The following is a 529,816-nucleotide window of genomic DNA, read 5'->3' as shown; positions in this document are numbered from 1 at the left end:
GAATACTATAATTTTCTACTCAGCTTACCATGAACAGCAATAAAGAAAGAAAACAAAAAAAAAAAAAAAGAGAAACACAGGTGATAATTTGGTTGTCTTCCTTCCGCCAAATTAGTTAAATTGCATAGGTAGTATCATCAGGTTATGATTGTTAAGAATTTTATTTGCAGTGCCTTGAAACTACTTTGCTCGGTCTCGTGCTGATGAAAGTAGAAGGCAATGGGTTACTTGGGGCTTACTCTGCTATTTGCACAAGAGGAGGCTCTTGAATATATTGTGCAGATTTCCAATGTGCCAGGAGAGTACTTCCACAGTGGAAAGTTTTCACAACTATGCGTTTGCTTTGTTAGCCACAATTCGCTTCTTTTACTGTTACTAATAGAGACCTTAGCTGCATTTTGCCACATTCTGGATTTTGCAAATATTAGCACAGTGAATCAACAGGCTTTACAGACAAAAAAAAAATCTGACAAATACATTTGGATTACATTTAAGGGTAATAATTACAGTACCAAACTAAAACTCATGGAAGACAAAGGCAAGGTCTCTACTGTATTCAGAAGGCTGTGGATGAGGCAGATTGCAAAAGCAAGTTGGCAGAAACACAGGAAACTATTACCTATCTTAGTTAAATCCCAGAAAGTAAACTTTTGGTTGTTATTTCTTTTAATGGCTCCCCTGTGTTAAAATAAAGCAATTCAGGTGACAACACCTAATTTTATTTTGCACACGTGGTTTAGGTATTCATGTTCTGTCTTAGCTAAGAGCAGTTCAAGATTAAGCCACGTATCAGAGAAGATTTGGGGTTTGTAACAATTAGGATTTATTTCATCATCTTTCATAACAAAAATTGAAGTTAATTAGCTCATGCAGACCACCAGTTCTTAAATGTTTTGGTCACTGTTTCTCTTGCAAAAAGCAACTTGCTGCTGAAAAAAGGGTCAGGAATTAGAATGACTACATACAGGGATCTTAGCCCATTAGTAACTAAGACAGAGAGGCGCCTAGAAGTGACAGAATGGGTAAAAGGGTACACAAATACAGCACACATGAAACCTAAGCAGGTACAACCATTAGCTTAAGAGTTGGCAACATTATAAAGATGCTTTTCAGATAGGCAGTTTATACCCTGGCAAATCTTACTCTGGCTGACTCTTTGTAATGAACCAGGGTTCTTCATCTCAGTAACAGGAACTTGGCTCATCCAAATCATCTGCAGAACTAGTGCAAAAGCAGGCAGTGAAGATAAATCCCATATTTGTAGTTGCTGCTGACTGATTCTGCTGGAGAATCTGATGCTGGCATCTGCACTCCATAACTCATGGAAAAAGTTACGCTTTTCAGCTCTGCCATCTAATATTAGCCTGTATCTAACTAATGTCTTATTTGTCAGCAATTCTGAAAACTTTGCTGTGGTAGGAGACAGGTACTCCTTCTCCATAAGGGACACTGGATTTTATTGTGAACTCGACTGATTTTCCTACTTTCCCCTGCTGTGACCCATGGCATTGTGTCAACGAGCAGGCATAGGTTAGAACATCCACGTACAGAACTAAGAGGCACCAGGTTCCTGCTGGAGCAGCATAGAAGACTGTTCATCTGCTCAGATCCAACTTGAAGCCAGCTATATGGTTTAAATAGAAATTTAACCATTACCTATTTCAGTCTAAGCTGACACTCATTCCTGTGGACTGTATAAGTTGAAGAACTTGTACATGTCTCCTTCTGTCGTCCTTGATATAGTGCTAGCTAATTGTTGGCAGGTAACTGGGGGCAATAATCTCCTCAAGTGACAGAGCCCATCTGCCAGAGCCCTCCTACACTCTTGGGAATTTGGCCGGTGGTTCACAGGCACTGATAACAGGAGGTTCCTCCCCTCTGCTCTTGCCAGCAGGAAGTGTTTTATTTATGATACCACAAAATATTTGCTCCGCTTCAAGACAAAAGAAGAGGGGTTGTCACTGCTTGCTTTCCAAAAAATAATCTTTTCAATATTATTCCTCTGAAAACAAGTCCTAAAAGGGAGTCATCAGGTTACATTGCTGTGGGTTTTTTTCATCTCTTGCATGAGGTTAATGCTCTACTTACTATTTACTTTAATGGGATCAGGGCCCAACTATCAGCCATTCTTTACAAATCATACTGTATTCAAATAATTGCTAGGAAACATGCTTTTTCTTCTCGCCCCCCTCCTCCCCAGCATCCCCAAGCTGAAAGGTATTTGCGCTAGGGTAAGAGAGAGAGTTCAGTAAGCCACCAATATATTGAGTGGCCTGCCAGCAACTCGGTTACATGAAGCAATTTTAATTTAGCAACTCGGTGATTTTAATGATAAGCATATCCTTTGTAAGTTTCCAGAAAAGGGAAAATACAGTTATTACAGGACATTATGGTTTTCTTCTGACAGATAATTATATCCACTTACAAATGCTAGCACAAGTTTTACTTATCTTTTTGTTTTTCCCTACTGTACAGTTAAAGTGAATTCCCATGCTTCAAATGAGGCTAATCTATTTTCAGCTACAAGTAAGCAAAACTATATTTGGTGTCACATAAACAGCAGATCTCCAATTTAGATTTATAACACCAGTTTAACCTATTTCTATGTTATTTACTCATAATTGAACTATAGTGCAAAATAAGATGTACAGTTAATTATTAAAGAAAAATTGGGCTGTGTTACATTTCCCTTTAAGGAATTAATATAATGGTTTATTTTTTGTTTATTTTCTGACTTTAAAAGAAGTCAAGAAATTAGCCTGCTAGTCCTCCCCTCTTTGGTAAATTCAGTATTCAAAGTAACAAGCACTTGTTACAAATATTTCCTAGGAAAAAAAAAAAGAAAGTAGCTTGTTGGATTTTATGACAGTGCAGTCTTTTACTGTATTTCAAAAGCATCTGTAGCTCTCTAAGAGATATTATGGCTTGCTTCATTTTTAAAAAAGAATACAGAACACTATAATAATATTTTTTTCACATTAGATTGCTCAGAAGCTCATCTTTTCCTTCTGTGGGAAAATTCTACTATTCTACACAGCACTGTGCTGTTACTGGTCTAATTGGAAGAAATGTATTAAACTTGACCAATTTTTAGACAAAGATTTTTCAATGAGCATTGTGCAAACTGTTCCTTTGTAATAACTAATCTGATGCTGAGTAGCAACATCTAACAAAAAGACAAAACTTCAAAGCTGAATCCAAGCAACAAAAGTTGCCTGATTGAGGATTCAAAAAGCAAGGCCAGTAGTCTCTTAGCATAGACTGTTTTTGTGGACTATTTTAACTGTCCATTCCACATTATAACAGCAGCTGTAGGGGTAGTTTCCAGCATCGCTGTTTGGAAACCATTTCAGTGTAAATTTTTCCAGATGTAGGTTTGAGTGTGCCAAATGGTCTGGCTCTTCAGTATAAAAAGCAAATTGGAAGTTGAAACTATGGTGCTCTAGCAGTAAGTAGCTTTAATCAATGCTCAAAGAACCTGCCTGCTCTGAAAAATTGTAATGGTTCCACAGGGCTTAATTTGGAGACTGATACAAAAATGCGTCAAAGTCTTCTTTCTCCCTCCCCCATTTTTCTTTTTGCCCTCCCAGTAATACAAATTGTCTAATAATCTATATAAAGTTAGAAGGATTTCTACTGAAGCTTCAGAAAATGAATTTTATACCCATAATTCATAAAAAATACCCACTAATGATGTACATTATATATAATTACTCTCTCACACAAGAAAAGGATAGATTACCAGCTATCCAACCAATCAAATTATTTACCGTGCAATCAGATGGGATCTTATGAAATAAATTCTGCAAAGGTACAACTTACATATCACAAAAGCATCTGTATAACATTGCTAGTTCTTAGGTTATAGGAATTCTAAACTTTAACTCTTCCCCCCTTCAAAGAAATGCTGATGTTTAGCAAAGACTGATGTCTATGCGTTCCCTTACAATTACCTGAAGTGTTTTGTTGAGTAGTCTGCCATCGTAAATTATTCTATTCTATTACCATATGTCAGCTGTGAAGTACCTGAACTGTGTTTAGTGTACCACTTCCAACTGCTGAATTAGAGGAGTATCTTAAAATACTAAATTAAAAAAGTTAACAGCTTTTCAATTTGCTCACCTAATCTGGGATTCAGACTATTTTATTAGAGGAGGATTCAAATATTAGTGTCCATCTCTCAGTTACTGCCACTCAAAGTTTGTGGAGGTGCTTGCAAATAATTTATTTTAAATATACTGAGTGTTGAAATTAAATCTTGACATTTAGAGCTAGTGGGCTGAAAGCATTCAGGTTTCCTCCCACTACAGGAACAGGATCTACCTTTGTATGAAGTATCACTGGCATTCGAAAGATGGATCTCTGAAAACTTGTAAGTTTGTATTTAACTGATAACAGCAAAATTAAAGGTTAATACTTTACAGTATTGCATTTAAACCAGCCATAAAACTAATTTTTAATAATCTATTTCCTGTACTATCTTTGTCTATGGGTGTAATACCCAGCACATGCTGCATTCAACAGGAAAGCATCAGATAAGTGAGAATAAATAATCTTATCAGTCTCTCAAGAGCAAAGAACCATGTACCTGAAAACATTTTTTTCTTTTCTAACTGCATGAGTTGACCTGGAAAGGTATAATTTTTTTCCTGCAATCTTTACTTTCAGATTTAGTAAATACAGTCTTAAAACATTGAGTCTCAAAACCCCTTCTCACCCCCCCAACTCCCTAAGGACTAATTTTGTGACCCCAGATTATTCATTCCCTCTAAACATTGTTTGGCTTGCATAAAATTGCCATGATAAACAAGGGAAAAGAAAAACATCAGCTTATAGCTTCAAAGGAAAAAATAAAAACACGGTAGTAACTTATTTTCAGTAACTTACTCATTTTCAGGATGTTCTTTCCTGGCTTTGGTTGGTAATCTAAAGATTTTATACTAACTTATTTTAAAATCCTAATGCAAATTTCTAGGGCTCTGCTCTAAGAGCCATTTCCTTTGCCTGGAACAAAACATGTAAGCCTTCGGCCAAGCTCTCACCAAAACCCCATGCTGAACAGAACGTGGTCTGCACTATCAATGATAGCCAAGTAACAACCATATTCACCACTGTATAGTCAAAGCCATCTACAATAAATATACTTTACTTCCCAGTAATGTGATAGCAAATACAAAGTTATGTTAATCACACTCCTGCCTCAATGCACAGCTCCAGAGGCAATGTTTTTATGAAAGCTGACAGGTTTAATGACATTAACTGTATCCTTATTTAGTTTGACTGTCACAGGGCTAACTGTATTACTCAGAGTAACAGTATTTTTCACTACTTCTGTATATACTAGTGGAAAATAGATATATTTGAGTTTTCTCTTTATCAGTTAACTCCAGTGAAAGTCTAAGAAATGTATATCATTGAATTATATGTTGTACTACCTTCACTTACTTACAAATCTCATTTGGCACCCACAATAAAAAAAAAAAGGATTGATAGCAATTCAAGAAACTGCTGACATACTCAGAGCAAGTTTTTAATTAGATGTCTTCTTGGCTGAGCATCTTTTTGCATCTTGTTAGAATCTATGTTCCCTTGCACTTCTCAGAGATATTTAGGCACAAGAGTCACACAAATGCCTGATGGAAAAGACAGATGAGTCAAACTGTTGGAAAGTTCCCAGGGCAGCAGTTCAGATAGCTCACTGTTCAGACTTTTTCCTCCGCTAAATGTCAGATGTGTCACCAATTTAACAGCCATTGCCTGAAGATATTTGATTACGTGCCACTATCACCCCTCTTGATTAATCAAAGCAGCAAGTGAAAAATAAGAAGAGAATATGTTCAGCTTCAATTTTATTCCTAACTTATAGGAAGAAAAATCAGTAATTCTCTTGGTTAACTCCTCTACTTAAGAGATAATAGCAAATAGTGACAGAGGTGGTCAGACAGCATCTCATTGTTTTCACAGGATGATGCGATGACATTGAGTGACAGTAAAGCCAGAGTTATGAGAAAAATCAACCAATCGAAAGCAGCAGTTTTCAATTATGAAAATAATTTATGAATAATAAGTTTTATGAAATAGCCAGGTATCTTACAGGCATATACTCTGTAACACAAAATTAAATTGGCAAACAATGTTGACCTGATAATAAACTATAACCTATATATCCCTGCCTGGTTTTCAGGGCCACAAAAAACCTGTCAAAACAAAGATCAAATAAGATAGAACAACAGACTAAAACATCAACCCACTGTGAGTCTCCTGACTATTCTCCCAAAGCACATTACTATCAGGACACAAAGCCAGTATGACAGGCTTCTCATTCTTAATAAAGATGAATGAATTTGTTCCATTTCTCCTATCCATCATGAAGACCCAATGTTCCTTCTTTGCATGAAATACTGAAAAAAAAAAAAAATTCCTTGAGGATAGATTTGCTACATAGATGAGTAAAGGAATAAAATGAATACAGGTGAGCGTGTTTCTTACACTCTTTGTCTTTTCAGACTATTAGTCACTGTCTTTTTATTTCCTTTAGAAAAAAACCCAAACAACAACCCACTGAAATTCAGTACAAAATAAGTAAAATAAATAAAAATACAATAATTCAGGCAGCCATATCTGCTTGTGGATTACAAATCAACCCATTAACTTCTAGCCTACATCTAGATTTTAGTTTTTCTAGTCTATTCAAGATAGCTTTTACTGCAGAATGAATTGAAAAAGTAAAAAGAAAATAGAAATTTTAACCTGTTAGAGGCATTTTGGTTAAAGTATATTGCTTTCCTTATCAGGTCTATGAAACCTGAAGCAAACTCTACCTAGTGTTACGGTTCAGCATCTCTTTAACTCTTTCTCACCTGAAAAAAGGGTCTGTAGTTGAACAAAGTAGGCTTGATTCCAGCTTCACATTGTGATTTGGAAATGAAAACCAAAACCAATACTAGTGGTTTGTGATAATCCAACAGCTGGAGACAGCATCTTTCAAAATCCAGTTTTTCCTAGCTGAAGAAAAACTTTTTGTTTCCTTGTTTGTTGGACATGTTGCTTGTTATTTTGCTCACATTTGGTTGCAGGGATACATCAGGAAAAAGCAGGTTTACCTTTGAAACTATTTAAATTTGGAGTATGAATAAACACTTTTTTCCCATTTAAGCACTCCTTTCTAGAATTTATTGAGACCCCTACATTTTCATTCCATCTTTAAAATGTTATCACAACTGACAAGTGTGTCAAAACCAGGAAACGGAAAAGAAATCTTAAACAGTGTATTAAACACCAACCCACTGCGCATCCCATTCCTTACTATTCAGAGACACGCTTCAAGTTTCAGAGAAATCAGATCTTCACCATTGACAGTTTAAACAGCAATACTACTTCACTTAGTAGTTGAAGGCTGAAAATATGTTTTTCTGACACAGGCCAGTTTCTGTGAAAACTATTTTGCTGAGCATTTAACCATCTTCAGAATATGCTGTGATTTGTCAGTAGCTTCAGATACTGTTTTTCCCTGTTTTGCAAGAAACAGAGAACTATGTGTTTTTATTCTCAGTGTATTAAAAATGGATGATCTCTTTAGAAAATCTCACTCTTTAAGATAAAAAACCTCATTGTGACCCATTTCTTTAATCAACAGAAAATTGGGTTAAAAGCATGATATTTTCTTCATTACAAATAAAAGTATGTTAAAGAGAAAAATAAACTTCACAGCATAGAAAAGGTACCCTTTAAAAAAAAAATTAATTCCTATTGAAGGTCTAAACACGCATATAAAGATTTTCTTTGATAGAAAAGGGTAAATGTTAAGACTTACCTTGGTCACATCCCAGGATCCAAGGAAGACTATGATGTTGGCAACTCCAGGAGTTCCACCTTCTGCGTTGTTTTATACTCTGCCTCTCCACTACATGCTGTTGAACGCAAGAACCACTGCTTGTCCACCCATGTTGTGTGTGGTTGCAATAAGGAATATGCTATGTTTTGCCATCATTTCCATTATCAATATGTAATAGGTATGCCTTTGCTGGAATGAAAAATTATGTTCATTCTTTGAACCGAAATTATCTCATCAGTCTGAGAGGTCTTAGAGCAAGGTGTTTATAGACATGAAGACCTTTTTCTTTGACAATGCAGCCTTAAAACCATCAGACAGGAAGAAAGAGAAACATCTGCATTGATTTTGATTGTTTAATACTCAAGAGTGAAAAAGTGTAAAATCACAAAGCTTATACCACCACAAAAATGCAGTTTCATTGCAAATGACCAAAACACAAGCTGCCTGCAAAGTTTCACACAGCTGACATCAACAAACCCAGTTTCAACATTCTTACCGTCTTTTTAAACACCTGCTATTCACAAACATCAGTCAGTACAGAGTTCTAGGTGTCTCACACATCTTTCTTTATATTCTATATTATATTTGCTTTCTAGACCAGTGGTTTACACATTTGGAAAACAGTGCCTCACTTCTGATCTATATCAGCATATAAATACATAGTTTTAAGCCCCCAAATTACTAATTATATTTTAAAAGCATTTTGTTTAATCCAAACTCAGCAGTAAAGTTCTTATTTGTATTTAATGAAAAGCATAACTTATATGAGTAAGCTTCAGAAGTGCATGCTGACCGAGGTTATATCACCAATACTTTCAGCCACAGGTTATAATACTTATGCAGAAAGTGATCATACAGGGTGAGTTAGTACATCAGACAGTAGGTTGTATTTGCTTTTACTAGTAATGCATGTACCTATGGCCCCGATTCTGCAAATGCAACCATTAGGCCTGCAGGATGCAACTGTCCACCTAACTACATTTTGTTGCCTGAAGGTAGTATTATTCAAAAGCTATCATTACGTCAAAATGTTTCAGGTTAATGAGAACCAAATGGAAAATGGGCTGCTTATACCAACATTTTTAAAACTTAAACCCTTTTTACATGAGATATCTTTGTTTTCACAGCCTGAAAGTACTCATGCAAAGGAACTGTGCGTATCTTTAAACATTATGCTAATGCACATTTCCAGTTCCCTACAATAAACTAACTTTCCAGCAGTTGACTAAAATCCAGATGTTAAACGTAACTAAAGAAAAGGCACAGAACAAATATTTCCCTCCAGACAATCAAAATAGAAACAGATCTTGGTATAACCTACTACATCTGACAGTGACGTGTAAAGGAATTTTTAAAGAGCTGTTGTTGCCTCAGTGGAAACAATACTGATTTTTATTTTCTTTTTTTCCCCCTCCTTCAATGCTAAGGCCATCTACACTTTATGATTCACTTGTTCTTCACTGGTTTATTCCTTCATCTGACATTATAATCCTCTGAGCAGGTGAAGATAAACATAACAGAGTGTTGATATAGTTGTTCCTAAGGAGCATGTCTGTCAGATTCCACAAGGTATCAATGAATGGGTTTTACCTTGTAAGTAGCTTTTTGTTGGTTACAAAATAAATTTTTCTGCATATATTCTTATATCTGTTTTATAAAGAATGTTTAAGTTTCAGCTTAGAATAAAAATTTGAGAAAACTAACACTGATTCTTTTTTCTTTTCCACTCTGTTGCTTATTACAGGCCTGACTTCTTCCTTTATTCAATTATTAGAATCTGATTGCTTGCAGTTAGGCATCTAGCTGGAAAATTCTGGCTTATACATGAATATTAAAATAAACACAGAGATGTTACAATCTTTAAAATCATAGGGTCAGCAAAAGAAACAAAAGTATAGGACAGTAGAAGTATTACAATCAGTAACACCCTATTTATAAATGGAAGCACAAGATCTTTTTTTGAGCACATATGAATAATTTTGAAAAAATATTATTATCCATTACACAGTGAGTAGTATAAATAAGCTTAGCATATATGCCTTTAGTGCTTCCACACAACTTAGTTTCCTATTCATTTTCCAACTGTTGGTTACACTTCTAATTTCAACAAACGATTTCATAGTACATGATTGAAAAATATCAACTCCTGATCTACACTGGTACTCACACTTACACAAAATGAGGAAAAGGTATAGAAACTTTTGCAGTGCAGATAAACCTCATGAGTTAATATCTGGAACATTAATAGCTTTGTACAGTTTCAAACTTAGTAATTAAGGCACACAACAATTAAACTGTCCCATATCTGAAACAGCATGATAGGTCAGTCAGCATGGAGCTTCTCTTTAGCTTTGCATTTACATTCAGTATTATAAAGTAGCAGTCAGGTTTGAAAAATCTAGCTTCTGTTAATACTAAGGAATCTGAAAAGTGACTAGCCACGCCAGACTAAGATAATTTAACTGGATTCTAATCTGGATTAGCATACACAAAACTATGCTTACATAACCACAGGAAGAAAATTCTTGAGACCATCGGACTGGCACAACATAGCCATCCGGATACAGGTGTGTTTCTACTCTGCAGAGGTGCGAGAGAGCAAGCGAGTGAATGTGCACGCATGTGTGTGCGCATGTAAAAATAGCAGCTTCTCATTTGTGCATCTTATTTCTCATATGTGTCCAGTATGGTATCTTCTTACCCCAGTGACAAAAATACTTTGGCTGCTATTTTTGCTTCTGCTAGCACCGCACACTTTAGTACAGTCTAGTACTAACTAATGGTGCTGGCTTCTGATCTGGACTTTGAAGTCACTGAATTATGACTGTAAAGTTAAATTATGTCCTTCATTTAACCAATGTGCAATCTAAGTGGAATTAGCTTATTTTCAAATGATTTAAGTAGAAATCTACTTTGGCCTGAGGCAAACGTTACAACCAGGGGAAAAAAAAAAAGGAAAATTCCAATCTCAGGTTGGGTTTGCCGGGCTAGTAATTAAAAAGGGCATCTTCTCATTTGTAAACAAAAGAAAGGTTTATCTGGAAATGACTTGGCACACAGTGATCGTGTCATCTATGCCATTTTTACAAGTTTTCTTCAGAATAGAACACATATTAGCTAATTTCACTGTGTTAAGAAATTAGGCATTATGTAATAATGTTTGACACTTCACACTTACCTTCAGCAATACCTAGTATCAAGGTAACCCATATACTTCAAAATAAGTTGATGTTATTAATGCACATAGCCACTGAAGCTGTAAAGAGTTCTTCTTACTTCAGTGGAAATAATATCCAGCCTATTTTTTAAATTTGTTTTCTTTTTAAAGATATTAAATGTACTACTGTCCAACCATAAAAATAATTATTTCTCATTATAAATACTGCAAGAAATTCTTGATTCAGTGTTACTTTTTTTTGCACTGCATTCTAGCTATACAAATAATATAGTTTTTGTCAATTCTTGCTATGCTTGGTTTGATCCTACAAGAATTGTATTTTTTATAGATATAGTAACTGTATCTTAAAATGTTTTCATTAGGTATTGCATATAAGTACATAGAAATGGCACTGAAAATCCGCTACCTACCACTCTCGTTAGTATTATATTCTGATATATTTGTGTTTAGTAGCTTGAGATTTACATAGAGTTGCTGAATATTTTAGTAACCAAGTACAATACAGTATTTAAAAAAAAATAAAATAGTGAAGTCCTATTCAAGCACACACTTATTCATTGACTTGCCATAAAACAAACAAAAAAATACAATCCTTTGAATTCCCCAGTAGCAAATTCCTGTCTCTGTGGGTGGAAAAAGCTGAAATTATTATACATGTCTCTGAGGAAAAACATATTAATAGCATGATTTCTCCCCCCAAAAAAAATTTCCAATAAAGAAGTGTGCTGAATAGGTAGAGGCTTAGATTCAATACTTCTCAGTCCACTGTTAATAATCTAAATAGTGTGTTTTCCCATCCCTTTTTTGTCTTAAAAAAAAAAGGATAATCAAAAATTTGATAAAGAAATTACTAAGTAGACTTCATTAAAGAGTCCTTTCAGAACCACTGTCCATCGTTATCATCATCATCTTCCTCCTCATGGTCCAGATAGAGAAGAGCGACTTTCTTTTCATCAGAAATAACTGACCTTTGGTCTACCATTCTTTGCAACTGTACTGTTTTATCAAAAAATGACTTTTCTACTACCTTTTCACCATGATCTTGAGAAAAACTGGAGAGAACATAGCCTCCTCTTTTATTTTCGTTTTCTACAATCTGGTCACTTTCAACTACAATCTGTGACTGACTAACAGAAGGGTCTTGCTTATTGGATATGAGCATTGTTGCTTGCTGTTCTCCACTTTTTACTGTAGATATTCCACCCATATTTGAAACATCCATTTGAAAAGTAAAAGATGTTTCCTTGGATCCTACTTTAATATGCTTTACAGACCTACTGCTCTCAGCTGACTCTTCTGTTTGTGACAGATCTTCCAGGGTTTCAGAAATAGGTCTTGTAAAGATTATTTGCTCAGCATGAGTTTCTCCAGGACTTATTTTAACATGCCTGAAAGATCTATTGATAGCTGAGCTTCCTTCATTCTCTGAAAGATGTCCTTCTTTGTTAATGAGGTCTGGAGTTTCAGAAAGGGAGCCCTGATATATAATTTGTTCAGTGGTTTTAACTCCCACTTGACCTCGTCTAACATGCTTTATTGAGCCTTCTGAAAGAGTCTGGTCTTCCAGTTCACTGATTTCTGTGTGCTCAGAGACAGGGCCATGATAGATGATTTTTTCAGCTGTCATAAACTCTTGGGGACCTAACTGAATGTGTCTGACTGAACTTTCTGTCTGTGAGAAGTCTTTAGTGTCACTGACCTCCACTTTACCAGAGATTGGTCCTTCGAAGATAACTTGCTCAGTATGAATCTCTTTTGGACCTAATCTAAAGTGCCTTACTGATCTGCTGACATCCACAGACCCTTCTGTCTGAGACAGGTTACCTGAACTATTGAGCTCCAGAGAGTCTGAAACAGGCCCTTCAAAAGAGACTTCTTCAGTTACTTGCCTTGATCCTACTGTGACATGTCTTGTGGACCTGCTGAAGTCTGTTGAAAACTTCTGGGAAAGATTTCCAGAATCAATCTCTTCGACGGTTGTAGTAATAGGGCCTGTATAAATTACTTCTTCTGTCGTTTGGATTTCTTTAGGACCCAGTTTAAAATGCTTCACAGATCGGCTAAACTCTGATGATCCTTCTGTCTGAACAAGATCTTCTGTAGCACTGAGCTCCAGTGGTTCGGAACCAGGCCCTTCATATACGATCTGCTCAAATCTCTGAACTTCTGCTGGACCAACCTTAATATGCCTTACAGATTTTGTCTCATCGGTTGATTGTGGCGAGAGAGAGACTTTTCCAAAATCTGCAGTTTCCAAACCCGAACCGTCATAAATAACTTTTTCAGTGGTATGATACCCTGTGCCACCACTCCTCCTTATTGTGGAGGAGTTATAGATTTCTTGATCAGCCAAAGGTGTGTATTTATCACTGCGGGAAGAAACATCTACTATATTGCTTCTACCATCAACAACTCTCTCCGAGCTCTCTTTTTTCAGGGAGTGCAACATTGCCTTGTCCTTCTCACTTGCAATTACTTCACCAAGCTGAGCCACATCAAATTCATCAGTATTAAGAGTCTGTGACAGATTGACTTCAGCAACAATTGTCACCAAGCCACCCTCCTCCTTTTGATCAACTTTTTTGATATCAAATTCTAAGCTACTAGAGTCAGCTTGATTTTCTTTTGTTAATGCAGACAGCTCTTCTTTAACGCTTTCTGGGAGACTGCCCTCCAACTGCTCCAAAGCTTCCTTCAATTGATGTTTAGGGTCCTTCGTTTCCTTTGATAAAAGCCCTTTTATTGAAGTCTGAAATTCATGGGGAATTTTAATTTCTTTTTCAATAACAACAGATTCAACATGGGATGTTTCAGTTTTAGGATGCTCTTTTAAAATATGGGCACTTGCTTCCTCCCCTACCACTTGGTATGTTTCTTCTGGAGAGCTTACACCTTCATCTCTCTTACTTTGTGTCCCTTGCAAAAATTCATCTTGCCAAGAATATTTAATAGTTGATTCTTCTTCTATATGAATTTGCCCATATACTGAGTCATCGTCTTTTTCATTAATAATAGGATGATCATCTGGAACAGATACAAAATATTTTTGTTCAATAGGTGAGTCATCTTCCTCAGTTACTTCTTCCACATGAGTGAAACTCTCATGGCGTTGTTTCTTCTTTTTAACATCTTCATATGTGAACGTTATGTTTTGTTCCTCCTCATCACCGTAACGCCTCTCTCTCTCAGGGAACGTATCTTCAACTTCCTCTACTTCAAAAGGTGTTGAAAAATCAGTCCTTTCATCAGTGGCATAATCTAGTGGCTCCTCTACAATCTCAACATTAACAGACATGTTCTTTCTGCCCTCGTTTCCTTTCAGGCCATGATGTACTATATCTTCTATCTCCTCTTTGGAAGGAGTTCCCTCAACACTCTCTCGAACCACTTTTTTAACATCCTGGTTTGACAGACCTCCTAGGTCAGCTTCATCAGAAATATCTAATTTTTCTTGAACTTGAGATTGTACTGTGATCTCAGTCTTTATTTTCCCATCATCTGGTTGTTCTTTCTTATTAAAATAGGTCACTTTCGTGTCTGTTGATACTTGTGAACTAGAAGACTGCGTAAAACTTTTAAGAATGTCAGCAACAATATTCTCTGCTATATTTTCAGTTGACAGAGTTCCCATTTTATGGCTTCTATCAGTAGTTCTCTCTTCATCTTTGAGATTGGATTCTACTTCTGAAATATTCACTTTGTGAATTTCAGCAGGCTTAGTCACATGGTCATCTGTTTCTCTTCCTATGGAAGTTTTAAAACCTTGTAACCTTATTTCTTTATTATTCTGAGACTGTTTGTCAGGAGCAGGCATTTCAAGACTGATAGGTATCTCAATGACTTCTTTGCTTCTTGATTCCAAGGTCGCATTTGTATCTTTTTTGGTTGATTCGCTTTTCAAAGTTCTGGCATTAGAAATATCACTCCCTGTTAACTTCTGATTAATGACTTCCTCCCGGATATATTTTTTCTGCTCGGTCTTCCTTCCAAAATCAACACTTCTTTCTTCTATAAAAGGTTTCTCATCTGTTTTCTTTTTTTCCTCCTTTGTTTGTTTCTCTAGCTTATCTTTTTCTTTCAGCAGAGATTTTTTCTCTTCAGTTGGTTTGCTGCCTCCTCTTTTTTCTTTTAGTGTGGTCTGTGTTTCAATTATGGATTCTTCATATTTAGATGGTTTAAAATTGGTATTCAGCTCATAAGCCGGAAATCTAGTGAAGCTTGGTTTTGTTCTTATATTTTCAGAAGGCTTTGTGTCAGCTTTGTGGTCCTTGTCTGAACTTTCAGCATGTGCTGATTCTTTTGAAAAAGATACTGTTGATGAAGTTGTAACTTCTGTTTTCTTTCTTTCTGGGATGGTCTTTTGCTGCATTTTGGTATTTTTCCAGCTACTGTAGGCTGGAGTAAATGTTCTTAATTCTTTGTGGTCTGTTACGATCCTTTCATCCTTTGTAACAGTCGTTGAAGGACGATATATTGAACCAAGTACATCTCTTCCAAAAGCTCCTCCGGTAGCTGTTGTCTGTGATCCAGCCTGTGTTGATTGAGCTGAATAACGTGCAGAACTGCTAGTATTTGTCACCGGCATTCTATGTCTTGTATCAGTGATCCTGCTAGCTGGCGAAGCTTTATTTCTATTTCTTTCTTGATAAGTAGAGTAAATATCAGTGTAGTTATATGAAGTGTTTATAATATCTGCAAAAAGAGCATAGGTGACAAAACATTAAAATAATGGCTTGTATCTAAAATAATACAAAATAGAAGGCATGAACTAAGAAATTTTATACTAAGTTTTTGAAAGAAATAATGGCTTCATTTTCAGTGCAGCTTTGTAAAGGCATTCCTGTAGGTTTTGCATGATAATTAAGTCTATGCAAAAATTATATTAAAACTGAAAGCAAAGCTTTTTACTAAGTTGCAAGATCTTGCTAATTTTTGAGCTGCTGGGTATTATGGCATTTACTTAAGAATTACACCTTTCATATTTATATTAACGTTCATTTACATTTACTATTTCTTGTTAAATAATGTATGCTAATATCCTAGGCTTGGTTTTTTACTTCATTAGTCAAAGTGGCCTGAAGTTTCTCAGTTTCTACTGAGAATTAACGGCATACCTGCCACCACATACTGGAAATTGAAAACACAAAAACAACCCTCCATAGCCATAAGATACAACTAGGGACAAAATAAAGAACCTTTTAGGCTATATCTATACAATTTAATAAAATGGACTAGGAATCATCATCTGGCTCAAAGACCAACCAGCACTGCACAACTCAAATCTCATACTCCTAAAATGTAAGTCACATCTCCTCTGACTTTTGGCAGTGCTTCCTGGACTGTGGTAACCACTGATATTCAATGCCTGAGCATTGTCTGCAAAAGTACTGGCTAGACCAGATCAAAACATGCCAGGGACAGTGCTAACTATTTAACAGCACAGGCAGTTCTGTGAGCGTTTCAGCCTAGGCCCTAGTCTGTTTAAATTACTGCTACAGACACAGCCTTCAATTCTCTTCTAGGATGACTCTCTATGATAGCCTGGTGATTTTAAGACCACACATTGTTAAACTCAGGAGTATTATTGAGACTAATTCTGTTATTAATAACAATGGCCATGGCAGTCAAATCGAAGGTCCATCTTATCTAGTGTCCTGTTTACAGTGACCAACAGTAGATACGTGGGGAAGAGTATAAGAACAGGGCAAGTAAATAGTGATACTTCCCTGGTATACTCTCACAGCCTCCAGAGATTTGCAGCTCCTAAGATAGAAATGGTATCTTTATGTTTAGTAAGTCTTTGATTTTTCTTTCACTACTCTGCTAAAATTTCTCTTTAAACCCACGTAAACTTTTTAACACTAGCAATGCCTCATGATGATGAATTCCATGGTTTTAACTACATGTTTTGTTAAATACCTCTTCCTTTATCCTTCAAAACTCTCTTAAGAGCTATGGGCTTCCAAAAGTTGTTGCACTATTAGAGCTATGAAACATCACTCCCTACTTACTTTCTCCACTTGAGTCATGATTTTATAAATCATCTCATATAAAATAGCACTATATTGATTTAAAATATTAACACTCAAAATCAATTCAATATTCACTTTGCAATACACTGGTAAAAAGTATGCTTCAGGAATACTATAACACAACAGCTTCCAGTTATATTTAATTTCATTCAACATTCATTTTTTAAGATTGAATTGATTGAATCAATTAAGATTATTAATTGATTTTTTACCTTGAGGCAATTTCCCTGTATGCTCATCTCTCCATGTAATAATCCACTGGTTGCTCTCCCCTTCTAACAAAGCTCTGCAAAACACATTAAAAGACACTCCATTAAAATATTGGGAAGAATAATCATAACATTTAACGTTTATACGTCTTGAAAACTGAAATGATCCTACAGTTGGGTCAGATCCTGAGTGTTTTTCACACCACGTATTTTTATTCCTAGGAATGAGAAATCCTTAGCATCTTCCAGACTTTCAATTTGCAGAGTCCAGTTCTTGAGAACAAGGCAATAATCTTACAGTAGGTAACAGCAGCAGACACAGTACAGTTTTAGATCAAATCTTCCATATTAGTCAATATACTGCTTCCTGACATGGACAATATCCACTGATTTCCACTATGGAATCATACAAGCTAGCACGTTTTTCCAGAATGATAATCTTACAAGCTAGGAGAAAACAAAGCCAAACAAAACTTAACAGACATTCAGTAAAGCTTTCTGAGAGAAACGGATGGAGATGTTTTATAAAGAAAAGGCAAAACCAAAAAAAATATTTGCAGCTTTCCTGCTGGTAATACAGTACTAAAGGTGTTGTTGCAGTGTGATATATGAGGGAACTGTTACACCCGGGATTTGTAAGTTCTATCCTTTTCAAATGAAAATTGAAGGAAAGTATTACTTCTACTGTCAAACACTAGCCAGTGCTGGACAAAACAACTTGCAGTATTAAAGTAACTATTTGTAGTTCCTACTCAATCTGAAATCGACACAACATATTTTACAACAAAGAACTAGGAAAATTCTTTGTGACATAAAGTGCTTGGTTTCTTTAAAAGACATGTCTGTCTGTCCCCTCTGTTCCTCTGCCTTCCATTCATTCTTTTTTTGCAGTGACTCTCTAATAGCTTCCATAGTTCCAGGAAACCACCACTTCCACAGGATTATTGTGGTCAAGGCTTCCTCTTGTTGACCAACCAAGACATCACCTCTGCAGCAATTGATCAGAAACAGACAGGACACCAATTTGTTTACTTTATGGAAATTATATTACTACAAGCACATAGCAGAAGCAGACAACAACTGTTGATAATCTGCTTCATAATTTTGTCTGCTACCTATTCTTGGTGTGCTAACGTGCCTTCTACGCTGGTGACATTATACCCAGCTGATTGCTTGAGAACACTGGCTATCCTTCCTTTATGCCAAGCTTTGTTCCCTATACAGCATGCACGTACAAGGACCACACTCCCTCAAGACCCATCTGAGAGCAGCCACAGGCTTGTTCTATTCCTGTATAAGGTTACTAGCATACATTTTCTCCTTTCCACACTGGTGGAAAGTACTCCAGAGGTACATTTCCCACAGAGATTAGCACATCTGAAAGGCAAAACATTTTCAGGAGTAATTGCTCTGCATTAAGAATATTCAAACAGGCACACATCAAACTTCTGTCTTCTCAGAAAAAAAAAAGACTAAGTGCGTTCTCTAGAATTACAAAACTGCTCAAAAAAAAAAAAAAACACCACAAAACAACACCCAAACCCCAACACCAAATCAAAAAAAAAAACAAAACCAACAAAATTGTTGGCTTCTTCCATATACCAAATACAAAAAGTAGGTATCAGGGTGATTTTGTTCAGTCCTAGAAGTTTTAAAGACTGTTATCCAGTAAGACTGGATCTCAGAATTCCTGATAAATTTTCTGGAAATTTTGTGTGCTTTCCTTCTCTCTTGCTGTCTATGTGCTTGTACTGTCAGACATGAAATATGTCCAGCTTTTTTTTTTTTTTTTTTTTTTTAAAAAGGAAGAAGGAAAAAACTCCCTGTTTGTCCCTTTTCCACTTTTGCAGGGCCACAAGCTACGTTAATCCCTCCAAAAAGTGCTCAACTGCAGCATTCTGTTGCAACAGCCTAAAAATTCTATGGCAGGTTCTTTCAATATGCAACGGAATGCTATAATCAGTATGGTAACTTTGGTGTTTTTATATTCACTTCTAGTAGTGAGATAACTGTTTCATCATTTCTGGTTTTGGAAATGCCACATGTTTTGCACTGATAACATACAGCTGCAACATGAAAGTTGTCAAGAGTAAGGCTGGAGGATTGTGATAGCCAAGGCTTCAGACTCCCTAGGGGGTAGTTGAAAGCAATTTAGGATTGTGGTATAAACACATTTGCTGGGCATTTCTGTCAAAATTAACAAAGTAGGCATTTTAAATGTCATCTGTAGATTTCATAATTCACAACTGATGACTTTGGACACTTTATGCTTCTTTTGGTTTCTGACTGCCTCTAGATTCAGTAGGACAATGCTACATCAGCAAAATATTATTAGTAATATTTTCTTTGCAACCATGGATTTGCCTAGATTCAGAAGAAAAGCCAGGTTAGAATTACCTAACACATTTACAGGTCACTGTCCCCCTTAAAACAGGCTCAGATGGACACATTTACTTCTCTTCTGTAGTCAAAATTCAACCCTAGAATAACCTTTATTAGGTAAAACCAAAGTAAAAGCAGTTTATCTTCCTCCATATTGAGAGAGGCTTTATAGAAATTAGATCATTTCAACACATTGAGAATGTTCCTAAGACCAAACATCTGATGTGATGAAGCCAAACAAATTGCTCTGATAGACACACACTAGAGAAGCTGATGGTGATGCTGCAGAAACATATCAAGGTGCTGGCAATGAAAGCGTTAACCATGACGAAGGAAACTAGGAATGTGGGTAGTTTGACTAAGGATTTCTGGCTGCTGTTAAAACAACAGTTGTTCAGTTGCTGCAGCAACGTATGAAGTCACTAAAAATAAGTTCCAAGAGGTAACTGTATATGGCAAAGGGCAACAGCACACAGAAAAGCTGGATCTGAAACATTACTACTGAAAATATGTTTTATTTTAAAATGAAAAGCTTCATGAAACCTCTACAAAACTGGACAGTGAATCAGTGTTTTACTGGACACAGTTTGTAATATGTATTCCCTCAAGCTTATCAGATAAACAGGACAATGTTAAACTGACTTTGGCTTAATAAACTAGCATGAGAAAGTGTAATGTACTGAGCACTGGCTTGGAAGCCAGCAAACTCAGGTTATGTTCCTCAGCTTGACCATAGCTTCAGTTTATGCAAGTCATTTTGCTTCTCAGTTCCTTTGCATCCTTTCCTAATAGTAATCATTTAAACTGTAACCTCTACATGGTGAGGACTGCTTTTAAACTTAAACTGCCTGAAGAACAGGGTGTTAATCTCAACTATATGAACTCTTAAGTAGTCACAGTAATAACAAAACCCATCCCTCCAAGCAGCACTCTTCTAAAAAAAAAAAAAAACCAAACAAATAAACAACCCCCATGTCATCTGCTTCCTGGAAATCAGATCCCAAGTGACATATACACACATTGTGATAATACCTAGTTTAAGTGTTGCCAGAAAATATTCCAACTGCACCTTTAACTCATCTCATTATTAATGTCATTTATCTAAAAGTAGCAGCGACATGTTAAGTCAGCCTGAAGCCCTGCAGAGTGCTGGATGACAACAGAAATAACTACTTCATGAAAGCAGGTGGATGAGAAACTGGTTGGGGTGGGGAGAGAGAAGTTACCAAAACAAGAAGGAGGCAGTGCAAATATTGTCATGGTTATTCACAACAGCAATGACTTTGTTTCAACTACAGAAACCCAAAATCTCAGATGTGGGCAGTTAGCCAGCAGGCTGTAAAAATTCATCCTCTCTATCCTAGGTATTTGGGAAGGAGTTATTAAAAAAAAAAATCTCTCCAGGAAGCGGCACAGAGGAAGCATTTTTAGGGGTAAAGGCCACTCCACATGTTTTTTCCATCACAGGATGGGAGGACAAGGACTGTGTGAAGAACAGCAGGTAACTGACTGCATGTTAAATTCCCTGGGTGTAGAAAACTCAAAGTGTTCTCAAAATAAAACAAATACAGGAATAGGACATATTGGATGGTACAAATCATAAACAGGAAATAATGACACTGATTGGAAAAGCTGTGGTGAGTAGCTGAGGAGGCTTTAATGCTGGCGATGATTTCTTGACCTAGAACAGAACATTTGCATGACACTAGGATTTCAAAGTAAAATATTTTACCCTTCAACAAAAACAACATATTAGAGAGTGGACAGAAAAACTACTTAACCTATGGCAGAGGCTCTGGGTAGCCTCTGCTATTTGAAGAGAAGCAGCTTCTGATAGCTGAGGAGAAAGGCTTGATAGTAATTCTGATCCTAGGCAGATTTTCTATCTCCTTTTAAAGTGTTACACAGTGAATAATTCACCACTTCTCTCTGGAAATAAAACTTAAGCATAGTTTAAGTAGTTGTGGGTTTGCAGGGTCCCAAGAACACAGGACACTTGATAATTTTTACTTCAACACTGGTGAAAAAGGGTTGGGAATGAAGATTCCCCATGAGATGTAACTTCATAAAGGCCACAAGACATTTCATTTCCTGAGTGAGCCTCAGCTCCCAGAGCAGGAAGGCTGAGCAGAATCAGAGAGGAAGTACCCTTGGTCCTTCGGGAAGGGTGTTGCTTGCAACAGTGATCCTTCTTGCCAGTCTAGGAGCAATGTTGACTAACGGAAAGAACTGGCTTTAAAACAGGGCCTGTAGGAGTTGTAAAACAAAGAGAAAATAAAATACAGGGTGGGAGGTACAAAGAAAGCTCCAAGAAGTAGACCAGATACCACACCCTTGACCTATAATGCCAGGAGGAGAGGAGGTGCCAAGGCCCTCCTTGGAAACTTCTCAATGGAAAGTTCAGGATGTAGAACTAAGTGTGAATAGGTGCTTCTTGTTTCCAATATGCATAAGCAAGGGTATATGCCAGCATCCTTCGTGAAAACAAACTGAAGCTGCTTCTCATGCCCTGATTATCACAGATAAAGAGTCCTGGGAGTGGGACAGGATTTGAAAAAGTACATAGATGAGCAGTCCAGAATTCTCTTACTAAACAGCTTACTAACTGGATCCATACTGATTCCCTCCCACAGCAGTGTTGATACAGGCATACAGTAGGGAAGGCATTACTTTCTCAAGTGACGGGAGAATAAGAAGAGATGAATAGGTAAAACTGCATAAATGTAAAAAACCAAATCAATCACTTTTTAGTTTCTGATGCTTTAAAAGAATTTTGTTTTCAGGCATTAGATAGCCCATTTTCTGATCTGCAGCAAGGCCCATTTCTCTGGTTTCATCTGTAGATCTTTTTCAGTAGGTAGATGTTCATTTGTCCACTGAAGTCTGCCTTGCCAAAGGCAATTGGTCATACAAGTTGCATTCACTACTATCAGATGAAAAAACCCTACAGGTTAAGGAGCTTCCTAACTGGACAACAAACACGTGCTGCAGGTGATGCTGAATTGTTTGTTCTCCTTCCATTAAGGAGGGCAGGGAATCCTTAGACAAACCAATAATGTGTAGATAAGCAGTGAGATGACCTCTGGAGGAGTTCCAGAATGTAACGAGCTTACAAGGTTTTACAGAGCAGAAGCACTGATGGTTCACTTATTAACTAAGAGCATGTACAAACAACTAAATATCTGACCATTATCATTCCTACTTCTGGATGAATACTAATTATCGAAGTAATTCTGAAACTTCTGTTATTGTGAAAGTGCTAATCCCATTTTGCAGATGAATAAACCAAGGGAGAAAGTTTAAGTGACAATAGTAAAAGTCAACATCAGAGCTAGGATTTAATTTAGAAGAATCATATGTTTTAACAAAGCTAAAAGAATTAACACACACAGATAAGGATCACAATTGGCTGCTGTTTCCACAGTTTCTCTTCCACTAGTAATGCTCTAGACATTACTGCCTTTCCAAGGATCACAGGGATCCCATTCCACCAACACACATGCAGGTACTGTTGCTCACCAACTGACTGCCAATTACTTGTCCCACATACTCCTTGTGATTTCATTTCATCCAGAAGCCAGCCCTGGTCTCTACTCCATCGCACAAAACACTTGGGGCATCCGGAACAGACCATTTTTGCTCTTTGATGGACTACAGACATCTTTTGCTAAATAGTCTGTTATCTAACTACTCAGAAGTTACTCTTTCAAGCTTCTTGTATTTTTGGTTATGCAACTACAACTAAATTTCATATTTATCAGTGGATTGCTTTAGTCTACACATTTCACCCATAATTCATCTGGTGCCATCTTTATCCAGACTTAGATGGTTATTGGTTCATAACAACGTTACACGCTTAGGACACAGTGTTAACACTTTAGGACACAGAAGCATCTATCATGTATAACTGGTAGTACCACTGTCTGTTTACGCAGGTTGAATATGAATAATGCACACAAAGTAGACAAGCTAACGACTGAGGCATACTCCCTAAAAAGAATACAAGAGTAGGCTGACATTAAATTTTTGCAAATTATTACTTTGCTCAATAAGAAATGCACTCCTCTGTATTTGAAGATCAGTATCTCAATGAAATTTATTGAAAATATTACGCTAGTTGTAGAAAAAAAGTACAATCTTTACAATAAAGTAGTATCTACCTGCAGTTCATAGGTTTGGGGTTTTTTTTCCCCCTTCTGAATCACTTTTATGCCATGTGCCAACTGATACATCACAATTCTCCAGACAAGACAATTACTCTGGCTTTTCAACCTCACAGCTACTAAGTGGTTAGAGAGATACACAGTGTGAAGATTCATTAGCAGAGATGTTGTTTGCTGGTATCTCATACTTAATCCAAACATGTTTCCATAACAAACCAAGGATAGAGAAAGACAGAATTTAATCAGACTTCTCCGTTATCTTCCCACTGTTCTACAACTGAAACAAGAATGGGGAACTCGCTACTTATACTGATGCTGCATGTGGACACTCATCAACATATTTAAATGATGAAATGTGCCATATAAGTTGATCGATGACAACTACACTACCTCATGTTTTACTGATTGCCATATAGGGATACTGGCCCCTCAGCTTGTAATCAAATATTGCGTCAACAATTCACATCAATTTGACAGCAACTTGACCAGGACTAAGAAGGTTTCTTACATATCGCGATATTTGTACAAAGTTAACAGGGTTCCTATGGATTATATTGGCTTCTCTAACATGTTGTTCTGGAGACAGAGGAATAGAATGAATTACTACCAGAGATAGTTTTGCTCGAGTGATCAAATTCCAGTCACCTCTACCTACTGGTAATGCTTATCAGTGTTACTAATGAATAATGGTATTTTACTATTCTTACAGTTTTCCCAGAGATCTCAGACAACTCCCCATATATTAGCAGCCTTCTGAAGGGGTGTTATCTTCCTTTCACAGGCAGCACAGTCAGGCACTGAACGGCATGGTGACCCGTGTCACAGAACAAGCCAACAGCAAGCTCAAAACTGGTATTAGGGGTCCGTTTACTCTATTTAACAAATTGCAGTAAGCACATGTGAGACTCTAAAATTAGCTGTCTGTATTTTAAATGCTGGAAAGAGAATGAATGGGGCTCCCACATCTATAAAAAGGGATTTAAATTATCCTCTGATTAGACAATTGAGTGTGACTGCAGTTCTTACCTGTAGGTTTCAATTTCGAGGATGAGGCCTGCTTTCACCTGCAGTAGTTCTTGATAGTCCTTCAGGTAATCTGTGATTGACATGGTCAGGAACTGCTTTTCTTCTTCTAGGGCGTCAATTATCCTCTAAACAGAAATATTTGATATTTAGTTTTGCACTAAGATAAAAATCTGTACACTTAAATGCCTAATAACTTAAAACTTTTAATTAAAAAAAAAATAAACTGAGAGAACAATAAATGAATATGTTCCATCACTTCAAAAACCAGAACAAATCAGGTCTACAAACTCCCCATATACAATCTGAAATATATTGTTACTGAAGCAGAGTTTTATGCTAAGATTTCATTTTATGCTATACTAAGCTAGTTAAATATTTAAGTAAAACCCATTCAGATGCCCTGTACAAAAGTGATCAAGTATACAGAGCAAGGAAAATACACTCCTTTATAAACATAAATGTGACTCATTTTAAGAGCATAGATGTACATGCTTAAATCATACTTGACATCAGGAATTTTGGCAATTGCCTTGCCATCAGAACCTGGCCTGTTTCTCAGTATTTTCAGTTCCATAGACATGTGGTTCCAAACTAGTTTTTGGATTCTAGCATCTGGAGATACTCATAGTGCCTAGAAGGTGAAGGATGAACCTCCAGCAGTTCCTTCGAGCCAAGTTTTCTACAATATTTGGACACTTGCTTCGTAGTCCACCCAGATTTGTCCTAACTGCTACTCAGAAGATAAACAAGAGATTGCTCATTTTCATCTTGATAACTTTGTACCTTTATAGGTGTGTGTCTGGGAGGGATGCAGTTTATACAACACCTACAAGTGACTTGAGAGCAGCAGCACTGACGAGATAGTAGTAAGGACTGCCCACCTTTCTTTAATAAGTTTTGGAAATGGAGAGAAGAACAGAAAAGAGCAGAAAAATACTGAAGCCCAAAATGATGTAAATTTGAACATATGCTGAAATACTAAATGGAAGATTAAATACTGAATAACTGTACACAACAGAAAAAGCAACACTTATGCAACAGAACATTAAGATTTGATTTAGACCAAGATACTGACTATCCTACTCTTGAAAGAACATTGCAGAAAGAAAGTACTTTAATCACTGCTGTTACCTCTCACATGAAGGGCAAATTGCCATCTTCCAGAAAATAAGCTCTCCCCTGATAATTGAGAGGAGCTTGTTCAGAACATACTCAGAACTGAAAGTATCAGTGTTAGCTGTTCGATGCGGTTCTTAATGGTTTCCTCGCTGTGGATAGAATCTACTAACCCAAAGAAATCCTCCTCAGCCAGCAGATTGATGCTGACTGAAACACTATAGATTACACTTTGTTCTGGGGGCCTGGAAGACAGAAATTAAATTTCAGCAAAGGCCTGATTCTGTTTTGTTCACATCACTCTACACTATGCAAGGACACTGAACTTTATACAGAGCAAGATCTCATACACATGTACAACACTAAACGGGAATGCATATTTTAGATTGTACCCTAACAAGTGTTTTGCAATAAAAACTGGAAAATCAAGACACTGATAGTCTAATTTTAAAAAAAATCAGAATACATCATTTATGTGCAGAAAGTATTCAAATATCCCAGTATGAGCAATAGCATAAAAATGAAGATACAGCAAGGGACTCCACAGATTGGTTAATGCCTGTATGATATGCTAGGCAGAAGTAAGGTTTAAAAACTAAGAGTAAAAAGTGCTGGCATTTCAAACATTAAGAGGTTTTTCAGAGTTTTTTTTAAGTAAAAAGAGCTTTATGAAGGAAGCTGCCTGTATCTTCATATATAGACAGATAGAGATATACCCACAGGTATAACACACATGTTAATCTATTTCTTCATTTACAGCTGTTGTTAAACAATTACACTAATGTTTTCTTTGACATGACAAACCTTGCCTACAGTCTTCAGTGTACCTTAAAACTTCTCTTCATGGCAGAAGACAAACCATATCTGAAAAAGCACTATTGACCATCCAACAGCCTCATCCTGACTGCAGTGGAGGTAACATCCTGTACGGTCACGCACAGCAGCAAGCAGAACTGCTGACCTTTAGCAGCTCTGCGGCAACCATCCTGTTCAAGAACTGACACAATGGAAAATACCAAGATGAGAAGCGAAGAAAAGGGCCAGGCCCTGCTTTTAAAAGGAAAATGCTATCGAGCAGGAATGGACAGGATGTTGCCAGAACCAGAGCAATCAGCGAAAGACAAGACAACTGGATCTCTGTGAGACCAACCCCTAAAGGTGATGAGAGCTCCAATTACAAACCATGAAGTGATTCAGGTGTTTGTTGCCTCCCCAATTAAACACAGAGGCTAACATATACATGTGCATGCATATGTTAAAGAGTGCTTCACAATGCACAGGTCTTGCTCCAGTCTCAGAAGAGTCTATACAGGGAATCTGTACAGTGGACTACAGTGTGGAGCTCTGAAAGACCAGGGATATTCACACCTAACATACTGGAATTTCAGTCCCTCACCCACAAGTTCTGCAGTCTGGGTTTGAAAAGCCACCTAGATTCTACCCACCGGATTTGGAGATCGCTCGGGATCCAAAAGTTTGAGTTAAATACAGTGTCCTAATGATTACCATAAGGGGCTACATAACTCAGCCAGCTGTGTAATAGTTCCAAAGGAATTCATTCCAACAGGAGCAGACACTCTATAGACTGGATGGCAGACAGCCACCTGTCTAGCCCTCCAGTCACTGATGCTTAAACATAACGCAGAGGATAATTGGTCTTAAGTCCTGTTTCCAAGCATGCGAAAAAGTACATAAACCACTTTGGCAAAGTTTGGGAAATTGCAAGCCAACAAACTTCCATTTTGCAGAAGGCAACCTGTATTGTTGCAGCTGTGTTTGCTTCACGCAGGTCATCCTTGGAAAGATTTGTTTCTCAACCACATCAAACCCACGTGCCCCCCAAATCCTGATGAAGTCCTGCTAGAACTGAGTAACTGCATAGAAGTGATTTTCTCACCCTTCAGATGTTCCTTTCCAGGCAGCAGTGGGAAATTTTAGAAGGGCAGTAGGGGGAAAAGCATTTACTTGGGTTGTCTAAGCTGCACCTACTTGGGGAACAAAGAGAGGTTTCCAGGCTCCAGCCTTTTCCATCTGGTACTATTTACCGATCCCACCGCTCATTCAGCGGCTCAGCAGGGAAGAAAATGACAGTCTGCACTTAGCTGGCTAGAAAGTGGTACACAAAAACACGCATGTGACATATTGATATTATATGTTCATTCGACAAGGTGTTTTCTTCTTCTCTGGAGCTCACAACACTGACACAGGAACCGATACTAAACCCACCATTATTAGTGAAAAATTTCTGCCTCCTTTCAAAGCAGCAAGATGAGCCATGGCCCATTTCACATCCAAAAAATACAGGGCTTTCTCAAATCACCGAGAGTTTTTGCGTAAGTCTTGTCACAGCACACAGCTAAAATTATGGAAGTAGGAACCCTACTGAGTTCATCCCTTTAGCAGCCAGGACCAGTGAAAATTTTCCAAACAATGGATGATTTACAGCTTGCCTGGCTCAGCTAAATTATAACTCCAAATACACATTTCTATTTAACATTGCTGAAAGCTTAGTGAGGATAAGGACAGTGCAGGAGGCAAAGATGGACATATAAGGCGACTGCATGATATATGGAAAATATGAATAAATCTAATTGCCATTGCAGCTGCAATGAACAATAATCACTTGACTTAAATCTGCACATACCTATCATTTGTATGTGGCACTTTACAATAAATAAGCATGGAATAGAAGCTCTTTAAAGAGTAGTTTAAAATCCATGCTGAACATACCTTCACCAACAAAAGAAACAACAAGGGAAGAAAAAAAGCTTTGATTACAAGAACAAAACCTGTAACAGTTGCTCCTCTACATTCTGTAATTTTTCTTCCTGGATGTTCACAAAAGTTATTTTCTCTCTCATATACAATACACTGGCCACTGGAAAAGGCCTTTCTCATTAGAAACCAAACATTTTAAACGTGAAGCCATTCAGAAGTTATAAATCTTAAGATACCATTTTCACCAGAATTTAAATATTATCGAGATATATATTCAAAGATAAACCATGTTTTCAGGTTGGCTATCAAAGCATTTTTGTTTTTTCCTTCTTGTATTACTAACATTTGAAGCTATTGTTCCTGTAAAATCCAAATCACGCCAAATGCTTGTGGGAGTAAAACAGAAGTTTGTTATCTTGGTATCAAAATAACAATCCATTGTTGAGTATTGAATCAGGACACTTCAAGGGCATGCACTGATTTTGATTATCTGACTTCTACAATGGGTTTGGCTCCACTTGCTCTTCTGAATAAAATTCTTTAAAATTACAACCAGTTACAGAGACACACTGATATAAAAACACCTTGCTGAGTTGAAAGAAAGAGTTAGGTATCTGAATACACCCATTCTAACTGGCTTTAGAGGAAAAACTTGAGCTATACAAAATGGTCATATTAAAATAATACCATATTTAAAGGTTTTCAATTTGAGCAATGGTGATCAAAGATCAATGAAATTTTCATTATAAATCCCTAATAACAAATGTAGACAGCAAGGAGGACATATTTTGGAAATCAAAGTAACTTTGAATATTAGTAGGCTTATGTACATTTGTATAAACTTATACTCCTTAAAAAATGGAAAAAATGAGGGTTTTTTCCTCCTTACATTTTCACCTGGCTTTGACTGATGGATAGGTTTAATTAATGAAGGATTTATATATAACATCACCTTCTAAAGCTTTGGAAACATTTACATACACGATTGGAAGAATGAAGTGTCCTGTCAAAAATCAAAATAAATTTTATTTAAAAGCCTTTCTGATTACTTCTTACATACCTAATCTGCCTCAGTTCACAGCATCTGCAAACTATGCAACTTGCAAACAATCTAGCAACGTACAAAACCCAGATGCACAGCAACAGGTCCCAGTCCTCTCCCCACTGCCAGCATCTCCATAATCTACCACGGCTGGCGGACACAATGTGATCATCAGCACACGGGGCTCAGACAAACACCCAGCTCCAGCAGGGTGTTATTAAAAGGTCTGTCAATGAACAAAAGAAGTGTTGCCCTCAGGAAATCGATCCGTGGTCTGGATGATCTAATATCTGCTCTCCACTCTAAATTTGATGAACTGATATTTTGCTGTTCCGGCATTTGCTGATCTGTTGACACGCACAGGGTGATTATACGTGGTTATACCAAACGTTATTCTGACAGCAAGCAAATTCTCAGCTACAGATGCTATAACCCTCTGTTTAACACCACCAAACACCCCCCCTCCAAACACATACCAGTCACCTACATCGTTAATTTCAAAAACTTCCCACTCTGCCTACTGCCTGTAGCACAGTAACAAGTCTCCCTGCCTTTAAACAAGTAGAAGTTTTCTTAACTACGCTGGGGCCCACAAACTTTTCTCTAGGCTCAAGGGGTGTACGTAAGGCAGGAAGAAAATTCTGGTCATTTCTCTGATCACAACAGGTCAACCTCAAGTCTCAGGCTGTAAGGGAAGCTTCGTGTCCCACCACACAGGGACTCGGTTTATCTGCTCCCAGGGATTGCTCCATGTCCCACGTGCTCACACCAACCTGAGTAGGAGCCCTGGCAAGCCTGCGTGCCAGCTCCGTGCTCTTGGGTACTTGGCCAGGGCGGGTTGGGAAGGGAGCACCTGCCACCAGGAAGGAGGACAGGAGCACCTGTCCTCAGGGTCACTGTCTCCCTTTCGATCCCCACCCTTTGCACCCAGCCGTCCTCAAACCGAGCAGTGGGTCTCAAAGGGACTCCCTGCTCCACCCAGAGAAGGGCTCACAGCAACAAGCTCTTGCTGGGCCATCTCCTCTTCCAGCCTGGGGAAGTCCTACTGCAGGGAGGCAAAGTGGCCCACGCAGTCAGACGGAGCCTTCAGAGGGGTTTAGACACTTCCCGCAGCAGAGGGAACAGAGGGATGTGAGTTAGTCTGAGGGAGCGGGGTGCCAGGGTCATGGGAAATCCGGCTCATACCGCAACGGGCCAGACCCGAGGAGGAGAGTGAGTGGGAGGGCGGAAGGAGTCTCAGAGGAGCACAACGACAAGCACCGGAGGGCGGGAAGGAAGCGGTACGGCTAGAGTCCCGGCGAAGAAGGCCGGGCGAGGCCCGGGACCGGGGGGACACCGACCGGGGACCGACCCGACGCGGCGGCGGGGCACTGCCACGCACCTGGTACTCTTCCACCTCGGCCCCGTGGCGGTCCTGCAAGGCGAGCAGCTCCTGCTCCAGCCGCTCCCGGAGCCCGCACAGCTCCTGGCCCTGACGGTGGAGGTCCTCCAGGTGCTGGCGGCACTGCCGGCTCTCCTCCCGCAGGAGCTCCAGGCTCTCCCGGCTCCGCTGCGCCTCCTGCTCCTGCAGCACCTGGATCTGCTCCTGGTAGCGCAGCAGGGTCTCCCGGCAGCTCTGGCTGAGCAGCATCTCGTAGGTCTCCTCCAGCTCCTCCAGGCTCAGCCCGGCCAAGGGGGGCGGCAAGGCGGCCAGGTCCATCCGCAACTCCCGCATCTCCACCGCCTCCCGCCGCTGCCGCTCCGCCAGATGCCCGTGCTCGGCCCGCAGCTGCAGCAGCAGCTCCTCCAGGGCGAAGCACTCGCCCCGCAGCCGCTCCAGCAGGTCCCGCTGCCCGGCCAGCTCGGGTTCCAGGCGGCGCCGCATGGCCAGCACCTCGGCGCCCAGCAGCTGCAGCTGCTCCAGCTCCCGCCGCAGCCCGTCCCGCTCCAGCTCCGCTTCCAGCTTCGCCCGACTCAGTTCCTCCAGCTGCATCCGCAGCCAGGCCAGCTCCTGCTCGGGCACCCGGAGCCCGATCAGCTCCTGCTCCCGCAGCTCCGCCAGCTCCCGCGCCAGAAAGCGGTTCTCCTCCTCCAGCTCCCGCACGCGGGACACGAAGACCCGCAGCCGGGAGTTGAGTTCCTGCAGCTCCCTCTTCTCGTCCCATCCCGCTTCCCAGCGCCGCCACATCTTGCCTGGAGTCGGGGCCGCGGTAGCCCCGGGGCTACGGGAGCTGCGCAGGGGCCGCCTCGCCGCGGGGCTCTGCGCGACGCTCCCGCCGCCGGCCCGGCCCAGCCCCGCCAGGCCCCGCCCCGCCCGGCCCGGCCCCGCCCCGGCCCCGCCCCCGGCCCCGCGCCGCTACCCTGCGGCGCCCCCTGCCGGGCTGTTGGCGCCTCCCGCCAAGTTGCTCCCGGGGGGAAGCCAAAGCTCGGCTTAGGGAGCAAAGCTCGGCTTAGGGAGCAAAGCTCCGCTTAGGGAGCGCCCAGCGCCCCCTCCGTGACATCCTTGTCCTCTCCTCCCCCGGTGCGGGGCCGTACAGGCTAAGGCTCAGCCTGCTTTGCCGTCACTGCGCCGTGGGAACTCTGTTCCCGAGGAGGTCTTTATTCGGTTTGTGATCCATCTGCTGCCGTCACTGTGCTGTGGTTGGGGTTAAGTTAATATAAAGTGTCAAACGCAGTTTTAGAACGCCACTTTTAAGTTGAGGAAACCACTGAAATGCCTCCAATTTGGAGCTTGTGTCACAGCTCACAAAATCTTTGTGCAACAGAAAAACATCCCAGCTCCCGGGCTTAACGCAGGGCAGAAGTGCCGGCAGCCAGCGCGTCCGTGCCCGGTTCTCTGCCTTATTTTGCACCATATATGGGCTGGATCCAGAGAAGTCCTTTCACTCACTGCTCTGGAACTGGCATTGCACAAGCTGCTCGGTAAGGAGGCAATGAAGCGTCACACCCTGTATTATCTACCAAATTAGACAAAAAGATGAAGAGTGACTCATTTCAACCTTTTTTCATGTCCCCAGGCATTCTTTCTCTCCCTCTCTCTCTCAGACACACACACGTTGAAATTTCACCCAGTGCTGTAGCATTGGGAGTTTTGCAGAGATTTGCTGCTTCGCGTAAGACAGCCAGCTCTGCATGGCTCCTACCTCTGCATTTACTCCTCAGGACTGCTCCTAACCAAAGCTCACACAAGGAGAGGACTGGAATTTGGCACAAGCCCTGCAAAGCTGGGATCAGGGCACAGATGTATTGCACCAACCTGCTCTGGGCACCCCTTTCTCTGCTCCGCCCCACCGTTCCTGAAGCCTTCCACCTCAGCACCACATCTCCCTGCTGTCAGAAAGGCCAAATTTTGGCTGCTGCTTTGCTCTCTGCTGAGTACATTGCCTTCTAATCTCAATAAAGCCTCCAGGATTTGAGTCCAACCAACACAGATAAATCATTGGCTTTGGCCTAAAAGTCAGCCAATTTAGCCTTGGCAGATTTGCTCTGTCAGAGGTCACTGAGAAGCTGAGATCTACTAAAGACACTTGCTTTTTCTTGTCTTTGTGGTCAAAATCAAGTCCCTTGGTGATACTCTGATACTGCTGTTCTTTTATGAGGGAAACCACTATGCTTCTGGGAAGAGGTAAGTTCCTGTGGTTTACGAGGCTTTTTCTACCTCTGATGTCACTGTTATCCTAAAAACCTCAAGTAAAGGGTGCACTGACAACCAACGTACTGCACAGAGCAACGCTGCTGCGTTGGCAGGAGCAGGGCGGCTGGTTTAAATGGGCTTTCTGGGGTTCTGAACATCCTGCCAGACGTTGAGCTAGCATCTGCTTGTCTTTTCTTACTGACAATTCGACTCTTTTTTTTGCTGCAACTGTATTCATAAATTGTTATTATTTCATTGCTGAAAATACAGTTGATACTGAATCTCTGCTTTTGAAAAAATACCATTTAACTCCTTCTAGATGTTGGACAGCTTTCCAGGTTGGGGGTTCTGCTTCTCCATCAAAGTTGTTGTGTATGTTGATGTCTGCTAAACAGTCTGCAGCTTGTTCCTGGGCCTGGACCTGCAAGACTGTTAGCAATCGGGCAAGGAATTTGTGGTCTAGGATGGGGGAATGCCTGAGATGGGCAAAATTTGGGCAAGCCATTTCTGAAGCAGAACTTGAAGTTCTGTGACCTGGGTTCCAACACTCGGTAGCCCATTGAGAACCCCCCGACCAATGCAGGTTTATGTGGAGACCTGAAATGCAAATATGCCATTGGAATCCTTCTTCCTGAGGACTTTAATGAATTAATTTGCACCTGCAGAAAAAAGGAAAGAAACCTGATGCGCTCTACCAATGACGGGCAAATGAAAACCACCCAGAGGCATTTGCTTCCACGGTTATTTCTCTTTCTTTGTGGGAAGAAGTGTGGTGGAACCACAACTTTGTGCTGTCACTGACATTGAAGATGGCTGCAGGAGAACCTGACAGAAGAGAAAGTGAAGCAGCAGACCTCCAGCACAACCAAGACAAGCAATGGCTTGGAGCATCCCTCTTCCCAAGGCAAATCCCTGGTGCCAGGGGCCACCTCCTGCCCCTAGGAAGTCAGCTGTAATGTACAGGCAATAGTAGCAAAGATGACAGAAAGCAAAGTAGCAGCAAAATAATCCATAGTCTTCATTGTTTCTTCAGTGCTAGCAGAGGCGAATTGGGTCTCTGTGGTCTCTTCAGATCCAGTGAAGGTCTTCTGCTTTTGAGAGGCTCAAAAGCATCCAACAAACTACCATCCTTGTCAGCATCCAACAAACTACGAAGTGTCACCCTGGTAACTCTTAATCCTGCTTCAGCACAGACTGTTTTGCATGCTCTCTCATCTGCGGAGCTTAAAGGATGAAGCTGTCACTGGGGAAATGTTCTGATTCTGCCATTCTTGAGATAGATTGACACAAAGAAAACATAGTTTATTAAAATGGTGCATGATGTTGTGATTCCTATTTATATGGGAGGTTCAAAACACGTTTGTTTACAGACAGTTCCCACAATTAGATCACTGTAGGAATATTCCCCCATGGTGGGTGGGGAAGGAGTATGAGGTGCAGTATTTCCCGTCTTCACCTTTTGGCTTTCATGGCTACCCTGCATAGAGATAGTAAAGATAGAGATAATAAAGCAAACACCAGCCATTCACTATCTTAATGAATATCACATACTTCCCCAGTACCAGGAAAGCCAGACTTCAGCTCTCTGCATCCCCTTTGCTGGGCTCTACAAAGCTTGGAAACCCTCAAAAACTGGCTAAAATGTCACCAGGGGAGGGAATGTTTCTCCACCGGCTGGAACTGAGGATCCTCTCTCTGCTCCCAGACCAGAGGGGATGCTTCGCCGCTCCCACATCCCCGCAGTGTCTCCACTGTCCTCGCTGACTTCAGCAGGACTTTCACAGCTTATGGATTTCCTCTGCAAGAGATAACTAAGAAGATCAATTTCCTATATGCCACCCTGTCATATCATATTTGCACCCCTTTGGATAAATCATTGCAGATAAAAAAGATGTATTTTTTTTTAAATTTTAAAAACTCTTTTTCAGATAAAAACCTGAAAGCAAGAGTCTACCTGCAGAGGCATTTGTGCTGTCCACAGATGCCACAGCGCCCCAGAGTAAGCACCTTCCTTCTGCGACCTTTGGATGCTCGAAGCTTGAGCAGTAACTTGGTTTTCTTTTCAGAAGGCCTTTGGAAACAGCAGCCTGATTTGACTTAGTACAGAAGAGCTTTTTTTAGAAACTCCCTCAGAAATATTTATTTCCAAGAATGCAAAGGTTCTGATTAAGGTATTTTTGTTGCCTCTATGGAGGTGAGTTTTCTTTTGTGTGAGCGGTTTGATCGCTTGTCTGCAGGTATTTTTGGAGAGCACTTGCAGAAGTGGTGTCCGCCTCTAGATGGTGTGTTTTACTCAGAAGAACGTTATGCCTGGGCCTTTTACGTCACTTTTGCTCACTTGTCTGAGGTTGCAAACACTCCCCAACCAAACCACACAGATTTTAGTATTTCCTTGTTTTCTTAACATGAGAATCTGGCTGCAGTGTAATGCAAAAATGATTAAAATATATTACTTAGATGCTTCAAAAAGCTGTATTATATGGCACATTTGGTTGGACACGTGAGGTATCTACTATGTGACTGATAGCATTGCATGTCTTCTGGGTTCATTCCTGTGTTAACTAAATTAAAACAGAGTATATTTTTAATACAATTGTACCTGAATGTAAAGAAAGAGGAAAAGGACAAAGATGGGTAATACCACAAGGCTAAAACGGTGGCGGTGTTGCAATAACTAACTCCATCCACAGTATTTATACTTCTTTTCTCTGGTCAGGATAGGATGGAGCTATGAAGATTCGGATTAAAAAAAAAAAAAAATTTAGCAAGCGTATAACGTTCGCACAAACTTCTGAAGCTCTTGGAGAGCTGTAGGCTGCTTGGGCAGACGATTCCTGTCTGGTTTAAGATGGTTTCTGTGAGGCATGCTGCCCAAAAAGCTAAAGAACTCTTTCCGAATATTAATTAATTGAGATTTAAAACCTTTCTGTGAGGCAGATTAAGTGATCCTGACACGGTCTTCATGTCCCAGGCCCCTTTCATGACATCACAGCTCCTCTAAATATGTAGCACGGCAGTTTAGGACAGACAATAAAGAAGATGGCTATCAGATCCATGTCATAGAGGACAATCACAACTCCCGGCAGTCTGAATTTGTATCTTAGCAGGCGCAGCTCTCACTGTGATGGCAAGAGGATGGCAGGCAGAGGTTTGCTTTGCCACGGGATGGGCGATAACCAGGGGGTCACACATAATGCATGTATGGCTGTGCTATAGACTTTGTAGAATTGCTCTGTGGAAATGTCTTGGAAGAATCAAAATCTGATCTATCATTGGACTTGTGATTTTTTTTTTTTTTTTACCTGTTTTTTGATAGTCTGGAGGAAAAGTTTACAGAAGTATGTCTGAGAAGAACAAGCAGCACAGCTTAAGTTATTCTGGTTTAATTCTCTAATATTTCATTCTGTAATACCCTTCAACACCCAGGAGTGTGAGTGAGTGATATACCCTGGTTAACCAAATAGCCAAGATATAGTTTGTGACTTACTTGAAATAGAGAGTGGTTTCCTTCTGAATGTCAGCATTTCCCTGCTGGAAGGAACAACACGAGATAATTTAACACCCCCCCAGCTTTGGTCACTTTAGAAAAGCAACGAGGAGAACATAGATAATTAATATCACTAGTTTGGGGCTAGGGACAAGGCCATTTGGTTTTGCTGCTTTTTTGGTTTGGGTTTGGTTTTTTTTTGTTGTTTGGATTTTTTTTTTTAAGAAATTGAAGAACATCTAGTGGTTTTCACTGTTCTTGGGCATAGGAGTGGTACGGTTAAATTAACTCGGAGCAGAAAAGACACCAACCTGCTTGCACTGTCCAGCTGAAATGTACAGAAAGTAATCAAATAGAATAAATGATAAAAAAGAAATTGGATCAAAATATCTGCTGGGCTTTCATAAGCTAAAATGTTCTTCATAACACAGGTAAGGAAATTGCTTGTGCCGACTTCAATGGGTCCAAGATTTTCTCCATGATTTCTAACCTGAAATTGCTGCTTTTAGAAGTTTAAAAAAAGCCCTTGTATGGAATCAACTTTTCTAGTGCATTATGAGTAATATCTACCGCTTTTATTTTACATCTCCGCGTAGCGATAGAACTTTCTTGTAAATAAGGGTTATTTCCACTAAAAGGCTATTATGAAGTTATCTTTGATGCTGAGGCTACAGTCTCAGTTCCCATGCGTAAAAGAACACTTTAGGATATAAACAGCTTTGTTACGTCTGCTGAAATACCCTGTTTTCTCCAGGAGCAGCCTCAGGAGGAGTGAGGGCGCAACCTGGGCTGCTTCGCTGCAGCCTGCGACATTTCACGCTCCGCTGGTGGGTCCCTGACAAAAGATGACCGCACGGGAATTAGGCTTTCATGTGGTCATGGCAGGGTGTTGCTAGAGGGTTTCATTTAGCTTTTTACTAGGAGATTTTTTCCTCTCGATTGCTGAGAGGCCCATAAATGCCATCAGAAGTACCTCTCCTGCCCAGCCCCTCTCTGTTTTTGCTTGATGGGACCAGGCCTGAGCAGCCACGTCGTTACTGCTGGGTCCTGATTTAACGCAATGTTCTCCTTCATTGGTTTCAGATGCTGGAGGTGGGTTTTGAGATTTGGTCTTACATCATTTGGGGTTTTTTTCTTTGCTTCCGATTTATATCCCCCAGTTTTAGTGTGGATGACAGACATTCCTTGCTGCGCACAGGAGCTGTTGGGAAAACACAGCGCTCAGAGCCTTCGTGGAGGATGCTCTGTCCCCTTCCTGCTTCTTCTTGGCCTCCTGCTCTTCAACCTCCCACCCACTGCTGGCCTCCCACTCCCTTCCAGCCTCCCCCACTTTTGGGCCTCCCATTCACCCTTTTTGGGACACCAATCCCTCCTGGCCTCCAACTTTTTGCAGCCCCCGCTGCCTCCTGGCCTCCAACTATTTTTTTGCCTCCCACCCCTTTTTGGCATCCCACCCTCCCACCCTCCTTTTCTGGCCTCCCACCCGCCACCAGCCTCCAACCCCTTTTCTGCCTCCCAACCCCTCCTAAACTCTCCCTTTTCCAGCTGGCTACCCCTCTCCCAGCCTCCCACCCCTTTTCAGCCTCCCTCCCTTTTTTGAACCTCCCATCTTTTTTGGCCTCCATCCCTTTCTGGACCTGCAATTCTCTTTTTGGTCTGCCACCCTTTTTTTCTGCCTGCGACCCTGTTTTTGGCCTGGCACCCCTATTTCAGCCCTTTTTTCATCCTCCCACCCCTTTTCAGCCTCTCACACCTTTTTAGCCTTCTACACCTTTTTGGCCTCTAACCTCCTCCTAGCTTCCCACCCATGTTTTGGCTGCCCTGGTTCGGGGTTTCATGAAGGGCAGCACCGTAGCTGCGCTAATTTAGATTCTGGAAAACACACCTGAAAGGCTGTTGATCACATATTTTTTTTTAACAGCAAGTTGTTTGCAAGGAAACTGCTGAGAGCATTTGCACTCGGAATTTAATCAGGCCCGAAATATTCCGAGAAAACCTCAGCAACAGCGTTCCTCTTCTCCTCGTCTGTCAGCCAGGCGTCTGTGCAGGCAAACGTGGGGAGAAGTGGTAGATCTGCTCAACACAGATGCATCGCCTCTGATATTAGCCTTATCATCTTGCTTTCCTGTGTCCTCACAATCTTTTAGCCATGGCTTGGCACCAGCTGTAATTGTTATTTAAGATTAAAAGCCCTCATGCTCTTGGGAGAGGATGGTACCTCCCATGTTGGTGGTCCTACCTCACCTGGAGCAGTGTCACGGGGCAAGGACAGCTGGAAAGGGGCAGCTTGCAGGGGCCAGGCTGGCCTCTCATCTCCTCTTAGCCTTGGTAGCTTGGGTTAAACCGTCAAAATGGATGTTTTCAGCCCACACGTTGATGCAACATCTTCTCCCCCAAGTCCTCCTCACCCCATTCAGCCCTTTGTATTGTCCTGGCTGTTTTCACATGTTTCTTCATGCACAAAGAAATGCATTTTCCAAGGCATGCAGTTATTGTCAGCTTTCTAAAAAGCAGTGGTGGGATGGACCATCTCAGAGTTACCTCAGTTTTATCTCAGACTTGTATAAAGTTCAAGCAATTAGATTTGCAGGACAAATATTTTAACGTTCCTCTTCCCATGCCTTTACCTATTTTGACAGGCAGCTAAGGGGAGCGAGTTTAATTTGTTATTCCAGCAATACTGACCGTTAACCTTGGGTCCAAATTTAGGACAATATTTAATCACAAGCTTAAAAAGCCTTGAAAGGAGTCATTTTTATAGATGATAATCTGAGTCATTTGTCCCGCTCAAGGCCTTGGGAGTTAACAACAGGAACATCTGCAAGACAGTTACTGTGGCAATCAATTGCAAAGTACAAATAACTCAATAATTTATAATAGACCCCCACCATTAAATTGTACTGTGCTATTTTGATTGATCTCAGTGCTTATTATGTGTGTTACACTCATTTATAATAATCTATCTGGCCTTTTCATTTACTCACTGGTGCTCATCAGATTTAGTGCTGGTTTGATACTGGGAAGCCTATGAAGCAGGATGGATCTACCATTTTAATTATTCCAATTCACTGGCTGAAACAAATCTGAATTAGGAACTAACATTTAGCCACATCAGAGTGATGAATTCTTGTCTTTCAGAGGAATTAATGCATGCAATCATTTTGTCCTTGCCGGATTCAGAGTCCCAGTCCAAATTTCAGGTTTTGCTCTGGAACCGTTTTTCTCCCCCGTTAAGTCTGTCACAGAGAGGAAAGTCGCCTGGCCCTTACCTCACCTTTGTCAGCGCAGCACAGTTACATTAAGAACCAAAATTATGACCACGCAGGTTCTGCTCTGGGATCTTTTGTAACCCCAGAGCTCTCAACACGCCTCTTCCCCAGAGACCAGCCTCAGCTTTGCGGGTGAAGGCTGCAGTGTTGCGATCGAAGGGTGCAGAACTGGAAACCCAGAAACTCAGCCCTGCTTGCAGCAGACGTGAGCACAAGCAGAGCACTTGGCTCTGGGCAGATGGCTGGAAAGGGAAGAGGCACGAAGATATTGTGATTTTTGGGTGTAGAAGCAGTTGCTCCTACAGCCTGAGGGCATCTGCATCCTTAGTCATGCAGCAAAGGGGACTTGGGCAGGGAATGTGGTTCCTGTATTTCCCTGTGGTAAGGTTCCTGTCAGGTTTTCCTCGCTAGACAACGTCAAAATGAGACAGGCGTGGGGTGAAAGTCCTCGAAGAAGCGTGTGAGGTGGTGCCAGAGGTTTCGCAGGTGACACTGTTGTTATTTCTGAGCGAGAGCGGAGGTGGCGTGGGGAAGGGCGTCATGTTGTGCTGCCTCGGATGAGCTGAGAAAACAAGGTCATTAGGGATGCCGGGTGGCTCGGTGCTGGAGCAGAGCTGTGTGTTGTGCAGCACAAGGAAGGTTTTAAAGCTAAGCTGCACGCAGAGCTCCTCAGCCTCGCCTGGACTTTCTTTGTACAAATTGAGAAGCTTCATGCAACCCATCATTTCTCAGAGAGTCAGATGAGGTGCTTGCTCAGGAGGATTCAGTGATTTGGTTTTTAGACATCTTTGACCAGAAAGAGAGAGTTATACAAATAACGTCCCTCAGCAGAAAGGTCTTTTCCCAGCCAGACTTCCTCACACCCTCCCTGGTTTCCAGCTCCCACCAGGCAAGTGCTGTGCTCCCGCTCCCTTGGCATTTCGGAGGGGTGGGCTGATCCCAGCTGCTGTTAGCAGAGAGGGCTGTGCTTCAGTCCCCATGGAAACAATTTGGAGAGTTTTTGAGCTTGTGTAGCGTTGCTGTGCTGTGTTTCGTCTTCCTTTTCACTTCCATCAGGAGGGCTGCAAAGCTTTAATGCATTAATGTTTGAAAAGCACTTTGTGGTCCTCGAAGAAGATGCTACAGAGGAGAAAAGTGTTATTACCTCGAATTAACTGTTTCTGGTTTGCCCCGGAGTCACAGCTGTGAGTGTTCGCTGTGCTTGGTGGAAGCCAGAATAAGGGAGTGAGGTCTTCTTGTAAGGATGGCCTCCTGGAGAGCTCTTCTGCCAGCACGTCCATGCTGCAGAAAGTCACCTCGACACCGATGGGAAGCCTGAGCAAAACTTCTGCAGCTGCACTCAGACAGGGAATACATTCTGGAAAGCTCAATAGCCTGATTTACACGGGCAAAATGGAGGGAATTCATAAGAAGAAACGGCACCACACGGCTCGCGTCCTCTGGTGCACATCTAGGCAGCAGGACAGACCGGGTGAGAGCTCACAGCGCTTTGCACAGCAGGGGGAACTGAGGATCCACCGCTGCCTCCAACGTGAGGCTCACCTCTCAAAAGCTCTGTTAGAAGACACTATTTACTGCTATGAAAATATCCAGCCACTTCAGGGGTGTATATCCACTTCAGACAGTTGCAATTAGGAGGCCAGTTTCTGCTCCTGACTTTGGCGGTGTGAATGCAGAGCTCTCTGGTACAGCTCAGAGCAGATTGCACCCCGGTGCTGCTGTGGCAGAGTAATACCGCATACTTGTCTGTAATTCAGGAATGTAACACGCTACGGCCTAAGGGATTTTACATGTCTATTCCCTACCAAGTGTCTCAGCACCTTTCAGATACCTGCTGCTCTCCAAGCTCCACCTTAACTCCTGCTAAACCCATTTGCACTGGGGTATCGCTGCGCAGCTCTGGGTACTTCTGCATCTACGGATTGAGCTCTAGTTTCCCCATCCCTCACTCCTCTGTCTGCTCCCCTGTGTGGGACACCCCGCAGGGTGCAAAATCCTCCCCAGCTTCCAGCTGCGTTGGAGTCCCCAGCTCTGGAAGAGAAGCCTGCAGCTGCTGACTAGGTTTCCGGAGGAGCCTGCCAATGGGTATTTTATCTGGGCTGTCTTTTCCCTTCCCTCCTTCAGTTCTGGGTTGGGTTTTTGGTTTTGTTTTTTTTGGGGGCGGCAGTGGTGGTATTTTTTTTAAATTATGTTTTTCTTTTCCTTCTAATTAATTGGGTTTTTTCAGGAAGTAACAAATAATAAACACAAGCTAAAGCTGCACTGCCTGCCTTGGTATGGGTGCAGGGAGCTGGGACCACAGTGCCCCATCTCTGCTCTTAATTCCAGCAACAATTACAAAAGTCAGTTTTAAACTGTTAGTTTTAACATTTAAAACAAATCTTTTCTCATGTGCTCCTTTCTCCAGTTCAGCATGATCAGCTGAAAACTAACCATACCCAACAAATGAAGGGATTGATTTCCATCTCGGTCAGCTCCTCACCTGCGAGGCTGCCCAAATCCCAGGCAAGGGGGAGGCAATGGGGGACAAGCAGGGTGAGGGCAGCCCGGAGGGGCCCTTTTTGTCACAGCAGTCTTTGGTCAGCTCCAGCCGCCCTCGAGGACACCCTCACTCCATCCTCTTCTTCCCTGGAGATGCCCCATCCCCTTCCAGGCTCTCCCCTTGCTCCTCTGGGGCGCACAGCCGGCTGCACTCTCTGCCCGTCCTCTCTCAGGTCCCCCTTCCCCCTTCCGTGCATCCTCTCGCTGCCGTTGCTGTGATTCATTAATGCTTCAGAGATACCAGTGAATGGAAAAAACCTAACCAAACATCAGGTTGTGCTGCTCTGTACATTTTCTATAATGACTCACAAGTCTGACCAGATAACTCCCCTTCCCTCTCACTTAGTCACTCTCTCCCTCCCAGATCGGCTTGTCTGACTCCTCGCTTCGCTCTCGGCTTATTATTACTCAGTTTTCTTTGCCGTTCCCTTTCCAGCCCGTGCTCTACGGCCGAGCTTCAGGATGTGAAGTTCTCCCTCGCTGACCCGTCGCACACAATGAAGAGCAAAGGAAAACACTGACTGCAGCAACTTTGCCTATGGAGAAACCATAAAGCAGAACTGCACTCTCACCCCCCCACCCTTTCTCCGCTTGGGCTACGCACAAATTACTTTGTCATTATGGCGAAACAAATAAGGCTTCATTATCATTACCATCCTGATGGGAGTAAACAAGTTTATTTACACTTGAGCACTGCTGAAGAATAAAGTCATAGAGAGAAGTTCAGGGTAGGTGGCCTGTCTTTGTCATTAGGGACAGCTTTTACAAAATCACTGCCCGCTCCGCCAGACAGGCTGCTATTCAGGCAGGCCCGGGTTAATGAAAGTACGGTGTGTGCTTGTTAAAAGGAGGACTACAACACTTGTAATCATGGGTGGTCACATTTTTATTTAATGATACGTATCTTTCCTTTCTCCAGCGTTTGCTCTTAACCCTTTGCCTCCCACTCGCCAGTCCTTACGCAACGACTGATTATGACTCGCCAAGTAAAACCCGATACCAGGTCCACAACGAGCTAAACCCACTTAACAAGTGGGTTTTTAACCCATTTTTATTTTTAAATAACCTTTTCATTAACAGCCCTGAGATTCCCACAAAGCAAAAAGACCTCAAAGCACAAAGGGCCCCACATGTGTAATCGCTGAAGCTAAAATAATAATAAAAGGACAACTGCAAACAAACTTGCGGGAAGAAAGGGCTGCAAACCAGAACTGCTTCCTTTCTTTCAAGGCCTTCCTGCGGCCCCAGTGATAAATGTCTTGGGACAAGGATACTTCAAAGCCAGAGGTCAAACCCTGCTCTCACTTGTGCGATTCTTGCAACTCGTGTCGACGGAGTTACACCCGAGCGGGAGGCTTAAACCCGCTGTTCTGCTCTCACAAATGCAACGAAAGCCAAAGCCACCCATGACGCGGAAAAGTATCTATTTATCTACGACATGACCTTGCTAAAGTCCCGGGTACAACCCTGCTACACTAAAAAAACCTCCCAACATCTCCCAACTTTCCTGCTATTTCTTCTGACTAACCAGCCTGAAGTGCTCACGCCTGGATCGTGGGGAAGTTCAAGCTCAGGTATATTTTGTTTTGCATCTATTTGGTATATTAAAGAGCCGCGCAGAAGAGCGTGCACACACAGAGGCAGAATTCACCATCACTTACCCGTTATTTTCACCTGCCTGTTGCAGGCTGTTACTGCTTTCTGTGGTCAGGCACGGAAAGTTTGTCTGTGCGTCTACCAGCACCCCTCTCTCCCCACAGTCATTTTTGAACATCGCAATCACCTTTGACAGAGGAGCAGAGATGTGAAGACACTAAATGTTAGAAAACCCACAGCTGTGTGACAAGCTGATGCTCCAGTACATGTGAATTGTCACTTGTCACTCAGGTATCTTATGCACAAATGTTTTCCAGTGGTACTTAGGAATGTAAAAACCCAAATTACAAGCCGTTTGGGGAATGGGGTAGATTCCCTCCTCAGTTAGACTTTGCATCTGCTGGTCACCCCCATCCATTTAGGACAAGGAGAGCGAAAAGCTTAAGGCAAAGCTTTGTGCCAGGATGTTAATCAGGTGCAACCCACCTCTTTGGTTTCCTTACCGGGTCATGGAAGACCTCGCCGCGGCTCCTGCCCTGCTGCCACCTCCTGCTCCCCTCACCCAGGAGGGACCAAAACCGTCTGTCCCCGCATCCCCACCCGGGGCCTGGGGCAGCCCTGGAGCAGGAAGGGTTGCCGCTGATGCAGGGAGAGAAGGAGCAACATGAACATGTCACTGCCTGCCCCGGTGCTCCCAGCGTTCTCTGGCCCTATTTTAACCTCTGTTTCAAGGTATATTTATTATTCCGGAGGAAACAGCCCCTTGGCTCCGTGAGTTATGATAAGAGGGTGAATGATGGACTTTCAAACTCAGGGCAGCCCGAGCCTCCGCGTATTTCAGGTTCAGCGAGGAAACCTCAGGTAGCTAAAGGTATACTTCAGTGCTGTTGTCACAAATCTGTGGGAATTAACTCTGGCAAAGCTCCCGTAGCTGCTGGAGGAAGGCTGAGCAGGAGCCAAGCTGAGAGACTGCCGGGGAGCTTGGCAATAGCCGTGGGGCAAGCCTCCCCCTGAGAGAAGTGACCAACAATCTCGTTCCCTGCACAAAGCAGCGGATGGAAATGGCTTTTATATTTTTATTCAAAGCTAAATACATTCTAAAAAGCATGGGAACGTTAGTGGCAATTAGCATCACCGAGGGATTTGGTTGGGTGGTGACATAGTGCCTTTGGCCCCGGAGCTCCTGGCCGAGCACTGGGTGCCAAGGAGGTGCGGGAAACGTGCCCAGGGTGCCTGCACGCAGCTGCTCTCCTCGCACCTCATCCCCAATTTGCATGTACAAACCTGGGGCATGAAGGAATGCATGTTAGTCGGGGGGAAAGTCTGCCGAAATAAGGAGAGCAGGTGAAGCACCATGGCAGGAGGGCGAGCAAAACCATTGCTGAGACTGCAGGTGACAAATGAGGCAACGTTGCCTCTGAAGCAGAGGATACAGATATATTTATTAAGTCAATATGCTAAGATAATAGGCAATGCTGAAACAATGTGCATAACTAATACTCATTGCTTGAAAATCATTAACCTCTCCGAGCGCTTTACGCATATTAGCAAGCAACCCGCGGAGCCCTGCTGCTCTCCCCTGCGGGAGGCAAACCAAGATGCGGAGAGCGAAGGATCCCATTTCCAGATGACATCCCTGAATTTAGGATCCCAATATGAGCCTTGCTAAAGTAAAGGGAATGCTTTGAAAAAAAAGGAGATGAGAATGAGGGGTTCTTAATGCAGAGTGATAGAAACTGTGGCTCTGCATACCCAGCAGGGATTAATTCAGGTGAAGAAAATTCAAAGCGAATACGCAAACCTCTCATCTTATTTACTGCTCTGTGCTCAGAGGCAGAAACAAACCCAAGCAGGCAACCAGGAATGGCCGAGGTCTCCCCGGAGCCCTACGGTTACTGAAGACATCCCTGGGTGGGTTCCTTCACCTTTGCCTCTTTCTTTTCTGTCCTTTTTCCTATCATTTACAGAAGGCGCAGAGGAGACACTGGTCATGCGAGGGTTAATGAGTGAAAGCTCGCACCTTGCTACAGCGAGGCACAAACTTATGAGTCTTCATGTTGTCACGAAGGTGTTGCTGAGCTTACGCTGCATGAAATATCCCAGAACTCCTGCAAACTGTGGGATTTAAATTCACAGGCTATAATTACAGAGTCTCCGGCACCCTCCCACACTTTGCGATGCCTCCACAAGCGAGAGCAGCAAAAACACCTGTCCCGGGCTCCTGTGGGCTTGTAGGTCCTTGCCCGCAGTCAGGCAGGGCTCATGCCCTGGCAGGCAGCCGGGGCCGGTGCGGGCTGACCGCTCCCAGCAAAGCCTCCTGCCCGACAAGGATTATGGGCTGGGAGACTGAATTCTCCTCGGTGCACTTAGCAAAGAACCCCGAAGCAGAGTCAGAGCGATCACGTTTACAAGCAGGTGCTCACAGCCAGGTTAATTTGATGTCGTTTTATAGTCAACTTGATGACCGGCTTAAATGCAAGGCTGGGAGGACTTGGGGAAGCATGAAAACAGCTTTCCTGGGATTGCTTCTGCCTGAGTGAGCCCAGGGAATATCAGAGCTGTGAACCCCCAGCGCTGCTCCTAAGGCTCTTTGGGGGTCCCCCAGATCGACATCAGCACAACAGACTTGGTAGTATCCTGCTCCCCAGGGTGGGGGCCAGTTCTGGCCTTGGTTGCTGCTGTGTAAATCAGGTGCAAGCAAAAGGGGCGGTTTCACCGCCGGGATGAGGGAGTGGTTAAACCAGTATAAAATGCCCAGTTACCAAAAGGGCAGTCCTAGGGTGCTTTGAGCTGATGTGAGGTCAGCACTGCTTAAGATGAAGCCCATCTCTGTGCACAGGAGCATCCCCTGTGCTCGGGGCAGGGATTTGGGTGGGAAGCAAAGTCCCAGAGGCTCTGGGGACAGAGCAGAGAGTCCCTCCGAGCTTCACCAGGGGCAGCTTCTCTCTGGTTTGCAGCATGCCTCCATCACAGCCAGGAGCAGGTTTCCTCCGTGGTGTATGGCAGGGTCTCCTCAGATGTGTTGTTGTGAAGCCAGTTGCGAGCTGATGTCATGAGAGGCTCTGCCTGGACTGGCACAGGCAGGTTTCTGCACAGAGGTGGTTCTCTCTGCCTCTGAGGTGCTTTTTGGAGTAGTCCTTCCATAGCATCCTCCCCTCCCTGCCCCCACAGCGGAGCAGCGAGGCGAGGAGGAGAGCTTCCTTCCTCCTCCTGCTCTTCAAGTTATGGCAGTGCTCATGCCAGAGCCAGCAGAGCCGGCTGGCGGGAAAGAAACTCCCCAGGACCTCGCTGGGCAGCATCCGGATCGCCTGGGGGAAGGGAGAGCCCACGGCCCACACCCTGGGCCACCTTGGGAAGGCAGCTACAGCGCTTACCCAACAAATCCTGCGTGCCAAATGGGGTAAATGTGGAGGCTGGAGCTGTCGAGGGTGTCCACAGCCACCAGCCAACATGCAGCAGCACCCGGAGGTGGTGGTGCCTTGGGTTGCGTGGGGACAGTAACACCTACGTCACACGGGGTAAGTGCATTGCTGCTGAGAAACCCCCCCAGTTCCTTCTGTCTCCATCCTTACGTGCTTAATTTGTTTCTTTATCCTGTGCTAATGTTTACCTCGCCATGGTGATATGGGAGGGTACTTCTCATCATCATGAGTTTGAGAGTTGGGTCCTCTGGTTCATGGCAGAAGGTGCATTTACTGCAGCCTTGCAGCTATGCCTGTCCCTGAATGTATATGTTTGCCTCCCTCCCCCCTGCCGCCCCTCCTCCCTTGCTGCAGCCTGTCCCACCAGGCCCCCCACACCTGGAGTGAGCCTGCTTGCTCCTCAACCTTCAGCCCAAATCCCCTGTTCTTGCCCGTAGCCATCTCTTGGCTGCTTTGGCCACCAGTCCTGGAGCTGCAGGAAGGACCCCGCACAACCCCCCCAGCATCGGTCTGCACAATCATCCTCTGCATCCCAGAGGAGCAGAGGTAACTTGGATCCACCCTAGGGGGAGCGAGGGCTCTCCGTGGCCTCTCCTCCAGGTTCTCCTGGTGAGACACGAGTTGGCTCATCGGTGTGGCCGACTGCAACCCCCGAGCAGCTCCTGCTCGCTCTGTGCCGAGCTTTCCACAGCTTGTTTGTATGACTCCGCTCTGCCCGGGTTTGGGCTGACATCGAACACCCCAAACACGACTCGCACTCACTGCTCCCCGTTAGCATTGTAGCTGTTACTTTATCAGCCCTTAACGGTTGGTCCACTGCTGCCTCACTCTGAGGTGACTAATGCTGAATCTGATAAAGTGCACCTGATATTACTGTGAATAGCTGGTGTAAACTTAGCAGACAGTCGTATGACCCGTCATGTGGGCAAATTAATAGACACCCCCCCCCCCAATAAATTCAGCGTGTGTCCTATAATCTCACTTCAAGGGCATCTCTTATGTCAACATCACTAAGTTAGCTACTGCGCTCCCCCGGGAACACAGCACCGGAGCTTTTCGGGTCAGAGGGATTCCCCCTGTGACGGCAGGGCAGCAGCTCCGACTGCTGCAAAATGCTGGTGCTGAGCTGGAGATGAGATGTGTGTTTAGCTCTTAGGGAGAACTTTCCACTCACCAGCTACTAGAATAGCACAAATTGTTCCTTAGTCATTTCTCATGCTTTAACTCACTCCTTCCTTTGTGCCATCCAAATTGAAACTGAGTTTCGGGACTTAAAGCAAAGTGCATTCGCCTGAGCACCCTATTTCTCAGCTGTGCTTTTCTGTGGAAATAGCATCTGATCCGGTGTGTGCTGGAGCGACGGGCAGTATCCTTCCCATGCCGGAGGTCGGACAGGCTCACTCTTCAAAAATGGCTCATTCCCCCCAGATTCCCATTGGGATCAACATATCGTGGGTCCTCAAATGAACTATTTCAATGATTATTTTGAGTTTCCCAAATGAAAAAGGAAACAAAGGGATATGTAAAAGGCAGAAATAGAGAGCGTTTCAGTTTTCAGAAACCCCAAATCATCTGACTGAGGAACTGAAACCTTTAAAGCAGGATTCAAACCCGTTTGTTTTGCTCTGCATTTCTCACAGGACTGAGACAACATTTCTCAAACTGCTCCAAATCACCGTCACGTCAACCAACGGCTTTCCCGGAGATCAGCACGACGCAGCGTCGGGGCAGCCGGAACCCCTCGTGAGCCGAGGGCCACCCACCGAGCCTCCGCCTGCGTCACGCTCGCTCCGGAGGGCTGCGTCCAGCCGTGGGTGTCCCAGCTGAGGTCCTTCAGGGGCAGCTCTGGGGTGCACAGAGCAAGGCTCTCTGCAAAGCACCGCCGGGGTCCCCTGCTCAGCCCTTGTATCCTCCACTGTGCTCTGCAAGATCACTCCTTGTTTCTGTTTGCTCTCTGGGACCTCCTTCTGTAATCACACCAACCCCTCGTAATCCTTCAGTGCGCACTCCATTTGCTCCTCTCCGTTGTTCCCCCAGCGGATATTTATTTGAAGGGTTTCATTAAATTATCACACCAACATCAGTTGGTACACAACTACAAATTAATTTAGGCACTTTGCATTTTGGCTGACCTAATATTATTATATTCCAGTCAAGTGGATGTGTTTTCTATTTGATGGTTCGTTTCATGATAAGATACGTGGTCCAAAGTACTATACTTAGAAATAGAGGTAATATTTACAGATACTCCATGCAAATACTGCAATTACCTGATTAATTATAGCCCTTACATTTGTTCTGCAGATTACACTCTTATCCCGCCTTTCTCCCCTCCTTTCCCCGTTGCCATATTTGTGTATAGTAGATGGGAATAGTCTTTAGATCTATATAAACAAGGCAAACCTGGCTGGTTTTAAAGCCTAAACACTACGTGGCCACTCAGACCCCCCCCCCTCCCCGGTGCTGTGCTCGCCTGCAGTGGTTTGTTATGGCTGGGATGCATGGAGCATTACCAGGGCTGCATTTTAATAACAATCTCAGTCCAGGAGATTGGAAATTGGAGTCTAAACATAGCCCTGAAGAAGGATGAAAAAGGAAGTCAAGAGGGACTTTGAAATAGTGTTAAACATGCAGGAGCGCTGTAACTGCGGTTCCCCTTAACCGCAGAAAATAAGCAAGCTGCAGACAGTGCTCTGGGGACTGACAGACAGACAGCTGTACGAGGGCATGTACATTTTTACAGCGCTTTTCATCCTGGGATCAAAAAGCACTTTAAAAACTCCGTGCAACTGAGCAAAATGCAGCCACTGAAGTCAACCGCCCCCGAGGCAAGATGCAGCTGCTGGTTGTACCAGCCCAGCACACGTTATCAGCCGGTTCCTCTGCCCGTTTTTAAAATATTTTTTTAGAATTTAAGTTAATTAGAGGGAAGGATTCAGGTATAACATTTGGCTTCATTCTTGTCTGACACTGTATTTGGCCCTTCTAACATCAGTGAAGTAATTCCTGATTTACAGCAGTTTAGGAGGGCCTGTAGGTCGTTTTTGCTCCCACCCAAGAAATGGCTGAGACGTGCCCCCAGGTGGGGTGGAGGATGGTGTTACCCCACCGCTCTCGGGGCAGCACGAGTCTGACCCCAGTGGAGGAAACCAAAGCAGAGCGGTAGGACGGAGATCTGCTCCGAGCAGACGGGGTTGGTGTGGCATTTGGCACATACCGTCACCGCTCCAGCAAAACCACGTGTAGCTCAAGAGCTGTAACGGCTCCGATTTGGCGGCGCTCCCCACCCACTTCTGCTCGGTGCAAAGTGTGACACCGGGGCAAGGTGGAGGAGAACTGTGCTCCCGCTTTGGCCACATTTCAAAAACTGCAGATGGTAGAGCTGTGGTGCCTCTGTCCGCTTAATGAAAAGGATGTGTGCGATGGGAAGCGAAGCTGGAGGACTGGAAACTGCTCCCAGCTTGATGGCAATGGTACATGCGTGGGATTTGCTTGGAAGACCTCAGCATGAAAAAGGGAGCAACAGAAAGGAGCGTGAACTGTCCCCATTGCCCAGCTCATCCATTTTGTCTCACTTGTGTAGGATTGCTTCATCCTCCCTCTGCCACTTCACCCTCCTCTTGCCTGGCTGGGGACTGTGCATCTTCAGCCCAAACTCTGCTGTTTCTCACCTGCTCGCAGGTACAACTCTTTCTTGCTACCTCTTCCCATCATCCCTCCAAGCGCCGCACTTCCTGCCCCCTGCCAGGAGGTTTCCTAGGGGCTTCCTTTTGTGCTTAAGCACCTTGCAGTCAGGAACCCTGCAGCAATGCAGTTTCATTATCTGCATGCCAAATCCATCAATGAGCACATCTCCAAGGAGAAATAAAAAAATGCATTACAAATGAAATGCTCTATTGCTCTCCTTTGCCTCCTGCTATCACCGGAGATCTTTGTGGTTAGTGTGCAAGATAGTTCTTCCCTACTAATTAACATTTAAAAGTCTTCCTCTCTCACCCTGCCACCATGACACAGGGGCATCCTATAGCTCAGGTTGTTCCTTGAAATAATTAATCACTTGAGAAACATCAGAGGGCTCCTTGTAATCCCACAGACCTGTCCTAAAACCAAATCTATCCTCCTGCATCCGATGCAATAGTCTCTGCAAAAACTGACTCAGGACTTCATCTAGATTTAATTCTTAGTAAACGTCTTTCCAAACATTGTATGTCTGATTTTAAAAGCAGGATTTTGGTTTTCACATAAGTAAATAATCTGAGCAAAGAAAACTCTCTGTCGTGTGTGAAAAATCACTGAATATACCCATGTTTCCAGTTTCTTGTTGAAATTCCACCCTTTCTTTGTACAGATCATAAGTAGCTGGAGAGAGATATTGTCCTTTACTTTGCATATTTGCAGTGCTTAGTACAAAGGCCTAATTCCTCATGGCTTTTTTCGTCCTGCAAAACTCATAAAATACAATCCTCCTACATCCACAGCTTCCCACACAGGAGCAGAGTAACTTGGGGGACTTGCAGAGTTCCTGTTTGCACAGGCTTGTGCTGCAGCCGTTATCTCATGGCGTGTGTTGCAAAAGTGGCCTCGTCCCCCTGCGCGTTGACATCAGGGGTGCCTCACCCTGTCCCCATCCTGGCATCAAACCTGCAAAATCAGGGAAATCCCATTTGTTCCAACTCACCTTCTGTATCTTCAGGGTCTCAAACCACGATGACTCTGTTTGTGGACCTTCGCAGCAGCAATGAACTCTGAAGGTCTTAACGATTTTGGTCCTGCCTCTTTCTTTTCCTTCAAGTGACATTTCCACTGCCAGATGGAAAAGCAAATGGTTTTCAGTGCAACCCCCCCATTACCCACCAAACGTTCCTGCCATAGAGCCTGGTTGTGCTCAGACTTTCTGCAAATGCTTCTTAGGCTTTTGGTCTTAGGTTTTTGTCACCAGCAGATTTTGTACTCAGACCTGTGGTTCATTTAGTCAGGAGAAAAAGCAAAAGAGTGCATCTACTAAGCAATGGCTCAACCTTGGAAGATGCAGGAAAAGTATTAAATCAATGACTGTTAACCTTTCTGGTCTAAAATAGCAGTTCCCAAACTCCTTTTGCCCAGGGACTATTGACATGACAGCAGGAGTGCTCTGGGGCTCGCTACAACCATGCATCTCAGTTGATTTGCCACAGGACGTGACGTGGGGCTTTGCAGGCAGGACCACGTACCGCTCTGAAAGAGCGTCTGTGCCACAGCATGTGCCAAAGGTAGGGAACCGTCCCCTCAGAAACAGGGCTGGAAAGCAAGTCTCTCACTCTTGTTTTTGATATATTTCAGTCTGGTTATTGGTCTTGCAGCACTGACCTACAGCAAGATCCCCCGTTGAAGACTATTGGAAATAGTTTCATAAATAGAGCGCGACCCTCTGGGAATGTCCGTCTGGCTCCGCTCAGGCACAGCAGGTCCCACGGCTGCTTTCACGGGATCTGTTGCTTGGACCAACAGCTCTCCCTGAGAAGGGAGATGAATTACCCATGGCAAAGCATCACACTTGCCTGCTTATAGCCAGTCCTAATATCTCAGTGCAACACTAAAGTGTGCTTTGGAAATGGTCAGGCTTTTTTGTTATTCCACATACACCTGACAGGAGCAGGTTGCCACCCTGCAAGCTGGACACCTACCAAACCCACATGAAATCCCACCGGGATTATTGCGACCCCCTTTCATCCCTCTCCCTTTGCTTGCTCCCTCCGTCTTTCACACACTGGTTTGAGTTTGCAAATTGTGGGCACCAGCTCTGGGGAACGCTGCCCTGTTTGCAGTTTTTTGGTACCCGTAGATAGGGACGATGGTGAGGATGAAGCTGGCCAGGCCCAAGGAGACAGAGCAGCGCTGTGCTTGTCCTGCCAAGTGGATGTCCCCTGAAAAGGACCAGGAAGCCACCAGGTGAGTCGCTTCTCCACCTCTATGTTGCTGGGTGCGTGTTTGGCAATACAGGAGTGGGAAGCGTGGCGTCCTGCTTTTTTGCTAACGAGTAAAGACCTGGTTCCAAAACCCTCACAAGCAGCAAATACCAGGTTGCTTTGCAACACAAAGTACCAGGAGACACCAGGGATGAGCATCAGCACTATCTGCTCTATTAGACTGAGGAGCAGGAGATGTGTGACCCAAGAGCTCCCTTAGTAGGAGGGTGCCTTTGGTGGATTATAATTTCAAAACTGCTATAGAAGTGTTTTGGTTTGTTTTTTCAATATAGCCCATGTTCTCAAGCATTAAAATGATGCGGTTTGGTTCAGAGGAGTACACAGGTATTTCAGAATGGTTCTTGCTTCTCCAGGGTGTCTTTGTCAATGTGTAACACTGGTGAGCTTTCCTCCCCAGCTTCACTACTTGTCATTGGCATTTGCTAGCAGGCAGTCATGGCTTGTCTCTAGACCCTGAACATTTAATCTAATAAAAGTAACACTTATGTGTTCTTTAATGTTTTCTTAATTCAAGCAGCTCTGCAAATTCTCTGCCAGCCCAATATTTGGATGTGTAATGTAGCATTTACTCTGTGTGCGTGCTATGTCCTTTTTTTATTGAGGTACTTCTTTCACCTCAAATACCTTTTTTATTCTACCTGCTGTACAAAGCCCTCAGGGGACACCCACTGATAAGAAAGAAGCCAGGATACAGTCCAAGCCACGATGTCCCCCCTCTTTCTCTCTCCAACTTGCCTGTCTACTCATTTCTTGAGTGCCCACCACTTTCGCATCTACATGTGCTGTACAAGAGCAAAAATCTGGCATCTCCCACCAGGAGCTGCCTCTGGCTGCTCCTTAGCGCACCGGAGAATCAGGTTTAATCCAAACTAGGCGCATCTGTAAAGATCTTGTTCGTGATCTAAGATGCAAAGAGCCAGGTCTTGATCATTACTTGTATCTCTGGGAATGTAAGCCTTGGAGAAAGAATCACAGTTTTGGGAACGGACGATGACAGAACGGTAAATTACATAATCTCCCGTAAACGGAGCCCGTTCGTAGCCCAATTACCCGTCCCAGCAGCCCCATGCAGTTGATTGTAGGATTATATAAAGGGCTTTTCATTAGTCAGAGAGCCACAAAGGGAGCTCTTTCCAAGTCCTCCTTAGGATTACTTAACCATCACTCCGGACAAGACCAGCAGAGCATTGTTTGGATGTGTCAGAACAATATCCACCATCCTTTCCCCAAACACGTCCGCTCCACTCAAGCATCTTCCTGGAGAGGGGTACGGGGTGATGGCTGATGTGTTTCCTGCACGAGACAGGGTTGCCCACGTGCCGTGCCCCGGGATGGAGGGAGGTCTGGTGTGCCTCTGCCAGGGCAAGACATCTCCAGGTTGGAGCACCCGGCTACCAGCACCCTGAAATGCTGATGTGGGCTGAGAGAGGCCAGTGGAACCCAAGCCTGCACCCAAAAAAAGTCCCACTAGCATTAGTGAGCTGGTGGAGCACCTGTACTGTCACAGCTAAACAACTGAAGCTGCAGCACAAAGCAGATATCCTTCTCTTTCTCCTGCGTGCTGGCGATGGACAGGCTTTTCCAATTTCCCCTGACCTGGTATATATAATAAAGACGCAGAGCACTTGTGACAGCGGCACTGTAATCGCGACGTTGCCACCACACCAGAGAATGTGGCCAAGGAAGCAGGTCCTAATCACGTCCTTATCGCTGCCTGGTGATGTGACCTTAGAGAAGTTGCCTAATATAGCTCGTTCCGTTTCCCTTTCTCCACGGCAGAGATAATAACAGTTCATGGGTGTTGCAGAACTTCATTCATTCACATTTGTTTCTGGTATCTCAGATTATCAAAGAGCAGTCAGGAGGAAGACCGGCAAAGAACAAGCTCCTATTCACTTGCCAGTTAGAAACAGTAACCTATTTTAGATTAAAAAAGGAAAAAAAAAAAAAGAAAAGAAAAGAAAAAAAGAAAAAATAATCCTGAGAGTGGTTGTTGCTCGGTTTTTACTGCTGCTCATTTTAAAATCTCCCTCAGCCTCCACCCCACCATCGCCTGGATGAAATGTTGACCATTTCACAGAGCACCAAATCGGTGCCTTCCCTCCCCTGGCAGGAATGACAATGCAAACAAAAATAGATAATGCATTTAAAAAATCTACAGTGGATCGCCATGGCAATAAATAATTGTAGCATGTTGCCATAGTAACTCTAGCTGTAATAAAGAGAGGCCTATCTGCAGCTTAGCTAAATTTAGTTGTTCCAAACTATTAAAAATATTTTCGAATACTCTGCTAACTCTTTTTAACATTTCCTAGGGTTGGAAAAAAGAGTTAATCTTCATTCATGCTTTTGTGTTGTCTCCATGTTCCAAGTACACTTCATCACTAAAATAATCAATGCCATCCAATTTAAAAGTTGTTAAGCTGAGGAAATTGCCGTGGATTTTTCCATTCCCCACCTAGTCAAGCCTTTTCACCCGGAAGTGTAAAATCTGCTCACGGGAGATTTCCATTCTGCCAGGCCTGGGGGGAACCCACCCCGGAGCCCAGGATCCGGCCCCCAGCACGCTCTGCCGGGCGCTGGGGAGGTGCGATGGGCTGGCTGCGGGAAAGGGCTTGTGCGTGGGGTGGGTTTTTTACAGGGGAGGGATTTTGGGGGGCTGAGCTAGCCCTCAGCGAGTATGGCCGGCATGAGGGTACTGTGCAAAACATGTGGGGTATATCTCCAGTCCCAAACTGGGCTGTGTGTGACTTTCCCAGTTACCTGTCTGCTTTAAACAAAGCCACGTCTAATGAGATTTAAACGCTGCTTAAATGTCCAAAATCCCTCCCTGCCTCCCTCAGCTCATCCCACCTGGAAACCTTCCCTCTGCAAAACGGGCTTTATTTTTCTGGAAGGAAGCCTTAACTCCTGCAATTCCTGATTTTTTTTCAGGTTTTGACATAAGATGGTCTCTTTGAGCTACATCTCAGTGGAAGGAGGAAGGAAAACACACCGCGGGGGATATTAATTTTATTAATTTTCCTGGTAGTGCTACCTACAGGCTGAAAAATCCCGAGCTACCCCTCCGCTCGCGCGCCGCGTGCCCTCAGCTAAGCGCGAGCCCGTTGCTTCTGATCCTCCTGAGCGGAAAGGAGCTTCGTCGTTTGTCTCCAGAGACAGCGCTTCCAGACTGCAAACTCTCAAAAAGCACTGGCTGGCTGATTCTGAAACCTTGGCTTCACGTTTCTGAGTTGATCTGGTTCTATGACAACAAAACTTCCAGAATTGGAGATTTTCATGTGAACGCTTGATAAACAGCTCTGCGGTTTTCCGAAAGGCAATCGGCAGAAACACACGTGGCACTTGAGGGATGGTGCCTCCTCCCCACCTTCCCCCCGAGACCCTTTGCTGGAGTCTTTTGTGGGGTCGGGATGCTGGAGTTATCTGACATTTCTTCACTCCCGTGATGGAAAGGTGGTTTCCATCTGCACTAATGTAGTTTTTCCTGTAAAGCATGAATTTAAGCCTCATGTCTGAGCCATCTGCAGAGTAGCAAGGGAGCGTGTGCCACGGCCTGGGCTCCGTCCCACAGGTGGGTTGGCAGCAGCAGATCTCCTTGTCTTGGTAGGACCTGCTGGGTTGCCCAGGACATCTCTCTGTCCACCCCAGGAAGAGCAGGATCAGCCCCCTGCTGCCTTGCCTAAATTTTCTAAGGCAGACAGGCTAAAGGACACACTTTTAATAAACTCAGGTTGCAAAATAATTTACTGAACATTTTCTCATAGCTATTTATTTCGGTATCAGCCCCTGACACCACTTTAATGGCACGATGAATTATAGTTGCTGGAGGACAGGGTAACAAGTTAATAGCCCTCTTCCACGAGCAAAGCTACGTTTCTAAAAGGCACTTTTTAGCTAGTATAATGTTCTGTGTCTGAAAAGAAACAAAAGCAAGTCATTTCATTGTTTTCTCATTGAAAAGAGACTGCAGCCTATGGATCACAAACAACATGGCATAAAACCAGAACGTACAGCTCCATAGGCAGAAATACCCAAACTCCAAATAACCGCATGATTTAGGGAAGAAGAAACTATCCCTTCTTGCTCCGATGCAAGACCAGAGAAAAGCATTTGGAGTCCTCTTTAACACATCAGTGCCTGTAATTAGGGAAGTTTTACTTTCTGCATGCCCTAAAAATCTATTGAAGTCAAGGAGAGAGCAGGAAACGCAGCCGCAAGCTCAAGGTAGGGAGAAGAGCCAGGTGCTTACGGTGCTGAACACAGCCTCAGAGGCTTGCTCAACCTTTGTCTTGGACTTTTAGTAGGACCTTGGGGAAAATCACCTGCAAATGTTCTGCTGCTGCTGTTTCCAAACTGCAAAACAAGACTAATGCATTTACCTCTCATCCTTTGATCTGGCTGGGAAGCTCTTCGCAGCAAGGGATTGTGTTTTGCTGGTGCATTTGCTCATCACCCAGCTCATCGCAGCTGAGCCTTGAACACATCGATAAGGTACAATTAATGATAAATCTTTAGTCCTGCTTTCCTTTAGCTGCTTTCCTTTAGCTAGACGGCAGCATTGCTCTCCCTATTAGGCTCCTGCGTACCTGCAGGTCCAAATAGCCACATGTTTTGGTGTAATCAATGGGGGTATGTTCTCAGTGCTTCTATGAAGGTTCCCACTGACAAACAGCAAAATTTACTGTTGCACTAGACAGCCCCGGGTTTTGAGCCTCCGCTCCTCCGCAGATGTTGCCCATTCCCACGTGCTCGCAGCCCTGGGTGGGCTCCCGGGCAGTGGAGGCTGCATCCCTCCCAACGTGAGCTTTGTGTTATTGCTTCCCCCTGTTTTTCTTTCCACACTGCCCAATCGTGCTCGCGTGTGACGGCAACGTCCCAGCCAGCCATGTCCACCCTCCCCGTGGCGCTGCCAGGAGCTCCCGGGGCTGGACCACAAACCCCTAAGCAGCTGTGAGGGAGGGGGAAGAGACGAGGTGCCTTTCCCTCGGGATGATTTCAAGCTTTACGGACAAACCAGAATGCGGCATGAGGATGTAAAGGAAAATCTGTTATCGTGAGAATCGTTGGGGATCATACAGTGAAAACCACCTGCAACGTGGGCAAGACAAAGGCTCGCGGCTCCCTCTCGCTCAGCTTCTGCACGGCAGCATTCCCGACGCCCCGCTTTACATTTAAAACTATGAAGAAGAAAGCATAATCCTGTCCCGTTCACAGTCTGTTGTGAACTGGTATTTTGGATACCGGGTCTAAATTAGGTTTTAAAAATAGACTAGTGGTCTTTTTTTTTTTTTTTTCTTGTTATAAACAGAAATTATTATCTCATGGAAATATTTAACCTCAAATGGAACCTCATCTTATTTTTGCTGTGTTTATTATAGCCTGTGAAATATGAATGAGCATCACTGATATAACTCTATATGATTATTGAGCTGTGATGGGCCAGCTGGAAAAAACTCAGCTGTTTGGATAAAGAACCAAAAGTTCTGGTAACGTGCTGATCTTTATTTGAATGATCCCAACCTCTGAGGCAGATAATATTGGCTCGGAAAGCTCTGGGAATTGTCTTTTCTCATTTAATTTTATTGTTGCTGACGCTGATCATGGCTGCAATCAGGAAATACAGGAATCAATGGGAAAAATGCATATCAGATTGAAAAGTTACTAATTTACTTGCCAAAAAAAAAAAAAAGTGAATTAAAAATTTATATTTTTATTTGTATTTTTTCAGATTATTAAAAATGTCTGTAATGCAGAATGTTAGTATTCATATATCCCATTTTGATGCAAGCCTAACTACTCTTTATTATATGATATATAATAGATATAATACATTCAATAGAATACATATTTTATATATATAAAAACCATGTAATAAAACTGTGATGGGAAAATTTTGACTGATTCTACAGAAGGGTATAATTTTGGTTTAATTTGATTTGAACCAGTAGTTTTGCCATCCCAAATTTAAAATCAAAACAATAGTTTAAGCAAATCTTACCAATCCTGCAAACGGTTCCTGAAAACCACTGTGATTTATTTAGGTTAGGGAATTCAAGGATTATCTTTTTGGCTCGGAGTCTGTACAGCTTCTGGGACACTGGCATCACATTTTATAGCTGGGTTTTCCGGACATGATTCTAATAATCCTAACGATGGTTAATGCCATGTAGGGACTGTACAGGTATCAGAAGGGAAGCTTTTAAGAGTCCTTACTTACATGTACAGCTCAATTTATGCAATTTAAAAAAAAAGCTAATAAAACTATACCGACTAAGTCTGCCACATCTTCCTTTATTTTTTAAAAGTGGAACAGGTCGTAGGATTTGAAATGGATTTGCCATAGGATGGACTTCTCTGGGGGAAGGGCAGACCCCCGCTGCCATGGGAGCCGTGGCTGTGCTTTAACAACTGGTATTTTGGGTACTCCTTGTAACACATGTTCAAAATTACTCAGATTTTTTTATCATGGCCGTGGTTACTGGTTACCCATGTGATGGATACAGAGGGACAGAATTTGTTCTTTTTAAAAAACTGTTCACTGTCACTGAATTGACTGGCATTGGATATCTTTAAAAGCAAGTAATCTGGATATCTTTACTCGTAAATGAAAATTAGGGTGCAGAATCAGAAGTCGAACCCCAGGAAACCATTTTACACGTACTGAAATCTGAACAAGTTCCCAAAACGGAGGTTTAAACTGTGTTAACCCCATCCTCCACCCTCCCACCTCCAACAGCCCAGGCAGCATCCGGGTGACCGTCCCCACCACCGATGCACCAGGAGTGGAGGCTGGTTGGAAATTTGGAGGCTGAACATAGCGGGAAGCTCTGGGCTTCAGAAATAAAGGGGGACAAGTTCAAGGGAATGACAGTTTATCAGAGAAACTCAGTTTTACATGTTGGGCTCCGGTTTATAAAATAGCTATATTTCTAAAGCGCTCACCCTCCAGCTTTCCTCTGCGAGATTTCACACAAATACAACTCCACTGGGTGCAGCAGAGTTACACCTGATTTACTCCTGTAGTACTGAGGTGGAAATCAGATCCATCTCAAAGCAAAGTCTGATGCCCATTTTCAGATATATTCCTGTTACGCTCAATGGAAAACGTACTTTGTGAACAGCCCCGGTACGGGATCATTTTTCACAGAGACTCTGCAGAAGTCTATTGGAAAATTTCATATGTTTAATTCTACTTACTGGCTATTCCCTTAAAAATCCTAAATTGAAAAAACCCCTTCTTTCTCTAGAGGAAACAAAGAAAAGACCAAAATATTTTGTTAGTCTGAAGAAAAAGAATTATCTGTGCAGTTGTCTGGACAGTTGGCTGGTGTATCATTTGTAAAGTGGTTTAACTATAACAGTTGTTGGAGGTCTAGATAAGTTTCACGTTAAATCTGTGCTTCAAAATAATTTAATTTTAAAAAGAAAAGATTAAAATAGTTGCTGAGGAACTACTTGCAATTAATGGTTCTTCATGAAATGGACAGAAAAATATTTCTATTGAAAATGGTAAAACTGTTCTGAAGAATAAATCAAATACTGCAAATACTTGTCCTACCATTCTTTTTCCATTAGAGTTTTTCATATTTTTACATATGATACTTTTGGGATAGAAATAAGTGTTACTTAATTTCAGTAATGCAATAAAAAAAGTTTAATTACGTATGTGGGCAAAGATTTTTAATATGGAAATAACTAAATAAAATTCTGGGTATTTTTTTTCAAACAAGAAAATAAAATAGATGAATAATCAAAAGTGTACGTAAGAGGTGCACACGATGAAAACAGAGACAATTCTGCGGGACATCTTTATTATTAAGTTTGTTATTTAATAATTGCATTACTTTTTAGGAGTCCAGCATTTAATTTTTGAGTGGTATATTCTCTGCTTAGCTAAACAGAGATTAATTTATATTCTGCAATAAAATGTTATCTAGAATCTTGGGGTTTTTTTATTGTCTATTCAAAACCACCCAGAAAGGAGAAATCATTCAGTGCCTTATGTTCATTTATTTAAAAAAGCTTGTAATTTAAAATATATGCAGAGGCTGTATCCTCTTTGTAGGTTCCCAAATATCCAATACTCATGACTACTTTGGAGTAATAATAATAAAAAAATGCCATTAAGTCATTTAGATGCCAGCATCTCCCTATGAGTGAAATAAATTAAGTGCCTGTGGGGTGTCATGGGGACGGGAGCCGCCTGTTGAGGTGACACCCCTATTTTTTTGGCATAGTCTCCGTGTCTTTTTCCTCTTGGCATCATGAAATGTCGTTGTAAGAGTTCCATCTTGCCACGTGAGAGGTTCAGGTTTGGTATCAGGGCATTAAAAAAAGCCTGTGAAGAAGCAGGGCTGATAAGCCATGACTGGGGCAGATGGTATGTTCCTGATCTGTGGTCTGTAAGGGCAAAATAGCCATGCTTACAGGGAGAGAGAAAAATGGGTGAAAATCAGGAGGTCGGAAAAGGTCCCAAAGACCATGCTGAAAGGACAAACTGCTGCCAGTGGTGTTCGGCTCCACTTTTTGAAAAGCTGGGACATGGGATCCCCACGGGGAAGGATGACACCGGCCAAAGCCGTGTCCCACACGCTCCGGGCACTCCCAGGGGAGCTACTGTTGTGTGTTGGGGATGTGCCGGGAGGTTCTGTCCTGCGTCCTCTGGACCATCATCCACGGTGCCGTTCAGCAGGATCAAGAAGTCACTATTGCCTCTGCAGCAAGTGGCAAAGAGCGTTACAGCTTTCACCTACAGGTAAAACAGAAAAGGGTTAATGATGAGAAGTGTGTGTTTGACTCCTACTGTCAGAGCTACAGAAAAAAAGAAAAAAGTTTAAAAAAGAGGCTTTAAGAGCAATTTAATGCTGCTCAGAGATGCCAGGCCTTTCTGGCTTAACCAGGGAGAGGGCGAGCACATTCTGAGAAGGGAATAAAGATTGTAAGAACTAAATTTAAAGCACGCAAATGATGTGTAACTGCTCTGCGTTGGGTTAATATCATGCCTTTAAATTTCTGAGCATCCCAAGCTGCAGAGGTGAGTGATGTTTTGAGAGGCAGAGCAGAGTGGCAGAGCTGAGGTAGTTGAGAGAGCAAGGATCACCTCCTCCAAACTCAGGAGCGATGCTTCCCAACAGAGAGGAAGTCAAGCAAAAACACCTGGAGGCCTGTATGGGTGAACAAGGAGCTCCTGGACAAACTCAAACACAAAAAGGAAGCCTACAGAAGGTGGAAGCAAGGGCAGGTAGCCTGGGAGAAATACAGACAAATTCTCCGAGCAGCCAGGGATCAGGTTAGGAAAGCTAAAGCCCTGATGATAGAATTAAATCTGGCCAGGGACATCAAGGGCAACAGAAAAGCTTGTATAGGTATGTCAGTGATAAAAGAAAGACTAGGGAAAATGTGGGTCCCCTCCAGAATGAAACGGGTGACCTGGTTACCCAGGATATGGAGAAGGCTGAGGAACCAACGACTTTTTTGCCTCAGTCTTCACCATCAAGAGCCACACCGCCCAAGTTGCAGAAGGCAAAGGCAGGGCCTGGGAGAATGAAGAACCAGCCACTGTAGGAGAAGATCAAGTTTGAGACCATCTAAGGAACCTGAAGGTGCACAGGTCCATGGAACCTGATGAGATGCACCCGTGGGTCCTGAGGGAACTGGCAGATAAAGTTGCTAAGCCACTATCCATCATATTTGAGAAGTTGTGGCAGTCCAGTGAAGTTCCCACTGGCTGGAAAAGGGGAAACATAACCCCCATTTTTAAAAAGGGAAAGAAGGAAGTCCTGGAGAACTATAGAGACCAGTCAGTCTCACCTCTGTGCCTGGCAAGATCATGGAGCAGATCCTCCTTGAAAGTATTCTCAGGCATATGGAAAATAAGGAGGTGATTGGTGACAGCCAACGTGGCTTCACTAAGGGTAAACTGACTCACAAATTTGGTGGCCTTCTATGACAGGGTTACAGTGTTGGTAAATAAGGGAAGAGCAACTGACGTCATCTACCTGGACTTGTGCAAAGCATTTGACACTGTCCCGCACGACATCCTTGTCTCTAAATTGGAGAGACATGGATTTGACAGATTGACCACTCGGTGGATAAGGAATTGGCTGGTTGGTCACACTCAAAGAATTGTGGTCAAACAGCTCAATGTCCCTGTGGAGATCAGAGACGAGTGGTGTTCCTCAGGGGTCAGTGTTGGTACCAGTGCTGTTTAACATCTTTGTCAGCAATATGGACAGTGGGATCAAGTGCACCCCCAGCAGCTTTGCCGACAACACCGAGCTGTGTGGTGTGGTCGGCACGCTGGAGGGATGGGGTGCGGTCCAGAGGGACCTGGACAGGCTTGAGAGGTGGGCTTGTGCAAACTGCATGAAGTTCAACAAGGCCAAGTGCAAAGTGGTCCTGCACGTCGGGGTCGGGACAATCCCAAGCACAACACAGGCTAGGTGAGAATGGATGGAGAGCAGCCCTGAGGAGAAGGACTTGGGGGTGTTGGTGGACGAGAAGCCCAACATGACCAGTCAATGTGCACTAGCAGCCCAGAAAGCCAACCGTGTCCTGGGCTGCATCCCCAGCAGCACGACCAGCAGGTCGAGGGAGGGGATTCTGCCCCTCTACTCCGCTCTGGTGAGACCTGACCCCCCCCCCCACCCCGCAGTACTGCGTCCAGCTCTGGGGGCCCCAGCACCAGACAGACCTGGAGCTGTTGGAGTGAGTGCAGAGGAGGCCACAAAGACGATCAGAGGCTGGAGCACCTCTGCTATGAGGACAGGCTGAGAGAGTTGGGCTTGTTCAGTCTGGAGAAGAGAAGGCTCCCGAGAGACCTCAGAGCACCTTCCAGTACCTGAAGGGGCCACAGGAAAGCTGGGGAGGGACTGTTTACAAGGGCAGGGGGTCACAGGACAAGGGGGAATGGTTTTAAACTGAAGGAGGGGAGAGTTAGATGAGATTTTAGGAAGAAATTCTTCCCTGTGAGGGTGGTGAGGCACTGGCACAGGTTGCCCAGAGAAGTTGTGGATGCCCCATCCCTGGAAGCGTTTAAGGCCAGGTTGGATGGGACTTTGGGCAACCTGGTCTAGTGGAGGGTGTCCCTGCCCATGGCAGGGGGTTGGAACTAGATGGGCTTTGAGGTCTCTTCCAACCCATTCTATGTTTTTATGTTTCTGTGTTTCTATGTTTCTATGATTCTATGTTAGAGGGCATAGTGTTGGTGCCCCAAATAACTTCCGCCAGAAGACAGCCAGAGCTGCTTTTAACATGCACTGCACTTCTCAGGCTCCTGGAAAGTTGCCAGCATTTGTCTTGATGTCAAAAGCGTGAGTGCTTCGTCATAAAAATAATGTAGGAAGAGATCCAGCCAAAGTAAAATACAAAAAGAGAGAATGTTTTTTAAATTTCCATTTTTTTTTTTTATCAGACTAGCACAGAAAACTATAAGAAACAACCAAACTTTGCATCATCCTGAGAAATGGCTCCAGATGAAAGAAGAGATCCACGCTGTAACGAAGTGTAAGTTCTGGCTGATGGTATCTGTATGAAAGAGGTGAGAAGGAGTACAGGGAGTGAGCTGCTACTCGGCAGCAAGTGAAAAACACTGCGTTGCTGATCCACAAATTTAATTTGGGAGGACCCTTCGCAGTCAGCGTCAGTCTCATGCAGAGAGAACCTGCTTTCCAGTAGCGTCAGTACAATTATCGATAATACAATGCTGATTGCCCAGTATTTAAACATTTCAGTGATGGTCTTTTAAGTAACGAGGAGAGGGTGGCTGGAGCCCAGCGTGGCGGCTGGGCTGCCCCAGGCTTTGAGTCCTGGGCTCTTCCCTTGATTTGACAAGCGCTGAAGCATTTGCTGACATGAGGTTAAGAAAGGTGGAGGCACCGAAAGAGCCTTATTGACTCATGATATTTTCCAGCCTGGCTTGTTTGTTTTCATTGTGCACACAAGTCCTGTTTACCTTGATCAAAGATGGCAAAATCAACAACAACACTATGCAGACAGGGACTTGCAAAATTCTTACCGAAGGCATGACTGTGCCCAGACCTGTAGCTCCTGCTCTTCCCCCATACTCTTTCTTTCTGCCATTGCACAGCGTGTTTCTGCCTTACCCAACCCGTACTGCGTCCTGTCTGCCAAGAACCACCATCAGCCTCCAGTTGCTTTTCTCAAGAGTGGCAAAATGAAATCCAAGTTTCCCTAGCAGGACCGGCCGCAGGAGACGGGAGGAAGGAGGTGCACGGGCACATTGCATCTTGCCCTGCGCACGGTGTGGCTGCTGTACTGGCTCTTGTGCAGCCCTCTGGACACAGCAGCCACCATCCGATTTTCAGCCTTGCGCTAATAACTCCTTGTCACGATTTCTGGAAAGATGCGGCCACTTGAGCGTATTCCCCACTAACAGGCTTCCCTGGCAGAGAAGGCAGATGCGCAGCCTGCAGTCACTCTGCTGGGGTCTGCTCAGGTTTTGAGGGTTAGGGAGAAGCAGCAAAACAATTAGGACGGTCCTGAAATTCTCCGAGCTTACAGCAGGCCCCGAGCGAGTTTCTGCACAGCCCCAGAGCACAACCCCTTCTGTTCCAGCGGGAACAGCACCGCCGAGATTAAGATCTGTCTGCTCCAGCCTCTGGAAATCTTCTGAACGTGCACTCCTCGGAGGAGCCATTGCAGACATCCAGAATTAAAAGCGGAGAGTTATGCAAAATCCATCTGCAGTTTACGGCATGATGCAACGGTCCAGCCGCAAGCAGCTCTTGCACAGGTTTTTGTAGTAGTTGCAATACCAAGGACACAACCTTAAGCAATGTAAGGGGGCCTCAAGCAGCGCTGTCAGCCCTCAGAAATGAGACAAAAGGCATTAAAAATGCCATTTTCTTTTACAATTTCTTTGCTCCCTAGGTCCAATTTTAATTCTTTCAATTTAAAAGGCCAACTAATTCTCTAGTTTAGGTTTCTTCTGACCAGATGAAGCCTGCGTCAGCTCCTCTGTCTGATCACAAGGGCAATCTTCTACGGGAACGGCACTGTACAAAATTTTGCTCACGCTAAGGAAGACTTTGTCAGCAGGATGCCCACCTGTGGTCTCCTCCCAATCCTTTACAACTCCAAAAAACCATGAAAAAGCCACTCTTTCTGAGTGATCCCCATCAACACCCTGCACCTTTCACTTCCTCCTTCCTCAGCATCCCAGCTTGGAAGATTTTATCAGACAATAATTCCACCTATCAAAGCAAAAGAGAGGAAGGAAGGCGAAGCCCACTGGCATCAGCATAGGTAGCAAAGGCGGAGATAGCCACCCGGAGAAATCTGCTCTGCAATTCGGTGGTACGGTGCAGTAAATTGGTGTAAAATAAACAGCGTCTATTTATAGCGGAGCAGAGCCTGCCTGCAGGCATTGCAGCTGGTTTGTTGGTTTTTGGTTTGGTTTTTTTTTTTTCCCCCTCTCTCTTTGCTCTGGATGAATGAGGGTTTTTCAATGAGGATCCAGGTTTCCCGAAGCAAAATCCACCCCGCTTCTTGGCGCGAACCCCCAGACGGTCCATATGTCATGAGGAAAAAATGCAGCGCCCTAAAAACCGGAGTGGAGTTCCGCGCGGGTGGGATCGGGACCTGGAGGGGGACCCATGGGTGCTGGGCACCAAGGGCAGCCTGAGGGCGAGGAGCTGGGGAAAGCCACCCGGGGGGTTCCCACCCCATGGGAGCTGGGCAGCACCGGGCGCCTCTCGACAGCCGCCCCCGAGCCATCCCCGACCCACCGAGGACCAGCCACGGGTGGGTGGCTTGGCCTTAGCTTTTAGCACCCCAAAACTGAGGCGGGCTCTCCCAGCGCTGAGGTTACACGCTCAGACAACACACGCACACACGCACGCAAGCAAAATGATTTCCATGCCTCGGCGGCTCCCATCGGATGTGGGTGGTCCTGGCGAGAGGAACGCGAGCGACCCGATTCACGTACCATCTCGCGCAGCGCCGGAGACCTCTGGGGATCTTTCCGTAGGCGATTGACCCCGGGAGCATCTGAGCTCGGGCGCGTTTTCCACGCACCTCTGATCACAACCGCAAAGAAGAAATTGATTTCTCCCGGTGTAAACATCCCTAAAATGACAAAGAGGTGGTTGGGTTGTTGGTTTTTTTTTGCTGCCCCCACAACAGTGAAAAAGGTGGAAAGAATAAAGTGTCGCTAAACCCCCCGGTGCCTCACCGCGACACAGATTTACATCTCTGAGTCAGATCTTTGCAGCTCCCTGCATATGGTCCGCATGATATGCAGTTCCTGGCTAGTGACTCACTCAACACCGATGTACAGAAATCGTTTCAGACCGAACAAGCAAACAGCCCGAATTTTGCCACCTCGGGCTCCCCGGGATGGGGGATGCAGCCTGGCTTGGCCGAGCCCGACTCAGCCCTGGCTGGGGTGAACCGGGAGTGACTCCACCAGGGTCCTGTCGTATTTTTTTAAAAGCTTCTTCAAATTACCTTTCTGTCTGATTTTTGCTGCTGTTGAAAATAACATCTAAGATTACAAAAATTGAAAGAGATAAGAAGAATGGGTTTATCTCTTTCTTTCCAGGTTGTTTACTTGGTTCATTCGATATCACTTTGCGGACAGGGTATTTGGTTTCAGTGTTTCCACTGTGTGATCACTTAGGTAGTTTCCTTTTGTTCTTCATGTGGGGTTTTTCTGGTTTTTGTTTTTTTGGTTTTTTTTTTTCATAATGATGTAAAGAGAGCGACAGGAAAAACCTTTTAAAGTATGATGGTTAAAGCCGCAAAAACTGGCAGGTGGACTCACACATGTCAATTCACAGAAACAAAGTCCAATCAGCTACTCATTAATAAAAGAAGAATTTATTGTGGAATTGATTAAATTTCCAATGGTCATTATGCCAGATGAGCTCACAGTCAGATCTGTGGTGTCGAGTTTGCATTGCATTTAGTTTGCATTTTGATTTTTTGGGGTCGTTTTTGAATTTTTCAATCACTTGAAATACGTTGAGCAACAATTCAGCTGCCATTACAGAGGGAGAAATTCATGGTAGGGAAAATTGCTGAAATTACATCATCTAGAATTTTTCACAAGGATGGTTATCAGAAGCCCCATAGAAACATTGCTCTTGGTTTTGTGGGCTGAGCTGGTTCCCAGCACTTCTCCCTCTGTACATTCAGAATTCAGAACCTGGAAATACTTCTTCTCTGTAACTGAGCAGACAGACTTAAAAAAAATCTCAGGAACCCCAGAATTTATTCAAACAGCTGTCTTTAACCTCTGTTCTTTTTATTTAAAATAGTAATATGAAATCCAAAGCCATTTAATTACTTGGAAATTGTTACACTTAAGCGTGTACAAAAGAATGCTCAAAAGGGATGCTACCGCCATTAAACAATCAAATGGCAATACCATTAAGCAAGTAATTAGTATGTACAATAAATGGCTAGACTGTGTTAATGAGATCTCTCATATACCCTAAGTCGGGTCTGCTCTTTTGTGCAGGGAAGATCACCTAGCGTTGTTGATTCTCTGTTGAGGGATGAGAACGCTTCCTTTCCTTTTCCAGGATATCTCCTACACACACAAAATCTTCTGTCCAGCCTCGAGCACCAGTTCTCAGCAGTCCTTCACCTAGGAAAGACTCCCAGAAAGCTACTGGGAATTCTGACTGAGGAGGAAATCAAGATCCTTTTTTTTTCCCTTATTCAGGGATGAAGCACCACCACATTCCCTTGTAGGATAGCTGGTGGGCACGGGACTTTTGTGCTCAAGGACCAAGCTGTTGACTAGGACTGAAGAAGGATGCAGCTCAGAACATACTCACCTGATGGCTCTTCCATAGCCATATGTAGGAGAATCTGGGGAAATAACGGGTGCTGACATAAGCAGGCGTGATAGATTAGGTGAATAAAAGAACAGCAAAAAAGAGACGAAAAGCACAAGCTTATTTTGACCATAGATAAGGTCTATGGAAGAATTCATGGCAGTGTTGAGAGAAGGATGCTTCCAACGGCACCCAGATGATATGGTCCTGAAATCTCCTCAGGCATGTTACCATGTGCTTGTACCTCGGTGTGCCTTGGCTCCTGTACAGGTAAGTACACCTGTAGAGCCCCAGGACCAGGAAAAAAAAATTAGAGAGTATGAGCAAGAGCAGAAGTGTCTTGGCCAAGGTTGCCAAACAGGTCAAAAGCAAGCTTAGCAGTAAAATCCAGAACTTTGAAATCCTCCTCTGGAGACAATTCCTTGGATCACGCTGCTTTCCACATGAGCAACCCCATGGACAGAGAATAAATGACAATTTTTTTTTATTAAAGAACCTGTACCCCTCAATTATGCAGGCACAGCTGACGTAGTATCAGGAGAACCAACTTCTTTTCTGCTCAACATTAAGAAAGCCCCGGGGAAAAGAGATTCAAAAGCAACCCAACTCCTTTTACAAACGATTTCCTGATCTCAACTGCTTACAGTCTACCACCCTGGCTCTGGGAAAGTTAATCCAGGCAATGCACATTCCTGGGAGTGGATCCCACCAGACAATGTAACACTCTAATTAGGTAGTACCAAGGCAACTGTTTACAAGTCTCTTCCAAATGCCTCCCTTGCGTTTGCACCCTCCTACTACAACGGCAATATTTAGTAAAAACGTCCTAGGTATAATTCTCCTGGGGCTTATTCAAATGTCAGTCAGCTCAACAGAAGTACACTGTGAAAACGGATGAAAACAAAAGAGGATGAGTTTCTGCCTTTCTTGGGAAGCAGTGTTTGTCAGAAGGTTTCGGATGCATTAGTGAATGTTCTCCAGCAGGGGCTGCCAGAAAGAAAACACAAGCCCACCCTGCGAGGGGCTGCCCTCAAGCCCATAGTTCATTGCCCAGGCCAAATTCACAGCGAACATTCATCTGATAGCCTGTGGCTCTGGTGGGACAGATGTCCCCACATCCCTGTGCCACCAGTCCCTTCCAAAATCAACAGCAGCTCCCCCAGCCACCCTCATTAATGTTTCCTCTGCAGGCATAATGCAGCGGCGTTTCTTGCTCTTGGAGAGGAAACGGGTTTTGCTGAGCTGGGGTTGAAATGAAGCAGAAGATGTGATGGCTGAGCTGCTTGGGGGACACTGCGAGGGCTCCTGTCACTGCACACCCTGGGAAGGAGGAGTTGGTTAGTGATGGAGAGACATAAAAATTGTGCTATGGGAGGTTCAGAATATGATAGATGAGGTTCTGCTGTGGCCATCTGCAATATTGTCCTTTTTATCCACCTCACACCATATGCTCTTGGCAAAATAGCTACAATATAAGGGAATCACTTCACTTCCATTGAAATGCAGCTGTGTTAGACTACTCAGCTGTAATCAATGAAAGAAAAAAATACTTGGTGCTTTTTAAGCTGTAAGAGGAATTTACAGAGGCATAATGGAATTATTCAGTGTGAACTCAGCTGGGCTGCAAGAATAGGCAAAACCTTCCCCTTCAAAATAGTGAAGCAGAACTTCATCCAGAAGTTACTTTTGTTTTCTGTGATCACCAGAAGAGAAATGACACAAAAAGGTCATGGATATTTCTCAGCTGATATGACTACGTCTGACTCAGACCAGTGGAAATTACAGGATATTGTCTTGGAGGGCTCTTGTGAGTTAATAAAAAGTTTCCTGGAATGATTTACAAATCTGGATTGCACAAAGGAATACAATGAAGGGAAATGGGGAAACTCAGGTTTCACAAAGCACTGCAGAGCATTTGTGAAAGTCATTTTCTAACAGTCATGAGTAAAGAGTTGAGGTCTATGAGTTTCTGGGGATTCTGTACACTGCTAAGTACTTATTTGCCTGAATAGCCAACATTTCAGTTACAAAAATAAGTAATTTCACCTTTCCACTGTTTGTTTTGTTTTGTTTTGTTTTAAAAAAAAGCTTTTTAAAGTGTGTTTGCTACCGAACCAGTTTGCACTTCATAGTCAGGCTGGTGCATCCTTTTACAGGAGAAGAGAGTTGAATTAAAGCTGCTTCCTCGCCTTGAAAATAAGTTGACCCTTCATACACTTGTTTGTATAAGTCATGGAGGAGCTGAGGAGAGAGTGGAGGACTGGAAGAAAAGAATAGTTGGTACAATCTTCAAAGAACAACAGAATAACGATCCTAACATCTGGCTTGTAACTCTAATGCAAATAGCGTAACAATAAAACATGCTATTAAGTTTTTACAATAGAATATCCAGGAAGACTATCAGACAGGTGACTTCAATGCATGTCTGATAGTTTCTGCCAGCTGGGGATCTCCTCTTATTTGCAACACAGGAGGGGGTTTATGAAGATAACATGCAGGTGTGGATGATGTGGAGAAAACCCAGCTAGAGGAACGAGCGGGGGAAATAAGAGTGCACTGGTGTGTATATGGTAAAGGAAAGAAGCAGTTGGTATTTCTCTCTAGGACCAAAATATGAGAAGTACAGAGGACATCTAAGGTGACAATTCTTGGTTCCTAGTAAACGTGAACAGCAGGTGGGGGCCCAGAGAAGACACAGGTCAACAAGGATTACTTTTAGGTAATGATGATGTAGTAGTCCTGTGAGGAGCAGGGAGCTGATGATCCTTATGGGTCCCTTCCAGTTTGAGTTATTCTATGATCCTGTAAGGATGGGCTCTGACACAACTGGTGGGACAGGGCTGGTATGGGATGCTAAGCACCACCTTCTCCTCTGATGTATTTCTGCCATTATTTTGTTTCCATTCTCGTGTGGGGCCTGTAGCTCAGGGAAAACTGCTGATATGCTGCTACCCATAAGGTTTCATCAGGGGAGAACTGGGCTCATCGAGCTTCCTGTGGCTGAAATCGCATCGAAAGCTTCTTATTACAGACCCCTGCCACTGGAAAGTGTATGCCAGCCACTTGCCAAATCTCTACTCAAGACCTGTATGTATTTTGTTCTCCCTTTCTAACCGCTCAAATTCACATATTTAGATAATAGCTGTAAAAATATTAACCTGTTATGCTACATGTGCTGTGGAAGTAAGTCTTGGTATGAAGGCAATTTTTTCAGCGTTACCTACTGGTGAGAAACGACAGGCTTAAAATGAAAAGAAAAAAAGACTGAAAGAATGGAGTGATACAGCTGAATATTCTCCTTTTTATTTAGAAGCAGGCAGCTACTGTTGGACTATTCAGGATTCTAGCGTTACTATAGAAAAGCCCTAATCAATATGCATGAAAGATTTTTTTTTTTTCATGGGTTTGTGGTGACAAATTTATATAAGTTTATCTGGAAGATTTCTAAAACTAACAGCATTTGTCGTATGAATATTATACAATTAATGTCGAGCTGAAATACCAGCAGTCTACTATTAATTTTAACATAAGAATGGGAACATTAATATTATCTGAATCACAATTACTGCGGAAAGGAGCAAAATACCACTAATGGTGGGGAAAGAGCTGTTCTTTACCATTCCATTCTGTCCTGTGCCCATCGCCCAGGTGCTGGGATGTGTCTGCTGTTGGAGAGCTGTTTTAAGGCATTGGAAACCCAAAATGAAAGAGATTTTCTGAGCAAGATGCTCCCCACTTGAAAATGTGATGACATTTGGTGTATCACAGACTTAATTTGTGTTAGCCTTGCGTATGTGACAGTTTATTACAGAACCCAAATTTTCTGAAGTGGCAATGCATAGTACAAGCGCTGCTACTGCCGTTTTCTACTGCCGTTCACCCAGCTCTTGCTGATGGCAAATAAGGGACGCATTGCAGTCACAATGCTGCTTCTTGCTCAGCCATCCTTCCAAAAAAGAGTCATTTTAACTCCACTTTTCATAAGTATGGTAGTGTCCTATAAAACTGCATGAGTAATTTAAGCTGAGCTTGGTCCTGCCCTCCAGTAGTGATCTTGGAAACCTTCTCCAGTAGGGTTTTTTGGGGGGGTTGTTTGGGTTTGGGTGTTTCTTGGTTGATGCTGTTGGGGTTTTTTGTTTCTTTTGGGTTTGTTTGGGGGTTTTTTTGGTGAGTCCTTCTCTTCACATGAAATCCTAGAAAGAATTTCAGGGCACAGAAAACCATGATCAGCTCCTAAGGCTTGTGTAGCACCAAGGGGCTGCTCTGGGCATGAGGCTCCTGTGACTCTTACAAAAAAAGGAAAGCAAAAACTGCCTTGCCTTTGGCCTTTAATTTCCAGCTATTCTCAGCAGATGGGAAGATGGAGACATGTTCTGTTCTCTGGATCCTCACAAAAATCCAGAGGCTGCAGATGTGCTGAATGCCAGAGCTGAGAGGAGCATCATCCACATCTACGTCCTGTGGGGAGAGGGCTGCTGGCTGCACTGCAATATAGATCAAGTCTTGATTATCTCCTGCATGAACATGGACAAGCTGACTTCCAGGAGCTCTTTCTCATTGGGGCAGAGGGAAAGAAGTTGTCAAAAACACTGATTCTGTCTGAGGTTTGGGTACAACGCCCGAAGCCCTGCTCACACTGCGGGGATGTGTCAGCTCACACTGTGCAACGCTGGAGATGCTTCGTGTCCTCACTTGGGGTTGAGGTGGAGAGGAGAGCCCGCTCTTAGAGGCAAAAGTCCTAGAGGGGTCCCATGAGCAAACAAAATTTTTTCTGCAGTTGAAAACTTCTCTTCTACTGCAATTTAGGTAATCCCTAGGCAGCAAAAAGCCAAATTCCCATCTTTGGCTGTACCAGCGTCAGTGTGGAAAACTCTCCTTTGATCACGATGGCACCACTGCAATCCCGAGCAGCATTGCCCAGCATAAGCCAAGCACATACACGGTAGAGAGGATAACATTTTTACTGGGGACTGGAAGTGCTGGAAATCACCCTCTGGTGTGCCAGAATACAAGAGTAGCAGCACTGCTCATTATACGATATTAATAGCGTGATTTGGAGACGCTGCTGCTGCATTTGGGCTCTGAAGTTATATAGCACCATAAGCTACTAAACACATAAAAACATATTACCCTTTAAGATCTTGATTGTCTTCAGTTTACTATGCCTACTCAAGAGCGTTACGCTTTACAAGGGCCAATATTACAGTGCATGTGATAAAACTACTGTATCGTTACCACAGCCGGAGTGGTTCATACGGTGCTCCGTGGGGAAGCCAGGAGGCTTCAATGTTTAAAAGCCAGGATTAATGCATGGGATCCAGGAAAAAAAGTGACTATACAGTCCACTCTTTTTGCTCTTCAGGAGCAATGACACCCTCCAGAAAGCTGGTACTCTTAAAAGCCTCCTCTTGAGGTTTACAGACCTGGTAAAATCAGAAGATGATTTATAACATCCTTTTTTTTCCCACAGCAGGCTCTGCACAAACAGTTCTAGTGAGGAACAGCTTTGGCTTGAGCTGATGCAGAATGGTGTTTAGGACCACCAGCATAAAAAGCTTGAGGAGCAAAAGGCTTCTTTATGGACTCAAAAAATTTATGACTTTTTTTCCTGGTCATTACGTTCATGGTTCTTCTGGCTTTGTCTAAGGAGTTGATAGTTCTCTAATATATTTTTATCAGTTAAATGGTATATTTAAGGTGCACGACGCGCTGAGTGGCACTGCTGAATGACACAGTCCTGCCAGATGGCACCTCGTAGGAAGGCGCTTTGTAGAAATCCTCTCTCCTGCTCAACGCAATCAGTCCTCTGCTGTGGTTTCCCCTCAACACACCAGACAGAGGTGCATCTTCTACGCACTTGTTCTTGATCCTTGAGACTGTACAGCTAATAGGTTACCCCAGAAATCTGCTCTGAGGAGTCCACCTACAAAAGACAATAATCTGGATTAAAAGCAATTTAAAAGATCCCACAATTATGGCACATTTTTCTTTGATTTGTGAGTAATAGCAGTTACTATGGGTATTTGGGATGGAGCAAAGGAAAAGCTACCACCTAGAAAGAAAGGAAGGGAGAAAATAGCTCGAATCTCCCCGGCGCTCCTGCCGTGCAGTTTGCCTTCTCACCAGGACGGCTCTCGTGGATGGAGCTGCCCCTGCTGCCTCCTCAGGAAAATTCCTGCAATTTTGTCTGTTGGAAAGTGAAAATTACATTTCATAAACATACACGAGCAGATTTATGCCAACTAGAAGCCTACGAGAGGATTTTTTCAAAGCCATATTTGACAGCGAATGTGGTACGACTGAAAGATTTGGAGGAACGTTTCGAGAGCTTGGGCAGGTAACAACGTGGCCTTATCTCAGTTATTTTTATCTGGATCAAGAAGGTGGAGAAAGTAGCCAGGCATCCTCCTATCTCAGCAGTTCATCTTGAATTTACGTAAACTAATCTATGCCAAAGTCTTGTGAGAACGGCCTTCTCTGATAAGATCCTGCCTCTACGATGATGGACATCCCCCTGAAAAATCTGCTCTCACCAGATTTCGCTGACGAATGGGAATCTCATGCCTTAACCCACACATAATTTTGCCTGGAGATTATAATACTATTTTAATCTATCTACACTTACTGTAGCAAATACTACAAAATGCAAATCTTCTGGTATGAAGATACAGTTATGTAAGACCTAATTCAAAAGCATCTTATTTAAGAATGCACTTAAGCATATGTTCGGTTTCAACGACACATCCTAAAGAGTGAGGGTCTTAAAAATGTACCGGAGAGTTTTCCTTCCCCTCAGAGGGATTTAAGGAAAATATTATCTAATGCAACTGGGCGTTTTTCTCTGTAAGATGACTTAGCAGAAAGAGCATTTCTTCAGAGAAAAAAAATCACGTTCCTTTTCAATAGAATTTCTTTCTTAAATTATTAGCATTAGAAGGTTTTTTTCAGTGGTTTAAAAATCATTGTATAACAAACACTGTGCCATGAAAAAAGGGAGACTAGATGAATTCTTCCTTTTGCGCCTCAAAAAAAAAAAAAAGGTCATCTTGGACAGACAATCTTTAAACAAGGGGAAGCGTGAGCTCGTAAGAACGTTTCAGATATTCACACTGGGGTACAACGGCAAAAGCAGCTTTGCAAGACTAGCAGGTTTTTTTTTTTTTCCCCTACAACCTCTTGAAAAGGCAGACCGATTCCTTTCCTAGAGACAGCAGAGAAGTGTACTAAGCATTGGTTCATTCCCTGCATTCAGTGAAGAGTGTGTTTGGGAAAGATGCCCAGATACTATGGACCAAGTTCAGCTCCAGCGTAAGCAGACAGAATTCCCACTGAAATCAATGGGAGTTGCACCTGCTGACTTTGGAGTTGAATATGGCCCAATATGTGGATACTATAAAGGTTCTGTTTCCAAAGTTTCTTCTGGCTTCTTTTATGGGAATGCAGACCTGGCGCCAGGAACGTCAGAAGACCAATAAATTCACTATGGGAACTTCCAGACAAATGACATCTCGCTTGCACAAAACAAATCCAGAAGCTCACACGATACTCAAGGACAAATTCTCAGTGTTCTCCCAGTTCATTTGCATGAATACCGGTTTCAGAAATGCTCTGAGAGAAGAAAATGGGGAGTGTGTGTGGCTGGGAGAGATACTAGGGGAAACGCTTTGATTAGTTTGTCCAAATTATGTGGATAACTATCTTAATTATCCCAGATATTTGTTAACTTGCAGGAATAGTGGTCTGAAGTCACTCAGGAAGGTATACTACGTGTATATGAGGTATTTCATGGCTGGTCTCAACAGCTGCTGTGCTACATCTTCCCAAATTGGACTGAATTTTAGCTGTGACTGTCTCCAGGGGCAGAATAAAAGTGCAGACAGGGCTGGAGGAGCCCATCCAGAAAAAAGCAGTAGCCTGAATGCATCCACGTGGCGTTGAATACAGAGGAGTTAACAAAAGCATTATGTAAAGGAGACAGTTTGTCTCTGTTGGGGTATAATTGGCTGGTAACTGGGATTTAAGCAACTGAGATTCAAAGTCCAATTTTTTAAAGTACTTTATTATGGAACCAGTCTCCTCACATAGCACATGTATTCTTGGCGAGTTGTTTGTAGGTAGTGGAAGTACAGAAAGAGAAAATTAAGACTGCAAAACAAGAAATAAATCTTGGAGCCCCCACATTAAAAAAAAAAAAAAAAAAGAAAAAAGAGAGAGGAGACGATTTTAATTCTTTTTAAATTCTAAACAAATCCATCATTATATCCATATCCTGTATTCTGATTTGACCTAAAGTTTGAAAATATTTGAAGTTGGTATTTCTGGTTCAAGTTCATTTCGTTAATACGCAAAACAAGAGCCTTCTATACCTCTGATTTATTTGTTTAAACGCAGTCATTTTCTAAACAACGTATCGAGAAGGGCGTATTCGCTCCATAGCACGAGCATCTTGCCCGCTCTGAACACCCGTGTTATAAAGAACAAGGGTAGAGGAGCGGGGGAAAGGCAGTGAGTGCCCAGGTGCCGATGGAAAGCCGTTTTTCAAAAGAATATTGTGATTTCTTGTATTTGGCATGTCCTGAAAAAGACTGTTTAGAAATTTCTTTCCCAAGCTGCTTATGATTAACAACCTTCTTTCCACATCCTCCATCTTTCGACCAATATTCCTTCTGCTGCCATTGAACCCGAGTCATCCATTTTAAAATATGTGGTGGCCATACAGTACACTAACGTGCACACACACAGAGTAAATTAGGGGAAAATTGATGTCAAGACCTATCGAGTATGAAGGGCCTTTTAAAACCAACCTTCAGAATGTGCTAATATTTACACATTCCCAAACCACCTGGAAATATGTTCCAACTGCTTTAAAGCATTTTCAATATCATTTAAATGTATATGCAGCCATTCATAGCTGTACGTTAATTTACCCTAAAATCTGACGATAATTTGGTCTCTTTGAAAAAACACCTGGCCCAATCCTGGCTTTTATAGGAACTCAAAAATCCTATTTCAACCAAGAAGGAGTCAGTTTTTTTTTTTTCTTCAGCAATTTTTGGAAAATGGTTTTGCTCTTTATGCTGGAGATCCAATTTATTAGTTTGAAGGCTGTGCTTTTCCATAATCTTCTTGAATAAACATTTTTCTTTCTTCTTGCAAATGTAAGATAGTTTGGATTTCATTAGGTTTGAAGAAGCTTTGATTCTAGCGTGTCATAGAAATGATGGAAATCTGAATAAATGAAAACTTAAAAATATATATTTTGTTTGTATTGTGCACATGTAAGGTTTAGGTCTTTTAATTCCGTATAGAAGTCTATCAAAGATTTGATAGAAATGAAGAGTTGCAGTCCATAATAACCCACTATTGACTTTATTTTGGGTTCCATTTTTATGTTCTGCTGAACTAGAACAAATAATCTTAATTTTCATACATCCAGCTCCACCTGGACTCAACTGCAAATATACACGGAAATGAGAAGTTTATTTTGAAATCTTTTTAAAATAAATTATTGTATACCCGAGGTTTAAAAACAAACAAAAAACCGTAGAAGCATTCACGGTCCTTTCAATTCTCCTGCAGATAAAAGGGATGAGCTTAAAGTCACTAGAGTCAATCTGCACCTGTGTTTCTCCCCGGTAGCAATAATTATCCTCCTTACGAACGAACGGTGACATTTAATTGCCTATAAACACATTTTAAGATCTGGGGATGGATGTTACTATTCAATTGGAAAATGCAAGAAGTTTTTCCCAGGTATCGATATGATTAGAGCACGTTCCTCTCGCTGCCGAGGGTCGGCACCACGTCGCCGGGTGGGCTCGGTTTATGTTCGATAAGATTCACGTACTTCCAAAGTTTAAGAGGCGAAAACCCAAAGTGCTCAATGCAAAAATCATGTAATATAGTAGGGACAGATCCTTTCTGCCCACTACACGGGGTAAAAGTCTGATCCCTCTCCCAGTTAGGTTGGTGGAATTCTTGCTGGTAATATTACACACTAAAGTTAAAATATATACTGTTTCAAAAGAGTTAATACAAGATTAATAGCTGTTGTAAGCACGATGCAGGCATCAGGAGTTTGTGTTATAAAATGTAATAAGCACATCAACAGATGGCCTGGTAGATGCTTATAAGCCACGGTTACGAGCACGCGATTGACCTGTTGGACTCTGTAACAATCTCCACAACCGACTAGCCATGTATTCAAACACCTCTCCGTCACTCATTAACTCTTTGTAAACTATTTACGCACACGCCATTAATATACAGCGCGATCACGTTGCCACTGCCTGCAACAGGAGCAGGATAGAGCCCTAATTACTTGCAACAGTTTATTAATTCAATACATTAACGGTAGGCACGTTTTGACAGCCGCGGTGCCGGTGCGGGGAAGCCGACAGACGCTGGAAGCAAGCGGCAGCTGTTCCCCTGCACCTATCGCTCGCTCGCGCCGCCACGCTCACCTTCGAGGTGTCTTTTTTTTGACTAATTTGTCACATTCAGAAACACGAAAGGGGAGACAGACACGAGAACGCGGAGGTTTGGTAGGGAAGTGAAATTGCCGTTGCCGTGCCGCGAAGGCTCGGCGTGATTGCGGAGTGCATCGACAGCCTTTTAAAATGCTGTCAAAAAGGCACAAACATCAGCATAATTTATCGGTGGCTATTTTAGGCAGGTGCACGGGAACTCTAAATATATGGCATTCACCACTTGCTGCAGTTGCTATGGATATGATATCTCAGGCCTGTAACTAGGGTTATAAATGCTGTTGTGTGCTTATTATTGTTGTTGTTATTAAAACATGAATTTTATAGTTATTCCTGCTCAGCTGCTGCCCCTAAATCGTTCATGTAACTGCATGCTTCTTTGTTTGAAGGAGGGACACGGATGGGAAAGCAGTAATAAACAATACCCTTTCTTCCCTTCTGCTTTTTAGTTGCTCCAGAAGGGACCAGTCTTCAGCCACTGTTTGCAGCAGGGTTAGGGCCAGGAGAATTAGAAATCACTCAGAGCCAAAGAAGTGTACTTCATCAGGGTCTGTCTTATTAGTACTCCGGTATTTAAGTCTTGCACACATCAAACATGTACATGTTTTGGTTTTTTATTTTTCCCCCTTCCATTTGTCTTAAGAGGTTGGTCTCCTGCAGCTGCAGGGATTCTGCTCAGCCCTCCCGCTGTTATGGCGAGCCGGTTACATCTACCCAAATCCAATGCCGCAGATCTGGGAAAGAAAAGACGGCCAGTGGATGGAGAGGCTCTACGGCCACCTCGACCACTGCAGAGGGGTTAACGGCAACCTGCCCACCCAGCGTCCATCCGAGTGTGTGCTGTGCTCCCGTCCCCTTGCCAAGAGGAGACCGAGCGTTTTCCTGCAGTCGGGAGCTTGGGAAGGTCATTGGTACGTGATGCAATTCACAGCAGAGCAAAAAGCGGCGAACGTGGTAAAAATGGGCAACTTGCATTTTGCCTAACATTGAAGGGCTTGTTACGAGCCTGTAAGACACGGTTTATAAGTGGAGATTTTGGGGGAAAAGGAGTGGCGTCCAAGGATTTGTATGTGTCCTTCAGGTGTACAAATCACACTCACCCAAACCGTGTGCAATATGTATCACTCGCCCAGACATAGTTCCTACCCAGCACACTTTACCTACCCCCACTTACACCAAAACCGGAGCCTGAACAAGGTGAGCTGGCAACATTAGGAGCCCCCGGAGAAGAGAAGGTGGCCGCGGTGGGTGCCCTCTGCCGCTGCGAACGTGGCAAAGGCCGTGCAAGGAGCTCCAGAGACCTTCGAAGCAGCAGCACCTCAGGCAGACACAGGCACGTGGACAACGCTCCGCGAGGGCTGACCTTCGTCCTGGGGAGCTGACACAGTTGGAGGAGGCAGGGGAATAATTTTCAACTACTCCCTTATGCCGGTAATACAAAATGTTCAGATGCTTAAAGGTTATGACAAGCTAGCGTCTGGTAAAGAGGTCAGTCTGCCCTGAAAGCATTGCAGAAGCCAAAATAAAGTCTAGTCAAGCCTATGCGGAGTACGAGCACTGAGGCAGGGAAAATAGTGAGGCCTCTTTCTCCCCAGTCATGGCCCCAGAAAGCAGTGGTAAGGCTGCTGTTAAAATTAAAATATGGCTGAGTATTAGGATATTTGCCTTGGGCAGATATATGTTTTGAGAGACCGGGGTCAGTGGCTGTTTTAACCGCGTTGTTTCATCCCTACTGCCACACACTTCCTGAATTTTCCACTTAAGCGGCATTTTAAACAGGACGCAGGTATGCTGGTGGCATTCGACATCACACTCTAGAGGGTAAAATGTGTGTGTGTGTGTGTATTCATGTGTTTCTTTCTGTCCATCTGTCTATCTCAAGGACCATAAACCAGCAGTGGAAAAAGGGGAGGCATGAAGCCCAGCGCAGAGAGGAGGAATGATTGTAGAACCAACGGGACAGAGAAAAAAGTAATTTTCTACTACCATCAGGGAAGATCGAGTCACGACAAATTGATTTCTTACTATAGTTTAGACTTTATGTGCAAAAAGAAAGGAGGGGAAAACTTAGCCCAAATCTATACGCACAATATGCATTGAACAGTGTATACCTTATTTTAAAAATGTTTTATTTATTGCTAGTGGCCTCACATAGGAGACATTGCCAAGGACGGGGACCCTAGTGAATTGCTGGGCAATAACAAAAGAATAGTGATGGCTACAGTTTATAGCCGAGCTGTTGGGCAACATGCAGCAGGCAGAAAAAGGGAACTGAGGTTTAAGTTGGGAGAACGACTGATAAAATAAACAGGTTAGGAAAAAATGGAGGAATGGTTTCACTAAATCTCAGCAAAGTCTGCAAAGGGCCACAACTTGGGATCTGCAGGAATTTTGCATTTTAATCCATTGGCTGAAACGTTTCCCTTTCGGGCTGGGTATTTTTCTATCCAGTTTTGTTTTCTTGTGATGAAGTTCCAACAAAACACTTTTAATCACTTCTCGATCCAAATAAAGGCTTAAGCTATTCAAGCTGCTTTTACGATCTGAAGTATTGTTCAGCCTGGAATAGGATGCCAGATCTGGGTTCCCGGTAAATAAAAACTTCCCACCATTCCTATCAACCTCCTTTGCGCCAGTCTATAGATAAAAGCAGAGGCACACAGCATTGACAAGGAAATAGATTTCCTCATGAGGCATCTTTGCACATTACCATGAAAATTAACTTTAATTTTGCCAAATTATAACTCTTTAATTTTGCACATGGTGCATGTAGTACAGTTTGCTTGAGGTTTTCATAGTCAAAGATATGATCATGCTGTGGTTGTACATGCTGAAAAATCCCGAGTTAAATATTTCCACTGAAAGGAACAGGACCACTCTTGGAGAAAGATGCCAACATACAGGAGCTGAATCAGATGAAAAGTGTGCACTGAAGCTGAGCGTGTGTATGTGCGTGGCTGGCACTGGAAGATGCCGAACACGTGAAAGGGTCAGGAAAGCTGAACCCTGGGCATAGCTCTCCTCTTAACCTCTTAAGAGTACGGAGCTACGGGCATCTCAGCGTTCACAGAAAAAGGGCTTCTTCCCAGGTGCCTCCATAACATAACAGGTAAAGACGTCCTGACAGAATCCAGCCAAGTAATTCCAAATTATGAATTTCACATTGGCAGCTTGGGAGGATGGAGAGCACCGTGAACGCCTCCAGTTCAACACTGTGCTGTTATTATCTTTTTTTTTTTTTTCCCTTCTAAAAGAATCTGACAGATTCCAGAAACAAACTGTGTTATGACACCTATAGGACTGTGTTTATGAGACTGTAAGCTCTTTGGGGGCACAGCACATCTTTTTGTTCTCTGCTTGTACGGCATCTGGTACAACGTGCTTGTCCATGACTTACCCTATTCGTCAAAGTAATGAAAGAAAGGCTATTTTACAATAATAAAAGTTCTTTATGACAGCAGAATGATAAATGATAGACACCCAGTTCCCACGTCAGCTCTGTCTTTACACAACAATACATTAATTTGTAAATAACACATTACAATTTAAGCTGCGTCAATGCCCTAACAGGCACAGAAAGGACACTTGTTCCGCTCCGTATCCGGCACTAGTAGTAGGCACAGCTGTACAGAGCAATAGTAAAACTTTACTGGACGCGAAGATGTTTCTGCTCTGGTTTAACCAAAGCCTTGAAAGCCTGTGCGCAGTTGCTACAGTCTACGGCAGACACGTGCGTGGCAGTCCAGGACAGTTTCAACACATAAAAGCCCGATTCTCCTGTGCTGAAACTCGAGAGGGTTGTGCTACCTCCCAGATGGACACGCACCCCTGCTTTGACTTATTATTATTGAATTATCGACACGGTCCTGGACACGTGTGCACGTGTGGCAACAACTGTTGTACTCAGCGATGATTTCGCCCCCAACTTCTGCGGCGCAGAACAAAGCCTTTTCATCTTTCCCAAGGGGTATGAGAGCAAATGCGCAACTAAGACAACAATACCGGACCATGCTGACAAGGTAAGTGGTATAAAAATGGATGGAGAAACTACAAGAAGAAAAACATGTCTAAGGCTGTGGAAAATGATGTAGTAATGTAACTGAAGGCTACTGTAATACAAGATGTTCAAGAAGTATTTAGGTTTAAACGTGAAAACTTAATTTTGACATTTGCACTAATAATGTGACATTTGCATATTTCTTAATGTAGCTTTTTAAAAAATCCCCTTAGAATATAGCTAATGCTCACAGAGGTCTGCTTTCTTATACTTCAGCGTCATTTTGATATCTCCCCATGCCAAAGTATTGCAACAAATCCGTGATTACTCAGGACAACCATATGCCGCGCGGCATGGCTACTACGAGCTTCGGCGAAACAGTGGGAACACAGCCCACGTTTTCTGATTCCGAAAAGCCCGAACCTTTTTCTGCTTGGACTAATCCCATCTCTCCCCATTTGGGGCCTGGGCGTCCAGCGTCACTGTAGGAGACTAGCGAGCAGTGGAGAAACGCGCATGGAACGGACAACGTCGGAGTATTCCCCGAAGACCCCGAGCGTGGAAGGGGGACACGTTCTGCCGTCGTTTGTTCCCTCAGGTGAGCGGAGCCTTGGCGTTCCCTTCCCTCGCTCCTGCCCAGACTGCGTCCCGAAGAGCAGCGCGCTCCAGGCTCGGCCCTTTGGCTGCACTCTCCGCTGTTCAACCCAGAGGAGCAACTGCAATTCAGTGCAGTAAATAAACAAACCAACCATGTGAAAATCAAGCTACGTGGTTCTCTTTCCACCTAACTCGGTCCCTTCCTTTTTACACGGTTTGGGTTTTTTTTTTTCCTTCCCGTTACCGAAGAACACAGAGGTGTTTCCACGAGCAGGGGGTCGCTCGTTGGCTCTCCCGCCGTGTTTTCCTCCTGCTCCCCGCAAGATGCTCGCGGCAGCCATCAGGGCTCACGTCGCCGCCTCCTTTTCCCCTTTCCCCGTTAGCGCGAACGCCGGAGCAGACCCCGGAGCAGACCCCGGAGCAGGAGCGGCGGGCCCCCCCCCCGGGCCCGCACAGCCCCGTCCCCGCAGCAGCCCGGGGTTGCAGCCGCTCCGCTCCGCGCGCCGCCGCTCCGGCTTTTGCCTCGTGCCCGCTCGCGCCCCGCCGCCGCCGCCGCCGCCGCCTCCGCGCGCGCCGCTGCCGCCGCCGCCGCCGCCACCGCCTGGGCGAGGGGAGCCCGCGAGGGAAGGGAAGGGAAGGGAAGGGAAGGGGGGGGGGGAGAGTGAGCGCGCGCCTCTGTGCGAGAGAGGGCGCGTGCGCGCGCGCGCGGGAGAGAGAGGGAGGGAGAGAGGGAGGGAGGGCGCGAGCCCCGTCCCCGTGCGGCCGCAGAGGGAAGCAGCGGCGGCAGGCGCGGCGGAGCGACGCCGAGGCTCTTGTTTACCAGCGTTCACTCGCCGTCGTGCAAAGGGAGCCAGCGCGGAGGAGGAGGAGGAGGAGGAGGATAAGGGGGGGAGACGCGGCAGCCGAGTGCTGCAAACCCTGCTGCAAGCGAGCGGCGAATTAATTGGGAGGAGCAGCAGACCCTTCCACCCACCCCCCTTCCCTCCCCGGAGGAATTACAGACCCTTCGCAACAAGCTCCTGGGCTTTGACCTTCAGCAAACCGGATCGCCTTCCTCGGCCCCTCGCCGCCCCCCCCCCCCGGCTTACACACACACACACACACACCTCTTCCCGGCTCCCCCTCCCCCTTCCTTGGGCTGGGCAGCGCGAGGGGAAGGTTTGCAGCGCGCGCACACCCAGAGGAGGAGGAGGGAAAAAAAAAAAAAAGGAAAAGGATTTACAAATTCGCTGGGTGGTTTTTGTTGTTGTTGTTGTCGTCGTCCTCCCCCCCCCCCCCCCCCCCCCCGGTGCGATGGCAAGGCGGCTCGGAGGGATGCGAGGAGGAGAGCTGCGGGGGGAGGAGGCGGGGTGCTGAGCTGCTCCGCTCGCCCTGCTGCTGCTTTGTGTGTGTGTCCTGGATTTTTCTTTTTCTTTTTTTTTTCTTTTTTTCTTTTTTTTTTTTTTTTTTTGGAGAAGGAGCCTGTGGCAGCGGCGCCGAGGAGAGGAAGAGGAGGAGTAGAGGGGAAGCCTTTTTAATTCATTTTCGTTCCAAATTCCGCATTTCGAGTCTCTGCAGCCAGCCGGACTTGTGGTGGTGGTGGTGTGGGTGGTGGTTGTGCGTGGGGTGTTTCGTTTTTTGGTTTGTTTGCCGCCCCCCCCCCCCCCGCCTCCTCGCTGAGCGGGGAGAGGAGCCCGGGGGATCCCGCCAGGGCAGCCCCGTCCCCGCGCGGAGGGACGGCGAAGCTGTTGTTGTTTTGTAATAAGATTGTCTGGGTCGCACCACCCCTTTTCCCCCCCGCAGCCCTCCCAGTTTTTGTGTCTCTCCGTGTGTGCGCGCTGCCTCTGTGTGCGGTGTTTGAAAATGGAGGTTGAAGATGCAGACTGCCAGCCCCGATGTGCCTCATGTTTGCGACTCCTGTGCACGATGTACCACTGCAGCCAGCGCTGAGGGGAGACGGCGGCGACCCCCGCCCCGCCGCCCCGGAGGCAGCGTCGCCCCGGGGCTTTCATGCCTTGTTGTTGTTGCCGTTAATACATCTTGAATATCTGTGTATTTTTGGTGTGGTTGCTCCGGAAGATCAACACCCAGGGACCTCAAAAACCCTCCGGTTTGCCAGTCCGAAGGGTCTTCTTTTTTATTTTTTTTTATTTTTTTTTTAATTCTTGAGGCAACGTGGATTTATTTATCCAGCCCCGGTTCTCGTCCGCCTTTTGCCTCCTTCGTTATTTTTAGAGGACAGGGAGAGAAAAAGCGAACAATTTTGGACTTTTTTTTTTTTTTTTTCGGAAAGGGGGATTTTGTCCAATTAAAAAAAGAGGAATGAAGTCTGGCGCTGGAGGAGGGTCCCTCGCCGTCGTCTGGGGGTTTCTGCTCGTCTTCGCCGCACTTTGTCTGTGGCCAACAAATGGGGAAAGTGAGTACGGTGCGTGTCGGCCGGGGGGGGGGTGTCGGCGAGGGGCCCCCGGGACGGGGGGGGGGGGGGGCCGCGGAGGGGTTCCCGGTGTGGGCGTGAGGGGTGTGAGGGCGTCGGCTGCCTGTGTGTGTGTTTTGGGGGGGTATGAGGGGGTCGGTGAGGGGGCTCCCTGCGTGGGGGCGTGTGTGTGTGTGAGGGGCTCCTGGGGGGGTGTGTGTGTGTGTGTGTGTGAGAGAGAGGCGTGTGGGGAGGGGTGTGTGTGAGGGGCTCCTGGGGGGTGTGTGGTCTGTGTGAGGGGCTCGCGGGCCGTGCGAGGGGCTCGCGCCGTTTCCCGCCGCGGTGAGCGGGTTTCGCCCCTGCCCGCGGGGATGTGCGTGTTTTCCTCCTGTTACGCGTCTGCTCTCCGAGCACGTTTAACAACCCGGGGCTGCACGTCTGCCTCCCCCCCATCCCCTCCTTCCCCGGGGGTGGCTGGCTGCTTTTACACATGCTTCTACCCCGGAGGAGGGGGTCGTGATGCCCATCCGTCCCCTCCTTTGTGTTTTCCCCCACCTGACCCCCGTACTACTCCCAACCCCGCTCCAGAGCCCGGTGCAGTGTTTAGACCTCTGCAGCCAGGGCTGCGAGCTGCGTAGTAAACACTTGCAGGCTGGGAAGAACTGTGCTTTCTTTCCCCGCATGGAAAGAGCTTGATCTTTGTCAATATTTAGAGGCTGTAGGCAATAACCTGCCGTAGTGAGTGAAGAATTCCTGGAAATAAGCGCCTTGCCTCTTATTGCCGCCTTACTGCCGAGGAAGGGTTTCACTCGCTCTGCTCGGGGTACAGAATTACGGTGGCATCCCGCAATCTAAAGGTCACAGTCTGCTGTTGTTATTATTTATTTTTTTTAAATGAATTTCTAGGTTGATACTTTACGTTTGTGCATAAATAGAAACGTTTGCCGGCCGGGTGGGCTATATTCTTAAAGGTGATTTTTTTTTTTCCCCCTGTAAGCAGCTGTGTTGCATCTAGCATTAAGGTTTGTGCAGTTTGACTTAGCACCGTGCGAGCTGCTTCCTCCGTGTGTGCGAGTGCTGCTGCACCGAGAAAAACGTGGTTCATTGTGCGTGACCGCGCTGCGAGCAGCCGGGTCCCCAGCGCACGGAGCTGCCTGGATCCCTCCCGCCCTTTTATCGTCTGCGGATCGCGGTGTCCGTCCGTCCGTCTGTCTGTCTGCCTGCCTGCTTCGGGAGTTGCAAAAGCCCCGACTTTGTTTTTGTGCGTTTCAAACCTGTGATTATATTGCAGTGCCCGCCCCCTTCGGGCGCAGGGGGAAATAAAGGGGGCAGGGATGGCTGGCGCTGCGATTGATTAGACTGCAATCATCACCATATTAATCCTGGTGCTGATCGGTTTTCTTCTGGTATGTCGGGTTTACACTGGATTGAGGATCTCTTGCATGAAATTAGCCTGCCCGTGTTTTCTGGAGTGTCTCTGTAGACTGGGAGATGGTAAATGTGCCTTGGAGCCCATCCATTTTAAAAACTGCTCCCTCTCCTTCGGCATCTGCAGAAGCAGGGATGTTTCTTTGCTGCATCTTGATGCTTTAATTTCTTCCGCTGTGTGTTTTTTTCAACCTACTCCTTGAGCTGTTTCTGCGTGCCTCTCACTTTCACAAGGATACGTGTTGTTGGAGAGAAGGAATGGAGAGATCAATTTACTCCACTTTAAAGGGAAAGAATTTCGGAACTAGAAAGGCTTTTCTAAAAGTAGTAGTTTCAGGTTGAAAAGAAAGGGAAGTTCTCTGGATGCGCTGACAATGAGGCTAACTACAAAAAAAAAGAGCGAGAAGCACATAGATGGAGTCTGTAATGCATGTTGAGTAATACTGTGTGTTTCATTAGCCGGCGAATGCCAATTAACTCCTTGCAAATTAAGGCCCAACTTAGGCTTTTGCCTTGTAGTGGCAGGGCCAGTCTTACTTCCACGAGTCCAACTTTTTGGCAGGAGCTGTTTTCAAGAGGGAAGATTAATCTCTAAGTTTAAAAACAAAACCCCGGTGCCCTTCTTCAGGGCAGGGCTTACAAAGGGTCGAGTGGCGTGGAGAAAGAGAACAGGAGAGCAGGAGGAGATCTGGCATATTCGTAACCTGCTAGGATATATGCTTATGATTTTTTTTTTTTCTTGTCTTACCTGTTACAGAACACCTTCAAATAAAAATGCTTATCCAGCTCTGGCAATAAAATAACACGGGAACAGTGTGTTAGGACTTTAGGTTCCAGTCCTCTGAAGTGTTTGTGGTTGCCACTTAGCTAAAATGACCCAATTAAGAACCTCCCAAATGAAATATCTTCTGAAGAAGATCTAGGCATTTAAGTATGGGAAGATATGCTGAAAAACTTGTCTTAGCTGAATACTGCCTCTGATCGATAGTCTTTGTAGTTTACAGTTTAATAGCCTTTGTTTTCACGAGTTATTGCTGAAAGAATTTTGCTGTTAGGGGGAAAAATGATCTCCAGAGCAGATGTTTTGCATCTCTTCATATTCTTCTCTCTCCCCACAATAGTGGAAGGAAGATTAATCTAAATTTTTATTTGTTTTTCATATATACTGTGTCATAGCTAAAAGGCACTTCCATTTTCGGTCAAACAAGCAAGGCATTCCTAAATAGGAATACAAAGGAGTTACAACTGGAGGGGAGAGACCCATCCCTTTAATGCTAAATTATATAAAATCTGTTTGTGATTATATGACAGAAACCTCTTTAAAATGCAGGTAGCTTTAGTGGAAAGCTTCTGATTCAAAAACAGTCGTTAAAAAATACTGAGAATTTCCTGAGATTTTTGTCAGAACAGCACAAAAATAAAAAGACCCTTCATTGAGATAAAGTATGTGCTGCTCTAACAGTGCACTTGATGTGTAAAGCTACAACTGTTGGAGACAGTTTCATCCTAGGGCTGGGTTTAAGATGAAGTGTAAACACGGTGTTTTGTTCTTTTTCTACCCTGAGCATGATGTGGGGTTTTGATTTTCACCCATGTGTACATTTACAAAGGGAACGTCTAGAAGGGAATGGGTTAAATATTTAGAATAAAAAGAACGGTTTTAGGTCTGATAACACTTCAGACTGATAGATACCTTGATGGATCTGTTCATGTTACCTCTGAGCTTTTGTTTGTCTATCCAGGCTGGATTTTATGTTTCTGATGTTAATAAACAGCAGCTCATGCTGTATGTTTAATCTCTCTCCCAGGTTGCTTAGTAAAAACCCTCATGACCTCCTGAGTGTCAGCATTACACACACACCTAGCTTTTGCATCAGCGTTTTCATATACGCCTAGTGGTTAGTGAATGTTGTTAAATGGGAGCTGGGTAATTCCTTCTCTAATTGAGGTTGTGAATAGAAAATGCCAGAGCGTTTTTAAGGAATTGGTGTCAGTCGGGCTCACCAAAACGAGGAGAGAGAGGAGGAAATCGTTCAGGGAGTGATGGTGACGGGAGTCCATGGGAAGGAGCGGTGAGCCGGGCAGCACTTTGACTTTTTTTGATTGTGTTAGATGGTACTTTTCAAAGCGTTTCCATACCAGAACTGGAGCAAAGCCTTGTATGACTCAGAAACTGAAAGGGTTAGGAAATGGTAGTGAACTTAGCTAGTATCAGGCAAAATGTGTTGAGAACACGAGGAAGCAGAGGAATGGGAGTGGAGAGATGATGCGTGTTAGAAGTTTCAGTGCTGAACCAGCGTTTGAGAGAGAGAAATATTCTTCTTTGTGTGAGGTGAAGGAAATTTTACTTAATTCTTAAAGATGTTGTGAGAAGTGAGGAGAGGAGGGGGCTGCAGAGAGTGAGAAGGCAGATCAGTTAATTTAAATACAACAGAAGGTGTGATTTATTGACTTTAATAGGGAAATTGCTCAGATTTGATAAACTATTGTGTTAATTTTTGTGTCAGCTTTTCCCTGACCAGTTGTTCCTCCAATCTAATTCTGGAGTAGTTAAAGCACAACTCCAGTGACACTGAAATTGTTTTCATCTTGAAATGTACACACTAAATCTAGTGTTGAGGAATTTCCATGTGATGATCTTTTTTGAATGTCTTCACTGGTAAATAATTAATTTCTATCAGTATATGTTACCTTGGGAAAAGTTGTTTCAAATCCTGTTTAATTTTCTGCTAAAGTGGCATTTACTAAGAAAATCTTGGAGGAGAATGTTTTCAGTGAGGAAGATTTTTTTTTTTTTTTAAAGCATCTAACATTTAGAATTAAAATACATTTCAGAGCTGTAACTACTAGCTTTAAAGGACAATTTCAATTCATGTTTAACTGAAACTTTTTTCCTCTTTCCCAGTGTTGTTTTTTCTTTTTACTCTGAGGTAGATTTTACCAGTGATCACTGGAACTGTTAACTCAGTGAGACCAGAAGAGGCAGTTTTGTTAAATGATTAATTATATTGTGTATGTTCCATCTGTGTGAATTGTGAGCTACTGCAAACTTCATTGTAGAGAAGTTTGTTTATGGTCCTGAACTTTGAGAGAGAGAGAGGAAATAATATATGCAGGAAACCTGTTTTTCTCACACTGGATGTTAACTTTATGATCCCACACAGAAAACAACTTATCTAGCTCATCATCTGTAATGGCCCTAAAGTTCATAACTTAGAAAATACACTGAATTAAATTATTTTAAAAAAATAGAGTATTCCTCTAGATTATCTGTAGTTAAATTAATAAACTTAATGAGCATTATTTTACTTTCTGGAAAAGGTGATGACTGACCAGCAACGGCAACTTTCTGAAAAAGTTCTTAACACTTCGGTTTATGAAATTAAATACATTCTTATTTGGATGTTAGTGTAAAGCTTTCCCATTTGGAACTGCTTTGTGATGTTATCAAGTAGCAGCTGTTTTTTATTTATATGTGTGAGTGGCGCACATAGGAATGGGTAAACTGCAGTGTATTATTGAAAACTATTGTGTATGTTACTAAATTTTTAAAAAAAGCTGCAGTTTGAGTAATTGTCTCAAGAGTCTCATAATTACAGTTGTTGCAGATTTGTAGTTTTAGTTTATTTCAGATCTTTCTGGCCAAGTTGAGCTTTTAAGATTTCTGGGCTTAGGTGGTAATGGAACATGCTGCTTTTAAGAGTTCTGTGTTCAGAAAGACTTCAGGAATGCAATGATGTGTTTGAAAGGTAGAAATACTGTTTTAGTATTTTGATATATTTGACATGTATAATTTTTCTATCACTGTAAATTGTATAGACAGCTTCTTTGTGTAGGTTAGTTGGATTAGTTTTTATGATTTATGAAAGCCACTTTAAAAAGAATAGTTTCAAAATTTTTTTATTGTACAAAAACAGAACTCAACAAGCAGTAGTTGATGAAGACACGTTTGTGGTTGTTAGCCAGCCTGTCTTGTGTGTGGTTTTTTGGGGTTGTTATTTTTTTCCCTCTTGGCCAAGTCATGACAGGTACAATCTGGACTGGTTCCTGTAGTACTATATTTGTCTTTTGTTTGTGTCCACAACTGTCTGAGACAAACTTTGAGGATCAGCAAATGATTAGCAACATACAATATTCATTCATATATTTCTGTGCTCTGCAAACAGAGCTGTACCAAGTCCTCAAGCTCAAAAGTAGGGTCTAGTTCCTTTAGGCAGGACTTGATGGCTTTGCTAAGTAAGTTTGATAATAGTTTGGCTTATTAATTACTGAGATGCATTCTGGTAAAACTGGTGTTACAACGTTGATGTGAAGGTTTAACTTGCATTTATCACTGGAAGTTTTTCTTTTTAACCTTTGCAAATGCTAAATATGAGCAGTTCCCTTAGGATATCTTTCAGACACCAATTAACTTCTTCAATGTTGATAGCCTCAAGAAGTTGCTGTTGTGGCACAAAGTTATTTAAAATGTGCTGAAAAGCAAAACTATTATTTATTTATTTAGATTGATTTGCATGTGACTTGTAAGCTTTAATGTCTTATATTTTTATTTATTGATTTTGAAATATCCAGATACGTACATTTCCTATTAATCTGTTCCTTTCTTGGTAAACTGGATGATATGAGCAGAAATAAGCATCTATATGTTTCAGTGACTCCCGAGGTAGTTTTTCCAAGAAGACTGTCATCTTCGACTCATTCAGTGAGAAGGGACCTCACACCCCAATAAAGCACTAAGATTATTCCTCTAGAGGAAGAAATCTACTTAGTAAATATTTTGGTAGAACAGCAAACGTATGCTTTGGTAGCAACACAAAGTCATTGTAAGAATAACTGGGAGCAATATTTCATATTGAGATTGTCACAACCAGGTTGTGCTTTAAGAACTTTATGCTGTGCTGTTGATTTAAAGTGTACAATATACAAATAAGAAGCTTTTGAAGGAGGAAATAGGTGAGCTGCCCATGTATGTGCTTTACTGAAATAGTTTATAAAAAAGGTACGTGTCCTGCTTTTGTGAATACTTAATTTGCGAAGATGCGTGTTTTGGGCGAGTCCGATGACCTGATGAGTTCATTTGCTATGTGTTGTGAGGCACATACTATTGAAATAGCTCTGTGACCACTCAGGGCCAGTGTTATCTGCAAACCTCTTATTGGTGCCATTACATGCTGTAAAGATAGCTCTGTTTACTTGGAAGAGTGAGCATCAACTCGGATCAAAACACTTTCTCTTAACAACTGGGCTTTTTTTTGGAGTTCTTTGCTGAACATCCCTTCTCCCTGTGGAGGGGAGCAACATCAGGTAAATGCAGAGAATATTATAGTTCTTAATGATAGAGGCAAACTTCACATCTGTAGGTTTTTTTCCCTGCTGTTGGCTTGGTGGTGGGTTATTTTTACTGATTGTTTCCAGAAGCTTTATAGTTTTTTCCTTCAATATGAACAGTTCACAAATAAGTACACTACTCATTTAAGTCAGTTACTTACACAATACCGCTCAAATAGCGGAGGGTTTGATTGGAGGCAGGAAAGAAGAATTTTTTGAAGTTCAGAATGCATGAAATGAATACATGCTGAAGTAGTCAAAGATCCCTTGTACTTTATCAGAGAGCAGTCTGCTTGAATGAAAGGTACTGTACCTGCTGTTAAGTTTATAAACTTGGTTTATACAGATTACTTTTTAAATTATTCATGATGCTACGTTACAAGTATATCTGACAGGTTTAAAATAAATGGCTTGATGGTAAGAGGGAGCATGCATAAATTAGAGCTGGGATAATGTGCTCTTTGAAGTATCTCTTCCATTTGTTACTACTGGAATACAGTAGGTAGCTGCAGCTGAATGTGTGATTCTCAAGTACGGAGTACATCATTATCTTCAAACTGTGTTATAGTGGCAGTTCTTATATAAGACAGATGAGATGAAGTGGCAGGGAAGAATAAGGTGCTCAGTTTGTATTTAGTTATATACACGTGTGGAGAGTATTTATGGGATGAAACTTCTGTAAACACAGCAGTTAAAAGGGTCTTGCTCATAGCTGTGCCTTGGTAAGGTTAGGCTACCATCGCATTGTTTTATTTACCTTTTTTTTTTTTTTTTGTTAGTGTTCATGTGGGTTTGTAAGAGGTGTTTTAGCAAGGTGGTAGGAGGTTTTCTGTTATACTTAGCGGGATGCTATATCTGGTTTGCTTATGGATCGTAGTACTCGGCTTGAGAAGTCTTCCTGATCCATATGCACAGGAAAACTTTGCAAGAGCTGAAGTGTTGTGTTTGGAAAAGGTTATTGGTGGGGAAAGAGAATTCCAGATCTCTTGCATGGAAAACCAGCTTCACCAAAGATAAATTGACACAGTGCTGATTTTCCTGATTTTGTAGACAGGCAGCTCACTATATTTGACAAGCAAGCTCCCAAAGTAGTTTATGGTGTAGAAAAAAACCTTAAAATGATGTGTGATAGAGCAGCGCTCAAAAAATAATCAGAAGTTTTTCTGAAAGAGGAAAACCTTCTTATAGAGAGGGATAGTTTAAATCTTAAGTCTTAATCAAACAAGTGCAGGTTCTTGGAGCAGGGTCTGGTGACAGCTAGTCCTGGAAACAGTCTATAACCAAACTTTAAAAAGACAATTGGCTTGGACCTCGGACGGGCTTTATCCCTGGATCTCACTGGGGTGGTTTCCTCAGTATTTGCATTGGATTCAAGTCAGAGTCATCTCCACGTTTTGTCCTTCTACAAATAGTGCATTTTGCTTTCCTGCCGCTCGTGTCACCTCCTCTTGGGTGCTTCTGTACGAGAGTGGTGTGTACCTTGAAGGGCTTAAAAAGCACATTGCAGACATCTCGTGGGAGCAGCGAAGGCACTGGCGCTGCACGGTAGGAACAAACACGTATTTGCACTGCTCAGCTGATCTTAGAGTAACATTTGGCTGTAGCATTAGAGTTGAAATCGCAATGGAAATACCTTGTTTGTCCTATCCCCTGTGCTCTTTGCCAGTGCAGAAATTACTTTTATTGTGGTGTTTTTGTCGCTTCTCCTGGGGGTTTTGATGTGTCGTTAAATTGCTACTGTTGTCTTCTCTAGTCAAATTTCATGTATGCCACTGGGGATTTGGTTTGTTCTCCAAAATACTGATGGAGTTAAGTAGTGTGGATTGTTCTTGCTAAGCTTTCAGGTGGCTCTACCTTTCTTTTAGCTAAGAATAAGTGTTAAGAGAGAGACTTCACATGGTGATGGCATGGACTGTGTTTAGAGTTCAGCAACCCGCTGGGATGGAGCGGGGAGCCCACTGGAATTGCGATGGTGTCTGGCTGCCACGACAGGATTTGTAGCTGCTGCTTCTCTCTGGTTGTTCCGAATCCCCAGCAGGTGGAAGCAGCTTGTGGTTCTGTATCGATTGCAGTTAACATCTTCTTTCAGGTTATTGTGGCTGAAGCTTTTTTTTTTTATATGGATGTATATTTTATTGGTCCCTTGCAAATGCCAGTCTCCTGGGAAATACAGAGAGAATAAACATCCAGCTGTGATATGAGATGCATATAAGTTGCTGTTACTGTGTGTGTTTTGCTCTTCCTCGGACCTGAGAGGTACTGAGGCTGGGGGAAGGAAAGTTGCAACCCAGTAGGATGTATGACCATTTGTGTGTGGTGGAGGATGCCAAAAGTCAAAGGGGTCTGCTCGTCCTGTTGGTCATGCACCTTGGATATGGAGATTTTGTTTTAATAAGTTGTGTTGGTATTTCCTTGCAGCTCTTCCAGTGCCTACACCCACGATGGAGGTTGAGTCTGTGCAGTTGTTACTGTACAGAAGAGCAAAAATGGGGTTTAAGAAAAGCAGATTTGTTGTTCCAAACTTGAGACTTGGCTTGGTTTGAGACTGTGACTTGAGCCTGCCTGGGTCCTGTCTGGGGGTGACTGAAGGGTTTGTTTGTTTGTGTGTTTACTTTTGTGTGTGTGTGCGTTAACAAAATGTTTGTATTTTCGTCACATTGAGTAGGCTGACTACATGGACAAATATTTTCGTTGATACTGTGTCTCATCAAGAGGCATGTAATACGTATTTAATACTTAAGTTAGGTTGTGAGGGTCCCTTTTAAAATTTGAGCTTGTATACGCTTCGATGGGTTGTGGTTCTAAAACGTGGCCAGCGTTACCAGTGAATGAACAAAGGTCCTTTCAAGTTGGTTCAGTTGTTACCCTGCAGAAATAAGGCACAGACAGAGAAATGCATTTGAATGCGTGCGTATGTGGCGGTGGTTCTGGACTTCAGCAGAAACACATGTGAGATGGACATCTGTTTTTACATGGCTTGTGTATCTCTTTTGGTAGTTCATTGTTTAAATAAACATGTTGCATTAGCTGTAAGGCTGTAGTGCCAAATGCCCTCTGATGAGATGTATTAGGGTTTTGTTGTTCCCAAGCCGTACTGAGAAACAACAGCTTTTTCAATTCAATACGTTTGAGGAAGATTACAAAAAGAATTTGGGGTGGATCGCAATCACCGCTTCAAATGCAATAGCTTTGGAGTAACTCCGCTATAACACAGCACAGCCCATGGAAAAACACTGTCATCTTAACAGATGCAGTGTTATTTTGGAGATTCCACTGTATAAATACATGGACTGTGGTTAAATTGTGATGGCAACAGATGCAATCTCAGTTCTCGATTCTTTCATCTCTTTAATATTTAAAAATATCCCATGAAATAAAAGGCAAAAAACAACATCAAGGCTGAAAGTATGCCTTCTGTAAATCGTTGGGGCTATACCTTGCTTCGTTTCAGATACATCACTGCGGATTAGACTTGGGCAGAGTAAATGCTCATCTCTGTGAGGGAGTCTCTGCAAGTGCTGCTACTCACGGCTTATTGTACAATTTGCATATGAATGGAATTATTCAGCTATACTTAAAAAATGTCAGCAAGATTGAAGTCAGAGTTGGTTAACCTGGCAAAAAGATATTTCCAGTATTTTTCATGAAAGAAAATGATAGTGTGAAGACAAGAATTACACATTCCACTGGCTAAGCCAACATTGTCTGAGGATTTTCTCGATGTTTTTGTAGTTGGTATCAGTGACTTTATTTTTAAATTTGTCTGCAATACAGTGCAGTGTTTGAGAGCGAGAGAATTGGAATGCAGGAATCAGATGTGATATTGTAGTGCTGCACAATTGTGTTCACATTTGTTTTTCTTTCCAGATTCGGTTTTGTTTAAATACTGATTTGACAAGTATAAATTCAGAGCAAGGGTCCTTTTATTTATTTATTTATTTATTATTTATTTAAACAGCAAATAAAGTGTAGCAAGATGATGCTACCAGTGCATTCACCTCTATCCATCCACTAGTTGGGTTGAAAATCCTGAGGTTAAATACTGTAGCTGGATTTTAAAGAGGGACTGGATGATTTTTGTGAGCAACAGCATTGGTAGTCATGCATGCTAAAATAGGGAGTGATCACATCTCGTGCTTCAGAAGCTGACAGAATGCAAGGGTTGGGAAGGAATTGTATTCCTCCTCCGGGTGTTTGTGTTTCCCTCCCCATTTGTAAAATACAGAGAAATGCTATCCTTGAGGGGTTGTAAAAGGGCTTCTTTTTTAGAACGCTGACATGACTTCAGGTGCTCGTGTGACTCTGTCATCCAGGTGAAGGCACTTTCACTGGGAAGCTGTGCCTTGTCAGGCGTTCAGAGACTGTACTCTTAACTGAAGTGTGAGGATGGGTGTGTCGGAATCAGCTGGCTTCTAAGGAGATAGTATATTACATGGAAAATAACCCCCACATTTTCACAGGTGACTTAAGATTACCTGGTGTCACATGCAGTTAGAATGAAACAAAAGTTGGGGTGCTTTGAGTGTCATTGGGCCTCTGTATGAGGATGGGCTGTGATGCTGTCTGTTCGTTCCATAGGACCTCTCTTCATTCTTGAGGAGCAACCGCTCACAGAAGCGTGCAGCTATTCACTGTTTCTTGCCTGTTGCACGCGTGGCGGCAGGCCTTGTTTACTGCGGTATCAAAATACTGCTCTGACCTCAGGATGACTGTCAGTGCTCATGGTGTCTCATGCCCCGAGCTCATCGTTAACACCCTCGCAGCTTCCCACAGACCTAGTCAGATGAGAAGATGTGAATCCTGTTTAATGGGGGGAATTGATTGGGGAGAATGGAAGAGCAGAGGGGCTGAGGATATAGTTTTCATGTCCACCGCCCTTTTGCAGGGGGAGGGAGGAATGCTCCATTTAACATGTCTACATACCCTGGTTGGGTATGTCCCCCGCCGTTCTCCATCAATACTCAACCTTTCAGTGGCATCACGTGCTTGCTGTGTGGCTCCTTGATGTCTTGGTTGAAGAAGAGCATGACTGCAAGGCTAGCTTTGTTGGTGTTGAGCCTGGTGCCCAGAAAGCGATGAACGTAGTTTTAGGCTGTGGATCCGTGAGATGCTGTGCACAATTGTAACTGCTGAGACGTTCGGAGGGTGGAAGAGTTCATTTTCCTCTCAGCTGATTTAACTAGCGAGTTACGCTGGCTCAGGGAAGAGTGCGATGAGAGCCCGAGGGGACGGGATCCTGTGGTTGGGAACGGGACGAGGGAGAAGCAAAACAAATGGTTGCTTTAGCACAGTTCTCCAGTGAGCAGTACTCGTGCTTTTCGTGTCTGTGCCGTGAAAGGTGGGTTTCGGCGATGTAGCTGTGCATCACACGGATCTAGGACTGGAAGGGGAAATACTTCCTCCAGGTTAGGGAGCATTTGGTGCATGGATCAAAGTCTCTCTGTGTCAGTTCTGAGGTGCAGCATTGCAGCCCACCAGCCCTTGCTGGCAGGGGCTTCTTGCAGCTGCACATCTGAACGTGCAGAGGATTTACCATCCAGCCATCTTCTCAAAGTAGCTGAATTATTTTTATTGAAATATGGGGACTTAGTTTAGCGAAGACATGCTTCAGCGAAAGCTGTAGACTGAGTGCTTGTTGAATGGAATAGTTTTGTAGAATTAAAACCAATTCTGATCTTTGCATTGGGCGCTACAATGCCATGTAGCTTTGTAACCTTCTGGCAGAAATGTCGTGAATTTTGGTCCGATTTGTCCTTCAAAGTTTATTTCTTCCTTAGTGTGAGGGCCTCAGAGCACTACTAGCATATTATAATTTTTTTTTTTTAATTGAGATGGAGCATTGGTAATTTTCATGGTGACTTAAACGAGCACACAGAAAGAGCTTGCTTTAAATATGCAGTTTTAATCTCATTTTGTGTATTTTAGCTGGATTTTTTTTTATTGGCTGACAGCTAGAACACCTTGATTTGCAAATACAAACTTTTTGGAAAATACAGGCTTTTTTGCCAAGGAGTAGCGTTTACTGTTTCTACACATTCATGTAAATAATTAGATGCCTTGGATACGTTTACTCAGATCCTTAATTTTCATGTTTTTAAGTGACAAAATGGCAAACGATGTATTTTCTGGTAGATTACTTCTCATTTGTGTTACTTTTTTATTTGGATGGAAAATGGAATTTTAATTGAAATACAATCTGAATTTTGAGACTTAATTAAAACTTCAAGTGTGATGGACAGGCATGAGTTAGAAAAAAAATCAATGGGAAAAAATAGTTTGTCATTGTTTCTCAAAAGTTTAGAGCTAGTAGATCTTGCCCACTGACTGTTTCACAGGTTTCTATACAGTAGTCCCTTTTAATTTGGAATTAATTACTCGTTGAACTGAACCATTTGAGTAAACTGAGATGAAGCATTTGCAGAAGTAGCTGTTGAATGTAAAAGCTATCTTAGCATTTCAACAAAGGGTGGCTCCAAGAGAGCACTGAACAGTAAATTCACCAGTCCAGACTTTTTTTGTGTAAATTATATGCTTACTATTTTTATTTTATTTAAATTACAGTAGGCATTTGCCCTAATATATGCTGTTACAATTTCATGTTAGATTTGTAATTAAGTTTATTTTTAGAAGAATGCATTTAAGTGGTTTATATAAAGTGATTTTCTATTTTTGTAAATGAAATAATTGGGTTTTATTGACTTTTAATTTCATGCAAATGTGGTTTGTTGGGTTTTTTTTTTGCTTGGAGGTTATGTAAGCAGAAGGAAATCTAATGATTTGAGAGTATTCTCATACAAAGAATAGAAGATTCGTTGTCACTAGCTAGGGGCACTGGTAGGCAGAGTTAACTCTTATTTAGGCGTATTCAAACTGAGTGACGGATGTTACAGAATGCAGTACAATGGACTTTTACGTAATAAATTTTATTTGTTGATTGTTCTTCCTGGTTAAGCTAAGCAAGCCAAATTGTAACTGTGTTTGGAATCTGATAGGGAGACAAGAAGGATGGTCATAATGCAGTGATTTCTCTAGATGCCTGAATATGTCGCAATCCATGGCAAATCTGATGGACAAGTGAGCGTTAATTGCGTGCAAGCCAGATTTGCTATTTTTAATTTGGCCTCGCTATCATGTCTTTTTGTGGATGAATTTGAAGGCTAAGGGGAGTGGAGTGATGAGTCATCACTGAGTTAGTAAAATCACAATTGATCTCTATTTCCTGTTGATTCCAAAATTACTGAAGTGTGAAAGCTGAGAGTGACTGATGACTTCTTGGAGGGGAGTTTGAGGGTGGAATGTGGAAGTGACTCTATCTAAAGTAATTCAATGCTGCCCTGGGTGTCAGTACAAAAATGTCTATAGTGAGAACAGGTGTGTGTCTGTCTGAGATGAGAGGCTTTGAAGAAAGTGTGATGGCCTGGCTAGCTGGGTTACCTACAAGTAATGGTCGTCTGGGCACTAAAATATGCTCCTCAGCAAGGTGTGTGGGGGGGAGAGGTTTCTTAAGTGGCTACTGAGAGAAGTTTAAGGTTAAACTTTTCATTGGTGTCTTCAGTACTGGAGATCTCTTCTGATTGACCCGTGTTTCTGTCACTTAGCTCAGATTTTTTATCTTGAAATCCCTTTGCTCCCAGGTAGTATTTACTGTGAAAGTCTCCTGCTCCTTTGCAGCGTGACTGCAGAATGAATGTCAGACTGCACAATGACAGAGCACGGGAGGTAGGGACAGCAGTACTGCGTGATGGAGAGAATCTGCCTGTCTCTGTTATTGTTTGCGATTATCTTTTGACGAATTCTTGATCTTGTCATTTGGCCACTTTGTTCTTTTCTTGTGACGAAACGGGATTAATGCTCTTTTGACAGGTGCTAATTAGAAACACTGTGGTAACATTTGCAGGTAAGATTTGAAATGTCTTTTTTTTTTTCTCCCTCCTAGAACTTGCTGCTAGGAAAACTTTTTTTTTTAGGAACTATTAAGTTACGTTACTAGACTCTGCCCACATTGTATATGTGAGAGTAAATTCTGCTGAAAGGTGATTTGTTGGAAGAAATTAAAGGGAGGGTATATACTGTTCTGAGTTATATTTGGAAGCAAGCTATAAAGAAGCCTTGAAGTATCACTTTAGGAAGAGATGGTTGATCTTCCTGTCTTAAAAACAAAACAGGAGAAAAAAATCTTCTGGGCTTCTTGACAGGCTAGATGTGTGGTTTTCACACTCAGAAAAGCTGATTCAGTTGGTCTGGATTTTGCAAGGGAACAACTAGAGAAATAAGTTGCTCTGAGAGGGTGTAAAGAAACTTTCTGCTAGAAAAAGTTGAGCAGACATGGAGTGCTGAGTTGCATGGTTGGAATTTGGTGAAGTGTGGAAAGGACACTGGTTTTCAGAGAAGTATGATGTTTCTTCAGGGTGTTGTGAATTCAGAAGTCAGAGTTGCCACACTTAAAAGACGTATCTCAGTCTTGCTGAGGGTTTAAGGAGCTGCAAGAGAGCTGTGTTAGGAGTGGTCATGGCAGTTCCCAAAGCTGTTGCTTGCAAAGAGTCTTCAATTACTTAAAGCCACACCTTTATACCTTATACCTTGTCTTGTAGGATCTGTGTTGATACATCCCAGCACAAAAGCACTTTGTTAAACCAATTAAATGCATAATATTTCTATAATACTTGTGTTTTGGAAAAATCAATATGACCAGTTTCCCTTTGAAATGACAAGAAGCTTGTTGTGCTGACAAAGTGAAATGCATTAGGAAGTGGTGCTTTGTATCCTCTCAAGAGTAATGTGCTCTTGTTTTTTCTTAATCAGCAGGATGTTCTGTATGTCAGATGTCTCAGTTGTTTTTGCAGTCTGTATCGGAGAAGAGCGAGGGGAAAAAAATGTCAGAGAAACAGAGTAGGTTTAAATGCTTTATAGCAGCAGAAAGCCTGCAGCCCTGTATTTCTCTGTTTTAGTAAAACTGGTAATCGCTATGTAAGTGTTGGGCACTTTGTGTTTTAAACAACAAATAAAAGAATAACTTGCCCTTCAGAAGAACATAATGCATAGCCTGCTGAAATACTCTGGAGCATAAGGGATATAATTAACCCTTTTCTCTTTAGCTTGGTTACACTTCAGAGGGTAACGCAAGATGTCTGAAACATCTGAAATTGCTTATTTACCAGTTCACTGAAGTAAGGATTTTTCAAGTTGATTGTCCGAAAATCAAACCTCTTTTTCCTCTCTCTGTTGCCTTTCCCTCCTTCCCTGTTTCCTGATCTGCAGTTTCCAAATTTGTAGTAGGTCTAGTACTGATTGCCTCTCTCTCTCTCTTTTTTTTTTTTTTTTCTTTTAACTTAAAAGCAGCCATTGAGGAGAAAAGTTTATTTCCTGTCACTCTTGCTCAGGGCTATAGTGAATGGACCTTGGAAGTTTAGGCCGTTGTTCAGGCCTTTCAGAGGAATTTTTAAAAGATGCTTTGCTTTTGCTGCGATGAAGGAAAGGCAACAACTTGAAAGGACTGACAGCACAAGCAGGGTTTGGCTTATTGTGTGAATGAAACCTCTTGCTATGATCCTGAAGTATTTTGTTTTACTGGCCAGGTGCTCAGGTAGCATGGGTTGGTTCTGAACTGTTCTCTTACAATAGTTTTGATATCATTCAGTGGAAATGGGCTAAAAGGAGACAGAACCTGAAATGCTTCCAACTTCCCCCCCACTATCTTGACTGTCCTTGAAGAATGAGAATTAGTGTGAGAAAGTGTCTGTAGCTCCCACTGGGTCAAATAGAGGTTGAGATAAAAATACTTATCTCTGTGTATTGTAATATTGATCGTCATGTGGTAAATAATTCCTTGGCAGCAGGATTACAAAGTCTAATGTTTTACACCTCCTTTCTGAGTTTTGGTGCAGTCTTGCTGCTGGCTCTGTGCTCAGACCTGCTTTTTTATTCTTTGATGGATATCTTCTTCATTGCTTCCTTTTGACCAGTCTTTCCCTTCAGATAACGTGTCATCCTTTGGATTGGTTAATATGACTGGAGCTCACTTGATTGATTAGTTCACTAGCTACTCTCTTTTTGTTATGACATTCAAGTAAGTTAACGGTCTCCATGAGGACCCATTCCTGTCTCTCGCTCACCTCGCCCAGCATGGGTGCGTATGTATCCCCAAAACAAAGATTACTTCTGAGTCTCTTTTAAATTCTTTATCTGTTCCATTATAAACTTCTTTAAGTAGAGTCTGTTCCGTGCATTGCGTTTTAAGGAGGAACACTGATTTGTGTGCTACTTTACCTCTTTTTCTTCCCCGCCCCCCCCCCCCTCCTTTTTCTGCATAGGTTGTCCTAGTTGGGATTTTTGGATTAATTTGGCCAGGAATATCAAAATATGACTTGGGTTGGAAATGTGATCATTCCGACTTTGGCAGCATAACTAAAGTGACTCCACTTCAACACTTAGAAGTTCTATTCTGATTCATCTGTCCTGTCTTTTATTTTCCTCTTTGGTTTAGCTCAGCTTTTGGTATCTGAATTGAGATTAAAGTGTGACTCTTCAGTGTTGTTGACAGAATACTGTCTTCCTGTGTCCTCTGTACCAAACATACCTTGGAAATACATCTATATGTCAACTTAGCGGTTTGCAGCTTTGTCTCAGCTGAGGTGGCTAGTAGGTGCAGGGCGGCTGGGACGCTAAGGTGTGACTTTATCAGCACTAATGCAGGGGTGTGCGAGACATTTCGCACTGTTGCGGCTGTTGCTGTTTAAAGGCGAGTGTGAGCTGCTCTCTCGGGTGAGCAGAGAGGAAAAAGAGAGGGAGAAGGGAGGGCAGGGAGATCTCTTCTGGCTGTCTGAGTAGGGGAAGGGAAAGTGATGTTGGGGACAAGTCTGCTTTTGTTGTCCGCAGGCGACACCAGAGATGGCTCTGGTCCCACCCAACCCAGTTATTCCTGTGTCTCCCTTTTTTGGGGGTCACCTTTTCCAAAGCGGACTAGGAAATTTTCTGTTAAAGACAGTGTGTGACCTTTCACAGATCTGGGAGTGGTTCGTGAGTTCAGGACTTTCTGTGCGTGTCCTAAATTGCTGGTTGACTGTGGAGGAAACAAGGAGACCAAGTCCTGGTTTCTGAGTCTGAAGTTGAAGCTGGTACGTGGTGAAGGAAAGCACAGTCCGCTCATACGTGTTTTCTTAACATGGAACCGACTAGCTTTGCACAAATATCGTGGTTTTCTTTCACAGCAGCAATGAGAGGTCAGTAGAGCTGTCAGACAAGTGAGGCGAGCCGAGGACTGTTCATCAGCTGTGCTCTCCAGATGATTTTACCTTCAAGCTAGCAGTTGGAAATGAGTTTTGGGGTTTTTTCTGTCTTCCTGTTCAGATCCTTTTTACCTACGTTCGTTTTTTTTTTCTTCCTGTTCTGTTCATTTATGTTTTTCTTTCTCAGGTCAGACTTAGTTGAAAGCTTTGCAGTATCGCTGAGTTTAAACGTGTATGTGGCACTGTTACCCAATGTAGTTATGCCATCGAACACCCGCCCCGTAGGTGCAGTTGATGTTGGCAGGAGCTGTTTGGCTAGTGTGACCTAATGTTTGGGCAGGCAAATCATAACTACAGGCAGAAGAACTCTTATTTTGGAGTGGCTGTAGTGGCACATCCTTTGCAGCAGAGATTAGATTCTTCCTTTGCATTACGGGATTGGCAGCTGGTTTTACTATACATTGGTGGTGAGGGGAGAGGATGCGGGGTGCTATAATTAGTTCTGGGATTCAGAGCTTGGTGAAACCTTTCTTGTGTCTGAAGGAAGTGGTCTTGCCAGAGCTTTGTTGAATGTAGTCTGGATCCAGAGAGGTATTTTCTTTGCAGTCCTGTAGCCTAATTCTGAAGTCTCATGAGGAGCTTCTGCCTGTTACAACAGTTTCTTTTTTTTGGTGAAGAGATGTGCAGAATTGCTTCTGCTGATGGTCCCTCTGTTTGAGAGATGTTAGCTATTGAACATCAGGTAATATTTTTTGTCTGTCTTGCACAGTACAAAATGGTTGCATCTTTACTCATCATAAAAGAGTTTCAGAATGCGATGAAACTAAAGACTATGTCATTCATACATTTAAGAGTGCGTTACAGGGTTCATGTGGTTTCTGTGGTTCCCTTTTTCTGTCTAGCTCCTCTTATTTGTTGCAGTGGACAAATTTCATTGTTTAACTTTTAATTTCTCCAAGGAAAGATTTCTCATCATAGGCTAATTATAAATATACTTACAATAATAATTTAAATATTGAGTAGTACACGCTTGTTAACAAAGACGGAGCACTTTGCTGAAGAAACACACTTGATTAGCAGGCTGTGGTTCTAGGTGTTCTAGTACTAAACCAGCTTTTGACAGCGGTAGCCCTCTCCGCAAGTATCGAGGGAGGATGTTTTTATTTTAATTCAGATGTCACACCTGAGTCCCCGTCATCCGTCACCGCCCCCCCAATGAAAACTGATTTTTGAGAGTGAGATCTTTCAAGATACTAATCTTTCCAATAATGGTGCTTTTCAAGAATCAGTTCAGGTTAAATCTAGTAAAGCATGTCTAGAACCACGTTTTCCTAGTGAATGCAACAAGTTAACTTTAAAGTTGTTTTTCCAAGTTAAAATCTTGTTTTGTATATTTCCCTGTATAGATATCCACTATAAAACCAAACTGAAACCTTTTTTAAAAAAATGTGAAAACTCAGCATTGTTTAGTAGTTACTATATCCCAATAAATGTAAAAAAATAAATCCAACCAATCACCCCTCCACCAAAATAGAAATGCAAAATGAAATACTCTCATTTCGTGTCAGATTATGTTTATTGAAGTGACAACTGAAACTTAGCCATTGAATTGCATTGATTACAGCTAGTCCACTGTTCTGTTCTTTCACTTGATTGTCTTTCTCTCCTTGATGTTACCCATCTCTTGTTCATGGCTTAGATTTCTTCTAATTTCTTATATCGTCATCTTCATGATGAGAACAAATACAGAAATAATACCAGGGAGGTAGCAAAACTCAGCTTAAGTATGTGTTCTCCAGCTGTATGTTCGGCTAGGAGTAGGTTGTGTATACAAGGTACAGGGTAAAATTAACGATGAAGATGGAGATCTCCATCTCAGCCTTGCTTTGATTTACCCTCTGTAATGAGTGTGTACAGCTGCGGATGCCAGCTAAGGGAGGTGCCTGAAGTTGGGAGTGTCTCGAACATCCAGGTTTGATATTGCTGTTTGGTTTGGCTCTAAGACCCATCTCCCATAAGTTCTTGCATCCCCTTCTTCCAATACTCTTCCCCAAATTTTGGCTCAGAAGGGGAACAAAATAGGTAATGAATGAAATGTGCAGTGGCTGTATTTCTCTAATCCAGTTGGACCCAGTGTTTTCTCATGGGTGGATTTGTTAGAAATGTATTGGGGCAACTTTTTGCATCCCAGGCTCTCCAGAAGTACCTGCCAGAAGACGAATAACAATTGTGCTGCTTGCTCTACCATTCCAATCCTCTTCTAATAAAAGTGGATATTGTGACGATAATTGCAGTTGCCAAGCAATAGAATTCAGTACAGCTAGGCTGATTAAATACCTAAACTATTTTGTTAACCAGAGTTAGAACATTGTGCATCACCCACAGTGCTTAGGCAGTGTCTAAAAACTATGTATAGGGTTGGAAACCTAATGCCTTGGGTAGTATATAAATGTAAAATGGGGAGTATGGGCTGAAACATTGCCTTGAACTTAAAAGCCAAGTGTGGACAAGCGACTGGGAGTAAACCACTGCTGGCACCTTTTTTTTTTTTTTTTTTTAACAAGGTATATATGTAGTTTTCACGTGTTTTTTATTTTCACTATTTTACAGTGAAGGTCAATTAATTGCTGAACAGAAAATCTGCATAGATACGTTGAAAATCCTATTTTTAGGCTTGGAGGCTTTTCTTTATCTTCAGATAAATTAAAACCTTGGAGTTCTGGTAGTGTTGGCTGTGCCTAAAAAGGCTCTGGTTTTCCATGCGTAACCCTGTTTATCTGGTTGCTTCTCATCTGTGTGCATTAAGGGTGCTTCATTTGTGGTGAGACTTGCCTTGACTGGTGTGTCAGAGGTATGGAGTTTTTTCTTTTTTCTTTTTTTCCTTTTCCATTTTTCCCTGTTATATTGTGCTGGGATGCCTCTGAGACAATAAATACCCTGTGTGAATGCTGTTCTTCTAGCATAAAGGATGCTTTCCTTGGTTGGGCTGTGTTTGTGATACTAAAAGTGAATCAAAAGCATCCAATTGGGCAGAAGAGTGAGTTCACATGTGAACTCCTACTGATAGAGCTACATTGGTTTATATTTGCCTTAAATTGTGTTCTGGTGCAACTGTTTTTGATTGATAAGACCTGAACTACTAGTCACCTTGTCTCTGGTGCCAACCCACATGTTTTACCTTGTATTTGGAGAGGAAGGTTCTTTTTTCAATCTGGTTAGCTCATGCCTGGAAAACCCCACAGCACCTGCATATATGTAATTTAATACCTTTAAAGCCCTTTTTGGGGATTGCAAGATGGTCATATTTTAACTGCCTTGAGAAAGCAGGTTACAGCATGACTGATGTGATTTTTAAAGCTGCTAGCTGCCACATGAAGGGAGGGGTGGGAGAGCTCCCTGTTCTGTTAAATGAAGTTTGATAGCACTATCTTTTTCTTCTGTGCAATTAAATGATTTTTTTACACTGTCTTAAAGTTCTGTTCAGGTGGATATACAGGAATAATGGAACTCTTAGTTCAGTTTGTTAAAATAAAAACGTTACTATGGAAGGCCAGAGAATGTAGGATTTCTGTGTTTCATCATATAAGAGATGGCCAGCACTGGAAAATAGGGCCATGTGTTGCATATTCTTAAAGGTAATTGCATCAGACTTCTAATTTTTCTGTGAATCTAAGTATAACTTCCCGATGACTCTCTGTGAAATCCTTTCACTCACGATTTTTGATGCAATTATATGATACTGTTTTGTCTGTTTGCTTCTAATGAAGCCTGAATGATCTAGCCTGGTTGGCCAGTCATTTTTTAAAAATAGTAATAGTAAAAAGTCCCCCAAAAACTTTAGAGAGAGGCAAGTTTCCTAGATTACTGCAGGATGGCAACACAGCAGGCAGCTAAAAGCATAGTAAAGTCTCCCTAAATGTGAGTTGCTGAGCCCAACCACATGATGAATTTTCATTCTGGAAGAATTGGCTGCTTGTCCCGGCTACCTAAGCGTATATCCCATAGGTTTCTGTCAGCCAGTTGCTGAGTCACTTGGATGTGTAGACAACTGTTTTAAAAATAAATAAATACAATCATGCACCCAACTTTTTTTTTTTAAAGGTGGAAAGAACAGTCCTCAGGAGAGATAATTTCTGTTAAGCTCTATTGTCATCACAGATTGTGAAACATAACTTCAGTGTTAGAAACAGCTTGTAATTTCAGTCTTCCATTTTTGCTTTAGCAGGCATTAGACTGAAGCTACTGGCATAGGGTTTAAACGTTATTATCACAGCTAAAAAATGTTCTACTCATAGTTATTGATCGTAACACGCCACCTACTCAATTCTATGTTACATGTTTTGTATAGAATGGCATGTTCTTATTTTGTGATGCTATCAGAAAAGTGATTCTGCAGGGTAAGAAAGTGCAGAGATTTTGAAGTCTGTCTGTCATCCTGTGAGGGTGGAGCTCATCTTCAGTGTTTTAGGCATTACCTGCTTTCTTCTGCAGTTTTTCTTTGTTTGGTTTTGACAATTTTCTCACAAGCTGGAAAACTTGACCATACTGTGACTCTGAAGTGTTGCAACATAGTTTATGGAATTATTCTGGAGTTGCATTCAGCTGGTGCTTCAGCTTTCCTTTCCCTTTAAGTATACAGAAACATCTTGTCAGATGTTTGAGTGTTCAGCTCAATATATATGCTCACCGATAGCTTTCAATGTTTGGCATACACTGAGCATTAATGGGTGAGGAATTCGGTGTAGGTTTGATCTGTTAGCTTTTTATGTTTGGTTTGTTTTTTTTTTCTTCTTTGGTTGAGTGGCAGAGAATCTTGCAGGCATTGCCCATAACCCGGGTACGTCAGATCAGAGTTAAAAGTTTGGTGCTACTTTTACTTGGTTTGATAGCTAGGGGTTCTGGGACTCAGCCACTCGAATGTTATTAGCTCTACAGTATCTTCCTCCATTTTTGCCCTGTGTACCCACAAGGACAAGCAGAAATCCATGCCAGCTGAGCCACTTGCTCATGTTTTGCTATTTCAGTAGTAGGAGGTAACAGATGTGGCTTTCCGAGGAGCCCCTGAGGGATGTGCTTGGGTCAGTGCAGTCTTGGTGAGAGACGATGAATTTGGGGATGACTTTGTCATGAGGATGCTTACATGTGAGCTAGCCTAAATCTAGACCCGCTTACTCTGGTGAGCTGTATGAGAAGGCATTAATCAATATTATTAAAGGGAATCAGTTCATTTTGTTGGCTCTGTTGTTGCTAAGCTGCTGTTCCTGTTGACATTCAAAGTACAATGTTGGCAGAGAGAAAGCAAGCGAGATGAAGGACAGAAATGTGATTTACTCTGAATCTTTTTTTGGTGTAAACTTATGGGGAAGTTGGAGGAAGTTCATGAAAAGCAGCAATGCCAGAGATATCTTTAGCCAATGACAGCTGAAATTGCAAGAGCAAAAAGGCAGAGCCAGTTTGAGTTTGTGATGTGGGTTGTAGTCCTTCTGTGTGTTATTTCTGTGAATGTTTTGTTCTGGTCAGCTTGGTAATACAGCGGCCCTTGGATTGGAAATACATAGTTAGTAGAGTGGTAAAGGAGAAAATTAAAGTAGGATGTGTGTATTTTTCTAAGGGCTATGGAAGGCGTGGAGAAGGGCAATACAGGCACTTTTTAAGGTATTTGAGCCAAATTTGATTGGCCTCTTGTGACACCGCTTTTTTCCTTCCAAATCTGGGGGAGAAGAATTCTGTAAAAAGTTGCTAGGAGTGATGAGTGACACAAGGTAAATTAATGATAATAGACTGTATTTCTCAGAAATGACAAGCTACATTGCAATATAATCTCCAGTCCCTTGAGTATTTAGGAGATCATAGTGGTCTAGCTTGGTCCTCCAAAGCTTAACTTTCAATTAAATGCAGAAAAACCCCAAGCCCTCTTCCTGGGCCTTAGAGGGCTAAACAAAAATGTTCTCAAGACTTATACTCAAACGGCAACAGTTGTTTTTTGTTTGGGTTTGAGTATTCCCTTTCATGTTTTGCAAACCAAAGATGGCAGCGTTGTGCTAGTGCTAGAAATACAGAGGTTGAAATTAAATTATGGACTTGCTTAGCAAAAGCTAAAATGGTTGATGTTCTCTGGATTGTGGGATGCCTTTTATCTATTCTCCCCCCTGTGCATGCAGAGAGATGTAACTTCATAAAATCTTGGTAAATGTAAAGCGGATTATGTAGCATATTTGATGAAGAGCAATAGTTCAATGATTAGGGAGACAGCTTGAATCATGCGGTGGAGATTTAGTTCCCTCCTTGTTACTGGTTCTGACATCCCAAGAGGTAATACAGAAGCTGGCTTCCCTGGGAAGAGATGTAGTGATTGATGTGACACATGCAGGATAGGTGAGCTTAGAGAGTACAGAAATTTTGTGGGAGGTTGTGTAAGTACATTAAAGACACTAAAATATATATTTCATTCATAGTGTCACTACGAAGGCAAAACCAAGAGCTCAGTGGGTGGTGGAATCCTGTGTTAATGTAAAGTGTCATAAGCAATCTCTCCAACCGCTGATTTCTGTGAACTCCACATTTAATTTCTTCTTTGCTTAGTATGCAATTAAAGAATCCTTAGACTTCTGTAGTAATTTTTTTTCTCTGCAGATGGTGCAGCTATGCTCAAACTTTTCTTGGGCTCGAAGGGAAATTGTGGTTGCTAATCAGTTCCTTCTCAGTCTTTCTACCTTTGCCTTCGAAGTCTTGGGGTGAAACTGGAGGAACAAACTAGGCTTAAGACCAGGCCATGGACTGCAGTGCTCTCATTCAGCAATGACTGAATAAAAACACTTAAAGATTTTTCTTTTTCAGGGCTGTATGACAGTCCTGATGGTTTTCTTAAAACAAGCATAATACTTAGCAATAAGAATGAAGAGAGGTTAAGGTCAAGTTTTACTTTTCCCTGTTTATAATCTGTATGGGCGTAACACTTTCAGACTATTCCCTCTCTTGTTTCCACTGATGTGTCCTTCTACTTCTCTTCTGAGCAACTGCAGTTGTGTAGAAAAGAGACTCCTTTTAAATCTGCTGATAGGCTTTGTCGTATGTGTAGTTCCTTTTTCCTAACCTAATGTGCCAGGCAACCCCTCTATTGAGTTGATCCAGTATATAGTAAACATATCAATATGCAGGTCATTATACATTATACAGATGTAAAGCCACCCGATGCAACAAACATGTTCTTTGTTGTTATGAGAGAGGGATGGTAACTCTGGAGATGCTTGCCTTAAAAAGGATGCTGCATGCTGTGGATCTGGGATGAGGGCTGCTGGACCACAGCCACATTCAGTAGCTGCTTTGGACACCACCCCCCCCCCACCCCCCCTTTTTTTTTAAATAAAGACCTGCCATAGATTAAAACTAAAAAACACGTGATGAAAAGGAAGTGGCTCTGTTGGGAATAAATAACAACACTGTTCAGAAGATGTACTGATGTCCCGGAAAGACCCACAGCTTGGAGCTGACATTACTGAATGGTGACGTGGTCCTCATTAGAGGAGTTTGGGAGAGAGCAGTGTTACTGTGTTCAGTAACATCAGCTCTTAGCTGACCAGAGAGTAGCAGTAGCTGTCTGGGAAAGCAGACCTCTCATTCAAGTGGAGTGTGCTCAGAAAAAGCCATTATTGGCAAAGTGAGATTTTTCTGGACGTGGTGGTGTAAGCAAGCCACTCTGCTAAAAGTAGAACTAGCCACAATTGTTTTTTGTATTAGTCCTTGAAGTTCCTTCTTTGTGTAGGAAGTAATCCAGTGCTGATGGTGATGTACTGTACTTGTTACCGCTGTACAGAATTTCAGGGTAGATGAGAAGTTGAGGAACCTTATACCCTCCCTTAAAAAACCCCTTTTGAACCTTATGGATCGCAGACTTTGTCCTGAGAATGGGTGTTTTAACCCCTGGGCAGAAAGACAATGTGGAATTAGAACAATTTCTGCACCTTCAGCGCTTTCTTTCAGCAACCAGTGTAAGGGGATATGTTTGGTTTTTGGGTTGGGTTTTTTTGGTGTTTTTTTAAATGGAAAAACTGGAGGTGTCCAGGCTCCCCATTTGAGATAAAGCTTTGCATCTCAAAGGAAACAGTTTTCACAGAAGGGAAGTCAAAAGAGGGAAAACAAAGGGAAATCATAACTTGCTGTGGTAACACGCCATGAGTATACAAAACAGGAGAAAGGTGAACGGGAGTTGATTTCAAGATTGCTAGTTAGATGTTAATGGCAAGCAGTCTATCCTGATTCTCGTTTCAGAAATGTAAATGACTGCACATGCTGAACAAGTCTCTGTTGCTAGGGAGAGAAAGCCTGACCCAGCTGGAGCAGACAGGTTGAAAAGGCCTTAGACTTGCGAAAGGGGTGTGCTGGGATGACTCGGTGACTCAGAGCTGCCTTGGTGCTGCTTTGTTTAAGCCTTTTTTTTTGTGTGTGTGTGTGTGCGCGCGCGCATGAGTGTGTTGAAAGAGCCAGATAGTGATGCTTGCTTCATCGTTAACTTCTGGCTAGTTCAGAGGATACTGAGACCATTCAGTGTAGTGCAACCTTTTAACATTACCCAAAAAAGTAAAGGGCCAAAAGCAGGGCTTCAAATGGGAAGGTGTGTATTTTTTTTTTCAAGAAAAATCTGAACAGTTATATTTCTTTAGAACTTCTACATGGAGAAACTGGGAAGAATAAATACACCATGATGAAATGGTTTCTTGTGGGAAATGAATTCTTCTCTTACTAAAACCAATGAATGTGTGAATGGTCAATCCTGCCCTCTAACACCTTAGTATTGATAACAAATCAACTGCTATGAATATATGTACAGCTGTGGCAGATGCTGTAGGAAGCGGAAGTTGTGTTACAGGCCGAATGATGAACAACAGGCTTTTTGCTGATTTGTCTTTTGTAGCATGCCAGTTTGCACTAAGAATGGTTCCCTTCCAAACACTGAAGGGCAACAGGCAAGTCCTGTTAGGAGTAGCTAGTGAATAACTAGTGGATATATAAAAAGAGTAAAGATGTGCTGCATGAAGTAAATTATTATTTGATGATAGAGGATGATTAAATAGCAGGTGTTTCTCAAGGTGGCAAGGTTCTCTCTTCCATGTCAAAACGTTTTTTTATGACCAAAATGACTATTAGCAAATCGTAGTTAAGGTCGAGAAGAAACTATACTGGATCACTGTATTGTGAGCTCTTTTGTGTCACACACAGCTTTGCCTTAGTCTGCCCAATCTGTGTGTAGTCAGTAGTGTCACCTCGCTACCTGTGTGCTGTGCAGCGTGCGCGTTTGTTCTGCTCCTCCGTGCCCCAGCCTGGAGCAGCGCTTAGAAAGGAGACTTGCCAGGAGATTCTGCCAGATTAAGGAATAGGCTGCAGGTCGCATTAGTTACTCACATCGTGTGAACCTGTTATGTGCAATCAATTTTCCTGGTAGTTCATTGACCCCATCTCAGTTACATGATCAGGCTTGGATCTGTCCTCTGACTAAGAACGGGCTGCAGGTCCTCAGACTGTAGTGCGGAGTGGGTTTTCTGTTACCTGTGGAAATTCACGTGCCCGGCAGATTGCCTCTGGGATGCTCTCAGGAAAACAAAGAGCACCAGTGGGCTTCTTGTTGGATAGTAGGTGAAGCTCAACACGTTTGGACTAAAGTGCTACTTTCAGGCAGATGTCTGTGGTCATCTAGGTAAAGAATGCAGTGCTTCTCTTTGGCATTTTCCTGTGTTGGGGAGTTATATTTTAAACAGATAAATACGTATTTCTTTAAAGAACTAATTTCTCACTCAGAATTAGGTGCTTAGTTGAGAATAAGGCTGAGAAATGATAGGCAGTTTAAGGAAAGGCTTGGCAATCTGTAAGCAGCTGAATGAAAACTATTGGTAATTTTCCTGGGGGTTTATAATCTACCCAAGACCCAAAACTGTTGGAGCAGGTTAATAAACAGATGTTATTTTCTGTTAGTGAGCAAAATAAATACATAATAGTTAACTTCCAACTCTGAACTGAACATGAAACAAAGGTAAGTTGGACTATCAAAACTATTAAATGGAATATAAATACTCTAAAGTGCATTTTATGTGCACTTCATTCTGTCTGACAGACCAGTTTATATTGTAAGTCCATATACACTTTCTCTAAAATGAGATCCAAAGAAAACACAGCACAGCCAAATGGAAACTGTAGTTGACTTTGAGCTCTGATTAATTTGTTTTTCATATAATCCTTTTCAGGGCAAGTAGAAAAACGTGAGAAAAAGATGATGCATTGTTGTATAATTAACTCTCGTGAACAATGTGAACATTAAAAGAAATTTCTGTCTTAAAAATCCATCTGCTTTAATTGGAACTATTTTTTCCATGTGCCAATATGGACGTGGAAAAAACAAGATGCTTGTCCTATTTCACGTTTGCGTCTCTGCAGTTCTCATTATATGCATGAAGTTCTGCAAAACATAACTCACTAGATAAACTAATAAGTTCTTAAATCAAAAATGTCAACAGCGTACTCATCTGTACTCAGTTTCTAACATTAGAGCCCACCGGACTTTATCCTTCTCTGTATTAAGGGAATGATGTTTCATAATTTAGGCAAGTGAGTGCATACTTTTGCCTTAAAGTTCTAGAAATCTCCTTGATTTATAAAAGCATTAAATATCTAAAATTAAGTAACTTTCAAGCTGAAAGAAACATAAAGCTAAAAGCAATATGACTTTTAAAGCCCAGCCTCAGAATAGACGCCTGAACAGATATATAATGCTTTAGTTAACGGTTGCTGCCATTTCTCTTACAAATTGTTCTTTAGGGTATTGTAACTCAGCTGTTCTTAAACCCATCACTCTGGAACCTTGCCTACAAAATGTCAGCGCAAGTGCAAATTTTATTTCTTTAACAAAATAAAGGCCTTGGAGCAGTTAAGCTTTCTAAAATTTTATGGCAGTAAAATAAATTTTGCTACTTTTGCTTTGCCGGAACGGGAACCATACTGTTCACCTTGTCCTGCCAGCAGGTAAAGGCAGAAACCAAAACAGTTTAATTGGAAAACCATTGTGTGTTCTAACTTGCCTTTTTTAAAAAAGAGAAGCCCAAAGTCAATGTGTAAATATACTCATGTTATTGTCGGGCTGTGCTTTGGGCAGAGGGCACTGTCTCTTGAGGGTGGGCGGAGGAATGGTTGCTTTAGAAGAACACTTCAGAAGTTGAAAGCAAGACTTGGGTAGCAGCTTATTAAAGGAATTTAGTCTGGGTTGAGATTTCTTTCCTACAGATTCAGGAGAGAAGCCCACACTTCTGCTGCATGTGATCAGTACATCTCTTATCAGATCTACTCTCTTGGAGTTCTTCAACATTCCCTCTCTCTCACCCATCTAGTTCTAAAGCTGGGTAATACCAACCCATTCAGCTTTTCTAGTGTTTTCCTGAAGTTAAAGCCTTGACACATATTCCAGACAGTGGTATGCAATCGTTCTGTAGTCAGTGTATACTAAAATGGGGATTTCCTGTCTCACTGGTCGTGATGGCCAAGAGTTACTGTTTGTACATTAGTTTTGGTGTTTTGTTATTTTTTTTTAAAGTTTAGGAAATGAACTTTCTTGCACATAGCTGCTTCTAGTGCAGAAAGTCACATTTTAATAGCCTCTGCTTTCAGCCTGGATCTTTACAGAAGGAAGATTAGGTAATAGTTTGTGTAGAAAACATCTGTTTCTTAACAAAGATCTTGTCCTGTTGTTTTTTTACATTGCTCCTCTAACAAGAAAGTCCTTTAGTCTTTTCAAGACTTAAAAGTGTTTAAGTCCTTGTTGGATACTAGAGTTGCTGTGGTTTCAGCATGCTCATGTTCTGGATCCTTTGTTAGCTTAAGTTATTAGCTTTAGATAACTGTTGTGGGATGGAAGGACTGCTTTCTATTGTCAGTGCAATTTCTGAATCTCTGGACAATTTGTCTGGGTTAGAATTTAAGTTTTCTGGCTCCACTGTTTAGACCTTTTCCTTGTCTGAGGAAAAGATGATGTTAAAATAATTAAGCCTAGCATGAATAAAAAGAGAACCTTTCCACAAAATTGAATTGCTTGGGGTTTATTTAAGTTTTGGGTTGCTTAAATAAATTGGCATTTTATTTTGCTTACAAGCAATTTAGTATCTATTCTGAGGAATCTTTTTCCCATGTTTTCCGCAGAAGGCTAACTCTTAGGGTTTCCAAGAACAGCAGCTCTCTACACTCTGTAGTTCTTTGTTTTACATCAAAGTGCGTTTTATGTGTCTAATTATTGTATTAGTACACTTTTCTTCCGGCCCCTTTAAAACTTGTATTGTAGTATGCGTCTAATATGGAAATATCTAACATATAGATTTATTAGGGAATAATCCTTTTGGTCATTGTTTCCTTGAGTATGCATTGAGTTCAGCCTGCTGTTTTCAAGGGCAATTCCTCACTGTGATGCTGTGTGTTCTTGTAAATAAATTTATCCTGTGTTTCTTAGAACTCAAGAAACTTTTTTTGTATCTTGGTGCCAAAATCAGTGAAACTTGGTTCACTGGAACATGCAAACAGGAATTCAGTGCATTAGCTACCAGTCCAAGCACTTCCTTTTCTTCCCACTCACAGTGCAGGAAGTGCTGAGCAGCTTTCCGTGAATTTTGTGTCGCTGCTGACCTATTGCAAGACTAGCATTCGAGAATTAGGGCTAGTTTGGCTTGTGACCCTGGGAAGAAAGAGTGATTTGAGAAATAAGTTATGATTTTCTAGAAAGTGTTCCCCTCTTACAGGCATGCATCTTAAGGGGGGTAGGGGGTAAATTAGTAACGCAGTGACCAGCGGATCGCGCTCTGTTACCTGACTTGTTTGGAGCCACGTGGTTGAACCCTTGGTCTGGTCACACATGTCATGATGTAATTTGAAGCAGAGCGTGCCCATGCATTCGGTTTGTCTTTATGTTCCTCAATCTAATGCAGCTCTTTTCAACAGCAATAATGAAACAACATTTCTCTGTCTGCTGAAGAGTACAGATAGCTTGCATCTCTGTGCTGGTCCTGGTAGTGTTTATAGCAATAGGTTAAATGAGATGAATACGCAGTGTAGGTGTAAATCAAGTACCCATTTCCTATTTTAACATTGCAACCTAATTAAGAAGTTAAAAATCTTATCGCCCTCAGAATATCCTACTTGCATTCCAGTTTCAAAAGGCTTAAAAATGTCTTATTTACTAACTTTCCTTTCTCCTTTTACATTTTCAGTTTGCGGGCCGAATGTTGACATTCGCAATGATATCCATGAGCTGAAACGCCTGGAGAACTGTACGGTAATTGAGGGTTTCCTTCAAATTCTGCTCATCTCTAAAGCAGAGGATTACCGCAACTTCCGCTTCCCAAAGCTCACTGTCATAACTGACTATTTGCTGCTGTTCCGTGTGGCAGGCTTGGAAAGCCTCAGTGATCTCTTCCCCAACCTCACAGTCATTCGTGGGAGGAACCTATTCTACAACTATGCCTTGGTTATCTTTGAAATGACAAATCTGAAAGAGATTGGCCTTCACAACTTGAGGAACATAACCCGTGGGGCCATACGGATTGAGAAGAACTCTGACCTGTGTTACCTCTCCACGGTGGACTGGTCTCTCATCCTAGATGCAGTGTCCAATAACTACATTGTTGGGAATAAACCTCCAAAGGAATGTGGGGACTTGTGTCCAGGAACAATGGAAGAGAAGCCATTGTGTGAGAAGACATCTATTAACAATGAGTACAATTACCGCTGCTGGACCACCAACCACTGCCAGAAAAGTAAGATTTGAGTAGATTGTGTTTCTGTTACCTCTTTCTGAAGTAAAGGTTTAATTTTGTGGTTTTATTTTAAGCTTTTTAGCAACTTAAACTTTTATTCTAGTCCTGTGTAGTCCACATAATGAGTTACCCTGTTACCACACAAATAGATTCCTCCTCAGCCAGTAAAGGATCATCTCACTTGATTTAAAAAAAAAAAAACAAACCACAACCAAACCCAAACCAAAACCAGCAACAAAACAAAAACCCAACTACAAAACCCCACAAACTTTATGGGTTACTTGCCCATGGAAAAGATGTGAAGTAAGTGTAGAGTTAAAGCCATTATAGCGAAGCTGGAACCAGTTTTACCTTCCGTGAGGACTTGGGAGTCATTGCTGTGCTGAAGCTGTTGACTGGACTTACTTTGACTCTGTTCTTTGCCTCCCTTGGCATGCACTTTCAGAAATTCCTGTAATGGTAAATTCTGTATTTAAGAAGTTTTTGCTGATACCAGTTTTTACAGTACAGTCTGTAGTGTCAGGGAGTCAATGGATATCCTGACTCTTGATGAAATTATCCTTGCCCATTTTATTCTTATCTGGCATGATGGGGTTTATGTCTTTCTGATAGCAAGTATTAGCAAAAACAAAACCTGATCTCTTCTCACTTTTTAAAAATAGAGTAAACAAACACATAGTTTACTCAACATGATTACATGGCAGGCTTTTTGAGTTCATCCTGTAACTTTACGAAAGCTGAGCCCTGCAGTATCAGTAGGGCTTAATTACAAGCAGTCGTCACTGGGAGGAATAGTTCCTAAATTCCGCTTGCAGTCTTGACCAAAGCTGCTATAATGATAGGAAACACCACAGTGTGAGAGAAAACAGAAACAGGGCTATATTCAGGTTACCTTCATTTGGGGAGGCATTTTTTTTCTAAAGTGCTTCATCAGTTGTTTGTGAAGTCCTCACGCTCAGTTAGAACTGAACATGTAGGGCAGTTTCAGTCAACACATGCCAAAAGTATCTCTGAAAAAAAGGCATTTGTAGGGCTAGTGTTTTACCAATAATTCTTACAGGAAATAAAGTTTGTTTTTAAACAAAGAAAATCCCTCAGCCTGTTACTGGGAGACATTGTCGTTTGTCCAAGGTGAGGGCAGTGAGCTGTGTTGTTTTCTTACCATGTGTTGCTATGAGTCGTTAGGCTTCTGCAGGTCAGATTTATGTCTTCATTAAAAGAGTGTAACTCTGTTGTCTACGGAGGGTGACCTAAGTGATTCCTGTGCAACCTCATTGCCTTTAGTGGTTTGAATGGATGTAACTAGAGTGTATTTAATGAGATATAACAACTTACTTGCTTTCTGTTGTGTGCTCTGGCTATTTGGAGTAGACAAAAGCAATGTGCAAGAAAATCTTGTTGACTTCTAGGGGAATGTTAAAATAATTTGGATCCCAAATGCACATGAGAAAAGGTCTGTTTAAATAAGATGAGGTCATAGTTATACTCTGATGGCAGCACTTTTAAGGCAAGGGTGTAGGTAATGTTTTTCTATATGCTTTCATCTTCCTTTCCTGGGAGATTGTGAAGAAGAAAGTGAGTATTGGAAAAGCTTTGAAAGGCTTGTTAAAACCATTACACTGTGGAAGAACAATGTACGTTTAGAGTATCTTAGGATGCAGGGCGTATAAAGAAAGGATCAAGTTCAATAAACAGAGTGAGAGAGTAGGACCTATTTAATCTGTTTGTCATGATAAGCCACTGACTTTAAGGACTAAGACTTTAAATTTGCCACCCATTCATCGCAAAAAAAAAAAAAACAACCCACCCCAAAACCCCCAAAAACTTAACAAAACCCACAGCCCCCAAAGTACTCCCATTCTGAAGAAAAACAAGGGAAGTATAAATGTGCAGTTCAAAAGGAAGCTTTTTGTCTATCCTGCTAGCTTTCTCGGACACTTCGGCAATGGACTCCTGATCTGGAGAGGACTCCGGCAGTACAAAATAACACAGGACATGAAGAAGAATAGAAGCAAGGACTTTTAAGTTACGGAGTGTTTAAATCTGTATTTTCCTACCAGTAGAGATATGAGACCCATGTTATTTTCTAGGGAATATTTTTCTAGTGTAGTATCTAATTTAACCCTGACATTCTCCTTGTGCGTCACAGTAATGTTAAACTGAAAACACTGTCTATCACTCAGGGTTCCTTTATGCCTTTTTATTTTTCTTCAGTCTGGATCTGTGGAGGAGTGTATATTAAATCTCTTTTGTCCTTGTTTAGGTTTTATGCTGAAAGATCTCAAGTTAGTGGGTAAATGTTGTGTGGGAACTTTAAGTAGCCTGGCTTCTGTTTAGTTTTGCTGTTGAGTGGAAGTTGTTTTTTTCCTCCTTTTTCTTGCTCACAAACAAAGGAAGAACCCTGTGCTTCCTTCAACATAACTTGTGCAGGAACAGTGTTGAGGGTGGAGGGAGGAGAGAGGGAGGGATATGCTGTGTTAGACTTAGAATAATCTGTTGACATTTCTATAGTAGAACAAGCTACAAAGAAGCTGTAACTCTTTTTTTTTAAATTTTTTTTTTTTTTTAAGGTGCAGCATAAAGCGTCAGCAGCTTCTCTGCCAGTTTTGTTGCCCTGGTTTCTGTGTAGTATACATTCCTTTACCTTTGAGTGCCCCAAGGCAGCAGCCTTACTAGTTTGCTCGCTTTGGAGCTGCGGCATGCTGTGTTGGGTTTGGCATGCTATCATCTCTCTGACTTGCACCTACTTTTCTTTTGGCGTATCAAATGCCAGCTGTACTTCACTGGGGTTGCAGGTCCACATAGAAGAATCCCTCAAGATAAAAGGAGAGTACTGAAGTTGTTTGCATCAGTGATTGTGCTTTGGGGCACAGGTAGAGATAGTAAAGATAAAAACGGAGTGTCCAGACAGACAAATAAGATTAGGGCCTTTTTTTTTTTTTCTTTTTTTTCATTTTTTCTGGCAGTTGTGACTGCTGGAAACGTTTATGGAAGCTGCCTGCATCTTACTCATCGATTGATGTGAGAACCAGAAAAACTGTTCCTGCTGTACCCCTTGAAAGAGTAGTCTCTCGTGATGTGCTTGCTTTACCTGTCCACTCATTGGTCTACTGTAAAGAAAACTTGGTTGTTTTCTGTATTTCTTTTGCTGATGACTAAGTTTTGAGGTCTGCTGCCTTAGTCACTGGGCCTTTGTGAGCCTGCAGAAACCAAATGTAAATTACAACCTTGAAAGCCTGCATGGAAGTTCAGGATCCCTTGTCTACCCTAACCTTTGTGTGGGTTTTTGAACAAGTCCACCTAATGCTTCCTAAGACACTTCTGTGTTTGCTGGGGCCTCAAGAAATGAACTAGGCAAACTGTTTATGTGGGAAAGCAGTAGCAACACTAGCAGTGATTCATATATAAGTTTTTTCTAACTTCATCTTAATTGTTTGTCCACTCTCCATCCCTACCCTGGTTAAGTTGAAGATGCTCTCTGTCAAATATTAGCTGAAACCCTTCCTTTACTACTCAGATAAAAGAAGGACTAGGGGTCTGGTTATGGAGAGGACAGACTGTTACACACCTGTTACGGAGGGGTTATGGCTTCGACCGCAGCTTCCATGCGAGCACAGTCTGGAGGTCCGGGTCCTCCCTTTGCGAGAAGGCAAAGTGCAGTGCTGCATAAAGGGGGTGAAATAGTCGTGCTTCCCATGAAAACAAGGAATGTGAGTGTCTGAAGTACACAAGGGACCTTTAGGATTAGATTTGCCACTGGCATAAAAATTTAGGTTTAAATGGGCATTGTAGTGAGAACATGGATTAGGACCATGAGTATTAAGCACTTGTTTCAAATGAGGCAAATTTGCCGTGAAAAACAATAGCTCACATAGGCTGTGCTTCACAATACAACAGAAGAAAACTTTCAGCTTCGGAATGTGTGAAAGTGAAGACCACAGAAAAGGCATGTGAGGATTTGGAGGCTGATAAGGAAGCAGATGGCAGCTAAGCACAAAACGTTTTTAATGAAAATGTATCCTTATTCCTTTTTGAATTGGTTTGTCAGTGGCCTGAAAAGATGTGGTGTATGTGGGGAATGAGGAACAGGAGGGGGAGAATGACAGTGAGTGGGAAGAGTGGTCCATATGTACCTTCTACTAAAATGTTTAAACATATGGAGACAGTAACATGATGTATTCTCACAAATATTCGGAATCTGCTCCTGTTTGTTTACACAGAGCTCAAAAGATAATGCAGTTGAATGGTATCGTTTGACATAGCTTCATTGACTTGTGCAGTACTTACCAGTGTACGCCATCTGGGAATCTGCACCCTGTTGATTCAGCAGAGTAGTGGTGAAAACCATGTGCTGGGATTTTTTTTTTCCCTTTTCCTTCTTGTTTTCCCCTCTCTGAGGAGTATTCAGTATATTTCCCTGTCCTTTAGGAATAATGAATGTACGTGAGCTATGTAGACATGAAGGGACAGAGGAAAAAGTTGGGAGCCAGAGGTGCCAAATCAGATTGCATTTATTTTGCTGTAAATTACTTCTACATGCTTTTTTCTGTTTGCTGCTTCATTTAAGGATTTTTATGTTTTTCTCAAACCCTGAAATATAATATAAATTGCTTATATGAGCAGAGAACAGGCATGCTTTAAAAGCTTTATTCTTTTTGCAAGCAAATTTGATGTAGTATAATGTTAAGCGAAGCTAGTCTGTGTAATGCCAGTCCTACCTATGTTGGGTTAAAAAAAGTATCATATAAACCTGAACGTATTTTGAAATGGACAGGTTGTTTGTCCATTTGGTTGATATGCAAACTCTCCAACAAATAAACATCTTTTGAAAGGAATAAACAGAAGGGTATAAAAAAAAAAATAATTGTAGAAGGCGCAGTTGGTGTCACTGAGTTAGAAAAATCTGGAGCACGTTAGAAAAATTTTGTTAGTGTTGTGGTTCTGAATGAAGTTTTTTCCTGACTTGCGCTCCCCTCCTGAGAAGCCTGCTCTTCAGCCAAAGGTTTCCCAGAATTTTTATTATGGCTGTGAGAGCATATTTAATTAGTAAGCTGGAATGGCCGCAGAGCAGTTTAGGCCAATCTGCAGTTAATTACTCCAGCAGTGGTTTATATTCTGAGAAAAGGGCTAAAATTAAACAAATGTATGCTTGCCATTTTTCTTTGTTCTGTTGCAAAATGCCATAACCTGGGAAGAATATCTTGAATCTTGCAGCCTGCACTAGTCACCAAAAACGAAGTGCTAATGTTGAATACTCATCTTGGCTTCCTAGTTGCTTTTGGCACAAAGATGTGTAGTGTTTTTCAGAGGACTTCAAATGTTGGAGTTTTGTTTTCCAGTATTAAAAGACCTGATGTAATTAACTAGGTCCATCAATGACACTTTGCCACAGGTTAAAAAAAACCTTTAAAATACCCTTGTCAAGATTTAGACCTTTTCCTCACTTCTTGAAATAAGGAATAAAAAAAAGTTACAAGCGTTCTTAGGGTTTTTGAAAACACCTTGTGTCTTTTCTAGGCACATGTATGCATGCACACACATGCTTTCTCTTTACAAAACATCGCATTTTACACTTCCTTTGACTTGCTTTGTCTTTGTCAGTCCAGAGGTGTGTTTATGTTCACCAGGTGATGTGTTTCCATATTCTGGTGGCCATCCGTGATATTGGAGAAATTTATTTCTTTTGGTATTTTTTCTGATAATGGGGAGGGGAAATCCATGTGTTGCAGAATGACACAGTAAATATTGCCATGATTTCAGGGGAAGTACAGTACCTTGCAAGTGATAGTTGGGGTGGTTAAATATATGTGCCTGTTTATTCCGACTAATAGAAACTTTATTTTGCATAGGGACCATTCTAATGGTTTGAAGAAAAATGAGGATTACCAGTTCTAAAGTTAACCCCACAACAAACTTGCTCAAGCTAGGAAGTGGAGGCAGAGTTTTTGGTGCTTTATGTAAATGCATCTTATACTTGCAATGAAACGAGCATGCTGTGATTGAAACCTGTCTGGACAGAAAGCTCTTCTGGATCCATGCTGTGCCTGGCTTTCGTGGCTTCAGATTTTGCCTCATGAAACTTTGAAATCCTGAGTAATTTTTATTGCTACTGTAATATGGATTTACTTGAATTGTCTCATGCCAAACAACTGCTTCACTGTCAGAAAACAACTATAAAAATATAATTAGACATCACTTATGGGAAATAGTCATTCTCTGCTTTTATGGCTTGCATGTATGTTAATTCCTCATTTATAAATTTCTCTGGTGCTTTGTGGTAAAGAGTGGGGAAGAAAAACAATGCCAGTCCTTCTTACAAGAAGATATAAAAGCATCACTAGATTGTCATGCATACAGTGTGCAATCTTTTAATGTGTAGTGCTTGAAAAGAAGTCCAGGTCTAACCTCTCATTATATAGAGACTCATGGGAGAAAGGAATGGACTTTGTAGCCCAAGGGGCCTGAGGCTGTGGAGCAGAGGGGGATAGGAAGATGATGCCTATGATTACATTCAGTGAGGATTGCTAAGATGTTGCTTATTTATTTCAAACTTAAAAAAAAAAAGAAAAAGGTACTTTAAAACCTCAGTAATAACCGAAAGGTACTTTCAAAGGTACTATATGTTAGTGATGTTTCAGAAGTTTGATAATCTGGTGCTATCTAGGATTGGAAACAGAATGCTTTTGGTTTTACTTGCAATGCTTCTGTTGTTTTTAGCAACTTGCTTTCATCCTAGAGGGCACTGAGGATGATGTGTTTAGAGAATTATTTTCTGGTTTACCTTCCTGGGCAGCAGTACCTTGTTAAATCTATTAAATTAAATATGCATCTAAACTTGAACCGACTCTCTGATTAACCTGCTTAACTGGACTTCCAGGCCCCATTGATATAGATTAGACAAATGTTTGTTAATAGAATAGATGGTTGTATTGGATAGTTAATTACATGTAATGGAAGACTTTAATTTTATGATGAATTTGCAAAACAACTGGGAGCTGGGAATAGCTAGCAGTCTTATAGGGAAAATGTCAGGGAAATGTCAAGTGTAAAACCAGAAGAAAGCTGTGTTTTTGCTGTGTTCTTGCAAATGTTGGAGGGACAAGGCAAACTCAGCCTGGCTTAGCATTTTCCGCAGCGCTCTGTGGCTCTTCTCCACGCAAGGAGTCTGGCTTGCAGTGGCTTGCTGGCTTTCCTGGGGATTTCTGCTTTGACAGTTAATGCTTCTGTAGATGTCTGATGAGGGGTGAACTTGAGCTGCAGTCTTTTTATCTTGGTGGGGGCCCTAAAGAGATCTGTCCTCTACCCAGCTGTCCATTTTCATGGAATGTATAGACATACATCTTTTGTGATGACTGATCTGCAATTGAATTTGCCTGAAAAGGGCTGAAGGAGGTGGACATGTGGGCTTGTGAGCAAACTCACTGAACTTGCCAGCCTACTTTTCGTAAGAAGTAAAGGTAAAACTCAGATTCAACTCTGGATAGCAGTCATGGCCTCTCAAATCTTTGAATAGTAGGCGCCATTTTCCTTTTTTTCCCTCCCCCAAACAGACGTGAATGTAGGAATGAATCGTCCTTAAGGATTTTCATAAATTGTTTTCATATGGCAAACAAGTCTTTCAGTATTAAACAGTGATGAAACAGCCTTTGTTTGGCTTTCCTTCCCAGTAATAGCGTGATTTCCTTCTCAAGTCTGTTTATGGCTCTGAGAATTAACTTGTAATAAAAAGATGCTCGGATAATAGTATGCTAATACAGATTGTTGAATTGCCTTTTTCTTCTGAGGTGAACTCGGCCCTGTTCAGTTGTCGACTGTCTCTTCCTCCCCCTCCCCGGCGAAGTTTTCAGCGTTTGGAATGGAATGTGCATGTGCTATCAGCCGAGCGCTAAAAATGATTTAGCAAGTCATTTGCCCACCATAAAATGGGAAGGGTCTGAGGTGCCCATAGCCTGGGTTTTTAAAGCTAGAAACAGTATGCCAGACTCTCAATTTTTTTTTTTTTTTGTTTGTTTACTGTTTCTTGCTGGGCAAAGTGAACTTGCAGTTACCTGCCCAAAGCGTAGTTCTGTATGCCCTGGCTAATTATTAAATGCTTTTTTTGTAGCCCTTGACAATGTAGGTGAGAATGAATTCAGCACATGACTTGAGGATCCCTCTTGGAAAGGCAGGTGTTTTTTGGAGTTTGCTTGCTGATTTGCATGTTCAGAGGGATTCAAGAGGCAACTCAAAGTTCTCATTGTTGCTGGTTAAAATTCAGCTTGTGCTCTTCAGTGGATCAGACTTGTAGTTTGTACACCAGTGTGACCTTCTTGATGTGTTTTTTCCTTGTTGCAACATATTGGGTTTATAGGCGCTTAACTGTTCCCTTCTTAATAAACAGTGCTCTATAGCTATTGAGACTCATCTCTTCCCAGCATACTCATCATCCCTCCATTAAAGGCTTCTCTAACTGTTTACTAGCCTAACTCAATTGAGGGGTCTGTTTCTCCTACTTTTTTTTTTTTCCTCCCCCAGCTGATGTGTGAGGGATATATATGGATGATTAAAGGTTATAGTTTTGGGAAATGATGCCATTTAGGAAGCATGTTTGAAGTGTTGAGCGCGCAGAGAAAGTCTTTTATATCGATGCAGGCCTTGGGAGGAGGAGATGTTTTTCTATGTATAGAAACTTCCCATATAGGATGGCAAGAGAAGGTTGCAGGGGGATTGCCTGTCTCTTTAAGTGGGTTTATAATTGGCTAGGAATTTTTGTCAGCTTAGTCACTGCAGCATTCAGCGGATGAGGGAAAAAAACCACAGGCCCCAACCGTTACAGGCCGTGGATAGGCTCTGTCATCCCAAAGGAATGCATGTGAACAAAACACTTTGTGCGGTGCAACCGTTGGCCTAAACAGTATTGCATTCTTAAAGCAGGCTCTGAGTCACATGGAGCAGATGGATTGTTTCACTAAAATGGAAGTTATGTATCGCTGAGCACTGGGATCGAGCTTTTAAGTGTGGTTTGAATAGGTCACAGTATGCGGGTGTGATGAAGGGGTGTAAAGGTAAAAAAAACAAAACAAACCCAACAAAACCCAGCTCCTTGTTCTGTGGTTGAAATAGTTTCTGTGGCATTAAAAGGGCAGGGAAGTCTTTCGCTTTGTTAATTACTGGTCTGGTGCACTGGTCTAAAGATTTCGCTGTAGATTTCAGACAAGCATGGTCTTAATTCTGAGGCACTTTCTGTTCATCTGGGAAGCTGCATGCTACCCAAACTAATGCAAAGAAACCCGTTTTGTAGGGGGGTGAGGAGAAAACCACCAAACCCATTGGCTCTTCTCACAATGAAACCAGCTGCTCGACTCTTCTTCCCACCCACCCCCCCCCCCCCCCCCCCGCCAGCCTTTCACCCCAAAAGCTATCTTAGAGTCTTCTCTAGTGTGTGCAGTCTATTGATTAGGGAGAGAGTAGCTCTGTCGCTGTGGGTGGTGTTACCCTTTATTTGGCTTTATCTCTTCCCTTTAAGGGATTTGAAAGGATCTGATAGGAGTGTTGCCAGTCTACAGCCTTCAAAGTGTGCAGAGGAGGAGCTGTGACTTCTGGCTAAACAAATTCAGAGCTGTCAAGTGATTTTTTTTTTTTTTTTTTTTTAAACCCCCCCCACCCCCCCACTCCATATCGTGGGGAATCCTTTTTTAAGAATGGTCTAGGATTTAATGGAAGCTCCAGCCTCCAGTTGCTGGATATTGACAACTGCTATCATTTGGCAGGCTGTTGCTTTTTGGAGTGGAGCAAGTTTGGAGGTCTTAATCCGGTTATCGCTAAGGCAGGTGTTTCAGAATTAGTGCCTCCCCATGTAGTATTAATTGAATCTTAAATCATTACAACAGAAAGGGGGAACACTGACTAAATTCCCTTCCATCTCTGGAGCTTTCCTCATGAAGGCAGTACATGAATAGGAACTCTCTTAAAGAAGATGGTTTACTTTTTAAGTGCTTGATGAAGGCCGTTTGGCAGGATCAGAATTGACGGGTCCACGTGAAACACTACATGCAGAACCAAAATTGCAGTGAGTCACTGTCTTCTCTGTCTTTTGTGATCTGAGAGTCTGGGATAAAATACTGCGGTGGGTGTTACAGATAAAACCCAGTATGCAAATCCTTAATTCAGAGACGAAGCATTCTTCCTCTTCTGCTCACTGAAGTTGTTTGTCTGTGTGCATCCATTTCTCTTCTGTGGAAGAGAAATTCAAATAATCAGTAATACCTGGCTCCAGAAAATGGAGAGTGGTGGCAGGGAAAGCAAATGCCCCTTCCAGCAAACCAGCTGTAGAGAGTTTGTTAAATTCAGGGGCTGGTTTAGGATCAAGTTTTTTATGGGAGAATATAAGTACTTGGAATATATCTTAGATGGAAAAATTCGTATTCTTCCTAGACAAAGATTTTAATCTTTTCTATCCTTAGGAAGCTTCCTCATACGATTAGAATTGTCTGCATGTGGTAGATGGTCTTTTTAGGAGAAAAGTGAAATATACGTGAGGGAGAGGGCATTTTTGGAGTGGGGAATGCAGTGGAAATCTTTCAGTATGGCAGTGCCTGGTGAAAGCAGTAGGCCACTGAAATCTGTGGTGATTGCAGGTCTCATCCTCTAGCTGCTTGTGACTTGAGAACGGGGCTGTCTGATCTAAAAGGAACATTTTGCTCTGTGAACTGACATTGCTGCAGTGTTGCCATACTCTGATTGGCATGCTGTACCTGTGGTGCGCTCTTAAGGCTCTGCATACAGTGCCCATGTGCTTCCCCGTTACACAAATCAACATGCGTGTAGTACCTGAAAACTTCAAGCTATGAAACTTTCCTGCTTTTCTTGTCTACTTATTAAATATTTATTAAAATGGTAGCTGGCCTGGGATGAGGGAGGAGGAGGAAATATTATTGAACAACACAGGGCTTACCAGTCACCATAAATGGTGCAAAGCTCTGCGCAGATCCTCCAAGAGATGTACTTTGTTTACATTAAGCATACTTAATAAACAATATCTGTAATAGGGTTACTTCAATGAAATTGCATAGCTAGGAGTAAAAACGTTTGCTCTTCTGTATCTGCTGAATGGGCTGCATGATCTGACCTGTATGTGAGGGTGCTGTCCGGACAAAGAATGTCATGAGCAAGTGGACAGCTATTTTGCAATGTTATTCTACTCATTCTTCTAGTATACAGGAGGCTTTGGAATTGGTGCGAATAACTCTGTGCCTTGCCTGGTTAAACACAATGCCTTAAAGCAGGAGTTAAAAACCCCCTAAACCAGCAACCTTCCCACCCCCAAAGCTTGCTAGTAAAGGCTGAAGGAAAAGGAGAGTTTCCTCCTTGCTTGTGTTCCCAGCAACAGCAGTAAGCGTGGCAGTAACTTGCTTGGGTTCTCACAGGCTGTGCTCCTGTCTTCCTTTTAAGACCTCTGCCTTTTCTGTCCTCCCCTTCCAATACACGTTTGAGAAACTGGGAGCCTTCCTTTTGCCTGCTTGGTCCTTACCGCTGTTCTCTGCAGCAGCACAGAAATGATGTGCCTGTCTCTCTCATTCTGCTGCTGCTTGGTAAACTAATGAGCAGAGGCACTGCAGCTGCCAGGAGGAATTCCTTTCCAGCAGTTTTGCGAGAAAAGTCAGCAGGATTAGGGCCTGGTTAAAACTTGATGTTTCAGCAAATCTGCTATGCAAACCATTTGGGTGAGGGAGAAAGCAACCAGAGTGGCAACCAACTTTGCTTGAGGCAGAAACGAACTGTGGGAACAAGGAGGAGACTGTCTTGTTCTCTGTAAACCATAGTGCTGCTTAGAGCATTTTGGTGTGCTTGAGTGCATATATATATGTATGTATGTACTTTTTCTTTTCTGCAACAACACCACAACTTACTGTCTGTCCTGGCTTAGAGGAAACAATTATTTCAAAAGCCTTTCTTAATAGCTTTCTTAATAGCCTTTTGAGCTGCTCTGATGTTTTGCTGTTTGGATGTGCCTGCTCGTGCCAGATCGTGTACTGGATCTCACTGTTCTGGAGCACCTACTTAGTTGGAGTACCTACTTAGTTATCTATCTAGGCAGGGAGCATTGAGGCACCTCCCAAGTATTTAAAAATAGAAATAAACATCTCATGCTTGCTTTTCCTTCCTTGATTAAATTTATAGGGTTTGTGTTGGGCTTGTTTTGGTTTGTGTGGGTGAGTGGGTGTGTCTTGTGGATGAAAAAGTAATTGCAGGAGAGCTAGAGTCAAAGGAGTGTGTTTCTACATTAGTTTGGAAGCCATGAGGTCTTTGGTCATTTTACTTTCTGGAGTCAGCTTACATTAAGGTTCTGCTTTCTATGCTTTTATGTATGCCTTTAAGATTTTATTATCTTTTTTTTTTTTTTTTTGTTCCCAGTGACTGTCTAGTGAAATGCCGCTCCTGTGGGAGCCTGTAGTCACACTAATGAGAGGTGATCTCTAGGGTGGCTTGGGCCATTGCCATGAAGCATTGAAAATATCTGGAGAGAGACCTTGAACTGTATTACCTAGAGAACCGGGTACAGAAGGTAGATCTTGTCATCATACTGTTGGAAAGAGAGTCTGCAAACATGAGCTTTCTAGGATATGATAATTGAAGAAGTCTAATGATGGCAGTAACCAATAGAGGAAGAGTCTAAAGATGTACTTACAGTAATGTGTTCTTGAGTAAAATTAGGTGAAGCAGGTATAGGACTCTTTTTTTGGTTTTCTTGTTAGGTGCTTTGTTATGCTAGTAACTTTTTTCCATTCTTGTGAAGCAGGTGTGGTTTAACCTACCTATATGCTGCAATAATGAACACTTACAGTGTTGTATAAGATTAGCAGAAATAATAAAACCACAGTGTTTGTGCTGCTGCAGATGTGAGAGCTAATGGGACACTCGGAGGCAGGTGATGAACCAGTTAAACTGGGACCAGGCGCTCTGGTTTAGCAAGCCATTCTGTTCTGAACGCAAGGGATGGATACAAGTTAGACAGTGATTGCCAACTTGTTTGACTTTGCCTCTGTGCTTCCTGAGCCAAGCTGCCTTAATTATATGAAGGAATTGCTTCTCAAAATGACTTCCAGATAAAACATTATCTGGATTTGAATGAATCATACATCTGTAGCAGTCCTGTCTCCAGGTGAGGAAAGTATTCCTGAGGGTCTGTTCTATATGCATTTCCTTTGGAAGACCTCTATTGATATGTTTTACTCTGTTTTCTCACTACCTATTGTGTAGGACCAGGCAAGAAAATAGTAATTGTAGAGAAAAATACTTTGGGCTGGATGGTCTGCTTTGTAGCATGCATTATAGAGGGCTGTTTGATTTGTCTTCAGCATGTTTTGTGAATTGGAGCTGTAGAAAGCCTCCAGAGAAGAGTAATTCTACAAAACCTTTGAATTCTATAGTGTTGGATAACTTTAAAATGATACATCACTGACAAACTTGTTGCTTCCTGTCAAAACAAAGGAAATGCTGGTCTCCAGTTAGCTGATGTGAAAGGCCCTTGCAGATATTGATAAAACAGGAAGAGTGCAAGGGATCTTCGGAAGGGTTGCCTCTGTGGACTGCTGCCTAATTGAAATGACAAAGAATCAGTCTTTCGAACTACTATGCACGAGCCTTTTCTTATGTCCCTTAGTCCTGGTATTTCGGACTGTGCCTGGGGTGGACAAACTGTTTGGTAGCTTGAGTCACAGTGGCACATGTATCAGCAGCTTCAGGTGAAGTGTAGACAGAGATGAGCATATAGAGATGTGTTCTCTTCAAGTGAACTTTCATTATGGAAGCATCTCTTACTCATGTCATGTGTTTCTTACTCTCTGGACATTCTGCCAAAACCAGTTTGCAAACCGGGGCTTTTAAATTAATGCTAAGTATTTCTCTGTGAATGCATTGTGTTGCATCTTGCTCCATCCTAGAACAATATTGATAAAATAAAAGCATCCTCCAATCTATAGGAAAGATTTTTGTATATATCAACTTTTTTCTATCGACAGAACTGTGCTGCAGCCTAGCCACCAGTTTCTTGTCTTGTTTCCTACTTTTTGTGCCCTCAGTGTGGTTTTTTATATCAAGCAGTGGAGTCATACGGTAATGTAATATTTGGATTCTCATTTTAACAATTTACATGTGTTACGAACATTTCCTGGGAGAAAGGCTCAGCTCTTTCTGGATATGGTAATTGAAAAGAAAAAAAGAAAAAGTGGAATTTGGTGGTTTTTTTCAGTGAGATACCCTGATTGATTTTTATTTATCTTAAGAAGTCTTCTGGTCAAAGCTCTCTGATGGGCATTGTGACAGCTCAAAAGTAAGGTGCCTGAAACCAGTAGTCCTATTTGAAAATCTAGGTCAGAGGATTTTGCCAAGTGTAAACACTGCCTCATGGTGTGAAAAACAACCAAACAAACAATTTTAGTTTATTAATATAATTGACTTGAAGACAGTGCACTTGATATGGTTGTTTATACTCAGGCTTTTATGCAATTTGTATATCTGATTGATTTTTAAATTGGTTGGTTTAGAGCAGGCCAACCAAATGTGGCTTATTTAATCGATAGTAGTAATTCCTAGATTGTCCAATTACACTGGATTTATTTATTTAAGCAGGCACCTTAAAACTAATCTTCTAGTTGACTTCAACAGGAGTTTCATTGGGCCTTTCCATTGCTTTTTTTTTTTTTCCTTTAAGTCTGGAAGGCATAGAGCCTTTCATTATTGCAACTATTTCTGCAGATAATGGGGAAAAAACCCAGTTTAATTGTGGAATTGTGTCCCATTCAACTCCCATTGGAGCCAGCTGGTGGGCACACACTGTGATTTCACTGTGTGTCATGGTAGAAGCTCCAAAACCAGCATCTGGATCTCGATGATCTGCCCTGGAAGCAGGGAGAGATGGGAAAGATGCTGCATTCGTGTCCTAGTGCAGAGCAATCTCATCAGAACCGCTGCTGCTCTGTTTAGACACATACCTTGCCAGAGTTGCTCCCCATCTAGCAGCCATAATAATTCAGTTTTGGAGGAAAGCAGTTGTTGGCAATGTATTTAGTACAGCCCTCTGGTAACAGCTGATGTCTCTTGTCAGTGTAAGCGACAGGAGAGCTTTTCCTTTCTCCCTTTGCCTTTTCTTCCATGCTACCTGGTCAGAGTCAGAACAGCACCTGAGCTGAGTCTGTCTTGTGCCGCCTTTCACAGATAGGTGATGAAAATGGAGAGTTGTTTCAGGCTCTCTGCCTATGTGCAAACTCCCCTCTAATTTTGTGGGCTCAAGAGCAATTTTGCCCTGTGCGCGGGTCACGTGGCTGTAATTGGGTTTATGGAATCTCCCCAGTCCTGTGCGTTCCCCAGGGTTTGTTGTTGTCAGACCTCATTTTACCCCCCACGCCCTTCATCCTCTTTTGTTAATCCATGAGTTTTGGGAATGCCTGAATAGTGTTTATTGCTTTTATTGTTTGGGTGGGAAGATGGCCATGGAGCTTTTGATTGTTTTATGGCAGGAGAAAGGCCTTGTGGAACCCCAGGCACTTTTTTTTTTTTTTTTAACCCCAACAAGGAGTGCAGAAAAGTAACCAGTAATTTAATTCTAAGTGAGGAATCTCTTGCTGGTTATAGCCTAGGGACATGTTTTATTTGAGTCCAAAAATGAAGCAGAAAATAAATTTAATTACTTTCTAATATGTCTTGTTAAAGCATGGATCAGTCTGTAGTGCAAGTGAGTTTTGGAGGTGCTGGTGAGAGCGAATGTAGACTTTGGTTTTGCTGGTTTATTAAATGTTGGATGTCAGCGCTTTCTCTGATAACAATGTTGTTGAGAACCGCACTGGCACAACAGATTTCCCTGCATGCCTGTAGCTTGCTGTGTGAGTTAACTCGGGACTTCAGCTTGTTTTGTCATGCCTCATTTGGACAGTTTTGATTTGGAAAGGGGAAAATAATGCTGCCTGCTTTTAAGCAGCTAAAATGAAAGTGCAGAAAGCTGGAGTGGCTAATTTTGAAGCTTGTGAAAGAAGCCTTATATATTTCTTCAAAGAATAACTTAGTTTTATCTTGTTATGTCTTTCAAAAGCTCAATCATGAGATTATTGGTATCGTTAAAATATCAACAGACATAAATGATGAATGTCTAGTCTTGCCTTGCTGTATTTTTATGTTTGTTTGTTTGGGTTTTTTTGTTTTGTGGGATTTTTTTGTTTTGTTTTGTTTTTTTTGAAAGATGCCTTTCCGCAAGACGAAACCCTTTCTCCCTGCGCATTTGATGTGTAGTAAATGTATTAGTTGTAGAAAGATGCTGAGCAATGCCCCTTATGCTCTATATTCTTGCATTTTTTCCTTTGGGTAAAGAGAAAAAAATATTTAATCATTTACTGTGTTCCCAACAGTTTAAAAATAAATGTTTGTAGACACTTGATGTCTGTGTAATTTATATGCTAAACACTGTTGATAATGATTTGAAACATGTCAGCTTGTTTGATATTTGATGTTTTCTGTATACAGAAATTTACATAGTTACAGGTTTAAAATTGTAGTGACTATCCCTGGTAAGAAAAGTAAGGTAATTGTATTACTATTGTTCTCTAAATAACATCCTTAGAATAATCCCCAAACTGATTTTTTTTTGTTCCCTCTTTCAGTATTTTTAAATCTTCAATTATATACAATATTTAGATTAATCTGAACTTGTTTTCATGTGTCTGAATTTTGAAGGTCTTTACATATATTCTGGCTGATGCATTGTATTTGTGTCTACTCTGTGTTATGTTTCTGTGTATCGGCAGCTATTGAAAATGGCCTTGCACTTTAAGATGTTAGGCTGGGCTCAGTTTATCTCTCTGTCCTACGCTTGCTTTATGGGAAAGTCACTTAAGTTGCAGTGTCCCATCTGTCCAATCAAGAGGATAATCTTATTTAATGTGAGTATTGTGTTGTACCAATTAATGTTTGTGAGTGGTTGCAGGTACCTTTTAAATACAACATAAAGAATTGATGAGCCTCTTGCTTGGAAATTTTGATGTTAAATGCATTTTTGTTACTATATTACCCTATTTTCTTATATTGCACTGGATGAGTGATGTGCAGGACTATATTACAGTCATGCAGCTTGCTGCTTCTGGAAAATAAATCTGTTTGGGTGGGTATGCTAGCTTTTTTGGAAGCACATGTAAAGCACATTAAGCAAGAGAGACTTACGTTCATCACTTGAGTATAAGATCCAACAGGACAGCTTACAGGATTTTCTTCCAGAATGCTGCTTAATGAGTTGAGGTATTGTAGAGGAAGGAAATGCACACAAGAAGGAATACCTGTTTCTCTTTTATTTCTCAACTCCCTGTTTTCTTTCCTGTATCTACCTATCTACCTAAGTCAGGAACAGAATCCATTAAGTTTTTTGGAGTGAGGGAACAAAAGTAGTCTTTTAGATAATACTCTGATTACCTTAATCTTTATCATATTAATTCATACTGCTCTGTCATTACCGGTGGAGAAGTAGCTTATGTGAACTAATTGTATTTGCTCTGGAAAGCCTGATTTTTAAATTTAAATTTTTTTTTTTAAGATGTGTCTCAGCAAGAGAGGCTAATGTTACCTGTTAGCAGCTTGAATGAAACACTTTATGAATCAAACTGTAGCTCTTCTGAAAGATTGGAAATAAGTGAAGCATCTTATTTTATAATTCATTCATGATCTAGCTCTGTTGGGAAATGATCTGTTTTACTGAACGCTATTTGCATTAAAAATGAGACAAATTTCAGACCCTTTTTTTGTCTCCAAGCCCAGTCTAGGTAGGCATAAAAAGTATGCAAGCAATGTGAATCTAGAATTGAATGGTCAAGGTGAGTGGGAAGGTGAAATCAATTATCTGCTAAAATGTTGGTGCAGGTATGTCTTTGGGCACATGAACTGCTGTTCTGATATTTGCTGGGGAGCCTGCAGTGTGTATGCATCCTGACACCGCTTTCTCCTCATTGTGAGGGCGAGCAGACATTTAAAAAACAACACTTGCCATGACTGCCAAAAAAAACCTCACAAATGAACCATCTTCTTTCTTGAATTTGTAGTTGAAATGTCTCCAATTCTTGAGTTTGATTAACAGTGTAAAAGCTGTTTGTCTCCTTTTAGTATCCTTATCCAACCAAGTTCAGTTATAAAGGAATAATGTATATTTGTCCTAGGAAAATAGGTCAGTTCTGTAGTTAAGGCGTTTCTTCAAGTGGTAGGTAGTGAGTAGTCTGCAGAAGGGAAGAGTGACTTACTTTTGTTGTTTCATAAACATGTCAGCCATGCCACAGTCTGACTTGCTATCTGGTCTGCCATCAGTCATCAAGAGAGGCCACTCCAGACAGTGCAGAAAAAGCATCATTTGACATGAAATCACAAATTTGGTCAGATATCACTCAGGAATATATTATGAATACGGTTTTGGTGCATATTCATTTTCATTTTCAAAAAGCAAAACAATGCTAATATATGGGGGGTTTTTATAGTCAGCTCTAGTCATCTGCTATCTAGGAGCATCCTTTTGTAGTCTTCTAGGAGCATGGCTGTTCTCTGGGGTGTAGAAGAATTGGGAAAGGTTTTTCTGTAATAAAATAAGCCTTTAGCAAGCAAAAATTTTATTGAGAGGGGATTTTGTTTGTTTTAAATGGAACAATTTCCCTTGGAAATAACTGGTTTGTGGGTAACAAATATAGAAATTTAAATGTTGTGGTGGGAAAATTTTGGAGAGACAGAGGTTTATGTACATTTCTGAGAGTGAATGTTACCATAGTTCTTCCTGTAGGATTTCTTCTCAGAAAATGTGGTATGGCTTGAAAAGGTAAAGTCAACTAGAATGAGTGAGGCTTAGATCTGTGCATCAGGGAAAACGTCCTGATTCTGAGGAGCATTTGGCTGTGGGATAGTGCCATTGGAGGGGCAGGAGAAAATTTATGCTCGTGTATGGGGAAAATGAGATAGTACGTAAGTGACTTGATCAGATTCACACGCCTAAGACAGTAATAGCGGAAGGAGAATCACGTGCTGCTTGTCTGGTAATCCAGCTAGAAGGTTGTGCTTTGCCAGCTTAGTAGCACTGACAAGGACATGGCCCTCTGTGAGAGTTCCCTCTGTGGATTTGCTGTACCTGTGGATTTTTAAACTAAAAAAACCCTTTGCTGTGTGTCTATGTGTAACTACAATCTACAGGCTAATGTCAGCAGGCAGCATGGATTTGTTTTTCTTGCTCCTTTATTCACCTGCTAGAATTAGGATTTATTGAAGTGTGAGTGGATAGCGAGCATTTCATTTGTTGAAACTAGAAGAAAGATGCAGTAAACTTTAATTCTAAAGAAGCTTAAGTCTTTCAAATAAATCCTTTGGGGAGTCATCTCTGTGTACTGCATTGACTGAGAAAGATCGACTTGGTCAGGTTACGTTTGTAGAAACAAACATGTTTTCCAAGCCCCTAGTTATAATTCATAATGCCTTGTTTATAAAGGCTCTTTTCCCTGCTAGTTGGCTGGAGTGCTGTAAGTGGTCTCTTTGCTCTGTTTGGATTCCCTGTAGCTGGGTTTGTACGGCTGGAAAGCACATCACTTTTGTGTGGCTCATAATCCACTGTCTGAGCATCATCCTGTAGTTTACTCACAAAGAAAGCCGATGTCAGCTATACAGCAGATGAGTTCAGCTGGCAAAATTTTTATCAATGCAATGAAAGTATGTCCAAACAAGTAGAGAAACAATGGGGTTTTGGTTTGGTGGTGTGTTGTTTTTTGTCTGGGTTTTTTTCTTTTTTTCTTTTTTTTTTTTCCAGCCCATAGGTAGCAAACAGTTCTCTGTTTTGCTGTGGCTTGCAGATGAGGCATCAGGATTGCTGTTCTTGTGTTGTAGCTTGGTATTTTCTTCTTGTCTGACACACGTGGACTAACCTCTTTGGTCTAGGATGGCTGCTCTGCCGAAGTCTAGGGCTGGGCTGTGACCTGCAAAAGTTTATTTAGTAATTCTCCTTGTCCCTGTTTTACATGGAAGACTCTCTTGGAAATGTCTAAGGGAAAAAAAGAGGGGTTGGAGGTGGCTGGTTGTTGAAAGCAGTTAAGTTTTACTAAAACTGGGCCAATTTGAGAATTACTGGCACGGTTCTGTGAATTTATTCATTTCATTTGGCTTGTTTCACTTTTTGGAAGCGAATTACATGAAAGGAAAACCCTGGGTAGTGAGGAAGAAACTATTTTACTATTTTAGTTGCTCCTCCTTCCTCTAAATTGAGTAGGGTAGTGTTGCCATTTCCATCCACCAGCAACGTGAAGGTTGCAAACTTCTTCGGCAACGCTTGCAGAACTGTATGCAAGACTGCTAAATTCCCCTCATCTTCTTGCCCAAAATAGTAAACCTTTAAAAATATGCGAAGCATTCCGAAGCTTGTGAGTACCAGTGTGCTGAGCTACAAAGTTTTTTGCCTTTTAAGAATACCGTTTTAGATGCACTGTGGGCATATTTGTGTTCTCGTACTGCAGGCACGCTACCTTGGGCTGCTGCCTTGTCAGATCTTGTAAGTGAAGAAGGGTCAGGCCTGCTCAGTACTGCAAGGGAGAACTTCAAAGAAAGCTTAAATGTTGGAAGAACTTGACTGATTGAAATTGGTATTCTATGTTTTAATTACTGATGCTGCAGCTTAGTACTGGAGGCATTGTTGTATTCCAAATAGTATTTTTTTGACTGAGCGTTCACTGCTTGCATCAGCACTTGTCGACGGTACTTTTTCTCTGGAATTATAGAAGCTAAGTGTAAGTAGTTCAGAGTATGCAACTATTTGATGTTTTCCTTGCTATTTCAATTTAATACTGTCACCGTGGCTTTGTAGACTTAACTGTGATGTACTATTAATCACTTTCAGAGCAGCTGCTATGTTGCTCCCAAGAAGTGAGTGAAAACAGTGATACTGTTTGCAAAGCGTGTTGGGATGCTTTGAAATGAAAAGCACTTAATAAACATTATTTAGATCAGACAATCTGCTTATTAAGTATTTGAACCCTGTGCTACAGGATGATGTTCTGAAACAAGAACTTAGGATTAGAATGATAGTTTTGCAGGAAAAAAGTATTATTCACATCACATAAAACCTAACAATTTGATGTTGGAGAGTGCTTTTACATGAGGATCATGTTGAAGTTCTGACAGATATTACCTTTGTATGTTGCCTAATCTGAAACCCTGGAATGCTTGAAGTTGTATCTGTGAAGTTTATTTTAAAAAGTCATTGCATATCAAGCCAGTAAAAAAGGAAAAAAAAAAAAAAGCACCATGCTTATATGCAGTTAAGTAGAAGATGTGTGAAGTATTTGGATTTCAGATTTGCACAAAAACAATACATTCTTTCAAACAAATATTTTACAAATTAGTCACACTTAACCTGGTAAATTTTTGAAGTAACCATAAAAGCATTTATTGAGCCGAAAGAATCTTTTGTTGCTTCAGCTCTAATCCACGTTAGTTTTTCTGATTCATCTACCCATAGTTGCCTTTAAAATTTCTTGAACTTTGAAAAGCACAAATAAGTTTCATCCTTGTAGTTGGGAGTAATTTTATTAAAAAAAAAAAAAAAAAAGGCATTGTTTTTTCAACTTTGCCACACCCACCACAAGATAAATTCCTTAATTTTGTGCTGGGTTGCAGTGTAATCACAGGGAAGCGCGCTCCAGCAGCTGCATGCGTTCAGTTGCTGTTTGGGACCACACCTACATAAGTCAGTGTTGAATGTGAATTTTTGGGATTGTGTTGGAAGTAACAAAACTTGATCTGAGCATTATCGTTACTTGTAACAAATGCCAAAATAGCGAAAGCTGCAAGCCTCTCTTGCTGTGTGCAGATCTCATTTTTAAGCATCAGTGCGGTGAGATACAAGATTAGAAATATTAAGCTAAGGCAAAGCACTTTGAGTTTTTAAGAGTAAAGACATGTAGTGTTATGTCTCTATTTGAAGAATCATGACCTAATCTTATTTATATCAAATGAAGAAGGAAAATATGCTTTCCTTGTGCTTGCTACACCAGCACTTTCAAAAAGATGACACTTACGTCCTTTAAAGCAAACCAGTCTCCACCAAAAAGGCTGATTGGTGACACGCAGTGTTGATTTAGGGTCTAATCAACGTATATCTCTGCTGGTATAAGTTGAAAACAGTAGTGAAAATATTTTAGGACTGTGACTACTTAAATTTGGTTTCAAAATGAAGGCCATGCTTGCATCATTAGCTCTTCATTGAAGCTGAGGTTCTCCCCAGAGCTGGGTAGGAGGACATGAGCTGACAGTTCCCAGCGTGGGGCGGCGATGGGTTTCTCATCTGTTGTGTGGAGTCAGGCTGATGTACCGAAAATCCTCTAGCATTACCACTGTGAAGAAAACCTTCAAAAGAAAAGAGACAGTGGGGAAACTAAAACCTGCGGAGTCGGAAATAAGTCTGATTGTGTGGGTGGGTTTTTTGTTTCGGTTTGGGTTTTTTTGAGGTGTTTTTGTCCGTCCGTGTGTCGTCCCCCCCCCCCCCGCCCCGATCCCAATTTGAATTCTAGGGATCTTGTCTTAAATGGAACCACAGTTGTTAAAGATCACAGAAGAAGAGTGAATGTTCAGAGGGGTTTAGGGTTGGTAGCACATCTGATGACCCTCTAGTGGGGTCTGGGAATGTAAGAGTTGCGATGAGGGTTACTGCAGTGGCAATGAAACTGACATTTCAGAGGTATTAGAGGAAGATACCTTGAAGATGCCAATCATCAATCCCAAGCACAGCTGTACAGAAATAGCTGTGCTTTTTTTAATTTTCCCTCTCTCAGTAGCACAGCTGGCTTAAATGCTTCCTTGCCCTGTACGAACAACCTCTGTGCTGGTACAATGTTTATGGGCTCAAGCAGTGACTGGGAGCAGAGAACTCCATCTGGGTTAAAAATAACTTGGTCCCAAAAAATAAACTATATTTTTAACCTGGATCAAGTTTCCTGATCCAGAACACTGTGCAGCCATGCAAACGCTTGCAGTGACACAAGTGTGAAGGTGCTGCAGGGGTCCTTGGGTGCAGCTGAGGCAGTTTAAGTGAGGTTTTATTTTATACCTCAAGTGCAATAGGCTTGGCAAGCAGATATGGAAGCCAATTTCTGCTGTTTCCCAAGCCTGCAGTGGAGGGACGCACTTTGCGGGTGTTTGGGGCCTTTTTGAGTACTAAATATTCTGTTAGCATGTTTTGCATTGTCATTTAACCAATAAGGCATGTTTTTCAGCAATAACAATTGTAAAAAATGCCATCTCTTCTAATACTGAAGTATTTTAGTGGAATGACTTGGGGAGCATCTGGCTTGCAACGGGAGAGAGAAATTATGAAATCCGGAGGCTCACGAAGTGTATTTGTACACATTGCATTCTCCTTCGGTACTTGGTGGGTCTGTGCTGAAAAGGTAGGATGGTTTTCAAGGCCTGTCAAGTGGGGACAGAATACCATACCTTTTAGAGATGTCGAAGGGCTGCCAGTGGTCTGTATGTCACTCAGTGGAGACCTTTGGTGTAAGTGCGTGTCATCCACTTCATCAGATGTGCCAGTTCATGAATTTGTCTGTCTATTGTCTCCTGTCACCCACCCTATGTGGCCTCTTTCTCACATGTCTTCCACTCCCTAGAAAAAAATGCATTGAGCCATCTTCTAGCCCCAGCAGCATTACAGAAACAACCCAGGTCTGTTGGACTTGCTTTTAGCAGGTAAAAATTGGAATTTGTGGAACAAAATGTCTCATGTTAAATTCTACAAAAAGAAAAATACTACTTACCTTATACTTGAAAAAATAACGAACACGTAGTTGCTAAGGAGTGAGTGATATCCTGCCTTTCATGGGTAAATTCTGCCAGAGGGCTCGGTTGTCTTCTGAATGTGGATCTTAATTTCAAGCTTCTCTGTGGTACAGCTTAAATAGGCATCCTGTTTCAGGGTGTGGGGAGGCGGGTGGAGGTGCACGCCATGGGCCTGCAGGATTTTGCTCTCACGCTTTTGAAAATGCATCTGGTTGAGACAACTGAGTCTGCCTTGGGTCAGTCTTCTACCCTCTCAAGACTTCTCTTCTGCCTAACATTGGGTTGGAGGGTTGAATGTTGAGTTAAGATCATCACGCAACTTGGCCATCAGCAATGGGTCCATTTGTGATGTAGGGTTGGTGGCGTTTTTTTGCAGGGGGAGAATTTGTGTGTGTGTTCTGTGCTTTTTTGTTATTTTGATTTTGTTTTGGTGGGGTTTTTTTTTTGGTTTTTTTTTGGTTTTTTTTTTTAAAGAAATGTGATTTAAGTGTGTTAGAAATGGAAAGGGGAGTGAAACTTTCAGTTCAGTTAGGGATCTAGCAATGGGATGCCTTGGATCCTAATATGGCAGATACTACATCTGCTTCCTGTATGTTATCAGATGTGTTTTTAGGTCTGGCTTGTAATCTGCAAAGCTCTCGTGGAACTGGCCCTGGTTATTTTAGAGGCCGCTTCAGTTTGTGGTCTGGAATAACACAGTCAGTAATCAGGGACTCCAAGTGGACAGGGCTTAAGCAATACTATCTGGGGGTGATGAGGAGCTTTCTTGGCAGCACTTAGCCTGGAACTCTGTTTTGCATGATATGAGCCCGAGCCCGGATTTGACTGTTTTAGGGTGAAACATGAGAAGGTTGATTTTACAGAAGGTTTATCTGCAGTGCTAACTAGTAGAGTGCACCAAGTGGAGGGGACTTTCTAAAGAGAGTTTCTCCATACCAATACTTGAATATCATCTGATTCTTCAGGGCTTTAATTTTTTTTTTAAACATAATTACCATATTTTTCTATGACTGATTTTTTTTTTTTCATCTTGTTAAGAAATAGCTCTATACTACTTTCTATAGTCAAAAAGTATCTTTTCTTGACTGTGTCATGAGCACAAGTTTAAGCACTTGTAAGAAGAGGTGACTATCTTCTAGCGTGGTAGATGCGTGTGATTTTTCAGAGGTACCCTGATTTAAAACTCCCTTCTGTTTTTTATGTAAGAAATAAATGACAATTCCTGAAAATTCTCATGTATAAAAATCCAAACTATTTGTGGATGTCTGCTACTGAAAGAAAATGTGTGTTGAATATTAAACACTAAAATGTTTGACAGAAAACTTCAGAGTGGCAACAGTGGAGGAGGTGGGGAGAACAATGTTTGTTTGAAGATCAGTGCACCCTGGAGAAGAAATTTATTATGATAGTATCAGACTAAATAAAGTACTACTTTGGTGTAGTTTTGTTTGTGTCTTTCTAATTAGCGTGGTTCCTTGGGGGCTAGTTTCTGCTGGAGATTGACCTGTATGGGTTTATAATAAGGGTGGACAAGAAACTTTTTTAGTATTTTATTTTCTTCTAAGCACGTTTTTTTTCTTCTTTTTTTACAACTGAGGCATATAGTTTATCAGTAACAAAGGAGAGAATTCCTTCTCAATCATTCTGTTCCTGGTGGGGGGGAATTGTCCTGGATTTCATGTTTCATTTGCAAACTGTTTAAATTCTAGGTTTTTTGGTTGTGGGGGTTTTTTTGTGTGTGTGGTGTGTTGTGTTTTTTTTTTCCCCCCCTCCTTAAATTTGTCCTGTACCTGTGCTTTGCTTGCCTATGTTTCTTAGTTAGCTGTAGCAGACTCTACCGTGTCACTGTTGGAAGCTCCTTTTTGAGATATGCTCTTTGGTTTCATGGTTGGGCTTGCAACCTGTTTCAAAACACAGGTGGTATGAGTCAGAAATCTTGGAGTGCCTTGGGGCATCTCCAGCACAAGATGGGCACTGCACTTTGGGGATAGCTTCACAGCTTTGGCAGTTCACAGATGGGACAGGCAAACTCTACAGGTAGCTGTGATTTAATTTGAAATGAAGAGTGTGCCTCCTGCTCGCTCTCCCAAAGGCCAGCACTCTGCTGAAGGAGATCGCGCATAGGGTACTTTGTCATTCGAGAGCTTGGGAATGCCTTGGGCGAGCTTTGTATTGCTCATTTCTCCCAGTGCTGTAGCAGACCTGAGAAGCTAGCAAGTCAAGCTAGCCTCACTGTTTTTCTTTGCTTAGGTAAAGTTTATGAAGTTTATAGAATTTGTTTGTCAAGTTCTCTGCAAAAGTTTTGAACAGTGAGCGGTCTGTAATGGGGCCATCTTGATTTCTGGGAGGCAGATGCCATGAGATTCCACGTTCTTGCTGGAGTGAGTTTATGTACTACTTTAGTTCGTATGGGGTTTCTCTTGTGCTAATTATTGACACTGAGAAATGAGTATAGCAACTAGAAAAAAAGAAGTACTGGGAGCTGTTGTGCCCCATTTGTTTGGGGAATGTGGTCTTGGTTTGTCCTAGAAATAAATTCTACTTTTGGCTGTAATTGTAGGGGTGTGGGGGTAGTGTAATGGCTTCTGCTCAGCGTAGCGTCTGTGTTTGTGGGCTGGATTAGGGTAACAGGCTATCATTTATAGGACTGTCTTTGAGTTGATTGTCATAAAGGCACTGCATTTTTGAGGCTTTTTTTATGAATTTGCATATTAAAAAGAGAAAGGGCAATAAATACAAACTCCAGTTATGAGTTCCATTTTCTTACTTGTCTTGCATCTCTGAGATCAGCATCAACTTGTCCCATCAGTGAAAATTGGACTGGTCACAGACTTTCTCAATTGTGGCACAGTTATTTTATGTGAGAAGTGTATTTTATGTCAGGAAATAAGTGGAATCAGCATTGCAGATGAAAGGCACAGCACCCTGATAAATGCTTATTTTTACTTACGAGATTAATATAGCCAGAATCTGTGAACTTTTGGGATGTTCAGCAATGTGTGTCACTTTGTTTTGTGCAGCAGAGTTTCTTCCACTTGATGGGCTGCAACTGCTGATCGTTCCCTTTCCTTATTGTACGTGAACCTTGTAATCTCCCCTGGAGTCACCCAGGACTGAGAAGCTCCTTTGAAAATTTCCAAGGCAGACAACTACTGCCTAAGGCTGTGAGCTGATCTCTTGCACCCTTGCTCCATCTTCCAGGCACAGGGGACATTGAACATTGCTCCTGTGAGCAGACTGAGCTCCTTGCGTCGCCAGCGGGAAGGTTGGGAGGCCATCGGCAAGGCTTCATCTGCTATCCTGCAGCGCTCGGTGCTGCCTGCCACCATGCAAGTAAGGAAGTAAGCCTTGCTGCCTGCCCTGCCTGCCAAAGGTGCTGCCATTCCTTCCCCAGCCTAGATTTATAGGGTTAGACTGTGCGTCAAATTAATCTCATGATGTGTTTTTTCTGAAGAATTGAACCAAATTGCTTTCCCACTCATGCATTTACAGATAGAGGAGTGTGTTTTTCACATAATGCCATGAATTATTGATTACCCTGGGCTTCCTTTCCATCTCGGATCCTGCTGCTTTCATTGAATGCAAAGTTAGAGATGTCCCTGCTCTGCTGCATCACTGAGATCTGTGTGGCAGGGAGTGGGGAGACTCCATCAAGTTCAGTGGTACAGTGAACCGACGGTGTAGCTAGCAGAACACAGTGATAGTTTAGCACTGATAATCAGTAACTCCAGGTCACTGTGACGTTTTTTTACCTGGAAAAAAGCAGTGCATTTGGAAAGTTGTGTGGCATTGTATGTGTGTGTTCTTACGTCCCTGTCATGTCAGGCTAGAAGAAACTTAAATTGTAATAAGAAAAGTTTTCTAAAGCTTCCAGTATTTCTCTTGTATTTTTACTGATAATGAAGGGATTGAAAAAAAATCATATGGTATTGGCATTATGTACTTTGCTTAGAAAATATTGTGTTGCAGTTTACCCAGACAGCAGGATTGAGAGGAGAAACATGGAATTTTCTGTCCTGGGGTAGATCATGAGCTTGTTCTGTGTGCTGCTCTCAGCCCAAAACATAACCATTTTATCTGTGACTTGCGTGTGTGTATTTTTTTCTCGTTTATAAGCACCAAACACTGCTTGCACAACTCCCATGCCTGTAGGTGACATTGCAGTGTTTCTTTTCCTGGTAATGTTCTCTCTTGTACAGAAATCCACTCCTGCTGCATAGCGTGTGGCGTGCTCCTGTGGCTGCTGCATTTCAGTTACTATGCAAATGCCTGAGTGCCTCTCTTGACGGACAGGCTGTAGAAATACCCGAAATGTTGCTGCTGCTCTAATCCTGCCCTTGAAAGAAAGAATGTTTATGGAATCTTGGTCTTAGTCTTTAGGTCTTGCATTCCTCAGTAAATAACAGTATTTGACTGTAAAGTACCATTTGGGGTTTGAGTAAGGAAATGCATGAGAGGCCCAAATGCATGAATCGGGATGCTTTCGTTCTGTGGCCTGTAGAGCAATTGGGTCTGCTGTCTGCACGGAGAGGAGAAGGGGCTGTGAAGTCAGTTTGTGAGGTGGTACTTCAGCTCTTTGTCGCATATCAAGTGCCTGCAATTTACATCATCTTTCTTCTTTTCCGTCTGGAAAAGAAACACCGCTCTGTCTGTACTCTTTTCATGCAGAACGAAATGAAGTAAATCTGGGATTTTTATCAGCTGGGCTAGATGTTCAGTGTTCTGCGTCATAATGCTCTCTGTAACAAAATACGCTGAAGTTGATCCTTTCTCCTCTCTGACAGTAATGAGGGGGGTTGACTTGAGGCAGGAAGCATCTTCCCATCCTTCTCTGATAATCTAGTCAGCTTGGAAAAGCTTAATCACTGTGGCCTGGTTAGAAGTGTTTACTGTGTGCGGGCAGGGAAAAACTGCAGCACTTATCACTCCTCCTGTTTTTCCTGTCTTTAGAAGCTTAAAACTGTCACTGCTCAGGAATTCCCCACGCTGCAAATCCCCGTTTCTCTTGTGCGCCTTTCCCAAGTGACCCTTAGCTGTAGTGGCAGGGCTTCAGTGATCAGTTGATCTGGGTCTGGGTGGCCACTCTCTCTTATCGACTTTATTTTGAGAGCAAATTCTGCTGGTCATAAATGGAAATTACCGCAGTTCTTGTTGATTCTCTGGCTGTTTGAATCCTGGTTTAGAAGCTGGATAACAGGTTTTAAATAAGAACCCCTAAAAAAAAAGGGAGTTGGGCCTTTCGGACTATATGCCCTTCTGGTGGTTGAATATGGGACCAGTAAACATCTCTGCCATTAAGTAATGTAAATTCAAGCAGATCCAGTATCCTGCGGTGGTTGTGCCGACATACATTGCATTAGTCAGTGCAGAGGGGACAGTTGTCTGATGCTGGTGTGAATCAGTTGCCTCTGATAGCTTTGTTCACCACCTCACCTTTAATCATGTAAAATTCCAAAGGTGGCACATTTATAAATTTTTGTTTTAGAAGCTATGCTTTTTTTCCTCCCCCTTGATTGATTTAATAAACCAAGTAGAACCTGTGTGGAGAACATCCAGCCTGTATGGTCAGGCACCAAGGCCTCGGTGTCCCATGGCTGGCTTTGGTGACTGTCCCTATTGCTTCCTCAGCCAGGAATGAAAAACACGTGGTGTTAAGTGGTTTTGAAAATCCACCAGCAAAGAGCTCAGTCTGCTCTCTGACGTACACCAGAATCTTCTGGGGAGGGAGAAGGAAGACAGGACACACCAGTGGATTTTTTTTTTTTTGTCAGAAAATGTCACTGTGTTTGAAGGCTTTGATTGCACAAACTCAGAGGGGAGAGTGAGGCTTTGCTGGCAACTCTTTGTCCCTGCGGATCTAGAGAGTTTTGAACAATTACTACCACGTCAGTGTCAAACATGTTTGAAATCTCTCCAAGGCTTATAGCTTACGTCGAAGTCCACCTCAGTAGTTTTCCATGTTAGAAGAGATCCTTCTGATTCAAATGAGATGCATGTGTCAGGGCAGTTTAGTTTACAATAGTTGCCTGTGCCTGCCAGGCTGTTAGGTCAAATAGATAGCAGGAAGCTGTGGTTTTCCATGCCCACGGGTCTAATTTTTAACCCACTGGGGTCCAGAACTGTTGTGTCTGTTCCTAGTGCAGCATGGATGTACAGCACATGCTCAGAGCACTGAGACTTCTCTCGCTTCTTGCGTCACCTTAGTCTGTCAAGGATTTTTGGTATTAAAATATGTGTGTTGGGGCCTTTTATACGAGCAGTACACCACCTAAGCTCTATATACCGTGATGTTCAGGAGGATCCAGTGTGCACAATTACTCCATAAATACTTTGCAGGTCATACGCGGTAGCTCAGGACCCTCTTTAGCATGTGTTGCTGTGTTGTTTTATCCCCATAAAATTCTTCTTGAGCAGTCCAGTAGATGCAGTAAGTGGTTGCAAATAGGAAACTCAGACATAACCGAGGAGAATGTTACTTGCTTTTGCAGGGACCTCAGTGATATCATTTTTCTCTATCTTAATGAAGCATTAAAGTTAGTTTACATAGTGATAAATATAATAATTATTGTAGCGATGGCTGTGTGCCCAAGATGCCTAGAAAGCTGAACATGAAATCTTTTTAATGGCATCATAATGGTCTTTGTAAGTGTTACAGATTTCCTAGTGTTATGTATAATAAATAATGCACATTATTTTCCAGTGGGCTTGTACAACTCGACAGTGTGTACACGCAGAAAAGACTATCTTTTATGCCTTGAGAAACTAAATTTTCTCTGTTGCAACTTTCTCTGGTTAGACAGTGCTTGGTGGTTGAAATGCACTGTAAGAAAAGCAAACTTATTACAGTAGGCTTGCTGGGGAGTGAATGGGCATTTGTGGAAGTAGGGGCAGATGAGATGAAAAACATATATTAGGCTTTGGAGAGTAAGTTGGGTGTCTTCCTCTCTTTGCTAATACATTTTTGTGCATTAATTTCTGTTTTATAAATAACACATTTCACAGGAATACACAGACTTGCCACAGTATGGCTTCCTTCCCTTCTCCCTCTTAAACCTCTCAAAGGAAACAATCTGCAGCCAGTGTGAGATGCTTGTTTGTGGATTCTGCTTCACTTGGCAAACTATGACTCTTTTCACTTTGGGTCCCATTCCTGGCAAGGGTCAAACATTTAACTACAGAAATCAGCAGGAAGCTGTTGTACCAAGATGCATCAGGCAAGAGAAAAGCTGTTTGTTTTTGTTTGGTTTTTTTTTTTTCCTTTCTTTTCCTTTGCTTCTTCCGGCAGATTTGAATTAAAAGTATGTGGAAAAGTGTTATGCCTTTGAATTTTTAATATTAAAATGCACTCCTTATGTTTAAAATTCTACACCAAGGGTGTCTGCACCACAGTAATTTGTCAAAGATGAACCATGAATTTTCAGAATTAGTGCTGAATCCTGTATGGTCCCACCTTCCCTTATGCTTAAGGATAAGGGTTTCCAGCAGCTCCACGTTTTTAGGATGTGTGGGTCAAGTAAGAGTTAACAATCAAACTACTAGCATCTGAGTAGAACAAAATACTGCATCCATAGCAACTGCAAATAAGACAATACTAAAATCAGTGATTTTTAAAAATTCTTATGCCATATTTGTAGCGTTCTCTGAAAAGTAAAAGGGGAACAAGTAATAAGATGAGAAAATATTTGTATCTCTGTTGACTTTCAGAGCCATGACTTCTTTATTACTTTGACCATTCTCAGTAATTTGGATTATTACTTGTAAAGAGACCAGTATCTCAAAAGCATCTGGCATGGTGGTGTTGTGCAGATGACTGACAAAACTCAGTATTAGGGACTTATTTTTCCTGTGGTTTGGATGCTTTTGGCAGGGGAGGGAATGAAAAAGAGATGAGAGAAAAGGATGGCTAGTGAATAAAATACATAGCCTTTTCCTTTAGGAATACAACATACATGGTCTGTCTCTCAAGGAAAGATTTTGAAGTCCTCATTCCTGTGAGTTCAAGCAGAAATAAGAAGGGTCTTCTAAAAAATCTGGTCTTGTTATGATTCTTGTCCAGCAGAACCTTTCCAGCATATCTGAGTGCTTTGTTGGCCCACATGGCTGTATTACTACAGTACTCCCTTCAAACAGGGGTTTCAAGCAACAACATTGTCTGGCAAGAAGCAGAAGCTGACATCCGTTCTAATGCACAGCATTTTCTTTTTGTAGGCCCAGTGCAACCATCTAAGTATGAAGAATTTTGACATACCTTGTGGAGCTCACCACAGACTGTTATATTCGTATTCTGGGATGTACTGTACTCTGTGTAGGGGAGGTTTGTGTAATACATGCAGGCACCTTCAACTGGTATATTTGAAAAGAAATACACACGTTAATGCACACAAATGTGTTTATGTCATGTGAAAAGTGATTAATCTAGTGACTCTTTTGTATTTTAATTATCCTCTGTCACCCCCAAACTTACCGTTTTACAGGGCTGAGTAATTTCAGGCTAGTAGTCATCGATCACATCTGATGTTACTCTGTTTTAATTGTTGGTTATACTTAATATCTAGTCTTAACCAGAGACTTCTCTGGTCAACCCACAATGCCCAGATGCCATTTAGTTGCAGTGGTCAATATGTTGAAATACTGTGGTGGATGTGGAGGCCTCTTGTCTTTTCCAAGGTGACTGGAAATGCTGGTTATGTATTTAATTACATTATGCCAAGTGCTGCTCTGGACTGTGAGCTCTTTCCTCCTCCTTGCATACTAGGAATAAATGGTTTTGCTTTGCCCTTCTGGACTCCTGCTGCAAGCTGATGTGCTATAAGGCGTTGCCAATATCTCTTTTTCCTAATGGCTTTAAAAACCCCCATAAAATCTACTTGCTTGGTGGAAGCTCCAGTGTGTTCCTTCAAACCGTGTTAAATGGGCTCGCTGATGTTTCCTCGTTTCTCTCCTTTGGCTACTGGGTGGCTGCTGGTGGAGCAGGGAGGCTGGCAGCGAGGGTGCCTTAGGCTGGTGCATGGTGAAGAAAGCCTGCTTTGAGAAGGAGAAAGGAGCTCTCCCTGGCTGTGGAAAGGCAGTTAGTGTGGGGCTGCACAGCGTTAGAGCTAACCTTGGCTCTGCGGTATGTGTCAAGCGGGACTGTGCAGCTGCGTGGCTCTTCCTCAGAGCCCAGGTCATAGGAACGGAGGCAGCCGCAGCCCCTGAATCTGCTGTGCTGGAACGCAGAGGCCAGTACGCGTGAGCATTGGTAGTGCTGGGAGAGGAAATGGGAAAGGAGATGTCTGGTTGCAAAAAGCCAGAGTGGTCTGTTGGTTCAAGCTCAGGGCTGGAGGTTAGCACATCCAAAGCTCAAATTCGGGATAGATAATACACTTCCTGTGACCTCAAGTCAATCGCTTAATCTGAGTAATCTTACTTTGTGGTTTGCTTTCCTGTTTAAGGTGGGAGTGATAGTGTTAGCTGCTGCCGTCTCTCTCAGGTGTGTTAGGATTAGTGGGTTAAATTTAGTTAAGACATGTCGGGCAGAAGTAGGAGATAAGTGTAGTAAAAATGCTGCTGTTACTGAAATACCATCTAGGAGTAATCTTCTTGCTAACGCTACCCAAGCCCAAGTCTGCTTTAGAGAGGGAATTTCAAAGTTTGAACCATTCAAGGTAGAACGAGTGCTCTAATACTGGAAGCTTCTAAATCGTGCTGAGGTATGATTGTTATTGTCATGTTGTCTCTTGTAATCAGTGAACAGGCTTGTTCACTAACAAATCAGTTACATATATCAAATAAAGCTGTCACTTTAAGGCCTCCTGCAATATTTTAAAATAATGATTATAGTGCAGGGGGGTCAAATAGGTGTATTGGTAAAAAGGATGACAGATTGCTGCTGAGCTTGAGGAAATTTAAGTTCTCTCAGCTTCTGCACAGAGTTCTCACTATGATAGGTTGTACCCCCAGCTTGGATTACCTCTTTGCAGCTCCTGCTGTCTGGCACAGATACTATTTCCCTCCAAATGCTATGGAAGTGAGGGTTAACTGTCAATGGAAATTTCGACTGCCTAAATTGGCTGCTTCTGACTTTGTTAAGCAAGATAATGAGTTACCTCTCCCTGATGCAATAGCTTCTGGCTTTTTTTTAAGGCATTTAAATAAGTCCTTGTTAGGAAGTAGTAAGGAGGGAATTGCCAACTCTTTTTTTTTTTTTTTTTTTTTCTCCCCTTGGAGAAACCCTAAACCTGCCTTGAGTCTTTAAGGGGATTTTTGGGGGATGGGTGGGAGGGAGGAAGTGCAGAAGGGGAGGATGTTCAGTGTTTTGCTTCTCCCTTGCCTGGAACGCTTGAGATTGAGTAACCAGGGTATAGTCTGGCATATCTGAGGCCAGTGCTAAAGCTTACAAAAGAGATTAAGTCATTTCAGTAAATGAATTTAGCTGTTGTGCATCTACATCCTGTGCTTGTTGAGACTTTGCTGATTCCCAGCTGTTTTCTATTGCTCCTGTGCCAGCAGTCGCTCCACCTCCTCTCAAGAGCCGGTGGAATAATTCGAGTGCTAACTTCCTCCAGGCAAAGTCAGTCAGGTTTGCCTAAACCTCCTAAGTGATGGGGAGAGTGGGGCTGGCTCAGGCTTCTGCAGTGGGTTGGGAGTGCTCCTGCAGTTCCTCCTTCATCTCTGCAGTTGGAGTGGTAACCTTCAGCAGGAGAAAGGTGGCAGTGGTCTCTGTCACTGCCCTTAACTGCATTTGGAGAAGTGATTTTGATATCCTTGGGAGCCTTTATCTTTTGTATACACTTAAGCGCACCAGTTCTAGTGCTGTAGCATCTTGCTGTATTAGAGGAGGAGGAGGGAGACAGTGGGAATGCTTTCTACAAATTGCTTGGATTTCCTGGAGGTAGCAAGGGACAAGAATGTCATGGTAATGTTTAAATCTAAGTGAAATAGGGCCTTTGCATGTACTCATAGGAAGACTGCCCTTAGTAAAAGAGTGGGAGATTAAACTGCTGTCTATCCCAAAGGGTGCAAATTTCCAGAAAAGAGGAAAGATTAGTTTGAGGTTTCTGTTCTTCTATTCAATATGTTGGCTGTACCGTCCAGGTTAAGGTTCTCTGAACGATCATATCTATAGAGGAGGAGGATTTGAGCTTTGTAGAGATCAGTCTATCATCTCAGTGGTGACATCTATATTCAAATCAACCCTATAGGATTGGTATACTACAGAATGTATTCAGATTTCTTTTTCAAAGAACAAGGAAAAGATGATCTATGTTTCCCACAAGTTATTTGTCATGGAGTGAAAAGCCAATTTTTCAGTTATTTTGTCCTTCTGATGCAGTAAAAATCTTCTAATGGAGTCTTTTTGAAGACAGTGTTTTTATTAGTTCGGAGGTATTCAAAGTACAGGGACAAAATCCCTAGAAAGTTCTTCTAGTGCTCTGGTTTTTAACACACACAGCCTGGGAAACTCAAAGTATTTAGGGGATTATGTTATGATTTGCTTTGAAACACAAGGAATTGAGAGGCAGGGCTGAAACCTGGTCTGTGGCTCCGAATGTTTGGCGGTCTTAAGCTGTTTGTATGTGACCTTTTTGCCTGGAGTGGAGGGAAGCCTCTAAGTCTGCATTCAGTTAGCCTTGGCTGGGTGATGGGGAGTTGGCGTCCTGTCCTAGTAGTACAGCAAAGGGGCTGTGAAACAAAAGGAAGAACTTCCCATTGTTAAACTTTTCCTTTAGCCATTTCCTTTTGAAATACAGGTGAGGAATGCGTTATTTACAGCATATGTACAGAGATAAACTTCTGGTAAATAAATTTTTATTACTCAAACTTCTCTGAGTATCCATGCATTAGATATTTTAGTTTAAAGTATCAACACCTGCAAAAAGCGCCTGGCGGAGCATGCTTTTTTGTTTCAGCTAAACAAACAAAATGCCGTGAGTATCTGAGGTGGACAGAATAGACTTGTTCTGATTGTAACCTGTGAGCCTGGAAATGGTTTTAAATGGAGAAGGTGATGCAAATTTGTGCTCTTGTTACTGAAATGTGACCATCTTTAGAGCGTCTCTCTATCCATGGATCTGTTGTCAGTAATAAAATACTATAGGTTCTGCTGGGATGAGACTGGGCATAAAGGTAGAAGTATGTCAGAAATCTCTGGGAATACTGGAGGGTTTTTGAGTCCTGGAGGAAAGCTAGAGAAGAATTAAAATTTCTTACACTCTTTCCCTCTCCAAAGAAATCTTCCTCCCCAATCAGCTATAATTTTAGTAACACAGGTTAGGGCTGGTGGCATTGATTTCAGTGTAGCTTCTGCCACTCTGTGGACAGAGGAGCTGCTTGTGTGTGGTCTGTCCTCATGTTTTCTTCTCTCCCCTCCTCTCTCCCCCCCTGCTTGCGCTGTAATACTGAGATTCTGCAGTTTTTCAGTTGTAGTAGCTGCTCAGTGGGAGTGTGAGAACTTGTGATGTAAAGCTCAGTTCTCACTTTTGAATTTCTTAGTAATTGATACAGGAAAATAGACCATTGCTGAACTACACGAAGACTAGCGCTCACTGGCTAGTCAATAAAATGTAGTCACAGAACTCTTCACAATAAGAAAAAAAATATACTATAAGCAGCATCACTTTTTTGTTCTGGCAGTCTTGTTCTAGGGGTACCTCTCAGCTCTAAACATTCTTACTAGATTAAAAAAACCCAAACAGCAAACAATACTCCTTATTAAGCTTTGACTTAAGTAGTAACAAAAATTAACCAGGACTTGCTGCAAAAAACTCCTGTAAAGTGAAGTGCCTGAAATAATTTTTATAGATTAATAGACTTGATTAGTTTAATATGAACTGACTGTCTAAAATCAGAGGCTGCTTTTTGCGTTAGTTTATGTTCTTGCGTATATTTTGTTCTCAGTTATGAAGGTTATGTTTTCTGAGCAAGGTTTAGGAATGTGAAACAAGTTATGGATACTTAACTTGGCAAATAAATCTGTCCACACCTTATTTTCCTTTTGGGAGATTTTCGGGCAGTGAGGAGGTATGAAAGCAAGAAAGGAAGATGTGGAACTTGTAGGGAATCACAGACTTCGTAAGATGACACCACCAAAACAGCTTCCTGTGATTGAGCTGCTATTGACACTTGCTACCAGCAGTGCTATATAAATAATCAAATCTAAAAGGGTATGAACAGGCTGATGAGGGTGGCAGGGTGCTGCTTTGGTTTCAGGTGAACAGGCGGAGTTGTTTTTACGTGCATTACGAAGGCTAGATTATAAAATTTGTGTCATTGGCTGAGATATATTTATGTAAAGCTGTTTGAGTTCTGGGGCTTAGTGATTCAAGTTTTCCAGATGCAAACACAAGGCGTTGCTTTTGGAGGCGTGCCCTTTCTAACTGATAGCAAGAGCAAAAGTAGAGACTATGACAAAGCCTATACAGTTAATGTTCTAGTGAGGGAATCATCTCGTGTTTTTTATGTGAGGACTCTGTTTCATCAAAGTTTCTCAGTCAGAGATTTTTTTTTCTGAAAGCTGTTGGTGTCAGTTTGGGGATAATGAAGGGGGAAGAGGATTTGGGATTAAAATTACTCACTGCCTGGTACGTGCTATAGATAGCTGTGAAATAGTGCAGTTTGTTCAGGGACGGCTTTGCTACCTGGAAATAGAAAATAATCCTGCAGTGAAGCTGTGTCCTGCCACGCAAATTTTGTAAATAAAGGAACCCTGTCTGGAATGACAGATGAATCTGTGCAAGTACGGGCAACCTTTTACTTCTAAATGTGGTCAGAGGCTTTTAATCATGGCCCTCTGTTCAAGACTAGTGTTTTCTGTACTTTTGTGGTTAAAAAGAAGTTAAAATTGTGGATTGATCAGGGGAGTCTAGTAAAATTGCATGTTTGTTGATAAAGGGTCTTTAAACTTGTTTATAATAATTTGTCAGCTGTCTACATAGTGTAAAGGGGCTGAAAGAAATCCCTCTAAGAATTAAGTACATCTCCACCAGTGTGCTGAGAGCAGAACAGCAGTGACGTTCTCTGCTTAACTGGGAGGCTGAATATTTTTTTTTTCCCTTCATTGAAACTTAGGGTTTGCTTTTGAACTTATGGGTATCTTTGTGTGTTTGCTTTGCCTCGTGTTCTTGATAAAGATGTAGAGTTCAAACCAGAATAGTTTATTTAAATTTATTTTTTTAATGAAACATTTATTTAGTTCTCCAATGGTCAGTTGGCCAGAACCTAAACTTTGAGCTGGCACTGAACTGTGAAGGACTTGAAGTACTGTTTTTGTAACAGGGTCACTGTTAATTTAGTTTTAGCCCTAAATTTAAGTCCTGTTTACTTAAAAAGTAGGAAAAGAAACAAGGCAGTGGAATTGCCTGATAAGAATGTTTTCTATTTTAATAATAAAAATTGATTTATATCCTCATTCTGGAGGATCCTTAATCTAGAATGCTTTTGCAACTGAAAAGTGAAAGTGAGAAGTGTGACATTTTGAGGTGGGGAATGTTTAACGTTGCTGAAAAGCAGGAGAAAAAAGTAAGTGGTGAAGAAAAGACAGGAAATGCATTTGAAGTCGATTTCAGTTGTGATGACTGATTAAAAATAGATGAATAATTACAAACAGTTCTTAACACTAGCATTCAAGAATTCAATATTCTATAGTGATGAGCCTTGCATATTTTCATTCTCCTGGGATAATGTATCAACTTGAGCTCAGAAGAAAAAAAATCATCTACAGTATGATTAATCCAGTACTTGAAAACACTCCTGTCTTCAGAATAACCCTCTGCTTTTGAAAGGAGAATCTAAAACTTTGAAGCATCACAACTCCTCCTTGCTCGCTGCTGTCTGTACCTTAACGTCTCATGAAGTGACTTGTTCAAGGTCACAGTCCTTGGTGTTGCTCGAAATAGAAGTCCGATGCCAGACTTGCTGTCCTCTGACATAACTCCCAGACGTGCTTTTCCCAAGTGCATTCTAGAGCCGTGATGACTACTCCTAACTTGAGAACATGAGAAGTAACGATGGAGGTTTCACCAGCCACGGGTTTAGTTTCGGCATACACAGAGTCTGTTTTGAGCATGAAAAGGCAGTATACAGTAAGGTGAAAGTATAGGAATTAGAGGATGTCTGTGGAGAATATGGTCCACGTTAAAAGAGTTAGGGTGAGGGGTTGCAGTTTTGTCAAAGTGAGTCAGTTTGCTTAATGTAGTACAGCAGTTTAAAAGAAAAAAAAAAAAAGCTGAAACCAATGTGAATGTAAACAGTTGAATGTTTGTGTTACCATTTAACTTGAATTTTGATCTATCAAGCAGGTATTCCTCAAATTCTTTCTGCTCTTGATGAATTACTTCAACAAATGTAGACTTTATCAAGGATTTATTTTGGTATCTGGTTGTCTGCAGTCTGCCTGTTGGTTTTTCTCATTGAGGTGTTGCAAACCTTTTTTCCCCTCTTTGCTTGGCTAAAACTAAAATCTTCAACTACAGAAATAATTTGCAGAGTTTGAATAGAAGAAATGAAAAAGTATTGACTTGCAATGCATAGATAGTCTTTGAAGTGTCAAAGATGCTGCTATCAGAATTTTAATATGTTGCTAGGAGTTAAGGTTAAAGGGTAAATTTTCATTGCTATATGGACAGCTTGTAACACGGCTCATGAAAAGCTAATGCATGAGATGAATATAAACTTTTTAAAATTTTATTTTATTTTTTTCCTCTTCCCGGGGTGTACAGAAGATTTGCAGCTTGTTCTGAGGAAAGGATGCAGCGAGAGGAAAGGAGTAGGAGGGATTCGGCTACAATTTTAGAGGTTCATAGAAATGCTTGTGCTTTTGGGGTAGTTTGGTAACCCAGTGAGGTGATGTAAAGTGCCATATGTTCAGAGGCTGGGTTGTGTGGATGGCACAGCTTCCCACGTAGCTCTTGTATCTGGACTTTTCCCAAAACATTGTAGTTTCCATTGTGGCTCTATTAGAAGCAGAGCCTGTGCCACATTTATTCAGCTATCTAATAATCTCAGTACTTCTCTTCCAGGCTTGTGTATTGCTGATCTATACTGATTTTGATATGCTGTCCTTTTATATTTCTTCAAATCCCAACACAAGCAGCAATATAGTGTATTGTTATACTACTTTATTGCCAGGGTAGACCAAAAATGGGTGATTTAAAAAATGTGTCGTTTATTCGCAGATTTATGGCAAAAATCTTGCTTGGTGTGTGTGTGGTGGGGGTTTTATGTGGCTGTTATCTGGCGTTAGAGGCATTTTGTTTTATTATGACTAATCAACTGTCTCTTAAGCACGCTCTTGACTCTGATGGTTTCGTTCCTATGATGATTTCAATTTAAGCTCTTGAAGGGAGCAGTGAAAGGAGAATGTTTTTTTTTCCAAATAACTTGTAGTTGCGAGGAATTTGTCCTGAGCTCTGCAAACATCCATACCCCCTTTTCTTCAATTTAGTGACTTCCAGAATCACTATATATTTTGAAGAGCCTCTTGGAACACTCCAATGGAATGTGAATCAAAAGTCTTCACATCTTCAAGTTACTTGTGTTAAATAAAATTAATCTGCAGAAGTGAATCCCTTTGCTGTGCAACACCACCACCCCACCACCCCCCCGTAAGTCGAAGTGACAGTTGTTCTTGATTATCTTAGAGGTCTTTTCCAGCCTTAAGATTCTATGATTCTATAAGATGGCCTTGGAGAGAGGGCACAGCATCTGTTTTGCCTGAACCAAATTTGCTAGTGAAAGGGTGCTCTGCGTGTGTCTGGGATTTTTGCTTTGTACAGATCTGTGAGACTGGGCAACTCGCTTTTCATATGTACCTATGCATTCTGGTCTTTCTAAATTTATTAATGAATCAATGATGTGTATATACACATCAATAGCATATAATTTTGAAAACAGGCTTGAATGTTTTAAAAATACAGGTGTTTTTGCAATTAAGTGTTTTTCAGGCTGTGTTGCAGGTTTTTTCCCCCTTGTCTACAAAAAGCTGCTGAGACATTCCACTTGTCTTTTGTGCCTTGTTCACTGGTGTCCTGATTCCACTTGAAACATGGGTGTATGAAATCCAATGCTCTGTTTTAGAGTAGCAAGGTTGGCTTATTTTATTTCCATAGCCTGGTAAATGTCTCTAAATGTGTCAGATGCCATTTCAGCGCTTTGCCAGAGCAGCAGTTGGAGCAACAGTTGGTAACGCTTGGAAGCATACCTGATGGCTTTAGTCATCTGAACGTTGCATTTTTGTCAGCGGCGCTGGAGAGGCGAGCAGAGGATTTGGATGGCTCGCAAGCCATGCAGTACCTGAACAGTGGTTTTGAGTTTCCCTTAAGGCAATAGAGGACTTCTGAAACCCACACAACAGAAAATATTAATGTTTCGTGCACTGTATTGAAAGCTTTTGCTTGCTGTTGGAATAAGCAGTGTCTTGTGTTACTAAAAGAGATGGAAATAGACTGTAAATGTGTTATTTTCTTTTTTTTTCTTCTCAAGTTTAATTCCTTTGTATGCTGGCTAAGATTCTTGTCTGTAATCAGTGGCAGGTTTTTGCACTTGGCCAAATCAGCCTGTTGAGAGGGGACCGAGTACATCCCACATCGTAAAGCTGCTTTATTGCTCCCTGGAGGGAAGGAGGCTTCAGATCTACCACCTGGACCCCTGCCCCTCCCTTCTTAGACCTCCTTGGCTGCTGGATCTCTCCTGGCAGCCCTGGCCGGCTCGGGAAGCCTTTCATTGCTTCCTGGAGTGCTTCCTGAAAAGTCTTTAGGGGCTCCATGAGATAAACCTGCTCGTTTCCTCTACGGTTTCCTGATGACTGGTCTACAGTACAACTTTTCCTGTTTTGGGGGGGGTGGGGGGAGAAGTTTTTCTTCTCCACTCACTTGACTGGTCAGTCACAGTTATGGGGTGTTGGTTTGTCCATCCTTTTGCTGTAGCTCTGTTCTACCTTTCTCCTGTTAGTTCTATTGTTTTTTCCTCATCCAGACAGTTTAAACTGAAGTGTTTAAATTTTGCCAAACCTCTGATGGCCATAGGGCTATTTGCACATGCTTCAGAGCGGGGTCAAACATAGAACTGGTAAGTCCTTTCCTTCCATTGCAAAGCAGTGCTGCAGGTGGGAACTTTTTGCTGACCTTGAATCTATCTAGTCAGTTATTTTGTAGAACCCATTTCAACTTCTAGCTGTCCAGGGAAAGATTCCCCCCTTCCCCAAACCAGATTTCTCTCACTGCTCCGAGAGCAGCTGGCATTTGCACTCTTCAACCTTTAACCTCAGTAATTTTCTAATCATTGAGACTTTTGAACTCTCTGTTGCATTTGGTAGATTCACTGATAATTTGTGATCAGAGTTTTCCCCTGAGCAGAGTGAAAATAACCTCATCTTTGGGCGTTTCATTGCTGCTCTTTGTGAGTTGCTGACCAGTTCAAAATACAAGGTACTCAAATGCATGAATTTAATGTACAGATTGAATATATTGTGATCATGTATGTGTACATAGCATATTCTATGTATGTGTGCAGTGTTACATATAAATGAATAATGGATTTGCTCTTTGTAAGTAGTTTGTTTGTGGAGCCTTACTTTAGAAAGGAGAAAAAGTTGATAGATGTTCTTTCTGCTGTGTCTAGTTGCAATCTATCATCTGCTTTTCTTATTGTCTGGTTATTGTACAGTGAAGTGGTATTTTAACTGCAACTCCCAACTGATTTATGGTAGCTATTTTTAACAATAAAAATAATTTCTGCTAATTTAAAATAGGCAAATGTAGTTAGTGAACTAAGAATACAAATGTAAACTTTGTTTTGGTTGGTGGAAGAGCCAAAACTGAGTAGAAGTTAACTTGCAGTGGTGGCTCAGGTTGTAATTAGACCTAAGAAACTGGAAGTACTATTTGCTGCAGTGTATTTCAGGCTTCTGAATTTCCAGACTTTTGGAGTGAAGGACAATAAAGTTTAGCTTGTGGAAAAAAAATTCAGGACAGTGAATCTGTTACTTGTGAGTATTTTTATTTTTTTTAAAATATTGTCACAGTCTAACAACAGTCTAAATGGTTGTTCAAGAATTACCTAACTCCCTAGCTCCTGCACCATGTACTTTTGGAAATGCAGACAGTGAACTGCATTTTTTTAGACTAGTTGGCTGCAGGAAATAATGTTAAAATTTTAACTTTTTCCTTTGAATAAAAGGTAAAAGTCCCCAAGGAAGCTATTTAACATCAGCAGTCACTTCTTACTGAAAAGTCTTGATGGTTCTTGCATTCAAAGTAATTTTTATGGAGGATTTTGTTTTCATTGTGCAATTAGAAGTAACAAAATACATTGTAAAGATTGTAACTTTTAAAATTTTAAGTTCTTACCACCACTCCAAATACCTGAACTTCCTGACTTAAACAGTCTGTCCTTAGTTTTGGTAGCAACAGGTAATAGTGTGGCATGTTGAACAGTGCTGTTCTTACAGAAGGGATATGTAATGCATATTGTCTGTCTGCTGCTTAGCTGTTCAGCTGCAAGGAAGTGAGAGTTTCGGGCTGGAAAACAGATGAAATGGGGACTGGAGGGTTTTGGTAGTGTTTTGTTTTTCCCTGCTGTAAAGGAAGTGCAGACCTAAGTGTTGTGGTTTTATGTGTCTGAAAGGCTGTATGGTTTTGTGGAGATGTACTGTCTTCAGTTTGGCCTCATCTATGCATTTAAATTTGGGGAAATTTGAGGATTTGATTTGCAGTGCAGGACTTGAAGGCTTTGATTGCTAATCTTTGTTTTGAGTTACCAAGGACAGTTTCATTTCACATACCCATCCTTACATGAGCCTGCGTTAGGAATGCCATCTTTCCAGAGCGGCCCCTTTTAATTTAACTTGGGGATTGTTGATGGTACAGAAGCAACCTGTATTTGACTGCACATAAAACCACAGGCAATGTCAGTGTGAGCAGATAGCAGTGCTGGTATTCTGGGTATAGGATCAATGTACTTTTCCTACCTGTTATGCAGTTACTGATTCCCATCTCTTCTTTTACACAGAAGTGCCTTTGAAAGGCTGACACCTTGGCTCTGTATGCCTTTGGTGGCTTTTGAGAAGCTTGAGATTGAACACGTGGCTGTGCATCATCAAGCCACCAGTTGCTCAAAACTGGTATTGCTTTGTATTAGTTCCCTTTTCCATGAACAAGTTCTTTCTGTAGCTGAAATTAGTAGGTAGTCTGATATTTTATATTATCTGGTGAAGATGCCATTTTCTCTGGCTTTCAGTAGTCCATACAAGTCCTTACTAGTGGGAACTTGTGGCAAGAGAGGAAGGGAAGAGGAGGGCAGTAGATGGGAACTTGTCAGTTAAATTAATATTTTTTGGTTTTTCCTAGTAGTATTGTATTCATTTGGGGTGGGGGGGGAGGGGAAGAATATGAACTGAAACCGCTTTTCATAATCTCAGCATCACTGAGTAGCAGCAATCCTAACAGCTGCAAGCGTCTGCTCAGTGGGGACCTGCTGCTGCCAGAAAATGAGCTGATAATGATGAGCAGCTCAGTAGTGTAATTAAGGTCATATTAACTCCAACAGCTCCTCCTACCTTAAACATAAAAATCCAGGAAACTCATCCTGCAGGAGAGCAGTTCAGGGATGGGTCCTCTGAGGTAGAGAGCTCTGAATTCTTGCATTGAAAAGCGAAGGGAAGTTCAGAGAAACCTAAGTTGATTGTAGAGGGGTGTTTGATACAAACATCTTAGGGTTTCAGGACATCTTTCACGTCATGTTACTGGAGATACTTCTTCAGCAGCCCGGCCACAGCACGCACAACTCTGTGCTGTGCCGGAGGATTCCTAACAGTAGCTGGAAAGGTTTTGTTGCTTCTGAAACTGGAGGAAGGTGGTGTATAGTAAGTACTTGAAGAAAAGAAGAACAACTGCGTGTGATATAGGTGTATGTAAGGATGCCCAATTGTTTAATTTTTGATTCAAAAGAGTTGTTCCAGCTGGTATGGCATCTTTGGAGAAGCTATTGTCTTTTAATCTCTTCTCCAAATGTCAGATATGGTTACTCTTCTGCATTGAGTGTATGACCTGTAAAAGGGTAACATCATCATAATTTTAAGCTGTTCCAAAAGCTTCTCTTGTACTTGATGTAACTTACATGACAGATCTTTAAACCAGCGATTTTTAGTTGAAAATGCTTCTGGGCTAAGACTTCAGAGTAACTTAGCGCCCAAAGGAAGTCCTGTGAAGAAGCTAAGCAATAAACTTCTTAAAATAGGGTTCATAATACAAATTCTTAACTGTAGCAGCATTAGTGGGGATTGTTAAACTGAAATACAGTTTTGGAAAACATGTTTGTTGGTAATAGGCAAATCGATTAAGTTGAACACCCCCACCCCCCGAAATCAGCTGGTTTCACTGACACTGTGCTTTGGTTGAAAGAACATAACCACATGTAAGAGTCTGGAAGAAAACCCTTAAGATAGTGCATTGGTGATAACGTGCAACCTTGTGCTGCTGAAATGAGTTTTTTATTGTGTCTTGGGAGCTAACTATTTGACCAGATGGATGGTTTATCGCAGCCTGACAGTGTCTCTTTGTCTTGCAAGAGCAAAATAAGTTCCTCTATGCAAATCCTCCTTGTGCAGCCCCTAAGCAGAGGGCTGTGCTGCTTACCCTTCTCTATACAGTCATCTAAGTGTAGCTGTAAGTAATAGCATGTTTCAGTGGTTATTAAAATCCAAGAATCCTTTAGAAGAGTGGCCAAGTGGGGTTGAAACGGATTTGCACCCCATACTGGAATAGTATGCTTCTGTTGCATTTGCTGTGTGGATTTTAAAGCAATGCAAAGTCAAAAGTGCTAGGAAAAGTAAGGTTCTAGTGACTTTCCAGAAGTATAAAAGTATCGACTGCACATGAATAAGCTTTCATCACTTTGTTTTGTAAATTGGTCCTGTCGTGAGGTGGTCAGTTAAAAAGTTCGTGTGTCCAGTGTACAGCATTGCTGCGAATTACCAGCTGCACCGAGGAACAAGTCCAGTGTGGCAGGGGCATCAAAGCTTTGTAAAACGCTTTTCCTGAGTCCAGTAAATAATTAAAGTACCACCTAGAAACCTTATTCTTGCACTTTGGTCTGGTTTAATGCGTGGGGTTAGAGTGAGGGAGTGACAAGAAAGTCTGCAGGAACTGTTCCTCCCTCCTGCTTGTTTTCATGGCTTGAAATTATGCGGTACCATGTCATATCTGAGTTTCCACTTTCCCCTTTCTGAAATGAAAAGTGGCCATCTCAGGAGTGTTTTGAAATCAGAAAACACTTTCATATCCTCAGAAAAATCTGTTTTCTGTGCTTCATTTGTAGTCTTGATTCCTTAGAAAGGAAAGTAATTGTTGTTGACTGAAAGTCTGTTTAACGCTTTGGAGAACAGGTTTCTGTGATTGTATGATTTTTTTTTCTTTCTTGAAGTTTTTTTGAGACATCAGAGTTTCTTTTGCATAAAGATCAGTGAGTGTTGCCTAAAAGACTTGTGATGTCTCCCCAGGGATGCCGCTTTCACGCGTACCTGGGGAGGATTCTTGCCCAAGTTACGGGGAAGCTGGAGGTGCCATTTCTGCTCCAGGTGGCTGACCGAGAAGTTGGGTTCTCCGTGCTGCAGCTCTCCGGGTAGAGGTGGTGTTTTCCTGTACCAGAGGATGTTTATGTGCCAAGGATGTGTTTTTTCAAAGAAACGCATGCATGTAAATCAGTCTGTGTTTATGAATTTTTTTTTTAATTTCAGGGTGTGGTTGTAGCAGGCTGGCTCTTTCTGTACTGGAAGTCATGAAAACAAACAGCAACAACAAAAAGGGGTGAAGCAAACGAAGTGCTTAGGAGACAGGGAGCGTGTGCTTTTACAAGCGGTGATTAGCGAGGGTAACTCGGTGCCTCTTTCTCCCGCCTTCGCGAGGCCCTGTGTCTGTTTTAAGCTGCTCCAGGCACTGCAACCTAGTCTCAGCAAGCGTGTCAGCGTGAGGCACCTCGAAAGGGGGGAAGGAGAGGGTGGCCTGTTTCTGCCCTTTGTGTGTGTGTGGGAAGAGGAATGACATGGTGTTTGGCTTTCCACGCAGCTTTTTAAACCCGTAGCTTCCCCAGGCTTGAACTGAGGATGCTTGTTTGCCATTAGACCGGAGGTTTTGTTGTTGCTTGTATCCCAGAAAGAGGTTTCTCCTGGCTCTATTTATGAGCCGGTGCTGTTTGAGCTGGCTGCGATTGGGAGGAAGGAGGGAGGCAATGAATGTTGTGCCCTCTTGTTTTTCTCTTGTACAGGAAGAAAAAAGCTGAGGAGCCTGTCCTCCTCCTCTGAGTCAGCTGTGGTTACGGTTTGCTGAGTAGGCGTGCATGTTTTGAAGGGAAAAGCAGCTTCCAATTAAGTCAGCTAAATACTGTGCCCAAATAAGTTTGGGGAAGTTCCCCCACCTTGAACGTACTCTTATTAGAGCTGTGACAGTTTGGGGTAAAACTGGTTTATGATAATTACTAAAGGTATTGAACACATTGGGTAATTCTTGAGCTAAAAAGGAAAACAGGTTCTGTGCCCTGGTGAGTTTTCCATTTTGATAGCTGTTGTTACCGCAGCAAGTTGGGGTACTGAGCCACAGTGAGAAAGTAGGGTTAAGTGTTACACCAGTAGTATGATCTCCCTCTTGCAGGTACATGCAGGTCTTGCTGGTACAGCAAGGGTGACCTGTCTGCATGCGTACTATGCATGCTACGTTGGGTGACTTGTGGTCACAATGGAAAAAGAGGGAATGGAAGAGGACTTTGTAAAATTAGAAGATAACTGGGGAGGCACAAGTGCATCTTCCATGTGGTGGAATACAAGAAAAAAGGATCCCAAGGAGTTCCTGTAGGAATCTGACAGCACAAAAACTTCATCTGAAAGTTGATAGGTGAATGTAATCATATTATGAAGCAGCTCTCTAACAGTATTAGAAAATGATGCCCAGAGAGAAACTGAATTCCCCTGCTGTTGTGTTTGGCCTGTCATTGTCATGCACAGCAAAATCAGTTAGTTGAGAACTTCAATTATCAGTACAGCCTGGAAATATTAGCTAGAGGTGATGGGGAGTGGACTGACAGGTGAGCGAAAAGATTGGAAGTGCAAGAATATCACAGTGTCCACGCAGCAATAAAATGGGTGACCTGTTGCTGAGATAAAATGGAGGTAAGTGAAGTTCCTGCTCCAGCTGTGACTTGAGGACTGTGCTCAGGGGTTCACTGTTAGGACACAGGAAGCAGCTGATACTGGCTTGATTTTTGCATGTGATCTCTCCAGTATTTTGCAAAAAAAGCCTGGCTCCTAATCGAACACCTGATGCTACTGCTTGTTGTCAGAGTGACGGGAAATGTTAATTCCTTACTTTTGTCTTTAGTTGCTATATCTTTGCTAACAGAGATAGTCTGTTCTTGTTTTGTGACAGAGATGGAAACTCATTTGCTTTGCTTTTTTTTTGTGTATCTTATCTTTTTTTTCCTGCCAGAATGAATATAATATGATTTGTAGCGGTTACTTTTTGGACAAACTGATCTGAAATGTAATGTAAGTGATACTATGTATTTTGCCAGCACAACTGGAGTTCTAAGTGTACATCCTGTTTGTCATTTTGTTGTTTTGTGAGGACTTTGATCATGGTGAAGTTGCAAGAAATGCAACATGATGATGTTTAAGTGGAAGAGGAATGTATAAAAGCTGTTTTACCAGTTATAAGCCAGTGCTCAGCCTGTATAAGATACTTTGAGCTGGTACCCCCAGGAAAAAACTAGAAAAATATGTGGGCTTTCTGGCTGGATGCAAAATTAATATTCTTGATGAATACTAAATAGTAAGCTTTCTACTCTAGAGTTTCTAGTTCAAGGTGAACAAGTTATTTCCATCACTAAATGCTGTCTTGGGTCTTGGTAGGTTGCTGAGATTTGAGACCAAGTTTCCTCTTGTGAGATATGATCACTGATGCTTGTAGCTTGTGGCTTCTGGATTTTGCACTAGAAGGTTTAAGTTAGGTATAGGGGAATCTTCTGTAGCTCGTGATATTTGGGGACATGTGATGTAGATATTCTTTGGACCCTCCAGGACAGAAAGCGTATCTGTGTTGCATGAGGTTGTGTAGGACTGAGGTTGAGACACAGAATGACTCTTCCAGGTTGTCATATTTTCCGTACTGAAAATATCTGATTCATGAGCTAGAGGAAGAGCTGCGATTTATAGGCTACAAAACCAACCAAATGTGGTGTTTATCTGAAAAGTTTGATCTGCATTTGACACTAAAGAGCAGGGTACTGCAGAGCTTTAAAGGATACCATGCTCAAAAGTTTTTTGGTTGGTTTGGTGTGGTTTTGTTTTTAACCCATACGATCTATTTCACTTACCTTTGAGGCTGTCCAGAGACTTTCTCTCATCACTTAGTACCAATGCTAAAGGACTTATGTTGGGGGCAGATGCACAAAATTTAAGGAAAATCAAGCAACTTCCTTCTGACAAGGCTGTTTCCTAAAACGTTGTGCTATGCAGCAATGATTGGAGGTTTATATACAAAGAAGATTCAAGCCAGTGCTGTGAAAAAAGTTCGTCGTTGTGTTTTTTCTCATAAAAGTGGTTCTTTGTAAGTTGTGACATTGCTTTGTTAATTGAAGCAGTGCTAAGATACATATATAATGTGCGTGTATATATTATGTGTGTTTATATACATATATATAAAAAATAAAAATGTCAGTACTAACTTTAGTTGTTACTTTTAAAAGGCGATCAGTGCACAATAGCTCAGCTCAAGGCACGTGGCCTTGTGCATTGAGAAAGCGTAACTGTTTGGTGTGTGTCTTGGCCAAAGAAAAAATTCAGTCTAGACAAATCAGGCCAAACAGGCAGCTGAACAGGCGCTACCCCCCGATTTATCTCTTACTGTGTTTAAAGTAATGATACAGGAATATGTTCTGCTTAGCAAACTCTGCATGTGGGGTTTTTTTTCTTCTTGCTATTGTTGTGCCCTGTACTGCAGGAGGCATGGGTGATGTACGCGAGAGTTTGGTATTAGTTTTGCTCTCAGAATTTTCTGTCCTTGCTAGTGCAGTTTTAATTAAAACGGTTCCACAAATGTAAATGGAAACCATGCCCATAGAAAATCGGTGCTGGAGTATTCATCAAGAAATGTTCTCCTGCAGAGTGTGTGGGTTCAGCCATTTCTTCTGGAGTATAAAATCTTTGGTGATCATACCTGTGGGGAACAACAGTTGCAATTGGTTTTCATCAAATGGCAGTGGGAATTTCTCCCCAGAAGTACGCTTTAGACTTATATAGGCAACTCTCAAAATATTTCACAAATAGTTCTTTTGGGGAGAGACGCCAGCTGTGGTTTATGACTTTGGATCTGATAACAATATGCCTGCTCTTCAGAGGGCATGACTAAGCGTAAAAAAAATTGTCTTCAAGGCTTCACGGATGTGTGACAAGAGGGAATGGAACCTGAAAGGTCGAGGGAGGGACACCTCCAGCATTTTTTTGAGTGCCTTTTTTGTCAATCTGAGCTGATTGGTATATGTGTGGAGTAAACGGTCATATCTCAGCAGTTTTACTACCTCTTTTTGGTAACTGAATACCTCCAGGTGAGTCAGATGTGGTAATGGTTATCTGGTTGGGAGTTTGGAAACCCTATTTTCTTTTGAAATGCCTGCAAGACAGTGGATCACTACTGAGAATCTTGCACCATCTCACAGTATTCTGTGGGCATTTTTATGTAATGTTGTCACTGAAATTTCTGCACCTTTAATCCGTTTGATTCAAGTTTGAACTTGCCTTAATTCAAGGCCCTTTTTTTTCCTGGTCTAGAGAGAAAATTGTTTTGGTTTGGTGATAAAGATGTAGCTGGGATCTTGGGTTAGTTCTGCAATACTAAAGTGGGTAATTTTTCCACTAGTGTAATTGTGATCTTTCTTACAACACCGTGTAAAATGAACAAATTAGTAGGGCAGGCTTTCTTTTCCTGCTTGTGAGTTGGTGAAATGCTTGCTCTCACTTGCATGCTGTTTGGGCTGGGGGCCTCTCTGGAGGTTTAGCAAAACGGAAGAGAGATGTTATTTGTCATCTTTTACATTGTCAAATTATTCTAATTTTGGAATAAGGAACTGCTTTCTTAAGGGAATTACTTATCTTCTTGGAAAGTTGGCTGTAAAAGTAAGTCTGTTATTAAATGGCTTTGTAAGAAGTGGATTAAAACTTCCTGATTTATTGTTTAGCAGGAGAATTGTTCATTGTTCAGCAGGAATTTAGGTTTGTTTAGCAGAGGAATCAGAAATGAGTAACTCATACTGATGGTGACAGTTTCAATAAGTTAATTTATTTTCTGATAATAAAATAAGGTCCTTGGTTAGGCCTTGGCCCCCTTTACCATCTGTCATTAGTTACTCAGGTTTTGGGCAATGCTTATAAATGTTTTGCTTTGCATTCCTATGTCTGTGCAAGTCCTGAGCATAACAGGTGGGTTCTTTACCCTCCTTCATGCATCTTCCTCACTCCCGTGTGCATTTGCGATTTCATTTTTCTTCTGGGTTTGGTTTTTTTTTTTTTAAACATTTTGGAAATTCCCCTTTCTAACTACAAACAGTATACTGTATTGCCTGTGATTTATTAGTACTGATATTGTTATGGCACGTTTGAGTCTTGTTCTACCTGATTAAAATGTTCTGAAGGAATTCAGAGCTGCAAATGATATGAAGACAAACATAAGGGGTGTAATATAATTACCTATACATTCGTGTAATCAGGGGATGCATAGGGAAGCTTTTTCATTGCTTGTAAGCTAGCAAAATTTGAGGTGATAATTTCTTCTTGAAATCTTGTCTTGTTTGTTTCTCTATATATGTACATCTATAGATTCTTTTCTTAGCAACCCCCTACGTGGAGTGAGGACAAAGGCAAGCCTTGAGAAGCCAGGCTGGCAGGAGAGGTGCTGCATGAAGCCCAGGCCGAGCTGCTGGAACTCCTCTTGTCCCATGCGCTGGCACCTCCATCGCGGGGCGGCAGCCATAAAGCCACTCTTAGTAAACAAATTTGCAAAAATTCCCCAAATTTCAGGATGAGGACGAGGTTTGAGAGAGGGGAGGAAGAGTGGATGACTGCGGATGAGTAATTAAATGCTGCTTAAAGCGAGTTTTGTCCCTCCGGCTGTGTGTCAGCGAGGGGGACGCGCTGCCTGCGCTGGCACTCGGCTCTGCAGCTGGAGCTCCCGAGCAGCCATTTATGAATGAGGCACCAGAAGGGGAGGAGGGGATTTCAGCTACAATAACAGTCTGCTACTAGGCTTCATTCACTCCCTGCAGTCTCACTGTAATTGACACTGTATTTTAATAATACCATATCCTATTTTTTTTTTTAAACAAAACACATTCCTCCTTTTTCTAACCGAATCCGTCGTGTGATTTACTTTCCTTCCGTGCTATTACTTTCCTGCCTGTCTTCCCCTCTCCCCCCTGAAGCCCACCCGTAGGCTAAAGGTCATGGCTCCTGGTTTTGCTTTTTCCTTAAAACGAACCGCACAGCTACTCCATTCCTCCCCTGCCCCGGTTAGGAGGCTGGGGCAGAGCTGTGCCCCTCGCCATGCCCCGGGTGTGCAGGCATGGTGGCTGCGCTCTGTGTCCATCCTGTGTCACCAGCCCCGACACGGCTCTCGTCAGAGCAAGCCTCAGCCTGGTCTGAGGCACGGGGAGGGCTGGATGCAGGGGGACTGTGGCTAGTGCCGAGCTCCCCCTCCTTCCTCCTCCTAGCTACTTTAGGTAGCCCATTATTTTCGGCACTTCAGACCCCTTTGTTGTGACTGAATTGAAGCCGGGTGACAATGGCACCCTTGCTTCCTATTCACAGCAAAATGAAGAGACAGGCCATTGTCCTGAGCATAATTGAGCCTCTATCAAAACAAAAACACAAAGAGATGGGCAACTCAGTTAAAGCTGCTTGTTTGAGCTGTAACAGTGGAGGCTGTTTAGGACTAGAAACCTAATTACCAACAGTAAGCTTTTTAAAACCAGTGCAGCATCCCCTTTTACTTTAAGGCATGCAAGTTAATTTTTTTTTTTTTTGAGATACTGAATGTTGTTTACAAGCAGTGATATAGCTGATAACACCTCACAAACCACCTACTTTCCAAATTTGATTTGATTTTTTTTTTTAAACCCAAGCCAGGTCCACAAGAGATCACAAGTTCTAACTCAAGAATATCTCCTCAGCTTAGACAGCTAAGCCAGCAGTTTCATAAAATATTTAAGCAGCGTGCGCTTGGTTGAGTTTATATTGTCTTGCAGTTTTCATTTGCCTCAGTAAAGCTTTGGTGTTAGCTGTTGTTCTTCCTGTCTTTTGAAGTCTCAAAACATAATTAGTAATTTTTCACTTCTACATAAGGCACAGCATTTTTCTGTAACCAGTCTTGTGAGAACTGCCATAAAATGGCCAAAAGTACCCCATGTGTAAGTTCATTTTCTTAGCCTAGATGGGAAGCTTCGCAAGTTGCTTCCACCGCAGTGCTCGTTTGTCAACCGTAGGAGAGTGAAAATTTTTTATGCCAGTTAGTGGTAAGTTGGTGCTGCTGCTCATCATCCTCCTGACTAACAGCCCAGTCTCTGTCTTGATCATCCTCAAGTAAAGGGTAGTGCACACTGGGTTAAAACAATAAAAACCCCCATATTGTTATTTTCAAAGAAGTTGGTATTTTGATCATCTGAGGCTGTGCTAGGATTTAATCCACTTAACCTTGTGCTAAGTAAATGGTGATTTCCTAGGAAATACTGAATAGTGTGCATATTCTGGTGTGTCTCATACATGTAGGGGGGCAGATTTTCCCATGAGGAAAATCTTGGTAAAGAGTAGGGACCTCCAAGCTGGCCTGTGACTTCAGAAAGACTCTTTAAAAGGCTTATTTGCCCAGATATGGGAAACTGATGAAAAGGTTGGAAAGTATCGTGAGGGAAACTAATTTCCTGTTTGTTTGGGTTTTTTTTAATGTGATCCTTTGAGAATTGTATCTAGTGGGAATTAATTGTCCCAGGGGTGGTGGTAGGGGAAGGTTCATCTTGCTTTTTTCTTGTTACTATGATTCTAACATAATTTTTAAACTGGGCAAGCATTTTGCATTTTGGAGACAAATGCTGAACTGCTGGTTGAATGTGGTGCTGTTGAGCAGCTCTGATTGCCGATGGCTGTCGTGGTGAAGTGAGGGGAAGGTGGGACCACCACTGTTAGTTTGGGCAGATGGCGTTGAGCAGGGCTCCCCTCCTCAGAGCAAAACCTGGCGAGGCCACTTTTCATTCTGGTGATACCAAACGAAGCAGTGAGAAACTTGTAATGATTTAAAGCTAAGTAATCTGGTTCCCTAAGGTCCGTATCCTTTTTAGTGTTAAGAGCCTCTTTGTGACTCATATCCACTAATGTAGACACAAGTCTCTGTCTGAAGAAAAGCCTTAAGGGATGAGTAAGCTGAGATGACTTGAGAGGCTTGTGGGCTACGAAAGGCTGGCTAGTAGCGACTGGAATGAGACTTCAGGTTGCTACAAAAGATGTCTGCAGATTATAGTAGTTTTTCGATGATGAGCAATACACAAATAATGGAATATAGTGCAGAAATGAGTTTTCATGTAAAGAATTAAGTACTTGGGGCATAGCATGGGCATAGGAGTTGCACCTTCAAGACCCAGCAGACGGAAAGCTTTTGAGCATTAGAACCAGGCAGACATGGCTGCTGTTCCACCCCAGCCTGCATGTAGTCTTATTTGCATTTTATTTTTCCCTGAGAGTCAAGCAGATCAACACTTTGTTTCCATGTGAGTGTAGGCTGCAGACTTGTTTAATGTGACCCTACCAGAGTGGTGCACAAGCATCTGCAAAATCCTGCTCTAAATGTTTCAGGGAGTTTTTTGGGGCCAGTTTATATTTAAGTTTTCTATAAACAAGGAAGATACTGGAATGTTTTGGGATTCCTTTCTGGAAGGATATCTCAGTATGTGTCTCTGCAGTTCTGCATCATTTATGTTGGTAGGATGCTTAACTGAGCACAGGCTACTAAAATATTTTGTGAGATTGTTGGCTTACCAGGTTTAGTTCAGGAGATACCCTTGATGCTGGAACTTGTGATCTCTTGTGGACCTGGCTCAGAAAGAAACAGTTTGGGATGTAGATGGTTTGTGAGTTGTCGTCAGCGATATCTCTGCTTGTAAATTCTTGCCTAGCTATTTTTAATATTTGGAAATGTGCAAAGCCTGTCAGTATGCCAGTTTTATAAAACTGTTGAAGAAAGTGTAGGAAAGAGCTCATCTTGCACCACATAAGTGAGCTTTTCCTGTCGAGGTTAAATAAGCGGACTCTGAACTCCACCGATCAAAGGCAGGCACACTTAGCCAACGAGTAACTTTAGAGGTTTAGCTCCAGGCAATGTTCAGTGGTTGCCCTCCAATTCTGAGCCCTCTGCTAATAAAACTCCTTTCTCCTCTTCTGAGATTTACGTAGTTGTACATTAGGGACTAGGATTTGGGAAGGGAAGTGGGGAGGGATGTGTTTGTGGCTTAGCAGTTTCAGACATGTTCTTCAGGGGTTTTATAAGCTATGTAGTGAAACTGAGCTGAAACAAAGGAGGAAAATACCTCTTAGTTTCCTCATATTAATATATTATTAAACAAACAAAGCCATAACAATTGTCAGTTATTTTTGTTATGTGGAATATATACATTATTTTATTTTGTGGTTATCTTTTCTTGAAATTAAATTAATTTGCTGCCAATGGTAGACTAAATGAAGACTGAAAGGAGATAGGGGAAATCCCAGATTTTTCTAATCTTTATATCTAGTATGAGCTAAGCCTCCTTTCTGTGCTTGTTAGGTGATTTCCATTTGAGCAGCTCGAATGCAACAAAATTAAAGATTCAAAATGAGCCCGTGGGGTAAACTGATAGACTATTTCCATTCTTCAGAGAGAAACCACGTGGAGAGGGCCAAGGCTGGCTGCACACAGAGTTCCATGTAGGTACGTGGAGCTGTGACCTTGCTGCAGGTTAAAATTGTGCACAAACTACTGGCTTGGATACAGTTTTCAGTCACGCATTTTAGAGTAAATTCCATCCTCATGCATCTTGACTGCATCTGGTTTTAAAATATCCCTGTGATCTCCATGTGAATTCTTTTTACTGTAGCGTGCATGCTTACTGCAATACTTCCAGACCGCTTTGGTGTTTTGAGCATAAAGAACATGTTATCTGCATCTCTGCTTGTCTCACCGATTTCTTTCATTGCAGAGCCTTTTTGCATGACGTAAATTTGCCCTCGTTTATTTATGTCTGGGGCAGAAATTTTTTATCTGTGGTTCAGCAGCAACAGACTGATAAATAAGGTGATACTGTGTGATATTATTATGGGTTGTTCTGGGTTTTAGTTGATTCTAAGCTACTGCAGGAGGCTTTTAATTGTTACTGACTTGAGCACTTTTAAAAAAAAATAATAAAAAACCCCTCAACAAACCAAAACTCACCACCAAAGCAAAACATGAGCCTTCTGTGGTTTTGTATGCTGGAATCTTTGCCTTGGAGGTAATTAAAAATCTTTAATGGGATTTCTACACAGCTGTATTTTTTACCAAGCACCGTGTGTCTGGGTGCAGCTGGTTGAATAGAAACATAATAAACATGAGAAATGGCTGGCATTGTACTCAGAGATTCTTAAATAGACAGATATATATATATTTATTTAAGAACAGATCCTGTACAGCAGCTTGAGTTATACCAGGTAGCCTAGACAGCTTTTTGAAGTGACCTTGGAAAGGACAAGTGGAGTTTGGGAGGTGCTGGCTTGGCTTGTCATGGTGCATCTCTGTTCTCTGGTCATATGGATGTATAGACCACGTTGTTGCTAGGGACTTGGGAGTGGATGTTACTTGCTTGTGTGAGTTTTGCGGGTGTTTTTGGTTTTGTCGTCTTTTTTTTTTTGCTTTTGTTCTAGTTTTGATTTTTAGACTACTGTAGGTTGTCTCTGTGCCCTTATGTTCTCCAAAGATAAAGAGATGAGGTTTGACGTGGGTCAGAACTGTAATAGCTTACCATTGAGAGTGACTTGCTTTGGTTAAACCTGGCCCCATCTACGATAACCTTGCAGTTTGTCCTCCTCAAATCATCGTAACTGTGTACTGGGGACTTGACATCTCATGGCCAGGGATGAGTGTCTTTTATCATAATTTGAGCACCCTGACTTCACTGGGAGACTAAACTACGAAAGAGGCTCATGGGAAGGGCAGTACAAAATGCCTTGGCAGCCTTGGACTGTACAGTTTACATAGTTTTTCAGTACTGCTTAGGTATTTGTTCCTGTAACGGGGTCTTGAGGGAGTCAAGTTTAGAAATAAGTGAATTGTGTTTTCAGCAGAAGTTTATAGCAGTTTTGTCTCCCTTGTGATTGTGGCAATAGCAGAGAAGGTGGTTGACCAGCGATATTTTGGTTGCTTGGCAGGGCAGGGAGACTGACTGCTGCCTCGGAAAACACAGAGCTCTGAAGTAGTGCAGCCTTGGAAAAAAACAAAACAACAAAACCACCAACAAAATCCCCCAACCAATCACCCCACCACAGAAACAAAAAGCGTTCAACATTGGACGTTTGCAAGCATTGTGTTACTACCTCAGGTGTCTCTAGCTGAAGGCATAGCTTTTTGTTTGCGTGGATGCTGTGTGGGATGAGGAGCTCGGGCTGGGGGCAAGGTGATGCTGAGGCAGAGCTCCTCGAATCTCTCCTTACAGGGCTTGACTGGTCAGGAAGGCCCTGTTCAGAGGGTGATTGCTTGTAAGCTGTTACCCCCCTACCTCCAAGTCTTTGAGCGTTTTGGGATATAATAAAGTATACTGATAGATTCTGGAAACTGAAGTAAATAAAAGTGTAGTAGGCATTGGCCTTGCGTGCATCATCTGGCAGCGGGGAGAGGGGAATCGGAGTGAAGCTCAGACTCTGAACACACAGCCTCTGAAATCTTAACACAGTATACAGTATTTCCTTCACGCCGGCTATTTTGCTCCATCTCTGTCATTTAAAGTAGTACCTCTTCCAATAGGGCTTGGGATGCTGCCTCTTTATAGAAAATAATCATCTGAATAATATGCTTTTTGGTGCTAAAACAGAGACCGGTAGACACAAAACTAACTGTTCTGTGATGAGCCCTCAGTGATGCTACTGTTCATAGACAGGGAACCGAGCGATGTGGAAGTTGTCTCTGGATTTCTCTTAATGTACTGGAGTACTGAATGTACCCTATCAAGTTATTACATGCTGTTTTCCTTCCATTGCCATCTGTTATCTCTTTTCTGGTCCTTATCTTTAACTCTGCAAATCCTCTTAGAAATTTCTTGAAAATACCAAAGGGGGAAACTGGCTCTTAGGTAATGCTTTTATTTGTGGAGCATTTGTTTTTATTTGCACCACCCTCTTTTTTTCATCCTGGTATCTTTCTGTGTATTTTGGGTGCAAGACTAGTGTGATCTAATTTGCTGACTCATGTAAAGTACTGAAAATCGTAAGTTCCATAAGCTTGCCCCATCCTCACAGTAAAAAATAAGTAGTATTAGATGCACCAGCCTTTTCCATCTGACTAACATCCAATGTGTAAGCAACCCATTTTCATGCTCATATAAACTTTTCTTTCTTAATCTCAAATTTAAGAAACCCTGAGAGTGAGTGCCTGCTACACATAATACTTGAGAACATGCAGTGGTCACCACGTTACTCTGTTTAATGTGCCAGTCGGTGAGATAATACCATATGTTTATTGTTATTGTAGGGATTTAGTTTGAACTCGAAAGGGCAGCGTGAGTTTCCAGAATGCTCTCCATGTATGATACTAACACTCATCAATTAGTGTTTTAATACTTCCACTGTAAAGTCTTCCGATACAATGAATAAGGTGGAATAAGAGGAATACAAGCAATAAGATGCTAATGAAGTGTATGACATTTGGGGTGTGAAAGGAAGGAGAATTCACTTTAAGAGCATTCAATTACGTGCTTTGATTTGGTTTTAGGATAAGAAACTACTGTCTTGAAATGCTCCGAGTCCTTATGGCTGCAGAACTGCTTTCGAGATTGAGAAGTTTCAAAATGGGGTAACAGAAGGGTTGTTCTGTTTGTGAGGGTGGGAAAAGACAATCCCCCCTTCTTTTGGTAATTCAAAATCCTTTGGTTTACTTGCTCTCAAAATGAAGGCAGTCATAAGTGATAGCTGAATATGATACTGTTTGTTCCGTTTATATAAATTTTGCTTTGAGTTGAGTTCTGGCAGCTTTGCTGAGTGGGAAGCTGATATGTTTGGCCTCTGTAATGGCTGTGTGGGCTGTCATTAGGAGGTGTTTTGCAGAAGTTGCTGTATCTTACCTTCTCACTTTGTTATAAAGCTTAAACATGCAATCTGCCCTCTCCCAGCTGGCACTGTATTTGTGGGTCTGAAATGGTTTTAAAAACCTTGGGTTGCCAGGCTTGCACAGCGTGTAGCTTGTATTGCAGGTTGGCTGGGAGCTGCTGCGCCGTCTTTCTGGTTTTGTACCCCAAGTATTTTTATTAGCAAGGTACCTGCCTCTGAAGGAGAGCACCTCGCTATGTAATTAGGAAATGCTACCTTGCATTGCAAAACAGGGTTTCCACATTCAGATAAGCCCAAACACATGATCCTAACCTAGGCTTGCATACTTTATGTTGCTATTGGAAGTTTGGAGTTGAGTTGGAAAAACATCAGGACCATGAGGGAGAGAGAAATTTCTATCAACTCAAATATACCACGTAAGGGGCTGTGCTTGATTGGGAATGGTGAGAAGCTCCTTGCTATGGTAAGTAGCTCATCCTACAGGATCACAAAAATAAAGCATGCCAGCAAATTAGCTCTTAAATAGTTGAACTAAAAATGAAGTTACAAAAGAAAATTACCTCTTTTCCTGGCAATTTGTGCATGTGAGTCAAGGGCAAACTTCGTGGAGACAACACTGGTCATGCAGATATGTGGGAAGTGCTTGTTGGCGTTGTCAAACGCCCGCACCACATGTAAAGAGGGGAAATGTAATTTCTACGTTCTCCAGAAAAACACTGGAGATTTCCCTGTAAATTATCTGTATGTGTGGAGGAATTTTGACTTGCATAACCATTATGTTCTCTTTAGAGTTTAGGCAAACAGTCGTTGTGGAGGCCTACAAAACATCAAGGCAGAAAGGAACAGAAGAGCAGCTAGCAGATAAGCATTGCAAATGCTCAGATACTTATCTGAATCTTTTTTGGTTTAGAAATTCAGTTTGGGAATCTGGAGAGAGCTTGTTCTCACGATAAGATGCCTTGTAAAGCCTAGGCTCCCACTAGTCGAGAACAGAACACGTTTAGCATTTCATTTAAAGGATCGAAACCCTGTGCTGAACAGGGGTGGTGTAAGGTGTGCCTCGTGTTTAAATATCACAGTTAGGGTTTCTGGATAAAAGTTTTTAAGGAATTATGAAATTGGGTATTAGAAACTGTATGTTTTGTTAACTAAATGCTTTCCTTGAAGTGCTCGTGATTTTCATGAATGTATTTTAAAGTGTAATACACATGTAAAAAAGCAGTAGGAATAAATATAAATGTAGGGATAAGCTTCGTTATTAATTTGTGGAGATTTTCTTCGTCAGCTATTTGAAGTGCGGTCAGTCTTTATCCAAGGCGCTTTTATAAAATACATCAGAAATACTTTTTTTTTCCCCCATGTGCACCTGTATCTTTTTATTCAATTTCATAGTAGGGGTCCCCTGAAGTATGAAGCATTTATACTTTGCACGTTTTCCCCGGAGTTTTAAGGTAATGCACTGAAACCTTTTAACTTCTAGTGACATTTTGAGATGGTGTGATTGGTAAATGAGGACACCAGTTGTGAGGTAACCTTGTTTGTTTGATGATAATATTTAAAAACAAACAACCCCTTCCCCAAAACCAAACAAACCCAAAGAAAGAGACCCCCAATAGATGCTGAACTCTCATGTTGAGATCAGGATAATGGCTTTCATTTTTTTTCTTAGAAAATGATCATATTTTCCATTCTTAGAAAATCATCTTTGCGTTGAAAATATATGGGATCAATAGCACATAGGTTTTTTGAATCATGAGCAACCATTGGCAAGGGTTAATTCTAACCTACAGTTTGTTTTGTCTTTGATTCTACTGGTAACTTGCCTACCTGTGAGCATGAGAATTTTTGTTCTCAAGTTTCATGTCAGAAATAAGAATTTTTGTAAAGCATTGCTTTGTTTCTGGCATCTGATGTCAATATTTTTTTTTTTTGTCTATAATGAAAAGTCTCTAACAAAAATCATTCTTCCTTCTAAGTGTGGTATTAATTGGAAAAGCGAGTGCTTCTCCCAAGCTCACTAGAAGTTCTTATGCCCAAACTTGTAGAAACACAGATCTCGGTCCAAGGTGCTGTTTTGGTGATGGCGGCTCGGAGGCTCCTGGCTCCTTCCCGTGGTATTGGCCGGAGGTGTGACTGAGCTACCTGTCATACCCTGACCTTCCCAGGAAGCCTGAGCTGGCACAGCCAGGAAGATGGGTTGTTGCGATTTTTAAATACGCTCAGGGTTTTGTGATGTCCGGATAACCTCTAGAACTTGAGCAGTGCAAGTACGGAAAGTCCCATGTGAAGGGGCTCTTTGTTCTTCTCGCACTTCTGTGTTGCAGCACTCGCATACTTTCTGATTAGTTAATGCATTGTAATCCAAACCGTTGCATACTGTCAAGTCACTTTTATTTATGATATAGAAAAGGAAGGCAGCCTTGCTAAATTAATGTTTTTGTGGGTTTTTTGTTGGGTTTTTTTTAACATTTTAATAGTTGGCTTATTACTAAGCCTGGAGAAGGGAGCAGGGGAAGTTTTCTTGCATCTCCAGGTAGCTAAGAAATTGTGCCCTTTTCTGCCACTTGGCTCTAGTGATCCACACAAGGCCCTGATCTCCTAAGCCCTCGGTAAACCAAGACGTAGCTGTACCAGTGATTGTGTGATCACTGTTTTCCCAAAACCAGCTGTGATCCTCTGGGCTGAGTGATTTACTGAGCCCAGGCTGGAGCTTGTCATGACAGAGGTGGTTTGAAGTAGTTTGTGCAATGAACTTCGAAAGCAGTTTCGGACTAAATTCATTACCTGCAGAGGTCATGGAGAAACACTGTTTTTATCCAACTTTTTCATGTATGCATGATGTTACTGTATCTGTCAAATATAGCTATAAATGCCCCAACTTTAGCCAGAACCCTCTATTACCTGAGAAGAGGGAAACACATTGAGCCACTGTAACCCCAAACTAAGCTCTTACATGTATGTGTTGTGGAGACATGTTAGTACTCAGTTGATGAGTGCTGGTTTAAATCTCTCTGCAAATTATCAGTGATGAGTCTGAAGTTAAAAGTACACTTATATGTGTAGAGCGCCGAGGGAAATACTTCTGACAAAAAAAGGCACTTTCATAGAGAATTTAATTTTTTTTTTTTTTTTTTAATGCCTTAATGAAGCTTGATTGAGTCTCTATTAGTTTACTTGGTACGGGCATCCAAACTTTCAACATGTGGTATGTGTTAGTGTCACGAAGTGGACAGGTACCGGAGGTGAAGAGTCTCCAGTGTGGTGAGGGTGCAGAGGAGCCAGCGCTGCCAGCCTTCAATGCTTCAGATGCTCGGGTGTGCTCTGTGGCTATCAAGTGACTTAAGAAAACTTCACTTTGTAGGAAAGGAGAACATTTTTCAGATAGACTGTCATGTCTCAAAGCATGTTTTTAAAAGCATGACTAGGTAAGGTCAATGATAAGGTGGTTTTGCTCCATTAGCTTTTTTGATTTTCTGTATGCCTCTTTATGCTTAGCCTATAGAAAATCAGGCAGCTTGTCCATCTGTAGATGCATCTTGCATTTATTTTTATTCTGTTTTTCTCGCAAGTTTTGAAGCAGGCATTTTTCGTAGATTTGTCGTATATTTGGTTTAATTGCTGTGACTAGCACCTGTCTGTTGTTTTCTTTCTGCCTAGTGTGGTGGGTGTTTTGAAATGTAGTTCTGATCCATTTACCTGCACTGATGCGGTTTTTTGCAGTCTTGTTGATGCACTTCAAAACCCAAACAAAATAACCTGATTTATTGCAAACTAGGCATAACTGTCGTTGCTCTTGCAACTGGCCATGTGTACTCTGCTTTCTTCTGTTGTAAAGAACAGTCTATTTGATCTCATAGCTGACTTAATGCTATTATATTTGGTTTACACATAGTAATATGTTATATATAAATAGTATACTATGGTAAATGTTTAGCTTTGGGGAGATTACAGTGCTGAGATGGTACTAGTGTGGGCTGCTAGTATTAAATAGAATTAATGCATATTTCAGACAGGGTTGGATCAGGGCTGGTCTTTTCCCAGCCTGCCTACTTACTGATGCAGCTGACATATATATAAATTTTGAGTGTGCTTATCTACGAGGTGGGGCAACCAGCTGAATAATCTGTTTGGAAGAAGTGTTTTGCCCAGAGCCCCAGGACAGCCAGATCTGTAGCTGGGGTTCGGGTTCATCACTAGCGGCGTACCGGGACGTGAAAGGCGGGCAGGCTGCCTGTGATGGCTGCCTGGGTACTGGGCAGCACTGCTGCTCCTTTGATGTTGCTCGGGCGGGTTGTTTTCTAATTCCCGACATGAAGAAGGAAGGTGAATCAGTACGGGAATTACAGCTCTCAGGTTTCCCAACTCAAATGGGTGACTCTTTCAAAATACCTTACAGGCAGAAAAAGTATTTTCATTGTTTTCTTTTAATATCCACGGAACAGCGCTGCCTGGCCTGTAGTGGCTGCCCTTAGACAGCTTTTATCTTAAAAACAGTGAGAGGCCGTGCTCATTCAGAGGCCACTTGTTCAGCCGGGAGAGTAGCGTGACGGGGCAGACGTGCAAAAGTGGGTGTGCACCGACGGCTGTCGCAGGACACCAGCACCCCCAGATCAGTCCCACAGCGCTCGCTTTCCTCAGGTAAGGTCTCCTTCTGGGGAAATGTTGCTCCATGTGAAATCTGTGGCAGGGCCTGAGGGGCTTTGTAATGAGCTTCTCTTTTGTTGCTTTTGCCCCTTTTTTTGTTTTTGGTGGGTTTTTTGGGGGTGTTTTTGGTAATTTGTTTTGGGGTTTTTTGGCTTGGTTTTGTTAGGGTGTTTTTTGGTGGTGGTGGTTTGTTTTTTTTTTTTTTTTAGCAGGAGCCTCTGATAGCTGCCGCTTCAAAGTCCCAGCGGAGGGACGGCACGGGAAGGCGAAGGAGTAGGAAGGGAGCAATGCTGGCGGAGCAGGAGCGAGAGGCCCCAAGCCCTGAAAGCCTGCCTTTGTGTCCTCCTCCCCCCCCCCCCCCCGGGCCCTGCTTAGGGCAAAACATTACACAATCTAGCTATTGTTTGCTTGGAAAAGGCTGCAGCATCCTATTGCAATTATTTATGAAAGAAAATATTTGATGTTTTTGTGGAAGGTGAGTGGGTGAAGCTGAATTTACCTCTCTTCTTGTTTGGTAGTAATATTTCTTCCTTTTGTTCTTCCTGTCCGGTTGTTCCAAAACTTTTCCTAACAGCAGAGAGAGCCCATGCCTGTAGTCTGTGTGGCAGTGAAAGTCTTGCTGTTAAAACAAACACACACACCCCAATTCTACAGAACTTCATTTGGTGTCATAAATAAAGATACCCAGAAGCTCCTTTTAGGGATTTTGGTTCACGTCCTTCGCACTTTTGTCTAGTATGTTTTACAGTGGTAGCATTTGGAAATGTTAGATCTTCCTCAATTTTCCCTGGAAGTGTAGGCGTAGTGTGAGAAGCAAGAAGCTAGGGAGGATCCAGAAGAAGATGATCCTGATGGAGGGGCTCAAAATAAATGACATAACTCCAACTGGTTTTTCTCAGCTTGGGGCCTTCTCTGCAGGTGATGTGGAAGGCATCAGGAGTGCAGATAAAAAGTAAAACTAGTAATTAAAAGTCTTTACACACTTGGAAAAGAGAACTAAACTAGAAAATACTAACAGTAATGAGTAGATACCCGACGCTTATAACACCTTTGACTTTGTGGCAGTACTATGCAGAATAAATCTCAGAACCATTTTCCTAAAGGCTAGATGGTCATTCTAGGTTTGTTTGAATTGAACTGGAGAAATTCTTGTTATAGATGACTGATGGGCTGCTGTAACATGGTTTCGAAAAGAAATCTGCCTGAGACTGATGCTCATCAGTATTATTTCATCACATGAATTGTGGGAGCTTGCTTCGTGTGTACTTGAGGAGACACTTTGTTTTAACTGGTGGATTTGAGTACTTCCTTGCTTGGTTTTGATCTGTCTATAGCACCTGGTTTGTGATGCCTTGTCTTGCATGTTCTTGCCTCTGGTATGTGATGGAAGGGTCCTCTTGGAGTGGTGACTCTTCCAGTCCTCCTCTCCAAATCATTTTTAGGCTGATACTTCCACTTAGTTGGTTGAGGGAATGTTACGAAGGCTCATCATGAACTGTGGTGGTTAGTAGGAAAGGTTTGGAAACTTCTGCAGTCTCATAGCCAAAATCAGAGGTGAGGGCAACTCAACTTCATAATTCTTTGAACAATTTAGATAAGGAGTACACATTTTCCCTTTGCCGAAGGAGCTAAAGAAGTGCGATCTCACTGGAAACTGTACGACGATTTCCCAAGGTCATTCCTGCTGCAAGGTATGCCTAGGTGTGGTGTTGCATGTTGCTGGGGTTGTTTTCGGTGAGATGTATGGGGAGAAGAATGTGTGTTCTCGTGAGAGATGAAAATGCATTGTTTTGCTCAAAATGTATTACTTGGATTTTTAGAGCATTCTGGAAAGTGTGTGATAAATGAAGAGATTGTTATGTTTCAGGTCCTGCTTAATGATTGCAGCCTGTTTTGCTGAAGTCAGGAAAAGCTTGCTGAGCCAGAAGACTCACTGTGGTGCTCTAAGCATGACCTATTCCCTTGTGAGAGCAGCAAAGAGCATATCTATCTTCTAGCAGCTGTCTCGTGTCTGCTGCAGAAGATCAGGCTAAACTGTACCTGTGTTGTCCCTGATGCATGTGGGGTTTACCCTGTTAACCCCAATCGACATGCGGTGATGAGAACAGATTCTGCGTTTTCAAGTCATTTCTCACATGGCAGCAGGGCAACTTTGATTGCTGAGATAGCGATTGGTGGAAAATACCCCTATGAAATACCATATGCCAAACCACACAAGGCAAACAAGAGAAAATCTCACCTGTGTTTCCCCCCCACCTTGTTACTGTCTAGAAGCTGAAGCTAGAACAGTTTCATGGCATTTTTGTTTTATTTGCACATAAAAGCATTCAGTTTCCTTGTGTGTAAGGAGGGCTGAATTACTTTCTTGGTAAAATGTGCTGAGGTAGGAAGCAGTATATATTAAAACTTAAATTATGAAGACACAGTTTTAAAAACAGTTCTGGGGTTTTGGGGATACTTTTAAAAATAAAGCTAAACACATCGATTTAGTGTCTTGAAATACTTACACTCTATTAATATAGAAGAAATAGTGGCATCATAACATGTAAAAATAATTAGACTAGTAATGCTGTACGTGAATTTAGGAAGAACTGAAGTTACATTGGCTTGAATTTATATAGTGGCTTATGATACTACCTTTCATGTGTAAGAAGCTTTTCTTTGAAAGCTTTTCTTCATAGGATGTGTTAGGAGAGCAGTGCAGCCTGTCTGAAAGCCCAGGTGGCATGATGCTGGCCTGGGAATGGGTCAGAGGCTCGGGGTTTGGAAAATGGCCATCCTTAGGGTGCTGCCCTTTCCGTGGGATATGTGGATGGTGTGGGTAATGGGAAATACACTTCAAATGCATGGTGCTGGAAGTGTGCAGAAGATATGTTCTGTAAATACAGGAACTAGTTCCATAAGCGCGATTGTATTTGCTTAACTGATTCTGTGTAAATTGTTCGTAAAACATTTTTAAATTGCAGGCACTGTAGATACGTTTTGATACGTTAATAAGCAAGTGCAGCATGCTGTGCCTGAGTTGCGTTACTCTCCTGCCACGTTATGAACTCAAGCTCAGCATTAACTAACATATTTTTGTACTTACTTGAAACTGATCTTCTGCCTGATTGATCTGTGTTCATGTGCACATGAATAATTCATACATACATGGATTTATACATATATATGCATGCAGAGACTTCCTAGTGCATGTATGTGTGCTAAATAGAAAATGTACGGTTTAGTAGGTGTACAGAGGCAAAGCAGCCCATTTTTCAGTTTATTTTTCCAAAGCATTGTTGTGGACCAGATATATTTTCCTACGGTTGTATGCGCTATAAAATAATATTTTTCAAGATGGGGAAAATATCAAGTTACTTCCATTCTGTGCTTTTATAAAATCACTTGAGAAATTAACATTCTTTTGTATCAGGTTACAGGCATCCGAGTTCAGAAGGGGCGAACGAGTAAGGGGAAGCAGGATGTTAAGCTGGAACAAAGGCAGCCTTGCTGTCGTGGAGGGATAAACAGGAGATGGTGCTGCTTTGTCTTAGATGCCTTATGGACATTAACAAAAGTATGGATTCTGAAGTGCTCTTGAGCAGTCTTTGGAGGAATCTTTTCACGTGTGTTTTGCGTACCGTGTGTAATTACATGTGTGTGCATGGGTGTTATTAACTGCGTCTGCTGTTGCATTGCATATGGTTTCCATTTTCCAGTCTTCAGGTCTTTTTCTGCAACAAATTTCTTAGTGTTTTGCTTTAACTCTTGCTGCCTCACTGTAAGCCTGTGACCCCTGGTTAGCCTCCTAGCGCTATCAACTTTCCCCAGCTCAGAAAACCAACCTAAATAGCGAAACAACAGGCCTCTCCATGTTGCTGCTGCCTTGGTGCAGGGAAGCCCCAAGGTGGGGAAGGCAGGTCGGGGCTCTGGTGTGCTGCTCGGGGCGTGCTGCCTCGCTCCTCTCAACTCGGCAGAGCTGTGTGAGGTCTGGAGGTCCCTGAAAGGGGGAAGCTGAAACGCAAACATGAAGCTGAATAATAAAATGATGTCACTGGCGGCCAATCAGGAGGGGTGATGTCACATGCCTGGCAGCCCCTGTGCCCACAGAACAAGAGTAGTAGCAGCCCCTTCTCGCCAGTTGTCCCTTTCTCACCATCAAGAACTGCTGGAGATCGAACCTTTTGAAGTTTATTATTGGAGACTTAAGTGCACATACAACACGATTCATCACTCCTGCAGTTCATGAGACTCAGAAGTTTCCCAAGACTGTAGAGCTGTGTGGGAGCTCCTAACAGCTCTTTCATGAAACACATGATGAGCAGGGAAAATGATTTTTTTTGTTTCCCCACAGTGCTTACTGTTTGCCATGTGTGTGCTGGGTAGGATATGTGTTGGGATGTGTTTTCTACTCTTGATGTGTATGGTACGCCATTCTTATTTCCTTGTCTATTTTGTGCTATACATGTGACTCTTATTTTTCATTAGCAAATCCCGTAGATAAGCTCTATGTTTACTCACATTATTTTTTTTTTCTTCTTACCCAGTTAGTAGAGGCTGAAGTGAGTGTCTTGGTGGTCCAAGCTGTTGGAGGCTGTAAGAGCTGTGTGTTATTTCTGAATGAAATTTAGTAGGTTTTCAAACCAGAAAACTGAGGCATGCTTTCTGGTACTCAAAAAAAATTACTGTATGTACAGTTCAAGGTAGATTTAAAAAGAAAAAGAAATACTATACTGTGTGAGGACACCATTGGCACCAGCCAGAGAAGAAAGATGTGAGCAAACAGATCTAGAACAAAACCCTAAGTCTTAGAGGATAGACAGGGTCCCAAATCATCATTTCTAGTACTGCCTTTTTGGAAAAAAAAAAAAAAAAAATTCTGCAGAAACATGAAGAATGAGGAGGAAGGAAGGCTCTACGTTTTGTCGTATAGATTTTGTCTACATTTGGGATAAGGAGAAGTAGTGTCAGGGGACACTGGTGGGTTTAGGTTTTCAGGGGTAGATAATCTTTTTCCAGTGCAGGTACTGGAATTTGGTTCCTATTTATTTTACATTGGATTTCACATGGCATGTACAAGAGAGATTTGATCAACTCTTAAGGATAGCCCCATGACCCAATTTGTGATGCCTAAAACTGCTGTTGCATTGAGAGTTAACCGTGAGGTTTGGGAAACAGTACAAAGCTGTTAAGATTGTGCTTTGGATCACCTGGGTGAGGGGAGAAGGTAGAAAGAGGCCTGTTGTCTTTATAAATTGAGACATCGTGAGGTGAAAGGCTGTGAAGAGTTGGATCCTCCTGACCCGTGGCAAGCGGCTGGTAAGTCAGATTTGCCCCAGGCAGGATGTGGAGCAGCAAAGCAGCCTGCGTGTCCTGTGGTGGTTGTGGAAACCGTTCATATCATGACCCAAATTAAAGGGGTTTGTTTTCATAGTGCAATATAAAAGTGATTTAATGTTTTGTAATTGTTTTCTTTGGGGGTGGGGTGGGGGAGATGTTTACGTGAGCTTCAGTTAAAGATGCAGCTGCTGTAATTCATCTCTGAAGGAGTCGGAATATTTTTTTTAAGTGTATGCAATAGCTTAAGGTAGCTGTATTACTAAGAAACCACACTGGAGCTATAAATCAAAAGGCATCTTTGAATTTATTTTTTTCCATCACTGCCAGGTGTATGGAGAGCTCCTGTATCATTAGGCCAACGGGAGAGATGATTTGAAATTTCAGTCCTTTTCATAGTTTTCTTCTTTTCTTGTAAAGAATTGTGCTGTAATGGCAAGTATTGACATCAGAATAAAGTGCTTTAGGAAAATAATTAAAATAACATTACGCATTTAAGTTCATCTTGGGTGGTTTAGCAGCATTGATGCTGAGGATAGGAAGACATCTACCATATTGTACAACTACCAGTAAGTTCTAGAACAGCTTAAAACACCTGAAGAGACCATAAAATATTCCGGGCTACAGGTGAGGGATGGCTGTCGGTGTGGATGCTTGGATTTCCCATTCATATGAACATGAAATAAGCCAAAGGCACACGAAATGTTTTATGTGAGATGAGCAAGGGAAGATGCTCTGAGAGGACCCATGACCACTGCACTGTTTACTGTTTCCTGTGCTCGTGGTGAGCTTGGATCAGTGCTTTAGGGCTTCTGTAACAAGCAAGATGAAGCCCAAACAGATCTGAGTCCCTTTCAGCAGAGAAGTTGCAGCTTTCTGTACTGGACAGCCTCTCTGAATGGGGCGTTGTTGAAAAAGAGCAACTGATTATTTTTTTAATCTTAATTTATAGGGCATCTCTCATACATGGTCTCCTAGAGCAACACTTGTTAGTTGAAAGCAAAAACAGTACAGCTTAAGTGTTTCCATTTTTAACCTGTCTAATTCTGGGAAAGTCTTATATAGCTAAGTTAAAAACTGAAGACTAGACATAATGATCTTTCTGCTAGCTGCAGCTGTGACTCAAAGTCATTCCTGATGCATTAAAATGGTAAATTTTGTATCGTGACACAAATTGGGGGATATTTGTGGAGCTGAGTTTGCTGACATAAAGACCATAAATAGGGTTATTTGAAAAGTGTGATGTAAAAATGCACCAGCTAGTGTGGCCCAACTGCAGTAAGTGTGCGCATGGGTATCCTTGCTCCTTTGTTGTGTTCTGCAATTGTAAACAGTTGACAGTTTTTCTGATCGTTTGTGGTACTAGAACTGACATAGGAAATGGCTTATTTGTAAAGTAAAACTGTTGAAATGTTAATATGCTGAACTTGTACAAAACTGTTGAGGTCCTTTTAATACAGTTTCATGCTCCTATGTTGGATTTGTGGGTAGCATGAATTGGAAAGCATGTCAGCAGTGCTCTAAGTCCACATTTGGATGCTAGATCTACTTTTTGGGTTGTGTGTTGGGAATTTCTGAACTATTACTGATGTGTTTTACTTGTGCTGACTCGCTTGATGGCATGGTTCTCTTTTAGTAGTTAAATGCGGTGATTTGTGAAGGATTTCCTGCTGTAGCATCAAGGTTAGGGGATGTGGCGATTACCTAACTGGTAGGTGGAGACTTCGCTTTTGCCAGATGGCTTGCACATCCTTCCACTTCAGCTTGTGCACTACACCTTGAGCAGTCCTTTGCCAACAAGGATGCTTCGGTAGAAGAATGGGGTGACAATGAGATTTTTCACCTTTTAAAACACAGACTGGCTTTGTTTAAGAGGCCAGATAAAGGACTTGGGGATCTAACTGTAGGCAGTTGGTTAGAAAACTAAACTTTGCCTTTTCCTAGGGTAGAAATGCTCTATAGGGAGCCCTGTGGTCTCAGGTTAAGTTCTGATTCCTTCAAAACAGATGGAAAGAGCAGTGAGCAAGATAGGACACAGGGCATATACCTTATGTGGTCCGGGGTTCAAATCTGTAGTTGATGCCTGTTTGAAAGCACCCTAAGCGTGCTTCCTGTTGCTGCCTGATCCCGCTGTGTGATGGGAGGGGGGTTTGCCCCTCTTTTTTTTTTTTTTTTAAAGAAAAAAGGCTTTCTGTGAGATGTTGGTTGTTAGCTCCCTCTCCCTTTCCTCCCCGCCCCCCCCGCCCGTACTTCCCCCCACTTTTAATTTTTAGTGGTGTGCAAATAGATAATTAAGGTGTATCCTTAAACGTAGATGACAAACAGTTTCTTTTGAAAGTGCATTCTTTTTAGTCTGCATTTCATTCTGGTGTTGCACTTTGAGATGTTTGCCTGTAGAGGGACGATGACTGCTTTAATTCAGTTTGTTTCTCAGGTAAGTAGACTCTGAAGAATATTGGAGTTTTTTGTCCCAAGAGAGCATCATCCTAGTGACTTCAGGCTGTTTTGGAACACTTTGTGGCTTTTAAATCTTGGACGTGTACTAATTATGACCCTAAAAGAGGGTGGCTATATTGGCATTAGTCTGTTGGAAATTTCTTCCTGGATATGATTGTGCTGGAGACCAAAACCATTTAAAATGGACAAGAAATGACATCAGGCCGCTTATGATCTTAGCATGGCTCAGTGAGACTTAGTGTTCATACTCTGTTTTCACCTTTAGTTTTGGTGGAAAATTGGTGTTTCTTTTTTAATACAGGCTTTTGGCAATTTTACAGTGCTGAGACTTTTAGCCTTCTCATTTCTGACTCTGCCTTTAAGAGAAAACAGTCACAGCTGGTTCCCTTCCCCTACATCGGAATGAATCTTCAAAGTACTGAGATTAATAAAACACTATAGAAAACTACTGGGGGGATGTGTGTGGGGGGAAACCAGGTTTTTAATGAACTAAAAAAGTGACTGACCTGTACTCAGGTTTTCCTACTGCATTTATACTTGTGCCTTTATCAGGAGCGTGACTTGCCCTGAACAGTGAGTTCTCACTCTGGGATGTGATTTCTTGGTTGGTTTTTTTTTTTTTTTCTTCCCCTGACACTAGAAGCTGTCGAGTGTGGAGTGAAATCTGCTTTTATAAACTCAAATGTGAGCATAAACTCCTGTGGTCAGTTTTGGACTGGCGAGATTGTTGTTTCGCAGAACTCCTTGTACAGTGTTTAGTAGCAATACACTGGATGCAGTGAGGCATCAGGAGGGTTTCTTTGCATTTAAGTGATAAATTGTAAAGGCTGGCCTCCACTTAGAGGTATTTACAGTGTACAAGTCCACCTTATTTGTGCAAGTGTACCATGAAAATTTGAAATCCATGAATGGTCACGTGGAGCAGGAGTGTCTTCTGTTTTTATTTAGAAATAATAATTTTAGATTTCTCTGAAATACCATGTGTTACATCTTAGCTTAGAATCTTTTAGATCAAGTTATGAGCTGTTGAGGAAATTGAGTTATTAATGGGAGCACAAAAAGCTAACACCAGTATAGTGAGAAGTGGAGATGAAATGTGTGTCTGAAGAGAAAATACAGGGTCTAAAGGTAGAAAAACAATTTTTTAAAAGAAGGCACTATTTCAAAGGCTGAGGTTTTTTGAAAACAATTTGGTGCCAAAAGCTTAACCTGTTTTTCATAAACATGGTTGCTAGTTGGAGCCAAAACAAACAATTAAGGTCCTTAAATGAACCGAAGTGAGGAATCGTAGCTACCCTAGCAGACTGCTAAAAACCGTAAGTGCAGCTAAGTGTGAGTCAGGAAGGAAGTTCAGGAGCGGGGGCTCAGGTGGTGTGCAGGGTTTCCTGGCCACTTCTTCATCACTGTGACTTTTCTTGGAGGTGCGTAAGAAAAATGCTTTAGCAGTGAGAATTAGAGGTGAACCATGCCCTAGCCTAGAGACCGAGGGGGCTGTAACTTGACAGAAGTGGAAGGAAGACCAATGTGGAGTGTGTTGCTTGTGAGCCAAACATATTACTGTGGTAGATACCTTTAATCACTATCTTTACTATCTCTCCTTTTCGCCTTCTGCAGCACCCCCTGCCAAAGACTTCATTTACGTATGCACTGTACGTGTGTCTCAGGTCAGCATCCTGAGATCGAGACCTGTTAAGCTTTCTTGAAAAATGTCCCTGCTTTCAGTGACCTTTGGAGTCAAACAACTGTTTGTTGAGGGATGCCTCTAAGATGCTGAGGGCTACCTGGAAACTTGTGCACATAAAGGATTATCAGTAAAGGCAGGGAGGAGCTGGCTCTGTCTTTTCTCTGAGCACTTAATGGCTGCAAGATATAATCAGAATATATTATTTTCAGCAGTCTTAAAAGCAACCCTCCCATACCACCTTCCAGAATATTAATAATATTGTACAGAAGAGGATATGGTTTATTTCTGTCTTTTCTCCCTCTTGTGAGAGCCAGGCTGAGGCTTCTCAAGGTTTGTCATAAATCTTATTCCTCTGCTCTACCTTGCCTTGTGTTTTCAGTTTTCACATGCTCCGTGAACTTAGAGTGGCTATATTAGATGGTAAAAGATGAGTGAAGCTTCAGAGAATATTTAAAGATATCCTGTCTGCTGAAGGCATGGCCCACATGTGGTTTACAGTCATTTTTTGGGACTTCATGAGTCACCCAAGATGGTTTCCACATAGAGGTATTCTGGAATGGATGTAGGGCATTGGGAAGAGTCTGGGGTCTGTGGGGATCTTGGGCAAGTCCCTCTGTGTTCGTGCTTCAATTTCCTTTTCTAAACCACCTTTATAAAGATTATAGGAAAAGTTCATGCGTTGTGCTTGACTATAGAATCACAGATATTAGTTGAGAGATGCACTATATGGTCTTAAAATGGCCCCAGCTTTCTAAAAGACTTGAACAACTTCTTGAGAGATACCATAGCTAACCTTCATAGCAATAGAACTTAATCTACTTATTGTACACTTCTGTTGTAATCTTTTCCAGAAAGTAGAGGGCTGAATTATAATCAAAAGTCCTTTCTCATGGACAAATATTCTGAATTTGAGAGACACTGTGTAGTCACAGCATCTCACCTGCGTTCTCCTTTCTGGGCAGGTTAGAGAAGCTGGCAATGAAAGTTAAGCTCTAGCAAGCTGTACAAATACTGTTTTCACATGTGTTCCTTCCTTCATAGTCAGAAGGATGGAAAGGACAGACAGAGGTGAGGATTATTCACAACCATAAAACGAAATGGAGTTTGAAGTTAATTTTAAATTTACCTATCTAAGCAAACCCACAGGTGGTAGATTTTCTTAATTCTTTTTACTGTGTCTGTGAGAGAAGTGTCAAACTGCACATTATTTATGAGCTGTTGCAGATACTGGACTTCTGCATGACATCTTCACTGCATAAATGCCTTGTTGGAGAAAGAAGAATAGCTGGCGCGTTTCATTTTCTAATCCTCCAACTCCCACAGACGTACCCTGGTTATCTGACTTGCCTGTGTGGCAGCCTTTGGCAGTCCAGAGATTTTTGCCGAGTGAACTTGCAGGAAGTACTTGGAGACAGATATGCTGGATGTGTGCTCAGTTAACTATAAACAAAATATTTGTCTTTAAACATAAACCAAAAAGGAAATGTTAGTAATCCTCCTTAAAGAGTGTAGGTAACAATGTCAGTGTTGATTCTTTCCAAAAAAACATCATCTCTGCCTGCTGAAATGTTTTTTCTGGTAGATGCAGGGTTTTCATGAACACCGCAGAATTCCTATGCAGTGAGTATACCTGCTGGTCGTTCATACAGCACAGCTTTGGCATTTTTCAAATGGGCCCTTTCCTCAAAATTAGGACCTAAATCACAGCCTCAGGATCTGCGTATCGCTGGAGAAGTTGCTTGAAGAGAGCAGGTAAAGTGATACGAGGACAGTCTTCTGGTGCTGCGAGGCTTGGGTGGTGGTGCGAAACGTTATGGGCAGCAAGTGTACCCTCTGCCTCCCTGCTCCCTCTGTTGATTGCCAAAACCTCCTGACTTGAGCTGCCACGGGAGGTGCCTGGCAGCTGGGAAGCCATGCCCTTGGGCTCTGCGTGCCGGAGCTGCTCGTCCTGCTTGTGCACTGGGAAGTCTTTCTCGTTGTGAGTGGGAGAAAGCAGAGCTGAAGTCTGTAGTATGAGGAACCACACTGAAAGATGATTTTTATCAGCAAATGCACTGACCTCCGAGGAGGGGATGGTGCTACAGCCCCAGACTTGCTCATCCTGTAGATCTTGTGTCAAGCGTACTGCCTCTAGCATCGCTCTGTCCTCAGATGTTTTAGCTGTGTTCCTACACATGTGCAAGGGTGATAGCCTCACAGCTTTTCCAGGCAGGGAAAGATCTTGCCTTCTGTTGGAAACAGTTGATACGTGCTAGGTTTGATCTCCTTACATAAAAGAGCAAGTATAGCTTCTATAGTAAATTGTGTTGCTGTCCTGTTAACTATTTTCTGTGCAAAATGGGGACTATCTTGTCACTCATTATTGATGGTTGGTTCAGTACAGGGACCTGTTGAGGTGGGATAGCCAAGCAAGAACTTCTCCTTTCCCCCATTTCCCCAGATTACCTTCTCTGATTAGTTTGGCATTCAAAGCAGTAAGACACACTGTATCAACGAGTGGTAGGTTTTCTCTTTAGTTATTTTACATCTTACAAGCACATTACCTATTGTAAATAAGCAGCTGTGTTTTCCCTTAGAAGGTCATTGCCTGTGATCTGGTTGAGTTTCTGGCATTTACCTGAGCGGCTGTGAAGGATCTTGGATGGTGTGCAGGACACTGAACAGGATTTGTGCAGTGCTGTCCGAGAGCTGCCCACTGCTGGTGCCCCACTCCTGCCCAGCTGCAACTGTGTCCTGAGCAAGACAAAAACGTTCTGGCCTGATCCCCAGGTGGTTCCTGGTGATTCCCTTACATGGGGGTGGAAACGTTCCTGGTGAGCTGCAAGTTTCTGTTAAAACTCAAACTTTGAATTAAGTTGTCAGCAAGAACGTGCTATCTCGGGACTGGGACGGGGACTTCAGCTTGCATGGGAGCCCTGCTGATGAGGAAGGCACTGTGCGCATTTGTAGTATTGGGTTTTTCTAGGTGTATTTTCTTACTGAAAATCAATAGGATTTTCTTATTAAAATCAAACCTGCTTTTGTAAATGTTCCCAGTTGCACTAGCCAAATGACAGAACCTTTTAAAATAGTTTTAGTGAGGAAAAATCAGATGTCAGAACTACTGAGAGCAGTGATTTAGTAAGTACTTAAATCTAAAGGAGAACAAACCTTTATTAGTGGAGACAAATCTCAGATACTTAAAGGCACTTGGAAAGAGCTTTTAACTAGCTGTTGCATGAGTAAATACCATGCAGGCAGAAGTTGAAATTAATATCAATGTGAATTTCCCATTGGACAGCTTCTGCAGTTACTGCAAAATCACAGACTATCTTATTCCCTTCTCTTGTCACCCCACAACCAACAGATGTTGCCCTGGTTGCAGTGGTAGAGCCCCGTGAGGAACAGACTGATGTTTGGCAGAGCACAAGAAAATTCCTGAAATACTTGAGAACTTTTTTGGAAAGCAGCTTTGACTGTTTGTTATCGCATTGCTTCCGAAATAAATGTTCGGCTCCTTAGCAGACAGAAACAAATGATGACTGTAATGCTGGACTTCTTGCAGCCATGGCTGTAGTAGTGGAGTATTTTTTTTCCTCTCTGAAAAAGAAGGACTTCTCTCTTCATTTTTGGCTTTTGGCACGCGTTACCAAAATATTTGCAGTGCAGTAACATGTATTCTTTCATCTTGAAAGTGGGAAATAAAACATATTTGTTCCTATATGTAAATACCCTTCTCCCACAAAAGTTGTTTCCTTGTAAATCCAATCGGGTTTTCTTCTCGTAGGGTGAATTCCTCTGAGCTCTGTTTTGGAGGGCAGGCGTGTGTGCTTGCAGGTTATCATGGTGCCGAAATAAAGGGGGCTCACAGCTCTCCCTCTGATCTTTGTAAGAATAGGTGAGACTTCTTAAAGAAAGGACCCCAGTGTAGTGATTAAAACGACCTTCTTAGGAAATGCCATTCATGCCGGAGCACATAACCTTCCTCCCCATCTCTTCCCCTGCATAGGAGGGGCTGTGGGATACAAAGGAGCCTGGGAAAGGGAACGCAAATTCTTCTGTACAAAGGAAGCTCAGAATCCCGTGGTAGATACACGGGTGTCTCTGTCTTCCCCCTTAAAAATGTTTTTTTTTTCTGCCCTGTAATCAGAGAATTTTTTCCTTATTAATTTTCCTTTGGTGGAGAGAAAAGGGAAAGATCTATTGTTTGGATGGAAATCGCTGCCGGGGGTGACAATTGGGCTATTGTTGGGCTGTAATTCCAGTCTGGGGCTCCAACGGGAGGTGAAAAGGAGGAAGAGGAATAGGAGCAAACCCAAGTATTAACTCTGTAATAATCTCCTGTTGTTTACCTGAACGAGGATAGCCAGAGGTTTAGTCTTAGAAGGGAACTCCCCCCCCCAACTGAGGACATACAGTTATTTTTCCAAAGCCAAAATCAAAACTGTTAGTAGAAGGCAGAAACAGGCCTCAGGAAATGCTCTTTTTTCTGGCAGCAAGAGACAAAGATCCTTGTTCTTTAGACCAGCCTGTGTATAATTCAGAACAATAATAATTTTTTTAAAAAGTCTGATAAAGAATAAGTGCTCATTATCATAATGGGTTAACAGAGCTATAATTAAGATTGTTCTTGTCACTTTTTTTAATATACCAGCTTCCTTTGGGAGATCTTAATTGTTGAGAAAAAAACCCCACTGTGTATTTACATTTGGCAAAAAAAGCATTGGGGACTGAAATTTTTAAAGCAGTGCCGTTTGCTTTTCTGGACTCTTACATGAATATGAGAGAGAGAAATTGAGAAAGGAGTGAAAAGATCCTGTGGATTAACTCAGGTGTTGCTCTGGCTCCATCCAGAAGAGGAAGCAGCCACTTCTCTACTAGCTTCTTAAAAAAACTTTCTGCCTACCTAATGTTTCTGGATTGCCCCAAATATATCCCAGGATTGCTTTGGGATAACACACACCACCCCCTCATGGCCCCATCCCTTCCGAGTGCACACTGACAAGGTATTTATTGTTTTGATTACGATTAGAAATGTTCATTTTTCTTGTGTATTTGTTTTTTATCACACATCTCCAATGTTGACTGCTTCTAAATTCTGATGCTTCCCTGGTCCTTTGAGTCTCTTGATGGAGAAGTCAACATGTACTCCAGCAAAGACTTTAATATTCAGTTTTCATTTAAACTGTGACTTCATCCTCAGTGAGACATGGGATTTTAATGCTGTTTTCACATGTGGCCCTGTCGAGTGACGATGCTGGGGAGGGAGGGAGCTGGTGGTACCCAACACTTGTTCACCTTCAACTTGACAGCTGGTTGCCTGCCAGAAATAAGGAAGGTTGTCATTGATGTTTTTAATTTTTATGAACGTTTGAGATTTAAAATGTTTACTCCTTATTTTCAGCTGTGGAGTCTTTGTATTTAAAATAAATAAATCTTGTTTTAAATCAGTGTTTCCTGGATGTTGTAAAGTTGTTCCTGGCTATTGTAAAGTGCTCTGTCAACAGTGCTGCATCCTCATACCAGCAGAAGAGGAAGGATCTAGTGTTGTTACCCAGAGCTAGGGAGAGCTGACATGGAAGATATTCCCATGAACAAGGCTTTCTGCTCCCTACTGTTTTTTGCACAGATGGGTCTCTTTGTTTTTGATTAAACATTAATCAAAAATCAATTTATGACTCTATGTAAGTGGTATTAAATAATTCTCTCTTTATCCATGGTAAATAAAAACATTGTTCAAACATGAACAAACAACAATCTTGGCTTGGTTGGTTTGAGTTTAAAAGTAGATTGGGAGAGAAAATTGTAATTAAGATTGCAGATTTCATAATTGAATGTGTTATTTCATGAGAATATTTAACTGTAGCAGGATAAAAAAAACACGTAATGGAACTAAACCTCTAAATGTTTTTGCAGAAGAGCACAAAAGATTTGAGAGATCTTTCAGTAGAAAAAAAACCCATGAGTGAGAAGATTTCTGAGTAGGTAAAGTGTAAGCTTGAGGATAATGGAAAATTTGGACATCCAATAGGATTTTGGAGTTTGGATACTCTGATTCACTTCAAGGGTGAACTGAACATCCACCCTGAGTGCTCTAACAAACAGCAAATAATTTCAAGTACAGCTACTGACTTGGAGGTGGCTGGGGAGATATTTTCCCGTTAGACTGAATTACCAAACCAGTTTTGCCAATGGATGCTTATTATGGAAGTACTGAGTCTGGAATCACTACACCACTGAACACAATCTCGTGCTGTTTGAAGTCCAGAGCAGCGAGATACAGAACTGTAAGCCTGGAAGAAGAGCCCGTTCGGAGCGGTTCTTGCCAGGTTGGGCAGAGAGAGCAGCTATAGCTTGTGTTCATTCAGATTCTCAGAGCAGAGAGGAGTGTAAGTGGTGGAGACTGCATCTTCCAATGTCTTTGTGTGTCCTCGTTATTTAGAGTCCAACTCCAGATGTTACCAGGAAATGGGAGACAAAATGCTGCTGTTGAGTGTTGTGCAGGATGATTAAAAGCAAGACAGTGTAATGACATACCTGCCAGGAATTGCTTCTGGCTTGGATTCTTTTCTAATGTTGTAGTCTATTTTTGTAGAGGGAAAGGGATTGAGGTACCTGAGTTGCCATTCGGATCTAGATGTCCGTTAGACTCTTAAGGGTGATGCTGATAAATTTTATAGGGGTAAAGTGATGTGCCATTAGTTACGTGTATAGTTAAAAACTAACTGCTGTGGAAAGCAGTGAATTCTGCCATCCCAATTCCAGCCTACCTGCTGGTTGTGTGATAATGCTGAGCTGTAGTTGACTCTGGTATACTGATAGGGATTTACGTCACTTGAAGATAAGACTTGTCAGGAGACCTGTTGTCCTCTCAGACTTATTTTTACTCACAGCTGGCATAGGAAAAAAAAAGAAAAACTGGACTGGAGTCTGGTATGTTTTGGTTTTTGGTGGGGTTTTTTTCTTTTCTTTTTTTTTTTTTTTTCTTTTTCTTTTTTTTCCCCTTGGTCTAGAAAATAGTAAGTTTTGGAAAGGCTTGTAAAAAGCAAAACTACTTTCTGTGTGCTAACAATATCTCTGGGTGGTAGAAGTAATGTGCATCTACAGTCCAGCTACTTGTAAGAATTAAATGCAGGTTTAAGCATTTTACTTGCAATTAGTCTGACAGTACTTGTGATTTTTAATTCTCTTTGTTTTTTTTTCTTCAGGCTGAAGCACTGAGAACGAGTCTTTGTTTTCATGTGTACATGAATAGTTCTGGGTCTTTGTCGTGCTTCTCTGTACTGCTTCCAGTTTTATTCCATCCATTCATTCATCCATTTTTGAGCTGAAGGGATCAGAGTTGCAGTCTGTATTTGAGATGTGAGCAACCTGCACGTTTACAGTGCTACAGTGCAATTTCTTTTCCACTATTTCAACAAAGTTTTGTAGTGGCTGCAATGCAAAGCCCTTGCTGGTGTGGATTTTTGGTGAGGTCACCCCTCTGGGCCCCAAAAGGAAGATGCAACTGTGGTAAGAATAAGGAGAGGTATTCCAGCGGGCTTAGGCACTGTAGCTTTCTGCTACGTGATAAAAAATGCTGGACTGTTTGGTGTGCATGAATAATGTAGTAATAGTTGGAAAAACTTTTTGGCCAGCTTTGACTTGTTCTGTTTGTTAGTTTTGTTTGTGCCCAGAGTGCAGGGAAGAGGATTGAGTTAAGCTTTAGCATCCTCTCAGTTATTGGGCCAAATGCCACTCCTTTTGCTGCCAATAAAGCCTACAGAAGATGTGTAGGCATGAGGAGTGTGGGAGTTTCAGAATACACAGCATCTTTTAATTGACATGGGATTTGTAAAGTGCAGCTTGTGTAACTGGTGATACCTAATCTCTCTTGTCCCTTCCAAGAGGCACATTGATGATCCATATGCTTGATGGAGGTGTTTCTTTGTTTAAGGGAGATAAGAATTGCAGAGTTGATCAGAGATGTCTTGCCTCTAATTTGCCTGCTGGCTTCCAAATTTAAGCTATAAATTCAGAATATTCCCTTCCTAGTCAATTTTTTAAAAAAAAGTTTTCCTCTTTTCCTCTTCTCTCCAAAAGGAGATGTACCTTCCTGCATCCACCCATTCACCCTTCTTTTTAAGGAGAGAGAGAAGGAAGCGTGGGGATGAGGGATGGGACCGCAGTGTTTGGTGTGAGATGCATAATGGCAGGTTAACACCTTAGTCGGGTGCTGTGTGTTGCTCCTATCCTCGCAACTAGGTGGATGCATGAAATACTGCTTTGCAGGTATTTTGTTACTTGATACAGCGTCGTTCCTCCTGAGTGATTTGGCATGTCTAACCCTGCCTGGTCCTCAGAAATTACCATACCGCTTTCCCAAGCTTCCTTGTGGAAGAACCTGTTCGGACAGCGGTTACAATAGCTTTGGCCTTTGTGGATGAAGGCGATAGCTCACACAGGCAGTGCTGCCTGGGGACTCAGGAGAGTGTCTCTAGGAGGTAGGTTATATCTGAATTATAGAGTCATTAAGGTTGGAAAAGACCTTTAAGATCGAGTCCAACTGTAAACCTAACACTGCCAAGTCCACCAAAAGTCAGGTTTAAGTAGCTGAAAGAATAAGTTTTGAGAGACTACATATGTCGAGGAAAGCAAAGGAAATTGGGAGAGGGAGGAAAGGAGAATGATTTATAAATATTTTATTACTAGGTATAGAAACAAGGTATGCTGACATCTGTTTTTCTTTCCCAGTGCAGTTGTTGCTGTGTACTGCATGTAGAATGTCTTCAGCCTTCTTTGTGGCACTGTCCTCCTTTAAAAAAACAAAACACATGCACACACAAAAACCCCACAAAACAGTGGAAGTGCAGACTGCACTAAGCCTACAGACAATAAGCTTGCTTTTTTTCACTATTAAATTCATAAGACTTTATTTTCCCCCAGAGCCTGTGCATCCCAGGTTGAGGTTCGCTGCGCTGGGGGTTTGAGGCATCACCTGGTGGCAGGCGCAGCAGCCTGCTGGCTTGGGCTCCAGTTTGGCAAGATCCTGAATTAGATTCCTAATTTCAAGCACAAGTAATGCTCTGAGGTTTAAATGTAGGTTCCTCATAGCCTTAAAGTCAATCAGGGGTTTTCTAGTCTTTGCTATATCAGGAATTTAATGTGCAAGACTTTAAAATGAGCACTGGGTTGACTTCAATTCCTAAGTTGCAGATGCTTTACAGCAGGTCGTTGTTGGGTTTTTTTGTCCTCCTTGTAAGCCCTTCTATTTTGTGTCTCAGCACCCTGACAATCCCTGTGTCTCCCTATCTTCTACTGTGTATTTAATCAAAAGAATCGTTAGTGAGGAGCTGCATCCAAATCCAAGAGCACCTTTTTCTACCCCTGCACCTCCCTCTTTTTTTTTTTTTTTTTTTCTTAAATACACAGATTTTTAGTGTTATGAAAGGCTTCAGTCTGGTTGTTCTCTGTTTTGAGAACATGGAAAAAAGTCAATGATCTTTCATTTAAATTTGTGTTTAATTTAGTGTTGCTTGATGTGTGATATGTAGGCAGTGGTGTTAGTGATGTCTGCATACAGCTGTGTAAAAATTAGGAAATGCTGTGTTCTTTTTAGAGCACTTGCGGAATAAATCGAGGCCAAATTTATGCTCCCTTATGATACTCTGTGTGTTGCCATTGACTTAGAACAGCTAGGCTTTTTTTCTTTGTGTAGTTGTGCAGTGATACAAAAGAAGACAACTTCTTTACTGGTGATCTGATTTTTAGATTATTTTTTTAATGCTGCAGGCTGCTGCTGGTGGTGCTCCTTTTTTCTCTTTTAACATTTCCTACAACACAAATTGCTTTTAAAACATCGTACGGAGACCATCGTGTCTAAAATACTCTGAATGTTTTCAAAGCCAGCTAGTAACAGCACCAACACACACACATAACTCTTTGCCTCCCAAAAATAGTCACCTGAAGGGAAACACAGAGGATGAAATGGAGCTGCTGGGTTTCGGGCTGTCTCCCCACATGGGCTGCGCTTGCATTCCTCCGGCTGGGGCCGGGCCTCTTTTGAAAGCAACCTTTCAGGCTCATGAAGCTGCATTGTGTAAACATCTTCAGCAATAATTTATTCTTCTTGAAAGAGGCCAAGCTAATCCTCCCATCCTGGTTAGAGCTGCCTTAGATGTTAGTCTGAGCAGCACATTTTCGGTCTTGCAACAAGCGTGACATCACGTGAATATAGCAACATAATGTGGTCAAATAGCATTTTAAACATATTTTAAAATCCTCCCCCATGGGGTGGCTGTATTGGGAATGTTCTTCCTTCATCTGTATGTTATCAATCTAAATACCAAGTCTTGGTTTTTGCTAGAATGTTTCTATATGTGTAGAACACCCTCCCACCCCCCTCACTGATCTCATTGCATTGATAATATCCTTCCCGCCTTTGTTTTTTTCTTGGGGGAAAAAAAAAGCAAATGCTATTTGTAAAAGGGGGCAAAGAGGGAGAAAGATCTTTATAAAAATCTACTTGAATAGAAAATAAGTGAAATTATTTTCTGAAATTCAGAGTGTTCGTGAACATAGTTTGTTGTAAACATCCATAAAGTCCTTCCTTCTGGAGAAACATATGACTTTGATTTTTATTTCTTTTTCTCTTGGGGGAGTAGCATCCTTAACTTTTGCCTTACAATTTTTTAGCGCAGCCTCAGAAGCTCCATGTTGTTTTTGTCCTGTAATAACACTCGCCTGAGCGAGGACATGGCATCTTTGGGGTTTACCTCTGTCTCCAGCCCCTGGGAGGTTGTTTACTACTTTCTGCCTGGAATAACAGGCCAGTCCCAGGGATCCTCCCTGGGGAGCAGGATTATTGGCTTCTGCCAAAATACCTCCTCGGTGCCGGGCCTGGCTGCGGGATGGTGTCGATGGGGGTGGCGAGACACTGGCCGTGGGTATGGTGCCCGTGGGGCGGCAGGATGCTGCCTGCGGGGATGCTGCCGGTGGGATGCAGGATGCTGCCAGGCAGCAGGGCAAGCACAACCCCCGGGAGGGCAAGTTCAGCCCACGTCTCTCGGTGGGGAAGAAAACAGTGAGACCCTTTTCAGGAGTGAGGTGTGTTTTAAGCCTATATTTGGATGCTGCGCCTCTTCTAAATTTGGTTTCTTCTCATTAATACACAAGCTGTTTTAATCGCTCTGTAGGGAAAAACATGGGGTGGGTTATTCTGGTTTGCTTTTTTTATTTATTTTCCACCTTTTCTGAAAGGCCAAGGTCTGTTTTGGAGGACTGGAGGCGAGGGAAGGCGGAGGAAGGGATGGAGGGCAGGAGGGAGGGTCTGCTCATCTGAGTTCCTTTGTGTGGCACCGAGCCCCACGTTTCCCTCTTCACCGCCCCACGTTTCCCTCTTCACCTCCCGTCTCTCTGGCTGACGAGGGGGCACTCCAAGAGGGGGCAGCTCCTTTGCTCACTAATAAAGGCGTTGGGGCAGACGTGGCTGCGGAGACGTGCAGGATGGCTGTGTTGTGGGAGGGGGATCTCTGTGGTGGTGTTTTCATCTTCCCCTTCCCCAAAGGCAGCCTTTGGATTCTCCGCAGGCAGGCAGTTGTCCCCGGACTGGGGGAGCGTGGGGAAGAAAGTGTGGCAGCGTGATGTTAAAATAAGTGGATTTTTTACCTTTTTGCCGTGACCTGAATCAGGTTTCCCCCTTTGCAGCAGCACGATGTGCTTGCAGTGGGTGTGATGGAGGAGTAGTGGACGGGAATTATTTGCATCGGGGCTGCTGGGAACGTGTGGAACGGAGCCGTGTGTGGGAACGGTCGCCTCTCGCCTCCCAGGCTCCTTGCTGAGCCGCCAGCGAAGGAAACCGAGCTGCCATGCTCCATTGCACTGTGCTGGTACGCAGGCTTTTGCCAGGCTCGTTGCATGCTCAGATACCTTTCCTTGAGTGCCAGAGGTATTTATAAACTAGCTCCCTTTTGTGACAGAGTTACGGTTGGGATGTGGATGGGATTTGAACGTTGCTGTGTCTGTCAGGCAGGCTGAAGGGCCCGGTGGTTTTGCCTGCTGGCGGTGTCCTAGTGACCTGGGCTGCAGCACGCGTCCAGCTTCCATCGAATGACCGGCAGAGACCTTTGCATCTGTGCAATTGATGATTTGCAGTAATTATTTCCAGTTGCATCAGCATATGGAGTGTGGCTGGACCCTTTAGGTACCTCTGTGCAGGTCCTGACGGAAGTGAAGTTTCAGAGAAGATGCTGATAAATACGCACAGTTGTGAAGGAGATTGTGTGCGGGGGGAAGTGTAAAAATAGAAGTCCCATCCGGGTATTGCAATAAAAGCATGAAGGACTTTAGGTGCTAAGCTTAAAAATCCAGACACCCCAAGGAAATCCAACAAAATTGAATTAGTTGCAGGAATTAATTCATTTTTGTTAACTCCTACTATTAATAATTTAAATTATCTGAGATGGAAATTACAATTATAATAGTTACTTTTTGCTGTATTTCAGGGTTCTCTCCCCTCCAGTAATTTGACCTAGTTTACCGGTGTTTTAATTCCACTCTCTAATTTTGAACACTTGCTTCTTGTTACCAGCTTTGTCAAGTCTTCTAAATATTTTACTGTCTGCTCCATTGCAGGGTCGAGTGGGACAAGCATTATCTTCTGGCTAAGGAAAAACTGAGTTGAAAACCAGTACTAGTGAAGTCCCTTAATAGAACAGATGCATCTGACCTGAAAAATTACTTGTGCGCTCCAAAATTTACTCCCCCTACCAGCATCTGATAAAAGATTTTTCTACTGTCAAAATCCCTTGCTTATATCCTGAGACTATTCAAGTTCCTAAACCCTACAGCTAGCCACCTTTCTGTCTGCATGTGCTGAAATGAGCGGGTTTTTTCTGTTTTACACTTTTAGTAGTCTTCTGTAGTGAAGATGAACTTCATAACTAGGATTTGATTTTCAAAAAACTATTTGTCTCTTGTGAAACTTCTGTGGAGTTTCTGCTGGAATTATTTGTTTGATACAAGTTTCATTGTGTTGCATAAATGATGTACGTGCTCCAGGGGAAGCAGCAGATTCCAGAGATGATAAACGTATCGAGAAATCTTGCTCTGTTGTGATAGCGCTCATTTCTAGGACCGATGTACTTAACTAATTTTTTAATTAAATGTGAATTACGGTGCGGGGTGGTAAGTTACCAGTGGCTTTTGAAATCGTTTTTTCTGTGAGAAGTGAAATGTGCCACTTTGAGCGGCAGTGAGAATATGAAGAGCTACTTCTCATATTTATCAATGAGCAAACCTGACAGATCTTTAGATAGAAACTGAAGAATTAGTGTTTATCCCTTTGACTTGTGCTCTAATATATTTTGTAGCAGTCACCTTCAAATGTGCGGAGTATTGTAGATCTGATAAAATCACTTGTAAGGAATTAGGCTCAATTTGTAGAAAGTAAAGATCATGTGGCTAGGGTAACAATTAATATTTCTACTCAGTGAATTTTGAAAGCAGTATTAAATCACTGAGGTTAATCTCCTGACTTTTTGTTTTTCCCAAAACTCTCTTCTGAGTAAAAATTACAGGTATGCAATTTCTTTTTTTACAGAGAAAAAAGAAAAGTTTTTTCATGTACTGTGTGGTGCCTGTATGTAAAGTATCATGTCTTTCCATCGATTGTGGAGAGACATAAATAGTGTATGATAATATTTCTGGCTTTCAAAATAATTAGTAAAAATTCTTCAGAAAATAACTGCTACTCCATTCCCTCATGCTGTTCAAGGATAGAGCATTTCTATACCAAGTGATCATCCTAATTATCATGGTTTCAAAACTAAACTTTTTTTACTTTTGAGAAGTCAGGAATTAAGTACTACTTTAAAAAAAAAAAATAAAAAAAGTTTTCTGCCTTGTGTTACTGAATTTCTACCAGTTTAATAAGACACTTTGCACTTGGACTTGTCCAGATTGCATGAAATTTAGATAAATGAAACACCTAGTGACATACTTTTTGTTACAATTAATCAATCTCCCACCTTGTGGGCCAGCACGGTTTCCATGGCATTTCAAAAAAAATGCAATAGGTAGGATTCCTAAAAAGCTTTTAAGTGTAAGTGTATACTATTAACTGCTCCCCATTCTATAATAATTTCCCCCTCAAATTGTACCGCTCAAGGCTACCGAATGTAAAATAGAGCAAAACGTGGTACGAAGATCTCTGTGCGGCGTGCGCTGCCTGCCACTCATCCATGGTCGGTACCTGCACCACCTCTGTGGCTATTTCCTGCACTTGACCGCCTGAGCCAACACAGCTTTCCCATGCCGTCGGCTGATGGGCTTCCCGTTCCATGCAGCGTTCGGCAGGCTTGGGTTTTTGTGAGCAGGGTTGGTAAGCTTTCATTTGGAAATGAATCCCTTCTCCTGTGAAGGCTCCAGGCTGTGACCTGTACCTTCAAGGTTGTCGCTTCCTCACTGCATCAGAACTGGATAAAGTCATACAGTTCTTCCAGCTAATGTTTACATTTCTAGTTGATGAGACAACCCAAGTAAAACAAATGCAGACTTTGAAAATACTGGAGTGGTTTCCATCTGGGTCTCTTCTGGTTTTCTAGCAGGAGGCCATGGTGCCTGATGCTCTCCATTGCTTGCCTGGCTTCTCATTAAAAAAAAAATAAACAAAACCACCCCTCCCCTAAAGTCCATCATCACAACATCAGCTCTGAAAGGTGTTGGCGTAAATTATTATTCAGTGTGTTTAAAAGCAGAGTGCATCTAAAGCCCACCAGATTTGCTACCTGGATCTCCAGATTCATTGGATATCTTTTCAGTGAAAGCAAAACAACAGCAAAGAGTTGATGGGTGGTGGATGGCCTTTGCAGCAATTGAAAGCAGGGTGGGAAATGAGGGGCTGATAGCGTGCGACTGGTAAGTAGCACTTACAGTAAGGAGCTTAAAGAAAAGGAATAATCTGAGAGTGGCTGTAACTTGCGGGAGTTGAGGATATCTCACTTGTGGCCGTACTGAAATCTCTATTGCAGCTCTTCTTTTTATATCCTTTGTCCTTTGAAATGCCTTGCTGTTAGGGTTGGGCTCTTATTTATTTCTTCCTCTCGGCAGCTGCAGTGCTCAGACTAGTAGGCTGAGATGCTAACAATGCACTGCCTGCTGCCAAGAAAGGAGGTATTTGCATTCATTTTCACTTTCTTACTCTGAATACAAAAAACAAATAAACCTCCTACGGTTGCACTAAGTCCTGCCTCCCCTGAAATGTAAATACATGTGCTGATACGTGATTATAGAGTAGTTACTGGTTGTGTGTTACATACATCAGTTTACCAGGCAGGTAATAGAAGTGTCCATGTTCTGTAAAACAAAGCAATCTTACAGTAATACAGAATAACAATATTAAATAATAATAATTAAAAAAACCCAGTAATAGGTTTCATAGCAATTATTTAACAGATTATGTCTGGTGCTTTTTTCACATTATTTTTTCTGAATGGTTTTCTTTTTTCTCAGAACTGCAAATTGTTCATACTGCTCATATCAGGAGCAGCCTGTGTACAGAAGAGGCGAATTGTTAGCATTTTTCACTCTTTAAGTAATTTTGACAACAATGCAAGAAAGAGGAATTTGGAGACTTGTTTGAAGTTCCTACAAGTGGGTGATGGGGTGACTGTAGGGATTCAGAGAGTTTGGGGTGCGTGTGGGAGGTTGTGCTGTGCCGCTCGCTCCCTCTCGCTGGAAATCTTATGAACGGGGAACAAGTGGGATGGTACGCGTTCTGAATGTGGAGCTTGGGATGTGTTGACTGGATTATGAAGGCAGCAGTTTAACTAAAGGGACATAATTTATAGGGGGAGGGAGATGCGAGAAACACAGGATTTGACACTCCAGGTTTTTTATATTGTAATATATTGACTAAAACAGACATCAAAAATAACCCGATTGCCGTGACACTTGGTTTTGTGTGTCTGCTCAGTTTTTAATAAGCCTCTCGTTACGATTCTGAGCACTGCGTAGAAATCCACTCTGCCATCTTTTTTTAATGCATTAAATGGTCTACAGTGTGTTTCTTTTGTGGTGAAACCCCATTGCCTCAGTATGGAGAGCGCACAGTGTACATGTGTCTTTGTTTAATTCAATGTGCTTTCCTCTTTCAGTACTGGAAATAGGACATTTTAGTTCTTCAGTCACCACTGCAGCAAAGCGGTGCATTTCTGAGAGCGTGCGGGGCACGAGGAGGGGCAGGAAAGGCACGCCATGCGTTGCTCACAGGTACGCGCTTTGCATCGCCTAGATGCGTAAAGCCTGTGTGCTTTTTACAAACAGCTCTCGCAGCTAGGTGCATCTTGAAGACATCTCTCCCAAGGAAGCGAATTTCTGCAGTTTCGAACTGGCCCTCTCTTCTGTGCAGTTCGTGGTTGGTTTTTCCTTTCCTCCTGAAACATCAGTGTAAAGAATCAGAGGGCTAGAGAAATAAAAAAAAAATCCACTGGTTCTTGTTTAATATCAAATAACTTCCAGTGTGGGATTTTTATCTCGTTGGCTTTGTGGTAAGAGAGGTAGAGAAAAGACACTTGAAAGGCTACGACAGCGTAGCCTGTAGGAGCTTTACAAATTGATTCAGATGTTCCATTCAGAGCAGAGATTTGATACAGGGTAATGAAATCAAATGGCTTAAAATAATCTTTTATCGATTTTTATGGAGAGAAGTCTATATCTGCAGAAGCAAACCAAGGTTATGGCAAGATCTGCCTTCAAATTTTGCTTTGTTTTGTGCATGTATGCTTTTAAAAGCACAGGGGTTTTTCTGTGCTTTGAATGCCTGCTTCTGCTTCCCTTTAAGTCTGAAGTGGAGAAACACGTGCTGAAACGTTAGCAGCATAAAAACGTACTGTCCTATTTAATACGCTTTGGTACATGTGCAGAGTTTTGAAAAGATATTTTTTCTGAAGCTCTGCTGTGCTGCCTTGGTTTGATTTGGCGTGGGGGCGGTGGGTGTCCCTGCCACAGAGCAGGTCCCCGTGGGGCGCAGCGGGGGACGCGCCTCGTGATGCTGCTCCAGACTCATAAACAAACCGTCACGTGGCTGCGCAGCCCTGCAGAGCAGCGTGCAGGCAGGGATAGACAGCGAGAGCATTATCCTTATTGGATTTCCCCTCCGAGCTGGTGCTGATTTGAATGTTTTGGAATGAGTGGTGAATGAAACAACACAAGGCGCTTTTTTTGTTTTCATATCCCCCCCCTCCTTTTGTTTCAGCTGCAGGGTTCAGGGTGCACAAAGAGTCACTGAACCTGTAAGAAGCTTCTCCAAATGCAGGTGCTGGCAATGCAGCCTGCTTTTCTTTCTTGACAGAAGTATGCTAGCATGAGCAAACACTGTATACTTACTGTCATATGAGAGAATGTAAAGGTGCAGATAAAATAGTGAATATACTTGAGATTTTAAATAATTTTATTCTATGCATCTTTTTTTTCCCTTTCATTTAACCAATAGTTGTTTTATTAAAAATGGATTTCTCTGTTTGCTGAAGTGTAGTTCCTTAGACCCACCACGTATCCAGTGGAAGCTGCATCACTCTGGATGTGAGATGATTCTTTGGACCAGTCTGCTTACCCTTGTTTGTGAATGATTAGACTTCAAAAGCGTTTAGGTCTAAATGTAATTATAGCTCAGTTTCTCTGTGTTGAGTATTTTGATTTACAGTGTGCATATTATAAATGAGTAGGATACTGCCCATAAAACAATATATACTGCAGTAGTTCACTGAGAACATAACTTGGATCATGAGATCAGACTAATAGCTAAATACTTCTTAGTTGTAGTCTTCATCTTTAGATACTGGAGCTCAGCAATCCTTTAGTTTGTTGGATGCGTAACAGCATTGCTGATTTATCAAGCTAACCCCAACCTAAACCAGCAGTGGCTAGATGCATACTTGCATGAACTTTGCAGCCTCTGGTTATTGATAGAGTTGCCAGTAGACTGTATTGATGTTTGGGAAGTACCAAGTTCACGATGATACTTTATTAATGGTTTGTAGGGAGTAACTCATGAGGCTGCGTTGTAGGAGTCTGGGGTAGCGAGGAGGCTTGAGGATTGATTTAGGAGCTCAAGGAAGAGACTGCAGAGTGTACGAGCTCCTGGAGGATAATTTAGGCCAACAGGGGAGCAGGGGAAAAGCTAGTGTACAGCAGGAGATGGTAGAGTGAACAGGATGCTGTCCTTGTCCATCCAGATGAGACAGATGTGAGCAAAGCTATACGCTGCTGTGCAAGTGAGATGGAGTCTGAGGGAATGAGAAGCCGGCCAAGGGACTTGTGGACTTGTAGAGTTTCTTTTAAGTTTAGCTTGGCAGGTTTCAAACTACATTTAAGAAGATTTTGGTTTCCAGAGACATTGCTATTAAGTTATTTGTGCTGAGACTATTCTTTCTTTGTTATCCATTGCACCAAGAACTACAAAATGCTTTTAAAATCATCTTTTCTCAGAGGTGCTTAATGCTCCGGAACACGTTGACCTGGTAATGTCATTCTCTAAATGATAATTTTTAACCCAGATATATTTGTTAATCTTAAGAAAGGCAGTTTGGAGAAATCTCCCTAGTTAGGATGCAGATGGTTTGGACCATGTCCCAGGCTGTGCAGCTATGGGCAGCTCAAATGGACTCCAGGTTCCTTGTTTGTGCCATGGGTGGAATCCTGTCACTTCCCCACTGGTGTGTTGAGTAATGCAGCTAAATCCACCAGTGGCCGTGGGGTACTTGAACCCTGTGGCTGTTGGTGGCTGAGAAAATCCAGTTGTGATTGACACCAGTTGTGTAGTAGGAGTTATATCGACCATTGAACAGCGGAGTTAAGTGGGGACCAGAGGTGAAAAAGGTGGGAGTCGTGTGTGTCTGAAAGTGTCTACACTAACTCTGTGTGTGTGTGTGTGTGTCTGTCCTGTAATGGAAGAGGCCACCATCTCTCTCCAGTGAGCATGAACAGCAGAATTAGATTAACGTTTCTTTTCTCAAAGGCCAAATTTGGCAATGATATCTCTCTTAACAACAATTACTGGCATGAAGTTAATTCAAAGATACTCAATGGTGTAAATGTGTAAACTTGCCCAGGTGGCACTCTCTGTGACAAAACAAAAGAAAACTAGTTTTAAAAAGGAAATTAATTTGTAAAGCCATTTGGCTTACTATTTAAAAAACCTCCAAAATCCAAAAAGCCCTTGAGTCAAAATATCAAAGATAGAAACTCTTGGAAATGATACCTTGTCTATGTTCTCTTACAAGAATCCCGAGACTGTTTTACATCCTTTTTAATAATGCAGTTTATAATACTCTTTCCAGTCTTCCAAATCTTACAGTTAAGTGACGTGGTGCTGATTTGTATGGATTTGTCATGTATCACCGTAAAGCCGTTGGCTCAGTACTGTTTCATCAGACAGGCCTCGCCTCTTCCCATGCTGAAGATGCTGATGTTTGTTGTCATCCTTTAAGGTCTGTAGAATCTTCACCAGAATATTTCTGCATTTGTTTGTCACAGAGGGCCCAAGTCTGATATTACAAAGGTATTTTACATTTCAGACTAGGCTGTGGTCCACTGTTAGAGTTGCAATATCTATTTCTTTGTGGTTACTGATATAGCCACTGGTAGAATTTTTTTCAAATATCCCCACAACAAGCTGATTTCTAAAATAATTTTAAAAGGGTAATCTGGCTTCTGCCTTGTCTTTTCTCTATTATTACATACTAACAGCCTGGCAAGAAAATACTTGAACCTCAGATCATCTGAATAATTGTGTACAAAGATTCTGAAAGAAGTCTGTAATTTAGGACTTGTTACATTTTAAAAGATAATTATTATTCCTGTAGTGTCAGGGGCTTTTGCCTATCAAGACAAACAGCTGCTTCTGTTCCTAAATCTTGCTGTAACGTTGAGTAACTCGTCATTTTTTTTTACTCTGTTTGTTCCCCCTCTGCTTTAAAATGGGCATTGAAAACAACCACTTGATTAGATTTCATGCTTTGTAAAGCATTTTGAGAACTGCTGATTAAAAAGTACTGCATAGATGTGAAGTATATATTTTTCTGTTACTAAGCATTCATGAAGTTTAATTTGTAGGAACCAAGGCCGAGATGCTGATGTTAGTAGGAATGAGCTCTTCAAAACCTGGGAAAGGATAGCAGAAGGTTTGTGAAATGAACTATTGGTTGAAAAGCACTTCCCAGGAAAGGTATAAATGGATTAAAAGTTTCCCTTGTGGGGAAGGACATGATGTAGGGAGGAGGGAGTAATTAGGCAGTTTGGAGATCCTTCGGTAGCAGTTAATCCTCCAGCGCCAGCGTGGCCACCAGCGGATACTGCATCCGTAGGGATGATCTCTGAGAAGCCACTCTACTTTCTGTCATCACTTTAACAAGCTGCGGTGCCTAGATAAAGTGCATCAAATGATTCTGAGAAATATTTAAGCTGAAATATGTATTAAGGGTGGTAGCTGGCCCAACCCCATTATTTTTTCCCCGTGTCATTCCTAATTCATAAAAACAAACCATAAAACCCCCTTGAACTTTGTGCAAAAGTCTGTTGCTCTGTAATTTCCAATTTAAATGACGCTTCTCCGTATTTGACTGCGGGCAAAATCAGCCGTTCTATTCCCATCTAATTTAATGCTTTTAGTTTTGGGGGTGTGGGGGACATCCTGGAATACTAATTATTTTTTCCCCTCCTTGTTTCTTTTTTCATAACTGTCAACAGATCCTGTGATCTGCTGTTATTTGGTAGTTCCCTTTTATTGTTTTTCAGTGAAGGTTCTGTCTGCAAATTTGGATTTGTGTCATTTTACTTTAATCAGCATGATTTTTTTTATTTTAAACAGTGTTTTCAGGCTAGTGTTTGCATAATTACAAAAAACTGTAATGCATATGGAAGTTTAGGTGCATGTAACTGCAGAGAAGGCAGGGCCTTCCTTGCTTGAGATAGACAGATCCATTCATTGTTTTATTTTGCAGTTGTAAACATTGGAAGAGAAATGTCATTTCTAATGATGGAATTGGAAAGCATTTCTCAAATTGAGTGTGGTCCGATGGTGATGCTGCACCATCCCCCTGTGGCTGGCAAAACCAAGTGCCTTTGGTACTCACCAGAGGTGATAAATAACTCTTTGTCACAACATTTCTCAATGTCAGCATTAAGTGTTTCTGGAGATGATACAATATTGATAACTCTGGCATAGACAGAAATATTTTGTTCTTAGGCTGCTTTGTGTATTGTAAATATACACCTAGAGAGAACTTGGTGAATGGCATGGCTGACATGTTCAGAACAGATCAGTAAAAGGAGAAGGATGCACTTTTGAGTAGTAAAAAGGTAGCGTAGCATCGTGAAGAGTTTGAAAATGGGAAGCCTGATGATGCTTTCACCCATTTGACCTCTATAACCAAAGATATCTGCAGTTATTGGCTCAGGGAGACCCATAACTGGAAAAAAAGGTAATTGCCATCTTGTTTAGTGCAGTATTATTGAGAAATAAAGCTCAGAATTAATTTAATTTTCAATTTGTAGGTGTTTGTAGGTGTCTTACAAATCTAATAATTTCTAGGGTAAACAAGGTTGTGAGAAGTCTTTACAGTCTGTCTGCAGTCTGCGCGTGCTGCATGAAGAAGTTGTAAATACTTTCATTACTGAATTCTATAGTGCTTGTTTGTTTTGGGAACCTGCATCTTCTCCTATGCCTAATATTAACCCTCTGCAGAGTAAATTAAATTCTTAGTGGAATTTTAACATTAAAAGAGAATTTTAAAAAACTCCAGAAAAGGGTCAGTCAAATTAAAATGCTTTAGTGGAAGAACATCTGTGCTTTAATTACTGTAACATAGACCATTTTTTTAAATGGTGTAAATATGTGGAACCTGGTTTTTTTAATAATTTCAAAAGATAATATAAGCTTTGCTGTTCTTAGTTCTTCAAAGACCTTTTTATAATTTTCCTCCCTAATTTTGGTGGAAGAAAAAATACTCCATATTTAAATCCTTCCCTCCAAGTGAAGTGAACTTTAGCTTCCTGGGATAAATTTAGAACATTTTTCTTCTTGCAAAGCAGGATGAGTTTTTAATAGCTTTTAAAAGTTTGTCTTGTTCTGGGTATGCAAAGTGATAGAAAGCAATTATAGCATTACTGTTTAGATGGTGAGAAGCACAGATTATTTTTTCTTTGAACATCTTGCCAGAGTTTGTCTGTTAATCTTGACAGCTTTATTGCAAAGCAAAAAAAGCAGTTGAATAAACTGGGGGGGAAAAAAAAATAAATAATTGCAGCACTACTGCCTACCTGCAGCAAAGACTGCAACCCTAGGATTAAAGAGGAGAGGTGTGTGTTTCCCTTCTGCGCCTCTGAGAACTGAATTTGCAAACAGTGCCACTTAGCGCGGCTGAGACCTTTGCTGAGATGACTTCAGCCCCGGCGCGTTGTTTCGGGTTGCTGTAATTGTTTGCAAAACACGTTCAGGGGCTCTCCCCATGCTGGTACTTGTTCCGAGCATATGTAACATGCAAACAAACCAGACACCGAGCGCCACGGGGGTTTAAGGTAATGTTTCTTTGTCGCAAGTACCTGTGTCTTCAGGTGCGGTGTGTTACTCTGCTCAGCTTTCAGAGCAGCAGTTATTTTGACTGAACCAAAATATATCTTCTTTGACCTGTGCCCTTTTGTCCTTTTGAAATCTTGGTTTGCTTTATAAGGTGATTTAGGTGATTTCTCTCTCTCTCTCAGCCAGAATATTCTAAGGACAAATCTATTTTGCGAGACAAAAACTTTCTCAATTCAGCCACTTCTTTCCTGGTAATATTTTTTGGTTAGTAGTTTGCACCATTTGGTGTTCTTCTGTCTCTGGACTCTGCAAAGCCTCATAGGAAGAGTTGTGGGTTTCTTGATTTTTGTGGTTTATTATAGCTCAAGTACCATAATGAATCTAACTCCATGAGAGTTGTACCCCAATCCCAGCCACCACAACGTATTTTGAATTTGAAAAACATGCCTCTCTCTCTTTCTCCTTCTGCTTTTTGTGTAAATATTTATTTATATTGACCATATATGGGATCTGCAAATTAGAACCAGTTTCTGTGACCCGCAGGTGCCTGGCACATGTTAAGAATCCATCGATCACAAGGCACCTCTATCACGACAACGATGTAGACTTCTCTCTGGGATTTATGAACTAGTGAAGTGGTTTTGTTTAAAAAGTGAGATATGTTTGCATGATTCTTGGGCAGACCTTAGGACATTCATACAGATTATGAGTGTCACCCAGCCCTCATTCGTATGAAATCCATCTTTTTCCTCATTTTGCTGCATTTAGATACCCGATTCAGTCTCTTTCTCTCTCAGCCCTTTGAGTTCTGTAGTGTGCCAGCATCACTGAACACAGTGTGGTCTCGGGAGGGATTTTGAATAAAGTTTGACGGTTTTGACTCCTTTTGATTTTGAGAGGGCAATGAATAGTCTGTTGGACTTGTGATGGCTTGGACTTGCCCGGTACTTCTGGTGTGTCTGCAGCGTCGTGACTGACGGAGCTGCTCAGCCAAGCATCAAAGTGCTTCAGCTTGCAGGCGCTGCTAAAATAAATTAGGTAAGGTGAAGTGTGTAGCAGCAGCTGTATGGTTTGGGCTGTAAACGGGCCTGGGATGTAGACGATGTATCGGTAGCATCGATACGCAATCCAGTGCCAATTAGGCATGTAATTGCACAGAAATGGCCTCTAATACCAGTTTCAAGAAGAGCTGCCAAAACCACAGTGCTCAAGGCCTCTCCCTCTGAGTTCGGCCAATGCTTGAACGAAACAGCCCCCAGCTTGTTCCTCCGGGACACAGGCCTGCCTTGTTAGGAAATCGGTGAAGTTTGGGAACCCACAATACCTCACATAGCTCTGTGTACAGTAACGGAGAGTGGAAATAGGGCCATAGGCATGAGCAACCAGACGAGTTATAAATATAGAATACTCTCTCAATTCCAGTTTCGTTAGTCATGGGAGGACAGTGAGAGTTTTATAAACTTATAAGGAATATACAAACAGTTCTGAATTTAAAATAACTCTGTATAATTTTTTTAGTGTGTGAAAAGAATATTCTTTTTTGAGACCATCCATGTAAGTATCTGCTATACACAGTGTGTAAAGATCTGTGTATTTATATGTTCATGTGAATGCAACTTGAGATGACAAAAAAAGGTACCGGAGGGGAAAAGTGTAGCTCAAACGTGCCAAACTCTAGCAGAAACAGAGTGGGAAGCAGCATGCTTCCCACTTTGTGCCAGTATCAAAAACATGATTCCCCCTTTTTTTTTCTTTAATAAGTGCCATCTGATGCCATCTCCGGCTTCAGAGCAACCCCGGGCAGCATCACTGAGCTGGCTTTGCTGCAGCCTGGAGCCCCCGTCAGATCCAGTGATACAGCTCACCTTGACTGTCCTTCCTACAAATAAATAAATAAATAAAATCTGTCTGGTACTCCCTAATCTGATCACAAATCCTTACTACAGGAAAGGATTTAGAAAGTCTGAGGCAATGTCATTATTTTTTTTTTTCCCCAGTCATACTAATAGGAATTCCTCAAAACCATGTGTATAAGCAGAGACAACTTGTCCATCTCAGCGTTAACTGCGTTTGACTACACAGCCAGCAGTGTTGTGTGTCCGTTTGTCCTGCTGAGTGCATTACGCGTGCTTGCAGTTTCTGGGGGGTGGTAGTAAAGCGTGGTTTGCCTTGTTCAGTTTATTTTATCAAAGTGTTGGAAGAACTGAAATAGTTCTGTCTCATAACTGAGGATGTTTTTAAAGATAGTGGATGAAGTGCAGGCTGGATGACATATTGTCATCCTCCACTTAGGTTAGAAGAAAACACTGAGCAAACACATACAGTGTTCCCCTCACTGCTCTGAGCCACTTTCTCCCAGTGTCTTCTAATTTCAGGTATTTCAGTCCTTTGCTTGGCTGGGCATTCAGAGCTGCTGAACTTGCAGTGGTTCGCTTGGGGTGTCCTTTGGGGTTACAGCAATGTCCAATGCCTCTGCGGATCAGGAGCATCCCTGTGCTTCTCAAAGAAGGCTCTGCAACCTGGCTCAGCCTTTTCTAGCTGCAAACAGAGCTGTTCAGTAACCTGCAAGCAAACAGGCAACTGTTGCAGCAGCTTTGTTCTTTGGAGATCACGCTGTGTAGGATGGAGTTAAAAGTTCATGTCCAGGCAATTCAGAATGATATACAGACTATGAAAGCAATTTGCATCAACTCTGAAAAGACACTAAATGTTTTCCCTTTTCCCTCTGAAACACTTCCATCACCAGTCAATGGTGTTTGAAAAGAAACTAATTTTAATAGAGATTTCAAGACATTTGTATCCTTTCCGCTGTCCGTGTTGCCAGTGAATTTGTTAAAATGCATTAAGAGATGGCTTAATGCATGATCTTCCAGTCTGGTTTTGGGACCTATAAACTCTGGCACCTTCTGTATTCCCCCTGTGTTTATAACAGAGAATCACAAACTGGTTTGGTTTGGGAGGGACCTTAAAGCCCACCTAGTTCCAACCTCCCTGCCATTGGCAGGGACACCCTCCACTAGCCCAGGTTGCCCAAAGTCCCATCCAACCTGGCCTTGAACACTTCCAAGGATGGGGCATCCACAACTTCTCTGGGCAACCTGTGCCAGTGCCTCACCACCCTCACGGGGAAGAATTTCTGCCTAAAATCTCATCTAACTCTCCCCTCCATCAGATTAAGGCCGTTACGCCTTGTCCTGTCACTCCATGCCCTTGTAAACAGTCCCTCTCCAGCTTTCCTGTAGCCCCTTCAGGTACTGGAAGGTGCTCTGAGGTCTCTCGGGAGCCTTCTCTTCTCCAGACTGAACAAGCCCAACTCTCTCAGCCTGTCCTCATAGCAGAGGTGCTCCAGCCTCTGATCATCTTTGTGGCCTCCTCTGCACTCACTCCAACAGCTCCAGGTCTGTCTGGTGCTGGGGCCCCCAGAGCTGGACGCAGTACTGCGGGGTGGGGGGGGGGGGTGTCGGGTCTCACCAGAGCGGAGTAGAGGGGCAGAATCCCCTCCCTCGACCTGCTGGTCGTGCTGCTGGTGATGCAGCCCAGGACACGGTTGGCTTTCTGGGCTGCTAGTGCACATTGACTGGTCATGTTGGGCTTCTCGTCCACCAACACCCCCAAGTCCTCCTCCTCAGGGCTGCTCTCCATCCATTCTCACTTAGCCTGTGTTGTGCTTGGGATTGCCCTGACCCCGACGTGCAGGACCACCTTGCACTTGGCCTTGTTGAACTCCATGCAGTTTGCACAGGCCCAGCTCTCAAGCCTGTCCAGATCCCTCTGGATGGCGTCCCATCTCTCCCTGACTGTACCACACAGCTGGGTGTTGTTGGCAAACTTTAGAATGAAAAAAACCTCCATGAACTTATAGAATGAAAAAAATATTCCATGTTTATTAGAAGTTACTGTTTAAAATTATCTATATATTATTATTATATGAGTATTAAAATTATTCTCTGATCATTAAAACCCAGGAAAGAGCTCACCTTCTGTTTGTGGTGGATCTCAAGAGCACAACCTTCAGTTGCTGTTGGATTCGCTTACACTCTCTTGTATTCCTGGAAGTCGTGAAGGAAATACTTTGTTTAATCGTTTTGAACATAATTGCCATTAATATTGTTTCAAGTGATGTTGATCTTAAGAGGATGAGTAAATATCGTAAGTGATGACGTACTCCCAGACTTATGAGTCTGTAATTTAAAACAAATGCACCCAGGTGTCTCTGACAACTTTCCAAACCATCAGTATTTTTGCATCTTGTTTTGCCATTGCATTGTAATTCTTCCCTTTTCTCAGGTTCCTAAATACTTAGTTCTTAATCCTGGTTTTAGCGGGTTATCTCACTAGCAAGTGAACAGCTTGAAAACGTTTGCTCTGTGGTAAAATAATTTGAATGTTCTTGCTCTTTCTTGATGTTCCCTTGAGTTTTAATCTTATTGATGATTAATTATTGATGATCAATAATAATCTTATTGATGATTAAAACTCAACAGATTGTTGAGTTTGTTATTTTTTGTTGTTAATGCAGGCGTCCCAGTTGGAGATGAGCAAACACCTTCTAAATGTTGTGCCCTGCCATGTATATTGTAAACATTGGTTTTACTGAAGCTTGCCTGCCACCCCCCCCCCATTTTTTGGGTAATTAGTCTTCGACTGGAGCAGTGTTGATGTCTGCCTCTAAGATGAGAATTATGTTTTATTGCTTGTGCCAGAATGGTTAAGCCTTTTGATGGGCTTAATGCATAAATGCGAAGGGCATTCCTGAAACAAAGCAGGAGTTGAATCCCTCCGAACCAGTGACTTTTTTTTTTTTTTTGCCAAAGATTAAACTGCCTTTATCCTTCAGCATTAAAGAGAACTACATAATTTAGGCCAATGTGATAATGTTATCCAACTGTCTTCCTCCTTTAGAATAAATCTGGAATGTGAATAGTATTCTTCCTCCAGCTAGGGTTTTGCCAGAAGATGACTGACCAGCACTCCTTGCTTGCAGTATATTAATTAAATCCTGTAAAGCTTATTGCCTTACACTTGCAGCATTTGGAAGACAGGCAGTTTAAATCTTGCTTTAAGCAACAAGCAAAACCCCAATACATTGTTCGTAATCTGGAGTGAAAAGGGAAATAATTTGCTTCAGAGCTATTCTGCAGCAGCCCTTTTCTTATGTGTTACTGAAGAGTTCAGGAGCTCCGGTTACCCCTTTAGAAATGTGAAAAGATTTGTGACTGTGAGTGGTGGGTGATTGCAGTGGACACGGAGCAGCTTTCACCACTGTGGGGTAACCGTTGCTTTCCTGATTTCATCCTCACTGGCATCGACATTACTGTTCTGCTTTGCATCTTCCAGTGGGAAATTTCCCTTTTTGTAGAGGAAATGTTTCTAGAACAGTGCAGCACTAATGGTAAAACATTCCCAACCTATTTGTTTACCTAGTGTTGAAGATAGAGTAAAACTGGCCTGAAAGCCTGATAGATGCTTGTGTATATGCCTCAGTTGGGTTTGTTTATGTACTGAATTCGTACTGGTGTGGAAGGGACAAAATGGACTTGTTTTTTTCCTCCTCCTCTCGAGTGCCAGCTGCAATGATGCCAGTCTGGGTTGTGCTGGGCAACATAAACTGTTTTGAAAGAGAATGCAATTTGTGCTGCCTGGGTTTGTCAATAAGTCGTGTTTATTTGCACCTTCCTGGTCGTTAGTATTACGCACTTAGGAGCAAATGGAGTAACTGTACTATCAGTTCCTGTTGACTGTGGTTTAAGGTAGTTGTTTTCTTCACTTGGGTTTCCATTTGCTCTAATTTTGGTGTGATGTGAGTAGCTGTAATGCTGCTGGAGCTTTTAGCAGGGTTGATTGCTTCACTTGCAGAAAACCTGAAGGTATAGGAGGCTTTACAGTGCCAAATAGTGTCCCCAAGTCCTCTGGTCACTCTAAATAAAATAGATTTAGCACACATGTTGTTACATATCATAGCTGGGAAGCCTGCAAATTGTTTGGAGGTAACTTCTAGGGTAAAGAATGAATGATAGTTGGCCAAAAGAGGTGGTGGTGTCATCAAACCCCAGTGTATCCAACTAAAATACGCTTTGGGTTGTTTTCATTGTCATTTTTAATAGTCTGCTCTGTTCTTTTCAGCTGGGAAGGAGAGCTACAGGTACATTGTGCTGAGGCATTTGTGTGTGTGAGGGATTGCAAACCATGCCATGGGTCTCAGGCTCCTTGGAGCTGTGCTGATGTGTGCTGCTCTGAAATGCTCTAGATACTGAAACTGTCCTGAGGGGAAGGGAAAATACTAATGCTGCAGAAAAAAATTGTAAAACTAGAAGGCATCGAGTACTTCACCACAACAATACATTTGAACAAAGTGCTAGTTTCACTGAATGATGAGTATTGCCTCCCTGTTTCACAGATCTTTCTGCATCTGGTGGTATCAGAGAGTCTCCAGGTGCTGAATGGTGCTGGACTTTCTTCTCCTAACCTGTCTCCACTCCTTTCTTCCATTTCCTTTGCTGTAGAATCATCTACAGGTGCTTCTAGCTGAGCAGTTAAATCCAACTGCTGCACAACTGGCTGTACAGGCCTTTAGCGTGATACTGTTTTTCAACCATAAAATCCTGAGGACGGGAATGTAAGAGTAGATATCTTCATCAGTCTTTCATATCGTTAAAGATTGAGCAGTTGGTGGTGATGTCAGGTCGGGCAAATCTTTTGAGCTTGTTTTGAGGTTCTGGATGTTTTGTGACACCTGCCCCTTCATTTAGGGGATATGGCATACAACATCTGTGACAAACTGAAATACCAAGAAGGAAGAGACCAAAAAACTTTGTGTAGAAGCCAACTAGATGTAGTTAAATCCTCAGCTGGATTTTTATAGTTGGAAGAAAAGAATTCACAGAACAACTTCGGAATAATTTCAAGATCCTTGGAAAGGTCTGCCAGATAAAAATAGGCTGGTAATGACTGGGATGTAAACATGGAAACACATGACCAGTGAAGTGATCTCGAGTCAGACATCGCTTGCAGCCTGTAGACTTAATGCCCTCTTCTTGCTTCTTGGTACACGTTTGTATAGGCCTATCCAGATATTTTCCTGGTGAGCATAATTGTGTACGTACTAGAAGCTTGAAGAGGAAGGAGATGATCGCTTTCAAGTCCTAGTTTCAGTGCTGGGTTGAACTGAACCTTTGAGATCTGGCAGTTAGTTTCAAAATCTGCTAAACTTTATGCTGGACTACTAGAAAGTAGTTTGATATGGCAGCGTTTTTTCCTTCAGGATATTCACTGAACGTGAGATAACCAGGTTTAGAGTGCTGGGGGGAAAACAGAAAAGACAAAAAGTTGCCCCATTGTTAACGTGTTGCTAATACCTGTTCCTGTAGCAATATAAAGGTTTTATGCAACTGCTCTAAGTGGCCTCTGCAGTTCTTTGGAGATGACTTGTACCCATATTTCTGTGATTGGAACATGTTACTGCATGTATTTAATATGTGTATTTCCTTATTGCAGCCTTTATTCTGTAGTTATTTGATTCCAGCCCTAGCCATGAATCACTGGAACTGGATTTTCTGAGTAATGTCTCTCCAGTCTCTCTATTCTGACAGTGTACTGGGCAAAAGAAATCAGGTCTCATCTAGGCTGCTTGAGCGTTTGAAGTCAGCTGTTTGAAAGACTGTACCAAAGTTTAGAACATTAAAATGCAGTATTTTAAAAATTCTGTCATGTAGAGGGATTAACATTCCAAAAATTACTGGGTTTTTTCTGTCTTTGTGGATAAATTTAGACAGCTAATTTTTCAGTAGTTGGCTAGGAGAAAACTCTCCCTTCCTCCTATAGTTTCTGCTCAAAAGTAGGCTTTTTTCCCCTCTTTTTTTCTTTCTGAAACATTATTTCATGTGAAGGATGCTCTAAAAAAGCAGAAACAGTATAAAAAAGGAAGGATCGAATATCGTTTTACAAGGAGAGAAAGAATCTTTAAAAAAATATTTATCCCACACTTGGCAACCTTTTGCTCGCCCGCATGTGACTGGCATGGTGCCATCCTTGGCAGAGGCCGGTGCCTCCGCTTGCCAGAAGTCTTCCTCTTCTGGCTGCGTTTTCACTCCCTGTGACTGATTGTTTATTCACCTGATTCTTCTGTTTCAGCATTGCTGAAGTCACGGCCGTCTTGGAAATGATAAGAACACTTTGTCTGTCCAAACTGTACAATAGCCATGATGTCAACGCTGGGTGTTTGCGGTGAGCTTTAGCTTTGTGCGCACTTCAAATAGCGGGAGGTATTAGATGTCAGATGAACTTACTACCACCTCCTTAGCATGAGGCTATCCAAAAAGGAACTGCCGTAAACACAGAGAGATGATTTGTTTCTTGCTTTTTTTTATTTTTTGGAGAGCTGGGTTTAAGGATTTCCCAACCTTGCTTTGTGTTCGCAATTTTGGTTTAGCAACTTGGGGATTTTAATTGAGAGTAATGAATCTCTGAGTCAGATTCTCTTGGAGCACTTCTTGTTTGTGTGATCTTTGCATTTAGTTTTAAAGTACTTTATTTTCTTTCTGTATGTCAGGTCTGAATCTGATTTACTCAGTAAGTCGGCATCTTGAAATATTTTGCCTTTTTTGTGAGTGATTATAGTACCTTAATCGTATTTGGAAAACCTCCTGAATTTTGCTGACAAGAAAAACTTCTCATTTGAAGAAATGGAGAGAAGGCGAAGCATGGATGGTCAAAGAACCTAGTGGTGTTGGTTTTGCTCCAGTAAATTTGATTTGTGGCTACTGACACTCTTCTTGTGTCCTTCTCTCAGGATCTGATGATTATTCAGTACGTTAATTCCCTAGATGTAAATAGACACTCTGGTCTAGTCAAGCCTCCATCATCTCTTTATTAAAGTCATGAAGCTGCTTAAAAGGTCTGCCCTTGTCCGGTCTTGCTTTGACTTCCTTCTTCCATGGCTGTCCTCCAAGGTCTCTGAAATTTTCCATTATCTTGGTAGCTCCACGTGATGACAATTAAGCATTTTTTTGCCCTTGTGCTTGTCAGCAAGGATTTGTTTGGTGGTTTGGCTTTTTTTTATACGGTCATCAGCCTTCATGATCCAAGGCACTGTTGTACCTGGCTGATAAATTCTGTCCCCACATGTCAGCCCACTCTTTGCTTATGTTTGTCTCTGATGTTCTTGTGGACTAAAGACAACAAGTTATCGAGCATATTTCAGCATTTTTTATTTTTTTTTTTGCAAGACTGTTTTGGAACCTGCATTTTTAAATGTTCTGGTACAAATCTAGCAGCCCAAGTAGAACAGTTTGGAAGGGCAGGGGGAGGATAGATGGGGCTGGATTGTAAGGCCAGCCAGTGTTGTTTAGTAAGATTTTTGTAACAGGGATATCTGAGGGAACCGGCACGTAACGCAGATAAGACATTTTGTTCACAGTGTATCTTACATACACACAGAAGGTCTTGTTCTGCCTCTTCCAAGAAACAGGATACCCCTATTGTCTCCAGGCTGAAAACTATGCCAATGTTGGCAAGAACAAGCAAAAAATAGGACCGAGAGAAAAGCAAGGTTGCTGAGCTTTTAAAAAATTATCTTTAAAAAGTTTTCAAGACTTCTTGTTAAAATGTTTGTGATTAAAATATTACTATAGTTTTGAAAACCTGTTTCACTGATTGCCTTTTTCATGTGAACTTTTATGTCCTTCTGTGCTTCATTTTATATTTCCGTAGACGAGAGTCAGCAGATTTACCAGGAGATGCAGGGAATCCTATTTATGTAGCATTCTGTTCATGAATGGCAGAGACATTAAGGGAATACAGAAGTTTTTCCCAAGAATTAAATAAACTTGATCTTTTTCTATGATATTTATCTGAATACTCAATGTAGCAGTGTTTGGCTTTTAGCAAATTGTCTAGATGAAAACAAAAAAAATCATGCAGTGAATACATCTAGTAATGAACTTTGTGGAGGCATGATGTGTGTAGGTTTTTTTCTTAGTGGGGCTTTGAACTGGAAATGTAGCTACCACATGAAATCTGAGTTCTGGCACCCACTCAGAACAGCAGTCCATCTGCTAGCAAGACACACTGATTTTTTTACTCTTTTAATCACTTAGTAGTCACAAATGCCAGTAGTACTGTATACTTTTAAGGTGAGAGGCAATTTGTGACGCCTTGCTAAGACAGCCTCTGGGCAGACTTCACTCCTTTTACACTGGTGCAGGTTACCATCAAAGAAAAGAATATACACCTGTATACTTGCGTATTTTTGTGTAAGAGTTTGGTGTGTATGGTTTATTTTTTCCTTTTCAAGAAAAAAAATCCAGCATCTTTACACAATGCACTGTTTAGCAGTGATTTCCTCTGTATTCCTGCTCTCAATAGTCTTACAAGTAACTGTCTCTGCAAAAATTTTCTTAATTTGGCCTATATGTGATATTTGTGCTATTTGGGCAGGCATCGGCCCTCCCCATGCTCCCGTGTCCTTGTTCTCATAGTCTCCCCCTTCCACCCCCCTTCTACTTTTCAACCTGGTTTCACTCTGGAAAAAATGAGTATACAGGTATGGAGCAGTGCTGTTGGGTTGTAATGGCAGTATGTGCAAGGAAGGGGTTGCAGGGTTAAGTAATGTTTCTTTTCGAATTGGAAAAGGCAGATGAGCTCTTGAGCAACTTCAATAGCACCTTCTCACGCAGTAGACCAGCTGCATTCAATTCAGTGTAGCCAAGCTATCTCTAATGCAGGCGTGTTGTGTTAGTGGCTACGTATATGCAAGTAATAGCACTGTCAGATGTTGTAAGCTGGTCTGATGATGATACTTAATAGGTACCTGCTATTATAGGGGAGATAGTCTTAAGGCTGTCAGGTTACTGCAGGTTGAATTTCCTCCACAAAATCTTAGCCTTAATTGCATAAGGAGAACCCAGCTTGGTACCCGGATGCTTTAACTTGCAAAGTTGCCAGTTAGGGCTTAAAATAAAAAGTTTATAAAATTAAGCAAGATCAATATAGAACCATTTTGATAAGAAATGCAAAATTCTGATGGCAGTTTTACAAGTCCTTTTCGAGGTGGACACTACCTTAAAGCTGGCAGGACATGGCTTCTTATAATCAAAACTTGATGTAGGATGTCTGGATCCTGATGCAGAGCTGTGGACAGTTGGTTTTGGTTTTGTTTGGGGTTTTTTTTCTTATTTAATTACTGCCCTGTGTCATAATTGTGGTGCTCTGCTCAATAGCATTGTAAAAACATACTGGAAAGCCTAGATTTCATTATGGGAAGAGGAGGGGGGTCAAGATTTTAAAATGTTTAGTCCTGCATTAAAACAACAGTGCAGTTGCAAACTGAGAGAGAAATTACAATGCAGAACTTTTGTGGAACTGTTACAGTTTCTTAAAACATTGTCTTTCTCTGCAGGCTGGGCTCTGCTGCTTCCCTGTTCGTTTTGGGATATCATCTTTGGTTATATGCTTTTTGCCCAAATTGTTCAGTTTAAATGTCTTGTGGAGCTTCGCTTGGATCTCGCTGTAGTCGTACTACTGAAATTTTGGTTTATGCTGTTATTATTGGTACTGTGTTTTAGCTAAGTTAGAAAGTGGAAAACAGTTACTTAATGCAAACCAGATTTCCTATCTGTGTTTGTTTACAGAGCCTCTGGCACACAGCTCGCATGGCTAAAAGGCCATACAGTGCTGTAATCAAAATGTTGTTGTTACATAAATATAATGCTGCCACTTCTTTTGATGTAACAGTGGTGAGCTTGTCTGCTGAGGATTCTGCTCGTTGTTTGTGTCTTCCAAGCTGAAATGCTTTCACATAAAACAAATGTCTCCATCAGTTCGCACCCCATTTTTTTTCTCCCTTTCGTATTTTGTTCTCTGAACCCAGAATTTGGGGATAAGGCAGAATTCTGTTAGGCTCTTCAAGGGAAAATAATAGCTCTGTGATTCTGCAGTATTTGATGTGTACCATCTGTACTTTATTAAACCTTATTTTGCATACATAAGCAACATGGGGATGCTACGCTGGGGTCAACCTAGCCATGTGTGCTGCAGTATAGCAGTGCTTTATTGTACAAGTGTAATTAAGTTGTTTAAAGGAAGCTTATTTTCTTGCCATTAAAACATCAATTTGAAGTACAAATAAGAAAGACAAGAAATGCTTAGAAAGACAATAAGTCAGCACTCAAAAAAAACCCCCAAAAAACCCCAAACCATAATACTAGGGCTATGGAACAGGTTCCAGTACTTGGTTGTTTCCGTTATCCTTATTATCCTATAAATCTTGCTTTCAGCAGTTTTCTGTCTTCTTTAATTGGCTTATGTTATAAATTTGATCTGAGAAAAAGATATTTTCAGGCAACTACGACTGAGAAAAACAGAATTTAATTTGTCAGTTTTACAGGAGTTGGTTCTTTTGCAGACATATTCTGGAGCCCAGGGAACGAAAGCATAGAGTTGTATGGATCAGGGTTCTTCCTTTAATGCCATTCATTTTATTTAATAGCTTTTGTTCATGCTACCTTGCTTTCTGTTTTACAGTGTGCCCCAGCTCATGTGGCAAGCGAGCCTGTACTGACCAAAATGAGTGTTGCCACCCTGAATGCTTGGGGAGCTGCACGGCGCCTGACAACAACACTGCTTGCGTGGCCTGCCGCAATTACTACTACGAAGGAGTCTGCATGCCTACCTGTCCTCCCAACACCTACAAGTTCGAGGGCTGGCGCTGTGTGACTAAAGAGTTTTGCTCCAAAGTCCCTGCCACCGAAACAAGTGAATACGAGAGGTTTGTGATTCACAACGATGAGTGCATGGCAGAATGCCCCTCTGGATTTATACGCAATGGGAGCCAAAGGTAACACAGCTTCTGGAAAGTCCACTGGAGTTGTCATGTTGGGGTTTTTCCACCCGTTATTCTGTGGGAGCTTGTCATGCAAATAACATTAGGTAGAAATGAGAACATGTGATGGGGAATTGCGTGAGTTCCTGGTAAATGCTTGGTTAGATGAATTCACCATTGAAAGGTCTGACTGTGTGTGGTTCTGGGCGTTGTGAGTTCCCACTGAGTCTTCTGAAGGACTTGAGGAGATCAGTACAATGCAGAACCAGGTCTTCAAGTAGACAGTAACAAAATGAAAGCCCAGAAACACAAGGTTGGAGGTTGGCTGATGACCGTTATCACATAGAACAAACCATAGGAGTTATCTGGCTTCACATCGTATTTGCTTTATGTGTGCTTGCATTTTAGACACATGTATTATTTAGTGTGTTTAATTTTATTTCCCTTCCTTCACTGTTTCCAGAAGGTAACAATGGTGTTTTAGAAGGGAGCAATCATGTAGATGGTGACAAAAATAATGCAGCAGCTGACAATATTATACAGAACAATTTCTTGCAAGGATGTCAGGAAATTCTTCACCTGCTGTTATTTAATTCTAACAGTTGGAGTGATGCGTGCTTATGATTTTCTTATTTTGCCAGTGGTTTAAGCAAACAGCCTTAGTTGCCTGCTGACCCTTGGAAGTCATAGACTTTAAGTAAAGGGCAATCAGTGTGCTAAAATTCGTAGTGCTTTAATACTATGCTAAAAAGATATCTTTGTAGGCTGTTGGATTTTTTTTTTGGAAAGGTGGTTGTGATGATACCTGCACGAGTCGTGTGTCTGTATGCATGTGTGTCATCAGTCCATTCAATCAAATAGTAAAGCAGTCTTCTCCAGTTGACGCTGGGATGTAAGCAACTTAACACGGCCTTTGCTTGAAGCCAGATATTCACCTGAGAAATTTTTCCCCTCTAAAGCACTAGAGTAATAATAAAATATGAAGGAAAGCGCTCGAATAAATTGGGAGGGGCGAAGACCTTGAATTGGGAAAGACACTTACCAGGAGGAGTGATCAGAGGGCATGTTTTGTGCACACATGAAGTGATCAATTTTGAGATGAATATGCAGGCAGTAAAACATGGAGCCTTTAAAAAGCTGATGTAGCCAAAGGCTGGGCTGGCCTGAGTTCTTGTTCCTTGAGTTTGGCCATTAAAAACCACTTATGAGTGCTCGTGAGTATAAGAAACAGGAGAAGTGAGCCTGCACTTCAGTGTTTCCTCCCAGCTTCTGGCAATTTGATTTCGGGGCTGTGTCTTTCTTGGTGCTTTATGGTCACTGGTGGACCTGTTCGCCTTCCATCTGTGTAATCCATTTTGAACCTGCTCAGACTTCTGGCTTGTCTCTCCCAATTCCTGTTGCAAATTAGCTTTGCCTTGCGTGAAGATGCATCCTTCTGTTTGTTTAAACTTGCTGCTTTAATACCTCTTAAGCTATAAGAAATAGTGACTGATTCACTGCTTGCTTTCTCCACGTCACTCGTGACTTTATGCTCCCACAGGTGTCTTTCCCGAGTTAAAACAGCCAGGAACATGGAATTCCCTGGTACTGAGCTTGGTAAATGTTGGTTTAAGGGCATGGAGACAGACAACTTTCTAAGAACTGGAACAGTATTTTCCCATCTCCAATCCCTGGCTCGCCTATTTTTGGAGGTTGGGCTTGGATTAGCATGAAACTTCCCAGCATGCAGAGACTGTCTGCATAAATGAGAAGGGTGGTCTAGCTCTTAAGTTAGAGTAAATGCACAAATGCAAGAGTGCTGGGTTTTACCTGAAGTGCCTTCCACTTTGGAAGGACCACAAAGCTTTTCAGAAGCTGGCAGGCCAGTGGGTCTGGGTCCATTCATTCACTCCCATGTTGCTGTAAATGAGAGGTACGATGCTCCAGCCTCTCTGGAGTCCAGCAGGTGAGTGTGCTAAGTTATCTGCAGCCCTCTGCAGAAGTATGATAACTTTCATTCTAGCTTGAAGAATTTGTCATTAGAGGGACATGTCTTTCAAAACTTAACTCAAGCAGTCCCTAGACTCAGAGTCTGTGTATCATTGCTTATTTTCAGTCTCCCTTTCTTTCCTAACAGCATGTTCTGCAGTCCTTGTGAGGGGCCTTGTCCCAAAATCTGTGAGGATGGGAAAACAAAGACCATTGACTCTGTCACATCAGCACAAATGTTGCAGGGATGCACAATTCTCAAGGGGAATCTGCTGATTAACATCCGTCGTGGAAGTAAGTGATTGCCCTCTCTTTATGAACTTCTGATAAGGCTGCTTTTAATATTTTTTCCTTTTGTCTGTCAGCGTAATGATAAGAACATTAATAACTCAGCAAACTGTTTGCTTTCAGTCCCACAGCAGTGCTCCTGTTGGATTTGACCCACTGTAGCACCATTCTCCAACATGCGGATGGAATAGGTAGCCAGCTCCCAAGTTAGAAGGCAGCTAAAGCTGGTATTTTTGTTAGCTTTCTTGGCAGGGCAGGGAACCAGGATTAGGCAGTGGGATGAGCAGTAGTCCCAAAGGAATAATAAAGGCCCAAGAAGGTGGAAAAGTCTAAAAATCTTTGCGTCTGGGTAGGTAAATAACTTCTCTGCAAGTAAGGCATGGCACTGTAAGACTGCATATCCTCACTGTTTAAGGCAAGGTGTGGTGTCTTGCTAAAACATGGAATCCAGAGTGCTGAGAGCTCATATAAAGCCTTGCACTGTGCCTCTGGATGGTCATCATTAGTGAGCTGGCCACCTTTGTCGCATGTCTTGAACAAGCTCTGGATTAAATTTGTCAGAGCAGTGATTCATCAGCCAGGGAAGTGTTGACAGTTGATGAGCTCTTAAAAGCAGAATAAAAATCACTGTTAGTTTTTATTGGAAATGTATCTCCCTATGGAAGGTCCCTTTTGGTTTCATGAATAAGGTTGAAAGATTGAGATATATTTGATGCCCTTCCTCCTGCTGAATGAAAACTTCAGGGTTTAGGAACAGCAGCATGTGGATTATTTCACTTGTGGTCCCACTGCTACATGTACAATCTTCCCTTACAGGAGATGTTCCAGTTACCTGGGACAAGTGTGGCTTTTTTATTTTTTAAGCGTTATCTTAGAGTGCTGAAGAGCATCTGTTTCCTCACAGCATATTTGGTATGGAAACCAACCATTGGTATTTGGCAATTGGGCTTCCCAGCCATCTGTTAGGACTTCAGTTTGTTTATGGCAGCAAACACACCCCATAGCAGCTTCTCCCATCCTGACTTCCCTCACAACTGCAGCGTAACTTCGCAGGATAATGACACTAGGCAGCGGGCATGGGCCAGGGATTGCTGGAGGTAATGACTGCAAAGCTGGAGCCTCGTGAAAGATGGGCGTTGTGGATCTAGGCAGGGACAGTGTAGTTCCTAGGGAGGGGGTAGTACTGAAGAGCAGAGCTTGTTCTGTGGTGGTTTTAATAATTTATTATAGAAAATCACCTTTAGCGAGCTATATGGAGTGTACTCCATGGCATGAGGACATCCTTATGGTTTTATCTTTGCTGTTTCATCAGGAGTTCTCAGTTTTGTAGCCAAAGCTTTTTAGGTCCCTGAAAGCAATGCTTTATGCTCCAGAGAAGGGCAATAGCATACCTCTACCTCTTCATCTTCACTCTCATTCTCCATTTTCCAATGGTGCTTTTGGCCCAAGTTTTGCTCTGTAGCCAAAGAGCAATTCCAGTCTCATGGATGCGTACATTTACACAAGGGTCTTTTCATCCCTGCCAAAAGGCTGGCTCAACATTTGGTACTGGCTTCAGAGTGCAGTGTCCATGGAAAAAACAGGTATACCATTTGGAAAAGCAAGACTGGTTTTCCACTGTTGCTCTGTGGCTTTATTTTGCCCTCAACAATCTGTACAGGCAACTCTTACTGGGGGAGGAATACCAGTGTCTCTCATTTTCGAAAGCAACAAATACAAATGTTTTCTTTTACTAATACTGCATTAAGCAGAATAGCAGTTAAAGCTATGAATTCTGCAATAATAAAATCACATTTTTCTTACTGTAGATAACATCGCATCAGAACTGGAGAATTTTATGGGTCTGATTGAGACAGTAACAGGGTATGTGAAGATTCGCCATTCCCATGCATTAGTCTCCCTATCTTTCCTGAAGAACCTGCGGTATATTCTGGGAGAGGAACAGGTGGACGGGTAAGTGTTCAGATATTTGTAGATGCAATGTCACTTTAATAGAAAGCCGTAGAGAATAAGACTCCTAATAAACATTCATGTACCATTTATAGAATCTTCTCTTCCACTAATATGCAGCTTTTTTCTCCTAATGAACACCACTGCACAGTCATTGCTCATTTGGATTACTATCCCAATCAGCATATTAAATTGAGTATATTTAAAGTATTGAGTATATTTCTATGGTAACTTTGTTGCTTTTCACTTTAGGTTTTTCTAGGGAAATTCTTTACATTGATAAATTGTCTTCGTTTGTTCTTTTTGCCCTGAGAAAAGAACATCTTCAGAAAAAATTGGATTTTCTTGCAATTCTTTACTGCTTTTAGCAGAATTTTATGGAGAATATCAGCTGAAAGGAAACCTGAACTTTACTAACCTGGGAGTGTAACTGGAAGTGACCCAACTATTATGAAGTAGATTGCAAGTTGCCATTGTTTGCAACTCCTTGAAATGCTAACATGAAATGAATTACCTATCAAGCAGGAAAAAGACCGGTCAGGAAATGTAAAGTTGATCCCTTGAAATGTTTGCTGTGGGTTATATTGCTTCTATAATTACACGATGTGTGATACCGTTTGCTGTATGTAACTCCTGTTTTCCTATGATAGTAAGAAATAGCTGAGACACAGGTTTTTATTTCCGCAGAACTTGCAGTGCTGAGGTGTGGTGGTAGTCCTTCAGCCAGCTGCCTTGCTCTCTCTCTTTTCCTGAATCATCCCAAGTTTAAACCAGTGTTCTCTGGGAGAAATAAGTCTCCCTCAGTAATGAGAGAACTATTAAATGAAGCATTTGGGGAAATTATATAAGAAAAGGTGGTGGGAGGGTCATGGGAAAGGTTGCTTGTGTCTGATTTATCTGCCCTGACAGGATAAAGTTACAGCATGAGGGATTCTTCACAACCTCCCTCTTTCTCTCAGGCTAGTCTTTGGTCAGCCTTAAATTCTTAAAATTCCACCATCTGACAGAGTGAGTTAAAGGGCAGCTCTTCATCCTGCACTTGAAAAGCACTGTCTTTTTTATTAAGAACATTGGCTCTACGAAAAAACTTGTTTCTAATTACAAATCCCAGAGGCTTGTCGCATTGCCGAGCACAAGGCTCATTCAGCCCACCTGCGATGTGGTGTGCTCTCACAGATACTCCGATTATTGATTAGCCTTTTCTTCTCTCCCCCTCACTCCCTTGCTCTATTTAAATTTGAGTTTAGCTTTGTGTTTCAAGTAGTGATGATGTTTATGGTACCTGGTGTGTCAGCAAGCAGAGCTGATGTGAAGGGAACTGCCAGGTTTTTAGATCTGATTCCCAAGTAGAGAAGTAAATGGTGTAACTTTGAAGAGGAAGACGGGGCCAAGTGGGGGAGGTAAAGTAGACGTGTAGTAAAGAGCTATGTGTGCTAAAATTCACCTGTGCTAGGAAATTACTGCAGTTACATACTTCGGGTCTGGGACAGTCTCTTTGCTTGGAAAATGCCTAGCATAATTTAGGCATTACCACAGTCTAAATAACGTTTCCAAAAATACTAAGATGGAAGTAGGCACCTGGCAAGGAAGAACTGAACTTGAACAATATCTTTGGCAGAGTTAGGAACGACAGGGAGTGGGGTCTTAACCTGGGAAGTACTGGGCTGCTGGAACAAATGGCCAGTTTATGCCAGCATTGCCCGGGGGGGGGGGGGGGGGGGGGGGCGAGGGGGAGGTTACCTTAAGATCTTGTGATAGCTGTTCAGTACACACCTGACGCCACCACCACCATCCCTTTTTTTTTTTTTAATTGAACTGGACTAACAAAACAGTACTTCAGTATTTCTTTCTTCCTTACTCAGTTGCTGGTGCCTGCCTTCGTTATCATACAAAATGGGAAGTTTAGAGGGAATTTACTGTGTTAGTTTTCAGAGTATTCATTGCCTCTCTTGAGCACCATGTCCCTAGTGAACTTGTTCCCACGGCAAGACAAGCATTTCTCTTTGCAAACAGGGAAACTGAGGTGGAGATGTGTTGGATCTCGGTGTCTGTGGCAGGATTTTGATTCCTAGCCTGGCGTTCACTCTGCCAGGCCACTCTGTCCTCTGCTGAGGTGCTGCGTGTTCGTTGCTGTCATCGACTGTAGCTGCCATGTGATGGATGGCATGTGGGCAGCGCTTCTCAAAGCATCTCCAGGTTGGGTACCTGGAAAATGAGCAATTTGTGGTCTTCAGGAGCAAGCGAGGTGATGGTGGCTGAGGCAGAGTTCCTGGTGTGGCACCGACTGGCTGCTGTTGTTGTGTTTCAACTTCTGCAGCAAGTTGGGGACAGTCTGTATAAAAACAAAACAACACCCCCGTCTCCTACGTCATTTTGAAGCAGAGGCGTCGGTAGCTATCAGGCTTGTTGGAAGGTGTGAACGGGATCTCTAGCTCTCGTATGGCTCCTCACTGAAGATGCTACAGTTTGTTTTCCTGGGATCATTATTGTCAGATTATGGTGGATTCAGACAGTCAGCACAATATCAGCAAGGTTTGTTCTAGCCACAGCATTTCAACAAAGCAGTCACCCTGTGTGTGAGTCTTTTAGGAATGAGTAACGCCCTCCGGGCTGGTGGTAAACACGGGTGGTGAACATGTCTACAGCAGCAGGCTCCCATGGGGAATGCTCCTCAGCTTTGTCTTTAAGGGGAGTCTCCAATGATGCCGTTCCTCAGTTGTCTATGTGTAAGTGAGGTTTCAGAAAGTGAGTTGGGGAGTTTGTACGCTGTGGCGTGAGGCTGGGTTTCTGTGAGGTTTCTCTTTTGAGAAGCTCATCAGTTTACCTTTTTGAACCGGACAAGAAAATACTGAACTTCAGTAAGTTCAAATCCATGGATTACTATAAAAGCCCCTAGTTTCCTACCCATGCATTTGTTGGTAGAGATGCAATTCTTGGCCAAAATCAGCTGTTTCTAAGTTGCTTACAATTTACATTAACCAGGTGTGCACAAGTATCTAATAGAGACAGATACTCTGTTAACCATCTCAGTGGTTCTGTTTGAAGTGGGTAGGCAAACACAAGCAAAAGAATACACCAGTGTTATTAAAACATTAGCAATGTTTTGGAAATTTGATAAAGTTCAGGCTTGTAGAGGAATGCTGCAGAACAAACTTACTTAAAGAGAGACCATCAAATGGAGCATTTTGTTCAAGTATTGTCCTCTGCATTGGTCTCCATTGTGGTGGTGTGCTATATATGTTGTTGGGTCCTCATCAGGGATCAGGGTCACACTGTGATACAGGTGTAGAACATATACCATATTAATAGACAGTTTTTAGCCAATGTGTGGCATGTTTTGTGTATGTAAAGCAATAAGGGTTTTCCTTTTCTCCTCTCTCTTACTGGTTGATGTCCCAGCTATCTGGTCTGGTAGGATTTTCTAGTTGAAGGAAAGCTGTAAATGAGTAGTATGTCAGCTGCTTATGAGCCCCATGGTTTGCCTGCTGTGTTACTCTGCAGACTCTGACCGTAGCTGAAAGGATGTGTAGAACGCCTAGTTTAACTGCATTGGCGTGGGCTTACCAATGCAAAATGGCTTGCAGAAGTTGCAAGGCTTCATTGTGTTAATAATGGATTTTATGTTGATGTAGTTAACGTTGGTGGGACTTTCCACAGAAGAGTATAATAAATGCTGCCGTGACGGCTTGGTTTGATTCAGGTTCATCAGCTACACAGACCTTTAACTGATTTCCCAGTTGTGCATTCTTGTCCCTACTATCCCAAAACGTGTCTTTGCAGGTGGTGTCTTGCTGCTGATGTAGAGCCTGTAATCTTGCTTTTGCTGTACCTGTTTTTTTTCCGATTCAGCACAATTGAGTGGTACTGGGAATTTCTTCTTAATATATAATAGGATTTACACACACAATTTTGCATTTAATACCTGTGGAAATAAAGGATGTTCATGTTATTTCATTGCTGTGCTTAGGGAATGGGCTCAGCACACGCTGCTGCCTGTGGTGTTAGTTCTGCACTTTGAAGTGTGGATCCTGTGCTGTGCAGTCAGTGCAACTGTTTACTGTCAGGTTTTGATGTATAGGTGCAACTGCGCTTGGCATAATGTAAGAAATCTTTATTGGGCCAAGAGGTAAACTAAGACAGAGAGGCAAGGAATCTCACTATGCAAACTCTTACAGTTGCTTTTGTAAACATAAGCAAGACAGCTGTGCTCATGATTGTATTTTATTCTCCGAAGTGCACCATGCTTTTCCTCCCATAAGGTATGTAAGGTTATTGCTTCTCATTTGCCACAAAATGGAAAATCCAGTGTAGAGACCTGCTGTTTAGAGGACCTGAATTTATATTCCTCATAGCAGCTTCTATACAATTATTAAAACACATGTTGGAGTGGGCTTTACATGGTGTGGTGTCAGCCTTGGAGTCCTGTGTTACAGTCATTTCCCTGCCCTCTGACCAAAGTGAGCATTCAGGGAAAACTTGCACCATGGGAGAAAAGAAAACTCTTTACTACTGAACACCAATTTAAAGTAATAAGAAGAAACATAGTGTTTTAGTGTTTGCTTATATTAAGGTACTTTTGGTTGGAATTGGCTATGAATTAAAACTAATATTTTTCCTTCAAAAATTTCGTTCTAGGAATTATTCCTTCTACGTGCTTGACAACCACAATCTTCAGCAGCTGTGGGACTGGAACCATCATAACTTGACGATCAAGGAGGGGAAAATGTATTTTGCATTTAATCCTAAACTGTGCGTTTCTGAGATTTACCGTATGGAGGAAGTTTCAGGAACAAAGGGACGACAGAGCAAAGGAGATATAAATCCAAGGAACAATGGGGAGAGAGCCTCTTGTAAGTAAATAAACAAAATAAAAAAATCTTGAGGCAAACTGCACAGGAGGGTGTCACAAAAAACCCAAACCAACACACTGCCACGTTGCTGACCGTTACAATATTTAGAAGTTAGAAATTACAGTAGGCTTTCGGTCATCTACTTGTTCAGTTTTTAAAATGTAGCTGTGAAAGTATGTTTGCATGCCTGGAAAATTATGTGGTTACATAGTGACTATCTCATCTGTAAAAACCATTTGATGAAGACCACTGCTTTCCAACTACCCTGTTTTGTGACAGCAGCATCATATAACAATAGGAACATACCTGGAAATGAGAAATAAAATCTAGCATTTTGGTATATCCAGCGAGGAGCAGTTTCTCTGTTTCCTTCACAAATGAGCATCATTATGGGTATTTTCCTCTCCAATACCTACTCTTTCTTGATACTAAGGAGACTGCTGAATAACAATTCCATAGACACCAAAACAAACTGTTTCTGTTATATTCAATCTTCTTTTCAGCTCCTGACAAATATTTTACCTTGTTGCTAGAAATGCTTGTTGTAAACTCAATTTTCTGTGCATTACTTTTGAATTACTTGCTTTTGAATTGAGAACACCTGTTAGTGTTCTACAGTATTCCTAAACTTCAGTGTCTCTGCACTGAAGCTTGGATTCTGCAATGGTCAGAGTTATTGGAAAGTCTTCTTTTGGCTTTGGTGGTCTTCACATCAGGTCGGCAGGTGTAACACAACACATTTAAAAGCAATCTCTCATCTAGGAATTAAGATGATAGAGTGCTTTACAAATTTGACCTCACACTCAAACTCCTAGAACTGACAATGCATTTTTCTTTGGTCTATTTGTGGTGTTCTTGGAGCTGAGTAAATTAAAATAGATCTTGTGTATAAGTCAAGTCCCCTTGTTCTGGATGGTGTTTACAAAACTAGGACACGTACTCTGCTGAATGTCTCTTTAGGCATGATGCATAAATGCAGATGGCATAGATCCTTGTTGTAAGCACACTCCATTCTTTGCACATTCAATAGAGCAAAGGCTTGCAGTCCTGGAGGAGTTACAGACACACAGCCAGTCCTTACTACCACTGAGGCTAGTGCCAGCCGCTGCCTGTTTTTTTAAAAAACCATTACAGAAAGCTTTCTGACTCTGAGAAGGGGAAAAGAATCAACAAAAGCTAAACTGCCTTTGAAAAGATAGCACCAATAGTGCCAGTGTACGAGGGTGAAAACCCCTTTATTTTCAGAGACTGCTGTGGAACGTTAGAAACTAACTCACAGTTGACACTTAGAACACAATTTCTTCATCCAACAATTAAGTTTTTAAAATGCTACTTTGTTTTGGATTGGAAAGCTCGGTGCTTTGTGGTAGTGGGAAGCTGTTCATTTCAAAGCTGCCAGCTTCCATCCAGCTCTGTTCAGAAGTGTAGCTGGAAGCTGCTGCCATCAAATGGTTGTGCTGTATATGAACTGAGTTTTGCAGTTCTTGGTCCAGCCCTTCATGAATAGGTATGTGAACTCCTTTGTCCATTCCCCAGAAAAACAAATTGTAGTTGTCCAAAGTTGTGCTGGAAAGTGAGAACACAGAGGCCAGTTACTGCTCTGCATGTGTGTTGGAGTCGGATGATGAATTTAGTGTTTCTAAACCCATCCTGTGAATAAACAGGACTTCCATCCCTCGCTCAGGGAGAGTCTGAAGTAGTTTTCAAGAGCTTTCTGGTGATGCATTAAAAGAAAATCTGCTTCAGAAAAAATAACAAGAAGTAGCTCCAACATACTCTAAAATGATTGCCAAGGTCATTGCTTACCCTTAAGCACTCAAATGTAGTGGGATAAAATAGGAAGCTCTACAGAGATGAAGGCTGTTGGCATACTGTGGTATTGTAGACACTACTGGAAAGGCTAATTAGCTAAAACTGATACCTAAGAAATAGCAAAAACTAATAGGTGATGTGATGCTAACTCTGTCATGTCTTGTCTTTTTGTATTGCAGGCGAAAGCCACATTCTGCGTTTTGTTTCCAACACTACGCTCAAGAATCGGATTAAGCTAACATGGGAACGGTATCGCCCTCCAGATTATAGAGATCTCATTAGCTTCACTGTTTACTACAAAGAAGCGTAAGTAGATGTCATCAGAGACTAACTGGGACAGTCCAAGAGATGGTAGACTATTCTGACTTTTGGTTTACCAGTGAAAAAAGTTAGTCAGCAAAGTCCTGCAGGTAGTTCCTGTTTCATGCAGTTCACATATTTCATCCTGAAGTCCCACTTTTGTATGAATTCTTTTCTTGGTGGAGCACAGACCCCCTTTAAAAAGAGAATTGTTTTGATTGAAGCCTACGAATGAATTCCAAATCCATCAGGAAAGTTCAAATTTGGGGTGGGGAGGAGATACATGGCTTGGCTGTTGTGTTGCAACTTATGAAAAGTAGAACTGTATAACTATATAAGTGTGTTTATATAGTGTTGAAATAAAGGGGGGGGGAAGCCTGTTGGGCTGGTCAAGGCCAGTCATGGAAGTTTAGGTTCTTCATGGTAAAAAGCTCAGCCACTATCAATAACTGTTTTGAGGTGTTTCTGTTTCATATCTGCTTAGTTGAAGTCTAAATATGTCTGAAGCATTTCACAGTCTGTTTTGGATAAAAAAAAAAATTAGTGTTTCCTTGGAGAACCTTGCATTATTGCTAGTGACTGAAGGCAAGACGTACAGCTAAAGCTCAACTCTGAATTTTGTAGTGCTTGGAAATAAGTAAGAGTTTTATTCTGTTTTATTCTGCTGTGGAAAAGAAGTAAGCTTTATTTGTTTTGTTGAGCAACATTGAAGTGAGGCACTCTCATAACAATTTTTAGGAGAAAGTAAACATTTTGTACTACTTTTTTTTTCTTTTAATATTTCAGACCATTCAAAAATGTGACAGAGTATGATGGGCAAGATGCATGTGGCTCCAATAGCTGGAACATGGTCGATGTTGACTTGCCACCGAACAAAGAGAACAATCCTGGAATTTTACTGCAGGGATTGAAACCTTGGACTCAATACGCCATTTATGTCAAGGCTGTTACCCTCACAATGATGGAAAATCATCATATTCATGGAGCAAAAAGTGAAATTGTATATATACGAACCAATGCTGCAGGTGAGATGCTGGGCTCCTGGGTAAGAGGTTGATAGCGCTGCAGGTATGCTGCTTATATTACTACGCAAGTTCTGTTGTTAATACAGAAATTGAATTTATGTGCAGATGAACCTAGAAAGTTTCAGTAATTATGAAAGCATTAAGATTTGAAATTAAACTCTGGTTGTTCAGACATTCTTGTCATTGGGCACTATGGGAGTTTTTTGTAGTTGGGATTTCAGACTTTCTTCCGTTGGTGACGGTAAATTTAAGTGCAACTTCGGATTGGGACTGTAGGTGGTTGCAGTTGAACCCTTAATAACCGTTGCTGGGGCATAAGTAGGAAATCTTTTCTTTGAAATAGAATGGTGTTTTTTCTTGAATTGGGATTCACTTTGACAGCTTGCATCGAAATACATTGTAGAATGCTCTAGATTTAAATGCCTGCCTTTTTTTTTTTCTTCTTCTTTTTCCCCCTCCAGTGCCATCCATTCCCTTGGATGTTATTTCAGCATCCAACTCCTCATCCCAACTGATTGTGAAATGGAATCCTCCTTCTCTTCCCAATGGCAACCTCTCATACTACATCGTACGATGGCAGCAGCAACCTCAGGACAGTTACCTTTACAGACATAATTACTGCTCCAAAGGTAGGAAAAAGAAACATGGTTGTGTTGAAATGCCTCTGACTCTTACCTGCCAGCGCACTTTATTTACAAGAGCTAAAGCCTATGCCCTGCTTCACAACTCATTTGTGAATAAAAGCAAGTAGAAGGGAATGAGTAAACATGGATTATTGTTGCTGTATTCACAATATGGAGAGAAAAGAAACAAGCCACCTTTGTTCTATTCCTTTAAGATAAAGTCCCAATTCGAAGGTATGCTGATGGGACCATTGATACAGAAGAAGCTACTGAACCCACCAAGCCAGAGGGCTGTGGGGGAGAAAAAGGACCTTGTTGTGCTTGTCCCAAGACAGAGGCAGAAAAGCAAGCTGAGAAGGAGGAAGCAGAGTACCGGAAGGTCTTTGAGAACTTCCTTCACAACTCCATCTTTGTCCCCAGGTAATGGATTTTGGTCACTTTCTCTTTGCAAGTAGGGCTAATAATTAAATTTTTTAATGTTTCCTAGAGCTCAGGCTTCCTGGACATGAAAGCATATGTAGGTAACACTTGAAACAAATAAACATTGCCTTTCCTTTTGTGAGACAATCCACAGCCTTACCTTGCAGTTTCTCTTCTTCACTGATTATCATCTCTTTCTCTCAATTTTAGCTAATAGTGAGGGTTCTTACTATATTGTTCAAGGACTTCAGTGATGGTTTCTTTTCAGAATCAAGAGTCACTTGAGCTTTTTGTCTATAAGGGTTTCAGAGATGAGCAACATGTGGCAGACAAAGGGTTTCAGATGTGATCTTTCTCTAAATAGCCATTTAAGTGCTTGTGTTCCTAATCTGAAGATTTATTTATTTGCCTTTGAAATTGAGGGCATAGTCACCTCACAGAATTGAAACTGGTCTTCCTTTCTCACTACACTAATTGCAAAGGGTGTATTGGTTTCCTGGGTCCGTGCTGCAGAGAAGTGTTAAATATGCCCACTCTTCCATGATAAACGCTGCTGCTTACACATTAAGTGCAATAGTAACGATTTTATGCTGCAGCATAGAGTAGATACTACTGAATTAATTGGTGATTTTGATCCTTGCGTTTCCAATTTATCCTTCATGTAAGCCATTCTTACATTAGATAATTGGATCCTGGGGCCTAGCACAACATGTACAGCTGTATGGTACAGTCTATAAGCAATCAGATTTCAGTTGTGCGTGTTATCTCATTGTCTCTGGCAGGTGAAGTTTGTGGTGAAGTCCTGTGCTTGAGAACTTCAAAGTGTGGCTTTGTTACTCATTAAAACTGCTTTATTTCACTCTCCATTGTGATTTTTGGACCTTTATTCAAGGATGTGTTGGATTGACTTGTTTGTGGTTGGGACTGTGATGTGTGCAGAGCTTCTTAGCTTTGTCCAAAAAATGAGGAACTAAATACTGCCTCTTTTTGGAAGTGCGAAGTATTGTATCCGAGATGTGTTTGAGTCGTATTTAGCATTTGTGGGTGAGCTTGTGCAGTGTTTCCCTACTGACGATGAGAACCAGCAGCAAAGATGAGGTTCAAGAGAAGTAACAGCCACTATGATTGTACAGGATGTAATTTCTGAGCAATGTGAAATCTTGTGATCTTATCTTGGACTTTATGAAATAGCAAGGAGTTTTGAAAGGCATGTGTCAGGTCTAAACTACTTGAAAGTGTATTACAAAGGAATTTTTTTATTTCACCAAAGCTTTGTTGTTTAAAATGCATTATCTTCTCCCAAATTTTTTTGCATTCCCCTCCTGCCAGAGGAAACTCACAGAACCTTGAACTCGGACAGTAGCAAATAAACTAAGCAGTTCACAAAGAACTTCCTGGAAGCTTGACCATCTCCCAGTTTTCTTAAGTTACTGTCATAAGGGTGTTTTAGTAACAGCAAGGTCAGATAAGGTACAACACTCGGAAGCAGCTGCATAGCTAAGCAACTTTAAAGAGACTGTATGTCAGGGAAATTAAACATTACAAGCTGGTGAGACATCTCCATAGGACAAATCTAAGCAGCTCATTCCTTGCTGATGTGGTTTTTTTCCCCTCTTTCCCAAGGGAGAAGTTAATTAATGTGTTAATGCAAACCTCAATAGTAGTATTTGTTTCCAGTGCTCTACCTGTCTCCGGGATATTATGAAAGAGATGCAGCATGTAATACAGCGTGAAAATGTTTGACTGGGTGGTTTGAAGGTTGTTTGAAAAGCCTGTTGATCTAATCTTGTGTGCAACTTCTGGATGACCCCGTGTGTATTACTGCAGCGGTGAGCTGGATTTCAAACATTAGGACTATGGTTAGTCTTGCAGAGACACTTGCAACCACAGGAGGATGAGTTATTCTTCAAGTTTTTTGGTTCTCTAGTAAGCAGGATGAAACGGGCTCCATGTATAGTATAACATATCTGAGAAGTAATATTAAAATTGCCATAAAGTATCAGACAGCTTTTATGTTAAATGACCCACTTTTTTTGTTTCTTTTTAATTTCTATTTGATTTAATTTTTCATAGTATTATCTTCTAATTTTTCTCTTGCATTTCTCTTTCCTTCCTCTCATTTAACAGAATAGATGAATTTTCATGTTTTTCTCTAGACTTTTCCTTATTTCCTTGGATGCTTGTTTTTTGTCTCTTCCTGATATGACTGTAGTTTTCACCAAGAGGTTTTGTGTTGCTTTATCTTTTTCCCCAAAGGACTGTACCTTGTTTTTTGTTTGTTTTTGTTACCCCAAATACAACCAAAGAGTTGAAACTTCATGCATCCCATAAAAGCAGTGATAGACAAAGTCATGCCTTTTGGGTTCTTGCATTGGCACATGCTGTTGTGGTTGATTGAAAAGGAACACTTTATTTTCACTGCTTTTATCACAAAATCTGTGCAAATGTTCAGTGCTGGGCATCCTGTGTGTTTTTAGGAGTTCAAAAGTTTGTTCTTTCCACTGAATTAAAGCAAGAAATTAATACTCATCCTAAGCAAGGTGAATAGCTTTAATAACTCCCATAAATATCAGTGTAGAGGAGGCTCAAGTGCTTACATCTCCTATGAAATTCCCCCCGTACCCCACTGACAAGTTACAACATTCACTTGTACGTAGCTCAGACCACTTTCTTGATAACTTAGGAAGTTTTTTCCTTGTCTTCGTTTGTTTCTGTGCTGTGGTTTACATGGCATCTGAGAGTATCAAAAAGACTACTCAAGACATAGTAAAAGGATTTTGGAAAATTTTGTAGTGAATTCCTAAAAAAAATTTCATCCAACCTCTGCCAGAAGATTTCAAAACCAAGTCAGCCTATTCTTGGCTTTCTGTGCAGCGTGCTGTTTTGTGGCTGAATGTACTGAGACGGTATGTTTGACAGTGAATTAACTTCTCCTGTTGAGTCATCTTTCTTCCTGTTGTGTGTGTGAGGGAGGCTTGATTCGGCTGGTTTTTTACTTGCTCTGATAGAAATGTGTTGGACTCCACCTTTGTCCTTGATAACCCTTGCACTGACCAGGTGCTAAACGGGCACTGGCAGAGTGATTGCAGGTGGGATATGATTGAAGCCAAAACTGGTTTTGTAGTGTGAATCTTCTTACATTCTCCTTTAACTCCCCCAGTGCATTGCTTTCCAGGCGTGAGCAGTCCTGCAGACTATGAAGACTAGGAAAGCAGGAGCTGGAGAAGCCAGCTTGCTCTCTGTTGTTACTGCCTCTGTGCAAATTGGCCTTGGATCTGACACAAGAGCAAGTGACAAGTCTAACGTGTGGCAATCATGTCTCGGTTAGCTAGTACCATCCAAGTGTTTGTAAGAGTATTTTCGTACTGACACTTGCACTTACACTCAGGCCTGTCCACTACAACAGTTTCTTACACTTGAGAAAGTCGTGGTGTTGCTCTAAATCCTCAAGTTTTTAACTCTGCATAAATTTCAGGCAGATGCCTGTAAGGCCAAGCAAAGTTGCTCAGTGAACTCTTTGCTATAAGCAGTATTAGTGCTGTGTTTTCTCGTGCAGGAAGATTGTTCCTTTTTAGAGCTTTGGTTTGGGTGAGAGAAGTAGACACACTTAAATTAGCACACCTTAGTGGAGTGGTGGGTAACATCCATGGTTTTCAGCTATCTTCCAAGGTTTCTTTTCTCAGTGCAGTACATTAAAGTTCTGTAATTTCCTTGCAACTGAAAAGGAAGTTAAGCTGACTGAGAGTTAGCTTTGCTAATCCAGCAAACTTCAAAACAGTGTTTTTCCTAACCTTTTTAACCTTTAACATCTGATTTTTATTTTTAGCGTCAACATTACTGTCATTAAATACAAATCTAGGTTGCTTGTTGAATAACAGTGAAGCCATTTTTGCTATTCAGTTTATTGTGAGAGGTCAGAAGTTTGTACATTTATCTTGGGGCACATGGTGAGCTTCAGAGTTTTGACTAGTTTCTGACCAAAAGAGAGAGCAATAGGATGTGCACGCATGCGGCAGGTTCAGATTAAGAGAAAACTTTCATCTTGTTTTGCAGTTTATTTAGCTTTTTTAATAGCAGAGTTACATATTTTACTGGATTTTTTTGCACAGAGCTGGAGGAAAAGCGGTGTTTTGCTAAAGAGACCTTTTCTATACCTGTCTGTTTGCTCCACAGACCTGATCGGAAGCGGAGGGATGTGTTCCGAATCGCAAATGCCACTTTGGCCACTCGAAACAGGAACGTGACTGGGACAGACCACTTCACCAATGTTTCTGACGCAGAGGAGAGTGAGGTGGAATACCCGTTCTTTGAGACCAAAGTGGATGGCAAGGAGAGAACTGTGATCTCCCATCTCCAGCCTTTCACTCTTTACCGCATTGATATCCACAGCTGCAACCATGAAGCTGACACACTTGGTTGTAGCGCTTCCAACTTCGTCTTTGCAAGAACCATGCCTTCAGGTATGCTCTCACAAGTATAAAGCTTTCTTTTATTTTCTGGAGAGAGACCAATCTCAGGGAGGACAAACCCTCCAAAACCAGAAAAACATTGGGGTATAATAAAAAAATTGTATGCAAGATGAACTGGAACTATATAAAACTTTGTTACAGTAGTTTAATGTCCTTCACTGGTCTCTCGTGTGTACTGAGCGATGCGTATTGAGTCTGTCCTGTGATGTGGAGAAGGGTAGAAGTGTGTGCGTGAGTACCAAGATAATTGAGAGAATCTGTTTCCCAGTGATGTAGGTGAGCCCCACAGATCTGGTAGGTTTTATTCTTCAGTTCCCTGTGTGCTGAATGGAGACAGGGGAACGTTTCTCTGCTAATGTTTAGTTTTGCTGTGTTCACTCTGAACTGTTTGCAGATGTTAGAGTTTTGCTGGTGGGAACATTTGCCAAATGTTTCTTCTGTCACAGAAGGACCATGCATTTGTCCAGCCTGGAAACAGGAGGAGTACTGTGTTGCTTTGTGCCCAATCGCCAGCATCTAGAGTACTTCAAATAGGAAGCATTGAATGCTGTACTCGTGTTTGGGACTTCTACAGATTGTACTTCTTCTGAGAAGAATAGAGATGATTTTAGTGTAAGCTCATATGCATCCAGCAAAGAGCTTCTGACTCCAGCAGATGTCTGGGAATTTTTGATGCAGAATGGTAGCAATTTTGTTTTGTTTCTGGAAGGAAAGACTATCATAATCCAGATCCAGCTGTGTCAGTAAAAAAGCAAAAAGCATTGCTTATTTCAAGGAAATGGGAAAATCTGTGAGATCAGGCAAAAGGAAATAAGTATTCTCAGGTTTTTAGCGCATGGCTCTGAAAATTAAAGGCTAAACAATTCTGTTTTCCTCTAAACCTAACAACTGTATTTTTGAAAAAGTGGCCTTTTTTCTTTGACTGAAACGGTCTTCATATTCCTGTCAAGCTTTGAATAAAACATATAAAATTATCAAGAATGAACTAGAGATAAAGCAATTCCTGAATTGCTGATGAGACTCCATTTTAAACTGTGACAGATTTCCGAAGAGTGGATGTTTTAGGAAAGGGATGTCAGTGGGTCAGATCTCATCTGTTTACAGCGATTTGGTGGTTACACCGTTTCGGTGCAGCGGAAAGTTTGGAAGGAAGAACGAGGTTCTGAAGCAGACAGGTAGAGCGCGGTGACTAACACAGAGCCTGTAGCAGGTGAAGCTCTATGCACCACACTGTTTTTCTGGCAATCAGCTGTTCAGACTCCGCTAATCTCTCCAGCAGGCCCCTGGCCAATGCACTTTGTTCTCTGGGTCTCTGAATAGCACTTACTGCAGTGCTTTGGTACCCAAAGAATAGTACGAACCTTTTATTTTCCTCAGTTGTTGCGTAAGTTCCTGTTTCAGTAATAGGTGTTCTTCTCACATCACTTGTAAATATTTTACAGAGGGAGCAGATAACATTCCAGGAACGGTAGCATGGGAAGCAAAAGAAGAAAATACCGTTTACCTGAAGTGGTTAGAGCCTGCAAATCCAAATGGGCTGATACTGATGTATGAAATCAAATACGGGCAGCATGGCGAGGTGAGGGTTTGACATTTCTCTGTTAAGAGTTAGTGCTTGTAACTATAATTTGTACACAAAATGGGATCTTTCTTAACATGCTTCTGTGTGGTGCTGCAGACCAAAGATAGGAATTGTGATTTCAAACACCCAGCACTGACCAACATGCCAGTCCTTTGTTTCATTTATTTTGACAATTATTTTTTCCACATACCTCCATAAAGTGTTTGAAGAAAAACTGATCAGGTGGGGCTTTTAGTTATAACCATTAGCTTATCCTGCAGTCGTATTGTTTTCTCAAGAATAAAGAAATGTTGAGATATTACAATGAACTGTAAATTGCTTTTTTTCTTGTAGGAGAAGCGGGAATGTGTTTCCAGACAAGAATACAAGAAGCTAGGAGGAGCTAAGCTGACTCATCTGAACCCTGGAAACTATTCTGCTAGAGTTCAGGCCACTTCATTAGCTGGAAATGGGTCATGGACTGAGCCAGTCTCTTTCTATGTGCAACCCAAATGTAAGATGAATGTTTGTTGGCTGTGTCAAACTGGGGGACTATTGTCTTTTTAATAATTCCTGATGTTTACATATGTAATTGGGCATATAATCTTCTTGCCTGTACTCTGAATACTCCTCTTATTTGCTGGTGCTTCCTTGGGAACTCTGTTCCATTTTTTGGCAAATGTTGACAACCAGGAGATGTATCGGAGGTGTGGTCCTTCTCTTGCATGCATTGTGTGTATATATATATATATGAGAGGTGCAACTAGGTCGTGGGTGTGTAGAGCACACTACTGTGGCTTCCTGTGGTGTACAGCTCCTTTGGGAATGTAGTGTTAGCCGTAATGACCTGCGGCAAATTGTACAAAACCTGTGGCAATAAGGCAAACCTGCTTTAAATTGCAAAATAATACAAGAAACAAATAATATTTTTAGATTTTTGGCTGGCAGGTTTTTTAAAATACCAAGATACTTTTTCATATTACCTGTTCCAAGTGATATTTGATAAAAGATAATGTCCTCATGAAAGGGTGATGCTGGTCCTGACAATGGGAGTAATTTGTATTTTGGAAGAATACCACCACAGTGTCCACAGGGACCCTCTCAAGAACTTCCGTATTTGATCGTAGAGCAGATGTATCCACAGAAAACTGGAACTCCATCTTTTATTCTTTTCTGGTTTTCTAATTGCTGGACTTTGAAGAACTGGAAGTAAAGAACAGTGTGTGCATATTCTGAATATAAGTATAAGCAATTGCAAGGTAAACAAAAGATGGAAAAAAGGTGAATATGATAGTGAACAATTACATATTGTTCACTAGGAATGTAAGCCCTTAAGCATAACTTGTGAAAACAAACCCCGGACAAACACTGTTCTGTACAAATTAATATTTTTTGCTGTCTGTTTTCTTGTTCCACTCATCGGCAGTCAGGGAGTGTTTCTGAGTACATTTTTCCACATCAGACAAGAAAATGGGTACTTTGATTTCTTCCCTGCATGGAAATACACTGAGTGGGGTTTGAATGTTTCTTTGTTAATGGAGATTTTATAGAAACCCTGATACAATTGTTTTCTTGTTGGTTGCAGCAGCAAACTATGGAAACTTCTTGCACTTGATAATTGTGCTCCCTATTGCTTTCCTGCTCATCATTGGGGGATTACTGATAATGCTGTATGTCTTTAACAAAAAGAGGTGAGTTGTATATGCTTGCAGTTAAAACTGCAGGAGGGGAATGTTTATTTTCAAATCTGTGCCCATGGAGCAAGTTAGAAATTAAAAAGGGAAATGGCATTCAGAGGACTAGAGAAGCTAAAGTAGATTGTCTTGTTGGTGTTTAAAAGGAGGTGGTTTAGAGTTACCAGCAAGCATCTGGCTTGTTTGAGATATGAAGAGGCTTTTTATTACAGTATCATGTTTGAGAGGGAAGGGTTGTCAGGAACATATCCAGTGGGACAATGATGGCAGATGCTGAACCTATATAATCAGAAGCTTTGACTGAAATATGGGTCAATATAAATCATGAAAACTGAGATCACTGTAGGTTAATTTGATTTCTTGCAAATTCTAGAGGTTTTTTGAAGTCTTTACATCCACTTAAAAATTACATCCTGGACAGAGCAGTCTAGGGAACTGTTCTATTGATTTGTTTTCCTCAGTTTTGTTTTTTGTAACTAGTGATTTTTTTTTTTAATTGAAATACGTAATGAGAACTTACTGTTAAGTCAGTGCAAATTTTCAACCTTGCAACTTTCTAGGTACGGAGGATTTTTATTACACTCATATAAATAATGGTCACCGAGTATCCCATTATTTCCAGCTCCAATTCATCTGTCTGCAAACAGTACCAGTTCTCTCAAGCACTCCAGAAAGGGTTTTGTATCTAGTGAAATACAATACCTGCTTGGCCTTCCCTTGGGCTCTCCTAGGTGAAATGCCAGACAACTCAACCTTCTTTAAACTGTTGTTCTAGCCCACAAGTATGTTTTGTCTTTTGATTTTCTGAGATCTGATTGATAATTTTATCTCTACAGCCTGCCTCCTGCAAGAGCTCTCTCAGTGCTGAATAAATATGTCTTATTCTGAAAAATCAGCTCAGTACAATTGGGGTGGGTGGGTGTGTTTTTAAAATAAAATAATAGAAACACTTATAAAATAGTTGAGTGGAATTCCCCATTAAAAACAATCTTGTCCTTTGGTAGCTCACTTCTCTCCCATGGTAGGTGATGTTAAAGTACATTCTCAGCCACGGATCTCCTGGGTGTATCACCATACAGTTGCCTTTCTTAAAGGAAGTTTACCCAGCAGCTAAAAGTACCGTGTGTTTATGCTTTTCTGGTGCTGATTTGATATAGAGAAAACTGCAGGTTTCCTGGGAAAGCTGTTCTGGGCTGGTTTCCCATTGATTATGTGAGGTAGCATAAGAACTTAGTTTGTCCTCTTTGTCTGAAAAGCTCTCCACATACAGTAAATAATATTCTGTCATTGAGCAAATGGTGGAAAAGCTGTAGAAGAGATGGTCTGAAATTTACTTAGGTTTAAATATTAAAAAAGAAAAAAAATATTTTGCAACAGGAACAGTGACAGACTGGGCAATGGAGTACTCTACGCTTCTGTGAACCCCGAGTACTTCAGTGCTTCAGATGGTAAGTGTGGCCTTGCACTTCTGATGCTTTTACTTTCATATATTCTGTTTGTGTCTGACTTTGAAAGTACAAAAACTCTAAAAGGGATGTTGTAAAAGCACTTTTTCTCTTTGTTTTAATTAGCACAGCCATGGAATCTGTCATTAATACATAAACGTCACCTGGCTATTGAAACTGGGGAGGTTTTAAACTTTTTCCTGTAATTTGTTCAGTTGAGGCACATTTGGATGCATTGGCTTCACTTTCAGATTGTCATCTAATCATCCAGTGATGCTTTCGCTGGAATGAAAGAAGAATTCATGAATTCATCATCTTTCGTGCTTGCCCTTTTAAGTCCTATTCTGACCTATCAGAACAAACCCACTGCTTGTTTCTATGTACTTCTCACGTGGAAAATAGTAACACACAAAACTAAACTATCTTCTCACTTCCTATCCCAGTAAAACTCTCCAAAAACTTTTCACAGTTACCGAAAGAGAAAATAATCAATGTTGTGGGCTTCCAGGTGTTATCACATGCAGAAACTTTGTGTTAAAATGAGCACGGATGTTTAATCCATATTTGTTTCTTTTGACATTTGGAGTGTAGATAAGCCCATTTTTCTCTAGCTGGCAAAACAGTTTTTTAACACTAGTTTCAAATTGACCTAATGTATTTGTGACTGATTTATATATTTGACAATGACAATATTTAGAGGTATTAGACTGTGGCAGCGCTTAGAGCCCAGCTGGTATATTTGTGTTGAGTGCTCTGCCAACAGAGTGAAATAATTGTAGTTCTGAAGTCAGATGTGGGGTTTTGGGGGGCATCTTTAATTTCTTACAGTTTTCTGTGGAAGACACAATGTGGATAATGCTGAAGTCTTTAAAACCATCTAGAAAATAAAAATTCTTTAAAAGAAAATCGCTGTTCCTAGAACAGCATGCTTCTTTTGCTTTCTGTATGTCTGTATTTTTTTCCTGTACTTCACTATTGCAGGAGGTTGTGCCTGCTAACGTGCAGATGAACTTCTTGCCAGTTCTTGTGTTGGCTGTCCCTGAGCAGCACCAGGAGCTGAATCCCTGGCAGTCCAGGGGTCCTCAGCACTGCATCTCCACAAAGCCCATGTGCTGGGATTGCTGTGGAATGGAGAACCCTGGAAATTCGGTTTTCTGGCTAGATGAATTGCTTTAAAAGTAATACAAATAGCAACTAGGTTCCCACTGGAACCCTACTTGCTAGATAATTTATCCCCCACCCCACATAGCGGTGTGGTTGTCCGTAATAAGCATGTGCCCGTACTGTACAGATTATGTACATGTGCAACTCTTCAAGTGCAGGAGGAAATCAGAACATCAGACGAACTTCCTTGAGGCATCAGTTCTTCTGTTTGTGGTTTAGTTTGCTACTGCTGTAGACTTCTTGCAGGAATAGCGTTTCCGAAAGCCCCAAGGAGGCTAATGGATTTAGCCAGAGTGGCAGAGGACTCTCTGTTACTTTTTACAGTGGCACTGTTAGGGTTAAGGGTCTGTCAGTGTTCATGCTATAATCCTCTATTTTTGCATCTTGTCATTTCACCCATCCAGAGCATGTGACACAACTGTCCCCTCCTTTGGTGACTGATAGGCGGTGGCATTGGTGACTGCTCAGATGTCTTATTGCTTGAGGCAGTCCTCCCTCCTGGCAGTCACCTTCTGAGATCTCTCTTCTGCCTCAGATCAAAGACTTGTAACAGAGCAAGTTCTGCCTTGACTGGTGCAACACTGTGTGTGCAAGCGATCAGACTTGTTTCATGCAAAGAACCTACTAGATGAGAGAGTCTGTTTCCCTTTAGTCATAAAATCAATCTGTTTATAGAGAATACAGCAGACACTAAACTGATACAGATGATCAAGTATGTTTGATGCCATCTGGAAGAATTAGAAAACCAAGGCTCCCAAGAATATCTCAAGCCTGAAGTATTGATTCAAACCTTTTCCCACCCTGGTTTTGTGCTTTGAGGTTCCTTATTTCTGTCCCATTATGTCAATACAATAGTGAGGCCCCTTCAAGTCTCATCTACACGTTTCTTTAAGATTTATTTGTATGCCAAGCATCTACCTGTCTTGGTATGGGAAAGACAGTGGGCTATTTGCATACGTCATGCAAGATCTCAGCATTGTCTAGTGTTGTTTACAATAAAACTGTTTGGGTAGTTGGCATTTTAAAGCGGTGAGTGATCACAGCACTTAGAGAAGTGGAACATCATGGCCTCTTCTTTCTCTCCTTAGTGTATGTTCCAGACGAATGGGAGGTGCCCCGTGAGAAGATCACCATGTGTCGGGAGCTTGGGCAAGGCTCCTTTGGAATGGTGTACGAGGGAATAGCCAAGGGAGTGGTGAAGGATGAGCCAGAGACCAGGGTGGCCATCAAGACTGTCAATGAGTCTGCAAGCATGCGTGAGAGGATAGAGTTCTTAAATGAGGCCTCGGTGATGAAGGAGTTCAATTGTCACCATGTGGTAAGTCATGACAATGTAGCAAGGCTGTGATTCATACACCCGTGGTGCTTACTGCACGAGGGTGTTCAGGGCACATCTTCACTGACCGATGCGTGAACTTGGGATTTTAGCTGCAACTCTGTGCAGCTTTATAATACTGTTCTTAAACAGGAGTCAGAGAGTGGAACCAAATCAACATTCAGACCTTTCCACAGGTTCACGGGTGTTTGGGGATACATATCGACATGAATAAATGATTACTACAGTTCAGTTAGCTGTATTTGTAATGGAATGTTTGTTTTTCCTCTTCAAGGTTCGGCTGCTTGGTGTTGTTTCTCAGGGGCAGCCTACGCTGGTTATCATGGAACTGATGACACGTGGGGACCTCAAAAGTTACCTGCGATCATTGAGGCCAGACACAGAGGTGAGTCACGAGTTGCTGGATGTTTTTTTTTATTTCTTCAGTTAGAATCAGCTTGAACGAAACAGTGTCACATTGGAAGCAGCCAGCAATTAGCCTTTCTTGCCCTTCCCCTTGAGCTCTAAGAACAAAACATGAGCTGCTCTGTGATTTGCAACACCTTTTTTCATGAGGTAGCTATTGCAAATAGCCCAGTGTACTGCATGGAATAGGTCCCTTCTTGTATTATTGAGTCCTGTTTTCCAGATTTAAATTAAATCTCTCATGTACTCTAATTTCTCATCAAGATGATAAACAACAAATTGGCCAGTTGAAGCATGCATGTTAGGATGATTGTTTCATGTTGTATATCCTGCCTGTTGCCTATGTTGGGAAGTAAAAATCTATTATCTTAGCTAATATGCATACTCTTAATATGTAGGCCATCAGTCCAACAGCTAAAATTGCCACGTGTGATCCAGGGTTTGAAGGGTAAAGATGACACATAGGTCACTTGCCACTGAAATCATAGTAGACTCTGTAGAAAATGAGCTCAACGTTTTTTGCCCTTGATCTAGAAATTCTGATGTGAATAACTTAAAGGAGCAGAACACGAGCACAGTATGTGCACAAGACGATGAATATGGTATAGGTGGAGGGCATTGCATGTAGTGAGAACAGATAGCTTAAGTGATCGAATACAGAAAACAAGCACACTGAATACAGCATTCAATAAATGCCAGTAGGACTGTGGACCAAGGACTTGGTTAGCATTTATGATTAATAATGCTTCAGGTTATATTAAATAGTTATGGTTGAATTTAACAAACTTCGTAAAAAGGGACAGTGACATTATAAAGATACCACCAAAATGATGAGCTCTCTACTTGGGTTTCTGTCTTGTATGCTGGTTCTTTCTAAAGCAGTCTGTGATAGGCCTGTGCCTAAATTCCCTGTCGTCTTTGGTGTACAGTGTAAAGAGTTGAGCAAAGTCTTCTGAGGACCTGTATGAGGAGGCAGGCAGGATACTTCAATAGCATGTAGATGGAGGGCTTGCCTGATCACTGGCTTTACCAGTAACTTAACCATGCAGCTTCCATACCTGTCTCTTCCTCCTGGGCATTCAACTCACATTGGTCCTTCTGGGCTTTCTTGGTTGTATCTTCTTGGCTCCCATAGGGTATGTTGCATTTGGCTCTTGGGAGCGTAGAAGTAGTGGGTATGGCTCGTTATCTCAACACAAAGTAGCACAGTTTGCAAGCGATGATGGGACTTGACATGAACACTTCCCACGGAAGCTGGGTAAGGGAGCATTTAATCTCTGGACGGGGATGTCATAAACTTCAGTGACTTGATCTGTGTGGTTTAGGATCTTTGTCATTAGAAGAATTCAGTATATGAGGCCATGGTTTTGGTTACTCTGTCAGTGATGATTACCCAAGGGGTGTAAAGCTTGGGGGCAAATTCATACTGGTAAGGGATGGTGGAACTTAACTGATGGTGCACGAACACCTGAACTTCTTCATCCATGAGACTGAGAATGACAGAAACCATGGATGCTAAGGAGTAAATTTGCTTCAGAAGACATTGTCCCATAAGATTTTCTCCTATTTACAAATAGAAGTAATTCAAGAGACATCTGGTGATGGAGAACTGGGGAACAGGAAATGCAATCATTTAACATATTCTGTTTTTTTGTGAAGATGGTAAAACAGTAGAAATCTCTAAGCCCTCTGCTTTGTATCTCAGAACTTGTGTGGCAGAAGGATGGACATTTAAGCTCCATAGGTGTAAGATAACATCCTTATACCAAAAAGTCTTTCTGGCTTCTATTCCTTAAAATAGAATGGCCCGTTACAGAACAGATGTTGTTTGTAACCCAGCTTGGTATGGCCACTTTTCCCACTAAGCAGATGCTATGGTGTACGTGAGTTTCTGTTTAGCCTGGATCATGTCAGGCTGAATTGTGAGAATGGGATTTAAAAAAAAAAAAAAAAAAGGTATGTTACAGTTTGATATAGAAATAGTTTTTTCTTTCCCCCTTACCTGTTTTATCTTCTTAATCTTGCTCAGAATAATCCTGGCCAGGCACCTCCAACTCTGAAGAAGATGATTCAGATGGCAGGAGAGATTGCTGATGGGATGGCATACCTCAACGCCAACAAATTTGTTCACAGAGACCTTGCTGCAAGAAACTGCATGGTAGCAGAAGACTTCACAGTGAAAATTGGAGGTGCGCTTTCTTGACTTTTACACAAATGAAAAACATCATCCTGAAAAAATGAGCATCTTAGAAGGCACTTTAATTTTTTGAAAGCTGTTTGAAAGACCTTTTAAAACTTAGCTCTAGTTTAAATTTCTGCAGAATGAAATATGTTCCTTATGAAGGCTTGCTGTGATTTAAGACCTGTGAGCAGTCAACATTGAGTTGAAACTCTTGGAATACCTCTACTTGCTGTTGTTCCAGTGAGGAAATAGTATAGTGTGTGGGTTTAAAAAGAACTAGTGAAGCAGTGATTCGAGGTGCAGATGCTGCAGGCATCTGGGTGGATGGCACAGTTACCACTGGTGTGTCATTCGCTTTTCTGTTTATGCGCAAAAATAATTCCATCTCCTGTTTATTGATTCAAGAATAAGAATTTTAGGATTATTTTAAAGCAGATCTGATTTGGAAGGGGAACGTAAGGCTTGACTTCAGCTGGATGCTTTCCAGTCTGAACTGGAGTTCTGCTTTCCAGACAACAGAACGGCTTTTCCTCTGCTCTGCTGTTAGAACACCACTTTTTTTTTTTTTTTTTTTTCTTCCCTCTTCACCATCCCTCCAAAATAGTGTCAGATGAGTTTTTTCAGACTGGTCTCCAGAGATGGTGATTTTAAGCTTTTGGCTGTTTTTGAGTTGTGCATATTAAAATAACATGTATAGCAACAGCCTTCTGCTGTAGGAAACTAATTCTTTTTCTCTGAGCTTAACTCAGCTACTTTGATAATTTGTGTAAGTAATCCTGTCATTTGGGAGAAAGAAAAATGATTTCATTTTGAGTCAGTTAATTAGGAAATAAGATCTTTGGGGGATTTCATGCATTTTCTGCAGGTTCAGTGGAAATCAGCCTGAATCCTTTCCATTCCAGTTTTCTCACTCTTCCTCCCCCCATCAGCATGTTTTACAATTCTTTGAACTGACGATGGTTTGTTTCTTCCCTTTAACATTATACATGGTTACTCCAAAAGCATTTTGTGAAATAACCTGCACTGCTCTCATTTATATACTGGCATTGAAAATCCCTTCATGTAGAAACAGTTTAGGAGCATCTTGATTGAAGCACGCCAACTCAGACTGTTCAGATCTCAGAGGAAGAGCTTTATGCTACACCGTCCTATGCTCGTTGCGTATCTGTTTCTTATTTGCATTACATTTTGAAAGAATTTTCCGTTCAGCCAGGATAAAGTAACCCTGGTGTGTGGGAGTGATGGAATAGCTGCACAGATGGGCTTTTTAGTCATAATCACTGAGGGTACCAGTGTCCCTAGCAGACAAGGAATGAGAAGGATCAGTGGTCGATCGCTCATCCAAGTCATAGACTGGTAGTAACGACTGTGAGAACTGGAGGAATTCTGTCCTCTTTTCATTCCACTTTTCCCCAGGAAAAAAGGGGCAACTACAGGTTTGCATTGATAAAATGGATTTTTCCTTAGATCTGCTGTGTTAGCAGACAGTGTTTAATATTAGTAAGATATCTGAGGCAAACGAGAGAGAAGCCATTTCCCTCAACCTGTAGGAAAAGAGAATAGTGTTAAGTACTACAGGAGCTCTTTACACTCTTTAAAAAGAAAAGAAAATCATTGAATTTTGAGAACAGATTAGTGAATTATATGACCTTCAGAATACTTAGCTTACTGCAAGGCTGGAGCATAAATCCTGGAACTTTTCATATTAATATATTGAAATAATTCAGACTGCTCATCTACTGAAGTCAGTGGTAAAAATGTCTGTTGGTTTTGTGGGGAGGGAAGCTAACCAGCCCTAAGAGAGCAGGTAAAGTGTCATAGTAACAGATTGCAGGTCCTTAGCACCAAACTCTGATTCTCTGCTGGCTATAATGGCTTGTAGTAAGGGGAAACGTTCATCATTTTATCATGCAAACTCAAAACATTTATGCCTTCTAGATTTTGGCATGACAAGAGATATCTACGAGACAGATTATTATCGTAAAGGAGGGAAAGGTTTGCTGCCTGTCCGCTGGATGTCCCCAGAATCACTGAAAGATGGAGTCTTCACAACGCACTCCGATGTCTGGTAACAAAAAAGGGGCTCTGAAAAACTGTCTTGGCCCCTCTTCTTTCTAGCCTCTTTTCTTGTTTGAGTAGACTTAACTAAGTATACTGCTGCTCCTGTCTCTTCAAAGGTGGCTCTCTTTTTCTGCTGTGAAGCATTCTGCTTTATATTTCATGTATCCATTGCAAAACCAAGAACAATGGATTTCCAAAACTGGAGGTGGCGACATGTTTCCTGCTGTGGGTTGTAAAATCAGTTGTGCAGTGAAAAACATTACCTTCACCTGAAAGAGCAAGTTGTCATTTTTCAAATTGCCCTCCTTCAAGAAAAGCATTAAAAGTTGCCAAGAATATAGAAAGGTTCATAGTGCTGACTTGCTTTTCTATCAAAACCTTCTGTGTAAATAACTCTACTTTCCTGCAGACAGTTTGTGTACACTAGTGGTTTTTTTCTTGGGAGTTCTCCCTTGGGTATGTCCTTCTCCATTTGGAGCTTTGCTTGCTTGTTTTACATACCGCAAGATGCAGAAATAGGTTTTTCTTTAAAAGCACATTGCCTAGTTGCTGTATCTGTGAAGTTATTAAGAGAGGCATTCAGGAAATTTCAAAATACACTTCTTAGAAGAAATAATACTCTGGAACCATTCCCCACACCCCCCACCCCCGAACTTTTGCAGATAGGTAGGGAGGACTTGGCAGAAAATGAACGTGTACTGGCAAAACCTCTACTCTGTCCTTTATGGTTTCTCTCCCTTCCTAACAAGATGTTTTTACTGCTGATCTGTTACAGAATTGGCAGCTGATTGTCTCCAAATGTCTAGAAGTCAGTAGGAATGGTATTTCAGTAGTAAACTGCATTTTCTTTAGACAGCTTGAGGATTTTGGAGTCAGTGGACTGTAGTCCACAGCACCAGCTTTGAGTGGAAGGTTCATAAGAGGAATTATGTGGCAAGTGAAAAAGCAAAGCACCAGAATGTTGCTTAATTTTTTTTTTTTGCGTATGGCTAGTAACTTACTTATCAATCCAGTAACCCTCAAACTTGGAAACAGATGAAAATAACCACTTTGAGCTGAAGGGGAAGCCCTCTATCAGCCATTTATCTAATGGAACAGCGCAGGCATGCTTTTGGCAGTCCCCCTGCAGTAAAAGAATTTTGGGACTTGTAATGGCTTCACAAAGCAGACAGAAATTTGGAATATATCCCTAGAAAATCCCCAGATGTAGAACTGAACGAGCCTGGAGCAAGGAGCTGGCAGACCTACCCCTTCTTACCACACAACAGTAACTTTAAGTCCAGCCGTTGAATCAAAAGCAGGCTACAGCGGATCAGGTGTTCGCTTCAGTGACGTATTGCACTTGTTCCATACACGCTTTCCATTCAACCTATAAGTGACTTTATTGTTTAAACATAACTCAAATTCCAAACAAAAAAAGAAAACAAACCCACAGATGTGACGCCAAATCAGGCGTCAGAAGTAAATTAGTACTTTAGGTGTTGCAGGAAGTACGTGAGTTCTCCCGTCAGTGTTTACAAGATTTGGCATTCATCGGTCATTCAGCCCAAAGCAGGGTTGAGCAAACAACATTGCAGTTTATCAGCGGGACAGTCTGAGGAAAATATCCTAGCCAGAAGTCACATGAAGAAAAGTAGCTTACTGATCATAACGTTGGAAAACTTATGGGGGGGAAAAAAAAAAATTCTGGCAGATTTTTATTTGAAAGCATAGAGAGGAAAAAATTGCTTTATGGAGAGGAGGTCCCCAGCTCTCATCAGTATTTCAGACAGTTCCTCCCTGGGATGGTTTGTCATCTTAATTGTTAGAAGTGACTGACTCTGAAAGTTGGTTCCCATAGGTATACTGTCGTGAGGTACAACAAAACCTGGTTCAACATGAGGAATATGCTGTTTGTTTAGAACACGTATACATTTGTGTTTGCCACATGTATCTACAGCTATAGATTCAGAAATTTCAATCTGAATTCCAAATGTAGTGGAGCTTGATTTATCACTGTCATGAAATAGCGTCCAGTTGATCTGCTTATGGCGAAAAGGATCGTTCTGGTTTACTTCTCAATAACTTTTAGAGCAATCACTATACATTGAAGGTCTTTTCATGCCAGGAAAAATTACCTGACTCCTTGTATTGGTTCAGATTTTGAAGTTGCTCCTTATAAACCGTGTAGCTTGGCTGGTTTGGGGGCCATTTATTTTCATCAAACAGTAAAAAAAAAAATCCCGAGATTGTTTTTCCTGCCTTTTTGGTAGGATATTGTGACATCTGTTTCCGTATTCTTCGAGATAAGTTTTAAAAGCCAACATGTCAAAAAGACAAAACTGTGTGAGTGGTCAGAGTCCAAGATTTACAAGCTGTAAGGTGAAGTGGCAAACTCTAAAAAGAGCGTCTGGAGGTTTTGAAGGGTGGAGCTTTATTTTAGCAATTCATTCTTTTATTGCTTTTCAGACTGAAGAATGAGGTAATTAGACAAGACTGTTTTTGCTGTAGTTAGGGAAGGAGAACATTTTAAAATTAATGTAATGCTGTTCGGGGTGAGGGTGTATTTCCATAAATAAGTCTTCAGCATCTTGCATTTTTTTAGAGCCGGTAGTTGCCTTGAAGGAGCAATCTAAGTTTATTTGTTATGATAATATGATTAGTAGGTGCACAAGACTTGTTCTCGTTATTCCTGCAGTGATCAAAGTAGCTTCAAAGGCGCCCAAATGTTGAGCTGACCCTCTGTCCCTGCCTCCCCTGAAAGGCAAACAATTGCAACTCTGTTTGTGGCTTCTGGCTCCAGATGCAAACCATTTTAGATACAGTGGATAACTGAAAGATAAAACCACTCTACCATAACCAGCTAATAATACTGGACTCCTGTTTTCACAACAATACCCTATTGAAACTATGCTTTTTTCCCCTCTAAGCTTGACTCAGCATTTTAGCCACAGAAGACAAGATAGCATCTACATTTTCTTTGCGCAGCAGCTCTAAAAGTAGATGAGTCTTCAGTGCAGGGCAGACAATTTGAGCCGTGTCTGCTCAATAAACTAATTTTAAATGGAGATATTTTTAGAAAGTGTCAATACTTACGTCCAAACTACCCAATTACATAACTATGCTTATCTTTCTTCGCCAGTAATCAATTCCTATTATTAGGCAGACTTCTTTTTGCACTTCTGCTGTCCTTTGTAGTTAGTTGGAAGGAGCTGGGATCTCTGTTTCAAGAACATAGTTACATATATGTTACCAAAGGGACAACTGAGCTTCTCCTGGGGGGCTTAAATGTTTTGGTGCTGAAGCAGCAAATTAGGGTCTTGGTCCAAGAAGCTGGAGAATATTCCCATTTCTTCCATGTCTTTTTCAAAAATGAGTTTTGTTGCTTGCTGCTGTATGTTGAATGCATTGATCCTTTCTTTGCACCTTTGACTTAGAATGTGGAAGAAAGCAAAGCAGAGGGATAAATGGAAGGTGTTACCCAAGCAATGTTTTTGTGCCTGGGGAATAGAGGTTGGTTGGTTTGCTTGCTTTTAGTGGTGAGGCAGATGAGACGCCCAGGTGTGGTGGTGTGCTTTTGCTCTCTAGTGCTCGGCTTGGTTGGAGCGGTAAGGGAAGAATGCAGCTTTTAAATCGGATTTGTGTGACTCAAGTATTTCTGATGAAAAGCAGCTTACACTGGAATGAGAACTTACAGTTCTGCGTTATTTCCTTCTCAACTGCTATCAGGAGTACTTGAGATATGTTACATGAAGATTTTGAGTTTACTTTTTTAAATATACAGATTTTTTTCTTGCTATCTCTGTGGCTTGGGGGGGCCTGTCAAGCTCGCTTTAAGTAGCTGGTCTCTGCAACTTCTCCACCTGATTAGAAGGTTTGATTCCCTGCGCCCAGCCACACGGGGATCTTTTTGCAGACTTTCATGATGAGATGTGTATCCAGGCTGAGGTCCTCTGTACAGAAAGTGCACAGATAAGAATAGAATTTTTAAATTTTTTTTTTTTCCTTACCTGCCATCTTTCCTTTTGCCATCTCCATTGTTCTTCCCGCCTCCCAGTGCCCCTAAAGTCTGAACCCAAAGCCATGGGAAAGGGAGATGAGCTCGAGCTTATTTTCCAGGCAAGCTCACAACTTAAATCCTGAGTTAGGAAGCTTCTGGTCAATGCAAAAAGCTTGTGGTGGCTTTTTTACTGATTGACTTATACAGAGCCTGTGTAACCAAGCAATGTTGGGCCACTGAATGATCAGAATCATGACCAGCTCCGAGCTGTAAATTATGGCGTGAAAAATGGAGATGTAATATTACAGGGGCCATTCTGAAGAGTCAGTTCAGAACTGGGAGCCTGTTCGTCACCGTTGACTAGAGGTGTTTGAAGTCAACAGTCTCTTATGCTAGGTGATGTGGCTGTCACCATAGCTACATACTTTTTCGAGCAATTGGAATTTTTTGGTAAAAGAAAGTACCTGTAGACACCTGCCTGCTCAGCATCATCAAATAAAAATATCCTTGTGCAGATTGCTCAGCTTTCTAAAGTTCTGATTTGTTTTCCAGGTCTTTTGGTGTTGTACTTTGGGAGATTGCAACGTTAGCGGAGCAGCCATACCAAGGCATGACCAATGAACAAGTGCTCCGCTTTGTGATGGAAGGAGGTCTGCTGGAAAAACCAGACAATTGTCCCGATATGCTGTAAGTGTTGACAGTTACCACTGTTCTCAGTCACAGTTTATTCTTCCTGATCCCTTTGATGTCCGCTTCTGCCCTATCTACCACAGGAGGGGTTATTAAGGAGTGATAGTAATGTGAGGTGCTGCTTGAACAGTCTCTGTCAATCTAGTATTTTGGCGTAGTTAGACATACCAGAAAACAATTTTGCTTGTGGCCAGAATTTCACTTTGGGCCATCTCCTCTAATAAAGAAACAAACCCCACTTTTTGTGTTCCTGAATAAATTTAGATTTAATAAAAGCTCATAAGTGACATTTGCTACAGCAGAATACTTTGTGCCTGAACCTTGTCTCTTCTGCTTAAAGTAATTCTGTTGAGTATAAAGACAAAAATGAGCTTAGGACAAGCTGAAAGGTATTGTGCATAAACTCCGTGGAATTCAACTTTTTAGTTCAGCATAGAGATAAATGAATGTATGGGTTCTTTGCCTGAAGCAGTGTTGGATCAGTCACTGTGCTGATCACATTGAGGTAAACACATCTAGCCTGCTAACAGTTTTCTTTCCTGAAAGCACGGGAAGTAGTACACAAAACCCCTTTGCCTACCCCTACAATCAGTACAAAGCCTTGCCGTAAAGGAGGGTGTGCAATGCAGCAGGCTTCAGTTTTTAGCATTACATTGTTGAAATACTTCTGCTGGCTTTTGTGTACAGCAGTTTCAGTTGTTCAGACTTTATTACTTTGATATACTTCCCAAACTGGCTTTTGGGAAGGAAATACTACGTCTTGCAGTTATTGAAATTTGTTGGAGGCCCACAGAAGGGATACAATCACTTAAGGGCCTCAGCTGCTTGGGATTCTTAGGAAAAGAGCTTTTTTGGCTGGAGCGCTGACTTTGGTTTCAGATGACAGGCAGTGTTGTTTTGTTGTTTGAGGGGGGTGGGTGGTATATGCAGGGGGAGGTGTAGCTGCCATGTGATTCCTCAATTTCACATTCTTTCCCTTCCACGATGCTGTGGAGAATTTCTGGCAGTCAGATTGACTGGAGATGGTTTAACATGGTCAGAGCTGCATAAAGGAGGGGGGGGGCAGTAGGCAGAAATGGGGGAAGAAGGGTGTGTGGAGGCGTCTGCTCCCCAAGTCCACAGGGAAAAAAATACCTGTGCAGTGAGAACATACTCAACAAGAGATTCAGCGTTAGAAATTCCCCATTAACCTGGGGCATGTGTGGTATGAACAGGGGGACGGGAGGGGAGTCACAGCAAGAAGCTCTCTGCTGCAGCCCACCCGGCCCATTCTCCTTCCTCCTCCTCAGAGATAATCCTCTGCTTTTGCTGGGTGTTGCTGCTGGGTGAATCCACTTTCGACTGGCTTGCGAGCTGGGAGGATTTGTTTAATGTCTGGCAGAGTGAATCTTTGCACCAGCGTATAACAGCAAAGGCCTTTTTTTGTGCTGATTTTAATGACAAAGCTATTCACATGTTAGTTAATGCCACCAAGACATTAGTCTGCCATTGCAGAGGTGAAGAATAAAACCAATACCTTCCTTTGAATTTAGCCACTTCTCTCCATCAGAGCAAGGAACAGGGCTGAATTCAGGACTAAGGCACATCCAGTTCAGTGGTGTCTTTTGGGGGGGTTGAGCGTGTGATACAGTTGTGTATAAAACATCCTGACTCTCTGCAAAATGGGGGGAAACAATAAAATTGAATGTATTGACCTTAGAAGCTTATTGTGACTTGCTTTAGCTCCCTTTCAGCAGCTGCTTTGTATTAGGACAGACACCCAAGTCTGCTGAAAGTCAAATAGGCCGTTGTAGGAGTAACAGTAGGAAGCTCCAGGAATAATCTTCACCTTTATTCCATGCACGTGTGTTTAGCATTCAGAGAACTTATTTTTTGTTACTGTGGTGCTTTTTTTTTGTATGTATGTATGTTTTCGCTTCTTTCCCTGTCTTCCATCCTGTTAGCCCAAGATGCTGTAAAGATGCTGTGCGATGCTCGGTAACCTGACAACTGCTGCCAGCCTTCAGCCTCGCATGTGTTGCTGCTGGCAGGCACAGAGACCTGGTCTGGAGGCAGAGCTCCTCTCCCCTCTCCAGCTGTCTGATAACCTGCTTCTCAGCAACGGATGTAACCAGAAAAATTACTGAATGGACAGAAGGGTGCTTGTGGCAGAGTTGCAGAGAGCCCTGAAACTGCACGTGGATCTTGCCGTGCATCCCCAGCACGTGTCAGGCAACCGCTTTCACAAGCGCTTTATGAAACCCTTTGTGAAATGGGAGGTTTTCTTTTTTGTGGAGGAGGCTAAAAGATTCTGTTTAAAGACAGGTTTCTTGCTATGTCTGTGCCAGTGGACAGTGGAAAGGTGGTTTTTAGACAGTGCAGATTCTCACTGGTGGAGAATGACTGGTCTGTGATACTTAATGTTAACTCACAGTATTAACTCAAGATGTACAGAAAGCAAAGTCCACCTGCTGCAGGGAAGTGAATATACTCCTTGTTCTTGGTGCTGCCTGAAAGCAAGCAAGGAGGGGAGACACTTTTTTCTTTAAATTAGTTTGACTTAGAACTAAAATTATGGACAGAACACAAATTTACCTTTCTGTAGAGAGAGGGGAGTATACTGACATACAAAAACATCCAGAACAGGTGGAGGAGGTAGACTGCTGTGGGGAAGCGTAGATGAGAATAGAAGAATCTTGCTGCAACTGTCACAGAATCTACTATTTTTAGCCTCGCAGATTATGTGAGTGTTGACACAGCCACACATGCTCCGCTCACAGTGCAGTAGTTTTCATAAGGGCCTCTTGTTGCCCCCCCTGCACAAATGCTACGTGGTGCAAGCAATCTTGGACGTTCCATCTCTCCTAAGACTGCAATGCTAGCAATGCTTGTTGGTGGCTCTGCTTTGCTAACTCCAGTAGCGGTGAGACAGTAGCGTTTAGATGGATCAGAGACCGAGGGCACTTGAAGAACTGGAGAGATTCTGTTCTGCAGCTCGGTTGTATCGGGTGCTTGTGCAAAGGGGGATTTTACAGGGCGGTTGTCTCGTGGTTCAGAGAGGTGGTAAGTCCCTGGGAAAGGGGACAGTATTTCTAGAGGCTTTTTACACAGGGTGAAACAAGACTCAGTTCTGTTTATGCTACACCCTTTTGGCATAGTTTGCATGGTTTTACAGGCAGAACCATGCAGTAAGACAGATGGTTCAATAAGATGGTGCCAGGAGAAGCTTTGCTGTTTTTCTCATCTTCCTGTGTAATAAGTTATGTTTTTATGTACTGCCATTGTTATGGCAGTGTTCATCAGGTGATGGCTGCATGGCAAGAAGGTTTGTTGCAGCTGAAGCTCTCAGACAGTGTGTTCCCGTGGGGCTTTTAAAAGTTGTGGAGGCTGGAATTCTGTTTTTGAAGCAAAATTGCTTCCCCCACGTGTATTGTAGATGACTAGACTGTTTACGCATTGCTGATTTTCCCTTTGTTCCTGGCAAGCATGCGGCTAGAAACCAGGGGCTGCTGTGCAGAGGTAGTGTCAGTGTGGAGCAGCAGCAGGAGAGGCCCTTTCACATCTCCCCACCAAATCGAGTCTGATGCAAAGCACAAGCGCACACTCAAATGGAATGCAGCTTCTATAGTAATTTTCCCTTTTTTTTTTTTTTAATGTCTCAGTGCAAAAAGTAACTCCATTTCTGCTCAGTTCTTTGAGCAAAAGATGCACGAGACACACACTGGCTACTCCTTTATCTCGTGATGATGCCCCCAACTTCCTTGAAACATACTTTATAAAACTGTTCGGGTTGTGTTAACAGTCTGTAAATTCTTCCATTGTCTACTGGAAAGGGTTTTTTTTCTTTAAGATAATGTAAACAAGGTCTTTGAACCCACAGAGTTAAAAAGGGAAAAAAAAATCCTTTTATGGGAACTCTGTAGGGTTTTTAAATCTGGAATGGCTTAAAAGAAACATCACATGTCCTTGTTTGTGCTGATGTCACATGCATTACTCCACTGCTTGTGGTATCTCCTTAGCATTGCCCTTAGGCCTCGGGGCGAAGCGCCAGCGAATATCCAGTGTTCTTGGCTCCAGCTAATGCTTCTATTCAGGGACGCAGCAGTCAGCTGGAAAGGAAACAGCAATGAAGTAACAGAAATGGATTTTATATATTTATGTCTCAAGCTTTCCTCCTCGTTTGTGGGTGAGGGTATAGTGCAGTTTTATAGTTTGGCTTCACTTTTCCTAGGAAAGACTTTTTAAGGACTCAAAACCAAGCAATAGTTTAACAGTGTTTATATGTCTACGTGCCTGTTACAACACAGCATTGAGTCCTCCCAGCACAGACTGGTTTTGCCAGCTTCTTTTTGGGTGTCACAAGGCCGTGCTCAGGTGGCTGACTTTTGTCCAGGCAGAGTTGTGCCAGCTGCGCTCGAAGAGGAATATTTGTGACTCTAAACGCACTTCAGTTCAGTCTGGGTTTGTCTGGTTGACATGCTCTCCACAGTGTTTGCACCCCAAGCACAGCAGCTTTCCCTCTCTTTGCCGGTTTGCTTCAGCTGAGGACGTAGGGCATCTATGAGGAAAAGCAACGGTATTTCCCCAGGAGCCAGTTTCTGGGGGAGGGGATCTCTTTGCTTTGGTTCTGTTTCGGGCTGGGGTTCCCAGGCTCTCAGACCCCGCTGCCTGCAGCGATGCACAGCAACAGGCTTCAGAGCCCAGGGTTTTCCAGCTTGGTGACAGTCCTGCTGAAAGGTTTGTTCCAGAGCAGGGACTCTGGAGACGTTGAGACTTTACTCTGTGATGGACTTAGGTGCTATTCAGAAAAAGAAGAGTGTTTTTGTTCATTTGGTTTTGTCTGTTTTAATTAAGAACTAACATAAAATCATGCCACACACTGATGAGAGATCTAGTAAACTGCTGCTGAGGCATAAGGCAGTGAGAGCTAACTAAAGCACAAAATAGAATTGCTTGCTTACTTTCTGAAAATCTGTGGAAGTTAGGAAAATGGTATTGTCACTTTTACAGAATCAAAACTAAAAGTGTAGGTGACCTGGCTACCAGGAAAGCAGAGGTGGGGAAACGAACCCAGACTGGGCACTGGCCAGGGAAAGGGTCTTACTGGGACTGCGGGTCACCAGGCTGGAAGGGAAGCTAGAGCTGTGAAGGATTCTCCAGGTTTTGGGGGTTTTTTAACATCCATTCTTATTCTAGCACAGAAAGTAGTTGTTTTGGCCAGTGGTGACTTCCTACACACAGCCTATTTCTCCGAGTACTGGTTACGCAGAGGATTGGCTCAAAGAATTAATATTAATCTTCCTTTTCTTATTTAAATTTGTCCTATTACTTGTGCTGTGTGAACAGAAGACATTCCTCTTCCACCTTCACAGACATGAAATCCTTTCTTGTGTTTAAAGCTCAGGGCAATCTCTCGGGAATATCCAATTCTGCTGTGTCATGAAAATGCTGGTTTCATTATGTATGCATTACTGTTTCATTTTGTGGTTTTGTTTTGCCAGCGTGGGACATTGTACAGATCTAATCATGGGTGTGCTTAAACAGATGATCTCACACACTGTAAAATATTAATGCATCCCTGGCTGTAAATGAAAACAACATAATTTTAAAATAAAAGATTAGAGAATGTCTTTGGCAAATGTCTTTGGGGATTACAACTAATTTTAATGTAATTTTCTTCTTTCGGGGGGGGGGGGGGGGGGGAAGCAGTGCTTTACCTTGTGCATATTTCCTATTTTAATTTTTTCCAAGCCAATGTTTGTAGGGAAGGGATTGGTTGTTTGAAAAAGATACTCCGAGAGGCAGTATCGTGTAGCTGTATGATTGAGTAAGCACGGGATATTTTGGAGGAAAAAGGGCGAAATACCAAGTCAGGATAAAACCACGAAATGCTTCTGCATGTCAGGTGTCCACAAGACTGTTTTATGGGCGAGTATGTGGAAGGGAGTGGAGAAGGTTGAGATAGGAGCTGTCGAAGTAACTCAGTTGTTCGAGAGAAGGTTGAAATGTGACACGGGGATCTCGGCCTGTGAAAATTCTGTCACTTCGTCTTCCATCAGAATTGAATGATTTTCCCAAATGCGTGGTCCAGTTCAGTTGTGGTTGGTTGGGCTCCAGCCGGGGCTCGTAAAACACCTCAGTAAATCGTTTTGCTGTGTGTTTCCTGTCCAGGTTTGAACTGATGCGCATGTGTTGGCAGTACAACCCGAAAATGAGGCCCTCCTTCCTGGAAATAATTGGTAGCATTAAAGACGAGCTGGATCCAGCGTTCAAAGAGGTCTCCTTCTTCTACAGCGAAGAGAACAAGCCTCCGGACACAGAGGAGCTTGACCTGGAGACTGAAAACATGGAGAGCATTCCTTTAGATCCCTCCTCCACCCTCCAACCCACTGACAAGCACTCAGGACACAAAGCCGAGAACGGCCCCGGCGTGGTGGTCCTTCGGGCCAGCTTCGAGGAGAGACAGCCGTACGCACACATGAACGGGGGACGCAAGAACGAGAGGGCCTTACCGTTGCCCCAGTCTTCGGCCTGCTGATCCTTAGAACCAGAATCTCACAGAAATAAAACACAGAAAAAACACGCGCGTGCATTGGGGGAAGAAAGAAAGAAAATTACAATATATTCAAAAGCCTACTGTACCTCAGTGGATCTTCAGAACTGCCATAGCTGCACTTGGGAGAACCCTTTTTTCAGTAAACAAGTTATCGTATTTTTCTTTTTTCAATATGCAAGCAGATGTTTGTTTCAGTAAAGGACTCCATTCATGGGGCACACAGTTGGCCTTTTAAAACTCTGATGTTAACACTTAATAGCTACAGAAAACTTGAGATCTGATGTCTGTCTCTCTCTCTCTCCTCTCTCTCTCCTCTCCTCTCCTCTCTCTTCTTTCTCTTTCTTTCTGTCTCTCTCTTTGCTTCATAATGGGAAACATATCTGCGTGCAAGTTCAACCGTACAGCATTTTTATCAGATCAAAGATATCGCAGGCCAGGTGGCTCCCCGGTACCCTTGCAAGCACCTGCCTAACACTGTAGGTCTTTATAAAAAAAACAAACAAACAAAAAAACAAACAAAAAACCCACAAAAAAATTAAAAAAGACTGGATTTTTAATGTTGCTCTTTAATCTTTTTAGGAACACGTAAAAGAATAAAAAAGGGCCATCATTCATCCAAGGTTGTTACCATTTTCAACGCTGCCAAATTTTGCCAAAAAACCTGAACTCTTTGTTTTTTGTTTTTGTTTTTTTTTGTAGGCATGGAAGGAGCACAGTAATCAACTGCTCTGTTTAAAAGAGATCCTGACCAATACATTCTATTCAATCATACACTGGTATTTAAAAAAAAAAAATATTTAAAAAAAAAATCAAATTGTCTAGATCTTTTTTTCAAAACTGGACAAAATGTGATTATTTTTTTTTCTTGTGATGGAGAAGAGAAAAGGGATGGGGTAAAGAAACAGCCCTCCCTCCACCCCTGTCCCCATCCCAATGAATTCTGGACAAAACTGGCAGTGGTGAGCTAAACAAACATGTGCATTTCGTACAAAAAAAAGTCAACCGCACGCCAAAAATGAAACATGAAAAACATGAGAATAACCGGCAGAGATCTCCATCGTTGCAGCCTGCCTTCCTTCACAGGCTTGCAAGGAAAAAAACAGCTAGAAACATAAATTGGAGAAGACAAAAAAAAGCAGTAACCGGATTCAAGTATATTGATGCTTTGTTGACCTTTTCTCTTTATTATTAAGACTTCTCGAAGGGTCTTGCAGTTCTATGTTAGACCATGGATCATTTGCATACACATTGTCTTTTGTGTCACTTTTATAACTTTTTTACGGTTCAGATACTCATCTATATGTCTGTACAGAAAAAAGCTGCTATTTTTTTTGTTCTTTATCTTTGTGGATTTAATCTATGAGAACCTTCAGGTCTGCCCTCCTTCCCTTCCCTTCCACTTCAACAAATTTTCTTATGCTTTGTACTATAGTGTGTAACTTTTACTTCCTCCTTCCCAGTAACTGATACCTTTCATATGATTTGCCATGAACTGTTTAATGCCTTTTTATAAATACATTTCCTCTTTTTTTTTTTTTTTTTTCTTTCCCATTGGTTGTTTTACAACATCTTGGCTGTGTGGGCTACAGGGCTTTTGAGGGGGACATGGAGAAAGAAGGGAACACCCCGCATGGAAACACTCTAGCAGTGCCGTGCCGTGGTGTTTTTAAACCCCGGTTTTCCTTCCTTCCCACTAACCTCTGCCCAGACAGCATGCGAGTCTCTTACAGTGCAAGGCATGATACAAACTCAGGTCAGAAAAAAAAAAAGGTTAAATATTTAGTACATTCGTGTTCAGTGTTTATATTCATTGTTGTACAAGGGTCCTACCCCTCCTTCCCTCCCTGCTTGTTTTGGTTGTGGCACACATCCACCCACCCATCCCCACACAGACACACACAGATATATATATATATTTTTTTTTTTTTCCCAGTTGTTGGGTACAACAGCAGACACCAGGCTTTTGGGTCACTGATTTTTAAAAAGACTGTTTTAACCTTTCCACCCCCTGAACAAGAGCTATGCCAGCTGCAGCTGGTGATGCCCGGCATTTGTAGGGTGGCCGTTGGACACCTGGCTCCGGCAGACCCCAGCTCTTCATCCTCCTAAGGAGGAAGCCCTCATGGAGGGTGCCCCGGGCTGCACTTTGCACCCCTGCTTAAAAAAATAAAACAACAAAACCAAACCACACCAAACCCACCACGCCATTTCCATGGGGCTGGGTGGAAAGCATGTAGCTGGGGCCGGTGGCTTGGCTAGCAAACAGTTAAGTGTAGGCAGCTATGGAAACCTGTACAAGTACAAGCTTGTTGCTTAAATCATAGACCAAACCTCAGAACAAAAGAAAATGAGTAAGCTTGTTTGTTCAGTTGCAGAAGTCTTGGTGAAAGGGGAGGGAGGGGGCCATCAGAACGTCTACAACCAAGGAGTCGTACCAGTTGCTCATCTTACCTTAGTGACAGCGTCTAAGCCTTTGTTTAGCACTGATCCAACCGAATGATGGCAGTGAAGAGGTGGTTCTGGGATGGAAATGTTTCAATCTTTTGAGTAAGAACAAAGAATTAAAATATACTGATTGCTAGTTTTGACTGGAGATTTAAAAAAAGTTTGTAGTGCTTTTTGCTTGTGTAGTTTAGGTCCCATTATCTTCTCTTGCCTCTGTCCCATAGTTATTTTTCCCTTATAAAAATGAAAAAGACAAAAAAGTTAATTAAGAAGGTATTCTATGTAGGATTTTTTATTTATTTTTGTGATATCAGTTTAAATCACTGTAGAGATGCCCCATAATAAATTTAAATACTGAGATAAGGGTTTTTGAGTATGACAGGGGGACAGTTTTTGATTTTTTTCAAACATTTATCTACCTCACTCTTATTTTTTTATATGTGTGTATATAAAACAAAATACATCTCACATTTCTCAGCAGCCAATAAATGCCGTTGATACTGGTAACCTCTCACTCCATATACCACATGCTCTAGGTTCTGGAGGGGAACAGTCACTGCCTGTCACAAAGGGTCACGTCAGAATATTTGCCTCAGTTCCAAGGAGCTTCTCGAATTTTTTGGTTCAGATTCATTATTGTGAGGAAAAATCAGAGAGTTGCTTGACTTTGTTTCCTTCAGGAACAGTCTCCCTCAAAGGCTTTTTAATGTGCTGTCATGCCGGTCCTTGGGTCAGCAACAAAACACCACGTTTAGATGAGCAGAGATGTAGCTGACCTGATGAGGACTTCAAATTGAGATTATTTGGTTAAATCTGTTACAGAAATCTATGGTTTACAGTGTTTGAAGGTCCAGAGGAATTGCTGGAGTAAAGGGAACGGTCCTTCTGTTTGTCCTGTAGAATGGGCTAAGTCATTCCTGCCAGTTTTTCCTCAGATGCCACAAGCACCAAAAAGATACCTGGCTGAATCAGCACCTAAAAATAAATTGGCTCATACAGCGATAGCATTGCTTTCTTGACCAAAAAACCAGTGAAAAAACCTGTCACAGACTGCCTGATGACGCTACTACATCTTTGCTGCTTCTGTTTGATGAGAGCACTGATTTTATTTTTTTTTGAAAACTAACATTGGATTGATGTAACATGCCAGTAAAAATTCAGTTCCATTTTCTTCCCCTGTTCATACGCTTCATAACTGTGGATTCTGATGGACTAGCCATCACATTTTAACGGCCCTCTGACAGCATGTAGCTGGTTTACAAGCACACAAGACTAACACAAGCTTGCCATCAACTTAGCAACTATCGAGTGCACCCCCAGCAGCTTTGCCGACAACACCGAGCTGTGTGGTGTGGTCGGCACACTGGAGGGAAGGGATGCCGTCCAGAGGGATCTGGACAGGCTTGAGAGGTGGGCTTGTGCAAACTGCATGGAGTTCAACAAGGCCAAGTGCAAGGTGGTCCTGCACGTCGGGGTCAGGGCAATCCCAAGCACAACACAGGCTAGGTGAGAATGGATGGAGAGCAGCCCTGAGGAGAAGGACTTGGGGGTGTTGGTGGACGAGAAGCCCAACATGACCAGTCAATGTGCACTAGCAGCCCAGAAAGCCAACCGTGTCCTGGGCTGCATCACCAGCAGCATGACCAGCAGGTCGAGGGAGGGGATTCTGCCCCTCTACTCCGCTCTGGTGAGACCTGACCCCCACCCCCCCCCCACCCCGCAGTACTGCGTCCAGCTCTGGGGGCCCCAGCACCAGACAGACCTGGAGCTGTTGGAGTGAGTGCAGAGGAGGCCACAAAGATGATCAGAGGCTGGAGCACCTCTGCTATGAGGACAGGCTGAGAGAGTTGGGCTTGTTCAGTCTGGAGAAGAGAAGGCTCCCGAGAGACCTCAGAGCACCTTCCAGTACCTGAAGGGGCTACAGGAAAGCTGGAGAGGGACTGTTTACAAGGGCATGGAGTGACAGGACAAGGCGTAACGGCCTTAATCTGATGGAGGGGAGAGTTAGATGAGATTTTAGGAAGAAATTCTTCCCCGTGAGGGTGGTGAGGCCCTGGCACAGGTTGCCCAGAGAAGTTGTGGATGCCCCATCCTTGGAAGTGTTCAAGGCCAGGTTGGATGGGACTTTGGGCAACCTGGGCTAGTGGAAGGTGTCCCTGCCAATGGCAGGGGGGTTGGAACTAGATGGGCTTTAAGATTCCTTCCAGCCCAGACCATTCTGTGATTCCATGAACTTGATGTAGAATGTTTTTTTCCAGCTGTGGCATCTGTTCGTGCAGGTGTTGGTTGTGGTATCTGAATAATGCGGTGCTTGGCTACTTCAGGTTGTACCCAGCCTCTTGAATGTGCAGCGCTGTGGTTAAGTACTGCAGAGTTTGGCTTTGGAGGGAGCGTTCCTTTCTGGCCCTGAGAAACCAGCAAAATTTAAAGTTTTTCCTAGGTTGTTTGGGTTTTCTGGTTTTTTTATTAGATTCCAGTGACCTTTTGGTGCAGTGACTATTCCCCTCTCTTGCACATATTGATTACCACAACTGGAGATCCTCAGATCTTTCAGCTGGCTAGGAGGGTTTTGTTAAAACTGTCCAAGTTACTGGTTTTTATAATTGTATGTAGGTGGTTTTAAAATGCGTTAGGAAGAAACACTAATGACTTAGCACCCATCATGATAAAACATTTCAAAAAGCACTTCAGTAGAAGACAGTCATGTGACATCACGTACGCATGTGTGATGACAGTCAGCTCTCCTGGACCAAACCACCTTCAGGATACCATTGCATTCTGTGTTTGCAATTCAAGCTTAATTCCTTTTTTTGTTCTGTTTGTTTCCATAGCTTTTTTTGTTGTGTTTTGTGCGTTTTGAATAGCTTTATTCACATGGGTTTTTCATGCAGACTTCCCTTGGACAGTAAATCAAGTTGTTTGTGCATGTGAACAACTGAGAATTAATGTTGGCTTGATAGAGCCATAATATGGTTTGTAATGTTGTTCTTCCCTGAGACCACTGGCTTGTCTGGTATGGAAAATTTATTTAGAACTTCAGCTATGTTTGAATAAAGTTAAAGTAACCCAATTTGTTTATAAATTAAAAACAAAAGCCCACCCAGCCCTGAAAACCAGCATTTTGACAAATGGTACCAAGATGTTCTAATGCAGCAGGATGACAAATTGGCGTCTCTGCGGGAGCGGGCGGCTTTGGTTTTAGTGCTTGGCCGTTGTTCTCACCTGACTTGCATTTAAAAGCTGCTGGGTGGCACAGAAGGTGGTTTGGTTGCAAAGGAATGCGGCTCCTACGTAAGCACAGGGGTGTCAGCCACGTGGTGCTGAGAAAGGCTCTCATTTGGGGAGCGATAAACTATAGACGCAGAAGCCGAGCGTGATGGAAAGCGTGAGGCCAGCCTGCGTGCACCAAGTCTTTCTTGGCGTGATGCCTCTGCTCTTTAAAGCTGGTTCTAAGTGATGTATGATTCTAGGCACGTTCGCACTGATGCTCCTCTTGGTCTTGCAAAACAAAGGAAAGCCCAGTTTGCCCAGGATGACTGGTCGCCAGAGGGAACTGCTGTCAGGTCCTCTGGGAACTGCTGAGGGGTGTTTGGTACAATCTGAGTCTAAGTCAAAAACACTCCTATTGTTGGTATAACTCCATACATATATATCTATATATACATATATATATCCGCATATGTATATCTATAATATAGATATATATATTTAAACCCTTTTCATTCCATTAGTACAAGTAACACTTGTTTCCTGTTGTTCTTATTTTGTTTGTCAACCGTGTATTTAATCACTGGGCTGAACAACAGTGGAGGAAGGTGCAAGGGATCCACTCCTTACTAACCGGTGATAAAAGCCAGATATTGCAACTTAACCCATGAGTAGTTGCGCAAACAAGAATTTAAGAATGATGTGTAGAAACAACAGTAGTGGCCAGGGGTGCTGAAGATACAGAACTATAAACAGGCAGGAGGGCTTCAAAGGATCCTTCAGATCAGAAACTGGTTGCTCAGAGACAATGAATGAACGGCATCTGAAATTGGTGGACGGCCTCTGAAATCAAGCGCAGCCAGGTGAATCAGAATTGAGAAAGGTTTGTGTGGAGACACGTGGAAACAAAGGCCATGGAGATGGGTTTTTACAGAGACACGGGGCTTGGCAGAAGTTTGAGGTGGTTTCCTGAGCTTGTTTTGTGGGGCAGCATCAGAGCTCGGGTATCGCAGTTCTCATCGTTGGTACTTGTAAATAAATCTCTGGACTTTCCAGCTGGAGCAGTCAGTTCATTACCAGGAGTTTAACGGTGGTTATCATCGGTCTGTACGAATCAGCCTCAACTTACAGTTGGTCTGTTTTGCAAGTACCTTAAGACTATCACTAGTTTGTGTGTGTGCATATGTATGTGTGCTCATCTTTTTTTTTTTTTTTTTAATGCGTTTTGTTGGTAAGTAATCCATTAGCATTTTCAATAGGGCTTTAAGTCCAGTAGATTACGGGTAGTCAGTTGACGAAGATCTGGTTTACAAGAACTAATTAAATGTTTCATTGCATTTTGTAAGTACATAGAATAATTTTATAAAATGTTTGTAGTTTATAAATGCCTAAAATATAATTTAAGGGCACTTTTCTGTGTCTGTGTATGGGTGTGTCTGTATGTGATCAGTTTTTTTGATGGTACTAGTTTCCTAGCTAGCTTTACAATATGCCAAAAAGGATCGCTAACTTGTCCAATTCGTGGCGTGTCCCTCTCCCCCTACCCGCCCAAGCTTTGTGTCCCAGCATACAGCGAGTGAATAAAGGAGTTGGGGAAATGTTCTGTATCTTCAGTATCCTGGTCTTCCAGAGCCCTCTGGTTGGGGTGGGATCATCTTAACTGGTCACTTCACTTTACTGTCTAGGGCAGTTACCTTAACGGACTACAGGAACCTCACTGGTCGGGGAAACAGAACGGGTTTTGCTGCTACCCAGCCTCACTTGTGCTGTTCAGTACCTGCTTTACGGTGGCCGTGTGGTTTGAAGGATGCAACTGCGTAAGAGAAAGAGGGAAGATGTTTTTTACAATTACTATCGAAGAACTACTTGCAGATTTCTTATCACTTTAAAAGTTTGTATGCAGCCTTTATAAAGATGCTGAGCACCATTTGAAGCTTTGTTGAAATGAGCAAGGCAGGGTCCCTATTTATTTTTATTTAAGAGTATTGAGATCCTTTTCCCCCTCACTCCCCCTAAATTTGACCAACCACATTGCTGAAGGGTTACCACGATTTAGATACTGTTGAAAAATCAGCTCTTCTGTTTTCTGAACCAGTGAGGTTTGAGATGAAAGGATTGGCCAGAGTTTGTCTACCTCTGGGACAAAAACAAAACTAGAAAGTGCTAAGGAATGGATGCAGTTGCAAATACAACATTTTCCAAGTTTTCGTGTTTAAATTTTTTTAAGAGAAAATTAAACAATAACATGGCCAATTTATTACATAAAAAGACTTGCTGTGTATAAATTATTCCTAAAGAAATTCCTGTGTTTATATTAAAATGAATCAGTAGATAAAAAAAAATTTCAAAATGTTTTTGTATATTCTGTTGTAAGAATTTATTCCTGTTATTGCGATATACTCGGGATTCTTTACATTATGAAAAGAAGAAACTTTGTCTATTTTGAATGGCTGAAGCTAAGGCTCCTTTAGTTTCTCTTACTCTGCTTTTTTCTAGTAGTTTCAGTACTACATGATTTAAGTTAAATAAAAGAATTCTGTATGCATTTGCCGGTTTCTGAATTTGTTGTTCCTTATGAGAAGCAAGTACAGGTTAGAAAACTCAGAGAAAATCTTCTGGTTTTCTCCTGCCCTTTTTGGCTGCAATTAATTGAGCTACTCTGGATAAATCTTAGTAGACGTCAGTACTGCCATTACGTTGTGTTGAAATCAAAGTGATTTCATCCAGTGACACCGAGCTCGTGGACCCTCTTTCAAAGGGGCTTTGAGTCCTGTTTTGCAGTAAGTAGTTCCTTTGAACAAGGGAAGCTTTTTTATTTATTTGACAAAAACCTGCTTATTTACCCTTAGAGCAATCCATAGATGAGGTATTCATCCATCCAGGACGTGGTGTCAGTTTTCTGTAACGGTCACTGGAAAAGACAGTGGCAAGAAAACTAGCGTTACCTTGGTGTTTCCAGTTCCCTGACTCTTGTCATCGAAGTGTTGACTGAAATAAGGCATGATGGTGGCCCACAGCTTCATCAGCTCTCTGTGCTGGTAGGTTCATCTGTTGTCCTTTTTACTGACGTGATGATTGAGGAATGGGCTTTTGTTTCCCTGCAGAAATCCCAGGGTCCACATGAAGCTGCTGCTGTCCTGTTATAGTGACTGTTTTTGAAAACTACCTGCTAATTTTCTCTCATCCTTGTCTGTCATGGTACTAGCAAGATTATCAAGGAGAGGATGCGTTGACATTCCCTGTGTCCTGAAGGGGAAGCACTCTAAGCCTCTATCATACCCAGCTTTTGTGGTGCAGTACTTCTGTGTACGGCTGTGTTTGAGACGTGGAGGAGCCTGGCTTGGCAGGGGAGAAGCACAGAAGTGATCTGTCACTGTCCAACTCCCAAGTTTTACAATTTGAGATCTCATTTGGTTCCTGTTTTGTAAGTAACACAGTGTGCCACAGCAGCGTGCTTTAACGATTGCCTTTCTAGGGACAAGTTAGTTTTTTGATTTTGATACGTAAGTCCATGGATAGCCATGAGCTATTCTACCAACAGACTCTTTGTGCTGTGCTCTGTGGAAAGACTGCGGTGTTTTCCTTCAGGACAGGTGCTGGGAATGTGGGGTAAGCAGTGCTGTCAGGCAGCTGAAACCCAGAATTACTAATAGCATTACAGTTCCTGCTGGATTCCAGCTTGTTGGTTACTTTAAGTCACCCTGGGTTCATAGCCCATTTCTGATGTGGAAACCAGCATTTAGAGCAGGTCACTAAGAGATAATTATAAAACTTCATGTAACAGGATCCCTACGTGTGTTTTGCTCCCCCCCCATATTTATGGTTTTTTTAACGTGGGCACTTTGTATGGCTGAACGACCTCTCTGGACTTGGACAGGGGCTGAGGGAGACCTTCGTTACATCCATCTGATGCTGAATGTCCTGATGGCTGTAAGCATCCATCTGGGTTAATCTCTTTCTAACCACCAGAACTAGGATTAAGCATCTAAAATGTTTTAAGCCCAGTTTCACGCTTTCTTAAATCTGAAGCAAGCTTATCATTGTTAGCAATAGAGACTGCTGATCTTTTGGTTTTTTCTCTCAAGGTTTCAACACCGAAGAGAGATCTAAACAGGTATTTGGGTTTTGTCAGGAAATTTCACTGAAAATAACACAGAATATAAAATTCTTTATGTAGGGTTTTTAAATAATCTTTAGATTTGCTTCATTTGAGAGGGTAAGGAATTGCATTTTAAGAAATCCCCTTTTTTTTCCTTACATAATCCATTCTACTCTCTTTCTTCTCCACACTGTTTTAACATTTCTAAGATAATTGTCTGTAATGCTTTTCCTAGAAGGTCTGCTGTTACCGATTTGGATAATGGAGGTACATGGATGAATGCTGCTCTTCCGTTGCCATAATACAGAGAGGCGTAGTAGGTGTAATCACAGATATACCTGCAATATTAAGAACAAAACAAAACTAGAAACCTGGATTAAGGAACAGTAAACTTTGATTAAATTAAAATATTCTTTAAGTAGCCAAACCAGATCTGGTTTATGAAATTATTAAAAACATATTTGCTTAGTGAATGAAGGAAATGCTAAAATAAATGAAGTTTGAGAAACAAACATTCCTTATCTGATGGTTAGTTTTCTCAGATATCCACCCAGAAGGAACTTTAAATAAAAAAAAAATAAAATCACAAGACATGCATTTTCTAAGCTTCTGTAAGCTATACGAGATGAGAAAGGTAACACAGCCCACTGGAAACTGCAACCGTGCCATTCTAGGAGATTAATACAGTTTTTTGTGTAAGTCATATAATCTTACCATCTGGAGATTTTTTTTTTTTAATCACCCTTTTAACTTGCAAGTGCAAATCCTGAAATTAAGGGCCAAAATTAGGATTTTTATTTTTTAAAAATGAGATCATTTTCTGTTTTCTGTGTTTTCCTTTTAAATGAAGACTAGCATAATAGAAAATTTCTTCAGCACTATTGAAACACATAACAAGATCACAGACATCATTCTAAAGGTACCTGTAATTGCTCTGCTCTTCAGTGTATGTATTTACATTTTGTAGCCCTCCCAGTTGGGAAAAATAGATTAAAATCTGCTACTAGTCAGTATTGCTTTCAGACTCTTTTAATAGCTCGGGTTGACTAGGGCTGTTAATCACAGGGTGTGCTATGTTGTAACTTGTTTCTTTTGGAATTTACAAATCCATGGAAAAATATCTACTAGCTGTAGTTTTTCCTGAAGGCTGCTTTACATAAAATTTAAATTTATGCCAATTTCATACCTGTGCCCCTCTGAAGACTTTGCTTCAAAGTGATTTTGGTTGGAGAAAAAGTCATTGCAAAGATTCTTCAAGGTTAAATGAACTGATTGAGTTAATTCTGCTTTTAACGTGAGACCCCAGTATGCAACATTTACCTTCCCGCATCTCTGGAAAAGATTATATCAATCCCTTCCACTGAAATGTTTTTCCAGAGAGTCTTCATATTAATTGTAGATTCAATCTTTTCTGGGCCATCTAGCATGCAACAGCCACCTTCTGGGTGAAAACCACAAGCATCCATCTCTTGGTAGCCTTTGTTCTTCCCACACTGCTCAAGGATGATGATTGCTTTGGCGGATGAAGCCAGCCCAACGTGAACAGTAAGCTGTTTTTTCCCACCAGAGTGAATAACAGGAAATTAAAAATGAGACCTGTTTTTTAAAAACATGTAATGCAACAGTGCCAAGCACTATGTGAAATACTAGCTTCAAGGTAGAGAGTCTTGCTGTAGCTTATGTCTAAAGGAAACTTCGATAAGAGATTATACATGAGAACAAAATTCTGCTTTAGTTTGTTTTTGTTGTGTCTAGTCAACTCAGGACTTCAGAGCTGTGGTACCTTCTTTTGCCATTCATGGTAGATTTCCCCCCCCTTTGTTCCGTGTGCAGTTATGGTGTTTAAATGGCAAGGGGTTAAAAGAGCATAGTAATTATTGTGTGCTCCAGATTTCAGTTTGAAATCTTTATCACAGTTTTAACAGTCTCTTTCCAGAGTTGTTTGATGCACATATTGGGCAACACTCTTTTGGAGATCTTTTTAAAGCTCCACTCGGAATAATAATATTCATAAAAGAAGGGGGAAAATTGTGTGCCTTTCTAATTACTCACCAGCGGCTGAAGAGTTGTCCATATCATGAAGACTTGCTCCTTTGCTTTTTGGTAAACCACCGGCAGCTGCAGGATATGGAGATCTATGTTTTTACCAAGGCCTCTCTTGGACAGCTCCTGTGTTTACAAAAAACCCACCATGGACTTGTAAGAGCATTGGATTTCTCAGACTGTGATAAAGAAATCAGCCTGATCCAACTGAGAAAACATCTGAAAGAGCGATGTAATGCTGTCTAAGCCCATGGTTCCTAAACGCTGGTCTGCAGTGAGATTCAGTTGTTTTGTGGTAGCTCTCTCTTTTTAACTGGAAGAGACTAAAAGGTGGTAACCAATTTCCTAATGTCACATCCACGCGAAGCAATTGTTGTGTTTCCAAAGGGATGCCCAGTCTCCACTGGGTGGGAGTGGTTGGTTGGGGACTGGTCCGTGGGGAACCATGAAATACAGGATCTCTCAGAAAGGGTCCACACTTGAAAGCATCTAAATAGGCTTTGATATAGGTAATAGCTGTTCCTCTGAAAAATCTAGTAGATAAACCTGCACTTCTGAAGAGACACAAATGAAGGAGAATTCAATAAGCTGTCCACTCAAGTGACATGTGATCGGCAGGCATGAACTGGTTCAGGTAAGTTCTGCTGGAGGTGACTGTCAACATGAGGAAGGTCACATTTCAAATGGGGTTAATTTATTTTTGGTCTAAAATATGTTTCTCTAGTAAATGCCATTTACTGGGATGTTGTTTCTCTGTCATTTACATAGAGTTGAAGTTCCACACGGGACCTTTTCCCAAAGGAAACAAAAATTATGCCCAGGATTAAGGTGAAAGAAACAAAGGCGCCCTTCAAAGCAGCAGACTGGCCAGATGGTTGGAAGATGGTCCGGAGAATAAATGTCATGGGGAAATGACTTGAAATTATTTTGTCAGTGGAACAGGGCTAATGAACAAGGTGTAAGCCTCTAAGTAGAAGGTAGGCTGCTGCAATGGTAGGATGCAAAAGGAACACATCTGAGGTAGAAAGCTTTGTCCCAAAAAAGTACAATGGTGGCTGAAAATCCCTATTGTATCTAGATAGCGCACTACCAAAGGAGGGTACAGATGAAGTTTCTGAGGGGAGGCATAGGCAAAAAGTCAGCACCAGAGGTATGTGATTAGCCCAAGAAACCTGTAACTTTTTATTTAATGCCATTGTCGTCTCAAGCTTTCATTTCTCCCTCGTGCAGATGAGGCCCACAGTTCTAAGCCATGCTAACTGGGAAATTTGCCCTTCAACACTGGCTTCCTATATAAACTGTTCCAATTTTCTTGTCAGCGGAAACATTGATTAGCTGTGCTCAATAAACTATTTGACACAAGCAAGGAAACAATGCCTGCAGGGAAGTAAACACATTTAGAGAACAGTGCCAGCCTTTTTTCCTCTGGGCGCTGACAGTCTTTGAGAGACCATTGCATCATCTTGCTTAAGAATGCTGTACTGTGTCTGAGCTTCCAAAAAAGAAAACCCCAGCTGGTTCACAATTAGCATTTTCTTTTCTAAAGCATCTTTAATTTTAACATTTAATGAGATTCTTCCTTTGTAAATGTAAGGCTTAGAGGACTCGGCTACCCTTAACTTTAGTATAGAATGTGGAGACCCAAAGTAAGCTCTTAGGCTGTTCTCTCGTGCTCTCTGGATTGATGTTCCATTGTCACCATTTGTCATGGGAGACACACACAGAAATACTTTTGTGCAGGACAAAACCGGAAGTCGGCCAATAGCAAAGGGCTCAGAATTTGTGTCAAAGATAGTTCACTATGTCCTAAGCAATTTCAGCATGTTGTCAATAATGTGTATTACTCTGTTGTCTAAGAATCCTAACTATGGACTTATACCCCATTAGACCAGATGTTGTGCAAACATGGAACAAAAAAAAAAAAAAAAGAAAGGTTGTTCCTTGTCTCAGCTAAGTCTCAGCCTTGACCAAAACCATTTTTGCATTTAAGGTGAGAAACTGAAGATGGTTAGAGGAGGATGAACTGCCATCTGGAAACTAGAGCTCACACTGGTGAACTTAATAAACAAGTGCCTGTCTTTTGTAGCTGAAACAGCAAAGGAAACTTCAAAGAAGGGCAAAAGTTTTGGAGGACTTTTTTGTGGGAAAAGTGGTTCAAAAGAAAGCATGAAGATTCTCTGATTAGAAGTTGTTCTAAAAGGAGAATGAAAGCCAGCGTTATCCGCTGGCAACCTTGAGTTGTTGGTGAGTTGTGGACATAGTTGTGGCCCATGTTGTTACACAGCCCGCCCCAAGCAGAAGTGATTTGCACAGAACAGTTGTGCTCAGATGCGGTGGTTGTGTGTCACATGGGGTGTTAGAAGCATCTTGAACTTTCAGAAAACTCCAGAAAATTTCACTGAGTTTGCCTGAGGTTTCACTGATTTGGGTTGCCAGGGAGGGGCGCGGGGGGCTGCATGTGTTAATTTTGTGAACCTCAATCAAAAAGACTTGTGTTGGAGCAGAAAGAAAACCAGGAGTTATCAGCTGACTGGGTCAGTCTGCAAGTATGTTACAAACAGCATTTTTTTGTTTGGTTGATTGGTGTTCTTTGGGGGAGTTTAATCCTGCAGATACCTTTTTATAGCTTTAGGGATTTAAGAAAGTTCCAGAACAGAAATGAAGGAACTGAACAGCGATGTCATCTTAGTTTCACAGATGACAAAACTAAAGCAGAGAGGGAGAGAGACAGAGAGATTAAATGACAAATTTCCAAAGACCACATGGTCAGTGCCAGGATGAAAAACTGCACTCAGAGATCTGATCCTCATCTCCCGACAGCAAACATAGTTCCCAGAAGCAGTTGGAAATATGACCTGTTCTTTGCACTAACAGTTTAATTACTATGAATGTTGTCACTCAACTTACATTTGTGCCCTATTAACTGGGGACTTTGACCTTGATGGTAGACTGCCCTGATAGGTTATTTAGCTGCCAAGTGCCAGACAGGAGTTTCTGGAGAAGACACAGAAACAGGGTCAGATCAAGGGTTATTAGGTGGAACCATCAATCTGTAATATGGAATAAATAATTCAGGGGATCTGGGATTCTGAGGGGCCCATGTGGTGCTGAAGAACTAACGCATCATGGTTAACTCGATGTGATCTGTCAGCAACTATGGAGTAAATACTTGGTGGTGTTTTCCTTTAGAGAGAATGTCCTGCACTTCCAGAGTTAAAAGTGCTGCTGGTGGAGCTTTCATGCATATTTTAGGAGGGTATTTCAGGTGAATGGAGTTATGAGAACCATGAAAAACTTAGTAAGACAGGTTTCTAAAAGAGAAGCTGTCTTTCTAGTGCTAGACAACCACGTTGGGCCATGTGACAGTGTCTATAAAAGCTTTGAAGCTTTTCTCAGTGACCCTGAATTGACAGGTTCACCTTACTTTCAGATCCATTTGACTGTCCTTTTCCCTGAACACTTGAAGGGTACTCGCTGAAGAATGAGAACTCCACGGATGCAATGCTCATGAATGTGTGTGAATCGTCTTGTGCTGTGATGAGAACTTGGGTTCATGCAAAAACAACAAGGTGGTACTCACGTTCTTGGAAAACTATATTTTTGTATTATAAAACAGACAATGAAGGACAGTGCACTTCTACTTAATATCAATAAGAAGTCCAAGAATTCTTTCTATACCAGCAGAAATAGAGATTTGGAGAGTTTTTAACAACATTTATAATCAGATTCCTGGGCAATCCAGAAAATGGAAATTGGCTTAGTCACCAAAAAGGTAGTAGTAAATAGTTAATTTGTAAGAGCAACAATATGCAACAATATGCCACAACCATTTTTCTGAGTGCCTAATGAGGGCATAGAAGGGATGCAACTATTGGAATGAGCTGTGTGTTCTTCCTACAGGAAGAAAAGAGGTTCAGGAAAACAGCTGATCCCATCAGCAAGGCAGCATCTCGTGGAGAAGCTGGTAACAGGGATCTTAAGTGTGTAAGAGCAAGTATTGCTCACAAAACTGAAGCCATTGCTCTTTGGCAAAAACTCCATTCCAAAAAGCATGGAGGACATGGCTATGCTTTGAGAATTAGGATGCTGGAACTCCTGTTACATGTAATTTTACAGGATTTTGGATGCTTTTGGTGTGAGGACCCTTCTGGGATGTGAACTCTTAAGATGACATGTATTGGCGTTATATTATTACTGAGGGTGCCATGGTATCAAGGCTTTTGATAAGAACCCGGTTCATTTTGAGGTAGTAATTACTCCTGAGGATGAGTTTGAGTGTACAAGGATAGTTCTGGATAATGCTACAAAGGCATTAAGCCTGAGCAATCGTGTTTAGTAGCTCTGGTCTGGCTGCTCAGTACTTCCCTGAGGATGAGTTTGAGTGTACTCTTGCTTGGTTCTCAGAAAAGAGACTTGGCAGGAGGGCTTTATGTCACTTTAGTGATCCAGGCAGGAACCCCAAAGTCAAGACAGGATTACTTCCAGATGTAAATACTAAATTTTGCTATCTTTAATATATGTGCACAAGCTTCCTGAAGACCATAGGGCTGCTTGTGTGAACAAGGCCAATGGAACAATACCATGAGATTGCTATTTAGCGTGGAGAAGCCTATCAACATTCAAAGTACTTCCAGATTTGCAGCAAATTTCCCTGAATTGTCTGGATTAACCACCTTTGCCAGGGAATAGGAAACCAAAGCAGCATCACCAATATGAATACAAATTAATTCCACACAGAGAGTGTCACATCAGAGGGAAATGTATTTGTTCTCCTCCATACACAAGGACTGACATCTGTTTCATTATGGACTGCTGTGGCCCTTGTTATGTAACTTCCTGGCATAGCCAGCACATGGCATTGTTACAGTAAACTCATCTCATCGGTGTGTTTTTGCTTTAGGCTGTTTTGCTTGCAGATAAAGAACATGTTTTATTTTAAGCCAGAAGAGGATGATCTTGCACCCAAAATTAGAACCAATAGGAATCAGGAAATACTGAGCAAGAGCATTGTCAACCAACAAACATTTGTGGTTTAGGGCACATGTCAAGTTGGAGTTAAGATAATTTATGGGTCTCCTGTAATGACAGGGGTGTGGAATGGTATCAGAAGTATTTTTGTTTCTTGTTAGCCTACAGGGATAACATCCCTCATGACTTTGAGTGGGTAACAGATTTATTCTTCCAAACACCATGTTGTACTCAGCATTCTTCACCCAACAACTACCTGAAAGGAAGTTGTAGTGAGGTGAGCGTTGGTCTCTTCTCCCAAGTAACAAGCGATAGGCCAAGAAGAAATAGCCTCAAATTGCATCAGGGGAGGTTTAGATTAGACATTAGGAAAAATTTCTTCACCGAAAAGGTTGTCAGGCATCCAGAGAAGTGGTTGAGTCACCATCCCTGGAGGTATTTAAAAGACATGTAGATGTGGTGCTTAGGGACATGGTTTAGTGGTTGGACTTGATGATCTTAAAGGTTTTTTCCAACCGAAATGATTCTATGAATAATTAGAAAATAAACAACTTTAGCAGAAAAGTTTATGCTGCAAGTCAGGTATCCAAACCACGTCTTTGTATCACCCAGCTAAATTTGTTCTAATACACATACTTCGGAAATAAGCAGGAATTTTCAAGACTCCATCTTAGACATGTTGTTACTGCTAGTCAAGGTGTATGGAGGGGGAAGAAATCTGAATGACCTTGTTTTCAACTGTAGACTTCCTTGTCATTTGAAATTGGAAGCCAAAGCCGAGATGTGAAAATGGAATTGTCAGGCTTTTGGGTTCGCGTTCCTGAAGTAAGCAGCAAGAACTCAATAGGCCACACTTGTATGAGAAGGAAATTGCCTCACACAGACATGATAAAATGAGTTGTGGTATGAGATGATCTATTTACTCAAGATAGAGATAATCTGTGGCATATGCATTAGTGGCAGAGAAGGCACCCTGGGTAAAAAACATCCTTTTTAAAAATCAAGAATAATATTTTGAAAAGTGCTTAAATAGCACAAAAAGATATTTTTGCAAATAAAATGATGTTTCATTTCTTAATTATCTATCCTCTTTCTTCCATGTTGGGAATCTGTTCCATGAGGCACAATTCTGTTTAATGAGTCATGAGATAGAACTTTCTTGAAGGGAATGGAAAGCCTGAAAACAGTTTGTATTGGGATCTCCACAAAATAAAACACCTCCCTCCTCTTTTTTTTTTTTAATGCTTACCTTCACTGCTTCCCAGCTAGAATTAACCAGGTATTGTCTAAAGGGACCAAAACCTGAAAAGAAAGAAAGGTGCTTTTAACCTATGCTTGCTCTGCAATTGCAGGTTGGGTGCTGACATGTATGCACACACATATTTGTTCTTTATCTTCATATTTTTGGTTACGGAGGTTGAGTTTTTTAGATAGGATTTAGCCTTTAAGACACTAAAGGGAATAGTATTTTCATTTTTTATACGCACTGATATAAGAACTAACCTTGCAATCTTCATTCATGTCAAGGCTTACTTATGAGAGAACTTTAACTGAAGCTGGTAAATGTACTGGAGCCAATAGGACAGATCATGTAAATGATGGTTTTGGGCAAGGATCATCATCCACAGAAATACCACTACTAAAAGATCTGGTGTTAAATACTCCCAAGTCACAGTCAACGCACTCATTGTTAAAGCTCATGAAGAGGAAGATATCCATATTTAATGAAAATATTTGAAAGAGTAAAATTTGATTTAATTTGTAATTTTTTTTTAATCCCAAGTAATGAAAACTGAAGTTTTCTGTCAGGGAAAGTGAGTTCTTTGTGGTGCTGGGCAAAAATCTTTTCCTTTACTTTTTTCCCCCACAGGAAAAGAGAGGAGGAAAGGTAAAAGGACTCTTTGAATCCTACTTACTAAATTTAATTTAATGCATCCTTTTTTGTGAAAGACTTTTTTTCTAAATAAAAAAGAAGAAAAAGACCCTCATTTTGAGCTAGCTGGGCATTTTGTCATGAAAAAGTTTGATGGAACACTCACACCATCTTTATTAATCTCAATTACTGTTCTCAGTCCAGAGTGTTGCCAAGTATTAGATACTGGGTGGCAGGAAAACAAGTTTGTGAAATGGTTTCAATGCTGTAACTCTTAAATATTTAAAAATCCTTAAACAGATAAATAAATACTTGACAGCATATGATTGCTATTTTGCACAGTGAAAGGTACTTGTATGTGGGCATGATTAAGCCTAAATGCAGCCTTATGGCAGCTTAATTAATGTTAGACTTCAAGCATTTCTTAATTTAATTTGTTAATACTTATTTCATAACTGAAGCCCCTGATGGTTCTAATATTTTTAACAATGCTTTCCTCAGTTTTAAGTTTGCACTATGGAGAGGGAACAGGGGAAATATAGTATTCATTGCACAGGAACAGGGAACAGTCCCAGTCCACTTTCAGAGCAAAATTAGGGTGACACTTACTCCATTTTTAAGCTGTAGTTGTGCATGTTTCTGTACATCTGTGTGCAGAACTGTAGAATTATGGTAAAGTTATTAAATAGCTCACAATTAAATACATGCATCTCAGTAGTGGCCAAAAGAAACTACTGCTTAGGATAAAATTGTTCTATGAAAAGAAATGACTAAATGTAAACCAGTTTTACAGCACCGAAATATCTGCAACAACTTGGAGAACTAACTGGCTGAGTATCACTAAACACTATATGATAAACTGGGCTCACTGCCAGCAGGTTTATATTATGAGCAGGTGAAAATGTGACAGAGGCATGGTGTGATAATCTCTGTAATAGCTTAAAGATGCACCTGTGTCTTTAACAGGACACACTAGTCGAAAACTATTTGAACAATAGATTTCTGCACCTAAATGACTAAGGGGGGGAAAAAACTAACAGGGTGCTAAGAAGTGTGCCCATCAAGGGTATGTGCCATAAATGCCATAGGAGAGAACCAGACTGTCAGCCTTTTAAGAGGTTAGCAAATATCTCTTGCTCTCTCCTGCATTCCCATTCAGCTCAACTGCAGTTATGTCTAGAGCAAGCCAAACTAGTTCTGCCCATCTTGCAGCTATTAAAAAAAAAAAAAAAAAAAAAAGTGTTTAATTGAAAACAGCAAGATGCAAATCTCTTTGATGTAGCTTCAACCTCATTCCTATGTCCTCAGATGACCTGCAGTGGAAAATTAACCAGCAACTCACATGTCAAGATATGTGTAATGATTGCCTTTAGATGAGCCAGTGGCAACAAGAGGAATAGCGAGTGGCAGCATTCCTTAAGAGCTTTAACCTTTTAAAGCTCAGAATTCTCTAGTTGGTGGTTCTGCCACTGTGATTCAGCAGTAGTTCTAGCCAGCAAGACAAACTCCAAATTTGGTCCCTTGTGCTGCATGTTCAGGCATGCTCCTTTGGTATATTTAAATTTAATGTTCTAGTTTAGCAGTGATGAGGCAGCATCTCCTGTTTAAATCTCCCTTACCTTGCCTTGAAACTGAGACCCTGAAACTTGCCATGTGTTGCTCTAATTCTGGACACTGACTATGTGACACTGTGATACAACCTGGTTTTCTTGCTTCACAGCTCCTTTTGGGTAAGCTTTATCTAATACTAGCGTGCACTGCCTTGAGCTATGTGGTTTGGATCAGAGAGAATGTCAACAAAGATTAAAACATGGAGAGAATGAAAAATAAACCAAACTGGATGGCAGTAAAGAGGGCAGACTGCAGTCTGTTTCCTCTGACATGCATCTGATTTTTTCTTAGGAAGGCACAGCAGCAAGTTATTTTTCATTTGGAATTGTTAGTATGACCATTTGCTACTGTTTTTCCCTCCAGGGAACTGTTTATGACAAAGATCAAGCATGTGTGCATACCATTTCTAGCTAAAAGAAGGATAAAATAAAAATCTTACCAGTTACAACCACAGTGTTGGAATTTGAATCCATGAAATCTATGCTCTGGAAGGTGAAATCTTCTTGTCTTTCAGTTCCAAATAGTATTACAATTTATGCATCTGTGGCAAACTTCTTCATTTGGGGCACCTTTTTTTCTTCAAACTGTGATGTGTCTGGATTCACATGACAGGGATGATTTGTGATTCATCTAAATTTCAAAGCAAAAATTGTTACGTCTCTGTATTAAAGACAGAAGTCTGACTGACCAGCTGACTGACTGGGACTGCTCCAAACTTTTCCTTCTTCAGGCGTGCAGTAGTATTTAGGAAGATCAGGAAAGGCTTAAAGAAAAATCTTGCAAAATATCAAGCAATATTTTTCATCAGAAACCTGTTTATGTACAAGGAAACAGAAAATTCATTGAATCAATTTTATTATATGTCTCTGGATATTCTATTTTTAGCACAGTTGTAATTCACTTTAATTGTGATCAATGACTTTTAACTACAAAAACATCTCTGTCCGTTTCCACTGTTCTTAGACTTTTTCTTATTGACTTAAAAAACTGACGGCTAATTTTGCTGTTCCTCTTCATAGCAGTTATCTAATTTACTAATCTTGATCTTTATCATATGCTCTTTATGAAAGAATCAAAGCACCTTACACTTTTAAAACCAAACACTAATAGGAAAATGTGCATATTTGCTAAACCAAAAAATTTATTCAGTAGTATGCTTGAATAGGCAAAATGTTAAAAAAAACTCACTCCAACTTGCAAGGTGAAAGAACTCTAGAAGCTGGGTTACTGCTTGCTGAAACTGGTGAGTTTAATAGCTGGTCTGTCTTCATTAAACTGAAGCCTGAGAACCAATAGGGGGCCTGAAATCAAAACATATGCATATTGTCACTGCCCAAAACAAAAGCATATGAAAGTTCTCTTGGGAATCATAAATATGTGGGCAGAGGGTTTCGCTGGGTCTTGCTGTGAGTAGGAAGTGTATGTGTGTGTGTGTGAGAGGGAGGGAGGGGAGAAATATGCTAAGAATAGAAAGCCACTATATAATCTCAAGGGAGCTGGTAATTGTGAGGCCTTAAGAAAAAAAAAAAAAAAATCTCTGAAGAAATCTCTTGGTTGGGTGGTGGCTGAATGAGCCACTATTTGAAATACTGTTTGGAGCTATGAGCTGTGTCTGTCATCTAAATCCTCCTATACTGAGACACAAAGAAATTTGTGGATTCTTTCAAATAAAAAGACCCTGGTTCCACCATCCATTTCTTCCCCTGGCTAATACAACTTGCAAAGCTAACTTTAGCTAGCCGCTGAGGCTGAAGAAGCAGCTAATACAGTAAACACAGAACTCTCTGCAGCTTTAAATAAGGCAAAATCTGCCACTGACATCAGTAAATTACATCTAAAATTCTACAGTCTTTCATTCTCCTATGTCAATTAAGATTTTTATAAATTAATTTTTCTGTGTGATAAGTGAGTAAAACTCTTCCTATGATACTGAACAGTGGACATACTACCAATCTTTTCATAGTTATTTCAGATTTATGCTTTTTAATTTTTTTTAAATTATAGATATTATCAGTTTTAAAAAAATCTAAATACAGGGTGGTCTAATGAACAATGTATATGCAAGGAATAAAGCAAGATTCAAGGTCTAAAGCTGTAAAGTAATTTCCTGCATGAGAAATTACGTATTTTGTTTGGGTCATTATAGCTGCTTTATTAGATATACATGAAGGGTATTCCTTGAATGCTGTAAAATACCAGGTATTTTATTAGATAATTTTGCATAGTGTAGATGTAAGTCTATTAGATCCATGCACTCTGAAACAATTGATATTATCTGTCTGGACTGTAGTACTAGTTTTCAAAGTTTTCATAACCAGCAAAAGAAAGTAGAAAAAATGTAGACTAAGGAAGATTATTTCACTAATTTTTTATGAAGAAGGTGATAGAAATTTCCAGTGGAAGAAAAAGAACAAACCCAAGACACTTATTTTAATGACTCATCAGTTAAGTAATGTCTTCAACAGTTAAGTTAGTCCCTTTCTATAAGTAGAGGTTTGCTGATTTGTAGATTCTGAGACCTAAAGATTGGTAGTCAAGATTCTGAGACCTTTCCAGTACTCTTATATGCATGTGCAAATGTGGGAGGAATGCTAGTGGTCTGAATAAACCAGGAATCCGAAGTGCACTGAAATTCCTTTTTTAATTGATTGCTTCTGTTCCTAAGCTTTATGTGATGGTAGTATACCTGGAGGAATAACGCATGTATTGCAGCTGCATTACATTTCTGTAACAAGCAGAAAATAAAGGATATGGTAGTTCAAAAAATAATAACCAAATCTTCTGTTTAGGCCTAAGTTCTACTGAGAATTTTAATTCAGAAAGGAAACCTTTTCTTTCCCCTAACATTTCTTCAGCTGAAGTTGAAGCTACTCTTGAAACTTATATGAAAGTATGATTTTAGCTCTAATATTAGCACTCATATGTGTGTATGTGCCCATAACAATAGATACCCAAGTCACTGGATATTTGAGGTCTGTGCAAATTAATCTCCTCATCCATAATTAAGAAACCAAGCCCTAGATAGTTGAAGGCAAGTCACAGACACAGCTGACTCAGCTAAACACTGGCTGTGTTTCTTCTTGCTATACACAAATATGATTGGCATGGCACTTATCTTGAGGTAAAAAAGAAATGAAAGCAACTCAAATATGAAAGCTGTGGTTATCACCTTGAATATTTTTCTGTACAGTTGTCCGATACATTTAAAAATTATTTGAATTGCTGAGTAAGAGAAAAAAATATTTTCTGTAAATGCATTCTGACCACAGAACTGCCAGAACACTGCTTGAAGAGGTTTTATAGTACTGACGGTAACAAGAACTGAATATGGCCCTTCATTTAGAAAAAGCTCTTTAATTTTTATCTCTTTTATTATTACTTACAGATTTTTTTATTTCTTGTTATTGGCAGGCGCTGACCAATGTTTTAAACTGTTAAGTGGAAGTGTTTAATATATTCCAATTTTTATCTCAGCTGTTCAACATTTAATGAGAGGAGGGAGAAAGCAAGCTGTTGTGCTATTTAACATTAAACTATAATGGGACTTTAAATAGAAATCTCAGGATCTAATGTTATATTTCTTTTCCATTCTAATAAAAATAAATGATCCTCAGGAAAGACTGAAGCTGGTCTTTAGGTAGATGGAGTGCAACGTCACAAGAAGAGAGGAGACAAACATTTCAGGGTAAAGCTCACTGTTCGCTGTGGACCAATGTCTCTTCTATAACAAACTCCACAGAAATGGTAAATGGCAATTTCACTTACCCTGTTTTGAATAGAAATTATTATATATTTTATGGTTTTGCCTTATTTATATTAGTTCTTCTGCAATTGATACCATCAATGTATAACCAGTGCTTAGCAATAATGGAAAAAATGAAATTGTATATAATTTAAAAGTAGCCAAGCGGTTGGGTAGCTGTTGTAATTTCAGTTCTGTATTAGCAAAAACTAACTGCTGTTTACGGACAGATTTTTTTATTTTCTCTTGAATCGTTTATAATAGTTTAATGCAAGGAGAAAGTACCTTAGCAGGGGAGCATGCAACTCGTGATCAATGGGTTGCTTTTGTTCAGGCATCATTTACCACGCACAAAGAGGCTCTGCAAGCAGGATACACACAGGTAGTTATTCATCAGCTAACATGCAAAATAGATAGTTAGAACTAACAGATTACTAGGCTAAACAGTAATATGCTTACCACTTCTAATAAGAAAACTGATGAGTCTTAGCTGGCCAGGAAGTTTCCAATATTCTGGGGAAAGTTGGTCTCTGCCATTTGTTGGTATAGGCTAATCCTCAGCATTACTGAGTTATCTTTGCATTTTCTGCTTTTCTTTCCTTCTGTATCTTTTCTTTTGAATGTCTCACCAGGTAACTACTGTCATTCCAACAACAGTGCTTCTATGACTTTACCTTCTTGTCTTCCATGGCTTTAGCACTGTTGCTTTTTTGAGAGTACCAGTGAGATCACTTCATCCTGTTGAGGAAAGAAAATACAAATCTACTGTAGTATGTCCTTTAAACCATTTGAACGGAGGAGCGACCTTAGGGTGGTTTTGGTCACTCCAATGACAGGCAACAGAAGTGCATAACAATAACGTGAAGCACTCAAGACACTGTTTTGAAACCTTGTCTCCAGGTCACAGAAGTGTTCCCCTATGGTGTAAGTGCAAAGGTAAGTTTGTTTCTGTGCAAAGGTACTGTTTGTACATGTATTTCCATGTACTTTTCACATCTTTTACTTTGATACTTGTGTCTGCTATTTATGAAATAATTAAACAATTTTATGCTCAGGGTAGGAAGGCTCCTGGGAGTGAGTCAACACCTGGATTCTACTTTCTAATTGACAACTGTGTGCTCGTTTTAATCTCTGTACCTCAATTTTACAGCTTGTAATAACAAACAGCAGGCTGCTCGCCTAGCTTTTCCAAAACTCTCTACCACATTGACAACGCTCACTGCAGTACGTGGCTGAAGAATGCTATAAAAATGTAGTTTTTTGTACTTATATTCCCTCGCAAACCTTCTGCCTCTGCCACCTGAGTTTAAAGAATCTGGCGTTAGCTCTATGGTTTGTCATTCTGGGCCTTTCAAATGAAGACTTTGGAAGTTGTGTTGGAGTTTTGTTAAGACGCGCACCTGGGCTGGCACTTGCCAAAAGCCGCGCCTTGCTAGGGGGGATGAGGGCGGCCCCCTTGCCGGGAGCTTGCGGCCAGCCTCCCCTCGCTTCTCCAGCCTTCATTCCTACACGAACTTCGCCAGACTGTTTACCGTCACCTCCCCCGTCCTTTCGCTTCCCCAGCCGCCCCACGACCGCCGTCCCCGCCTTCCAGCGGCCGCTTTTTCTGTCAGCCAAGCCCCGGCGGCTGCCCTCCGGACCCGCCCTCCGCAGCTGCCCGTGCGGGACCGGGCCGCACCACCACCCCGTCCGGGGCGGGCCACGGCGGTGGGAGCCCGCCTCAGAGGAAGTGATGGAGGACGAGGGAGGAGGAAGAGCAGCCGCTGGTAAGAGGGGAAGGAGAGCGCTCGGGAGCTCCCCCGCGGCCTGGCCTCCTCCGGCCCCTGCCCCGTCTCTCCCCTCATGCGGCCACCCCGCTCATTTCGCCTCCCTCCTGCTCTTGCCCTCAAGCCGGGCCGACTGCCCACCCGCAGAGGCTGGACGGCGGTGCCTGGCTGACGCACCGCCTGCCGGGGCTGTCCGAGGGCGCCGCCGGCGCCAGCCCGCGCCTCCTGTGAGGAGCCCGCGGCGTGTCCCCCCCCCGCTGCGCCGAAATGGCGGGCTCCCCGCGGCACTGCGGCCAGGCTCTCCAAAAGCGGCCAAAACGCCGCAAAACACTCGGGCCTTTCCAGGAAAACGGCTCAGTCGCTTGCGGTCGTGACCGGGCGAGCCCCGTCTCCTCATTGCCGTGCTCCCAGCGCCCTGCTTTCACAGGATCGCTTGAGGGAGATGGCCCAGTCCGACTCCCGTGCACAAAGCGGGGTCCACCAGTGCAGGCTGCTATAGAGTTTTTTTTCCCTTTTCGCAAGCATACAGGTAACTTTTCCTGGTTTTAGACTAGTCCAAACCTGTCCTGAAGCAGAGATGAACTGGTGTGGTGATTTCTGTCAGCTTTGGTTCTGCAGGTGATGCTGGTTGAAGGCTCGTCTCCAAACAGCCTGTTCCCAGTGTGTGTTTAGAGGTCTCACAGCAGACAGGTGCACGAGTTTGGGACTTTAATGGCTAAGTACTTGAGAACTAAAGAGCAAAGGGAATACTGTGTAAAAATATTTCTATGTTTTTAAGGCCAAATCTCAGGCAGCATCAGCAAGTGTTTACCCAAACTGAGCAAAAACATGGTTTAACAAAGGAAGCATGGTTTAATGGGGACAAAAGGAGCAGTAAACACATTGCTTCTTGACCACAGAAGAATAGTTAGTTGTATTATTTTGGTGTGGAAATGAGATATAAAAGGCTTTCTATACTGCAGAGTACCTATCCTTTCTTTTAAAAAGTATTCAGTAAAAACTTTCTTTGCTGATCATGAGCTGACTGTAGAACAATGGTCTCTAATGGTGAATTTTTTTTGGAAAAAAGCCACTCACCCCTCATCTTTCATCAGAAGTGAATTTACTGGTGTTTCTGACTGTTGACAAAGAGCTGCTCTGCCCAGCAGAGGCCAACAGAGAGAACTCTGCCATTCAGTATGTGGTGGACTTTGCTGCTTTGCAAGGAACAGCCGTTATGTTAGTTCGCAAATGGCAGTGCTCCTGGTGCTTGGTAAGGGAGCTGGTTTTAGGACAGGTGGACTTGTCTTCTGCACATGCTCCACTGTGGATTTCCAAGGGAGTCTGGCATGTGTGGTGTTCCTGGTTTATATTTGACTAGGAGCACTTCCAACAATCTCTGTTCACGGACTTGCTTGGATAAGGGCCCGTTGCATCACCTCAGTTAGCTTTTGCACTGCTTTTCCTCCTGTTCTGTTTTTATACTCTTCTTTCTTAATTTGTCACGCTAGCAGGTAAATGGAGAGAAAGTGAATTTATCTTCTGAAACACATTTTAAGTTGCTGCCATTTATCTAAAGCACCTACTTCATCCCCTTCAGTAACATAATGATGTTGTTCATTAGTTCCTCTAGCTGCTCATGGCTAAATGCACCGTAGTCAGATTGCTCTATTTTTTTCCCTCCTATCAGCCACTTATGAAAGTCAAACATTTGTAATAATGCTATCATTTGGTTTTGGTTTTTTTTTGGAAGACTCTCAATTCTGCTGATGTTTTTAAATAAAATATCTCTAGATGAATGGAACTTGGTTTTTCATGTCCAAGCAAACATTGTACTGTTGGACACTTCAGTTAATGTCTGTCTTTTTCCCCTGACTTTTTTATTGCTCTCAAATTGAGAGAGCAATATCCCTTCCTCTTTTGGGATAGCTGCTATTGTTTTTAGGTATCGTCTGAGTTCTGGCTTAGTTATTTAGTTGGATATACCTGTGTTTAAAATAATTACGGAACAATTGGCAATAGGTTGAGTATATAGCACACTTCAAGAGTATATTGGAGTCAGCCATTAGCTCTTCTTGTGCAAACGGTGCTTTTCGGTTCATGTCGTGCTGCAACTGAGATGCTACAATTAGGTCTTGAGGTCTGTTCCTGTTTTTCAGAGGGCAAAATTGCTAACACTTGCAGGTTTCTAAGCCCCTTCATAGGTCCTAGGCAAAACTTACTGTTGAGAAGTAGGCCAGATATTGACCTAGAACTTGAGGTTCTTGTTTTAAAATTGGCCTTGGCACAAGTTCTTTTTTGATTTTAGAACACTGAAAGTTAGATCTGTAGGTGTTAACCATCTAACAGAAAGGCTCAGTGAGTAACAATGTATATACTCTGGAGCCTGAGAAATAGTTAGTTACTGGGTGAGAAACCTGTATGTCTAGTTTAACAATTGCATTAATGAAGCCTTAAATTTCCATCTGTCTCTCTAGGAAGATGGAAATCTCCCTGCCCTCCATGAAATCCATGTTAATGAGTTTATAGGCAGAAGGTTAGTAGCCTGGAAGGTGGAACCACAAAATTCAGGTAGTGTATAGGCACTATATCTATCATTAATGTGGTCTCCACATCTAGGAAAGCTACTCAGAGCTCTAAGATGAGACTGATCAACAACCATACCTCTTCAGTATAACTAAAATCTCATGTATGGAACAGGTAGAATTTTACTCAGACTGAGGAGTGTGTGTATCTAAGAGGTAAGGGCTGTCATAATCTCCTTGCTTTCAATGCCACAGGTAAGGCAAGTTACTGAAACCTTGCTTTCTTTAACATAAATATGTAGTTATGGTCTGAAAGGAAAGAAAACAGGAAATAAAATCCTAACTACTTCCCTCAAAGAAGAAATACAGTCCAAAACCCAGCAAACAAACCTGAGTCCCTTTCCATAATAGCATTGCAATGAATACACTCCTGCCCTTGAAGGAAAGTATGAGAAAACAAACAACACAAGAGAAAGTCTAGCCGGTTTAAATTTGCAAGTGGGAGGTGTGCAGACATCATGGTTGTGAGTGTGTTACAAGCACCTACGTAGAACAGGCTGGTACGTATTTTCCACATTGTGTAACAGTTGCGTACCGAGAGACTCCCAAACACTTCACGTGGCAATTCACAGTTCTGGTGTGTTGTCTTTGCAAAATGATTGGCAGACCCTCAGGTCGCACATATCTGAAGTAAACTGTGTCCTGCTCAGTTACTGAGAGGTCTGTGGATGCTTAAAAATGTTGTGTTGGTAACCTTTGCAACTGCTGTCTGGTGGCTGGTCTTTATAGTATTACTGACAACAGATGGCAAATGGCTCCGCTGATGTAATTCTTGCTAGTGTTTCATTCCTGTGAAGTTGCACAGTTTCAGAATCTCAGAAAGTGCCTCCATATTTTTTCTGTGTAATGATTTCAAGCTAAACTAAATAAAAACATTTTATATTATTCAAATTCCCATGGTGTCATGTGACATTTTTGTAATGATTGCCTTGCAGCAGTTTCAGATAAGTGCACGTTTGGTAGCAATTTAAGGCCTGTGTCCTTTAAGTGATGCTTATTAGTACGTAACAGATGCTGTTTAGAAACATTATGCCTTTTAAGAGGCTCTGCTTTTAGACTACATGTTCTCATTCCAGGCAGACTGTGGATCAGGCAAGCTTGGAGGTATATTGTCGTTTATGCAAAGCCTAAGTCAATTTTCTGCTCTGAAGTCAAGCCATGTGTTTTTCCTTGTTTCTTCCATTCTGGTCATAGCTGCCTTGCCATGTTTTTCCCCCTAGTCATATCTTTGGCTGATTGTTAAGCCATTACAATCAAAACCTTTTGCATTTTTAACCACCAGCAGTGGTTTCTTGTGTCCTTACAGAAGAGCCTGTGTAAACTGAATTTAAACAATCTCAGCCTTACTGTCAAGAGCACAGCAAGCACAGAGTTAGCCCTCTGTTGCCAGCCTGTCCTTCCTTCTCTGCTGCTTCCTCCTCCCAAAAGGAGAAAAAGGGAAAAGCAGAGCCATGCTGATTTTGGAGTACTTTCAAAGACACGTAGAATAGCTGACACAATGGCACAGAGAAACAAGAGAGATGTTTACATATTTCCTCCACGACTTGCAGATGTTTATTAAAGCAAGTTCTGAGACAGGCTAAGAGGCTTGTGATAGCTAGTGCAGGTGATGTATTAATTTACAGCCGCATAATAAATATAGCAAAGTGGAAATTACTGGGGGAAGGGATTTTTTTTGTTTCTTTCCTTTTTTTCTCAAATTAATTGCTTTATTTTGAGATTATTCTGGCTGTACAAATTGCTCCTCGCAAATAATTTGGAGAAAGGCTGCTGGGCGTTCTTAGGCAGACTTATGCACTCTACTGGTGGGAACGGTAGATTTGTCAGATGTAAAGCATTTGCAACTCATATTATGTGGTAGCTGAAACTGGTATCCCTGAAAATATAGACAGTTGTCTCATATTTTCATTGCTACTTTGTGGTTTGTTTTGGGTTTTTGTTTGTTTGTTTTGGGTTTTTTTGTGGAACATTGTTCTTTCTGATAGCAAACCAGGGCTTTCAGGTACTCTTGGGATGCCACACATACTGCCGTAGTTTGTATGACATGAAGGTAAGGGCTGTGTGTAGTGCGGCCTTAGGTTTCCCACACCTGCTTTGAATGATGGTAGTAATAGGAAAATGTATTTAATGTGGTACATAAATACTAGCCCTGGTGCCAGGTTGTGACGGTGAGTGTTTCAGTAATAATTTTAAATGCTCCTTGGTCTTAAAATACGGCTATTTTCTGAAGCTGCCCTAACTGTCAGTCTGTCTGGCTTCTCCCTATGGGAGGAAATCATCTCCATGCTAGACCGTTTGCCAAACTCAGTTGTCATTTCCTGCCATTTCACTATTCCTTGTTTATGAGGATGGGGGACATTGTCTTCCTCTTTTCCCTTGAGTTATAGGATGACTTTTGATCAATGTATCCTCCTTTCTATCTTCCATCTTTGTAAAGGATTGAATTGCCACTATCTACATTTGAACTTGCGATTCATAAAAGCTCTACTGCTGTTCATGGAATCTTTGCTGTCATTTTCCTTTCAAATCAGCTTCTTTGAATAATGAAAATACTCCAATGATATATTTCAGTGTCATTTGAGGCCTCCCGTTTCTTCTTTGCTTATATTTCAAGAGTCAGACTGTAGTTTGAGGTCAGGCCTGGACTATGAACTTCTGCTGGCATAGCTATTTTGGCTATTGGTGTGATGAAGTGGGATATAGCACCAACATACCTGCTGGGAAAAACCCCTGAGATGGACACAGTCCTTCTGGAAAACTTGTATATTTTTCTTGTATGTTTTATTTTGCTTAAGGGGTAGACAAATAATTAAGTTGACAAATTTAGATTTTTGTTCTTGGATATGCAAAAATTCAACTACTGCCTTCAGTAGTTGAAGTTAGCCTTTTCCAGGAACATTTCTGTCCGTTTCTTGGTTGTATATAAAGCAGTGTATATTACAAACTCAGTTCTGATGTGCACAGGTTCAGAGGTATGAGCAGCAATCCCACTGAATCAATGGAATTTCCTTGAGGAAAACCTGATGTGAACATGAACCATAAAGCCTTAAATTACAATGTCCCTTTTCTTCAGTACTACATCTTCTCTGATTTACTCTGCGAGCTCCCTCTTTCTTTTTTACATTTAAGCTCTGTGAAGAAGAGAGTTAAATGTGCAGAAGTATGAATTCCTGAGATGTCATAGTTACAGCTGGTAGCACTTCCATGGTTTAACAGTATGCTACAGTTTTTATTGATAAAGTCTGTTTCTGGGCCATAGTACCTCAGCTTTTTTCAATTACATTAGGTTAGAGCTTTGTGCAAAACATGCCAGTCCAGATGTGCATTCTGTGTATAACAGGACAAGGGGTAGCCTGTTTACACAGATGTATTTTAATTTATCTGTACTGTGCATGAGCGTGGCTTTATTTTTGTTAAGTGTAACATTGCTGAAGATCCGTCTGAGGGATGGAACGTGTTTGCTGGAACTTTCAGTACAGGAGTACTGCAGGTTAGAGTTGATTAATGCCATTGTGTGATCCCTTCAATATGCACTTGCTTTTCTAGGTTTGAAAACGTTTTAAATAATGTGGTTTCATCTAGATATTTTTCCAAAGGGAGCCAAATACTTAAATCAATTATTTAATTCCCTCATCTATTTTTTTTCATTTCATAAACTTTAAGTTTTGGAAAGTAAATAACACATGTGGCTTGTGGACCCTGGTCATACAAGGGCCTGAGGGCCTTCAGAGCTCATTGAAGTGAGTAGAAATTGAAGGTGTTTGACATTTTTCAGAGTTAAGCTTGCCGAGTCTCTGTCTTGCTCATCTACATTCTCCTAAATAGATGTGTATACTTAAAGCTATTTCTTTCCCTTTTCTGAAATAAGTAGTTAAAATGTGTTAGTGGGGATGGGATGGCTAATATGATAGCATCCTGCATTTGGGATGTCTAACATTTGGTCTGCCCTGCATTTGAGTGACAGAATTTGCAGTAATGACATATATAGCTGCAGTTGAACTCATCACTTTAATCTGTTTGGTTTCTTAATTGGCAATGGGATTAGGATTATTTATTTCCCTTCTGCCTTCATTTATTGATTCCGCAGCAGAAAGTTATTTACAGATACTTGTATTTAGTTTGTCTTCTGAAGCCCTCCTTGCAGTTTGATTTGTGATAGAATAGTAATATATAAATGGCATTTTTGGATTGAAACATGGAAACCTGTTAATGCCGGTGCTTTTTTTTTTTTTTTTTTTTTTTTTTTTTTTAATCCTTGATGTTAAGAGTGATTGCTCTATTAGTAATGGTGAAAAGCACTGCAGTGGGGAAGATCATTGTTTTCATTAATGATGTACGGCATGTGGTTAAGAGCTGCCTTGCCGTGTTGGACAGATAGCACACCACAGCCTTTGCCCACTAGCTCTGTTGCCACCACATATTGTTATGATACTGAAGTTTCACTTACGCTAGAACTTGGGCTTTTGACATGTACTTGCCTAATTAAATTCAGGATATGAGAGTCAGGTTCTGCATGTACTCCCAGGAACATGCCAAAGACCTCTTCCTTCAGTTGAAAGGTTAAATAAATATGGTTGTCTGATGATAACCATATGCATAGAGCTGTTCAAATTCATTGGAAGGAACAGAGAAGAGTTGATGTTGAGCACTGCTGTTTAACACAGAGCTTCCACTCCTGGGGGAGGGTAATGGAAAGCGCTTTTGTTATATGTGCACAATTTAGGACAAAAAAAGTTATCTTTAGATCCTAGACACTGTCATGGTTGTGCTGCCATAGTGTGACAGTGACAGTCCACAGGAGAACAGAGAACAGTTTGTGTTATATGACTTTGTCTTTTTATGTTGTGACTTCAGAGGCACTGATAAGGAAAATGTCACACCCTTTTGAAGTGGTAGATAAGACATACACTTAACTGATAAGAAACCAGACAGAAGATGCAGTGATTTGTTGGGGGCCGCAAAAACACACCTGTGGTAAGAATAAATCTTAGGAGTTCTGATCTTCATTGCCTGGTTTAATTACAAGAACATTCCTTCCTAAATATTGGCAAGATATGCAGACTTTTTGTGTTGCTGCACGTATGTTTGTCTCATATTGCAAAGTGTTCTCTGATTTACAAAAAAAGGGAAAATACTTCTTGGACAAAGAAACTCACAGAACTGTCAGAAACGCACAGAATCTGCTGAAGGCTTTTTTCTTTCTTTTTTTTTTTTTTTTTAATTGTGAAACATATTGGCATGAAAATAAAGCCAATAAATAAAACCAATATTGCTATTGCAAGCATTAGAAATGGTAAAGCTGAATAAAAAAATGAAACTTAGAAATGTTAGGTTATTTTTAGCTGTCTTATTTCTGCACCACTAGAAATCACACAAGTGTTTTTCATACTTCTACATGTAAAAATATGCACAAAGTTGCACAAATGTAGGAAGATGCACAGCCCAGATACAAATCCTGTGGTGACTGATGGCTCTTCTGTAAACATACAACTCTTAATGGATGCATGTAGTATCCTTCTCTGTGTTTGCAGAACATGAAAAAGTAGTTGTAGGATAAATGATTAATTTACTTCAGACATAACACTTTTCATGCTTCATCTACAGTGAGGTTGATGTATTTTGCTTTACAATCTGGCTGCATCCTAAATGCCCCTACAAATTTCTGAAATGGGCTTTTCAACAAGTATTTCGTGGGAGTGCCAGCAATACCTCAACGCATCTTAATCATCCCAATGGTGTGTCTAGTCTGAAATAATTGCATCACCAACTTGTTGGCTTAAGGAAACATTATTAATAAGAATAGAAAATTCTTAATGAAAGCAAGTATCTCTTGTTTCATAAATTGTGTATAGGGTTCGTGATCAAAAAGGACTTAAGTATATTGGCAATACATACTAATTTGAAACTTAAATGAGTATTTAAAACACATTACAGAGACAGAACTGATTGTCCTAAGTTGTAACTGTTTTGTTGGATAACGGCAAAATAGTAAAACTAATACATTGGTGCTAAAATGACTAGTCTAGTGAAAAAGCGCTTGAGGAATAGAATAGTGATTTGAATTGCTGTAGCATTATATTCATAAGTCAAGTCTGTGGTTATGTTTATATTGTAGTTAAATTATTTCTATTATGGCATAGGGTTTAGCTGCAGAGGATATAGAAGTATCATCAAAAAGAATCTTCAGAATATCTGATTAGATTGAAGCATGTCACTTACCTTTAGGCAGTACAGCAGTCTGTAGTTTCACTTGTGGAATTTCACGTACAAGTGTGTGCACCATGTGTTTTTTGTTGTATTGAGAATAAATTCTTTTCCCATGGAAAAATATTTCCTGCTTATTTTAACTGATAGAATGAAATTCTTGCTGAATCTGTAATGATGGGGTCTGTCTCTAATCTACAAAAGTTAATTTCTAGTTTAAGGTGGAATATTGTCTTCTATTTTGTGATCGCATTTGTTATTTATCTACCTGATGCAGAACATAAGCATGTTAAGCAGATCTATCTGGATTCCCACATATTGATCTTTTTGGATCATAAGTGAACTTTGTCTGACTTTTACCTCTCAAGAAGGATATTTGTCCGCTTCATGAAACCACCATAAAATTCAGTTCTCTATTCTGGAGAAAATCAGAGGTGGAATAGCAGTGGGTTTAGAAAAAGCTGAGTTTGATCAGGACTGAAACCAGAGCCTTGGTTTATGTCTTATTGGCATAGCTGCATGACGTTTTAGGCTGAGGTACCTATAGGTGCTAGAGTAGTATCTATCTCATAAAGATGACTGAATTGTATGGGCAGTACCTGCTTGTTTGTATAGCTGGTTTTAGCTGCAGCTTTTCACTTTAAAAATCAGATTCTTATTGCAAATTGATGACAAATCACTAGAGTGCGAGGAGATGCACTTACACATCCTCGTTTGAGAATGTGGCCCGGACTGCTCCATGGAAACAAAAGAGAGGAGAAGCAGAAGCAGTGTTAGTTTTTACTTTAAAATTTATTCTGTATGCTTCAAATGGAAATGTGCCCATTCAGATTTCTCATTTATTTATTTCTAGAAAAGTTTTGGGGTTTGTGTTTGGTTTTTGGTTTTTTTGTTTTGTTTTGTTTTCCAGTGGAATTGCATAAACTTCCTCGTCCTTTGTCCTGAATGCCGGTGCCCTGTAAAAGACAAAGTCTGGTACCTGTCTGTAAACCCTTCATTTTCACTGCCACCGTAGAATCTACCAGGATGATGTCTTGACCTTGTTTACCAGCTTTGGCTATTTAAGATGGCAGCCACTTCAGCGCGAATGTCAGGAATCCCTCTAATGCAGTAGGCCTCCCGTTCTAAATTTACTCTCCTTATGGTTTATGGTCCCTCCTCTGTGGCTGCAGCAAGAGGCCCCCTTTTTATGACTCACCCCTCCTGCCCCCCTTCGCTCCCTCCCTTCCTCGCTCCCTCCCTTCCCCAGATGGTAACCCTTTGTGCACATTGCCTGTTTGAAAGAAGGGTTCGCTGGGTGTCTAGCAGATTGGCTGCCACAATGTGGTCTTTTGTTGCCGCTAGGTAAGATCAAATTCGAATGAAATCCTGTAATTCAGATTAGGTTAAAAGGCTGTCCTTGGAACTTCGCAATTTTGGTATCCCAAGATGCTGATAGGGGCCTCAGACTGAAGCACTCACAGGAGAACAGCACTGCTTTTCTTCTAAAGAGAAGTTAACAAATGATTTTGCAATTCATTTTGGAACCTTTATAACATCCCATTAGCCAGCAATAATTATTGTTGTATTCAAATGCCTAATAACAATAGTTATGGTTAGATTTTGTAGAGGTTTTTATTTGTTGTTTCTGTATATAAAAAAAAAAGCGTAAAAGGAACATATACAGGAGGGTGAATATAATTTCTTCACTTTGTACTGGCGAAAACTGGGAAACACATTAGTTAACATGAAAAAAAAATCAAACTAGTGTTTTTTCTCCTGCCTATAGGAGCTGAACAGTAGTAGTGGTATGTGCATGTGCGTGTACCAGTTTTGGGAGAGGATGTTCACAAAAGCCAGCCTTAGCACAACTGACTTCTTGAGGATACTCCAAGGTATCTAAAGTTAGACTTTTGCGCCGTATTGTCACTAAAGGAACCTCATTCTCACTCCCTTCCTGTATTAATGGCAAGTTGATCAGAAGTTTTCTCTAATGCCTCATTATTTAATTTGTGACACTATTTCATCCTTCCTTCAAATGGTCACTATTACCTTACAATACAAGCATGTTATATACCAGAAAGTTAGTGTAACTTTGAAGGTACTAGTTGTTTCGTTCAGTCAGGACAAAATGTGATTGTGCTTCTTAAATTGCTTTGGCTTAACAATGGCAGGATGTAGCCTTGTAAGCAGCGTCTCATGAATAGTATTTATTAGCAGGGCCAAAATTTTTCTTTGTGCTAAACTTCAGTCTTACATGCTGCTTTTTTGTAAAGAATTAATTTACTAGTAAATTTACTTCAGTAAATTACTAAAGTTTTAAATAATAATCTTCATTTTTTTCTTTTCCCTTATATGGCTTCTTTGCTTGATGGTGTTACACAGTACACTGGGGAAGGCCGCTGCAGAAGAAAACTGCCAGTGCTAAGTACTGGCCGGGATTTTATAATGTGACTCAACTTGCCAGTGTTGCAATGCTGCTTTCTCTCCTGTTTTGTCACATACAAACATACTATGAAAACCATTTGCAGAGTAGCTTCTGTTCAGCATTCTGACTACATAGTTTTGCTGTCAAGCCTCAAGATGTAAGCTGATTGCCTGCAAAGGGCAGGAAAATAGCGTTTAAAACATTTTAAAAAGTGCTGGATGGTGGTGAATTATCAGTTGTAGTTTCTTACCCTTTTGCTGAGGAATCGGATAGTGATCACTGCCAGAGGGAGGATGGTGGGATTGTGGGTGAATAGTCTGACCTGGTACTACAAATCCCATGCTCCTACTTTTACATGGAAAGGTATATTTTCAATATGGTACTTTATGATTCATAGTTTTTGAGTCTTAATATAGATGGTTCTTGGAATGGTCCTCGTAAGACTGTGTATTGTCTTAGCTGTTTACTTTGCACTTACTATCAGTACAGTTATTTCACAATAAACTTGGGTCACAGGAGCTGCCATGTGAGAGCAAACCATGGAGGATTCGGAGCTAAGATTCCAACTATAGCAGCATGGTAGAAGATTTTGTCCTCAGTTTAGGGCTTGCAAGGGTTGCAGGTATAGCTTGTTGATTGAAAGCCCCTTAAATTGAAACTATTTCCTTCCTATGGCACAATACTATTTGTATTGCTAGCCCATTTCTTCTGATGTTCTTTTTCTTGAGCTGGTGATGAGCCACCAATCAGTATGATTTATTATATTAGAAAGAAGTTGCTTGGTTCCTTGCAAGCACCGAGTTGGATGTTGAATTTAGGTAACAGTCATCAAATGTATGTAATTTTTGTTTGCAGGCAATTAACAAATACCTTGCATGAATACCCTTCAGCATTGAGTCACATGGATTAAAAGTTTTGTTGCATAAAAGATGGTGGTTACCATTTTGAGAACTCTTATGTAGGTAAATATTTTAATATTTTTTTACATTATTTCATTGTTGTGAAAGTGCCTAATTGAAGTTACTCAAAAAAAGAGAAAGAGAAAACTAGTGATATACAACAGATCCTGGACTGACCCATAAAGGGGCAGTCTTCCAAGAAAGAGTGGAAGCTTTGGAATTCTTCTCCCGTTATATTTTTGGACTGTAGTAAAACTCAGGCTGTGTTTTGAAGTTTTTTTTGCTCTTACAGCTTTAAAGCAATTTACTTATACCTAGAGAAATTTGAGCCTGTGCTCGCTGAATTCAAAGGAGACAAATGTGATTTGATCCCATCATGGTTCTACTTTGTAAAATTGCATGTTAAATGGTAAATAACATATAGATAGGTTTTTACCAGCCTTACTATTTTAGACTAGGGTTGTACAATAGGCTCTAATGGGAACAGTAAGGGCCCAGCTACACCAAACAGCTGCTGGAGCAACTGAGGTTTTAAAACTTGTGTTTCTTAGTTCATTAAAAAAGTGAAAATGTCTTGTGTTTTATTTTAACTACAGGTCACCTCTACTTGGTAGATACATTAGCAGGAGATCCAGAGGTTCTGCAAATAGACGCTGAAACATACTATGACAAACTCTTGAAGAAAGCATCATCCACTCCTGATGTTTTTTTGATCCCTGGAGGAGAAGAGGTAGTAGGCCGATGTTTTTCATACTGCAAGTTAGATACTTGCAAACTAGTTTGTTGGTTTTATTCATGGTCTGTCTGTGAATAGGGGTAAACTGGTGTGGCCAGATTACAAATCTCTTAAGATCAGCAAATTCTGCGTTATTTCAAGTAGTTTTCATGTTGCAAATGAGAGAGAAGCATAAAATACAAGTCTAAAACCCTCTGAGTGTGGATGAGGGTTTGAAGTACTAAGCTGAACTTTGCATCTTGACCTGCCACCTCACAGGACTGAATCAAAAGTGAATTTGAGGGACGTTTACACCACGGCACAGCTCTGTATTCTGCCTCTACTGTGCAGTTTACACAGGCATTGTGATACAGTCTATCTTTTGTTTCCATTCTTTCCTATACTTATATTGATATTTTTGAATATGAATTCTCCCTAAGCAATTCTGATCAGATGTGATTGATAAATTATATAAATACTGTAGGTGCCAATGCTTTAGGAACCATTCCTGAGTCACCTGGGGAATGCATTGGAGATGACTGAGCAGGCCTATTAAAAATTCTGACTTTAGTCAACCTATGAAACCTTTCATTCTGGGCATTTTCTAGATCATAAAAGATGTGTGTTAAGCTAAGTGTTATTGTACTATCAAACCAGAAAGTGGATTAGTTGAAATAAATGTTTGGAATATGGTGGCTTTTCTACAATTTAGGAAAATAATGTGCAGTAGTTTCCAGAAAAATACTGTTTCAGGTCAGTAGCTTCATCTTTGAGCAGTGAATGTAACTAGCTTTAAATACTGTTTTAATGCCCTCTAGTGGACCATGTAGAGTTAAATACAAACAAACCTGAAAATGCAAAGATCCCCTCCATTTAGGGCTTCTGTGTCCTTACCTCAGCCTTTCATGCCTGATTGTACTTTTCGAGGCTCATTTGCTGTTCCATTAGAAGGGAGGGTAAGCTAAAACCCCAAGCAATGCTGTGTGTATCCCTGCAATAGCTAGACACAGTGAGATCAGTTAAAGGTGGACTTCTGGCTTTTGATTCAGAACTGTCTTGATTTTTTGGCTTGTCATCAGACCTTAAATATATCACATGACTGATTTGAGTCTCATAGCAACACGTTTCTCTTTGCATTCATTTAATTCAGGTCTAACCTAATCTGCAGTCAGACAGCTAGTCAAGGGCATAAGTAATGGTAGTGTTCTTGCTATATTTTTTTTTTCCTTATACTCTATAATAAATAGTTCAAAGAATGTTGACATTTTGTAATTAAAAATAAATTAAATATAATAAGGTAAAGCTTCCATCCCCAGTGAACATCTGAGCTCACAATCTGTATTAGATACCTAAAACCTGAAGGATGAGGATTTTGATGTTTGAATAATGGCTGCAGTTACCAGACTGTTTTTTCTTTGTGCGTCTGAATTAAAGCAGGCTTTATGTGGCAGGACTGGCAAACATGAATAATTATTTAGCAAGTGTTAAGTGGCTGTCAGCCCACTTGCTTGCATCACAGAACTTCTTTTTGGTATGACGTGGTCTTTGGTCAAGCATTCAGTACACAAATATCAAGGATTATTGCAAGTCAGGATGGAAGCACATTGGCACCTTCATACACAGAAAGCTATGCTTGGCTCATGCTGATGATGTTAGCAGCTGTGAAAGTGCACATTACCTTATAAAACAAGATAACAATCATAACAGTATTGGAAATACTACTGGCCTTTTCATTATAATAATGCTCGCAGGTGCCATAATGACATCATTGCTGTTGTATTTGAAGCATGCAAAGAACGACTGAATCCCCAGAACATACTGAGATTTTGGGAAGCTCATGAATACAGATTTCAGGCAGTTTTCTTTTTTTTTTTTTTCTCTGGAGTCCAGCATAGATGATCCTAGGATTCTGGCACTCATAAACTAGTGAACACTGGTTTCAAATTAAAGTTGTTATCTTGAATAATCCATATTCATACTACTCCTTTCATGCACCAAGAAATATTAAATGTATCACATGACTGATTTGAGTTTCATAGCAAACTGACAAATGGGTGCAATTAGAGAGAGAGGCACACCCACACATACACAATGGACCAGATTTTTGAAAGTACAGTACATACTGTGCTAAATTATGCATGCTCTTTGCCTGTACCTAAACTTACATGAGAGCATTTGCAATATTCATATGGAAATCGTCATCTCTATGCATATAGAGCTGTTTGAGCACAGTAATTTTGTGTTTATGTGTCATGTCATTTAGAAGTTTAGTCTAAGACTGAGAGCTTGAGAGCTGCATTTTTTATTTTAGCTTTGCCTGCAACATAACCACCTTGTGCCAATTATCTACCCTCCCTGTGCCTCACAGATAAACTGCCCAGGCACTGCCCTAATGCTTTGATACTCCCTGTACCCTGAGGCTTAATTCATTGTTTGCAAAACACCACAAGTACTCAGCTGGACGATGCTGTAAGAAGTGCAAGTTGTATTTGTTTTTATTTGAAGTGTCTGGTCTTTCATAACACCATTTGTCTGCATGTAACAATGTTCAAAGCCAGGTTATGTAGTAATAAGTTGGCATTAAGGTCTTCACTAACTTCGGTAGCTTGATTTCTTTGAAATTAACATTACTTACTGATAATATTAGAATATTATGTATCTTTCAGTGCTGTGAAGTTCAGGACTGAGAGGGTGTTGTACTAAGCTTATACCATACATGTTAGTAAAACATACCATAAATGCATCTAATACATGAAATACTTCTCATGAGCTTTGCAGTATGAACAGCTATAGGGCTTGTTTGTTTTTTAGGTTAAACTTGAAGATTCCTGTGTGTGTTTTGTCCCTCTCTACCGAAATAATCCTACTTGCAAAATGTTGCTGTTAACTGATCCAAAGGATAAAGAGACAGGTTAGAATTGGTCAAAATATTTTGAAATTTGAGTAGTTGTACTTTCTTTACTTTTAAGATGGTCTGCTGGTTTATATATATTTAAATATTTTGTGTTTTGTTTTGAATATGAAGCAGATTTAGTTTACCTGTCAGGAATTTGTGTTGGTGGGCTACTGATTAAAAGGGATGATTGACAATCAGGGCTTTTAAATTCTATATATAGCTCTGTTGGTAGCTGAAAAGTCATCTCACCTTGGGTAAATCTGTTATTCTTTCTGAGTTTGTTCAATGGGGTAATATTTTTATAATTCAGGATGATATGAAATTTAATGCATTATAGTTTGGATAGAATTCTGAATCCTTAAACAAGAGCAAGTATATACATGACATTGTATTAAGTCTTACTGATTCTTATTTATATTATTTTTACTTTATGGTATCTTCTTCAGTCCTACGTTTAGTTGCCTCCTATTTCCAGTACTGATGTGTGAGGGGTAAATTTGGAGTGAGACCATGCTCAGGAATTGAGTTAAATCCATTTTATTTGGCAGTCGTCCCAAGATACTCTTTAAACTCTACTGGCTTTGCCTTGCTTACTGCTAGTAATGCTGGTGTTTTCCTATTACAGCCATGTGTCAGCCTGACAGGGATACACTACAATTGTGTTACAGGCAGTAGAAGTCAGTGTGTGCTTACTGGTGTTTCTGTTTCATGAGTCACTGCTTAGAGTGTTACTAAGATTTGATCAATAATTGTATCTCAGTTTTATCTTCTTGCTATAGGGATTGCAGTATCTTCAGACACAGCCTGATTTCTTCCTACTTACTCTCTTGGGCAAGTGTCTTTGACTATGGAATGTGAAACAATGAAAATGTAAAATAAGTAACAACTCTTGATACCACTGTCATTGATGGGAAACTTTACTCTAGGTTGCATAGTACCAAAAGCCCAGGTTGCAACTCACCCAGTTTAAATGAGGAGTGTTGGAGCTGTTGTGAAGCAATGGGCTGTAGAATTTTTGTAACATCTACAACAAAGACATGAACCCATGCATTGATCCATTGTATCATTTAGGGAATACAGAACACATTAAATGTCTAAAACTTTCAACTTCCAAACTTGTGGCAGCAAACTAGGGACATTTGTCATTAAAACCTTTTTTTTTTTTTTTTTTTTAAATAAGGATAAGCAATAAATTACACCTGAAAGGCTTTAATAGCCAGTATTCTTAATAATAGAACAAAGGCAAGGCGAAGAAGTTTAGCACTCTATGTTCAGTTTTAAGTGTGCCAGGTAACGATCTTACACTCCTAGAACAGGTACTATTAGTGTAACTAAGTGTTCATTGTTCAGTCCAAACCCTGTAACCAGGAAATTTCTTCATAAGAACAAAAAAAAAAAGATTAAGATCGCATGTGGTTAGAGATGAACTCTGCAAAGTTTTCCAGCTCCTTTTACCTATGATTTCAATTGGATCTTTGCTAATGGGTTGTGATTCACATAGGTGAAAGTAGGAGATTTTTCCTTTAAAACTATTGATATAGAATTACTTTCCTGACATTAATTTATATATTCCATTAACATTTTTCAGAAGAGAGATAGGCACTGGTGTGATAAAGGAGAGAAGTGTCTACACCGGAGGCCAAACTTGCTCTGTGAGTGCAGTTGTGCATACCTACTGACTCATGTCCAAAGGAATGTCGTTGAAAACAGCATTAAGTTGGTTTAGGCTGCACAAGAGGAGTGGGGATCTGTAACAACTACAATGCAGAAATAAAGAATTATTAAATAAATGCAAGTGAAAGCAGTGCATTTAGCACAAATCTTCAGTTAAATAATCTAATAGTATTAGGAACAACAAGTATTAATGAGATACGTATACACAAGGAAAAAATTATTTTCCCACAGGAACAAGTCAAACAAGTCCACATTGGAGCCTAAATTATATGATAGTTATCTACATTAAAAGCTTAAACCTAGCAGAATAAACACATTATTATATTATAAACAACAGACTGAGTGACTACTGTGAGCCCCTTGCAAAACTTTAGTTTGAGTCACGAACCCATAGTCACAGAAACAGTCTCACAGAGATCAGTAAGTCTAGTTATTTAAGTAAGGCCTACAGCATCTGGCTTTTAATGTTTCCTTTTAAAGGCATGATTTAAAAGATTTTACTGGAAGTTCTTTGGTTCTGGATTTTATATGCTATAAACATGTGGCCAGCCTTTGTACACACAGCAAATTTGACTGACATGATTTTTTTCTTTAGATGAGTTTTAATAAATTTTCATTAGTTTTCTAAAGTCTGCTGGGGTGTGTGTATATGTGTGTGCATACCTATACATATGGGTATATACATTTGAAGTATTTAATACAAATATTTTTTCCCACAGTTCAACAGATCTGGAATTGACTTTTAAGGCAGCAGACTGTGTTAATGTGGCAAGTCCATCTGGATTTGCTTACCTATATGACCTTTTGTTCTGACCAGTGAACAGATCAAATTGTTTCAAAACCAAGTCCTTCAGAGAGAAGCAATATTTATTAACTCAGTCATCGTTACTTAAGGACATGGGTAGAAAGTTAAAACACTAAGCAGGCTGCATGATTATTTTTCCTCCCTTGAGCTTTACACTTTTCTTGTGAACTCAGGTTTCATCCAGGCAAACAATCTTGCTGTGGCTGATCTCTTTCTCACGTGCTGTCCGGTGCACCTGCATTTTAGTTTTGCTTCACACCAGGAATGCTCTTAGAAGCAAATTTCCTGGTTGTCCCTACGTACTGTGCTTCAGTCGATAAAAGGAGCAGCCTTGGGCTGCGTGGACTGGATTAGTTTTGGCTGAAATGAAATTAGAGGATGCGCTCCAGAAGCACACTGATGTGCCCCAACCTCTAATGGGCTTTTAGTTTTCAGCACAAGGCTAGAATTTGCGAACATCAGGTTCTCTGCACCAAATATTTTGCTCTGTGAATTCAGTTTTGTTAGTCTTAGTCTTGCTAATGCAAACATGGCCCACTGATTTTTCCTCTTGCAATTCATTTGGATGTTTCTGAAGTCCAATGAGGGAAGGCAGCCAAGGGTGTTCCAGGGTACGCCGGGGTAGAGGAGTAGAGGTGCTTTACTGAGAAGCAATTGGAGACAGAGTAGAAGATGCAGCTAATAAGTGTGTAGGGCATGTTTAGTTGTGTACTTCTCAGGTACTGGTTTAGATAGTGAAGCAGCAAGAAGCATTAGAATCCTCATTGCTTGGTTCTGCCACAGCATATTGCTCCCAAGAGCCGCAACCTTCCTCTGCTCCAGTAGGTCAGGTGACCGGTGACTACCAAAACCCTGGCTAGAGCCTTTTCAATTTAGTTCTCTTCTCCAGTTCTACTCCTGGCACCATCAGTTCCTTCAGCTTTGCTCCTGGTCGCTCCCCAATATGCCTCACCTCCTAAAACGAACTCTGGAGAAAGTCTTGCCAATTGCTGGGGTTAACCAGACACTGGAGCAGGTTGTCCAGAGAAGTTGTGGATGCTCCATCCCTGGAAGTGTTCAAGGCCAGGTTGGATGGGATTTTGGGCAACCTGGTCTAGTGGAGGGTGTCCCTGCCCATGGCAGGGGGGTTGGAATTGGATGGTCTTTAAGGTCCCTTCCAACCCAAACCATTCTGTGATTCTATGATCCTATGAACCAGACACCTGGGCAGTACCTTAATCTCAATGAGAAAGCTGTATACCTTGTACATCTTATGTTCATATGTGATGGGATTTCCTCTTTCAGCTTCATTTGTGTTTACATCTATAATGGTTAAGTATTGCAGAGATAAAATGATGTATACAATACTTATGAAATAATATCCATAGTAATATTCTTATTTTTCCACAGTTCCCAAAGAAAATATTGTCAATCTAGTAATTTATGTTTGAAATTTGAAAAATAGTGAATTTAGCAGCCAAGCTACAAGTTTGCCTGTGAAAAGCTTTAAAGTTTGATGGCATTTAATGCTTGAACATAGGTTAAAGGGGAGTTGATTCTAACACTGAAATGTACATTTGATCATCTTGATCAGATGGGTTGTCCAGAAGTGATGTGTAGCTTGTGGTCTGAAATGACCTGCATATTTCAAAGAGAAAATGGATATGGTAGCTTTTCCATAGGACTTGGTCTTGGTTGGGAGCATTTTTAATTTATTTTTGATGGGCTGAGTGTTCTGTTCTGTTAGTATATCTGTACAGATATTTTTATGAGAATGTAAATTGTGTTGCAAGGGCTTACAGAACATAGCATGGGTGATTAACATCTTTATAACACTAAATAAACATACCCTATTGTGGCATTTTCTGTACGCTGTATATAATAATTTACAATAACTGTTAGATGCCATGGAACATTTATCACAAGACATTTGCAACAAATCACTGAGTAAAACTTGAATTGTAGAAGAAAATGTAATTGGTTGCAGGAAAGATATCTATCTTAGATACCTGAATGGCTGCCATTACTGCAGCATCTGCATGCCTCCCAAGCTTTAATGTATTTATTTCGATAAGACTCTTAGGAGAGAGAGAGAAATGCTCTTATTCCATTTTAAAGACAGGGAACTGGGGGCACAGCTTTTCAGGCTATGTCAACGTTGCAGAGCGCAGTTTAATGTAGGATCTCTGAACTTGCTCCACTATCAGAGCTGACCTAGGCTTTGTTGCTTGGAACTACTTGTTCGGGTAATTTACCATTCTCCTTCCAAGGTGGAAATCTGGCAAAAGCAGCCTCTGTAAGTGTTTCATCAATCTGAAATACTGCCAAAATTAAGGTAAAGATGATTTTATCTAAGGTAACGAACTGGTACATTCTATATTTATTAAACAAACTCAAATTACATATCTCATATATAGCATTGCCTTTAATTTAGTTTGTGACTGAGGGATGCATTTCAGCAATTCAGATGAAGGCTGGGAAAAAAGAAGTACCATGCTGGATGTTGCTTTAACATTTCTGCTTTACTCTGTGTGTAGAGTCCTGATGTGCACATTTCATTCAAATAGTTGCACACCAGTGTGGGAAAGTTTGGCCAGCATACCCTAGAAAGTAAAAATATAATCCAGACCTGGGCTGGGAAGTGATCCATGTTTGCCTAGCAAAAGGAGACATTTCATAATCACAATTGCATTATGCTTAGTGCCTAATTCAACTCCGTGTTTTTCAGTACTGTATTCGAAATACCCGTAGTGGGTATGGAATCGTGTGCTTCACGGGCTCTCAGCTTCTTGCAACACTCTGAATATGTTTGTCTGACTGCACGTGATCAAAGTACTGAGGTTTAGCAAGCTAGGGCTTACAGGGCAAGCCACCCAACTGAGCATGTATATACTCCATTAATTGTGAACTGAAATGTATTGGACTTAATCCATTTCACCTAGTCTTGCAATTGCAAGATCAAGCACATCAGGTCTTGCACTTGCGAGATCCTTGTAATCATATACGTCATGATTCACAGCATTGAGGTGATGCGTGTGACTTACTGTTGGCAATAACTTGATCTCTCATGATCAGGTGAATATAACCAAATATCTTCGAAAGAACAAGACCGGGAAAGGAGAGTGAAGGAACATGTGGTCTCACAAACCATGTTTGCATTTGAAATAGTGTTCCTCAAAGTTGATTATAAAATGAAAATGAGAATATGGGGAAGCATGGATGGATTTAACTGCGGACCAGATGTTAACTTGAAAAATGATAACAAAAAGCAAAGTACATATGTTTGTGTGAAATCTGGAGAAATGTTTTTCCTTCAAGGAAGGCATCCATATAGATAAGGTTGCTCAAGTAATGTGATGTGACAGTTGCTATGTCAACTAGTGTTCCCTTCCACACATTTAAATTATTGAATAGCACAGTAAATGTTCTATAAAAGTAGCTCCTTACAGCATGGTTATGCATCTTCCTATTTTCCTCAAAGCTTTTAAAAACATTTTTGACCTTTATTGTGTGTCTTGTATGTGTCTGAACTATGTGCCAAACCTCTGCAGCTCCCATTAAAGTCAGCATTTGGCCCATTATGTTCCATTGTCTGACTCAGCTCCCTTTGTACTGCATGTTTCATGGATGTGTAATGGAGCAGGGACTGCTTGCGTTTGAAAGCAGAGTGAAGGGACTGAGGGAACAGATTGAATCCATCACAGAAAGAGTATGAAACTCCCATGCAAGTAAGTGCATAATATTTAATGAATTGAAGCTGGTGCTATAAACAGGCATCTGCCCTTGCGTGCAATACTTTCTTCATTGTTAACCCAGTACACAAAATGTAACGCTTTTTGGCACATGCTTTAATAATTTATTTGAAAGATAAGTTAGCTAAGTGGAATCTCCAGCCTGGAAGCCAGCAGGAGATGGTAGAGGCTGAAGCAAAAAGGGAAACTAACCTGTGCGCATCAGCAACATTTGTATAACCTGAGGCTAGAACAGGTAAATGATGAATCCTGTTAAAGCTGTTTCACTTCTTTGTGTGTGAATTTGTCTCTAACTTGTAGGTGTGTTTTAACTTTCTTACGTTTGTCCCTAGTTGGGTAGCTTAGAAAACCATTAGACAGTGCACTCTCTTAGGACTCGAGGTGTGAACTCCATGCTGTTCTTTGCACCATACTTCTTATATTATATTATATTTTATCTTCTTGTCTAAAAATGGGGATGCTAGCTGCCCTGTTTGAAGTTAGTAAAGATACTAGTGTTCTTGAGCACTCCTGAAATTGTGGCTGTGTACTTTCTTCAGGTGGATGTCACCACTGTACAGCGAATAAAATTTCTTTCTGCTGAAATATTTGCTGCTTGATGTGTTGGTGGTCATAAATGATCAAATTTCTGTCTTTATTCTAAAACCTAATCTAAACCCTTAAAATCTATTCTATATCATTTGAAATGACCCTGTGTTAAAACTTTTCTTTCTGAATTCTTGGGAGCAATTTCAGTGTTGCTGTTGCTGCTTTAGACTTTCTCTTGTAAATCTAATGGCAGGCAATGAATTCTGTATATGAACATGTAGGAGTAGGTTTTAAATACTTGTTTCTGCATATGTGAAAAATTCAGGAAGAATGGGAAGAAGTGGGGTGGAAGTTCTGCATAGTATCTACACAAGGACCTGACTTATGTGTAGGTTGGTCATACACTTCTGCTTCAGGGCAAAGTGTGTCTTACTCATGTGTGCATGTGTCTGTCCTTTGTTGATAGAAATCTCTGTATGCATTTGAACTTCTGTGACTGTCTGTCCATGCAGAGATGTAGGAGTCTGTACTCTGAAGGTACAGATATATAGACATTCAATCACATAGGCAGCTGAAATGCTATTTGATAAAGTGAATATAAAAACTTTTGTGTTTGACTTGTGTGGGTGCAAATACCAGCATGTATGCATGTGGACAGGGGAAACAAACAAGTTGAAAGAAACATCAAAAGTATAACCTTTAGCTAGGTAGCTCTCTCTGTCCCAAATGCCACTCAAGCTTACTGTGCTACTGAACAGATATTATGCAGGAAGTGCTTTATTCATACGGCACACAGGTTGTCATACCAAAGTCACATCAATTCCTGAGAAAAATTACCTTCACTTGATGCCTCGTGTGGCACTGAAAATTGGATATCAAGGGATACAGAGGAGAAATTGAAATACAATTATTGTTCTGCTGTCTCACAGCAGTTCAAACTGGAGTCAGCTGGAGGAAGAAGCAGATCTGAGGCTGCTTGTGGAAAAGTTCAGAACCAGCTGTGTATATATTTGAAGGTAATGTGTTCTGCTGTCTTTTTCTTTTTGTAGTTTTGGCAGTTTATTTGAACCAGTGCTGGTGGCCTGTTGAAGATGTAGTAAAGACAGCTGATCCTTCTAGAGATGGGCTAATTTCGGTAAGGATACTGTTTTAAACAGTTGCCTTTACCCTGGAATTTCCCAACTAGAACAATCATATGTAATTGTCTCTGGTCTCCTATAGCTCATACTTTATAACCTGTGGGATCTGGGCTATGTGGCTCACCGGGTACTTCACATGTCTCCATTGCACAGTGACATGCACATTAACCCTCTCTAAACAATTTTATGCATGCAGTTTATGATTCATCTGTGGGATTTATTAGGCTTTGGTTTTAGTTTACCTTTACTGCCTACTAAAGGAATAATCAGATAAACCAAATTACTACATTAGCAATAACTCTTCACTCTTCAGTCAAGTTAGTGTTGCTTGACTGACTGTCTGATGGAAAGGTGTTACTACCCTTTGGAACAAGGTTTTATCTAGCTAGTTATGATTTTTTTTTTTTGCCTTGGATAATGTTTATATTGTGTTCATTTTATGAAATGGTTAGATCCTATATCTGTGATTCTTTTTCCAAATAAATTATCTTAGTAGGATATGACTACTTTTTCATAATTTGAGAGATTTGGGTAGCCTGTAATCTGTTTTCAGCTAAAAAGTTAGATGCCTACTGGATGTAAGCTTTGTGTTGCTGTGAGGCTGTTAAGTCAGTTCTGTTTCCTACCCAACCCTTTGTGTCCAGCTTTGGTCCTTAATGATTCTGTTCCTTTATCATCTTTCCCTAATATCTGCCATACACAGAGTTTAGTTCCTCACTGAATTAAGTAGACTCTCCACTGAACTGGAGGGAATTTGAGATACAAATCCTTGCAAGATAGAACTTAGGATAGAAACACAGGCTTTCAGGCTTTCAAGCAGCTGCTGTATCAACAGAGAATGAAAAAAATACCTGAAAATAGAAAACTTGCCCCTTCTAGCTCATTGCTAAGAGAGAAGTTGTCATTATTTGTGGAAACTCTCATTTTCTTTTTCAGCTTTCATATAAAGCTTGTTGTCACCACTTTTTACCTTGATGACCGATATGATCGCGTTCCTTTATATTCCTCCATCTCCCTGTCCTGATAGTTGTCTACTAAGAAGCACGACATAAAACCTGATTGTTCATATAACACCTAGATTATAAGGTGGTTGGGACAGACTGTATTTAATCTCTGTTTTGTATAGTGTCTATCTCAGTAAGGTCCTTGCCCACTAAAGTTCTGTGATGCTGTGGCAAGACAGGTAATAGGGGAGAAGGGACCAGGATAACACAGCGAATCCTGTCTTTATTTTGCTTTTGGGTAGAATTAGATTGCTTTGATCCTGTTTCCAAATCTGTGACTAGTTTGCTGTGACTACAATCAAGATACTTCTTTTCCTGCTGCTTTAGAATTTCTTTCTGTGACAACAGGACATATCTCAAACTTTATAAATTGTTACTAAATTATTCAATGCCCTCTATGGATAGAGGGTGGAACACTGGGAAAAACTGTTTTTGTTAGTCTATCTGAACCAATTCATGAGGTATTTTCCCCAAATTAAGTGTACTTGTTCCCTCATCTCCTCCTTCCCAGCCCCTTTTAATTTTGAAGCCTTTTATGAAATGCAAAATACTATTCTTTGCTTCATTTTGCTTTGGTCTGTTTTTGTTTGTTCTCTAAGGTCCAGACATTTGGAGAAAGAATTGTCCTCTTTGTTCTGAACTACATTATTTTGGGAATGCTGGAAGGCAGTTCAGCTAATGATGCATTCTTTCTACCTCACTCTGCCACTGAGTGTGCCAAGATACTCTGGAGAAATGGCGAGGCTGTTGCCTTTTACTCGGTCAAGATGAAAGGTAAGGTCATTTTAGAGACACATTTCCATTAGTTCCTAATAGCTACTAGTGTAATCCTTTTGTTTATCTTTCAGTATAAATAATCCTGGTTCTCATTTACATTTTTATATCAAATCTCTCTCAGAATGAATCTGGGGAACAAACCTTCCCAAAATTTGGAAGCTATCCATATTACTTTCATTTAAAGATGATGGCTTCAAACTCTATTCTCAGTTACACTGAGTGATCTGAGGTACTGGCTTATTCTAATAAAATATACTTTAATACAGGCAAGTAGAAGGTCATATGTCTAAGAACAAAGAGTATAGGGCCTACCCACAGAATGGAGGACTGCATCCTGGAAAAAGTGATATCTGAAAAAAGGAGTACAGTTCACAGTGGAAAACCAGTGTATCAGGAGTGGCTGGTGGTGAGAAGTGGTAATATCCTTGGATGCATAAGGAGCAGTGGTTGGGTTGTGTAGAGGAAGGTATATGCGCTAGATCAGACCTGGAATGCTTTGTCCAGTTGTGGTACTCTCAGTTTAAAGGATGGTGATTAACTGATTTCATCATTAATTGATTAACTAGTGTAGAAAAGAAACAATGTATGTGATTCTTTAGGGATACTTCACAGAACCACAGACTGATGGGGTTGGAAGGGACCTCTGGAGATCATCTAGTCCAACCCCCCTGATAAAACAGGATCACCTAAAGCAGGTTGCACAGGATCACATCCAGGTGAGTTTTGAATGTCTCCAGAGAAGGAGACACCACAACCTCTCTGGACAGCCTGTTCCAGTGCTCTGTCACCCTCACAGTAAAGAAGTTTTTTCTCATATTCAGAGGGAACTTCCTGTGTTCCCATTTGTGCCCATTGCCGCTTGTCCTCTTGCTGGGCACTACTGAAAATAGTCTGGCCTCATCCTCTTGACACCTGCTCTTTAGATATTACGAAGTGTTGAAAAGATTCTCTTGCAGTCTTCTCTTCTCCAGACTAAACAGACCCAGCTCTCTCAGTCTTTCCTCATACAAGAGATATTTCAGGCCCTTAATCATCCTCTGCTGGACTCTCTCCAGTAATTCCCTGTCTTGAACTGAGGAGCCCAGAACTGGACACAGTATTTCAGGTGCGGTCTCACTAGGGCAGTATATATGCATTATACTTGCACCAGCGTCAGCTTTAGTGAAGGTCTTCTATTAAATAGAGAGTTTGTATTAATGCAGGTACATTGCTGTTAACCAGTCTAGAGTGGAAAAGACTTCATTAGATAACTCCAGGTATGCAGTTGAGTACATACCCCCATGTAGGAGCTGGTTACCAGTCTGTATTTAAGATTCGTGGGTGTCATCTTGATACCAGCAGCTTAAATGTAGAGAAGTTGGTATCTTTGGAGGTAAATGTATTATTCAAGTCAGCAACCAGTAGCCATCTGTCCAAGAGAGAATAAGAAACAACTTGAGAGCCGTACAGATACGGATTGCGTTGGATTCCGGATGACAGCCTGAAGGTGCCTTCTCCGATAGAGTCTCAAAGGCCAGCAGCAGTAAGGGATGTTCTGCTCTTCTGCTGCCTTGGAATGTGCAAAATCCGTATTCACACTGAGGTGTAACTTGTACACCACTGTGCCGGTACAGTGCTACTGTACTATCAATGATGAATCACGTCTCAGCCTATGATAAAGGAATCTTGTGTATATCTATCTATCTGTCTATCTGTGATTGTACTGATGAACTGGTTTGTAATTGACAAACACTTCAACTGCCATAGTACATTTTCCTTTAAGGTAATAAATATTTCTGAGCAAAGCTTTTGGAAAGAGACACTTGTATGGGCTGTAATGACTCATGCTTCAGTAAAATAAATTTGCACAGTAGTCTGTTATGGGTGGAGTATTAGCCAAGTTGAAACTGTTTCTGAGTAAGTTGAGAGTCACAGTTTGGTTTTAAACCAGGTCCACATAAAATACAAATTCTTCAAGTCCAGCTTTGTCAGCATCTGTCTTTTGTTGCCAGTGGTTTTTTTTCTCTGGGCAGCTATATTTGTTAGTTTTTGGCCTGTCTCACAAATTACTGCAGTCTTTTGCCAAAGCCTTTTCGGGAAGCTTGAAACGGATTGGTTTTGCCCCTTTTTGCTATTTGCTGTATGCATTTAGAAAATAATTCCTCTTTCTGAAGTTCTGTGATTTCAACTTCATACCAGCCACGCTCTGGCTGATCCTATTCTCTCTACTTTCTGGAAGAGCCATGGATTTATTAGGCCCAAAACAGGCTGAGATAAATATCTTCTCTTAGAAGTTGCATTTCACATGGTGGTTAGAAGTTGTATTTCACATGGTTGTTGTAGATTTTTTTTTTAACTTTTCTTTTTTTATCATAATGTAAGTTCTTTTTTCTTTTACTGTTCTGGTCAGAACATTTAGTAGGGGCAACTTTAAGTACAGGACTTTATATTGTGCTGGACCTCTGTTACAGCTTCTGGTCCTAGGACGAAGTTATTTTCCTCTGTGCCCACCATGTGATTCTGATTCCTCTGCAATTACCTGGCTGTTCTTTATAGTTTTATTTTCTTCATTAAGTAATTGAGACTCCCAAGCTGATGCTATATTCAACTGTATTTCTCATCTGTGAATTTTCCATTATCTACAGTACGACAAAAAAACATGCTTCGGTGGAGCCAAATAAGCCAGAACAGATCTGTGGAGCATGGCTATTTCAAACATAAGTCATCTGGGTGAATCATAGAAATGGTGACCAAGGAGGAGAGAGTCTGTTCTATCTTAGCTACAGATTTAGTGTGCCGTTATGCAAACTAAATTTTCAGTGGACTTCAGTGATTCCAATTAACTATCTTGGCAATATTGTAAAGTCATTTCCATTTGCCAGTTCCACACATCCATCCATCTTATGAACATCTTTAACTGGATCTCTTTTGATAGTCTAGCTAAAGAGGGACAGATGGTCTTGAGCACCTGCCTTGCTCAGAGGCGCAGTAACTGCAGGTCAAAGTTTTGAGACAATTTGGCAACTACTGACACTGACCATCCTGCACCTGTTGTGTAGATAAACTGAAGACTCATTCTTCAAGGCTATCGCTTTTCATGAGCATTAGACACCTTTATTAAAACAAAATTTATTCATGACTACACAGATCATCACCCTAGCCTCTCTGGTATGTTCCTATTCCTTTCCAATGACAGGCATGCAGCATTTACCACTGGGTATACTAAAGATTGATGAGACGTACTAAGCCACTAATGAGGCTGATAAGACACTTTGTCACGTGCCAAGATAAATGTCTCCAATTTTATCTATGTCAGCGGCTTCCATATTAGACAGCTGAGGAGTTAGACCTCACTGCATGTAGCTACTTAAAGGTACAACAGGAAATGACAGTTTCCTGTCCCTGTGCCTTTCTTTGCAGACAGCAGCCTGAAAATGGAATATTTTGCAGAAAACCTTCATATAGATACTTTGGTTTTGAGATCTGTTTTATATTCTTCTAAGTATTTCTTTCCTTTTTTTTTTTCCTGGTATGCTCTAAATCTGTGTGAAAACCTCAAAAATAATGTGTTTTGTATAGTGATGTAGGATTAATGACCGTAGTTACTGACACTATTTTTTGTGCAATGAAACCATGTAATTCCCTGAAAGTTTGTCTTTTTTATTTACTGAGGATTAGTAATTACTGAAAATGGACTCTTACCACATTCACATAAATGTCAGGAGAGTGTAGAAGATTCATCATGCAAATAAATCAGTAAGGAAGTTGGAAGATGCTATAAGCCAGGAGTGTCTTAGTCCCTTTAAGAATAAAACAGAACAAAAGCCCTTTTTTATATACAGAAAAAAGACCTCAGCTTTTTTCCCCCCCCCTACTGTTACGTATTACTGTTTCTATAACACATAGGAACTGCCCAGTTGTGGACCAACCTGTCTACAGTACAAAAAGGAAGGAAATCAGATTGCCAAAGCTTGTCCCTTCCCAAGTTTGCTGTGTCCCTTTTGTGAAACCTTAGTAGTAAAAGTGTAGAGAAAGATAGTATTGTCTGTGTGGTGAGTCAAACCTCAGACCAGCCTTAACAAAATTTGGTCCTCTGAGAAGGCTGTAAAGCATGCAGTTGAACCAGGAGTAAATGTATTGTTGGCTTCTCATTCATTCTGTAGAGATGCTCCACAAATCACAGTTTGGGAACACCTGACCACAAAAAGTCTAAGCTGATATAAAGTAGGCAGCAGAACAACCCTGGCCCAGTCTCTGCTTTTTGCTACCCCAGAGCCTTAGAGATGGTCTTTGGAAGTGGCTACCCAAGCTAAAATCCGTGTCACGCCTTTCTTCATACAAGCCTTTGCAAATTTCTTTTAATACTTTGGTGGCTCAGGTGGTATTCTGTAGAAATAGATCCCTAAAGTGATAATAGGATTTTATTTTTCACTGATTACATACATTTCTTTATGAAAAAAAAAAAAAAAAAAAGAGAATTGAAGTTAACCTGACAGACAATTAGCTGAAATCTTGTTGGATAATTGCTTTTCTCTCCGTCTGTTTTCTAGCAATAATATTTTTAATGTGCATTTCTGGGGCAGACTGAAGGTTCTGGCTGTAATAAAAATTAAATGACTACATACCAGTCAAGACATGAATTCATTTAATTTTATTGAAGCCAGAACCTTTGTTCCCCTTCTCACATACAAATTCACACAATGAGTTGACCTTGGGTTCTATTCAGCAGAAATATTCCCCACCCTTTACACAAGCACTCAGCCTGCAGAAGGCCTGTCCAAACATGTGTGTGCCAAGCCAACTTGTTCAGCAGGGAAATAGTCAGTACACACAACCTTGTTTTGTTTGGGTCTGTTGGATGTGGGGACTGGATTGTTGTTTTTTTTTTCTGGTTTGCGGCTCTTTGGGAATGCTAATGGCTGTCTGCTTTCCTGCCTTTGTAATATCTGTTTACCATTTTGCTGGCTCGTAAGTTGGTCATTTGGCACTCGTGACCTAACCAAACAGATCAAAGGCTTTCAAAGGGCAGACTGTATGAATACTTCCATCTTCATCGCCCTTATTTTCCCTGTCTCCTCCCTCACCTCAAAACTTTGTTTGTATGTTTCAACAATGAAACCAACCTCTGAACCAAATGTGTGAGAGCCTAGTGGTCACCTCTGGGCCACCATTAGCTCACGGTAACCTCTTTGCTATTGGATGGGAACTAGAGACAAAGTGGCCTTTGTTCCAAAGGTGGGTTGGTTGGTTGGTTTTATTTCAAATGGCTGTGGGCTATGACTCTTCTAATATGTTTCCCAGGGACAAGGTGAAGAATGGCTTCATGGTTTCTTTATTTACAGTGCCTTTAGACATTACAAGTTTTTGTCTTCTCAACACAAAATTAGGAGCACAGACATAAATCACTCAGCTCCTGGGATTACTGCAGAGCAGTCTCATCAGGATTTATAGGAGACAGACTATATGAGATAATAATAAACTTATAAGGACACTTGCAACATGCAGGAATTCTTAAAGCTATTGACTTCATGAGGAAAAGTTTGTCCCTTTCTTAGGATGTATGGTGCAACACTGCTGGAATCCAACATCTCTGTTGGGCTGGCAGCTAACAATGGGACTGGGGATATACGCAGTTTTTTGGCTCATGAAAAAAGAGTAACTACCCATCATATGTTACAAATATTGAAAAGTTATAAACACCACCACAAACCATCCTTTTCCAACAATGTGCTTCAACATGTGTTTGAAGTTAAGCATGCAGTTTCATTAATTTAAGGGTGCACCAAGCCTGGATGTGAATGGATTGGTTATGTAGTTACGTACGCTTGTTGTATGGCTAAGTGTGACGTGGATTCTTGCTAAGTGGAGAGCTACAGCCTTGACAAATCAGGGTTTAGGCTTGAATACAGTCATGTATGCTTTGCTGAACTGGCATCGTAGAAAAGAGAGTAATGAAAGTCAGGCCTAGTGACTGTAAGCAAAAGGTACTGGACCCCAACTCAAGGAACAGAACTAGACTTCAGTTTAAGATAGGTATTGTCGATGTGATAAAGAAAAAAATGGCTCTCAAGTAAAAGCCTTATACTGAAATTCAGGAACAGCCATTCAATATGACATTTGTGAAACTATGGAATAGGTCTTAATGAAGTGCTGAAAGTTTCAACTCTCAAGACACTGGAAGCTAGACTGAGTGGTACACTAGTAAGTGGTAAGCAGGAAAACCAAGAAGGTCTTGATGAGATTTAAGCAACAAAGTAAGAAAGTGTAATCTTCTGTTATAAAGACTTGGATATCCATTTGTATTTAAACTGCCATATACACAGATAGAAGCAGCGTAAAATTTTTATAAATATTTTCAAAAAAATGAAAATAAATTGACGAGATGTTTCTATGGTTACCTTATCCTATACATAGATAGTTGGTGAACTGATGCTGGTCATTCATTTCAAAGCTGAATGCTTATGCCGTCAAGTAGTTTGAGGTTTTGTTTTTATGGTGTTTTGCACTGAATGCAAGTTGTATGGTGAATTGCTAATGTACCTCCTGCAGTAGGACCCTAAGTTGTTTAGGGTGAACATTAAAATTTTGGACCCTGAACGTCTTAATCAACTTTCTCTTGACTCCAGTTTGAGTTTACCATACATAATTGCAAAATAAATCCCTTAGTTCTAATTTTTTTTAACAGTTTTCACTGAAAACTGAATTTTAATAGTTTGGAGGCTTATACGCGAGTCTGTATTTTGTCCACGTGTAGAGCATTATGTCATGTCCCCATGGTTTCAAGTGACTGACTGAATATTTTTATTAGCAAAGACCATCCTTGAGTGAAAACCTTCATTTAACACTAACAGTAGTAGTTCAAGTGATGGACTAGAAGCACGTACGTGCATGATAAATTACCCCTCAGTAGAAATGGAGTGACTTACAAAGGAGCACTTACAGTACTTTCTTGTAATGCACCATTTGGTTGTTTATGGCTTTATACCCAAACGCCTTAATTAATGCCTATACTCCTCTTCCTACAGAAGTGTGACTTTTGTGTGCTGAGATCGAAGACTGAATACGCAGTGGAAGGGTTGTATAACTTTGTGACCAGTAAAAGTCAGAAAGGAGGTGTAAATGATGGGGCCAGTCAAGTTTCATACTTTGGAGTATTATCATACCATTTGGGGAGGCACAACAGCAATGTATGCAGAGACCCAGGAGAGCCTCTCTTCCCTCCCTGCAGTCATCATGACGTTGTTAGCTTAAACAGTATTGGGAGTTTTCTCTGGAAGCCTTCTCCACTGTCCAGCTGCATCTGGCAGTATTGACCTTCTGAGCATTTAAATCATACTGTGTTGTGTGGTCCAGTGTATTTCATAAAAAGAGTTTGTGGGGTGATTTTCCAGAATAGCCAAAAGTTAAAGGAGTATACTGAGATTGCATTCAGAATATTTATGCCACTATAGCCCGGTTATATCTTCTCTGTGAACTTTCCTATGTACCTACATGTCTGATTATGAAAAATCGTGGTTTTCACCCCAGTACTATGGTGAGAGCTGTCAACCACTTGTTAAGCAGGTCCTCTCAGTTTGATGGTACAAATCTTCCTCCTGGAAAGTGTTTTACTGTCAATGTGAATGCCCTTCAGCTGGGGTCAGCCTCATAGCTTGTGGAAAGATATCAGGCAGTATTTGTGTCTAGAATCACACAGCAGTTAGTTAGTGTAGCAATACTGATTTTGTTTTCAAATTCATGTTTTTTACTGTCTGCTTTCAGGGAGCTTATGCGATGGTACAACCAGTCAATGTTACTTGCTGCCGGTTTTGGATACTATATTTGTCCGGAGAAAGTACAGAAGAGGTGGCCTAGGGATGAAAATGCTGCGTGATTTCTGTCAGTCTTTCATGGCTGAGGATGCCTTGGGGATCAGCTGCCCTATTTCTGCTGCCATGTGTCAAGGTAAATCGTTTGATGTGGAAGTGTTAGGTAAGGGTCATGTATAATGTATAAATTTCAATATGGCCTTGGCAGGATTTTCTTAACTGTATAGTTCAGTGCACTTGTCTGAACTGTTGTTAGCGTGCAGCTGGTTACTTGTCTTGAAACATCTGGAATTTCCTGTGGAAAGGTAGGCCAATATTTATGTAAGACAATGAGAAGCATAAAACTCATACTGCCTCTTTGACATTTTGCATTCTGATCTCACTGTCTCTTAGAAATAGAACTGTGTCGTTGCCCTAGACAGTGACTTACCCATTTTATTTGACACCAGAGGGAAAAGAATCCTAAGATGTTGTCAAGCCTACACTACGCACATTTGCTCCTGTAGATACTGCATTTGTAAGAAATTAAATAAGCCATATACCTGGGCTCTGTTCATTCATCCAGTAACATCAGTACTTGTTTCATATTGACTGTCTTTGAACATTTGCACTTTTAAAAGATCATTTAAGTAGTTACATATCTTCGCTGTGTTCAGGTTGAAGTTCTAGTTTTGCTAGTAAAATTTACAGAAAACATCTGTGCTCACATTATTTGTAAAACTATATTCCTTAGAAAAGCATTTTTTCCTAAAGTTGCTCTCTGTGCAGCATACAATCTTTGCTGTCATTTTTTGGGAGATGTTTCTATTGATTTACGACTTTATAGCTATTTACTAGTAAGTGTCAACAAAATGATGACTGTATCTGTTCTTTCTCTTGGTCAGTGTGTGCCATTGGATATATACAAATGTATCCCAATGTACACAAATGTACCCCAGGAGTTTCTAAGATACTTCTAAATTCAGGAAGGGATAGTATTGACAATATTCCTTCTCTTCTCCCAGTAATATCCATTTTTCCTATGGCAGGCATCAATGGTTTAGATGCTATGGATCAGAAAGCTGCATTGTTTATGTGTTATGCTAGCGATGTATTGCAAGACTATACTTTCATCTCAATTAAGTGTAGAGCTAATAGTGAAAAAAATTGATATACATCATGTTCTAATTAGGTTTTTCTGGTTCTTTTATAAAAACGACTAGCACTGTGAGTTAAATGTTGAGTATATTGAAGTCACTGCCTGTTCTTAATTTCACTGGAACCACAATCTCATACTTGGACAAAAGAATGCAACCTTTTACTCTAAATCTCTGTACTAAATGTGCCCAGTTTTCACTAGCATGTTATTTAATGTGCTGTAGAGGCCTAAAAGGAAGTAAAAAGCCATTTAGCAGGTATCTCTATTTTGGTATATAAGTTACTTTCAGTAGCTTTTATTGAAATGATTAATTTAGTTTGGATATCCTGGGATAAAATTAATGACAGTGATCTGCTTGTTACTGAAAGGCAAATGTTTACATACCGGAATTAGGGGTTTTGTTTCAACATCCCATTGTTAAACTCAACTGAATGTTGAAGATAAATTACCCGTTCTGTAGTATGATGAACTACAATGGACAGAAGAGAGCATGAAAATAATTTCATTGTTTACAGATTGCTATCTTAGTACAGTTGATGGAACTGATAGAATGATAGTTAAGGAAAGTTTAAAAATCCCCTTTAAATTTTTTGAACTGTTTGTCCTACAACATGCATCTCCTCTTGGTTCTGCACACATCTTAAGGAAACCTATAATTAAGACAGATTTCAGTTTAATAACATGAGCAAACCTAAACTTGATTGTTTATCCAAATTATATTAATGTCCAGTGTGTACTGACTGTGATAGGAATCTGTGGGAATATGGTTTCTAAAGGGGATCGTACATCTGACACAGGTACCCCTGTTATTCCTCTGTTAGTTCTTCCAGTTTCCTGTTTTCCACATCCAAAGAGATAAATGAACCCAAGCAATGGAGTGTAGGGTAGCAGTAGTAAAATGGAGGGTGATACTGGCCCAGGAACAAACTGATACAAAGCTTTTGTTTAGAAATAGAAATTAGAGTAGCATTCTTAACAATTACAGCTGGGAGAGACTGAAACACCTTTCATTTCAGAGTAGTGAGGGTAAAAAACCTGTACCACTGTTAGTCTAAAACCTGGTAAGTGTGATGCAGTGCCAAGAAGAAGGTGGCTCAGTAAGTCATTTCAAGTTCTGTATATCTGTGCTCACGAGGAAGTCATCTAGGTTGAAGCAGATGGACAGGATTCACTCATGCCCTTTTAGGTCATTCCACATAGACTTTTCCTTAAATGCCCCAGCTAAAAGAAAAAAAAAGGAAGATGAGAAGAGAGAAGAAAAGATTTCCAAAGGAACTAATGAAAGTAGGTCTGAGAGAATTTCCAGGATAGAATACGCTCCCTCTTCCACTGTACTTTTCACTCATTCATGCTTTTACCTCCTTGGTTTCTCCTATTCAGTTTGCCAGAAATTCTTGCAGACTTATCCTGAGGAGCAGAAGCGACTGTGGGAGGTGGAAGCACCAGGAGATTGGAACCAGCGAGTGAATATCTGGTTAAAAATTCAGATGGAGTCATCTCCTTCAGGAAGTGAGTTAAAATAAACAGTGTGAACTTAGCCATGTTGGTTATATAAAGATAAGAACTAAAATCAAGGGTTAGGTAGTGATAATAGATAGGTGTTTCTCTGTTTGCACATGGAGAAACTACTGAGCATGCAAGTCCAGTTCACTGGTCTTTTCCCAGTAAACAGGACAATTCTTAGAAATTATGAGGTAATGAAATTGAACTACAGAGCATCTGAGAGATACTGAACAAAGCACAGTCTTGGCATAAAGTGGCTGTAACTCCCATTGCAGTACAATTACAGCAGGGTAGAAGTTAGCGCAAAAAATTCCTGTTGCACAAGACAATGTCTGGGTTATAGAGAGGGATTTGTTTCTCTTAAATTATTACAAAGAAGAAATTTGTATGGCCAATGGGCAATGTGTTTAATTACCTTCAATTTGTTGCCAATACCATTCTTGGATGGAAACACAAACATTTTCATTATGGCTTTTGGAAGATTCAAAATACGCTCCTACAGGGTAAATCCTTCTTACTGAGAGCATTTTCTGCCTACTTCACAAAAAGATAGCAACAGAGTAGGAAAACCTTTTGACAGTTCGTATGGGGATCCTGTTGATGTAATCTGTTCAGCTGGCTTGGGGATCCAGACAAGCCCCTCTGCTGCATGCGCACAAGCTGTGATAAGCATTAGGTTCCAAAAGAAGGGCGCACATTGTCTCTTTCTGGAAGTGCAGCAAGGAGTGCTGCAGAGCAAATTGCTCCCATGCCTTCCCACATCTATCCTGCTTTGTACTGTCTTGGGGACCTTCAGTTGAGACATGGCGTTTCATCTTGTCTGCAGCACCCCACAGGAGAGTTAAGTCAGAATTTAGCCCCAGGCTGGGTTCCTCTGAAGCCATTATATTTATATTCCTCATGCTTTAAACCAACAAAAACTGGTGTTGCACTTTCTTTTAATCCATCTTGCTCAGTTAAGTTTACTAAGTGAAGAGAACTACGATCACATCAGCAAACAGAAAGTGGATCCTGGAGAAGAGTATACTTTCTTTTGTCATTCTTCTTTTTGACATCTTGTACAGAAACAAACAAAGAGAAGCAACCCAAAACATGGGTAAATATAATTTCACAAGAATGGCTGTCTGTAAAAAAAACCCATGTGAGGCCTGGGAACTGCCTTGGCCAGTTCTGCACGTAAATGAGATATCTCGTATCTACAAAAAGAGGAAGGAGGGCAAGTATAAACCAGAAATGGGGGGAGGGTTTATACATATTTATATGGATTGTGAATTGCAATGTGGTCTTTATAGTGGAAGGGAGCAGAAGCAAGTGAATTTGGCACTAAAATATATAATAAAGATCTGCTTTTTAAATTACGTTCTCCACTCTGGTGCATGGCTCATTGGGCATCACTTTCCTTTACACTGAATGTGCTGAACAGGCTTTATTTCATCCATCTTCAGTGGAAAATCAGCTCACTATAAAAACAGTATTTAAAACAGTGTGTAATACATTTATTATATCTGTTTCACATATGGAATCTACTTGCATGCTTCTTGTGCTTGTGTTATCCCAGTACTGCGCATATTATGCACCCAGGGAAATACCAAGAGAGAGTACAGGATAGAAAATGCCTGCTAAAACTAGGGAAGAATTTCCCTGGTTTTGCTTTGTCCTAAAGGCAGTGTTATTCCTACATAGCTTGGTTTGATAGCTGGTGAGGAAATAACACAAGAATTTTCCAGGAATTCATGCTATCTGTTAGTAGTAGATAAAGCAGAAATATTTTCTCAATGCAGGAATCCTTTATCATCTGACCTAGCGTGCTGCTTACCATACACGTAAAGAGAAGCTTGTGTTTCCAGAGTTGTGATATAGGGACATAGAGAGGAAAATGATGTGGCATAAAATGGAAACCACTGGAGTTGTACACTTAACTGTTCCATACACGCACAGTCATTAGATCTGTAGGGGATCACTTGGGAACACAGTGCTTAATTCCTACTTGCTCTGCTATGTAGAAAGCAAAACACAATGTAATTCAATATTGTCAGCTCCAATCTGGATCTATGGCAACAACCACAAAAATAGACAAGTCTTATTCTGCTTTGATTTCTTAGATCCCCATCAACATTTGCAATGCTATGTTTTAGAAAAAATTATTGAGAAGAAAAATTGAAAATTCTGCTCATATTACATTTTTTCAGCCAGTACTCAGGATTGAATACTATTAATGTTGTTGTAAGAATTTTGCAATCATAGATATTCCAAAAAAGGTTTCTATAACCCTGAGGTCAGAATTTTAGATTTTACAAGGTAATATGGCTGCATCTAGTGGCAGTACAGATAAACTGCAGCACTCTGTTTACTGCAACTGATACTTCAGTTTGGATGTGCAGAGATACATAGGCATATACACGCACACACACACACATGTATTTCTGTCTCCAAGTGTGTATATATATCTGTAAGAATAAAGCCGTTGTCACACATAGCAGCAATCGTTCATTCTGAATTAATTCTTATTGTTTGAAAAATGGAGACATTTTATTTACAGCAAATAGTCTCAGTAGCAGGAACACAGTGACATTTCTCTTCTGGGGCTGATTGGAGGAATAGAAATCATTTAACATGATTTGCTCCTAGTTGCTAAATCTACGAAGCAGCGAATTGAACTGTTTTGAAGTAGTTCAGTAATACACATAAAGCATGTAAAGGTAAAGCTAATGCAAAAAAATAAGAAGACTGAGCAAGAATTAAAATCAATTTCAAATGATCGCTTATAATCCTTTATCTGAATTGATCAAAGTATCTGCATTTTCTGAAAGGGAGGAAGGGATTTGGGTTTGCTTGGTGTAAGAGATGAATGTATTATCTATTTAGCAGAAATTTCAAGCTAAGAAAGACCCAGAGACATTTTCTTTCTAGTATAGTTGTTCACCTTAGTCTTTTGTGGTAGTGTCATTGGGTACCCTGGTTTGGTTAATTAACAAAAGCACGGCGAAATGGCTTGACAGTAGCATTCAGGTGGCTTTTTTGGTGTGTTTTTTAAATGAAAATTGCCATGGAAGTCTGTTAACATTTTTTCCTTTTTGATCTCTTTCTGGGGCAAAACTATTTGCCCCATTTCTCCAGAGGCTGAAGCTGACTTTCAAACCAGTAAACCCAGTAAATCAGATGTGGACCAGATGAGTAAGGTACAGTGGCTAATTTGCTATTTTATGACTTTCTTTTTCATCAGTGGCATTTTCCATTTTTACTGAAGTAGTGAGGTTTAAATATGAGAGACCATCACAGACAACTATAGGTGGTTTTTCACTACTGACCCATAAGTTTATGTAGGTAATCATAGCTATATAATATATATACACATATAATTTATTCATATAGCTAATTTATATAGCTATAGTAGTTTGAGAGGCTAAAGAGTACAGGATAGTTTTCACTAAATGTTTTAGTTTGATCCTTGCTAAGATAAGGGACTGTAACCAAGCTGGCATACAGCAAATTCCAAGGTTTGGCTTTCTGAACTGCACTGTGATTTTTCCTGTGCCTGTGCAGGGGTTTGAGTATGACACCTTTAGAATGAGTAATCCAAGCTCTTTACAGTCCTAATTATTTTATCCCACTACTGAGCTGCAGATCTGACTGTGCTTAGCTTTTTACGGGATGGAGGCCTGAAACAGAGTGAGAGACTTGAATGAAGCCTAAACCTTGTAAGGGGTACATGTATCTGAGAAAACAAATGACAGTAATGAAGCTTTTTTAAGTAATAAAGAAAAAGGAGAGACGAGTGGAAGCAAAACAAAGAGCTGTAGGGATTGTTTCCCCAGTACATTTTGGTTGCCACACAATTAAATCAGTTTGTTTTCTTCAGACACGGGTCTCCTGGGGGAGCTATGACAGCGCTGGCTCCTGTGGTGCACACTCTTGCGTTATGTGCTGTGGTCATGGCTTCAGAGCCCACCCAGCCAGATCAAGGCTCCGTGTAACTCCCAGTTTTCTTTATGCTGACACTTCTGGGAACTCAGGCAGAGCTGCAGGAACGAAGCTGTTCTATCAATCAATGCAGCTAAGTTTCTTGCCTTGCATGTTTACGATGGCCTTGGTTGACAGAGGCATTTTATATCAGGATCAAGTCATTGTTTATGTTGTTTGTGTATAATTTGGTGTTCCCTCTGTCTTGGTTCTAATTTCAGGGCATTGAATACATTCCTGGTGTTGGGAAAGTGGCAGGAGATGCCACAGAAAAAAAAGATGACACAGCAGCAGCAGGGAATCTAAACTCACAGGGTCCTGAACAAGAGGATTTAGAACAAGGTGCAGGCAACACCCAGCAATACAAAGGATTCAGAAAAAGAGCAGGCCCCAGGGGCTTAGTTGGAGACAAGGCCACCAAACAATGTAGAATTATACCATAGCTGCACTTTCAAAAATCAGCAAAATCTCAGTGTGGTTTTAAAAATTGTGATTGTTCATAATTTGTAATACTGGAGAGATTTCTTCAGGTAAGATATAAATTTTTTTTGCAAGACACATGTTCATCATCTTGTGTTTTGTTTTAAATAAAGCTTTTGTTTGCTAATTGTCCTTTTCTTTTTCTTCTCACCAAGTAATTAAGTAGTAGTTGAGCTTTGTTATTTCCCTGCTCTGAAAAGATTTTATCTGATTGCATGAGATGTCCAAAAGGGAATAATTGGAGGGCTTGTAGATACTGATGTAAGAAGATATTTCTATGGAAACCACATCCTGCATTATGGAAGCGAGATATCGCAACACACGTTGGTATGAGAATGACAGCTGTAACCTTCCTTTCAAAGAGAACAATTGATCTTGAATTGCTTTTATTTGAGTTTTTTCTAGCAGAAAAATCTGCCTCGTACCCTGTGGTGGACAGAACGGCATACAAAGTCCATTAATGAAGAAGTTTGGTACAGAGAAGTGAGCAAGCTACAGGCCTTAGACTGCCTTTAAATTCAGGCACTGTGATCATGTTATGTCTAAGTTCAGGGTGTAGAACTCTGTGTAGATTATATATTGCATGTTTTATTTCCTGTAGGCTCTTTCCTAATGTTTTGCATTTAATTAACTTGGAAGTAAAACATATTTCACTGGATTACTCATGTTATGGCTTGGTAAAGAGATTTTGTTCTTTCACCACAAGCTGATTCTGTATTAGAATTTTCTTTTTTTAGTGGGCAATTTCTAAAGCTTGAATGCTGTATTAATGATTACAGGTGAAACTCTTAAGGATCAGGTCTTTAGTTGAGTGGCAGAGAAGCTTTGCAAAGAGGTATCCTCAGTGGTGAACAGCAGTAGTATTTTGATGAACCTGAATAGTTCCAGCAGCCTATAATTCTTAAGTGGGTGCCTTGGAACAAGGAGAGGTAGCTATTTCTTTCCAGAAACTAATCCAGCATTTCCAGGGAGACAGTTCTGTAGGCAGGCATTGTAGGTACACTGTAGGGACGTATATTTTTCCCCCTGTACAGCATAATTGCTCACACATAGCCCTGTCATCCTGGTTTTCAAGGTCGTGATTTAACATAGCATTTATTCATGTATCCAAGTAACTCTTCCTGTTGAGCTGCTCAGTAAACCATATGCCTGAGAGACATCAAAATCAGACCTTTCTAGGCATGTCTTTAAAAAAAATTTAAAAAAATGCTATAATTGGAACTTACAAGTTTTTGCCAAGAGAATTAAAACACTGAATTGTGTGCCAGCCTTAATCATGTTGCTATGGTTCTCTTGTCTCAAACAGAATGCATTTAGAACTAACTTTATAATCAATTGATCTTCAGGTTGTTGATTCATCAATTCACAAAGGGCATGCTATAAAGACTGCTGGAAACTCCATGTCCTTCTGTGCAAGCAGCCTACATTCTTACTTAGTGTATGGTTAAATACATACCTTTTTTTTAAAAAAAAAATACAGTATTTGTGAAGAGTTGCAATACCAGTTGCTCCTAAGTATGATAGAAAATGTTTATATCTCTCCTCATGAAAGTTGATTCTGGAGTTGCAGTAGCCTAGCAAACTGGCCTCATGTCTAATTTATACTTAATGACCTATATTATAGTTGTCAAGGTAAGGTAAACTGGAGTTGTTCCAGCAAGTGGGGACTGTTAAGAAGTTTAATTTGATTTAAGTCTTTCAAGACAATTGTATCTAAGATGGCCCCAGGAAACTCTATATGAATTTGTATTAGAATAAAGAAGATGGAAGGTACTGTGTGTGGAATGGGCAGACACCTAATTTGATTAAATTCATTCTGTATCTAGGGACACTCTGAGTCGGGGGGAAAACCAGCAATTTTTCGATATTCCCAAACTGAATTTCTGTTTCACCTCTCTATTATCCACTGGCTGTATTAAGAGCCACTTTACTGGCTGTTCTCACAGAAATGTTGCTTCTTTCCTCCATTTAAGAATTGTCTTCCTTGATTCTGTTTAGCTTTTTCTTTTCTAAGTAATGCTTTTTCATCAAAAATGCTCATGATGGCAGCTGGGCATATTCTAAAAGTAAGCAAAGGTGCATTTCATGAGATGATGTTGGCAGATGGTTGGTACTTTCTAATCAAAGAAAGTGATCACACCGTCCTTCTAATCAAAACTTGTGACAGTTAGGGATGTTCTACATTCAGTTCATCTGCCCTGCCTGGCAAATGAAACACACTGAGCAGAAACAGTAGAATAAGAGGATACAGACATTTGCCCATTATCTATATCCAGTAATGAACCAGAGCCAGGAGGTCTGAGGTCCTACATAACAGTACTAAACTCCTGGGCTACAGGTAGCAGAAGGACATAGGCTTGCTCCATATTATTTCAGAAATGCTGACTTACAGAACAATTAGCCTGAATATTGAGTTTCTTTTTTTCGATTTTTTCTTTTTTTTTTTTGATTTTTTTCTTTTTTTTATTTTTTCTTTTTTCGTTTTTTTCTTTTTTTTCTCTTTTTTTCCCCTTTTTTCCCCGGGTTATATTAGTGCTTTAAAGGATCTGATTAATTTAGATACTTGGACCTGCAACTCGTTCTTGGCAGTCTGAAGCACTTCTTAGTGAGATAACGAGAATCCTAAGAGAATCTGAAGCAGAAAGAGATCCAATATCTTCACTGTCTTAATAGAACATAATAGAAAAAAGCCCCAACCAACAGCACAAACATCTTTTTCTTGTGGTGGAAGTTCTTTTATTTAACAGAAATCTGCATTTACTCAAGGGTAGGATCTTTTCAGAGTGCTGGAAATGTTGGCAAAGGCTTGAAAGAGCATTCCAATTTTTGGAGTTAAGTTTTCAAAACCTTGGATTTAATCTCTGAATCTACACTCTGGTGTTTGTGGCTTGGCACGATGGTATTTCTACTTAGGAGACAAGGAGGTAGGTGTGTGTGTGGAGAAGGAAATGGCAGAACCTGCTGAAAGGAAATTTGTACCTATTGTTCTTATGAGCATAAACACTTAACTCTGGCCTACACGTAAAGTGTTAGACATGAACATTAATGTTAGCAGTGATCTGAGTGGGTGTGTGCCAACTAAAGTAAGTATTTGAATTGCTCTCAAGAAAAGTAAACATGGATTTTAAGGCTAGAAATTTCATTACGTTAATCTGTCATGATGTTTCACATAATGTGAGCCAGACAATTTCACACATGGTTGCTGTATCAAAAATCATTGGTTTTGGTTGAAACAACCCATTTTTTACAAAGATTGTTTTGATTTGACAGTTTTGATTTTCAGATGTTGGGCAGTGGGAAATCTGCCATGGTCATTGGCAAGTTGTTCTGAAGTTTTATGTTTGCAGATGCACCCGATTTTTGTAGTCTGGATTAATTTTGGTTTAGTCTCCTATGATGGATTTTGCTTTTCTGTTTAATACTGAGCTATGGCTCTGGTACTATTAAGATTGTTTCAGTGCGTGGGTGGATTACTTGTGATCTGTCATGACATCAGTGAGCGGCAGTTTTTTTGGATCTGTCTGTGTGAGAGAGAGATTTTCCTGACCTTGATTCATTCTTCTTGTCCGTTGTCAAATTCCTCTTAGAAGCCTGAACATCATCAGAGACCCAGTTACAGTTACAATCACACTGACCGTTACGGGTTACCATTTCCCAGCTGCTATGACCTGTGGTTGTAAATGATCACAGGATTCTTTTGTGCTTATGGGTGTCTTAGTGATGAACATGCACCGTAAAACTTAAATGACATGGAAGAATTAAGAGGTACCTGTTTTAATGTGTTGTCTTTAATGATCACAATGGCTGCAGTGTACTACTGAAAATGTGAAGTTGATCCAGTGTCATCTTTATTATTACCACGAGATGGCACCATTACATAGCGTAACATTGTCGTCATCTCTTGGGTGCTTGAGAAGGTGCCCAAGATTTAAATACATCGCTGGTTGGCTTGACTTCTTCAGAGAAAAGTTACCGGTTCAGAGAAAGGAGAGTCAGGGTGTGGTAGAACTTGTCTTGTGTTTGCCATTCAGTCTCACTCTATCTCTCGAGTGGGCCTGGGGTTGAGATTTTCAAATATTTGTGAAGCCAAAGTGAAGTCACAGAGTAGCACGAAATGCAGACTGCACCCGGATTGTGTCCCTTTGGGCTCTTGTTGCATCAGGAATCTTGGGTGGGACTTTTCTCGGTTGTAGTTCATGGTTTCCCAGCACTAAATGGTTCTTTGCTCAGATAACTTGAACATCTAATTTTCTGTTTCTGACTCTTGTCTGCTACGTATGTTGCTTCAAAGTACTACTGAGCACTTTTCTTTTTTTCATGTAATAACAGCTGCCATAGAATATGCTATTAATATTCTCAGCATTGGAAAAGCAAGGATGGTCTATATTTGCCCTGAAGGCTAAGATTCTTCCTTTGCCACTGTGTTTTATATGTGACCATTCCAGAGAAGGGAAGAGTAGATTAAGTAAACAGACGATTTAATTTAATTTTTATTTTTTAAATTTTTGAAATGTTTCATGTTTAGTTTAATTGATATAGTAAAACTTCAGTGCAAAGATAGTTGTACATTAAAGGCAGTTCATTGTCCTAATCAAAGATTGTAATGCAAACATTTCAAAGCATTCTCTGTTCTTTCACTTGCTCTTTGTAATGCCAATGCTAACTCTCTTTTTGGGGTGATTTCCCAGTCCACCAGGCCTGCGGTATCACACTCCATGATTAGCATGGCATGATACATCTGTCTGCTAAATGGTAGGAGCTCTGTGCATCTCTTAGAGTTTATTACATCAGTAACTTGCGCTAATATCCTTCCCTCCCATCTCTGTGATGACATTAATGTATTATGAGATCTGTTTGGACACTCATGGACTGCTTTTGAAGGATCTGCTAGAAGTCACCTTACCAAAACTTCTAATGCCTTCCTGCTGCTGTGTAAAGTTTTTACAGGTTTAGAAATACAAATTAAACACTTCCAAATAACCACTTTTCACTTGCATGACTTGATTATGAGAAGGGAACCACCCAAAAGATTGCCTTAGAAGTAGGTGCCAAAGTAGGAAAAAACTGCTAACGTGTCTGAACTCATTAGTCTGAAAAACAGACTAACTTGGCACCTTTGCATTGACTGTGTCCAAACAAAGGCTCAGTGACATCCTTTGAGCTGAGCGCCTAGCTGACGTAATTGGGATTGATTCCATGTAACCGTCCCATGCTCCTAAAGAAAGCCTTGGCAGGTCAGTACAACACAAGAGTTGATTTGAAGTCGTTTAGGGATGTTCAAATCACGTTTTAGTGTCCTTTGCTATGGATGAAGAAGGGAGGGAACAGTTTAAACTTCATTACCTAACTGGATCCTTCTTAGCATTTGCACATCAAGGACGTTGCAGAAACAGACAAAATTAAGATGTCCAAATAGGATTTCTGCTTTGTCAAATCAATTGCTCAACTGCGTAAACAAAGAATGTGTCCAGCTATAGTTAGTTGTTTGGTGTTGATGTAGGCCTTTCTTTATATATTTCCTGTTACAAATGAGCATGCAATAAAATTTAAGTACATAGGAGACAAAATTAGGAGTTTGTAATTAGCCTGCTTTTCAATTTGTTTCCTCTTGCAATCCAACTTGATGGTAAAGTCTTAGTTTAATTTTCTCTATTTGCCTTAGACTTTATCCTTGCTTTATTGAATTTTTCTGTCTTGAAGGTTGTTGGGTTGTTTTTTTTTTTGGTGGTGTTTTTTTGAAGAAATCTTTTTGGTTTTAATTTAAACTGAAGGCTCTATTTTTGGAAGATCAATAAACTCCATCTGGAAGAATTCTTTTCTCCCAGCCACCTGACACTTAGATGAAGTTGAACTTTTTTTTAATTCTCAGGGAGGAGATCAGAGGTTGCATTCACCATGATGAGTACATTTGGGGATGTCGGTATTCATTCACCAACATCTGATTTGAAAATTAATAGCTCAGCCTCTCTGGACTGTGGTATGTTAAAGGTCAGTGTCCATGAAAGGAGAAACACTTTGGAGCTATGTGTGCCCTCTGGTCAACAGGAGTGGCCTTGGTTTAATGGCATTAATTTCATGCTGCTTTTAGAAGATACAGATGTGCAGCGCACCTTCAATCCTCCTACCTGGAACCAGTAATCCCCTCCCTCCCAGCTTTCTGCAAGGACGGGGGAGAGAGGAGAGAAAAACCCTTCCTAAAAGGTGATAAGTATCTTAACTGAGGTGCATTTTAGGTAAATGCTGTCTTCAAGCCGCATGACGTGAAAGAGGCAGCTGATTCCCCCACCCTCTCCAGATCTTGGGGCTGGCTCAATCTTTTTTAAAGCTATTTCTCTTGTGCTGCATGCAGAGCCCATCTGCTGTAATACAGACTGAAATGCTGCTTTTATCCTTGTTTGCGTGGAAGGTTGGTGGGTAAATCAATTGGAGTGAAAGACGCATTGTCCCTCTTTGCTCTATGTCACAAGCACAAATATCTTCCTTTTAAAGTGTCTGTTGGTAGAAGCCAAAGCCTTTGGCACAAGCCACCTCTGCTAGTTTGACCTCTTTTGTGCATCTGGAATGGAGGAGCAGCTCTGAGAAGCACAGAACAAAACCAGCAAAATAGCAAGAGAAAAGGTCAAAGAGGGGTCTTGCTCCCTGTAGACATCAGAAGTTTCTGCAAGATGATATTTAGCATGTCCTGCCTGAACAGTTAAGGCATCAAAGACCCTAGCACTTCGATAGGTAATATCCTTGTGAGTTGTCAAATGGATCGCAAAGCACATTGCTCTGCCATGCTGGGGATGGGAGGAGGGACCTTGTGTCTTTCTACTCATTGGGGTAACTGAGACTGAGAGCTTCAGAGAGCGTTTGGCTTCCAACAGATGGATGTACCATGCTGTGCTCTGTCCTTGCCTGGCTTTTGACTTGCAGGCCTAAGCTTACATAGCGGTGCTGCGGTCCTACAGAGGAACGGGAAGGCAAGTTTCTACCGAAGACAGCTGACATCAGTTAACGAGCAAATAGAAGGGCTTGATTTTTGCCTCTGTGTCTTTGCCTGGTCCCAGCCTTGCAGTGACTCACTCTCAGACCAGCCAGTCTCTTTGATGCAGCATAATTAAAATGACAGAGATGATTCCCTGTCCCCTCCAGTTCCAGCAATGGGATCTGAAGGGGATGTAGGACATATTCTCATAATTCACCTCTCAACTTAGCAGCGGCAGGACAAACAGTAACGCCTGTCCTAGCTAAGGGAAAAAGCCATTGGTATTTGAAATCCAGGAGGCAGTCATATTCTGCTGCTCAGGACCCAGAAATGCTGGGAAATACAATCTTGGCAGCTTTGATGCTAGATTATTTTGTGTAATTGTAGCAGCGGATTGGTGTAACTCTGATCAGAAAGAATCATCTTTGCCAAATCCCATGGTTGAACCGCTGCTCAGGACAATAAGCTCATATGGTGATGACATGGGCTGAGTTGTGTTCTTCATTATTGTTACAGATTTTTCACAGTCCCCTGGTTTCATCTGCAGTTTTTCATGCACAGAGTTCTGCTTCTCTCCTCTTATATTCTGCTCAGGAGTAACGTGGAGCCTCAGACGAGTCTGCTTTCCCTCACAAAAATATTGCCGATATCTGCAATCCATTCAAAATGACTTACCCTGGATCACTTGTCCTTACTTAAAAATAAACATGGACTGCCAGGTTTTATATATATGCCTGAAAAAAGCGGGGGGGGGGGGGGGGGGTGAAAGTGAAAGGAAAGACAACAACCGAGCACAGAACAGAACTCAGCTGATACAGAGGCACATGGTATAATGCCAGCTTGGCTAAAATCTTTCCTGAACGCTGGGACTCATCCAGGGTGAAACTCACTGTGTTGCTGCCTTCTGATGCTGACCTCGCTCGTACAACAACCATACCAGTGTACATCAGCCCTGCCTTTCTGGCCACAGCCTCTGGGTAGTTTGAGCCCCACTGTGTCCCAATGGTGGATATTTGTGGAGCCAGCATCCCACACCATGCGCTGCTGCTAAAGGAGCAGTTTGATCCAGGGATGCTCAGGCTAAAGTTAGTAGCTAATAGCACCACTTGTTGAGGAATGCCATTTGAAATTGTGGCTTCTGGTGCTGAGGAGTGAACTCACTGTGAGCAAAAAATTAGCCAGGATATATTTTGGGCTTTATTAAATTCCTTTAAAGCTTTCCAAGTTATTTGCAAAGGCACGGATGAGAGCTTTAGATGGTAGAATGAGACGGTTGGCTTGGAGAAAGGGCGGTGATGAATTAAAGCTCCTTTGTGGAAGTAATTCTCTTTCTGCATCAAACTGTAGTTTCGACCTTCCTAATTAATGTTGTTGTTTTTCTTCTTACTGTAGTGCACGCTGTCCTAGCCTGACCTGTTGCTTCACAAGATAGAAGGGGTTAACTAATCAGAATGGAGAACCCCTCTACGGGCTTATCCAAATCTTTACTAAAAGTGTGATACCCATGACCACAAATAGAACAGCACATCTAAGAATTATGTATCTGGGAGTTTAAAGGGGTGAGGGGGTAAAAAAAAGGAGAAAAAAGTCCATGTTGCTTTGAGGTTATTTTAAAAACTGAAACTGAATAGGTCAATACCCCTTAAGCTTTTTGGTCTTTAATTCTCTTAATGGTATGGCAGAAATCGTTAATTGTATTATTAAAAAAGCTTTGAAGACTGTATTAATGTAATGTGACCTCGGATCAGTCAAGATCACATTTTCATTATGATTAAAAGATTCCTTGTCCTGAAACATTGATCTCATCGTCAGCTGAATGTGTCAGACGGAGAGGGGCTGTTTCCCCGTCGGGCAGTAGATGGCAATATTGCATTTTGTTCTGCAGTGTCTGCTAGAAATGCTCACCTCAGAAAGGGGCCATGAACTTTTTCCCTCAGCTTCCAAGAGCAGGTTTGCACTTACATAGTGTGTTAAATATTCCAGAAGCAAAAGAATTCAAAATTCCATTTTTAATCCAGATTTCTTCAGTGACTGGTGTCAGGTGCCTGAGTTACAAACTGCAGCACCCAAACAGTCCTGATCCTGCATGTGAGCTCTGAGAATGGGCATTTGCATGTTAGGGACCATCAGCATTGTCTCTCTTGTAGCAGGGATTCAATGAGGCAGCATATGACCCCTGGAAGTAACATCTCCAACTTCGTTATGGTGATTTTTCTAGCTTTTTAGTGGATTTTCCACCTTTGCATCAAGAGACTGAAAGCTGTATCAACTAGTTTAGTTTATATCGTGATTGGGGAAGTTCAGAAAGATATCTAGCTAACATGTTGTCTTCCTTTGTACTGTAATTTTTAGATAGACCTTATAGCAGGTCCTGGAGATGATGAGAAGAGCCACTTTGCAAAGAGCTAGGCATCAGGAAGGTGTGTGTTACAGGGTCTTACACACATCGACTGTGCTGTGCCCTAATGTGCTATGCTGCTGAGTGGGCGGACAAGGATTTCGGAATGGAAGTGACATCTGGGGTCAGCGATTTATGAAAATGAAATACACTGTGGCAGCTCGAAGATACGGTGTATGTGAAGTGCTACTCCTTCGTTGTCCTGTGGGCATATGCCATGTGTCTCCACAGTTTTGTGAGGTACCAAGGTAATTGCCTTAAAACTCCTTGCTACACAGGGTGTTGCAGGATGCTAGCACACACACTAAGTGATGGGAAGCAGAGGGGTGCGCTGGCTGGTGTTAAAGCTTCAGTGCTGCTGACTTTTCTATAAATAACTGCTGTCTGCTGTAATTGGTCACATCACAGTCCATGGTGATGTTTTATATTATTGCTGGCTGCTGGAAAACTCCCGGAGGCGTAAAATAGATACTGGGAAGATCCTGCACCCAGCAGTGTGTTTCCTCATGCGGCACAACAGAGTAAAACAGAAATAGTGTTTACAAGGAGCTGATGAAGAATTTTCTGCAGCAGGAAGGATGAAAAAAAAAAAAAAGAGATTGCACCTCTGAAATGATAGCAGCAGGCCATCTCTCATGCAGGATATTGCTGGGTCTTGTGGAAAGAGAAAATCTTCATAGGGCTTCTAGTGGTGCACTGAATGGGTGTTATTATTTGCCTCTGACTTACTGATGGGTATTTTTCATCTCTCCATAAAATAACAGTGTCTTGCAAGAAATTGAAAGCTAGAGAGAGAAAAAAAAAAAAAAGTAGGTAGTTGGCTTGTGTGAGATGTGAGGGATAAAATGTGTAGTGTTCTCTATCCTGAAGGATTCAGAACACTTCACAGACCAAGAATGCCAAATGCTACGTGCCACCTTCCCGTAAATGCAGCCAGCTTGGGGTGGAGCACAACACTGAGGTAAAGCTGCCCAGCATCAGGAATCAATGTTTTTATTAAGGGAGGGCAGAAAAGCAGCAGAGTTAGGTGTTCAGGAAAGGATTTGAGTGGAAAGGGTTGACTTGCCAAGCTCTGCTTGGTAGTGAGCATTTGAAATAGTTACCATCCTGAGAACGGAGAGCTGTAGTGAACTGCTGTAGAACTGTAGTGGCTTTAAAGTCACCAGGTGAGTGTGGAGTGTGTGTATGTGTGCCCCCACTTTGCTTCTACCTCTGTCTTAAGCTACATTTGCCCCTCTACAACACACAGTGTGGTACCCTACATGCATTACAGAATGCATGCTTCACTGACCTAATAAAAACTTTGCTGATGTTGAGAAAGAATTTATTAGAACTGAAATCTTTCCAGCATTACACAGAAGCTGGCACAGAGAACAGGACTGTGGAGGGACTTGTCAACAGCCTCTCAATTGACTTTTGCTGACTGATGTTTCAAGATTAGGTGCTATTGGAGGGCATTTAATGAAAGAAAGGATTGCTGTGAGATCTTAGCTTCTGTCCTGGTTATTTGTCCCTGGTGGGAACTCTTTGGTTCCACCAGTTTGATCCTTTGTGATTTGGAAGACGCATTGTAAGTCCACATAGCTTTGGGTCAGAAACATATTCCTCTTCAAAATATGCCAGGAAAGTGTCAATGTGACAGAAGTACAGGGAAGAGAACAGCAGGATGCCTTCTGTGGCCTCAGCAGTCCCACCAAGTGATTCCTGGGGCCTGGCTTGAGAGCAAGCTGTACTGTTTGCTGTAAAAAGGCAGATACTGTACAAAAGCCGTTGCTTACTTATGAAAAAGTCTAGGCTATTCTGGCATGGATTTGTTCATCCAGGAAAGAATTAACTTGCTGTGATTGAGCAGGGTGCCTAGTTGTATTAGGACATTATCTATGTGCTGAAGTCTCCAAAGCAATGAAGAATCTGGCCCTTATGCAGCAGAGCACTCCAGTAAGCTGGGACTAGACTAAGACTTGCGCCTGCTGATCTTCAGCCTTGGTGTCATCCCTGCTGTATGATGATATCAGTTTATGTGGGTGAAGATGCATACCCAGAGCCGTATTCAGACCACCTCATCATGTTTAGCTTTCTCTGGTTTCCTGAATTCTTCCAGCCAGGATCCACTGAGTGTTCTCAGTTGTTCCTTGTGCTCATCAAGTTACATGCCTGCATTTATCTTAGGTGCCATCATAAGCAGCCTGCATATGGCCTGTGTGGATGGGCTGGTCTTAAAATATTGCAACAACAATGTAATGACTAATTTATTGCAATCGTCCCTTAGACAGTAAAAAACCAAACAAACTAGAAAAATTGTGGAAGTAATTGGTAATAAACTGGAGAAACGGGAGAAAGAACTTTAGCAGTATCTGAAAATCCAGATGGAGAATTTCAGATGTTTGCCTTCATTTGAAGACTGCAAAGGTAGGAATTCAGCACTGAGACTCCTCAAGCTAAAAGTGCACAGCGTGGAGAGAGGACAATACCCATTCAGAAACAGCAAAGATACCTGCAGTATAAAATCCCAGCTGAAAACAATGCTGCAGTCAAGGAAATGAGCACATCTGGTGTAGCTCCTTGAGACCCAGCAGTGATGGTGAGTGACCAGTTTGTACTGGGAGAAGAAAACAATGAAACAAAGAATTATGTTTGGAGAAAACTGTGGTCTGCAAACTGCAGTACAAAAGCTTTTCTCACCATCTACCTTTGAGGACTGTGCACCAGAAAAGAGCCCCTCCAATCTTCTGAAGTCCAACTGGTGCTTTGCCCGCTTGTCTGTGCTACTCTGGCACCTTGCAGAAAGATAAAGGTAAGCTGGTGAGACACCTTCTGCCTCTTGCTCTTATTCGAGCAGTTCTTTCTCCTTCAGATGACTAGTTCTCATGAAGAGTAACTAAATTCGGGAGGGGAGTTTCAGCTCCCAGATTGCTGATGTAGAGTTAGATTTTTTTTTGTTTCACTAACAGGTTGTTTTTAGTTTTTTTTGTTTTAGGTTTTTTTTTCCTCCCTCTAGTCTGCAGGTACCAGGAGAAGAAATGAACAAATCCCTCTGACACCAGTTTTCACCATGACAATAATTTGAGCAGAAGCAGCTTTGCCTGCAAATAAATAAATAAATATTATATGAAAAGCTTCGGATGGAGCTGCCATGTTCATTCTTGTTTCTAAAGCCCCCACAGGCCATGTCACATATGTGGGTCATGAGGTCTATCGATTATGTGTCAGACCCTTAGGTGTCAGTAATCAATAACACTAACCTGCAGAAAATGCGGCAGAGATTTGCTAAACCAACTCTTCACATTGTTCTTTTTCTTGTATTTAAGTTTTCTGTGCCTCACTAAAAATAACAGAATGCATACCAGCAAAGGCAGGGGAGGCAAAAACATCACTTGGCTGCCGACTCATTTACTGTCCGTTTTCATCTGATTCTGCACGGTTCTTGGTGAGAAGGCAGGATGAGGAGGGGCAAGACAGGAAAGGGTATTTCCAACTGAATGGCTTCTGAGAAGTAGAAACGAAAGTGATTGAGTTGGGAGGACCTAAACATTTTGACCCTGACAGCTTATTAATATTTAACAAGGTGCCAGATTTTTCTTTGACACTGGAAATTGTTGCGACTGTCTGTCTCCAGCAGACTGAATCTGCTTTCTCAGTCCACCATATCTAATGTACCTGCTTCCAGTCTTGAATAGTTCTTATTCACAAATGCTTTCCTTTATTTGCTATTTCTGTGAATAAAGAAGGTAGTTTGGCAGATTAAGTTGTGAATTTTTTCATTCAAACTTCATATCTCTTTATGTTCTCAATGGGTCACTGAGTAGACTGGTTTTCTTGTGTTGATTGTGGTTTTCAGAATCATTCCTCAAATAACTTTTAACAAAACATTTATTTGCCTTTTTAGTTTGCAGATTGCTTGTGAGCTGTTCACTGTGACAGTTATGTCTTTTAAATGTAAGCAGCTCTGATGAGATAAATATAACAATTTGGAATTCGTATGCTTATTTTTATTTGTATTAATGCAATACTTCAAGATGGTGTATGAAATTGGGATCCTATTGGGGGTGGGAGAAAAGTCTACACCATAAAGATAATGCAGCATCGAATGAGCAATACTCAGTAAAGAAGATGAAGAGGAGGAGAAAATAATACCTTTATGTATTATTTAGGTGGTCTGCATCCCCACTCTTTTGGTGCCTGTCTCTCTCTCTGCATTATCTATGTGGATTAACTTCCTAATGTAGATGCGTAGACCTAAATGACTTTTCCAAGGTCACACAGAAAGTTTGTGGCAGAGCTGGATTTTGAATCGGTTTACCAAATCTCAGTCCAGTGTCCTGAATATGTGGTTTTTTTTTTTTTAAAAAAAGAACTTTCAAACAACCATAAACAATTATCTTTCTGTACTCCCAATTAAATCAGTGAAAAATTAAAAAATTTCCTTTTGCTAAAGAGTTAGCTTTGTGTTAAATTGATAGAGAGGATCGCTAGATTAGAGAGCTGTTGGGTTTGGCTTTAGGAATTTCCAGTCAGGACCATGAATTCTCCATGCTATTTTTGTGAATGCTCCACAACATGGGTGCAAACTGTGAGATCTCGAGGTTTAAGTATTTAGGGTTTTCTCTTGGAGATACTTGTCCATCTGCTTTGGTAATTTTTTCTTTGCACCCCTAGACCAGTGTCAAGGAACTTCTGTCTTTTTGACTTGTTTGAAGAGTAGTCCAGAATATCTTTTAAAATCTTATATTATTTTTTTTTACTGTGCCAGCTGCTCTGTAAAGTCTGATTCTGGTAATTCATCTGTTCCTCTTAATAAAACTAGGCAAACATTTGGTGATTTGAGTTTACAATGTGTATTTATGCCTTGCCATTGGGGAATCAGCTTCCATTTTTGCATTTAGAAAGTTTTAAAATGAAACCTGAAAATATTTTCCCTCTCTTTACAATGTTTAAATTGCAAAGCACCCTGTTGCTGCCTTGAGCTTTCTGCATTGTGTAAAATCAGTCATTTCAATGATAATCCACTTACAACTGTGCTCAATTACCTACTTGTGCTGTGAGTTGCCAAGTATTTGCCTAGTTACAGAGGATAAAACCTATTTGGAAAAATTGGGTAAAAAGTGAATGCCAGGAGAGGTAAACCTGGAGGGAAGGGCTACCAGGGGAGGAGGAATGCTTGAAGTTGAGAACAGAGGCACTGGAAGAGAGATGGACATAAAGAAGAAACATGGTAAATGCTGAAAAGGCTGAGAATCATGTAAGAAAAAAATCAAGAAGAGAAAATATGAAAGCAGTGTGGCTTGATGGTTGAGGTCTGGTCTAGCAGATGGAAGAAAAGATTTATGCCCAGCTTTGCACGTGAAATTCTGGGTGACCACGGACCATTTGTATCACCTCCTTGTCCTCAGTTTCACCTTCTTTAACATAGGTCCTGTGGTACTTACCCTCCTCTGAGATGCATGGATGGGAAAGGCTAGACAAGAGCTACAGTAACACTGGTTATTCTGATTTGTTTTTTCCTTTGCTAAGCCAGCATTTAGCCAATGGCACTCTGCCCTTTCACTTGTAGGAGAACTAAAAACCTAAAGGAAGAAGAACACAGTGCTCCTCAGCTCTCTTTCGGGAAAGGAGAGAGGCTTTTAATTATTTAAGCATCTCCTTTTCATGTTGCTTCTGGTTTTTTGAATCGTTATCGTTATCGTTGTTAAGGCTATAGGCTCTACATAAATCATTTAAATAAATAATAAATAAGTCATATCATTAAGTAATACACTGGTATTATTTATGGCTGTAGGGAGAGGGTAGGAATACTGCGGATAAGATTGTGTTTGAAATGAGAAGAAGCCTTTGTTAGGCTCATCATTTTAAACATCGCCTTCTGGAGTTAAGGCATTAGCTTTTGGAAGCTGCCCTGGGAGGTGGATTTGCTCTGAAAGAATTAGCCACCAAGTTGACTGATTCTGCTGCCTGTTGGGCACATCACGTGAACCCAGTCCTGTCTCGTGGATCTCTTCTTCCTCTTGTTCTTCATTTTTCTCTCAAGAAGGACCAAAGGTTTTGCATCAGGCAGCACTCAGCATTGTGGTGTTTTGAACGGCGATGCTGTCCTGGGCAGGCGCTACAGCCTCGGCAGGCTTTACAGCTCCTCAGGTCCTACAGCAGCACACACAGAGCATTGCCTCCAAGTTATTCCTTTGCTTAAGAGGACGAAGGCCAGATATTTACTGGGCTGCTCTGAAAGTGTCGTCTCACGGCTTTATCACTGAAATCCTCTCTCCCTCAGTAAAAGCAGAACCAGTCATTTCAAGTTGGAATAGATATATATATTTACATATGTACTTGTTAAAAAAGGTAGGAAGGTATCACTTCAAAATCTTATTTCTGAAGTGAAAAATCAAATTAATTTTAATATAATGTAGTTAGAAAGTGTTCTACTTTATTTTTGCTCTGAATTTTGGTTTGTCTGATTATTTTTCCTTGGCTGAATTTTCCACACAATTTGAGTATGTGAAAGAAAAAATTTGTCCCAGCAAGTCTTGCTTGTGGCTCATCATTGTCGAGGGGCTGGGGACACATCAGCTCTCCAATTTGGTAAAAATAAGACAATTATAGAAGAATTATCAGTAGGTGATGAGGAGAAGTATCATTTTGTCAATAATTATGTTTCTGTGCAGGGTGATAAGTATCAAACTGGTACCTATAAACATTTCACTGTTTTTCAGGAGGACTTCTCAAATCCAGATGAGTCACGTAGTCCTTGGGACCTGCCCTGAATGCGGCCACGCTGCTGTTGCTGGGAAGACTGGTGCGTGGCGATAGTGCCGCTCCCCACCACACCGAGGAGCGAAGCCTGCAGTGAAACCTTGCAACACCTCGTCTGCAGTAGGACAAGACGCAGAGGCAGCCAGCAACCCTGCGAGGCTGCTCAGTTGCATAGGTAAAACTTTGGGTGCCTTTTAGTCTTGAGACATGAGACCAGGGGAAGGAGCTGGGCCAGGTGCTGATTGCTCTGGAGGGTTTGAGAGAGAAGTGGAGCAGGACCAGAAGGGAAAGCAGGAGGAGGCTTTTGCTACTGCGGGGTGAGGTGGAACAGAGCACAGCTCCTGTTGTTGGGAGACACTTTTCTGCTTCACATTTTCACCTTCTCCTCAACCCCAAAAGTCACAATTGCAAGTGGTTCCCATGCTGCTGACTACTTTTCCTGCACTTTGGACCGGCTTTGGTGGGACTCATACCAGTTCTTCTCTGGAAGCAATGGGTTTTCTCTTCCTAGGGGTATGCTAAATTTCAGAGACTGGATTTTCACGGTATACAGAGACTCAGGGACACAGACAGTGAAAATATCTGAGGCTGACTGGCATGTTGTCTCCACCCTCAGGAGAAAAACCTGGTATTTAAACCCACCGCAAACTCCCACCACTACATGCTGTGTTTTAATATCGCGTGGTGAAACCCAGCTCATCAAGAGCACGTAACACTGCTGTAAGGGGTGTCCTGGATTAGCAGGAAGTGAGGAGCAGTGGTATTTGTTACCAGGCAGGTAGTTAGCTGTATGATCTGTGAGGGTGTTATCCCTAAGCAGGTCCTTTATCTGTAAGAACAGATTTAGTTTTACTTTCTGAGGTGTGATGTTCTTGTTTCCTGAATGCCTTGCAGAGTTGGGGATAGAATGGATGATGCATTATTGTCGTAACTTTACTGAACTCATCGATGCTGATCTCATTTATGCTTCATTTATTGCTGTGCAAGCCATTTTCACAGGAATCTTTCTTTTTTTAAAAAACAATAAATCAATTGCATTTCAGATTCAGCTTCCAAGCACCTGCTTGTAGTTCTAGAGTAACTGTGTTGTAGGACTTACCTTCTCCTATATAACCAATGAGTATAGTTTTCCACTGGCAAGTCCTGTCTTACGGATGTATAAACAGTTTCCTGGCCTTTGCTTTTGAATCAGCTAGGTGGACCTGGCTCCAGTGAGGTGGAAAGACTCTGAAGTTTCTTTTCCCCTGGGGCAGGATCCATCCAACTCATTGCCAGTGAGAAATACCACCAAGTCAGCATGGCTAACATTTGGAAACTTACTGCTGTCCTTACCCTTAGTGCAAGTCCCCAGCTGGGACTTCAGCTCGCTGCACTTAAAGGCAGAGGTTCAGTGCACTAAAGCAGTAAGTGCATTTAGCCAGCACACTTTCTGATCCCCTCACCCAGTCCCACCAATCACTGGTGTGGTTTCTTTCTGCTTATTCTAAATTGGCTTTAATTTCCTTTTAAATAATTCTTAAGTGTGACTTTTTCAGTACAAGACTGGGAACTATGACTAATTATAAAATCATTACATGATTAAACTCAATTAACTTCAAATAACCCTTGAAATTTGCTTAATGTCAGCCCTTGGCCCTGCTTGAACCAATAAATATTGCTCACCTTCTGTAATGGGTATGAAAAAAGGTGGTTGCAGAGCATGATTGTTCAGAGTCAGCTGAGCCAGAGAATGGCCTTACAGAACAGGGTTAAACTGGTCCCAAAGAGTTGAATACTGCCACATCAAGAAGGGGAAAAGAGTTATCTTCTCCTAACTGGGATATTTTTTTCGCCCAATATTTTTCTCTCAAGTAATAAAGCTTTGAAAATTCTTTTTAGCCTTATGTTCAATGGTCCCAATCTGCTTTGCAAATGTTAATAAGGGTTAAACCTCACAAAACCACCAAGGCATGGGAAAGTACTGTCATCCCCATTTAGACAAGGGATACCAAGGCATAGATGAGTGAAATGAATTGCACAAGGATCAGTGGTGGGAGCAAAATCCTAAGAGTTCTGATGGTCCTATTTTATATTTTAGCTAAAGCTCTTTCTCACATAATGTTGCAAGTTTCATATAGCTGTGTGAAGGAAAGGGTCTCTTTTCTCAATTATTGGGCACATCTAGTCATTGGGGGTTTTTGTGGGTTTTTTGTTTGGTTTTTTTTTTTACTTTTTTTTTTTTTTTTTTTTTTTTTTTTAAACTTTATGAAGCCATCTCTGGATCCAGTCTGTCTTACAGCTAGATCCTGGCAAGAGAGCTGGCAAAAGTGTGCAGAAGAATCCCAGCAGCTATATTTCTGTGTTCAGTTCCTGTGAGGACAGAAGGGGATGTCATTATTGCTACTGTTCCTGGCAATCTGCTTTGACTGGGGAACTGGAGCGGCAGTAGCATTGTTCTCACTGAAGGTAGATGATAGATGATGGATAGAATTTTTCCAATAGGTAATTAGATGGGTACGGTAACTAGACAGTCATAAAAATGCCTGATCATCTACTCACAAACGTCCCTTGTATGGTGTGCTGGCCATGAAATGTTCTCAGAATTTTATTGACTTCCAGCCCTTCTCCATGAAAAATCTCAGCATTTTTGCTCAGTCCTGCCTGAAAATGGATTTAGAGGCTGCTTGGTGAAAAGATGTCACTTCCCTCCCCACCCCTTTTATTTTCTTCTTTTTTCATTTTCCTGGAGACAGCACATAGCTCCACAGTTGCTATTGAAATAGTAATAGTTGGGAACTGGCTCTTAAGGAAGCAGAACAGTTGATTAATGCACCTATGTGCAATAAAGCCGTGTGTTTGGTCTTCTGATTTTTGGACACTTAATTTTTATTTCCATGTATGATGAATGTGAGTGGATCATCGGTGTGGACTATTAAGAGAGTATCCTTTTTCTTTTGATTGCTGGAACTCGTGTAGCTCTTTATAGCCTCTTGAAGGACATCACATGAGGTCTCAACCCATTTATTAAACAATAGAAGTAGTGAGAGAGAGAGGATGTAAACACTTATCCCTAAACATGAGTGTTTATATCGCCAGCTTGTTGTCTGAGTCTGGTTTCATGGCTGGGAGTGCCCTCAATGGGTCATCATTGAGCAGCTTGTTCGACTGTGAATTCTGAATGATGAATGTCTCCACTTAAATTACAGATCACTACCCCATAACAAAAATCACCACTATTACTGGCCTCTGCAGGGGCACCAAAGGGTGACTGGACAGTGGTGAAGGGCTTTACCTGCTACAACACTGCTCTTTCCCTGACGGTAAATGGAAATTTGTCAACAGTCTGTCCCGTAGGATGTGTGGTGGGGAAGTTTGGCTCAGCGCTTGCCATTCTGTCTTTTTACTATAGACAGTTTTCCTGTGTGTGGTACTGCTCATCAGATTAGTTAGGGTCAAAAGCTGAATACTTGGATTTTTGATGTTTGAATGAACCTCACAAAAATGAGAACGAGATCAGTTCTGCAGTGCTCTGTCCAGTACTTGAGAATGAATTTGAACATCAAAGGATGGGAAGTTCAGAAAGACAGAGACACAGTTGTGTTCTTGAATTCAGAAGAGTGTATAAATTCCCCTCATCTCTTTGGAGGAAAAACCTCCCCCATGTGTCTAGCTTATACTTGCTGTTTGTATTGTTTTGCTCCTTTTGCCATGGCAAGTCCTAATAAAAAGAATTAAAAAGAAACAAATTGGGGTCCAAGATAGCTGGGAAGTGAAGGGAACATTATGTTTAACTACTTCTATTAAAATGGTTTGCAGACTGGAATTAGTTTGGGAATATCTGTCCCCCTGTTTAGATAGACAAGAAACTAGTTATCATAGCAGACTGCCTGTTTTTCATCTATCTACTGGAGGGAAAGCGAAGTCCTAAGAAGTCCTGTTTTCCCCTCAAAAATGAGCAAGTGTAGCAGAAGCAGCAATGGTGGGTGTACAGTAAAAGTTTGGGCCGTTCTGGAGAGTGCAAATGTTTGTCAGCAATTTCTTCCCAGCAGCCTACGGACCGCCTCTTGCATTGGCCAGCCAAGAGCCAGTGGTTATACCTCCCTGCTGCCCCCTGACAGATTGATTTTGACCCTTAACCACCTTCCACCTGCTAATTACTTGATCACACTCTCCCAATGCCCTTTCCACCTGGCGGTGGCCTGGTTTTGTCATTCTCCCATTCTGCTGCTGCCCTCTCCACCTTTTGGCTATTTGTTCTTAAAACCCTCTCCTCTTGCTGGCCATCCCAAACGTAGACATTAATATCCAAAATATTTGGAGATCCAAAATGTTTTTTTATTCTGCTGACTCCCAGCAATCTGGTCTCTAATGCCTACTGGTTGGTGGGAGCAGGGGAGGGGGAGTGAAATCAGGATTTTCCCTTTTAATTTGTGCTTTGTTGCTGCTGGTTTGACCTTTAATCAGGTGCCTGGCTGTTGTTTGCTTTCTGATGCTTTTTACAGAATGGTCCCTTGTAAATATATACAGAAAGGCCAGGAGAGTAACTGGAGATTGTAGACCACTCTTTTATTTCCTGGGAGCCTATTAAAGGCAGTTTCCAGTTTATCCATCCATCTCTTTGTCAAGTTGCCTCCTGTGTCCATCTACTTGTGCATTTATTTAGTGGTAGTATTAGCTACTGTATCATCCTCTAGGATGGTAACAGTGTGTTTCAGAATAAAGCTGGAGATGCAAAGTGCGCTGAGCCCATTATAAAAAAATAAAAGGGCTTTCCTTGATGGCATTTAGCTCAATAAACACAGTTTGTCAGAGATGTCTTTATCTCCTTAAATTTAAGCGATTAAATGTTGGTAAAAATAGCTTCAGAAATAAAACATGAAGAGAGCTTCTGGCAAAGCCCTGTCCAGTTTAATTCATACATTAAATATTTGCTAGTAGGGTCAAAAGCTGAATGCTTAGATATTTTGCCCTTTGAATGAACCTAGCTAAAATAAAGACAAGGAAATCAGTTCTGCAGAAGCTGTCTCCACAATACTAGGATCAATTTAAACATCAAAGGATGGAGAGATCATACAGACAGCCAGCCATATTATTCTGCACAATTAATACTCCGAGAGGTGTTTCCTGAATTCCGAATCTTGTGCAGGGAAGATAATATTAAAATTTCAGAGTTTTAATTATGTAAAAGGCAGTCCTTGATCCTTAGCTCCTGAAAAACAGAACAGTTTATTTTGCATTAATGAATGTAGAAAACATCCCCCAGCCTGATTCTCTGCATTGATGCAATCTTTTTACAGTCAAATTAGCATTTATATTTCTAAAGGTAATTTTTAGACAACACAATAAATAAATGATATGCCGGTAACCTCCAGATGGATAAAGCGGTGCTCAGACGGCATTTACAATGCAAATTGGCAGAAGATTACATAATGGCCGGCTCTGTTGATCTTGGGCAGCGGCGAGCTGGGAGGGGTGAGCGACATTCTGGGTCTAGCGCCGGGCTTCACAGCCCTCCAAACGCCTCGTGTTTGGCAGGAATGACTTGGTCAGGGGTTAGCTACAGAGCACAGCAGGTTTGCACGGAGGGCAGGATCTCTCGTGACTTTAGGTTTACTGGTAGGGTCTGTATCTCAGATGGCTAGGTTCAGAACGCACTATCGATATGTGGTGTAGAGTTAAATTCTGGAAAGGTTTCTCTAAATTGGATCTTACTTATTTTGGGGTTGAGCTCTTTGATTTTGAGGTGCTGGAAAGAAGGGAGAGAGCAACAGCCAACTGCTCTGAGCAACTGGAGCTGAAATTTGCCTGAAGTCTGCTGTCAGTCTGTATATCTCCACGTAGGCTGCGAGTCACACTTGTGCTTCGCGTTTCAGTAGTAGCTTTAATCTGGCTTAATAATTTCTGTATATGCCTTATTTTAATAAGATACTGACCAGGATTTCAGGACTGAAGTGAATGATTTTTGTAGTTCAGAAGTATCATTTTAGTTAGTTTTGATGGCTACTAAAACTTTAAACTGGAAATTTCTTTAGGCATAAATAAGCGTCCTCATTATTGTTATGTGATTTCAAGAGCTCCTGTGCTTTTAAAGACGATACCATGACTTTTAATAAGTTACCTAAATTTAGTATTGGTCTTTTGAAAACCTTAGCCATGATTATTTTCTCACTGTGTATCTCCAAAATCTGTTTGTTTGGTTTTTAAGTAGAGAACTGTATTGCATGATGTGGATTTTACCATACCATTTAGTTTTGGATGGTAAATGGTATTAAGAATGGATGAAAATAAATCAAATAAGGCCCAAGGTCCTGATCTTTGTCCACTGAAATAAAGGAGAATTTTGTCATTTACTTTCATTGGATCTATCAGAGAAACTCTGCATGGTGGTGAAGTGCACGGTATTTGCTTAGTTTGGCTCATGTGGTAGTCAATGGAGTGACTTGACTTCAGAAGCAGAGCGTTGCCTTGCTGTACGTAATTAACATTACAGTGCTGTAGGTTCTGCTTATGAAAATCCAGGCTATTGTAAATTGTGGTTTCCTTGCCAACCATATCTCAGCTCTCGCACTTCTGTAGTTGTCTCTATGATGCTTTGTGCAGTATTATTACCCCTCACCTAATACTGGAGCTGGGCGGATCTGCAAAATCTAGCTATTATTCTTTCCATTTGAAATACATTAATATGAAAATAAAAATAAAATTTAGGATGTTTTACTTCCCAAGTAATTTTATTCTGGAAACATTAAAATAAACAGACTTGACATTGGGAATGTTTCGAAAAGATTTTTTTTTTTTTTTTTTTTTTGCAAATGCTCGTAGCTAATGAATTTGCATTCATAAATGTAAGCATTTATATCAGAATTGTGATTAAAGCATTAAAATTGACTCTTCTGCCAAATTGTAGGTCATATAGCTTGAATTTCATGTTTTGAAAATTTCATACTTGGAGCGAACTGCTTGCCAGCAAATTACAGAGCAGGACTTATTCCCAGGAATTACTTTCTGGTGAAGTTCAAATGATGAATATATGTTTGTGTCTGTGGAGAGGGAGGAAGCTAATTTCATTGGTATTGTTCGCTGAACATTATTTGGGCAAGTGGCCACAGAGAAAGGTTTCTTGAATTTCTTCTTTCTCTTTTATTCATTGCCAGAAGATCTGGCTGGACCTGCGGCTGTGGGCAGCGTTCATTGGTCCTCAACAAATCTTTGCAAGTTCCTGGCAACATTTTCTGTATTGGAAATATCTATTCAAAATGCCAATAATAGCTGCAAGTAATGTCAGAGTGAATGTACTTATACACCATGCATAAGGTATTAGCAAGACCTTGGTCCTGCTCTTTCCTTGTTGAGACAATTGTTTGCATTGCTTGAGTCCATGTTACTTTGATCTAATATATAGATCAGGAGATAAATCTTGCTTTTTCTTGATTAAGGTTACTTTGCACATGGAAGACCCCTCTAATCCAATTTATGCCATTCCTGCACAATCCCCTAGGATGCAAATGTGAAGGCATGCCTAGGAATGAGTGGAATATGGCAGTCTTCCTCCCTCATGGTAACATGGCGCTACACCAGGAGTATAGTGCAATTGCACCTTAAAGCTTGAGGAAAGGGAGCAGGATCTGGCACCACCCATCCTCTGGTGGAAGCCACCTTGTTTTATTTTTGTAAGTCTCTGTACTGCTATAAACAAAAGGTATTCAGGCCAGAACCACAACGGCTGTAATTTGGTGGCTTTTCTACCTTCAGTGGAGCAGTGCTGTGGGATCCTGCTCAGTGACCTCCACCTCTGCGTACCTGCCCTTGTGATGGCCATACGTAACGTTTACAGTCAGGCTAACTGCAGCAGCTAAGGTGTGATTTGATCTATTGCCCTTAGTTGCAAAACTGGGGTGTTATTCTGCTTTCCTCCTGAAATCAAAGATCATCTCTGTTCTTCTGATTCCTTCACGATCCAGACTTGAAAGAATAGAGGTTTTGGCAAGCTTTGGAAGCCAGATTAGTTCCTGGATGGCAGTGAAGCACTTAGTCGGGTGGGTGTAAAGGAGAGCATAGTGTGTTGTCTCGCGAGGACAGGGGCAAGGATGGAGAGGTTGGAATACCTTAGGCTGATCCTCCCACCAAAGGCAATATATTGTCAAACTATGGCCTAATTTTCTTACCTAGGAACAGGCCATTAAGCAATTGAAACTCTAATAGAAAAACATAACCTTATCACAGATTTTTTTTAAAAAACCCTCGGAAAATAGCTCAAATATAAGGTTAATTGGAGCCAGAAATGTCAAACTAATGTAGCAATTTACCCTGGGAGACTGCCCTGGCCTTTGAGTATAGCAATAGTACAGACTACTGAGTAGGATAGTGAAGAAATATAATAGGATTTTATGTAGTCCCCTGTCATATTAAACGTTCTTTGCAATTAATTTCTTGTTGCAATGTTATTTTCACTGACCTATTTTTTTTTGACCTCCTACAATCTTTAAGCTACCAAAGTAGGGCATACGGGAATTCACATTTCTTAAAAAAAAAAATAATAAAAAACCCCCTTAACTTAAACCACTATCAATATACACATTGCAGTGTAGACTGGTATTAACTCAGAGCAGTATAAAAATGCCATTGGCTTGTTCTAGAATAGCGTTTAGTCTATGGGCTGTACTGATCCATTCAGGAAAAACGCTGCTTTTGAACAGCTCGTTCAGAAACAAGTGGGAGTTTTCTTGGACTGAGACCTTGAGGATGTCTGCCCTGTGAATGAAACAGAATAGGTCGTCCTCTTGTCCTCCTGCTTGCTGGCGCCGTTTCTTCTACAGTTAACTGGAAGTCAGACTAAGATAGCTTGGTATTGTGAGCCAGTCTGATTAATCCAAAACTACTGGACTCAAAATTAATAATGATGAAATCCCAAAGTTGTGGAATAGCCAGGGAATCCTGATAGGTTCCAGCTGTTCCGACTCTAACCAAATCCCTTTCCACCTGGGCTGGATACATAATCCATTTTCATTTTTTAATCAAACGTAAGCGAAGTGGTTTGCTTTATATATTTTTATACAACTTCCACAGTTTACTACAGAAATGGCTGTATTTCTCTGGAGGCCTACTGTTTGCTGAAATCATCTCTTTGTCTGAAGGTGTGAGTGGGTAGGATAGTCAAATCCCAGCATAGATCACTCGGGGGGGAGTATGAAACCTCCATCACAGAGACAGATAGATGTCTGCTAGAAACAATCAGGTAGTTTCGGAGGGAAGGGGAGCTACATGATCTCTGGAAGTGCCTTTTGCTCCTGTTTTTCTGTCATTCTAAAAGATGGAAAGTGCTACCCCAGGAGAGTATACCTGGTGTCCAGGTTTGCAGTCAAGGTGACCAGCTCAAAGGAGAGAGAACAATACAGGCAACAAAACTTTCTGATCTTGAATAAGAACTCTTAACATAAGCCCAAGTGTTTTCCAAGCAAGTGTCCTTAATGTCTTTCCCAGTGGTAGTAAGGATTTTTATTTTTTTAAAGTAGAGTTGGAACCAAATATCATTGAATCAAAGAAGCGAGCATTAATCAAAGCACATCAAAGAGGTTCCTCATCAGTTGCCTGGAGCAACAGAATCTACAGTGTATTATCTTTCTTATGCTAAGCTGGAGGAATTCAGAGAAGAAAATTTTGTCTGTTTGCTCTCAAATGAACACAGAAATAGTATTTTCAAGGTTTCTTTAATAATTCAGTGAATTGGTCCATTCAGCCATCATAATTTCTGAGTCCCAGACTTAGATTTCCTGGGAATGTTTTTCAAATGAAAGTCAATCGAATGAGCCTTTAAAACTAAATAGGTGGTGGGTTGGCTCTCTCGACAAAGTTACAGAACTGCTTCCCACTCTTACATTGCCTCTTCCTGTGCCCTCTCGCTCTAGGTCATGAAAGTGGTACCCCTATGACCCCTCACTGCATTTCATTCTTAGCTAATAGTACTTTGAAGGAGCAAGCAACTCAGCTGGATGAACAAACGTGATTCCCCGTTCAAGTGAAAAACCCTCCCTGCAGATCAATATTTTCTGGTGTCCCCCAATACAGAAACTGGGGGTGCTTGTATTTATGATCTGTTTCCAGAAGATCCATTTGTTACCTAAAAACTTGTGGTCACTCAGTACAGCCAAGTGATTACTCAGTTGTAGAAAGGCCTGAAGTTTAGATCTCAGCCAGATTGATTCTTACACTTGCTTGAGCAGTTGATAAAATGCTCACCAGCAAAAGCTCTTTGTCCAGGCCGGGGAGTTTCAGGGCACCATTGATAGATAACCAGACCTTTCCTGTTGATTGCATTTACCAGAAATAAAATCCAGCAACATGTGAGCGTTGTGATCAACCTGCAGTATCGCTGAGGTTGGAACTACATTTTTATGGTTTTCTAGGTCACACGTTGTGCACCTCCTTTACTAACGAGTCCCAGAGCATTTTGCAGAATGTGTACCCATGGGCCAAGTCCCATACCCGAGCTCAGGGCTGGAACGTGTTGGCAATTCAGCGCGAGCGACACTTCACTGCAGTTGTTAAAAGAGGAAGTGAAGAACAGAAGTTCCCCAACTGAAACTGCAGGGGGAATTTAAGTGCAGTAGAATGTAATTATCCAGACTGGAATATGGCCAGGATCCTGGAGTTAATAATACCCTCTGCTCTTGCAAAAACTACCATAGGATCTTTAATGACCGCTAGTGGTCAGCGGGCTTCACATCACATCTCGAAGATAGATATTAAACAGATCAGAGGTGTAGATATTTTAGTCTTTCATATAACACAAATGTTTCTGGATGGCCTCTAGCTGCAGCCTTCAGGTTCAGGGGGGAAATTGAGTTAAACAGCCAGGGAGGAGACATTAGTCTTCATGAAAATGATCCTATTAAAGGCAAATGGCAGGCAATTGGTGAAGAACATCTGAGATGTACACTGAAGTGCCCATAAGGTAATATTTCGGTGTACCAAATCACCAGTCATCTTCAGTGACCATCAGCATCATGTAGTTTGGAGGAATGGAATAAAAAAGGTTAACAGCATCCTTTGTATAATAGGGTCAGCTCTTGTGGAAATCTGTATTGTGAATTTATCCTGATTTCTATAATAGTGGAACCTATGTACAAATGAGTTTGGAAATGGGTGTAAGTGGCAAGATTACATTGTGTTAATTAGCCAGGCATTGACGAACTGTACAAAATCTGGGAACTTCCACAGCAGGGAAGAGAGCACATCACAGAGAATCCCTTTCGTCACAACTGACTTGTGCCACGGGACTTCAATTAAAAACCAGACCAGGCCACTTTTAATCGCTTTAATGAGAAATTAGGTTTTTTAAAAAAATATTTTTAAACTGTCTGTCTACTTTTCTGCAGTGCAGCCCATCATCATTGTAGATGAGGTGCTAATTATCTGTCTTGGCTGCTTCTTCTGAGCACAAGGTTTGTTATTCTGTACTGCACCTGGCACCATAGGCTCTGATATTTGGGATCAGTGGGCATTACTGTACTACCAGCTGTAATAGAGTAGAAGACCAATGATCCTGTATGTCCGTTGTTAAAATGAAGAAAGACTTGCACAGTTCTCCCCCTTGGTACATCCCAATACATTGGTACTTACACCATAACAGTATTATCTCAGGGAATATAAGTCTGCTACAGGATATTGCCACTTTAACCACCTGAACTGCCTTTTAGTTCCAGTTTCAACTCAGTGTCAAAAATATTACCCCTGTTTAAGATTAATTTGTGACAAAATGTCATATTAATACAGCTATATTTCCCAGGGGATAAATATGGCCTTTTGAAGAGCAGCCATGGCAGAGTGCTCTATAGGACTATAGAGAATTATCAACAGGCTTTTGCTTTAGCAAATGTCATGCTACCAGAAGAATGGTGCAGTTCGCGGGTGAATATAGCGTACAGACTGTTTTATTGTAAGAGTGAGGTTATGATATTTTCTTCCTATTAATCCATATCTCATCCCTAATTCTATTAGCACCTCTCGGTGACACCTGATTAAGAATCTGAGGAGGAAACTGTCAGTTACCTATAAATCCATCAGCATTGCATCATGTTTATTTTTGGCATCTTAGCTATTTTGGGAGGCTGATGTTTACCTTGAAGTTTGCACATCATTGGTAGAATTACTTCTGATTTTACACCAGTGCGTGTACAATCACAGTTGAGACCTATGTGCTGCTGAGGAATTTACTTGTAAGGGGCTAAATCCAGCACCAGTTGTGAGCAACTGTTATTCCAATGAAATCGATAACAGCTGCACCTGCATGTGCTAAGGCTGACTTTGGAACAGTTTATCAGGTATTCTCTTTGTACTGAAGTAGAATAAACTTTGTATTTCATTGCACCTTCGGTACCTGTAGTACGCCTTGGATATGTCTGAGCTATTGAAACCAAACTTCTTAACAGCCCTCAGATGTAAAGAAAGGGAAGATGAAAAAAAGTCCTAAAACTAATCTCTTGCCTCACAGCACTCCACCAAGATGACTCAGAAAATGACAAGGGAACCAAACTGCAAATTAGGCTCTAGTGTTTGTTGAAGACATTTGCCACTGGTAAAAATAAGTTATTGAAACAGTAAAGCTGAGGACTTCAGAGAAACTTTGATTGACAACAATAATTACAGCTATTCTTGTTCCTATAAGAAATACAGTGAAGGCTAGGCGTAATAAATGTACGAAAATTATATTCTAAATCTGAGCAGAAGTAGATGTAGGTCCAAACAGTTTAAGTGTCTCCTGTACAATTTTCTGTGCATTTTTATGTGTTAAAAGTAGCAGTAGTTACCAGGTAGGTGTGTAAATTTGCTTTACATGACTAGTCAGCTAATCATTGAATATTTTCTAAATAAGCCTCTGTGAAGAAAAGTTGTCTTGCGTCAGTAGTGTTCAGTCTGGTGGAACAGTTTGGGTTCAGTACCCAAGCCAGGCTGTGTAGCAGCAGGGTCAGGCTGTGGGTTCTGCAGAGCAGATGCAGTTCATGGGACACTTCCACCTCACCTTTGTGTCCTGTCTCTGGAGGAGACGCCTAATGATTATTTGAGCCACATCCAGATACTGCCAGAGTGGTCAAAAGATTTCTTTTGTTCCTGAGGACAACCCTGTGCTCTGCCTGAGCTTCCACAATAGAGGAGATAGAGTCGAAGCGCAGTCTTCTGTATCTGCATGCAGCTTGGTGCCTCAGGTGGAGAACTGCTGCAAAGACCTAAAACTAGGAGCTCTTCTTTTTGGCTAACCAGGCTTACTCACACCTGACATGTATGTGTTACCAAACATCCGGCTTTTCTAGACAGTGCCTTGGAACAGGAATGGGCACAAAAGGGTTAGGAGGACTCGAGTCTGAGATTCTCTTTCTTATGTGTGTGTATTGTTTAATACTATGGAGGACTAAAGTATGAGAATATAAAACAAGGAATGTTTTGTAGCCAGTAACCTTTGTTTTTGTCTCCTTAACTTGATGTTTGCCTCCTATTTCCTTCTCCTGCTGTTGCAGTTATGCTTGTTAGCAAAAGACCCTGTATCCCTCCCAACCCTCTCACAGACTGAAGGCAGGCTTGCAGCTCTACTCTGCTAGCAAGTGGTTCCAACTGCTCCACCAGATGTTTCTACTGTGAGAAGATCACTTTCCCTCTTCCCTGTCCTGGGCTGAGATCTGGATTTATTTTATGACACCAGGCAAAGTGTGGATGAAGGCAGCTAACCCTTCTTCCAAGGCCACAGCAGTGTGAAGAAAGTGACTGCAGACCAGTGGTTGGTTCTATTGACCCTGTTAGATCATGTTGCTGGGAGTTGTTCAGTAGGGTTAACATTCACAGCGAAAGGGAATATAAGTTAGTGAATCCACAAGTGGTGAGAAAGAGTTAAATTAATGGGGAAAAAGGGAAAAAAAAATCTTTAATGCTGGAGAAAGATTACGCTGGCTTAGTTATCAGGTTCATGCTGAGCCCAGTCGTAATTGGAATGTACCCTTTGTAAAGTTTATTGGGTCCTGGGGCAGCTTGTTACTGAACCGGTCAATTAATCTATTTTTTTTTTTAATGAGTTAGGGGATTTCCTTTTGTGGAAAACCACCAGGAAACCTGACCAAATGCCCACAGCTTGGGGAAAGCGTGGCCTTAACATATAGAAAACCCTTCCTCCACAATTAGGAGAGGAAATAGACACCTCCCCTTACGGGCAGCATATTTGACCAATCCAGGGAGAAAATAGATGGGATTTCACCATTGACTTGCAGGTTGTCGAGGGAGGATCACCATGAAACAAGATTACTTGAATGCAGCTTGGTGTTGAAGGAAATAAAACTGTTGAGTCTCCCTGCTGAGAGACAAATGATTTCCATTTAAAAACCTGTTTGTTCCATGCTGTAACTCCCAATGTAGCAATAATTAATGATACCAGAAGGTTACGAAAGACATTCTGTTGTGCTTGCTCTGTTCTAGGCATGAAATTGGATTAACATGAAGATAAACTTAGACTTTAAATCTGTTGAGGAAATCAGTAATTATGTCAAAATTCGCAAATATTAATCTGTTTAAGTGTGACAGGATACTGTTCATCTACCAGCAAAATATCCTGCCTTGTCAGAATTCCATCGAAAGGTTAATTTCTTAAAATACTTGGATTTCCAATAACAGAATATTGTGAAGATGCAACTTATTGAATAAACACAAACAATCTCACATCCGGAAACATGGTTATTTCTGTTTCAGTGGCATCCAGCCAGTACCCTCTCATGAGGAAGAATCAATTTGCAAGGTGTTGAATAAACCCTTGGGCTCTGCTGTGGAGAGGTGACCACCCATGAAAACAACTGACATGAAAAGACTGCAAGGTATGACAGTTCATACTTATTAAAAGTGTACCTCTGCTGCAAATGAGTACATGGAAACACTATTGGCTTTAGGGGCAAGCAATGGGGGCAGTTACAAAGGCTCTGAAATTAAGTTAGGTAGAGGTTCGCTGGGTGATTGGAAGGGGAAGGGACTCCAACCTTATCTTCTCAAATATTTTATGAGTCCAATACTGGCCCTGATTCTGCTGTAGCTAGTTTTAATCTTGCTGCTGTAAAAAACACAGAGGTGACAAGAGTTATATGAATATGTGTGCAGTGATACAGTCTGCAATGAAGCCTGCTCAGGTGTGATACTCATGAGGTGGAAGCTCAGCTTGGTATGCCTGCATAACTTGCAGTCGTACCTTCCCATTGCAATTTAGGTTTACCCTGAGGGAACACATTAGGTTTGAGTGCCCATTTAATTAAGTAGCCTGGTAGAAGAATTGTATTAAAAATAACCTTCAGTGCTAGATTTCCTTCTCAGTGGAAATGGAGGTAGTGGGCACCTGTATAAATCTATTAGGAATGGTCCTCAATACCATCTGCCATGAAACATGCATCTAAAAACACCTGGGATTTAGAAATCTGTCTATTGCAAGGATTACAGTAGTTTCATTCTTCCTTCATTCATTTAAAAATGCAGGCTGAACCTACCTTACAGAAAAAAAGGAGGTTTCAAATCAGGAAGATGGTTAGGAGGCTGAGAAAGCCATTTCTATAGTCATCTGTTGTTGGGGCATCAAAGGGATGGTATGCAAAAGGCTGGCAAGTCTCCTAGCAAAATGTTATTTTGCTTTTTTGCACAATGCTGGCAAAACGAAAGGGTGTTTGTAGCATCGAGTGTGTAGCATGGAGAAAGGTGCGTTTTTCAGCTGCTGAGTGTTAGGAAACCCTAAGCTAAAGGTTAACAGGTAACTTCAGCATTTTGCTGAGCAGGTCTTGAAGCAAGTGAGATACCACTATACCAGAAAACAGCAATTTTGTGCCCTTAGGTAGAAAAAAATTATAATAAGGAAATATTTTTTGAAATAATCACCATTTTTAATGTGTTCTCATAAATTAAACAAAAAAAGCTTTTTATATATATGCCAGCAATGTCTAGCCTCTCCACAGAAGTCTGTGGTGAGAAAGAGTATGCAACCTCCATAGGTATTTCTTGAAGCCACGAAATGCTTTCTCAACACTTAAAATCTCATTCTGCTTAACTTCACATAAAGCTAACTCCTTTTTTCTAGTGGGGAACATCTGGTTGCTCTACTCTAAAAACCCTTTTGCTTTTTGGAAAATGCTTATCAAATCTCCTGCTTCTCTTCTGTTTTCTAAGTGAGCTGTCATCTTAGTAAACATAAAAAAACAGAGTATGAAGGTAGAGAGTGGCTGTGGATGTATTTTCAACACTAACACAGGGACGGGCAGCTCCTGTTGAGCAGGACTGGTATTGCGTCTGCCTGACCCTTGGACGTTACATGGCTTTTCTGTTTCCAAGCTTGAAGTGTTAAACCAACACAGCTCTATGCTGTGCCATGTGGCCTTACCGGTGAGTTGGGCATTTCTGCACTGTGCTCAATGCAAACAATGTTGTAAATGTCTTGGCTGAGATCATACAGGTGCTGTGTGACTGGAAGGACAAGGAAGCCCAGGCTTAACCTCCAGTGACAATTACAAGACATTTCTTGCTGGTGTTGACATTAGTGACAGCTACAAAGTGTTTGTGTGGGGGAGTTTTTTTAAGTCTCTAATGTTTATAAAATATCCAAACCGGTTTGTATGACATTCTATGATGACCAAGTCAAATATAAAGAGATTGTCTCGTTATTTTTCATTTTATTATGTGCTATGGCTCTTTACCAATTTCTTTTTCATTTCTCCTATGCCCCTGCCTCTTTTCTTTATCATAGGTTGCTTGCATGGGCTCAGCCATAAAATCATCTCTCAGTGAAAGAAACATCCTTCTATTTATTGTGTCTATTTTTTATGATGACTTCTACTTTGAATTTATTTAACAATACTCTACTTCTTTCCTTTCACTACATTGTAACTGCTCTTTCCTGTGTCATTTGGAACTGGCCAAAGTTGGCAGATCTCAAATTTCTTTTTCCTCTTTGAAACGTGCAGATTCTTTCTCCTTCAGTGATAATGGGCATTGTGTTTCCTTAGAAATATTTTTGGGGGCCTATTATTTCTCAGCCACTTCAGTTGGCAAACTGAAGGCTTGGAAATAAATTAGCTTGGATGGCAGCCCAAACTGTCAAAATGAGCCTTCCATTCATTACTGAATCATCCACCTCCTGCATTTAGATCTTCAGCCCCACTTTTCCAGTAAGCTTCTTAGTTGAGTTCTTGGAATTATTTTTTTCCGTCACTTTTGAACTCACTACTCCAGTCTACTTCACTTACGACCACACAGCAAAGCTGCTTCCCCATTATCTGGAAGTAATGAACTAATAACGCTAGTATAGAGGGCACAGCTGGTCATCATTTTTGGTAGAAGACATTAAAATTATATTTTTCTCACATATTATTTCTCTATGAGTTACCTGAGGCTGAGGCCTTGATCACTTTTTCAGGCAAGAAATTCCAGGTAGCAAAACTGATTCCTACATGGGTATCATTAAAATCGTATTATTAGTCTTGCTCTGAAATGTTCTGGGTATGAAGTAGGAAGGTCTTGTATCCCTTATATATTTATGTCCCTTAAGTATTCTCCCCTACTTCTTTTTGCATGTTGGGGATTTTTGTGGGTTTTTTTCTGGTTGTTTTTTTTTTTTTTTATTTCTCCCCTGTCTTTGTCAACATTTTCTCAGAGGAATAAATCTCTCAGAAATATCAAGTAGCATCTTTTTCTCTCTTCTCACTTGGTGTCAGTGTGGACTTTGATTGTTAAGGGAATTTTCAGAATGAAATGTTTCCATTTCAGATGTGAGTTTTTTCCCCATCATTTTAGTCAACTTTTTTGCATTTCTATTTCAAACAATATTTTTAAAATACATCTGATTTTTTTCTAATAAAAAAAATAATTCTGATTGTAGTGAAAGGTAGTTAAAACAAGTTAAGAAGTTTGAAAGTTCCGGTACTACCTGGAAATAAGCTGAACTGTGTTGGGGAATTTGTAGAGGAGAGTAGTATACAGGCAGAGCCATATCCTCGACACACTTTCTATGGGGTAGACAAGGAGAGCTGGTGTAGAGCTTGCTACATCTTATCCCATCAGGCTAAGATGACAGCTTTAAGTTACTATTTAGGGTATCTCTAGAGTGTGTTTCTGAGGAGAAGTTTTGTAGGAAAGACAAGAAGCTTTCAGAATTCTACTGAAAATTTCTTACAAAACCTCTGAAATTACCCTTGATTCTACAGTGCAAGTCTAAGCGACTGAAATCTAGGAGAAGGAAGGGAGAAGCAGCAAATTTCTTGGCCAAACCCCACGTTCTCAACATGTACAGCATGAATATTAGAGACTATGGAGAAATTTCCAGTGGCAACGCAGCTGTTGGAATGAGGTGTACAGGAAGAAAGAAATGTCAAACCTTGTAAAGTTTTAGAAGATAAAGTTAGAAAAAATGCATGTATACAATAGAAAGTGAGCTTCAGTCCTTCATTACTGGGTTTGAGGCTGGTCCAGAAAAGGTCTTGGATTTCTTCATGGGAAAGGTGACAGCTTTCCTTCTCATTTATCTCTAGAATCACGCATGCCGCTCTCGTCTGAATACAGAACAACATGAATTAGGACGTGGACAACGAAAGCCTTGGCCAGAGATCACAAGGACTTCACATACCTGTAGACATGTGAAGAGAGCTGAGGAGGATTAGTAGGCAAGGTACGTATTCCCTTGGCCACTACTATCTTGTTTTGTTCTCAGGCAACGTTTTGCTGCTTTGGAGCTGTAGTCTTTATTCAGGTGCTTGCTGGTCTTCCTAAGCCCAGGGTAGGCCAATAACCCTAGCAATTCTGCTTTTGCTATGGCTGGGAAGTGAAGGATAAGCTGAAAAACTGCTTTTAAGCTTTAGATTCACAGTTCAATTGTAAGTAACTGCTGCTGTACACAAAAAATCAGTGTGATAATGGCATGGAATGAACTGAATAACATGCAAAGTTTAATAAACCTTGATTTTTCAAATAACAGAACTCTTGACATATAGTAAAATCAGATCAGCTTTTGAACTGTATCTAGCATGTGCATCTTCACCAACAGTATAGGAAGTAATTCTATCATGTGTAGGGATGGCACCCTTGAACCAAGAGTTGAAACCACGAGGCCATTCAAGGACATCCAGAGGCCTCTTACTGTCAATAGTAGTATAGTTCTTCATCAATATGGCCTGAAACAGGTACAGCATCAAGGCAGCAAGAGCTTGAGGTTTCACTCATTCTGCAATCAGGTAAAAACAAGCGTATTAACCATCAAATTGATAGGGAGAAGGAAAGCACAGTAGGGCGCACATGGGTTTTCTGTGATGCGTTGTGTAAACTGGAATAATTTTCTAAGACATTTTTTACTATGCCCACGTAAAGATGGGCACTTGCGCAACCATGAGTTAGCAAGGGAAATTTCATTGCTGTTGCACTTACTGTGATGAAACTTTATCTCTTTTTTCCTTAACCGTCTTCTCTGGAATTCTAACACAATTATAATTCTGTTACAAAATAAAAATTTAACTGGAAAATTTTATAGGATTTTTCTTCTAAGCAAGGTAAGTCTATTTCCCTTTTTGGTATGCAAGAATGTTGCCTCCCAAATTAAATACGCATTTAACATAAATACACTGTGGTGATTATTGCAATTCAGGGACTAACGATTTCCTTTTTCTCTGGCTTTCCTGCTATGCAGTTGGTTGTGTTTCCACACTTATGGTGGTGAATTAACTCCCTGTGGATAATATAGCTTCACTTGCAGCAGATGTCAAGACTCTTAATCAGAATTTAAGTAGCCTCAATTACATTTACCTTAATTCACTTTGGAAGTGAAGTAAGTTAAATTGAATTAGGGGTGCTTTAATTCTGAATAAGTATGTCCACACAGATATTCAATGCATTTTAGCTAATCTGTTCTAAAAATTTATTCAGATTCTCTTTGCGAGTTCTCTCCAAAGTATAGATACAGAATCTGTGGATGCTGGAGATAAGGAGTAGGGGGGATAGACAGGGCTTGCTATGAACGCAATGTTGAGAACATTTGGGTGTAAAGGGTTGAGTTTTGGCCCACAAAGATTCTTGACTTGAACATAAGACACTGTACTTGACTTGGGTGTGCTGGGCAGGAAGTGGAAGAGAAGTATAGCTCTGATGAGTGCAATTCCATAGCAAACAGGAAATGTATTTGGCTACAATGCACAACAGTCTCGATCTTTTTGTGCCTCCTTAGAATGAAATGTATTCAGGTAGGAATTGCCTTGTGTCTGGCTTTGCAAAGCAGTTAGCTCTATGGGATGCAGCTGTAAGATGGTTAGAATTGTACACTTATAGACAGACATGCTAAATGAAACAAAAAATGTATCTATTCCTTTATCTGTTAGCAACAGTGGCCAACAGCAGAGCTTTTGAGGAGGATAAAACCATGGCACTAATTCCCTGGTGCATTCCCCTGGCATAAGTTAGCAGGGCCTCAGGATTTCCTGAGCCAGAAATGGAGTTTTGGAGCAATTAGTAATTCCTCGTAATGGATTTTCCCCATGCATTGCTGAGCACTTTAGCCCTTTACTAAAACACAAGTGTTTACTGTTGCCTCCGTGGTTTGTGTCACATGTATTACCTACCCATCATTTGTATGTAGAATGCAGTTTGGGGATTAACCCCACAGGTACATGGCCCATGCAACCATTTCCTCTAAGTCGCCATCAGCAAGCAGTAGGGTTAGCTAACTTAGGTTTGTCTGGCAACCTGCATAAAAATTGGTTATGAGTTACCTTCAGAAAGTCTGTTTTGTAGCCCCCTGTTGTGCAGTAGGCCTTGTATAAACTCATGATCAGAAAACAGCTTTACCCTGAAGAACTTACAGCCTAAACAGACAAGAGAGAAGTGACCTGCCTGCAGCCAGGGAAAATGCAATGTTAGGTATGATTAAGTGAAAAGTGGACAACAAAATAGAAAATGGCCTTATGCAAACATATGGTCCACCTGTGTCTCGAACAAGCATACAGCCCTGATCATCCTCTTCTAAAAAGATATGATAGAAGAAGAGAAGATACAGAGGAGGGCAACAAGGATGAGTAGAGTTATAAAATGACTTTCCTAGAAGATTAAATAAAATAGGGCAGTTCAGCTTGGAAGAGAGACAAGTAATACAGGTGTGTGTAAAGTCATAAATAGCATGGGAAAAGTGAATTGGAAATGACTATCCTCTGTTATAACACAGGACTAAAGGGGCAATGAAGGGAATTTTCAGGCAGCTACTTTAGACCAGAACAAATAGAAGTGCTTTTTCACACAGTGCATAATTCAGTTGTGGAACTTATTGCTGACAGATTTAGATTCAAGAAGCAATTAGACAAATTCATGGAAAATAGGTCCATCAGGGGCTATTAAACACGCTGATGCAGATGCAGCCTCTGGCTCAGGAAATCCCTAAATGGCAGATTGCCAGAAGCAGGAAGGTGGAAGACGCATCACTCTAGGCCTGACGTGCTTTTCTGCTCTTTCTCTGAGTAACCACTTTGGGTTGCTCCATAGTGTGGGTTTCAGGCCTTGATGGAAGATTGTGCCTCTTAGCTTTTATTTATCCTTTCTTGGGCATTGCTCATATTCCATGAATTATGTCATTTAATTCCCTTTCCTTAAAGGGCTGTGTTATATTTTGGGGATTTGATGTTTGACAATAGTTGAATTATACAGCGTGAAGCGTAAAGTATCGGCCTGCTTTCGTGACAGTCCAGTAATGCATAAGCCACCATAATTAACCCTGTGGCAAAACACACAGGTTCCCCATCCCTATCCCTGCCCAAATGGATGAATGGGAAAGATCAGCATTTCAGCACTTACAGAAAGTTACACAATTGAGGGTCTGGCAGAAAAAGGGAGGGAATGAATTCCAAGGTGCCTACCAGTAGATCTTCATCCTTTTAAACCGCTTTCAGGTTAACAGTCACTGATGAGACTCTGTCCAGCACCATTATAAAGAAGGGTGCTGCATTTCTAGACTGGGCTTTGCCTTTCATAATTTCCAGTTGTAGAAACCTGTGGATTACATGAATTCATCTGTAGAGACTGATTTAAGCCGGAGAGATTGGTTTGCTGGAATAACATCCCTGAGCCAGGAGAACACCAGGGAAGTGGCCCCTGCCACAGCTGTGTGGTAGGAATGGGCAGCACCGGGTACAGTCACGGAGGTACAGAGAACTGCTGCCTCAGCACTAACTTCTGGCACAATATTGAGCAAATCCTCTGTCCTTCCAACCAACTGGTTCCCAAGGGTGAATATACCTCTGTATATTCAGCTGCACAAAGGCCACAGCTTCATCCCTTTGTCTGCCTTTTTATTTCTCTTGGGTTAGGGCTTCAGAGAGCTCCACAAATCCCTTAACTATAGACCAATGTACCTGATACTCTTATTAATGCTGTATTCAGATTCTGATTCTGTGTTGAATGATACCCCACTGGTTCTGGGGGGAAATCTTTGTCTTTTTCCTTCTGTGACTAAGAAATGGCCCATATTGCATCGAGCTCATAGATTCTCTTTGATTGTAAGTGTAACCTTTCAGCGTGAGGCTGCTGGTGCAAGCGAAATCAAAATGCCTTTGTGAAAGTGTCTTAACAAGGCAGTGGCATGATCATGTCTGTATGCAAGTTATTTTTCCCAGGACTCAGGTGGTACTGCAGCCAGTCAAGGGGCTAACACACTGTCCTTGAACTATTCCCCTGGGCAAAGTTCTGCCGGTACTTCATGACCATTAAAGGGTCAAATGCTAAGATTGTCAAACTATCAAAATGTGGGGGTTTTACCCTCTCTCAAGCCAATCAACAAAACAAATTTGGATCACGGAAAGAAATGTCTTTAAATATTGCAGAACTAAAGAAGCAGAGTGAGGATGAAGCTGTCCTGGAAAATGTATAGAATAAATAAATACAATTCCAGGATGTTGCCTTTATTTTTTTTTTTTTTTTTTTTAGAAAAAACAAGCTTCTTTTTAAAAAGCTCTTTAAAGCTTTATTTCTTTTGCTTATTGTTTTTTCTTTCGTTTAAAAAAAAAAAAAAGGGCAAACCCATTTCTCATCACAGCCTCTGGAAGGGAAAACCCACAAATGACTTTGCAAAATGAAAATAGTTGATGCCCAGGGCCCACTCTAAGTGTAGAAGAATAAGAAAACTATATCCAAGAGAAATAAAAGTGAGATACCTGCCATTAACATGAGTCTGCTCCTCAGGGAAGCAGTACCCAGCACTCTATACCTGTACCTGTATGCATTGGCCTGCCTTCACCCCAAATGCTGTCAACATTTGCATTTTTGCCACCTAAAAGCTGTTGCTGTTTCTGAGTTCTGTGTCTGCATAGCACCAAGAAAGAAAGGTAGGCTTTTCTGTTGGTCTTAATGATCTTAAAGGTCTTTTCCAACCTAAATGAATCTCTGATTCTGTGATTCTGTATCAGTGCCTAAATCAATCAATAAATATTGGTTTAAATGAGTGTTAGGTGCCACACAAGCAGTCATGATGTGAACTGGGGAGAAAAAGAGAAGGCTTGAGAGGTGCAGATTTGTTCTCACAGGAGGTATCCAAGTGTACTTATCTTCCTGTACTTTTAGCTTCTAGAGGTCAAATAAGCACCTAAATTCCTTTAAATAGCTGAACTTTCGATTAATTTAATAGGAAGAGATGCTAGTATGAGGCTGCTGCTAGACCCTCATTAATAACTTACCACTTTTCAGCTAATCTTCCTGTTTTTCAGGTTTTAAGATAGTGATAGTGAGGGTCAGAGATCAGGTCACTGTGGGTTAGTGGCAGGACTGTAGAAAGAACCCAGGCCCATCAGCTCGGAGGTCTGAGCACCACATGCTGTTTCTTTTCAGGCTGGCTGTTGATTTAAAATATAATATTTACCAATAACCAGGCAATCTTAATGTGACATTGTACAGGACAGCAAGCTGCGTAGAAGCAATCTGTAATGCATTCTGCCCAGTTCAAATGAATTCACCTGCTGTATTGTTTACAGAAGTATCTTCTATCCTTACATGAACTCTGTCAGATTCCAAAGGGAGATACTGAGAAAAGAGAAGAAGGATTGAGCTATCAGATACAGGGTTTTTTGCAGTGTAGGGGGAAAAAGTAGCAGATATGTGTGATGCATGTACAGGAACTAAGGTGCCTGTTAGATTCATTCTTAAGGCCAAAAATACATTGTCTTTCCTGCCTTGGAAGAAAATTCTTGGGGAATGAGACGTAGAAAGAAAGCGTGTTTCTCCTCGGCACTGTGGCACACGGAAGAGAGGAGGCATGAATCCCATGGCGAGACAGGGCTCACTTGGAGAAGGCTGCCAGTAAAGGAGTTCCAGTTCTGAGGCTCTGTTCTCAACAGTTCAGCTGGTTTGCACACTGCAAGAATAATTATTGTTTATTAGGAGCCTATCCATCAACTGATGCATCAAGTGCCTCTTGCGATTAGAATATAAAACAAATTGGGCTGCTGCACTCAGGAAAAAGATTTTTCATCTGTTTCAGAGTAACTATGTGACACTAAAGTCATTCTAAGGTTAAGCGGGAGGGAGTTCCTGGGAACTGAGATTGTGGGAGAAGTGTACGTACAAACAGTGTCTTTCTCCAAATACAACCAGTTTGAGGGTTATGCCTGTGCTTATTAAGGCAGAATAGTATGAAAAGAGTTTGAAGATTGGAAGCGTATCTCAGTGCCTGCCCATTAAATGCCTGAGACGTGAGAACCAACTTTTTAAACTCTACTTTTATGATTGTCAAGTCTGTGACAGGTCAGTGTTTAGTCTATTATCTTATCAGCTAGTGGCTACATATTCATTGGAGAGAGATGAGCTGTCCATTATATGTATTTTGTACTTTTATGATGAAAGATAATTTGTGTAAAAGCATCCAGAGCGTAGGCATTTTGGGATGCTTTTAACATATCAAAAGAATCTGATCTGTATCTGTCTTTTTCCTCTAGCCAAATTATTCACCAGGAATACTGATTCTTTTATTTCCTTTCCATTCCCTTTCCACACAGTCTGTGTTAAACACTTTTTTATTTTTTATATAAAGGGAGCAGAACAGGGAGTGGATGGTAAGACACAAAACAAAGAAATAGAAATAAGTCTCTTGGATTATCTTTTTAAAATTTTATTCTAATTATTTCTTGCATCAAAATAAAACATTTTTTCTTCCCTCTATACATTTTCCCCAATAGTCCCTCATACTTGCCAGATTGGGAAAATTTAAAGGAGCAAAACAGTCTGGAAGAGACTATGACTTCTTTATAAACCTCTACTTTGTTATGAGGCTTATTTTGAATGAATTAACCTTCCTTTGTGTCTCCAGTTACCCAACAGAGAGGATGCTTCTCTAGCTGTTACATGGGGAGCTTGGAAGCACTGTTAGGTCATCAAGTGGGCTAGGTCTTGGGGTTGCAAATCTCATTTTTCTGGAGATGTTTTTGGTGAAGCTAGAGCAGTTTGGAATGATGTTCAGTCTTCTGGCTCATGTGGGGTGTTGGAGATATGCCACAATAAATTCTGTGACCAGAAGAAGATATTATTTGACTTGGAAGCTGTTTTCCACCCTTCCTTCTTTTCCATGTGTGCAGTGGTCACACACTGTACACTGTTGCCATGGAGTTGTAGCAGGCTGGTCTACTCACTTTTGCAAGCCTCTCAAACTTTCAACCCTTTTCAATTTGCTGAGCTTCTCCTCCCCATTTTTCTTTGTGGACAGGAACTCTTGCCTTTTGACAGCTCTCTTGCCTTTTTTTTTTGTTTGGGGTTTTTTGTTTGTTTTTTGGTTTTTTGTTTTTTTGAAGTTAAATTTCATAGACTTATTTTGAAGGGAGCCATGGACACCCAGGACTCTAAAGACCAAAGATTAAAACGACCACATAAAAGATCTAGAAAGGTACAGAGCATGTTAGTCTGGTAATGATTATTTTAATGGTGATTGCGTTTACTTTCAGATGTTTTACAGAGTGTATACAATATGTAGAGTATGTTATCTTGAAACAAACAAGTGACCTGCTCCCATCAACCATGGGAATGGCGGATATATGGCTTCATGTAGCAAGGGAATTCATAGCTGTGAGCTTCAAGTGTTTGCTTTTGTTCAGGGTTTTTTCTTTGTGTTTTAAGAAAATGCTTCATGCTCCTATGGCACCTTTCACTTCCAAGGCCTTGCTCCTGATCTATCAAGATGAGGAGTAACTACTTGATTTAACTCAGAGATTTATGGCAGTATAAATCCATGGTGAGATCAGTTGCTGGCTCAAATAGCTGAGTTTCCTCAACTCAAACTGCAGTCTGCACCAGCCAGTAAGGCAAAAGAAGTAGTTTCAGTGGAAAAAGGAGAATAATGAATCTCGTCTGCTCTGGGTCCTTCCCCCTCTCCTTTCCCTCTGATTTGGGTTGACAATCCCAGTGTTCTTCCTCAGTCTCATCTTCCCACTAGGTCGCTTCTGTTAATTTCTGATTTCCCCTGCTCTTATTTCTGAAGTTCTTAACATTTGGCTTTGCAACTCAGTTTACCTGGTCCCTCTTCTCCCTTCACAAGTTTATTTCTTCCAAAAGACACGGATATGTGCTGCTTAGACTGGTACCTAGACAATGTCCAGCCTTGCTCTCCTCCAGTGTTCATGCAGCCTAGGGTCCATTACATGGCTCTTCTTAAGCTCCTTTTAACTCTTTGCAGCTCCTTTCTTGTTGAATTTAATCCCTTACTCATTGGCCTTATGGGTTTGTGTGAGGTTTTGGACTAGCTTCTCCAATTATTACCTTCTTTCAGAGAGCCATCCATCAGCACAATTAAACCAACCCTTCTTCCCGTACCAGTCAGGAGGAAAGGTGTTCCTATCAGTCAATAAGCGCTTGCTTTACATGCAAAAGTGCATGTCTGTATTTTGCCTTCAGTAAATAGTGCTGCATTTTTAATTAGCTTGTCCCTAAGTAGCAGATTGTGCCGCCAAATGCGTTAAATTTCTGTCTTTTCAGAATCTAAAATAAGTTTTTGCTGACTTTTTGTTGATAATGGCTGAAGGGGATGGTTTTCAAAATATGCCTGGCCGGCACCAGCTAAAGATTGCTTTTTATTTTACTCATGCTGAGTGTGCTGGGTCTTTTCTCTCATTTATCCCAGGGAAACTTCTTTAAATGTCCCTTGCATACTGTAATTGAATCCACTATAGGAACTCAAGCTTGTAGCATCTTTCTCTGGGCCTCTGAAAATTCCTGGGGGTGATAATCTGCATTTAATGATGAACTTTGTAGTCTGAAGCCTTGTGTGAGAGACTGTCCAAGGAGTAAGACAGGAAATATGTTGATATGCTCCATTTTAATTCAAGAGGTAAATGAGGGCATCATGGGTCATGGCAATAGGTATCAGCTTCAGGCTGAAATGCTCAGCTCATTGGCTCAGCAGTTTAAACAACAGCATATGCAGAGCCTTTGCCTATTGCTTTTCTGAACTGAGAAATCAGTATGAAGAGAAACGCGATTCTTACTCTTTAGTTTCTGAAATGCGTTTGGCAATGTAAAATCCCAGGGGTGCAATGGTGCTTTTTGAATTACACTCTGAATCAGTGACTTGATTCTATTCGAATTTTAGGTTGCGGGGCCAACTTTCCAGCTGAAGCTACTCAATACACTTTAATAAAGCTGATTATATTTCACGGATGTCAACAAAGCCATACTGGCTTATGCTTTTTAAGAATCCAGCCCCTGTACCCCTTACAAATATTTCATTGTAAGTGCTGTAATATGGAAAGATATTTTAAGATCGGGTTTCAAAACAGGGAACTAGAATGGGTTTGGGTGAAATATGATAGGAAGGAGTGTTCAGGGACACCGTTCACAGCCATTATTATATAGCATCACATAGAGCCCTAATCTTATGCCCAAAAGGTGTGAGGCCAGAGAAGAACAGCTTGTCATCTGAAGCCAGAGTGAGCACACAAGGTTGAGATGTAACTGAAGGGAGCAGAAAAGTGTAGCATTAATTTTACTTTTCATGGTGGTAATAGTTATTTTAATGTTTCAAAGTGAGGAAGAACTGAACTTACTCATAGACATAGGATATACGGATCCGACCTGGTAGAGTACTGTAGCCTGATGAGGTTTCTGGCATATACAAGAAACTCTGGTATGAAATTGGAAGAAAGTAATGAACAAATTGCCTCCTGGGAGAGCTGAGGAGGGCCAGGATGAAAGTGAAAAGATGGGGAGGTGGAGAGAAAAAAACAAAAGTTGTGCAAGGTGCTGAATGTGAAAACAATATGCTTTGATGTGATGAGCACTGGCTGGGAAACAGAAGGATCTGAGGGTGGCTGAGAAGGTAGGTGACTCTGGATAAATGGACTGGAGGGGATGAGGGCAGAAGCCTGGAGGGGAGAAAGCTTCAGTGAGATGAGGCGTGAGATGATTAAGCCTTGACTGAAAGGCTTCAGCATTATAAATTGGGCAGGCAGATTTAATGGCAGCTTTGACATCTGGGAGAAGAGGGAGGAAGAGCTAAAAATGCCCCTAAGAATACGAGTCTGTGAGAAGGACATCGCCACTGGCAATGTGGAAAGGAAGGAGAAAACGCATTAACCCCCCCCAAAGGCTAACAGTTCAGAGGATGAAATTCCGAGCACACACAAGTAGGTGGGGGGAGCAAGCACCGACTGCCCCATTAAGCCCCTCTGGGTCTTGTGCAGCGCGTGGGTGGTGTGTAGCGTTTCCTTCAGTGGAAGGAAGGGGTCACACTTCTATCAATTTGGTGTGCCAGCCGTAGCGCTAGCTGGAGAGGTCGGAAGTAGGTATTTTAAGGCTAAAGTGAATTACTTCTCCCAGAGCAAAAGGGGATGTCAGGGAAATAATGTGGCTCTCCGTGATACCAATTTACTGTGCAGTACACCTGAAGTATTGTATCTCATCCATTGCCCTTATCTCATCCAAGGCTCTTCCCTGGGGTGCTTTCTAGCCTGGTTAACTAACGCCTGGTCCTTGTAGAAGCGGGCTGCTGCCTTTCAGGGCTGGATGAGGCTGCAGCGCCCATGGGGAAGCTGCGCCAAGGCACTGCCTTTCCTCATTTGTGTATGATACCGCGATCCCTTGAGTCCCTCCTTTCCTTTGTCTTCACCCCTCCTGGTTAAATCTGGTCCTACTTTTAAAGCTCTAAATCTGCTCTGTGATTCGGTACTTTGAGAGAGATCCTCATCCCTGCACTGTATCACATTCCATCTCCGCTCACAGGAGAGGCCTTGGGAGCTCTCTGCTCCTCTTCTGGTACCACCCAGAATTTCTCTCTTCTGGGTTCACCACAAACCCCATATTTTATTTTTTGTTAAAGGGGTTTTTTTTTAGACCATGTGCAATGCATAATATAGGATGGCACATCTGAGGATGAGACTGAGGTTGACCTAAGGACCTTAAACTTTATGTGCCTTTTTGATAGGGATTTCCCAGGCTGTGACTTTAATGAAGCTGCAGATCCCTTTTTTCATGCTCCTTCTCCCAATCTGGTGTGTTTGCTCTGGTTCAAATGGGCAAGAGGTTGCTCCTCTTCTTCCAAAATGCACCTCAGCATCTGCATCTGGTCCTGCCCAACCTGATAGACCTCTGCAGGGCACTAATTTTCAGTGCAGCCATTGTCAGTCTGGGTCTTTTAAGTTCAAAAGTTTGATGCCCACCATTTGTCAGTGCTTTCAAAAATCTTGGCCAGATGGCTTTATAAATGCAAGGAAATAAAATGATAAATGTCAATATGGCAAAAATGTGACTGTTCGGTGATATTGAAAGGATGGCATTTCACAGGGAATCTCTCACATTCCTTTTTTTCTTTCCTAAGAATGCCCAGTTTTTTCAACAAGCCACTTTCAAATATGCAGACATTGAAAGATCCTGGATTAAATTTATCCCTTCCACAACTCCATGGACTTCAATAGAGTTACACCAACACTTGTCCCATCTTTTGTAGCTGATTAATTTATGTTCATTTTACTTCTCTAGTGCCAATGAAAGAATTTAATAGACCCTTATTGTTCCCTGCAGATACCCCCCCTCTGTGTGGAGAGGCATCCAGCTCTTCTGTGGATTGGCATTGTTGTTCTTTCTCTTGTTGATTTCCTTCATGTAACAGAAAGAGATTACACTAGGGGAGCTAACTGTGTACTTGGCTCTCCAGGGAATTCAATACACGCCTGCAATTAACCTGCATTTAACTGGCCATTGGATGTTGCTATTCCTCTACAATAAACACAGATGGTAGGCAGTTTTGACGGAGTATTTGTATACTGCAGGTTGGCATGGCTTAAGTCAAAATAAATACAATTTCCAGACGGCACAGATCCTTGCCTCTCCTTTCTGCTTTTTTTGACAGAGGAGGGGAAAATCTGAATAGTATCCAAAAAAGCTTCTTGTTTGGCCCCCAAAATAAATAATTTGCCTAAAAGCTGAAGTTGATTTCAGATCTCAGCCCCATCAGTCTGTCAGGGAGACAGTAAAAGGGGCGAAAAATTTTAATCAGGATTTAGCAGGGAAAGTAGTTCAGTGGGAGGGAAAGTACATTTTGAATTGCACTTAATATCACAAGCTCTCATCTTGCTAGTGCTTGGAATGTTGCACAGCTTTACTCCTCTCATGGGCAGCTTGAGTTCTGTAGATTAAAATAAGATTTTGGAAGTTTGTGGGCGAAAATACATCTTTACATGTTTCTCAGTCTAGAAAGAGAAATATGTTCCAACTGGAATAGATTTTTCTTTACTTGTTTGGGGAGGGGAGGCTGTGAGTTGGAATGAGCACCTCATTAGCTATTAATTATTTTCCTCATTCACAAAAACAAGAGGTTTCTTCCATTGCCAAAAATGGGTTGTCTGTGGGAAAACCTCAGCTCTGGGAAGATTTTAAAAAATAAAATAAATATTAAAAAAAGGCACGGTTGTTAAGTTTAAAGAAATTGAGCTAAGCATATAAAAAAAATCTGCCACCAGGGTCAAACTTGATGCCATGTGTATTTTTTTTTTCATTAAAGGAGTGCAGATTTTGAGCCCAAGCTATTATTTCCGGTGACTTGAGGCCCTCCGGGGGCAGCAGTGAAATGGAAAAGAGCACGGCAGCCTGCTCTTGGAACTGATGCTCACTGAATCTGAAAGGTCATGTCATGTTTTCTGGCAATTGACTCAATGGGTTTGGATTCTACAACATAAGGTCGGGCCGTTTTCACTCAGCACATGTTTACTGGGGAATGTGCCTTCCAGTTGTTTTCACATTGACCTTATTACCCTGCCACACTGATGAGCCTGGCACAAAAACTACTTTTTGTATTGCTGTGTGCACCACTCTCCCTCTCCCGCTCCCCCAACGTTGTTACTTTGGGCTGCAGATGGAGGATTTGGTGTATGCCGTTCCCGGCTCCTGCTTTCCGTGCCTCTGATACAACACAGACGTACAGAAGCGCATTGACTGCATGCTTTGGATGGACGAGAGGGTGCAATGGGACGGACTGATGTTTGGTTCCCAGGTTTTGCAATAGGAAAGATGGGGAAGAGAGGATGCACAGGCTCTGGACTGCAAAGTCGAGCAGAAGGGTTTACAGCATCTGATGTAATAGCCCTTCTTAGTGCTCCTGCGCTAGATGTGGCCGTGGATAGATGCTGGGAGGGCAGGGCTCACAGCCCAAGGCTGGGACGTGGTTCACACTGGGCAATGTTAAAAGGGAGAGAGGCAGCAGTTCCCTCTCCTTGTGGTAAATTTGCTCCTTCAGTGCAAAATATACTGGCCCATCTTTACAGGGATAAATAAAATACTGCTGCTATTTCTGCAAGCGCATTGGCAGCTCTCTTTCCTTGCAGCCACAGAAGTTCTTGTGCGGAGAACACAATATGCGTCTCTGCCACCTTTTCAGGCTTAAAAAAGTGTTTTGGGCTTCTGTCAATTTTAGGAGTTGTAAATTAAAGACGAGGAGTTTATTATTACTTGGAATGCTCCCATGTTTTAAGCAGTTTGAGACAAAAAGGAGCTAAGACATTTGCAAAAAGTCATTGATAGAGACAGGGAAATAAACCCACGAGTTGCTTTCTTCTATGAATGCATTGCTTAACCTTGTCCTGCCATCCGTTTGTGAACCCTGGCTGCCCCAATAAGAAAAAAAATGTTGTACTGCTTCGTCATTGTTTGAATATTGCTCTTTCAATAAGGTCAGAGCAGACTTGCAGCAAATCTACTAGTCAGAGAGCGAGGCACACTGTGATGTTACACGGGAGTGTCAGGACCTCAGGAGATGAGAGTTTTGATTCTGCCTTGGTCTTTGCTGTCCAAGCATGGCACTGGCAGGTTATTTTTGCAGGCAACTTCACAGTCTGTTGAACAGAAACACCGTGTAAACCTAGAGATCAGTTATACCTTACTGCCGACAAGTTCTGAAGTGGCTCAGGTGCAGGAGCTGCAGACAGGACTTTGGGCATGTTTCTGTCAATAAAATGAGGGCCTACCTCAGAGGCTTCAAGGAGTGCCTGTTACATTCACCAGGATGAGGGCACTGTCAGTGGTCTTTGCTACCGACTGGTTTGATTTTTAAAAAAAACAACAAAAAAAGCATGGTAGTCAGTCATTATTTGCCATCAGGATAGCTTTTGTCTGTGAGTTGCACTTTAGGAGCAAACTTGCTGGAGAACTGTGAAGGAGGCTTTCTCAAGGCTATGGGGAATGTGCCATGACTGGATTCCTGATGCAGCTATCTCCTGTATCACATGCTTGAAGCTGGTGGTCTGAATATCTTCTCAGAATACAGAGCACCATGCAGAAATACCCAGTGTAGCTCTGGAATGGGAACATACAGCCGTATCAGCCTGTTGCTGTGTCCAAGACCCATACACAGGCTAAAGGGGTGATAATTGCTGAGGAGGAGGAGGGTTAACACATTAGCATAGCTCAGGAGGTGCTGATCATGCTATGTAGACACACCAGCCTGTTTGGCACCGGCTTCATTTCCACATAACCAGTGGGCAGTGTAGAAAAGCCCGTTGGGGCAGATTGTTAACAAAATCTCACCCCTAACGTGGCTGCTTATGCAATTTTTAGAACCTTAGTTTTTGCAAGACGTGCAAGCTCATCTGATTTTGCAAGTCCATCTTGGGTAAACCACTGGCTCACTTAAAACCTCAGGTGAAGCTTTCTTGAACAAAATCCTGGCTTTTGTATTCACAAAGCTAACACTGTGTACTAAAAAGCATGGACTGTGCAAGCATAACAACTCTAGAAAATACTTCCAAAATTGTATTTGTTAAAGTGGAAATTAGTATTCATCTCACCTAGAGGACCAAGGCAAAGCTTGAGAAACACATGTCCATTTTAACCTGAAACAGAGAGTCAGTGATATATTGGTTCTGTGTGAGATTCCCTTGCTATGCAATCATATCAATTAGATTATTTTCTTTGATTCTTAGAGTTTGAATCTGTTTTCCCAACAATTTTGTAGTGCTGCATATGTATTCACTTTGACTGGAAGCCATTTTAATGGATCAGACTGCTGATTTCACAAGAGCCTGAAGGGTAAAACTCCTTGGAAGAGTATTCAAAACTCAAGTAGTTTGTCTTGGAAGGAAAAATCCAGTTTAAACTGTGTGATACCCTTTCTTAACTAAGATTGCAAATGCCCTATGGCTGGCTGTTCTGTTCTCACTTTAGGTGACGGCTATGGATTAAGAGCCCGAGGCTTTGGCTAACATCTATAGGCAAGGCAATGCATCCCCAGGGTCTAATTCAAGGAAAGTTGTGCAGGTGTCATAATTAGCAGTTTCCTGTTAAAGCTCCACAAATAAGCTGTAATCCTCAAGGCACTAGTCTCCAAAACCCCTTGCAGATTTGTTTTCAGACCAAATAATATTCATCTGTAACCTTTTTTTTTTTTTTTTTTTAATTGCCCAAGCTGCACATTTAACTATTCTGGACCCGCTAGCTTAGATTTTGCCAAAAATCAGATGTGAACAGGGATTAATGGTACCAGTTGCTCACACTACCTAGCCACCACGCCGAGTGCAACTTGCCCTTAAATGAGGCTGAGGTGCAAAATAATTGAGTCAGAGATGAATGGAGGACTTCGGTTTCCTATGTTATCCCTCCTTGTCCTTCAAGACCAATAAACATGTCATAAAGGGAGGAAAAAATGTGAAAAGTTAGGAAGCAAAACACAGCCCTTAATGGTCTCTACATGTGCTGCAGCCACCTTCAAGTGAAAGTTGAGGTACCAGATTTTTTAGCACTTGGACAAAGAATGTCTCCCCCTCCCAGATGCAGCGGCACACAGACTCCCAACACAAGTGTTCTCAAACTAAATAATGTTGGCAGTGTGCGCGCGCGTCTACATCTGCAGCAAGGGAAAAAGAAAGAGAGGGAGGAGTGTGTTAATTGCAGTGTGAGTACGTGTCAGGCAGATACAGGAAAGTTTCTCAGATCCCATGATCAGCAGGGCATCTGAGGACTTTAATGTTTTTCACAGTACAATAAAACAACCAGTGCCAGCTGGAGTCTTCAGCCAAACTGTATGCCTTAGAGCTTATATGTTTCACATCACTGAAGGCTACATAATACTTTCAGCTGGCATTGCATTCCATTTGATATGTCTGGGGATGGAGATAGTTAGTTAAATAATCACAGTGGCTGATGTGTTAGCTTAAACAATGGTTCCATCCCCCCCCTCCCCAAACACATTTTGGGAGTATTAGTTTGGGAAGAGGGGCACAAAAGCTTTTCATCTCTGTTTTCTTGATCTGTTTCTTTCTTTGTTTAGCCTCTAAGTGTTGACAGGTTGTGATGATGTTACTTCTCTTGGCGTGAAATTTTGTGAGACGAAAAGAAGGATCTGGTCAGGTTTTTCAAACAGATCAGAGATAAGTCAGAGAGAAATGAAAGCTTCCAGGCTTGTTTATTCTGAAGGGGAGAATTTAGCCTCGGTACTGGGTAGTGCAGGTTGGGGGGGTTGAATAGGAAACCATTTAAAATAAACTCAGTATGTGCTATCTCTTCAAGTCACAAGTAAAAAAACCCAGAAGTTATATACGTGCAAAGCACATGGGAACAGAATCATAATTTTACTATTTAAATGTAAATAAAATATACTTTGGCCATCCAGAAAAAACCCTTGGTCTTCAAAAGTCCCTTTAAACCCTGAAAGCAGCACCTGGGGTACTGAGGTGCTTATGGAAATAACTACCTGGAGTTGTGACTCCGTGCCAGGTTCAACAATGGTCATGCCGTTGTCTAGTTGATCATAAGCTAAGTAGAAATGGAGAGCTGCTGCAGGGACGTATGGCTAATTGTCGCAAATAGTCCTGTAGCATTTTCTTTACTAACCCTTTGTTGAAGTTTAAGATGTGTCTTTCAGTGATTCAAATGTGCAAAATTGGAATTTTGGAGCCAGTAGGATATATGAGTCTGTGGCTTTCAGTGTATGGATCTAGAGGTTATGGATAGCAAGGGAAAAATAACACGGAGAAAAATTTGGTCCATTCATTTTGGAAGGGAAGTCAGTATTATCAACCAGATTTTAGCGATATATGTGGATTAGGGTTTGTTTGGAAGGGTGATCTTGCACAGCAAAGATTTCTAGATCTGACAGAGGCTCTGAAGGGCCTTTTGAATTAGTTTTGCTAGCACATGGAGCATCAGTGATGGAGCTGGTAGAGAAGTCCGAGGCTCAAAGAGGGTCAAGAGGACCTGGATACCACAAAAAGGCCCAGCTGCATGCATCTGTGTGCCTTCATGAAAGACAGTGAGGCACCTAATTCCAAAACAGGGTTTTTCACTAAATGCAAAGAACAGCCATTACACAAATGGATCTTTTAACGGAGGAAAAAAAGCCATGGGTGTTTTGAGGAATGTACCCCATGCAAGAGGAAACTGGAGCGTCTTTAGTGAGCTCTAGGAAGAGAAGAGAGGAATGCTGTTGGGATGTAATGAACCCCACTCTGAGTTTCCAGATGTAAAACTGTTTTACTTCCCAGTTCTTGTAGGCTTTACCATGCTATTCTGTATAGGTTTCTAACGGCCTGATACCTTTCACTCCAGGTAATCTCAACCAGCATTCTCTACCATTAAAAAAAAAGTAGATGGTCCTTAATCTTGTAACCTTATATGTCACATACAGCAAAAAACCTGGGCAGATGGACAGGAACAGATTCCAGCTCAGCTGGGCACCTGCAGGGCAAATGTAACACCTTGTGTTCATTTCCTCTTTACACACTTTGGGAAGTAGCAGTATGAAAGCTTGGGTGGTGGGGAAGTTTTTCATATGGATGTGAAAGAATGAGGATGAAGGACAAGTTAGGAGTTAAGTACCTAGTTTCATTCTTGTAATACGTTTTACAAATGACTAGGCAAGATATCAAAGTGCCTTTTGTTGCTGGAATGCTAAAATTGGGGAGTTTTGTCTGGTTGAATTCCAGGACCAGAAACCACAAGGAGGGCAGACTATTGGGGTTTGCTCTGTATGTGGCAGTGCAAGAACGATAAGACGTGTGAAATGGAATGGTCCCTCCACTCCCCTGCTTACCTGGAGATGGAAAGGGAATGCACATAATGGATTTAATCCTCCTACACAGAGCCTTTACTTTCAGAAATACTGAACTATTTTATCTTCTGCATCCTTAGGATTGTCTAGCTGTGTCTTGTTTCTAAAGTTTTCATATGAGGATTTTCTAGGAACCTTGACAACCTATAGAGATGACGTAAAAGAAGCATTCTTGAACTTGCTTTCTATTTCTTTCTTTCATGTCTCCAGCCTTAAGTGTTGCTAAAACCTAAGTTGTAGAAGTGTGCACTTTTCCCTGACACTGAGAATTTTCTTGCAAACTTTTGGCAAGGTGATAAAACCTCTTTTCCTTTGTCCTCACTTTGTCGTACAGCACAGTGTGAGTGCATGTAACCGACGTTACTCACCTTCCTGTTTCTTTTCTGTATAGGAAATAACTCTGTATATTTTGTATAAACAAACACAAATTGCTACTATAATATTGCGAAACATGGAGACTATTTACACTGCCTGTAAATTATTAGGTTAGAAGGCCAGTGCCTCTTTGCCTCCTATATAATCAATGGAGAAAGCTGAACTCCCTCTTAATAACGAGTTTTGAGTCACTCTTCAGAGAAGCCCCTCTCTTTCCACTGTTTCGTAATGAATGTGACCTCTCAAGTGAGACACCTATATTCACACTAAATTTAAGCGGTGTGCATGTCCCTGTTGCTTTCAGTTGTAGCTGTCTCCTCCACATCTGTCTGAAGACTGAAACATTCACCTAATTATGAAGAGGATCCTGTGAAGAGAATTAGGGGTTTCAATGAGGAAAGAGCATCGGGCTTTGTTTGAAGCTGTTAAGCTCTCACAGTGGCACAGCACGGCAGTGAGCCGCTCACTATCTGCGTTGCTGAGTACATTGTGTCAGATAATGAAGCCACCTTTGCACAGGCAATCACAAGCTCTGTTCAGTTGTAATGTATGACATGATATTTAAGAAAAGCATTAAGAGTTCTGCATGAAAGACAGGATCCTTCTTATTTCCTGGTGGCTCTTCAAATCTTGACCTCACTCCAGGAAGAAAGCAACCTGTGAAAACATCAGCTCCTGTCAGCAGTTGCAGCTGGCAGACAGCAGCACATGCTCCGTATGCTGGAGGAGTTGTGAAAATCCATACAGCATCATGTACTTGTGCTTTAAAAAGCAGCTGTCCTCATACCTCCACTCTGATAGCAATGTAACTGTTTTACGTAATGTTCTCCAGCTCCTTGATGCAGGCACTGTAAATGCCACAGGTGAAAGCTGGGTGTAAACTTTGGAGCGTTGTAACTTCCTCACCACAGGTTTTCGGCAGGAGTGCATACCATCAAAGACCTTCTCATTCAAGGTTTAATATTAAAGTGATCAATTCCTTCATTCATCTTACACCTGAAAGTTACTGACACTGAAGGACGGAAGTGGGAGATGAGTTGACAGGGTGGTGCTATATCACAGAGGTGTGAACAGATGACCCGAGATTGTCTCAGTTCACTCTTGATATCTGTCTGGACTTAGGAATACCTTCTCCTTCAGACTTCAGCAGCTTGTCACATTAGGCTATATTATGTCAAGTTATGTCACTCTGGAACCCTATCAGATGCCCTTTATATTTTTGCACTGACTGATTTAAAGGGGGTCAATCAATGAAATCAATGGCAATGAATATGGGGCAGAAAAAAAGAAACGCTTTCTCACGCAGCACAGGAACTTGCTGTCATAGGAGGTTACAGAAGCAGATGTTGTGGATGAATATCAAGACATCACTATTTAATGAGATTGATGATCTTTGGAAAAAGTTATGCATACAGGAGTATTGCTTCTTGGTCCTGCCTCCTTTCTTAACACATTTTCTGTATTGTGTAGCACAACATATGTTAGAAGTAATTAATTTTTTTCTGAAACTTGAGGCATGGGTTGCTCTGAGGAGCAGGTCAACAGGCTTCACGCCCCCCAGAACACAAAGTGGGGGGAATGTGATGTGCTGGTCCAAAACCTACTGGTGTTTAGTGAAAGAACATTTTTTTCCTCTCCGTGATCTAACCTAAATATCCCCTCTCTGTCCTTGCGTTACTGAGAAATTCTCTGCAGCAAAAGGTACCTTTTGATAATCATGCACAATGTTCCTATTGCATCTACTGGAAGTAAGTGAACAATAAGCCATTTTCCCTGAGCCTCGTAAGGAAAATGGCCTTCTGAGTGCCTAAATACTTGAAAATATATGCTGTGTTGAGGAACTGTTGATAACTTTGAGTTATTCAGTACCTCTCTGCATCTCATTCAGATTTTCCAAAGTTCATGAAGCTATTGTGATAGACTGGAAGTTATCCTGCCATGACCTAGATGCTGTTTTGCTCCAGGCTCAGTATGCTCCCTGTTATTAATCTTATCATGGAAAGCCTGGAATAACCTGGCTTGAATCTCTCAGAGATGAACAGTGCTAGGTTATGCATCATTTTGATTATGAACTCTTGTACATGGAAATACCCTAGGAATGTCTGCTTTGAGTGTGTGTATGTGTAGGAATTAGGACACCCATAGTTTTTGCCTTTTGGACCTACAGGGATAAATCTATTTGTTGTATTAACAACGGAGTTATTTTCTAGTTTGTAAACAAATGCTTTTATTAGAAACGGGCAAAAATTTATGAGACTTCAGAATTTCTTCTCCCTAATATGTGTGTTGCTACATAAACACGCTACCCCTATGCAGTTCTATGCCATGTCTTGTGGCATTTCTGTAGGACTTGTTTCTAACTACTCTTCAATGAGATTTTGGGCTCAGGGAAGAATTAACTTGTCTCCCAGGTAATTTTTGTTTTGCTTAAGCCTCCTTCTCATGCTTAAATATTAGTAATCTACTCAAAGTTGCTGAAATCCCTTTTGAAGTCCTTAATTATTATATTAGTATGTGATTTCTTCATACATTACAAGTATTGGGGCTGCTATAAGAGTCAAAATTGAGAAGAAGAGAGATCTTTATCTGATTCCTCTCCTTGATAACCACAGGATCTGACATTTTGGGCAGTCAGGAGACAGAGGTACCACTTAAAAGTGAAAACACGGAAAGCTATTTGGAATTGGATGATATGCTATGTACTGGGGAAAAATGCAGTGGCAGGCCGTAGATTTGAAGAGTCATGGAAGGAGGCGGATGAATTCAGAATCTCCCGACTTGGATCTCTCTTCCCAATCCTGGCCCAGCCTCCCTTTGAAGTCATGTAAATTCTTTGTGTTCATAACGCCTTTGGTGGGGTTCCACACATGTTTTCTGTTATGTCAAGAACCTCCTTTTGCTTGTTTGAACATAGATTTCACAGGCTTTATCTCATGGCTTCTCATTCTTATATTGGGAGAGGTGGTGGACAGTCTGTTCCTGTCCAACCTCTGCAGACCACTCAGTCCTAAAGAGTCTGTATGAGCCTTCCTCATGCAAAAGTTTTCCATACTGTCTCCCTGAATCTTTTCCAATTCTAATAGACCCTTTCTGACATGAATTGTCCTCATCAGGGTAAAGTGGGATTAGAATCTGGATCTTCTGGTTGTGGGTTTTAATTCTAAGGACGTAGGATAGTCCCCTCTAACATCTGGATTTCAGCATTTGTCTTCTGAAGAGTGTACTATGTTGGTGATGTGAGGGTGAGCTGCCTCTCTCCCTCATTAGGTTATTCTTCATCAGTGTTTTAAGAAACAGAGGAAACCAAAAGGAAGATGAAGGCAAAAGCTCCAATTGCATCATGATCACAAATCCTTGAAAATAAACTGGGGCTGATAATGTTTTTAAGTGGGATATAGTAATGCCCTTAGCAGGTTGCATCTCCAAGCCAGCTTTTACAGGCAAACCCGTTTCAGCAGGACCTGCTAACCAAGCAAACGTCTGCAGTCTAGATATGCAGTGTACTTGGTAAATTCAATTTGTTTTCTGAAGTCTGGTTTCAACCATCTGCAACCATTTATCTTGGTTCCATCACTTTGCATGCAAAACATTGTAAAAATCTGAAAGCCTACAACTGGCATAATGTTATTTTTTTGCTGCCAGTACATGCCCAGGATATGGACTTAATGCCCTGGGGTGTTTTTTGTTTTCCTATGGGAGACTTCAGACCATAGCAACCAAAACAGAACTGGATCCCAAACAACATCCTAAATATTAAAAGACTCTGGCTTGTCTGCTACTAATGGAACCCCCAGCTCCTATGCTACTTGTTAAAACCCTTAAGCTAATAACGCACTCATCCAAACTCTGACCTTGGGCTGACAAATTCAAAAAATCATCCAAACCTGATTAAACTCAGTTTAAAAACTGAATTTTGGAACAATTAAAAAGATAAATAAATAGCTGAAGCTTGAAAAGAAAGACATAGCCTAAGGTAATGTTCATTATTTAAAACTGATTTTAAATCCTCAAAGTTTTCATGGCAAAGACAGTTTTTTAGCTTTCCTACTAGCATTGGAAGTTAGTCTGTCTCACTGTTACTTGTCTGAATAAGAAGACTTGCATGTTGGCATCTCTTGAATAATTTTAAGAAGCAACCCTGGCATTAAGTTATTTCCATGGATATGGAGTTATTTCCATTAATAACCTTCACTGATTAAATGAGAGAGATAAGGAATAAAGGGATTCAGAAATGGAGGTCATTGTAAATGGGCCATTCAGACTATCTTTTCTCTACTTCTGAATCTTCTTTGGGAGTATGAAATATTATTACAGTTTTCAGATTTACAGACAAAACATGAACAAACAATGACCAAAAACGCTGCCTGCAATTCTAATCAGCCACATGCCACTGGGCTTACAAAAGGAATCTCTGACTCTTTTCTCACAGCTGACTTTTTTTCCAGTCTCAGTTGTGTTTGGGAGCAATTCACAAATTGGTGATTTAGGCTGCTCTGTGACCCACCTAATCTTGACTCTTCTGCTAAATTCTTTTCAGTGCTAGCTGGATAATACTTGCATTGAGTTCCAGCAGCCACTTGTAACCCCTTTTCCACTTCACCGGGCATGGAGGTGTTTCAGTTTCCTCAAACATTCTTCAGTCTCAGCATAAGAGTGGAAAATGCATCAGCTGTCTCATTTGTACTAAATGCTCTAAACATTGTGCCAAAATGATTGCCTATTATTAGAAGCTCTGTGAGGCTTAAGTCCCCAAAACACTATATTCAACTGTCCTTTTCAGTCCATGCCTGCTCACAACAGTGTCTGCTTCAGAGTCCACCACACTCAATTTTCTCACCAGACTAGCTCTGAGTTGCTTAGTTGTTCCCTCCATGTAGGCTTGTATTTGCCTGTATCTTTTGAAGGACCCTCACCTTGCATCATAGCCTTGTGTTTCTACAGCATCACTTCACTGACTTGCCTAGCAGTGCCGGGACATCTGTACCGTGTGTTCATTTCTGACCCAAAAAGGCTGGGGAAGATTGGGCTGTTCCATGACAATATTGGTGCAAATCTATTTCCGTAGAAATAATAACAGTAAAAAAGTAATGTCTACTCTGAAGAGGCTTTGCCAAACATAATATTGTGATTAGTTATTTATCAGAGATAGAGACTATTTATTTGTGATATTATCCACATCATCTTTATTTCCAGGAAAAGGACACTTCTATGAAAGCTTTCTTTTATTAAACCCCAAATCTCCACAGAGCTCTTCCCCTTCCAGACAAAGGGAAAATTTTTAGCCAGTCCTACTTTTTCTTTATCTATTTCTGTAGACTTTATTTACCTGCTAATATTTGTTGCTATGTGTGACGTTTTAGTCCTCCTTAGTTCATATTATAATTAAGGTGCTTGGGAGACTTGGACTCAACTCTCACCTTTGCCAGAAATTCTGAGTACTCTCAGTCCTTGACCTTGAAACTGGGGGACAGAAACACTCCTTGTGTCATCTTGTGAGATTACAGCATAATTTCTCAATGCTTTACAACTCCCATATCTCATTATGCATTGCATAGCCCCCTGGTAGGATGCTGGCAAGAAGTTTGGCATCCCGGTACAGTTTATAATATTTATTTCACTGCAAAGTAGTTTCATGGCAAGCAGTTTCTTACTGTCAAAGGCACTTTCCACTCACTTCATAAATTACTATGAGCTTTGACAAGTCCTTCAAATTTGGTTTCCCCTTTCCTCGCCCCAATGTGTTACAAAAATGGCTTGATGGATATTTTGAAAGTTGACAGGCCAGTAGATCTTTCTCAGCTAAAATACATTCTAGATTCAGTGGCATCACAGAATCCAAGAGGGAGAAAAGGGAATAACGTGAAATTGTCTTCAAGGATGTTTTTTTTCTACAGCAACAAACAGTGAGCTTTTGCATATTATCAGAAGCTTTGAATAGAGGGGAAATCTGGGTTTAAAAACACAGTTCTTCCAATAATGTCAGTGAAGCTCTGCTGAAGATATAACTCGTTCTGGCCATTTTGTATATTTTTGCTTTATGATACTGTTTCATTTTATACATATGTTGTATATTTAAAGCAGAGAGATTCTTGTTCATTGCTTTTTAACTGTTATTTCCCTGTTGCCTTGGAATCTTTTCCAGTAGTGTGTGGTCACTAACCCTGACTATTCAGAAATAGTGGGATTAGACTGTGGTTTTCATTTTTTAATCTCTGTCCTCCTCTTGTGGGTTTTTTTTTTTTTTGTTTTCTTTTTCAAATGTATAATTTATTTGATTCATTGTTATACATCAGGAAGATGCCTGAGCTCTTGATTTTTTTTCTTTTTTTTCTCAAACCAGAGCACATGATCTTCTTAGGAATCTGCGCTTTGATGTCATTAAAATTGCATTTTCCCCTTAGAAAAAGAATGTCTTAAAGTTACCATTTACTTTTGACATGAATTTAATACATTAGACATTGCTTTTATTAATGTAGCTGGATGCAACATGTAATAAAATGCAGTGAGGTCAATGCCTAGCAAAGAATTTTATGAGAGAAGGCATTTGAAATGTGATTTTAAAAAGTATCTATTTATTTCCTTAGCAGTGTTTCTAATAACAGTTTGGCCCAACTGATAAGCTGGAGTGGACTCCTCAATTTAAACCTTAGTCCTAATATCTTGTGGTCTGTCAGCTTCTGATACCTTCCTGGTGAAGGTAATGCTTGAACATGTTCTGACTGTGACAGCCTCCAGAAATGGGACTATTAGTAAGATAATGAATCAGGTGAGGGCAAAAGGAAATCCTCAGTGTTTACTGAGCGTTTCACCTGAACAGAATCCGAATAGAAACATCAGGATGTGCCCCATAATCCAGATTAATAATGTTAATAATGCTTTAGAGGAAACAACTTCTGTTTTATGGCCAGAGTCTAGGAAATAAAGCCCTGCTGTTTCAAGTAGGGAACATTGGTGAAGACACCAGCGTTGTCCCCCATGCTTTGTGGAGATCTTTAGTATCCATCTGGATGATCAGGAGAAATCCAGACTAGACGAGTGTTTAATTTCTCATTTGATGGGTTATCATTTCCAGTATCAGCCTCACTTATCATCATGCTACACCCGATCTGGGTATCTGTGTACAATCTTACTGTGAGATTACATATGTTACTTCTTGATTCAAAAGCAAGACATTAGATGATAGAAGCAATGAGAGTAATGCTAAATTATTTTTACTATAATTTTTAGTTCTACACATATAGTCTTCTGAAGCTCAGTTTAAAGGGAAGTAAGGGATTACAAATCAGCAATATCAAAACTTTGTTTCCAGATTTTCTTTCTTAGGTACTTTTAACAAATTTCTAATGTGTGGAAATGTGAATACAAAACATTACTAAGGTAAGAGGAGAAACTTTTCCTAAAGTCAGTGTGCTGGAGGATCAGCAGATGGAGAACAGAACCCAGTCACTGATACATGCCTGCTGAGAATCCAGCCTGTTTTGTCCTTTGCTACTGTTTTGCTTTGTAAATCTAAATTGAGGCTTTTCTTGTTTTTTTCCTTTCTTGATTTCATTTGTTACCTTGGCACTGCAGACTACATCTTTGGTAAAGCACCTTGAGATGTCTCAGCATGATAAGGTGCTAATTAAATGGAAGTTATTGTCAAAGTGGGAGAGGGAGTAAGAGTTCAGGGCTACCTAGTTTATACGCTAGTCGATGACTTTAGTGAAACTAAACAGGAAAGCTTCAGACACTTATGAAATCACAAAACTTATGCTAACTCATATTAGATAGCTCTCAAAACTCTACTGATTCAATTTGGATGCATACTCAAATGCCAGGGATGGATCTTAGGTAAAAATCTCTTGAGTGTCTAAGAGTGTGTCAAAAAAAGATAGCCGTTCCAAGGTCTTGGGGATATAGCTAGTTCTTCCTGCCTTCAGCACAGCGACAAATTTCACCAAAACTGTCCTCGTCTTAACTCTTCTCTTTTGTAGCTGCATCACATGCTTTATACTGCTGTTAGGACTCTTCATATTAAGAAGGGTTTTGTGATTGGCTACTGTTGAGATCCGGCTGAAATTCTAAGGTCCAAAGGAGGTATTCATTCAACAAATTTATTTATTTGTATCTCTAATCTCCTAACAGTTCCTGGAATCATATTTCACATTTGGCCTGTACATCTTATTTTACATAACAATTTAAGGTCACTTAGAATGCATCACTAAATGTCATGCTCCTCAAATTGTAATTGCAATTAAAAAGGTGTTATTTGTTCTGAGAGCTGTAAGGAGGAGACAGTCACTTATATTTACCTAGTGCTTTGTAAACAAAGCTTTACCCTTGGGATAGTCAACATAATGTCTTTAGATCAAGATGAAGATCACAACTTACTAGATAGTAAGAGGTAAATACCCTAAACTCTGAAGGCTTTATGTGAAGGCCTTATGTGATTTATTTTTTTTAAATTAGCAGATTTGTTAAAATTGGGTGTATAGATTAATGCAAAAGTAGGTGGAGTAAGAAGTACTAACTTTGTAAATTGTTTGAAGGATGTGAATTTGTCTTTCACTGAGGTGAAAAAGGAAAGAAAGAAAAAGGTAAACAGATAACTGCTTCATGTAATCTGAAGCTGGAACTAAGAGACATGGAAAGACAATCAGAAGCCAGAGGCACGAACCAGAACAGAAATCAAGAGTCAGGACAGGGGCCTGAACCATCACAGGTCTCTCGGCCTCTCCTGGAATGAAAGATACTTCAGAAATAATGCTTTCTCCAGTCTGTCTTACTTCTCTCCCTTGGTTATGTGTTGCAGAGGTGGTAGTAGCTGTGGCCTCAATGGCTGAACAAAGGTGACTTCGCTTGCTGTAGCCTCTTAGCTGGAGAGAGTGGTTTGACCATTTCTAAATGAATCTTCAGTGATGTTGGCTGAGAAGAGCCTCTTCCCTTTATATGTATCATCTAGGAGTTAAGGAGTTTTATTCTGGCATGTTAGAAAGATCAGTGTAAGTGAAATGACACAGTCACAGTATGTCGTGTCAAAATCCAAGACCAAAAATCAAAAGGAAATTTGAGGATTCACTTTGTATCTGCCGCTCTTATTGGAGTTCGGGTCTTGCTTTAGTGTTTTCCCTGCTCCCTACAGGACCTGCACATTTCCATCATCTTGTCTTCTTAGTGATGGATATTATGTTTGCAAAAAGAAAAAAACCCAACATTATAGTGAGAGAAGGAGACTCAGTATAGTTTTTTTCCTTAGCACTGTTTTCAGGACCTGAAATCTCGTAGATACAGGGGCCTAGAGCTGTTACATGAGGACAGGATCGATTCAGTCAATCAGAGGGAAAACCTACTGTCAGACTCTCAGACCTTTAACCTGCTCCTCAGAATTATTAGAACTCCCAAATCTCTTTGCAGGCCTTTTCTATTAGACAGATATTCCCATGTTTTGATTTTTTTGCTCCAGAAGTAATTTTTTTTATAATTACCTTCATTGAACTGCACTTACCATCTGTGAAGTGAGAGGCACTTAAATGATTTATTAGCCTGGGTTCCTAAAATGTGCTGAACAGCATGGGATTGATCTGGCTAGTGACAAATACAGGATACATGACAATGGATAGGTGGCCAGTGTTTGATGGAGCATCGTGCTGCTCTGGTGGGGGCTTGCTCTGCAGGAGTATGTTGGCTCTCTTCCATTTGTACAGTAGATCAATAAAAGGCAGGTGTGCCTTGGATCAGAAATACAAAGAAGTATCTTGAAGCACAGTTCTCCTCTTGAAAAAATCACAGGGCACTGGACCTCTTGTTTCTGAAATAACTCTCCATAAAAAGCTCTAAAAAGCATTCTGGCAGCAAAGAAAACCTTTCTAGAGTCCAAAAATTTATTCAGATTCTTTCTTGTCTGTGCACTGATTGAAATCCTGAAGGCTGATCTTCGTCCTCACTTTGTTTCTTCTCTTGCAAGTAGTATTTGTGATGTGCAAGATGCTTTCCACGGTCTTTCCTCAACCCCATACAATGCGGTTACTGTTCAGTGGGGTTGAGCAGAGGTAGCACGGTATGGAGCAGAAAGCTGAGCTCTGTGGATCTAGCTATGAACATAATTAGAAGGCAGTGAAAGGCTGTAGGTATAAGCACTACTTAAAGAGGAATATGGTTCCCAGCTAAGCAGGAGATGGGAAGGAGCAGTATCTGCCTTTCATGCAAGCAAAATCCTGTCTCTAGTATTAGGCAGGGGCTCCTGACTTACATCTCCAGCTGCATTCTCATCTGAGCAGAGGCTGCGAGACCCTGCTACTCACAGAGCAGTGTTTTGCTTCCCCATGTAGCAGACACTCACAACTTCTGCTGGCTTCAGAACTCGGCAGGAGCTGAGATGAAGCAGCTCCAGCCCTTCACAGCGATGAGATGCCACCAAGCAGCTGATCTCACAGATGCAAGTGAATGCAGGTGAGCCAGAGCCTGCTCCGTGCAGATTGCCTGGAGGATCTTCACAGGAACATTGGCAAGGAAGAGGAGGTTGCAGAGCTAACTTCAGCCGTGCGCTCCTGCTGGGGGTTAAGCATCTGCCTTCCCCCTTCTCAGCACAAACTGAGAGAGTAAAATTCCAGTACAGACACTGTGATAATCTTTCTCTTCACCCCCCAGTTTGACGTATGCAGAGAAGCACAGGACTGAGCTTAGAAAGAATAACAAAAGGGATGTGCATCTGTTGGTTTAGTCCAAGCCATGGAATAGCTTGGACCAACACTGTGATTTAACAAGCTGGGTTCTGGATCTGGCCGTATGTTGCAATAGTAAATAGAAACTGGGCTGTGCCTGGCAGCTGGCAGCGAAGATGACGTGCGGGGCTCTCTGAGGATAGTTTGCAGTAGCAGTTAACTCGGTGGCTGAAACGATGCAAGTTGACAGTGATCAGCTACAAACACACTCCACGGCTTTTCTGTGCGCCCAGCACTCCCTTGCAGCCTTGGGCAGTGTGGACCAGATGTGTGGTGTCCTGCCTGGCAGGAAGGCACTGGCATAGGGTGGGCACAGAGCAAAGTCAGGCAGCGAATGAGCCAAGCAGCATCTGAGAGGGAAAGGAGGTGTGAGGAGACGTTGGAGGGCTGTATGGAGAGGGTGGGCTTGGCAGGGAGTTCTAACTGTGTCTTGGGCTCAGCCTTACCTTGGCAAGATAGTTAATGGCCTGGAGGTGAGTAGAAGGAAAGCCCCTCCACAGGGAAGTTACACAATATGTGGCATCTGATCTGATCTGAGCTCCTGAGATTTCTGGGATTCAACTGCCATTCAAAGCTTCACAAACTAGCATAGCTGTTGCTATGTTTGTACTCTGTGCTTAGATGACCTTGAGCTAAATTTTGGAATCTGAACATTCATGTCTACCTAGATACAGGGTGTTTCTCTGTCTTGTAGTTGTGATTGTTCTTAGCAGCCCAGTGGCACCCCTTTTACTTGAATCAGTATCCACTTCACCTGCTGTATATATCCCAGATGTTGATGAATTTCTTACTTTACATTTTTCATGATTCTCTCTCCTAAAATAAGGGTTCTCTTGTCACACACTACCTGCACTGTAGCTGTTTCTCCTCTATCTGTTCTTTTTCTATCCTGTGCCCAGTTTTCAAGGTACCTACAAAGAGGCATCAGACCTACAATCTGCATTAGCCTGATCTTGGATTTAGTTCAAACTCAGGGCCATGCTGGGGGCAGAGGGGTAAAGGTCAGACTTGGTTACCTTCAGAAAATACAAAAACAGTTCTGGGAAAAGAAAACTTCAGGTAATGTTCCTCTTTACTGGCTGATTCATCCATATGCCCTAAAGAGCGGCATGTGGCCAAATGGAGTTGGTGAGAAGCAGAGACAGATGGCAACATGTGATCTGGAAGGAACACAGGGTTTTACACCCAGTCAGGGATGCAAAACCAGAGCCCTGAATACTCACGATTCTTTTGGTGTAGTTGACATCGTTCGATTCATTATCCAAATATCAAGTTTTAGGCTGGCCTCTATTCCAAGGATTCATTTTGGTTTCCTCTTTATTTTGAATCTGGCTTTCTTCCATAAAACACTCTTCCTTCTGACCTCCAAATGAATGAATAGGTCCATTCACGGTGGACAACAGCCCAGAGGAGCTGAGTGGTGGAGAAGAGGACAGCCCAGGGCAGAGGACAGCCACATGATGCTGCACTGAAAACTTTAAAGTATCTTTCAGCCAAAACTCAGATCTTGTCTTTTCCATTTCACAGATCTTTCCCTGGCTCCTTCTGGGCCTACAGCATGAGCTGCAGAAGCCGATGTACCAGCGTAGAAGTGTTTGCTGGAGTAATTATTATCGAGCACTGGTTTCCTGAGCGACAAAATACATCCCCATTCCTGGAAGAGCGATGGGCACACCACTTGCTGCAGCCGGGCTCTTCCTTCCATTGAGCTGTGTCAGCGTGGAACTCAGGTGAGAGGTGCAGGAGGTTTAGCAAACCTTCCCCTGGGAGCGCCCGAGCTCGGCAGGGATGGCTTGGCAGGCTGGAGCCGGGGCTCCGCGCTGGCAGGGGTGTGAGCAGTGAGGCAGGATAGCTGCCAGCTTTGTTCGGAGTTCACTTGTGGTGCTTGCTGTCCTCAGATTCGGAGGGCTTGGGAGTTCAAGGGAGAAAAAAAAAAAAACAAACAAAGAAGTGAGAAAGGCTAGAGAAAGAGCAAAATATTTTTAAAGCTCTGCAGCATCAACCCATGAGCAATGAATCTGCAGGGCACAATCCAGTTTAAACTGGCTTTGGGAAACTGAGGATAGCTCACTTATGCTTAATAATTAAAGGAATGATATGCTTTCCTACTCGCTGCACTAAAGATGAGTGAGGTTTTATCTCTGCACGGCTAACAGTGCCAGTGACATGTTCATAATGCTGTAACACATTTCCCTGCACATACAGCAGAGAAGAGGGCTTGTGGCAATGGGCCAGAATCACTTAGATCATTTTACCAGGGGCACACCAGAGACCAGGGGACCCCATCAAGGAGCCGCTTTTTCCAGTCCGTAGCACCCCATGTTGTGACATTCCTCGCACTGTTGTCCCCCTGCATTACTTCTGACGACACAAAAAATGATTGTTGTCTTTAGATATAAAAATCAGTTAAAGTCAAACCAGGGTCAAACTGCTGTCGGTGTATTCAGATATATGTTTCAACTTAGTTTTGTCACCCTGTGAGTTGGAAAATTGCAGCTCTGAGTGAGGTCAGACCAGGGTTATAAACTTTCTTTGTGAGCAATTGAGTATGAAACAAAACCTGATTTGCTCAGATACAGGTAATGTTGTTTTTTTGGGGGTTTGTTTTTTTTTTTTTTTTTCCTCCTCTTTAAAGTGCAATCCTGCTTCTCCATGTTGGTTTTAAATAATTCAGTTTTGCAAAGCAGGAGGGCTTGAGAAATTTCAGAAATAATGCATGCAAAAGGCTGGCTTTTATACTCCTGATGTCTATGGGATTCTGCAGCATCCTGGTGTGATGTGTGGGTGTATGTGTACATGTGCTTTTTTTGTACTCGCATGCATACTCACACACCCGCTTTCTCTGTATGAATTGATTATGTTACCCAAATACCTCCTAGGGATCTCTCTCTCTTTCTGTGGCTCTGGTACAATTTGTTCTTGAAATTACTCTAGGAATTGTACAATCCTGTGTTAAACACCCCCACACTGATACAGATACAGATTGAAAGCTGGTAGGCATTAAAATGAAGTGGTGTTTAAGTAATTGCTTTGCTGCTCTCAGAATATTTTCTCTTGATAATTGCTTTCTCAGGAGTGAGGTAGGTCCTGTCTTGGACCAGAAGGCAGAACTAGATGCCCATATGAGGTCCCTTGAAGTCTATGAATCTGTAATTTTAAAGACAGAAAAAAATGAGATGTTCAAGCAGAGGCCACGTTATCACCCCGCAGTTCCACGCCGCTAGGACACAGGCCAGTGTCACGGCGCAGGTGCCATGGCTGGTTATCATAGAGGTTAACACAGAGGTTCCAACATCTCATCCCAGAGGAACCAAACCGGGACAGCGTTGGTCCTAAATGGTGGGACTGCTGGACAGAAGGGGATGCAGAAACCAAGGAAGCGAAGTGGAGAAGCTCCCCAGTAGATAAATTTTTCTTGTCAACATAAGGAGAGGTGTAAAGGCAAGCCAGTGCAGAGGCATGAACTTGTAGACTCTCAGGTTCCTGTTTCAGTCACCATTTCAAGTATTACTTCCTCATCTCCTGGGGCAGGTTGCCTGCTACCTGATTGAACCTTACAGTAATATATTGCCCACCTTGGTATGTTAACTTGTTACCTAGTGTATTGTTTCTGTTTTATGGAATTAATGTCTTTCCAAAACTGTCAGTCTCTTCCTCAGCTCAAAACACTAGTGCATTTAGACTTTGTCCTCCTGATAGCACAGAAAGTGTGTTGTATTCAGCAGTGATAAACTGTGTGTGCTGAACATAACCCAAATGGTAGTTAAAGGTGGCAGCATCTCCCAAGGGAGGTTCTGAGTGCAACCAGGCACAAACTGTTTTTGTGCCAGAACACTGCTGATGCATCTAGCATGGAATAAATATTAGCCATTGGGCATTTCTCCCAGAATGTCTCCTCTTGTACATAGTGGAAATCACCCCATATTTATCTGATTTGTGCGTAAATGGAGTGGGGGGTATGTGGGGAGAATCTCACAGGTTGTCGTCTGTCCTCCAAGTTTCTGAAATATGCATTTAATTGATGTCCTCATCTAATGAAGACATTCCAGTTTTCTCATTTATTAGATTTATGGCATTTTGTATCACTGTTTTAGTTCTCATCGTACTTCACTCAAATGGCACCTATTCTGTTTTCTGTCCTTCTGTCTGACTTGCTCTATCCCCTGCTGTGTCCCCTGTGTGAGGATACATCATTTCCATGGCTTTGTCCTTAAAGAAGCATCAACCAAAGCTGTTTGTGCCTCTGCACTTGTTTGCTTTCCTCTGCTCTCCAGTTTAAAAGCCTGTTCACAACCTTCCTGATTTTAAGTGCCCATAAGACTATTGTGTGATGAGTCAGAGATGTCTGTGCCTCTGGCATGGGCCCCCTCCCTTCAGAAGTGTCCCCAGTTCCTGGTGAGTTTGCTCTTTCAACCATCTTCTCAGCCAGGTATTAAACCTTGTCTTTTCTGCCTCTGTTTCCAGTCCTGCATGGAGTTACTGGGAATGTTTTCAGAGAATATTCATTGTCTGCGGTTTCCTTCCCCAAAGCCTAAATTTTGCTTCCAGAATCTCTTTCCTGCCCTTCTGTATACAATTTGTGCCATAATGGACTAGGCTTTTCCCCAATACCTCCTGAAAGCCAATTCCGATTCCTGTGAGGCCTGCCGCCTTAGTCTTGGCAGTCAAGTCACCATGTAATGCTCTCTGGGGTCACAGCCCCACCTGCCTATTTGTTGATGATAGGAATCAGCTTCAAGCCTGAATTACGGTTTTACAGAGGTGCCTAACTATTGGCAGGAGACCAATGTCTGAGTATGCGAAGAGGCCAGGTTTTAGATGTGTGCTTTTGCTTGGCGTTCCCTGTTGTGCTGGCTTTTGGGTCTCCCCATCAAGTCCTTGCCAATAGTGCACAGACAACATGGGGCCTGGCTTAGTATTGTGCATTTTAGTCCTAAGGCTGGATTGCCCAATGCCTAAGTTCCTTTCTTGAGCATCGGCCTGACTGATTTGGAACCAGAATCAAGATTTGGAAAGACTTCCTTATTGCTTTTGGCAGAAGGCTTTGGGTTTAACAGGCCATCCACTGTATATTCTGACTTCTAGATGTCTGGCAGCACTCCTGGAACAGTAGTTCTTACTAGGTTGCTCTACAAGGAGAAACCTCCAGCAGATAGGCCCTAGGATCTCATGGACAGACTCCACCTCGCATGCTCTTGGGAGGTGTCACAACTTCACATCATCGGCTCTGTGTGGTTGATGCCTGACATCTCCTGTGTAGCATGATTTGCAGCTGAGCTGTGAACTGAGCACATGGATGTATCCAAGGCAGCTCATGCATTCTGGTAGTCATTGGTTTGCTACATGATTCAGTTGTCCAGCATGTGTGCTGCAGGTTGTGTGTAGTACCTGGGCTCTACTTGTTCTAGAATTTCTGACAATATCCCATTGGGATGTACGGACTGTTATTTTTTATAATGAGCTAATCTCTAGTCAGACATATCTAAATCTAGACTCCAATGTGGAATTTATGGTCTTCTCTACTTTGCAGTCACTTCAAGGCCTGCAAGATTCTCTATTTTCTGTGACAAATCTATGTCAGTGTGCAATTGCAGATTTTTACATTTTTTCTTCCTTCTTTAGCTGTATTCTGTTCCCTTCCTCCAAGCGGCAGACTATGTACACAGTACCTAGTACCGTCCTACCAGATATGAAGACTCATTTGAATTCAGCACACCCCATTGTCCTGCTGAGTGTTCTATCAATGTGCCAACTTCGCTGTATTAACCCAGGAGCAAGGGAAACTGCAAGTCAGTCAATGCTTGGGCTACAACAGGTTTATTTTATTTAATGAAGTTTGAGTCATTTTATGGCAGAACTGGGCTGCAATTCCAGCTGAGCCCTTTTGAGCCTGCACATTCCTCTCTGCTGCACACCTCTGTGGTATGCAGCCAAAAATGTAAATTAATGAAGACAAAGAGGAGAGATGTTCCTGACATGGTTATTCTTCTCTCTTGTTAGGGCACTGATGCTCAGGCAATACTGGGAGAAGCTGCAATATTATCGCTTCACTCATCACAATAACGTTAGTCTTTTTCTTGGGGAGGATGTGGCAAGTAGCTGTTGACCACTTTAACATTTTCTAGAATTTCTGCAATACTGTAAATTATCTCAGGACATCTAAAACTTCAAAGGTCTTTTGCTGGAAAAATAAGTCAAGAAACAATAGGTCAAAATTGGAGAGGTGCATAACTGGTATATGCCTGTGACGACTATGGCCCAAGCACATTTCTTTTTTAACTTTGCTACCCTTCTCTGTCTCATGTAATCATAAACAAGTTAAGTGCTTTGCAATCTGTGGAATGTGTTTTTTCACATGACCACCATCTGGGCTGCTATTTCTCTGGCCTTTTGTACCTCTCCTTGTTGTTTGGGTTACTGATAGTTGTCTGTCTGGTGGTGTTTGATTTTAGCTTTCTCCCTTGACTCCTCAAGTTGCACCTAGAAACTTTCCCTAATTTTATCTTCGAGGTTTACACTTCTCTTAGCCCTAACAAACGTATCTGAATTCTATGGTTTATTCCTATCAATACACTGCGTTTCGCTTTTAACAAGTGAGTGTTTGTCTACAGGAGGAGATATCGGTCCGGAATAACTCTGGATTATCACTCTGTGGAAGCTCACATTTAGGGCCTATTGCCCTTTAGAAATGCATGCAGGTTATTTGCCCTTTTATTCCAGAATCTGTGTCTTGTCAGGGAGTCTTCAGGCATCCTTTAAGTTTTCTCCCTGCTATTTGAACTCAGTGTCCTGTGTTGAACAAGCCTTAATTTCAGCCTTCATCAAACCTGCTTTCTTTTTCAGCTGAGATTTCTTCCTGGTGCGATGGTACCCGAGGTATGCTGGAGATAGGTCTGCCAGAATGATTGTGTGTTAAGTGCTTGCTGAAGTTGATGGAAACCACTCCAATGACTCCCAGGACTATTGGGCCAGTCCCTGAGGACACTCAACCAAACAATAACCAGATGTATTCCAGGCTGCCACTTCCTTAACCCTTCTTTTATGGTATTCCTCATCCCTGCATGTTATCAGAATATCTTTTTTTTTTCTTTTTTCTTTTTCTTTTTCTTTTTTTCTGAGCAATGGGTTCCTTTTCTGGCTTTTATGATTCTGAGATGAGAACAGGTAATTTTGAACACAGAGTCACTCTCTCATGCCTAATCCACAACATCTCTTCCCCCCAGCTGAGGACAGTGAGTTCTGAAGCTTCCTGCAGGCCTTGGTTCAGTGTATGTCAGTGTGATGTGCTGCTCCACTTGGCTTGCTCTGCTCATGGGTAATTTGATAAGTGATAATCATGGCCTGCAAGGAATGCCAACCCTGTTGTTCATGCTGTTCCAGTTCATGTCTTCATTTCGTCCGGAAAAGCCACTGTGTCAGCTACTAGTGGACTTTAAGCCTTCCGTGCTTAAAATAGGCACTTATCTCTTTAACGCCTTTGTGTAGGTGAAAGACATTGTATGAAGTTTTTAAATTAATGTTTTGCTTTATTTTATTTATTAAATCTTAGGCAATGTTCTCTTCATTCCATGATCTGGGGGAAGAGATGTGTATCACAGGCTGTTGGTAGTCTCTGGAGGGTGGAAGCCTTCCCATGAATTAAAGTAGACTGTCAGAACTCAGAGAGGTCTGAGATGTGCTTATGGGGGGGGGGGGGGGGGTGGGGTAAAAGAGAGAGAGAAAAGGAAGTAGCTAAAGGCACAGAGGAATCAGAAATGCCAAAGAAGCATCTGTAAACGCTGACTTCATTCCAGCAGTGAAAATCTGCTGATCTCAGTCCCCCATCCATGTCAAAATACTTGCATTAGTTTTTGTTACAAGGAAAACTGAAGTTGTAAGATTACGTGATCTCAGTAATAGCCAGTTTGGCAATACCCTGACCACTGCTCTCCAGCTCTTTCCTCTTCTCCTGTGAGCTTTTTGTACCTCTGCACTCTCACTAATTCTTCCCATTCCCATTTGCTTTTGCCTTTCATCTACCATACGTGCACCTTTAGCCCCTCTCATCTCTAGTAACTTTTCGTGTCCTTTAATTGTAAGTCTCACAAAGGTGAGGGACCCACCAGCACTGAAGCGTGCCAGGCAGGCTGGCAGCAGTTCAGCTAATGCAGCTCTGCCATGGCACCTCACAACTTGCTGAACTTTTGCTAGTCCAGGCTGTAGCTTTTAGGGAAGGTGTGTGAAGATTGTGAGGCTAGGGAGGTGAAGTCTTACTGCACATCACTAAAAAGTAGTACCTGGAGGTCTTGTGCTAGACTTATACCCCCTGGAGTATGCAGGGCTTCTAGCTCTTCAGGTACCTGCACTGACAGTGGTCTGAAGTGGACTTTAAAAAACATTTTCTGATTGATTGAATACATGATTGATCTTTGCTTAAGTTATACTTTAGACTCTACTGAGCAGAGGGTTTGTCTCCAAGTGCAGTTTCGACCCTTCTCCATGCATGTCCAATATGCACAGTTACTGGGGGCAGTGATGGATAAGCAGGAAGTCTCAAACCTATTTCTTTTATAATATGAACTGGAGCCCCCAGCCCAAAAGAAACTGAGGGCAAAGAAAATCTCTTGCTGCAGAAATGATTGTCAGAAGGTGCCTGACAAATGATGTTCACTTCCAGCATTTGTCACTGTGCAGTGATGCAGTGACATTCACATCTTGAGTAGGGTTGCTTTGATTTGAGTATGCAGAAGACACAAAAAGGACCAAGGTCAAAAGCATCTGGCTTTTGGGTACTTCTCTCTTGCTGTGGTACAAAGTGCAGCACAGCTGGAAAAGCCTCTAGGAGATATGTCATCATCTGGATAAATAGACAGTAACATCAGTGGGAAGATCCCAGTTTAGCCCAGGTGGGAAGCTGGTTGTAGCCCTTGGACTCTGTGCATAATCTCTCTCTGCACAGCAGGAGAAGATTTTCTTTTCAAACTGTTTGCAGGAACACAAAATGCAAATACACTCAGAAACATATTGAGCTAGAGCAGGAGTGAGGCTGGCTCATTGCTTCCATAGGTTTGGTAGTGTTCCCTGGGTACTTGTTGAAGAAATAAGTTAAAAAAGGGCAAAAGCCCCGGCTGCGGTGCGGTGCCTGCGGTGCGACTGGGAGCGCTTGGCGGGCATGGCTGCTGTAGGTAACACTAGAGGTCACTCTGTGACCAAGGATGGAGACTCGCTTTTGGGGGCCTTGGGAAGGTCAGCGGCTGCTAATCCGTATAAATTGCTGAACTACAAGCAAAATTTGTACCTAATTATGAACCGCTTTGATGCGGCATTGCTTCTATCCTAACTTCAGAGTGCCAATTTCCTACGGGGAAAAAAAAGCACCCTTAAGTGGCGTGTTCATAAGAGCACCCAGAACAAGGCTGGTGTTTTAGGCACAGACTGGGGACATCTTTGCAAGTGCTGGTCCGGGCAGCATTGCCCACAGCGTCTCTCTGAGTTGGATCTGCCTGCCTCCCTCCTCTCCTCCGCACAACTGTCAGCTGTCTTATCAGCATAGTCAGGAATTCATTTAGCTGATGCTGCCTAGCAAGCCTAGGGGTAAAGATGGATTTAATACAGTCACTAGACATCTGCGTGCTAAACTCATTGGCTGTGGAACCTATATCGAAAGGATTTAATTTTATTCCCTAATAATCCCTTTTCTCTCAAACAGGTCAGACTAGAGAGGCTGCTGCTACTGCTGCAGCTTTCAGCCTCACTGGTGGTGGTGTTACTGGTTTCAGGACTGGTTAGTCATGCAAGACATCTGGCCCATCTTGGTGAAAAGTTTTCCTTTTAATATTATTTCCTTGAACTTGTCTGCTCTGTCCGCTCAAAAAAAGAAGGTATATCTGCTTTTCAGTACCCTGAAATTCGTCTGTAGAAGTTATTCAGAGTGAAAGATTTCAATGATTTATTCTCCTGCCCCTGAAGAGACAGATAATTTTGGGTTAGCTGAACCTACTTGGAAGTTCATAATTAGCAATTAATTCTGGTTGAAAAACAAAGAATAAGAAAAATAGTTTAAAAAAATTTAACATTTTTCTATTGCAAAATACACCTCATTTTGACCAATAAATGAAGCATGTTCTCACCCTTCCCCCAGTCTCCCAAAGGATCAAAGGTGAAACACCCGATATGAGGCTGGACAAAACATTTTAGTTGACCTATAGCATTTTTGCTAGGTTTATTTTTTCACTTTGGCCGTAAAAGGCAAAGCCGGTTATTTGCACAGCTTTATTTGTGAGCCTTCTCTTAGCTCCTGTGGAGGCCAGGTGTCTGCTGGCAGGGGAGGGAATATGCCCCACATCCCTTTTTCTCCATGGAACATGCCATTAATGACCCAGTTTTGCTGGAGGTTTCTAATGCTCTCACAAGGGTTTCGTGGCACGAGGAGGCTTTGCGCTTCCCCCATTAGGGCAGGTACCTGGCTGTGGCTGGATTCCGTGGTAGTGCAAACATCTCACAAATCTAGTCAGAAATAATTGGGATAACAGGGACTCCTTAGTCTTCATTCACTCGAGGGTCACAGGACGTCAGATTTGACTTTGCTATTGAAGTCAGCTAATGTACTGGAAATGCCTTCATTTTCTCCCTCTGGAGGCACGGGTTCAAATCTGCCATAAATTACAAGTGACACAGGTTCAGTAGTCTTAATTAAATCCCATGAGGTTATTTTTGTGTGTCAACACTCCCCTTCTCCTCCCTTCTGCACCGTTTGGAGCAGCCGAAGGGCAAGGAGGACTCCAGCGCCGTGGGTGGAAGTTCTCAGTGCAGCATTCGACTGCAGAAGTTAGCTCAGGGCTGGGGATACACCCAGACCCTTATCTGCCCCGGTATCAATCTTCAGCTGAACTTGTAGTGTATATTCTTCGTACATTTAAAGCATTCAATTCTGTGCGACATCATTATTCCTTGTAGGGAGATAACTGGCTATAGAGGATTTCTGTTATCTACAGCATCTCTCCAGCCTGGAATTCATTGATTTCTGATCTGCTCTCTAGAGGTGCAGAATAGGGGTGATCAATGCAACAGTGCTGATGTGAATAAGTGTGCCCCCTAATCTGCATTATCAACGGCCCACTTCCTGATATCCTGAGCTGACCTGGTCATGACTGTCTCTTACACAGATAAATATGCTGGCTGTCGCTAACATGGCTTGAAAGCCTTTAAAATAGGAACGAATCAGATGCAGTGTAGCTTTTCCAGGGAGTGGCTAGGCTGATTGAAAGCTCTTTTAAGCTAATGCTTTTGTAAAGGCACTATATGTTGCTAGCATTTCTCTTAGCTTTGATTTAAATTAAAAGCTTTAATTGGTCTCCTGATTTTCCTAGCAGCATGTTTAAAAAGAAAAAAAAAAAAAAAAAAAAAGAGAGAAAGCTAGGAAAAAACCCACCCTGAGCCCCAGAACATGCCACTTAGAGAAGAACTGTTTAGAGAGCAGGTTTTTATTTAATAAACAGTGATCAATTGAATTGATTAACCATGAACACATTACAGCAGAGTTTGTTGTTGCTGCTGCTGATAATTGCAGTTCATGCGTGTGAGAATATTAAATGGCTGTTTGCAGGATCATTTTCGTGCTCTTTTCATTTAACAGAATGGAGAAAACAACAACTGTTGACAGTGATTTTGGTTAGGACTCAAGCGCTGCAGACTGTGCCCTCAGGATGCCTGTGCAGTAACTCTATCAATTGTGGCCATTTACTCTGCACTTCCAGACATTTCTGCAAACCTTGCAGCTGTTTTTTTACTAATTCGCTTGGTAATTAGATCTTATCATGCTGGCTCCATGGCTTTACATAAACTGTAAGCATTTGGAGCTGCCATGTAAGACATTTTAGAGTTGTCTGTGTTGGTTTGCGCTGCTCTGCAAAGACCAGGGTGCTCTCAAAAAGCAGTAGAAATAGGGAAGCAGTTGTAACAAAGGAGTTCCTGCTGATTTAAGAAGGTTTCCATAGAGGAAAGGAGTTCCTTCACATAAATTAACCACTGGAAGCCAAGCAGTATAGGTGGGTTTCATCCTGCTGGATGCTGAGCACAAACCGGGACCTCTGCTTCTATCCTCTCCTTCACCCTCCAATATGCATCTTTATCTTCAACAGGAGTTGAGGGCTTCAGTAAAACTATTTTATTGTTTTAGATATCATTGATGTTAAGGAGAGGAATATCATGATCCTGTGAGCTCAGGGTCAAGAGCTGGTATCACTCATGCCCAAACAATATGGATGGAAAGACAGTGAGCCTTTTTGTGGCAGCGAGTCACCTTGGAAGTGCTTTATGCAGTGGTATGTGGAGTACAATTTGGGAACTGTGGATCTAGGTGCCGCTACTGGTGGAATGACCTTACTGACCCAGACCTACTGACCTCAAAGGAGAATGTGCTCTGCTAGTGGCTGCACGGCTGGGCCCTGTTCAAACGTCATAGCATCTGATGGTCTTCCTATATCAAAAGGAAAAGAGAAATCATTCCTGTGCGACCTAACCCTTTGCAGTGAAACAGTTTTGTTCCATGGCTAAAGACAGCGGGAGTTCTTTTCCAGTTTGATCTCTCAGTGTGGTGAGATTGTCAAACAAGTTTTTCTATGACATGTCTACACTGGCTGGTGGGTCCAGCCACACCAAACCTCAAGGCAATGTGGATGGGGAGGAAATTCTTCAGTCACTACGTTCAAGCCATCTCAGAGCCTGATACAGTGTTCACCATGTAAAGAAATTCTGCGTGCCAGTCCTGGGCACTAACCAGTGGTAAATCTCGTCGTGGTGGTTTGGGCCATGTGGACTTACTGACATAGCCATGTCCTAGCAGTGGTCCTGAGTATCCAGCTCCTGGTGGGGTGTAGAAAGGTTGCAGATCAGAAGAGTGTCACACGAGCCCCTGATGACTGACAGCTAGCTATGAACCCAAAAGCTTCTTTTTTTCAGATCACATCTTTGGTTCTGCCAGTTCTGAGCTGTGCCAGGGAGAGGCAGAGCGGTTTAGTTTCAGGGTTATCGTTTGCTGTCTGTAGATGACTTCAGTCACAATATGGTTTTCTGGTTTGTACTCTGTGTGCTTTGCACTTCCCCCTGGGAAGCACAAGCTAGGCTGTGTGTGCTGCAGAAAAGTGTCTTTGCTCTTATGAATTGAGAGATGTACCCTGTCACATCAGTGAAGGTCCCATAAATGGTGACATTGCAAGATGTGCAGCTCTAGAGTTCCACCTAGTTATGGATGAAACTCAATTAACGGGACCCTGAAGAGAGTTTGAATGCAACAGATGTCAGAGTAACATACAACTCTTAAGCTTTTTTTGTGTTTAAACAAATCATTACAAAATTTTGCAAGAAAATCTCATGAAAGATGCAAATATATATGGGAAGAGGCAGATTTTCCAGATGGGCTTTGGTGGTTGTATTTGTCAGGTGATACTGGCAGATGTCATCGTAAAGGTATTTTCACCACTTGTAAAGGTGGTAGTAGTAGTAATACAACAGCTGTCAAGGTCTGAAGAGGTGTGTGAGGCAACAACTAAAGGGAGAAGGGATAAATTTTATTAGAAAACTGATATCATTGGGAAAAAACAGATAAATTTTTGAGGACAGGAGCCCTACTTTCTGGAAGTTTTCTGGAGTTCTGGAAAGTCACAGCTCAAGGGACATACAAGTCTTTTGGAATTCACCTTTGAAACCACAGTGAGACTTTCAAAAGGGTGCTGTAGTTTTGAGCGTTTTTTTGAAGCAGAGCTCCTAGCCCCTGTGCTTAAATTGGTGCTTAAATTGGTACTGCAGTGGAGCTGATCTCTGAAGACTGACTAAGATCTGTCTGGGGCACGGTGACAGAATGCCTTCGGGACCCTTGGGCTGATCCCTTCAGAGCGAGTGTTGCCCTGACTCCCTGCTTGCCACAAAGGATACTAGTAAAAATGGCAGAGGTGGTTCCATTAGAAGCATTAGAAAAGTCTGCATGGGTGATCTTTTCTCCTCCAGTACTTCAAAAAAGTCGCTATAACATGTTTTATGCAGTACCGTCATCTCAGTGAAATCATGTCTATATCTTAGTTTGTACTTGCGCCAAAAATGATATTATGGGCCCTTGGGTGACTTCACTGAATTTACACTGTAAAGTGTAATAATTTCTGAAACAGATAAATTTGGACCAAGTGAATATTTGTGTTACAGACCTTGGCGTTTCCCAGCACCGATCCAATGATGCATGCCTTAGAAACTCCAGTACGCCTACTATATCTGCAGTTTGTATCACATGGAGACCTTCAGGCCCAGTGCAGTAGAAATCTAAATGCTTTTGCGACCCTAGATAACTGCAATAACTGAAAAACTGAGCATATAGATAGATCAATCAATCAATCTAGATATATCAGGTATTTGAAATTTCTTTCAGTAATTAACTCTTGGGAGAAGTTTGGCTACAGTATCAAGCTTCGATCGAAACATATACCAACTTTAGAAAAGTTTAATGTGAAATATTTAAATTAGGACTGCCATACCTCACAGATAAATCCTCCAACCCACTAATGGCTGATGTGCTCATAAATTTCAGTGATGGTGCTGAAACAGGCACTGGAGGTAGATGGATCTCAGGCCAACTGAACGGTGACAGCAGCATATGCCACTGGGATTTTAATAATAGCAGCAATAATAACAACAATAACAACAATATCTTTCTTCTTTTTTTTTTTTAAATTTAAATAAGTGGGTTCAAACATCTGGGATATATCTGTTCTGCAGAACACGGAAATACCTATCCCAGCTCTGGATAAATGAGGTTGAAAGCTGCATGCAGTATGGTCACGCCTGCATGACATATTAATTACCCCAGGAAGCAAACGCTTTAATTTGGAGGTAATGCTGTGCTAATACAGCGCAAGGGCTGCTCTCTGTGCAATGTAAATATCATTTGAAGTGACCTGGGACATACGGATGTGGCAGGACATGTTCCTGTGGATACGGTTCTCGGGTCCAAGCCTGGCACTTTAATCAGCCAGGCACACATCTCCCCTTGGCTGCAGTAGGGAGGTGCTCTTTTTCCTATTATATGGGAGCATGTAGAGAGAGAATTTACTCCTCAGGTTCTGAAAGCTCTCTGTGAACTTCAATATAACGGTGCCAATTTTAATCAAAGAAATGTACTGTGGATGTCACCTGCATTTTTGCCCAGTTCTCTTTGACAGAAATAGAATTTAGAGTTCTGCTAGAGATAGAAAGGGCAGAAAAACCCACTCCCAGACTCATTTTGCTTGCTGTTATTCTGCTACCGTAATTACCTCTAAACATCATTATGGGCAAGACAAATGACATTTTTAGCTTTGGTCTTTAAAGACAAGAGTTAATTTCAGGCTTTGACCAGAACTATGTTAATTAGCCTCTACTCACTCTCTTTGTATGGAAGTACATCACCCAGGACTTAGCATAGGTTGCCTTTCCTGTATCTTTGAGTAATGAAAGGACACGGCATGGCAACCAAATCAAGGGCTGCTGCATTAACAAGGCCACTTTTCTGCCCATTTATCATCTATTAAAGGTGCACTAGTTTGTAAAGTAACACCACCTTCAGCAGGGCCGCCAAGAACGGCTCCTCATTTATTTTCTGCATGGTTTAAGTTGGAGTTAGACCCACCTTGTAGCTCAGAGGTGACAGCCAGTAAGAAAAAGTACACTAATTGAGACATCTCAAGGGAGAAATAGAAGAAAACTGAAAAGGTAATTAGAATGAGAGGGTTTCAAGCTGGGTAAGTAAAATCGAATGGAGGTGCATATTAGGGGCTGTTACAGATGGGAAAGAAAGTACTTGGAGAATAAAAAAAGAAAAATGAATATTAGAGAACAGAGCACTCTTTTCACACTTGAAGAATAGAGGAGAGAGATAAAAAATAATGTAACAGTGGAGATACAGGCTGGGGAAGAAAAAAGCTCCAGAAATATGAAGGACATATTTAAATGTAAGAGAGAAAGAATGGAGAAAAATAATGGAGCAGATCAATTACTAGAGCTGTAGCCAAGGAAGGAGAAACTGTCAAATGAATATTTCTGGAGCTTTGGAAAAGTCTCCTTCCTTTGTGGGGGATGTAGAGTGTGTTTGGTCTGTGTAGGAGGGGTTTATTTTGGGGGTTAACTCAATATTTGAATTTGCTGCAGTGTCAGTAGCCCAAATGGAGCGCTGGGATGAATGCCTACCTGGGCAGAATTGGATTAATTAGATGTCATTTGGCAGAGCTCATAGCTGATACAAGACCTTTTCCTAGTGATTGAAGTTTTAGCCCCTCAGCGAAATTGCCTGTGTGTCTCTTTTGCTTTAATGTCAATAGTTAGGGACACGTTAAGGTCCAATCCCAATTTTTCTCATTTTAAACCTTCCCTTACGTGCTGGAAAAGAATCACTTGGGTTACGCCCAGGTCAGTTCCACCTCTCACACAGGGAAGCTGAAGCCACTTGATTCACTCAGGCAGATGTATGCCCAAACCAAAGCAGACAGTCACATGAAGAGAAACACTTTTCTGGTTAAGGGTGGAAGATGGCCATTGCTTTCCATTGCGGTCACAGCTGATTAGGCAGAATTTCCCCTTTTGGCCCTTCTGGAGGCAGAGGAGGCTGGAAATGAAGATCATCGTTGGTACGTAGAGGAGATGGAGCATGGCTTCCTCTGGCTGCAGGGCAGGAAGGTGGGACCCCAGAGCCAGGGCCATCACAAGGAAGTTATCAACCCTAAACCACCCATGGTCTCAACAGCCGCTGGGCTGGAACCCCAAGTATATCTCTGTATCGCAAGGAAGTGCTGCACAGGGGTATCAGAGCTAACTCTAAACAAGAACATCGTGCTTGCACCCTCAAGTAAATGATTCAAGGGATATCAATAGGAATTATATGTCTGGCTGTCTTCCTGGGACTGGACCAATATTTGGTCACATTAGAACTTGTTTGTACAATGTAACGTACAACAGCAGATATATTTAACACACTGGCTTTAGTTACTAAGTTGTATCCTTGAATTTAATATTTGCTTACTGTGGAAACAGAATTTTCTGACCCAAGTACAGGTTTTGTGGGTTTAATTGTTAGTCTTGCTAGAGCAATTTCCTATGGATTGTCTGTTAGAATTTTTTTTTTTAATAGTCAGAAAAGGATTTGTTATTTCATAAAAATTGTACTGGGTTCTGCTGAAAATTTTGAAAACTTTGAAGCAGTTAACAACACACTGGTAATTTGTAAATGCTGAAAATTTTTAAGCACTTGATCAAAACCTATTTTCCTGTTTCCATTTGAATTTTTGGTATTTTAGAAAATTAGCCTAGAAACTGGAAACTGTAAAAATTTTAATTACATTTCAGATCCTGATTCTATTCTTCCTAAGAATAACTAAAAACAATTGAAAATCTACTAAAATTGAGAACACACCACCACCCCCCCAAAAAAAAAAAACTTAAAAGAGGTAAAAATCCCCAAACACTTCAAAAAGAAAATGTATCACCAAATTAAAACAAAACAGAAAAACAGTCCATGAAGGTAGACATACCCTGGCTTTTTCCCATTATTGTAGATGCCATATGTATGGCAGGAGCATTCATGAACCGTCAGGATTGCGGCGTTTGGTACTAGATGCTGCCCAAAGAAAGAAAGAAAATGTACATCTTCACCCCAAGTTAATTACCTTAGTTATGGAAATGCTCTAACCATATACTTCCAGGATAATAAACGAATCTGTACTTTTCTTTTGCAAGACACAGTCTGCCTTCTGCGTAAGAAAACAGTGACAAGTCCAGTGGAAAATGACGGTGCTCTCAGTACCAGAGTTTCAAAGATCACAAACTCACTCTAAGGACTTGAAAAACAAAGAAAAGCCTGTGACAAAGAATATTCTTCTTCATTTATCATTTGAAACCCTGCCTCTAAAAGTGCTAAGAACAAATTATTTTCAGTATGACTTAGCCCCAGGGGATTTGATAAAAAGGGCTTTTCTTTTCCAGCTGGCTAATGAAACATGGTCTGGAGAAGACCTTAGTGACTTGGATGGCAGTTCTGAGGCTCACCCAGACTCAGCAAACTTTTCTGATCCAAGGAAACAAAAAACAAAGATGTGTCACAGACCTGAAGGAATATGGGAGCTGGGTAGACAGTGCTCATTCATCAGCTTTGTAAGCCTGAAAAATCTCCCGGAGAAAGGTGGAAAACAAATTAATATCCCATCTCCAAGCTCCTGCAGGTTTTCCAGTGCTCGACTGTTCCAAGTAAGGAAAGCAACTTTCATAGTGGGAGAGCTCTGTCTCGCTTCCACTTCAGATAGATTTACACAGATGGTTTTCTCAAAAAGAGAGCTAGTGAGGGGCTACAGTCTGTCTTATGCAGAGTCTATTTTACCAGTGCTAAATCAGCATTTACCAGAGCCACCTTCTCAAGTTGGTGTTGAAGATTTGGGATTTACAAAGTTGGCGTTCCTTCCTTGGAGGGACACGCAGACCTCTTTTGTCACCTCTCTTAAAGAATGCCCTATTCTATTCCTTGCGGACATTCCCTCCTGACACCAGCTGGTGATCCGCTTGCAAGCAAGAAGAGTGATAGCTCTGAGGAAGGGCAGCAACCAGCCCATGAGTGACTGGTCTTCAAATGAAGGCGTCCTGAACGTAGAAATTGTTTTCTCTCATGTCAACAACTTTGTTATGTTTGCTTATGCTGCTCTAGGGTGGCTCCTTAGACTATGTGGCCAGTAAGTGCATGGGATTTATTTGAATATGCTTTCATTTCCTTCAGTGTTGGTCCATGCAATTAAACCACTAATACCACTGTAGATGGCCATAGGTGTATATATAGATACATTCTAATTAGCTGTGGTATCGATAACAATCAATTCACATGATTCCATCTTCAATAATCATTGCTTGGTTACACTCACAAAAAAATCTGAATTGGAGCAACGTGTCAGAATAGACCCAAAATATTTCAAGGTTCACTTACAGTCCAATTTATACTTGATAATCAGGGAGTTGCTAAATGAACTTCACTGTTCTTAGGGTAGACATCTGCCTGGCAGGGACTTCAGCACTGTCACCAGGCCGTCGCTGTTAACATTCATTTCGCGTGGAAGCTGTGAGCCACATTCCTCGAAAGTATCTCATTTTCCCAGCTGCTTCTTGTTATCTGTGTTTCCGGTAAGAAATTTCATCAATTATTTCCTGATAGTTGAATTCTGCTTTCTATTTGGGTTTAATTTCTTACATACAATTGTGTACAGTATGTGTATAAAATGTGTATATATGTTTATATACTTATTTTCTCCATGCCGTGATATTGTTGTCTCTGTCAGTGTTCAGATCTAGGCAGACAAATGAGATGAACAAATGGAAACCGGTATCATTAAATATCCCCAAAAGCTTCACCCAAATGTTCTAAACAGGTGGAGAGAACAGATAACAAATGCCTTCCCTGACTTCACTGTTGGGGGGGTGATACCTGCAATGGGAGTTTGATGCCCTTCAGCAGATAATCGTGTGATTTCTCATCACCTGTTTTTTTGAAACTCTGCTTGCCCTTTTGAACAGTTTAGCCTAAACAACATCATTAACTGGACTTTACAGTCCAATAATAATTACTAATACTGGGCACCACTGCCTGCCAGCCTGTTTATTCCTAGATACCTGGCTGCCTTAGCTTTTCTGTCTCTCTTTTTTTTTTTTTTTTTCTTTAAGCAGTCAGAAAAAAAACACCTGAATAATTCAGCAAGAACCTTTTACATTATGAAAAATATAATCAGCTGGCAAGGGTGAGATATCTTATTTCTACAGGATGCTAACTCAAGTATTACAAGTGACTGCAAGATTAATGCCAAAATGCAGTAGGTGTGGATACACGTTCCCCTCATTGTTCAAGGCAGTCTCATCCTGCATGGAGGGCTAAGAGAAGACCGTGTGTTCCTCACCGTGCCTACCTAATGCCATTTAATAATTTAAATCCATTAATCGGTTAAGATGAAGACTTAGTGTTGCTTGACTCACCACCACCAACTGGAGTGTTTTTCTGGGCTAAATAAAAGATCTTAAAAAACTGAGAGTACCACAGCTTTATCATAAGATACTTCAGGTTTTATTGCGGGGGGTGTGTGCTATTATGCCAAAAGTGCTTAAGTAAACAATAATATCCGTACATCGTAAGTAGATGTCTGAGAATATTAGCTGTTTATTTCACTGACGTGCTCTGAAGAGTCTATGGGGGGCTCTTTCAAGAGTCAGGACCTCAATGTAATATACAAGCTTTGATTCTGATATTTCCCTTGATAACTGTGCTCTACCATATTGGGGTCGGAAGTCAGCAAAGGTTCATTGGCTGTTGTAATGCTCACTGTCACCAGTAATAAGTACAAAGGACTTGCTTTAAAAGCTGGCTTATAAAACTTTAAGGAAACTTGGATTGCTTAAGTGAACTTCCAAGGCTCTTCAGGGGCCAAGTGCACTTTGGTTGTCTACTTATATTAATTTCACAGAGTTTAAAGGGTCAAGCAATGCAGTTGGTGATGCTTATTAATTTATGAAACACAGAATCTTGCGCTATCTCGCTTTGACCACTTTCACTCTCCTTTTAGAAAATTTAATATACATTAAAGCTTGCTAGATGAGGGCGCCCTAAAGGATTAAGCCCAAAGTTCACAGCTGGACTAAAAGGTTCAAAGACGTTGTATCCACAACACTGATTTGATTCCAAGTGACGTTCAAACAACAGAACCAAATTGTAGATGTTTGAATGTGTAAGGAAACAGCAATTAGAGGAATACCACAGAACGGCAAAGGATTAGGATTTATTTTCCTTAAAATGGTAAAACTGATTACGATCTTATTTTTTCTTTCATGGGGGTATGTATTTGATCACATCAGCTTTTGGGGTCAGCGGTTGTCAAGAACATATTTTGGTGTTACAATACAGCTTGCCAAGCTCTAAATGGTCGTGCAGTCCTAGTAGCTTTACAGAATATATTTGATTGTTGTGGCAATGCTGAACTGAGTTCTGGGTAGGAAAATATTAGCCAGAAGGGAAGAAGGAAAAGAGAAATGGATAGCTGCTGAAGTAACAGGATTAGGATTTAGAAACCTGACATAATCCTATTCAGGGGTATTTCTGCATTCTGTTTACTTGCTTTTGAATTGCTTTGGTGTCTTGTCCAAGGGAGATAATTCCAGAAGTCATTCACACCCAGGCTGCAAATTCGATACTGCATTCAGGTGACAAATGGAGTGTGATTGCAAAGCTACCCAGAAAATTGGAAATCAAATTGGCTGTGATGGTTGGTCTATGTGGTCTCCTTTTGGAATCAACAAGAGGGAGAAGAAAATGAAGGACAGGAAAATAAAGTGTGTCCTACTGTACAGAAGATGAGTTTATTTAGCCAGAGTTGGTAAAGGGGGAAGCAAATTTCACGTTATGTCAGCTCTGATTCCTGAGGCCTTAGGGAACACTCACCTTGAGGAAGCAGTTGTACTTCACTGGAAATTTGCTGTTGCAAAGAGAGGCTCTAAACCCTGTAAGGGAGTCCCAGTGGTGAAGACTGTTTACATTGCAGCTGGGCCCAAACAGCCTCGGATAAGATTGTGGGGCCCTGTGGTGCATCGCATGCTGGGAGAAAGTCTGTGGCTGGAGAGAATTTGTAGCTTTCATGAGTGAAAAAGGACAAAAATGTGGGGAGGCAAAACAGCTGGGAAGAATTTTGTGCAATCTGCGGCACTTCATTTCCAGCTAGAGAACAGAACTCACATGTCTAGGACTTCAGCAGCCTTACCCTTGCATTTTGAACCCTTTAAACCGAGAGAACAATGCAGAAAATCCCACAGGACACATGAGAAAGGGGGTTGTGCTGAATCCCTGTTATCATTTCTTTGCATTTACTTGTTAACAAAAAATATTTTTCTTCTAGAATGACCTCTGAGATTTTATACTATGGGGTATTTGGTTTAAAATGTATTGTAACCTTCTTTTTTTTTAATTGTTCAGCTCAGCCTTGAACACTCAAAGCAAAATCTGCCTGCTCTGAATATTGCCTGAGGATTTAGAAAGGTCTTTCTTGGAAACAGAAGAATGAGATGAAACAATCCTCTGTAAAGCATGGTAGGAGAGAAAAAGAATAAAGGAACAAGTTATGTTTGACTTGTCTTCTTCCAAGAGACAATTTTTTTTTTGTTTTTTTAGAGTAGGCTTTAGATGTGGGAGTTGTTGTGGGAGCTGCTTTGTACAGTTTTAAGATGCAGATTGACCACGGCACCTCTGCAGGCCCCGTAGCCTCCACAGACCCATCTACGGTCATGTGCACCTTGTGCCACGTATGGGAGAGAGTCTGAGAGGATCTTATCTTTCTCCTCACTGTCCTCCATTGGTCTTTGTCACAGAAAAAAGAGAGAGAAAGAAGATCTAAGAGATGAATGGGAGCTGAGCTGACCATAGACTTTGTCCAAGGAGTAGGTATGTCTGGAGGTATAACTGTCTTCCTGGTGTTTCACTAGTGCTGATTGCTTTGGTACGTGAAGGAGCCCTGAAATACTGCATTTGCCATTCGCTCTGGTAGGAACTGAGAAGCTGGTTGTTTGAGACCAGAAATGAATGACTACCTAGAGGTTCTCATGCTGGTTGATGTGTTTCCAGTGTCTTGCTAGAACAAGTTTCAAAACACAGGCAATTTTTCTCCTGCTCTAGTAACTTGTAAACCAAAAACATTTCTTTGTTTGGCAACTTGGTTTGCAGTAAGACTGCATTATTTACTACTTGAGTTGGAGGAGAAGCTTTCCTAATGACAGGTGTCAACCAAGTAAATGTTTGCTGTCTCCCACCTGAGCAGAAGCAACACTAAAATTTCAACCATATCATTAATAAACAAGGAGCCAATGCATGTGAGAGCAACGGAAACCCTATGATCACTTGTTCTGAAAGGGATGATTGTCAGTCACACCTCGGTGGCATCTGTTTGCAGATATAATGAAGAAAGATTATCATTGCTGTGACTGCAGTGACTCTGGTCAGCAAATAATAAAGACATTGTCGCAGTGATCGGACCTGCCTCCCAGGTGCTAACAATGTTAAGTGATATCTCAGTGGTATTTTGGGCCCTCATTTATGTGACTGCAGTAGAAAGCCAGAAGAAAAGGACCCTTCGTTTTTGTGACATAATAAATTTCATGCCATTCTCTGCACTTCTAAATGGAAAACTCAGTCCTCAGTCATGACCACAGTCGGCTTATTTGTGCACCAATGACTCAGAGAAGAAGCAGTGAAAGACCTTTAAAGCAAAGATCTTGGTTATAGTGTTGATACACCTACATAAAACATCAGCTATATATGAGTTTCCTCCAGTGCCTCTTTTGGATCCTGATGGGGGGGCAGGGGAAGAGTGATGCTAGCCATGAGTGTGAGCCATTAGCTGTGTCCTGTGGAAATGCAGAAATAAAATATTCTTTTAGTATGCCAGCTTTTCCTGGGGTGCTAGCTGCTGTTGGGAATTGTGCAGAGTACACAGAATCCTTCTGTGTCTGTCCTTACTCGCCTTAATTTGTAGCTTCAATTTAAGGCTTTTGAAAGGAGCTTAGATATATGGCCCCATCTTCATAGAAAGGCACAAATGTGAACAATAGAATGGACCAGCCCAGTTCTGCTGGACTGTAGCTAAAGTGAGAGGCAAGGAGATTTCAAGACCTGCTCCTCTTTTACAGATCCAATCAAGCATCCCAAAGGCTGCCTTGTTTAGCTGGCAGCTGCTCCTGGTTGTCCTGAGTAGGATGGCTTGGGTAGCAGACTGGAAAACATAAACGGTACAAGAGGAGCTTCTGACTTTTAAATCCTTTTAATGTCCCCACATTTCTGTTGTGGTCCCAGGTGATACAATGCAGAGTTGATAAATTCACCTGCTCTTATATCAGGCAGGTGCAAAAGCTCTGGGTTTTGCTTTGGAATATCTTGCCTTACTTGGTGAGCACATTCCAGCTCAGTCCAGAATAAAGAGCTAAATCCTGCTGAAACAATCAGTCCCCAGGGTCTTGAGGTTATTGTCTCTAATGTATGTATAAAAGTCGGTCATACCAGCTGCAGATGAAATCACAGATGAAATCTTACTAATTAATTGCATGAACTTTGTTTCTGCCTGGTTTGAGATTCTCTCGGCCTAGCATAAATATCTGGGCACCCATACTGTACACCTCAACGGGGCTGTTGATTTTCCAAGGAAGACTAACAATCGTTGTGCCTAAAATAGCCATGCAATTACTTCTGCTCACATGGTCTCGCAGTAACAAAATGGTTTCTGAAAACTGGTTTTGTTCACACGTGATTGAAAAGTTGCCCTACGTTGTTCTGCCAAGTTAGGCACTGATTCAGGTTTATGACCATATCATTAATATTTTAGTACCGCATCAGTAACTGGTTGCTATTAATATGTAGTGAAACAGTGATATAAAAAGGGAGATGTTCCCACTCATTTGGCAGAATTTGCATTACAGCTGGATGAAATTTATAACACATCTTCTGCAACCTACTGGTCTGAACTCCTGTTATTAATTTCTACTGTGTTTATTTCTCCTTTATGTTCACTTTGGGCAATATTCTATCAAGTTTCCTGGCAAGCACAACAGTGGATATAGCTAATTTCAGCTGACTGCAGGAGAAGGACTTTGTAGAAAGTGAATTTTGAAATAGCACTAGTATTTGCAGTTAAAATCTCCCCCTGAGAAGCCTATTCCCCTCAGCCTGGCGTCAGCAGCATTTAAGTGCATGTGAATAGCCCTATTGACTTCAGGTGGGCAGCTGTTTAATTACCTTCCTGAATCAAGGCCAGGCCCAGGAAACAAGCTCCCAGCATACGACCTGGGTGTCTACTCAAACGGTTTGTCTCCCGACTGCCGAACTTCTGCGAGTGACCCACAGATTGTATGACTAGGTAATTTGGCAAATTCTTTCCAGTCGAGAATAAATTTGAGGAAATCATCATCTGACGCACAAAGAGAGGTGAAATTTGTGCAGTGTATTTTTCATGATGAGGCAGCTATTGCCCAGATTTATTCAGCCTGCTTGCCTCTTCCTGTTTCAATACTCCCAGCAATCACATTTTTTCCCCACGTTTTATTTAGGAACTCTGAAATGACAGGTCTCTTGCCTTTCTACCGGGAGAGTGGTGTGCCGTACACAGCATGCTGTACGCGGGAGGAGGAGGATAAAGAATGACATGCTACTCTGTAAGCTACAACTATTTTTTTTTTTCAGACTTGCATCTGCTCTTGTCCCTCTTCTGTTCTCAGATCACTCTTTGGCTTCCCTTAGGAATCCAGCTGTGTCATCACATTGTGTGGCATCCTAATATTTCATACTAAGCTGTAAGCCAATTAGGAATGACTACTTACCATGCTGAATCATAGGAAGAGAAAAGGATAATGTGTCCTTCCCATAACGAACCTCCTCTTTTTTGGCAAGACAGATCACCTACACATTATATTTATAAGCCCTATGGCTTTTCACTCTACCCAATTAGGATGCAGCTTGCTTTCACGCTGCTGCAATATTTTAAGGGACTTGTTTACAGATGGATGCTTATTGAAAGTGCTGACCTGCTACCATTATACCTCATACCACCTTTCATCTTCAGGTACTGAAACACTGGACAAAACTTGATGTTGTAATCACCTTTAACAGAATGAGAACAGAAGTGCAGCAAAATACAAATACCCTGTCCTGAGTTCCTAAATGAACTGGTGACCCTGGATGAGAGTACAAACATTATCGCATGTCACCCAGAGTTGAGGGAGATGTTGATTAACGTCAAAGTGAAATAAAGACCGTTACATCTAAAAGGAAGAAGGATGAACCACTGATGTGTATTTGGAAATGCGTGAAGTGTTTAGTAATGAGCGTCAGAGAGGAAGATATTAAAATTTATTTCCTATGCTGAAGTAATTAATGGACTATTATGCCAGGTGTCTAAGCTGCCCAGAGGTCTGGGATAAATAGCGTTCCAGCAGAGGATGCAAAATATGATTTAAGATTAAACAGAATAATGTTATAGCAGAGCACTTAGGATGCCCCTCTTCCTACTATTGCTAGTATTTATTGTCTGGGAAGTGAGGTACTCCTCCTTTGGATCCTAGCAGTGTTGCAAACCAAAGACTCCCCTGACCTGTGCCTGGTACCTTCCATCTTTCAAACCTTGTCTAATCTTGTTAGTCCTCACTGTGAAGCAAGCAGAGCAGCACCCCGCATGGCAGCGCCCTCACCCTATGGGAGCCAGTTAACTACCCCCCTCAGGCGATAGAATTTTATGTACAAAGTCACATTAGGGACTGTATTCAAATAAGAACCTGGCTGCAGATACATCTGGGGAGAAATGATGGCCTTGGATTCAGCCTCCCAAACTGCACTTCCAAGCCCAGCCATTTTTGCTGCCTCTGCTGCTGACAGCTGCTCTTAGAGGTTGTAGCAAAGCAAAGCGTGGGAGCCTCCAGTTTAAGGCTTCTTCAGCAAGGTCCAGCCATACCCTGCTAGGGTTCAATTTGCTGCTTCACTGATCACATCCCCTTACTTTCCCTTATAAATACCTCTGAGACAACCAAGTTCTCCCCCACCCTGCTAGGAAAGAGTGGTGGTGAGTCACAGCACTAACATCTGTGCCTGAAAGCATAGATGCAGGCACCTGTAGGAGATCAGGGAGATCCTGCTTTGCTTTGCAGAGTAACTAATCCCACCTGTGCTGAGCAAGTTTAAAGATTCAGATCTACCTGTGAACTTTGACATTAAGGTAGGGCTAAGGATTTTACAGCATAAGAGCTTCTGCAAGTCAAGGACAAAGGCTTATGGTATTTTTTCTTGCTAAGAGAAATCTTCAGTAAGTTGAAGTTAGTTCTGCTGTAAAGGTTTTGTGCTTTATCTGAAATAATGCTTGTTTTATAAATGCAGGGGTTTAGAAACCTCTTGGCCTTCAAGAGAAAGCTACCTTTTTAGGACCTGTACCTTTTTGTATTGTTATTCAAAAATGTCTCAGTTAATCATTGTTAAAGGCCTTGCCAGCCTGTGTTGCAAATTTCTTTTTTTAAAAATGCAGCACGTATATAATTCATGTGGCTCCTCTCCACATAGATAAGGACTAGTCGCAAATGTCAGAGTGGGGGAGGAAAGGATACCTGACCCAGAGGGCAAGAATATTGAATGCACCGGTGTTGGACTTGACATTCCCCTAGTATTCACTGTGATAACATCAATCTCAAGGAACCCTCCTGGTATAAATACAGAGCTGCTGTGTTTAATATATATTTCCAAAGGAATTTCATAGTAATTGAGCATTAAATGATGTCCACTTATTGTAAAGTGTTACCGTTTTTATTAAAAATTATAAATGGGCTTCAGCAGAACAGAACATACCAGATTCATACCGCCATCTCTATTAGTCTTTATGCTATAATTGTCATTGACTGCCTTTACTGTATTATTTCTAGACAGTTCATAATTTTCCCGGCTGAACAAATGAAGATTTGTGAGCAAAGAAAGGCACTGACTGGATTATGTAGTGCCATTGATTTTTGTTCTCCTTGTTTCACAGAATACGCTTTAAAATCTTGCTATCTCTGTGATGGGCCTTATTAGCACTCGGAGGAGCTGGTGTGAATTGAATGGAAGTAACGCATGGAGAAGATGATGTCAGAGCTGACCTTGGGATAAATCCGCTGGATGTTCAGGTACGACCAAGGCAGTCAGGATCTGGGGGTCTTCACCCAGTGCGTGGGATGGAGTGAACCATAAAAAATCATGTTTTCCAAAGAAATAGTGACCTGAGGACCACCTGAAGGGAACCAGGCTGCCTTTTTTGCGGGCAAGGCAATGCGGGAAACTGTCGTCTACAATAACATTCACTCCTGACAAAGTTGATGGCAAATATTGCCATTTCCCTTCTATTAAAACTATGGCTTTTGCAGAGGTTATCAAAGCACCTACATGCATAGTCTCTCTTCACTGCAGCTTTCAAAGCTCTTCAACTTTGACGAACAAAACCCTAAGTGAACGATGAGGGTTTGGTTCAGTTTGTGGGGAATGTTGGTTATTTCGCTTTGTTCTTTTGTGCCGTTTGGGGATGCTTACACATTAAAAATTCCTGAAAAATAGGTTAACTGTAAAATGGTTTTTAAGATTGAAAAAGGGTAAGATTTGAAAATTGAAAACTGATATTTATTTGCCCATTTTGACCCAAATCTCTTAATTATTTTAGTCCTCCTGAGACTGTAAAAGAGGTAATTAGGTGTTCACAGCAGAAATGATCTTAATTGCTATTCTATTTTATTGTCATTAAACAATAAATAATGAGCCACCAAGAAACAGGAGGAGAACTGTGACTGGAAGTTATGGCAAGATTCATTATTTCTGTGTATATTCTTGAGGCTTGAATGAAATGAGGTATTTGGGCTAGAAAATACAGGTCTTCCCATCCTTGGCCGATTCAATCAAGTCTGGTATGATAGTATTTACTTTTTAGATGCCTCTATCTTTTATTGGATCTTGATGCATCATCTAGTTCAGATTAGCAATTTGGCTTTTTAATTAGCAGGGCTTCACTGTGGCCTGTTTGTCTCTCCTGCTGATCTCTGCATTATCTGTAGGGACTCAGCTCCATGGGAAGATGACCAGGAATGCCTAAGACCTTGTACAAAGCACTAAATGCTGTTTTTGTACCAGGAAAAAGTGAACAAACCCTCTTATATCAATCTATAAGTTTTCGGGAACTCTCTTATTTCCAGGGGAGGGGGGGGAAAAAAAGTCCACTAAAACTAAAAAGGGGAAATACCCATCCAGTTAAAATGAAAGAAGAACATGTTTGAAAAATGTTTTCTGCAAACACACGCTCACAAATAGTCCTGCTCTCTGTATTCAACCTTTGTTTGAATAAAGCAGCTGTTAAGGATTCCCATGCAGCAGAATTCCCCAAAGTGTGGCCATTCAATGTACAAGTATTCCTGACCGTGGGCGTAAGGAGAGGTACAAATGCAGCCCTATCTTTGCCCTCATTGTTTATTAATGCGGCAAGTGCTCACACAACCCCTGCTCCTTCTGAAAGCCATGACTGGCCTGTGTGTTCTGGTTGTATATGAAGTGACAGGAATTACACAGTCTCACTCCACAGACCAAACTTTTCACGCGACTCTGATAGAAATGAGCCCCTGGGGACTTGCAGGATGTTGCCTTTGCTCTGTGACACTCTGTGATGGCAAAGCCAGCTATCAGTTGTTAATCCCAACGCATCATACGAGATACTTTCTGTCTCCTCCTGTAATGTTAATGCAGCTGGAATTCCATAAATCAAATCTCAGCAGTAAAAAGGTTAATAAGTTTACACTATATAATTGAAAGCCATATTGGTGATTAAAAGGATTTTATATATCAGTTTTCTGGGTCACCAACTAATTATTTTTGGTGGCCTGTAATAAAACATAGCACCATAAGCAGATAGAGGCTGTAATCACATAATATATGGAAAAATGCATTTACATTTATTTCAGAAGAGGTTGCGTATACCAGCTTGTTGAACAGCCTTTGAGGTATGTCTTTCCTAGTTCAGAGACAATGGAAGAACTGCGCTCTCCGTGTACTCGGTTAGGTTCATACAAAGTTATTGGATTGAGTTTTGAGGTCTGGTGCTCTCTCTCCAGAGCCGAGCCCAAGGGAACCGGCTGTCACCTGTGATGGAAAGGTTCTGCTGAGGCACTGGGGATCGGATTGCTATTATAATTCATTTTAATGCATTCTGCACATACTAATCATTTATTGGAACAGGATCTTCTGTAATAGGGACATGACTAGGAAGAGACAGAGGCGATTGATCATCCTTGCATAGAAAGGATAGTTAAAAAAACAAACAAAAAAGAAACCTTCTGTGCAAGGGGCAGGTGTGTGCATGTGCACGAGGTATTGGGTATTCAATGTGAAGGCAGAGAAAAATTGAACTCAAAGCTTAAATTGAAATCTCTACAGTAAAAACGAAACCTTCTGTACAAGAAGTAGGATTGGGTATTCGGTGTTGAGATGGTGAAAAATTGAACTCAAAGCTTGAACTCAAATTTCTGCAGTTCTATCAGGCTGAAATACACTTTGGAGCCAAACTACCAGACACAGAGACATTGCGAACTCGGCCTCTGTTTTGCAGATGTATGTTTTAGCATATTTCTCTGATTGCATCAAGGAGCTAAGGACAAAGGCAGATGCTGAGTGTGCATGCAGATTTGCAGCGAGGTGCTGTGCAGGGGGTGCGTGTGTGTGTGTGTATGCACAAATAGCTCACAGGTTACTTCTATAGTCTCCGGAGCCTCCTGTGGTCCTGTGCGAGGTAACGCAACCACTGCCTGTGTTATGGTAAAGCAGCCCACTGCTGATCTCAGTTGTTCTGCCTGTTAAGCAAAGGGCAAATCACAGCTGGCAAACAGCACGATACCGTGAGCGTTGGGCACATCGTTCCCACCGTCAGGGCAGGATCTGAGAAGTGATCAGAAACAAATGACCTGATGTTCAAATCACTCCTGGACAATGCTTGTAGGACCACTTTGGAGAGCGGGACCTTCTGTGGCAAGTACCTTTCTGTAATATTTCTTAGGCCTTTTGGCTGCATCTTTTTTAGTTGGCAAATCTTTAACTCTTAAATAACCACTGCGTAGAAGCAATGCCATGACATATTACACTGCAATGAGGAAAGGTTCAAGTCCTTTGCCACTAAAATTAGTCACTTGTCATGTTCTATATCTAAATAAGAGCTCTCCTGCACCAAAAATAACATCTTTTTATTTGAATTAAGTTCTTAAAGTGTTTCCTAGCAGCATAGCTAAGGGGATACTCAATTTTAAACACAGGCTGGGGAGGTTAAAAGTGGAATGGCAGTTGTGTGAGTAACGGCCTATGAGTCAGCAGCTGAACTTGACTTGACAACCTCCATGTCACCACCAAGTCAGAAGGCATTCATGTGACAGTTTGAGGGTAAAGAAATAAAAAAATAAACGGGTAGTTTCCACTGGTAGAAGGACATATCAGGGCTTTCTGAACAAAGAAGGGGAAAAGTTAGGCAGTAATTGTGCAAATGAGGAAAGAGTGTGGATATGTATTTGAATTACCTACGTGGATGTAATGCATAGGTGTACCTCTCTGAAGTTCAAAGGAAAAGCAATCTAGTTTGAGAGTTGGACTGTTGGAGGGGCTGTCCTGGCTGATGCTGAGTAAGCCTCTCTCCCGGGGGTCTCTGCAGCTATAACTTAGATTTGATTTGAACAATTTGGGGCTGAGAAAGGGCCAAACAACACTTTTGCAATCTGCTTATTTACAGGCTGGAACAGCAGAATTGCTTGCCTTTCTGCCACTTTGTTCAGCCTCTCTCTTTGGGGAATTTTTGTCACCCGATTGGTAATAGCAGGAAGTTGTTATTTTTTCACACGTAATCAGCAGCAGAGAATGCGGTCCCGTTTCGGCGTTTAGGTGCTTAAAGACATCTTTGTTAAAATTGGTAAGGAGGGGGACAAGCAAGTCGAAAGGGATCATGAGGTGACTCAGACAAGGCCTATTGATAAGGTAGTACATGGGAAGAGAGGGATCTCACGGCCTTCCTGGGGAAAGCCTTCTGCCTCTGACACAGCTAATCCAGTTCTTCTGAATAATAAAATCCTAAACAGAGGGAAATAACGTGTTCTGCATAAGCATTCCTGTTCTATATCATGATTAGAGATAACGAAAAGAAATTTGAGCATCCGCTGTATATAATTCACTTCTTGGAACACGTATGTAATGGCGTCCTCCAGATGGAGCTTCTATCTGATATATTTTATATAGCATAGGCAAGGAAGGGGTGGATCCCAAAACTATTCTGTATCTGGCCTAGAACAAGAGGTCAGGACCATAATACGGCCTCTAGTACTCCTTGTCACTGAAATCCTTTCACTTCACGCCTTATTGCATAAGTTCAATATACTTTTCGGCTAAAGCTCTCCCGAGCACTTAGCTCTTTAAACTCCCTACTCAGCAGGTGGCTTATTTAAATGTGGCTGTCACGTTGGCCAGTGGCCAAAAGCAAATGGCTTAGTGCGTGAACCGCAGTGTTTGGGTTTAATTCCGTCCTCATTTCTGCCAGCAAAATCCTCCTGGCGCTGGTGGGGTTGTGTGGGGTACAAGTGAGTGCAATATAGGGCTGTCTGCTCAACTGTTTGTCAAATAAATCTATGGCCAGTCATTTGCATTATGTCAGCTAAACATTTGCCTGGCACTTGTGCATGTGCGAGCCAAGGAGGAATTCTGGATTGTTTGAAATGAAAACCATCATTGTCAACTCTCACTTAACCAATAAGCATTTCTTCCATAGCATGTAAGTGACTTATTTTGCAACCCACGGCCTCGAAGAGGAAATGTAAAGTTTCTCTAAACATTCAGTACAAATGGGGATATTAGCTGCTTAATTGATTCTTCGAAATTTGGGTCTTATGGCTGAACAAGTGAGGTGGATGGAGGGAGGAAGCACATGGTTTAAATTACATATATGGAAAATAACTGCTGAATGATAAAAATATATTTTAAAAGTGAGCAAACCTGTTTCCCCTCTGCCTCTCCATTAAATGTGTGGGGAAAGGGCCTTTACAACTAGGAGGTAATTAGAGAGGAAAAAGCAGTGCTGGCGGAGCAGTCAATCTATCACATCCTCCAAAGCCTAAATGGTATCAGCAATTAAACAAGTTAGTAGGGGAAAAACTTGACAAGCAAGTTTTATCACAGAATCATCTCGGTGGCAAAGTATGTGGGGCACTCTTATTAGATTCCCCCGTGAAACCCCGAAGATTTAAAATTCAAACCCAGGAATGCAGGTTCAAACCAAAGTGACTATTTTCTTTCCCAGACTACCCAGGCACAGGGAAGATTAGAATGCTAAAAATAAAACAACCTTTCCTACCTCCCTGTTCCTCGCCCCTCCAAAGTCAAATCTGTCCAGGTTGACTGCTCCATTAAATTCAAGAACAAAAAGTTATAAATTGAACATACGGAGAGCAGTGCCTTTTCTTAAAGTGATGTTTCCTCGCCTTAATGGATTTAGCTATGGCAGGGAGTCAGAGAGAAGCTGTCTTAACTAAATCTTTGACTGATTATGCATTTTTTTCTATTCATACAAGATAGATTCATCATTCCAATTTGTCAAGCTGGCGAAGTTCCAATTAATTACACCAGGAAAAGCTCAAGCTGCATTAGGCCTCTGTCAGGCCTAATCTAGTGCCTCATTTACTGGAGCCCCAAATGAAGAGATATCAGAGGTGTTGTTCCTCCTGGTACTTAATTTGATGAATGCCCTAGCAGCACGATTGGTGGCAGAGGTGTATATGTGTGTGTCTCTTCATCAGCCACCACTGCTGAAGTCGTCATGCTTTCTCTACTAATTTGAGGGCTCATCTGTATACTGGATGTTTTTTTGGAAGGCCTATTCTTCATAGATATGCCAAAAGGTTTCTTCTGTGTGTGCATGTGTCTGGGTGTGTTTCCAGATATGCTGGACCTGATTCTGATCTCGGTGATGTGATGAGATGAGATTCAAGGCCGTATATGTAAATGTAAAGCAATACAAGTTAGATTGGCTGCTACAAAGGGGCAGTAAATTTTGACATCCTTGTTGCTGTGTGTTTGCAGAGGAAGAGCAGCTTTGCACGTTGCTTCATGTGGTGCTTATAAGAAAGTGGTGGGTTACCATCCACACCCACTGTACAGAAGTGTTCAAAATGCTTGAATAACCTGAGCAATTTGTTTGCTATATGAATTTGAATCTTTGCTATAAATACGTATGTGCCATATCAGTATATGCAGGTACAGACAGACTTTCTGACACCACACTGGTGGGCCACTATAGAATGCATGCATCCAAGGCTAATTCTTAAATATTTTGCAGTAAAGACACTATGGACCAAGAACATATGTTTCTTTTCTGCAGCACTTTACGTATGAATTATTCAGCATAAGGTGCCAGAATGCCAATATGTTTAGCTTACTTTTGGCTTTTAACCACTGCTGTGATTAAAGATGTAACTGCAGCAATGCTGTCACTTTGCACATAGGTTTAGGTGTCTCAGAAAGGATGCGGCATTAGCCAAGAGTAAAGTAGCTGTGTACTTTGGCTGAGTATAGTACTAAACCTCTTCATTTGCCAGCAATTACCATGCTGGGATTCCGAGTTTATTTTCCACTGACGGTATTTGAGGGACTGGTGTGTGCAATGATGATTTTTAATGGCAGCTATCAGACATGCATATGGTGCTCAGTAGGAGACTGTACTGAGAACAACCAAGGACAGAATTGATGCGCTGATAACTGCAGTACGACAACTCCTCTGTAGACAGTTTGGACCTCAACTGATGCTCACTTTTGGAAGGGAGGCCTGTGTCCCGAAAGTTTGTATCTGCTAATACATCAAATTAGTGTGTCAAAATGAGGTAATCGCAGTTGTGCTGGAACAGGCATAGCACTTTAAGTCTTTTAGATGAGGTTTTGTAAGTGTTCCTGTTTTATTTCAGGGCAAAATCAAATAAGGAAATTTAAATCACCATGGGAAATGGTGAAGATAGAGGTTGACTGCAGTTGTAATGATCTCTCTTCACTCTGCACAAGAAGGTTTTTGCTGGACGTATACATTTGATGTTGGTTCTTAAATGTTCTGCTTAAAAAGTCACTGTGGACCTAAAACATATGTTCCTTTTCTGCAGTACCTTATGTATGAATTATTCAGCATAAGGTGCCAGAATGCCAATATGTTTGGCTTACTTCTGGTTTTTAGCTTTATGTTTTATGTTAAACAGGTTGTTTAAACTCACCTGTTGAACTTGAAATAACTAAAAGCCTTTATATAGTTGGGACCAGGCAAATCTTAGTGAGTAATGTGAGCTCTTGTAGTTTCCAGATCTCTACGCTGGGCCTTTGGTTATTGTATTTGTACCCATATGCTATGGGCTAACTTGGTTTTGCACCCAGCAGTTCATTTTCATTTGCTGGTATTTGTCTTTGGTTTACAAGCCTACTGGAGTGTTTTGTGAGTGATTTCAATGTACGTTAATGACAGTAGGTACCTGGCTGCCCTAAGCTGTCAAGGGCAATGTACTCGCTCTAGGCGGATATTGTTTTGGCTGGTTCTTTTTCATGTGCACCACCAACATGGTGTTGGAGTGAGCTCTTTCCTTTAGAGAAAAGACAAATGTGTGCTTGTCTTTCTGTTGAGGAGATACAAGGTTGGAGGCTCAATGGATGTGTCCATGGGCTGTTGCCTTCTCTAGTTGTGCGCTGATTTAGCTAGGGGCTTAGCAGAAATGTGTCCCTGGAGCTATATTGGACTCATACTCTTACAAATGAAGAATAACTGGCCACAAAAGGGAATGTACATAACATACTACCAAAGGACAATATTCACCCTTGTTCTGGGCACCAAAACAAGGTTTATTCACTGCTTAAGTCCCACTTAAGCTTTAGGAATAGAGCTTACACAGTGCAATGATCACATTTGGTGGTTTAAAGACTCTGATGGCTCCTGAGTCTTTTAGACAAGACAGAAGTAATTTCTTATGGACACAAGCAGTTCTGAAAAGATCATAATCCACTAGAAATTTCTCTCTGCAAGGATGTGACCCAGAAAGCTGGAACTGCTCTTCCTTGTGTTCTCAGTGAATTTTCATCTGTATCCAATGCTAAATTCAAACTCTGCAGTAGCTTAGGTCATCAGACTAGCATCCATCTCTGAGGAATGATTACAGATGATGAGTTATTACTTTTAAATAAGGGGTAATTAATGCTTCCTACTCTGACTTTAATGAAAGGATTTCCTGATGGGGGGGACAAGGAATATATTGTATCAGCAATACCCCTTTGGGAGTTATTGGCAGAAAGTCTGCAGTTAATAATTTGGAGTAACAAATAAATGTGGGCAACTCGAGAGATATATATATATGGAAAAAGAGGTGTCAAATTATTCATTATGAATTATTCTGCCAGTTCTAATAATAACCCAGCTGTTGAGGAGGAAAAGAAAGCTAGATCTGTCAGTGCAGACAGACCCTTTTGCAGTAATTCTATCCTTTTCAAATGGAAAAATATAAACTTCCTCTGAGAACAGAAAATTAGATAAGACAAGAAGAATGGGATCCCTGCTCCAAATCCATTTTTTTTAGCTTAATGTACGCTAATGGATAATAAAAGATGGTTGATTAACAAATGACCGGTACACCAACCAGCTGAAAAAACACATTTTGGCAGTCAGCACTTGCAAAATCCATAGGTTAAAGACAAATTCAACCTCTGTCATTGCTCTCAATATGGTCAGGTGCCCTTATCCAGGTAGAATTGTTTTTATGAAGAAAGGCCAGACTCTATGTGTGTGTGTATTTGTTTTTTATATATATATATATATATGTATGTGTGTATGTATACACACATTGCTGACTACATCTTTAGGCAGATTTGGGGAGACTATGTTTCCATGTGATACCTGAAGAAACTTGGTTGAATGGCAAACAGGGGTGCAGGTCTGGGACTTGAGACAGGTCGGTCCCATTCTTGTCATACCCACACGTTGCCATCTGACCAGACAGGTTCTTGCTCTCCCCTTGGGCTTTTTCTTTTCTCTTCCTAAAAGATGGTGGTGAAACATCATCCATTAGTAGTTACAAGCTGCTTTCTTACCTTTTTGATAATGACAAGTGTAGCTGGTGCTTTTTCTGAGAGGATGGTGTAATTAATACCTATGTTTCAACCTCAATGTCATTTGTGAGGAATGCTCTCCTGAGCCACCAAAGCTGAAAGCAAGGAGGGTCTCTTAACCCTTCTGGATTTGGTAACTTGGCTCCAAACTCTCTCAAGGCACCGAAGGAGATCTTGCACCACTTTGCTAACATTGAAGACACAGTTAGCACAGCCTGAGCCAAAGCAGTTAGTTACTCTGAAACCATGTGAGTTGAAAGAAAATAATTAGAAGATTTCTGTAGGGCTTTGTCATGTTTGAATACATTGCCTTTAAATACGTAGGGAAAAAAAATATCTCTGCCGTGTGATGCTTGGTCAGGTTTAACACTTTCATGTCAAAGGGTCTGAAAACATTAATACTCCTTTGCTGATGAACCCTTTTCTAAAATATTAATAAACTCACCTGGCAGCCTGTATGTCATCCCTGCTTTGCATCTTGCACACTGTGTTTGCGTCTGATTAAAATGTGAGCTGTCCAGGGCAGGACCCATGCGTTCAGTGCTGGCTTGCTTACTGGTGCTATTATAAATAATTAAGTTAATTATCCAATATGTTTATGACAACTGATTGCTTTGGGTCGGTTTCTCTGAGTACTCCTGTCATCAATGAAAATTCTGCAAATGGTGAGGTTTGCAGACTCTGGCGCCAAAGATGGATTACCTAGAAGCTTTCAGAGCTATAAACAATGCACTTTCCATTTGCCTCTCCATACTGTATGGACTTAATCAGAAACTGTAATTTTATAGTGCGAGTAAATGGGTGAGAGACATCAACAGCATGAGTGAGACAGAGGCATTGTCTTTTGAGATGCCAAATGCCAGAATATTAAGAGTTTGCCAAAGGCGTTTCAGAGATAGGTTTCCTATCTTCATCAATAATTTAAAACATTCCCACGTCTCCGCTGAGTAGCTCAGAGTAAGAGCTGAAGGCATGGATGTCAGAAGGCAGAGTGACTCCCAATTAGTCAGGTAGAGTGCTTTCTTGTTGACTCAGCCGGGGCAAGGGTGGCTATAAAACCCAGGCTTAAGTCCTTATAGATTCCTTAATAGTTTTTCTTCTTTAAATCTGTGGTAATTTGTAAGAGATGAGTGGGCAGTCCGGTCCCTAATCCATTGGGGTACTCATTAGTACCACTGAAAAAATACATGGGCGATTGTGTAAGTTGGCGAATATACTTGCTAACAGAAAATGAGTTGGAAAATCAGCACCATAGTGTATGTGAGCGAGACCCAGAAAGAGGTGGCAGCTTTTAAAAGCTGCTGGAAACTGTGGCATGACTTGAGGGCATTATCAGCCAAGGAGAGTTTGCAGTGATGCCTTCTAAATTGGTGCTTCTTTTTTGAAAGCATCACCATTAGGATTGCCGTATATACGTGGAGTTATGGGGAAGTGATGGTATTTTGTTCCTCGCACGTGTGGCTCTTATTAGAACATTTTGGTGTCGTGCAGAAAATTGCTTGTGGGCCCCTAAAACTGAGTGACATGAATGAGTTATCCTGAGTCAGCCAATTTGCAGCAACTCTCCGGCTTCATCATAAAACTCTTGAGCGTGTTATCTATTTTTGAGCATGCAAAATGTTTTTATTTACAACACAGCTTATTGTGCACTAAACATCCACACAGCAGGCAATTTTCTAGTGCTTAGGCCACTATTTGACCCAGCTGCCATGGAGAAGGCTATATTAAGTCCAGCTGATCAGGGCTGTCTCCATGGTTGAACAGGAAATTAGTCTCTATAGCTGTATGACTGTCAGCTTTTCTACACATTTCACACAACTAATTTCCTATAATCTGCAGCTTTTCCTACCATTCTTTTTTTGTGTATGTGTAAGATTATTTTTATATTGCATTCCCTGATGTGGTATTCAAATCTTAAGCCTGACACTAATTACTTATTTTTATTTTTTTTTTCACTTTCTCCTGACACTGCTTACTGCACCTGTTTATGCCATACTGCTTTTAACTGCATATGATTCCATCCAAAACATGCTGGTTCCTTGCAGTTGGGTTGGAGTTGTGTTTTGCTGCACACTTCTTCATTTTAATCACAGCTTTGCATTGCTTGTCTGGCCCAGTGGCAGCACTCGACTGTGAAGCTTTCCTCCTTTGAAAAAACACCTATTTTTCAAAGCTGTCCCTTGTACTGTTGAGATCAGATTTAAATAGCTGGTTACTAAGAAAAAATTGCAAGTGCTGTGAAGACAGGAGAAGTTTTAGAGATTAAAGGAGCTCTGGAAAACTGCAGATTAAGAGAGGATGAAGAGGATGGGATTGCAGTGAAGTGGGGATTTCTTTTCCCCCATAGGATTGTGTTCCAGCACTGCCTTATTCATCTTGCAGAGTTGTAGGTGGTGTTGTCCAGGCCTTGAGTCCTGGCTTCTCATTACATCTATTTAACACCAGGAATCTCATTCCAAGAGAAACAGATCTTCAGTTCTGGAACTCAGATTTTCAAGGTGCAGGGCGTTTTTATCAGTGATGCATCTGTGATACAGCATCTAACATGTGGCTTGAGTTGCCTGTGTAGGCAGAGCCCCTCAGTGCACAGTCCTGGCTCATGGCAAATAAAAGGTAATTCATGGAACTCAGATTAAAACTCCAGATCCTTGATGCTCTGGGTCTTGTCACTCTTTTGTTAATATGACAGAATTTAGTCAGCTGCAGAATATAGTTTGACGTTCAATCCCTTTGTCCTGCGTCCTTAAACTCCCGTGAAGCTATGTGATCCTTGGCAGGACCAAATTCTCATCTAAATTGCACTACTTTGAGTCTAAGGCAACTCCTCTACACTGCAAGCATTTTGTCCCTGCTCTTCCCTGCTGTAAAGTGCCAACTTGCCTACACAATATGCCTTGGGTTTTACTGATCGGGTGGCTAGAGAGCTGGTGATGTGCCACTGGGCCAGTGGCTTAATGCAGGAATTACTGGAAGCAGCAATCTTGGAGTGCTTTTTATGAGGATAACAAGGCTTTTGCAGACATAAAAAGCAGGAGAAATGCTTATTAGTTATGGGGAAGGTGAAAGGCTTAGAAAACTGATTAGTGTAGCAGTGTGGTCAGATTGAAATGAAAGCTCAGTGGCATAATCGTTAATTGGGTGCTTACTTACCTACTAATTTGAGCTTGGATGTCAGCAGTACTGCACTTCATCTCAAACCAGAGGTCAGGCTTTAATGCTACATCATAAATTACGTAAAGGCACAACACTAACAATTAGATAATTATGGAGACCCATGCTGTTGCAATTTAACTGGGCAAGTTCAGGGCAATCATGACAGGAATAGTGCTTAACCCTGAATCTGCTGCCTTTCTTTCAACCTGACAGCCAAATGTATTTGGCCAAGGAGGTACCCAGCCGTCTGGCAGCCCACAGGTTAAAAGCATCTTCTCCTATTAGTCAGATTCATCAGATGGCCTGGGTGAACTCTGAGGCAATATTGCGAAAATGTTAATTATGGTTCAGGAAGAAAAGCCTGTATTTCAATCTACAGGAGATTCTGGGCAGGGCACAACAGTCAGAACGGTTTTTGTGTGCAGGGCTCCGTTGTGGGTTTTTTATTTGTTTCTAAGCCAAGCCTATATATGTGTTTGGTTTATTTACTTCGCTAAAATAAACCACCAAGCCAAAAATAAGGTTATCCTCCAGGATCTCTTTGCATGCATCCATGCTGCATAGGACAGACCCACAAAACCTCACATTTGGAGTACTGGAGTCATTCAATTGCCTACAGCCTTGTGCTTGTATCTGCCTGGCTGGCAGGGCTGCTTTTGGGGTCAGAAGTAGCATTGTAGAGCAGAGAGTGGCTCGTCCCCAGCTGTGTCCCTGCTATGACCATCCCAGAAGGCACATTGCCCAGCTGCAGCCGCTGGTGATTCCTGCCCGTCAGTCCTGGGAGCATTGAGTGTGGCTCCTCTTGATGCCTATGATGGCTTTAATGGGGAGAGAGTTCAATTCATGCTGGACACTTGAAAATTCAATCCACAGAAGAGATATTGAAGATCAGGGTGGAAAACATCAGTCGGGTGGATTGGAAAGTGATTGACAGTGGAATGAAATTAATAACATGAGGATCTTGGGTAGTTCAGCCGCATGGTTTCAGACCTGAGCAACGTACCCTACATAATGAACAGTGATTTCTGTGGGGTCTTAGAAGCCAACAGGCTTTATTGGATTTAGGCTTAGGACTTTTTTTAGTGCTGTCCTTTTACTTTTGTTCCTGGTCCTTTTGGCAACCAGGTAAATCTCACACACTGTAATATTTTATTACCTCTGTAAACATTGAGGTTTTGTTTGTGCTTTGGGTGGGGCTGAGTAAACTGTGTGCACAAAAACTAAGAACTATCCACTGCTGGCATTTTGGCACTGTTTTCCTTATTTAGGACATTTTATATAATTCAACAGAAAAATGGTCTTTTGAGGAAGTATCTCCTATTAATAGTAATGGTGTTTTATATTGTGCCATGCAATGATGTCATATGCCAGCATTTTCATTCCTGGGTTGAAGGACTGTGTGCATTAGGTTTACCAATCTCTTGCTTTAGCCTTGGTAGGTAAAATTCCTTCAGGTGCTAAGTTTGTTATAAAAGTGCTAGGAAACCCTTAGCTGTAGCACACTGCTTTGAAAAATAATCTCATAACCTTTATGTATATGCTGCAATATAGCATGGTCAAGTAATGACACATCTGGTTACCTATTATTAAGGGTTGAGTTATAGTATACTTTTTGTTTTAATTAGTCTGAGATAAACAAAAACTCGGGGGCTGTTCTGCTCTGGTAGTTCTCATTTTTCCTGCAGCCTTCCCTGCCCTATTGGGTTTATTAGTGTAGAAAAAGTGGCATGTCATACTTGCAATGTCTAGACCGCTGTGGTAGACTCTCCAAGCGGGAGGCTGGAGACTTGGTCTGAACCATATGTCCATAATACAGTGCTGGGGTGATCTGGGTAGGTCTACATTGCATCTAATTTGGTAGCTAGAGGCTATCCCCATGCCCAAATTCACTGACAGCCCTGCAGGATGGGATGCAAACAGTGCCTGAGCCAGGTTGTCCCCTTTTGGGGTGCTCTACACAGCATGGGGTGAGATGGACCTCTTTGCTCAGGCTGCTTGAGAGCTGGATTTTATTTTTTTTCCCCCCATTGGTACTTTTTATAGGGGAAAACTAGACTGTACCATGGGCTGGGCCACGCTTGGCTGTGTGGTTCTAGAGAGCCCTGCACAAAAGTTACTGGGCTCAGTCCAGCAGTGACCAGGAGGGATTTGCTGGCTTTTATAAAGAGATGGCTCAGAGTAGGGGTACCAGCGCTCCCTTCAAGCAGGAAAATCAATCCCGTTCTTTGGCTGCCGTCCTCCAAGCGCTGCTGGGGGGAGAGCCAGGGCAACGAGTGTTGGGAATGGCCTAGTGCTACACAGGGTTATGCTGGGTCTGAATCAGGGTCTTAAAAAGCCTTTAATGGGTTGGAAATGATCTTCAGTGCAGGGGACGTGCAGGAGTAGCCTAGCAGGCATGTTGACGGTTTTGCCCTCCTAATAAATTTGACACTGCTCTCCTGCAGCATTTCTGGGTATTTATTGCCATACATCATGGCATGAGTCCTTTTCCAAAGGGTCTGGTGCCTTGGGTCTGTGACAATCTGATCAGTGCTTTAGACCATGACATAAAAAGACCAGCAATTCCTCCTGGCAGGCCTTACTAGCAAAAAGCATTTTATAAATAAACCCTCGTATGAGAGCTGCAAAAGAAAACTCTGTCCTTAAGACGGTGCAGACACAAATGCCTTCAACTGCAGGCCAAAAGGAGCTGCTCCTGTGCAGATCCTTGTGTAGGCAGTTGTTCACAGCCAACTTGAGGACATGGCCTGCAGATCGGTGCTTGCCGGGACACCCTTGGGCCAGAGACAAACCACTGCCAACCTTGGAAATTTCACTGCAATATTTGGTCTTTCTCTTAAAGCTGTAGCTGCTGGAAGGAAGAGAATGAACTAGAGTTGCATTTTTCATTTTGAAAAGCACAGGTTTCTAGAGCTGAGAAAGAAAGCTGAGCAGCATAAAGCAAGTGTGCCCTCAAGGATCAGGAAGCAGAAGGTGAATGAAAGGCACCTTGCAGTGATTTCTGTTAGAAGGATCACTCAGCGTTTGACCTATTCGTGTGGCTTCCTGACACTGGTGTCAGGACTTTTGCATCCTTGGGACTGGCGCCGACATCCACAGAGCAAAGAGCAGAGGCTGGTGCTGTGGTTCGCTCATCTGGGTGTGATCCCAGGCAAATGTGACAGTGAAATGCTGTGCCTGAAGCATATCAGATGTTTGCAGCATGGGTTAAAGACACAGTGTTGCTGAAGCACTTAATGCACGTCGAGTTTGGTGTGCCGTAGCACTGGTGCCCATCTATGGGGATGATTCTGTAGCAGCCATTAGAAATTCTGGCCATGCTTCAATTATATCCCTTCCCTCTCCCTACCCCTCAAACCAGAAAATATCCGTAGAAAATAAAAAGTTAACTTTCATCAGTGTTTCTGTCTTCAAAAGCTTGGGCCTCTCACACTGTATTGTCTTGAATACTGATTACCATGGGATTTATCACTACTGCATTGGGCTGAACTGAAGAACATCTGAACTGTACAGCTGGTCAAGTAAATCGTATAATCTCTGCACATTGGCAACAAAGCTACAGGTCCAATTTACTCAATATCTGCAAAGAGCTGAAAGCTGTGGCTTGTCCCTTGCTCATCCCCTATGTCTCTGGGTTACACTTCGGCATCGATAGTGCAGGAGATCACCAGCTCTCTGGGAGTTCAGTAGCCCCTGCGCACAGAGTAAGGAGAGAAATATTGACAGTTTTGCTGTGAACATTTTTGCTTGCATCGGTGGTTTGTTATTCACATGTACAGCAAAGCTCTGATATATTTGGGATCCTCTCTCTGCAGAGAAGTTGTATCTCCACAGGTCTCTGGAGCCTGGTGTTTCAAAATAAGGTCACTGAGTGAAAGTGGTATTGCCAGATGGTTGGACTCCTCTGTCACTGAGGAGGATTTACATGGGGTGGGAATATCCGGGTGAGACCTGCAGGTGACCTGGGTAAACCCAGGGGCATGAGACCCATTTCTCTTGCACAGACAAGATGATTCCAGCTATCCAGTGTAAGCTATTTCACTCACCTCCCATGCCATGGAGTCATGCCCTTCCTTGAGTATTGGGGAGAGAGGCCAAAACCTAAATCTTGAGCCCCATCACTTGAAAGGGCGAAGGTCTCATTTCTATCCATACTGGCTTTGCCCAGCCTTGCTCTGTTTCACAGGTTATACCAAGACTTACTTTTCTTTGCTCCTGGTGGCAGCGGAGTATTTCATGCCCTGTGCTGTGACTCCTCTGCCCTGTGCTGGATCCTGTCTGTGCACAGTCCTGGAGCTGGGACCGGATCCCAGAGGAATCCTGCATGCAAAAGACCCCTGACAGAAAGTGTGGTAACCCTTGCTGTAGCCCTGCATTACAACCCCTCCTATGTCACAGGATCAGTCCCTGGGACTCTGCAAAGCCTTGTGCAATGTCTCAGAAGCATGTTTAAGGTCAGTGTGCCAGTCTAATTTATACAAAGTCTAGATACTATAGAACAATTCTGTTTGATCTGGCCATTTCCCCTCTCTTTGGACATCTGTTTACAGACAAATCTGAAACTTTACCTGCCTTTGTCTTTGAAAAGCTGAAAAGAATGATTTTTGCAGAACCAAATTCTCTGACTGGTATATAAAGCAGAGGTATACCACTGTACACCAGAATATGACTTAAATGCGCATTGATTTTTCCAAGTGAGATTCCAGTAAGCAAATCCCATCACAATGCCACTTCAGCCCCCAAAAAATACTTACAGGTGCAATGCTGCATGTGCTGAAATCAGTGTTATCTTTAGGAAACTTGGCACTACGTGATCTTGTCCATAGTTGCAATGATGACAGCAGTGCTGTTTCTAACTGTACTATTGCTCCATCTGCAAGAGAGGGGGTAGTGAATTTAAACAGGACTTTGGTGGCAGCCAGTGGTGCCCAACTGCACTACAAAAGAAAGAACAAATTCTGTGTATTGGTGGTGCAGCTGCCTTTGAATCAAAAACTCCTGACTAGTCTGCCCAGGCTGGGACTGGAAGTCAAGCGGCAGCAGCATCTGGGGTTTGATTTCACTTCTTGGTGAAGAAATACCTTAAGTGTTCCTATTGCATTAACATTTTTTTTTTTTATAAAAATGGCAAAACAATTCAGCAAATGGAATCTTTACAGCTGAGAGACTGAGTAACAAGGGAAGGAAAATGTCAATGCAAGTTAAAGCAAATTTAATAAAGCAAATAAAAACAATATACTGACACTGAAATATAATCTTAACGCTCTGACTGCGACTAACTGAAGCCAGGAAATTCTCAGTTAAGTGTTCCCTCAGCCCTCTTAAATCAACCCATTTTGCTTAGGCATTGTTGCACATAAGCGCCTTTATGAGATGGCCCCAAAACACTGGATGATAATATGAACACTAAGAAGATATTTATTTTGTCAGCCGTGTGTTTGTATATATCTGTGATGGATGGATCAGCACTGATTCTGCAAGCCATTGAAAAATCAGCTAAACTTTAAGTATATGCTTACACAGTTTGCAGAATCAAGGTCACTGTGCTCCAGGAAAAGTGCAATCCATAAGGTGGCAACTGAAGACACAACAGTATTACCGAGGTCCCTTTGTAGATACTCTAATGCTGCTTTTTGTAGATAATAAAGAATTGATCTTCACAAAATCTATACGTTAAGGAACCCTCATTTGCCAATTGAGAGGCTAAGGCACTGAGAGATGAAACTATTTACCAGCAGTCTCAGAGGCTGCGGGTGGCAGTGCCACGATTTGAACGTATGCTCTCAGTGCCTCCATTCAGCATTTTATCCCTGAGATGTCCCACTCATGGACTGCAAAAAAATTTAAAAGGTTCGAAACTTGGGGAATCTGAACTGCCCTGCAGGTGTATTGGAATTTGGTAGATTTTAAACAGAGCTGAGAAGAGGGCTTACCATGCCCTGCTGTGGGTTAGGATTTGGTTTTGGGAACTGAGGGCCTCCAGAGCTAGAATTGCCTGGAATCCTGCTTGAATCAGAGGCACAGGACAAGGGTCAGGATGGAGCTGCTGCACATACCTGTTTTGGAGCTCAGAGATGACTTTGAGATGGATGATGATTGCTCTAAGCAGCATGGTTTACTCAATAGCAATTTTTTTTCCTAAAAAAAGAATCTCAGCAAAAATGTTGGCCTTGAAAAAGGGGAGATAAAGAGTGCCAATTGCATCTTTTCTCCATCTTCGACTGGAAATCTGGCCCTTAAAATATATTTGGAGTTCTCATTCTTCATTCTCATGCAAAAAAAGTCTTTCTCACATGAATAATCTTGTGAAAGCCTTCAGAGTCTGCTTGAATTGTTAGGTCTACAGGTCTTTTGGGTGAGATAATATAAGCAACAGTTTGTACTAAGTGCTTGTGTGTTTGTACCCCCACCTCTGAGGAGTTTGACCCTCCTGATACTGTTTGCAGTTGAGTAAGAAAACACTGTTATCAGCCAAATGTATGCCTCAGTTGTTCTATTCACTTATGTTCGGAAAATGCACCTAATATTTCTCTTCCAGAAGTACAGCAGAGACAAATTTCTTGCCCAGTTTTGCTTTGCTGCTGGATTCCACGTCCAAGAAGCTCTGACCTGCTTCTGCCTCTCGAGTCCTCATTGCTAGCCCTGACTGCATCTTTATTGAAGAGCCTTCACAGCCCATATCCATCCTGCTTATCACTCTTACTCAGTATTGACAAATCTATGCCCACTTCTGACAGGCCACAACTAATTGATTCTCTACCAGCAAGTTTTTCAGCAAACACTTTTGCAGTATCTGGCCGTATGAGTTCCCCATGGACTCAGGGAAAGGTAGTGAATATCTTCAAAAAAATCTATTTTTGTAATATTTAAACTGTACTTCCTCTCTTGCTTTCCCACTAAAAGCCTCTTGAAGACAGGAAGCAGCGATATGATACCAATCAAGAATTCTTCATTGCTTTTACTTTTTCCCCTCCATTTTTTTTCATGCACTGCCATGTGTGGGTTGCCTCCACATGGTGATTCTATTTATCACGCTTGGGCTGTTAGATCTGTGGGACTGGGGCTGTCATTTTTTGCAGCCCCCAGTATACTGGGATCTTAATCTGTGCTTAGGACTCCCAGAACTTGTGGCGGTACAAGCATTAAGCGATCCCTCTGCTTGTGTGTGGGGAAAATCCAGTAAACCCATCTGGATATAGCTCAGCCTGCTTTTAATTCCTTGGTGATGGCCCACACTGTCCGTGGTTGACTGCTTTGGAAAGGCTCTGAGTGCTCCTTCTGCTGATCTTTAGCACACCCAGTGATTTAATGAGGCCATGGCTACCATGCTGAAAGGGTTAGATGCGAAGATAAGTATCAGCACCTTTCCAGGTTACAAGAAGATCTTGGTTTGTTCCTGCAGTCTGTTTTCTGTCCTAAAATCCCATTTATTCACTGTAGTAATTCAGGGCCTGACTTTTCTTAGCTTTTACCTTTCTGTGACTACAGGACTAGGCCAAATCACAGCGTAACCTGAGCTGTCAGTCATTTTAATAATTATTATTAACCCCCTGCTGATGCTTTTCCACATGAAAGCAAGAGTCTCTTTGGCACTTTTCTTACTTTTCTTTAAAAGATGGAAGGTGGAATAACAAAGTTCTTAATTAGCTGAGCTGATGTTGGAAAGCTCAGTGTCAGATTTCCAGGTCAGTGTTTGATAGAGGAATGATAGAGGGAAGTGATGCATCGACATTGATTAAAGAGCAGTGATGAAGCAAGATAAAATTGACATTTAATTCTTCCCAGCTAAAGTAATGTGACTGACAATACTTAAAGGTGAACAGTCTTACTTCTTGAATCAACAATGCAACCTGTAAAAACATCCGTCACAGCAGTCTTTTCTTAATTACTAACATCTAATTAGCCCCAAATCACTGTAGCGTACTGATTAAAATAAAAGGTGCCTGCCATTCTTTCTATTTTGGGTATATCTGAGAAGGGCAGAGGATATGAAATTAACTGGCACTTACAATTGTTTCATCCGGAGGCCTTGCAAAGAGTCCTCAGCTTTTCCCTCTATTCTCCATTCCTTAGTCAAACAGAACAGTAATCCCAGATGAAGTTGTGTTTTTTCCTGGATGCTGAGCAGGGACAACTTGCTGGAAGCACTGAGAACCCCCTAGAGGGGTGTGGGAACACTGCAAAAAGCCAAGCTACTGCCTTTCCTGCTGTTAATAATGGGGAACAATTAATATTTTATAGGACTAAACTTGTTATTGTTTTGTTTTTAAATGCAGTGCATTTTTAAGCTTCTTTAACGTTAAGCAATTTAACGTTACCTCACTCTAGTAAAAGACCAACCCAGCCTCCTTCCTTCAAGTTGACAAAAGGCTTTTGATGATCATTTCCCATCCCTTAGCTTTTTTTCCCTTGAAAGAAACAAAGGAAGCAACAAATGTAAATCCCCCAATACCTTATTTTCTACAAGGGGTCTGGAGTGCGGCTGATTATGCTGTGAATATGTTCATATTGCAGAAAAGAGCATTCAGGTGATAACGCTTGAAGTGGCAGTTAATGCTCATTTTCGAGCTCTGATTGAGTTGAAATATTGCTTGTTGCACCAAGGTGACTGACAGGAGATAAGATCCCAGAGAAGTAGCATCCTTTTATCAGTAGATGGTAGTATAACAACATGGAAGGAGTGTAGCTGCTCTAAGGTTGTCCCAAGATCCAGGCTGTTATACTTGAATTTTAAGTGAAAAACAAGACAAAGAGAGGCAGAGACTAAGTTTAGACTCATGTTTTACTTTTCACCAAATAGTAGTTTACAGTGGAGGGAATTAATGTATGTTTATATTCATGATTTATGCATGGTTTATCTAGAGCAGCGTGAATAATTGATTATTTTTGTTCTCTGGCAGTGCAAAAAAATTAAAGTAAATATTTTTTTTTTTTTTAAGCAAAATAAAAAAACTTAGGAAATCAAACAGTGAAAGGGAAAGAGCAGACTCTTTTGTGTCAAAATAAATGTTTTATTTCTCTCCAAAACAACTGTTTTGTTCCATAAATGCTTTGCTTTTAAGGATGGTTTGAATCATTTAACATAAAATTAAAGGAAATTGCCAAACAAAACAGTTGTAGTTCAGTTCTGGCTTGTACATATCAAAATAACGGGTTTTAAACATAGTTTCCTTTCCTGTCTCAAAGGCAAAGAGTTTGGTGAAACTGGGACAAGCTTCCTAGATGATGGGTGCTGCCAAAACTGAAATACTGAAATTATCATGAGAATGTTTCAGCTGAGGCAATGGTCATCCTGGCTCTTGGTTTGGCCACGCTGCACGTGAATTTCCAGCCATGAAAATACAAACAAACCAGAATAAACTTGCAGAGGGGCCTCATCCCTCTGTAAGCCCACATTTGCAAAGCCTTTTTTTTTTTCTTTCTTTTTTTTTTTTTTTTTTTTAATTAAAAGCAGACTTTTCCTGTATGTGAGCTCAAGGATCCCAGGGGTTGGATTCACAACGTAAATGTATTTAAGCTAAAGAGATCTGTATTGATTTGTATCAGTAGAGGATCTGGCCCAGAAGGAACAAACTCCTATTTTCAAGGCAGTATTGAATTTGTATGTGTTGAATTCTGTGCTTTGGAATCGAAATCAAGGATTTGATAGCAAAAAAAGAGAAAAGGAGGGATTTGCAGAGATACCTCCATCCACCATTTTCACTAGTCATGTCTCCTTATTAGCAAAAGCAGCATTGTAGGGGTGATGTTGATGAAGATAAAGGGGTTTTTTGGTTAGAGCTAATCCAAACCCTACTCTATGCATTTGGTAATGGTTGACAAATGGTGGTTTTTCTTTACAAAATTCTGAGGAGGGAAAAGAATCTATGAAAATTTCAGATTTCAAGCATATTCTGACTAGGTCTCTAGCTCATTGAAGAGCGATGCTATTTTTCTTTACCAACATATTTTCTCCTTCACTCTCTTAAATTCTTCACTGCTAAAAATATATTAGAAATATCTATTTTTAAGTTCTCTCTAATAAATGTATCCATGAATTAAAATCAATGCTACAATGTGAATATATGAATGAATAGTCAAACAAAACCACTAATGGTGTATCTACAAGAAGGAAGGATTTGTCATCAGGAGTCTGAGGTGTGAGTTCCTATATTGTTTTATTGCAAACACGTGCTTTTGCAAATTCAAGTGAGGTTAGGATCTCTGGCTGAAGCATCATCTGGGATCAGAAGGGACAGAAAAAGAAGGGACAGAAAAGGCTGTTTTCTCGGCACATCATGCATCTGGGCAGCCACCTCTGGCCTGGGATCCATGCTGGGTGCTCTTGGCTGCTGGCAGGGGCAGTGTGACCTTCTGTAGAGGGCTGATTATTTGTCATTGTATTAAAACTGCAACTTTTAAAGTTTATGCAGTGGGAGCTGTAATTTCAGAGCAGGTGGAGCCCCTTCCCATAGAGACCAGGGTTGGGGATGCTGTGGCCAAGAGGACACCAGGTGAGGTCTCACTGATTCTCTTTGTGGTGAACCTGGACTTCCAGCTGCAGGGGTGTCCCTTCAGATCCAGGCTGGTTTACAGTGGGATTTTTCTTTGCCTTGTACTGGTGAACATACCTCTGCAACATGGCTAATTCTGCTGCAGGAGGCTGTGATAGTTAGGGATGTAATGAGATACGGTTCTTCATCCTCAGTTACTTTAGGGGTGGAGGTCAGCGTGTGTGTATATGCAGGTGTGTACATATGTGTGTGTGTGTGTGTATATATATATCCCATTTTTGTGTATAGTGTCCCTGAAAGAACCTGTGAGGAAAGCTCTGTAAAAGCTCTTACTGCATTTATTTTGCTAAATCCTCCCCTGTACTCTCGCTCACTCTGTTTTCCGGGGGCTGTGCCGAGGGTTTGCTGCCAGACACGTGATGTGATTGCAGGAGCTGTGGAGAGACAGAGGGGGGAGGCAGGGGAGGTCTTTCACCAGCAGCATCTTTCTGCCCAAGAAGACCTATTTTGTCTTTCGTGTAGCATTGCTAGCCTTGGGTACAAATCCTGCTAAGCCACTGCAGTGGCTCAGCGCTGGTGAGCCTGCCTATCTGTTATGGGTACAGAAGTACTGCTCAGGAAGGGGTCTGGTAAACTGCGACCGAGCGAGCTTAGCACTTCAGGCTGCACATGACAACATCTGTTAAAGCGCAGGTACATTCGGAGCATGTGGAAAGGGAGAAGGACACACGAAGGCATTTCAGAATACCAGAGTGCATAAAAAAGTCATTGCCTGGTACATGCGGTACTTTTACGGGGACGCTCAGGCTGTGTAAGTAATGTAGTAACAGCGCAACTCACGCTGCAAATGTGTTCTGACTGCATCACAAGAAAAGCTGCTACAGGAAACTTTCTTTTTATGCGTTTCCATCTAAAGGCACAACACACAGGTCAAGGGTTTTGCTGCCATACGTGAACAAGTGCTCTGGCACCTATTAGGTTAATAATTTTCTGAATGAAATGTGTTTATGTCTTAAATTTAAAAAATAGAAAAATCTGTTGAGAACTATCCTGATAAAAGCATAACAAACTGGCTGGCTATAGACAAACTGACCCAGCTTATTCTGACTGGATGCAAATTTGTGTTATTGTATGTACTGAGAGGAGAGAGGATACCCCAACCCTCATCTGGGTAGATATGTGTTTTGTACTTAAAGGAAAACCCCGAAGATGGATAAGGTTTATAGATCAATAGAATCATAGAATGGTTTGGGTTGGAAGAAACTTTAAAGATCATCTAGTTCCAACCCCTCTGCCATGGGCAGGGACACCCTCCACAAGACCAGGTTGCCCTGGTTGAATTTCTTCCTAATATCTAATCTAAATCTCCCCTTCCTTCAGCTTAAGGCCATTCCCCCTTGTCCTATCACTCCATGCCCTTGTAAACAGCCCCTCTCCAGCTTGCTTTCTTATGTCTGTGCGGGAACCTTCCTAGATGGAGAGATGAACCCTGTGCAGAAAGAGTGGTGCAACTGAGGAAAATAACTCTCCAAAATTTTAGGTGGTTTTAATTAAGGTGAGACTGGTGCTACCATGCCTGAGTGCCTGTTGTTTATATCTAGTGATAGAAGGCCAGCTACATGAACATGGAGCATCTTGTGCTAATGGATTAAATCCAGCTCAGCAGGAACCTCACCGTTCCTTTCCAAAGAGCACACGTGCATGTGTGTGTGCACATCTGGGACCGACACTGACACAGCTTGGTGGACCTGTGCTATGAAACTGCAGTGTGGTAGAAAGCACAATGGCTACTTGCTGGACCTCAGATGAAGGAGATCTTGTTTCCTGTTGAGGTAGGGGAACCTTCAGATGACAGAATGGCTAAAACAATCCAATTTTGTTGTCTCAATCCTATTCCAATAAAACAAACTGTCCAGTCCCGTGAAAGATGAGCTCTTCCCTGAGGAACTGCATGAAAGGTGTGCGTGCCTCTGGATGTGCCTGACAGGAGAGGGCCCAATCTTTGTGGCTGAGGCTGGAGAAGATGCTTTGCAATGGCACATGAAGGCTTGCTCATCTCCAGAGAAGCCAGGCTTTGTGCACAAGGTGCCAGAGCATGAGCAGGGCAGCAGCACTGTGCTGTGAATGTATAAAAAGCCAGTTCTCGGCAGGGGATGGATGGTTATGAAGGGCCTTCTGAGGCTTAATGCCTCTGTAGGCTTGTCTGCATAGAGCAGGTTGAGAACAGTGGGATCTCCTCAGCGGGTGGACTCTCTGCTTAGATATTTAAGTCTTAAAGGCAGCTTGCTGGTTAATTTAACAGAAGTTACTGTTTGAGTGCTTTGGAGACAGGTGAGCAGAAGTGTGGGCTTTTACAGCAGAGAGGTCAGGAACAAGAAAACCAATAAAAAAAGGACACTGTAGAGGAGAGAGAATAGGGGAGAGAAATATGGACCCTCCACAGCCCATGTGAAGGAAGAGGAGATTGCCCTATTTTTAAGCAGTCTCACTTCAGGTCAAATATTACTCAGCAGGTCTGGGGAAAATGACAGAAGAAAACACACCAGGAAGAAATAAGTCTGGGGTGATAGTTTTTGTTGAGCTGGATACATTTTTGTCCTTGCTAAAGAGGAGATGCCTGTGTTAGGAGGCCCTGGGAGGAGGCAGTTCCCAGGCCTGCTAAGGTGGGACCCAGCCCTGGCAGCACGTTTGCCGAGGGAGGGAGGGCAGGCTCCTGGTTTTTATTTGCGCAGCTGCAGACCAGAGCTCTTCCAGCAATATGGCTCTTCTTGCAAAGACAGAGGAGGCTGAAACTCAATAGGAGTTTTCATTTCCTTCACTTCTGAGCTAGTGCCACTAACGGGTTTGCGCAGCTCCTCTGTTGCACTCACTGACTACGGTAATAAATAAAAAGAGATCACCCAGGTGTATCCAAAGCCAAACTTTCATCTGCAAACTGCATCTGTGATACTGGGATCATTATTCACTTATACAGAGCTTAGACAAAGATGAGGAGCGGTTCAAATTCAGGGCAAAATTCCTGTCATGCAGGTGGATGCTGAAAAACAGAGCTGACTTGCGGGTATGCTGTGTTCAATAACAGGAAGTCTGGGATGAAAGCATTTCACAGGCTTCTCTGCCTCACTGAAGGCTTGATTGAGAACATAAAACTCTATGTGTAGACAGAAGTTGTTTAACATCTCTTTTTTAAGTTAGTAATTTTCTTTATAATTTTTCCAGCTGTTTATGTGCATGTCACCTCTGGAGAGCACTTTCTGTGTTCTTAAAATCAGGAGTTAAATTATATTGCCGAACTAGCTATATTTAACTAAATATTTGCTTTAGCATCATAAAAAGCTTCCCATTTTTTGTCTGATAATCTCTAGAACATAAAAATACGGCATGCTTATGCAATGTCTGATATTGGCTCTAAATAGCTACCATGCTTGAATCTTTGATGGTTTAGGTGGTATTCTAGATAAAGTCTGCTCAGAAACCTAAGCAACTATTATTTGAGTGACATTCATCAATAACCTGTAATCGATTGCATTAATAACAAGATCAAGTATCACAAGACTTACCTTAATTCTCCTTCTCCCTGCAGTCATCTGTCCCCCCCTTATCATGGCAGTCCTTAAGTGCAGGGACAGGATCCTTTCTGTTTGGGGTGGGATTCCACTCCTCTTCTGGTGGACTTCTACAGCTTGAACAAGTCATGAAGACTCCTGTTCTAGTCTTCTGAGAGAAAAAGGCACTTTCAAGGTGTGATTAATCTCATCCAAAAATAGACATTTAAAGCAATGAGATGAATAGCATTCTAGGAGTGCTTATTTTGGTCTTGCCGACTACCTTAGATGTAGCATTCGCAACATCTAAATATAGATGTGATGAGTTTGATCCTTGGTGTCATTCTGTTAGATCTGATGTAAAGACTGTTACAGTCAATGGAAATACTCTCATGTAGCGGTAGTTATATACTGCATTGATCTTATTCCTGATCCCTTACTGTGCATTTTAATTTGAGCCAGTAGTGTCTCCTCTTTCAAGAGGTGGAGAGAAAACACAGTCAATTACACCATGAAAGCCACGAAGCTCTTTCAGTGATCCAAACTGACTGGGAAGTTACATCTGAAACCATTCACCCATTCCATTAAAAAAATACTAGGGAGCGTGCATCCCTATAAAATAATGATGGGCAGAATAAACTGTCTGAAAGTATCTCGCCTACTCCATACCATTTAATCAAGAAGCAGTGAGTGGAACTGGCCTAACATTTACAAAGGGAGAACTGACACAATGCATATTTGAACACCATGAGAAATAGCATCACCGGGGACAGAGAGTGAGTTTAGTTAATAATGAATGGCACATCCTATAAAATACCATTACACAGTGTTCAAGGCCCAAGAATGATGACATAATTATTAGGAGACTGGGAGATTAAGATATAATTTAAAAAAACATGACAGGGGAGGGTGTAATTGGGGAGACAAAATACACAGGAAGTTTGTAATTTACATGTCAAAATACCTTTTTCATGTTTTGATTGGATTGGACGCCGCCTTTCCACTTCATTTATCTTGGCTTCAATTAGAGGCAGGAGAAATGACATCTCATGTTCATATTCTTGACACACACTGCTCATAGACACTTTCTAATTCTAACAGACAGTGAGGGGAAAAGGGAAACTCGATTCTGCCTCCGTCATGGACTTCTTAGTTAACCCCTAATTTGTTTCTAAATGAGGCTGTCACTGTGGTTCAAATGAATATGCGCTTAGGAATCAGGGTGTGCGTTTGGGTATTAGCTTGTAGGCAGGGCTTTGCATGTTGCGTGGCTGGTTGTACCCAAAAGCTGCTTAGCTGGGGGAGGGGGAAAAAAAAAAAGCTAAGAGCATTTTACCCCCCAAAGAAGAACTTTCCTATGTGAATGGTGCAGACTTTTTTATCAGAACAGCCATATTCACAGTGCGCCTCTAATCATGCAGAGCCATCTCCAAAGCCGAGGATGTGAGTTGTGATTTCCCCCTTTGGCAGAATTTTTGCTCTTTTTATTTTCTGTCTGTCTCTTTTATCTGGTGTCACCATGTGTTTCCCATCGAGCTCTGAAGTCTGCTTCCATTTTTTACAGGAACTGTGCTCTGTTTTACACCCATCCCCACCCAAACACATATACTAGAAATGTCAAAGGTGTGTTTGAGATAAAGCCGTGTGTTTCATCAGGACTGAAATATCTGCTCACCTGAAGGCATGTACTGAAGTCTTTCCTCTCTTGCCAACTATAAATACCCTTTTAATTCTTCTTGTGCTTCATCTCAAAATCTGAGTTTTAGATTTTTCCAAAGGCAGTTGATTTTGGTTTCCTTTCTTTGCAGAGAGGAGTGCACAATTTGAGGTGCTGGAAAGGGGGCAAAAGTTTGCCCCTCTATAGGACTTCTGACCTCTAAATCTGGGGCACTTTCAAGCATCCTGAAGTGTCCAGCTGCAAACAGAGGTGCTCAAAATCATCAGTCACTCTTGAAAACATGGGAGGCAAGTTTCAGGCTTATCAGTAACTCTATTCATTGAATTTCCTTATAAAGCAAAATTGCTCCTGGAAATGCTAATCAGGAAATATCAGAGAAATAGCAGTCCTTGAGAGATCTCCTCTGAGAGGGACTTTGACTCACCAGACGGAGAGAGAAATCAGAGCAGCTGTATGAGGTCTCTGCATATTCTGTATTGTGTCCTGAACTCTATCAGAAACCCCAGAAGTGACATGAAACTGGATGAAATGGGCAGTGCTGCTGTTGCTAATGCTATTGCATTTTTGATATTTAAGCCACCTGCAGCCATGCTGGGATCATTCACCATAAGGCTCCCTCTAATACTGGCAGGATCACACTACTTCTATTAAGTACCATCAGCTCTGTGTGTCTTGAAAATGGCATCAAATGCAAGGTAAAATAGAAGAAAAAGTTAAAAAAAAAAAGGTTATGAGATAAATAACTGGCTTAAGAAATACAGGTTGGATCAGACCAATCGTTCATCCAGCCTGGATGTCTTAGGCTGCCCCCAAAAGATGTTGTCCAGGAGGAGTATGTGACTCTAGCCATCTTCTGCAGCCCTTTCCTGTCATACTCCTCCAGCATCCATAATCATTGGATTAAAGATGTTAGAGGGTACATTCCTGCCTGCCTTTTGATGGATCTGTTGCCCATGAATTTCTCTAATCCCTTGAAATCCTGCAGATGCTGTTTGCCTCCACAGCCTCCTGTGGCAGCAGCTTCCAGAAGTTCACTAACAGTATTGCTTCATACAGTTTTTCCAAACCGCTTTTCAGTAAAGCGGCCTAATGTGTGTTGTAAAGTTTACTAGCCACACCTAGAGAGGCTGCATTGGATGTTTTTGGAGTAAAATACTATGAAGTTTTAAAAGATATTAGTTAGAAAAATATCCCACTCTGCAATCTTCAGGATAATATGGTCTGCCTCTCCCAATGTGTACTTGTGTGTAATGTAAAACCTGCAGATAGTCTGTAGGAAGTCAGTAGGACTCTGTGTAAAGGTACTAAGGTACTTGTTTGCTACTTGGAGTTGTCTAACCTTTTCTGGAAGAATTGTGCTCCCAACATTGATTGTGGTGTCCCAGCTCCCTACAAAACAAAGTAAGTAAATAAGAAATAATAACAATAAACCCACCCTGAAATAACTTTGGCTGTCAGGCAGAACTTTGACGTGGTAAAGGGAGATGTCTCAGGGGTTCCACAGTCTAACAGACACTTTGGTAGGTTATAGGTTTTACATGAACAGAATTCAGATCACTTATGAAAGCATGAGTGGGTAAGCACCAGGAGAAGCAATACAGCTGAAGAAATAACTCATGGATTAGCCAAGGCACCAAACTGATTTTTACCTCATGTTAATGTCCTGGTTCTGGCAAGGATAGAGTTAATTTCACAAGGAGCCAGGACAGGTGAGCGAGCAGCACGTGGCACTTAGCTACCGGCTGGGGCTAAACCACGTCAGTTAGCTAAGTTGCGTGAACTCTGAAGAATTTCACTCACCCCTTCATTTTGCATTTATTTTAATAAAAACAAGATTCTAGATTTATGGAATGGAATATGTTAATTTTTAGCTGTGGCATGGGTTATCCTCTGTCTTCCATTTACAGTGTGCCCATCTGAAGGTATCTGGGCAGCAAAAAGACTTTCAGTATCTATGCTGCTGCACAAGTTTTACGTATTAGCAACTCGTGTCTTAATATGCAATACCTGGAATAACCAAAGTTAATAATTTCTAGTTGATGTGTTACTCACATGGATTCATGCCGTTTTTACTTAACACTGACATATCCAACTCACATATTCAATCTGAGTACTTCCTGTGGCTGATTTTGTTTTTTCCTGTATCTCATTTGATGATACTTGAGACATCAGTACAACCTTACTTTGACTGTTCTAATAAGAATTGCACAAAAGAGGAGTATACGCTGCCAGTAGACTATCCTCAGAGACCAATAGTTACTATGAAGAGGTTTGTGGTAGCAAAAATTATGTTTGCCACTGTGTTGCATGACCCGCTTTGAGCAGGGATAGATTGATCATCTGAAAAAAAAGCCCTGGACTGGCTAAAAGAAAGAACGTGCAATAGAAATCTGTATGTCTTTATTTCAGTATTCATCATGAACAAGGACAAAATGGGAAATAAAGGCCAAGGGCCTTAACTGGAGGCTGTGGTACCCCAAAGACTCAGGCTAGCACACATTGCATACATCATTAAGCCACTGGCAACAACACACTGAAGCCCTGCCCAAATTTCAATTCTTACACTTCAAATAGTCTCAGCTCTCACCAGACAAATTAATATTTAATGCACAAGTGCACACTGTAATATTCCCAACTGTGCAATCTAATATTAACAGCTATTTCATAAACCAACAAGGCCCATTCAATTGGTGACCATTTAAACTATAACACGCCATTAAACCGTAAAAGCAGCCATGAAAACACGATTAAGATACATGTTTGTCGGTCCATCGCTAGAAAAGGGAATGTAGCAATGTCAGGAAAAAAAATCAGCTTATAGTTCCAGCAAGGCTGTTCAGAACAATAAAGGGAGTCATGAAAGCAAATTCCTTCTTGCAGGTGAAGTTTGAGTCTTAGAGTAAAGTAGATCCCGTGCACAAGAATATATAGGTTTTAATAACCTTAAAGGAATCCATGAGAATATGTGGCATCAACTAGCTTTCATTTACTTGTGTTTCTCTGTGGATGTGGCTACAGAGTCCCCCTGTTTCTGTGCTAATTCTGCAAGGGCTACATGATTCATGGATATTTCATCAGGGTGGCAGTGAAGAGGAGTGGGAAGGCAGCTTCACCCCTGCCTTTAGGAAGCTGATGATACTGCACTTTATCTGATTCTTCTAATGCTCACATTCCGAAAAATATACGGGTAAATTGGTGAGGATGCAGAACAGAGATGCCTGGAGTAATACAGGAGCTGAGGAAAATGCTTTGCGGTGAGATACTTTCAATCTTTTTAGCTTATCAAAAAGAAGATTGACAGATGACTTGTCTTCATTTTTAAGTGCCTCCATGCCTCCGCAGCAGGAAGATATTGGTTTGTAAGAGGTTGTTTAATCTATTGATGAAGTTGTAACAAGAACCAGTGTTTGGATACTGAACTGAAATGACTCAAATGTATGTTTATCTCAACAAGGGTAAATAAGCAGTGGCAAGTTAAGGGTAATGGTGAAGTTTTTTTCTTGTCTCCGTACCAGGACAAGAAGCTTTTCTGAAAAACATATTCTTTGTTGTATGGAAGAGAGGGGCCCTGTGCATCATACAGGCCTAAGTAGTCATTCTCCTTTCTCTTCTCTCATAGTCCAGGCTTTCAAGTGAGTTAGACCTGAGTCCACAAAAGAAAGTGGAATTCGATGTTGAAAGTATTGAAACACATTTGAAGACTTTGGCCTAAGCAATTAAACTTTTTTTTTTTCAATATCATTAAGCAAATAGTGTCATATGAAGTGCCTTCAAATGACTGAGTTAGTTTTCATTTTAGAAATAAAAGGGAATTAAACTAGGTAGAATAGCAGGGTGAGACACTGAACCGAGACAAAGTATGATGTCAAAGGTGACGTGTGATGTTAAAGATGCAGAAGTGGAGGGATCTAATGGTTGTAACCAGTCCTAGAAATGGGTCCTGGAACAGCCAGTCATGAAAGCAAGACATGTTCCAGCATCATCACGCTAACTTTTTGGGGGCCCTATTAACATGGTAATGAATGAATGCTGGACAAACAGGACATTGCAGGTGCCACACTTCTGTATTGTCAATGTTTTCTGAGTTTATCAGCTTCTAAACAGGAATAACTGAAATTATTTGACTGTATAAAGCTACTTTTGTGTTCTTCTCAAATTTGTGACTGTTCATTGCACACAGTGCAGGCATTTCATTACATGGGCAGTCATTACATCTTTGCAAATATTCACCTTTGGTGGTCTGGTGTTCTTGATTCCCTTATTTTGCACTGAATGAGCTGAAGGCAAGACCTTGGAGGCCTGTCTGTGCAAGTCCTTTTAATGGAGGACCATATATCATCCATCTGATAAGCAAGGGGAAAAAGGTTGTCTGAACTGCACTTCAGTGTTACATTACCCTGTGTTATGCCTGACACGGAATTTTAGCATCCTTTTTAATATAGTTTCCTTTTGTTTATATTGGTGGCGTTTTTCCAAATTCTTCCTCGCCCACCCATGCAAAGAAAACAAACAAGTTTCTTGTGAAATAGTAGACTAATAAGAAGGGCCCTAAAAAGTTTCCTTAAATATTCTCCTTCATCTGAATAAGTATTGTAAAATATACAAGGGCTCAGTCTCTGGTTTACTACATGCATTTTTGAACTTGGTGGTTTTGGAGGTAGGAACAACCTATAAATAGATGACTTGCAAGTGACAGGTTGTAGTCAAATTTGACCCAGGGCAGAAGTGACCAAAAGCCAGTGAAGTTTGATGTCTAATCTGAAATGATCTATTTGTCTCATTGGAAGTCTGAGAAGTTATTCAAATCAGAAAAACCAGTGCTGCAGATGGTACCAACTGTCACTCCTTGTTGGCAATCACATTAGAGAGGGCAAGAACCTGAGCAAAGCTTTTCAGACAGAGGATTGCAGCTATCTGTCTGCTTGTCTGTTGGAGCTGGTACAAAAGATAAATCTGTTTTGTGAAAAAAATTCTTTAAAAATGTTCAAAACATACTGATTGCTTACTAAAGAAAAAGAGATTCTGAATATAAAAGATATATCTTTCTGGCCTGGTTTTCAGTTCCTGTTTTTTCTCTCTGTACACTGGCCCATTACTTTTTTTTTTTTTCGGTGTCACTATTTTGATTCTGAATGAAGGATGGAGAGAGTAAAAGCAGGAGAAAAATTCCAGCTCAAATTGAATGAAACTGGACATCCCCTCACAGATGTATTAAAATACATCTTTGTGTTTTATTCTTCTGAATTACTAGAAATTATCTAAAAAATCTGTTTACAGATCAAAGTTTTCTCCTTAGCTGTCTGATTGTCTATCCATGACCCTTGTGTAGGAAACTGCCCAGGCAGGAGAATGACCCTGGTGAGGTCCATGGTCTTGCACTGGTTTCTGTAGAGCAGGGCTGTGTCTATTGTAACTGCGTACTGCAGCTACAATGGGAAAGGAGGAGAGGGCGGAGAGTCTTCTAGTGTTTCCTGATGCTCTGAATTAATCTGTTCTCTTCTGGAAACTCTTCCTCAGAGGAATCCCATTGCCAGCTTTTTCACCCTTCATGGAGTGCATGCAGTTGCCTTGGAGGGTCAGCTCATGGAAATCAAGTCATTTGACCTGAGATCTGAAACAGTCTAGGAGTTGCTGGATGAACTGGGATGATGTACATTGCATTGAAAATACAGTGATCATACTCCTCTTCATTCAGCCTCAAACACAGCAAATTAGAGTGATTTAGCAGAGGGAAAAAATGCGTAGCTCTCTATGGACCAGTCCTTGCTAGGATGAAGGAACATCATTTCTTTACATGATGGAGCTGTAATGGTGATAATGATATCACTGACTGGAAACAGCCTAAATTTTCATATCACGATGACAAGTAGGAAGAGAGATGCCTCAGGTAAAGCAAACAGTGAGTCAGATGTCTCTTCAAATCAGACAAGGCAGCTTAAGGGATGTATTGTTGGCCGGTGAGCTGCGTGGAGAAGCAGCTGAGAGGCATCGCGCAGCCTGCAGAGACCTGGGAGCACCTCTAAGCTGCCAGACTTAGGTGTGCTTCCAGGCTGCGTATGGGGGCAAAAAATGAGCTGTGCATCACTCCCCAGGTCTTCTGTCCCTACCTGCACTTTGCTTTCTACTGAACGAAAGAAATGTGGGTGCAGAATTAAAAGCTGTAACTCATCCTGGTCAGGTGCCCTAACTGGATGAGTGGGGATCAGAGCCCTACAACGTGCTGCAACGTTGCTTGCTGCTCACTTTAGAGATGACCAGAAGACTTTGATCTATCCCTGTCTTGCAGGATGATCACTGGTAGTTCACTTCAGCTTTCCTTGCATTGATTTCCACACCTGTAAGAAGCAGGCAAGATTTATTCCTTCTTTTAAAAAATACTTGAAAATTTCCCTCCAAAAAGTGCAAAGTAATAAGTAGGAGTGATTACCCAAAAGTATTTTCTGTTTCTGATTGGCATTGCCTGGGTTAATTCTGAGCTGTCAGTCTGTTCCTTGGGAGATGATCTTTTGCAGACTTCATAATATTGCTGGAGGAAAAGTGCTGTATTCTTGTACAGTATTATTATTGGCTCGGAAATAACCAACACGAAATGATTTCTTTAGGTTTTCTAGCAGGAATCCCAGTTATTGTCTTCTGCTGCATTACACAAATATGCAACATGCGATGCTACCCAGTGATGGGAGACAACAGCTTTATAAATAAATGCAAATGAAAAACACAGGACATGTTCTGTAGCACTAAAAGCTATGCCTATAAAAGCATTGGTATTAGTAGGAAGGGACAGCTCTATTTTCACCTGTGTACGAGAGTGATATTGGAATTTTTAAAATATCTAAGGGAAAAAGGGAATGATTTGTAGGGAGTTTGTTAGCTTTAGAAGTCATGTGTGAAAATTTGGCTTCAAGTTTTAAAGCCTGCAGTTTTGGGGGACTGTTCTTTATGGGCTAAGGAAAATATTTCCTTTTTTTGGCAGTTGAAGCTTTTCACTGTTCTTTGGTTACGTCGCCGTGCTGAGCTACAGACCCCAGTGTGCAGTCAATTATACACTCATGCTGCTTTCAGATTCACTTACCCAGCGATGATGACTGTCTGTGAGCAAAATCCATCAGAGAGTTATTATCTCCAAAGCAAAAGCCTCAAATGTTCAGGCATCTAATCTGCCCCTGAAAATCAGTACCTGTTCTCGAAAACACAAGACCTCAAATGGCTTATTATTTTGGATGCTTGAAGGCTGGAAACACTTTTGAAATCTTGTCTGTAGCTTAACAATTCAGTGTTGTCTCAGGTCCATTGGCCAGTATTAGACAGTGTCAGAGGCGCAATGTATTACCTGTGGTACAAAAGGTCATCTGGATCATGTTATAATTACATGAACCTCTTCATTGTGCACTGTGATACCCACAGTAATGCTAGATAATGGTTTAGGTAGCATGCTAATTGGCTGTATAAAACGAGTGTTTTAAGCAGTGAATCTGTAGCTATCCCAGTATTTATGACATGCACACAATTAGCAAATGTGCTTCTTAGTTCTTCTAAACCCATGATTCTAGCCATAATTTTAAGTCTGGTGTTGGGTTTCCTTTTTCACTTTCAGGACTTGGGTTATCTAGGCTTAGGTTAGTTCTCTCTGGCTATTTTCCCTCCTTGCCTCCAGCATTCACTTGTTCATGTCATAGTTTAAAAGCAATTAAACCTAGTCATAGTGGTCCATATTGCAGGACTAAATAGTATGGCCACTCTTGCAGCATCATGGCAAAACTGTTGATATTCCAAGGGTAACTTCTGTCTTGGATTAGTGTCTGAGAAAGCATGATAAATGTAAAGCTCCTGATGAACTAATCCATTTATGTAACTGTGGTCCTAGTGCAGTATTTCTTAATCATAATCAATCAGCTTAAAGATGTTTACTTGCCATAGTTCCCAAGTCTTACAAGGGTCTTGGAAGTTGCTGGGCCATCAAGTTCAGCAGCCATACAAGAAACATGTCTGAAAGTTGGCATCAAGTTTGAGCTATTCATCCAGGCTTCAATTGCTAATTGAAAGAGAGGGAGAGGGCTATCTGGAGGTTTGTTTAGTTATTTAGGATGAATCACCATAGACAAGAGGCCGTTAAACTGAGCTGTTAAGTGAGATGAATCCCATCTATTATGGAGAAAGGTCAACAGAACATCTTCACTTGCATCCATACTCTACAGTCCAGAATATATTTCCCAGTAACTTTTAACAAACTTAATTGAAGCAGCAAGGAGATTCTCTCCTATGTGGCAGGAATATCGCTGGAGGGACTGAGCTTTGTGTGTCCTTTATTCTTGCAAAGTTGGGGTATTTTGCAAAGTACATTTTCAGGTGATTCAAGAAGTGAATTGTGCCCATTTTTCATAAGAAGCCAAAAACCCCTCAGCAGTACTTGCCAGCTTAACCTGAGAGAAGAATCTCTCTTGACTACTTCCAAATAATCCAATTTCTCTTGACAAAATTGCTGAGGACAGGAGTCACAAGCTTGACGACTACTCTTCAGGTGGCCACCCTCCAGAACTACTGCTGCTTTGTTACTGTTTATGAAATGACTAGGAAAAAGTTTGTCCAGAAATACTGTTCCACTTCTGTGTCTGCTCCTGTTATGGTGTAACCTTTTAAGGCTAGAACATCTTAACCCAAGAATATTAGAGAAGATCCTACAAATTAGTAAGATTTACTCCACAGGTAAGATTTTTCAAGTGAATAATATGTTAATGAAATTGAAGGCTCAGTCATTATTTTCATCTTTAAAAATACATTGGCCTTTGGGGACACCTTCCTGTGGTCATCGTAGTGAAGGAGTATTTCGTACCTACTGCATCATCTTTGCACCAGTGCAAATGACTATGCAAGTCTAGCGTTATGGAAATGGCATTGCAGGAAAGCCAAAATGAGTCAAGCTAAATCTGTTCCACTTTCTATCAGCTCAGGATTTCTTGCTGCTGGGCTGCCCATGCTGACATGCCTGTCCCCTTTCATGCACTAATGCCTTTTGGAGCACTCTTTGAAATGTGGCAGTCGGTACAGCGAGGAGGGCTCTGACAGTCCTTCGATGCAGGACTCCAAAACACCTACTGGGACTCTGTGACAATCCTTTTAGAAATCAGGACGGGATGGCACAAAACAGGGACATCTGGCAGGTTCAACAGAATGGATCAACTGCAGATTCCCCTGTTGGTGAACTTGGCCAGCGAGCTATTTCAGCAGATGTTTGTCCTTAGGCATTGAATGCTTTCTGGATGTGTCTTTCCTCTGCCTCTCAGGAGCAAATGCCAGCACAATGGAAATTCACATAAGCTCACTGACCAACATTTAGGAAGTGTTGACCTGATGATGGGCTCCAGCATGTAAACTGGGTTCCTTGAAAGAGCAGAAACTAATGCCTCCTCCAGGGAGTTATAATGAAGACATTCAGAATATAAGGAGCATTCGTGTAGTGTTTGTCAGTGGTTGTTAGGTACAATCTCTTTTATTTTTGGAACGATTTCATCTTTCCCGACGTCTTTGATTTGAATGCTATATTGACTCTGCTCTGTATACGTTCAAGCAGGTATATTAAAAATGCAAGAGGAACTGCATTTTGAAGGGGGGTGGGTGAAAAGAAAGAAAATAATTATTGTTACACATTGGAGCATATTAATGAATACATTAATAATTGATCCACTGTTATGTTTTCCCCTAATAGTCATCAAAATCTGTATAAACCTGCACTACAGTGCATAACATCTCATTACAACGTTTGCTCAAAAAATCAATGCATATCTAAGTTATTTGTGTCAAAACTCATTTATTTCCACAATAACATGGACTGTCAAACCTTGACATCCTGTTAATAACATCCAGTGCATTTGCATATTATTCAAATATTTCCTTTTATGAAATGGGGGACTTTTACTTACACCGTCCTACTTGCAGTGCTTCATATATTTGCACATTAGCTCAATTCACACAGTTATAGAAGGGTTACCTGTGGCAACTAATTATACTGCACTTTATGCATATTAATGAGCCTTGTGAGCAGCCGTCCTCTGTTCTGTGGTGAGATGAGGAGGGAAAAAATAACAGTGTAAGTGGGAGACCTATTACAGGCAAAATGCAGGCGAGTGGAAGACAGGTATTTTATAATGTTTTCTCTTTGATGCCCACAGCCTTTTAGAACAGACTATCCTGAGTGGGAAAAATACCTCACAGCAGTCCCAGCAGCTTTGAGGTCAGATGTGAAAAATTATTGCCTTTTTTTTTCCTTCTTTCTTTCTTGGTTTTTTTTCTTTTTTTTTTTTTTTTTTTCTTTTCTTCTTCTCTACCCTCTCTGCTGCTACCTTTAGTTTATGGACCTTGTCTTTGCAAGGTGCTGAGTGCTGCCCTCAACCCCAGTTGAGGGCAGCACCTCACAAGATCAGGCTTTTAATGCGTAGCCTAAAGCCACCATCTGCCCTCTGATGAAGTAATCTTGAAAAATTTTCACCTGCATAGATGAGAGCGACGTATTTTGTTTTGAAGGAGCGTTTCGGCAGCACATGTTAGCAGGAACGGGGACCCGGCCATAGGTTGTTAAAGCGATTCCCGCGACCAGGTGTCACAAGGACAATGAGAAGAGTTGAGCCATGAGAATGGGAAGAGTTGGCAGCCCCGCTGCAATACAGAGAAGGGCCACATCCTGTGCTGGCAAATGCACACACAGCCATGAAGCTTTCTTCCCCACTGTAAAAGCGGGCAATCTGTCAGCCTAGAGGTCTTGCAAAGGGCAAAAACCACGGGAGGGTGCGTCAGAGTGTTTTTGGAGCTAAAGGCTGAGCTGTGCTTCCTTGCTGGGGTGTTTCTTGAGAGTGTCTCCACCTACTTTAAAAAAAGAGAAAGCTCCCGCGTTGACACAATGGAAGACAGAAAAGGAAGATTTGATTTTATGCAACAGCAGATGTCTCCTAAGCAGTAATCACAGTGTCAGATAGAAAAACTAATCATATTTCAGTAGCTTGTTCAGATCTCTGATTAAAATTCAGTGATACCATTCCTGGATCCTAAAATGCAACAGTCATCAGAAACAAAAGAGAATGTATCATAATTAATGCAATTAAAAGAGCCCTTTCCTTTCTCTTGCTGTTTCTGGGTAAGCTATGCTGACCTTACCAGAGATTAAAACCACTCTCCTCAGAACTAAAATCTGATTCAATGTGGGAGTAAGAAATCCCAACTCCTTATAGCCATCTGCAGGATGTGAGTCCATGGGGTCTTGTGCACATGGGAAAATAAATAGTCTTGCTTGCTTACTCCCTTCAGAAGAGGGGAGAAGGCAGATGGAGCTGTGCATCCAGCCTCCCTTATTTTCTGCCACGTGCAGCTCTGTCAGTGATATGGTTATTTCCACTTACAGATTTAGTCAGGAGTGGCAGTTGCACCCCTATCTACCCTTTCTAGGACAAGCCAAATCTCCAAATTCTGAATTTTTTCACAGTCAGTCCCTGGGCCACCTGCCATGCAAATCAACCAGAATTTGCTGACTCCCATCTAAAACCAGAGCAGGGTCTGTAGTTTGAGTGTCAATTCAGTGCTGGAGAGCCTCAGACGTGGATGGTGCTGGGTAGCCCTTGTCATCAGCTGGCCTAGGCAGAGAGCTGAATCAAGAAATCAAGATGTGCAGGTTGAAGAGTGAAATCAGGCAGTGCCATTTCAGGTTGATTGTGATTTCAGGTCTGGTAATCAGTTTTCACAGGGAACGCTTTCAGTGAGGATTTATTTGGCTTTGGGTATGAGCTATTTTTGATCAAAACCAGAATGAAGAATATTTGAATGATACACAGTAAAATAAATATGAAACAGACAAATGGTTTATGCTATCTGAATGTAGGAAAATATTTTTGTAGCAAAACAGCTATATCAATTTTGTGATGGAGGACTCGGGGAGAGGGTCCAGCAACAAAGGGGATGTTTGATCTTCCTTTCACTAGTTATACCAGCTGGAATGACAATGTCCACTTCATTTAAAACAAGACTGTATAAATTCCTTTTTACTTTACAGTGGCACTTGAAGACTTTTGTGGACTGCATATGGTTTAATTCAGCATCTTGGATAGATGGAAAGCTCTCTTTGCTTGTTGTTATGAGAGTTCTGCTGTAGTGGAGGTCTCCAGAGTAATTATTTTGTGCTGTATCCCATACCAACTCTGAGAAAAGAATTAGTGTGAGTGAAAGGCTAGTTAAGAGATACAAGCATTTATTTTATTCCAGAGCTTCTGAACTCTGAGTTGCTACTATCAGGTGTTAAAAAAAATACTCCAGTACTTCACTAATAAAGCTGACAACCTGCTGTCTTATTAACATAACTCTAATGTGTCTAAGAGATCCAACACAGCAGATTGATTATGTTCATGTCGCAGCCACAGTACTGATGATGATACGCTAGTAAATATATCAATGCATCACAAGCTTCACGCGCAGAAGTCTTTCTGTGACATTTTCTGAATGAGATATGAAAATGAGAATGGTTTGTGCGTCTACTCTGCTCAAGTAGCTAAGTTGAGAAGGCTGCAGTGTTAGGCAGAAGTGCACCTGGCAGCGATGATTAACTGCGTGGTCTTGGTTGTCTCTGTATTGTAGAGATGTCACTCAGACAAGCAATGCAATAGCTTGATCTGCAGATTTCCAGAATAAGAAAAAGTCAATTTACAAAGATTGTTTTGTTCCTGAAGGAACAATAAGTGAATCGTGCCTAAGCTGAGAGACTGGCCTTACTGGTTCTGTTCTGTTTCTGGTGGAGGGAAGTATGATAGGCCAGGAAAGGAAGTGGATAATTATTGCCTTGAGGCAGGTTAATTAGCACAGGTAAGGAGCATGGCTATAATAAAAAATATCTGTCTTTTCTTTTATAGATTTTCTATGTGACTAGACAAGTCACCTAGGTTTTTTTGAACCTAGAGGTACAATGGGAATAACAGTGCTTTCTTTCTTCTGTCCTTTATCTGACTACCCATGTCGTGGAGCTCTGAGCGTTGATATCTCCATGTGCTAAAACAATAAACTGAAAAGATACAGTAATAATAGCAGTGTGGGATATCATGCAGAAGTTATTGCAAAAAGATAACCCAGGAATGAACATTTCAGTTGGCCAAGGCTTGACTCTGAATCGTCAGGTTTGAAATCCCAAAAGACTTTGTAACCAGGCACTGGGCTTCGGACAAGGAGGAAAGGGGCAGGCGGTCCTGGTTCAGGGATCCCGTTTTATTTTTTGCTTGTGACAACTGAACTATTCCACTAACACCATTTATTCTTTGGACACTCATGCTTAGTGAATTAACCATGGGTATTCATACAGGTTAACTTAAGGCACCCAATGAAATACCAAATTTATATGGCCGATTTCTCTAGTGTCATGATATACCAAAGTGGAGAGCTCCCCTGCAGCACCTGAAGGTTTTTTTGATTTGTCTTCAGGAACAGCTTTTCTGTCCAGCAGCTACCAGAGCACTGTGGGAGATCAAGCTTTTAACTTTGCATCAGCGCTAGCAGATGTGAACTCTTCCAGAGATTTTGGGATGACGGGCAGTTGCGTTCGACCCTGTAGCAAATTTCTTGGGCAGCTTCATCCGAAGAGGCAGTCAATGCAGTAACCAGGTATCCTCACCACTGCAGGGGGGCAGAGCACATATAAGACTGAAACATCATTTTAGCTTTGAATTTCTTTTGACACAGAAGCTAATATCTCTCTATGTCGAAGACAGTGGGAGAGGAAATAAACTCCCTCTTCTTGCTGAGAAATGTGGTAACCAAGACAGGAAATAGGAGACAGACCAGATGCTGGGATCATTCGAGGAGTCCACGTGTGGTCTGATCTGGCAACAACTCACATGTGTCCTTGCAGGAGTTCCCTCTCTGTTTAGGGCCGTGCTGCCAAGGATGTGTTGGTGCTGCAGAGTTTATTGCAGCCTTGGCTTTTAGAAGAACCGAGAACTTCTGCAAACAGCACCACTGCAACGCTGACACTTAACGGCATTTTATTGCCCTTGGCAGCAATTCTTTCCTAATGTAAAACTGAGCTACTGTATCTTACAGGAAAGGACCTAAACAATGATGTATTCAGGCTGATGGGACTGGATTAACCCATTAATAAATAGGAGGTGAAGAGAGCAATCTTGTTGAACGTAATGTATGCTAATGATGTGACCTGGCTAATGGAGCCCTTTTCTATATTCTGTCATTGCGCACATCAATTATGCAGCCTCAATTATCATCCTGTTTTTGTATCGTGTGGCTGAGAAATGAGAGACTTAATAGAGATGTTTCACCCAGTAAAATGCCTGATTAGGTTATGAAAGCAGAAACTCAAGGAAGAGAAGAAAAAAAAAACTTTGTTACATTATATCCTGATTTAATTAGCCAAAAGATATTATTCTCAGTAAGGGCCTTTGAAGTTGTAGAAATATTGCTGTAGGCTCAGCAGCAGAGATGACTAACTGTCTTAATACCTACAGCAAATACACTGACATAGCACTTACAGACAGACAGATCTTAGCTAAGCATTGCAAATTAGGCCAAGATCATTGTTTACTCCATGTGGTTAAGGTTCCTGGTGAAGGGGAAAAGGAGAAGAGGACTTTTGAGAGTCAGAGCTGCGGTTACATCTAGGAGGAAAACAACGGCAAGCCCGTGCTACTAGTGACACCTTGGTGCACGTGGTAGATTGCAGGGTGTGTGGTGGCTTTTGATAGCAGTTCTCAGATAAATGTTTCCTCTTTGCTGGGTGGTCCTCTGCTTCCCTCTTCCTTTTTGTCTTTTTTTTTTTTTTTTTTTTTTTTTTGCATGTGGGTTACAAAGAGTTACTTTAAGTTTTACTGGCCTTGGGATTTTGTGTCCCTGTCACAACCTTAGTGATGGGGACATATCAGGTTCATTGAAATCTGTCAGGTTCACTCCTTGTTGCCTCAGATGGTTGCAGGTATTTCTTGTGTTTCTGACATGGATGCAAATGCTGGTCAGCCCTGCAGGACAGGGGAGGACCTTGGAGACAACCCAGTGTGTGATGAGAAGTTACCAGAGCGAAAAAAATGGAAAAAACACCACTGTTTTGCAGTAGCTGAACCTGTATGGGGAGCTGTGACCCTTGGCTTGGGCTTGCTAGACAAAATCTGTAGCTTTTGACAAGGTGGGAAAAAAATGTAGTGGACAAGGAACTGAGCAGTGGGATGAAGGTGGAGAGAGTTAAGCAATCTCTGCAGTCCTTAAGACAGATCCAGGCTCCATTGCCTTTGGCAGCACGGTGACTTTGCACCAGGGAGAAATCTGTCCCTTTCAGACCTAGTCTGAAGACAACTCTCTGAGTTTTCTTCCATGGTAGCAGGAGCATAACTATAAACTTTGTGTTTTATTTTGTTTTAGAAATAACGAGCCAGCTAGATCCCTGATAAAAATCACAGGTCTGATTCACACAGTTTTTGACTGAATTGCAGTAGCACAGAAAGCTGGTGTAAAGCAAGGGTGAATCAGGTCCTTGGCATGTGTCAAAGTTGTTAGTTCTTTCCTTCCCTCAGAGTCTCACCTGCTGTGATAAGGAATGATGTCATGCTCATTGAGAACATGACTGGAATGACAAAATGCCCAGAGTGCTATATTTATTCATCTGTTTTTGGCCAGTCCATCTTCTAGTCTCAGGAAATAAACTGAGAGACTCAGGGAGAAATAAACACCTGGGCCAAATATCCAGCTGTATCTCTTGGGTTTGAGTGCCTCCGCTTTTGGGTGTCTGTCCAGAGAAGCGCATTTATGGCCTGACTCCGAAGAGCTGAGTTTGCAGCTGAAGCTCCTCTTAACTGCGGATGTCTGTCGCTTCTAAAAATGGTTGATATTGACCTAAACTTTTAAACGTCTCCCTCTGCAGCAGCCAAAGAAAATAGCAGTAAACCTGTGATTTGCTAACTGAGAGCAGCATGTTGTCACAAGCTGTACTTTATCACTGGTGCTAGCAGGCTACGTAACTCGACATTAAGTTTCCTTGTTATCACATGCTTTGTGGACAGTGAAGCAATCTTCAGATGCCCTGTTCATACCACCCCAGTAGTATGCATCTGTGATCTAATGTGCACGAGAGGTAGTACCAAAGAGCAGGAGTCACGTATCTCGGGTGACTGAAATTGCTCAGGTCACTTGCTGTCTGCCTAAGGAATGGTATTTAAAGACTAGTGGCTATGGCAAAATTAATTTCATTGATTTTTTTTTTTTTTTTTTTAAAATGTACCTTGAATTGCCCCCAGCCCCGGTTAGCTAATTTTGTGCAGAAAAGAGATGTCTGAAACTTTTGAGATGCTGTAAGAATTTTAAATTTTAAAACAAACAAACAAAAAAAAATCAAAGGGGTTTGCATTAAGAGAGCTCTTGTTAGAAGCAGTGAGGTGGATTGATTCTTTTCTCCTACAGATTTTTGAATGGTGACATTTAAATAGTAGAAAATGTGGTTTTTAATGTCTACATCCCCCCTTCTTGCACATATACACTCCTCACAAGCTTTACTGCAAACTTCAGTTTTAATTTGTGTGCCTTTGTGGACAGGAGTGGGGTCATGCTTTTGAAGTATATGCTTCATTATTGCTTTGTGTACTTTCCTATTAACTTCAACACAGTATCCAGCTTATCATTGCTTGATCCTTCATGCATCTCAAATGCAACACTAACTGCTAGGCTGCATGTGTTTCCTGACCTTCTTTTCATTTCTATACAATGTCCATATGATCTATCGTAGCTTTGAAAATTCAACTGCAGGGTAGAGATTTCTTTGCCAGAATTGATCCTTCTCTTTTCCTCAGAAACCATCAGATAAAGGAATACTTGTGACAAATAACCATGAGAAAGATCACCACATTAGAAATCTTTTGCTTTGTGCTGTGCTAGCTCTGTGTAATTTGGAGGGGTCCTCAGTTACTTGTCTTTCACCTTTGGGGTAATTATTTGCTTGCGAGTGACGAAGATTCTTGATCCCATTTTGACCTGCAGAACTTCTGATAAGGAAAGATTTGCCTTCAGGCTTCAGTCCACAAAAGCCTGATATTCCTTTTTTTCACCATCACATTATATTAGTTGGAGAAGCTGTACAAGATGAGAAGCTCATTATAGCTCTAGGGTCATCACTGAGTGACTTTATCCAATGGCCTTCAAGCACTTCCACAAGGGCTTTCATGTCATCCCTATTATAATAATCTTGTATACATTGTTTTAATTTCTATATCCTTTTAATCTAGCTACTGAGGGAAGTGTGTTTTACAATTCTTAATGTATTTAGCCTCAAAGCTTGTGAGTTAGAGAAAACTTCATTATGCCCAGGGCAGGGGTGGGTGAATTGAGGAGCAGAGAAAGGAAAGCGTTTGCTAATGGTCCTGGAGCCTAACTCACGCCTCACTCGCTTCGTGTCTGACTCAGTGATGAATAAAATCAGGGCTAATATGGCTCCAAGCAGTTCTTTTGTATGGTGTTTTGCTGTGTGATATCATTACTGTTTGTTTAACTAAGACGGAGTTGTTCTGTGCCTCTTGGCTGGAAGAGGTTGAGTTTTACTAAACTTGGACAATTTGGAGTTTTCCAATAAAAATTAAAATATCCACAATATATAGGAGGAGTACCAACATGTTGAGGTACCTAAATGATTAAGGCTGAAATTCAGAAGAACTGTAATTCAGGCACTGTATGCTCCCATGCCTTCCCTGCGGGGACTTGCTTTCCCATGACACGCTGCAGTCACATCATGGGTAGGTGGCTCTGATGGATCGTGGAAGTTGGATCTGGGATCAGAAAACCTGGCAGGTGGAAAAGGGAGAGAGCACGAGACCTCCTTACTGCATCCCTGCTGAGGCAGGCATCTTCTTTCACAGAAAGCAGGCCCTTATCATGAGAAATATTTTTTCAGTTAAAACTGTGTTGCAGTTGAAACTTTTCACCAGCTCTACACTTGCTTTCATTTGCAGTTTCTTCTAATGTTTTTCCCACTGGGTCTCTGTGCAATGAAAAATGCCTCCTAATTCAGAGGTGACCATTAAAAACGTGTGTTAACCAGGCAGCATCATTTACAGGCAGTGTCGCAGCATCCGAACAAAACTGCCTTAAGTGTAACCATTAACGGTTTGCAACAGCACTGACTATGTCAGGATAGGACATTTAAAATTCAGCCCATGCGCTTTCCATTCCAGAGAGTTTTGTGGTTTGCACAAGAAGGGTTATTGATAGTTTATCCAAATGTTTTTTGACAGACCCTTTCACACGTTCCTCCTAGGTGGTACAGTGCACAGGGCTGCTTTTTATCACTGTTGGTTGGATGTTACCCAAGGCGGCTGTTCTGCCCTTGTTCATCACAAAATGATCCATAAAGCAAATTGGGATATCTAAATGCACCAGGCTGTTCACAGATCCCACAGCAATTATTTCGGAGTGTTAGATGTAGAAATGTTTGCCAGAGGTGGGAAAGCAAGTTGCAAATTGTATGGAATCCGCTCTTTGCAAGCAGTGGCTGGTCTCAGTCTGCTCTCACTTGCTCATGGAGAAGGATGGTCTTGGCAAACCATCCCAGCACTAAGCAGAAGCCATATTTGGAGCTGAAATATTAAGAGCAGCCCATCATGGATGGTCCGAGTTGGAAGTTGGACCAAAGGACAAAACGAATCTCAGCCTCACAGTTTACGCATTCTTCAGCCCTTGTCACCCAACACAAGGGCTGCTGGGCTGAACCCCCTTTGGCCGCTGGTTATCATCCGGTGGTTGAACCCAGTGTCACTGACTGATGACCCGTGGCTTGGATATTGAGCTGGCATCTTTTTTTCTTCTTACATAGACCAATTATCCAAATGATCAGCCAGCTCTCTGCAGACCACAGCCAAGAAACACTTGTACCACATGGGACCTATAGATGCGGTCTGGGAACAGGGGATTAGGACTCTGAATGCCAAAGCGGATGGATATATGTGTCTACAACATGTGATCGGATGTATATAGGGTGCGTTTCTGTGTGGAAGTATGGTTTTTGTGCATGTGTTGCATGTAGAGCTGGTTATTTGATAACTGGCACGTGTGAGCAATATGGGTGATGTGTCTTCTCTGTTTCTGTGCCTGATACATGCGTACACGTGTGTACAGTGAATGCTCTCTCTGTCTGTATGTAAAGGCTGGGAGAGTTGCGTGAAATTTGGAACTTTGCTTTCATGTGAAACATTATCAGATTGTTCCTTTGCTGAACTGGTTGATCTGATTAGAGGTGGCTTAAAAAAAAAAAAGTGAAGTGAACAGGTGGCAGACATAAATACACAGCTGTGCATTATTGCTGATTTTATTGCTATTTTATAATGTTGTCCACAGTTATTTTACAACAATTTTCTCAATTCGTGACATTGCTGTAAATCTCATTGTAAAATGGCCCTAATGTGCAATGAATACCATTATGCAAAATGGAGAAACTTAGAGAATCACTCTTTTGTTATCAAAAGAGGGACGGGGAGAGAGACGCAGCTAGGGGAATAGCAGAAAGCCATGGGGAAAGAACTAGAGGACCAAAAGGCTTGTTGCATAACGAGGGTAAATCTCCACATGCGATGTCATAAAAGCATCACAGGATAAAGCAATAGCTCATTTGACCCACTAGATGGAGATGGAAAGAAGCATTTTCTGCATTATGATATTCCTGGTAGCTGCCTGCTATGTACTCTGCTTCTGTATTGAATGGCTTTTACTTACAGTATCTTAAGCCTATCCTTAAAGCAATTACAAGATTTCTCCAGAGTAACATTTGGCACGTGCAGGCTATATCTAGGCTTTTAGCACCGGCTAATTTGCTTGGCGTAATTTTGTATATGTTCCCATTTATATTCATGGTCAGTATCTATTGTAGTTACAGGCTTTTTCATATAAAAGGCACCTCATTCTTTTCTTAATTTTATTGAGAATTAATACTGCTTCTTGTATGTCAGCAGGATGAGGCTAGAGAATTTGAAATATTTTTCCCTCTGAAAATCATTATCTCAGTGCCTCTATCCATCATTAACTTTGCTTGCTTCTTTAGTACCTACAAAGTCTTTTGGGGTCAAGTCCTCTGACTACAGGGGACTGAAATACAGAATTCCCTCTCCTTTGAGAAGTCCAGCACCACTGCTCGCTCCAAAGTCCAAAGCAAATCTTGGCAATGTCCTGTCATGAAAAAATGTCAAACTCTTGGAAATGTTTTTGTTGGTGATACATTCACCCCCTTTTTCTGAAAGTTGATTTTATCACAAAATGAAGCGAAAAGTTTACAAATGCCTCAAACCCAGAAATTTTGGGATTGAGGAAGAAAAAACCCCAGAACTCCTGGCACATGGTATTTCTAAGAGAAAAGGTGGCAGGGATGTTCTGCAGCGGGGAGCGTGGGGATGCCCAGCTTGTGTGCTGCACAGCTCCACAGCTGCTCTCCCTCACTACAGTCACATCTGGAATGCTCCCAGCTCCTGCGTGCTGCTGTGGCACCAGCACTGCCTGCTTTCCCAGACGTTCCGCTCCCTGATGCGGAGCCTGGAAGCCCAGCTTTGCTAGCAAAGCCTGAAGAAAACAGGATTCCCATCCAGTAGCCTTCTTGGAATCCATGCCCACGGACTCACTGTGATGTGTTGGAAGTTAACAGGGTATTTCTAAAAACCTATTGTGAATTCAGCAAAAGAGCATCTTCCACTGAAATGGCGTGTTGCCTGAAATTTCTGACTAGTTGTGCACTGATTGCTTTGGGATGTGGGGAACCATGCAATGAAAGTTCAATGACCAGAAAGTCATGGAGCATCTTCTGTGTTGGGAGCTGACTGTCCTCATAGTGTTCAGGAACTAGAACAGCCTTTGCTGTATTTTCTGAGAATCTCTTTTATTGAGGTTTAGTTAACAGAGTTCACAGTGCGACCGGGGCAGGCTAAGAGCCTGCAGCTGAGTACTTGCGGCAGCTCTGCTGATGGATGGTGAAGCACAGAGCTGCTGCGATTCATTTGCCCTTGACTGCATGACCATCTCTTGAGTGCCAGGCTGGCTAACAGCCCCCTTCCACTGTGCAGTAAGCTTTATACTTGCAGCGTACCTGCTCTATTGCTTGTAAAGACGTATGGTTGAATAGAGAAAGCATGTTTGAACATGGCCATGAGTATTGTATAGATCATGTAATGCCACCTCACAGGGCTGTGCTCCAGCCTTTAAGGTTGTGTATCTCCATGCACTGTTTGCACCTGAAATGTTTGCTGCAGTCTCTTGCAACCCCCAAAGGACTGGCAGCTCCAGAGCAGCACTTATTCTTTCATTCTTTTTTCTTCTGTCCTCTCTTGATTGTCACTCACTGCATGGGGCAGAGATATGTGTGCAGATTTCTGCACCCCTCAGACAGCAGCCGTCCATTTGGAAATGTGAGTCCCAGGGCTCCACATGCTCCACACCTGCAGGTCTTGGGCTTTGCAGGGCAGAACCTAAGACACTTGTTAAGCTGTTTATTCAGTGTTAGTGTCACTTTTCATTCTTCAAAGGAGTGAGATCAGAAACCACTTCAGCAGACCCTTCCCTCTCAAGAACCAAAGTCATGAATCACTTTCAAGCCTGCCAAATGTCAGCAATGTGAATGGGAGTTAGAACACTTGGGGCTGGTCTTGCAGAGGAGCTTTCCCACACACAAGCTTTGGCCTCCATACAAGACTATAGTGATTTTTGGGAGGTGGTGATATACAGGATGTCAGAGTAAGTGCTGTAATGGTCTGCTGTGGGCATGAACTGCATAAACTCAACAAAGCAGAGAAGTAGTACAAGTGTAATTCCTTTAGCAGGGGCTAAAGGGTGGGGGGGATTTGTCCTGCTCATGATCAGGAAACCTCCATTAGAATAAAACAAGGAATGGGTCTTGATTAGGTGGACTTGCCTGTAGGCTTGAAATGATGCGGAGCTGTGGTTAAAGGCAGGTACCACTCCTGAGTGACTAGCACTTAATGTGGCTTAGCCGTGCTGTCTCATAGACCACAGCTCTGGGCAATTGCCCTGGTTGCTTGTCCCTAAAAGTGCCTTGGGAGGCTTCCTGCAGTTAGCAATCTGTTTTAATCCCTAGGGAGATTATTTACTCTCATACTTCTGCTCTTACAGCTGAGCCTGTGCCTGGCCTTCATTTCAGAGCTGCCCAAGTGCTGCTCTAACAGCTGCCTTGTTGGAGGTGAATTTTCAGCTGTGCCAGAAGAGGTTTGCAAGGAAGTTTGTGTTATACTTAGTCATGCTGCTTGGTTCCAGCAATGTTATTTGTCCCACAAGACCACAAATGCAAAAATCACTTACAAACGTATAAAAGCCCCCAAACCACTGAGCACCAGGCAGAAACATGCTTTTACAAGCCACTGATTGCTCCAAGGGTCTCTCTGGCATTGAAAGCCCGCCATTTGTTGGCCTTTTGTAACCAAATACACAAACTATATCTCTCAGGTGGCAGGGGGAGTTTGTTTCCAAATCTAAGTGCTGTCGCCAAGAGTGTGTTAGAGTAGTAGAAAATAAGTATTTGTTTAAAGAGGGATTACACTTTCCAACTCAGAACTGCATAAGGTTTTTCTAACTGATTGCAACTCTCTTTCTCTGGAGAGGACAAGTGTGTTGTCTGGCTCTAAACTGAAGTGGAAGGAAATTGGAGTAAGGGTTTTTTGATGGTATTGAACAATGTCTTTAGAAAGCCCTCAGATAGGGTTTTGTAGATAGATATGTCACTGCAAGGGATGGTCAGGGCTCACTGGCTCTGCAAAGTCCCGCTTCCCCACTGGGAACCCCGACTTGCGACGCCAGGGGCTTCACACACCAGCTGATTTTTCTGTGGTAGGCGGGTGCTTATAACAACAGAAATTAAGTTCGTATAACAGGTGCAAGGTTGCAAAAGGCGGATTGCTCAGCTCACTTCATGTATGTGAAGGGCCGTATACTAAGTATGAACCTAATCTTTCTACACTCAAAATTCCTGTTAACTAATATTTTATGCCTTTTATTTCTCTAGCGCAAATGACTGGGCACTGTGAGTGCCCCCACGGTGAAGCTGTGCTCCCAGTTCCCAGCACAGCAAAGCAGTGAGGGGGGAGTGGGAAATGCATGATCATACAGGACGAGGATGAGGAGTCATCGTGTGATGAGAGCAGACCAGAAAATTCGTCCCGAGTTTAAATGAGTGGAAGTACTCTAATGGGAAGAGTTTAGGATGGCTGGCGTCATGTGCAGGAAGAAGTGTGAGGGTGGAAAATGTCTTGTGTGAGAGCATGGAGGGAAGGGCAATAATCTCTCCTGTGCAATGAAGTCAGACAGGAGTCGTGTTCGGTCGCATGGGCAGATGGGAGTCATGTTCGGTGGCATGGGCACCCTTGTGTGTGAGGGAGGTCTCACGCAGTGAAGCTGGCCCACTGCTAAAGTAAAAGCATTGGAAAGGGAAACCTGCGGGTCAGTCTGTTTAACCTCCAGAAGTGGCACAAAGAAATGGTAGTTTGGTCCCTTTCATATGTGGTGACAGCTTTCTGTGCTGGGGGGAACACGGCCCCAGGCATCTTTAACATCCCCGGGTGTGATAGAGACACGGGTAACATGTTTATTGAAGGATCTGTCTTTTGCATGTTGTACACCCTTGTATCTATTTCAGGGTAGAGCAGCTTCATTTAAACTACCTGGAAAGATTAAATTATATTATTCTCTTAAAATGACAAGAGGGTGACAGACTCCGGTTTCACTGCACAATGGTACACAGTGAAGCGGAACTTTGAACATGTACCTGCTCCCTCCCAGGGAGGAGCGTATCGATTGAAGAGCTGTGTAGTGCATTAGAAGGATGAGAAAGCGTGGATTAATTTCGACAATCTGATGTAAAACACGAACATCCCCTTCTTGAGCTAAATCACAAAGGGGGGTTCTGGGCCTGTCAGGTGTCACAGCACAGCCAGAGAGCAGGGGACTCCATGGTGCCGAGGGGGATGAAGACCAGCAGAGGAACAGCTTTAGGTTTTTTTCATCTTTGTTTTGTTGTCAGCTTCTGACTTTGCAGCAAATAAATGCAACTTTGTGTAGACAGAACAAAATAATCCATCTTATGGAAAGAACAGAAAGAGAAAGAACAGTCCCTTGTTTGGGTACTAGCTGAGGGAATTAACAGAATTCACTTCCCAGATCAACCCTGCCCTTGGGCAGATCTGCATAGGTAAACTTTGATTTTGATAGAAGCCTGGCACAGATCATCTCTGGACCTCCTTTTCTTGTTTGCAAAACATCATTTCCTTACCTTACAAGAGTGTTGTGACAATTCACATGTTAAAGATTGTGAGATGCTCAGATTTGGGGGTAATTCATACAGGTGACTTAGACAAAGATAGACTGCTTTGCAGGGCATTAGACAAGATAAGCCAGGCATGTTTGATTAGTTAGATGGACATTCAGTGGTTAGTAACATAAATATCGAAGCTCTGGTAGAAATACATATTTGGCTTGCAAATCTGTCCTCCTCAGTTTCGGCAGGACCTTTGTTGTGGTTTTCAGCTGGGCTAGAGTTAATTTTCACAAGAAGCTGGGAGGGGACACAGCCAGGCTATCTGACCCAAAATAGCCAAAGGGATATTCCATACCATGATGTCATGCTCAGTATATAAGGGTTGAGCTGGCTGGGGAAGAGGAGTCACTGCTTGGGGACAGGCTAGGCATTGGTCCTGGGCGGTGAGCAAATTGTATCACTTGCTTTGTATGTTCTTTTATAAGTATTGTTGTTGTTATTTTCCTCTCCCTTTGCTGTCCTAATAAACTGTCCTTAACCCATGAGTTTTAACGTTTTTCTTCTGATTCTCCTCCCCATCCCACCGAAGTGGGGGGAAGAGTGAGCGAGTGGCCATGTGGTGCTCAGCTGCTGGCTGGGGCTAAACCACGACAGTCCTTTTTGGCACCCAGTGTGGGGTACAAAGGGTTGAGATAACGACAGATCTGACCAGAGCGTGTTAAGACAAAGTTGTTATATGTGTTTATTTTATTAGTGAAATAGTTGCTAGTCACAATGGTGTTTTGCTTGTTCACATGCTTGTTTACGTAAATCCTTACTTGCTGTATGTATTCCTTGTGGCGCTGTTTATCACCTCTGGGAGAGGGATCAGGATTCTCATTTTGCTGTACTGTGTAATATTGACTTATGATATGATAACATCATTGGTCATGAGGTTAAGCTGGTATTTGTATGTGGCATTGCTGTCATGTCCATACCTTGGACGGCATCTCTCAGAATTTATTAGTAATCACCCCCAATCTATGGGGAAGACGGAGGGGATACTTTCTCCTGCTCTTTCACATCCCCTTTTTTCCTTCAGGCTAGTTACAACAACTCTTAAGAATTCTGAATATCCTTGGGATGTTCAAGCCAGCAGGCTCCTATTGCTATGTCTCCTGAATGTGTTTCAGGTCTTGTTTCGGATTACAAAAAGTTGTTTTAAGAATACCACTCAGACACGTGCCCTGAGGCTGGATAGTCATGGATGGCATGGCAAGATGGGCATCGTCAGATCCCAGTGGATGTGATTAAGAAAAAAGCAGCCATGTCTCCACCAACTAGCAAAAAAGGAAACACAAGTTTTCTTAGGTGTTGTGGGTGTTTGGAGGATGCATATTCCAAATTACAGTCTGATTGTAAGCCCCCTCTATCAAGTGACCCAGAAGAAGAACGATTTTAAATGAGGTCCTGAGCAACAACAAGCTTTTGAACAAATTAAACAGGAAATAGTTCACGCAGTAGCCCTTGGGCCAGTCTGGGCAGACAAGATGTTAAAAATGTGCTCTACACCACAGCCGGGGAGAATGGCCCTACCTGGAGTCTCTGACAGAAAGCACCAGGGGAGACTCGAGGTCGACCCCTGGGATTTTGGAGTTGGGGTACAGAGGATCCGAGGCCCACTATACTCCATATGAAAAAGAGATATTGGCAGCATATGAAGGGGTTCGAGCTCCTTCAGAAGTGATTGTAATGAAAGCACAGCTCCTCCTGGCACCCCAACTGCCAGTGCTGGGCTGGATGTTCAAGGGGAGAGTCCTCTCTACACACCATGCAACTGATACTATGTGGCGTAAGTGAGTCGCACTGATCACACAGTGGGCTTGAACAGGAAACCTCAATAGCACAAGAATTCTGGAAGTGATCATTGGCCAGAAGGCAAAGATTTTGAAATGTCACCAGAGGAAGAGACAACACATGCTGAGGAGGCCCCACTGTATAACAAACTGCCAGAAAATGAGAAGCAATATGCTTCACTGGATGGGTCCTGTCGCATCGTGGGGAAGCATCAGAGGTGGAAGGCTGCTGTATGGAGTCCTACACAACGAGTTGCAGAAGCTACTGAAGGAGAAAGTGAATTGAGCAAGTCTGTAGAAGTGAAAGCCATCCAGCTGGCTTTAGACATTGCTAAGCAAGAGAAGTGGCCGATGCTCTACCTCTGTACTGACTCGTGGATGGTGACAAATGCCCTGTGGCGGTAGTTGCAGCAGTGGCAGCAGAGCAACTGGCAGTGCAGAGGCAAACCCATCTGGGCTGCCCCATTGTGGCAAGATATTGCTGCCTGGGTAGAGAACCTGGTTGTAAAAGTACATCACATAGATGCTCATGTACCCAAGAGTTGGGCCACTGAGGAACATCAAAATAGCCAGCAGTAGATCAGGCTGCTAAGATTGAAGTGGCTCAGGTGGATCTGGACTGGCAACAGTCACATGTAGATGGGCTCGTGGTGAGGGGTGGACTTGACCATGGACACTATCACGCTATGAATGTGAAACATGCACTGCAATCAAACAAGCCAAGTGGTTAAAACCTCTGTAGTATGGAGGACGATGGCTGAAATATAAAATTGGGGAGGCCTGGCAGATTGATTACATCACACTCCCACAAACCTGCCAAGGCAAACGCCGCCTACTTACAATGGTGGAAGCAACCACTGGATGGCTGGAAACATATCCTGTGCCCCATGCCACCACCTGGAACACTATCCTGGGCCTTGAAAAGCAAGTCTTGTGGTGACATGGCACCCTAGAAAGAATTGAGTCAGACAACAGGACTCATTTCTGGAACAACCTCACAGACACCTGGGCCAAAGTGCATGGCATTGAGTGGGTGTATCACATCTCCCACCATGTACCAGCCTCTGGGAAAATCAAACAATACAATGGACTGCTAAAGGCTATTCATTGTACAAGGAAGAAACCGTGGAGCTGTACTGATGGCTTAAGCTCCTGAAGGCATCCATGCAGTGGGAAAATCAGGCACTAAGTTAGCTCTCACAGTAAATCCTGCAGATTCTCATGGTTAATATCAGAGGTCCCATAGACCTTCTTATATCCCTTGTTGCTTTTTGCTTACAGTTTCTTATGGTACAGGAACGCCAATGGCTGGCTCGTACACAATGACTTTGATGCTAGAATAGGGTCTTGCTCAGCGCTGAAGGGAGTCAGTTGCTCTGGGATGCTTTCTCAATTAGATGTTTGATTTGCTTTCAGGAGGAGGGGGGATTTGTCAGGAGGGAAGATGGCATTGCTTCTTCCTTCACACCCAGCTTTAAATAGCTTCTTGGGAACACCGGACCTCTGTATGCTTTCTCCCAGGTGAACGCATCAGGGTCTAACTGTTCTGCACAATAATTGTAAACCTCCAGAGCTCAGAGCATGAAGCATTTAGGAACAATGAGACGTCTTTTTGTATTTCCTTACATGGGGTCACATCATGACATCAGGGGAATTCTGCTTAAAAACTGACATCACAAGACTGCTTAGTGACTACTGGCTTGACTAAGTAGCTACCATGGGTACATGTGAAAGCCAGTTTGTTTCGGAAGGTTGAATTCCTAAATACTCAAATCATACACACAACTGCTTACACAAAGCATTAGTTATGTTAGTTCACTAACAAGATTTATGCACGCGCTGTGCTAGAGGCAGCGAGACCATACTGTGCAACAAATGCTGTTCTTCTACAATGGCGACTGGCGCTCTAGGTTAGATACTGGTAATTTATCACAAAGGCTTGACAAGTTTAACAATACATCAGGTAGATTTACTCTCACTTTGAGCTTAATGTTCCTCATTCTCTTATGTTCAAGAAATGATCCTTTGGTGAGGTCCAGAGGCTGGGAAGCTGGCTTAGAGGTGTAATGGGACTCACTCGTGGCTATCGTCAAATCTAAAATTGTTCCTTTGAATACTGTCTGCAGCCTTTAAGATGCAGACTGCAAGACTTTAATGCCACCAAAGGGTTTTTCTTGGTAGAGAAAAATCTTCCTCTTGATATTCAGCAGTTTCTTTATGGGGTTGTTTGGTCTCTAGACACGAGAAAATCCTGGCAATTTTGATCATTTGAAGAGAATGAGTAATGCGTAGTGCTTAGTACAGTGTGTCGCTCTTCAAATCACTGATTATGCTTTATTTTCTATTATGTTGAATGGAGTGATTCTATTATGGACTATCATTTTCTCTTTTTACTGCGGTTTATTTCAAGGATTCCTGCTGGAGCCCTATCTACAGAACATTTCTAGATTACAATTGACTATCTAAGACTGTTTCAGGAATACTTAATGGGCCAACTCAAATTAGCCAATCTAAAGAAGTGAATTTTGGCCTTGAGAGCTCTCTGAACACATGCCATTCTGCAAGCAAAGGGAAAAGGCTGTCTGCTGTTAGAATTTCAGTAGGTGTCAGTGTAGATTTTAAGTTGGATGCTTAGCCTGAGTATTTAGGTTCTTTGTGAATTTATCACAGTCCTGTTCTCAGTTATCAGCCCTTGGTTCAATTTAACCTCGTCTTTCCACACTTTGATCAAAGATTGCTGGTGATAGATGGTCACTAACTTAGATAACAGAGCAAGGGCTAAGAGGGACCTTTTGCTCCTGCGGCTGTAGGTCTCCACAAAACCACGACCCAACTATCCTGCCTGTGTATCTGGGGACTGTAACAGAGCCACACATCTGGCTGAGGCACTGAGATACTTAACATCTGTCCTCGTGCAACCTTCAACTTCCTTATCTGGCAGGACATGACAGGCCTGCAGGGGAAGATCAAAAGAGCTCATCTCATTCAGCCCATCAACATTTGGGCCTAACTCCAATTGCTGTCAAGAGTACATCAAAGGTAAACACAAGAACAAATAGGCGAATAATGGCCAAGAAGAAAGGTGGGCTGCCCACAAGAGGCTGCCTAATCTTCAGGGGATGATATTCAGTAACAGCCTTCAGAGGGGACATTGTGAATGTGAGAGCAAACACCGAGCAAGGTAGAAGGCAGCAAGCAGCCAGTTTATGGCAGTTTATTCCAGACTTTGGGCAGTGTTTCTGCACGTTTCTCATTTGATTGGCTTACCTGACTCTAATTACTACATTTTCAAAACTTAGGTGATATATACTGTCAGAAAATACACTGCTTGTCGATGGGGCTGAATTCCCAAGCATACTCTTCAAGCTACAGAATTATCTACTTTATTATATCCTTCCTCTTTAGCTTGAGGAAATTATAAAAAAGAAAAGAGCAAAATTATAGGCTGGAGGCATATCTTTTCCCCCCAAACTCTGCTTTCACTAGTTATTAAATCTTCCAAAGGTTTTAATTTCATAAACTGAGATGGATACAGAGGCACTGATCCAATAAGTTGTCTTTCAGGGATCATTATTAAAATATCAAAGAATAATTGCATTTTCCCTCCGCATGGTTTTATTTTTTCTTCTGACTGTCTGAAACAATTGTTTGTGTGTATGTAAGTCACAGCTGAAGGGTGCACTGAGTATTCAGGGACTGGGGGAGAAAAATGTCAACATGGACCCAAGCCTTTCTCACCTATTTTCTAGGCGATCTTCATTTAAGTGGCATTTATCAAGTACGGAGAGCACCAGGAAGATTGATATCCATTACAGAGCAATGCAGAAGCCCTCAGGAAATTAGAACGATGACTACAGAAAGCAAGGCACATCCTGACCAGGGCTCTTTATATCGATTAAGTTTCTTACCCCTGCAGAAGAGTGTGGATTAGGCTGGGAGACCAACGAGGTCTGCGTAAACCTCTGAAGCTCCACCTTACAGCTGTCTGCCGTGGGAGGGTACCTAGCCAGCAGCCTTGGGATGTGCTTCCCTCTCCTTACTGCTGCCCAGAGCTGTTGTGTGTTTGTTAATTGATGCCTTTTGCTGCAGGGATGGTGGATTTCAGGATTGGGTTTTGTCACTGCATTCCCTTTTTGGGGACGTGCATAACTAGCTGTTTCAGTATGAGTTATGCTTACAGTATGCGAAGCACGAGCTTTTTTGTTTGCTTGCTTGCTTGTTTAAAGGATGATGGAGTTAAGTGTGTGCTTAAGTGATATCCCGGTGGATGATCCAAGTTAGAACTTTGTGAGGATAATTAAGGGACCATTAGAAAGAAAGGAAAAAAACAAACCAAAACAAAAGGTTAGTCCATGTTTGATAGCAGCCCAGAGAAGAATGCGAGCACCCCTCTTCTTTTTAAAATACTCCAGTGCATTCTCCTGGTCGTGCTTTCATTTGGAAATAGCACTTCACAGAGAGGCCTCAATACGTGTACCTGTAAAATCTCTTGTGTGTTTGATGTTGGCACTTCTCTGAAGATGTATTTTTCCAACACAAGCCTGAGTCAGTAACAGACAGCTCAGAGGAAAGGCTGGGCTCCAGGAACAAATACAGCTTTCGTCTCCTCTCTTTGAGGGCTTTGGATTGCAAAAAGAAACGTAACCTGGCTGTTCGGTGTGTTTCTGTTCTGTGTTCAAAAGTCTAATGTGGAGGAGACCAAGAGCTGGTAATCGGTATTGAGTTAATTCCTGCCTTCATTGTTGCTGCCTTGCAAACTTCAAAGCAGAAAAGCTACTCTCTTTACACCTACAAGCATAATTTCCAGAGCTGAAGCAGGGTAATTTTCACATGCAAATTCAAGAGGCGAGCCTGCCTTATCTGAGCGGGTGGACATGCTGTTTAATGGGACAACGGCACCTCTCCTTTACTTCCCAGAAGGGGAGCAAGGCAGCAGAAATAAAAAGGGGGGTTTTTGCTGTTGTTTTAGAGGAAAAGATGTGTACCTTTACAAAAGGGGAAAATGCCACCTTGTGCTTTGTTTTTATGCTTTGAATTGTATTGGATGCTGGAAAAAATAGAATTCAGTTTACCATCTAGAGCTTTATATTACATTTTTCATAAGCTGTTGGAAGCATAATGCAGAAATCAAAGACTTGGCAAAGGAACAGGTCAGCTTTACAATCTCTCTTGTTCTCAGGCATTTGAAATACACAGTTTTGTGGACGTTAATCCTGACATTATTAATGTAGTGGGAAAACAGGGAGCAAATTTATAGTATTTACAGTTCTCACTGTTGTTTTGGGCTTTTTTTCATATTCTCTTTGGGACAGTAATTTCTCTCATTTGTTATTTCAGAAGCTGCCTTCTTGGTCTTGAATATCGGTGGTTTTTTTCATTGACTCTAACAGCAGAATCATTGGGAAGGAAAGTTATTCAAAGCAGAGAAGAGTGAGTGCCAAGGGACCAGGCAGGATAATAACTGCTGGTATGACTTAGGCAGGTCACTTTGCAAGCTTAGGTACTCCTCTCCGAAATGACCGGAGGATTTGAGATGCTCACTTTCTGAAAACAGCTGGAGCTTGGGGGGAATTTTTTAGCAGTTCAGCAAAGCAGGCTGTAATTTTTCGGTGCAGAAATATGGCTCATGCTTCCTTTGTTGATGACCGTATTTGATTCTGCCTTTAGCTGGGCTGTCTGTCGGTGACACATTGGTGAAGCGAGCACATCGAGCAGGTTTGCAAGCGTGGCCTCAGGCATTCGGTGGCCCTCAAGCATGAGCCTGTGTGCAGGCTATGTATAAACATACAAATAGCTGAAGCTCATAAATGCTTGGAAAGTTGCATTTTTCACATGTATTAGTTTCCTGTGTGGGTTGTCAGGTGTGTGCGCAGCTTTTTACCATGCTCAGGAAAAAGCCTCATCCTGATGCAGAGTGGTTTTGAGTGAGGGCAGTACTTTTCACTGGAGAGATTATTACTGAGGCTTGCTCTCCTTGACCAGCAAGCATGGAGCATGTTGCTGTTCCCTGATCCAGGCACACAGGCCAGCATGGGTTGGCTGTCACCTCCCTGCACCCCACCACATCTCTCCCAGCTGTCTGGGAGAGAAACGACTGATGACCTCTGCAGAAACTGAGGACTTCATTGTTAATTGCTATGGACTCTAAGTCTGATTAAAATCAGCCTTTATTAAATTAAATAAGCTCCATCTGTTAATAGTGTGTGTGCCCTTCCACTGAAGACAGAGAAAGCAAGTCAAAGGGAGCATCTTTCAGACGATATTCTCGTTTCAGTTAAGGTGCAGAATACAGAAGTGACTCGGTCCTTGAAGTCTAGGCCAGACCACCCCGAGTCTCCTGTCTTTAATGAATCAAACCAAACCCCAGCTCCAGCAGGAATAAAAGTCCAGATTCAATGGAATGAATCTCACTGGTTTGGGCCCCACTCTTCAGTGTTGATGATAACTGTGAGCTGGGAACTGGCCTGAAATCATACTATGGGTGAAATAGACTTGTGGCTCTGTTCTCATTCTTCTTTTAAAGGATTAAATGTGTTGAGATGACATTTCTCTTGGGGTTTTCAGGTACCTCTGTGGGAATCTTAGTGTGAAGATAGATGTAATTTGGCTGGATGCTTTACTCCCCTGATTTCATTCTGCTTTTTCCTGCCCCTCAGATCCCAGAGTCAATGAAGCACAGAGAATTTGCCATTTGTGTTTGCATGTGTGCATCTGCCTTCCCACTTGATGAAGCTTTTAACTCACCCTTTGATATGCAAGCAAAATGACACAGAACTGAGGCCTAAGTATGGAGGAACTGTTAGTATAAGAAACCCTAAGGAGGGAGCTTGGCAGAATTACAAGACAGCTGATAAGATAATGATGCCTGTGATCCAAATGTCCCTTCTCTTCCTGAAACAGCCTCTTGGTGTATTTGGAATCTGGGTCTGAAAGGGTTGCTTGACACCATTTACAAATCAGCCCAGATGACCTGCTGCTATGAATGACCCCTGGGCAGCTTTCAGATAGACCTGATATACTAAACAACCTTTGGATGGATAAAAGGGAGCTCTGGAGAGGAAGAGGAATCTCTGGGTCAGTGATGCTGTCACATACGTTCTGTCACCTTGCTTTTCGTGACAGTGGGCAAGCAACATGGAAACTGTGTAATACCTGGATGGGGAAGGCAATGCAATATCCATAAAAGCACCATATGGTAAAAGCACCTGGGGCAGTCCATGGTCATGAGGGATGCTGTGGCCTTTAGTTGACTTGTGTGGAGGAAGAAGCCCAAGGAACCAGAAGGCATCTGACTCCCACGTGAGAAACTATGAGCAGATGCCATGTGTGTAGGTACGAAATGAGAAGGATGTGCATCTTACCTGACATCAGAACAGGATATTCCTTGCAATCGTGCACCAACCCTTCTCCTACCACAGTTTTCAGGGAGCTGTTTTTTTCTCTTTAAATTGAAGATTGTGTTCATGCTTTTTTTTTTTTTTCATGGAGATCAACTCTGTCCATGTGCTCCAAGTCCAGCTCACCTCTAGAGATTGGAGAATCACAGAAAGTCCATTTAATGAAATGCTCATTTGAAAAAATCCTGCTTCCATTGAAATTAGTTACAAAATCCCAGTGATTTCATGTAGGCTGAGTTATTTTCCAAAGTCACCGGACAATGTGGTTGAGTCTCTTTGATTTGTTGATTGAAAGTTGGGGCTCTATAGACGTGGTGGTCCTTCCCATACTTAGCTATGTTGAAAATATCACAAGGACATACTTTTGTGAAGTATGTTATATTGTGTTCCTTGACCTTGGTCATGTGAGCAAAAATGAATTTTTATGGGTAAGTAGCACAGGTAAACATTAAATAATATTTTGGGGAGATTTATTTTAGGATTGAGAAGAAAATGCAAAAGGCTTATTATATATTTTGCCTCAGCAAGAAGAGATCAAATTTTCTTATGGTGACCTAAAGAGCATATAACAAAGATAAAAGGGTGTAATTAAGAGAAAGTTGAACTTAGGCTGAACTTTTCACCAGATACTGGAATATTGTCCCAAAGGATGTGGTGGGTGCCTCACTGTCTGAGTCACTTATAATAATGCTAGACTGAACTTCTGTTCACTAAAAAAATGTACAGCAGTGAATAGGAATATTACCCTTCCTCCAACCTCATTGGTCTTTTTTGTTCTCATTTCTGTGATAGAATCTGGCCTCTTTTGACAATTCCCTTATCAAAGAACAGCCCTGTCCTGCCTGTCAGATCTTCTGAATCAGTAAAACTTGGAGAGATATAACTGTACTATCAACTTGTGACTGGTTTTATATCAAACCTTTCTACCATCTACATGGAAAAACTTCGCTGGCTAAAGTCAGGTTTCTATAGCCAAGAAAACTTCTTTGGCAGTGAATTTAGGATGAAAACTCATTGCTTTTAACAGAGATCAACAATACTGAAGACACCCTGTGGTCTTAGAGGGTGTGGACCTCATAAATCAAGCCTAATAATACTGTTTAAAAGCTTGGACAGGGTGCTCACTGGCTGGTCAGAGAAGAAACCACAAGTGTAGTAAGCAGTAACCAAAAAAGCTGAGTGTCAGAAGTAAGCAATACATGCAGTACAGAAACTGCAAACTTTGGGAAAACAAGACAGGAATCTTTTCCCATCACAATTTAGAAACAGCCAAAATACGGGCTTATTCTTGTACTAGATAACTGGTGCTGTGTGCCCACAGAGTAAAGAGGACCTTCGTCAGCTAAATGGGCCATGGGCTGGACCAGGTTTAACATAGTAAATCTGTGGAAAAATTAGGCAAGAAAGGAAATCCCCTCAAACTGAAAGGAAAGGACTGTGGGATGTTCATTGTCAGGTCAAGTCAACCTAAAATCTGTCCAACCAGCAGCAGAAATCATGTCAAGTTATTTTGAAAGTACTTGAGCTCAACCCACCATTATCCTGACAAACCTAATCAATCCTACTGACTCTTCTTATGGTTATTGTGTACCTGCCTTCTAATAATCATCTGTTGTACTAGCTAGCAATGTAACTTCATCACTGTCACAGGGCCTTCAAAATTAAGGGATTTTTAACTGAGCGATTAGTGAGTATGATCTCATGCCACTGGGTGCTCCAAAAATCCCAACAAATGCACAAATACTTTTTTCGATTGCTGTCTTTGTTGCCATGCCTATATTCTAGTTTAGCAGATTCAGAGCTTCAATCATGTGGGTAAAATATCATACCTGAGATGTCCCCCTCTATTTATTTTTTTTCCTTAACTTCACCAAAGTTTTGCTGAACAGGATAATTCATCAGTTTCCCATGCCTGTGAGGGAAGACTTGGGTGTTGGCAGACCAATGCTGGGAAGGAAACCAGAAGTACTGAGGTTTGGGGAGAAAAAGGGGAAGCAATCCTAGTTTTCCTTGAGCAAGGAGCCAGACTTGACCAGCAGCTGGCCTGGGATAGATGGGCAAACTATATTTCTGAGGAGTTCAGAAAAGGTAATTTATCCCAGGGGGGCTTTTGGATATTTGCTTGCAATTACATTTGTTTTAGCAAAGTGAACAGAATTTGCTCTTTGGATTTTCATTTCCATGCCCAGAGTTTAGAGTTGCAGGTACCACCTGTTAACACTATACAAACAAAATATAATTGACTCCCGCAGGAATCCCTCTGAAAGGCAGCACCTTGGGATTAAAGTTGCAGAGCCATCTATCTAAAATGATGTGGCAGATTTAATTAACGTGTCTAAAAATACACAGGCTGCAATCAAGCCTTTGCTTCTGCCCATGTCTGTTCCCTGAAGGGGAATGCACATAATTTTCAAAATCTTGGGTTCTGTCAGCCACCTGTGAGTTGAATTTATTGATGCATGAGATTATCATAAAATTAATTTGGACACTGCTGAATTATGAGGTTGAAAACAGGTTGAGAAGTAGTTTCTCACCCAGTTTAAGCAATATGCTGTCAATAATGTTCTTTCTAGCCCATATGTAGAGCATTACTAGACAGCTACAGTTATGAACTGTAAATGCATGGAGATTGGATGCATATAGCCCCTTGTGGCAGAGAAAGATCTCCATAGTGTGGTGCTGGGAATGATTTGGAATGACTTGAATCTGAGCAGCAGATAACTACAGACAGCAAATACATTTCACTACTTGCCACTCAGGAGACAGATCTTTGCTACAGTGTCAGAAAATGGCATAGCACCAAAACAGCCGAGGAGTCTTCAGTCAATATGTCTATCTGTCTATCCATCGCTTGGGGTTTCAGGCTTTATATCCACTTTTTAATTAAAAGAACTTGGTTTTGTTAATGCGGTAGTAGGAAAGCAATGAAATGCGATTTGCTCAGACTGCAGTAAAAATGTTAAGGGAAAAACAAATATTTCTTATAGCGCTAACATGGTCCGCATAGAAGTTGTTCCTAGTGAGCCTTCTTGTGCCAGCAGGTTTTGGCATTGCTTTTTGTCAGTTGTTCACAAAGGTCCCTCCAGGCTTCAGGGTGCAATAGAGGGCCTGAAGTTAGATGCCCACAGTCTGGCTGAATGAAGCCATATTAATGGCTTTGCTCATGAGCCCAGATGGGAGATTTTAGGTCAGGTTCTTCTCTGGCAGAGCTCCAATGAGTTCAGTGAAACTCTCCCAGAGCATTGACCTAACAAAGCTAACCAGCAGTAATACCCCTTGGAAATGAAATAATACTCTTCATCCAGAAATTTCAGACCCTGTAGAAACGTGTGCATGGGAATGGAGTGGGGAAACGGAGTTCATGTAACTCTGGGCACTGACATCCTTGGTCAAATTTGAAAAATACCCATCTTGCTGCACGCGCAGTCCCGTGTGACAGGATGCAGCTCTGCTGAGAAGGGGCTTAAGGGAGTTCAGGGTTTGGAGCTTGTAATTCAGGCTCTTGGCAGAGCCAAGTAGATATAGCCTATTATGCTTAATTTATGTTCCAAAGTTATCTTACAATCTAGAGATTGAGAAAACCACTTTTGAGAAGCTGTAAATTGGGGATCCACTGGATTCCAGTGCCTGTGACTCTTGGAAGAAGGGCTGTAGTGCATAGACCTTATTTCATCCTGGTTGCGATGGCTGCCTCAACTGCCTGCTGATTATCTGCCTTCGTTAGCACAGCAGATGGCTGTCAGTGTCCTGGTAACTCAAGTGGCCTCCCCAGCCATTTTTATAACTACACTTCAGGGAATAGATGTAGGTGCCAAGGTGACTGTTCCAGTTTTAAAGCCCAGTAAGATAAGATGATTGAGAAAGCTTTAAATAAAAGCTAACCTGTGGAAATCCCTTGACAAATCATCCGTTTGTGAACTTTTACTTCCTCTTACATTGCCTTAATCTCCTCCATCAGACAGGCTAAAGAAAGTCCAAGGGTACAAGAGAACTATTTTAATTTAGACCACCAACCTCATCCACATTAACAGCTGGGGCTGTTTGCAAAGGCCTTCTGCATGTGCAATAATATGTGCCAGAGGGCTAAAAACTGGGGTTCCTTCAAAATGGGGTAAAAATATAAAATAAAAATGAGAAACTGTAAAATATTTCCTTCTGATAAATAAAGGGAGGAGCAGAGAAGAACCGTTGTGCAATGCAAAATGCAAATTCATGTCTCTACCATTGGACTTCTTTGCCATTAGCAAAGGCCTATGCTAAACTTTAAGAGTACATTTATGCTTGTACCATTGTCAGCGATTGGTTTTTCTATTTCTGATCACGGTAGGATTGCAAGGGTATTTTAATGTGCCTGCAAGCATGTGAACTAATCTAATGAAGTCTGGTGGGCTGCTCACGTGCCCTGTTACCAGATCAGGGCTGTACAGTCGGTGTTGTGAGGCTTAATGACTTTGCACAATGTTAAATTGTGCATCCTCTTGGAGAGAGGGTTCTGGCTCTTTTTCAAGATCTATAAATACCCTGGAAGTCGGCCTGATTCCTTGTTGAGGACTGTGGGCACGGTGCAGGCTGGGTGTGCGTACACGTGTGCTCTGCAGGGAGCTCCTCGCGTGGTACACGGCCTGCAGTCAGCCAGCCTCCTTTTCTAAAGAGGTGATGGAAAACAACACAGAGAGAAATAGGCCGTTCCCCCATGCATGGTTTTATTTACTTTTTCACCTTTCAAATACCTTACAAAAATGTCAGAAGGTCATTAAATAGCTCATCTTTTCCCCCATGGGTGTCCTTGCCTCAGGTGGGGGGGAAAATGTCCAGGCCCAGGTCAGATGTAATCAAGCTGAGTCTTTTGGAGAAGGACTGAGGATGTGAAGATGAGGATTGTGACTAGCAGTTAGGGAGAGCTGTGAGACCTAACAGTCCTCATGTCACTGAATGCGCCTGGGAGTGCACAGGGAGACGCATGGCTGACTGTGAAGCTCTGCAGAGCGATGTGCTATGACAGAATTAGCCTTGTACGTGGGATTTACCTGCTGCAGTTGTGAGAGAAAGGAATGATTGCTGCAGCCTCCAAGAAATGCAGTTTATTAATTTATGTAGCTGCTTTTTACCACAAGCAGGGGAGGAAGCGCACAGCTGATGGCTGGTAACCGGCTGGGCAGCCGTGCGTGGGCTGTGGGTCTGTCCGCAGCGGCAGAAGGCACTGGGCAGTGCACCGGGGCTACCACCAGCCCCAGTAAATAAGTTCTCAAAATTGTTTCTATAGCAGACACTGAATAAGTCTTTTGGACTCCAGAGTAAATGCTTCTTCTGGAATTTCTCAGTGGATTTTTATTAGAGCTGGCTGAGGCTGGAGGAAACAGCCCTTCTGACGTCAGAGGCTTTATATCAGGCTGTTTCCATTTTTATACTGTGCTCCTCTGAGCATTTAAGGCATTTCCACCACATAGCAGATCCGCCTGGAACTGCTTCATTCCTTTCTGCTCTGATTTAAAGCAGATAAAAGTTCTTGCCTGTTGCCAATTACAAGAACGTGTTTCAGTCTAATTTCAGGTACCATTTGGAGTTTATGTCACCGGATATTTAGTTCCTTGGAGCACGAACCTTGGGCAGACCAGGTTTCCCACAAATAAGAGAGCAAGATGCTGAGCCTAATCTGTTGCTGGAGATACACGATCGCACTCCCTCTCTCTGTGTGTTGTAAAATGTGTGGTGTTGCATCTGCTGGCACCCGGCCAGGTGTTTGAGTCTGTTTAGCTGTGGCTAGACTTGTTGCATGCGTTCTTCATTCATCACAAGCCATGTCTGAACTTGGCAAGTGCTTGCTTAGGCCATGGGCGGCAGCTCTGCCAGGTGAGCCATTAGCGGCTGGTCTCGGCTGGAAGTCTTCTTCCTGCAGATCTTGAAGGCAATTCAACCATGCTAAACAGCAAACCGCAGCTACGCCCACATGCATGCAGTAGTGGAAACAGTTTGACATGCAAATCAGAAATGTCACTTCATTTGGCCAACGACTCTTGGCTGAGAAAGACCTGGACTTGTGCTCGGACCTGCAAGAGACCAGATGGCTAATGTGGTCATCAGCTATTGCACCGTAATCCCACACCAAAACTTGGCTTTCCACAGAGGTCTGTGAACAGGAGTGAAATGTAGAATGTTAAATACAAAGCAAAGCAGAACCACTCCATTATAACCTGCAGTGATGGGAATTCAGTGCTGCTTTTAAGCAGCAGGGTTCTTAACTCCAGGCTTTTTCTATTTGGTTTTATTTCCCAAACCCTGCATTATCTTGTTAGGAGAGACATTATTTCCCTTTGGTAATTTCTCTTCCCTTCCTCAACTCTCCAGCATTTTTTGAGCTCGCAGTGGGGAGATTAAAATTTATAGTTGTTGGAGCTCTGTCTGTCTTTATTTCCCCCCTTTCCTAATTCTTCAACTCATCATGTTAAAATAGCACTAATTAAATCTGTTCTCACTTAAAATGCAGTCCTGCCTTCAGTAGGCAAAATTACATCTGGACTCTCCTGAATCGGTCTAACCTTGGCAGTATTTCAACAGAAATCAGTGGCACTACTCTGGGGTAAGATGGGCGTCGATAGATCAGAGTTGGGCCTCTGGTTATTTGCGTTACACACAGTCAGTACACTACTATCTGTCAGAGTGTGTTAGCTCACGTGTGAGGTTATGTGAGCACAAGTACATTGCTTGTCTGGGTCAACTCGGGCTCAACACCAGATCAGCCAGATAGGAATTGTAAGGAGCCGTTCGGATCCTCTGCACTGCTCTGCTCTTTTGAGGAGGGTTTATTAGCCTGGGAGTAGTGTCCAGCCCACGGTGGCTGTGTGCTGCACCCACGTGAGAAAGTCTGTGGAAGAAATAGGCACTGCCAGAGCTGGCAGAGTCCCTGTTTTATTGCTTTTTGCTGGCAGGTTTATCCCAACCTTTCGATACCTATATAATGAGAATTTGCTGGTAGATTCCTGTGCAAGCCTTTGGGGTGTGTATTAGGAGAGCAGGGATCCACTTCTTGGATCAAGTCTTTAGCATGGACATCTCCTTGGAGGTAATATCCTAGCCACCTGAATTCAACATGTGCTTCCAGCTGGCTGTGGCACTTTTTCTCATGATCTGTCCTGGACTCCTGTGTTTCTGTACACAGCTGTCTTTCAGGAGTGGCGGGATTTAATGGTATGGGATTTTTTTCCTCCTGCCAGAGGTTTTGGTACCAGTCTTTGCATTCCTTAACAAAAGAAGAGCCAGAGAGTCTGCAAAGTCCGCATGAGACTTTGCTGTTGCTATCAACCCACGATATAGCAGCAATCTCAAATGCTGAGATAGATGCATAGTTAGTAAATAGCTTTGAGAATTCTTTGGAATAAAAGATAGATATACTCTATAAATGTAAGAGATCTAATTATTTTTATTGCTAGGACTGTGCTGAGCAACACTGCTGGGGAAAGATCACATATTGCCATTCTATTTCTCTTGGGATAGAATAGGAGACTTGCTTAGACCCAGGAAGAACTGCTTCTGTGCCTGCCTCTGATTCATGCTGCATAGTTAAATGCCATGGGAAAGCACTTGTAATACAAACGCTTTTGTTTATAGGCAGACATTTAATTATCATATTACAGAATTCTCAGGACCAGCTGCCGCATGAGATTTCTGGCTAGGACATTTAACATAAAATTAAAATACAGCGTCACGTGCCCATTTAGCTGAAAACCTGATCGTAGTATTTGCACTTTCCTGTTCTCTGTAAAGAGCTTCCTGGATGATATTTCTGTGCAGATTAGTCGTGAGAAGTCAGCATGGTGTAAGCTTGATGACGTCTTTGTGACTGGATCAGAGAACAAATATTGTGATCTGTTCAGCATGGGCTCCCTGTGAGTGATTATATTTCTTCTCCAAGGAATCTAGGTCATTTGCTGGGATCGGAGCACTGGGCGTCTATGGAAAGGAAAACCAAAGCGGATTGTTTCCATGCTTTTGAATCCAAAGTTTTATTAATAGTCCTGAATGCTTTGGGAAAATGCAAAATAGTTACAGTACAATGTGGAGAATAATGCTACATGTTAGTAACTGTGTGTAAAGGAAAGCTTGGAAACCTACTTTTAATCCTCATGCAGTTTGCAAGATTGAATCCTTTTCTCAGGCAAATAAGGATTATATTTGTGAGTAAGAGTGTGCAGGGCCATGCTTTCTCTCCTCATCTCTCTCTGCTTTTTCCTGCACCCATCACATCTGCCTGCTGGGTCACACTGCCATGTCCAATACTCTGTGTGCTCCATGCACTGGTTCCCTTTCCTTCTCTTCCTGCTGTTTTGCTTTAGTCCCAGTGTCCAGGCTGAGATGTGCTTCCACTATTCCAGCAAGGGCTCGCTAATTGTGGTGAGTAAACTCCCCAGAGGTGACTCAGGAACTCAGCTCCCTGTGAGTCCAAATGCACAAGATTTCTGAAGCATCTAAGTCCTCTTCTGGTGCTAACTTGCCCAAGTGTCTCCAGCAGCTAGGTGCCTGGGCTTCTAAAACAGTGGCACTGGAAAACACAGTGATGGCAACAAAGAAATCTCTTTCCTAACAATATAACCAAAAGGAGAAATCTGCTGGTTTCCTGGTCTGTTTTAGTGTGCGTTGTCAGGAAATTAGCCTACGACATCTTCCTACACCAAGAACAGGAGATGAACTGGCAGGAAAGTTTTACTAACATATTTTTGGAACACAAAACCCCATTTATACTGAAGGGAGAGAGTGTCTTAAATGCCATCTAAAAATTGCTAAGGGACAGTGCCTTGCCACCGTGCTGTGCTATAAGATGGGTGAGAGTCAATTGCTCCAGATCAGGACATATGCTTCTCTTGGGATCTGCCATCCATTTTTACTTCTCGTTTCTGTCCTCTCTCGGGGTCTGGTCTTTGCTTCCATGTGATAAACCCATAGCTGTGGGACTCCCAGGAATAAATGTGGAGCTTTATAAATTTGCAGGCTTTTGGGAGCTGTGGCTGGTTGAGCCAGCTGTCTTGAATGAAAGCTGGAGCTATCTGCACTGGTGCACTGCTGTTCAAAATTCACACAAGGCATAGGATGTGCTGTACGTTCAGCACTGGCTTGGGGCTTCTCAGCAGTGTTGGCAAAATGTGGTCAAAGCAACACAGCCTGGATGAGAGCTTTTGACAGCTGCTTTGCTGAGAAACTTCTGCTTCCGCAAGGCAGTGTCTCCTCTCTATAAAAAAAGCCATATTTAATATACCTCTGTCTTGTTCAGTGCCAGTAAGGAGGAAGAGGAAGACTGCTTCTGGCTTCATAGATACTTTGCACTAGTAGAGCTGGTCTCTGTTTTTCTCTTCAGCATATGTAAAGCAGCCCGTTACCAGGGTCAGTGGTCATCCTGGGCAATGGTCTTCACGTCTGCTGAGAGCTAGATCGGTATTCAGGCTGCAAATGAAGCTTTACCAAGTTGATTGCCTGGTGCTGCAACCTCCAGGCTCACCAGGGACGTGAGCACGTCCAAGTGCAAATACTGAAAGTAAAAAAGGGAGCAGGGGAAGGAGAATGCTAAAGCATATGGGGGTGAGTGGGTGTCATTTGTTTAGAGTATGTTTTTTTAATTTCCTCCTCCTTTTATCTTGAGGTCATGAAATGTTTTTTTCCAGCAGTGTCATGGTATGAAGAAATATGAAAACACATACTCCTGTTGCAATATAATCTGTTGGTGGAAATCATGTGAATGTTTTGAAAGACCAGGAGTTTCTTCACTGATCAGGCTGATTAGTGTGTCTGAACTGGAACTCAAATAACTGATCTACCCTGCATTGCCACACTGGATATGATGAAAAATGACCCATAGTCCACCAGGAACGCAATTCTTTGACACACTGGGTGATTATCTTGGGATTTTGAAGAAAATACTTCAGAGATGGGAGGGGGAGAAGGAAGGAAGATAAATAAACCTAGAAAATACCCTGTGTAACAGCTGCAGGGCTGTTACAGGCTTCCAGCTTGAGAAAAGTAGTCCAGGGACACTTTTTCACAGCTGCAGTTTGGTGACCTTAGAGTTGCAATAACCCTGGCGTGCATTTAGCAGAGTCGAAAACCCTGTGTTTGAAGCAGGCACCTCATTTCCACTGTGCTTCTGCAGGAAACCTGAGGTTTCTGTAAGCGTTTTATGTAAATGAGGTGAAGAGGATGGACAAGGGTTGTGGCTTCAAAGGCTGTATCAGAGGGATGAGATGTGCAGTCTGTGAAGGAGCATTGCAATCGCTGTTCCTGCTGGAAGCAGGAGCCCCAGAAAGAGCTGAGAGTGGCTGGGGCAGTTGGTGGGATTGGGTTTCCCCAGGGAGGGTCCCTTCCATGTCTTTGGTCTGCTGTATTTAAGAAAAGAAAAAAAGCAGTGCTTACTTGTGTTAGAGTTTCTGGGAAGCCATCTGAGCTCAGATGACTGTATCTCAAAGTGGCCAGTGCGCTTGGAAAGGAGAGGATTCACACTGTGCTGCTGTGGATGCATCTTACATGTGCTAGCTCTTTCCAGAAGTGAAAACTGAATTTCGTAGAAGCCAGATTTTTATTTACAGTGCACTGAGACAGTTGTTTTGCTGGGGCTGCTGAGATATCACCCAGAAAATCTTTTCTGTGAGGTAACCTAAACCTCACAGATGTGACTTGTGGGAAGGAAATACTTTTCTCCAAAACCCATCTCCAGTTCCCCTTTCACTTTGAGCTCCCGCAGCGCTAAGTCACTGCTGTAGGCGCTGTATGAGCTTGTACGAAATCCATGAAGTTCCCGGGCTCTCAGAGGCTGGGTGACCATGGGGGCTGGCAGCCGATGTTTCCTGGGCCGACCCACCAGTGAGCGCCGGCCACGTGGCCAAGACCGCAGCTGGGACTCAGCCCCACACACAGTATGAATGAGCAGAGCATCCTTGACACGTGAGGCTGACGTAAGCGCTTGTGGGTTTCTGCTCCTCTCAGTCACATTGTGGGTTTTGGTGGGTTTGTTTTTTTTTTTTTTCCTTTTTATACAAGCTCTTTTTTTCAGAAAGTCACAAGTTCCTGCAGCCTCAGAAACGAGATCAATAGGAAAAGCTATGTGAGACCAGTACGAAGTGGCACAGGACCAGAGGATGAAATAGTTCTTCCAGGAGAATTTTGTAAAACTGCTCAAATTCAGAGGCTCATTTTTATTTTAACACCTTATTTAACATAGAAGATGTTGTAGGTTTTTTTTGTATCAGAGTAATTAAAACTGTGAAGTAGCATTTAAGACATAATTAAGGACTTACATTTGATAAATCTTACATTATTTTAAAAAATATTCTACAAAAGATTATTTTGTTAAATTGTATATAAATTCCAAACAACTTTGTCACCAAGGAGTATTATTTCTAAATTTCACCTCTTTTCAAAAATTTCATATTGGTCTTTTCACCCAGTTAGAAAATGCTCAGCACTGACCCCTGTCAAATCTGGATGACTTGCAGTTTGTGACACTGCTCTATCAGGTCCTTGTGATTTCAGCTGACTGCAATTAATAATGATAACATTCGGTTTTAATTACTTGGGGTACATTTCTCATTTTCCAAAGGTGTGTTTGGCACTTGCAGAAAGCACCGTGGGCTCTCTGGTCTTTCACTGGAGGGATTAATCCTGCTGGGTTCATACTCTAAGCTCTGTGGGACCAAAAGGGACTGGACTGCTTTGCTTTGTGCAGAGCCATGACCACTTCAGCCCATGAAATGTTTATGTCTTCTCAGCTGGCCTGCGTGACTCTCGGAGCATTAACACGGCAGAGAGTTAAACGATATTTAAACTGCTTTAGGATTCAGATGACTGCAAAAACCGAAACCTCTGTGGGCTCACATATGCTTCACCACGTTTGCAGCACGCAGCCGACAATCTGTGAAACAGCCCATCGCCGATGGAAACACAAACAAGGGCTGTCAGAAAATTTCTGTTCAAAGGTCAGTGGTAAATGACAGACACTTAAACGTTGTTTTGTCTCTGTTCCACAAGCTGGAAAATAATAGGATTGGATTTTGATCAAGAACTCTGTTTTATTCCCTCTAGTCATTAGCTTTTGTGTAACCGAAGATAAAGTATAGCTGATAGTAAATGGAAGAGAGCTTTCACGGTTCATTGTTTCAGATTATTTTGCTAATGGACTCTTTGAACATTTTTGGACAGTTAGGGTTGTGGGGCAAAAACGCAAACATCCTCTTTTAGAATAGGAAACCAGGTTGGAGCTTGTGTAATATGAGAGGCCCCGCTGCTTGGGCAGGTTTCCAGGTTCCCCTTGGGACCCACAGTTATACACCCACAGTTATATATATGTGTGTATGTTCATATAAACTAATAACTTTTCCAACTGTCTCAGAGATGTTAGGAAACTGTTTCTATCATGATTCAGGAATGAATAACTTCTCTTTAAAAAGCAGTAGCAGTGGATGTGCATGTAATCTTACGTAGTGCCAAATGCCCTTCATACATGTTCCTAGAAAAGGATTTCGTAGATGTTTACCAGGCTCAAAAAACAGGGACATGAGCCCACTGGGGCGTCCCCTCTCCATAGCAATATACACAAGAACAGTGCTGCCCCATCACAAGGTGCTGTACAAAAATAAGAAATACAGGTAGCTCCTGCCTCATGGACAGTGTGATCTAAGCTTCACAGCACCTTTTCCATGTTCCATTCTCTGCAGTGTGTTCTTGCCCTTCCTATCTCTTCATTAGCCAGATTAAGATCATCTTCAAGTGAGGAGCAAAATGATCCAGTATCCTGCCAAACAGGAAGAAAATGTCAGTTGTCTTTTAACTCAGAAGAAAAATCCTTTTCATTGGCAAGAGGTACTGCATTTTCAAGAAGGCTTCATTTCCTCTCCTTCCTGTCCACCCCTGCACTGCGCCATCGTTATGTAGCTCAGTATGCCACCCTTGCCTGCTCCAGTAGTTGAAGTGAGCAATGAAGGTGTCATGTTTGGAGGTAATTAAAGGTTGCTGCTCTCAGTCCTCACCCAACAATGTACCCTTTGCACGATGTACCTTAGTGGAAACTTCACCCTGTGTTTTAGCGTCGTTTGGTCATTTCACTTCTAATAGTCCTTCCACTTCCATTACATCCCCTGAGTAATGCCTGCTTGGAGGACAGCACAGTAAGTGACTTCTTCCTAATCTGATTTCTGATTCTTAGCGGCCTGGATAGACCAGCATTAGTTTGCTATTTCAATCTGATCCATCAGAGTCCTCTGCTGCACAGGGCTGCTCTTTTATATCACTTATGCTGCAAAACCACAGCTTGATACAGCTGGTCTCCAAAGTGAGGCCAACCAGGTCGTGTGTGTGCGGAGCAGAGACGATTAACAGCCTCCCGCCGTACCAAACCCAGTGCAGGAGCTGAGCAAAGAGGTCTGCTGTTGCCCAGAGCTGCTGGGGAGAAAAGGAGCTTCTGCAGGCTATGAACAGGGTGTATGATACAATGCAACAATAACTGTTTATGCGTTAAATTAATACTTTGTCATCTGGATGCTGGCAGGATTCGCTTGACCTCTTTATCACCAGTTCTGCAAATAATGGACTGTTTCTGAGTGCAACTTCAAATAGAAATCCCCCAAAAAGCGTTGGTTTTGACATGTCTGATGGCAGTTACAGTTAAATCAGTCATCAGACACAGCTGAACAAGGTGAACAGAGTGTCAAGGTGGGGACTGACATGGGTTTGGGGATGGAAGATCATTACACTCTCCTTTATGAAGTGATATCCTTCTCCCTGCTGTCCAGACCCTTACTGATGGATTGTAGTCTGGAAAATGAGAAAACAGAGAAGAGGGAGGTACCCCCTGAATTAAGGGACCTGAGTGTGGTGGAAAGCAGCTGTATCTGCCATTCCATCAGAAGATCCTTCCTGGGAATTAGGTGGGGTTGGTAACGCTCTGGGCATATGCCAGACTTGTAGGCTCCCAAGCTTGGAAGGATGCTGCAGTCAGACATAGTCATTACCACCCACCTTCGCTTCAGAGCAGCTGGCTCAGGAAAGCAAGAACGGGGCAAATCACAACACTGACAATGTAACGAGACGAGGGTCACAGTAGGAGTAGCTTTGGGACCAGTGATTTGACTTGTCGGCTTCTGGAAAAGATCTGCTTGAGTCTGATGGAGTTTGGACGAGTTCCCAATTTCCTTTGGGGTTTACCTGTCTCATGGCTCCCTGTCAGACGTGTTCATTGCTCAAACCCAATGAGATTTCTTTACTTGGCATTGCTAGACTGCATGTCCAAACCGAATCTGAAATTCCACCATCCTCCCTCACTCTGTCCACCGGCCCCAACCTGCAAGAAAGCACATGATCCTCCTCAGCATCCACATACTGGGTTAGCAGGGCAGGATGATGAAGAAAACAACCTGTTTCTTCCACAATTCAGCACATTACGTGGCAGACAGTGGTGATTTTTTTTTTTTTTTTTTGTAAGCAAGCAAGAAACAGAGACATGATTGAGCTGATTTTTCAAGGCCTGTGGTCTCAACGGCCTCTTGCAGCTTTGCAAACTCTTTCGCAAAATCCAAGAGCTTTGAAAACTCCTGGATACAATTGCACAAAGCTTGGAGCGGCATGTGCCAAAGTTAGTAATTCTGCTGCCTGTGCCACCTGTTTAGATAACCAAGTAGTTATCTGCCTGCCTGCCAAGCCTGAGGCTGAAGTAAGGGCCTAGGTGTGAATGGGAGAAGTTGCAGTCTGTGGCACTCTTGTGGGATCTTGACTTAGGTCTGGGTGTGGCGAGGGGCCGTTGCCTTTCCAGCAGAGTCAGGAATAAGTTGGTTTAAGTCAAGAGCTTTCCGAGTACCTCCATGACTGCACTTTTCTCTAGCTTGGCAGCCCTCAGCATTACTGAAATGTGACTGAGGTAGGCACAGGGTGAAATGGTTTCTTCGCTACACAGGAGCTAGTGCAGCTCCTGACCTGTCCTCTGTCCCGCTCCGGTGCTAAAGAGCAAGACAGGGATTTAGGAGTCCACTGACTTCTGCGTCCCCCAGGAAAATTACTCATCTGATATATAAAGATTGTAAACTCACTGTAGGACTGATGGATATGTATTATGATGATTACTGTAGCGCTTATCGAGTGTTTGGAGATTTTGGTATAAAGGCTTAAACTTTTATATTTATAAAGGGATTGAGCTTGTGTGTCTGAAGTTGAAAGCAGAAGTTTCTACTATCTGAAATAAACAACTGTGAGGTAGGCAAAAGTGGTAGCATACTTGTGTGCTCAGTGAATTCAGCACAAATAGTGGGATGTAGTAAAGACTGATCGGTAGGCAATATTTGGAGAGTTTTCCAGGACAGGCTTACTAGAACTATGGAGTGATTGGTAACTACTGCCTTGACTCTGCCTGGTGGGACATGTTTCCTCATGGTGGTTGTGGGAACAGAGGTAGGTGGCCCTCTGTCCTTTCCAGATCATGTTGAATCCAGCCCCAGTGACACTAGGTCTGGGTCTGGACCCAAGAGACTGAATTCCAGATAGATGTTAAAACTTGTGCCCCCTTTTTGTGTCTATCCCTGACAGCAAGAGCTTTAGGGTAGAGTGAAAATGTGCGTGAATCTTGTGGTGCTCACTAGATCTGGAGCCAAAATCTAAGCAGGATGCATTCACCCATCATATTCTGCCTTTCTTCCCCAAAACTCCTGTATCTGTTGCCTCCAGTCAAAGGTAATGAGAAGAGTATCCAGTATCCTACAAAGCAGCGCAGTCTTACATCTGTTCTCAGTTTCCAAATCTTTGTCTCTGTTGTTCTACTTATGGGTGGATCAGAAAAATAATTACCTAAATGAACCAGGTGCCAAAACACCATCAGTGATCGCATACTCCAAAGACTAACAATGATTAGGTCACCCTCCTTGCTTATCTTGGGTTCTCATCCTTAAAATAAGGGCAGCAATATTTTTTGCTTTTAAAAGAGCAGGATGAACTCGTTCGTGTTTGAACTATTAATTGTTGTTGTTATTATTACTCATATGGATGACAGGGAAGCACTTAATGAATTCTGGTTATGTTACAATAGGCTGTGACTGCTATTGTCATGACTAACACAGCATGAATTTACTAGCCTGCCTGTTTATACTAACGCTAACTCCATCACATACTTGTGGTCCATTACCAACAGATCACTGTGGCCAGGAAGTTCTTATGGTGCTCATTGTTTTGTATTACACCTCTATCCTTTCAAAACACAGGAGCCTTGCTCATTCAGTAGGGTATCTCTGCGTGTGCCTCTGAACAGGAGCTGCCCAGCATGTTTCCTTACTGCCTGGCAATGGCAGGGTCTGTCTGGAGCAATTTTTTCCTTTCTGCTTTAAAAGACATAGAGAGAGAAGCAGGTCAGACTTCCAGCTGCTGCTTTCTGCAGAGCATATTCTTTTGGCTATTAGAGAACTGATGCAGAAAACCAAATTCCCTCCAAGTGTGTTTTTGCTCAGGACTAAACATTGCTCACCCTTTTTCCTTCATAGAGAGTGTTGCTAATTATATCCCTTAATTAATTTGCTAGCAGTGACCTCGGGTGTGTGGGGCGATAAAATGGGACATTAGGTGTGTGTATTTGGATAAGGAGGGGTGGCGTTGTCTTTGCAGTTGGCTGTCAGACAGGCGTGATGCCGTTTCCCCCATTGGTAGCCATCGCACCGGGAAAGAGCAGCATTACAAATGAGCTGTCCTTCCCAGGAGCTCTGCCCAATCCTCTACGGGCCAAGCCGCATGAGCCATACGCCCCTTTCTGGTTGGGGCCACCTCTTCCCGGCTGCTGCTGGCCACTGGCCCACAGAGGTTTTTTGGTGTTCACCTCTCCCTCCTCCCAGTGAATTTTCAGCCAAAGGCCGCCTCTGAAAGTTGACTAGGCGGTGTGTTGCGTCAGTCCTTGCACAGCTTATGATTCAGCAGTTGTACAAGTTTTATACCTGTTAGGAACATGCCAGAAATCACAAATGTTCCTAAGCCAGCAACAGCAAAAGGAACTGAGAGTTTCCACTCAGTCGAAGACAACAATGTCTGCAGTAGATTTTCTTGCAAATTGGTTTCATTTCATTGCCAAGAGATGAGAGCAGGAAAAGGATGCCAAGAGATGAGAGCAGGAAAACCAGCATCTGGATTTCTAGAGCCCAGAAAGCCCGAGATCTTCAAGAGAACAAGTGACACATTACTCTGCACTGAAGTCTATTTAAAGGGAACAAAAGTCCTCCTGGAAGCAAGGCCATGAAAGCATTAAGTATTTTAGGAAAATCCCAGGCTGTGAGATCAACACTCCTGAGGTACATGGGAGCAAAATGCAAACATCTCTGCAGGCGTCAGCTTGAAAATATCATTATCCAAACAAGTGCTGGCACAGTAGCAGTCACCGCGGCGCAGGAGCTGCGTGTCCTGGTGCCAGACCCCAGGCAGAAGGGCTGCCCTGCTGCTGCTGGAGTCGTGCGTAACCCAAGAAGGGGCATCTCCTGGCATCCTGCGATGCCTCCCGCCGGCTCTGTCTGCCAGAGAGCCAGGAATGTGTGCCAGCGATGGTAAGATTGCTTCTACACTGAGCGTAGCAGGGACTGGGACGCAGCCTTATTAATTTCATTCAACCGTTGGCTCAAATGAGTTGAGCTGGCAAGGAAAGCTGTGACAGCAAGTGCTTGTGTTTGGGAGCACAGGAAGCCTTGTTCCCTGCCTTCCTCCTGCTGCTTTGCCACCCCCTGCACTGTGCAGGGATTTTAAGATCTATGCGATCTCGGTGTAAGGGGGAAGGGAAGAATTGAACAATTTGAACAATTGACGGCTGGCGATAGAATAGCCGGTCTTTGCTCAGGGATTGTAGTTGCGATGTAGCCAAGATAACAGTGATTGGCGTGCAGTTGTCTGGAAAGAAGGAAGTAGTTAAGGAGCAGTTGAAGGACTGGGAGGGATTGCTGCCTGCTCAGGCCTGTGGGTGATGGCTTGCCTTGGGAAAAGGGGCACCGCTGTAAATGGATGGAGAGTCTGGGTGGGGGAGAGAAAAAGGGGACCCTGAAGAACCAAGCCTGGTCCATCCTGGATTGCCATCCTGCAGTAAATTAAAACGTCCCAGGCCAAGGATGATGTGGTTGAACTTCCTATTCTCTTGTCATCTCTTCTGCTTTTTTTTTTAGTTTTTTTTCTGCTTTTCCCCTCCCAAAGCAAAATTTTCTGGCAGCATGTGTTTAACAGTGTGTCTTGCAGGCAGAGATGGGGATCCCCTTGAACTGTGAACTGTTGTAGGCATGGGAATCCTCTCTAAATAGCCTTGAAGTCATTTTCCCAACATGCTTGGGTTGTGAGTGCGTGCCAGATCCCCATAAGGGCTGCTTGGCTGTGATCAAACAGAAGGCTTAATGACAGGAGATGCAAATGATTGCTATGGTTGCCGGTTGAAGACGATCTGAGCAGAAGTGGGAGGCTCAGTTCTCATGGAGCTGCTCTGCGTTAGGCTGGTGCGAGGTGGGGGTTGGAGTGGGGCTGGGGCGGGGGTTGTGTTCAGCCTGCGATGTGCCCTAATACATCTGGGGGTGCTCAGCTAAGCACGGAGGGCAAAATGTATGCGCATGGCTTAAGCAGGACTCTGAGCTCTGCCAGTGTTTGGTGTGGCTTTGTAAAAGTTGTGCTTGATAAATAATTTTAAGCATAAATTGAGTGCAAGAGGGACGGATGGTGCTCTTAGCACTGCTTGGGCTTTCCTACCAACTCCCACGGTGCATCACCGACAGATGACATCCCTCTCCCAGTGTCACATAGCAGTACACTCTGCTGTGCGCTGTTTGATAGGAGTGTTTCACTGCTTGGTTTGGGCCTCTGCCTGGAAAAAAATACATACCTGGCACCCACCCAAAAGCTATTTATAGCAGGAGTTCCTAGAAGAAAGTGTGACAACTTCAGAAAACAAGGAATTGCCAAATAATCTTGTCGAAAACAGCAAATTACCCGCCCCAGCCCTGAATCCTAGTGAGAATTGGTACTAAGTGACATAATGAAGGAAACGCTGCCAAGAATCAACAAGGACAGCTTAAGAGTCCTGCACAAAATGCCATGTTATGGGCAACAGCCCACGCGAAAGATCATGCGAACTTTTTGTCCTTCTGACAAATTCTTTGGAAACAAACCCCCAGGACACAAAGAGTCGATTCTCCAGCGACGTGGCAACGGTGTCTTTGAAGACGCCTCCACTATGTAAATAGTGATCTGTGCTTCAGACCCTTCCGCTCCTCAAACCTTTCTTGGTTTTGCTGCACATCTTAAATAAAGGATCTGCTAAAAAAAAGAAAATACCTCTCTAGTGTGAGGTCTGAAATGGGAACCTGTACAGCTGTTGGGCTGCTTGTTCCAATCAGGTAAATGCAATTTTTGTAACAAATGTCATTTCCCCTTTCATAACTCACAGCAGATGTATCTCTCGCCTTGTCAGGAGCTGGTGGGCAGAGTTCTGCAGGGAAACCCAAACTTTATTTCTCACTCTGCCTGGCTGGCGATGGCAACAGGGTGACCTCAACCCTTTCTGGGCTCAGGGTGTTCAGTGTATAATTGAGCATTGAACCCAAATACGTAAAAACAACAACACCCCAACCAAAACCCCAAACCAGACATTATCTAACTTCTACCGGGAGCAGAGTCCTGTCCAGTATATATCATACCTTCCCAGTACTTCTTGTAAACACCATTTACGTTGTGTGTTTATACAATCCATACGCTCCTTGCAGTTCTGTGATACACTTACTTGTTCCACCTGCCAGACTAGTTGTAACAGGCACTAAATTATGGGGGTTTTCTTGCTTGTTTACTTTATACGCCTGCAATTTCCTGGTTTATATGTCCAAAAATGTTTTGTAGTCTTTAATATTATTCATAGATTTTATTGAGTATTAGTTAACTTTGTAAAGCACCTTAATGGGCAGTGTCTTTTTAATTATATATGGCAAAACCTATAGAAACAAAGGGAAATTGACCCAGTTTGTTACAGCTGGTTTACAAAGAGCCCTTGAGGTGACTGAGCATCACTTTCCCTTTTATTGTACTTCATACGTTTCCCAACTCCTGTCAATTTAGATCCCAACTAACCTCTCTTTCCTGAAGCAGGCTCTGCATGCAGTAGGGCTGCCCCTTCTCCCTCCAGCACTGAGCCAAACCCCAATGTCTTGGCAGTTATTTTAGGCAGGAGGAAGAAGATTGACATAGTCTCCTGGAGTTTTCTTTTCCTGTTGCTTACTGGAAATGTGCAAAATGCTATTTTTCTGAACACTGCTGCGTACTGGGAGACTTTGCACACATGGATCCAAACGCTTTGCACACAGTGCCTTGCCCCAAAACGATTCCCCTGCGCTCTTCTTGAGGCTACCGACCCGCTGCTTGCTCTCACTCCCATCTTGTTTCTCCGCTTTTCTTTATCTCTCTGTCACAGGCACACAAACCCGCAAAATAAGAGAGAAAGTCTTCTCTGCTGGAAACCTGGGTGAACGCCTTTCCTGATGCAGCAGCCTGTGCCTGTGTTTCAGCTGGAGGCTGCTGTTGTCTCATCGTAAAATTTGACTACTTCCTACAGTCATCTCAAAAAACCCAACAACTTTCAATCCTGTTGAACTTGTAATGCTATTGCGTCTATTGTGGAAATGACCAAGAAGCATTTTCTACAACTATAGGATGGCTAAATGACTCTGTAGCGGTTAATGTATCTCCTTTATGCAGCAAAAGCTGCCATAAGCATCGAGATAATCTATGCCCTTTTCAAGGTATCCATCAAACGCTGTCTGGCGCATCAGTGAAGTGTGAGATACAGCTCTGGTTTGTATAGTTGGAATATGTTTGAATATCAGCTACGCCATATCCTGGACGCAGCATTAATTAAACAGAATGGCCCTGCTTCGGGCCCCAATGGACAAGCATCCACATGGCAACTGTGAGCCTTGTCGGCAGCAAGAGATTAAGGAATTAATTGGCAGGGTTAATCTTCGTGTCAGGGTTGGAAATGAATTGTTAATTTGTTTGGATGAGTGTAAAGTCCTCTCCCAGCGATGGCAGGTGGGATCACATGAGAAAAAGCCTGCGAAGCTGTGCTTCCTGGGGACCTTTCCATTTAACACCTCCTGCAAACAGACCTCTCAAATTCTTTGCCCCTGACGTGTGAGACTCCTGCGCGGGGTCGGAGCAGCAGGTTGTGCCTCTCGCATGTACACTCACATCCTGGCAGACAGCGGCACAGCTGCTCTGGGCTGTGAGCTGGGAGAGGGGCTGGCTGCAGCTTGGGAGCATCCCTTTGCACTACCGCTTTGCTTTTGTTTCTGCTCTTGCTCCCTTGTGCTAAGCAGATCTGTCGGATGCGCTGCAGATGCTGGAGCAGGCTTTAGGATCTCAGACTGAGGGAGCAATGTGCTGACAGCAAAATGCTGCTGTTGGGGTAAGCGGTACCAACCTCGCACACAGCGTGCAAAACTTGATAGGTCTGTATGGCACTAAACGCCCGCAGACACTTCTCCTCCAGGACACTGTAGGATGAGAATCTGTCAAGTCAGTTAATGCTTTTCCCTTTCTGCTCTCATTTTACACTTAGGACAGCAGAGTACTTTCTGTTTTACTGTCCTTCTGATCTGTTAAGGCTAATGCATTGGTCACATCACATTAAGACATGGGATAAAAGCACTTCAGGGCTTAAATTATTTAAATGAAAATTTAACGTTTTCTTACTTGTGCTCTCTTTTGTGCATTGATTAATCTAATTAGTTCGGCAATAAGAATCACTTCCTTCTTGTGCTGTGGTCTGATACTTTGTGACCGGCACAACGATTCCAGACATGACATCAAATAGGACTGGCCTGTAAGTAAACCTGGGATATTTCTGGGTGTGCAACAATCCTGTTTAAGACCTTGGGGTCAAAATACTTCTGTATTGACCATGCTTCAGTTCCCACCATCAATTCTTACACCCAGTCTTTCGTTTTCTCTGAAGGAGGGCTGAGGAAAGTGTGTGTTGTTTGTGTTCCCCAAACCAGAAGTACCGCTGTTCACAACACACAGCCGCTGCAGGGTCTGACCTGAAGATGTGTGCGACAGAAGGTCAGGTCGTGATTGCGGTCTGAACCACTGAGGTTGATTTGTAAGAAGTTGCTATTATACATATGCAATATATGTTCCTCATTTTTTGAAAAGCCATTGTGTATGTATATAAATGTCACACGACTGGGTACTCAAATACAGGTACAATCACCTTCTGTTGTCTGTGACAGTGCAAGCCACCTTTCTCTGTACCCAACACCTAACTTACGGGGAGGCTGATGCTGTTCCAAGGCACTTTAAAATAATGAGAGTTTTTCATAGCCAAAAATATTTGTCTGGGTGTAGCCTATATATCTGTATCCTTTCCGTGCGCATTGTGTCAGCGTCTGAGACCAAGTCCTGCCGGTAAAACTCCAGGAGTCGGGGCGAGTGGTTGGTGTTGGTGTTGGTGTTCAGGTTAAATCCCCTCCCAGAGGAGTGCTCGCTGCTCTGTGTCCTCTGCCTGACACCGACCACTTCTCCTTTCCATACCCACCACATTTCCCCACTCGGCCAGCGTCGACCGCTGACTGCCTACCGTTTTTACCTCTGTTCTATTTAATAGCACTAGAAATGTCTTTATGCTGCCCTCCCCGTCTGTGTGAGCCTCCAGAGACTTCCATCTGAGTCTCATGCTACAAGCAAAGTATCAATGAGCGGTTTTGTTGGAGAGGGGAGAGCAGGGCAAGCGTGTCCCTAGAGGTCTGAGACACTGAGTACAGCTAAAAGCAAAGCAGATGGGCTGGTCTGATGTTTGGGTGATGCTTTTTGTTAGGCCATCACAGTTGCTGACTGCCAAGTAAAAATATGCCTGACATGAGACGTACTTAGGTATCCTTAATCTGACCACAGTCACTTGTTATTTGACACCACAAATAATAATGAGAAAATCTGCCATAAATTGACACAGCAAGTATATCTTAAGCATTTGCATAAAAATGTTTTGGGCTGCTCTACGTTCTTCAGATTATTTGAGGCAATCTATTTGCGGGTGTCTGTCAAGCACCAGCACTTGCTCCTACTTTCACCTTGGGTTTCATGTTCTCCTCACCCTACAGGCAGCCAGATGGTTGAACGTAAGCCAAAACTAAGAAGGATTCCCTCTTTTCTTTTGAAGGGACTGGTGTTCAGAGGTGTATCAGTAATACAGTTGTACTTAATCAGCTAAAGTCTGTCCTGTGTAACTAAGAAGGCCCACAGCATGTTGCTAGCATAAGCAGCTACTCTAGCGAAGTCTCACTTGAGTTGCCATTTTGCAGTCCACGTCAAACCGTGCTTTATGGTTCTTTTGACTTACCGTTATTAGGCAGTTGTCCTAAAATGCCAATAATGCAGGGATTTTGCATACTGTCATTTCATAGGAATCGTTTAGAAATTATGATCACTACATAATTATTTGGAACAAGACTGTCACCCTATGCCACATGTAAAATGTTAGTATTAAAAGGGAATGACTGGGCTCATCATAGACCTAATTAGTTCTTTAGAGGATCTGCTTTGTACAGTAGCTTGTGCTGTCCGTATTGATGGTAATGTATTATATAATCAGCTTTAGAAAATGCAGCAGTCTGAAAGCTGGTTTCTGTGTCCCTGTGCTCGTTCACTACCCTAAAGAGAATATTGAAAACCAGCAGAATTTTACTAAACTAGGCATTTCTGCTGCAGGTTTTTTTTTGGGGGGGGTAGCAGAGCAATTAATTACCTTCAAATTAACCTTGTCTGCAAACAGCGCTCTGCACACACTTTGTTATTGAGAGAGATATATATATCGTAGAGATTTTAAAAAATTGAGTTAAATGTTCCCTTTTGCTGTTCAAATTGGGTGATGAAGTAATGGAACATGCTATTTTGACAGTTTGGAACATGCCCCAGGAGTTGATTAAATGATCTCTCTTACTCTGTATGTGAATTGTGTTTCCAGGCAAACATCAGAAGTACTGGAGCTGCCAATGCAAGCCTGCAGTATCTGCTCTATCCCTGTATGGCAGAGCACATAATTTACTACCTGTTTGAACACTGAACCTATCTTGACAATTACAGTTTGTCACCAGAAATAAGTCTCCTACAAAACTTAGCAGTGGCTGAAGTGAAATGGCTACTGTGAACTCAGGGTATTTTAGGATCACTTTGAGACCTTTTAGAAATCTAAGACCAGAATTTGAGGTTTCGTGGTTTTCTTTCTCCAAGTCACAACCCCTTCTGCAAGCTCCAGTGCTTGAACACATCATCCTGACCAGCATCTTCACCTGGATTTCCCAAGGAGAGGTTTGCCATCTTCTCTCAAAAGTGGTAACAGGAAGAAGAAATCAACTGCTGTTTGTTATTCCTCAAATCTTTGGGAAGCAGGACCCTGACAGCAATTTCATCATCTCATTCATGCCTTAGGTGAGCTATGTGGTTGATAGAATTTGTCGTGTTTCCCCACAGTAGGAGGGACACTGCTTTAGTCATTCTGTACTATAGTTGTAAGGTCAATCTGATGTATTTAGATCAATGAACCACGCAATAAAGATAATGTTGTCTAAAGGAAACACAACAAAATATCCTGCAAGATTAATACATGAGATGAGAAATCCAATTAGAGCACACATCCTGCTGCTTCTATCATTAGGGGTAAGATACCCACAATTAAGTCATGTATGTTATGTTAGTAACTAGAGGTGGGAGCAGGCTACATCTGATAAATTAGTTCCAATTCTTGGTTATGGATAGTTCAGTTCAACAACAGATGAAAACAAAGTTCCCAAATCAGAAAAGAATCAGATCTGTATGTGTTCAAAGGAGGTAGAATCCAGGTATTGCTTGACATCGCAGCCATTTGTCTCACAGACGCCAAAACAGAGATGAACAGCACTCTGTAGGTTTGACACTTTTATTAACAAAGAACCCATGGGGCTCATTCATTAGTACAAAATACAATCATGTTCCTGTATGTTAAACAGCATGGTTTGGTTTTTTTAATTTTTTTTTTATTTTGTCTCTTTTAAACTGTTTCACAGTTATCAAAACAAAGCCCCTGCATATTGAACTTATTATTGTGCAAACAGTAATTATTTTAAGGATCAATTTCTGCACTAAGCCAAGTGTCAGAGAGCAGAATTTAATCTTATTTTCACCCCTCCTCTGAAGGGCCATGTGTGCTTCCTAAGAAACACATTCTAGTTGTCTTTTTTGCAGCAAACAATCTAAGGCCACAGTTTATCTGCAAATAATAAAAAACAACTCAAAGATTTTTAGGAGGAAAAAAAAAAAAAAAGCACATCTTTACCCTTCATGCTCTTGTTTGCTTGACCATGTTTATACCAGGTAGCACACATCACCTATCAGGTATTACAGTCCAAAAAAAGCACCTAATGTTCTTTAAGCTAATATTTTGAATTATTAACATGCAAGTTAATACACAGCCACATTACTTTTCAAGTAACTATAATGGTATCTGTTTAAGGAAAATACGCTTGTTCCCTTTCCAGGTGATGTGAATGAAAATCCTGCATTGATTGTATGGGCACACCATCACTTAAATAAAAAGGCATGAGAGCTACATCTTGAGACTTAAGATAAATACTACTTTTTTAGAAGGTCTTTTCTAAAACATGCCCTCAAATTTTGGTTAGAGCTGCATTTGCTATAGAAGACAATACTTAAAGTTGCAAATGAAAAAAAAATAACTGCAGTTTGGAAACGTGAATCTCAATCAGTATGTATCTTACACTGATGTAAAAGTGACTTGAGGTGAAGTGCTAGAAATTAGACAATGTAAGGAAGTCATACTAAACCAAGACTAAAAATATATATCCGTGTATGCCTGTAGAAAAATCCCTGCTTCTTAAATGAAGACAGATTTCATAAAAAAAACATTTAAACTTTTTTAAACTGCAGTTATTGATGAAATGAAGGAAACTCAATTACTGTTCTTGTAGTCATCAGCAAGTACAATGTATTACCACATGAAGCACCGGGTTTAACCCCAAACTGTTCTGTAAGACATATGGAGTAGTTCTAGTAGTTCAAAATCCCCTCGGCTGTAAACATGCATATTGAGAATGCTGTGGTTTTGCTCCTTTAAGTGATCTGTTGATGGTGTCTTATTCCAATTGATGCTTGGCAGGAAGCAAACATTCTACTTTAAATGAAGGCAGCAGAAGGGCCAAGTAAAATGCTCTGCCTTCACTTTTAGCAGCAACAAACTCACTGTTCTAAATGACCTGAGGAAGAAAACATTAAAATATTGCACCAAAACAAAATTAAACAGCAAAACACACACAAGGAAACACACTAACAAAAAATAGTATGGATAGTAAATGACCAGTGCAGCCCCTGACAATAGATTTCTAGACAAAAATGCAGGAGTAATGAAAAGCTTTGTGCCATTACCAGAGGATTTCGTTCCCCTGACGTCTGCTTTCACTTCACTTATAAGCTATGTCTATTCTGGGTATATTTACACCTCTCCCTACACCTCCTATCTCATTCACTAACCACAGAAACCATTTAGGGTCCCTTTTAGAACCTTAAAGTATACTGGAGCTTTAACAAGACTTTTTTGGTCTCAGATCTGACCATAAGTAAATATCCAAAACAGAGGTAGGCTTATAAAGGCTTCTGAATAAATAAGTATTGTCCGTGTTGCTAAGTATACCTGCTGTTGGCAAAAGGATTCTCCCTTGCCATGCTTCCTCTTACCATGCTATCCATAGGCTTAAGATGCAGAAAAAAACTCACAGTAGAAGAGGCTAGAATAATTCCCTTAAGAAATTCGTTGAAAGAAAGCATAGTGCATAAGCTCTTATAAAAGTTCAATTTTCTTTTACATACTTGTGTCTTTCATTCAGTAAATGGTTGCCTTCATAATATTGCGTAATAGCTATTCTGTCATCCATGATGTCTTTAGAATCATTATGAATGATGAAATAGTACCACTTGGCAGTTGTTAGAAGGGCAGGTTCTCATGAAATACAAAGTTAAGCTAGAGTGAAGACTTCACTCCACATTTTAGTAGTGTTCTTTTCTTGGATGCAGACAGTGCAAAACTGAAGCTCCTTGAACACTGGAATCTTTTGGAAATGTTTTCTTAACCCCACATTCTGTTCTTCTACGCAAGTTCTACTGCGGGAAGTTCTCAACATCATTAGTAAATTCTTCCACAGTGTTCCAAACAAAATATAACTTCTTTTCTCTTCAGCAGATCCTTACATCTCCTCCTCGTACTTTATGTAGTATATCCACTTTTTAGAAAGCATTCAGTATTTTCAGGTACTTCTCAAGTATCCCAAGCATAGCTGCTCCCACAATATCCTCTGTGCAGACTAATCCAGCAGATTCTCTTCCATCACCAAACATGCTCATACCTCCCTCTCCATTTTCCTTTGCCTTTCTTGTACACAAACTTAAGTTTTGAAAAAGAAAACTGTTTTCTTTGTAGCTGCGCTATCAGCTTAAGCAGCAGAAAGATTTAAGACATTCATCACAATGATGCTCATTACAAATCCTCTTCAGAGCATGAATGAAACAGGCTGAATTTCTTCTACATCAGTTGGATGTGGATCGATCTACAGAGATAAGAAAGGCAACAATTACTGCCTGTAATTCTTGCATTTCTGTATGTGGGGTTATTTTGCCATCTGACAAAAAAAACCACCACCCACTGTTTATTTTTTTACCTCTGAATAAAGAGGTGGAGGCTGAAACCGGAACTCTTGTATGTAAGCAAAGACAGGACAACACAATTGTTCCTCGCAGTCAATTGGTGGTGGATAAGCAGGAACATGTCTGGAGAACTCTTCCTCAGACACTACATCAGCATAATTTGGTGGTGCTGAAATACAAGAGATGTCACTGTCAAATTTTTGAACTATTCACTCACAGCAAGACAACACAGTATGCAAAACCATGAAGACTATTGACAATAGTACAATGTTTTTTATTATTGTATGAAGTTCACTATACTCATAAATACTATAACTGGAATTATGTTTTTAGTCAGCTTAGGTGATTCATCAGGAACACTACAGATGCTTTTAGGGCTATTCCAACAACAAACTTGGGTTGTATCAAGATATATTTAGTAACGATTTTAAGGTGTCTACCTCCAAAGCAGAATCCCCACTATCTATTTCAAGATTCAGCTGAAAAGAGTCAGATAGTAGAGAGAGACTTAAAGGCTGGAGTTAGGGTATCCTCACCAATGCTTTTGGATCTTGACTTAGATTTCTGTGCCTCACTTCTCATGAGTCATAGTTTAATGGCCTGCATCCCTAGTAGTGCCCTTCAACTGGCACTACTATCCTTCTGTTGTAGACAGTATTATGCTGTATTACAAGGAGTTCAATATGTATTACCTTCAGGGTGTTCTGGCATGGTCAGTGCCAGCCAACTCATATCCATACTGAACTGGCTGGTAATGCTGGAGTTTCTGCTTGAAAATCCAATACATGGAATAGTGCCAATCACCAGAGGCATTTCAATCATCAATTTCTTAGCACCAGGAATATGAATATACACCTATGTGACAGCCCCCAAATAAAAGAAAAAAACAACATGAGACCCCATCAAATTGCTGCTCCTAGAAGGTACCCTACTCCCTATACTGCAGATTGTTTAAAAATTAGGAGTTTTCTCATTCCAGAGATGTTTAGCTAATAGTCTGTCAGCTTTCCTTATTTTCCAGGAACTTCCTTCTTTCTGTACCTTGTCTCTAGATTACATTAAACAAATACAGAACAGGTTGGCAAAAATAATTATGCACTTTCAGTCCTACCTTCCCATTTCTGGAAAGAATCACTAGAGGAACCCATTCAGCTTGAACTACCTTCCCCTAAAAACCTCTGCAGGTCTGAAACATAAGCTGCTTCTTCCTCAGCAACATTTTTCCATTCTCCCCATTATTCCTCTTTCCATTTCAAAATCTCTTCATGATCTTCAGTCTCTCACCTATATGGTGTATGGTATTGTTGTTCCCAAATTAAAAATCTAACAGGTGCTCAGTAGAGAAAATTATTCTGTTCCCAACTCAATGTAGTATTCAAGAATATGTATGTTTGTAATAAAAATCCATACTTACAGCTAATGAATATTCTACTCTAATAATACAGCAGTCAAGTATAGAGGGGGATACAGGTGGGATTTTCAGAGTTTTCCCATTCCAGGTATCTGTACTCCCAGAGGCAATATGGTTTCCTCGGACATTGGCAACCATCTGACGGAAAGTTTTTGTCTTCCCACTGGCCAGGTAAGTTTGTGTTTGGAAAATGGCAGCTTTTGGAACAATCAAACGAGAAGAGCAGTTCTCAATTTCTGCATAGATTGGTATGGCTTCCCCTTAAAGACAGAAAAAGTTCAATGAATAACTTGTATTTACCAACTTTCCTCTGGAACTATCAAAGCACACAAATCATCTGCAATGGTTTGAGAACAACACTTGTTAGTTTCCTCAAGCTAGATTTTTTTTTTTTTTTTTTTTTTTGCAGAGTGGTATCCAGGCAGAATTACAGCCACCTACTACATTTCACATATAAACAATGATTCATTTTGAAACATTAAGCATAATATGAATGAGCTGTAAAAGCTTTATTTGCAAATTACACACCAATCTCCGTTTTATATAGTACTAACTGAATTTCAGAATGTTTTCTTTTATTTCCTCAATGTATCTAATGTTATCAAGATGACAAAGAAGCTGCTAAAAGCTTTCTTACGGAAGTGTAAACCTACAAAAACAGGACATAAAAACCTGATTACATCCCCAATTAAGTATTTTATCCCAAATAAAAGCATTTTGTTGTTGTTTACACTCAAATGTAAACGGCCTTTCCATGAGATTACTGACTAACAGGATTTCCTTTCAATTTATATTCCCAAGTGGGGGGTGAGGGGAAAGGCAAGATGATTTTTGTTAAAGCAAGTTCATGTAGATCTCAATTTACTACCTACTAAACTAAACTGTTCTTTCAACTATAAAGTGTTGGCTTCATAGAGATGAGAAAAACCCTATTAGGTGTTTAATATTCACATGTTGAAGATAACTACTCTTACCATTACAGTATCCCTTCCTCTCAATTTTGGCACTGAGAGACACTGGCCCAGAGGTGAAAAACCAACAGCCAACCATCTTCTCCTGACTTCTTAGAACAGGTGTCTATAAAATATAGAGCATTTTTCATTTTATGGCATAAAGCTTTCAATCACTTGCAGTTTAATGTTATACATATCCGTCATTGCAATCTAGCTCTAAAATCCACTTGATTTGAATCACTGTACTATTCAGTGCAGCTGGAGTTTTTTGCCACCATGTAAAATGGAACCAAAGTTTGACTACCTGAAGGTATGGCTGGTTTAATATCCCAGTCTGCATTTAGACTGTATCAACTAGGTAACACAGAGACCAATGTGCATTTGAACGTAATCAGTCTTCAAAAAGATTCATTTTGCAAATTTTACAGACTTTTTAAAGGTCTAATGAGGTACTGTGGTATTTATGCCCATGTTCCTCAGTGCAGAAGAATGCAGAATTAATTTCATCTGCAAACAACTAATAGTTAAGCAGGTAAACTGTTTTTACCCTTGTATCCTTCATAAGAAAGGATAAAAGTATACACACTGGGCTAAGAGGATGCATCTTCCTAACTTGCAAGCCATGCAACCCCCCAAAAATTCTGCCTTGTGAGAAAAACCATCTTAATTCTCCATAGAGGACTGTCACATTAGATGACATTTACACAGTCTGTAGAATTTTCATTAGAATAAACTTACAACATAGAAGTACACATGTCAAGGGTCCAAGCCAGGATTCAGGCTACTTACAATTATTTACTGGGCACTATTTATGTGCCCCACAGCCCTCTCCTGTGCAATAACCTATGGTCTACTTTATCCTTGCAGTATCTGGAGATGCTGTCTTCATACTCCTAACCCACATTGTTGAATATAAAGACTATATTCTGCTTACAGAAGTGACTGCCAAAATACTTCTCCAAGTTGTCTCTAAAGATTAAAATCTAAGCATATAAAGAGGAAAAAACCCCTACCCTGCTCAAAACATCTCTTAGCTACGTTCACATCATGATGAAATGTTAAAATTATCCTAGTATTTTAAATAAAGTAGAAATTACTCATTCATATTTAAATGAATAACCATTTAGATCCAGTTGCTATCATGAAAGTGTAAGGTATAATTTTATATTATTTTCATAATTTGGGTTGAGATAAAAGAATCCAGCTCATTAGCTTCCATCTTGCCTATTTTCTCATTACTTAATGCCTGATCTTTCTTATTACTCTACAGTATTTCTAGTGATTATTAGAAACTCAATGCTTTAATGTGGCCAAATCTGTCATAAGGAAATAACTGAAAAGATCTCTGAAGCAGCTGCATGCACGCACTTAATGTTAGAAAACGACATGCAAAATGGAAGGATATGTAACATAATGGCCAGAGCATAAATGACAGGCTGGGCATGATTAATACTCTTCCATAATTACTGTTCCTCAACCTACTATTATTGTAGTAGTTTAGGACACTGTAGCCCTGTGAATGTAGTTGCTCTGGTAAGAGTAACTACTTTATGCTTGTGCATGATTATTATTAAGCCTTATTTATGCATCTGAAGCCTGCATAACTTTTTGGCAAGAGCATCTCTGCCAGCAGGGATGTAATCAATGGTATTAAAAAAAGCCACTCTGTTTGCTATTCACACAACCTAAGATCATCTATTTATAGAGAAGAGCTTAGGGAGCTTATATGCTTTCAGAAGTCAGAAAATGGCACTCCAGAATAACATGGAAATGGTTATGGCTGGATGTGAATGCTTCTTGGAAGTGATTTTGTTTGCAGCTGGCTTGAAAGGGGGGAGGAGGAGTGGAGGATTCTTACCAATAGAGCTGGCGAGCTGACATCGATATGGCTAACCACCTGAAGCTCTGTCTGTACACTTTGATCAGGTGCTGCAGGCCTCTCCAGAATTGCTTTCACGTAGTACTGAACACTGCCGTACTTCCCAGTAAAAGACGTCACCAGAGGTCTGAAACAAGCGGTCATAAAATCATTACCATGAGTTTATAATTTGGTTCCAAACGCGAAAGCCTCCTGCGTTCACCAGTTTACAGCTTGTACTTTTAGGGCCTTAGGGAAAATGAAGCAAACAAGGCAATTTATGTGGCGGTTGATTTAAGACAAACATATAAAACTGACCTATCAGTCTGATATTAAAAAAACAAAACAAAACACAAGTCAAATTACATGAAGTTAATGTTCCGCAACAAGTAGTGCCCAGCCCAATCCCTTCAGGTTGGATTATTTAACTTACTCTTGAGGGAGTTGAAAGCTGAACGGAAATTCATGTCTTCCATCTAGAAGAATTAAGCTTTCCTCACCTGTAGGATAAAAATGAATAGTATGTTTTAGTTATTCCATAAATAGAAGAACAAAGCAAACGCTTTTATAAATTATTTATGTATAAAAACACCCAGATGCAAGGGACCAGAAGAAGTTTTTATTGATCCCTGTGGGTTCTGGATTGGAGCCCATGCTTTATTTATGCTGTGATGTGATTTCAATGAAAAAAATCAAGGAAACATGGAGACCTTGAGTTTCAGTTCAGGACTCTGGCCAATTTCTTATCCAAAATGGCTTCGGGAAAGCATAAAGTAAGTTTCTTTTCCTTTTCAGCCAGACAGCAATTAATCTACTTTTCAATTTTCAATTAACAACTACAACGAACTTCTGTGCTAAAAAGCTCCAATTTAAGGTCAGCATTATGAAATACTATTAATATATGTAATCTTAATACATTCATGGAGGGCCTACTATTAGACGGTTTTTAAAGCCCTAAATTTACTTTTCCTACAGATAAACTTGAGAAGCATTTCACCCTTACAGAACAAAATGCCATTCCTCTTGAGTGTTTCAATACTGCCATAGCGCTGCACTGTCCGAGTGACAAAACCACCAGGCAGAGACCTATGCAACAAAGAGCTTGCTCTGCTTTCTTAAGCCGTTGCAGAAGGAGGCCGATTGCTTCCAGTGTCTTCCACAGGCAGCTTCCCAGGTGCTGCTTCCAGGGCACAACGAACACGCGGGTGCCCGACGTAACCCATAGGAGAGCTAACCTCTGCAGGAAACCAACGCAGAGTGTAGGAAACTGAAGAGCCACAGACTTTCTTCTGGCCACGCTCCGCATTTTTCAGCCGTTTACACACAGAATCGAGTGGCCACTTGATGAAGCTGTAGCAAGCCTCCCCTGGGCATGCAGGGGAAGGCTGTGGCTACACCAGCCAGAGGTTTCCAGTGCGGGGCAGATGTCCCCGCTGGCCGGGCACCCACCCGGGCCTCACGCCGTTTCTCAGCATCCCATGCCGATTTCTCCTCGGCGAAGGGTTTCAACCCTCAGTCTTTCCCCTCTCTGGAAAACGCAGGCGTGGGCGCCTTCCTGCGGCGGGGAGCCCTGGGGGCCCCTCCGCCACCCCGGGGAGCAGGGAGAGGGACTTGGCCTCAGAGCCCTACCCTGCCGCCCTCCCCCGCGAAGGAGGAGCCCCCGCCCCCCCCCGGTCCCACCCCCGCTGTCGCTGCGGCGGCCGGGCGGCCCCGCCGGCGCTACCACGGCGGCCGGGCGGGGAGCCTCCGCTCAGGGCCCGGCCCGCGCCCCCGCACAGCCACGACCTCCGCCCCCCCCCCCCCCCCCCTCCGCCCCCGGCAGCCCCTCACCTTCGGGCGGGTCCCGCAGGAGGCTCTGCCGGATGTCCAGGTAGCGCACCTCCGCCTCCCGCCGCGGCCCCGGCCCCGGCGCCCTCACCGCCGCCCCCCAGGTTCCCGCCCCGGGGACAGCGCCCGAGCTCTCGTTCCAAGCGACGCGGGCCCGGCCCGCGGCCTCCAGGCGCAGCCCGCGGAGCGGCAGCGGGCCCGCCAGCTCCAGCAGCACCTGGCCGGACACCGTGTCCCCACTGCAGTAGCCGCCGCGCCGGGCCTCGTCCTCCAGCACCAGGGCCAGCGTCCTCACCGTCCCGCCGGCCCCGGGGCCCAGGCCCGGCCCGGCCACCGCCATAGCTCCCCGGCTCCGGGGGAAGCCTGCGGTCGCCGTCGACGGTTCCTTTAAAACCCTCCCGGCTCTGCCAGCGCCCGCAGCGGAAAGTCCCGCCTCAGCCCGCTCCTCATTGGCCACCTTTCAGCTCCTCACCCTGCTATTCGGCGCGGACTGCTCCTGGGTCCCGTCCTCATTGGTTCCTCGACGGGCGCACGCTCGGAGTGCGTCACGCTGCGTGATCACCGCCGCCGAGCCAATCGGGTGTGGGTGGCCGCGCGTGGACAGCTCCCCGATTGGCAGGACGGCTGCAGCTACCTGGCGAGAGGACCAATGGCGCGGCACAGCTACCACGTGCACAGCCTGTGGATAAACAGGCAGAGAAGGGGCGGGGCGAGGGCCGCGGGGGCGGGGCGAAGCGGAGGGGCAGGGCGGGGCGAAGGGCCGGGCGGGGAGATGAGTCCCGGGCAGGGGTGCGGGGGGGAGGCTGGTGTCCTGCACCCCTTCAGGCACGGCCCGGGCACCGGGGCCCTCGGGTGGGTGGGGGGGTGTCTTGGCCTTCGCTGCCCAGCACCAGGCTGTAGTCACTGCCTTGGCAGCCTAGCGGGGTGCTGCGCCCTGCGCTGTGGGGAGGCCTTGGGCCCTCGGTTGGCCTCGGTTCCTGTCATGGCAGCTGAGGGAGAGGCTGCTGGGCTGGGCCGGACGCTGCATTGCATTCAGTCTCAGCTGGACTGTCTTGTCCACTAGAATAAATGTAAAAATTGCTGTTATTTCCAATTTTTAGAAGTACAAGCTTAGGGAAAACCAGCATCTACTGAAGAGTGGCAAATACGTCCATGTTGATAAGTGAGTACGGCCAGATCCAGCAGCCCAACGGTGAGGCTGCTGCAGCTCCGTGTCCCAGGTCTAGCCAATAGCCAACCCAATACAGGTTATGGAACAAAATGCTTTGCATATACTGGTCAGACACTGAAATTAATTCTGTTCCAGGAAGTGTCATAGTTTATGTGTGCCTGAGCTGGCAGTAGTGCATCTTCCTGAAGGTGTGTATGGTGAATGATCTGCCAGCATTTCCATTGGTAACAAGGGAGTCATTTCCCGGTTCGAGTCACCTGCCTGCTTGAAGCTTCTGGCAGCTGCACCTTCCTGCATTCCTCTGTTCTTTTGGAGTGCTGGAAAACACCAGCCTGGTGTTTCCCAGCTGACTCAGTTAATTACTGAAATTAGCAAAAAAATGTCTTCCAGACTCAGAGCATTGGCTTTTAAATTACTGACAAGATAACGTCAGGTTTCCTCAGAATCCCTGGCATATCTTTGTGATATACTGTCTTGTATATCATGTTTATAGTTACTTCTGTGATGAAGAACTTGTCCTTGCCGAGAGTGAGGTAGACCTTTCGAACTCCTTTTGTTGGCTAAAAGTTAATGCACACCTACCTCTGTGTTAATCAATAATAACGAGGGAAAAAGTAATGTGGTTACAGATGGAGTGAATTCATAGGGTTTATTTGGAGCTTTGGCCGTGGGTTCCCCAGCTCATGATGAAGAGTTGTGTAACTAAAGAAAATAATGCTGTGATGGTTGTTTGAGTGTTTAAAGAAATTTTTTGATATTATTACCCCTTTGTGCTTTTTGAAATAGTTTTTATAAAAACTGCAAATGTTGCATTATAGTTGAGCATTGTGGTGTATAAAATGCTGCTATCTTTGTTGGTTTTAGTTTGATTAAGCTAACACAGCTTGAATGTTTAGTTTTGCATAAATCTTTTCCTTATATCCAGTTTTTTACATTAGCAAGTATCAGGTTAGTTTTCTAGACAGCCAACAGAATATGCTTGGATATGCGTACTGAATATTTGCTTATTTGCTAAATTTGCTTAGGTACAATGTGTGTAGGCAATTTCTTGCAACTGATTTTGAAAGTATGATACATATAGAGGAAAAAAAAAAACAAACCAAAATCCCACACCTCCCTTTTTTTCTTGTCTGAATTAGATCCTCTATAAAAGTAATTAATTCTCTTATGGATATTATGTGACCATTCAAACGCTTCCTCCGTTTATTCTTTGCAAGTGCAAATGAGCTAGATAGGGAAATGAATAAACATGGACAATTGCATATGAAACAAAACATTATACAGAATTAGTGAGAGTTAAGAGGCTTGAATAACTTGGACAATTGGCCCATAGAGGACACAATTAAGAGGAACAGTCTGTCACAGTCAGATGATACTTGTTCCAGATGTTTGTTTGCCCTTTAACAGACTTTTTTTCAGCCGGATTCCAAGACCAGAACTTGTTGAAATTACCATAGAGTGATTGGTTTTCTCATCTGCCCACCCTGAGAGTACTTTCTTGTGCATGAGGCATTCTAACTGACCAACAGAGTGAAGTGGAAACCACCACACCACTGTTTTAGTCTCTGATAAGCCGGAAGGAAGGAATGGAAGATGAACACTCAAGACAGTGTGGGTGTATGTGTGTGACTGGATATTTGTGGGGGGGTCTACGTGTGAAAAAGCAAGAAATATATTAACATGGTTGATTATGTTTTCATTTCGCTTATTTTGCCACTTTATTGAGGACCATGTAAGAAAGAGCTGCCTGAACAAATTAATTAATGCACAAGTTAGCCTGTAAGAGTAAAGAATACACAAAGAAAGGTCTCATTGGAGAGAATCCACAAAATTGTGAACTCTAGCAATAATCACAAGGCATCCTGAAGGTGAAGGAACTAGGAGAACATCTTGTACAGCAGCTGGTAATCTCCTAGCTCTGCTGGTTAATTTGGAAATGAATGCTGTGGTCAGATCATTGAATTTAGATGGATGTGACAGTGTAAGTTTCTACATGTAATAATTATTTTTAACTTATTTCAGTGCACATATTGAAAATAATCTATCAGGGCTTGAACCTGCCAGAAGAGTTTTTGAAAGTATCATATAGATTCCAAGTTTCCACAATGGGAAGGACACCTGGTATATAAATAACCATTTTTGTGGAAGATACAAGATAAGAAGTGCTTTTAGCAATGGTGACCTCTGCCAAGGTTTCTATTTTTCAGAAATCCAAGCAGTGACTGGGAAGGAAGTGAAAAACTTGATCAGTATTTGCTGTCCTCTTCCTGCTAGAAGGGAACTGAGACAGAGCTCTTAATAGTGAGCCAGGCACCAGCACTAGGAGTTTGCCAGCTAAGCCTTGCTGATCGCAATAAATAGCCTGACAGTTTAGAGAGCAAATAGCTATTTTTGCTACTGGAGAGGACTTTGAGAAGTGTTTATGAGAGCTGCTAACAGCTAATTTACAAACTGTGGTTTTCTTATTTGAGATTGCTGTACTACAGCTTCCATTCAAGTGTCTTTCTTATCCTGTACCAAACACAATGGCCAAAAAACCAGTGACTGAGCTGCGGTTGAGTTCAGTGGAAGAGCCATGAGACAGGCTCTGCTTGAATGAAGGCCTCACAAAGGCAGTGAATGGCGTGTAAACCCTGCACTGACCTTCTTTCTGCACGGTAGGGAGGATTTACACCTATACCTCAACCTTTTTCTGCATGTAGTCTCAATTATCTCAGTGGGTCTGACAGATGTTAGAAAGCAGTTGAGTGAGAGCGATGTTTACCCCTGGAAGCAGATATGAACTCTTTTTAAGTTCAGAATATAGGGCCTTTTTTTTGGCAGATACTCAGAAATCCTCTTTCTGGGTTTGTTTATGGAGTTGGGATAGGGAGGGATGGGAGACAATTCCTTTTTTTCTCTAGTTCCTGGCCTTTTACCAGCGAGTTCCTTTATCAGCGCTGTGCCAAAAATGCAGCCCTGGAGCGGAGTGTGAATTCTCCCTGGCACTCCCAATCAGCACAAGAAGGCGACAAATGGGTATTGGTGACACTTGCTGTCATGTACAGTCTTTTATTGGTTTTATTCTATTACCAGTAATTGAAAGGTCAGCCAAATTTTTCTTAGACAATTAAGTGACATTTACAGATAGGAGATTGTAAGGAGCCAGAGATGCTTTTCCAAGTGCTGCTGCAAACACAGTGCTCAGCTAGTCTGATATGTCACCACTACCAATGTGTAAAACACCAGTGAGCATATTTTTAAGAATAATGTCATGCGTGGTACATTGAGAAAAGCAAATACTGAGATACTGGCCCAGGAATCTCAAGGTGCATGGTTTATCTTGGCAGGTGTTTGTTCACACAGCCCGTCAGGAAAAAAAGGCAATTGTCTTGAAGGCCAAAAGACCAATTTTAATACAAGGTTATGTTTGAGAGTGGAAAATCACAAATGACAGTTGGACAGCCGATGTAGGAAATCTAAGGCAGAGGAGGGACAGAGTAGGTTGCACTAGGTTGATGATTGAGAACCAAACTGTCAAGGCTTATGCACTGAGCTGCCTCCTACCCCATCCTTACCTTCCGAGGCATGGGAGAGGTGTGTCTCATCCCAGTGTCGAGAGGCTGGGGTAGAGGAAAGGGTTGCAGTGCAAACTGGAAGGATCTGCCCACAGGACAGGGGTCTCCGTACCAGTTCCTAGCCCAACGCACTGGGATTGCATCCCAGCACGTGATGGACCGTCATGTTGTTTCATGCACTGGTAAAGAAAACACTTGAGTGACCTGTTGTTTGCTTAAATATTTATATAGTGAATCAGATTGCAGGATCTGTTACGGCTAGTTCCCTTAGATAAAAGTGATTAAATCCAGCACTCAGTTGGGCAGCAGCAGACTGCTTGAGGGTGGCTTTGACTGTTTACAGCTACTACAGGCTTTGCAAGGAACCTGAGTGGAGAAAAATGGATGTGGTTAGAACATCCCTTCATCCTGGTGTCCCCTGAGGACAGAAAGATTTAGCAGGGTTAGTGGCGCCTGCACAATTAGAGTGGCCTTCTGGAAGTGCTCCTCTGGAGGAAGAGCTTCCTACAATTGTAACGTGTACCCCTCTGCATTTCAGTGACTCTGACTTCAAAGCAAGGTGGTCAGAAATATTCCTATAAATATCTGACACAGAGGGAGGATACAGATTTCTGTTGTTGAATCAACTCTGAAACAGAGGCTGCATTATTCATGTGTGGATCATGGTTTGGTGTTCCAGCTCAAGGGAATGAATAGCCAGAAAGGGAAAGGGGAATTAATAAACTCATTTGGGTTCTTAGTTATGTGTTCCTTTAGCTGGTCCTACTATGGGCTGTAATTTGAGGGTTTTGAGGGCTTTGTAAAGTGCCTTTTTTGTTTGTTTTTTTAATTTAAACTGGAAAAGTTTGAGCTTGGGAAGAACCTGAACCTCATACCAGAAATCCTCACACTGACGGGAAGCGCGCTCCTGGATCTGAACTAGAGCATTCCTGTAAACAGGACCGCGTGCCTTGTGGTGACTGCAGCCTCACCAGTTCACACCAAGCAGTGACGTGGGATCATATCTCTGAGAAAACACAGATGGCATACCCAAAATCATTGCAAAGATAGTTCCAACTGCGTTATGTGCTGGACAGCATCTGGTAGAAGAAGTCACCCTCACGCTCTGTATGGCTCTCTGCATGGTCCAGCAACACAGCAATTAACAGAAGTAGAAGTGCTCCACATGAAGCGGGTTTTTTTGCAACACCATTTCTGATGGCTGCTGTTGTTGCCTAGGCTTAGGAAAGGTATACTTCAGCAGAAAATGGAGATAATGGAATGCTTTATGCCAAAAGGGAATGTAGAGTAAGAGCTACAGGGGATGGAAAGTGGAGTCAGCAGCCTGAGATGACACAACTGGTCGGCAGGACAGGAAGCAGCCTGGGACACGGTTGAGCTCTGCTGGTGGGAGCGTGTGCTTTAGCTTAAAACAGTGTTATTTGGCTTTTACTGCTATTTCAGCACAATTTGGGATATCAACACGGTACAAGTCTGCCCTTAAAAGGATGCGTGTGTTGTGAGGTGCTTATGCTTGATGTCAGGTTGTTGGATGTAATAAGAGAAAGGACAACAGTAGAGAAGTTGTGCAAATGCATTGAGGTACTCGATCTCCCACACCTGGAGTAGCAGGAGTTGCTACATGACATGGAACCTCTTTCCTTGTAACACTGAGGAAGGGTTTGGAGTTTCATAGGATCTGCCTAGAGTTAAGGCCATCTAGTTTTCCTTGCATGCTTTTGCTCAAGCTTAAGGACCAAGCCTGTATTTCAGTTTTCCTGTAATTCCAATGCCTAGCACAGGAGGGGAACAAATGAAAGCAAGGCACCGTCGCTGGTAAGGTGTGTGGAGGTAGGGTCTCCCCACATGGTCCCATCAAGAAATCAACCCTGTATGGCAGAAGGAGGCAGAAAAGCAAACATACCCTGAAACAACCCACCTGCTTAACAACCCTGCCCTAAAATCTGGTGACCGGAATAACCTTGGACCTGTAAGCAAGGCACATCATCAGGTCAGCCAAGGATATTCTTGGTGTCCAAGAGAGGACATCAAGCTCCTGCCTCCAGTGCTCTGGAGGAAGGTAGAACACCCTCAGCGATGGAAGCTGACTGACAAATCTAGGGCAAAAAATCCTCTTACATTTATTAGTAACCAGCTGATGCTGCAAGGCGTGAAATCTGATTATAATTATTGTCTTAGGATAGAGTTGCACCTTTTATGACCATGTCCTATTGTGGAAGTGAATCTGAATCTCTCTCAGATCACTTCATGGGTCCTGGGGAGACCATGACATTTTGAGTCGCATCTTCCTCCCCCTCCATGTGCGTACAAGTGAAGACTCTCACAAACGCTGCGTCAGAGCATGCGCAATGGAAAGATACTGAATCTTGCCATGTAGGTGCCAGGACGTGGCAACACCCTTATTCTTTCTGGTCACCACTTTTTATTCATCTTGCTTCAAGGAAATGGTGTCTTTATTCAAGGTAGAAATTATTAGTTTCTAAATAGTAGGTCATTGTTTTGCTAATTTGTATGAGGTTGAATCTTTCCCATTACTGAATTTTTCTAGATATTTATCAAGCCTTATCACCATCCAAAATCTTTCCTTTGATAAGCTGAAGGAGTTGAATCTTTTATGTCTTGTATCATGATGCCCATTTCCCGAAACCTGGGAGTCTGTGTTTAAACTTTCCCAGGTGGATTTTTTTAAAAAATCGTTAGTGGGTTAACCACATTTAAAAATATTTAAACATTTCTTGGAGAAATTTCTCAGTTACTAGTTCAAGCTGTGATTAAAACAGAAGTGAAATAGCTGGACTGGCAATAAGCGGTTAAGCCTGTATTTCCTTTTGAAACATAGTATACAAATTATTCTTACATGTAAGGAAAGGTTAGGACTTTCTGTCATTTCAGTTACTGCCTGGGTATGTATTTGTGTGCTATAGACATGCATATATATGCATGTATACATACATGCATAAATATAGATGTATAAAAGAAGAAGAACAGAGGTAAAGCTCACTTGCTATTGTAACTGTTGTTGTGGATGCCAATAATGGTCAGCTAGCCCTGAAAAGCATAGGAGATAAGAACACACTTAGGATTAATACTGTTCATTTTCAGAAGTGCTCACAATGGAGCTCCTATTTTGACACTTTCTTCTGAAATATGAAGTATTAGGCATTGTCAGAGCCAGGAGACAGGGCTAGATGGACTTTTAACTGCCTGCTGTTGTGATTCTTATCTTCCTCTATGGGGTGAGTTAGAATTCTTTGGATCAATGAATGTACACAGTCTTTTCTTGTATCAGAATAACATTACACATCCTCTTGCCATTATAACACACCAGAAGATTATTTTCAATGATAATGACAAGACCACGTCAATCATAGGACTTTTGTAGTGGGAATTTGCTTCTTATCTCATCTTTCATGTGGCAAATTTTCCCCTTTTTTTCTTCTTGAATTACCACTCAGAAGTTGGTAGCAAAATGTTCAGAATTTCAAAAAGAGAAAAAGAAAATGCCTCACTTATGCTGCCACCAATGCTCTAAGTTATACAGGCATTAACTTCTCCTGTGCATCCATGATTATAAAAATGGCATAGGCAGAGCCTACATTTTGTTCTGCTTAAATATCTGTACAGATCACAGCTTCTCCCTGATAGACACTATTGTTGGAAAACATTAGTATGCACTACCTGTATTTTTCCGTGTTCAAAGGAAGCAATCACAGAGCACTTCATTTATTTTACTAAGAGCTCAGTAAATGCTGCACTGTTGTCATTCTGCAAAGAATGTATTTTCATGTAGAGGCATTATCATTAACAGATTCTTTTCAAATTCCAGGAAGAGTGTGATATTTTTATTTGGCATAATGAAGTCTGAGCACTTAGAAAATTTGATAGTTTTAAGGCCTTTAATTTCCTCCACACTTATTTTTTCATTTAATTAAGTTCACTGGAAATTTCTATCCTCTTGTAGGCCCAGTGTTAGACCTTGGACTCAGTATATAACTGCTGAGGTCACTGGCTAATGGTATCCACACGATCTGAAAAACGTAGAAATGGGTTACAGAAGATGCAACTGTAGAACAACCGCACCAGGCCGTTAACTCTTACAAAGAGGAAAGATTTAGCTCAAATGTTGATGCATCAACTAACTGCTGGTGGCTGAAGTTAGGTAATCTGAATCCTCGGAGTGCCTTTGGAGAGAAAGGAGCATTTTCAGATATGCCATGGATTTAGAGGTCAATCTCACTCTGAAATTTCAGGAAGTTCATTCACATTTTCCAATATGAGAGAAAGCACATAAGGCTTCCTGAAAGCGGGATTTAGGTTCCTAAGTTGGGAAGACACTTTAGAAATGGGGCTGGTTATCACCTTGATTTAGCACATTGTCTTTGTTTTGGTCATTCTGTTAATTTTTGCTTCGGACTATTTGGCCTTCTAATAAATAACCAATTTAAAAAGAATTATAATTGATTGATCTCTTCTAAGTCTTCAGTTTTCATACTTCCTGAATTTGTAAAACTTCCCAAGAAAAATGGTGTCAGAATTGCAACATTTTGCACCTTGACATTAAGTGCATATTTCACTCATGGCCAATTTAAAAATCAAAATAGAAACTTTGCAATAATCTCCCTTTACAGTTTGGGTTATGAGAAGCTGAGAATTCCCTTAGGCT

At 41.7% G+C, this 529,816-nt stretch overlaps 5 protein-coding genes and 4 long non-coding RNA genes across 20 annotated transcripts; 5 read left to right on the top strand and 4 right to left on the bottom strand.

Annotated features, from left to right (window-relative positions):
- Positions 1–8,173: 8,173 nt before the first annotated feature.
- Positions 8,174–31,955, bottom strand: SYNM (synemin). 2 transcript variants are annotated; one of them, XM_075765113.1, is made up of 5 exons: positions 31,082–31,949; positions 24,825–24,949; positions 17,257–17,330; positions 16,742–16,775; positions 8,174–15,707 (listed from the first exon to the last, which is right to left on the bottom strand). In XM_075765113.1, the coding sequence occupies exons 3-5, from the start codon at positions 17,281–17,283 to the stop codon at positions 11,890–11,892; spliced, it is 3,879 nt and encodes a 1,292-aa protein (XP_075621228.1). In that variant the 5' UTR covers positions 17,284–17,330; positions 24,825–24,949; positions 31,082–31,949; the 3' UTR covers positions 8,174–11,889. The 2 variants fall into 2 exon arrangements, with proteins under 2 accessions (XP_075621228.1, XP_075621227.1); XM_075765112.1 differs by lacking the exon at positions 16,742–16,775 and having other exon boundaries at positions 8,174–15,704; positions 31,082–31,955.
- Positions 31,956–63,842: 31,887 nt separating this feature from the next.
- Positions 63,843–276,178, top strand: LOC142603426 (uncharacterized). Its single transcript, XR_012837353.1, has 2 exons — positions 63,843–64,723; positions 272,623–276,178. It is a non-coding gene; the product is annotated as an uncharacterized LOC142603426 (long non-coding RNA).
- On the bottom strand, positions 72,685–85,565 carry LOC142603428 (uncharacterized). The gene is made up of 2 exons (XR_012837356.1): positions 85,488–85,565; positions 72,685–75,326 (listed from the first exon to the last, which is right to left on the bottom strand). It is a non-coding gene; the product is annotated as an uncharacterized LOC142603428 (long non-coding RNA).
- On the top strand, positions 85,239–276,178 carry IGF1R (insulin like growth factor 1 receptor). 5 transcript variants are annotated; one of them, XM_075763917.1, is made up of 21 exons: positions 85,239–86,888; positions 118,093–118,638; positions 226,927–227,239; positions 229,341–229,486; positions 231,289–231,433; positions 236,066–236,280; positions 238,272–238,398; positions 239,179–239,417; positions 239,879–240,046; positions 240,256–240,460; positions 244,634–244,920; positions 246,372–246,508; positions 246,845–247,004; positions 248,079–248,181; positions 249,562–249,632; positions 251,882–252,111; positions 252,404–252,514; positions 254,564–254,723; positions 256,655–256,784; positions 261,309–261,443; positions 267,597–276,178. In XM_075763917.1, exons 1-21 carry the CDS (start codon positions 86,786–86,788, stop codon positions 267,961–267,963), a joined length of 4,098 nt encoding a protein of 1,365 aa, XP_075620032.1. In that variant the 5' UTR covers positions 85,239–86,785; the 3' UTR covers positions 267,964–276,178. The 5 variants fall into 5 exon arrangements, with proteins under 5 accessions (XP_075620032.1, XP_075620034.1, XP_075620033.1 ...); XM_075763919.1 differs by having other exon boundaries at positions 85,240–86,879; XM_075763918.1 differs by having other exon boundaries at positions 85,240–86,879; positions 248,076–248,181.
- PGPEP1L (pyroglutamyl-peptidase I like) lies at positions 276,172–292,704 on the bottom strand. Of its 3 annotated transcripts, XM_075763944.1 has the most exons (7): positions 292,429–292,704; positions 288,916–289,039; positions 288,667–288,822; positions 285,993–286,045; positions 279,785–279,901; positions 279,053–279,282; positions 276,172–278,070 (listed from the first exon to the last, which is right to left on the bottom strand). In XM_075763944.1, exons 3-7 carry the CDS (start codon positions 288,698–288,700, stop codon positions 277,902–277,904), a joined length of 603 nt encoding a protein of 200 aa, XP_075620059.1. In that variant the 5' UTR covers positions 288,701–288,822; positions 288,916–289,039; positions 292,429–292,704; the 3' UTR covers positions 276,172–277,901. The 3 variants fall into 3 exon arrangements, with proteins under 3 accessions (XP_075620059.1, XP_075620060.1, XP_010296493.1); XM_075763945.1 differs by having other exon boundaries at positions 276,172–276,544; positions 288,667–289,039; XM_010298191.2 differs by lacking the exon at positions 292,429–292,704 and adding an exon at positions 292,255–292,269 and having other exon boundaries at positions 288,667–289,039.
- Positions 292,705–293,560: 856 nt separating this feature from the next.
- FAM169B (Protein) lies at positions 293,561–334,073 on the top strand. 2 transcript variants are annotated; one of them, XM_075763937.1, is made up of 9 exons: positions 293,561–293,735; positions 306,406–306,539; positions 309,336–309,435; positions 317,208–317,293; positions 318,901–319,075; positions 326,819–327,001; positions 329,384–329,512; positions 332,624–332,685; positions 333,688–334,073. In XM_075763937.1, exons 1-9 carry the CDS (start codon positions 293,702–293,704, stop codon positions 333,907–333,909), a joined length of 1,125 nt encoding a protein of 374 aa, XP_075620052.1. In that variant the 5' UTR covers positions 293,561–293,701; the 3' UTR covers positions 333,910–334,073. The 2 variants fall into 2 exon arrangements, with proteins under 2 accessions (XP_075620052.1, XP_075620053.1); XM_075763938.1 differs by lacking the exon at positions 333,688–334,073 and having other exon boundaries at positions 330,463–332,680.
- Positions 334,074–350,024: 15,951 nt separating this feature from the next.
- LOC142603433 (uncharacterized) lies at positions 350,025–368,648 on the top strand. The gene is made up of 3 exons (XR_012837362.1): positions 350,025–350,230; positions 364,759–364,880; positions 368,562–368,648. It is a non-coding gene; the product is annotated as an uncharacterized LOC142603433 (long non-coding RNA).
- A 50,973-nt stretch (positions 368,649–419,621) lies between these two features.
- Positions 419,622–516,002, top strand: LOC142603424 (uncharacterized). Of its 4 annotated transcripts, XR_012837350.1 has the most exons (5): positions 419,622–419,737; positions 420,016–420,088; positions 425,196–425,331; positions 507,103–511,115; positions 515,876–516,002. It is a non-coding gene; the product is annotated as an uncharacterized LOC142603424 (long non-coding RNA). The 4 variants fall into 4 exon arrangements; XR_012837349.1 differs by lacking the exons at positions 419,622–419,737; positions 420,016–420,088; positions 425,196–425,331 and adding an exon at positions 503,548–504,217 and having other exon boundaries at positions 507,103–508,095; positions 508,645–511,115; XR_012837348.1 differs by lacking the exons at positions 419,622–419,737; positions 420,016–420,088; positions 425,196–425,331 and adding an exon at positions 503,547–506,038.
- Positions 511,589–520,835, bottom strand: ARRDC4 (arrestin domain containing 4). Its single transcript, XM_075763884.1, has 8 exons — positions 520,429–520,835; positions 519,032–519,098; positions 518,599–518,746; positions 516,762–516,864; positions 515,791–516,047; positions 515,069–515,231; positions 514,391–514,545; positions 511,589–514,279 (listed from the first exon to the last, which is right to left on the bottom strand). The coding sequence occupies exons 1-8, from the start codon at positions 520,763–520,765 to the stop codon at positions 514,223–514,225; spliced, it is 1,287 nt and encodes a 428-aa protein (XP_075619999.1). The 5' UTR covers positions 520,766–520,835; the 3' UTR covers positions 511,589–514,222.
- Positions 520,836–529,816: the final 8,981 nt, after the last annotated feature.

The sequence above is a fragment of the Balearica regulorum genome, chromosome 12, assembly GCF_011004875.1.
Source record: "Balearica regulorum gibbericeps isolate bBalReg1 chromosome 12, bBalReg1.pri, whole genome shotgun sequence".
Classification (NCBI taxonomy): Eukaryota; Metazoa; Chordata; class Aves; order Gruiformes; family Gruidae; genus Balearica; species Balearica regulorum.
This window is presented reverse-complemented; position numbering and strand designations above follow the sequence as displayed.

Coding starts and splice junctions, on each gene's coding strand:
- SYNM (XM_075765112.1), bottom strand. CDS start 31,867: ATGTGGCGGCGCTGGGAAGCGGGATGGGACGAGAAGAGGGAGCTGCAG. Junction 24,950..31,081: donor CCGAGGTGGAAGAGTACCAG/GTGCGTGGCAGT, acceptor ATTTCTGTTTAG/AGGATAATTGACGCCCTAGA. Junction 17,331..24,824: donor CTCGAAATTGAAACCTACAG/GTAAGAACTGCA, acceptor TGTGTTTTGCAG/AGCTTTGTTAGAAGGGGAGA.
- FAM169B (XM_075763937.1), top strand. CDS start 293,702: ATGGAGGACGAGGGAGGAGGAAGAGCAGCCGCTG. Junction 306,540..309,335: donor TGATCCCTGGAGGAGAAGAG/GTAGTAGGCCGA, acceptor TTTGTTTTTTAG/GTTAAACTTGAAGATTCCTG. Junction 319,076..326,818: donor TTACTCGGTCAAGATGAAAG/GTAAGGTCATTT, acceptor GTCTGCTTTCAG/GGAGCTTATGCGATGGTACA.
- ARRDC4 (XM_075763884.1), bottom strand. CDS start 520,765: ATGGCGGTGGCCGGGCCGGGCCTGGGCCCCGGGGCCGGCGGGACGGTG. Junction 518,747..519,031: donor AGCTTTCAACTCCCTCAAGA/GTAAGTTAAATA, acceptor CGCTTGTTTCAG/ACCTCTGGTGACGTCTTTTA. Junction 514,280..514,390: donor CTCCACCTCTTTATTCAGAG/GTAAAAAAATAA, acceptor TTATCTCTGTAG/ATCGATCCACATCCAACTGA.
- PGPEP1L (XM_075763944.1), bottom strand. CDS start 288,700: ATGGATTCAAATTCCAACACTGTGGTTGTAACTG. Junction 286,046..288,666: donor CAACACTGTGGTTGTAACTG/GTAAGATTTTTA, acceptor CTTTCTTTTCAG/GTTTTGGTCCCTTTAGACAA. Junction 279,283..279,784: donor GGACAACTCTTCAGCCGCTG/GTGAGTAATTAG, acceptor GGGAAAAAACAG/CTTACTGTTCACGTTGGGCT.
- IGF1R (XM_075763916.1), top strand. CDS start 86,786: ATGAAGTCTGGCGCTGGAGGAGGGTCCCTCGCCGTCGTCTGGGGGTTT. Junction 86,889..118,092: donor AAATGGGGAAAGTGAGTACG/GTGCGTGTCGGC, acceptor TTACATTTTCAG/TTTGCGGGCCGAATGTTGAC. Junction 248,182..249,561: donor TATGTCTTTAACAAAAAGAG/GTGAGTTGTATA, acceptor ATTTTGCAACAG/GAACAGTGACAGACTGGGCA.